We start from the raw sequence: 456141 nt of genomic DNA, 5'->3' as shown, positions 1-456141 counted from the left end.
TTTTTTTGTTGTTGGTGAAAATATCTCTATCGAGAGCTCTATCGAGAGTCTCCGTTCAAATTTGCTGCTTCTAATTTTCTATGTGCAGGGAGTTCACAGATTGTTAAAACAGTCTGAAAGAATTAATTGTTGCATCTCTACATACAGCTTGCAAGGATGGAATATAACACTCTGTGAAGAGCAAAGATAACCATCACCACCTTTTGGGGAAAAAAAGACAAAACTGCATACTGGCTGCAGGTATTGGGAATCCAGGACCCAAGACTTCTTTTTTTTAATTAAGTAATTAATTTTTTATTGAAGTATAGTTGATTTACAATGCTGTGTTAGTTTCTAGTATACAGCAAAGTGACTCAGACATGTGTGTGTGTATATATACATATATGTGTGTATATATACACACACACATGTATATGTATACACATATATATATAAAAGAATGAATAATTTTTGAGTGAGGACCTGATAGGCTCTCCTATGAGTACAGCCCATGAATGTGTGATATGCCTAAAAGTGTCTCTTGGTGTAATGTTTCAGCTGTGGTGTGACATGAAATAATTTTGTAAGTTAATGGTCACTTAGGTATTTCCAGGGCATAACTGTCTTACCACGTGCTCAGTTCCTTGTATTTGTATGGTTCCTCCCCTTCTTTTAATTCCCTAAATCTGTGTAATAGGTGGTGACTCATTTCTACTTAAAATGCTGCTTGTGGAAAGATACTAAGCAAATGGAAACCTCCTAGAGGAGAAAATAAAAATGTGTCTAGGGAAGGCCAAATATTATAAAATGGACTTTTAAAAGATGAAAAAAATCACTCTGCTTTTCTAATTGTAAGCCTCTACAATGTACTCATTTACATCCTAGAGGCATAAGTTAGCAATACCTAGTTAAAACAGAACTCGGCCTGTGTCAGAACAAATGATGGAGCAGTAATAGACAAAAATTCCCCGTGGTTGGCATTACCCTCACAGTGAAGAAATATCATAGAAATATAATGTATAAATTACATACCATGACAACAGCTTAAGACCCTCTAATAAAAGAAACACAAACTGGCTATTCTTGGGTATAATAATACCATTTTTAGGGCATCATTTGAATTTGCCACACAGCATTCCCTTTAAGGTAAATGAGCAAGCAAGTACCCACATAAGGCACACTGGTGCATTTAGGCTACTAAAAATAAATGAAGGCTAAAACAAGTACTTCTAATCATAGGAAGAATGTAGATCTGCTTCCATATCAAAAAATACAAATTACAAGTGAGGGAATATGAAGATATTTTATTTCCTTCTGTTGAATGGCAGAAGGAAGATGTCTAAAAAAATGTGTATACTGATATGAGACTATGTATTTGGTGTTCTGCTGTCTAAAGTTAAAATTCATGTGAAATTTTAAAAAATTTTTAGTGTAAATGTTTTTTACTTCCTGATCTTCAATCACTGTATGCCAGTTGAATATTTTCTTAAAATGTTAACTTGAGAACAGTTCTCAGACTTAATTTTATTCTATGAATTTTGTAATCTAAAAATCTGTCTTTTGTTCCTCAAACTAAGATATCAATATAAAATATTCAGTTACATGAAGCTAAACATATTGCGTATTTTAAAACTTATTTTATTTTCTCATTATAAAAATAACATGTTTCATTGTCATATTTGGAAAAATCAACAACCCAAAAAGAAACAAAAAAAATCAAGCCTATAATTCTACCACTCAGAAGTTAATATATTGCTGCACATATTTCATATTATTTTTAAAAACTGTATCATTCTCAAAACACCACTAGAAAATATAACAACGATCAAAGTTTGAACATGCATCTCAGTTTAAATTACTCAATAAGTGGAATTCAAATGAATTTTTAATAAGAATATTTATCATGTGTTAAGTGTGTAGAACTGCTAGGTTACCAGTTTTTAAAACACCAAACCCCAAACTTCCATAACCATATCTGAAACTTGACTAAGAAATCTTGCAAAGGAATAAAAACGCATTCTCTGGGTTTAAAGCAAAACTGAGGTTATTAGTTCTATATTTGTCAGTGCATTCTTGCTTTCTTCATTAATCAGCACTCATTGAGCTACCATATGTGTAAGGTAACATATGGAGTAGACAAGAGGCAGACAAGATTATATCCAAATGAGGTCAAAATAAATAAAATGCCAAATATATCATTCAATCAATTAGTTCAAAGGTGAGCAAAGTTTTCCTGTAAAAGTAATAGTAAATAGTTTAGCCTTTGTGGGCCATAAGGTCTCTGTGCAAGTATTCACCTCTGCCATGGTAGCATAAGGCAGCCATACACTATGCACAAAGAAATAGGTATTGCTGTGTTGTTTTTTTGTGGTGGTTGTTGTTTTTTTACATTTTTTATTGAGTAATAGTCATTTTACAATGTTGCGTCAAATTCTAGTGTAGAGCACAATTTTTCAGTTATACATGAACATACACATATTCATTGTCACATTTTTTTTCGCTATGAGCTACCACAAGATCTTGTGTATATTTCCCTGTGCTATACAGTATAATCTTCTTTATCTATTCTGCATTTTAAAATCCCAGTCTGTCCCTTCCCACCCCCTGCCCCCTTGGCAACCACAAGTTTGTATTTTATGTCTATGAGTCTGTTTCTGTTTGTATTTATTTATTTATTTAGATTCCACATATGAGTGATCTCATATGGTATTTTTTTTTTTCTATTTCTGGCTTACTTCACTTAGAGTGACATTCTCCATGAACATCCATGTTGCTGCAAATGGCGTTATGTTGTCAGTTTTTGTGCTGAATAGTATTCCATTGTATAAATACCACAGCTTCTTCATTCAGTCATCTGTTGATGGACATCTAGGCTGTTTCCATGTCTTGGCCATTGCAAATAGTGCTGCCATGAACATTGGGGTGCAGGTGTCACTATGAAGTATGGTTCCTTCTGGATATATGCCCAGGAGTGGGATTCCTGGGTCACATGGTAAGTCCATTCCTAGTCTTTTGAGGAACCTCCATACTGTTTTCCATAGTGGCTTTCCTTGCTTCTCTCTCCCACTCTTAATGATTTAGATGTCTTCTTTTACAATTTTGTGTTTATTCTATTTGTAATTCATGGTAGTTATCACCTTTCCAGTTATAAGTTTCTCATTTTTGTAGCATCCTGCTTCTTTTCTATTTAGAGTAGACCTGTCAATACTTCTTTTAGCATGGGTTTAGTGTTGCTAAACTCTTAGTTTTTGCTTGTCTGTGAAGTTCTTTATCTCTCCTTCTGTTCTAAAGGATAGTTTGCTGGATAGAGTATCCTAGGCTGCAGCTCTTCTTCATTCAGGACTTCGAATATATCTTGCCACTCCCTTCTGGCCTGTAGTGTTTGTGTAGAGAAATCAGCTGAGAGGCTTATGGGGGTTCCCTTGTAACTCACTCTTTGTTTTTCTCTTGCTGCCTTTAGGATCATTTATTTATCCTTGACTCTGGCCATCTTGATTATGATATATCTTGGTGTGCGTCTGTTTGTGTTCTTCCTGTTTGGGACCCTCTGAGCCTCCTGTACTTGGCTATCTGATTCCTTCTTTAGGTTTGGGAAGTTTTCAGTCATGATTTCTTCAAATACCTTTTCAATCCCCTTTGTTCTTTCATCCCCTTATGGAATCCCTATTATGTGTAGATGGGCACGCTTTATTATTATCCCATAGGTCCCTTATATTGTTTTCATTGTTTTTTATTTGTTTTTCTCTCAGCTGTTCTGATTGGGTGCTTTCTGTTGTCCTGTCTTCTAGGTCACTTATTTGTTCCTCTGTAATACCTAGTCTGCTTTGCACAGCCTTTAGGTCAGATCTCATCTCAGCAAATGAGTTTACTAATTACTTGTTTCTTCTTTATAGCTTCTATTTCATTTTTGACATATTTTATATATCTAAACACTATTTCTTTTGGTTCCTTCAGTACTTTGATCACTCCTTTTTTGAAATCTTGATCTAGTAGACCATTGATTTTTGTTTCCTTGATCGTGCTTTCAGGGGTTTCTCTTGCTCTTTTAATTGGGAGTGGTTCCTCTGCTTCTTCATATTGCTCATATCTCTCTGGCACTGTGGCTTAAGAAGTATCAGTTATCTAGTTGTCCTGGAGACGGTGTGCTCTTAATGATTTTATTGAGAGGTCTTTGTGTCTTCGCCCTGTTTCGTGAACTCAGCTTGCTGTTTCCAGAGGCCCTCTGTTGGCGCCCTCATCTGTGCTGCTCCCAGTGGCTGTCGGCTAGCAGATCGTCCCCCCTCCCAACACTGGATCAGGTGCTGAGCTCTTACCTGGTGGGGCAGCGGGTCACTCCCCCTCCTGATGCCGCAGTCAGATGCTGCGCTCGGGTGAGGCAGGTGGGCAGATCACGCCACCTCCCAGTACCGTGGTCAGGTACTGTGTTCCTGCCAGGAAGGCGGATGGCCGCCCGCCCTCTCCTGACGCGGGTCACTCTGCTGCTCTGTGCAGCTGCCCGCTCCACCTCGGGTCGGTGCTCCGAAGGTGGGCTTGGGGAAGACCATGGAACGGCCCCGCCCCTGCTCCATGCCAAATCTCAGCTCCTCATTTGTCTTGGTGGCGCGAGTTCTCTGAGGTGCCAGGGCAGAAAGATCCTATCTGCCTCAGGCTATAAACAAGTCTCAGTCCTGCCTAGGAGGTTGTGGAGCCCCTGGGTGCGGATTCAGGTCTCGGCCCCACCCCCGCCCCGCCTCTCTTCTCATGAGAAGCGCCAGTACTGGTGGCGCAGGTCTGAGGAGAAAAAGGCTACAGCACACCAGCCGTGTTGCTTTGCTTTTTTCGCAATTTATGGGGGCTCAGGTTGTTCTGCTCTGTATCCCCTCCCAGCCACAGCACACAGCACCCTGCAGTCCCCCAGGATTGCCTCAGTGCAGCTGCCCCAGTCCTCCGCCTGGCTCAGGTGGCCTGTCCCAGCCCCAGCTGCCGGCTTGTGTCTTGGGCTGGGTGTCGCGGGGACCCTTTGTGCCCATTTAACTCAGTTCTGTCGGTTAAGGGGTGCTCGGGGCAGATCTGAGCCTCAGAGGCTCCCCCTCCATCCCGCTGGCCTCTTCATTGGAGAGGAGAGACCCAGCGAATGAGCGCCAGTCCTCCTTTGCCGCTCCCTCCCCGTGGGATTGGTCTCACACTGTTTTGCTTTTTCTTGTTTCTTTTTTCGTTTTCTCCCACCAGATTTTTGGCATCTTTGTCTTTCAAAGAGGGCAATGTTCTGTCGGAGTTCAGCAGGTTCTCTGGTTGGCTGAGTAGGTCTGTAGATGTGAGTTTTGGTGTATTTGTGGGAGAGGGAGAGTGGAGCTTCTACTCCGTCATCTTCCTTTCAAATATCCGGTGTTGCTGTGTTGTTAAACTTTATTTGCAAAAGGAGACAGTGGGCCAAGTTTGGTTTGTGAGGCCATCATTAGTCACCTCGAACTAGCAGTCACCGTATTGAGACTGGATGCAAGCAAAACAAAAACAGAGGATTGAATTCTTTTCCAGTCAATTAATTAACTTTATAAATAACCAACTATAGTGTATAATTATATTCTGGAAGTGCAGAAGAGTTTGTTCACAAGTTGCTTGGAAACTGAATTCCATTATCCTAGTGTATCAGATATAGTTTCAAACTCCTTTTAACCTCTCATTACTTTACCACTGAAAACGTCTCTCCTGGATATAAAACTGGAGAGGAAAGAGGGGGCACCCTTGAAGTGTTGAACCAAAAAGAATTCAATGAAGGGGTGACTTAGAGAGGTGTGGGGAGGTAAGTGAACCGACAGAGCGTGGTGAAGCAACCAGGGACAAGCAATAACACCAAGGAGCATTTCCATCCCTAGTCCTGAAGGGACAAGAGGAGGAAACTGTGTTACTAGAACCCTGAAAGACCATAGTCTTGGAAGAGGAACCATTTAGGAGCTGTCTCCACAGAGATTGGAACTTCTGCCATCATCATGCTGCAGAATTAAAAACTGAGAAAGATAACCCCAATCTCTCTTTCTCACTCATTTGCCGGCCAGTACTCTCCACTGCCGAACCCCATGAGAAGCTGATAGCAAGAGAACCCAGATGATGCAACTGTCTGGCACAGAGCTGCATGTGACAAGTGTAGATAACACCTAGAACCATGTCTATAGATTATTTGATAGCAACACAAAATGGCAATTCTTATCAAATTTATGGAATTTTAAATCTTTGGTGAAATGCCATGATGAAACAGAGGGAGTGGATAAATATGTTAAGAATAAAATACTCTAAAATTTGTGGCATATAGTTTGATATATAAAATCTGTTAATGCAGGGTAGAAACTAAATCTCTTTTTTTTAACTGGCAAATATATGATATCCGTGTCCAACAGTGGCTTGCACATAATATGTACTCTCTTAGTTGAATAAATAAATTTGTTAAATTAATTTTTCATAACTTTCATTGAAAGAACTTGATATTTAAATAATAAAAAGTATAATTTACTAAAATACATTATTTTAAAAGAAAATATGGGGCATTGGCAATTCTCTTATCTGTGCTCCTCACTCACAGCAAAAACTGGAAGCACTACACATGAACCCACTTTCACTGAAACACATTCATTCAGCATTTAGAATGAATCCTTATTTGAAATCATTTAGTCATCATTTTGTTTAATAAAAGAAAAATGGATAAGAGATTGGAGTTATGCCCTTTACTTATATTTGACAAAGTTCAGGTAGCCTCTTCCAAAATCATTGTGAAATCAACATGATGGACAGCCATAGTACTGACTGAAATAAAGTTAGTAGGCAATACCAACTAGATTTCCTATATTTCATAATACACTAGTCATGTGAAGACTTTGACTCTAAATTGGGAAGAAATTGTTTAAGTGAAGTTGATACCTTTCACAAATTCATATGTACACACGTTCTGTGGAAATTTACTAGCATAAATCTAAAAAGAACAAGTTTCTGAGTCCTGAATTGAGCATATTTTGATCCCAGAAGGCTTTAGATTTCATTCCCCTTCTTTTTAGTGTGAGACACTAGTATATCAATTATATTACAGCTACAAACAAGTTTTGAGTTTTGTAGTTCTGAATTAGTTACCCAGCTGTCTCCATCTCCTTTATTTTCTATTTACCGTGGGCCTATCTTACTCATGTTTGAATTTTTTTTAACAAAGGTCATAAGAACAATGGCCATATTTTTCCTGTAGCTCAATGTGAAAGCACTTTTCTCTTACTCATTTTGCAAGAGCAGGTCAAATTACATAGAATTGGCAAAAATCAACATGATTGTGTGAAGAGCAATCCTGTCAAACTAATTTCTTTCCTTTCTTTTTTTTTTAACCAAATGCAGAACCTGGCAGATGGTATAGCAATGATCACCTCTATAAGACATCCACCATGTCTACTTACTGATATATATATCATGTGTTTTCAAACATACTGTATTGCTCAAGTCTGAGGTAGGATCATGAAAGGATGCTTCATCTCCCCTCATTGCACTCCTGAATGCTGATCTCAGCAAAAAGATGTAAATGAGACTGGAATCAGTTACTGAGTGTGCTGAGTAAACACAGACTGTAGATCACCCTCGTCTCCAGACAAGCAGGAAAGTGGAATTCCACCTGGCCTAGAAATCAAGTGACCTGGAACAACCAGGATTTCTCCAAACTATAATGAAGATAATATCCTTGTACTTGTGCACTAAAGAGCCCCCATCTTGACAAATACTACAAACAAAACAAAACAAAACAAAAAACTGGCCACTAGGAAGTGGTAAAGAAATTAAAATTCACTGGAAGATTCCAATATATTTCAAAAATAATCTTTTAGTAACATTTGATCCTACCTGAATTTGTGAAAAGCACTGTCCACATGCCTTTGCTATAATGTCAGTCTGAAAATTGTCCAATCTGAGAACTTCCTGTTTAGTTCCTTTTCTTTTGTTCATTCAGTGAATATGCATTTTGAGTAATTATTACAAACCAGGCACTCAGGATACAAAGATGAATAAGATGTTTCCTTATGACACATGAACCCTCAGGGACCTTACAGTCAGTTAGGAAATACAAACAAGCTGATTAATCTAAAATAAAGCAATATGTGATAGGTGCTCTTGGAGGAAGAAACAAGGTTCAGTTCTTTTCTCAATTTTATTTTTTGTTTTTATTTTGGGGGGAGGTAATTAGTTTTCTTCTTTTTTTGTAATGGAGGTACTAGGGATTGAACCGAGGACCTTGTGCATGCTTAGCTATACCACCCCACCCCCCCAAAGTTCAGTTTCAATGGAAAGTCAAGAAAGGCTTCACAGAGAGGTGTCTTTTCAGTCAGGCCTGAATGAAAAGCAGATGTTCAGTGGGGAGGGAAAGTCCAGGGAATTTCAGGTGGAAGAACAACAGAAGCAACACGTCAAAGTGCAGAAGTCCGTGGTGTGTTTGGGAGTCATGAGTAGCTTTACGTGGCTAAAAAACACGGTTTCCCAGGGGTAGAGAACAGTGGGAAATGAAAGTTGAGGTCAAACTATGAAGAAACCAAAATGTCATACTAAAGAACTGGCCTTTATCATGTCAGCAATAGGGCTCAACTGAAGCTTTAAAAAACAAAACAAAGGAATGGTATCAGATTTCTCTTTCAAAAAGAAAATTTCTAGCAGCACTGTAGTGAGGGAATTGGAAAGAGGTGAGAGGGCAGGCAGAGAAACCAGACAGGAGTTTCTTCTACTAAAGTTTTATAGATTCAATGTTCACTGCTTTTGTTTGTTGCAAGTTTAACATGGACTTTCTTGAACTTTGTGGACAGACGAGGTTATGAACACTGCCACCCACCCAGCAGCTTGTTTGTGTTGCCCCCTATTGGTGGAAAGGAAAAGAAATTACTGTCTAGCGTGTCATTTCATATTCATTTGCCGATTGTACTTCAATTTCCCGGAAATAAGGTTTATTATATTTTATGATATAAAAAGATATGCCACTCCTGGCTATATATCTGAGGAAAATGAAAACAATAATTTGAAAAGATGCACTCATCCCAATGTTCATAACAGCATAGCATTATTTGTGATAGCCAAGATATGGAAGCAACCTAAGTGTCCATTAACAGATGAATGGATAAAGAAGATGTGATACACACACACACACACACACACACACACACACACACACACACACACACACACACACTTTGGAATACTACTCAGCCTTAAAAAAGAATGAAATTTTGCCATTTACAACAACATGGGTGGACCTGGAGGGTGTTATGCTTAGTGAAATAAGTCAGAGGAAGACAAATACTATATATTATAATTTACATGTGGAATCTAAAAAATAAAACAAACTTGTGAATATAACCAAAAGAAACAGATTTACAGATATAATGAACAAACCAGTGGTTACTGCTGGGGAGAGGGAAGTTGGGAGGAGCCAGATAAGGATAGGGGGTTAAGACTACTATACATAAAATAAATAAGCTACAAGGATATATTGTACAACACAGGGAATATAACTAATATTTTATAATAGCTATAAATGGAGTATAATCTTTAAAAATTGTGAATCACTATGTTGAATACCTGAAATTTATATAATATTGTAAATCAAGTATACCTCAATAAAAAATGCCAGCATTACACTACAAATATATATGTATACCACCACTGAGGTTTTGAATCATCCTCCCCTCATTATCAAACACAATTACAAAGATCTCTCTTTCCTTAAAATTCAAGTTATTCATAAATTTCATTGCAACTATGTGTGCCAGTAACTGCTAAGAGTAGAAGATACAAAAAGTATCTTAAGAAGTCCATAATATGATAATAAAATAAAAGTAAGATATCATTACTGTGGTAATCTCAATGCATAAATAAGATTAAATAGTGTTAAGCAAAATGTTCTATAGTAAATATAGGTAATTCACATCTGTCTTGAATATTTATTTTATATCTTAATGTATTCAGTATTAATCATATTAACAAAAAGCTATAACTTACATTTATATAAATTGACTTGTAAGAGTATATCTTCCCTGTAGGAAAATCAGATATTACAGATAAATAAACAAAACAGAGAAAAGAAAAAGAAAAGAAAAAAATTGGAAAAAAATTTTACCCACAATCCCAAATTGCTTCCAAATTGTCATACACACACACACACAAAATCACACACATGGGATCATATCATATACACTGTATTGTACTTTCTTTTCCCCACTTAAAAATATACCAGGACTATATTTACAAGTCAATAAAAAAAGTTTTTAGAATATAATTTGAATTAGATGAAAGCCAATTTTAAAAATTTCCAGTTTTATTCAGATATTATTGACATATAACATGTGTAAGTTTATAATGTGTACAATGTGATGATTTGATACACATGTATATAACAAAATGATTACAATAAGGTTAGCTAACACCTCTGTCCCCTCACCATGCTGTAAATGAGATCCCTAGAACTTATTTATCTTATAGTTGAAAGTATTTATACCCTTTGATCAACATCTCTTCATTTCCTCCACCCACCAGCTCCTGGAAACCGCTAATTCTATTCTCTGTTTCCAAAGATTTTAAAATTCCACATGTAAGTGAGAACATACAGTATCTGTCTTTTTCTGTTTGACTTTTTTCACTTAGCATAATTCTCCCAAGGTCCATTCATATTGTCATAAAAGACAAGATTTCTGTCTTTTTTATAACTTAATAATATTTCAATAATTGTATTACCACATTTTTCTTTATTTATTCATCTGTTGTTGATGGACGCTGAGGTTGTTTCCATGTCTTAACTATTGTGAATAATGTTGCAATGAACATGGGAGTGCAGGTATCTCTTTTTAAGATTGTGATTCCATTTCCTCTGGATATATTCCGAGAGGTGAGATTGCTATATCATATGGTAGTTTTATTTTTAACTTTTTGAGGAACCTCCATATTATTTTCCATAATGTCTGTACCAACTTACATTTCCACCAAAAGGCCACAAGGGCCCTTTTCTCCACCGCCCTACTAACACTTGTTATATCTTGTCTTTCTAATAATAGCCATCCTAACAGGCTGGATGTGATCTATCATTGTGGTTTTGATTTGCATTTCTCTGATAATTAGTGATGTTGAGCACTTTTTTCATGCATCTGTTGACCATTTATGTCTTTGGAAAAATTCCTATTCAGTCTTCTGCCAGTATTTTAATCAGATTGTTTTTTCGCTCTTGAGTTGTATGAGTTCTTTACATGTTTTATATATTAACGCCTTAGATATATGGTTTAAAATATTTTCTCTCATTCCAGAGGTTGCCTTTTTATTTTGCTGATAGTTTCTTTTGCTGTGTAGAAGCTTTTTAGTTTAATGTAGTCCCACTTGTTAGTTTTCACTTATGTTGCTTGTGCTTTTAGTGTCATATCCAAAAATAATTGCCAAAACCAAAATCAAGGAGTTTTCCCCTGTGTTTTCTTCTTGGAGTGTTACAGTTTTGGGTCTTATATTTAAGTCTTTGATCAATTTCAAGTTTTGTGAGCGGTCTAAGACGGAGGTCTAATTTCATTTTGTTTCATCTGAATATCCAGTTTTCCCAACACCAACATCTTTATTGAAGAGACTATCCTTTCCCAATTGAGTATTCTTGGCTCTTTTCTCAAATATTAGTTGGCCTGTGTATGTGTGAGTTTATTTCTGGGCTTTCCATTGTGTTCCATTGGTCTATGTGTCTGTTTTTAATGCCAGCGGCATACTGTTTTGATTACTATAGCTTTGTAACTAAGTTTGAAATTAGGTATTGTAATACATCTAGCTTTGTTCTTTTTTTCTTGACATTGCTTTGGATATTTTGGGTCTTTTTTGGTTCTGTATGAATTTTCAGATTTTTTTCTATTTCTATGGAAAATGTCCATGGAATTTTTATAGGATTGCATTGAATCTGTAGATCATTTTGGGTTGTATGGATCATTTTGGGTTGTATGGACATTTTACCAATATTGCTTCTTCTAATCCATGAACACAGGATGTCTTTCCATTTATTTGTGTCCTCTTCAGTTTCTTTCATTGATGTCATAGTTTTCAGTATACCAGTCATTCAGCTGCGTAATTAAATTTATTCATAAATATTTTATTATTTTTGATGCTATTGTAAATAGGATTGTTTTCTTAATTTCTGTTTCAGATGGTCTTTGGTAGCTTTTAAAAACAACTAAATTTTATACGTTTCTTTTGTATCCTATAACTTTACTGAATTTATTACTTCTCAAAGGTTTTTGGTGGAGTCTTTAGGGTTTCCAAACAGAGACAATTTTCTTTCTTCCTTTCTAATTTGGATGCCTTTTATTTGTTTTTCTTGCCTAATTGTTCTGGCTAGGACTTCTAGTACTCTGTTGAATAAAGCGATGAGAGTGGGTACCCTTGTCTTGTTCCTGAAAAGGCTTTCAAACTTTCACCATTGAGTATGATATTAGCTGTGGTCTTGTCATACACGGCCTTCATTATATTGAGGGTGTTCCTTCTACACCTAATTTGCTAAGGGTTTTATCACTAAAAGATGTTGAATTTTGTGAAATACATTTTCTGAGGTGATAATATGAATTTTAAAATCTTTTATTCTATTAATGTGGCAAATCATGCTTATTGATTTGCATATGCTAAACAATCCTTGCATCTCAGTTAATACTAGTGTATATGATTCTTTTATTTTTTATTGTGGTAAAATATAAATAACATAAAACTTATCATTTTAACCATTTTAAGTGTACATTTCAGTGGCAGTAAGTATATTCACATTGTTGAATAACCATTACCATCACTCATCTCTGGAACTTCTTCATCATCCCAAACTGAAACTCTGTACCCATTATGTAATAACTCTCTATTCCCTCCTTCCCACCAGCCACAGGGAACCACTATTCTACTTTCTGTCTCTACAAAGTTGACTAATCTAGGTACCTCATATGAATGGAATCATACATTTGTTCTTTTGTTCTGACTTATTTCATTTAGCATAAGAACTCTTCAGAGTTCACCCATGTTATAGCATGTATCAGAATTATGAAATTCAGTTCAGGAGTATGAAAATTCAGCTCCCTTTTCTCAATCTGGGACAAACTCTAAGGTATAAGAGATCCCTTGAGGCATTAAGCTGAAGCTACCCTCAGCAGGACTTCGTCTGAAGTCATACCTTTGCTTGGCTTCTTTCCCTTCCTTATCCTGATGCTCACACTCTCATATTATTTTCTCCAGGAAGCACTTTCTTGATAAATTATGTGTACTAGAATCCTTATCTCAGGGTTTCCTTTTGGAGAACGCAACCTAAGACATCAAGAAACAATTTGCATCCAGAATATTTTTAAAAAATCCTTCAAAAATAAGAAAATGTAGGCTATCTAATAGGAAAAAGGGCAAAAGACTTGAGCAGATATTTCATTAAAAAGCATACAGTAATGATCAATAAACATATGAAAAGGTAATCCACTTCATTAGTCATCAGGGAAATGCAAAATGAAATCACAGTGGTATACCACTACACACCCACCTGAAAGGCTAAAATGAAATTACAAAGTGTTGGTGAGGATGTGGAACAAACAGAGCTCTCATATTGCTGGTGGGAATGTAAAGTGATATTCTGGAATACTGTTTGGTAGCATATACTAAAACCAAATGTGTATATCCTATAATGCAGTAATTCAACTCCTAAGTAAATATCTAGCAGAAATGTATGTCTATGTGTAACAAAGACACGTGCTGGAATGTTCACGTAGCACTATATATAATAGTCCCAAACTGGGAACTACCCAAATGCCCTTCAACAGTAAAATGAATAAATAAATAAAATCCTATGCATCAATAAGCATGATCTACACAGAATATAAATGATTCTCACAATATAATGTTGAATGAATAGAAGCAGTAACAGCTGAGTGCATATTGTATAATTCCATTAATAATAGTAAGAACAAAAATAGGTGAAATGAATGTTTACTCTTAGAAGTAGGATAGTGGTTAGTTACCAGGGAGGATGGGGTAAAGATGGACAATAGGAAGAAAAAGAACTTGTTCTGAGAACTGTTCTGTTTCTTGAGCTGGGTACTGGTTACTCTTGCGTGGTCAGTTTGTGAAAATTCATTGAGCTGACACGTTGATATGTGCTGTGTATATTTCTATAAAAGGTTTTTAAAAAAATTTTTATGATCAAAAGTGACTCCTGTGAGAATAACTGAATAAATTATTGTACAGCAGCACAAAAGCACGTTATACAGTTGTAAAAAAAAGAATGACGAAAATCTCCATGAACCAATATGGACTGATTTCAGGATACATTTTTTTTTAGTGTAAAAAGCAAAGTGCAACAGAGTATGTACCTTTATGTAAGAAAAAAGGGAAAATAAGATGTCTATATCTGCTTATTTGTGGAAGAAGAAGGAGGAGAAGGGACAGGAAAAAAAAGGAGGAGGAAGGGAGGTGAGGAAAGGCGAGGAAGAGGAAACCAGAAATGAATGAGTTCTGTCACCTTCAGGGGGTGGGTGGGAGGAAAGTGGAAAGAATGGAGGTGTGGGATCAGGGTAGAAGGATTGAGAGGCTACTTATACTTCCAGGAGTAAATTTTTTGTATAGTTTTGACTTTTAGAACCATGTTAATGTTTCACATACTCAAAAAATAAATAATTTAATTCTACCACCCAAATGGTAACAAATGAATCTAACTACTATATTACAAGTGAATAATATAATCACACTGAAGGAGTTAGGAAAGACGAAAACTAATACCTGTAACTCTGGACAACAGTATTTTGACTCTAACTATACAGTTAGTCCTTGAACAATATGGATTTGAACTGCATGGGTCTACTAACATACTGATTTTTTCAATAAAGACACTGGAAATTTTTTGGAGATTTGCCACAATTTGAAAAAAACTCACAGACAAACCGTAGAGCTTAGAGATATCAAAAAAATCAGGTATGTCAAGAATGCATAAAATAAATGTAGATATACACACAACATACAAAATATGTGTTAACTGACAATTTACATTATTAGTAAGGTTTCCAGTCAACAGTAGGCTATTAGTAGTTAAGTTCTGGGGGAGTCAAAAATTATATGACAATTTTTGACTGAGCAGGGGGTGGGGGAAAGGCGAGAGTTGGCGCTCCTAACCAAACCCACACCCACACCCCCTGCATTGTTCAATGGTCAACTGTATATTCTAAGGCAGTGTTTGACAAGTTAAGTTTTATGAGCCAAATCCAGCCAATCACCTATTTTTGTAAGTTGAGTTTTATTAGACACATCCATGTTTATTCATTTACATATTGTCTATGGCTGCTTTTGCACTACAGTAGCAGTTAACTTGTTGCAACAGGGACCATATAAACATCAAAAGCTGAAAATAGTTGCTACCTGGCCCTTTATAGAAAAGGTCTGCTGACTCCTGTTCTAGGTTAAAAAGTAAAAGAAAAGAAAAAGAACTATGCATGAATATTATACCTTAGTTAATAAATTTGTTTTTCAGAAGGGAATGAGTTAGCAATTCTGAAACTGTTTTGTGTCTATTATGGGATTAAGCAAGTAAGTAAATACCCTGTGAATACTAAGAGCCAGATTTTATATAGTAATGATGTCAAGTGATTCCAATGTAATCTATATTTTAATGAAATCTTTAAGGAAATTTCATTTTCTTTTATCTTTTAGCTTTGGGCATTTCAAACTAACTATAATAAACCTATGACCTAGCTTCAATAATTATCACTATTTTGCTGATCTTGTTTTATTTATTTATACCCTTCCCCACCTTTTTTTCTGTTTTGGTCTGGTGTATTTTAAAGCTAACTTAGATGTGTCATTGCATCCATAAACACTTCCTTATTATAAGGATTTATTTCATAGAAACTTTCCAAATATTCAGAAAATGATGTTTAAATTTATTTGAATGATTAATCAATAAAATTTTTAAATAAGAAAATAAGAGGGTATTTGACCCTCCAGATAATAAAAATGTTTTCTATTTTAAAGCTATAGTAATTAAGACCACTTATTTGGCCCCAAATGGAAGAACGGGGGATAAAGAAACAATTTCATATGCTGCTAATAGGTGTAAATTGTTACAATTTTTCTGGAGCATATTTTGGTCATATGAATTAAAAGCCTTTAAAACATATATCCTTTATTATCTACAAATTACATGATTCAAAGAGAGACAGACAGAGAGAGAAAGCAAATGTGGTGAAACTTAATTGGTGAATCTAGTTAAAAAGTTAACAGGTGTTCTTTTGTACTATTCATGTAATTTTTCTGTAGATTTGAAATGTTTCAATACACAAAGTTTTGTTTTTTGATGTGCATCTTTTTGACCCACAAACTCTAGGAGAATAAGAGATATGTACAAAGATAAATGTACAATGAAGAATGTAGAAGAATCTTCACAGCAATATTGTACATAACAGTGAATCACTAAAAACAACCTAAAGATTTAAAAGCTGAGACCTGTGAATTATTGCAGTTCATGCATACAATTAAGCACTATGCAACCAACTGAAAAATCATTGTGGAGAGTGTATAATGTCATGCCAAATTTTCATAAAGTATTGTTTTGACATTTAGAACTCTTTGTTTGCATGTAACAAAAAACGACCAGAGCTGGTGTGTCAGTTATTATGTGACTGCCTCTCCACTGCAAACCCACTCCTTCATTAGTGTGGTTTGTGATGCTGAGGCTGGGACCCTCCAAGCATTTCTTCTTGGTTCCTCCTCCAAACTTTTAAGTTGTCATAGTCCCAACTCTGTCTTTTTGTTTCATCCAGCCCTAATGGTAGTATCTGCTTCCTGCAAGTGCTACCTCTGGGATAACTTAGTGTTTTCTCTTTGCCTTTTCAGTTCATCAGTATCTACTGAGAAATTCTATACTGGTTTGGTTTCTGCTTCTTGGCAGCTGCCTAAAAGGAGAATGTATTAGAAGGATTCATTGTGTTTTGTGGAATCTGAAGGCAGTAGTACCTCAGAGAGAGCATGGGATAATAAAATGATTAGCAACCATGAACCCAGGAAATGCCAGGAAATATCCATCCTGCTTTCCTGTTTAATTCTCATTGCTTTGCCTAGCAACTGTCTCTGCTACTCAGTTCATCCATCTGGTTATAGCTGTACTCCATCTTTGAAGTTTTTACATTTCTTTCACTCAAAACAGTAGCTCAGTCTGAATAAGAATATTATGGTCCCAATTTCAAATTCCTGGTAGGAAGAATCTGCTGATCACAGTTTAAATCAGATCTCTACACATGGTATCATCATCTATCACAAAGGAATGAAGTTATATAGAGATATAGTTGTCTGGGGCCCATCTCATGGAGAAGAAAGTTAAGCTAAGTCAGATGGGTGTGAGATGAGCCAACACTCAAAAAGAATTGAACACAATCGTTGAGTGGAAACAAGGAAGAACCATGTATAATATTTCTGTAAAAGAGAACCAAACTGTCCATCTACAAAATACATGTTTATCATTAATACATGTATTACAAGAGTCTAGAAAGGCTTTAGTGAGTGAGAAAAATACTTTTTAATTTTTAAACTTTCATTATGAAATAACTTCAGACTTACAAAAGAGCTGCAAAAATAGTACAAAGAATTCCTGTATACCCTTGACTCAACTTCCCCAAATGTTAAATGTTACATAACCACATTAAAATGTTCAAAACCAAGAAAGCAATGTCAATAAATACCACTAACTAATCTACAGGCCATATTCAAGTTTTCCCAACAGTCCTACTAATGTCATACTTTTCCTGGAGCAGGATGCAGCAATCCAGGATCACACAATGCATTACATCTCCTTAGTCTCTTTACTCTGGGATAGTGTCTCAATCTTCCTTTGTCTTTTGTGACCCTGACACTTTTTCTCTCTGCCATTAATAAGTATCTTCTGGGAGATAATTTGACATTATGTGAAAAGATCCCATTTCTCCATACTTTAGCCCACCAATTTTAGCATCCATTAATGATTCTTGCCTGAAACAACTCTTAGTTGTTTGGCAAATGTTTGGCAAATGGTGATTTCCTATTTCCATCACTTCTTCAACATTTATTACTTGGAATTCTAGTGTAACAAAGAGCTTTCCCTACTCCACCAATTATTTTTATTTAATTTTTTATCATATAGTTTTTCATGGACACTCATTTTATTCCATGGATTATATTACTATCATTTATTTTGTTGCTTAAATTGTCCCAAAATTGGCCCCTGGGACCCCCTTCGTATTGGTTCCTATGTTCTTTCAATATACCCTGATCATTTTTTGATCACTTAATTTCTGGCACTGCAAAATGTTCCAGGTTCCTCTTTTTCTCTCCCTGTTCCAGTCCTGGAGTCAGCCATTTCTCTAAGGAGCTTTGGTTTCTTTTTATTTTTTGGAAAATTATATTTACAGAACAAAATGTGGGCACTGGGTGGGTTTGCTGCTACTGGGATGTCATTGCTTCTAGGTCCTCTCATCAGACAGAGCTGAGGAATATATGTATATATACATGCATTAATATCTGTTTATATCTATCTATATGTACATATACATACACACACACACCTCTATTTCTGTATTTATCCAAAACCATTAATTCATACTGATACTTTTTCCCCAGTTTTACTGAGATATAACTGACAAATAAAATTGTGTATATTTAAAGTGTACAGCATGACTTGATATATGCATACATTGTGAAATGATTACCACAATTGAGTCAATTAACACATACGTTACCTCATATAATTCTCTTTTTGATATGTGTAGTGAGAATGCTTAAGATCTACTCACTTAGCGTATTTCAAGTATACAACACAGTACTATTAATTATAGTCACTATGCTGTACATTAGTTCTGCAGAACATATACAAGTAAAAGGAAACTGTTCTTCTCACACTCTTTGTGTCTGTTCTCAGATTTTTTTCTTACTACAATGGAACTTCTCCACTGGACTTCTGGACTCCTACAAAGGTACTCTCATCTGTGAGTGATTGCCAAAATTGATGTTCTGTGGTGAAATGATGGTAGAAAACTCCTTTTCTGCCATCTTTCTCTTGATACTTTTTCAGTCCAACATCATAGAGGTCATTCTAGCCTTCCTCCTTTCCTCATTTGTAATTCCTTCTTTGATGCTGCATACACTAATAAAATAATAAAAACTTACTGAGTGCCTACTCTCTATCAGAACTATGCTATATGCTTTACATACATACCTCATTTCACCTCCAGGACAATCCTATGGGAGGTAACATTTTTAACTGAATTTTATACAAGACAAGAGTATAATATCAAAAAATTAAGTAATATTGCTGATTATTTACTAGGTGTTAGAGCCAAGATTTGGACCCAAGGAGTCTGACTCCAGAATTCATGTTCTTAACCTCTATGTATATCCCAGTTATAAAACCTGAAGAAGCTAGCACAATATAAACCAGTCTCACCCATATATGTATATGGATGTAATAGTCTAACCAGAGAGATTTAAAAATTACATGTAAAATCTCAAATAATAAAAATTAAAGAAAACATAGGTGAATATTTATTCAATCTCAGGATGAGAGAGAACTCTGTCAACTTCCAAGTGTCTACTCCCCAGCTGCATCAGCCACTTCAGGATAGACCCCCCCTATTTTGGCTGTGGCAGGAACCAGGTTAAAAAAGATTGTGTAGCTGTGTGTATTTTTTCCTCAGAGATCATTCTTGGCTTGTCTGCCTTCCTCCCTGTTTGAACTCTCTTTGCACCGCTGTCTCTGTCAGACGGATCAGCTTTGAATGAAAGCTTCCTCTTCTCATTGTCCTGTCTGAATTTGGCATCCTGATCCTAGACTATTGGTCTTGGCACTACTAACCCGGTGACTCCATAGGAAACTGACCTGGTAATTATCCTCTTGGCTTCACTTGCCGCAGCCTCATGCCCACTTCCAGCCCGGGAACTCAGGGCTCTCCCATGCCTCTCAGGCCCCCATCTGTCTAAAACAGGAGTCTGGTCAAAAAGCAATGGAAAAATACACATGCAAACAAACAAGAAAAGACAGATTTGACTAAACAATGAAATGTAAAATTTGTATTCTTCAAGACAACAGACAATTCTGTGACTCTATATGCACATAAATTCATACACATATACAATAACTGATTTTTTACTTGATTACATTTCTTAGTACTAATATTTGCCCAATACTATTCATTTCTTTACAAATTTATATTTTGACTTATAGGAAACTTTAAAGAATAGTACAATGAACACCCACATACCCTTTACCTATATTCAGCAATCAAGAACTGAATTTTCCCACCAGATCTAAATATTTATTGTTTCTATCCAAAGAAATTTATGTGCATTTTGAATCTTGTCGCATGCCATGTGTTTCAGGGGTCCCAAGACTGCCCCATGTTTGGAGATTCACTAGAAAGATTTATGAGACTCAAACTGGATTATATTCATGGCTAAGGTTTATTACAGCAAAGGGTGAAGAGCAAAATCAGCACGGAAAAAGATTCTCATTGGATAGAATCCAGAGAGATCAGATACAGGCTTCAAGTCTTTCTCCAACAAGGGCCTCATAAGCTCTGCTTTCTCTCTAACAGAGGACGTGTGCAGAATGTCTCCACTCAAGGAAGCTGATTCAAGTGTCAGGGTCCAAGGTTTTTATGGAGGTCTGGTCATGTAGGCACATTCTAGTATATGACTATTCATGGCAACTGAAACTCAGGACCCCAAAAATGAAACCAGTACACATCAGCAGTCTTGATGTTTGTGCAGAGCAATTCTGACAGGCTGGTAAAATATGGTCCATTGCTCCAGGTGCATTCAACAAAATAATCAAAATTAACATAACTTCCCAAGGACCATATGCCCAGGGGTTGGCAATGGTCAGTCATGGTCCAGGCTTCCTTGGAGATATGCAAGGAGAGGGCTACCAGACCTACTGTATTAACTCCTCACACCATACGTTTGCTTGTGCTGTTCCTCTCATTTGAATTGACTTTCCCAGAAGCCTAGCTCAAGTTCTACATTCTCTCCAGCACCTGCCCAAGGTCCTTCCTGGAGTAGATACTTCCTAAACATACGCTCAGTGAAGGAAACTTGAGTGAAGCCTTCTCAGACCTATTCAGTCCAGTGATCTCTTCCTTTCCACTGAATTTTCCATTTATTTTACAATTAATTATATAATGACTAGGCATATCTCTTATATTATTATCTGATATTGTCATTAAAAATTTCAAGTTTATATTGTCTTCTTAACCAGAAGTTAAATGATGATAGTATCTTAGGCCAACTTTATATATATATTTAGCTGTTCTTGGAACAAAGCATTAGTTGTAATATACACTTAATAAGTATTTGTTGATGCTGATTGATCATCGGTTAAAAAAGTACCTTTTTACAACTTAATTTGTAATTAATATATGAATAGTAAGGAGTGAATTATGCAGCTTTGGTTAGTACATGTGCCTGAAAGGAGTTTTTCCTAGAAATAAGCGACATAAGAAGATTCAAGCCTTCCAGTTTGGCGGAAAAAAAAAAGTTAAAAGGAAAAATAAAAATTTTAAAGAATATATGTTATAGAGAAGAAGTGCTAAGTTGTATTAACTATTAGAGACAGCATCTGTATATTATATGGCATTGATTAACAATAACAGAGTATAGCACCCTAGAAGTAAAAGTAACCTGAGAAGTTCCTGTTGATGACTTAAAAAAACTGATGAGGAAGATGAGAACTTCAACCTACCTAAAGTGTGGGTTTGAGGTTTAAGTGAAAGAAGTCATCGCAACATTGGAGGTCTACTAAGTTGGTTTACTGCTGCAAGCAGTAACACTGGAGGATGGTGACCTGTGCATCACATACATCTATATCATCAAGTCCTATCGCTGGGCAGTTGCACACGCCCCCAGGAGAGCACTCATAACTAACTATGAAGTTGCTTCTCAAATTTTAGGGTGCACCAGAAGCACGAGGAGGGCTTGTAAAACACAGATTGCTCGTACAGCTCCCAGAATTTCTGCATCAGCTAAGTCTAGGGTAGGGCCAAATAATTTGCATTATAAAGGAGCTCCCAGGTGATGCTGATTCTGCAGGTCTTCCTGCCATCTTTTGAGTGTCAAGGTACTATACGGTATCAGTCATGCAGACACAATAGTATACATTTTCAGGATCCTCAGTGCGATTCTCAGCAACCCACTAGGTCCTAAACAGCAGAACTTAGACTTCATGATTCACCCTTCCACCTTTATTTTGGTCTTATTCACCTACATGAGGGTATTACCTTCCATATGTGAACAGTAGTACAGTTTTTGCTACAATGGCACTCTTCCTCAGAATATATTCAATAACAGAATTTCATGCCAGAAAGTTGCTAATCATTACATCAAAGCGTTTCTGTTAATCCTTAAAGTCCCAACTGGTACCATTTGTCCATTTTTAATCAACACTGCCATAAATCAATCATAATAAAATGGTCAGATATCATATCGCAGTCTGTTGTTGTCTGAAGAGTGTTCTTGACGTTCGTTCTCTTTGAAACTTCTTAGTAACTGAAAGAAATGGAAAAATAGTGGTGTCCACATTGTGTGTGGTCAGTTTCTGATCTGGCACTTTATGTCTGCCAGACAGTATGTGGAGTGAGCTATTACCAGCAATCTGTTCATTCTACCCTCCAGTAGGCACAGCAAATAGGATGTGTTCCAACTAGGCTGTAGGTCTCCTTGAAAGCTAAACACTACATATGGCATTTGTTGAATCATTTTATTGTCCACAAGACAGAGAGATTTTCATCAGGAGCATCATTCACCTGGAAAATCTGGGAGATTCTTACCTATAGATGGTGATTAAATGTGTAAACAGGCTGTTTTTCCTAGTCCCAAATTCAATTCACTTCAATGATTAAGGAAATTAATTTTGGTTATAATATTCACTGCTATGGCATCTCGGCACTTTTATTCAGATCAATGTTAGCTCACATCTGCTTATAAAAGCCTTCAGATTTCCATTTTAATGGTATCACTTGAGGGAAAAAAATCCCAGAAAGTTCTTATGCCAGCTGTTCTACATGGTCTCTTCTACTGAAAGTAGGAGGTGGATCAATATTTATGTGCTACAAAACCTTAAGGCACGGAAAGTTTTAATTTTTCTTGTTTTTCATAACATCCATTTTCACACATATAAGCCAAAGAAAAGCAGGGAGAGGACAACAGGGAGGGTGGGGGAGGTGTGGCTACTGTAGGCTGGGTGAATTTGGCTCCTTCTTTTATTAACAATCATCTCCCACCCACAAAACACACGGCAACTGCCCCAGATTTAGAGTACCCCAACCTCTTGCCAGACGGCTATCCAGGGATTATTATTCAGAGCAGGTGAAACCAATGGAGAAAATCTAAGTCTTTCTCCACTAGATTCATTTATATTTTGATCCAAATCTTTCTCCAGTACGGCCCCCTCTTTAGTGGGATCATAGAGCTAGACAGAAGTGAAGCTAGAGGGGTTTGCCTGCCCTGTGAAAAGTCTTATCAGAAATAGAGGAGAATGAAGCCAAAACACAGAGGAAGAGACCTGTGAGGAAGAAACATAAAGCCGAGGAAGAGAGAGAGAAAGAGAAAAAAGAGTAAGAGCTTTCAATATTCTTTTGAGTTCCTAGGTCCAGAGTGGCCATGGTCAGATCCTTCCCTATTCTTGCCAGGACCATGATCCACTAAATTCTGCTCTTTCCTTACATGAGCTTGAGGAGGATTTCTGCCACTTGACTAATAGTAAGGCGTATTACATTGTCTCCATTCCTAAGTCATGGCAACTACTTTAAAAATCAATCTCGCTTCGATCTCTAGAAGAAAAAAAAAACTGTGGGAAACAAAATAAGATTTAAATATTATTAGTTAAAGTTGTCTGATATTTTTGTCTGGAATTTTGCTTGGAAACACTCCAGTTTGTTGCATATGTGTGTGTGTAAATTAATCTACATCCCAGGAACAATGATTTAACATTTTTAGCAGCCAGATAAGGAGTCCACACTGCAGGCAGAGGTTATTATTTAATGGTTGAAGGACCTTAGTCAATAGCCCATCCCTCAAAGGAGGCTAGTACAGCACTTTATATATTGCTATTGGAACTGTACCATAGCAGATTTTTCTTTATAGTGAAGTGAGCATTATTCAGAATACACTGCACAGAAATTTCCACTTTATATATGGAGTGTAAGAATCTAGCAGCCCAGAAGACTAACAGCCTTTGAAGTAGCACCCAGAGTTTCTACTTCTAACTTGTTAACTTCTGTGTTGCTCTTCTTAAAAAAGAATTCTTTCACAGAGGCTGATTGGATGATTGGTTCATGCATGTAATCCATCGGGATACAGTTGTGATGGAATCCAAGTGAATCTTCTGTGCAAGGCAGCTTGTTAAAGTGCTAGGAACAGGAAGTTTAGAGGAACCATTTGTATGAATACCCTATTTGGCCTATTTGTTAATACATGTTTGTGGAAAATTTAGGTCTAAGACTGTTTCACTGTGATAATCATAGTAACAATGGTGTACGAAGGAGAGGAGGCATGCCTCCTACCCACCTTTCATTTCTGGAAGCTACTATTACTTTTACTAGAAGAAGATGACAACTACTGAACAAGTAGATTGGGTTAGGTCAGATCTCAATGATGAGAGAAGCAGGACATGCTCTCTTATGACTCAGATCCTCAAACGCTCCCTGGGTTTTACTCCAGTTTGGTTTCTTGACTCCCACTTCTAGATTCACACTTCGGTGATCTCTTCTTCCTGCTCTAATTCAGTTTAGTTCTGGGTATTAGTTTTTATGTTTGTTTATAGCTCACCTCTGTTTCATGCTGGAGCCAGCTCATACTCACATTCAAACACCATACAGATCCATCCCTCCACTTCTACCCCAAGTCCGATTTCATTTTGAAAGAAAATGTTCATTTCTATTTTGAGTATCAAAAACCTTTATCCCTATTCATATTACTAGCACTAATCTGTCCATAATTAGAATATCCTGCACTTTCACATAAAGGCAGAATTTATTTAACTAAAAAAAGTCTTTGATCTTTTGTTTCCTTTTCCATTAGTTTATTATAAGATATTGAATATAGTTTCCTGTGTTATACAGTAGAACCTTGTTGTTTATCTAATTTATACATAGTAGTTTGTATCTGCTAATCCCAAACTCCTAGTTTACCCCTCTCTGCCCCTTTTCCTTTAATAACCATAAGTTTGTTTTCTATGACTGTGAGTCTGTTTCTGTTTTGTAAATAAGTTCATTTGTATTATTTTTTAGATTCCACATACAAGTATTATCATACGATATTTGTCTTTCTCTCTCTTACTTCACTTAGTATGACAGTCTTTAGGTCTATCCATGTTGCTGCAAATGGCATTATTTCATTCTTTTTTTATGACTAATATTCCATCATATATATGTATATATATGTATACACACACACACACACACACACACACACACAACATCTTCTTTATCCAATCATCTGTCGATGGACATTTAGGTGGATTCCATATCTTAGCTATTGTAGAGTGCTGCTATGAACATTGGGGTGCATGTATTTTTTTGAATTAGAGTAGCCTCCAGATACATGCCCAAGAGTGGGATTTCTGGATCATAGGATAACTCAATTTTTTAGATTTTTAAGGGACCGCCCTACTGTTTTCCATAGTGGCTGCACCAAACTACACTCTCACCAACAGTGTAGGAGGGTTCCCTTTTTTCCACATCCCCTCGCATGTATTATTTATAGACAAAAATTCTTTAACTGTAATACTATTTCACCATGTAATTTCTTGAGCTTCAGCTATAAATATGTTCTTGAAGCTGAGAGGCATTGGAATACAGTCGTGATGGCTTTCAAGTGAATCCTTTTTCCTCAGAGGCAGGCTAATTTACTGACATGGTAGTCTCTTCTGCCCAGTTCTTAGCCACTTGCTTTAGGAGACTGAAAAGGTTATTCCACTCCCATCAGGAAAACTACATTTGGGCTCTTCTCACCTATCAGAGAGTATTTCCAATGTTTTTTTAATTGGCATAAAGAAAAATATAGATGGATCCAATAAGTAATTAAACTGGAGCTGCCCCCAAGGGGGTGGGGAGAAGGGTTTGATTTGGACAGACACCTGTGTCCCACTTAAACATGTTGTGTGGATAGGGAGATGTCTGCATGGGGTCCCTAAAGAGAGTTGGATCCTAGGCGCTCTGGCTTGGGAGATTTGCCCAAGCCTGTGGGCATGGAGGGAGTGGAGCCACCTGCTTTCAAAGGGCCATTCCTGGTTATAGAGCACCTGAAGTGTAACCGCAGTAGCCTTCCCTAAATGTTCTAGACCTTCTAATGCTGCCCTGCTCATTTCCAGAATTGCTCCAAGATTGTGACAATATTTACTGTGCAACTGTATCATGGAGCAAATTCACACCTATCATGAGTAAATTAACAATTAAACACATCTAGATGAAGCCCTGTACAAGATATTTAAGTCAACAACAACTCCTTGAGGATATTTTCTCTAAATACTGTATAAATGAAGGCTGCATCTACATGAAGTAGATGTGCACTTTGTCCCCATCAGAGATTTCTAAGCAGCAAGGGTGGTTCCAGCTAACTGTGATATTGACTGCCCTCAGTCCTTGGGGCAGTCCTTGAAGACCCTGGCTGGCTGTCCTCAGCTGCAAGCAGTTTCTTCTTCTTTCCCCAGTGTGCATAACAAATGCTGTGTTATCATTTCTATATGTGCCATTTGTGTTGAGAAGCATTTGTTCACATGATCTGTAATGGTTTAACCCAAGGGACAACCATGTGTTTTAGCTCTGTCTCTCCTACTGACTGAACAGTTTTAAACAGTAGCTACCTGAATTCAAGAAATACTTTATCAGATAGAAGGGCAGAGTCAGAATCAAAGCCGATCTTTGCTTTGAGATTCTTGACAACAATAAGTAGGATTTCCATAGAGAGAAGCTGGGGAAGGACCACAGGCCTCATACTCATCTAGTAACTCATCCAGCACACTCATCCTCACATCCAAGTCATCATCCAGCCCTCTTATTTCTATTTCTTAATTGGGCTCAAATTCATCCTCTTGTCTCTGCTTCCATTGTCACTGTTTCAGTTGAGGGAAATGTCATTTTTATGTGTTTGCAGTAACCTCTAAATCAGTCTATGAGAGCTGCCATACGAAACACCGCAGGCTGGGTGGCTTAAACAGCAGGAAGGTATTTTCTCACAGTACTAGAAGCTGAAAGTCCCAGATCAAGGAGTGGGCAGATTTGTTTCTGGTGATGCCTCTCTTCCTAGTCTGTAGATGACCACCTTCTCACTGTGTACATGGAGAGAGGCAGAGAGAGGGAGAGAGGAGAGCTCTGACATCCTTTCCTCTTCTTATAAAGACAACAGTCCTAAAGGATGAAAGCCCCACTTTGTGACCTCATTTAATCTTAATTACTTCCCTAAAGGCCTTACCTCTAAATTCAGTCACCTTGAAGGTTAAGACTTCAACATATGGATTTGGAGGGGGACACAACTGAGTCCATAACAACCTCTGTCCTACAGTCCAAGTGATCTTTCCAAAACACAAAGCTGCAAATAGAGATAATTTTACTTCTTCTCTTGTTTGGATTCTCTCCCTTTTCCGTCTCTCTCCCTCTCTCATTTTTTTTTCCGTCCTGCCTTCCTCTGGCTAGAACTGTTGGTATAATGTTGAATAGAAGTGGCAAGAGTAGGCATCCTTGTCTTTCCCTTGAGGTAAGGAGAAAGGCTTCTGTCTTTCACCACTGAGTATGAGGTTAACTGTGGGCTTTCCTTAGATGCTCTTTAGTGTATCAAGGAAGTCCCCTTCTACTTTTAGTTTACTGAGTGTTTGTATCATGAAAAGGTGTTGGATTTTGTCAAAGGTTTTTTTCTTTATCAAATGAGCTGAACATGCCCCTTCTTTGCTTAAAATCTTTCACAGTTCTGTGTCACTTAGGGTTCTTTGGTGGAGAAACAGTTGACTCTGATCATCTTAAGGGGGTTTTAGGAGCCTTTAGGATTGAAGGAGAGGCTGCAAAACCAGCTTGGAATGAGGCATTTCCTTGGGGTTTCAGTAATAGGGATCCCTGGTTGGTCTTGCTTGGATGCTTATGTTGTAATGAGTGGACTCTATCTGTTCCTTCTTTCCTAAATTACACTGCTCAAAATACTATGTCCCTGGTTGCACGACAGTGTGAATGTGCTTGATGTAACTAAATTGTGCAGCTAAAAATGGTTCAAATGGCAAATTTTATGCTATATATATTTGCCCCACAATAAAAAAATTAAAAATGATCTCGATGTAGCCAAGTACTGAAAATTTTCAGGAAGGCAATTTTAGAGCAAGGAAACATAAATAGAACTTTGAATCTTTCTAGGGTCTAGGATTAAAGGATGCATGATAATATGTGGAATTAAATAAATTTGATCAAGTTAAATAAATTTGATACAATTGTGTTTGACTTTGGTGGTAACCAAGAGAGGTAGACAAAAGTCAGAGAAATGCAGAGGGTGACCAGATCTTGATATTTCTTCTTCCCTCCAATGAGGAAAATACTTTTTTTTCAGGTGTTGTCAGTTTCAGTACTGAGTACTAAAAAAATGATGCTTTCTAGCACAAAGCAATATTTTCATCAAACTAAGTTAGATTAATCTAATGGCTTATATTAGCAATACTGGAAAAATATTCCTTGATATTATATCTCTTAAGATTTGCTTTAAAAAAAACTCTGGGAACTGGTGGAAATGGAGAAATGTATACATAAGTCAGATTGGCCATGAATTGATCATTGTTGAGAATGAGTTTGGGTTCACAGAGATTCATTACACTATTCTAATTTTGTGTATGCTTGAATTTTCCATGACAAGAAGTTTATTAAATCTTTTTTAAAAAGTTTCAGGACAGAGAGTGCAATTGTTCTAGTTTAGGTCATCTGCTCATCTCTTGATTCTACCAGGGAGGTGAGAGGAAAGCTCTTCCCCAGACTTACTGCACAATAACACAATACAGTAGTACTGTAATAGTTAAACACTGGAAGGAATCTAAATGTCCAAAATAGAGTACTGGTTATGTAAATATATGCACTTAATACAATGTTATTAATCAATTTAAATGACTGGTTATTCATTCATACAAAAAATAGAATAGTTGCCAAGTTGTCCCCAAAGGGTTATATTAATTCATACCCTTCCCAGCATTGTACCTGTACCTTCAATGACAACAAACATTATTATTCTAAAAAGGTGTCAGTGGTATCCTATGTTTTATATATTATTTTCATAGTGGAAAATGTTTAAAAGATTATGTTAATTAGGGAGAGAAGTATCTCAGGTACCATTGTTGAATATCAGTGTTTTTCTTTCTTTTAATTCCTGTAATTGGTTGCGGCTTAAGTTCTGAATTGGGTTAATTCTAGATAGCTTTTGCCACTGAAAAGAATTATTCATTCAAGGCCTAATGTCATTTTATTTGTTTTTTTTTTCTTGTTTAACCCTGTATATTTGATTCACTTAATCCTGAGTGCCCATGAAGGACAAGCTCTCATTTGCATGTATTTGTATTACCTAAATAAGGAATCATATCTGAAACATATAATGAGCCTTTAAAATGTTCCAATATTTAGTCCCAGTAATTATATTTCTCAAAATAAATGCTAGGGCTATAATCCAAATGGTTATAATACTGCAAAATTATCTAGTAATAGAGGAAATTTAAGAAAATTATGTTTACAAGGTGATTTAAGAACATGGGAAAATGTTAAATAGGAAAAGCAATAGATTAAGCCTGAATATTTACTGTGATCATAACTATGTAAAACAAGCATTTAAAATAATGTAAGAAATCCAAAATGCTAACCTAGATGTACTTGAAACATGAGAGAATAGAAACATTTCTTTTTCTTTCTACTTACCTGTATTTTCCAAGTTTCTTTTTACAGTGAGCATGTATTACTTTAATGTTTAGAAAAATAAAAAAACATAAAAACGATTTCAGTTGAAATTGACCAAAACACAATTCAAATTAATTTAAGCCAAAAAGGCAGAGGAGTTGAAGGAGGAGTAAGAAGGAAGGAAAGAGAAGTTTATGGAAGGACTTGGCTTCAGGCCCACATGTAAGTATCATTAAGTCTCTTTCTTCCTCCCTCCCTCTAATACCTCAGCTCAGCCTCCTTTGTGTAGTGACCTCCTTTTCTTCCACCTTCCAGGCTGCCAGAGAATTAGGTTGCCCACAGCTCTAGGCTTATATCATTTGATTTAGGAATCCCAGGGGGAAGAGACCTCTCTCCCCTAATGTCTACATATCAATTTCAGAGAAGGACCCTTATAGGCCCTGCTTACGCCACGTGCCCACCCCTTTTCTAATCATGATGTCAGGGGAACAAGGTACGAAGAATGGGTGGGCTGGTGACATGTGCCCATATCTGTACTAGAAGAGAGGATCTGGTACAGGGAAAAGAAATAGCATGGGCGGCCAGCCAAATTAAGAAAGATATCAGGCAGCACAATCTGCTATCACAGTTCACTGTTATCATCCAATACTCTTGATTTTCTGAATGTGCAATTCCAAACATGACCATACCAACTTTAATTCAAAACCTTCATGTACAATTCATACCTCAGCAAGACAGCCCACATTGTCCTAAAGTCAAGCATCTCTGGGTCATATGCTTTCTTCTTGTTCAGGTGGAGATCGGGTTCCTCCTGGTCCTGCAATGCAAATATCATCTAAATTGCTTGCCTTGCAGAGAAATTCTTTAGTGATTCAACCTTGCTGCCCCTGAGTCTGCACATGTGAGAAGCAAGTCTCCCTTACACAGCATGTTCCAGGATGGCACTACTGTAGCCATCAACTTCTTGTTGGCCTCATTATGGAGCCTGGGTATTGCCCTAGACTTTGAACATTTATCAGCTTGTTTCCAAGTTGGGTTTTTCTGGCAGTACAACTCTCTTCAGACTCAACTGGCTTTTTGCCAGTTTTATATCTGGGGATTCCATAAACTAGGCACAAATACCAGAAATCTTACCTCCCCCAACCCTTGCAGTTTCTGTCTCTTAGCAACAGATCTCAGCTTTGCCCACCCTGTAGGCTCTCGATTTACTGTCTCTCATAATGATTAACCTGCCTCTTGGCTGTAACTCAGTGGGTAGTGTTTTTCCAGGGGCATGATTACTAATTATATTTGGCAGGGAATAGCACAGTTGTTTAAGAGAAAGGGGCAAGGGAAACAAGGCTTCCTAATTTTTACCAAGTCTCTGGTGTGATTCCTGCATTCCTCCTCTGTATTAATTTTAGTTGGAGCATAGAGTTCAGCTTTTTCAAATCAGCAAGAATTATTATTTGACCCTCAGTGGTCCTCAATTACTGGCTGGGGGCAGAGGGGCCTCCCAGTGTGCCGTGGCCTTTCTGCTTTCAGGGAAGTTTGAACTCAGGCTTGGCCCTTGAATTCTTAGCTTAGCAAGTTCTTCCTAATATCGCCATGCTTGCATCATCCCAGTTTGTCAGAAGGTCCAGAGAAATGGGATACCATGTTTGATTGGGCCTGGGTCATGTGCCCACCTCCAATCAGATGGAGTTTCCTGGAGAAAAGAAAGAGGGGTGGGAATCCATGCTTAGGTAGACTGCAAGCTACCTTGTAGCTTTAAAGTTCTTTAAAAGAATTTAGTACTTTACATAAAAATCATCAAATCTAAAACTGAAAATATATGAGGAGAAAAGTTTCTTAGGATCACACCCTCATGCTTAAAAATTGCAAGGTGATCTCAAACAGAATGAGAAAGAGCCAGAACCAGAGAACAAGGAAAACAACAGAAGACTTGGTCACCCTGTCTTCACACCATCAGAAATGCAAGAGCCAATCCTGTAAATATGCAGCAGCTTCCTTAGTTTTCGTCAACCGGCAGCTTCCAGATTTTTGACAGGTAGAGTCTAAATTTCAAAAGTAGTATGAAAAGGTGCATCAACCTGTGCTTTATCCATCATTCTCATCTACACATGTTCTGTTTTTGTAACATTATCTGTGATTAAAATCTCAATTCTAGGTTCATATTAGCATTTAGTGGCTACTTATATTCACAGCCTAGAGATTTCCCATCCAGTCAGCTTTCTGCCAGCTTTGTCCCTTTTCCTTGCCCAGAAGTTCTCTTTGTCCCAGTCTTTTTGGTTGTGCATCTTGGTTCTCTGTCTTATTTTCCCCTATAGTCCCAAGTCCAATCCAGAACCCTGGAATTGCAAGCCTGGCCCCTTTGTTCATGGACAAAGACTGGAAAATACAACTTCAATGTTCAGCTAAATTTTTTGAGCTAAAAACAACTTCAAATTTCAGAGTAATTTTAGACTTACAGAAGAGTTACAGAGAAGAATAGAATCCCTGTATATCCACCATCTAATGTCCCTTAATATTACCATCTTACCTAGCCAGGGTACATTTGTCAAAACTATGAAGTTAACATTAATAAATTACGATTAACTAAACTGCAGACTGTATATGGATTTCCCCAATTTTCCGCTAATGTTCTTTTTCTATTCCAGGATCAAATCCAGGAGAGCACATTGCATTTAATCTGCTAAATTTTAAAACAAATTATTTTTCAAGTCATTTCCAGTTAAGCTAAGACAATTGTGAAGAATGTGGCATTTTAATATTTAAGATAAACTATTCATTAGCAAAAACAACACAAGATGTCACTTGTTCTGTGATTATGAGCTCCTCTGGGGGAGAGTCCCTATTATGTGTTCAGCACGTTTTAGCTATATACAGTTTCATACTCTCTCTCCAGGATGGTGTTTTCACAGCAGTAAGAGTTGAGAGAAGTATAAAAGAATTCAAAGCATTCTAACTTTTAGTGGAAAACAACTTCATTCTTCCTAATGTAATTAGCAGAGTTAGAATTTTGTGCCAGTGACATGCTGTAAAGGTAGCAGGAGTATAATTTATGAAAACATTACAGGTCTGATCCACTCATCACAGTCTTAAGCCACAGAAACCACAAAAGACCACGAGGAACAGATTCTTATCCAATCAAATTCTCTAGGGGGGAGGACACTTGCCAACAAAATCCAGAAGTTCTCTCTAAGAAAAGAAAGCTCTCTCTAGGAGTAATATTTGGAGTAATTTGGGGGAAACCAAACGTAACTTTGCATTTTTAAATAAAGCTATTTTCAGACCTCTGGATGCTGTCTTGACACAAGACCCATTTTAAAAAATTTACACATCTTTCATTTTAAGAGGACAATATTGTAAATAATAAGAACACAAATGAACTACTTAGTATTTATAATAATTATTATAATTAGATGATTGATTTCTTGAATATGTGTAAGCACATTTGACTGTCCTTTATGATTGGATATGTCCAATATTCTGTTGATTCTTATTTTGTGTTTGGCTTTATTCCTTTGATAACTATGTAAGTTTAAACAGCTAAAGCTCTAATCTGTTCTTAGAAACAATGATCAGTACATATATGTAAACTAAAAAAATGTGCAGTATATTGTATATATCTATTTACATGCAATATGATGTATTTGTGCAGTCAAACTGTAATAATTCTACCTAATAAAACTGAAAAAGAAAAGAAGAAAAAAGAGGATAATATTGTAGGTATTATAACATAAGAGCTATAAAGAATTAATTTGAGTCCTGAAAAGATAAATATCTCTAGATTTAATTTTTCAATTATTTTTTCATAAATCTTTATTAATATTTCATAATCCGTTTAGTTTTTCATAAGACAAATACAGAATAAGGAAATAAAGTAAGAGTGAATAATTCCTTTTAATATATGAAAAGACATTTTATTTTACTATATAACCTATGAATGAATATACCCAATTGCATTTTCTCAAATGGCAAATGAGATACAGGATAATATTTTTCTTTGATTTCTGAAAACCTCAATATCATCTGTCTTTGGGAGGATCATTTTTTATGACGTCTGATGATACTGTCCATGAAAATACCAACAGTGCTCAGTAGTAAAGGATATTTTGCTAAGTTGTTCTATCATAGGCCCTTGCTCATAGTGTTCACGTTTTTCTTCCAAGCTAGTTTTTAGCACTTGATCATGTGTTTCTTCATTATTATGCACAAGATCTGGCTGAGGGATAGGTTTTGTGTGTTCACAGGGACTGTCCACAGAAGGGTGATAGCATACAATTGTCTTGCCATCAGATGTCAAAGCAAGCTCTACTTTGCAATTATAGTCATCTGGAAGAGAAGACGTGGATTTATGACACACAATACAAGGCTCCATTTTGAATGGGAATTAAATGTTTAAAGATAGTTCTGTATGCTATCCCCCATTTTACTGCTGCTAATGCCATGGTGAATCAAGATGCTTATCAGGTGGCATGAAGTAAGATGATTTGAGGAGAAACTGCTTTTAAAATCTGCTTCTAGGTATATCTTTTTTCATCCCTTCACAGTGGCTCACTGCGAGCCTGCCATTTTGCCTCAGTCCAGAGTAGATACGTTTTTGATAAAACTATGAGGATAAAACCCACAGAAAAAACTTGGTCATAAAATTTCACGTCTGGCCTGTGTGATTTGTGGACCAAAGAAAAAAATGTAAACACGATGGTCTCATTCTCTGTTCTCAACACTGCAAGGGCTTTCACTCACATTTATCTTGCCTTGAGGACCCTAAAAGATCTGGCTTCAGACTACCTGTTCTGATTTCACTTGTTCCCCATTCTTCCTGTTCTCTAGCCTGAGAAGCGTCCCTGTGGATCCCGACACATCCTGAGTTAATCCTGTTCAAAAGTCAGGAAGATTGCTTTTCCTGAGAGTCACCCGACACCCCTTTCATTCCAATCTCTACTTCAATGTCACAGGATCAGGAAGGTCTACCCTAATTATCCAGCTAAAGAGCATCGCCTGTCATTCTCTCTCTCCTTACTTCTTTTTCCACCAGAGCATCTATTAATACCTGGGCTTTACATCTTTGTTTATCTGCTTATTGCAGATTCTCCCCTCTACCAGAATTTCAGCTCTGTGAGAACAGGGGCTTTGCCAATAAATGTTAGTTGAATGGAAATTTGTAGCATCAAACATTAAAGTCTGAGATAACAGTTTTCAGTATTTCTTAATGATATAACAAATACTGCAATGAAGTAGTCAAATAATGCTGAAGAGATGTATTCTGCTATAGATTGAGTACATTATGTTGCCCCAGAAATCTCTGCATATGTTAGTTGTACTGTGTAGTTGACCCCTTTGGGGGTGTCTCTTCTGCTCAGAACTTTCATCCAGTATTGTGGAACGAGCCTTGATCCTCAGGAACAGAAACTTGGTAGCTATTCAGAAGAGCACTGTCCAGTAGAAATATAATGTGAATGGCATATAGAGTTTAAAATCTTCTGGTAGCCATATTTTCAAAAAGTAAAAAATAATATGTAAAACTAATTTTTAAATATTTTATTTAATCTGAGATATTCCAAATATCATAATTTCAATATGTAATCAATATAAATACAATTATTAACAAGATATTTAATATCTTTTATTTTTTCATAGCGTCTTCAAAATTCGATGAGTATTTTATGCTGGAAGCACATCTCAATTCAGAGGGTAAATTTTAACAAGTGAAATGAAGTTCTACCAAAAAAATAAAGTTGTATGTAATGGGAAAATATTTCATATTGTTTCAGTTTTAAATTTTAAGTTAACAGCAATTAAATAAAATGAAAAATTCTGCTCCTCAGTGTCCTAGCCACATTTCCAGTGCTCCATAGCCACACGTGGCTCATGGCTCCTGTACTGGACAGTGTGGATATAGAGCATGTGACCTTGCCTCCCGGCTGCACTTCATTGGAACAGCAGCAGCCTTCTGACCACAGCTCAGTCAATCAGATTCTCCCTCCCAGGAATTTGAATTTTGAACTGAGATACACAGAGATGGGAGAAGTTTGGCTCTGAGTCTTGTTAGTGGCAGAATTCCAAAAAGACCGTTCGTGAGCAGCTGTTGTCAGGGTCCCCAGAGCTTCCCTGTCTTCTGCCCTTCCAGAGGCCTGGTTGGTGGTTCAGTTCTTCTTTGGATTCCGTGAGAGAGCCTAATGTGTTTCCAATAAGTTTTTATTTTCCCTTGAGCCAGCTCAATCTGGTTTCTGTTACTTGTAATGACATTAATAAAAAAAAATAGAATGAACAAAAACTCATAGCAAATTTCTTTAAAAAGGGATACACAAAAGAACATAATTATGGAGAGGAATATATATTTATGCAAAACTGCCTTGTCTACCTTAGAAAAATCATAATTGTCCAGGGTGCTATCAACTCTCAACAGAATGGAGCAGGATGTAGATAATTCAAAACAGTAAATTGATACAAAAAGAGCATCTATTTGATTTTGTAATGCATTGGTGGGAATCGGGGGTGGGACCTGGGGGTAGCAGAAACAAGATACAGCTTCTTAATTGTTTTACAGAGAATTTAATCAGCATGAATTCTCCAAGAATGACGTTGATCACACAGCAGGTGCTTGATAAATGCATGTTGATTAATTGAATACACCAGCTGTTGGTGAAAGAATGCGATCCACAATCAAACCATTTGACAGAAGAAAGCCAGGATGGCTTTTAAAATTAGCAACAACGTGGAATTCTTCATGCAAATAAATCAGAGATGGTATGGCTGTCTTTGGTTCTCTTCCTAGATGAGAATGAGATCATCAGACTCTGCTTTGGGAGGAAGGTATTTAGTGTTTAAAGGCTGTAAACAGAGGTAAGCACATCCTCCAGTCATTTGTTCCCAGTCTTGAGTATGTATCTGGAAGGCCTTTAGGTTGCATATACCGAGTCTGGGGCAGGGGTGGGGGTTGGGGGGCTGGGAGTAGGGGAGGGAGTTAGAATTATTAATAATCTCTCCTGATCCTGGGGACCTTTGATTTTCATCATTTCTTAGCGTCAGATAAGTAATATTTAAATTTCACAGAGTAGGAAAAGGAAAGTAAAAGAAAGGTTTCAGAATACCAGGTGTAAATGAGTGGCAGTGAACCTAATTAAGTCTCCAGTATTACTACCAGTTTACAGAAAATATCAGAATAAGAATATACACAGGGACACAATCAGCTGATTCCTGAGTATGGAAAATTCTACAAAACAAAAGACCTGGCCTTTTCAACAAATAATAAATTCTATAATTACCATACAATGTAAATGGCACGATTATGTTGGAGGACAGTAGTGCCCCTGGTAGGATGTATTGTTTTAGAGTGGGCTCCCTACATACAAATTCTGGGCTGGAGAGTTGCATGATGAAGTTTATTAGAGAGATACCTCTGAGGAAGTGAGGAAGGTAGGATTGAACAGTGGAGAAACTGACCTCAGAGAGGTTTCAGCTGAGGCCTCAGTCATCCATTGGGGAGTTCAGGAGGGGGATGACCCTTCAGAGTTGTTCCAAATTGAGGCAGAGGGGCCCAGCTTTGTGTTCATTTGATATGGGCTGTCTCCTGGTAGGGAGTATAACTTTGGCAGAAGCAGATTCCTGCAGCCAAGAGGTGTTCCCAGCAAGAGTTGTGTCTGTGAGCCAACAGTGGTTGATAGTGCAGCAGCTCGGGGATGAGTGTTGGCTCTTCAGGACTCTTGTTGGAGTACAGAGTATTCACTACAATGTAAGGTGGTAAAAAACAGACTTAAGTGTTGAGATTGCTAGTGACATTCAGCTATTATTTAACCTATTATTGCATAATAATGACTATTTTATTTAAAAATCCCTGAAGAATATCAGTTTACCGTAAAAGTTCTGGCGTTTTATATCAGGTGATGTAGGGAGATAAACTACTGTGTTATCCTCATTTGTTAAGCACTTTAGTTGTACTTCCTTTTTTGGAACCCTGGGTTGTGGGAACACTTTGTTGATTTGACTCTAGGCTGCCATCCTTGTTCTCCTCACTGGCCTCTCCTTGCTAGTCTCCTCTGACGACTTCTCCTATCTGGCTCTGAATTTTGGATGCTTTAGGGTTTAGTTTTCAGACCTCTGTTTTTCCTTTTTAAAAAAATCTTATTTTCATTTCCTAAATGTTCTCATCCAGACTCATGACTTTGAATATCATGTATACTCTGATGACTCAGAGATATTTATCTCCAGCCTAGCCCACTTCCCTGATCTCCAGACTGGTACATTAGATACTGGTACATCTAGATACTAGTTCATCTAGACACTCAACATCTCAGTTATCAACACTACCCAGTTATCAACACACATCTCAAACAACATGTCAAACTCAGCACTTTTTTTTGGTTTGTTTTCTATGTCTGTAAATCTGTTTCTGTTTTGTATATAGGTTCATTTGTATTGCATTTTTAGATTCCACGCATAAGTGCTATCATGTAACATTTGTCTTTCTCTGTCTGACTTACTTCACTTATTATGTAATTTCTAGGTCCATCCATGTTAGTGCACATGGCAATATTTCATTCTTTTTTATGGCTGAGTAAGATTCCATTGTGCACATGTATATATGTATATATATATGTGTGTGTATATATGTCATATAAACCATATGTATATATTTTTATATATCTTATTTATCTATTCATCTGTTGATGGACATTTAGGTTGCTTCCATCTCTTGGCTACTGCAAATAGTGCTGCTCTAAACACTGGTGTACATAAGAGATATCTCCATTATGTGTAATGAGTAAGCCTTGACAGAATTCTGGATAGAAGAAAAGCTATAAAGGATATTTGGGAGGATAATTGGGGAAATTTGGATATGGATTATGCCATAGGTATTATAGGATCAATACTAAAATTCTTGGGTCTGATAATGAGATTGTGGTTTTATAAGAAAATGTCCTTGTTTCACATGCAAGTGGTGAATAGTCATGCTATCTATAATGTGCTTCCAAATGACTCAGCAAAAGCAAAAAAGAGAAATAAAGCAAACGTGGCAAAAAATTTTAACCATTTGTGAATCAAGATAAAAGATATACAGGCATTTATTGTACTATTCTTTCAACTTTTTCTGTAGGTTAGACTTTTTTTAAAAATAAAACTTTTAGGGGTAAAAGAGTGTAAAATAGACCTCTAAATACTGACTGTTATGTTATTGTCCCTGGAGCCAAGATTTTCAGCATAAGTGAAAAGAGATGAAAATATAAAATCAAACCAGCCAAGTGAAACCGTATCATCTTAAATTTGCAGTAGATCTGTATATGATCTGTAGAACCCCTGTGGAGAGGAAAATGAAATCCTAGCATCTAATTTTCCTATCAACAATATTAACACAGTTATGTCAATGATGGTTAGTAGTTTTCAATTTTTAGAAGCAGCCTATGAACCGAACAGGGAGAACTTAATTATAGTTACTAGAGAAAATATAAATGGTAATCTTTATAATCTGAAAGGAAAGATATAAGTACGGAAAGCAGGAGGAGGATGGAGGAGAAGAGCTGGAAGAAGCAGGGAACTAATCTTCTCACCCCTAGTACAGTGATTCACCAGTAAATCAAGAAACAGCAGTGACGGCTCATTGTTTAGAATTAGAGAAGTAACCATCAAAAAGCCTTGAAAAAGAAACAATTAATAGTGGTTCCTGGTGGGGAAGGTATAGCTCAGTGGTATAGTACATGATTAGAATGCATGAGGTCCTGGGTTCAATCCCCAGAATCTCCATTAAAAACATAAGTAACCCCCCAAAAGTGGTTTCTTCTGGGAAACTGAATTAGAGTGGGAGAGGAGGGAGGCGGTAGACTATGGTTTTCATTATAAGCCCTATTATATTATTGTTTTCTTTTCCATGTGTGATTATTGTGATTAAATGTTTTAAAATAAGGAAGATTTTAAAAAGCAAGGAGAATGACTTCCAATTCATATTGCCTATACAAGCAGAATAAAAACCTGGTGTTCAAATTATATCAGTTTCATAGAGCTCCAAGGGTGGGATTAGCTATTAGCAGATCTATCAGCGTGAACAGCAGACAAGCCTCTGGTAGAGGGGGAGGAGAGACGGGATGCTGGAGATGGGGAGGGTAGAGAGTAGAGAGGAAGGGGGATGGGGGAAGGAAAGAGATATAAGCTTATTGAAATATAAGGTTTGGCTGTCAGAGTAATTTTGAGTTTGGTACAGTGTATTAATCATAATATTCTCTATACAGTTGTGTCCCAGCAACTAGGAACTTTAGCCAAAGCTCCAGGGAAAGATGGCTATTAATTTAGAAAAGAGTGATATCCCTGGAGCCTCTGAAGGTGTGACATGCAGTGCAGCACTGCTCCGTAGATGTCTGGAGAGGGCAGGAAACACTGCTTCTCTCTCAGCAGACCAGAGACCCAGGCTGGCTAAGTACCAAGAAAGACCCTCCTGGGCACCACGGGACTCCTTGCAGAAGCACACAAATACCTAGTGAATTTTCAGAGATGAGGTCTTGCTTTGCTGTGGATGTGGGCTAAGCTAGAAAAATACTGTTTTCTTAATGTTATTATAAGCTACAGTAGCCACAGCCTGGTGTGGCCTGTAAAAACATGATCCACATAGCTGATTTTACAGCAAAAACCATTAAGGGAGACAAACAGTATTTTAACATGATTAAAGATACATTTAAAAATGGAAACAAAAACGCTGTAACGGTAAGTCTCAGATATAATCCAACAATAAACTAGAGCTTTGAATTGATAGAGCTGCAAGGACAAACCTTTCTGGTTGCAGCAGTATGGGGGATAACAAGGGAATAGGTTTTATTATTCTTTCCTAGTATTTGTTGTCCTGCCTATCAATGGATTATGCCATTAGGTTTAGTCCTATGACTTTCATTGGGCTATGGAATGTATGCAGAAGTGATGTATGCTCCACATTTGAGCACAAGCTTTAAGAGACATCCTGTGGTTCAGCTATGAACCAGCGTGTTTCACAGAGGTTTCTCCTTCAGTCTGCATTCTGGAATAAAGATCCCAGAACAGTGCTGTAGCCAACAGGTGCAGTGAATGCATACTAAATCATTGCTATTGTAAGCCACTAGGATTTGGGGGATGGCTTGTTCCACAACATAACCTAGTGAAAGCTAACTAATACATAGCATAATCCTCAAACCCTTTTGCTGTCAACACCTAGAAAAGCTAATTGAATTAGTAGACAATTTTAAATGCACATTTAAACTCTACCAGGACCTCAGATTAAGAGGATACTGAAACAAAGTGTAAGGGCTTGAAATGCTGCTGCAGCTGTAAATAGTAATAAGAAAAAAGGAGAGAAAGGCAGTAACTTAAGCTAAAAAATCTAGAGAAGGAAATGGGTAATATCTTAAAGGCTAGCACAAAAAAGGGAAATATTAAAAATAAAAGCAGAAATGAACAAATTGAGCAACAGAAAAGCAGAACAATATGTACCAATGAATATTCATTTAAAAATTGTTTCTAAACAAAGACCTACTGTATAGCACAGGGAACTCAATTCAGTATCTTGTAATAACCTATAATGGAAAGCAGTCTGAAAAAGAACATATATATATACACAGACACACACACACATACACACACATATAACTGAATCACTCTGTTGAGCCCCTGAAACTAACACAACATTATAAATCAGCTATACTTCAGTTTTAAAGAATTGTTTCTAAAATGTACCTTCTCCTTGTTGTAGTCCCCTCTTGCTTACTGTCACGCTTAATTTATAACTCGTCATGGGTTTGATGTTCACCTTGAGAAAACTAATAAAATTTTAGTACATCAATAAATAACATTTAGTAATAATGAATTAAGGTTACATATAGAAACTATTTAAATCCCAAACTTTAAAAATGGAACAGAATATATTCTCCATCAGAAACTCTACATCTTAACTATAGAGTTATTAGGATCTAGGTCAGTGTTTTTCAGCTGAAGGTTGCAATCTGATAGTGAATCATGAAATCAGTTTAGTGGGTTGAAATTTACCCTAAAAAAAAACAGAAGAGAATAGAACTGAAAATATCGAAGTGCAACACATGTAGTAAAGCTAAATAATGTTTCATGAAACATTCGTTTCAGTTAAATAATTTGTGTGTGGGAATGTATGTCTGCCCTGAAATTAAAAGTAATATTCATGGAGGGTGGGAAGGGATAGACGGGATTTCAAAACTGTAGAATAGATAAACATGATTACACTGTATAGCGCAGGGAAATATACACAAGGTCTTCTGGTAGCTCACAGAGAAAAAAATGTGACAATGAATATATATATGTTCATGTATAACTGAAAAACTGTGCTCTACACTGGAATTTGACACAACATTGTAAAATGATTGTAAGTCAACAAAAAAAGTGAAAAAAGTAATATTCAAAATATTTCACAACTGGTAATGTTGGGCATAGCTCAGTCAGAACTAAAGCTGGTTGTCGTGTTGGAACAGGGCTCCAGGGAACTCTGCTTTGCCAGGTGTTACCCGTTTTGTTACTGGATTGAGACTCCCAAGAGGGTCAGGATGGCTGAGGCAGCAGTGGGCTTGAGGTATACTGGTTTTACTATTTTTGCAGTAACAAACTGCCATAAACCTAGAGGCTTAGAATAACGTAAATTTATTATCTTACAGTTCTATAGGTGAGAAATCAGGCACAGATTTCAACGATTTGAAATTAAGGTGCTGACACACCTGTATTTCTTTCTGGAGACTCTAAGAATGTTTCCTTGCCTTTTTTAACTTCTAGAGGCTGCCTACATTGCTTGTCTTGTGGCCCCTTCCTCTATCTCCAAAGCCATCAACATTACACGTTCCCCTCACCCTTCTGGCATGGTCACATCTCCCTCTGATCACAGCTGGGAAAAAGTCCAGTTTTAAACATCCAAGTGATTAGATTAGACTGGATAGTTTTGAATAATCTCTTTATTTCAAGATCCTTAATCACATCTGTAAAATTATTTTTTGCCATGCAAGATAATGCTTTCACAGGTTCTGGATATGTAGGAAATGGACATCCTCGGGAACCGTTATTCTGCCCACCACCATGGGTATGGCAGTGTCTTGTTAATTGAAGAAATAGCACAATCACACCTGTGCAGACTGCCTCAATGGAACCAAATACAGATGTTTGTGACATGATCACTCGGGAGCCTCTATGCAGTACTCTGTGACTGTGTCTTGAATGTTCACTCTATTACTTCCAAGAGGAGGGAGGAGAAAATTTAAGCTACACAAACCAATATAACCTAATCCACTGCTTTCGCCTTTCTAGTATTGTCCTAGGAGGATTAACTATGAAATGGGTTGACTACTTCAGACTCAGGAGAACAGGGAGAGAATTGTGTACAAACTTAAGAAAGGAATAGCTCAAGTGGTAGAACACATGCTTAGCATGCATGAGGTCCTGGGTTCAATCCCCAGTACCTGTTTAAAAAAAAGTTAAATAAATAAACCTAATAACTTCCCCCTAAGAAAAACTTAAAGAAAAAATAAAATAAGATTAAAAAATAATAAATTTTTAAAAGTACCTGACAGAAATACCCTTCTTTCTATCACATGTGAAAAATTTAAATATATCTATGAACTATTATTTATATATTAATTTTCATTGGCTATATAATATGCATTTCATGATGACAGCAAATGGCAGTTTAAAAAAAGTTCTAGAAAGCCATTCCAATTTTTATAGTTCTCAAAAATTTTATAATTCTGAAAGAAGTCTCTAGAACAGCATTTCAGAGTGGTGCCCCACAAAATATAGTCATACACTTAAGTTATCTCTACATACACATATATATACACTCCAGCAAGAAGCCAAGATCATTTTAAAGCTAATGTTTTAGGTTCACAAGCTTTTAAAAATTAAACATAACTTACTATTGAGTAGAATGTTCAAAACAATCTTTGAAATGATCTCTACATGTTTATCCATAGAGTAATCATCCTGCTCAGCACTGCTCATAATGTTTTTCATGCCAACTCACAAAGTAGGAATTAACTCATTTTTGAGTCATATAAGCCACAAAGCATTTTGTGAGTCAGAGTGAGAGTGGAGGAGATATAAAAAAGTTTACAAAAATTCCACATCAGGTATCAACTGATGGTAATGTGAGCCTTTCACAAATGCTAGTGGATATGCCTGGGTAGAATATGAAAGGAAGCTAATTTGGGGACATAACTCTATTACACTGTTTCACTCAGCCGTCTAAAAACACTGAAGGTGCTAATTTATGTAGCTTTTGTATTTTTGTTGACTCATTTTTCTTCTAGTATAAAGAAGACTTTGTATATAATTAGCAAACTAGATTTTTTTTTCCTTATGAAACTCATTGGCTCTTGCTACTCAGACAAAAAGAAAGGTTTTTCTTTTTACTGTTGTTGCCCTACCTCCACCCTCAATGTTAGAGCCAAAATGTTTTCTAATTAGAAAGATGAAGTCTCTTTCAAAATCCATGCCCTCAAGTCATGCCCTGGACCTGTCCTGCTGTGTCCATTCTTCCCCTTTTCAGCCATCCTTTGCTTCCTATCTCTGTCTTGTGCTACTACTATCTTAATAAGCCTCATCAGCAAGATTTCCCAAGAAATGGTGGGGAAGAAAGTGATTATTGCTATACACTTATCCAATCCATTCATAAATGATTGTTTATCTAATGTAACTGATTAAAAATAATTAAGATCTACCTAATTGATAACATTATTGTCAGTTATTTTTCTGTTGGCTACAATGCCACCTCCTTTCTGTGTTCTATAACTGCAGGAGCTGGAAGCCTGTAACTCTAGACCCCAGAATCCTTTACCAACTGGCTTCTGGTCAGGTTTGGCCAAATGGAAGTAACAGTTGGGAGAAAAGAAGCCATCTCGTCTGGTAGCAGTGGTAGAGGTGTCTCAACAGCCGATTCAGCACGAGCCACATGGTGCCCCTTTTGTGGAAGTGGAGTTCCTTCACTGGCTACTCAGTGACCTCCAGCAGCAAATGCAGCCTAAGCATGATGGTAGCAGCTTTCTCATCTCTGGGTAACCTTCCTTCTTTTCTCTTCCTTTTCCCTCTAGTCCTTCTAACACTTTTGTAACCATTTCCTAGAATTAAATCCCTTTCTGTTTGAACTATGCACAGTGGTTTCTGTTTTCCTGACTGGACTGATTGAACTGATTATAAACCAAATCAGTTTTTAAACTATCAGTCTTTGGGAAATTACAATGTTTACAAGTGAAAATAGTGGAACATTTCTCTTGCAACCTACTGTTCCCCACAAACTGTTATTAGGCAAGTTTTATGCAGTTCTCAGTCATAAGCATATGAGGGTCCACCCAAATGCAATGGATTGTGGAGTCTGAGTCCTGTTTCAGGGGTACAAGTGAGATACCCCATGTGTGGTTTGGATATCCCGAACATTTGCTATAGGGAACAATGAAAGTCCTTAACCTACAGGCAATAAAAGTAGCTAGGTTTATCTGCTGTTCAGAGATGCCCCACATTGAGGTCTCAGGCTTCGATAGTTTCTTGAAAACTCACTGAGAATATTTAGTAGTTTGCAAGTGGAGGAGGAAGCAGTTCAGACAATAGACGGTTTTGGGCACCTAACTGAAGATGGAGTGGTTGTTTAGGACTGTTCTACCTAGTTTTTCGTCTGTTTGACAAATGTCCCTCTTAAAGTCTATTTCCATTTCTAGTCTTTGTTTCACAGATCAGGGATTTGGGATGGGAAACTCAAAGGGAATGGTGTTAATTAGGGTTAGATTTCCTGTGGGCGCTTAAGGTCACACTGGAGAGGGTTCCTATGGCTGACATGATTTCTGGGCTCCTCAAATTCTCCACTCCAGGAATGGATGATGCATTTATCTGAGTGAGTCTTTACTTAATGTCTATCTCCCCTTGAGGTCTGCTTTTCTCATCACTATACCCTCAGAGCATAGTAAAGTGCTACATATATTCATTCATTCAGTGCTTCATTCACTCAATTAATATTAAGTGTCTTTTTTATTGTCAACATACCAACATAACAATAACGCCTTCAAAAGCTTCAAAAGTTTATGGCAGCAAATTTGAACACTCTTTAAGGTGACTTTTCCCGTAACAAAATCTTCCCTATGCATCCTTGAATGTTTAAGTAGAAACTGCTATTTCTAAATACATATGCAGGTATTCTGGAATGTAATTTGCCTGTGTTATCCTAACTCTGCTGGCATGAGCCCTTTGTCTATATGTGATAGCCTGGTGTTCTTAGCCCCAGTGATCCTCAAACTTTAATGAATATAACATATATGAAATGAGTAGATATATTATTTTTGGTTAAGAAAATAGACAACAAAAGAAATTTCCATTTTGGGGAGAGGAATATAGAATACTTTAAAGAGTCAGCAAAATACTTGGATATAAGGTAAATAAACACAATTGAAATCACATTCATACGTACTAACAACACTCAATTTGAAATATATAATTAGAAGGGAATCCTAATTTATAACAGCAGCAGATATGAATATATGTTAATGACCTATAATGGAAAATATATCATCAATATGAAGCAAGTTAGAAGATTTCCCTGAAAAATACTGAGTACAAGAAAAGTGGTACCATATTCTAAGACTAATATTTTAATAATGTCATTCTCCAACAAATTAGTTTACTTAAAGCAATCCGTCAAAATCCCAATTAAAAATACTTCAAAAGAACTTGATAAAATAATTCTGAAATTTATCTAAAAAAATAGACTAGTAAAAATAGCTAGTATCCTTAGTCATCATAAAAATGATCTTACATTATATTAATTTTTAAATGAGGTAATCATACAAAAATAAATAAAAAGGACTGTCTCATGTTTTCTATTATTTCTTGTGAACATATTGTTATTATGTTAGCAAAATGTTTTCCTAAGAAACTTAAACTTAAATTTTATATCAAACTCAAATTATATATCATAAATTGTGAGTTGGTGGGGACCAAGGTAAAAAGATTATATTTTATCAAGATGCTAATCTAATCTCAGTTACTGATAGGAATGAGGTATAGCATCTTCTTTCTGAAAAGTTTGTGAGTCACTTCTCTTACCCCATTTAAGACTCCACTGTAAGACTCAACATCTTTATAGAAACATAAGTTCTTTTAAGTATCCAGCCAGTCCAATATTTCAGTGTTTTCAATATCTGGATTCTAGTCACAGATAAGTTCATTTAAAATTATCTTTTTTTTATAATAGGCAGCTACCATGATTCTCCACTATTGCAGCTTATGACTTACATGATGAATTAATTTATTAAATGATGAAGCTTTAGCTTCAGATGAATGGTTGTTCCAATCTCTCTAAAAATAGTACTCTGCAATCTGTTAATCAAAAGATGATTCACTGAAATAATTCCTGAATCTTATTAGGTCATTTGAAATCATAAAACTTTTCAGATATACATTCAAGTTGCTGCTACAGAAATACAGGCAACACATGCAGTACTGTTCTAATAATACAACCACTAAGTCTTAAACTGAAGGAGCTGGATGTGGAGACTACATGTAAAACTGTGTATGCCGAAGTGAATATTTTAAAAAGTTTAAAGTTTAAAGTATAATTACAGTAATGCATTAAGTAAAATGGCTTCATCTTTGAAAAGCAGTTCAATGATATAGCTGCAATTTCCTTACTACAGTGGCAGTTCTATTCTTATAAATTCTCACTAAAACTCTGCAAACTCTTTTTGGTCATTTTTTACCCATGACCATTCTACTGGTATAATTATCCATCATTATACATGGCAAAATGTTTATGTCCAATTTTTAAACCAAATCACTTTTTTTTTTAAGGGAACTAACAAAAATTCAGTAGGTTTGAATACAAAATTGCAAAGACACCTAGTGGTAGAGCTAAAAGTATGTAAACAAAGAGGAACAACAACAGCAAAATGCCAGTGACAGGAAAAACAGATACTCCTCAGAATGGCAAAAGAAGGTGGCTTACACGGAAGGTAAGTGTTAGACCAAGTTTTTAAAATGCAAGTACAAATAATTTTGGAGAAGTAAGCAGAGACTGATACTAATTTTCCGTTGTCAAAATACTGGCAGGCGAAATTTATTTATGCATAAGGAAACGTTTAGTAGTGAAAACATTCTGGGTTTTAAAAATTTATCCAAACTAATTAAATTTCATACTTTGGAGTTGCGCTGTCCAGTGAAGTAGCCACTAGCCACATGGTAAGTATTTAAATTTAAATTACTTAAAAATAAATTTAAAAAAATTAGTTCCTCATTTGCACTGGCTACATTTCAAGTCCTCAGAGCCACAGTGAACACAGGGACACATTGGACGCACAGAAATAGAACATTTCCATCATGGCAGAAAGTTCTGTTGAATGATGCTGTAATTTGTCAGAAGAGTTATAATGAAGTTTGTCAATATTATTCATCTGGAAGTTGATCCTTACTACTTTTTTTTTTATTATCCAAGCCATGGGCTACTTCTAGAGGCAAGATGTACAGCTAGATAAAACAAGAGTAAAATTCTTTACTACTTTTCCCCCCCAAGAAATACTTCCTTGGAATATCATTAACTACCAGCGTCTAAGAAATGCAGTAGCTTATTGTGAAAAATATATAGACATCAACTTTTGATTTGATATAACATTTCAGATACTGAGTCAGTAGGCATAATTTTATTCTCTCTATGATTGAACAGAACAGCTGAGAGAAATAAAGGATTCTGTCTGCTTCATGTGATAGTATAACTGACAGCACACCAGACAGAGATAATCTTTTATAATGGGTTTGGCAGGCACTTCTTTAACATGTTGGGGTGGGGAAAATAACCTTTATTACAGTTCTTTAGGTTCTGCATTATAAACCATATCTACTCTAAGCATTTGTTTATTTTTATTTATTTAAATTTTAAAAATAGCATTCTTTTTGAACTGCCTTAGAAACACAATAATAAAATAGATAAAAATCATTACATATGTATTCTGGAACATAAAACACAGAAAATGATTGGGTGTTATCCAATTATTTTATGAGCTAAACATAGCTTTGACACTATAATCCAAAAAAGATGGGCCACACCAAAAAAACTTACAGGCAAACGTAACCTAAGAATACTAGACACAAAACAAATAAAATGGTAGCAAACCTAGTTCGAAATGCATTAAAACTTAACCCACTGAAATCAAGGAGAATTTACCTTATACTGGAGAACTGACAATATGAGTAAACATTAATAAAATAACCACATCGTGGTGGGAAAGCTGGACAGCGCATGTAAATCAATGAACTTAGAACACTCCCTCACACACACACACAAAAATAAACTCAAAATGGCTTAAAGACTTAAACATAAGACAGAATACCATAAATCTCCAGAAGAGAACATAGGCAAAACATTCTCTGACATAAATCATAGCAATGTTTTCCTGGGTCAGTCTACCAAAGCAGTAGGAATAAAAGCAAAAATAAAAAATGAGACCTAATCAAACTTACAAGGTTTTTTACAGCAAAGGAAACCATAAACAAAATGAAAAGACAACCTATGGACTGGGAGGAAATATTTGCAAATGATGCGACTGACAAGGGCTTAATTTCCAGAATATACAAACAGCTCGTACAATTCAATAACCAAAAAAACAAAAACCCCACCAAATATAGGCAGAAGACCTAAATAGGTATTTCTCCAAAGACATACAGATGGCCAACAGGCTACTTATCAGAGAAATGCAAATCAAAATTACAATGAGGTATCACCTCACACTGGTCAGAATGGTCATCATTAAAAAGTCCACAAACTATAAATGCTAGAGAGGCTGTGAAGAAAAGAGAACCCTCCTACACTGCTGGTGGGAATGTAATTTGGTACAGCCATTATGGAAAATAGTATAGCGATTCCTTCAAAAACTAAAAATAGAGTTATCATATGATCCAGCAATCCCACTCCTGGGGATGTATCCTGAAAAGAGGAAAACGCTAATTTGAAAAGATTCATGAGCCCCAATGTTCACAGCAGCACTATTTACAATAGTCAAAACATGGGAGCAACCTAAATGTCTATTGATAGATGACTGGATAAAGAAGTTGTGGTATATATACACAATGGAATACTACTCAGTCATAAAAAAGAATGAAATAATGCCACTTGCAGCAATATGGATGGACCTGGGGAATGTCATTCTAAGTGAAGTAAGTCAGAGAGAGAAAGGCAAATATCATATGATATCACTTATATGCAGAATCTAAAAAATGATACAAATGAACTTATTTACAAAACAGAAGCAGACTCACAGACACAGAAAAACTTATGGTTACCAAAGAGGAGTAGGGGAGAGGAATAAATTAGAAGTTTGGAATTAGCAGATACAAACCACTACATATAAAAGAGATTAAACAACAGGGTACTACTGTATGGTGCAAGGAAGTATATTCAATACTTGTAATGAAAAAAAATAGGAAAAAGAATATATATAACTGGATCACTGTGCTATATACCAGAAACTTAACATAACATTGTAAATCAACCATACCTTGATAAAAAATAAAATAAAATAACCACATCAATTGATTAAGAAAAATCATAATCCTCTCAGTAGATGCTGAAAGGCCACCAGATGAAATTCAACACCCACTTATATTCTTAATAAGAGTATATTACTATGCAAAATTAAACATGATGAGTGTCTATTCCAAGTAAAACTCAATTATGCATGCCAAAGATACACTGCATTATTAAATATGTCATATTTTTATGTCATTTTTAGCCAGTGTAATGAAGTATGAAACAGAAATAAGAGAAATAAACAGTGGAAAGGCAAACATAAGAATTTTGTGATATTTTTCAGATTATGCAATTGCATAACAAGAAAATTAAAAAGAACTAACTCATAGCTATTTCTTAATAAAAGAAAATAGAGTAAACATTAACCCTGCAGAAGTCAATATACTTCTGTGAAATCATCAAAATCTAGTTAGACTATACGTAAAATAAACCCGTTTCTAGGTAAAAAAATTTAATGACTGATGTGCATGGTGTCTATAAGGAAAACTTTAATTCTTACTGAAAGATAAACATGGAGACTTGAATAAATGAGGAAAACATCATGTTCTTTCTTAGGAAGAATAAAGAGTATAAAAATCTTAATTTTTTCAACTTAACTTGTAATTTTGATGCTATTCCAATTAAAACATTATTTTTGGAGGCCTTAAGAATAATAACAAAATTCATAGAGGAACAAAAAAAGGAAACATAAAAGATATTTTATCTGATAAGAAAATACATCAGATAATAAATGACATTACTATCAGATAATTAAATACATTACTATGGTTTAAAACAACACCTTTGACTAATGTCCACTTCCCCACACTAATAGAAAACAAGGTTCCCTAAAACCTTTAGGCCATCCTGTAGCTGGGTCTTGGTAGGAGTAAATTTCTTCCTTTTCTTTTCCCCCATGGTCTGCCATCTGGTGGCCTCAATCAATAACTACATTTCCACTGCAGCAAGATGACTAGGTTTGGTTGTTGCTCTTTAGGTTACATTTATTTTAGTTAACCAAAGAATTAGAGGTAAATGCCTGGGTCAAAGGGCATGAAATAACATCTTCCAATCTTATGTAAAAAAACTCCTATATAAAATGACATGATGTCTGGGGTTTGGCAAAAATGTTGATAATTGTTGAAGCATAATGTTTTCTTTTGTGTATGTTTGCAAATTTGTATAAAAATGTTTCAAAGAAACAAAACAAATATTGCTGCTCTCACAAATATAAATGGCCAATTTATATATGAAAAAATCCTCAATCTCATTAACAGTTAAACATAGGCAAATTAAAACAAGTAAACTTTTAAAAAAATCTTTCAAATATGAAAAAAAAAAGCATTAAAACACTAACAGTTGCTGGTGCTGAAAAGGTATGGAAACGTAAATACGTAATCTTTTGGTGAGAGTACCAGCTGATACTGCCTTCTGGAGGGCAATTTGATAATACTGGTGGAAAATTTTGTTGTTCCAGAAATGTTTCATATCCTTATACCCAGAATTCTACTTCTTGTTTATGAAATAACTTAGCAAGAATGTAAAACTAAGGGTACACTGATGTTTATTGTAGTACTGCCTGTAACAGCAAAATATTGTAAATGAGCATGAATAAGATATTCATTTAAAAAAGGTACATCTATATAATGGAATACCATGCATTCATTTGAAAGAACAATTTCTTTGTATTAATATTAAAAGATCTTTGGACAATGAAGTAAAAATAAGTTGAATAAATGAGAATAGCCTCATTTTGGTTAAAGAAAATAATAATATATTGTTAATATGTACATTAAAATGTGGAGGCCAATAAACACACAATTACAGAATTTTTTTTAAGGTGGTAGGAAAGATAGAAGACTTTCACTTTCTCCATTGTGAAGTTCTATGTTTGACTTTTTTCCAATATATGTATACAGTCATCCCTTGGTATCCATGCAGGATTGGTTCCAGGACCCCCATATATACCAAAATTTGTGAATGCTCAAGTCCCTTATAAAAGTGGTGTAGTATTTGCATATAACCTAATACATCCTCTTATTTACTTTAAATCATCTCTATTTACTTATGATACCTAATTCAATGTAAATGCCATGTAAGTAGTCATAAATACAATGTAGATACTACGTAAATAGTTGTCAGTGCATGGCAAATTCAAGTTTTGCTTTGGAACTCTTTGAAAAAAATTTTTTTTAATATTTTTGATTTCTAGTTGGTTGAATCCAAAGATGCAGAACCTGTGGAAACAGAAGGATGACTGTGTTACCTTCCCAACAGAAAAAATAATAAGGATAACATTTTAAAATCAATCAATAAAAGAGTATTTCCTTGACATCCTTAAAAGATGTTCCATTAATATGTCTAATTTCCTACTGCCTCCCACATCAGGAATGAGGATGGTTCCACCTCTTCTGAAAGTGGAAGAGGCTTTTGTCATCCTGTTTTCGTTTGAGAGTCTTGATCTCAATGTCCTGGGCTCCAAATGTGAATCTTTATATTTTCTTTACTATCTCTCCTAGAATATTCTAAAAGGGACTAAAGCAAATAAAACACTCAGTGGCTTCCTTACTGTGCCAGAAGCTTAAGTTCATGAAGTCCAAACTATCAGCCTCTACAGTGGGTACTCAAGATAATCTACTAGAACTCAGGGAAAAAGTTTCAGAATTTCAACCTACATATTCTTATCTCACTCTTTGTTCATTTCAATTTTCAACTTTTATTTTTTAAAGTATATATTATACAATTATTTATATTCATGTATGTATATGTACATGTCTGTTAAGTCATTAGTAAATATATATTCAAATATTAAGAGGAGTATTCAAAAAATTTTTTACTGATGGAATATCTGGTCACAAAAATTTAGAGGCCATTAATTAAGCATATGGCTACTTTTAGGAGAACTAAATGCAGGTCTAAAGCATGTATAAATATGTTCTATAAATCAATCATCCTCCCCAAAGTCACCAATATAGTAGTTAAAAGGGAGAAAAAACCCCCAAGAAAACAGGTAAGAAAACACTATAGAAGACAAATGCAAGAGTCAGCTTAGTAGGTAATAGAAGATAGAAGGCAAAAGAAAGTAAAACAGGAAAATTACACATACACAAATAAAACAATGAAAAAAAAATGACTAAAGAAAGGGAGGCGAAATAAAAAGAAATAATTCACACAAAGACCCTGAATATTTAGAGATGAAATGAAAACAAGCAAACTATTATACAGTTGGAATTTAGAATGTACCATATCCAGAGCTCTTTACTCAGTGTCTAGCATAGTGCTTGGCACACAGAATGTACTCAATGTATAAAGAAAGGATTCTAAGTAATGCCATCCAAATAAATGAGTTAAGCCACAAGTTGAAGCCATTGTATTTTTGTTACTTCTTTGCCCCTATTTAAATCAAGCTGCTGAATATTTTATAGATTATGAGGAACAGAAAACAAAAGACACTTAAAGAATAGAAACTGTGATGCTACATGTGCAAATGCACTAAAAATCTAAGGATTCACTGGAGAATTTTAAGATATGGCAGGTAATTATTTATTTGCCAACCCATGGAAACCTCCTCCATCCCTTTACTGTTATATAAACCAAATAAGTAAGAATATTTGGAAAGAACCTATAATTTAGAACTTCTAAAGTCTTTCTATAGCCAGAATAAAAGCAATTTAGAGGATTAGAACAGTGACCTTTCTTCTTTTCTTTACTTGAAAGCTGAATTCATATCATTTGGAGTAGCAATTAGGTAGTTCATTAGTGATGTTTTATATCTATAAATTACATATGAAAATGACACTTCTATTGCATCAGTATTTTTAAGCCTATTGCTAATAATAACTTTAAGTCAGCTAATCTAGAATGCAAGCATGCTTTGTTAAAGTTAAAAAAACTCCTGCTCTGCCAGTAGTCATACCTTTACTCTCTCCCTCAGGGGCAAGAAAGAGAAATGCATTATTTCTAGGCAAATAAGAGGCACTATATACTCCAGTCATCATTCACATATTCATCAAATATTCATTGTAGGTCTCTTAGAGTGAACCACTGTTTTGGAGTTGGAGATTCATTTGTGAAATTGAAGAGTCTACTTCCTCTGGAAATCATGATCGTTTCCCTAGTCCTCCTTCATTAAATCAGCATTATCCAAAGTATCTGAGCTATAATTGTGCGTATGTATGGATAAGTAGACTCATGGACGTAAAACAATAATAAAAAAAGATAAGAATTTACTTGGCATTTAACCATGATTATTGCAGAATGCATAATACTTCCTCTTTTAAAAAAAGCCAAATTCCATAGGTACAAATGTCTTTCAAAACTGTATGCTATGTGATTTAGCAATTCCACTTTTAGGAATTAATCTTCACAAAATGATAACGATTAGGTGCAAAGATTTAGTACAAGGATGCTCTCTGTAGAATTATTTTTTTAAATAGTGCAAGAAACTGCCTAGATCAATATAGAATTGTTTAAATAAATCGTGTTATGCTCACACAGTGGAAAAGTAAGTGCTACAGACTGAATTGTTTGTGTGCCTCTAAAATTCATATGCTGAAATCCTAACCCCTAATGTGATATTAGAGGGTGGAGCCTTTGGTAGGCAATTAATTCATAAGCCTTCATAAACGAGTTTTGTGCCCTTATAAACAGACTCTGGTGAGCTCCCTTACCCCTTCCACCTGTGAGGACACAGCAAGAAGACAGCTGTATATGAACCAGGATGTGGTTCTCTCTCACCAAATCTTCTGACTCTTTGATTTTGGAATTCTCAGCCTCCAGGCCTGTAAAAAAATAAATTCCTTTGTTGATAAGCCACCCAGTCTATGGTATTCTGCCATGGCAATCCAAACTAATATACTAGGTAACATTAAAAGGGATCATTCAGAAATGTTTTCATTGACATGGAAAGACTTCTGTGAGATATTATAAAAGGAAAATTGGAAGTTAACCTTGTTGCTTAAGTATCAAGTACAGGGAAGTGCAAACCCTGACTGACTTTGTGCTAAATGGGCAAGAAACTTGACCTCATACAGTCTCAGGTTTCCCATCCGTTATGGGCTGAATTATGTCATATGCTGAAATTCTAACCTGTAGTACCTAAAATTTTGACTGCATTTGAAGAGAGGGACTTTAAAGGGGTAATTAAGTTAAAATGAGCTCATTAGGGTGGGCCCTAATGCAATAGGCCTATGTAGAGAAGGAGAAAACTTTATCCTCTTAGGTCTAGTTGCTGAGGCTTGTGAATTAAACTGACAAAAGACAGATCAACAGGAGAGAAGGCATACAACTTTACTAATATTTAAAATTGTATATGCACTGGGTTCACCCCCCAAAAAGTGAAAAAGTCAAAAGGCAGACAGACTTGGGGCTTACATTCCATTTTAACAAAGCGTGATAAACTGCGAAGTGACTAGACAAAGGAAAGAGAATTTGGGCTTTTAGGGTTGATAAATTGAGTGGAAGTGACTTGGAAAAATATGGGGAGTGGGTGTTTAAGATATCTCCTAATGAAAGACAAGGTTTATTTAAAGTCTGTTTATGCAGATTCATCTCAGCATTGACTCCTCCTCTCCTCTGCCTTGAACAAGGAGAGTACATTTCTCGGGAAATTTATGCCTTGTTTTATGCAGGTGGAGGAGAGCAGAGAGCTATGTTTGCATTTGCTGTTTCTCACTTGCATTCAGCTCAAAATAATCAATATGCCAAAGTGGCATATTTTAGGGTGTCATATTCTGATCCCTTCAACTGATGTCCTTGTAAGAAGAGGAAATTTGGATAGAGATGGGTAAAGTGGGAAGACCATGTGGACACAGTGAGAAGGCAGCATCTAAAAGCCAAAGAGAGAGGCCTTAGAAGAAACCAACCCTGCTGACACCGAAGTCAGACTTCTAGTCGCCAGAACTATGAGAAAATAAAATTCTGCTGTTTAAGCTGTTACAGTCAGAAACAAAGGGAGAGCAGACTTGAAAATTCCCTCAGCAGATAAAACCAGTTTAGTCACACAAACAAGGCTTAATTTAGTTGTGTGAGACCAACTTGACCTGGATCATTTCTTGTTTATGCCTCTGGAAATCATAAGCAAAACTTGAAATGTTTCCCAGGGTTGATAGGAAGTAATCACTGACAAATTCCCTACCACTTAAAAAAAATTTAATACTGTAATCACTCACGATAAAGCATAAACAGTCACTGTTTTCTCACTGTGTAAGCTGCTTTCTAAAATACCTCATTCCACGTTTTGGTTTGAGAATTCCTGGTTTGCGAACTGTCTTTCTCGTGGGTGTGCAATACACATTAACTAATTACTACTTTGGTGATTCATTAGTTTTTCTTTGGCTATTTCTTACCCTCTGACAAAGTCACCCAGTCTGCGGCACTTTGCTACAGTAGTCCTAGCAAACTAATACACACCATCTGTAAGATGGGGAAAATCTTAATACCATCTTTACTCAGTTCTCAAGGTTGCCCTAAGTCAGATATAAATCCCTTTGTAAACTATAAAGAAGTACACAAATGGGAGTAGTGATTACTCATGCGGTCCCTGAAAAACCTGGAGGAATGCAGTCATCTGGTTAAAACTGAACTTTATAGCCCTTTAGTAAGGCAGAGGCTCAGTTCCCATACAGGAACGGGGAAAAGCAGGAGATTTCAATAGGACTGCAGTAAAGAACACAAATGACTTGCCAGTAAAAAGAGATAGACGAAATAAAGAGAATGGTTTCTTATACTCAGGCTGCAAGTTGTTAAAAAATCTAAATTACATATAATAATAACATGTAATATGTATAGAGCACGTACTACCAAGCATGGCCCCAAACACTTTTTACATGTTCTCTAAACTTCTTATCAACTCTATGGTAAAAGTACTGTAGGTATACTTGTGTTTGTTGGGGGTGATGTATAAATATATGTTTATGTGGGTGTATATTATCTATTTCAATCTTATCTGTTACAACACATATCTTCAATGTGAAAATTTGTTCATATGTAGTAGATAAAACTGCCAAAATGAGAAGTTGTAATTTTTCAAGAGAGGACTATGCTTTGCACCACTGTGAAACAGGAAGACCACTACCTGGCTAAACAGAGATGTATGGTAAAATGCACAACACACACTCATCTTGCCTCCTTACTCTTACTCCAGAGCACTCACGTGTGTTGCCCTAAGAGTGTGTCCACTGTTCTTTTGAGTTTGCGTTTATTTCATGATGAGCATATTGAATATATTATATTAAACCTGTAAAAGCATCCTGCTGAGAAGAATCCCAAGTCGTGAATAAGAGGAAAAGCCTTAAGTTTTGAGGAGAAAACTGAAATAATACAATGTTTTGAAATAAATTAGAAAACCCGCAGGCCTGAGGGAATTCACATTGGCCACATTCAGGAACAAAAAACGCTGAGAAAATAAATGAAAGGAGAGCTTGTGCATTCCAGTTATCACTGGCTTCTACTGAAACTGGAAAGCACTTGGAAGAGACTAAAGAAGGCAGACCTTAATGCTGAGTAATGCCTAGTGCAGCTGGGTAGCACTTTGTGGCCTCCAGGCTCGTTAGAAACCACACAAGCAACTTCTTTATTAAAGGAGGAAACTGGAAGAAAAAAAGTGGGATTTCTCTTTTAAGCTGGTTTAGAAGGCAGAAAAGCAGAACAATAAACCACAGTAATGTGACCACCTCGTGTCACAGTATTTTAGCCCAAGGATGATGATGTTCTTCTTTCCTTTTACCTCTTCTCAGTAATTCAAAACCCACCACACTTTACCTCACCCATTTCCAGCAAGTGGTCTTTGAAGTATGGCTATCCACTAGAGAAAAATAACTAACTCATTGCCTACCATTTAAAGTCTACATAAAAAAATATAAAACTTCTATATGGCAAAAGACACAGTGAACTAAATTGAAAAACAAATGACAAACATGTCATTGCAACATGTGATAAAGAGCTGAAATTCTTCTATGTATAAAAAGCTCCTTCAAATATAAAAAAAAAAACCCAATAAGAAATGGTCAAAGGATATGAAAAGATAACACAGGAAGAAACACAAAGTCTAATCAATATGAAATAATGCTCAATTTCAAGTTAAAAAATGCAAATTAAAATTATGTATAATTTTTAGCCTAGTAGATTGGCAAAGACTTTTTAAAAAAGACTTTAAAAAAGGTTCATTAATATTTCCTTTGGGAATTTATTCAAAGGAAATAAAAAGACAGGGGTTCCAAAACATACGTACAAGCATGTTCATTACAGAATTGTTTATGAATTTAACAAATTGGAGTAATTTAATCTAGCAATTGAGGACTGGTCAAATAAATCAAGGTATATATACTCTTTCATTTGGTAATTCTGCTAAAATTTATTCCTTGGAAGTCAATAAAATGAACAGTTCTTGGAGACACAAAGATGTTCACTTCAGCAGTTTGTAGGATAAAATGGCATGGTACATCCACACCCCGGAGGGAGGAAAAGAAACCCTGCACCCTAATCACATTTATGCATCCAAGTAAGATACTGTGTGTATACATACACGAAATAAAAGTAATGAAACGGTAGTTTATAGAAAACTAAGTAGCTGCAAAGAGATGACAGTTTTATATTTTTACATGAAAAGATGACCAAATATTAAGTACAGAACGTTTCATAACTGTATATGTAATATGACCCCATTTTTAAATACATGTAAGGTTGTTCGAAAGTATTTTGGGACGCGAAGATCCCTGCCAACGACCTCTGAAGACCCCTTACACAATGGATCCCAACCTAGAAGTAGAGTTGGTGCTATTTAACACAAGGTTTGGTTACTCATACATTTATTTAAAGGAACACTGACTTTAATTTTTCTCTTAGAAAAACTCCTAATTCTAGTTATTTCTATTACGCAAGAAGGTTTAAAGACCTACCTGCAGCTACACGATGCAAACTGACCACACAGCCAGTCAGCAAGTCTTACAGAACTACTTTGCTCGGCTTTGTATTTTCAAACAAGCCTTTAATTACAAACGTTTCTGGGCCAGCGGGTCTGAAAATGGTTGGCACTGACGGGTGAAGATAAACCGTAAATTGAAGCATTTGAAATCCTTTCAGTCAGAGGCAGGGTCTCAGGAAGGCCCTCACTGCACCATTTCTAAGCGTCGACCTCACTCACTTCTCAGGAGGGAACGCAGAGATTCCTTTTAGGACTTCCAGCCAATGGCTACTCAGCCTCCCTCAACTCCGGGCCAATAGCCGGAAGCCTAACTTTCGACCCGCTACTATTCCTTTTCAGCCAATCGGAAACGTTCTTCAAATGCCACTCTCTTAGATGCGCTGGCTCCCGGGAAGCTGGCTTCATTTCCGTGCGGCTGCGCGGAGCGGCTACGCCTGTTGCCATAGCGACCATTTTACGTTAACTGGTTTATAGCTTTCGGTGGCTGCGGGAACAACTCGTTCTTCTTCCATTTCCTCTCGGCTCCCAGTGGCCGAAAGGCCTTCCAGGCTTCGGGGTCTGTTCTAGGGTTCCGCGGCGCCTCGCGGGGGCGGCATGTCTGCGGAAGAAGAGGACGAGGTGGAATGGGTGGTGGAGAGCATCGCCGGATTCCTGCGGGGCCCGGACTGGACCGTCCCCATCTTGGACTTTGTGGAGCAGAAATGTGAAGGTAAAATCCAGAGCCCAAACCGTCAATCCTTTCTCACCTCTCTCACCCAGCTGTCGGCAGAGAGGTGGTCACCATAAACTACCTCTCATCTCCTTGGTTTCCATTCCTGTCGGCCTGGTTTAGAGCTGGTTTTTACGGTGTATTGCTGTCACAGTGCCAGTCTTTTCCTTTTCGGAAATGAAAATGGGGACCGAGACCCTCCTCCTCCTGGGTCCATCCGAAAAACTTTAGACTTTAATCCTATGTTGGGTCTCTCACACTATTCTGCACCTTTCTGCCCTAGGCAGGTGGCACTGTTTAGGTGGGCTTCTTCAACAACTTCCCCAGTGACTTGGAAGGAGAGACGTCAGTTTACCTCTGAGTTCCTTCTGATCCCAACAGTTGATCTAAAAATGGAGGGGCGGGGGACGCGGGAATGTGATTACTCCAGCAGGCCCTGAGCCGGTGATCCTGGTGGCCTTTATTCCCTTTTTTGAGCTGACTCTCAGCTATACCAAAAATGGGAAGGGTTGGGTAATCTAACAAATGAGGTATGTAAACGTGACATTATATACCCTGCGAGGGAAGAGCACCTACAGGTTCTGATCACGCTTGGAGTTAGGCATTCAGTTCTTGGAGACAAACTGGAGCCCATCACGGGAAAGGAACCAGAAACGATGTCATATGAATAATTCCCAACTGTTATTGTGGTTGTTTAGCCGGGCAAGACTTAAGGGTAGTGATGTCCATTAATCGTTTAAACATCTGTCTTACATTGGAGGGATTAGACTTGGTTTGTAAGGTTCAATAAGATAGAACTAGGATCAGTGGATGCAAGCTACAGGGAAACAGATTTCGGTGAAGGAAGTACTTCGTAGCTGAATGTATCTCAGATGAATTAGCCTGCCTCACAAAGTAATAAGTTCTCCAGGCCCTAGCAGTGTTTGAATGAATCTGACAAGAACTTACTGGAGTTATAATAGAAGAGAATTCAGCTATCAAATGGCTGGTTATCCTGGATGATCTTTTAAGAGTCCTTTCAACCCTAAGATTCTATGAATCTGGTAAAGATGAAGTTTACTTTGACCACCGAATCTTCTCATTACATTCTTATTGCCATAAGCAAAATTCATCTAGTATTTATTAAGTAGCATTCTTACAGATAATTTTTAAGAAATTCAAAACAACTTTTATTTATGCTCTTTTTAAAAATTAAAAATGCTATTATGAGACTGATGAAGCATGTGGTATTCTGACCTCCTTGAGGAGAAAAAAAAAATTTGTTACCTTTTGATTCCTCTTACCCCACAGAGACTAACTGCTGAAATGGAAATAAAAAATAAAGCATTGTTTTTTTTATCCCCAAATGCCAAAGTTGCTGCATCTCAGTTATAACACACTTGCTTGTGTAATTTTATAGGAAAACAGTAATCCTCAGCTTTATAAACATTACTGTAGAAATTTGGCTTCAAAATTAACTGAAAACAGCTTAAGTAGCTGCTGTATTGCATGTATACCCAGTATTGCATAGAGCAGGAGAAAGGGAAGTAACAGCCCAGTGATACTTGAAATAACAGTGCTTATACTTCACTGACTGGGTTATCAGTATGCTATTCTCTGCCTCAGATGATTTAAACATTAGTTTTGTACAACTTTGTAATATAAGCGTTTATTTCAACATTTATCAAGTGTCCTTGAGCCAGAAGCTGAGGATAGAAAGTTGAATAAAACAAATCCTTGTGCTTGAGAGTTTTTAATTTGGTGGGAAAGACAGGCAGGTAAATGAAATTTAAATATAAAGTGGCAGGCATTATAATAATGTTAGGCAGATGGTGCTGTATATTGTAAGAGTTCAGAGGAAGAAGACTAGCCAGCCTAGGAGTTGGGTGTGGGTAGTAGATCATGTGCCACTTGCAATGTTTTGAAGAATGGTTGGGAGAAGAGGGGTTGGGTAAAGGCAAAAAGATTTAAGAAGAGATTGAGCAAAGGCATGGGGCTTGAAAGCATCTTGTCTGTTACATTTGGTGGTATTCCAAGTAACTGTGTATTGTTAAGAGTGCAAAATTTGGGTTTTGGAGTGGTGAGAGATGAGACTTGGGGTCCAATCTTGCAGGATTTTGTCTGGCCTTCTAAGGATTTTATACTTATTCTTTAGGCAAAGAGCTCTTCTCATTGAAAAGCTTTAAATAGAAAATTACAGAAGTTGGTCTTGTGTTTTAGAAAGATGATTCAGGAGGAATTTTTTAAAAAGAGGGTTAATTGTTTACAATTCATGAATTTGTCCTGTTTCACTAATCAAATTGTAGCTTCTTGAGGGAATATGTATCTTTCTAATCTACATTGTTTCACAATATGGGTCATTTAGTAAATATTCATTTTGGTTGTATTTATTTTAATTTCATTATTGACTTATATATAACAAAAAAATCCTAGTCACTTTCACCAGCAAAATAATCTGGAACCTGTTATAAAAGGAATTAATGTTTAAAAGCTATTAACAGTAATATTCCATTTAAAGTTTATAAAGAAATTATTGCCTTATATTATTGATTGAAAAGTAGGAAATTAGTGTTTGTCTTCTATATGAAATAGATCTTAGGTAGGACAAAAACTTGTTTACAACTAACACTATATATATATATATATATATATAAATTTTTTTTTATATAAACACTATATATATATATATATATATATATTTTTAACCCAAGAATTCAAAGCTAAAGAGCTGGTTTATATGAATGAGAGTGTTTCTTCTATTCTTCTTTGTCTCTTCTGTTTGTAAGATGTAAGGAGTGGACTTTCATATTTGCATTAATGAAATGATTTGTTTTTTATACTATGCAATATTTTTCTCTTAAATTTAGTTTTTGATGATGAAGAAGAAAGCAAATTGACCTATACAGAGATTCATCAAGAATACAAAGAACTAGTGAGTATTTCTAAAGCTGATTTTAAAAGGCAATTCAAATAATATTAATTATAGCTTTTCTAAATTAAAAAAAATTGATTTTTCCATTAAAATTCTTTAATTAAAAAAATTCAGTCTACCCTAATTGTACTACCAGTTGTGTCAGGCTGCAAGGGTTACTTGTGCATCTCGTCCTTAATAACTCTAGAATGGATTTAGGACAACCATTTTAAGGGATCTTGCATCTGATCTTTAAATTTTATTCTTACTCTTATTCTTCTGATAATGCATCCAGTGAAGGGCTAATTATTAATTTAGTCATGTTGTTTTGAGATTTTAAAAAATGCCTCTGGGTAGCCAAAGAGTTATATCAAACTTTATAATTTTGACTTCAGTTATTTCTAGTAGAGGAAAGAAACTTTCCCTTGATTCTCTGCAAAAATTTTTATTTTTTGTTGTTTGTTTTTTCTGTGAAAGACATTGTCACTGCCAGGTAATTAACTTTATGTAGATTAATAATTGCAAACAAGCATTTCATTATACTTTTATAAACTCAATATAAAAACTCATTTGGAATTTTTCTGTGTAAATTATAAAAGTTAAACTTTCTCTTTTTAGGTTGAAAAGCTGTTAGAAAGTTACCTTAAAGAAATTGGAATTAATGAAGATCAGTTTCAAGAAGCATGCACTTCTCCTCTTGCAAAGACCCATACGTCACAGGTTTTTGCTTTTGTGTTGTTCTCCTAATACATAGTTTTAACAAAAATGGACCAGGGTTTCACTCAAATTTGCTATGTTTGATTGTCAAAGTATAATATTCTAGATATTGTAGGAGCGAAAGCCAATTTATCACATGTTCTTTTTTTATAATTACCTTGAGAAATGATAATTTGAGGCATTAATGAACTGATGCTATTAACAAAGAAACTTTCTGAACTCATAAATATAGTAGATCACAGGCTTTATCCAAACTAGTGTTTTATTTGTATAGATCTCAGACATTTTTGCAGTTGCCCCTTTTTTAATCTTAGGAGATCCACAGTACACAGTTCCTGGGGCTTCCTTCTCTTGGTACTAATTTTATTGTTTCATTAGTTCCTCAGTGCTGGATTGAAGTAGGTATTATGCATATTTTTAACTAATATTTACTGAGGGCTCGTGCTAGTTGCTATTTTAGGCATTTGACATGTATTATCTCGTTTAATCTTCCCACCAACCCTTAAGAAATTGGTATTATTTTACTTCCATTTAACATGAGGAAACCAGTGCACAGATATATTAAGCAACTAGTGCAAAGTCCACAGCTAAGTAGACAGTAGAGCTGGAGTACCAGCCCAGCACTCAACTGACAGCCCTTGCTCAGAGGTTGAGTTTAGGAATATGTTACTACCACCCAATTAGCTTCCCAGGAGGTTGCTTTAGCTTTTCATCTTCTACCAAACAAACTATAATTCCTTCATTAGATGATAGTGAGGATTGTCTATGATGTGACCCCAAATTATATGTTCAGTCTTCTCCTGCTGTAGTTCTCCAATACGTTATGTACTGTGGTCATTCCAGGTCACTTGCTCCTGTAAGCATCCGTGCACCTGCCTTTGCTCACGGTATACCCTTAGCCTGGAAGGTTTAGCCTCTACCTCCTTACCCCTTCATCCTTTCCTTACCCAGAGAAATCCTGCTGAAATGCAGCTTTCCTCATCCCTCTAGTCAGACTAGCACTCATTCTACCTCATTGAGCACTTTTACATCTTCAATTCAGTTCGGTTGCCTTGTATTATAGTTTTTTACCAATCTGTTTGCTTTAGTAGATATAGATAGTAAGTCCTTTGGGTTCTTTTTAGTATCTTTGCATTCCCAGCATCTAGCACAGAGATGAGAACTTAGTTCCTAGCAGAAAGTTAGTTTAAATTATCTTCTTATTGTGGCCTAGAAGAGATTGCTTTGACTACTGTTTAATTCAGCACTTCTTTCTACAGTTCTTTTGCACAACTTCTGTTCATTTAATGGTCACCTCTCATTCTAGAGATAGAAAATCTTTAATATAACATGACATTTACAAAAAATTTAAATGTTATTGGTATGCCCACAGTAATGTAAACAAACATCTGATTTCATTAGTTAATAATTCTATAAAGCAAAAGTTGTTTTATAGTTTACCAATAGCTTTTATTCTTCTGTGTGTACCATAGTTTTAGTTTAAGGAATAATAATAGGCATTATTTTCTTATTTTCAGTTGAATAGGAAGAATTTATTGAAAATTATTAACTAGTACTTTAAAGTCTTTTAACACATTGATATTTGTTTTATTTTCCTTGTTTTTCAGGAATATATTCTGTTGTGATTAATATTTATCAGTCTCTTAATTAAGCCATTATGAATGAATCTGAATTTCTTTGTGAAAAAAGATATTCACAGTAACAGTAGACACATTCATCTGTTGTTTGCATTATCAGAATAGTGTTAAATTGTGAATGAAGATGTTCAGAATTTAAAATACTGTTTTCAGATCAAGAGCTACACATCTTTCTCTTTTGTTCTATTATACAACACCTTTTGATTTGGAGTTGATGAGAGTGCAGCCTTGTTATGTACAAGGGGGCAAGCCTTTTGGCACAGACAGATCTGGATTTGAGTCCTAGATCTTTCATCTACCATGGACAAACTCGTTTTAGTTTTCCTTTCTTATCCATTTTGATTCTCAGTTTCTACATTTATAAAATAGGCATAGTATTTACTTTGAGAGATTTTTGTGATTTTTAAGTGATAATGTTCCTAAATATTCATAAAGCATTTAGCACAATACCTGACACATATAAGGTGGTCTATAAATGGAAGCACCTCTTAAATAATGGTAGCTATTTTGGTGGTTGATTAGCAGGGTGCTAATTAGGCCAGGGTCATGTATTCAATCCCCATGTGGACTAGTTAGCTTTATTCTCTTCTGGAGCACTCTTTGCCCCAGATACTGATAGCAAAATAAATCAGCGCAAGGCCATAACTATTATCAGAAAACAGCCCAAAGCATGTCATTTACTGCTTTACAGCAATGATCTAATCTTTATAAATGAAGATCAGAATGCTGATTCCATTATGCTGATATAGAGATACCTAAGAATGAATTTAAGAAACCAATTGCCCAGGGTAACTTAGGATGTAGTTTTTATTTTGTTTTGGTCTGGTTTTGATTTTTTTTTTCTGAGAAGGGGGTAGGTAATTAGGTTTATAAATTTTTTTAAATTTATTAATGGAGGTACTGAGGATTGAACCAGGACCTTGTGCATGCTAAGCACACACTCTACCACTGAGCTATACACTCCCCCATGATTTTGAATTTTTAAAATAGCAACCAGTTCCCCTCTCATTGAATTATGCTGCTAAAGCCAACTTGCAAAATTCTTTTTGCCTGGTTTAGTCATCATTAGCCCTAGACTACTGATTCTGGCATACTCTTTGTATATTAAAATCAGCAGGAGTAGCAAGGAATGCAACAGTTGAAGAACTTTAGTTTAAAAGCAACAACGAACTTTTTAAGAGCATGTTTTAAGAGCAGTATATGTGTGGTTTCTCAAAATGTGCTTGTGAATTAGAATGTCCTTCTAAAGAGTTCAGATAAATATAATAAATACTGATATATTTATTAGTTCAGTTGTGTTCAGTTGATTTTATAATTCTCCTAAGGCTACTTCTTTGACCCATGTGCTGCCTGAAAGTGTGTTGCTTAATCTCCAAATATTTTAGGTTTTTCTAGTTATCTTCTGTTACTGTTTCTAGTTTAATTCTGTTAGGGTCTGAGAGTATACTTTGTATGATTCCTGTTCTTTTAAATTTATTGAGGTGTGTTTTATGGCCCAGAATGTTGTCTTATTTTGGTGACTGTTCCATGTGAACTTTGAGAAGAATGTATATTTTTCTGTTGTTGGAGAAATGTCAATTTGATCTGGGTGATTGAAGGTGCTAGTCAGTTGAACTATGTCCTTACTGATTTTCTGCCCGCTGAATCTTTCCATTACTGAAGCTTCTAACTATATAGTGAACTCATCTATTTCTCGTTTTGGTTCTATCTATTAATGGAGCAGCGTAAAAGTTTGGAATCACTTGTACTTTTTGAAACTATGATGTGATTAACTCTAAGCAGAGATAATAACTTTAGGCTAAGTGTGAACATGTGTGGATGTTTTTAAAATTCATCTAAGTCAGATTCTGTAAGACTCAATGCTCATGTTTTTGTTAATGTGCTTTTCTCAAACATAGATAACATCACATTTGCTTTACTTCATAGTCTTCTTTCAAAGTAGTTTGCCATTTCAATTAATTTAAAGGATACTTAAGATTGTTGTTTTTAAACCACTTGCTAGCTTTTTGGAGTAACTCTTGTATTTAGTTCCTCTAACTGCCCGTATTGGAAACTCCTAGGAAAGGGGTGGTTCATTTCCTTGGACCAGAAAAGCCCAACTGCTGTAAAGTTTTAGGTTTAGCACACCAGTTTGATGTTTAACCAGCCTCAAAAGGGCCAGTTACTTTTATAGGACTTTTCAATTTAAAAAGTGCTTTCTCACATTGTTTAATTCCATCATCCAGCCAGAAAGTTACTACTGTATTTCCTTTATTCTAAAGTGGAAAATTTTCATCGTATCTCTGAAATGGGAATGCATATTATCATTGATGACATGTTATAATTTAATTAGCAGGGTTTTTTCCTTATCAGTACATGAAATAATGTTTTATTTTGCTGATCTATGGAGTTTTAGAATCAACAAAATACTGTATTACTATTACTGTTATTTTTACTAATTTGCAGGTGAAGAAACTGATGCCCAGAAGACTAAGTGATAAGTGTGATAATCACACAGCTGGTGCATGGTTAAGCTGGAAGTAGGCTTTGATTTTAAGGGCTAATTTTTCCCCCCACAGTATATCAATGGTTTTTGAACTATAATGCTATAAGAATTATCTGGGGAGAAATTGACACTACATTGTAAACTGACTATACTTAAATAAAAATACTAAAAAAAAAAAGAATTATCTAGGGAGATATATGGGCACCCATCCTCCAGAAATTTAGATTAATTATGTCTCGGGCAGGGCTCAGGAATATGCATTTCTTTCCTGCATTTCTTTGATGGGTCAAGAACACACTCTGAGAAGCTCTATAGTATAACTGACTTGCTGATAGCTCTAGTTGACACATTGCCATCAACAGCAGTGCTCTTCAGCTGTTTATTAGTGATGAGGAGAGCACTTGATTTTACTAATACAAAATCTAAGAAGGCCCAGAACAAAGTTATGTGGTGGTGTAATCCCATAAAGGGGCCCTGTCAAACCAGACATAACTACTCTATTTCAGAGGCTGCCTACAATCGTTGTCAGTACTGGTCTCTGGGCTGCAACTTTCAGTTAAAGACAGGTGAAGTCTATTTGCCATTCCCTGCCTTGGGTCTTTTGAACAGTATATTTGAATTTAAGGGAAAAGAAGCTTTCCATCTTTTTTTCCTACTTTAAAGACCATTAAAATAAAATCTTAAAATTGTCTTTTTGAGTCATCTAGTCATGAATAATAATGCAGCATTCTTGAATTAATGAATCTTTTGCAATGGAAGTGATTTGAGTGTGTGGGAAATAGATTTAAAACATGAATCTTCATTTAACTTCCAGACTTCTTTCCACAGGCCATTTTGCAACCTGTGTTGGCAGCAGAAGATTTTACTATCTTTAAGGCAATGATGGTCCAGAAAAACATTGAAATGCAGCTGCAAGCCATTCGAATAATTCAAGAGAGAAATGGTAAAATACTGAGTTTAGAAATCTAAGTGCTAAATGCATTTTTTTTGGTGGCAGTTTTGACTGTTCTGGTTCAAGGAAGATCTTTAACGTAGCTGCCTTGTATAAATTTATTTTAAGTTTGAAAGTCTATGGCTGACTTAAGAGATATGAGAGTGCAAATGTCCTGATCATTGTTGTTTGACATCTCAAAGAAAGCAGCCCAGAATTTGATTTAATGTTTTAGATTTCGGAGAGCTTGATTTTCCTGCCTAGCCATTGTGTTTATGAAATTCATTATTTTTGAGTGGTCACAGTTACAATTTCTGTTGCAAGAAGGTGGTTATTTTTCTCCTTCTGGGTTATTTTTAGGACCTTTGTAGGAGACAGTGGCCGTCAAACTTCAGTGAGCACTGGAAGCAGTTGAAGGGCTTGTTGTAACACATATGGCTGTCGCCCAGTTTCTGATCCAGTAGTCTAAACCTTTGCATTTTAATGAGTCCCTAGCTGCTGATCCTGGGACGGAGTGAGAACTGCTGTTCTAGGGCAACGGGCAGGTAGGATAGCGCCACCATCTGGTGGAAGAGAAAACAACAGCCAAAGCTCTAGTAACCCATCTTGGCTTTGTCTTTTCCCTTATTCTGTGCCTAAACTCAGTTTCTTTCTAGCTCTTACTGCTTTGGTTCCCTTCTTGTGTACTTGAACTATATTTCACACCTTGACTCAAAACATCCGAGTTCCTAACCATACTTTTTGTTACTGTACTGTCTGGTTTTCAATCCAGATTCTTTTCTTGGTTGCACCTTTCTGACTCTGGTAATCTTTATACCTATGTGTTCCTTTGCTCAATAGATTGCCACTAATGTTCGTTACAACGCCTATGTACTCTCTAATGGTTTGACAGCAGGGCCTTTTCTTTGATTGTTTCTTGAAGATAATGACAGCTATAGTTTAGTTGTACTGTTTGCTTTTAAGGGTCTGGAACATGTGACAATAGGGCTTCTGTTGTTACAGGGCAAACATTAACATGCTGCAGGGCCCTTGTGGATTCTCTTCTCATTTGTCTGATAAGAGTAGAGACTCTGTCCCTTAGAGCCAACCACCATCGTAACTATTCCCTAAAATCCTAAAATCCTTTTCCCAACAGGTTAGAGAGCTGTTGTCTGTGGGTAGGAGATAACATCACCCTAACTCTGAATGACGCCTGGCACTGTGCTATTGCTTTGGTGTAAATAAGCTTGGAAAACAGTCTCTTTGTTCTTTTACTGTGGTTTACATAAAAATCCTTTTCTCTTGCATTTCCTGAAACTATGCTTTATTCTGATGTATAAGATAGAGAATTTGAATTATTATTTTGTGTTATTTAAAATTGTTTTGGGGGATCAGTTTTGATAAAAGAAAGAGTGAACTTGATATTGACAGTCTAGTTTTCAGTTTGGAATAAACTGGAAACTCATTTAAATTTCAATAAAAAGGGAACAGATACATATAACTAGTATCAGCTGGGTGCCTCAGGCTGCCATTGGCGGAATACATCAAAGAAAATGGCCTAAGCAATAAGAAATTGTCATCTCACAGAACAAGAGGTTCAGGGGAAGGAAAGGAAGAAAGACAGGTTCATGGCTGGTTAATTTGATGGTTCAGTGATGTTATCAAGGACCCTGACACTTTCCATCTTTATACTCTGCCATTCTCAGGATCTTCTTTCATGATCACTCTCTGCATTGAATTTAGACTCAACAGTGTCTCATGATGAAAAGGGCTGTTTCTTCCTACACATCTTTTTTTGCTAGCAAGACAGCACTTTCATGGAAGCCCCCCAGGAGTTTTCCCTTCAGGTCCTATTGATTCGATTGGGGTCACATGCCCTCTGGCAGGGGAATGAGACCGTTATGATTGGCTTGAGGCGTGAATCACTTTTGTAAGGTGGGGTCGGGCCCCTAAGTACTTGCTGCTTGATAACTGCATACACATGGATTATATTTGCAGGGGAGGACGAGGGGAATGATGTGGCTGCTGTCAAACCACAGTGTGGGACAGTTTGCTTATATTTAAATATAAACTAATACTTAATTTCTGCCATGGAATTTTTAATACTTGTGTTTAAGATTTTTGCTTAATGTAAATGCAGGGAATAGTACCTTAAAGCAATGTTGATTGTACTCAAAACTGCAGACCTTTTGAAAATTGTCTTTCTGTGAGAAAAATTCAAAGGTTCTCTGGATTCTTGGTTGTATTTTATCAAAGATTTTGGGGAAAATGCAAATCAGAACATTATTTTGATGGTTTTGAAGTATTGTGTACTGTTAGTTTTACTTACTTTTTAAAATTTTCCTTAGGTTAATAGAATACTAGTTGTATAGTTTTTACTGAGCAAAAATGCACTTAAAATCAATGGGTTGTATAGATGTCAGTTTTGTGGTTGTGATACTGTACTATAGTTTTGTAAAATGTAACCATTGGGGGAAACTGAAAAGTGTATAGCATCTCTGTATTATTTCTTACAACTGCATGTGAATGTGCAATTATCTTAAAATAAAAAGTTGGATTAAAAATGCATTTAAACACCCAGGGAATTAGAATAATAAAGCTACTTTAATTTAAAGAAGACCCAAAATCCCATAGTCATATGTGAGTAAAGAAGTGGAAGGTAAAAATTGAGAGACATGCTGTTAATGTTTTGGGAGTCTAATAATTATAGATAAAAACAGAACACTTATTACCGGTCTACCTGCTTATCAAAGGAAGATATAGGTAATAAAGTAAATGAAACCAATACTTAAAATTACTTGCCCTCAATTATTTGTTTTGAGCCAAAGTTGGTATTGCCCTGGTTTATAGTTACTAGCCCAATATCTTAGTATAAGCTCTGAGAGCAGAGATTATTTTATTCATTTTTATATTCCCCTTAAGTGCTTAGCATCATGCTTTTTTGCATGTAGTAAGCAGGGCTCTTTTAGTAGCATTTGTTGTAGTGTGACTGAAGAATATTAACATGCTATTTCAATTAACAGAGTATTTCATATTTTGTTTAGTAAACTTTTCTCATTTAAGGGATACTTTTGAGAGCATAATTTCATGATTAGGAGCTTAATGATTTCAGTGGTGTATCCTGTGTAGTATATGATTATGGAAGATAATAGCTTATATTAATTTTTATTGCCATATACTATTACTGTTATTTTAAATAGGCAATACAAATAATTACCAAGAGACACTTCTAGGTAACATTATGTTTTTTGGGTGGGACTGTGTCCCTGAAATAAGAAAAAATCAAAAGACCATAGTTAAAAAGATAATAGCTTAGAACATTCTTTAAGTGATAGATCTTATTTAACTAATTTGTACTTCTTGATGAACTAGAATAATGAGAAATAAATGTTTTCAATTGGAGTTGATACTCTGTGTGGTCTTTGGTTTTGAACAGGTGTATTACCTGACTGCTTAACGGGTGGTTCTGATGTGGTCAGTGACCTTGAACAGGAAGAGATGAAAATCCTGAGGGAAGTTCTTAGGTATCTTTCTCAATTATTTCTTGAATGAATTATTAGTAATATTGTAATATGATCTGTATATATGCTTTTTACCCCCAAAATACTGTGAGCTAGTAAAATAATCTAAATTCTCTCCTAAATACTATGAAAATGATTTATCATTTTACTTGTTAATAACTTTATATGTATTACATTTCTAAATGGACAGAAAAAATTGTTTTCAGATGACTCATACCAGATCAGCCCAGATGGGAGGGTTTTCCTCCACTTCCATCATGGGGGTAGGAAACTAGCCATCAATGGGAACAAGATGCAGTAGACCCAGCCATCTGCCTGGAAAAGGGTGGAGTGGCCTGAGCTGAGCAGGAAACTCTATGGCTTCTGGATCTCAGTAGTAGAGGAGGCTCATGCCAGGTGTCTCATAGTAGGAGGCTGGACATCCAGCTCCACAGAACAAATAGCTGACTGGGTGGCAGGTAACCTGCAAGAGGACAGTGGGAGGTGCCTATCCCAGATGACTGTCGTGCTGGTCCCTCTCCTGACTCAGTTGCATGATTCTCAGCCAAATTCCTGGCATGGGGTGTGCAGCTCATTAAAGGGGAATTTGTTTTTTCTTGGGCTCGTTGTCTCCTGACCCCTATGGGAGTTTTGGAAGGGAGGGGCAATTGCAGCACCTGATTGAGTCTGTGGGAATATACATTTAGGTTTAGGACTAAAGGATACCTGCAGCTACTCTGTCCCCTGCAGAGTGGGGCCTTGGGTTTTGGGAGCCCTTCCTCTCCATCTGTCACCACATGCATGACCGTCTTCCAGCATCCTGCGGTCCTCCCACCTACCCACCTTGTCCTCAGTTCTGGAGCAAAAGGAAGGATAGGCAGGATGGTGGTTTAGGAGAATGGGCCTAGTGGGGAACTATGGAAGGAGCTGTAGGACTTAGTGCTTAATTTCAGGGGACTTGAGTGGTCATGGGGAGGGAGGCAAATATGTGGGTGATCCTCCTTTCCACGGCAGGGTCAAATGGGAGCCTGAGACAACATAGAATGCTTTGAGTTTACACGTTTGAAGAGTTAAGGCTATTCAGTAATGGGTTTAGAGGACTGGTAAAGTTTGACTTACACTGGTTGCTTCTGTTGGTTGATTGGTGGTTTGAAAATTGATCAACATTGTACTGTTAGATTTTACAAAAGCTGACAGGGCTTTGGCATAATGGCATCAGGAGAGCCTTGTGGTAGCTCAGATGACATGGAAAAACTAGAACGAGGGGAGAAGTGGATCTTATCAGGAGAAGTGTTACTGATCTGTGTAAAGAAAGAGCTCACAGTCTGTATTAATGGGATTTGCCGTTCAGATTGGGTTTGGGATTTCAAACCTGTTGGTCTTTGTTCAGCTAGGGGTCATTCACATTGTCAGAGGAAATAGGTAAACCCGTATTTTATGTGACTGACTGTATTATGCTGTTTATGCCTATCTCTTTGTTTCTCAGTTGATTGTAAGCTGCTTTAAGCAAAGCTATTTCCATCCTTGTTTCCAAAATCCCTTGTACGCATTGTAAGCTTACGCTCATATGTTGCTTGTTGAATACTTATTCTTTGACCAAAAGAGACATTTTACTTTATTTTTATATATTTCAGAAAATCAAAAGAAGAATATGACCAGGAGGAAGAAAGGAAGAGGAAAAAGCAGGTGCCTGCAAAACATGTTAACAATAGAAGTATTTCATTCCTTTATCCCTTCAGTTTATACCTAGGTTTTGCTATTTTAAGTTTAAGCTTAGGTAGAACTACATAGTTCCTTAGAGTATTCATATTTTCTTAGCAATTCTGAGCACTTATAATTAATTTTGTAGCTTTATTGACTTTATAGTTCATCCATGACCTCCTTTTACATTCCCAGTGAAGAATGAGATTATTAACTCCAAAAAACTGTAGTAACATTCATATTTGGGGGAATTCCTTATAGAAATTCTCCTTCATTTTCTGAATAAAAGAAAATTAAAAAATATTTTATTTCCCCACTCTCCTTGGTTTCTTTACTGTTTTGAAACAGCAGTTGCAGTTGCTGCTGAGGGTCCCCTGTACACTTTAACATTGGCAGCTTGAAGCAGAATGATTCAGTTTCACATTTCCTGTGAAATGCATTCATGCTGTTCTTTCATTAAGAAATGTTTCCATAAAGTGCCTGATCTTTCCTCAGGATAAATTAAAACGTGTATCTGGCTGAGGTGAGGGAAGCTAATATTTACTTTTTCCTCTCCTCTTTCCTAGGTGTCTCTTTTTCCATGTTTTCCCACATCTCCCTGAAGCGAGAGGGAAACCTAATATAAACTAATTTCTCAATCACTTGAAAGTCATTTTCCTTTTTTCCCTTCAGTCACCATGATACATTCTTGTATCATTCACTGTCTCTGAAAAGAACCTATTTTACTCTAAGGTACCCAGTGAAGAGTGGAAGAGAGATTTTTTAGGATTTAGAGAGGATTTATGTATCTTTGAGTAAATCTCCTTTTAGTAAATGGTGATGAAATTCCTAGATATTAATAAAGATTTTTTAAATGTAAAGGTATAGAACACAAACCAGTTCAAAACTGCTATCATAAGACAGTAATACTAACTTTCTGATTTATAAGTAAACTATATTAGGCTTCTTGAATAATAACATGTTTTAGGGGCATTTATTTTTCTAGACTTTTTATTATGGAAATTTTCAAACACACAAAATTAGAGCTGATAATAATAATAATTGTCATGTATCCATCACTCAGCATATAGGGGCTTTTGATTTAGGTATCCAAGAATTGCCTAAAAAGTTATGTGTGATTGAATTTTCATCTGTTTTTAAGGAAAAATGAATTATCAGTTTACTTAGTTCTTTCTGAAATTTAAGTGATTTCTTTGGTTTAAATATAGTATCCCGTTTTAGAAATGGAAATACAAGCATACCTTAGAGATGCTGTGAGTTCTAGACTACCGCAGTAAAGTGAATATAGCAATAAAATAAGTCATACAAATATTTCATTTCCCACTGCATATAAAGTTATGTTTACAGTGTGCTGTAGTCTTTGCAATAGCATTATGTCTAGAAAAAACTGTGTATACCTTTATTAAAAATGACTTTATTGCTAAAAAAATACTAACCATCATCTGAGCCCCCAGTGTTTGTAATCTGTTTGCTGGTGAATGGTTTTCCCTTGATGTTGATGGCTGCTGACTGATCAGATTTTTGCTGAAGGTTGGGGTGGCTGTGGCAGTTTCTTAAATTAAGACAACAGTGAAGTTTGTTGCATTATTTGACTCTTCCTTTGATGAACAGTTTCCCTGTAGCATGCAGTGCTGTTTGATCGCATTTTACTTACAGTAGAACTTCTTTCAAAATTGGAGTCAGTTTTCTCAAACCTGGCTGCTGCTTTATCAACTAAATTTATGTAATATTCTAAATCCTTTGTCGTTTCAGCAGTCTTCGCAGCATCTTCCCCAGGAGTAGATTCCATCTCAAGAAACCACTTTTTTGCTCATCCATAATAAGCAGCTCCTCATCTGTTCAAGTTTTATCATTAGGGTGTAGTAATTCAGGCACATCTTCAGGCTCTGTTTCTAATTCTGGTTTTCTTGCTATTTTCTCCACATCTGTAATTACTTCCTGCACTGAAATCTTGACCTCTGCAAGTCATCCATGAGGGTTGGAGTAACTTCTTCCAAACTCCTGTTAATGCTGATATTTTGAACTCTTCCCATAAATCATGAGTGTTCTTAACTGCATATAGATGGTGATCCTTTCCAGAAAGTTTTCAATTGACTTTGTTCAGATCTGTTAGAGGAATCACTATCTGTGGCAGCAATAGCCTTACAAAATGTATTTCTGAAAGAATAAAACTTGAAAGTTGAAATTACTCCTTGATCCATGGTCTGCAGAATGGATCTTACGTTAGCAGACATAAAAATGACATTAATCTTGTATATCTCCATCAGAGTTCTTGGGTGAACAGGTGTATTATCAGTGACTAGTAATATTTTGAAAGCAATTATTTTTTTTTCTGAGGAGTAAGTCTCAACACGTAGGCTTAAAATAATCAGTAAACCATGTTGTAAATAGATGTTCGGTCATCTAGGCTTTGTTGTTTCATTAGTAAGGCACGAGCAGAGTAGATTTAGCATAATTCTTGAGGGCTCTATAATTTTCAGAATGGTAAATGAGCATGGGCTTCAGCTTTAAGTCAGTAGCTGCGTTAGCCCCTAAGAAGTCAGACTGTTCTTCGGAGCTTCGAACCTGGGTACTGGCTTATCCTTTGTAGCTATGAAAGTCCTAGATGGTATCTTCTTCCAAGAGAAGGCTGTTTCAACTACATTGAAAATCTGCTGTTTAGTTTTGCCACATTCATTAATTATCTTAGCTAGATCTTCTGCATAACTTGCCACAGCTTCTACATAAGCCCTTACTGCCTCATTCTGTACTTTTATGTTACGAAGATGACATCTTTCCTTCAACCTCATGAACCACCTTATGCTTTCTTTAAACTTTTCTTCTGTTGCTTCCTCACCTCTCTCAGCTTTTATAGAATTGAAGAGTTAGAGCCTTTCTCTGGATTAGGCTTTGATTTGAGAGAACATTGTTGCTGATTTGATTTTCTATCCGAACCACCAAAACTTTCTTCATATCAGCAATAAGGTTGCTTCACTTTCTTGTCATTTGTGCGTTCACTGGAGTAGCACTTTTGTGCCGACAACCAACCAACTGACTCCCAGTTGGTGGAGCCATTAAAACACAGCTTTTAATTATTAAGTTTACCGTCTTATATGGGTGTGATTCGTGGTGCCCCAAAACATTTACAGTAGTACATCAAAGATCACTGATGATGATAAATAATATAATAATGAGAAAGTTTGAAATATTGCTAGAATTACCAAAATGTGATACAGAGACATAAAGTGAGCAAATGCTGTTGGAAAATGGTGCCAGTAGACTTGCTCAATGTCTGTCACAAACCTTGAATTTGTAAAAAAAAAAAAAAAAAAAAAAAAAAGGCAGTATCTGTGAAGCGCAATAAAATGAGATATACCAGTAAACTGAATTGTGGCTGCTTCAGGCGTATCTTGTAGTGATATTATTACAATTTTATTTTTAGATTATTTTCAGTGAAAAAGTACCAGTGGTTTTATTTCTCTTAGAGTAGGTGTTGGTTTCTTGGTTAAGGTCACGTGAGTAGTAAGAGTGAAGCCTAGGTTTGAACCCGCTTCTTAAGTTCAAAGTTCTAACCAAACTAGTTATTCATAGCACTGCATGATTTAAAATGAGAATGTTTACCAACCTCAAAAAGTAGATGAATAATGCTGGAAACATCTTAAAAACTTTGGAAAAATAGAATCTGTGATTTACTATCGATATAGTAGACAGTAAATTTTTTAAACTAATGTGTTTGAATTCCTTAAGTAGTGAATTATTCAAAATTAACCTAGAATATTTTTTAATTGTATTATTGATTCCTGAAGTCATCGGAGGCTAAAACAGAAGAGCCCCCAGTGCATGCCAATGAAACTGCAAAAATGAATAATTCCCAGGGGGATGGTGAACATTTTGCACACCCACCCTCAGGTAAGGTTGAAGTATACTGAACTTTCTGAATAATATAAATACATAAACACTGTAAAGAATGTCTTACTTTCTCACATGTAATTAACCCTCAAAAACCCTGTGGTAGGGTGTTGAATGGCCATTGGTATATAAAGTTCTTTGTAAATTTAGCTAAAGAGGCTGCCTGTAGTTGATACCTAGCTGACAGAGAGGGTCAACTCCCCAGATTTCTAACTGAAGCCTGAAACCCAGAGCAGTGAAGAAAATCCCTTAAGGGAGCCACCAGCCTTTAGCCATGGATGTAGCATCCACGATATGTTCACATGACATTTGATATTCTCTTCCTTGACCACAATTGTATAGTGTTTGTGAGTTAGAAGCTGAACATGGAAAGATAATATTAACTAATTTTCCTAGTGAATTAAAGCACAACTAGAAAATAAGAAATAACCGATTTATCAAGAAGTTTAGTCAGAAACTATTATTGAAACCAAAATTGATGAGCATCTTCATAGGAAATGTTGGTGGATGACCTTGTTCAGTATGTGCCAAATCATTTTCAATGTACAAACTCTGATTTCCTTTGTAAGAAAACAGGTAATTCTGAAACAGAACTTGAATTATGATCTTGAATTTAGTTCGTTTTTATCATAGATGTCTATGATTTTTAGATAAATGTCTTTTTCTCAATTAAAAAACCCCCCATAACTCTGTGAAGTAGATATAATGATCCTTTTTTTCTTTTATCTTATTTTTTTAAAAACAAATTCAAGGAACTTGAGTGACTTGCCCAAAATCTTTCTTCAGTAGTGAAACTGTGACTTACCTTGGTCTTCTGATGCCAAATCATGTGTTCTACACTTCAGAAGAACTTTAACACTTGAGATAGATGGGTTTGATGTTTACCCACTATTTTAAGAACTGTATTCTTAGTTAAGACAATGGGGCATATGAGACAGAAGCAGGTTTATAAAGTTACTTTACTTTTTTCTTCCTAGCAAACCTAATCATTTTCTTTTTTAATATTCTGCATTATTGACTAGAATAACCTCATTTGAGGTGAAAGCACCTGCTGTAGATTTGTCTGAGCCCTTTTTACATTTTCTGACCCATATTTAACTTTCTGTTTTATGTAGATCTAAGTATGTATGCTGTTTAAATCTTGTCTTGGACATAACTTGAATATATTTACTTAGTCTAGTTCTTTATGTTAACTATTAAGTGAAACTATAGAAAATTTAATCTTAAACCATATATAAATGAGATATACATTAGTGGCACAGAACCAATGGCAGATAATTTCAATAGTAATGATTTTAATTTTTAAAAACTATTCTGTTAAAAAAAAGAGTGTATCTGATATCTCAGGAAATCCCTTCATACAAAGTGATGATGGAAGCCCTTGATGAAGACCTAATTTGGGAGGAATCATAAAGGTGTACTGTGTATTTGGCTTATATAGCAACCTTGTATTACATTATAATGTAGTTCTAATCTTTAGACAAGAATTATATCTTTTTGTAGCTATAGTACCAAACAGCAGGAGCTTGGTGTTTGTCATTATTGGTAAGTAACTGTAGTTCAGTCTCCCTGAGGACAGAGACCATATTTCTCACCCAGTGCCTGGCACAATGTAGGCACCAAATCAATGCATGTTGAGTGAATGAATGTGAGAAAAACAAGTATTATTAACACTAGTTCATTTTGGTGAACCTAGGTTAATACTTAATATTTCTTATAATATTCTAACTGGTCTCTATCTAATTACTGCCAGAAGTTAAAGTGCATTTTGCTAATGAACCAGTACAACCTTTGACAAGAAAGCTGGAAATGTTACCTGAAACTTCCTCTCTTCCACAAAAAGGCCTAAAGATTTCTGGCTTCGAACACACAAGCATTGAAGGACCAATAGCAGTAAGTAAAAAACGTTACTTCTCAGGAACTATGAGCAAAATGACAAAGTACTCAACAATATAAGCAGCCACACACACTTGGCTTTCTTACAGTCTTGAACTCAAACTTCTAATTGAATCAATGGATATCTGTGCCACTTATTATGCAGACTTGAATTTAAATAGTTTCCTCTCTATTTTGAGCTAGAATTTATCAACACTTGGAACAGAAGAGCTCCGGCAGCGAGAACACTATCTCAAGCAGAAGAGAGATAAGTTGATGTCCATGAGAAAGGATATAAGGACTAAGCATATGCAAAATTCGGAGCAGAAGGGAAAATCTGCTGAGGAGGTAGAGGTATGGCCAGATCTAGTATGTCAAAATTTGCAAATCTACAGGTGGAATTCTCCAAATCAGAATATGTGCAAGAAAGCCTCGCTCACTCATGAACGTTGCTCTTGTAGCTCCATTCATACTAACCTATGAGTGTGGCACCTGCTAAGTCTTTTTCTAGGCAGTGCAATGGTTGTGATGAGGATTTTGTGAGGTCGAAGTGATAGCAGTTTTGATTCTTTACTTGCTCTGCTCTGAGCACTTAAATGTCAGCAGTCTTTTTTATCTGAGTCTTTTGAAATATTATATCATAGAGCAGTATCAGTACCCTGGCCACCACCTCTAAGAGGCTTCCCAAGAAGAGATTTTTACAAAGAAGAGAGCTAGGAATCATAGTCCATGTGTGGTTTCTTTTTGAAAAGTTTACTGAGTGCTCTAACATTTGTTTAAGGCAGTATGTTGGGAATTTTAGACGAATGAACCCATTCTATACTGTAGCCAATTTTTTTCTTTTTTCTTTTTTTTTAAGGAAATGACAGAGAAACCAGAAATGACAGCAGAGGAGAAGCAAACATTACTAAAGAGGAGATTGCTTGCAGAGAAACTTAAAGAAGAGGTTATTAATAAGTAATTTTAAAAATAATTTAGCAAGACCGAAGTTCAAAATTTCTTAAAAATAAATTATTTAATCCTTAAACCAAGCCTGTTAGTTTCAAATACTTGTGTTTGTAAGTGCAGATATAAGCTCGTTTTTACTATTTTATTAAACATAGATAATTGGCGGTGGGGAGGGCAGTTACTTTTGCTGACCAGTTCAGTACAAATTTCTGAATAATGTTGTCTCTTGGAGAAGCTATAGAAAGCTAATTGATAGTGTGTTCATTCATTGTTTGCACTAAGCATTGTGATAGGTACTAAGGATATAGTAGTCAAGTAGATTGACAGGGTCCCTGTTCTCACTGGGCTAGTGAAGAGCTAAGTGTTAGAAGGGAACAGTGAGGTGTTATAGGCAGGGTCTTACAGCTATCTGTATGGCTGGTGTACATACAGAATGAGGGGAGAGGGTTAGCATGTGGAATTGGAGATACGTGAGGTACAGATTTGCAAGGCCTGTAGGGAATGTGAGTTTTAAAAATTTTCTAATGGCAGTGGGAAGTCACTGAAAAGCTTTAAAGTGGGGAAGTTCACAAGATCAAAATTTTCATTTTACAAAGATGTGTGGCTGCTATATGGAGACTACTGGGTGAGTTAGTGTAGTTGTGGGTGAACAGGTATAGATCAATCTAATGAAAAGAATAGTTATCTTGCGCACTGGTAAGATACATTTTAGCATCCTACATTTGAGGGAGGAACAAACAGGACTTTGAAAAATAGATGTGGGGGATGTTAAATTACTCCACTACTCTTTCCAGAAACGCTACCATTAAAACAGATAAGGAACAGTCAACTGAGTCCATTGAGGGGAATGCTGCCATGGGTGTCGGTCTTTTGTATATAAGGTGATTTTGGATGGTTTTCTGTAGTCCATTTACTAAAAGGTAACCAGAATTGGAAAGAAAACTTCCTGTTGTGTCATCCCATAAGCACCCTCTTTTCTAGCTATGGACCATTTCTGAATTTTAAGTTATAATTATCTCCTTATACCTACAGTTATACAAAGTTACTTTAGTTCCAACCTTCAACCTGAAGAGAAAACCCAGTATTACTTTTGTCATATTTTCATCACTTAGCTGGACAAGAGGAAAAACTAGTGACTAAAACACAGACATCTGTTTCAGATAACTTTTTATTAAAAATAATTTTTATATTGGATACATGTTTACAGATAAAATTTTAAGAAAACCTCAGGCATACAAATGTGGGCTCTGGCTTGCTTCACTGAGTGAAGATAAAGATAAAAAAATCTTGATCTGCTTGAGGTTAGTCATTCAAGACAGTAGCTAACATGTGGAATGTTGAGTTATTCTTTCAAGGGACATTTTATGTCTTGTTCTCATATCATTGTGGGTGAGCATCTGTACCATGAAAAGTTATCCTATAATTCAACAAAACATTCACATTTCTACTATAAGAAAAGGTTCCTATGATGATTATGATTTAAATGTTTAAGACTTGTGGCAGTTCTTGAGAAAGGAAAAATTAAAGGAACTTAGTAAGATACATAAAAATAACACTTCCCACTGAAACTTACATTACTTAATCAGGAAGAGTCAAGAAGTAAATAGGGAAACGCTTTAGGTCAGGGCTTCTTAGATTACAAGAGGAAATTTAATAATAGCTAAGAAGAGTGAAGGGGGCTTGATAAAATTTCCTTGAAAGAAAATGTATTCATATGGTAACTTTACTGATCTTGGTTTAAATTATCCTGAGTCACCTGCCTTTATGAGGTGGAGAGTCTTTTTTCATTGTATGTAACTTTAATCAAAGAGGTGATAATAGCCCCAAGCTGTGATGCTTTGGTGGGGGTTTTATTTGCCTAAGGCACACCTTCTATAAGTAGAGTCAGTGATTTTTAAAGTGCAGTTGACCCTTGTTTGTTTAGAATGCTTTCATTCAGATTGGTGTATGACAGAGTGGTTTATAATTATCTATGGATAACGTACTGGCTTTTAAAAGACACTATAAAATGGACATATCTCAAAATGGAATTATATTTACAACAAACCAAACAAAAGCAACAACCATAGAATTACAGGGTCACATTTTAATTCCTGAATTTTACAGTTCAGCATTAATATCACCACATGTATACAAATGGTGTAAAACAAGTACAGTGGTATTTTTAATACAAAATAAACATCTGTTTTATGGAAAAACTATACTTCATATCTACACAGACAGCCCATCTTTTCCAAACAATAGCCAAAATTAAAATTAACTACAAAATCTCCAAAACAGGGGAAACTGCTTCAGTTTAAGCTATTCCAGGAAAAATGGACCCATAACACATTACAAGGGTGATCTGAAGACTGTAGCTGGAATTACTATTTTTAGTATTTTTTTTCTCCCAATGCATTAAATTGTAGTTTGGGGGACGTTTTTCTCCCTTCAGCATGATCTCAGATCATAGATGAGCAAACTAACATTAAAATATTTACAGTTAACTTGCTGTTCTAAAAATAAAACCTCTTAACTGTTTGCCTCAATTTATTACTTTAAATTCATTTACGTACATGGAATGTGCTTTTATTCTTTAAAAAAAAAGCAGCTTTCATCTTACACCCTTGTTTATTTATGGAAAAGCTTCATGTGCTGCACACTGACTTTGACACTGAAGTAACTTCTTGGATCAAAATGGCCTCTAGATATTGAATGCCACTTAATTCAGCACTATTCTTTGTATATTCTTCTTTATAAATTACATTTGAAAACTTGCCTGCAGCTCTGCAGTGGGAGAAACAACTTTACAAAGAAAGCAGAAAGTGACTTCAAAGTACCTTCCATGAAAGATTGTACTGGTTGGCAGTTGAAACATTCTGTTCAGTCCATTCCCATTTCTAGAATCACTTTGGAATACTACCGTACTGATCCTTCGCATCTGTTATCTCTAAAAGTGCTGATTTTAAAGCTGTATTAACAAAACTGTCCATTTTGAATCCAGCTTGTTTTCATCAAAATACATACTAAAAATTCCTAGTGTAGAAAACTCAGTATGTGCTGTAATACAGGGTGTATTTTCCTCCAACTGCCAATAAGGCTGAATTTTTGTTAAATCTTCAAATAAATGGTCCCACAGCTTAACTTCATTTTTTATGATAGTTGAATTTGCTTTCCATAAAAATTTCTTTTAAAAAGAGGCAACTGATTAAAAGAACAACATGGCCAGCACCATTATACAAGTAATGTTGTTGGGTTTGCAACTTAAGTTTTATAATTGTTTCTAGATTGGAAAACCCCCTGGAGCAACCCTGCATTAATAGTATTTTACCAACTTTGTCCCTCCCTCAAACCGTCCCAAAACCTGAGAGTTTCCTTACTAAGAAGCTATTTCCCAGGTTCTGGTTACTAACCCTTTTTTTTTTTTTTTGACAGCCTAAAAGGCAAACCCCTTAATTACTAGCAAGCGATCAAGTTCCTGGGAAGCCTGTTTCTTTACAGAACTAAATTCTCCTAGCTGATATACTGAGTGTCTTTTGCTACTCCTTGTATATTTATAAGTTCAAGTGAGAAAGCTTTCTGATTCAGATTTTCAGGTCATTGAACAGTTGCAGCATTTTATAAAGACCACATGTTGAGGGTCTCCAGTAAATATTTTATGAGCCAAGACGAGGTCTTTTCCTGGGAGATGTTTCTTCTTCTTCCTCTTCCTCCTCATCATCTGGATAATCCACTAAACCAACCAAACTTCCCTATTGAAGAATAAAAAAAATTTTTAACATATGTAACTTAAAAAAAAAGCTTATTAGTACAAATGTAGTCACTTTTATAGATATTAGAAATCAATTTTCTAAACTAACCACACACATCTTTAACAGATATATTTGAATTTGATAAAGGAACTGCTTGAAATTATGAACAGTTGGTACGTTCAGTCGATGGCACTCTTAGTTACCCTGTTTTTTTACTTGGTTCTTGGATTTTTAATGATACCTCACAATTCAATTCAGCAAAATTTCATTGTGTTCAAATAGCTATCTCCAAACGGTAGAACACACAAGGAATCATGAAACCTGGAGCTGGAAGGACCTTGGAGATGAACTAGTTCATTTCTCTAACATTAAACTAGAGAGGACAGCCAGTCAGTGGCAAGAAGTCTCCTTTTATCTCCATTCCCCATGTATATATTTCATCACTAAGTCACATCATTGTTCTTATTCTGCTTTTGAGGAATAGTTTAAAATGGCTGACGATAAGAGACACATGAAATGGTTCCTAAAAACTAATGACTAAAAAGTTTAGGGCTAGCTCTCTCTAACCAAAAGAAAAGAAAGGATGAGGTATTTCAGGTGTTGTTAGTAATAGACCCCTGTGAAAATCCTCTTAAAGCTCTGGACATTTTATCCAGAAAATTGTATGTCCTCAGGTTTGCATTTATTTGAGTCAATCCCATGAAATTTATACACATGTCCTACAGGTTAAGAGAGCTACTGTAAACACTGTATCTAGGGAATAAGCAAATACAACCAAATAAGTCATATTTCAAACCTAAGTAGCAGCTTCATACCTAAAGAATGCAAGCATCTGGCATTAACACTTTACCAGAATATAACCAAAACACTGTAATATTAATCAATGAAGTGCTCTGAGCAGCTAGAAACAAGTTACCGGAAAGTCAGTGAACCAAATAAAACTTAAATACTTACATGAGAATCCTGCTGCTGCTTTTCAGCTTAATAACACACAATACACAATATTAAGTTTGATAAGTAAGAGGAAGTATGGCTAAATTATTAAGAATATATTGACTAGAGTCTGACTGCCTAACTTCAAATTCCAATGGCACCACTTTTTAGGTGCATGACCTTGGGCAAGTGATTTTACATCTCTGTACCTCAGTTTCCTTATCTGTAAAGTTGGTATAACAGTAATATTTAGACATGATTGGACTTTTCTGAATATTAAAAACAAAACATGTAAAGCACATGGCACAGTGCTTGATAAGTAGTTACTATTCAGTGATTACTATTAGTTGCTATTACTAATATCATTATTATTTGTTATTTGATTTCTACATCAAACAAATTGGGTGAGAGGAGGTAGAAGCCTTAATTACAGTATAAAAAGGTGCCAGTCTGATATTCACACAGATGAATGCAAGGTATTGAGGAAAGTTTTAATTCTGTTTAGGATTATGTATCATAATGTACAAACATTTCTGTTCCAAATGGTTAAGATTTAAAATAATTTTTTGCATAGGGTTAGGTCAGATATTCTATCTGAAACACTCAGCTCTACAATTTAATCTTTAATTTTACCTCTATTAACTATACATATAAAATCATAAACTCATATTAGACATTTAAAAAATCATGTTTACCATACAAAGATTAAAAATACAAAATATGAAATACTGGAAGTAAAAGGGACTGTAAATCCAGAGATGCACACTGTGAAGAATTTGACAGGTTCCAGACTTTTAATATACAAGTACAAATGTATTGTTTTTAAACAAATATCAGCTTTCAATGTTAGTATACAACATTCTATTTTATTCTTTTAAATTCTAGTATTCCATGGTATGGCTACACCGTCAAAGAGTTAAATTCCTTGTTGGACACTAAGATTGCTTTCCCAGGGATTGTATTCTCTTTAAAAATTTTTGTTTCTGAATATATACCAACAAAGACAAAACAGGAAAGGAGAAAACAGCATATGAAAACTGTCAAGGCATTTTTGGAAGAAGAGATATCAGAGGCAAGATACTTCATTTTTAAAAGAGAATAAAGAATGAAGTATTTGCAGGGGGGGTGATATGAGAATCAAACTGATTTGTCTTAGCCCCAGGAAGGACTAGGAAGTTAGGGCACCAAAATACTGCGGGGAAGCAAGGAAGACAGCTGACAGTCAAGTAAGTGAAACAGAAACTGAGTCCTCAATTCTATAATTCATTCCCCTACCCCACGCCCACCTCCACTAGGAGATCCCTGCTCCTCCACCACTACCAACCATAAACAAAAAGAACCGAAAAGGGTCTGCACTTAGGACTGCAGGCACAGTGAAGGGCAGAGGTAAGGCGCTGGGCTGAAAAGGAAAGAATAAATTCTGCATATTGAGCTGAAACACCCTCACTCTAAGCTCCAGGCTCTTCGAACTTGCCAGGTGTAGCTGACTAGCTACGTCTGTAAAAGCTAGGTGGCTCCACAAGAAAAAGACAAACGAACAACAACAACAACAAAACATACCCAAACTACTAACACTCCCTGAAAACAGCAGAGCATGTGTTCTAGTCCTTTATATAGGAAGTCCACACTAACAGGCCCTGCTTGTTGTTTTTTAACTGCCTTAAAAAATTGAGACATAATTCACATACCATAAAGTTCACCCTTGTAAAGTGTACAATTCAGTGTGGTTTTAGTATATTCACAAAGTTGTGTGACTACCACCAATTCCAGAATATTTTCATCAAAAACTCCTCCCCTCCAACCAAAAACATCCTCCACACTCACTAAGTCACTCCTCATTCTTCCCTCCTCCCAGTTCTTGGCAACCACAAACCTACTTTGTTTCTATGAGTTGCTTACTGCGGACAGTTCTTATGAATGGAAGCATACAATATGTGGCCTTTAGTGTCTGGCTTATTTCACTCGGCATGTTTTCAGGGTTCATCTATGTTGTAGCATTTATCAGTACTTAAATCCTTTCCCTTTTTATGGTCAAATAATATTGTTACGTATTTATCACATTTTATTTATCAGTTCACCAGTTGGTGGACATTTGGGTTGTTCCCATTTTTTGGCTATTATGAATAATGCTATTAATATTCACGTACACGTTTTAGTGTGGACATATGTGTTTTCAGTTCTCTTGGGTATATACCCAGGACTGGAATTTAACTTTTGGGGGGAACTGCCAGACTATTCCAATGCTGCTGCACCATTTCACATTCCCAACAACATATGAGGGTTGCAATTTCTCACCAACACTTGTTTTTCGGTCCATGTGTTTTATTATAGCTATCCTAGTGGGTGTGGAGTATAATCTCACTGTGGTTCTGATTTGCATTTTCCTAACTAATGACTGTGACCATTGTGTCATGTGCTTATGTGGTCCATTTTGTATATCCTCTTTGGAGAAGTATCTATTCAAATGCCCATTTTAAAACCAGGTTGTGTTGTCTCTTACCAGATACACTTTCTCCCATTCTGTGGGTTGTCTTCTCACTTTATGATAGTGTCCTTTGAAGCACAAGTTTTTAATTTTGATAAAGTCTAATTTATCTATTGTTTTCTTTTGTAACACTTGTGCTTGTGTTATATCTAAGAAATCAGTCTAATTTGAGGCCATGAATATTTCTGCCTGTATTTTTTCTTAAGAGTTTTATAGTTTTATTTCTTACATTTAAATCTTCTATCTATTTTGAGCTAAGTTCTCTAACATGGTGAGAGGCAGGGTCCAACTTCATTCTTTTGAATGCAGATACACAATTTTCCTAACACCATTTTTTGAAAAGATTACTCTTTACCTCAGTGAATTGTCTTGGCATTCTTGCCGAAAATCTACCTTACTTTTTAATATGAAAGAAAATCCAAGCATCACTAGACACTTGAGAACATATCCAATATAAAAGAAGGGATCAAAACAAATGATCCCAATTAAAAAAACCTATGAAGAAACAATGACTTTTTTCCCCCTGAACCAAATGAACAAATTATAAGTTATGAAACTTAATATAATTTCATCATATTAACAAATCTAAGGAGATAGAGTTCAAGAATTATCTTCTACTCAATGAAATAAAGAAAACATAAGTCTTCTTCAAACATGATTAAAAGGTTTTTTAATCATCAGCAAAAGTGATAGCTTTTATATCTTCTAATTTTTGTAACTTTTCTTTATCTCACCTAATTGCACTGGCCAATTCCCCAGAACAATGGTTAAATAACAGTAGTGATAGCGGCATCCTGTCTTGTTCCTGACTTTGGTGTGAATGCTTCTAATATATCTTCCTTAAGTATAAAGCTAGCTTTTGGTACCAGCTATATATATCATGTTAAAGAAAATATCTAAAACATACAATAACAGTGTAAATGAAAGAAAAAGTTTCATATAAAATTTAAACTTGTTATATAAAAAAAGTAACCAATGGAACATACATTTGCTAAGTGAATGACAAAAGGTTAATATTCTTAACTGAAGACTCATTCATATTAAAAAAACATAAACCAATTTAAAAAGGCAAGACTATGAACATACAATTTACAAGAGCACATTCAGAAGGCTAATATTCAACCCTACTACTAACAAAGGACACAACTGAATTGAATGAGATACATGCTGTCTCCTCTATCTAACTGCTAAAGATTAAAAATAATTATAATATTGGCAAAGTTGCAGTGAGCCAAGCCTACTCACACAATGCTTATGGTAACATTAACTGATGTAGCCTTTCTGGAGAAGAATTTGACAATATGTGTGAAAACATTCTTCCACTCATCTATCCAAGAAAATAATTTAAAATCCAACAATACTAGTAGTCAGTGAAATATCAGAATTAACTTATGTGCTCTAAAATATTCGTGGGGGGAGGGGATGCTTACAAATATTGAAAATAATACAGCTAAAAAAAATGAAATTCTGTAGTCATCAACAATCTTTTAATTAACACAGAACAATAAAAGCAGGATACAAAACTGTTTATAAAAAAACCTCAATTATGTGTCAGATAAATCCATAAACCTGAAGAAAAATCAATCAGATGTCAGCAGTAATGTTCTCTGATGACAATGTGTGCAATTTTTTTCTTCTTTGCAATTATTTTTATTATCCAAATTTTCTTCAGGAAACATGAAATAATTTTACAGATGGAAAAACCAAAGTGTGTGTGTAGAGTAGTCTCACATACCTTGGTGGCTGTTACTGACGTAGCCAAGTTTGTTGTTTTGGAAGAGGATCCATTAGAACTTGCTGGTGGTGTCTGAGCCACTACAGATTTGCTGTTTGCACTGTTTGTTCCATTAGCAGCACTGGCGGAGTGGGAGAAAGTAAATTTGAAGCCACCAGAAGATGTCCTTTTGGGAAGATTTTCCTTGTCTTCACTTTCTTTTGCTAAAGCAAATGTAAAAATTTGAATCTTTATCAATAAATATTGCTAAATCTGAAAAGAACAATAATTTAAAAACTTACAAAACACTGCTTTTGCACAAGAGCTAAAAGGGTAGAACATGATGTGTACAGTGGTAACTCCTTATTAGCTGGAGTCTTAAAAAATCTCAGGATTAGAAAGGACCTTAAGAGTCATATATCAGATGTAGCCTTCCCATGCTAGGACTCCACACTGCTATCACCAGGACTCTTCCAAGGACTCATCAGCTGTCTAATTCTTCCTTTTATTGTCTCTCTGCAGCTTCCACTTACTAACTCGGTACTTCCATACTCCTTGTGAAAACCTAATAATCTCTCCCACAAGTCAATATTTCAAATGCCTAAAGAAAATGATTATGATCATGTCTATCAGCCATTATTTTCTGAATATTCCAGGTGCCTTTAATTATTTCCTTTATGACATGGATGTCTACTATCCTTTAATATCTGGCTGCTCCTATTTTTGTATATGACTCTTAACTGGATTTCAAGTACTTCAAGTATGGCCTCACTGCCTCCTTACTGTAATGAGTAAAGGTAGAAGAATTTGGCTACCAAAAGGTAACTATTCCCTAGGAAATTTTAATAGGCAAGTTGCTCCCTCAGGCTGAAGCAAATAGAACTTATGACATCAATGAGTGGGAAATGAGTGAGGCTGGGAACAACAGTTTCAGGGAAAATGTAACAAGAAATAAATGAAACACTATCTAATGAGAAATACCTTTAAAAATCCTCACATTCAAAATCACAAACTTACATAAAGTCAAGGAAATGATTTTGCCTTTCAAGAGATGTTTTTATGAGACATTTAAATGATGTATGCAGGACAGTACTCCAATAATGGTGATTTCTCAGGCCATAGAATTAAAGTGATTAGTTCTTTTGAAAAATACCAGTAAGACCTTAGTTCCACAAACAAGTTAAACATATTTGAAAGACATGAATTTTATCTTTACTTTTCCTCTCTTGATTTTATCTTTCTGAAACTTTAGTAATAATTTAAAAAAATTTTAAAGAGCAAATTTGAGGCAAACGTTTCTTCAGCTGTAAATGATGAGTGCTCTAAAGAGTTTCTATGGATCTATATGATCTCTATCATTATTAGAGATTTGTATAGAAATAAAACCAAGACTGTTCACTGAAGACAAAGTATAAATAGACCATGCAATTTCTAAACAGCAAATGAAAATTATCACAAAGTGGCAAGTTTCAAGAAAAATATTTTAAACATGAAATGTTTTTAAAAATCAGATTTAAAAAAAGTTCATGATTTTAAAAGGTTTTGATTCAGCAAAGCAGAAAATTCATGTCTTTCATATGAAGTATGATCACAACTTCACAAGCAAATGAATAATTTCTGTACTAAATAAGAGAACTGATCAAAAATTAAAAAACTGAATACCTTTTTTGGTCTCCATGAATTTTTCATAACTATCTGGAAAATCATCTTCTGGCTTAGATTTTTCCACTGGCGCCACAACTGTTTTTCCTTCCTCCTCTTCATCTTCATTAAACCACATTTCTTCATCCTCTTCCAAGGCTTTTGCATCTCTGCGAAATCTGTTACTACGTAATATAGATGGTACACTGTAAGAAATATATCACAAATATTGAGTAATGATTTCAAGTTCCTGACCAGATTAAATCTGAGAATAAATATGTATAACCAAGAGGAACTGAAGTAATTTTAACTGAGTATAACATATCATAATCATCTCAGTTGTGATATAAAATGTAAGCAGGGAAAACTTCAAGGATGTCTGTGTACTAAACTAAAAATTTATAGAGTTATGATATGGAGCAGTAATTTTTCATATAAAAGATTCAGGGTAGTGAGAATTATTACTCGCCTCACAATCCTGAACTATCTAATGATGGAAAGAAAATTCCTGGGTAAATTTCATATGTAAGATCAAACTCTACAAGATTTTGGACAGAACTTTATAGGCTATAAGTACAACATACTTAAACAATACCTGTTCAGTTTCTGATTTTGTCTGTCTTTTTCTTGCTCATATTTAGTCTTCAATCCTTTGAATGTCTGAACATATTCAATCGATTCAAGTGCTTTATAAAAATTTTCAACTATATGTGCAGTAAGAGACTTGATATCTTCCTGTATAAGCACAAAATTTATATTTCAAATATAATACAATGCTTGTTAGAAAAAAAACTTAAAAAAAAACTTCAAAAAATATTTCCAAAGCTAATCAAAAAAAGGTTTTTTCTAAATCATCTTCCAAAAATAAATGTCTTAGTTTATGTATGAGCCAGGACTTCACAACAAACTTGGAAAAAAGGAGAAGCAATTCACTGAAGCCCTTCTGGGAGACTATAAAGAACATTTGAAAAGTAAATGGATTTAGTTTATGTCTCTTGTTTATTTTTGCATTTACATAATAGCACTTTACTATTTTCTTAAAAAATTTTTTTAAATTTTACTTATTTTATTTAAAAAACTTAAAAAAAAATGGAGATACTGGGGATTGAACCCGGGATCTCATGCAGGCTAAGCACACACTCTACCATTGAGCATACCCTCCCCAACAACATTTTACTATTTAAAAAGCACTTTCACATACAATTTCACTTGATTCTTAAAACAATTCTGTGACATAGGTTTTATTATATCTATTTTACAAAGGAAAATTGAGGCTATGAGAGAGGATTGATGGTCTGATCAAGAGCACATTATTACTAGTCAGAAAGTAGATGCTGAAATTATATTTTCAACAAACAGTGAAAGGTATTAATTACTTAATGACTCCTTGTTTAACCATCAAAATGGGATAAGCCTTACCTAAAAAATAACCATAGATTCCTCTGATTATATCACACATACATATCTGATAAAACAACTAGAATTTTTCCTATTTCAGCAGTTCTCTAATTGTATACATTTTTGTGAAGTAAATCAATAGTCATATCCTCTATATTCCAAGTGATCACTGCAAATGCATGGGTGCAAAGCAGGCTCATTATTAAAAGTAATTAAGGTATGATTCAGGACTTCAATACTAGTAATAAGTATACATGCCACTTCTTTAAAAGATAAACCATAATCTGATTGCTTAAAGATTTTTAGGTCTTTAGTTCTCCTGGACATGTCTATCAAAAAATATGCAAAGAAGAAAAATCAGAAACCTAGGTAAAATGGTTCTGTGTTATATACTGAAACAAAAAGATAACTTTTGGGATTCAATTACATTTATCAAGCACTCAAAATTATTTTCAAAAAATATATTCAACCATAGGAACAGGAATGGGGTTGTGAACCCTACAATTCATTATATCAGTATCTCACCAAAAATTTTAATGGAAAAAAATTTTAAGTTAATCTCTAATTCATAGAACAGTACATTGTAAACCTGGGTTCAGACACCTGGTAAGGGCGTTAAGTTTGTTCATTTTTCTCTTAAGGCTAAAGACAATACCTCTAGCCTCTTCATCCATTTTGAAAACCATACTATGGATAAGTGACTACTCTAGGAAAAACAATCTAATTGACCAAATAATCTTTATATCAAAACAGTGTCATCAGTACAAATCTGATTTGTAAGAAACAAAACAAGAGAATGAATTTCTAGCTTTGACTTTCTTTTTTCAAGTTCTTTCTAACCATGTAGCCATTTCCCCCCCAGTGGAATCTTTCAGTATGTGGGAGAGGGTAAATTTACTGTACTGGTTCTTTGATTATCTGTCTTACCCCTTTATTCACATTGAGCTCTCTCCAGATCTCATTATGACAAATCTTTTGTTGCCCGAGACAGAGTTGCAATATATCTTCAAGTTCTGACTGTGCTCCTAATCAAATGTATATCCTTAAACAGGTCAGTTAATCACTCTGGGTATCTTAAGACCCTCATCTATAAAATAAGGCAATTGCAGTAGTCCACCTAACTTCCTGGTCTCTTCCACTTAAAATTCCATGATGTCATACCTTTCATGCATCTTATATATTAATGTCTACCAAGGGAATTATAGAAACCTTTCTATTCATTTTTATCACTAACTCTACAATAGGTCACAGAGATAACATGCTTGATTGAAATATCTACATATGCTAAGTATCCTGAAACATTTGGCAAAAAAAAAAGGAAATGAGAAAAATATAGAGTAAATGTGGTTTAAAACACTACACTGAATTTCACAACTAAAATTTTTTAAAATTGTAGTATAGCTGATTTACAGTTTAAAATACTTAAACATCACTAAACATATAATTATTTTAATTTACTAAGAATCTTTTAATATAAACTTACCACTCTTATAAATTCAAATAACTCAACAACAGCTGAATTCAATAGATTGTACCGAGTTCCATTATCCAGAAGAGCGTTTATAACTGGCTCAAAAAGATTTCCCTTGGTGATGTAACGATTATAAAATTCATCTTTAAGGCCGATTATCCGCCTCATAAAACGAAGAGCACCTAATTAAACAATAAAGGGAATAAGTTAATAATCTTACTAGTATTAATTATTATACAGGTATTTTTACAAGAAGCAATGTATATGTTCTTCTAAAGTAAAAAGCAAAACTGCACTAAAAATAGTTCGGCTCTGAGAAAAACAGTTAGGGAAAGACCACTCAAACTTGTACAACTTATGCAGCAGAGAGCTAACAGAAGCCCCAGTAATTGGTAGGCAGACAGCTCCAAGGCAGAGGGATTAAAAAATATACAAAACCATACAATGCAAATGCTGGCAGTACTTAGAGTAGTGCTGATGGATGTGGAGACAATGCAGTGAAGGCAGCTCAAAATCAGTAAAGGACTGTCATTAAGGGGTCACAGGGATGGTGCAGCCTGCCAAGAGCCAAGACTGTCTTATCTCTCTGGGGGATGGGGTGAGAAAGGGAGTAGGGGGAACTTCCAAGGTAGATTTTTAAAGTTTTCTGAAAATACAGCCACAGGGGTTCCTGCTACCAGTATAACAGGACAGCTTAAGGTTTTGTACTTTTCTGGTAAGAATACAGTTTCACTCCCACTATTCCAGTTCTTTCTGCCTTGGGAAAATCATCTGTGACCAAAACCACCTCCAGATTACAGTAACATCATTTCCTTGTTTACAAATTGCTTATGAGCTGTTTTGCCTTTGATAACCATGTACTACTATGACAGATCAGACTGTACTTGTAAAAGAAAGACAGAGTAACAGATAAGCAGCATAATTTGGCTTTTCACATTTTAGAAAACCGGAAAGAAATTTCCCTTTAACTAGTCTTTACCCTAGCTAAATAAAGCTAAACAAATTTAGCAATTTTACTATGAAAACTTTTATGGAACAAAAATACCGTAATTTCAATCCCTTATTTTTATGTTTGTTGATCTTTTAACTTTTATTCTACAGACACCACTAGCCACATCTTTTAAAAACCAAGGTTTCTGATTTTGTAAGTCAGTTTCTCATTTCAACCCTCTGTTCACGGATGGAAGTCATTAAAAGAAGCTGTGCCTGTTGAAACAGGTTCTAAATATTGTCTGAAAATAAAACAGAAATAGGCCACATAAGGTATAAATGTATGATAATGTAAAACTAAACAAGTGTGGACAGAAGTGATACACCTAAAACATCACCTCTTTTTAGGGCAGGACAAGAAATAGTTTACTTATGATTAAAAAGACTGAAGTACTGGCAAAGATCTGAGCAAACAGGGGCGCTTTCATATACTGCTGGTGAATGAAGTGACATGCACACAAAGCTACAGTTAAAACAGCACTGTTTATAATAATGGAAGTCTTGAAGCAATAAAAACATTTAAATACTGGAGATCTGTTCAATTATGATATATTCATATAACTAGAACTACTCTGCAGTCATTTCAAAAAGGACTTTTTATAGAAAGTCAGATAGAAAAACCTAGTACTAGAACCTCAATTGTTCCAAAATTGATATAAAAATTTAGTGTAAATCCAATCAGGATAAACTGGATAAAATTATTTTTAAGTTACTGTGGAAGAACAAATATCCAATGACCAAGAAAATTATGAAAAAGAAAACTGAGTGGGTATTGAGCAGATATTAAATTTTACAACAGAGATACTATAATGGCATAAGAATAAACATTCCTATTTATTTCATTTAGTGAAATATAGAAAAGATGGTTCAGAAATAAGACACAAGTATATATGGTAACTTACTGCATACCAAAAATGATTATTTTAATTCAGTAAGGAAAATATAGTTTATTTAATAAGATGTTGGCACAATTGGCTATCCACCCAGAAGAAAGTAAAGCTAGATTCTCACTTCAAACTACATGCAAAAATAAATTTCAGATGTATTACAAATATAAATGTATAAAATAATGAAAATATTAGAAGAAAATTGAGGAGAATATTTTTATAACCTTAGGACATAAGAGTCTCTCCTAAACAAGACAGAAAACCCAAAAGCTGTAGAAGAAAGAAAGACATATAATACCACCATAAAGAATTTTAAAACAATTATATGGAAAAAAATAAAAGCAAAGACAAAAGACAAATGAGACCAGGACATTTTTCCCCCTAAATGTGATAAACTGTTAATATGTCTAACATATAAGAGCTCTAAGAAAAATAGGCAATTCACAACAGGTAAAATGTAAAACCACTAAAATTTAAAAAGACATTGTTAAGGAAAATGTAAGCTAAAAAAGCAAATGGAATACATTTCCACGCTTGGTTGGTATCATTTTAAAAAGTAGTAACCTTGAATGCTGGAAGAATGTCAAGTGCGTCAATCTTTTGGGAAAGTCATCTGGAGGTTGTATATTAAACTAAAATTTAAAAGGATATATTAAAAATACATAAACATTTTGCAATCCTATTATTAGGAATCTATCTCATGGAAATAAACCAATGAAAGGTTTATGTACTAGTCTATTTATGTACAGTGCTGTTTGAAATGGCAAAATATCAAAACAACCTTGTAATCAATGAATTGGAGAACGGTAGAATAAATTGCAGAAGAGCCACTCTATGAAATGTTACTCAGCTTTGTTTACAAAAAATATTAGTTCACACCATATCCAATGAGCTAGAGTAATATTAAGGTACCAAGATGTGTGTTAGCATGATCCTGTTTTTGTAAAAATAAAACATAAAAACTTAAAGATGTGTGAATATATCTACGTAAATCTGTATAGGTATGGAAAAAATGGAAAGGAAATAGTGCAGTCAGTTAATGATGGCTACTTTAAGGCCTTAAAAATAAAGGAGGTATTAGTGAGATTAACCTTTTCTGAATACATTAAATTAAATGTTTAAATTTTAACTATGACGTAAATAAAAATTTTTTCCTTCCAGTTTTATTGAGATATAATTGACATACAGTACTGTATATGGCTTTTTTGGGCAGTCAGGGGGCGGTGATTAGGATTTTTATATATATACACACATATATAAATGGAGGTACTGGGTATTGAACCCAGGCTAAAGAGGCAGGGACTCTCCCACTCCCCATCTTAACTATTATATTTATGCTCAGAAAAATCCCACAAAGCTCTTTTAATTTGGAGGGAGAAGGGAGGTTTCTTCATTTCTATTTGCAGATGAAATTATGAAGAGGAAAGGAAAGTTTATAGTTTGCCAAAAATCAACACTGGAGAAAGTATCAGCATTTAAGTTTGATTTTTATTGGTTCAAGTGGTCTAGTGAAGGGCTATCCATAAGTTATTTTATAAGTTCAAATAAATAACCTGAGTTACACAAAACATTTCAAGGCCCATATCTCAAAAATATAAAGTCACTACTAGACTACAGTTTGATGAAGCCAATGCAAAAGACAGCAGGACTGCTTCTATTAGTGAAATGTCACTGCACATGGTATTATATCACAAGTTTAGCTAACTGAATCTAATTGTGAGCAATATGTGGGTGTGGAAGCACTATGACCCATTCTTCTTGTCCTTTAAATAAAAGTAAACAAAAGATTAGTACTTTTCACAATCATCTCTTTAAAAGCATATACACTGCTAGAAAAACAAATTCACATGTGTAACAAGCTTTTCTCTCTATGAAAAATGTTGTTCCATTTAAAACATTTTACAAGAATGTTCATTTAAATTGCTACTTACACAAAGCCAGGAAAGTGTGCTTGGAATTCATCAAGACCAAGACTCTTCTTAGCAAGTCCTTGTTCATAATATAGTTTTTTATGTGATACGTGTGATGTTCCACACAAAATGTGAGTAGCTCTAAAATTAAGGCAAGCAGCTGTGCTGTTTGATAATTGTCTACAAAGAAAGTCATCTCATGAAATAAACACTGCAACACATCTAAACAAACAATAAAGTGTACATCCTATATTTTAGAGCAAAAGTAAAATTTTATTTTCTTATTTTTGTATCAATTAAAGAAGCTACAGATCTTCACTATTTCATTAGGCAGATGTTCCAGAAGTATTAGCAGTTTTACCTACTAAGTAGATACTGTCTAAGGCTCTTACTAAAATATTTAATAATGTAAAAGGAAAAAAGTCTCAATAAAAATATAGGAATATGACAAAACCCTATATTTTTATTGCATTGAGATCTTCTTGGTAATGTGTCCTTAATATGTACTGTCATTAGTAATATTAATGGCTCTGTAAAAGGGTTCACTCCACCTGTAAAGAGGAAATACCTCAAGCTTTTTGCCTAAAATAGTGCAAAGCAAATTTCCCAAGAAAAATTAATACGCTTTCTTTAAAGACACTTTAAGGAAAGGATATTTTTGGCTATTTGACTATCAAGTGAAAAATATTACATCAAGATTTTTTAACAAAAACCTTTTCAACATTAAATCAAGATATCCATGAAAGGCCTACTGAAACACAGCAGCTTTGTTTTCCTCAAGAGGCTCTGGTTTATACATTCATGGAATGATTCTAAATTGCTTCTGCATATCAAAACTGAATGTATGTCAAGGGCTTATACAGGTAATTACCCATACTTACTAGAAATAATTTAGGCAAGAAAATATTAAACTGTGAAGAAATTATGGAATCACTGCCTTACAGAACAGAAAAAATAACTGACATCATCTAGTCCGACTATTTTATGTTTTCATGAGGACTACAGACATAAACATTTTAATGAACATCACATGATGCTGTCAGGAATAAATGAGCATTCTTTTTAATAACAGAATGACCATTACATATACAAAATACAATTCTGGTTTTTCAAAGACCTTTTCTACTTTAAATGTAAGTAAAGAATTTTCCTTGCTCCTGACCAATTTGTGTAACAGCCCAGACCACAGCTAGTTATTTCAACTAGCTACTCACTATTAAAAACAAACTCCCTTAGATTTTATTTACAAAAGATTTTCTAACAATGATCTGTAGTGTTAATTTAATTTCTTGCTTTCACTTTCCCAAATTAGGCCATGAAATTACTCATTATACTTTTAATAATCCAATTTCTAAGATTCTTCATTTGAAAGTGGCTTTTCTAAAGCTTTGATCAGCTTGGTAGAAAATATAGGATGCTAGGTATACACAGCATACTTTCCACACTATCAGGTCCATACCCGATATGCACTTTTTGAGTAGAAGTGACAGTGTTTATACTCAGATTCATGAACAATACCTAAGCGTAAGACTGTTTGTAAAGATTAGTTCCTGACTGGCCTTAGCTTACTAGATTTAAAAAATAAGAACTAAAGCCCCAACATTTAGATGTCTTTTTAAAAAAAATGCCAGAAAACAAGCTCTGAATTTACAGGGGGGAAAAGAACCGACAGAATTTCAACTGGGTTTTCCATCTTTTATATCGGATAAAGTGGAATTTTTTCTGTATAATTTAAAAAAAGTAAATCTATTTTTGGATTTTTGGTTGAAAATATGTCTTCCCTAGCCTTGTATAGGTGCATTATACTCTGTATAGGAAAAAAAGTATACTTTGCATTAGTTCAAAGTAAGAATTTATACTTACCAGGACAAATCGTGCTGTTTTTGTTAGATCCAACTATATTATCTAATAAAAAAATTAAAATCAGTGACTTCAGTAATAATATCTCACATTTTCCTCGAACTTTATAACATACAAGGCACATCTTTGATCATAACCTCATTTTACCTGCATAATAATCATTAAGAATTAGTAGCTTTAGTCAAATATTATACCTCTATAGGCAATCTTTCAGAGAACTGAGTGTAGATGAAGAATTATTAAAAGACAATATAATAAATATTTTGATAAAGAAATGAGATCACAACAAAGACTGATACATCTTCTTTTACCTTCTCTTGGTCATTCTCCAACAATTAGGATGTCTCTGCATATAGTAATTTCTTAAACTCCAGAATAACACAGATTTTAATAAGTAGTCACTCATGCTTTGAATTTTTTAAAAAATAAGAACATTATTAGTAGTTCCAATTTCTAGGCCCACATCTTAGAGCACAAGAATGTGTATCAGAGCATTGTTTATAACGGCAAAAAGCTAGAAACAACTTAAATGTACATTAGAAGCAGGATGGCTAAATTACAGCATACTCATACAAGAGAATACTATGCAAGAGTTAAAAATAAATAATAACTCTAGGTATCAATATGGACAGATCTCAAAAAAAGCACTGGGTAAAAAGAAAAATGCAGCATAATGTGCACAATTTATATCAAGTTTGAAACCATGACAAATAATACTGCATTATAGACATCAGGATAATATAAACAAACATAGGGATGATAAACTCCATATTCAGCATTTTCTGAGGAATAGGGGTGGGGTGGAATGAGAATGTGAAAGAAACTCCAACATAATCTATACATATATATATATAAAAACTATAGATTATACATATAAAATCTATAATTTATTTTCTTTTTAAAAAAACTGAAAAAAATATGGCAAGATAGTTTTGATAAAGCCGACAGAAGTATATATATATATATATGTGATGCTATTATTATCTAAATGTTTCTGGATGTTGGAAATGTTTTATTTTAAAATGAAAGTTAAAAATGCAATCATTTTAATTTATATACGTAGAACCATTCTGCAAGAAAACATTCTGTGATGTGCTCTTTTTACCCATCTGACTTTGTATTTTTGAGGAACAATCAGTTGACAGATCACAATTCAATTATTTTAACTGCCATATTCCATTATACAAATATGCCACATTTTATTCACTTCCTACAATGAACAATGCAACAGCATTCTTGTACCTGTCATGCATATACATGTGTTCCCTAGGATACAAACTCAGAAATCGAATTGATAGTATAATTCAGGGTGTGCCCACTCTACAATTTTATTAGTTTAGTAAATATTCTCTTAACTGATTTATCAGATGAATAGACATTTTCTGAGAATATGCCCCCACATGCTTCTCATTTCACCAGCTGAGCTGTATGACCAGAGAGCCAGTCATTTCTTTATACTAGTTATATTTGGTAACATGACTACATAATTTAAATACTGCAGATTGGTGAAATATCATAGAACTGCAATATTTAAGGCTAAAGTGAATGTAGCAGAGCTGAATTAAAAAACAAAAACTGATGCCAAATCAGATATACAAAACTATGAATACTTAAGTACTTAACGAAAAGTACTTAAAACCATAGCTGAATTCTACACTCAGATTGCTTGAAAAATATCTTTAGGTTTTCACTCCACTTTAATAATCTGAGATTGGAAATTGTAATAATCTAAAATCAGAATTACAGGTGTTGTTTATGCAAGAAAGATAATATGAAAATATAATAAAAAACACATATAAAAAAAGAGCCCCAATCTTTTACGAAATATCATTAAGTGAGTCAGCATTCAAAGAAAATATTTAGTTTCTTTTTTCAAAATTATTCCCTGCTTTAATCAACATTTTTGATTCTGATCCTTATGTTGTGAAATTAGAGAGCTTTTATTGTATTGCCAAATTGGTGTCCAAAATGATGGTTCCCCTGGGTTTTCTAGTGTAGGCAATATACTGCCTGTGCTTACTCACTCTAATATTAACTCTTACAACTTTGGGAACAACCTCCTTCTTTTGTTAAGTGCTTACATCTTTCTTCCTCGAAGTGTAATACTACCTGCCACATTTTCTCTATCATTCTCTAGTACAGACACTCTTAAATAAGAGAAATCATGATTTTTTATATTGCAGTTTTAATTTTTCAGTAGTAATTTCCCTGTCATAAAAAGCAAGTAAAGGGCCTGTTAGTTATAATACTTATCTTGCTCTTTTAAAACAAAAGTCATAAGCAGGCAAATAAGACAGCCTACCCTTTCCACATTTGTCTTCTGAAGTATTGGTCAAAAGTGGTGCTGTGAGGACATGCATACAATGGTTGTAGAAGAAATTTAAAAATTCACTTTTTTCAGTTTTCTGAAACACACAGAATTAAAAAAAAAACTTGATTATCTTTATAATTAATAAAACATTTTCAAGAATTAGCAGTGCAGGTCATACACAAATAACAGACACCTTAAGATTCTGTGAAAGAGCCAAAAAAATTTCTTACAGTCATCATAACCATACTTTTGCAGAATTGAAAAATCAAATCTATTTCATATTACATATTAAATAAAAATTAAAGTAAGAAAAAGATGAGACAGTGTTATAAAAAGTTGTCCAGGGAAAATTATTCAAAATTATTTATTTATTTTAATTTCTTTTTTTCTTATTCAAAATAATTTAAAAAAATATCGTGAACTGAAATTTACTGAAGAATGTATCAATGTGAGAGCAACTTAACTGCTTAAAATGCAAAACCCCAGATTTCATTACATGTCCAAATTGGAAAAAACACCAAGTTAGTTTGTCAAGCTACTAGGAACAATATAGACAGACTTTAGGCCTTTTACTTATTTTTGTTTATTTTGTTTTTCATTGGGGAATTTATTTATTTTAGAGGAGGTACTGGGGATTGAACCCAGTACCTCATACATGCTAAGTGTGCAATCTACTACTGAGCTATACCCTCCCCACCAGATTTATCTTTTAAATTTTAAAAATTTGTTATTTGGAAATTTGGAAAACAATGCCTTTTGATTTTTTGGGCACTATTTTTTATACAACTGGTCCTATCAACTTGTAATGATTTAAAAATAATACACATATTCTCTAAATTTGAAGGAATTTTATGAAGGAAAACTATCCCAGGATTTTGAGACAACCACTATTAATATTTGACTACTTTCTTAAATCCTTTTTAAAATTTCTTTTACTATGCAGTTAAGATTATTTGGTAAACATTAATTTTTTTTACTGTGATAAAAAAGTCACATAAAATTTACCATCTTAACCATTTTTAAGTTTACAGCTCAGTAGTGTTAATTATATTCACATTGTTGTGTTTTAATTTTTAAGATGTTAACATACAGAGGCCAAGGGCCATAAATAGAAGTGCTAATATTTTACAAAGATATTAGCAGATTACAATCTTGTATTTTGCTGCATTAACTGCAAGAGGAATATCATTGCTACTTGAATACTAAGTGTACGAATGCTTACTTATTTACTGTTTTTCAAAATTGTACAAATTTTCAAAATTTAAGTATTTATATATAATTTACATATTTATATATAATTTCTCATACATAAAATCTTCTAAAACTGACTAGACCAAAACATTTTTATCTCAGAATAACTTCTTACATTAGTTGTAGCCAGCATGTTCTCTGGATCAATTAGAGTACGAAGAAGTCCCATTAATTGAACAGCACCTCCTAGCTCAGGATCAGTATCACAGATCATTTGTTCAATTACTACATTAATAAGAAGGATATCCTGAAAGGAAATGTGTTTCCATTAGACCTGGTTTGGATATAACACAAACATACCAGCTGAAGCAACAAAATCAGAATCATTTAGGAAGAAAACAAAGAATGGATGAACTTAAACTTTTTGTTCCTTATGTTTTCAAAGTTCTACAAACGCCCTAGAGTAAAAACAAACATCTACTCCAAAACAAAACAATAGAAAACAAAAAAACAAAAATCAGAGCACAGGACAGCTTACAATATCATCAATACAGGCAAGTGGAAAACAGAATCATTTATTAACAATTCTTGTTTACTGGAGGTTCTAACAGATTCTTAGTCTAGGTTTCAGCCTCAGGCATGAATTCAGAAGTTGACTAACCATAAGATCACAGACATCATGTGACCCCAAAACATAGATTATCTCAGCTTTCAAACCAGAAAATCCATTCTAGCAAAAGTATAAGAAAAAATACTCCAGTACACCACTCTGCACCAGAGGTAAGTGGTACACATTGTGTTACATAATGACCTAATGCCAAATAGATTTACTGCTGCATTAGTAACATGCTCTTGGGTCTTAATATAAAGAACTACAAAGCAGCTTTGCAAATACAAAATTTATCTGCTTTCTGCCTATATTTTAAAAGTAAACATTTTAAGTATTAAAGTTGCATACAAAGTAATGGTTCACGTCAAAGGAAAAAGCTGGGACATCAACTCAGTGGATTTGAGAACAGGCTTATTATTGGGGGAAAAAGGAAGTAACTGAAAGAGATTAAATAAGGGAACTGCATGGAATGAAGATAAATTTCTTAAAATTGGGAGACTTTTGTAAAATAATAAAAAGAAAGTTTCAGTATAAAGTACTTTTTGTAATTATTTTGTTTTTCTAGCTCTTCCTAAACTTAATATTCAGTGTTATCCAAAAATACTATTTCCTCATGAAATTATATTAAATGAAATGAAGAAACAACATAAACCATGCTATAGCAACTAAACTGCTTAAAATTAGAACCCTAACCTCTACCACATTTCAAAATTTGAACACCAATGGATAATTCTATCATGGCATCAGAAACATAACGGTATTTCTTCAAAGAGGTATTATGAAATATAATTCACAGAATTACATTAATATATCTAGACTCAAACTTTATTTCAGTTAGAGGAGAAAGAGTAGATTCTACTTTAATCTGGTGCTGTTCTGTATTCTGGTATATTCAGCAAAGTGTACCACATATAAAATGTTAAGATATTCCATAAAGGTGTCAGCCAGTGAACTTTCTTCAGTGACATGGCACTTACTTACTTTATGTCAATGTGTACAACTCGAGTTGTACCAATTAATTAGGGTCTCAGATAATTTGCTCAACTAAGTGTACTCCTCTTATATAAATTTATTCATTTAAAAGTATAATTTTTAATAAATGAGAATTTATTGAAAAAACGAGAATTTAGGTTATTTCTAAATGAAAATACAGTGGCAAGAAAGACTTCTTAAGGTATAGTTCATACACTGAAATGATTATTTCAATATATATACTTTTAAAGCTTTTCACCCTTCTTTCAAATTCAGTGTCTCACAAATCCTGCTTTCATAAATACCAATGCCATATTCTGCTGGTCTACAAGCAGAGATAAAAGGAGACTGACCTGTGCTGACCAACAGTCCCAGCAACTGGTGACTTGTGGAAGTGAAAAAAGCTGGTATATATATTTCACAGTGTAACAGACTGCTAGGGAGAACTACAGCCTTTTCACGAGGTAAGAACTGCCCTTCTCAAAGACTTCTGTTAAGACTTTCCTGACAGACAAAGGTACATGCTCCACTGAATGCTGCTTAGAACTTTTTAAGGTACCCAAGCTTGAGAAAAGACAGTAAGTAAAAGAAATCTTTGAGTTTAAAAACTATGCTTAGATAAGATCTTTATGAAACACAAGAAGCAAGTAACTTGGAAGCCTACTAAATAGCAGAGGAAGCTTAACTGTCAAGAAAGTTTTAGAATAAATGACAGTCTGTGATTGTTTGATCTCTAAGACCACCACTGGGTGAGAAAACTCACACCAACAGAAAATAGACTACAAAACAAAATAGAGACCTAGAAAGGCATTTCCCTTCACCTATCTCTGAGTAGCCACAGCTGATAACATCCCAAGGGAAGGAACCTAGGCTTTGGAAGAAAACGGGCAAGGGAGATTCTTTAGAGAAAAGAACCAGGAACAGCTGGTTTGTTTAATCAAGAACCTACAGGGACAAGGAGTCTAAGGTACTGATATTCAATAACTGTTTAACGAACCAGTGCAGCACAGCTGTAAAGAATGACTGCTGTACGTGTGTTCTCCCTTTTCCCAAACAGAAGTTGTTTGTGATTAGGAGCCTTATTTGGACCTGAAAAGGGGTGCACAACACCCAGATATTCTAGACGTGGTGCTGGATACAGTACCTCTCCCTTGAGGAGAGAGTGGGTGAGGAAAGAAAAGTGTATATGGACGTTAGGTAGTTATAGGGATGGGCTCTGGCTGACACTACTAGATGCTAATCTAGTCTCTATTCTTTGTCCTGCTGGCAGAGCCCAAATTTTGTCAGAGAAGCAATGTATTCAGCTAAATGATTTTATTTCCCAGCTTCCTTTGCTGCTATGGGTAAGTAACTTCTGGCCAAAGAAATACAACCAGAAATTGCTAAATGGAATCCTCAAGAAAGCATTATTTTATTTTATTTATTTTATTTTCAATTGCATGTAGCTACTTTCTTACTTTTATTAATGTAATTACTGAAGTTCTGTATTTTAAGGTATACATTTTACTTTGTATCCATGGACTCTCCTTGATACATAAAAGTATCATCAAGTATGTAAAAAATAAACAAGTCAGATCATAAAACACAAACAGGACAGTAAAAACAGTATGATATTCACCTTCCAAAATAAAAAGTTAAAAACAGACACAATTTTAAGAAATAAAATGTGGTATGTTCAATACAAAATATTGAAGTCAACCCATAGAGATTAGCTTACATATTTTTTTAACTTCTTATTATGGAAAATTTCATTCTCCAGAATTATTCTGAAGCAAATTCCATATGTAATTCTATAAATAATTTAATGTAAGACTTCAAAAGATAAGGACTTTAGAAATAAAATAACCCCAAGGCTATTATCATATCTAAAAAATTAACACATGAATATATTCCTAAGTGAGAAGTACCCTGAAAATACCTGCCAAAATAAGTAATTCAATAGTAGTTGTATTACTTATCCAGTCAGATTCTAAAACAAGTTTTACTGACTGTTTCAAAGGCCATTAGCATAAAAATATGTGAAATCTGTAGCATACCAAAAAAACAGCGATTATTGCTAAATCTATCCTTCCAGCTTGGATAGAAATTATAACTACAGCAAAAAATGTTAATACATCTTTGTGTCTCACCATGTATTTTAATACTGTAATCCATGTTCCTCAAACCAAATCTGTTCCATAATACCAGAAAGAAAAGTTTGAGTGCTGTGCATTTATTTCAAAAGAGCATCAAAATATCAACTGCCCAATAAATACAGGTAAATTATTTTTTCTTTCCTTTAAAAAGTAACCACCAATGCAATATATTAGAATTCAGCATGTGGAATCCTTAATTTTGGAAATTAAAAAAAAGTAATTTATCCTCTTTTGTGGGCTAACTGAATTCTTTTGATGCAACAACATTTTTAAATAGTAAAACTGTTAGACCTCAGGAAACTCAGGGAAATGAAAGACCTGAAGACTGACTACAAGAAAAAATTGAATTTAAAAAAGAAATTAAAAAGGGCCTTTTCATTGTTAAAAATCAGCAGCTGCTTCTCTACATCTCATGCATCAATCAAATGTAAACAAGGAAATATTTCTAATGACAATAGAAATAAAACCTTTAAAAGTTAAGAATTCTAAGTGTCTTATTATTCTCATAGTTTGGGAGATTTTATGATGAATCCCACACATCACTGAGGGTGAAGAAATAGAAGTGTTAATTTCAAAGTTATCTTCTGATATTCAATAACTGTTTAACGAACCAGTGCAGCACAGCTGTAAATGAATGACTGCTGTACGTGTGTTCTGTAAAGCATGGCACTAAAATAAGAATATCAATAGTGAGATTATGAACTGATTAATAAACTACGTATTTATTTCTTTAAAGTCAGACTTCACACAATTTGGGTTTTTAAAAAACTTTAAAATATACTTAACACAAAATAAGTTCTTTTCTACTGCCTAACAATAGCAATAGCTCAAACTGATTCTAAAATAAAACTGTTTTGAAAACACTGAGAATTACTAACAAAGATAGAACGTAAAACTGTAAGCAGACATTAAGAAATTAAACACAAAACATATATACTACTACAGTTTAATTCAACAGTAACTCAAATATACAAAGATAAAATTAACATTAGGAATATAAAACTTTAAGAGACATAACTGTACTCTCTTTTCTACTTAACACTAAAATATAGTTAATAGAAGAAAGAGTACTTTCAATTACAGCTATATGTCCATTTTGTCCTTAAAACAGTAAGGGGTAAGTTTAAATATTTTTGTAGTGGGAAAACAGAACATTGGTCTCATTATTAAATGTTCATTCCCACTGAAAAAAAACACATTAGAACAAGTTAAAGCAATGTCTTAGTTATACTAGATAAGTGCCTGGCCTAAGTAAGGGCTATGAATTACGTTTCATTAGCACTTGAAACTTTTTTTAAGACCAACATCTGAGAATTTGATTCTGTTATTATCTATTTATCTCAATACTAGTTTGAATACATTTTTTTTCTTACAATAAACAAATCAATTGTCATATTCTGGGCTTGCCAAAGTCACAATTGATCAGACATCTATTATTATGCTTCATAAAAGATTAAAATTATGGTTATGTCTTTTCTCTCAATAGTTTGCAAACACTACTTTATAGGTAAGTTACACAGAACCAGAGCATTGTCACTTACATCATCACTCTGCTGGGCTTCTTGCATTACAAATTCTCGGACCATGGATGGACTAAACTCTACTAGGTAAGAAAATATATCCGTAGCAGCTGATCTGACTTGCAAATCATCCATACCCTGACAAAAGGAAAATTTGGTTTTTTAGAGAATGTTAACAAAACTTATGCTTGCATCCCCCTTTACTCTCCCAAGTCTATGTCAAACAAATTTTTGGATTTAGACACTGTACTAGAATCGAAATACATAACCTCTCCTATCCTTTTCTCCCTTTTCTTTTACAAATATTAAAAACTTTAGGGAGCTCAATGGTTAGTTTCTACCAATTTTTACCACCATAAAGACAAATAATCAGATATTTTAAGAATCAGCACAGGATTATAAAGTACTGCTCTACAAATGTTGCAAAAAAAATTGGGGGGTTGGGGAGAGGATTCTTGATTTATATACTTGCAAAAATGTGAATGATATCTCCTAATTAAGGGTTCAAAACCTTCCAGAATCTGTCTTTGGTCTTGGATTTGCCAGTAAGTCCTTAACAACTGATTCTCTCTTTTATGACTCTCCTAACAGAAAATGCTTTTGAAACAATCTGAATTATTTTCACTTTTTCCCACAACTTAGTTTTCTAAGGTAGTGATCCTGTGCTTTTCCCCTTTCAATACAGGATACATGATTCATAAGTTAAAAATCTCCAGGTGATTCTGAAAACATTCCCTAACTTGGTAGTTCTCAAAGTGTGGTCCAGGGAATCCCGGGGAGGGGGTCTAACACCCTGAAAAAAAGAAGGTCTAAAACCCTTCTCAGAAGTGGATGAGACAAACTGTTTTCATAATAATAAATAACACTAAGGCATTATCGGCCTTTTTCACTCTCAGTCTACAAGTATAGTCGGATTTTCCAGAGGCTATAAGACATGTGATATCACAACAGATTAAATGAAGAAGCTGCTATGAGAATCTAGCTACCTTTTATTAAGCCAGATATTAAAGAGATTGAGAAAAAATATGAAACAGTGCCAATCTTCTCACCAATTTTCTTTTTGTTTTGGAAAAATTATTTTTTTTATAAAAGTTACATTATGTTAACATGTAATGGGTTAATTATTATCATTTTTAAATGAGTTAATAAATACTTAAAATTTTTCTCAGTTTTAATTTTTTATACAATAAATGCCAATGGATAAAGTTCATATAAACAAAAGTATGAGAATCACTGCTTCAACCCCACATTGTAGCATGAGACCCCTGGGTCCAGTCTATTCTCATTCCACTCACTGGTCTAAAAAGGAAAGCTATTTTATTAGTTTCTATGAAACATACTTAATATTATTATAGAAGAGTGAATAGTTTTGTAAAAACATGGGATTTTTATTTATTTGAAGTTGTATCATATGCAAGCAATTACCTATTAACACTACAAATTTAAGTTACTAAATCTGAAGACTGACAAACAACTCTTGCAGTAATTCACTATCAAATGAATCATAACCTAAATTATAAAATTCAATATGCATTACTACAATGAATAATTTCCCATCCATAATATAAATCTATTACAAATTCACAATTTCAAAAACATGAAAAGAAGCTATGTAATTACCATTACAATTTCAAGAGCAGGAAGAATCCCCAACTTTGCCAAAGTCTTGAAAAATGCATCCCTGTTTTGAGGTTGCAATGTCTGAGAAAATGCACAAAATTCCTTGAAAAAATTAACCTGTAATGTTAGAAAGTATAGTGAGAAACTGACACACATTAAAAGTAAACTTGGGGCAAACAGTAATGTGATCTACCACAGTGCAGAATTCTCTCTTCTCAAGAACACTGATTTTTTCAGGGTACCCTAGCTCCTCAAAACCTACATTAATGAACACAGAAATCATGTGACAATAAATGGTGGCTGGGTTCCTAGTAAGTCCTTATAAAGCAAAATTCAATCTTTAAAAATTGTAAAGAACATTAGAGATTTCCTGGTATAAAGGACTAATTTTATAAATGAGAAAACTGAGTAGGCCATTAATAAATAACTACACCAAAGACTACTTGGTTGATTTTAACTTAGCATTTCTTCATTACTTCTTAAAACCCAAGTACCTGATTCTAATGTTTGAAAAAATGGCAAACTGCTGGTAAACAGCAGTCACTATTCTCTTTCCCTGAAGCAGAATCAAAAAAATGATTATGAACACATTTGAAAGAATAAAAACATTTCCAAGAGCCAAATTATTTACCATTCATTTATTCAAGGATTCTCCTTACCTCTTGTTTAAAAAGAAAAACATCTCAATAATGTGAGTTTCTAAAACCATGAAAACGTGCATCTGTAGCTCTGGCCTAACATAAACCACATGTTCTGATTTTGTATTTATAATGTACAAATTCCCTCACTGGGGGGAAAAACCACATCAAAATATCTCTAAAAATTTCTAAGATATACAAAATAACAAGTTTTAGAAATTCAGAGAATAATCATTTAATGGTATAATTTAAATACAGCTGACCCTTGAATAATACAGGGGTTGAGTGCCCACCCTGTGCTAAGTCAAAAACCTGCATGTAACTTATTATAGGCACCCTGTATCTGTCCTATCACATCTGACCTTGGACTGTGTAGTACTACAGTATTTACTATTTAAAAAAGTCCGAGTATAAGTGGACTCATGCAGTTCAAATTCATGTTTCTCAAGGGTCATCTACATACATCTTTCATACTAACTATAAAAATTTTTCCCTTAAATTAACAAGTTCAATATTAAAGGCTGTATATGCCAAAAGAGTAAGTGCTCTTTAAGGTTGAAATTTCAAGAATAAATAACTTACCAATTCTCGTCGTTTATCATCATCTGTGGCCTCATCTGTTAATTGTGCAAAAACTTCAGACAAAAACTTCTCATCTTCCTACATGGAAAGAAGTAATTACTATGAAATATTAACAGAAATATAAAGTTATACTCATTTATATGATTTCATAAATTATAATAAAAGTAGCTGAAAACCTAATAGCAGTTTCAATACGGAACCTAAAATTCCAGGTATACTCAATGTGATAATTTCCAAAACTTCACTACACATTCAATACTGGTTATACAAATATTAATACCTCATTTAACCAGAAACCTCAACTATAAAGAACTCTTTGAAAAACAAAAAACAGATGTCTTAGAGGTCATGCATGAAAATTCTATTTACCTTAACTGAGAGCCTCTCTAGCTCCCTTTCAGAATCTATTTATTTACTCTTAATTTAAACATAACTCAAACAAGTTTGAAGATCCCATTGTCAGTCTGCAGCAGATTAAAAAAATGAGAATTACAAATATGGCACAGGAATGGCAGTAAGGAAGACGGATTCTGGCAGTAATAAGATTACAGAGCTTTTTAAAACACAAGAACTCATGAAATACAATAATCTAGGGTCAACTGGAGTAGAATCTTACATGTTTGTATGGTCCTCAAGGATATAACTAAATGACAAAATACTACAGTAACTGCTTTTCATACTCTTTAAGGTATTCAAAGATAGATATGTCTAAGCACTGTTTAAAAACAAACAGAAAAATAAAGTATGTATTGTATGATTTTTTTTGTATGATCTTATTTTTAATATAGATGTGTCTAAAGTCTAAAAGGGATAAACATTAAAATGTTTATTGTGTTTATCTTTTGGTGATGGATTATGAGTGATTTTCTTTTTTGTTAATCTATATTTTCCAAGTTTCTGTAAGTGTGGACTATTGAATTACAAAGGAAAAACAGACATGAATTTTGAAATTCACTTTAGAGACTTCTATCAAGACCTGCTACAAGAAAGTTATGCTTTTTAGTTTCAGTAATCTTCAAAATTCACTTTTATGAAATAAAATCTGAATTAATTTTAATTAATTAAAGTAGCATGTTCTAAAAATATCTGTAATAGTGATGCCTGCATGGTTGATAATTAATTCAAACCATGACATATAAAAGGCTATAGCTCAAATACCTGCTCTTTTCCTTACTGTGAATCATCCATGAAGTGGTATCAATCCCATAAAGCCTTTCTGAAATAAAGTAGAGGTATATCCGAAAGAAAAGAATGAAAAGCACTAGGTATGATTGTGGAGAATATAGTATTCTCTCCCACTAAATATCTTTTGGTGCCATTCAAAGACACAGCATTAGCATAAAACCCTCTCCATTGTTTGACTCAGAATGGTGTTTCTTTTAGTCATTTATTTCACTGATTCCTTCTGGACCTTATATATGGAGGCCTGAACTATGCATCTTCTGAGAGAGTTCAACTGCATATATAATCTTTTACTTATTCCTCAAATCACCTTTTCCAAATACTTTTCATCCAGTATTTTAGGTTTTGGTGAATAAGTACATGTTTACCTCCACTTAAAGCATTTATAAATTTTTATCATCCTGCATCTCTCCCAGAAAGATGTCTACAGATTTTTAACTTTTCCAGAATATTTTCATGGGAAAATAGTTCCAATTCTTTGATAAATGCAATTTCCCATTTAACTGCTTCTTACGTGATTCATTATTTATGTACTGACAGCTAGAACAGCATAAAGTATTACAGAGGCAATTTCAAGTATTACAGTCTGCCTGGAGAATGCTTTCTGATTCCTAGTATTTTTTTTTTTGATTTCTAACATTATTTTTGATAACATTTGACACATTCTGTTCCAGTGTACATATTAAGAAAGCAATTGTCTGACAGCTTAAAGCCTATCATAAACACAGTTGGAAAATTTCCCCCTAAATCCCTGGTTTTCCAAGTAATTAAACTAGTCTCTTTAGATCACTTTAGTTTTTCTTTTCCATTTAACAGCTTTTAATAAAACATAATTATTTTAAGTCAAATTGTGTGTCTGCTATTTTGAATAACAAACCCTCACGGGGAAAAGAGGAGCTGCTTCTAAAAAGTCTGAAATCAACCTTTTTTCTTCGCAATAATATAAAAATAGGCACATATATACAACCAAAATCCAAAACCCAGGACCCATTCACCATTTTTAGAATTATGCAGACACTGGAATTCAGAATTAGAGTAGGCTTTAAGAGATTACCTAGAGATTGCCTAGTCCAATTTTAAATTTCACATCAACATTTGAGATACTTGTCCTTAATCATTTCTAGTGTAGGGAGAAGTTAAAACTTCTTGTTCCAAAAGGATTGTAATCTGTAGCTGTCTGGAAATAACCTCACTTTATTAGCTTTTGGGAATTTAACTTATAAAACACTTTTAAGTATATTTCTCAATTCTGGGCACAAGGGATTTTGATCTGTAATTAGGCAGAAAATTCAGGTTAACTAAAATCTTATGCCCGTATCATGCTTAAGAGAATCTAAACATGTATTAGAGTACATACTAGAAACTGGTGAACACACATCTAATGTCTACCTGGATATCTCAGAGATAGGCTTTAGGAAATGAGCCTTCAAAGGCCAATGGCCATAATCTCGCTTTCTTCTCACATACTGTTGAAAAGAGAATTCAGCATCACTGCTGACACATAAGAGATAACTAAGTGGTAAACCCTAGATAAACAACAGGTAGTTTATAGTATCAGACTATTTTATAAAATGCATCTCATGGGCTAGAAATGAGTAAGAGTTGTTTTATGTAAGTATAGCCTACATAAATAAACCTATGATAAAATATATAAAATGACATACAAAATGTTATATTTATAGATTAGTTTGCAAAATTTATTTTTTAAAGCATGAAAAAGTACTTATGATTTACTATTATGGATTTGGCAACCCTTCTGAAGTGGTCATTTAAAAGCTACACTTGAGCTTCTGTCACTGGGTCCTCCATATCAACTATGTTGACTATAGGTCTATTTCCAATCCCCTGAGACTACAGCTGTGTTTCTGTCAGCAAGTGAAATGGCACCCTGAATTATATAGTATAGATTTAAAAAGTGGGTGCCATATATTTTAAGTGGAATCTAATATGTAAGTCCAACTTGCCTCACACTTATTTGAGGACCCCAGAAGGTTTTTATTAAGGGGGTTATGTTTATCAATGTTTATCATATTAAAACTGAGACATTCAAAAACATTAATTCATTAAAACATAAACTATTACATGTTTGTGTAAAATTTTTTATAAGCAACTATATGACCCCAACTTTAAAAAATTTAGAAAGACAGTTGTCTTTGTTTTACATTTTTGCAAATCTCTTTAATGTTTAGCTTAACAGAAGACATCTAGATCTTCATGTCTTCTTCAGCATTCAGTCTGTTGCAATATGTCGTTTTGGTTGAAGTATATGAAGACTAATACAGATTCACAGTGACATGAAGTTGGAAGAGGGAAAAATCTCACAGACTTCTCTGAAATGGCTTCAGGAACTCCTAGAGGTCCACAGATCAGACTTGAGAACCACTAACTACACTAAATACTATATAGTAGCTGCCCAGTGAACTTAGTGATTGACATGGAAAGTTGCAAAGGCAACTACGTGGGAACTTATAAGCATAGTATACTATCAAAAGTAAAGTAAAATCTTCAAAATCATGCTCATTACACTGGTAGGGTATATAGGATTAACATGATAAACACAGTATAAAACTCCCATTTTTACAACTCAAGGAGGTAGAATAAAATCAACTTCAAATAGTAAATAATCTGATTAATTATCATTTCCTGAAAATGAATGAGTGTTTCTCAATCCTGGCTGCACATCTGAAATATGTGGGAGCTTCAAGCACACACACTCACACATACCCCCAATAATTCCTAGGTCTCAGAAAATGTAATAAAAGATACTTTCAAAAATAGCTAATTCCGTTCGGGATGATGAAAAAGTTCTGGAAATGGATAGTGGTGATGGCTGCATTAACAGTGTGAGTGTACTTATGCTATGAATTGCACTCTTAAAAATTGTTAAAATGGTGAATTTTATGTCATGTATATTCTACCACAATTTTTTAAATGCAAAAAAAAGGAAAAGTTAAAAAAAAACCCAGCTGCATAAGACATTTAAAAATATAAAAGCTAACATTAAGAAATGATTCTTCTGCAGAAAACCATGAGATAAAGCCCTATTTTCTATGGTTGATAGTATGTTAAAAGTAAACAAAAGAAATCTTTCAAAAGAGGGAATGAACACCAGCTTTAACTATTAATGGAACTAGGTATCTGAAAACAGAGTTGTGAAGAACACCTTAGTTTTCTTACCTGCAACATGCTGACTATCTCAACTTTGTTGAAGAAAATAAAAGATGTAAGAGTAGAAAGAAAATTCTCTTCAAAAACTGATGGCGTAGGCAAAATGATGTCCTGAATGTACTGTACCCTGTAAGTCTGATGTATTTTTTGCCTTAGTTCAGAATCTGTTATTGGAATAACTTCCTTAAACTTTGCAGTTTTGGTCAAGAATTCTCTGTGCCTTTTTGGCTGAGCCAAAGCAGGGTCATATTCAAGGCATCCCACGACATCCATGATACACTCATCAGAAAACATTACCTCAAACAGAGTTGCCTTATTTAGGAATAAGATTCCTCTAATAATTTCATATAAATGGTGTAAGCCTTCAGTGTTTTCTAGGTTCTCACAAGCCTGGAACAGCTGCAGTAGTTTTTTAATATAGCCTTCATTTTCCAAGGCCAGAGCCAGCTTTTCCCTACGGATAGGTGAGGAGAGAACTGAGGTAACTAAGTCAGCAATCTCTTCAAGTTTATTGAGTTCACATGTGGGCAGGTCAATCAGATGACTTGTTTCAGGCATTTCTTCAAATCTTTCTTCTTCTGATTCATCAATGAGGTCCTGTGTGACTTCCACAGATGGATCCTTACCTTGAACCTAAAAATACCCAAGTACAGCTGGTTATCTTAAAATACAAAAGAATTCAAAATTTTGGAAATCAAATCACTGACCATTGAATTTAAGTAAAAATATCTTTCAAGGAATCAATACTAGTACAGTAGTTGCTAATCAAAAGTGAAGTCCAGAGGGGGAAAATACACCTAGTTTAGAGTCAATTATTTGAGTCTTACTGATTGCAAATGATTTCACCCCTAAATTTCCCAATTTATAACTTGAGGTTAACTGTGATCCCTAATAATCTGAATATTTCAGCTAATGTTAAGTAGGTTTGATGTTAAATTATGTAATAACCACATGTAGCTGTTTAATAACTTCAATATACCTAGTAATTCTGAATTTTGCAGCAAGTAACTTCTGTTCGTCCCCAAAATCATTATATGTATAACTTAACTGCACCATCATACTGGCTTAACAAGGACACTACTAAATTCAAACCAAGTTAAAGCCCAACTCCTCATACATTCAAGAGTATTCAGTATCTTGTAGTAACATGGTAAAAAAGAATATAAAAACAAGTATATGTATGTTCATGTATGACTGAAACACTATGCCGTACACTAGAAATTGATACAACACTGTAAACAGATTAGACTTCAATAAAAAATATATATACACAAAAGAAAGTAAGATTTCCTCAAAATACTTTTGAAATTCACTTTTGGAAAAATATTTGCTTTTGCTATGAGCCTGAAACTGCTCTAATAAATAAAGTCTATTCTAGTATAGTACTGATTGGGCAGTAAAAAATTAACCTGGTAGACCAGCAGAGTGGCCAAATCTAATGTCCCTTTCAAAGGTGGAAAAGTTTGGGTAAAAATCAATGACAAATGGAGAGGAGAAATGGTAACAGAGGCCAAAGAAATAAATTGTTAATGTAATGAGGGAAATCCAGTATTAACATGGTGTCTTATGAAAGGCTCAGAGCAAGAGATGATATTCTCTTAGTTCAATTATACCAAAGCCATGTTTGCCAAGTCCACCACTGCTCTGGAGACTCAACAAGGTTGAATGGAAGCCTGTAAATCAACCTGATAACTGACACCACCCCGGGGGACATTTTGTCATACAACATGAACTGGACAAACTGCTAATGACTGAGTGGGATTCTAGTAACACGCCAGTATCGATTGACTCTTACTTTTTAGGTTACCTCCACTACCATACCACGATATGGTATAACGCTGCCACTATTAATCCAGTTACCTTATGTACATAAGCCTTCTTATGCTGATAACCGATACTGATGATCAAATGTATTAGGAGACTGCATTAAAGCCTCCTCAGCATGTAATAATGATAGAAAATGACCAGCATGAGGAAGAAGTGGACTCTGTTAGAACACCATCAGCTAACTTCTATACTAAAGAGTTCCACACAAGTTCACCAAAAGGTACAAATTATAGTAGATCAAGGAGAGAAATGGGTAATGAAAACAGTGCAAAAATATAAAAAGTAAATCATGGCTTTATAGGACAGACTGTTTCTTTAAATCTACCTCTAGTCCAGACTGGCTCCTCCAAATGTTAGATGTATTCATATTGATACTATTATATATCATATAAATGCTACACTAAATTCAGATGCTTAGACAAATATGACCATTTTGCTGTAAGGGCTGGCCTTTTCAGTAAAGGATTATTATTGCCCCAAGAAAGGTTTGGACCTTGCCTAGCTCCTAAGAGGTAACCTCTAAGCACTTTGAATATCCTGTCTGGGAAAAGTGTTTTTATCTGGGGGGTCTTAGGCTATGCCACATACACATGTGGATAACTCTACGGTTTATGGTGGAGGTCTTGGGCCACACAATATCAGCTCAACCTCTGGGATTGTTGGAAACTAGCATCAACCACATGGGCAGTCAGCCTGCTTTTATGACTAACCCCCAGTGAAAATGCTGGGCACAAAGGTTTGTGTAAGCGTCCCTGGTCAGCAATGCTCTGTACATGTTGCCACCCATCACTGCTAGGAGAACTAAGTGATATCAACATGACTATCCTGATAGAAAAAACTAGGTATGGATGCATGAAACTCTTCCAGACTCTGCCTTATGCGCCTTTTCCCAATGGTCAGTTTGCTGTAATAAAATGGAACCATGAATATAACAGCTTAGTGTAGTTTTGTGAGTCTTTCTAGTGAATTAGGGAAACTGAGAGTGGTCTTGGGGACTTCCTGAACTGCATGAGTGGAAAGAGGAAAAACAAATTTCAGCAAAAAGTTCTAGGACAAATGCACAAAGTCTTTAAAAATATATATATATCCAAGAAGATATATTAAACAGTAGGTGCTGAGCTGTGGGCAGGGGAAAATTGGGGCAAGGTATAACTGAATGTGCTAATCACTGGAAAATATTATCTACCATATAAATTTATGTTCTAGAAGACACATAATTCAACACCCTAGTTCTAAATAAGATGTTTGTCTTCTATTTTATTTATTCATTCTTCAAATATACACTGAGTACATACGGAACGTGTTCCAGCTGCCATGCTGATATTGGAGGGAGAAAACAAAACATGCTTCAGAAATTTATCATAAAAAGGTTAGTTTTTATATAATACTATTAATAGTCTGAACAGCCTTATAAATATTATGGTGTATCTTTTATTTTGAAAGTATTGCATCAGTATGTTTTCATTGTTACCATAGACCATTTTCCCCCTATTTCATGGATGAATGCATGATTCAAGTTTATTGAATAAAGAACAGAACAGCAAATATTTATGGACTGCATATGTATAAGTCTGAAATAGAGGTCATTTTTTTAGATCTTACATCTCACTTTACAGAGTCTTTGCAAACACAAAATTCAATCTCAATCCTTGGAGAGCACATGAGAAAAAAAGAGAATCTTCTTGACATCACTACCCACAGGTTTAAAAAAGGACAAAACACAAAGGTGAAATATTAATAAAATAAACTGGATTATATTATTATATTCTTATTCTATATAATAATTTATACTAATAATGCTCTAGCAATACATGATACATACATAGGAAGATAGGAAGTAGGAAAGAAACAAATCATCTATTTCTAGTTAAGAAAAATTTAGTGATCTAGAGCCATATGTCAAATGAGCTTTATTGGAAATGATAAGGTTCATACTACTTTTGTGGGCTACTCTATTAGTCTGTGTGGCACTGTTACTGGGAGGACAGAGGGGAAAAAAATGACTGTTGTCAGATGCATAAAACTAACTCAAGAACCTTTAGTGATAAGAATTTCTAGAGGGAAAGCTGATTTAAGTGAAAATGACAATAGTAAAAAAAACCCAACTATAATAGATTACACTAAGCAACCATTGAAACATGGTGATCTCCATCTATAGAAATTGGTAATTAAAAATGAATGTTGTGATTAATTTAAAATTCCAGCTACCAACTGACACAGCCTTGATTTGCTCAAGGAAACATAAGTACTAAATGTGATGTGGTACCCTGAATGGGATTCTGAAACAGAAAAAGGACACTGGTTTTAAGCAGAGGAAATCTGAATAAATTTAGCTAATAATAATGCATAAATAATAATACATAATAATGTAGGAATATTAGTTCATTAATTATGACCAATGTATCATACTAGTATAAGATGCTAATAATAGGGGAAACTGTGAGAGGTGTGTATATAAACTCGGTATTTTCTGCTTATATTTTCCATAAATCTAAAACTTCTAAAATAAAAAATTCATTAAAAAAAATTCGTTACCCCAAGAGTTACCACCTATCCTGCTATATTATAACTTCCTTATAAGTTGAAGTCATGAGCACTTTTGATTTAGTGTCTGCCACATAGTTATATTCATAAACATTAAGCAAACAGGTGACCAAATATTAAAGAAAAATCTAAAAGCCTTAGCATATAATTATTTAATCTTCTTTTGGTTTTTAAAAGATCTTGATATTTTGCAGGGCATTAATTATGAATACATGCTGTCAAAACCTAAAATGGTATGACAAAATTATAACTAAAAAAATTTTAAGTAAAAAATTTTGATGTAGAACATAAAGGACATTTCCAGGTTAGGTTATCAAACTCTCACATGAAGATACTATCTCTCCACATTTTAATTACACATCTTTTAGGTAAAATGAAAAAAAATCAAGAATGCATACAAACTTAAGTTAAATATTTTTAAAATAACCTTACCTGACAAATTTTTTCCCAGATCTCATCACAACCAGCTTTTTCCTGAAAACTTAGTGCCAGATCATAGTTTTCAGCTTCTGACCAAACAATTAATGTATCCTGTTTAAAAATAAAGATTTCTGTATCATCACACTAGACAAGAAATAACTACAAAGTATAAATAAAGGGGGAGGGCAATAGCTCAATGGCAGACTGTGTGCTTAGAATGCACAAGGTTCTGTGTTCAATCCTTAGTACCTCCATTAAAATTTTTTTAAAAAATAAATAAATAAAGGGGAGGAGGGCTTAAAAAAGTATAAATAAAAATCAGTAGGACAGGAAACAGCATAACAATGCCCTCTGATAAGCGCAATTAAGATATACTCAGATGATATCACATAGCTGTATTTTGTTATCCTTTGAAACTTTAGTTAATATACTGGCAATGAAATCATAGCTTTGGTACTAAAAATGACACTAATTTTCTGCAACAAAAAAAAAATTAAAATATGTTAGCAGGCTCTAGCTTATGTTACCAAGATAATGTTTAATTGGAAGTCTGGGATTTTTGGCCAAAATATCATGTAGACATTCTAATCATCTACTTCCTATTGTTTCCAGAGTCAGCTGTTCCACTCACTACCTACCTATCACCTATCAGTTTATTTTTTTGTTTAAGCTGGTTGTCAACTGGTTATAAGTAGGCTAACTAACAGCTGAAAACATTAAGGTTTACCCCTTTCTATTTTTGCTTTTTTCTTTTTTAAATCTGGGAAAGCCTTCAGGATATTAAGAATGCAAAAATGACATGAAAATACTTGCTCTATCTATGTTACCAATAAGATGGCAGAAATATTAAGAACCCCAGGTTCAGGTAAGTACTTGTCTAGGATGTCCTTCATTATATCCCTCCCAAAAGGTTAGTTATGCTTTTAGGGGGAAGCTGTCAATTCCCTTATTAAAAATTAAGGTTTGGTTTCAGTTTAAAATACACACGTTTAAACACTAAGATCACTATACAACACTCAAATGAAATGGACTACTTTTCAAGGATATATAATAATGAAAGTTTAACATGGCTAAAACTTTGATTTTTAAAAAATGCACATTTGAGTTTATATCCTAATTACCAAAAATATAATCTATAAAACCTTATATTTAATATAAGGTTCAGCTGACTAGTACTTACAAATATTATGACCTTATATTAAAAAATATAAAACTAACAGTGAGCCCCAGATTAATAAAGACAAAGTCTTCAAAAGGAAGACATTTCAAAACTTTAGTAGCTCTAACCAGTAAGTGAAAAATATCCTTTATTTAATCCAGGCCTCAGATTAATATCTATTTGCTGTGTAATCAGGTAAGAACACTGAAAATCTGTGTTCTAGCTTCTGGCTGGCCATGCTTCTTGGAAGGGGGATTTGCCACCAACTAGTCTAAATTACTCTTCCATTTAAAAACCTTCAATGGCTCCCACCAACTACAGAAGAGGTTTTGAAACCTTTTTGAAAAACTAGCAGAACTCTTTTTACACACAAAATTTTACTAAGAATCAACATGCTAAGAAAAAAAAAGGTAAAAACAAAGCTATTCTGGTTAAAGCACTAGGGCACTTGGTTCTGTGTTCTTTCCTCAGTTTGAGTTGTCTTCTTAGAGCTGCCCTCAAAACAGCTTCATGAACAGAGATCTCCAAGATTTTTTTTTTTACAGTAGTATTAGTATAGCCATACTTTATAAACCACACAAATAAAAAGGCTTATATAAAGAATTAAATAAGCAATATTTTGACATGTTTGAACTGTAATGACTCTATACTATTAATAGAATTTTAAGATCCAACATACACTTAGGGCACAGTACAACCCATAAATGACAGTAGATACAAATCTGTATTTAATGTCATCTTTTTAACAATTCTGAATTTTTTGGGAAGGGCAACTTCTTGTAAGATGTATTTTATCACTATTTCTGCTTTGTCACTTGGCCAACAGACAGATTACACTAGGAGTGGAAATGTCAGTTTGACGATTATCTTGTAAACTTGTGCTTATGTTATTATTTTCAACCTTTTTTAATGAATGAAATCTAAAGCTCTTTATCCAGGCATCCAAAGCCCTTTCCATTTTCGTTCCAATCTACCTTCTGAGGGAAAGCAACAGAAGTAGGCACTAAAACTAAAACTAAACAGGATTTATATTCAGAACCCCTTTTTAATGCAGAGAGGACTGACCTTGGGAGGTAGTTAAAAATATAGATCCCCATGTCTCTCCCCTGGGTACAGGTCTGGAATGAAACCCAAGAATCCTTATTTTAACTAGGGTTCCAGCTAATTCTTTGGACAAGTCAAATTTGATAAGTGTTATCTCTAATTGGGTAACCAAGGATAGGGAAGTGCCATCAGAGTAGGCACCTTCCACCTCTATGTACCTACCCCAAATGACAAATCCCATCCTTCCTTCTCCCCCTCCCCACACCCTGTCTCAGTAAAAAAAAAAAAAAATACCCATATGAACTCCTTAGAACTGCTTATTCCAAGGGTCAGAGTAAAGTTCCTAGGTGACAGAATATAGAGCTTGCACAAGAATATTTAAAACAGAATGAGAAGCGTCAAATGGCAGGATTTCCTACATACCCAAAAAGCTTAGATACAGTCAAGCTCAATTTTTCATGGTAAAGTCTGTTTTCAACCACTGTGCTTTGTGGTATTATATTTTTTCCTCATTTGTGTGTGGCACATACATCTCTGGGGTGTTGTTAATGTCTCTGTTTAAACCAAGGGAAGCTTAGAGTTCTCCTCTACTAACTAAAACACTTAATCACCACTACGTCCCTATGGAAATCAGATTTAAAATGAACTTGCGGAGAGAATAGAAAAAATCAGTTATATTTGGTCTGGTCCTTTAAAAAAAAAAAAAAAAGAAAAGGTGATTATGTACAAGCCTAGAATGGAAGTAAGACATGAACTGGAGAAACTTGACAATTTAGCTGAATCAGGTTTGCACAATGTAGTTTTGTATGAGAAATGATTATCTTCAATCTCATATATTAAAAAGTCTCCAGTAGAATAACATTTAGGTCAGAGGTTCTTAATCCAGGGTCTAAACACATCTTAAAATTTTTATCTAAAACTTGGTGCATAATATCTTCCTTGGGGAAGAAGTCTCTAATTTTAATACATTCACAAAGGAATCTGTGACACATTTTAAAGGATCTAACAAGCCGATTATGTGTTTCATTTTTCCTCCTTGGTACTGATCCACTTCATTAACATGAATAAAATCTAATCATGAAGTATTTGAGATCTTACTGCTTGCTAGACTAAGCCTATGACTTAATGCCTAATGACTCTGACAAAATTTAATACAGAAATAGCTGAAGTTTTTCAAAAGGAATACTTATTTTTTAAAAAAGGAAATAGAAATATCAGATTTATAGAATTCAATGTGCAGGTTCAAAAACCAATTTAAAAGTCTGAAAATGAGTAAGATTAACCAGACAAATAATGCAGCATCTCTCTAGTAGTTCCTAATAGCAGATGACCTAAACTTTTTCTGAGGTAGATTTTTAAAATACAGTGTGGTACATAACATACAGTTCAAGACAAACATGGTGATACTACTTACCAACAGCAGTATACCAAAGTCTGTGATATATTTGAATTAGAAACTGGGAGCACCAATGAAAGTTTCACTGTCCACTATTTCACTTACTTTCAGCAAAGTATTTAACCTCTTTCTTTCCAGAATGGAAAAGAGGAAAATATTGCCCACATAAGGATCATTATAAGATTACTATGAATACAGTTATCTTATTGAGCTTATGTATCAGGTACTGTGCTAAAGCGTTAGTTATCTTATTGATCTTATGTATCAGATACTGTGCTCAAGCATTTTTCATACATTAATTCACTACTATTATGAGGTAGATAGTATCTCCATTTAAAAAATGAGGTTCAGAGAAAATTTGCTCAAAATCACATAGCTAGAAATAATGGAATTTAAAAACTTAAGCATACCCAATCCAACACTAAGCCCATGTTCCTGTTAGTATGCCCCATAAGAAATGTGAACAAATTCTAAAGGACAGCAATGTTCTTAACAACTTGCTTCCCAAGAGTCTCCTCTTTGGCATTGTAAGAAATAAGAAGGATCCTAAATAAGAAACACCTCTCTCCATCTGATTCCCAAAGATCCCTCCTTGGCTCCATTCTAGACCACTACTCAGAACACATCTCTACCAGTCACTCTTTCCCATGTTTCCAACCTAATGATTCATGTTTTCTACTTGTACACCAGACTTATAGTTCAAAGTGCAGAGTGGACTCTACTTATTACAAATTCATGCTGTTATTTAATGTAGCATTCAAAATTGTATAGATCTCTTTTCCTCTCATATTCATTAGTCCATTCTGCACAATGGCTCTCAGGTTAAATGTTAAATCCCAACATCCTCAATTTTACTGGATGATTTTGCCAATTAAGAAATAGGTACAATAAGATCAGATCATTTTCATCTCTACCTTCATCTAAGTGGACATTTCTCTGAACAAAGCTTAGAATATTTTCAATCTTTCTCTTGGCAGGATATGAAACAGCATTTGCTGACTGATTGGCCCTTCTTTCTTTACCAAAATTATGTTCTCCCTTGGTCTGCAGACAACACACTTTCCTGATTCTCTACTCTTGCTCATTATTTATTCTTCCTCTTTACTGGATCTTTCTTCCTGATTACCAAACACTAGTCCAGCAGCATGCCCCATCAATTCTAGCTTCAATATATACCTCAAATCTATCCATTTCTACTGCCATCACCTTAACCCAATTCAACATTATCTCTAGCTTGGACTATGCTGCATCTCTCAACCAGTCTCTCAGTCATTGCCTCTCTTCAAGTCTACAAACTGATGTTACTATATTGAATTATGTCATTTCTATGCTGAAAACTCTTCAAAAGCTTTCAACTGAACTTTGAAAATCCAAACTAATGACAGTGACCAATCCACAAGCAGCACTCAACCAAGTATTGCTGGCTGAATGAATAAATGTGGACTCAATCTTAAACTCTGTTATTTTCTCAATTTATAGCTACTCTCTCAAAGGAGATATCTTGCAGCTAAAAGTAGCATTTAATGATTCTCAAATTAGAATCTCCTGCACCAAGCTCTCATTCTATCACTAGTCCCCAGGCACTCAGTTCTAAGACTTTCCCATTTATTTCACTCACTTCAAAGCCTAGATGAAAAAAAAGGCACAGAATATATAGTACACTACTATTTATGTCAATAAAAGGGAGAATATATGTGTGTGTGTGTGTATATATATATATGTATATGATTGCATGCGTGTTTGTTTACATGTGTATTAAACTCTAGCAAAATATATACAAAACTGGTAACCCTGGTGACCTCTAGCAAGTGAAACTGCACAGAGTCCAGGATGGGACAGAGACTTTACAAATTCCTTCCAAATTTTTAATTATGTGAATGTACTGCCTATTTGAAATACAGAGCTTTTTAAATTTTTATTTGTTGATTTTTAAAAATAAACAAGCCTCTAACCAAATGATTAATATAAACCTGCTTTCTTCTCAACTTCCTGATTTCTGGAGAGAACCATCATTTTCCTGGCCTCAAGACTCAAAAACACTACTAGTGACCTTTGATTCCCTCTCTTTCATATTTAATCATTCAACAAATCATCCAACACTTTCTTAAAAATATACTGGAGTTCTTTCCCTTTTTTTTCAATTCAGTTTACTATGCTGGAACAGACTTTCATTTTCTTGTATCTGAATTATTGCAAAAGGTCTTGCTACCTAAAGCTCTTCTGTTTCCCTCCCTACTCTCAACTCATTATTCATGACATTGCCACACCAGCTTCCTAAACAGTATCAGTTTCACACAGGCTCCTACTGAAGAAGCCATAATGGCTCCCTTTTGTTTAGCCCAACCAAGCTTTCAAATAAGAAAACTCTGCTGCATATAGGCTTAATATCTTTTGTGTCAGGTGTACTATTTCCTTCCATATCACAGTACCTTCAGCAGACACCACCAAAAAGAGTGAAGTTTTCTCAGTGATTTTGGCTCAAATAAATCTCTGCTTTCTCTAATTTTCTACTGACCACGTCTGTGGAATAAAGTTGCTTTTCACAGTATTTTGTGTTGGTGCATACCTGCTGTATAATCTCAGTTAAGAAACTTAACCTTTCTATGCCGTAGTTGCCTTATCCATGAAATGCTTTCGTGGGCTTTTGATGAGGACTGGGTTAAAACACTTTATTAGCTATTTTATTACTATTCTGTAATTGTTTCACCTGTTATGTCTTGCCTCCCAATAAAACCCAGAATGAGGATTTCCTTATACATCTCTCCTAAAGCCAATTAACACACAATTGTTAAATATAAAAGGTATACACCCTGTTACTGCTTTTGATTTAGTCCAGATCAGTGGGATGGATTCTAAATAACTTAAAAAATTTTGACACACGTATCAGTCACTTTATGTTCCACTGTATAATCATTCTCTTCTCTCCCCAACGTGTTTATTTAAATACTTTGCAAGTTTATTTGTTCCCTTAAGGTAAATATATCTTCTTCCCACTAACTACTTCAATATTGCCCCCAGTAAACAGGAAAGTGATGTAAATCAGTGATTACCTATTGATACTGAGTCAATAACATCCAACTCAATTCATTTTAATTTATTTTGAGCCCACAATTCAGTACTTTGCTTTTGGAAAACAAAACAATGTATTTTGAGCCCATATTTCAGTACTTAGCTTATATTAGAACTGTAATATTAAAAGAAGAATGTTAAACATTCCTCTCAGATTTTATTCAATGCACTTTAATGTAGCAAAATATCTTATAAACTATGAACATCTCATTAACTCATTCAAGTTTTTTTTTCAATTGAAAACTCAATAATGATCAATTTAATTCATATAAATTTTGGAAATAAGTAATTTTCTAGACTACTGAAAAAAAAGGTAATTCTAATGAACACAGAAAAAAGTGTTTGCAAATCCCAATTTGTGTAACCTGGTAAAAAGTGCAAATAACAAGATTTTGGTGAAAATACAGAAATTATTATCTATTACAAAGAAACTAAGTTTAACATAACTCCTATATGACTCTTTGATTTCTATTAGAAAAGCGCACTCAACTTAAACAAAAATAAAGAAAATAAAACAAGTGACCCCATTTACACAGGTTTTTCATTCTTATATACACAGCTTTTTCATAGTAGTCTCATTGCCATATTCTTCTTATACTTTAATGTTATTTAGTAAAAGTACTTCAATTAGAAAAAAAATTTTTAAAGCCCTAGTAGTATATTATTTAAATGTGACTACATAAAACATTTTCCCAATGGCATACATTTTTTAAGAAAAGTTTTCTTTCCTCCAATACTTAAATTTTTAAGAGTAACATTACATATAAAATTATGTCCCAAAGTTTCTAAAAATATTCACAGAACCATTGTGTAATTCTGGACTAATGTTGGGGGACCATTTTATACACAAAACTCTGCCATAATGTGATCTTTCCAATTGTAAGAACAACTAAATGATCTTGCATACAATTTGAGAAGAATCTGTAACATAACTAATTTGTGGGGTGTCACACTTAACACAGTTCCTAAGAATTTTATACTCATGCAGGTAGGAAAAAAATGATTACAGAATATTAGCATTTTCCCCCCAAGAAACAAGCAAGTAAAAAAACAAATGAAAAATGGCTATCTGGTAAAAGTCAGTACAAAGAGAGTAACCACCTGCCTGGCTTACTTAGAAATTAAATGTACTTAAATATCTACCTTAAAACATCTAAGTTACAGAAAACGTCTTCAGGTATTCAAATCAGGACAATGTTTAATTTGATTATCCATCAAAAAAGACATTATTTTCTAAGCAGAGAAAAAAACTTAATTGAATATTGAAAAATTTGAAAATATTTCAAAGACTGATCAAGAATGTATTGTATACACACACACAAAAACTGCTTAACAGTAAGACTTTTACTAATAATGCATTGTGCAATAGATGTAATTTCATTCCTCCAACTGTGAAGTATTTGTTTCTGGGCATCCCAATTTTCACTGACTTTGAAAACAGTAGGCATTGATGATGTAAATATAATTCCCAAATAATTTCTTTTCCTTGAAAAATCTGCCGTATTTACTTTACACACACAAAAAAAACCTGGAAGTAATCCAAATGTCTAACAATAGGTGTATATCGTACATCAGAATACTATACAGTTCAAAAAAAACCCAACTAGATCTACATTGTTAACATGAGCAAATCTTCAAAATAACGTTGAGTGAAAAATGAAAGTTGCAGAATACATGTAAGAATACGAGATCAATTGTGTAAAGTTTAAAAACACAAAAGACTACATATTATTTATGAATACATACATGTGCAGAAAAGGTATAAAAGCATGTACAGAAATAATACACATCAACTTCAGAATAGTGGTTACCTACAGGGAGGATGGAGAATGGATAGAACAAGACAGGTACAAAGGAGGTTATAACTCTATCCACAATGTTCCACGTTACAAAAAGATTTGAAACAAATATGGCATAATGCTAACATTGTTAAATTTGGTGGTGTTACACAGAGACTCACTGTATTATTCTCTGTACTTTTCAATTTTGAAATCTTCCATAATAAAAATGAAAACATTCACAGAATAAAGGTTGAATCACTGCTGCCATTTCCAGATTAGGTAATTAGGCACACTAAAACACAACACAGGTTTTCTTTCCCAAATAAGACAATAAATATTAACAGAAAACATTACATCATCGGCAGTGTACACTTTCATCATCCATTAGTTATTATATTAAAAAATACACAAAGAACAGAATTTAAATGCTTCTACTTCAAAATCTTTACCTCTGAATGAGTCAAAGGATCTAATTTCACACCACAAACAGGTTTTCCTTGCTTTAAAGAGGACCCCTTTGAATTTTCTTTTAAGCCATTTCCTTTAAATGTCATTGAGAATAAAGGCTTAGTGAACATAGCACAGAAGATACCTAACTGCAGTTAAATATGGCTAGTGAATGCACTGTATCTTAATACGAACTAACAGTGGCTCAATTCAAAAATAAAAAATTACTGCCAGTACAAACATTCACTTTTTAATTTGAAACTTTTAACCTGCAAGGGGAATACGTATGGGCTGTATCTTTGTTTACCAAACATGTTTTTTCTTGTCAGGAAAGCTTTCCCATCTTTGTCAGATTAACACTTCTTTGATCACAGATGAAGTCTTTCAAATTAAAGATAAATAACTACTTGCCTGTTGCTTCTGATATGCAGTGTTTGGATTTATCTTTGATTCCAAGAGTAGTGATCCTGAAAGATAAAGAAAATAATATTTGTAAGTTTCAATTTATAAAACCCTGAATAAAACATCAGAATACACATTAAAAAAAAAAACTTTAAATTTTTTCTTCCCCCAGCAAGACATCTGAAGTAATCAAATGTATTCCAATTCCAAAAACGTATTACATTTTTCTCTCAAGATCACAGCTTCGTAATTAACTTAGAACATATCATCCTATATACCTTTTAAAGGAAAGAAATCAAAGACAAACATTCAGATCAAGAATATACAGAGACTAGATGACTTATTATAGTTTTATTGAAGTAAAAATTTTAAGGTCTAAATGACCACCTGAAGCCAAATTCTTTTTAACAAAGTTACTTTATTGCATTTCCAGTTTAACAAAACAATTACAAAGGACCACAACAGGGGTCTAAGTACTTAGTATACAAATTACAGAACTGCATTTATCCTTTTCTTCAGAAGAACAAAAGGAAGGACAGATCGTGTAAAAATAAATGCCCATGACTATTTAAAATAAAAGAGAAAGTGCAAGAGTACAAAATATGTCAAGAATAAATCTAAGATTGCTAATTTTCTTTTATCTGCATATATCAGTTACTCAAACCGAGGTGTTCAGATTACAATAAGGTGTGTTAAAATTAAGGCTCTACATTTCATAACTTAAAAATACTTTACATATGACTCGTACAATACATCAACGAATACAAATTTACAATCTGCTCTGGTGTCCAAACTTGTTGAGGTTGTAAAGTATCCACTTTTCCATAGCACCCTCTACAAAGGTAGCCTGGAGGGATCTCAGACCGAAGATGTCTGTGCCTGTGCGTGCATGTACCGTGGCAACAGTCTGCAATAACCCCAGGAAAAGGTGCTTTTTGGTTTTCCCCAGCACCTGTCGACAGTGGCAACTGGAGCTCGTTGGTAAAATGGGTTAACAACAACAACAACAACAACAACAACTCAGAAAATAAAGTTTCACTAAACCTTTTGTAGCAGGAATATAATGGATAAGAAAATAAAGTGGGGGGGGCCTTCAGTACCCTAGAACGAGATCACTACCTTGTCTCGCATTACTTCTCTCCTTCTCTCTCACACTCTTCCCTCTTTAAGAGGCGAGACTGGAGACGAAGGGGTCAAGTGTTTAATAAGGATAGGAGGCGGGGGAAAACGAATCGGCGTCTGACTGAGGGTAAATCCGAGCAAAGTTGATTTTACCGTACGGAAGTGTAGGCACAGAACCAATGCGCTGTCCCAAGAGGTGATAGTAACGTACCCGGCCCAGGGCCTAAACCCAAAGGCAGTGCCCAAACCGGAGGTACTGGCCACTATCCTACGGTTCCAATAACCTTACCGTCGGACTCTGCCCGAACCAGCAGCGACATCCCCTTGAGCTCCTCCACATAAGTGGAGGAGACGTGTCCGGTGCCTCGGTCGTCCCATTGCCGATCTTCGTTCAGGGTGTAGACCTTCACTCTCCGCCGCGTATCCGACATGGTGGCTGCTGTGCCCACTGCTGCAGCCGCCGCCTCCTCGCTCACCTCGTCCGCGCCCCTCACTCTTGAGAGGCGGTAGCGGCGGTGGCGAAAGCAGCGGCGACTCCGGAGAGGCCCGAGTTCACCATGGCTCCCAAGGTTCAGCCGCGGGAAGAGTCAACAAAAGCCACTGAGACCTTTCAGCACGAAGTCCCGGTTACCCCTCAGTTCACCCCCGCACACACCCACCCTCCCCGCCCTTTGCCCCCCAAAGCTCGCTCGCTCTCCCACTGCCGCCGCCGCAACTACTACAGGTCCGCCATCTTGTAACCCGATTCTCTCTGCCTTTCTCTTCCTCCTCCAGCAGGCTCGCACGGGCTGTCCTAGCAGGGGCTACGGCGGCCGACGAGTCCAACAGGCATCGCCTCCGTTTCTGCACGCTCTTCCCTACCCGACCCAGCTAGGCGTTCTCGCGAGGCGGGGTATGGACTGAGGTGGGAGGGCCTAAGTGCGACTTCCTCTCTCTCGGCCCCGCCTGCTGGCGCGGGATCGGCTGGGTGGGCGGTTCTCGCGATTTCCCGGTCTCTGCTGGTACCGCGAGATTCCTCTTTGGGCAGGCAGCGAGAGCGAAGTCGTGGATCCGGCTTCGCGCGGTTGCTGGCTGTCGGCGTGTGACGAGCCGTGGGATTTCTGTGGAAAAAACAAAGCGAACCTGGGAGGTACGCATCCCTGGACGGGACTCACCCTGAGCGAAAGGGAGGAAAAATGTGCTCGCACTCTTTAATGGAAGCTCACTTTTTAAACCTGCGGGAAAAAGATAGCTTAAACCTCTTTCTGTGAGGACGGTAGGAACTTTGAGCCCTTGAAGGGCACCCTGTAAAACTGAGGTGAAATTCACTTAACATGAAACACCCACTAAAACCCATTTTGGAGTCCGTTACGGTTAAGCATTTCCTCAGGAAGAGTAATGGGTATCCCCAGGCGGTTATAACATCGTACAAAATTGTGTTGATAGTTCCCTATTTCCCGCCAAAGTATTTTACCGTTAGGCTTTTGGTGCCTAGCCGTTGAAAAGCATACTTTCAGCTTCATGAAAATACAGTGTCCTTCGCCTGTTTGTAATCTCGGAAAAGAAGTCTTCAGATAAGTTTCGGAAAGTGGCGGGAGCTACCTTCTAACACGTCTAAGAGCATTGTTTTGATATTTTTGTTTCTCTTGCTGGCTTTTCTTGCGTTATCTTTCGGGAGGTCATCTGCACTGAATAAGCGGAGGAATTCTCTTGGCACTCACGTTAATTGTCAAACATCACATTAGTTGTTAAATATTGCGCAGTGGATACAAGTCATGTGCTGGGCAGTCGTTTATTTAAATTCCCGTTCGGTCTTAGTAGAATCCTATTATTCATTTTTAAAGACAGTTTTAGCCTGTTCTCCCGCCAGCTCTTTACAACCCGTTAGTCTGAAAGGTGTAAACCTGTCGAGACGCACACGTTTACCCTGAAGTGCATCTTGGGAGTTGTAGTCATTCCTTATCAGTGGTGTTGTCAAAACGCGCTTAGGTTTTGACAAGATCTTGTGTGTACACCCCTCCCGCGGTACACTAAAACGTGAGACGTCTTACACATAGCATGCGCCAGATTAAAAAAAATTTAATTTCAAAATCTGGACACACGATTTCTTTGTAATCTAAACAGAACCTAAAAAAAATACTTGAATTAAGTAGTTATAATATTATGTAGCATAGAGCCAGGTTAAATGCTGTGACTCATGTGGACAAAATGCATTTTGAGCCCAGAGAAAATAACATTTCTGTCTTAGGTCAGAGAAAGCTTCACACAGATAACTTTTGAGCCTGATGTTAGAGGACCCCTGAGTGGGAGTTTGGTTTGAAAGGTGTTCAGGACTGAGGGGATCAGGTGAACCAAATCATAATGTGTTACTGGCCTAAAAGAATTTATGTATGTTATGTATTAAGTTAAAGGAGTGAGGACTATACAGAAGTCACTTTGACACTATACCTGTTAAGACTTTGATATCCCACAAATAAGACAGAACTCTGGAAAAAATTGAAATAATAGGAGTCATTTCCTGTCTTTAGTCAGTTATTCAGCAAATATTTGTTGAGTATTTACTATGTGCTAGACACTGTTCTAGACTTATAAATAGAAAAAGTCCCTGTTCTCATAGAGCTTACATTCTAGTGTAGGAAGACAATAAAACAGATATGTGCCAGGGACTGGTAAATGTTATGACCAAAAAATACAGTAACAAAAGATTAAAGAGTGAATTTGGGAAAGGTAATGGTGTTTACTGAAGAAGGCCTCTGAGGAGAGGCAGTCAGCCATGCATTTGCCTAGGGGAAGTGAGAGCAAGGAAGAAGGAAAGTACAAAGGCCTTGAGGCTGTAGAATGCTGAGTGAGCGAGAAGGATAGCAAAGAAAGCAGTGTGACTGGAGTGGAGTGAGAAAGGGGGAAAATTGTGGGACATAAGGTTGGGAGTGGGAGAAAAGCTGTTGAAGGGCCTTAGATTTTACTTTGAATGAGTTGCAGATCCATTGGAGAGTTTGAACTAAGGAGTGAAATGATCTGAAAAATGTTTCAAAGCATCCCTGCTATCTTCCCATTAAGTATCTCTTTTCTGCTATACTCCCTAAGATCTGGGATAAGGGAACAAAGAAATAAGGGAACAAATTTAAACTCTTAGGGCTTATCTCTTGCCCCTTGCTGGATTCTCAGGCACACGTTGTTGATTTTTTTCTTGCCCTAGGTCATAGGGATTCCCTCTTTCTTCTACTGCAACAGGCCCACATCTAACATTTGTAAGGTGCAGGACAAGCATACAAATGGAAGACCATATACTTTAAAAGATTTAAAAATTAGAAGTCTAAAAATTTAAAAGTTTTAAGTCAAGTTGTTAAAGTATATTTTCTTTTCCTACCTTTGGTATACCTTAACAAATATATTTTCATAATGACCTGGAAACCAGATTCAAATCTAGAATTCTTGAATTCCTCAGAGTTCCAGAATCTCCCTCTGGCCCCTGAAGTCCTTAGTCTGCCTTTCTTCTCTTCTCACACCTCAGCTCTGTCCTGCACTTTGATATCCCTCATGTGCATACCTAGGTTACCCCAAGCCTTCTGTCCAAGCCCTGTCTGTACATTCCTGAAGGTAGTCATCCCTTGGCCACTCCTCAGGAGGACAGTTTGGGAAAAGGACTGTGCAGACCCTGGGAGCAGGCTTGGCCTTTGCCCAGAGCATGGTCTAGAATGGGAAGAGTGGGTTCCAGGTGGATACATCCCTTGGTTTCATGGACTTCTCACCTCATGGAGAGGAGCACTGACAAGGCCAGAGCAGTTTTCTCTAAAACACACGAAGGTGGAAGTCGGAAGGTGGAAGTCGGAAGTGCACTGCAACAATGTGTTTTCCCTAGCAGAGATTTTCTTCAGGCAGTCATTAGAGTTCCATTCCAAGGGTTGCAACATTTACAGCTACCACCCTTTTTTTAAACACACATAATGGAATACCACACATACTGTTGTATTAATGTACCCTAGTTTATTTAAACTATCTTCTATTTATGTATATGTGTCATTTCCAATAGTTTGCAGTTTCAAACAGTAAATGATTACACAGAAGTTATTTCATGTGTACCATTATTTGTAAGTTAAATTCCTAGAGCAGGGGTTTTCAACCTTGGCACCATGGACATTTTGGGCTGGGTAATTCTTAATTGTAAGAGGCTGTCCTGTGCATTACAGGATGTTTAGCAGTATCCCTTTCTTCTACCCACTGGATGCTGTAGTATTGCACCCCCTTCTCCTGTTGTGATAATCAGAATTATCTTCCATAATAGCCAAATGTCTTTTGAGGGCACATTACACTTTGTAATTCTTGAGGGTTAAAAAATGTATATTGTTATTCTCTACAGGGTAAACTGGTTCATGTCTTACATCTTTGAAATGTGAGGCTTTTTGTTTTCACCCTTCCTTATTCTGTAAGATGTTTTTATGAAAAAACTTTTATGAAAGTTTTTTGCTATATTCACTCATTTTTTCCCTTAAGGTGATTAATCCTTAAGGCCGTCCCCATTTAAATAAGCCATCAAAACTGATAACCTACATCCTCTTCAGCTACATTCCTATTTCTTTCCCCCTTTTTAGCCAAACTGTTCAAAGGTTGAACTTGTTTATCCTCCCTTCATTTCCTCACCTCCCATACTCCTCCCTTGAACCTATCTTTTCTGGTTTCCATCACCCCTAGCACTCACCAGAAAGCTCTTGATAAACTCACTAAAGACATCTATGTTGATAATGCCAGTTGAAAATTTTCAACCCACTTTACTTGATCTGAGTTAAAATTGACACTTTTTTGTCTTAACTTTCTTCCTTCTAGTCATCTCATGACGACTCCTGTTTTTATACTTCAGTTACCACCGCAATTATCACTTACATAGAAGAGCCGTCTCTGACTCTCCTGACTAGTTCAAATCCTCTTGGAATGTACCAAAAAACCCAATTCACGCTGGTTTAAGTGCTAAGAGAATTTATTGGCTTATGTGAATAAAAAGTCTGGAGGTAAGAGGAACTTCAGGGTTGATTTGATTGAGTGACTCAACAGTACCGTCGAGAAACTGATTTCTTTCTGCTTCTCAATTCTACTTTCTGCTCTGTCAGATTCATTTTAAGGATGACTCCTTTCGTATCCTAAGCTGGTAGCCAAGGCTACATAGTTCATCCATGTCGAAAGAGTTTCTTCACTTATCCCTTGTTGCATTGTGATTATATTGACTTATGTCACGTGCCCATCCTTGAACCTAAAGTTTTGTGGTCTAGGGAATGCCGAATATTGACTGGCTGAGGCTAATCAGACCCCATGCTTGTAGTTGGGAGTGGGGTTAATCCCACCCAAATCCCATGGATGTTACACTATGTGATATGGGTAAAATAGATGCTAGGAAGACAAGAGTATTGCTTTTATCTTCCTATTTATTACACATTGTTATAGCACCACGTGCCCCTCCATTTGTAGCATTTGTCGTACTTGGAGCTTTATGTAAAATTTTTGATTAATAACTGTTTCCATATCTAGATGAAAAATTTTCAAGAATCCAGGGAACTTTTTTTTTTTCACACCATTGTGTCTCCAGTGCCTAGCATAGGGCGTGGAATACAGCAGGTGCTCAATAACTATTGAAAGAATGAAGTTTCCTCTAGAAGTTAACTACTTATTTTGACATTCCCTGTAGCAGATAATTTAAAAACTACCCTATGAGCTCAACTGAGATTCAGTTAATATTTGAAAGCTCCAGATTGTTGTCTCTAATTTCTATCTCCAAGCAGTCAATTCTTGACACACCACTGAGTGATACATGAAACAAATTCATATTATTTTAACATCTTCCATAGTTTCTGATTTCTAATAGGATAAAGTTCTGTAGGATGGCATATAAAGCTCTTCACCATTTGACCCCTACCAAACCCTGCCTCTCTACTCTCAAGAGCAAGGTTACAGACTATTGGTCTTCCCTTGGGTGATTTCCTTTTCCCATCACAGCCCCTCCCCTAACTCTTACCAGATGTTTTTAGAAGTCTTTTCTTTGGGGGAGTGTAAGTTTCTCCAGGTATTCCCCTATATCCTGCCTGAGTAAAGACAGAGGAAGACTAGAGATCCAACTATTTGGTATTCAGGCTTTCACTTAATTCCCACTTTTAACCCTGTTTCACAATCTCCCACTATCTCCTGTGACAAGTGTCCCCAAGTCAAAAGTTTCTCCAGTTTCAGAAAATAAATCATTCTTCTAAGGTGGCGGCGGCAGTGTTACATGGGCATGTATGGGTACGAATGGGTATATGTGTTTGGAGGGGAGTCTTTTGGTAATGGGGATAGGGAAGTGGACCCAGGCCTGTAGCCCCTCTGTGTAGACTTTTACCCTGCCCTCAAATTCTCACCCCTAATCCTTTGATTTTTTGTGGAGATAATTCATTCTCTTGTTGAAATGCTACTTAGATCATATTCTTTATTAAATTCACAGACACACACAATTATATACATATATCTGGATTTAAGTCTGAATTCATTATTTTTCCATTATTTTATTTGATCAACTCTAGTATGAGTTTTAATTGCTGTAATTTGTTTTGATATTTGGTGTGGTGGCCATAAGTACACCACTCACATCTCCTTAAAGAGAACTTGCTTTGGGGAACATAGTTGACAGCCAGCTGCCACCCTTTTGGATACACCATTATGTTTGTGCTGAAGCCACAGATAGCTCCAGCTGCTCCCAGCCGGTGATTGAGCATAGCAGGGGTACAAAATTTGTCCTTTCTGTCCAAAGCAGAACTCCTCTAAAATGGGCATCTTTGGCTTGAGGAACTTACTAGCCTGAATGAGACTTTCTTGGAATTACAATAGTCTGAAGTTCTTTCTATCCAGTATTTCCTTCCCTCCCTCCTTTTACAGAGGTCAGACTTGCACTGTGGTATGTGGGCTCTCCTTGTCAATTCCTGAGCCCACTTATTTTATCCTTCACAGACATTTCCCCCAGTCAGTATCTTGTATGACTAATCCTTTATTGGCATATGCCTCTCTGAGGACAGAACTGACATTGGTAATATGGGGAGGGGTGCCAGAAATCAGGCAGTAAGATGGGGTTTGGGGAATGGTTTACTTAGCCTCTGGCACAAAGTGACTACTGACTACACCAGTAGTGACCTAGGAAAACATCCTAGAAGGAGGAAGAATGCTGTTGCCTATTCAGTGATTCAGGATTTGAAAAAAGGGGAAACAATGCTTACAAGGATAGATTAAGTTGTACTATTGCCTTGCAGAAGGAAAATGAAATGAGGCGCTTAATACAGTTAAGAACTAAGTTTGGGAGCCAGGGCGACACTTTAGGCTTCATAAGAGGCCCTGCAGTGGAAGAACAGACATGAGATTTGACAGTTACAGAGCTCTAAAGGTGTTAGAATGTTCAGCCTAGGGAGGTCTGCTATGCATCTAGGGCCCTGGTTGGGAAAAGTCTGAAGCTTTGAAACTAGGGATGGTGTCCCTGAGGATTTTGGCTCTGTAGACACCCTTGGGTCCTCAGGGCTTGCAGAAATGGCTCATAATACCTAGCAAGAGGTAACACTGCCCACCCCTTTGCAGAAAGACCTCTTCCATAGTTGCTCCCGTTTCTTCTCTTAGCTGAGAGGCTGTGGTAACTAGAGTTAGGTAACCTCGGCATACTCTGCTGGGGACTGCTGGGCCTGATAAGGTAGGAAGAAGACTACACACTGAAGTAACTGAAATAAGCTAGCATGTACTAGCAGGAGCCAGAGAAGTACACTTGGGATTGGATTTTGAGGGTGCTTGATCAAGGGGGTTGGAGGTTAAGTCTGGCTAATAAAAATTTCATTGACTTGAGATACGTTTTGGGACATAAGATTTAACCCTGGCCAGGACCCCAGGGGATGGGGCAAACTCACTGCTGACATAGCTCTTCAAAACGTGAAAAAAGTGTGAGAAGTGGAAATGAGCTCATACCACGGCAACGTTTGACTGCTGGAGAAGACAGCAGTTTATTTTGGCAAACCTATGTGGCCACTGCTCACTTACTAGTTCTAACACATTGTTTTATAGCAACTTAGTGTTTTTCAGATGGTTATCTGTAGATGTTTTTGTTCTCCTCCACCTCTTTTTAATCTTATCATGTTGTTTAGGACCTCAGAACACTAATGAGAGTTATAGTGATGACTATTTTCTTCCTGACTTCAATGGCAACATCTCCAGTGTTGTATACGTATTCTTAATTTCTGATAGATACCATTTACCAAGTTAAGGACATTTCCTAATATTCGAAATTCTCTAGGAAATGTACATTGAAGTCTATAAATTGCCTCTTTTGCATCTTGTTATCATATGGTTTTTCTCTGTAATTCATTATAGAGATAATATGCCTGTCCATCTTTGCATTCCCACAGATCTACTTGGTCCTGATAGCTATTTCCAAAATTTTATTAAGATAATTTGCCTGTTTTCATAAATGATAATGGTAATATTTTTATGCTTTTTAAAAAATATCACCTCTTCTAATCTATGAGTCCTTGGCAATTGCATTAAAATGTATAGCCATAAAACTGTATCAAAACTATAGCCAAATAAGCAGTTTTGGTTTCCATGAAATGTTGGGTATTCTTCAGTGTTTACGAACACATGCAGAATAAAGTTCAGAGTCCTAAGTCTAATATTCTAAACCCCTCTACAGTCTGACCTCTATTTACTGTCTTCTTTATCTACTGATAAAACTGTTTCCACTCCATCAGCAGACTTTCCCTTTATAATCATCCTTTAAAGTGCAGCTCAGATATCACCTCTCCATATTGAAATCCTTTTCAAAGTCCATGTCTTAGCAACTTCCACTTTTTCTTCCAGGTAGAATTAACCTATTCTTTCCCCATTTTTTATGACTTTTTAAAACCTCAACTAGAGTGCTCATGAGCCTGCCTTTCATAAATTGGTTAACTCTATATATTAGACTATGTATATGTATCGGTAGGAAACAAACTATCCGATAGCTTAGTACTGTGCTCATAATAGGGAGTTTTAATTACCTTTAAATTAATTTTGTAAGTTTCAGAGTATTTTGAAACTGTTACAGTGATTTGAGATATGCCTGAGATGGTAAAACTGGGATTGTTTTAAAAATATTATCTCTGCATAAGTTACTTATGTCCCAACTGCTTTCTAGGATATTCAGATGAATATCCAGCCAATATGTTGGTTGGTGACTTCACACTTACATTTAGTCTGACACCTTTCTCTTCAATAACTGCTTTGACCCTCTAGGTTTACTATTCATGTCACAGATCCTACTGTCTTCACAACCTTCAGGCTGAAATCCTCGGCTATACCTCCTTCTTTCTGTTCCCTTCACATTCCACCTACATCCCATTCTGAGTAATATAAGTCTATCCATTTTCTTTTTATATTTGTTCTGCAGTATCTTGGTATCGGCTCAGCCTACTCTTTCTGAACATTCTCCCTTCTCAGGAGTGGGCATCTGAGAATTCTCTTGACTAGTTGCTTGTACTAGACTTAGGGTTACGAGATTGAGCAAACAAAAATATAGCACACCTAGTTAAATTTGAATTCAAATAAACAAAAATTTTAATATAAGTATATCCCAAATATTGCATGGGCCATACTTACACTGAACATTCATTTACCTGAAATTCCAATTTCAGTTGGCATTCTGTTAATTTTATCTGGCAATCCTACTCAGGTTTGACACCTTTCTCAAGCTGAGCCTATCATTTTCTCCTCCAGGAGAATTTGAACTCAGAGACAAGTAACTTCCTATGGAATCGCCATCTTTGCCCCATGCTCTGAAAATCCATTTGCATAGAAGAATAAAGCTGTTATGTGGAACGAAGCACAAATGAGAGGCCATAAGACTCCACAGGCAGTAAGAACTACCATAGTTCCTGATAACTTGACAGTCCTGGTTCCAGTCCACCACAGGGAGTGTGACTTGGCTTCCATGAAATAAATTCATGGCCCTATGGTAAATTTCCTCCTTTGCTTTAGCTTAACTTACGTTGGTTTCTGTCCCTTAATACCAAGACATACTCTCTTTTCCATTTTTGCTCCTACTACCTTAGTTTCTTGAGCCTGGAATTTTGTAGAAGTCTTTTAAACTTTTATAGCATCTCAGTGTCTTCCTTCCTGCAAGTAACCAAGCATATTCTTGCCTGATTAAATGCTCTGAAAATACCACTTTGCATTGGCTATCTCCCCTTGTCTTATATTCTTTAAAATTTGCTTTCTAATTCTGGTGAAGAATGGGCAGAAGATTAAGGAGTAAAAGACTATGTGAACTGGTTTATAAAATGGAAAGGCTGCTGTATATTCTAAACATACAATACCAATAAAGTTGTTAGTCTCTTTATCTGGAATTCTCTTTCCCTAATAGCTGCACATCTTCCTCCACTTCATCAGGTCTCTGCTCAAATGTTACCTAATCAGAGATGTCATTGTGGATCATTTCATCTAAAACAGTGCCTTATTTTTATCACTCTGTCCCCTAACACAGTTGTTTTTCCTTAAACAACCTACTGCTACCTGACATGTAGCAAATTTATTTAGTGTTTGTTCCCATCCACTAGAATATGAGCAATGGGCAATGGAACTTTTTTTTGTTTTGTTTATTGATGCATTACCCTGCACACATTGTATTGCCTAGCACATAGTAAGTGTTGAATAAATAAATGCTATGCTTGGCTGAACTGAACTAATAAGATACTGATAATCATACTACTATCTTAGATCCAGAAATTCAAGATATTCTAGAAGAGAAGAAAAAAATGATCATATAAAAACTGTAATTTATTGGCAGGAGGTGTCAATAACAAAGAAATATGAAGGAAAAAGCCTTATAAGTATCTATATTGTACTAACTACCAAAGATGGACAGTCAATTTGAATTGAGTCATTATAAATGAGAGATTTTAGTATATAATTGCCCCCACAGAAAAACCTTATTGGAAAGCAGGGAAAACTACCAAGATTTGAATGAAGACTAAAACAAGAAAAGTTCAGACATAAAGTGTAGGTTCTTGGTTTAGTGAAAATGGGATCCTTTTGGTGGTTTGTGATTACTAACTTATATTGTCACTTAGTGGCACTACTGGTCTCTAGAGTTTAAGAACTAGCTTTATTTTTCTGTATTATTGGCAGTGGGGAGTCTCTTTGAAAACGAAAATAGAAGACTCAAGAAAAACAAATTATAATTTTGAAATTCTCTCGTGGATTATATCTTAGACAAGTCAAACTGAAAAATTTTTTTGTCATTATAAAATAGAACAATAAAAAATATAAAGCATATAGTTTAAATTTTCATTTTCTTTCCTTTTCAGTTGCTCTTCAGTATTTCAGAAAGTATATCAACATTGACTATCGTGCTGTTTTACACACTATAGATATATATAATCAACATTTATTGACTTAAATACGCACATTTAAAAAAATCTTTGGCTAGCTGAATTTTTAGTATTTTATGAATAGTTAGCCCTGAGTCATGAATTTAGAAATATTTCAACAGATTTATAAAAGGACTGAATATTCTAAATTATGACTTCATGAACCATTTCATTTTTTTGTGGAATTATAACATGATACACTAAATAATGGGAATGAACATCATCTTACAGCTATTATTTATAATTATATCAACAGCCTCTATACATGGCTGTTTCAAACATTTATTTATTAACTGAAAATCATTAATTCCTCCATCTCTTCTACCAAGAACATCCATACATTAGCAACATATACACAAAAAAGTGACGTAGTTCTATTTGATGAGTAAATTATTTTTCTATATTTTCTAAATTGAAAAACATATTACCTCATTCTAGTTAGGAATCTGATTTATAATATTTACTCCACAATGTTAATGGTTTTGTGACCAATTTGAAAGACGGTATATCATTAAAATCAGACCAAAGAGCTCTCTCAGCTCCTTATTATATATCTGGTAACTACTAAAGAAGTTGTCACTGGTTTTGAATATGGCAAGTTCTAGTTTGTCAAACAGTGTGGGCAAGTAAAGCTGTTGTACAAAGAGGAGAGCCATTAGATGACTGACTAAACCGCCACTACACATAGAAAGAAGAAAAATAAGTAGGAAGAGATCCATTACAGTAGCAAATGTGATCTATTTCTAAATTTTCAGATGCTTCAAAATTATAGGAATTGGTAATCTTTTTTAAGATGTATAAATAATTCACTTTTAATAAATATTAATTTATAATGTAAATAAGAGAATATAGGTAACTCGAAATTAAAAAATGGAACACATAAAGTGAGAAATTTTAATACAAATCATTAGAATATATTTATATTATGTATAAATCTCACATTAGGAGATACTACTGAAATTTTGCTCTACAGACTATCACTCTAGTATTCTTTAAAAAAAAAATCACCGGGAAGAATTAGATGATGACTGTGAAACAGATTCTCCCATTATGATACTGCTTCTTTCATTTAAAGTTTTGACGACAGTTGTAGCTGGAGACTGGAGCACTTTACGAGAAAGCCTCATTCTTCCATCAGCTGGATCACGTCCAAAGTATTTCACCTGTGTTAAAGAAACAAATATACTTAAAAAGTTATAACACATTGATTGATATACAAATTAAAAGATATTTAATTTTACATGGTCCATATAAGGCAATGATTAATGTTTTTACTTGTTCACTAAAAGCATAGCTCAGTGCTAAGTGGAGGTATATGCTAATAAATATAATTTGGTTAAGTAGTAATTAGGAAAAAAGAAGAGTCAAGGGCATTTAGTTGCCCAATTATAGTCTTCTGTTAGACTCAATCTATGCCTTCTTATTCTGTCCAGGCCAGGTCCCTATGTTGCAAGAACAGTGAAAGCCATAGTGAATGATTCTAGATAAGAGCTTCCTGAGCCTAACTGTGCTACAAACTATACAGGATTATGCTTAGGTCACTGTGACAACCACTCAAAGTACTATCTATCACACTGGAGGTTATTTGGTTTCAACTTAGACACTGAAAGTCAGGGGAAAATGTGGTAATTTTAAAGTCCCTTCTGATGTAAAATAACAATCTTATACAGAGAGATTATGTCTTAGTTCTCATCTTTCCCTAGAGGCTACTTGAACAATGGGACTACAGATTGGGAATAAACTAGAAATCTTAGTTACTCAGATCATAGGTATAATGGGAACAGAATGTGATGCAGCCAAAAATAAAAAAGTATGTGTGTATATATATATATATATATATATATATATATATATATATATACTCTCTCTCTCTCACACACACACACACACACACACACACTAGCAACCACTTCTTTCATCTACTCATCTAATCATAAAGCACTATTAAAAAGGTCAAGTTTGTTATCAGACTTCTAGAACTGAACAACATGGCTTTCATCAAACTCAAAAATTTTTAGCCTCCCAGCAGTATAGAAGCAATTAAAGTCTCAACTCCTCAAATATGACAATCAAAGGCCTTCAACAAAATTACCTTATCAAGTTTCTCGCGTCTCCTGTCTCCAGATCACTGACTCTGCATAGCCATCACTGACCTACTCATGTATTTTTAAAAGCTCTAAAGTGGAATATTGTTCTAACTAAACTGTAAGCTCCTTGAGGGAAAGAAATGTATCTAAATCCCTAATGAGTCTGTTCAAGCAACTCTAAAGTTAAAATAGAAGCACAATGAGTCTGTTTCAAGCAGCTCTAAAGTTAAAATAGAAGCACAGCATTTAATCACAGATGTTAATTTGATTCTTTCAGCTTATTTGTTGAACAAATAATGGAAAATTCGAAGTATAATGTACAACTTTAAGGCTAAAAGATTGAATACAAGTACCTGAATTTCTTGGCCAACTTCTAATCCTAAAGCAGTGGGATGTTTAATCTGAAAGAGAACATGTTAATCTATTCATTGTCATGCCTAATTATCTATTATCCATCGGTAGTACACATTTTTTTCCAAGTGGAAAACAGCTTTACTGGTTTTTCTGATTACAAAGTCTGCTAATTACAAAGATTTAAATTATACGGAAGTATGCATATGATCATCCAAAACCCCTGTGCTCATAAGATAACTAATGGTAACACTTCAATGAGTATCCCTTCAAATGTTTCACTGTGTAGACTTCATTTGTAAAAAAGGACCTTACTGAGTTTGTTTCATAATGTGGTCTTTTATACAGTTTGTTGAGATCTTTTCATATCAATAAACAAAGCCTTACAGTTGAATATTCAAACTCTATTATTTGTTTAACAAATCCCCTAAAGATGGCTGTTTAATTTTTAAATTCCAGTGTTATAAACATTAATAATCAGTGAATCTAGATGAAAGGTATATGGATGTACAGTGTGTTATTTTTTTCAACTTTTAGGCTTAAGATTTTTCAAAATAAAAAGTTGAAGAAAAATAAATTGCAGTGTTGCAATGATTACATATTCACATATTCTATTCTCTCAGAACAAAGTCCACAATGGTAGAATTTCAACGTCCAGAGGTACTCATACATTTACCAAAATCTCTCCAAAAAGTTTGCCCCAGTTTATTTCTATAAACAGTGTATAAGAATGTCCATTTTTTCTCTATACTTTAATGCACACTGGGGATTTTCAACTACCTGAGAAGTTGAAAAATGGTAACTTGGTTTTATTTGCATTTAAAAAAATTACCGAGTAACTTGGTTGGCTTTAAAAAAAAAAACCAATTTATCCATGAATTCTTTGCTCATTTTCCTATTGATATTCATCTTTCTTACTGAGCTATGTAAGTGTTTTGTATATGAAGCCTCTTGTCATATGTTATAAGCATTTTTCCTGTAAGTTGCTTCTTGTCTTTCAAATTTACTTTAATTTTGCCATAATTTTAAAAAACTATGAGGTCAAATTTTATCACTATGTATATTTCTGGCTTTAATATCAAGCTGAGAAAGATTTCTTCAGTCCCAAGATTATTAAAACATCCATATTTTCTTTTAGTGTCTTCCCTGTACCCCCACCCCTCCCCATAACAAGATTTTCTTTTTCTTCCCCTCACTGCCTTAAAATTTTGTTTTTTTTTCCATTTTGCTCTGTGATCTAGATGGGATTTTGGTATAAAAAGAGAAGAGATCCTGCTTTATGATAACCAGCTGTTACAATATAATTTATTGAATAATCTTTGTTTCCCCACTGACTAAAAATGCAACTTTTAGTATGTATTATATTCTCATGTATATAACTTTTTATTTCTGGTGTCTATTCTCTGTTGTCTATTTCTGGGCCAGTAATTCATTGTTTTATCCTCTATAGCTTTACAACATATTTTGATATATGATAAAACAGACATTGCTAATTTTTCTCTGCCCCCCATAGTTTTCTTGAATGGTTTCATATTCTTAGTCTTCCAATTGTATAAACTACAACAAAGATTAAAAACATCCTAAGAATTATATTTCCACGATTGGTTGGTCAGGAAAATTGGGAAAATAGGGCTATCACTAGATATTTTTAGTAATTGCTGTGTGTTAACTCTGGATGCTATTATACCTCAAAACACTCAATGTTTCTATTCCACGTTGGAAGGAGAAACACAAATATTTGTGGTAAATAATGTAAAACCTTTTGTCAGCAGTATTTCTGTCTTTCTTTTTTGTATTTAGGCCAGTAGTAGACAAAGTGTAAAGTCCTCATCAACCTAGGTAATTTCATTGTGGTTATTTTAAGGCAGTTTTAAAAATAATCAAGCCTGCCTTTCTTGTTTTTACCTTCCGTTGATCAAGCTGTGTGTTGTGAAGCAGTACAGCAGTCATATTTGGATATAGTTTAACCATAACTCCACTGTCTCTAAGAAAAGGAAATAAGCCTGGTTAGAACAGTAAGTAGCTGTATGCCTACTGATAATTAAACCGTGATTATGTTTTCGTAAGACAACGAAGTAAAAAAAGAAATTAAAAAACCCATCCGTTACCTGTTTTTGTAACTATAAAAAGTATGATTATCTAAAAAGGATACTTAATTTTTTAATTGAAAATGCACCTTACATTTAAATACTTTTGAATCAAAGGACAGAGAAAATATAAAGGAAAAACAGCAGTGAAAAGCTTTTGGGACATATATTCCTCTTTTATATTTCTCTTCATAATATTTTCCAAAAATTTTTGAAATGACATTAAATATTTTAAGATAGTGTAGAATTATCATCAACCTATTAAGTAGTGATTAAAGGAAGGGGACAACTTTCTTCATTAAAAAAATTCTCTTCCTTTTTTCCTCTAATCTACTAATGTAAGCCATCCCATTTCTTATTTTTCACCTACAGTGTTAAGCAAATGATCCCACTGCCTTTTATTGTTCATTTTAAATAGCTTTGAACATTCATGCTACATCTGATAATTTCTTTTTTTCCTAAAAAGGGGATTTTATGTTTCTGAAAATTCCATCTTTTTAGCTGGTAAAAAATGATCTGCAGTTGAAACTGGCATTTTAAAAAATGCACTACTCAGGCATTAAGTAGTACTATCTTTAAAACAAATCAACAAGAAACTACCAAAAATAAAAAAAGAAAGGAAAAAAGAAATATTGCTAATTCCATTTTGGGCGTGTTTATTGTTTACTGGGAAGATTAAAATAGTGGGAAATTTGGTTAAAAAAAATTCAGTTAGAAGAATATTAATATAATTATAATCACAGAACCATGTTAATGAAAATCTATCAGCTGGTAAAGACAATAAATTATATCTTAAAAATAATGATTATATGGCAATTGGCATATAACCTAAACACTTTACAACTTCAAAGTAAATAATGTAAACATGAAGTTAACATGAGCTTGTAATATAAATATTTTAAAAACCAGCAAAGCATTTTACTTAATATTACCTGATTTCAGTTATTGTGGCGGTATACACTGCTCCGAATTCTAATTGCTGCTCTTGCTGTAAGTGTAAAATATGCTGTAAGAATCATAAAGAAAACAGCAACAAAAAGTAGAAAAAGGTAACTAGTATAAGATCTCTACTTACATCATCTTTGCAGATTTCAGTAATGAAATCTCTTGCTTCATGCATAGCACTGGGTGTTGGAGCAAATACAGAAAATGTTTCTTCGTCCACCTGACTAATTGTGACTCCTTTTAAAAAAAATAGTTTTATATAGTAAAGTTTACTTGTTCATTACAGTGGAGACTTGCCTTAACAGTAGATGTGAGAAGGGGAGGACCTGGAAGTAGCTGGGCAGGGTTGTGCTATGTTTAATCACTCCTTTAGGAATGAAGGGATTCATTCATCAGCAAATACACATTATACATTTGCTATGTATCTAATGTTGTGCTAAGCCCTGTGGATACAACAGTGAACCAGTGTCCCTGCTTTCTTGGAGTGCACATTCTGGTAGGAGAAAGCATGTTAAGTTCTAATTTTGGAGAGTTTGGTTTTGTGCTCTTAATTATGAGAAGAAACTATACTAGAACCCTTTCCTCACCCTTTCTTCTTTCCTCTTTAGAATGGTGAACAGATGGACCAGGGATGAAATCATGTCAGTTTCTCAGTCTTAAGAACTAGCTAAAGTGACTCTGCTTCTCACTCTTCCTCAGAACCTCAAAGCTGGTAAGTACTAGGTAACCCAAAGATTGCTTCCAGAAAAAAACAAAGTATACTACTTCTGCACATGCTCTTTAAATAAAAGAGTAAAGAAGAATAAATGAAAAACCACAGAAGTCATAGTAAGAGAAAATTAAAGCAAAACTCCTCTAAAGTGAAAAAGTAAACATTTTCCTAAATGTTTGATTTTAAACTGTTGAAGAAAAACCGATGAATTCTAAGTCATCCTTCTTGAATATAGTTAAGGATGATTGTTTGCTGATTTATTAAGAGGCATACACAGAAAACTTACAGTAAAGACATTCAATGTTACATCCTTTTCTCTTGATTTATCTCTTATGTCTCAAACATATTTTTGGAGAAACACAATAGAGATGAAATTGCAAACTTACATGGCCTACCAGTAAATAAAAAACCCCAGACTACATACAACTCTTACCTGTTTCAGCTTGAAGTTTTTTTAAATGATATCCACCTGGTCCAACAAATTTTGCTCGTTTTGATAATGGGACCTGAACAGTTTCTAAAATGTAGTACAGACAAAAATATAAATAATTCAGGCATATATATATGAACCTAAAACATGTCCTTGTCACACAAGACTTTTTTTTGGACTGACACAAGTAAAAATATTTCAGTATGAAATAGAAAAACAGTTTTCTCTTTGACTAAAATTACTGAAAGTTTCAATGTCTAAAATATCCTGCCATATGTAAAGTATTTTAACTATAAAAGTATTTAAATATTTTTGTTTTAAAAAATTTTTAGTTAATAATGTACTTTCATATAATACTGTTTACCTTATCATGAAATCAGTAATTTTAATGTATTACCTACAACAGGTCCATTTTCTTTTCTAGATGCTCGAGGTTTTGAAATAGCTTTGTTCATAATCTGTAATATCTCCTTCTTTGCCACTAGAAGAGATAAAAACATAATAAAAAATATAACTATATAAAATAAATGTGATAGATATAGCAGTATTCTTAGTTTTCTGGAGTAAAATCCAAATTCTTTAGGTTAATAATCAAAGCTCTTCACATCCCATTTATTTTAACAATTCTATTTATATTCCCTTCTCTTTAAATCCTATCTTGAGGACTCGATTTGTAAAAATTGAATTTTCTCTGGTCTCCCACTTTGTTGATTAGTCATATACCCAATAACCTAATACTTCATGATACAGGTTATTACATTAAATTTCATTTTCTAAAGGCAGTATTTTATAATAAGCCTATAATAAGCCTAATGGGAATTATAGTCCCATTAACAAACAATGATGAAAGGAGATTTAGGCACGCTGGCTTGACTTACCTGAGGCTTGCTGAATGGCCTCCATTACAATTTTTACTGGTATTCCAGGTAATTTAATATCAGCCTAATATGGAAAAGCCAAAAAATGGTTATACTGATTCATGATTCACTATTACTCAAATATTAAACAAAATGAAACAAAATGGGTTTTAAAATACCTGTAATGCAGTTATTCCCTTACTAGTGCCGGCTATTTTGAAATCCATATCACCATGGTAATCTTCAATTCCCTTAAGGAATTTAAAAAATTATGATATAGTTTTATCCAAAAATGAAATTCACCAATAGTCATTGTAGAGGAATTTTTAAAAATAGCTTTAGAAGTAAACTCTGTCCTCTAGGAATATACACACAAAAAGACTTGTACATTAACTACCAATTCCAATTTGTGACTTTTTAAGTTAGATATTTCATCAGAAAATGACATTATTTTTAGATCATGTTTCTCCCCATAAATACATAAGGATTAATTTACAATCATCCTAAAGCCATTATGGATACTTACACTGAATTATATTTTAAATTCACATCCCATAAAATCCAAGGCAAATATGCAGAAGAGGAAAGTAAGAGCAAGGACTTCTATTTCTTAAGCGCTAGCATTCTTCTAAGCACAATCTGCTTGTAAAGTGTGTATAATCTTCACCATTAAATATTTGAAAATGTGAATATACTTGCCAGAATATCTGTCAGCAAACGATAATCTTCTATTTCACCCTTGTCAGCATTGTTTTTGGTAACCAATCCTATTGCCACACCTGCGACAGCAGATGAAATTGGAACCCCTATAATTGAGAAAAAGAATTTGTGTGTAATGTGTACATCAGCCTAACCACATACTATTTATCATTCTGTTGATTATTTTAAGGTAAGTGGATAGTGTTCTAAGTTGACAACCAAAACTAAGTTGGAGGAAAGAAATAAATCATCTGACTACCTCATTTCTTCTTAAAAATTTAATAAAAGCCCCTTAATACAATTCTAAAAGGCAACCCACTGTCTTCAGCAAAAACCTGTCTAATAATAGCAAACTTAACTCTAAAGCAATCCATTTTCTTTGCCTTTTGTTTTTGGTGCCTTCTTTTTCTTTTTTTGGAAAAGTAACCATGTATTTGGTAAATCTTTCCAGCTTGAGACCCTGAGTTAACCTCCCCATGACAGCCACCGTTAGGTTTTTTGTGTGTCCTTCTAGAAAATTATACCCAGGGAGTATAAATATAAATGTAACCTTTTATTTTCTTTATCTTATTCTTTTGAATGGTTGCAGAGTACTCACTGTAGGTGTTTATTAGCTATACAATAGAAATAGGATTTCTGAGTCAAAGGATGTGTGGATTTACATTTGTTAGTGTCAAACTGCCTTGCAGAGTGTAGCATTTTATACCTTTACCAGCAGTATATCAGGGTACCTACTATTCTACATTCTTGTTAATTTTTGTCAAATCTTTTGACCTTTGTTCATCTGAAGGATAAAAATGGCAGTTTATTGTTTTTAATTTGATTTCTGCTTTATGAGTGAGGTTGAACATTTTTTTCATGTTTTCAAACCATTTATATTTCTTTTTCTGTGAGCTGTCTATAATACTCAATCATTTTACTACATGGTCATCAGTCTTTTTTCTTATTTATTTGTAAGAGGTCTTTCAATATGGACAGTAGATCTTTGTTAAATATAAACAGACTATTATAGTAAATGATTATAAATACGAAATATAAAATATTTTCTAGTCTGTTGACTTTGTTTATTGTGATTTTTTTCTGTATAGAATTTTATATGCAATCATGGTTCCTAGTTTTTTTTAGAAAGGATCTTCCTGTCCAAGAATTTGATAAGATTTTCCTTATTTAATTTTTTTTTAAAGTTTAAGTTTTGATCACTTGGAACTTACTTGGTATGGAGTGTGGTAGGGACCTCATTTCATATTCTCTCAGCAATCTCACTTATGCCCATGGTTTTAACTATCACATATAATGTTGATGACTTTCAAAATCTATCCCTCCTGCCTAGTTCTCTTTGCTAAATGCGATCTGTATAGCCAATCTGCCTATTGGACATCTCCAGGTAAATGTCCCTAAAGCACTGTATATGTATGTGTGTGTGTGTATTCAAAATTTAATCACCCTAGTAAATCCTGTTTCTCCTGCATTCCCTGGCTTGGCTGAAAGTGACTAAGACACTCACGCCAAAATCAGCACTTCTTTCCTCACTTCCTATATTCCCAAGTCCCAAAGATTTGACAGTTGTCTTCTATAATTTTTTTTAGAAAATCATCCTTCCCTCTAAATACTGAAACATCTATTGCCACTCTTTTAGTCCAAGTCTACATTATTTCTTAACCTGGCAACATTCTCCATGTCTGGTTTTTCAGACTTTAGTCCTCCACCCTAAGCTCCTAGGGCTTCATCCTCCTGGGCTATCATGTAAGCTAGGAAAAACTACCCGCAAAATTAAAAAAAAAAAAAAAAAGCAGATTCACATCATACCACTCTTCTCCATAAATCCTTCAAGTTCTCCATTACCTGCTTTCAGGAATTTTTTATGTATGTTCTGCAGTCAAAAATAGTTTGGGAAATAGTACATACCCTGTTCTTAGAGATTCAATATTTGTATTAGCATATTTATGTTTACTTAACCCTTATTAAATAAACTTGCTTAAATACTTTAGAACAGAAATAACTTTTTTTCATGGTATACAATAATCAATATCCTTTGGAACTCTACTTCATAGAATACTGAGTTGGGAAATACTAGCTTTAAGTTCAAACTCATTAGTATAATAATGACTTTTAAAATCTGGCCCCAGTTCATTACATCATCGCTTCTTTCAAATATATTCTAGAAACACACTATACTGTTTCATAACTTTGCATATGTTGTTCCTTTCACATGAAATACAGGCCTTGCTGCTAATATACCTGGTCAACAACCACTCAACCTTTAAAACTGGATGAAATATAGCTGTCTCTATGAAGCCAATTGTATTCAACCTAGTTCTTCTTCTATGTTGTACATATTTGTGCCTTGTACATATTTGTATTATATTTTTGATATATTAGTATCTTTGTTTGTTTTTGTCCCTGTAAGCTTTTTAAAAACTGGGTACCAGTTGTATCCCTGGGACACAGGATGGTGTCTGACACAGGGCATGGCAAACACTCGCGTGTTTAAATTGAATACAATTTGTTGGCTCTTCCCATAGGATCTGACATTTACTCTTGTCAAATTTTTTTCTATTTGGTTCCATTTTTTTTAATCCTGTTAACATTTTTTGAGATCAAAACTGTCACTTAGCATACCAGTCACACACTCCTTTTTATCAGTATCCTTTTTATTGGTCAGCCAATGTTCTTAGTCAATTCAATAACAAAAAACACTGAAAGGGACAGGGTTTAGGATAGAGCATCTTCAAGTATTCCACTTGAGATCCCTCCCTAACCTACGGATCAGATTAGTCTTGGTTCCTCACCCTTCAACCAGTTGTGAATGGTGCACTTATCATCCAGTCTCAATTTCTACATCATTTACACAAGGTGATAAACTGCCAAGCCTGTGATACACTGTACTTGGAGCACCCTCCCTCCCTACTTCAAACCTAGTAATATTTTCAAAAACAAAGTGAGTTTATGATGGCATGACTTATTTTAAATGAGTCCCTTCTGGCTCCTTCTCTTCACACCTCTCTTCCTTTCTAAAATACTTACATACTATTCTTTTACTATTTAAGAATCTTGCCAAGAATCACTGTCAAGTTCACTGGGTTATATACTTCACAGAGAATACATTTCTTATCTTTCAAAAGTAAGAACTTTTTGTGTTTTGGTATACTAATCTCCGTGATTTGTCCAATACTGCCAACATGGTTCAGTTATCTCATTCTAAAGTTCTCATCATTATTTAGGATGGGTTTTTGTCTCAGTCTAAAGATATGAATTCATTTCAAGCAGTTAAAGACTTTTATTTTATCTTTCAGTTTACCTCTTTCAGGATTTGTTCTGTGTTTTCCAATATGAGATTAGAAGAGGTATGAATCCAAGCTCCATGAGAACAGGGACTTCATTTTGCTCAACACGGTATCCTAAGAGCTTAGATCAGTGCTTGGCACAGAGGTGGCATACAGTAAAGATTTGCTGAATGAATGCATGTAGGTGAAAATAGAAATGGTATTTTACCAGCTACCTTAAATATCAGATTATGTTTTCCTTCTACTGAACATAACTAGAAAAGTGCTTTTAACTGCCTTTAGCTTTTTTTGCTTTGGCTTAAGTTTTAATCATTCTAGATAATTTAAATTTAATACATTTAAATCATTCTTTTATTTCACCCTTGGTTATCTTCTATCTTTGTTTTTCTGTACTGTAAATATGTGAACTTGTGGGGAACTCCTTGTGTGGCCTCTTGAGTGTCTTTAGGTTCCTTTTCTCTTTCTTCTTGAATAGCATCATTGGTGACTGGCAGATACTGTTTTCAGAGTCTCTTAACATGCTGCCTCTTTCCCTTTTAGTGTTTCAGACCTACAGTTTTGCAGTTTTCCTTCCTAAAGTTCTATGTACCCTTCTGTGAGTGGCATTGTCCTTCCCATTGCTTGTATAAACTGACAGGAAGATTATACAGTTACCTTCCTTTATGAATCCTAATACTTCTGCTTGTTATCCAAACTTCTTTAGTGAATGGAATCAATTGCAGAATTCTCTACCTTCTAGAAAGGCAAAAGCTCATTGAGTCACCAAGTAAATAATTTCAATGTATTGCTTTTAGCCAAGAATAAGAATTCCTGCAGATAGCGGTATAGTAGAAGCTGTCTGTGCTTTGTAACTAGCTTGCTTCTGGCCTGATTCGGTAATCTGTAATCTGACTTCTCCAAGTCTTATTAAAATCCAATTTTAAAGAAAATTTTTATTTTATAATAATCAAGTATATATAAATAAGCTTTGGTAGTTTTGAGACATAATTCTTTTACCTGCATCCATTAATGCTAAACTTCCGCCACATGCAGATGCCATAGAAGATGATCCTAAGAAAGAAAAATACTTGCTTTAATACTGATTTTTTTAAATGTAGAAAATTGTTACTATTGGTTATTTTCTTACAAATACTCATTTCTAATGTAAATAGTCAATATTCTTTCCTTCTTTCTTTTTAAAAGTATTTAAGGTAAGTTTTCCTAAACCACAAACTACAGAGGTGCACAGTCCAACATGATAGCCATTAGCAACATGTGGCCATGAAATTTAAATTATCTGAAGAAATTCAGTCCCTCAGTTGGACATTACAGAGAACTTACATCATCACAGAAAAAGTTCTACTGGACAGCAGAGCTAGAGATTCTAAGAAACCTCCCAGAAGAACCAGCATGCTTCTTTTGATGCTTAATCAGAAGGCAGTTAAAGATACAGGGAGCTAGCTCTCTCACTGGGACATAAGCCATAGCCTAGTCACATCCAGTAGAGGACAGAAAGTCTTTAGTTTAAAGTCTGAACTTTGGTGTGTTTTGTTTTTTGTTGTTTAATTTCTATGACCATCTGATCCATGTCTGCTATGTTTGAGAACCATGTGACCTTTCTCCCTTGTACCATTCTTGCCTTGACCTGCAGACTGATTTTTAATTTAAATTTGACTTTTTTTTAGTCTAGCATCTCTTTGTGATATCTACTTCTATCTGAAATACATGATAATACATGATAGGTGTCCCCTGATTAATGGATCACTGTATTTTTTTTCCTCTTCCTCTCCCCAAGCTGGCTTTGCTGTATGGTTTGTTTGTAAAAATAAAGAAACAGATATCCTAAACTGGACCTATTGTAAAAGATACATAAAGAGAAATATTCATTTTATTTTGCTTTCAAAATACCTCATTAGCTAAGAGACTCAGACAAATACATGATTAAAAACATTTTTCTCTTTCAGTGGGTTTGGGCACTGCAGTAATAAATATAATGTAACATTATTTATGAAAAGCTAAGACTATAACAGGGAGCTGAAAAGTATAATAGGGAGTCTGTTCTTTCTGACTAGGAAAAATGTATTTCAAAACCATACCATTTGACTCTAGTACTTCAGATGTGACTCTTATGGTGAAGGGAAAATCTTTAGGAATAACGGGATACAAAGCTTTCTCAGCAAGAGCACCTAAATCAGAATAGAAAATATATAAGCAAAAGAATGTGCAAACTCTCTGTAAGAATACACATAAGTTTACAGATTTGTACTTACCATGACCAAGTTCTCTTCTGTTTACACCAGTGACTTTGCCAATTTCATTAGTTGCATAAGGAGGAAACTTAAAAAAAACAAAAACAACCACATATGTAAAAAACCGACATGGAAAGACATCCCATATGTAGTACCAAATAATAAAATAAGTTATAGAACAATACAGTCTCATTTTTATTAAAAAAAAAAAGTACACTCATATATACACAGAAAATGTCTGGACATCTAAAACATATACCAGATTGCTAAAAAATGCTGTTTCTAGTGTGTATGTGACCTGGGTTGTAAAATGGATGGTTATGGGGAATTACACCATAAATTTCTGTGATGTTTAAATATTATATTTTTATAATACAAAAAAATACACATTTATAAAGAAATGGTGGGGGAGGATATAGCTCGAGTGGTAGAGTGCATGTGCATAAGGTCCTGGGTTCAATCCCCAGTATCTCCTCCAAAAATAAACAAATAAATGAACCTAATTACCCCCCCACCAAAAAAAGGAATGCACGTTGAGGAAACAGATCTTTTCCAATAAGGATTTTACTTTATCCAGAGGTTGCAAGCTGTTTTATTTGACCAATATGTTGTCTTAAAAGAGTGTCAATTAGTTGCAGTAAATAAAAAAATTGGGAAATTTCTGATAAAAATCTGGAATTCCAGTATCTTTAACAAAATATTTTTAAAAAGGAAGATAGAACATGAATCTGATCAAGCCCCTTCTTTTAGCTGTCATTTAACAGGAGACAGAAAGACACAGGGACGTGCTGACTGCATCATGAATGTGCAAACAGCAGTACCCAGACTGTGGGGAACGCTACAGGTCAGGTTCTAGGGCTTCAACGCTACAGGTCAGGTTCTAGGGCTTCAACCGATAAACCGTAAAGAAAAGAATGTAATGGAGGGGAAATGGACAAGACTACACTATAGTATATAGGGATGTGCAACAGAAATGCAAGGAAGTGACTACTATAAAACTTAACTAGAGTAGTCACTTTAAGGGGAAGCAGGGTATTGAGACTGGGAAAGAAAGCATGGAGGGGCTTCTGGGGTAACTGGCAACATTCTATTCTCTGAGTTGGGTGGTAGTTAGAAGGGTGAATGCCTTATAAAATTCACTAAGTCACCTTTGTTTTATATGGTTTTCAGTATCTGTATTTTACTTTATGATTAAAAGATTTTTTAAAATGGGATAATACAGCAATAACAGCCCATTTCCTTCTTCTGCCCCTCCCTCATATCTTTTCCCAGTAAAAAGGGCACGTGCTGCATTTTTCGCATGTGCCTTTTTTAAATACTGCCATGTGCTCTTCAGCTCTTGACAAAGGATCTGTGCCTTATCAATTACAGTTCCTTTCTGGCTTCTGTAGCATCTTGATATATTTATTTATATTTATAGTATTATAATTTATATATATAGTATTATATATATTATATAGTAAAATATTATATATTTTTATTTATATAATATATTATTTATAGAACAGGATATTTATAACAGACTCAAAACCTGTCAAAATCTCCAGATTTATGGATGTTCTCTAACATATTTTCTACATTAAATGTTCTCTATTAATTACAGCAGAATCAACAAAATTGAGATGTGGGAGTTTTGGGCAGCCAACAATGGTCACTTAGAAAACTTGCTACTTTACAATAGCCTCCCAGTGTGTATGCTTCAAATACTAAAATTAAAGTTCTATATGGTGGTGGTGTGTCTGGTCCCTTAGGGTCAGTTGTGAATAAACACAATCACAAGCTCAATTATATATAATATTTCATATAAAGTAATTTAATATTAAATACTTCAGTTCTTTTACTATTAATCAAGTGAGTAAAAATATGAACATTTAAAGGAACTAAAAGGGAGATGGTGATTGTTAGTTAAGGTATTTGAAAGGCCCCAATTTGTCTGACACACATGTGAATGGGTAAAATTCTTTCCTGACTAAAACAATATTCTCTACTATACTTTAACTTTTATATATGACTCAGAATAGGAAGTTATATCTCTCTAAATCCCTTCTATACGAATTTAAAATAACAGTGCCCGAATCCACATTAACAGATATTGATAAGACTAGCATAGTAAAATGTTAATGGTAGAACCTAGGTAGTGGATATCCAGGTATCCACTGTAAGATTCTTTCAACTTTGCTATATGCTGGACATTTTTCATAATAAACTACTGGGGAAAAATTCACCTTACCTCATAATGCAGCATGAAATTTTTATCTTTTATCCCACTACAAACAAAAAGCATAATATTAAAAAGGCATCATCCAGATACAGATATATTCAGTAAACAACTAAAGAAGTTGTAATGGAATTTTAAAAACAACTGGGTATTAAAGAGAGTTGGTCTGAAACTGAATGCTAGAAGAATTAAAAGGATGAATGTCAGAGACAGTATTTTTTTCTGGGGTTTATGAATGAATTCTACACAGATTTAAGAAAGTAATTTTGCTTCACATACAAGCATTTAAATATCCAGATTTGAATACTAAGACAGTAAACATTTTTAAGCATTAATAACTGGTGAGAGAATCCTAAACATTATAAACACATTAGTTAAATCTCAGAGTTATGATCTTTCTCCTAGTCAGGCATGTGAAATGAAGATCAGTAACTGAAATGATATAGCTGAGAGCATTGAGGAGATCTGACAGGGAAAGATTTTCTCAGGGTTTGAAACCAGATTTATCTTTAACAAGGAAAAGATAAGCACATACAGATTCTTCCCACAAATAGTGTCCCCTTTGGGTGGGATTACAAAAGACACCTCTGTGTACAGGATTTAGAAATTCCTGGGCTAGGGATGAATCTGCACAACCATAAGTTACAGCCTTGGGAAAAGAATTCTGACAACCAGACACCAGAAGACAAAAGGAATCACAGATGTGGGGGGCTAGAGAGCCAGCTAGGTAGGGATCACTGGTCTAGTACTTGGCACTTTAAAAGATGAAGAAACCAAAGGCCATCATGATTGAGTGATGTGTACCCCTTCATTTACAGAGGTTATAGACCTAGGACTAGAACAGAGAGGTAACCTTGCCAAGTTCAGGAACTTTCTTAAGAAGCTGTGTTGCCTCCTAGAAGAAAGGAGTCAAAATGAGGAAGAGTAGGGCAACCAAGTTTTGGCCTAGATGGGAATTTAAAATGCAAAGTGTAAGAGAAGAGCCCCTCCGCCACAGAATTATGATTATGATGAATATTAAACTCTTATTTATATAGCTGTATTGTTATTTTTTATTAGGTACATGAAAAGCAATTAGTGATGCTATCCTGAAGATACTGAGGATTATTCTCATCAGTTGGGAAATAGAAGGAGGGAGAAGAGGGAGGCAGTCTTCTGAGACCCTTAATAAAGGAAAGGGAAGAAGCCCTGTAAGGCACTGAGGAAGATCTATGGCTGTGAGTCCCAGTAATGCAGTAATGCTGGTGGGGACTGAAGTGTAGATTCTCATCATCTAAAATTATCAACCTGATTTTGCTGCTGACTCTTTAGGAATGGAGGAGGATAGCCAAGTATTTTTTAACACAAATTGAAATATGCCTTGAGATTAGATAAAGTTTTTTTCATTTAGCAACCTCCAGATTCTTTTTAGGCACTGGGACTCTTGCTTATTTATTTGTTCTATTTTTTATAATAATAGAAAAACCTATCCATTCAAGATTACCAAGGAAATCTGTCCAGGAGAATGGTTCTAGAGACAGAGAAGAAACTAAATGTAATCACTAAAAAAGAATTAAAAGCTTTACCAAAATCTGTTCTAACAAATGAGTTAGGAGACAATACAGCACACTAAAAAAAAACAACCCCTTGAGATCACTGTTACATAAATAGAAAAATGAAGTACAGAGATACAGGTTTTAAAAAGTAATAGTGACTAATAATATACCATGTGACTTATATACTGTAATATCATAACCAAAAAACATAACTTACTTTATAGCTGTTATAATTCGGTCTGACTTAATGCTGGATTCTAATGAATCAAATGTAACAGTACAAAGCACCTAAAAAAGAAAAAAAAATTCCTCAGACTTTAATTTACTAACAACAGAGGTGAAAACTAAAAACATTTGAAAAACCCACTTAGCTCTTAAGGAAATGAGATAAGTATATTCTATCCAAAGCTTGCAAAGGTACTTAATTAACACAGTAAACATTTATTCATTCTATAAATATTAGAAATTATATATTTATACATTATAAATATTATGTGTAAATCTCAATAATCCAAAGGTCCAATATCACACAGACTACATATATAAAGCACTGTACTAGGAGTGATGGGGGAGGACAGGAAGAGGAATATTTCCAAAACCTGACCATAAACGAATTCTCAATAAAGGTTCAGCCAATAATACTGCCTGCTTTAAAAAAAAGAAAAAGTCAATCTAAGAAGACTGGAGGGACATAATTCAGAGACTACAATGTAACACTCACAACATCCCAGATACAACCTACCAAAAAAGAGAAAAAAAAGGAAATAGGGCCTATTCTCAAGAGAAAAGACAATGAATAGAGACTGACCCTGAGCTGATTCAGATGTTGGATTAAGAGTCAAGGATTTTTCAAGAGCTATTATAATTATACTGAATGACATAAAAAAGAACCAATAGACATAATAGAACTGAAAAATACATCATAATGGAAAGAGATGGCAAAAGTCAGTGAACATGAAGATGGATTAGTACAAATTGCCCAATCTAAAGAACAGAGGGCAAGGGGAACAATATTGAAAAGACTAACATAAGCACTTGCAATCCCAGAATGAGAGAAAAGAGGATGAGATAGAAAAAACATTTGAAGAAATCACAGCTGCAAGTTTTCAAGTTTGATGAAGGATAAAAATTTACAGGTTTAAGCTCAAGAAATCCTTAGTAGGATGAATAATAAGAAAACCATGCTTTTCATAGTCATACTGCTGAAAACCAAAGACAATCTTGAAAGGACCCAGAAGAAAGTAAGTAACATACATGGAACAATGATTTGAATGAGCCCTGACTTTTCAGAAAAAAAGGAAAACGAAAAACAGTAGAACATTTCTTAAAGTGGCAAAGGGAAAAAAAAGCATCAACTCAGAATCTATATCCTGGTAAAAAGATTCTTGTTAAAAAAAATAAAGGCAAAATAAAAGCATTTTCAGAAAAATGAAAAATAAGAATTTGTTGTCAGAAGACCCACAGGACAATACTAAAGAAGTCTTATCAGAGTGAAGGGCAATAATATTAATTGGAAACTTGGATCTTTAGGAGGAAATAAAAAGCATCAGAAATAGTAAATATCTGGGTTAATATAAAAGACTATCTTTTTCCTCTAAAGTTGTAATGTTGCCTTGTGAGTTTTTAAAACATGTAGGTGTAACTCATAAGACAACTACAGCATAAAGGAGGGGCAAATGGATCTAAATGGTTGCAAATATCACTAATTTTGTGTGAAGTGGAAAAAATTAACAATAAAAACACTGAAAAGTTATGGATGTATTCTCTGTAGTAGCCAGTCAAAAATAACACAGAGGTATAGCAAAAAAGCAAATAGACAATTTTAAATAGCCAAGACATGGAAGCAACCTAAATGTACACTGACACATGAATGGATAAAGAGGTGTGTATGTATATGTATATATATGTACACACACACACACACAATGGAATACTACCCAGACATAAAGAAAGAATGAAATAATGCCATTTGCAGCAACATGGATAGACCTAGAGATTATCACACTAAATGAAATCAGAGAAAGACAATTATCACATGATAATACTCATATGTGGAATCTAAAAAAGTGAGACAAATGAACTTATTTACTAAACAGAAACAGACTCACACACAGAAAACAAACTTATGGTTACCAAAGGAGAAGAGGAGGAGGGATAAATCAGGAGCTTAGAATTAGCAGATACAAACTACTATATATATATAATAGATAAATAACAAGGTCTTACTGTATAGTACAAGGAACTATATCCAATATCCTTTAATGATTTATAGTGAAAAAGAGTATGTGTGTATACATATACACACACATATACACATAACTGAATCATTATGCTGTACACCAGAGACTAACACAACATTGAAGTAAATCAATCAAACTTCAATTTAAAAAAAGCAAATGGACAAATTAAAATGGAGATCTAAAAAGAATACTCAATTAATCCAAAAAGAAGGTAGAAACTAAGAACACAAAAAAAGAGGAGCTAAACAAAAACAAATAATACAATTACATACTAAATTCAATCAATCATTAAACATTAAAGGACTAAATAAATGCTACAGTTGGAATGTAGAGATTGTCAGGATGGCTAACAAAAATATGCAAATAAAAATAACTTAATCATTTTTAAAACTTATGAAAAGGCATAAAAGAAAGCCTGAATCAAAGGTGACAGACCATATTTATTGTAAAGACTGTGATTTAAGTTGTAAAAATATCATTTCTCACTCATTCCATAAACTCAGTCCAATACAAATCTAAATCCTAGAAAGATTTTTTTTTTAGGACTTGATATAATACTAAAACTTAAAGGAACAAATGTACCAGAATAGCTAAGACAATTTTGTGGGGAGTGGAGGAAGAATAAAAAGGGAAGATTTCCCTTTTAGATATTAAAACTATAATAATTAAAAACAGTTTGACACCAGCCCAGGTAACTCAAAGAACAATGGAAGAGAATATAGTTCAAAAATGTTTTTATAAACTTTGAATATGATAAGGTAACATTACAAATCAATGAGAAACAAAATAAATTTTTAGTAAACAGCATTGCAAAACTGGCTTACTCTGGAGCTTTCCACCTTACACCATGTATAGGGATAAACTCCAGGATAGATTAATGGTCTAACTTTAATAGCTAAAACTAGAAGGTTAATAAGAAAAGCAGGTGCATAATTTTGTGACTTTGGGGTAAGGTAGGAGTTCTTAAATAAGACTTTAGAACTAAAGATTTCAGGTTCACTGTAGACATATATAGGCATACCTCATTTTATTGCACTTCACTATTGTGTTTAACTTTAGCTATTCTCAGGTATTGTGTTTTTTACAAATTGAAGGTTTGTGGCAACCCTGCATCAAACATGTCTATCAGTGTCACACTATGGTAATTCTCAAAATTTTCAAAACCTCCACTAGCAAAAAGGTTATGACTTGCTAAAGGCTCAGATGATGGTTAGTACTTTTTAGCAGTAAGTATTTTTTAAGTTAAGGTATGTACTTTCTTTTTTTAGACATATCATACACTTAATAGACTACAGTATAATGTAAAATAAGCTTTATATGCACTGGGAAACAAAAAAATTTGTGTGACTTGCTTTATTGTGATATTTGCTTTATTGTGGTGGTTTGGAACTGAACTTACAGTATCTCCAAGGTATGCCTGTAGTGGGCTACCACAAGCAAAATTAAAAGGCATACGGTAAACAGGGAGATAATACAAATAAACTCTGGTTACTGAAAAGGACTAATATTTAAAACACATAAGAACTCACTGAGAAATAGCATGAAAAAGACAGTAAACCATATTAAAAAAAAAAGAAGAAAAAACCGGCCAAAGGATCTAAGCAGATAATTCACAAAAGAGCAAACCTGAACTAGGGCTACCACTATTCTCAAGTCTAGGGACGCTATCTTTGTGAAAAGAGTGCCCTGGAGGTGTGCAGCCCCCCACGGTATGGTTTATACAATTATGTTGATTGGCTGTCACATAAAGAGATGTTCACCCTCACTCATAATGAAGGAAACGCAAACGAAAGCAATGACATACAACTTGGTACCCATTAGATGGGCAAAATGAGTAATTAATATAATTAAAATTAAGCATAATACCATACACAAAACAATGCATACACATATATGTTAAATATAAGAGAACAAGTGTCTATGTAAAGGAAAAGAATAGCACTGAGATTCAGGCTAAATGGAGAAAACAAATGAGGACCTTGAATAGAACAATAATGACAGTATGTCATAAACTGAGGAGTATGAATGACTTAATTTTGTGTCCCTAAGATTAAAAGAAAAATATAATAAAAATACCAGATAATTATAGAAAGTGCAAACTAATTTACAGTGCCAAAAGCAGATCAGTAGTTGCCTGAGGAAAGGGAGCGGAGCAGGAAGTAGGGACTAGGATAGAGAGGGACTAGACAGAGGGATGGGTAGAGAGGGACTAGACAGAGAGGGACTAGGGTAGAGAGGACTAGATAAAGAGGGACTAGGGTAGAGAGGGACTAGACAGAGAGGGACTAGGGTAGAGAGGGACTAGACAGAGAGGGACTAGGGTAGAGAGGGACTAGACAGAGAGGGACTAGGGTAGAGAGGGACTAGACAGAGAGGGACTAGGGTAGAGAGGGACTAGGACAGAGAGGGATTAGAAAGGGACTAGGGTAGAGAAGGACTGGACAGAGAGGGACTAGGGTAGAGAGGGACTAGACAGAGAGGGACTAGGACAGGGACTAGGACAGGGAGGGAGAGGGACTAGAACAGAGAGGGGCTAGATAGAGAGGGACTAGGGTAGAGAGGGACTAGGACAGAGAGGGACTAGACAGGGATTAGGACAGAGGGAGAGGGACTAGGAGAGGGACTAGGGTAGAGAGGCATGAGGAAACTTGGGGGTGATTGATACGTTCATCATCTTGACTCTGGTTTCCCAGCTGTATACATGTGAAAATTTATTCAACATTCATTTTAAATATGTGCAGTTTCTTGTATGGAATTATACCTCAAAAAAGCTGTTAAACATATTTTTTAAAAAATCAGATATAAATCTGAATAGATAATATATTCCATATGATAAAAACCTACAGCATCTATGTAATATACTTCTATTAGAACTAATTAAGCAATCCTGAATCAGCAAATAATCATAGTTTTTAAATATATATTACCTGTGTTTGTCCCCTTTGAAATAATGCTGATCCATGAAGAATTTTAAACATATCTACCTCACAATTTATCTTCCTAAGTGAAGTCAAATCTCGACCATCACATCTATAATAATAAAGGAAATAAGTATGTTAAGACAGTGGTGGAAATCAGAAAAATCACACATTATCTCTTGATCCCTACTAGGAAAGTTCTCAACTCAAACTGCACATCATAATCACCTGTAGGACTTTAAAAAATAATATAGATACCTGAGCCCCATCCTGAGTCCCAATGAATCAGAATTTCAGGGACTGTGACTCACACACTTTTATGTTAAAAAGCCCTGCAGGCAACTCTGATATGTAATCACAGCTGTGAAGCAATGCTCTACATATGAGGCCCACAGAAAGGCAGTCAAACACATCTACACAATCCACACACTTTTAACAGGTATTCATTTATAAAAAAAAATTATATAATTCTTTGTTGTTCACTTGAAAAACACCAGTTCCTTGCTTTGAGCCACTTGACACTTAAAAGGCAACTTGCAGAGAGCACATGCTTCAATTCCACCAAAAAAGGATACGTTTACCTTTTGTACTCATTCAAAATAATACTTCTAAAAACCTCCTTTGCAGCAACATTGAAGGATTCAATTATTTCATATGAATCTACTTCTGGAAATTTTTCTATAGAAGACAAACAAACCAAAACAATGATTTTCTCTTTCTAGAAGATATCTCTCTTAAGTTCACAGTATCAAATCAATTACCAAGGGAGTTGACTGAACATTTAGACCTCAAAGTAGGTAAATTAAATGTTCTCAAGTAGGAGAGACACAAGTATTATACCTTAAATGCATTGTTACTGGGAACTTAGTTTGCTGTTTACCAGAATAATGCTTTGAAATCAGCTCTGTTGAGTTGTTACGTGACAAATTCAGCCAACCGTATCATGAGAAGATTTAACTGACATTTTTAAAAGTAGCCTCCTTCTTGCCTTAGGAACTCTAATCTTAGTCCACAAATACAGGAATAACTTTCTTTATATATTACAAATCCCTACTGACTGTTTTATCAAGTTCTTTCATGACCCAGGTACTTCATACGTTTTTTTCTTAATGCCTTTAAATCTTTATAGCAATTTATGAGGTAAATTCTATTATTATTAAGCCCATATTACAGAAGAAAAAACAGGCCTAAAGAGGAGCAAACTGCCTGAGATCACACAGGTAGTAACTGACAGCAGTGACTTGAATACAGATCTGTCTGCCTTAGCTTATAAATAAGCTACTTTACCCTACCAACTGATTTATGCCAAGTTTTAGGCACTGTTCTCTTAAGCATTTGGTTTATTAAATATAACTTTAAAGTAACCAGAACATAAGAAATGGCTACAGAAAGGGAGATAAATATTAAGTATTAATGTCTTTGTAAGGCAAGAATAATTTTAAATATTATACTTTAAAATGAACTTTTATGCTTTAACTGGGTTGTACTTAGGAAAATAATTAATAACAAAGCATTTGAAATATCCTATGAACTCAGAGAGTGATGAAGGTATTCTACTAAGTATTAATACAAACACAAAATCACTTTTCTTTTTAAATAAGGCAACAGGTGTTATATAATTTCTCATTCTTAATGATGGAATATAGTGAGAAGAGACCAAACTTTTTCAATGGGAATTATAGATAATGGCCATAATACCAATGCTAGGAGCAGAATTTTTATCTTAAAATAAGGTACTTATTAAGGTGAGAGGATATTTGTTTATCAGCAGAAAAATTAATAAGAACTTTATGTCATGCTCAGTGCACATTCAGTTTGTATGATCGATATTAAACAATAAAATCCTTTGTTTAATAATTTCTAGAGGGCTAGATTCTCTAAAATCTAAATTTTATAACTCCACATCTTAACAATAACAACAGCATCAGTCAACATTTACTGAACACTTGCTATGTGCCAAGCACATATGTAAATGACTTATTCATTTAATCTCCATAAACCATATTATTAGTATTGCAATTTCACAAATTAAGAACTCAAGAATATTATTTTTATTTATTTTTTACTGCTTTCTTGATTTTATTTTAAAAGTATACAAGCTCACAAAACCAGAGCAAGTTTTTGGTTTTTTTTTTTTTTAAACCAAATCGTATTCTTAGCAAATTTCAAAATCTGTACCACATTTAAGCCAGAAACTTGAAATACAAAAAAATCATTTTGAAACTGACAGTATCAGTTCTCTACTTGCATATATGAAGTGTCAAAATACTTCTCAGTAGTACAAGTGTATTTATCACAAAAATTCACAGGGATGAGGATAAGTGAGTCAGCAAATTATGGTTCTCTTAACACTTGTGTCATTAAATAAGTTAGTAGAAAACACAGGAGAACTCAAGAATTTTAAAGAATATCTTTTATGTTTTCAAATGACAGGATTCAAGGATACCCATATTGGAGTTATAAGGGTTTGATCCAAAAAAGATCAGGAATATCTGACATTCAATATTTACTGGAGCCCACTCTATGTCAGATGCAGTGCTTATTACCCCATTCATAGAAATTTAACAGTAACCTTGGGATGTATCATTATCACAAGTTTACTAAAGATAAAACTAAGGAGTAGTGAAAATAACTGATTTCTTCAAGGTCTATATTTTAGGACTATAATTTTAAAATTATTATTTTCTTTAAATTTTTTTAAATAATCAAATTTACCTTTTAGTTGTTCCTCTGTATCTAATCTTATCTTGTTAATAGCTTCATCTCTGGAAATCTAAAAGAAAGTTGAGTTTCAGTTATTATATATACATGGCAACATTTAACATTTCTATTTTAAAATATTTTTAATTATTATACAATTACATATTGTAATAGTAATTGGATTTCTCTAATGATAGTATTCTTTAAAAGACTGCAACTGGTTACTGATTTGTAAGAAAAATTACCTATTTAATTCATTCAAAAATATTTACACACTTCCCTAAAACTTGTATATAATCAACAAAGAGAACAGAGATGCAAACAGCTAGGTTTTTATTTAGCTTTCTGTTTAGAGATTTTTCATAAAAAAGGACTAATATTCATAAACAAAATTAAGTTATAACAAAAAAGAAATCCCAGAACAATCATATAAGACAAAATTCAGGTATACCTACTTTATCATGTTCATGATCTGTAAAAACTGCATAGAGTTTTTCCATGGCGAATCTATTTTAAGCACAAAATAAACATCAGCATAATATCTGGAAACACTAGGCAGTGTCTATTACAAACAAAACTAAAATAATAATAATAAGCTAAAATATTTAACAAACATTTCATAAAGAAGTAAAAATACATATTATTGCTCTGTAATACTGCTTATCTTTACTATTTATAACATGATACAGAACACAAATTTCTTTCTTCTCACCTCTTAGGGGAATCACTTTTTCTTCCTCTCTACCCATACTGTTTCTTTTCTGACCTGTTCCTTTTTTTCTGTTCTATACATTTTGGCTGTTATCGCAGGCACCCCTTTTGTTGGGGACAGTGTATATAACTCTTTAATCTCTGAGTGATAGATGGGAGACTCATACTAAGGGAAATATTAACTTTTTCATTTCTTTCAAATAAAATGAAATAATTTTCTGGTCACTCATTCAGAAATTTACTGAGTGCTTATGTGCAGGCATATTATGAGCACTGGGTGTATAGTGGGTGGTTATATTTCTTCTTGAGAACCTCAACAGTTTCCTTAGATATTCAAATCTTATGCTTTATACTTTTTCCTTGACACAGAGATATGAAGATTATCTGAATCTTGACCAACAAACTCACTCTCCCTTTCCTTTGAGATTCAAACTTGGGCTCTTGAAGAAGGATGTGAGTTTATCCTTTTTAAAACATCCGAATGGTATTTATGGAAATGATTCTTAAAATAGAAGAATGCTGTAAGAAGTAATGGATGGACAGTGCTTCCATGAAAAGGTTTTTTTCTGAGATGAAATTAAATTTGGTGACAATTTCATATTTTCTTTTGTACAGATGTTCTTACTTATGAGCGTGTTTCACAATGTCTGGTGAAGGGATAAACAACTTCTGAGGTGTCCTCTTGGTAACACCAATTTCTTTCACCAGCTGCTGGATGCCCTGAATTATTTGTTGTGTATATTTTACTCCCACTTTGATAGCATGGCAAAAGTCCTGCTGCAAAATATTCTCTGCAGAGGCTTCCAACATGACTAAAGGGGGAAAAAAAAAAGACAGTCATTGAACCTTCACCAATATAGCATTTTAAATACCATGACATGACATTAATACTACAGATCAGTTTTATTAATCCACTTTTTTGATTTCTTTATTCAGAATCAACATAATTCCAAAATATAAACAGCACTAAATGAATAAAGAAACCTTGATATTTGAAATTAGGTTTATATTCTTTATAAATTTAATGAGGGATTAATCATAAAAAATGAAACAGAAAAGAAAATAAATTATGCATACTTCTTTTTTATGACAGCTTTACATACGTAATTCAAATACCATAAAATCTACCATTTAGTGTATACAATTGCATTTATTTTTAAAATGTATTTTAAAATGAAATTTTAAAATATCAGCATAGCAGGTGTCCAATAACTGTTTCCTGTTTTACAATTATTTGATGTGACATCCCACTTAATTCTGACATTGTTACATTGTCTAATTCTCACACAGGTGGGGAAATCTTTGAAGTGATATTGTTTCAAGGAAGCCAACTACAGGACCCTAGTTACTACCATAAAAAGGTTGTTTTTATGGTTCTGTAACAGTAAAACTCCGGTATAAAGCAGGAAAGCTCCAAAGTAAGGGTTCTAGCATGGTATCTAGCTAAACTCTAATATTCAGCTTTTGCTTTGGTTTCTACAGGGCTGAACAGACTCCTGCCAACTTGCGTGTCATTTCTGGCATTTCTCAACTTGTCCAAAGTCAAAGATCATGTAACAGTTAACCATCATAGTTATCATCATATCTAATATGTTTAACCACATCATATTGTCATTAAGATTTATTATTATCTAAAAAGTCACTTAAAGGTATAATCTAGAATGAAAAAAAAATCTACTTATGTGCTTTATATATTGAAATTCCATTAATCATTTGAAGCAGAACTGTGAAACAAAAGGTCTAACATTTGTGTCACTGGAGTCCTGGAAAGAGACAAGAGAGAGGGCAGAACTGAAAAGTAATGGGGTGAAAAATAGCTGGAAACTTCCTAAATTTGGCAGACACAAACCTACAGATTCAAGAAGCTGAGTAAACCTTACATAGCATAACCCAAAGAAAGACACATCATAATCAAACTTCTGAAAACCAAAGACAAAGGAAAAAATCTTGAAACCAGCTGAGAAAAATGACACCTTACACACATGGGAAAAGCAATTCAAACAATAGCAGATTTATCATCAGAAACCATGCCAGAGAGAAGAGGCATATTTTTCAGGTGCTGAAAGAAAAGAACTGTCAACCCAGAATCCTATACCTGTGAAAATATTTAGGAATGAAGGAGAAATGAAGACCCTTAGATGAAGAACTAAGAAAATATGTCACTCTAAAAGAATGGCTAAAGGAAGTTCTCTAAATAGAAAGGACACAATAAAGGAAGAAACCATGTTAAGCAAACCATGGTAAGACCATGTTAAACAGAAATACAATACACTTCCCTTATCTTGAATTTTCTAAATTGTTTGATGGCTGAAGCAAAGCAAAAATCTTAACACTTCCCTGTTGTGTTTCTAAAAGTAGAGAAACATTAAATAAATATATTAAACCAGGGGAGAGTAAAGGGAGGTAAGGTTTTAATTCTTCACTTGAGGCATGAAGAAGCTTCATCTTATACCATGATATTGAGATAGTTACATCCTTTTTCTTATCTGTATTCCCAAGACATCATCTCTCACTTTCACAGAATAAAATGGAGATTTTAAAACATGCATTTAATGTAAATTATACCTAAGTAAATTGATTTTAAAAAGATAATATGAGAATATGGTAAAGAAAATGAATATTACTCACATAAACTTTGTTTTTGTAAGTTTTTATTTTTAAAGTGCTTTATAAGAAAACTTTTATAGTTTTTGAGTCTGTAGAACTATGCTGTTGAATATAACTACTAGTCCCATATGGCTATTTGCATTTAAATAAGTTAAAATTATATAAAATTAAAAATTCAGTTCCTTAGTTACAAGCTACATTCAAGTACTCAGCAGTCACATGTTCAGATATAAAACATTTCCTTCATTGCAGAGTTCAACTGGACAGCACTGCCATAGAGGCTAAAATTTTAAACAAAAAACTTGTCAAAATGGTTGCTCTAAACTTAACCACCTTCAGTAGTTGAAGATTAAAAGATTTTTGAGATATACTGAAGCTATGAATTCTAGATACAATTTTCTTCTGAAAAATTATTATTATTGTTATACTTTTTCCTGAATTATATCCTAGTATACACAGAAAGGTTAGTGATTTTACCAGTTGAAAACAAGCATCTAAATGGCTGCTGAAGTAATCTAGAAGCTGACAGCATACAGAAATTATTCACCCTATAAGGCTATACTTTAAAGATTCAAATTATTAAAAATTTTAATAATGAAGTAGTAGCAATTACTTTTTCATATTTTTGTATCCCAGAAGTTCCATGATGATGGTACTTGACTTGTACCCAATATTAACCTTAACACATGAACATGTGGTCAAATAGTGAACCCTGACAAAAGCACAGAGAGCTGGCTGAATATTTTCATGAAAATAGTGATTCAAAAGTCATAAAATGGAGGCTGATAATTTCTGAAAGCAGTATCCTTACAGGTTGGTTCTGAATCACTTTCAGCCTCTTTATAAATTACTCAAGACTATCTTGTGATGGTTTAAGCAGTGTCTAGTCCCATTCTTCCATCTAGAAGGCAATAGCTGAGAACAGCTAGCTGAAAGGCTGCCTGTGGGGTTGCTATGGCATGACACAGATGCAGTAATGATCCTTAGTTCATTCCTCAGTGTCTACTTAAAATTAGAGGGGTTCAAACCTGAAGGCAGACAGAGGTTATATGACCATTTAGAAGCAAGTTTATTTTTGTGTCTTAATGGTAATAGCAGGTATTAACTGTATGCTTACTAGGTACTAGGTATTATGCTGGGCACTTAACAAACCTTGATTCTAATCTTCAACAACTCTGTAAAGTAGACAAATCAATTTACTAATTGAAAGTAAATGAACACTGTAACTTGAAGGAAAAATAAATCTCAGATATGAACTTTTAACAGTAAACCAATATTTGCTCAAGGCCCTTTCTGAGATGCTCACATATGATGTAGGTGTTATCTGTTATTCATGCCTTCCCCAAATCTTTGGAATACTTTCTCTATATTGCAATAGTTCCTCATCACCTGGAGGTAGAATCAAAAAACCATTTCCTTGCCTCCCTTATAGTTAAGAATGCAGCTGTGTCACAGTTCTGCCCAATAAGATGTAAGTGGAAATTGCTATGTGGAGACCTCTGGGAGAGCTCCTTAAAAGGGACAGTGACTCACTCAGGTGGCACACACTTTTTACTATTTCCTTCCTTTTTCTTTTTTCTTCCTCCTGTCTATAAGTCAGATAAATTGGCCAGAGCTCAGGTGGGAAGTTCATAAGCACAAAGATGAAGGCCACACTCTAAGGACTGCAGAGTAGAAAGCTAGAAGGAATCCAGATTTCTTAAGGCATTATGGATCTGCTGTAACTGTCCTGGACTTACTACCTCTGAATCTTTTTTACCTGAAAGAAAATAAGTTCCCATCTTGTTTAAGCCTTGTTATTTAGTTTAACAACACAGTCTCTAACTAATATGTAGATAATACACAACTCCTGTTACATGTGTTTTGCCTATCATATAGTACCTAATTCTAACTCATTACCAACTAACTTTCCAAAAGAAGAAACTGGAAATGAGGTGTTTCACATATTAATTGTACAAAAAAGCATGAAAAGTTTAATAGTTTACATTTCATCAAAATGTTCTCACATCAGAAGATCTCATGTCAAAAAGTTACAGACATCAAATGTCACACAGTAGAATTAACTGATAAGAGACCTTAATTAATTTGTCCAAGGTCACATGCCTAACTATGGCATATGCTGTATTTCAAACCCAAATCATTCTGACTGTTAAAGCCTATTCTCCTTCAATAGAACCAGGCCCTGATTTTCATTCATGCAATTATGACATTTTTGTTACAAGGAGTGAAGGTGATCCATGGTTAATCCATTTCTTCTACTTTATTACTAGTTTTCCACCTACTGGAAATATGATACTTCTTTCTTAAAGGACAGTAACCAGGCTTAGAATTACTACATTAAATGAATTAATATATTTAAACTAAGAAGACAATTTGTTACCAGATTTAGAACTTCAAATTTTAGACGAGTTTATCAGTCTAAAAATAAATACTAGAATTATCAAAGATTTCTGTATGTTTCAATTACACATGAATAGAACATTCTATTATTTTAGGTATTGTTTGATATGAAGTAAGAGCACTACTAAAACAGGGCAAAAGTAAAACAAAACAAAAAATCTTTATGACTAACTGACAAAACACACAAAAAAGAGTTTAAATGCATTTTTAAGAAGCCAGGCTTGTAAGTAAAACCCAGAACAAATCTACCACTTAAACTACTTACCAATCTGACTTTTAGGTGCTCCAGCAACTATTAAATTTAAAGTACTAGAAGACATTTCTTTTCGTGTTGGGTTAACAATACATTCTCCATCAATCATTCCTATTCGTACTGCCCCTAAAATACATTAAAATATTGATAGTTGTTTAATAAAAACTCAGTTTTCAAGACATTATTCCAGTGACGACTTCAGTCCCTATCCTCAGTTGTGACCACAATAAAATCCTTATTTCTACCAAGGTATTTAAGGGCCACAGATCATCCTATCTCACCCTACCTTCTGGCCTCACAGGACCACTCAGTTGCTCAAATACACCATTCCTTCTACATCTCTGTGATTATGGTCATATGCTCATGCTTTTCTCCTGGTTTAGACTGTACTTTATTTAAGGCAAGTGCTTACCATATGATCCTATTGCGGTTTAGCTTAACTGTTGATTACTCTGAGAAGCCCTCCTTGATAACCTGACCTCACAAGACTAAACCCACCCTTCTCTATCATTTTCTTAGCACTTTGACTACACCTTTATAATACTGTTTATAAATTATTTGTCTGTTTTACTGAAAGCAAGAACTGTCTCATTCATCTTTGTACTGCAGATGCCTAGTCTGTTTTAGTTTCTTCAGTGCTTAACTCAGTTTATTTGTCATTTAGGACACTCAATAATTATTACTTGATGAACTCCATTTGTATATTGTATGATTACAACTTTTAAGAGCTGTAAGTTACAAACTTGTTTGTTTTACCTTGAAAGAGTAGAAAGAATATACACTCTGATAACTTCCCAGTTAAAAATGTCCTCAAACAGAAGAGGCAATTAAGAAGTCAAAGTATCTAGGAATATAAAATTATCTCTAACACCATAACGTATTGCTATCAGAAACAAAACCCAAGACAAGGATAAAAATGTCTCAAAGCTGAAAAGAGTTTTATGGAGTTGAATCTGATGACATTCTTAGAAATAATAAATCAGAGCTAATAAATCTATGTCCTTGCCATAGCATGCTCACTAGTATTTCCTGAAAAAAATATAAATAATGTTTCTTATTTTCAAATTCTAACTTACCAATAGGTCCATTCCAAGGAATATCTGATAACGAGAGGGCTACAGAAGCTTAAAAAAAAAAAAAAGAGCTAAAATAAAAATATTTCATTGCTTTTAAAAAAATCAATATATTTTAATTTAATTTTTATACTTACCACCATTAATTGCTAGGACATCAGGCTCATTAACACCATCTACTGCTAACAGATTACAAAGGATCTGGACAAGGAAAAAAATTCAAAGTACTTAAAACAATAGCATCTTCCTAAAAAGTCCTTAGGAAAATTACAGGAAATATTGTGTGTAAAGCATTTATAATACTGGGCATGTTGAAACTATTTAGTAAGTGTTAGCTATGTTAGCTATATTGTTGTCTTCTGTTTGTTAAGCACAGACAAAGAAATTACTTTACACTATAATAATATCCCTATGTCATACACTTAGGCAAATAACTTCTTGAGCAGTGACATCCTTGCAAAGGAATATTTGCAAGGCATATTTATTTTTATCAAATAAATAAAAGCTACTTAATTAAAGTATATGGATCCTTATTCTAAAAAAAAGTAATGCACAGAAGGTAGTAAAATGATAAAGCAGAGGTTTAGAGGGCCCAGTAATAAAAATAAATAATATAGATAGGTTATATCAACTGTCCTCGTCTGTTTACCAATATGACCTACAAGGCTCAGCCTGAACTGTCCCCACCCATCTCAACCACTCTAACCTTTTTTTTCAAATTCACCCATTTCTTTCCTGCCTCAGGACTTTGATGTTTCCTATTCCATCTGCCTAGAATGCTTCCTTCACACTCCTACACTGGGTAACCCCTACTCATAATTTAGGTATCAGCTCATATTGACACTGAATAAATGTTAGCTTTTTTAAAATTATTGTTTAAAAAAAAAAGACTTAATGTAAAAAAGCATCAGCATCACCAAAAATTCTTATTTTGTATTCTTTATAATGTTTAGACTAAGAAGTATTAGAGAGTCATTAAGTCATTTTTAATTGACCCGGAAAGGAATAAACCTAAGGCAGAACCTACCTGTGTATCATAAAAGTAACCAGCTGGAAAGAGAGGTCTAATTGAACGATCTGCCAAAAGGAAAAAAAGACATTAAATAGTACTGATAGAAGTTGCTTTACAGTTCAAAACGTTTTCTCTATTAAACACCAAGCTTAAAATTAATAGAACTAGCCATTCAATATAACCAAAGAACAGTAACAAAAATGAAAACCTTGGACTGATTTACTGAGAGGAACACAGAAAAATGTTAATATACACCATGCTCTAAAGACAGAAAACTAGCAGGGCAGGAGCACCCAAGTGTAAAATTGAGGAGCAACTTTTCATTCTGGTTCCACGGGCATCCGAATTCATTGTTTACTTGTTATTTATTTATGTAAACAGAAGAAAGGGACTTAGACCAACAGCAGACCAAAAGAAAATCTTTCCTTGGTATTCTGTGTCTGATAAATGCATATAAACATACACTAAGTAGGAATTTTAGGTAGAAGAGCTATAAACTACAAATGATCCCACAATATTTAAGGATGTCAAAGATTTGAAAGATTACAGACATGTTCAGAGTTGGTGAATATAATGCTTTCAGGAATTACTATGCTGAACATAAAAATGAAAACTACTCAGGACAGGTTCAAAGAGTAGAGGCGTGAGCCACAGAATTTATATGCTCAATAGAGATGCATTCATTTAGTCAACAAATATTTACTGAATGCCTATTTTGTGCCAGGCAGTATACCAGGTACAGAAGATTCTGTAGTGAATAAACAAAAAAAGTTTTTTCTCTCATGGAGCCCACATTTGAGTGAGGGGATACAGAAAGTAAATAGTCTCAGGCAGTGTTAATATAGTGAAAGAAAATTTGAGATTGTAGAACACAGATGGAAGAGAAGAGATGCTAAGACAGGCATATCAGAGAAGGTTAATGCTTCTATCTTACCTATTACTCGACTTGTGAGAATTTCTTTATCAGAAGATCCAATCTCTCTTCTAAGATAGTTTGTGGGAATTCTACCTGCTGCAGCAGCCTTCTGTCTATAGTCAACCTGAAGTAGCAATGCAAAAAATGAAGTTCATTTGACTGTTTTTTGTAATAACAAATTCTTCCCCAAGAACTACTATATAGATACTAATTCTCCTAAGGGTCCAACAACATATTCCAGACTAAGAGCGGAGAATATTTTACTTTTAATGTTTTGTATCTCTTATAGAAAAGAGAGCTGAATGTTTCAGTAAATTGATTTTAACTATGTAATCTTACTGCTTCCCATAGTAGCTTATCTTGGTCAAGTCAAACACTGCCTTTTTGTATCAACTCTCTTAGATAATAACTGCATTCCGCTTTTTGTAATAGAAAGAAGCCATAAAATCCTAATAAACTCTTCACCAAACATATATTTGCAGGCTCATACTAGAGGGAAATCTATGAAAGCAATGAATTCATTACTTATTCAACATCAAAATACTTATGCATTTCCACTATTCTTGTCAACTTATGAACCTGGACATTCTGAAGTATGCATACCACTAGTATGAGACCTGGTTATAAAGCAATCAGTTTAAATTCTTTTAATGACTCAGTATCAAGCAATTAAGGAAAATTGTTTGTTGTGCAAAGTTTTCATTTTGCACTCACCAGGCACTGAACAAGTGTATTACAAATTCTACATTTATGCTATAATACAGTTTAGATAAATCAGCAAATACTTACCACTAAGGGCATGAACTGGGAAGGTGAAGGTTTTGTTTTACTGACTGCTGTGACCATCACTGCAGTGTCACCTGACTTAGTTAAACATAAACAACACTGGTAAATTCCTTTAAAATCAGATATTAACATATAAGTAGTGACTGAAGGACTCCTCCCTCAAAACAACACTGGTAAATTCCTTTAAAATCAGATAATAACATGTAAGTAGTGACTGAATGAATCCCCCCTCAGTTAAACCCAAGGAAAGAGAATTGTTATTCAATGGTGCAATGACAAAATAATTATTCACAAGTAGTCCAACTTAATCCCTTCTGCATAATCATGATCTATATTAGAATTATAGAATTATTATATCAAAAGCAATAGGACTAAACAGGAGAAGGCTCACTGATAACTTGGTCACATCCAATCATACTTTCTACTTATTAGGAAATTTTGGCTATAAATAAGGAAAAACTTCCCAAGTATTACTACTGAAGAAACCCTAAAATCACTTTCTCTAGAAAAGCATTACACAATTTATTAACAGAATAAAACAGAACCCAAGTTTGGAAGAGGTCTTAAAGGTTATTTAATATACCTAGCCCTTTGATTACCTGGTTGTCTGGAATGTTCTGACAGTAGAAACTGTCTGAACTAATTTCCAGTACCACAATTCTAAGAAGTTACATTATGTTGTTAAGATATTCAGTACCAGTCTCCACACTATATTAAAGATGAAAATTAAAAGAACTCAGACTTTTTACCTGTACTACAGCAGAGCCATCTGCAAATCTGGCCAGTTTTCCAGAGGATATTTCTAATTTTCTGTTTAAAATAAAAATTCAATACAAAAGGACTTAGAGGTCATCAGTACAATTCACAGCTTGGTCTAAAAATAATCAAAGATTTTAATAGAAGAAATAAAAGCTACCAAGCCCCGTAGGCCCTTACAAAAAGCAAACAAAAAGGATAAAGTTCACAATCATTATTAAAACTACAAAGAATTTAAGAGCTGCTTAAAGGAAAAAAAAATCAGAATCACAGAATGCCAGAGGTGGAAAGGCCCTTAGAGATCATCTAGTCTATGGATCAACAACCTATAGCCTGTTTCTGTACAGCCTTTCAGCTAAGAACATTTTTTACATTTTTAAAGGGTTTGTAAACACACACGAATATGTGACAGTATGCAGCCCACAAAGCCTAAAATATTTACTATCTGGCCCCTTACAGAAAAAGTATGCTGACTCTTGATCTAGTTAAGTCTCCTTCATTTGGGGGAGTTGGGAGAGGAGTGGTGAAGTAACTTGTTCAAAGATCATTCAGTAAGGAAGTTTTGGATTCAAAACCAGATTTTCTGGCTTTTTGTATCAACTAAGGTCAAAGTTTTTAAAAAGTACACGTGAAAAATGTAAATGTATAAAGCATTAGCAGTTTCATTTGTTCTAAAAATGATTCCAGTAGGAACTTTTAAAAAATGATTTTAGACATGAATTCTGGCAAACAGACCCGTAGAAAAAGTATGGGCTTGAAAAACAGCTTAAAATCCACCTAGTTCAAAATCTCATAGTACTAGCTTTGGTTGACTGAGAAAGTTATCAACTTTCTTTGAGCCTCTGTTATTTTAACTATATAACAGGAGTAATAGTGTCTTTACTAGAGGCTTAAACAGAGGGTATCGTATAACTAGCATTGAATAAACTGACGTTGCACTTCCCTTCCTACCCAGGGTCATACTTGGTCACGCTTTTAGGCAATAAACTGGACTGGATGACGTAAGCATCCATTGTCAACTCATTATCCCAAGATGGAATGTTTCCCATTTCATAGCCCAGGAGTCATCAAAAGTAAAGAGATTGGAAATCAGGTGAACAGCTCAGCTTGGGAAAGGAAGCCTTAACTGGGCAGGAGGGAGGACCAAGAAGCAAAGGGCACGAGGCTGCGACAGAGCTAGAAGAAGAGTGCCATGAGACAGACCCAAACCCGGAAAGGGAAATTTGGAATTTAGGTTTGGGGTAAAGAAGGGGAAAGAGACCTGGGTTGCCGGATTCCTACTCTGAGAGATGAATGTACTCGGGCTGGTCGGACAGGACGCCTTGTGAAAGGACAGAGAACACACATCGTCCCTTACCTGCTGTCTAAGTCCACAGCCACGGTTCGGGACCCCGAGCCACCCCATAGTGCTCGCACCTGCAATTGGGTGAGTGTGCGATTCCGCCCTGGCAGACGGAGCGGACCACCGCTAAGCGGCCGGAGCCGGAGGCACGAGCAGCAGCAATGCCTGCAGGCCGCCATGACACCGGGCACGCGATCAGCCCGGGCTGGGCCTTGATTGGGTCACTCTGCAGATAGTGGGAGGAGCCTGATTCAGTTTCGTTTCCGTGGTGCCTCCCGGGAAAGCCGAGGAAGCGGATACCTGACTCCTTTCTACGAAGACTAGAGAGGGTCAAACCTATGTGAACGCGATTGTGGCTTAACCTGTCCTCTCTGTGTCAGCCAAGGAACAGCAATTAGAAAAATAAACTGTTCGGGTTTTTGGTTTTGTTTTTGTTTTGCTATCGTAGTCTAAAAGAGGGTCCTAGAATAATGTAAGTGTTTAATAAGTAGAGTAAATACAGTAATAATAGAAGTAATCAGACAACACGTTATTACTAATTGGCTTCTGTGAGTTTAGAATTACGAGAATTTGTGTAGTGGGCCATGGAAAGGGAACTCTTTCTCCCCTCCTCTGCCCTAGTTTTTATTTTATAAGTTTCAAACAAGAAATAAACTACTACAAAGGTTTGTAGTAGTTTATTTCTAGTAAATTAGTGTCATTTCTTGACCTATAATATTTTAGATATCTTAACCTGCATTTCGGATCATCTTCATTTCCATTATTAGTATTTAGCAATTCATTTCTCTGCTCATTTTGGTCAAGTTAATACTTTCTAAGCCAATTTTTAAATGCAAAATGCTGCCTACTTCTCCTTCTCCTTCTCCTTCTTCTTAAGTTTTACAAGAATGAAAAACAGTGTTTGGAATTTGAATTTGATAAAAATTTTAGGGGGTGGATTAATTTCTCCCACCTCCTCTTAATCCAGTCTGTTGGAAAATCTTTCTATGGTTCCTGGAATGAGCCCAATGATCATTTTTCTATTATGAGGGTCATATTTCTCTTTTAAGGTTATTACCCCTTTCCCCACAAAGAAATCCAAACAACAAACCCAATGCACACTCAAACGCAGTTTTAAAAACAAAAACTGTTGAACTCCAAACAGACAAATGATTTGGTGGCAAAGCAGCTCCCTGATACCCTGCCACAGGAGGTATTATCACTGACTTGGAATTTCCATGCCAATAGAAGAGATTACCACTAACTCTATTTACATTTGTTTAGTGTTAAAAGTAGTTTTTTCCTCTTCCTCTACCTTTGACTTGGCCTTGTGTTGCCAGTATTTTCAAGACCAAACCATTGAAACTTGTCAGAAGGACAAATCTATCAGAATCTACTCGCCACAATTCAATGACTCTAGATTTATAAAATATGAATACTAAATCACCTTTTGGTAAGGTACAGAGTACTTTGACAGAGTACAAATTCCACTGCCACCCCCTCCTTGGGCAGAGATCTTAGCATGGTAATGAAGCGAAGCTAACTTTCGGACACCTCCAGATTTCCTCTGCATAGGCGTGTTTATGCGGTCAAGTCAGAGCTGGTTCAGGGTATTTAATCACTGCATATCTCTTAAAGCCCAGCTGTAGAACTTCTCTGGCAAGTATCAGGTGATTTTGAAACAAAGAGGTAAATAAAAGGAAGGATCTACTAGCTCTCAGCGGCTGATATGGGTGACGAAATATCTCCCCTCTCCTTTCCTTGATCAATGAATAATGTTCCTGCTGTGCTGTACTGAGCCCAGTTTCATTTGATTGGCATTTTTGACTCGGGGCAAAAGACCCATTGAGGGGTTATCTACCTATTGGGAATCAGTAACAAACTTAGTCCTGAGTGGTCCAGTCTTGGCTCTGCCATTTGCTGGTTCTCTGACCCTATCTCACTGAGCCTCAGTTTCTTTATCTATAGAAATTGATAACAATTTAAATCTCATAGGATTTTTGTAAAGATTAAATGCAACAGAAGATGTGAGAGGTTTATCTGACCTGACACAACTTGTCAGCAACTCAATAAATGGTAGATTCAGCTTTGATCTAGCCTTTTGTACATTTTCCCTCTAGTTTTCTCTGTTTGAAATACTGAACAACCTTCTTTCCTTCAGAACCCCATGGATCAGTTAGCTTTCATCCAGTTGGAAATGCTGGAGAGCAGAATTTACACATTAAGCCCAACTGTTTCCTCACATCAATCCAAAATAATTGAAATGGTGGTAACTGGATCATAAACTCAAAAGTAAATGTGGACACTGAAATCTTGTGGCAGAGCTTTGTTTTGAAGTAACCATATAGATGATCCAGACTATGTTTATACTAAGCATTTAAAGATTAACATAGAAACAAACATATATGTATGTAAAACATATATTCTTGTGGTTATAACTACCAAAGCTATGATCCATGAGGTTCAATCTGAAATAACACATTCTAGAAGTATTGTTCTGCCAAGTATAGTTCAACAGCCAAAATATAATTTAAAGTGAATTACCTTGGTGGACATTAAAGGTGATCCAATTTAAATCCACCAGCAATATTTCTCAGCTCTCCTTTTCTCTTTTTTTCAAGCTCCAATGAACCTGCATCAAAGTGGTTAATACCACTGCATGCTCTGGGTAGCAATTTCATTTAAGTGAAACACCATTGCATAAAATTATTTTAATTAAAATTTAATTTGGTTTGCAGTTTGGTTTAGACTGTATGTATATTTATGTTAATTTTAAGATCAAGAGCTACAAGAATAAGGGACTTATGTCTTGTTATATATTTTGTGCATATTTAAGCAGCATAATGAAAAATATCTTTGGACACTGAGGGGATCCATGAAAATTTTTTTTTTGAAAGAATGTAGGCTACTCAGCTTTAAGAAAGTCTGCTCAATACCATTGCCAGAGGGATCTTTGTAAATCACAAACCTAAATGTGCCTTTATCATGCTTAAACTTCTTTAATGTCTTCCTAAATCTTTAATCTACAGAATAAAATCTCATAAACCTTTCTTATTTAGCCTCATCCATTTTGACTTACTACTCTACTTCCTTCTCTCCCTCTCTTCATTTTATATTCTAAGTAAACTGAACTACTTCTTCCTCTCTGACATACCTCTCTTATGCTTCTGTGTCTTTGCATGTGTGAGTCTCTGTGCTTAGCACACATTCCCCCTCATGAGTCAATCTTGCAAACTTAGTCTTCTGGTCTCAGCTTGAATACTGTCTGTTACTGACTACAACCTGGCCACCCAGCAGGCCAATGAATTGAGAGATGTGGTGTTGGGGAAAGGAATAGCAACTTTATTCAGAAACCAGCAGACTGAGAAGATGGTGGACTAGTGTCCCAAAGATCCATCTTACCCAAATAAGAATTCAGACTTCTTTTATACTAAAAGGGGAGGGAGTGTGGCTGGTTGTTGCAAACTTCTTGGTGCAGGAATCTTCTGTTCTTGCAGCTGGTCCACTTGGGTCTGGTCACAGTGTTCCTTTAAACCTCCAAGATAAATGTTATCTTCTGTTCTGCAACTTTTTATCTCTATATGAATGGAAAAGTGTTATACCTTTAAAGATCAGAGCCTTGAAAATGGGCGATCGTGTGTATTTTGGGCTATAGGCAACATTCTTTTACAAAGGTGCAGAAGCAGCATGACTAAGCACAGGCAACAGCACAAAGGTTAGAATAGATCTAAAGGAATAGATCCAATATGGAGTTGGGTTTGTTCTTTTCTGTTACATATCATCTTTGACTTCCCCAGATTGACTTATGGATATAATCTATGTCTGTCTTTCCACTTTATTAACTAATTCATGTAGTCATTATTTCATCCATGGAAATGAATGTGGGAGTAGATATTGCAGAGTGATTAAAGTGCTGTCTCTGGCATCAGATTGTGTAGGTTTGAGCCTCATCTTTGTCACCTCTTAAATATGTGACTCTTGGTAAGTTGCTTATTCTTTCTATACCTCGGTTTCCTCATTTCAAAAATAGAATGAAAATAATATGTATCTCTTAGGATTGTTATGCAGATTTAAATGTAGTCTTATTTTTATGGAACTAAGCATAGTCCATGGCATGTGGAAAGTGTAGTAAGGTGTGTAATATTTACTGAATACTTGCTTTATGCCAGGTACTATGCTAGGCTCAGGGGATATAAGGGTGTTGAGATCATCATAAGGCATAATAATCCTTGCTTTATGAAGCTTGCAGTCTAGTATGAGAGACCGACAAAAACATAACCAAACAAATAAACATAAAAATTAAAGTGTGATTAATGCTAAGAAGGGAATAAACTAGGTGCCAAGGTAGAAAATAGTGGGATGCACTCCCGGGCATATATCCAGAGGGAACTCTAATTAGAAAAGATACATGCACCCCAGTGTTCATAGCAGCACTATTTACAAGACATGGAAACAACATAAATTTCCATCAACTGATGACTGAATAAAGAAATTATGTGTGTGTGTGTGTGTGTGTGTGTGTATATGTATAAATAAATAAATAAAAATAAATAAATATAAAATAAATAAATATACTGCCCAGCCATAAAAAAGTATAAAATAATACCAGTTGCTGCAATATGGATGGACCTGGAGAATGCCATTCTAAATGAAGTAAGCCAAAAAGATAAAGAAAAATACCATATAATCTCACTTATATGTGGAATCTAAAAAAAACAAAAAACAAAAAACAAAAAGCACAAATGAACTTATTTACAAAACAGAAACAGACTCACAGACATAGAAAACAAACTTAATGGTTACCAGTGGGGGAAGGAGGTTGGTGGGAAGGGTTAAATTGGGAGTCTGAGATTGGTAGATATTAACTACTATACATAAAATAGATAAACAAGTTTATACTGTATGGAATATACAACCATATGCGATATTTAATATCTTTTAGTAACCTATAATGAAAATGAATATGAAAATGAATATATGTATATATATATTTATGTATAACTGAACTATTATGCTGTACTACTGGAAATTGACACAGCATTGTAAATTGACTATACTTCAATAAAGAAAAAAAAAGAAAAGAAAATAGTGAGTTGGAGGGAGAACTTACATCAAATAACGTGGTCAGGGAAAGACTTCCTGAGGAGGAGACATTTAGGCCATCCTGAAGGATGAGAAGGAGACAGCTTCTGAAACATGGGAGCTGAGTGGGAGCAGCCACTTGCAGGGGGAGGTTTACCCTTGAGTTAGGAAAGAGTTTGGCTTCTGTTAGGACATGAAAAAGCAAGTGTGGCTACAGAATAGTAAGCAGGAGGTGGCAGAGATGAGGAAGGAGAGGAAGGCACTAGAAGTTTAAACAAGGAAGTAGCATGATGTAGTCCACAATTTAAGATAGCCCCTCTGGCTACTGAGTCCAAAATGGTTTGGAGGGAGATGAGAGAGTAGTGTAGAGATCAGGAGTAATATGGTGGCAGGGGTGACAAGGAGAAAGGATGGACAGATTTGGAATATATTTTAGTGTTGGAATTGATAGGACTTGTTGATGAATTGGATACTGGGGGATGGGGGTGGATTAAGACTATTAACTGGCTTAGTTGGATCAGAAATACAGTGTCTGAGACACTCTCGAGTAGCTGTCAAGACATTCGAATCTGATTCAAGGAGAGGAACAGAGTAATATAAATATAAGAGTACTCAGTATACCAATGATGTCACAAGCCATGGAAATTCATAATATCACCTAGAGAGAGGTTTGAGAGAAAAGAGAGTTCCTGTGTCTGAGCCCTAAGGAGGGAGAGGCTGCCAAGGCCATGGAGATGGAGGCAACCTTGTTGCAGGAGGAAAGCTAGGATCTATTATGCTAGATATTTTCCATTTGCACCTGCTCCATCCATTTTCTACCCTTCTCAGCTCTACCGTGTGCCCCAAGGGACTGATTTATGGATTGTAACACCCAAACTCCCTGGCTCTCTAACTTCTGGTTGGGTCAGCCAATGGGAGACACCAGAGGGCTGGAGGAGAAAGAAATTAAAAACAGAACCTTAATTCCTTATTGGCTTCTGTGAGGACACGGATCCACCTGTGACTGCAGCACATTTCAGGTGGTTCTTGCTTGACTTTAGCTATCACTCCAATTACACTGTTTCTTCTCCTTGCTGCTTCAAACCTTAACAGTTTTCTATTGTTGCCTGCCTCTCAGTGCCTCGGCATTCCTCACTGTTAGCTCCAGAAGCTGCCTTCCCCTCTGTAAGTAGTCCTTTTATTAAATTCTCTTCAGAATTCATCTGAGTATGCCCTCTGTTTCTTGCTTCCCTTTGCAGTGCTCCTCAGAGAGAGGCTCTCTCCACTCTTGCCTCTCAGCAGTAGAACACTGTTACTTGTTACTAGAAACGTTTACCCTGGAGGTGGGAGCTGAGGGTATTCTGATTAACTCTCAGTCTTAGGAAGGTTCCTGGATCTTGGGTGGAAGTAGCATTCCCAGTGCTCATGTCCCCCTCTTCCAGCTGTAATTCTGGGCCCAGCATGTATTCTGCCTCTTCCCCAGGGGTAAAGGGTTATGTTCTGTTTCTTCTCCCACCTGCAATGGTTTCACAGTGCCTTAGGGTGATAGTATTTACCTTTCCACAGTGGGTAAGGCTTTTATTCCTATGGGGAGATAGGGGAGAAGGATCCAGTGGGGCTTCTGCCTTTCTCACAGTGGCTGCTGTCCTTCCCCAGGCCTGCATCACAAGGGACACTTTCTCAGGACTCTGGCTCTTATCCTAGGCTTTTTTTGTGAGTGCCCAGTGAGGTCCACAGAGCAGAGCTTGTAAGTGGCTGTGAATTCCTCTTGTATTTGCAGCCTGCAGGAGTTCTATACTCTCTTGATAGCTCACACTTGACCTTTAGCAATTGGTTAAAAATCTCAGTTGAATTCTTGCCAATGTCTATTGGTGTCTGTACCGGTAAACAAGAGTTCATGTTCCATCTCTTTCTGGAGGCTTTTATCTTTCCTTATTTCTGGTTAGTTAGTCACTGTGTTATTTTGGCTCTCTAATGGGTCCTAGAAGAGTTGTGAATTTCCAGATTGCCAGGCTTTGTTGTTACTATGGTTACTGTTTTTATTGTTTTAAGGGTGGGATGCTCTTTCCAGATTTCTGCATCCTAAAGAGAAGCTAGGGGTCTCGTATGTAATTCAAGACATTTCAACAAGTTTATACTGCATAGCGCAAGAAAATATACTCAATATCTTGTGGTAGCCTATGGTGAAAAAGAATATGAAAGGGAATATTTGTGACTGAAGCATTATGCTGTACGCCAGAAATTGACACAACATTGTGAACTGACTATACTTCAATTTTAAAAAATGGTTTAAAAAAAGGCCTCTCCTCTTCATTAGTCCAGAGGGGTGAAGAAAAGGTAGAATTTGTTCTTTATTACTTTTTTAGCCTCTTCCTGCCTCCATAATTTTATATGACTCTTCCAGGACTGGGACAGAGGAGGAGAGAGCAGAAGAGAGGCAAAAGTGTTCAATTTCTGGAGCCAGTGGAGTTCTTATTTGACTGACACCGGCTAGTTTTCATGTCCACCATTACTGCAGACATTCAAATGCTGGCTATGATGGGAGGTGTTTGTGTTTGTCTAGTGACCTCTACGGGGACTGCCAAACTGCATAGTTTCCAATTGTGAATATTCTCTGGGTGACCTTTTGTGACCTTCCTAGTAGCTTCTGCACCTAGTGTTCTGTTGCACAGCTTCTTACTGCTGAGATCCTCTTGTCTTGGCTCTTAGCTCTCTTGGGTAAAGTACTATCGAAATGACTTCCTTGGGTTCTCTTGGCCCACAAACTCACATATCCTTGCCCATGTCCCCCCCATTAGCATTATAGATTATTTCAACCACTGACCTCTTTCTTGCCCTCCCATTGCAAGTGGCTCTAGTCAGCCTCTGGCTTCCAAAATCTCTTATTTGTGGGAAGCAGGTATTAGAGTCTATATTCTTAAATGTCCCTGTATGACCACTTTGTAGTAGCAGGATTGACTCTTACCCAAAATTTGGTTTGGATGTCAAGATGATGTGACACTCCTACCCCACCTGCACCCACTTACCATGTGAGTATGAAAAAGTGTATTACATTAGACAGACTTCACAAGCTGATCTGAAAATGGTTTGAAAACAGGGAAAGGAGACTGGCTTGGAGTTTTCATTGTGGTTATGAGGTGGGGCTGGGGTGAGGGTCCCTATATGTGAGTGGGCAGAAGCTTGAGTGGTTTGAATTTCCCACTGGTGCCAAAGAAGGGCACGCTTGAGCTTTCTTATCAGTGTTCCCAGATGTAAGGCACAAGGGAAAGATCAGGGTTAAAAATGATCAGCAATCAAACATCAAAAAATGGATTGTAAATCTTTATTCCAATCCTCCAACTCTAGGCTACATATGTCAAGCCTTCCTAATAATTCTCTTTGTGTGTTTGTTCCTATTTCATGGCATCACAGGACTATTCTATAGCTTAACACATGTTTAGTTGGGGAAGGAAATGACAATATTTTTCTCATTCTCTTTCAGTGGTTCCCTTGAGCTCCCATGGCTTAGTTTGGTTGAGGTTGGGATGGGTGGGGAAGGCTCTGTCTTCCTCCACAGACAGGGGAGGAAAATGCCACATCATTCCTAACTAGGGTGGCAACTCTCTACTAGCATGACTCTTTAATTCCAGTTGCAAATTGCTAGTATCCTCTGTTTTGGCTGGAATGGGTGATGGGAGTTGATACTTATGGACTGGTTCTGCTATCTTATATCTTAAAGAATGCTGGGGTAATTTTCACTGATTATTTTCATTTTTGGAGCCTTAACTCAAATGAGGGAAATTCTTCATTTTACACATAATGGGAGGGAAGTTTCATTCACTGGAATGGGAGAGAAGGTGAAGACAGGAGCAAAGGTAGGTGAATCTGAAGACTTGCCTAAGGGAGGATCAAGGAAATTTGTTTGACTTTAGTACCTTTAATGAAGTTTGAGGCAAGGCCAATCGCCGAGCGTTGGGGATCAGGGGGAAGAGAAGGTATATGAAGTTTAGGAAAGAAGTAATTTTTGGGGATAGAAAAGTGAATCTACTCAGGAAACATGATGAGACTGTCAGACATTGGTGCATGGCTATGTGCTCTTAAACCAGATTTGTAATCATGAATTTCAAGGGAAATCATGGCTGATTTTTTTTTTTAGCAACATTTACCTGTTTGGTGCAGGAATGAAGAAAGTGAGTGGTAGGATTCTTCTAGAAATGGGGTTTTTGAGGGGCTATGCACTGAAATATGTTTACTCAAAATCCATATGTTGAATCCCTAGCCCCCAATGCAATTATGTTTGGAGTGAGGAAGTAATTAAGGTTAAACTAGGTCATAGGGATGAGGCTCTGATAGTATTAGTGTCCCTATAAGAAGAAACACCAGAGAGCTCTTTCTCTGCCCTGTGAGAACTTAGTGAGAAGGTGGCCATCTACAAGCCAGAAAGAGAGCTCTCATCAGGAGCCAACAATGCTGGACCTTGATCTGAGACTTCTAGACTATAGATCTGAGAGAACATGTATACCTATTGTTTAAGGCACTCAGTCTGTGATATTTTGTTAAGGCAGCCTAAGCTGACTAAGACACTATGCATGGATGACAGAGGGATATAGGAGCAAAGGAGTTGGGAATGTTTGCAGAAGAAATAATCTAGAATATGCCACCCCAAAATAGGCCACTTTGGCATAAGGATTATTTTAAGCTGAAGGAAATTGAGAGCCAACAAATATAGGAAAAGTTCTCTGCACTCTCTTTATCTGCCTAAAAATAGGGCATACAAATGTCCCTTTGTGAAGGAGGCATAAGTCCCCCCACGGCTTCTTCTATGCCAGGATGAGGAGAATGATTCTTATCACTAGAAATAGAGGGCTGGCACTGAGATGAATCTGCGTAAACAAACCTTCCTAAAATAACTTTCATCTTCCATTGGTTTCCCTCAATGTATCACTACTAGATGCTCCAGCCTCCCTTCCTCTGCCTAGTTGCTTTTCTACAGTTTATCACCCACTGTTAAAATGGTCCAGCCCCTGAGCCTAACCTCTTCTTTGGATTTTCACTTCTTTTCTATGAAGTTTCTGTGCATGTAGAAATACTGACATCAGTAAAATTTGCATGCATTTTCTTTTGTTAAACTGTCTTTTGTCAATCTGTCTTTTGTCAGTTTAATTCACAGGCCTCAGGTACTTAACATAATGTTGCCGAAAGATCGGCCCTGTCCCTGATGAGCTGAATTGAAACTAAGAGACAAAGTCTTAGAGAATAGAAGAAAAGAGAAAGCTTTATTACTTTGCCAGGCAAAGGGGACTCATAGCAGTCTAGTGCCTTCAAAGCTGTGAATCTTGGGGATGGGGCAGGGTGATTATATAGCCATAGCTTAAACAATAAAGCATTGATAACAATCAATAGAATTATTTTCTTCTCATAAGGCTCACAGTGGCATCATGGTGTCTCCAAGTGACTAATTCTATAGAGGCTAGTGGTTGTCACTCTTTTGATCTCTTTATCTCGTAAACACCCATGGCATGGTCTTGGTAACTCAGGCTATTGTAAGGTTACAGTCCTGTGACCTTCTCCCTGGAGAACAACTCAGAAACCAAGTATGATTATTGCTTTCGATTACTGGAATAAAACAGGGACTGGATAAAGATAGCTTCATTTTAATAATGGGCCTGGAGCTGTGAACAGCAACTGGTCAGTCGGGTTAGTTGGCTAGTTTAAGAGCAAGCATAACAATAAGCAATCTGTTAGCCTAAGTATGGCCATTTTATTAATTCTCCTTCAATGAGAGGGTAAAGTTTAAGAAACACCTGTTTCTCATTGTCATGGATTTGTTAAGAAAGCTGTGTCCATTATCACCACTGCCCCATATTTTCTGCAATGAAGAAGGCAGTAACAGGGGTTAGAACATTTCCCTCTTTTGGAATGGTCACCCAGCCTTGCTGGTACAGGTGGCAGATATCTCTTTGGTATCTTCCCCAGAAACCAAGTGAACTGAGCAGTTTGGGGGCTTTGGATCATTTAGATAACTAAAGCCTCCCACCTTAGGGCAGGGGGTAGGAGCAAGTCAGATGCTGCAGGGATAATCCTTGCTGCTACTTTTGGGAAGGAGAATAAAGGATAGTAAAACTCCCTTTAACCTCTCTTTGTCTTGGTGTACTGAAATTTCTCTTCATCACAATAAAAGAATCAGAAGGAGGTCTGCCCCAATGAGGGGATCACCCCTAATTTTTCCATACCTTCAAACAGCTAGATTCTGTATCCAGACCCTCAGTCTCGTGGGCGTTCCTCTGTGTCATGATACCTCCAATCACCATTATGGTTATTGGTTGCTTCTACCAAAACTAGTCATTGTCATTTTTCCTAGTTGGATGGATTTTCCTGTACTGACCATACTCCCAAAGCCTTCATTCATTGTCACAGACTGGCTAGGAAAATGTTTTACAGAATTGTGATAAATAGAATCAGTTTATAAATAGATTTTTGCATGCATTTGTGTGTCTTTAGGATTTTAACTAAATGCAACCCCCTTTGGATTGTTATTTACATTTTTATGTTAGTTGTTCTTTGGATAGCAGGATTGTTACTCCTTTTCACAAAACAGTTTCTTTAAAGTCAGCATGAAGGAAAAGTAATTGAGCACAAAAGCCTGACCTTGCCAACACTACATTGCATGCTCAGTCAAATTAGCTCAGACCATTATGGCTTAAACTAACCGTGTTTGTCATTTGTAATTAATGTGGATTAAAATTTGGAGGAAAGTTTTGGAGTTGTTTTTTGTTGAATATGCTAGTGGCAATTTCAGATCATATTAACATTTTCTCTTGCTCCTTAAATTTGTTCTGTGTTTTCTTAACAGAACAATTATGCCTTTGATCTGATTTTGGAATATGCTGTCCTTAAGTTTTGGTCAGGAACAATGTAAAGCCATCCCTCACCTGATTTTCTCCTTCTCCCTACGACAGTTCACACAAAAGTCTAATCAGGAGAGAGGCAATCCATACATTTGAGTTTTGGCTTATTGGGTAAGATGATAATGTTAATCCAAATATGAAACACATGGTTCTGCAGACTGGCATGAGCTATTACTAATAAATGGACTATTGTATGTGAAATAGCTTTACATTGGTATTGTTAACCTTCATTAAAATCATAAGCCGTTAGCTTCTCACAGCTTTTTCTCTTTTAAAGAGATGATGTTCAAGGTCATGCACTATTCCTTGAAATGTTTATATTTAAAATAAAACTTCTCTTGTGCTTGTACACATGCATCAGTCTTATGAGAGAAGCAGCTTTGCAGTTGAGCAATAATATTAGCCTTAATGTTTTGTTGTCTTTTCCAGTCTTTCATATAGCTTTCAAAAATTAGTAAGTTCACACGAATTCCATTTGGGCATCCATATTTTCATTTTCTCTTCCTTTAAACAATCTCTTTGTCTTTTTTTCTGCCTCCAATATACATCATTCTCATTTCCACTAAACATTAATGGAGGCCATACTATTGTGTGAGAAAACAGCAATTTCTACAGCAAATGCCTGTACATTTTGTTCCTTAAATATGGACTCTTTGGGACCCCCAACAAGGCAATACCAGGGTGAAGAGGGCATATGAGATTTCTTTCAGGCTGCTGCCTAGTTCTCATTAGTCCCTCTTTAATTTGGTTTTGGCCTTAGATAAATAGCTTAGTTTAATTTTCATGGCTAGTTTGCTTCACTGTCCCCATCAAAGTTTAACTCCTCCCATCCCCCCAATATTTTCTTATGGAAGATTTTAATTTTAGTTTTTAGCTGTCATAACATTTGATTGCTTTGACTGTTAAGAAGGTATACTCCATTCAAGCCATTATTTCTATACATTCAAATTATTATCCCTTTTGATGAAGAGGTAAATTTGGAAAAAGTACTTAAAGCATTATGGTTCAGTTTCAACATTGGGTCAATCTGTCCTTTGAGTTCTTCTAGTGAATCATAGAACCTGAGGGTGGTCTTGATACCTTTTAATAATTTTTCAGTATAGCACTTACCATACAATCTATTCATTAATTTATTTATCTATCTATCCATCCATTTGACCAATTAACTACTGAATGCCTACCATGTACCAGGTATTGTATTAAGCCCAGAGGTTTGGGAGTGAACATGATAGGCAAAATCTCTACATTCAGTGAATTTATAGTCCAGTGGGAAAAGAAAAATAGCTAAACACAATTTGGTGTGGTTGCGCCTATGATGGGCATAGTACAGGATGACACAGGGAACAGAGATCAGAATCCAACACAAACTGGTAGGGAAGGGTATCAGGTAAGCTGCTTGATAAATAGGAAAGTGGCCAAGGGATAGAAAAAGTGGTTAGTGCAAATGCAGCATATATATGTAGAAGCCAGGAAGTGAGAGAGGAGTGAAGTAAATTCACTGTGTCTGGATAAGAATGTTTGAGGGAGAAAGTGGCAAGAGATGAGGCTAAAGAAGGGGCCTGATTGTGCAGTGTTCTTTTCATTGCATTTAGGAGTGTGCTCTCTATTCTACTATAAGTGGGGAGCGTTTGAAGGTTATAAACAGGGGAATGAACTGATTGGATTTGTTTTAGAAAGACCACTCTGGGTGTGGTTTGTAAGAATGGATTGGAAAACCACAAGCAAAGAGGAAGGGGATACTCGTTATGAGGCTATTGCAGAAATCCAGATATGAGATGATAGGGGTTTAAACTGGGATGCAGGAAGCTCACTGGAATGGACAAATTTACAAGATGCTTAGGAGGTAGAATTGGTAAGACTAGGTAATACATTGGATGTTGGGGAGACGGCATGAAAAGGATCAAACATGACACAGTATGCCTGTCTTAGAGAGGTGTGAGCAACCGTGTCTCAGAGAAGTGTGAAGACGGCTAGATTTGGGGAAAAAAAGATGGATTTGGCTTTTGTCATGTTGATGGTTTTTCCTCCAGTCTGTAAGCTTCATTTGGTCAGCCAGTTGTCCTAATACCATTTTTTAATATAATCTATTCTGCTGTAACTCAATTGTATCATTCCAGAGATACTTCTCACTATGTAAGTATGTTATCAAAACAATTGTTTCAGTAGAAAAAGGAAATTAGGGATTAGAGAGTTTTATATTGGCAATAACCAAGTTATTTTTGCTTCAGGGATTTCAATAATAAAATAATTTTGAATATAAGTGTATTTAGTTATTAAACACTAAAAATAATAAATAATCTTTAACAAACGTCTTCATTTTCTTTACATTACACTCACTCCAGAGCCTCATTTTCCTCTTTAACCTTAGGCCTTGACCTGACAATTTTTCTTGCAGCACATCTCACAAACACCAAAGGTAAACATAAGAGCAAATGTTATACCCAGGTAAATAAATATCAGACATGCCAATAGAGTAGCTAGCCTTTCCAGCAAGTGGCTCTGTGTCCTATGCTTTGTACACATTTTTTCTACTTTCTCAACATTAGCTCCCTATCACAATCAAAGTTTTAAACCATTGATCACATTATATCTTATATATATTGTAAAAATTAGCACTATTGGAGAAATGGTTGCTATCCCTTCCTCTCAATGATATGAAATGTCACCTTTGTAATATGCTCAATTCCCAGAAACTGTATTTAAACAAAAACTCTCTGGGAGATTCTGATATTCAGTCAGCTTTGTGTATGATGACTATTGAGAATGTAAAGATATATGCTGTAACCTGGAATTCCTCCTCTCTAGCAAATCACAGTCCTGACAGAGAAATGGTGTGAACATAACATTTCAGTTACTGAATATGAGACACTGGGCTAAGAGCTGGAGCTACAGAGATGAGTAAGTCATGGCCTTCAAGTCTGGTAATGGGAGAGGTAAACACAGATTTTTTAAAAAAAAATATGGCAACATGCTCTAATAGAAGCCATGTGCACAGACTACTGAAGAATTTCAGGGATGCTTCCTGGGAGAGATGAATTTCAAACTGAGCCAGAATAATAAGTCTGAGTTCATCAGATACAGAACTGGGGCTGAGGGTGCCAGGGGCTACTGCTAGCACAACTGATTGTATCCTGTGTGAATGATACCAACCCCTCCGCCCCATCATAATGCAATACAGAAGCCTTGCAAGAGGGAGAACCAAGGGGAAGATTAATCCAGGCAGAACAAAGGCAGAGAGAGGTGTAAATTAACAGATTGTGTTCGGGGAACTAGAATCAGTTTGCTGTTACTGGTTTGCAAAATGAAGGTGGAAAGTGACAGGACAGAAAACTAGATAATAGGTGATTCTATGCTATGGATCTTGGACTGTACTCTTTAGGCAGTAGAGAACTTTAATGCGTTTGAGCAGAAGAGTGATTTGGAGACTTAAATTTCTAAGAGATGTCTTGTGTAGTGGTATGGAGGATGAATTTGAGGGTGTAAGATTAGAGGACAAGAAAAGACTTAAGAGACAAATTGCTAATTGCGTGAGCAAAGATGAAGACATAAACTAGGATGTTACAAAGGAGTGAGAGGGAGTGAATGCTAGAGATGTTCAAGGAGAATAAAATTTGGCCTCTGATTCAAAGTAAGGGATGAGGGTGAGGGAGGAGGACTCTAGGGAGACTCCCAGGTTCCTGAAAGTTTTGGAGTATGGGAAAGATGAGGTCCGTTTTGGTCATGCAAAGTTTAACGTGCTTGTCAACCACCCACGTGGATTTGTCTTGAAACACAAGATGAAAAATAATAAATGGCACAGAGGAAGTAGAAAAAAACCTCAGAGGAACAGGAATAATTTCTAGTTTGCAGAAGGTAGTATTTGATTTGGGCCTTGAAGGACTAGTAAGACCTGTATATAGGAATGTGATGGAAGAGAAATGTCCAAGTGAAGGCATGGACACCCTTACGATATTGTTTGGAAACAGCTGAGACTTCCTATTTGTGACTAGAGTGAAGAGTTTGCTAAAAAGTTTGGTGTGGTGGGATGGAGCCATGTCATAGAAGGCATTGGGGTTCTATGTGTAATGGGTGTTGGGGCTTTGCATTGGATAATGATCTGAACAGAATCATGCTTTGGGAAGAATATTATCAAGTATTATATGAGACAAATAGAGGTAGAGAGATTGAAGGCAGGGAGAAGATTCAGGATGCTATACCAGGATGCCAGAAACAGGAATAGAGAGGAGGTGTCCAGTGATGGAAAAGACTGCATTTGAGAATGGGGCTCAGTTCAAAGATTATAGTTGGTTGAATCATAAGAGATTGAAAGGATGGTACTGCCTCTATAGAAATAAAGGCATCTAATAGAGAAACAGGTTTATAGAGGTAATGTGAGACTTACCTGTGTCCGCACTTGTCTTTTCCTTTGTTATAGAAAGAGATTAAAAAACAATAAAAAGGGAGGTAGGTAGTGTACCATACTGGTTAAGAGTGTAATTAAGACTTCTTACGTTTAAATCTCTGCTCTGCTTTTTAACTAGCTGTGTGTACTTGGGTAAACATTTAACAACTGTCAACCTGAGTTTCCTGATCTGTAATATGGAAATAGCAAGTGTGTTCATCACATACAGTTGTTGTGAATAGTATACAGCATTCATTAAATGCTAAGTGCTATTATTAGAATCCTAAAAGGAAGGAAATACTTCAAAATGTAAGTCTAATTCAGTTACTATGTTAAAAATATAGTTCATTCAAAATTTCCATCAGTTCTTCTGATGGATTGAAAGATTGGTAAGAAGATATCAATATCATGTTATCATATTCCAGTTACTAGCAACCATTGCAAGTGCTAGAGATTATCTCTTAGACTTAATTAATAGTTTAAAGATGTCCTGAGCTGAATCCCTTAGGCCTGATTCTGAACCTGTAGGTATGTGCTGTGAATCCAGAGAGATCGATGCAGTGGGTCAGGACATTTTACAAAACACAAAAGATAGCTTTACAAAATGTCAAGTAAAAAGAAACAAACTTGACAAACAAGATGCAGGCGTTTTGAATTGAGACCAGAAGAATATTTATAATGAGATAATTTCAAGAGTTTACTAGAATCCTGGTTTTGTGTATTAACTATTGTCCAAATACTTTGGAGTCTGTAATGTAAATAAAAGTATTTTTCCATCGTCATCATAATAGTTAGTTCAGGAAGGATCATCAACGGAGCTAAGTCTAGTAAGTAAAATTTTGAGGAGGAACAGATTTGATTTAGATCAACGTATCTAATTGAAAAATGTAGCTATTTTCATAGCAGTGCTCTCCAAAGTCTCTCTCCTCCGTTAATCTTTTTCTTTATATTTGTTCACAATACATAAAACATCCACCCACTTCAAAGGGTTGGAAAAAATAAAGGAAATTTCATTTATTATTGTTTAGCACGGGAAACACTTCCACTTGGACAATGGAGAATTCAACTCCCACCAGAGGGCGCTCGAGTGTTACTTAAGTCATCTAATGATTTCTGGACCTCCTTTGTATCTCAAAATGTAAAATGGAATTTTTTTTTTATATGTATTTGTAGGTGAACTTAATTTGGGATTTTGGGACTAATATAACTCCAGTGTTTTAAAGCTTGACTATATCTTGTTTTCCCTGTCAGATTTAAATACTCAAACCACAGTAATCAGAGCCCTTTACCTGCACTCCCACCCCTCAAAAAGGAAAAATAAGTCATATTTCCATCACTTGAAAATCCATTGTTTTTGTTTTTCAGCAAACACTTCCAGCCCTGGTTCAGTTCAGATTTGAGAACCATAGTTCCTTCTCCATTCTCAGCCACTGTTCTGGAACCAGGTTACTGAAGGTGGAATATGGCCAGGATGAGAGGAATTCTCAGTCTCAGGGCTTCTGGTACAACGTGCTGACACTCTTGTGAGTCCTGTGTCCTAGCCAAAGGTTCTCAAAGTCTCCCCCACCAGCAACATCAGCATCTCCTGAGAACTTGTTAGAATGTAAATCCTTGGGCCCCCACCCCAGACCTACTGAATCAGAAGGGGGGGGGCAGTAATCTGTGTTTTAACAAGTTCCTTAGGTGATTCTGATGTATCCTACAGTTTGAGAATCACTAGGCTAACACTTTGTTTTCACAAGGCAAGCTGCATCCTCCCCCTGAGAATCGGGAGCAGACTTCCTTCCAGCCTAGGTCCCAGACTCTTAGGCAAATGGTAGTCACTGTCAAAGTGGTTTTCTGCCTGCTTCAAGCTTCTAAAGTTTTGTTCTTTCACTTGTCTAAGCAGGGGCACCAGCCCATAGAAGGAAATTTTGGAATTAGATCTCTCATGTGTAGAGGGGACCAAATGAGTCAGTTAAAAGTTCAGGAATGAAGTATAGCCTGGTGGTGAGGCCTACAGATTCTGAATTCACCTTGCCTGCTTCACATAACAGCCCTGTGTGATATTGGGCAAGTTATTTTACTTCTGTATAAACTTCTCAGTTTCCATCTGCAAACTGAGGATAATAACAGTACCTACAGGATTGTTATGAGGATTAAATTAGACAAGATTTCTAATTCACTCAGAACAGCCTCGGTACTATGTAATGTTTAAAAAGACTGTACTTGGCACAGGTCACCAAGCATCCTGCCAGCATAATCCTATCTTTGGCCAGCGACAAAACAAGCATAGTCCATACATTTCCCCAATTCTTATGGGTAAATCTTAATATAAACAATCTGTCATATCTATGATGATGACAGCCGTCCTAAGAGCTTCTTTGGAGTCAGACAGGTCCTTCCTTTTAATCCCACCTCTTCCACCTAATAGATGTCTGCTTTAAGTGAGTTACTTGACCTTTCTTTAAATCTCACTTTCTTTTTCATTTGTAAAGTAGCTATTATAATATCCATTTTGTGAGGTTAGTATAGGGAAAGGAACACAATCAGGGGGTAAACTGTGGAAATAAATGACATCTGTATACTACTGTTGCAGGAAATGCTATGAAGAGGGTAGAATAGTGCTTGGCACATAAGAGGGCTCAATACACATTGGTTCCTTCTCATTCACAGCTTTATACATTTTAAATACTTTTAAATCACCAAAGCTAATTATGTTCTTGTACCACTAACTCTAGCTTCCCATTCTGGCTTCTGGATTTCTAGTCTGGAGTGACTAGGAGTTCTGTTTCTCCTCCTCCTCACACAGAGACATTTTGGGCCAGATTTTCTAGTTAGCTCTTAACTACTTCTTTAGGCTGACTTTCCTCACAGATCAAAAAGCCTCTATTTTTTATTATAGAAAACGTGGAACATTCAGTAAAGCATAAATGAGAAAATGAACATCACCAATTATTCTCCAAAAGAAAACATCATTAATGTTTTAGTGTATTTGCTGCTGGACTCCCCCCATTTGCTTAAATAAAACTGCTATCAAAGTATGTTCAGTTTTCCTTCCTGCCATAGAGGATCTATAAATGTGGTTCTCTTGGCCTGGCATGTCTTCCATGACCTGGGATGCTCCTTATTTCCCCATTCCTTCCCCCTATCTTTACAATCACTGGTGTTTCCGATGAAGCTAGATCTCTCTGTTAGACACATTCAAAGTGTGTTGTACTCATTCTGGTTAGTGTTACTTCCAGTTTGTAGTGATACATTTACTTGTTTGATTTTGTGGGTAGCATCTATCTCCATGACTTAACTATAAGCGCCAGAAGAGTAGGAACCATGTCTGTACCCCAAATGCCAGCACAATGCCAGGCACATAGTACGCTCTCAACAAATAGTTTTTGAATGAGTGATGAGTAAATGAAATATGTCATAAGCATTTTTCCATACTGGACATGATTTTGAATGACTGATTTTAACTGGTTAATGGCAGGGTGATAGATGAGATGTTCTCATGATTTCAGAGAACTCTGTGGATTTCTGAAGCAGCCTGTTATGGCAGGAGGATCCTGGGCTAGGGCTGTATTGCCTGGGCAAGTAAGGGAAGAGAGAATCAAAGTGAAATAATGGGACAGAGAGAAGTGAGGCCATGGAGCAGCCTATCCCCTCCTCATGGCATTGCAGTGATTTATGGGTTTCTCAGGGGTCGAGAACCCTCCATGGAAAGTAGCTGGACTTGAGCTGACTTGTCCATACCCTATGCAGGAGGCTTTGGGGGTAATGCCAGGGCTAGCAACTGAGAGGGTATTAAAAGAGCTAGGAGGAGCCTAGGCCCTGGGGAGGTCCCCTCACAAACGCCTTAAGAACCCTCACATATGTCTGCCACACAGAGGCCAATAAGCAGCATCAGCCAAGAGAAGGCCAGAATACAGCACTGAGGTGGACAGTTGTCCCTTCCATCTCTGCTTCTACTACAAGCCCCAACACCCAAGCCCCCCCACTCAAGAGGGAAAGGAGGAGGAGTGAAGGAGGAGACCAATCCCCTTCTCCATTTCTCAGACTCTGGCCACAAATGCCTGAGCTGCAGTAAGGGAGAAGCCAAAAGGAAGTTTTAAGTTGGGCTGAACTTCTTAATAATGCCATAATTTCAAAGCTGTAGGAGCTTCCCAGAATGTTGTTAAGGGATGAGAAAGGAAGATTCAGCAGACAGGATTAAGGTAGTAATTGGGAAAAAGAAAAGACATTTTATGTTTGTACTCTACTGAGTTCAGGCTGTTTAGAATAGATATTACATATGCTTTAAAAATGTATGTAATAACCATAGCTTACCTGGACAGCTCTGCATCCTTTTCAAATATACAGAAAGTTTTATGAGATGATGTTGTCAGGAAACCAAGTAGCATCTTTAAAATCTTTCATTATTGTGTGTCCAAAGGATGATATTGAGAAAAAATGGATCAGCAAAAAAGGTAACCCCTTTATTTCTTTTGATTTTTCTTTTTGCTACAGCAGATATCTTGGCATCTGACCTGCCAGAATGAAGATGTGTGATTCCAAGCTACATAGACCACTTTTGCATTAAGAAATCCCAACTGTTAGATTTAATCAAACAGTCAATAGTTAATGAGTGCCTTCCATGATATATACCATAGGGATTAGAAATATATAAAAGTGGTTACAGTCTAGATAAATAAATACTCATCAAAGATAGGACAATATACAACAAGTGCCATATAAATAGAAGTGACAGCTAAAGTATGTATGAATTTAGATCACCCTAGATATGCTCTTGAGTGGTCATCAGATCAGAAAGGTGAAGACTTGATCAGTGCCATGAAGAATGGGTAAGAATAAAATGGACAGAGACTAAAGAGCTACTACATGAGCAAATGGGCAGAGACCAGGGTAGTTTGGGAGTCACATTTAGAGGCACTGAGTCTCCCCAAACAAATTCTGCATTGGCCTACTTTTCTTTGCAAGCACTGGAAAATTTAACTCAAACTAGTTTAAAAAATGAAAGGCATTTATTTATTGGCTCACGTAACTGAAGAGAACTAGAGATAAAGTGGGCTTCAGGAGTGCATTAAGTAGGGCTGTAGCTCCATTTCTCTGTGACCCACATAGCCCTTTCTTTACCTTCAGCCTATTATTCTTCTCAGTTGCAAGAGTGATTCCTCAGATGTATGAGTTACCTACTGCTGCACAACAAATTACCCCAAAACTTTAGTGAATTAAGGAATAAACATTTAGTGTCTCACAGTTTCTGTGTGACAGGAATCTAGGCATGGCTTAACTGAGTAACTCTGTCTCAAGAGTCTCTCACAAGACAGTAATCAAAATGTCAGCTGGGATTTGGTCATCTGAGGCTTCAATGGGATTAGATAATCTACTTCCAATACATTTGTATGGCTATTGGCTGGAGGCTTCAGTTCCTTGTCATGTGGGCCTCTATTTGGGTTTCTCATGACATGACAGTTGACTTCCTCCAGAGCAAGTAATGAGGGAGAAACAGAGAGAAAGCGGGAGGAAGGAGACAGAACCTAGTCTGTTGGAATGTAATCTCAGAAGTAACATACCATCACTTCTGCCCAATTGGTCATACACACCAATCCTGGTACATTGTAGGAGGGAGATTACACGAAGATGTGGATATCAGGAGTCTAGAATTATTGGGGGCCATCTTGGAGTCTGGCTACCACATCTGGCCTATGTGATTCCTTGTTCATATGCAAAAAAGGAGTTACATCTTTTAGCTATTAAACAAATTTGTCAGATTTGCTCTGATTGTACCAACCTTAAACCAATCATAGTGGCTGGTAGAATAATAGCTACTGAATGATATAGGTCTGGGTTACTGAGTCAATGTTTGTTTCAGGGGGATAGGATGACTGGCTTAGACAGTGTCCACCTAGAGCTGGGGATGTGGTTTGCTGCCACTCAAACAGCGTGGTTTTTCTATTTTTTTCTTAATTTTTTAAATAAAGATAGATTTATTTAGAGAGGTACATACGTACTACATAGAGTGTAGGCTGTTACAGAAGGCAAGGGAAAGACCATGAGGTGTGGGGGTTAGGTGCTCAGGTTAAAAGTACAGTAGATACACACTCCATAGACAGAGTGTGGGCCATCCCCAAAGACTAGGGAGCAAAAGAGACCCCAAGGTATGGTGTCACCAGTTTTTATGGGCTTGGTAGCTTCACATGCCAACAAATGGGAGGACCATTCCAACTACCCTGGGGAAGAGGCTGGGATTCCCAGGAACTGGGCCACCACCTACTTTTTGACATTTTATCTTTAGCCTTGGAACTGTCAATGGTGCCTGTGGGCATGTTATTTATCATGCTAATATATGCTAATATAATATCATGCTAATAAGTGTATATGAAGCTCAAGGTCAATTTGAAGTCAAATCTCCTGCCATCTTGAGCCTCAATGCCTACTGGGAGTTGAATTTTCTGCCATTTTGGTGTTAATAAATTACCTCTGTTGTACCCTGCTCTACCCGCTGAGCTATAGAAGGGTATACATTTTGGTGTTAATAAATGTGTCATTTCCTTGAATGGCTGTGCCCTGTCCCTTTCCTTCCTGTCTCATTTGCCCCTCAGAGATTTTACTCCCATAATCTTACGGGGTTGCAGAGGGGTGACGGTCCATCTTCTGAAACTGCTTTCGGGCTGAGTAGGGGCATTGACTCTGCCTCTCAGGTAGTAAAAATCTCTGAATGCCTAATCTAGGGACCCCAGGGGCAGGACAGCCTTTTGTTGTTGCATCAGAGGGTGGTATGGACTTGAATCCTCGGTTAGCCATCATCTGATGTGGGACTGTTGTAACCCACTGTTTCCATAGACTTCTGATGAATCTTAAAGATGAAGCACCTTTGTAACAGCAGTTCAACTATCTATAATGACGAAAGACTTAAAAGTCATGGTTAAACACCTACAATTGATAACGAGACTCAAACAGCATGGTTTTTCTACAAAAGGAGTGGACACTATTTTGGGGAGGCACCCACAGAGTCCTCTACAATCTGTTTCTGCCTCAGCATCTGCATGTATCCTTTTTCTTACCTATGCACTGTTATGTACATTTATAAACTCTCTCCAAAGGAGACAGTCCAAGTCTAATTCAAGCTCCAAGTCCAGGTTCTCTGGGTCATGTGTGGATACAGCTCTTTACAATCCAATGATCTAAGGGATCCTCTTCCAATACAACCAAAATGGAATTGTGAGGAAAGTACAGGATAAATTTCAATAAAATTCCCATTGAAAAAAGTAGAGGTTAGAATACAATACATGGTTTTCCCTGGTTCACAGCACACATCATATCCCATTGGATAGAAATTTTAAGTTCACCTTGCCCTGGTTGGAAGAGAGAGTTTGGGTAGAGAGGGAAGGAAGTGAGATCCCTGGCACTAATTGCTGCCAGGTTGTTGAGGGCCTTTTAGAACATTAGCCTGTAGGCAAATGGAGAAAGAAAGAGGATCATTGAGGAGTTTTGAGTAAGGTAGTGACATGATCAAAATTGCTTTGGTAAATTAATTTGGAGGTACTATGCAATATAAATTCACAAATCCCTTTAAAATAATGCCCCGAGGACAAGTTTCCTCACATAAACTGAGAGTGATACTTGAAAAAGAAATAGTAACAGATTCCACAGTAAAAATCCATGTATAACCCAGGTTTGCCTCTTTCCAAGTAGAAATTATAAGTTGTTTCTAGGCACCTACATGAAACAAACAGGGTGGTTCACGTTGTGTCACTTCCCTGGCATTAACTCCGAACTAGAATGAATGAGCTTTTAAGACTCTTTTGAAAAGGTTTGTTAATAGAGGTTGACTTGGTAGGTAGAGAGAGACTGGGAGTAAGTTCAACTTGAAAAAGTAAGAAAAAAATTAGCAGAGAGAGCATTTTCAGATAACAATAACCCTTCACTTACCTATGCATGGTGAAGGAAATAATAGAAATTACTATATAAATTACTTTACTACTGTTAAGTCCTATATAAGTTAGCTGCTGAAAAGTTGGTGTAGGTTGTGAAGCCTTTGTATTTTTAAAAAGAATCAAGTTGAGGGGTAAGAGCAGCTGTGAATCTGCAGCACCACCTGCTATTGTGAGGGGCCTTTACTAGTTCAGGGTATGAAGGACTATCCTCTTCATAGACAGAAAGCCTATGGGATTTCTCCTCAGATGGCCTGGAAGGAACCCAAGGTGGAAAGTGGTAGAAAAAGTAATTATTCCTATTTGAAATTTCAAATATTAGAATTGAGTTTGTATTTGACTTATACCTGAGAAATGTGATAGAAATAACCCCCATAATAAAGTTGTTATTTCTCTAGCCTACAGACTTGAGTGAGTATGGGTGAGTGAAATGTATAAAGGAAAACATTTTTTGAGGTAGGAATGGATTCATCATTGAGTTCTCTGCCAAATTCAGAATTAGATAGTGGAAAAATTCTATTTATTTTGAGTTTGTGAATCTGCCAGCAAACTGTTGGGAAAAATAAAGACAAGCCAGATGAGGACTTGGGTTATGGAATGAACCATAGATGACATATGACTGAAGTTTTTAAGAGAAGAATATAGTTTTCCTACTTTTATTTCCCAATTTTAGTTTAGAGTCTTTAATAACTGATTTGCAGCATGCTTCTCTATTGTACTGAACTATAGCAGCAAAATGGAAAACAGCATTTTGCAGTGTTGAAATCAACTTTAAGAGTCAGGAAATCGAAAATATCAAGTTTCCATAGTAACAGTAATTTAGTCAAATCACACATGTTGTTTCTGAGCCATTAGTTTACTCTTATGATGTTAAAAGAATGTAATATTTACTTTGTGATATGGTTAAGCTAATATTAAAATGCAAAATAATTTCATATTTTCTGCATGTACATTTTAAATCATTTTATTATGTTAGGCTTGACATTTGATTGCACTATTTTGGAAAACGTGAGAATGTTGTAAGTTTTTTTTTAAGTTTCTGAAGATAATTAAACAGGAAATCATGAGCATATCACAGCTTAGAAAAATGATAAGATAAAACTGGATTTTGAAAATTTGCACCACAATTTTTTGCTGAATTTCAGATTATTTATTTGATCTTCCAACTGGCCAGCTTTGATCTGATTTTAGTTTTCACAGTTATCATATTCTATATGATATATCCTTGATTTCTATTAATATCCTTGGAATTTGTCCCAAGTCCTTTTAGAATTCCCAAATTTGTGAATACTACAATAGCTTTGTTTGTTGGCTGACTTTTTGAGACCACTTTTCCACAGACACCTTTTCCTTCACAACTTTATAGGAGTTCCTACAAAGATAATAATCTAGAAAAGGGCCAATGTGCTTAGAAATCTCAGCGGGCCCTATTTTTGGTCACACACCAAGCACATCTTCATGACTGGTCTTCACATACTGATCTTGCATTGGGTGTGTTCAAAATTTGCTTCTTAGTAAAATGAAAAAATCCTATATGTCATGTTTTCAAGGCCACTTATAATTATTATCACGTTGATTTTCAGCAGTTAAGTAACTTTGCACTCCTGGGATAAATCCCACTTGACCACAGTGTATAATTCTTTTTATATGTTGCTGGATTTGGTTGGCTAGTATTTGCTGAGGATATTTACAGCTATATTTATAAGTGATAGTGGTCTATAGTTTTATCTTCTGGTGACATTCATGAATATTAGAGTGTACTCTACCCAAATTCCCATTCAGTTCCCATATTTCCCTTGATAAAAACAAGTTAATTCAATGAAAAATGATAGTCATGCTTTTTTATAGATACTGTGAACATGAGTATAATTTTTTTGGTTGACTGGATTATTCAATTCTTTCCTGTCTGAGTCTAAGTAATGCTGAGAAGTTCAATTCAATTCAATAAGTATTTATTGCAGGCTTACTATGCTAGGTATCATGCTAGGTACTGGGGGATTATTGATGACTAATGAATGGTAGTAGCAGTAATAATAGCAGTATAGTAGCAGTAAGTTGCATAGTGGGTAAGAGTACTTGGATTTGACTCCTGTTTCTACTGCTTGCTAACTGATAGACCACAGGCAAATTACTTAACCTCAGTTTCCTCATCTGTGAAATGTAGCTACAAATAGCATATAATTCATAGGATTTCTGTGAGGATTAAATTAAGTAATATATGTAAATAGTGCCTGGCACTCGGCAATCACTAGATACAGTTTAGCTATTATTATTATTATTATTATTATTATTATTATTATTATTATTATTATTATCATCATCATCATCATCATCTTCTCATGTGTCATAACTTACTTACATCATTTAATTCTCGTAACAACTCTGTTGAGGAGATTGGTACTACCTTAATTTTTATAGCCAAGAAATCAGGGCTTATGGAGGCTAAGTAACTTGCCTGACATCACCGATATGGTGACTGGTAGAAGCAGAATTCACACCCAGAATATGCTTGACTGCCAAGCTAGTGTTCAAATATATTACCCTATATAGCCTGTCTCTGGCTTAAAGGAGCTCTCACCTAGTTTTTCCAGGAAGCCCTGTCCAATAACTAGCTTAGATTCCTCAAAGTTTCCAGAGGAGGTCTTTTGGTGCCACATTCCAGTGACTTGTTCCTCTAAAGTAAGTCAGAAAAAAATAAAAGTCTAACACAAATTTCATCCGTGAACTTGAACTTTATTTTTCCTGTAGTATAGAGAAGAAAATCTGTCTACCCATGTGGCAACACAAAGTCAATACATTCCAGTATTTTCTCTCACATTTATTTAGAGAATTTGTTGTTCAGTGGGGGGAAAACACAAATTGTATATGAAAGCTTTGTTTTTCTGTATTTCTCTTTAGTATTAAAAAGCTCAGTTAAGGAACTGACTTTTTTATTGTCTATCTGGGTACTCTTTCTGTCCTTGACTTTGACTTTCTTGTTTCAACATTATTTTCCAGGACCTTTTGACTGCCTGCTCATGGATTATGTTCCCACCTTGTAGTTTTTAAATGCTCTCAGTTTTCACACCACATGATGGACATAGGAGGTCATGAGAGGGTAGAAAGAGGGTCAATAAATAATGTGAAGGCAAAGGTATAACATTTAGGATGAAATTTAGTGTACAACTTCTCTTGTGTAGAAATAGCTTTTCTGTGGTTAAAAAAAAGGTTATCATTTTAGAGGAAAGATGACAGAACTTTGGATGCTAAGACATCAGGGGAAGGAGTTTAAATAGACTGAGACATAGAAAAGTGATACAGAATGAAGGTAAAGTAACTATTGTGCTTCTATCATGAGACATCCCAGGACTTGACATTAGTCTTTGTATACACTTCAGGGTAAGTAATATTGTAGAAAACCAACCTGCTTCTCCCAAGGGGAGAAATTATTTAACATTTCTTTTCTTTCTTCCTATCTAGTGACTCACAGGTAATATTTTTAAACCCTAAATCAAGGGATTGGGTTAATGTTTCCCCTAAAAGTAAAGTATTTTGAGCAATATATACTTAGAATTGAAGTTTTCTGTGAAGGATGGGTGAATACCTAAAAACCAGACAACCTTCTGAAAGAAAAAAGAAGTCTTTATTTTAAAGGAAGAAAAAAACCAAGTATGACACAAGGCTGATACCCACCCAGTGGCCAGATATGTTTTCCTGAGGGATTTTGTTGTGTTTATTCCTCTAGCATTTTTTCATTCCTGACTTTTGGGGTGGCCCTTCTGTGAAGAGTTTCCTCATCCCAGCTGTTATGATGTTTAACCTAGAGTTGCCAACTTCTGATCTGGCGGTTCCAAGACACAGGGTGAGGAAAACAAAGCTTTCCAGTATTTCTGAATCCTATCCTCCACCCGCATTGGAATTAGTGCTTTCATCTCTGGTCAATCCTGAATTGTTTTCAGCCCTAGCTTCATCCTTCCTCTCCCCCAGAATAGCAGAACAATTACTAATGGTAAAGATCCATGTCCATGTCCAGAGTTCAAATTACTTATGCCCCACACAAATCTCAATTTATTCTTTTTTCCTTTTCTATCCCTCTCTTCCCCTCTACCCTAGTAAATTATGATGGTTTTCTTTGGGGAAAATTTTTACTTTAAAGAGCTTTTTTTCCCCCAAGATAAATAATTAGATTTTGTTTTTTAAACTAACTAGTAAAAACAGGGTAATCTTAAAAAAGAATAATCATCTGGTTTTCATCCTAATGTTACTCCATGGGATGGCTTGACACTTCCAGTAAGGGAAGTCATGGCATTTCATTCTAAAAATACACAGGAACAGTGACTTCCTATTCCCTCCTGCTCTTAGCCTGAATTGTTTAATGTTAAGGTGAAGTGGTCCTAATTGGTCCTGTATTTTATGCCTGGCCTGCTGCAGGACTAGGCAGGTAATGAATTAGAAATAACCACAGTTAATATCTGAAGGCAGGAAGCAGAGCACAGCTAGAGATGAGGAAACAGCTCCTCTTACCAAATGTGGAAAGGCATATACCTTACAGTATTATAACATGTTGCTTTCTCCTGGTATGTTCAACATGCTATTATACTGTGAATGAATCTACCTCTGGCAATGGAAACTGTTTAGGAGATCAAATGGTGAATTAAGAAAATGTGATTCTTTGGTTCTCCTACTATCTCCAAGTGTCTGGTACAATATGGCTGTTTCCACATGGCTTTGTTTAAGGAGCTCACCCTTAGAGCCCCCACAAATTTGCCTTTAGGTAATATCCCATGCTCTAGATCTTTTCTTCACCCTTACCATCCACAGTAAGGTTGGATATCCACTGACCTGAAATAATTTAGTGTCCCTTTTCCCGCTATACATATCTGCTCCCTGCCATGTATAGCTAGCTAGCTGGCTGGAAAAATATTAGCATTAGTATAACGTTTTGTACTTTAACAATAGAAATCATTCAGAGTTAATCCCTTACCCCAAAGAAACTCTGCTAATATAGCAAATTAATGGAAATTTCAGTGCTGTCAGGCTAATTGAACAGGTATCTAAGAGCAAGCAGGCTCTAGTGTCATATAGGAATTTATGCATAAAGTCAAAGCTGCCTCTGAATTTTCACTTGTTTTCTATTGAGAAAAATCCCTATTACTGCCATTGAAAGGTCTGAATGAAAGCTTCAAAAAAATGCAGATTTATAATGAAGGAAGGGTGATTCCTTATTTTAAGTGTTTTAACCAAAAAAATGCAAAGATTAAGTGGTGTCCCCAGTATGTCACAGTAGTCTGGATGAGAAAAACGCAGATTCCTGTATTGTTTTTGCTGTTGTTCTAAGACTTTCATATGCTTGACAACTCTTGCTCATGTTTCCTTTTTTTCCTCTTTCTGCCTCATCCGTATTACTTATCCTTTTGTTTCCATATAAAAAAATTCCTTCCAAATAGTTAAAATTCCTATTAAAGTTTTTTTTTCATTGTTGTTGTTTGTTTTTAAGAATGAAGGTAGGACTCTACCGTTGGCAGAATGGAAAATATTTGGGAGATCCTAGTCATATTTATACAATTGTTGGCATTGGCATTGTACATGACTCATTCTTCAAATATTAAATATGGTGGAAACTTCTTATGAATGAATGAATGTGTTGAGTAGATTCAAGTATCTGACTTACAGACTCTAGACATGACTTTGAAATTTTTCAATTTTGTGTTTATGAAAATATACCTTATATACTATATGCCTGAATTTGCATAACAGTTAACTTCTGTAGAACTTAAGAAAATAATTTCTTCCTATTTAAACATTAAAATGTGCTTCTTAAATTTTATATCAATATAAATCACAATTATTTTGTTTAGTATTAAGGAGCTACATTGATCAAAATATTAAACTATTTTTGGTTTGTTTACTCATTTTCAGTTGTCAAAATAAGTATAATTGGAAACAGCTGCCTTGAGATTATTTTTGACAACTCTTCACATTCAAATTTAAAATGGATAACTTTAAGAAAATGAGCCTTGTCTAATTATGATTTTTCATATAGTATATATTCAGATTGCTGTTCTGCAAAGAGAAGATAATTAAAACCAGAAACTAATCATTTTTAAACTAGTACCACAGTTTTATAAAAAGATATTTTTCGTGGTTTTCTTATTTTTATATAAGTTGATTAGCTTTATTTGGCTAGTTTATACATGTTAACATTTTACTACTCTTTGGGATGATTAAAATGTGGTAGAAGGCTAATGAAGTGTTTCTCTATTCTTTTATTCTTGTCTTCAAGCTATATTTAAATTTCTTTTCATTTCTGTAACAGCTTAATAATGTGATTTGATATTAGCAAGAGGTTTGGAAATTTTCAACATTTTAATAACTTTTGCGGTTACATAAGTATATTCATTTTAACAGTTCCCCAGATTAATTTATCTCACTCTAAATGAGCTCCTGATTAAATTTAGGAATTAGGAAGCTATTGGAAATATTTTTTAAAAAACACTTAAATATAAAGTTCTCTACTATTGGATAACTTTATATTCTAAATTTATTCCTATAGTACTTCTAAATTATTTTAAGAATTAAAAAAGAAGACATATTGCGTGCTTTTTTTCCCCCTCTTTCTTAGAGCAGAGTCTGGCAAAAACCAGAATAAAGAAAATCAAAGATACTTACCATGCATCTGAAAGTATGGGAACTGCTTATTTTACCTCATGCTAGGATTCTATTCCCATGTACACATTACATACAACTGACTCCTCATGTTTCATACAGTGTCCATCTCAAGCATTTTCCATTTTCCTCAAGATTCGCACTTTAGCAAGGGACACTCACTGACTGCAGATTGTTTGTAAATCTGAGAGCAACACGAACAGCACATCATTAATCACAGTGAACAAACAAAATTCAGGAACACTGTCTAACATGAGCCCCTAAATAATGAAGTCCTTTCTGGGAAGTTCCTGATGAAAAGAAATTTACCCCCGACTTCTGCCATCTGCAGGTAGATGATGATCCTTGCCCATAAGGTAACCATATGAGGAAATGGCTGCTTTTGCCCATCATAGACAGATTTACTGTTACCTCGGTAACCTTGCATTTTTTCTCCTTAAATACCTGCTGTATTCATTATTTGGAGTAAATTCTTTTAATGACTAGGCTCCATTGCAAGGCACTAGAAATAAAAATATGTTTTTTTCCCTTCTTTTTTAAAAGATCTATTCTCTTAGCAACTTTCAGTTTTGCAATGCAGTATTATTAACTGTAGTCACCATGCTGTGCATTACATCCTCCCCATGATTTATTTGTTTTATAACCTGAAGTTTGTACCTTTTGACTCCCTTCACCCATTTTGTACCCTCCCCCTCCTCTTTCCCCACTCCCCTGTCCCCTAATATCTGGCAACTGCCGATCTATTTTCTATATCTATGAGCTTGTCCCACGTGTAAGTGAGATCATGAGGTATTTGTTTTTCTCTGTCTGACTTATTTCACTTAGTGTAATGCCTTCAAGGTACATCCATATTTCCATGTTGTCACAAATGGCAAAATTTCATTCTTTTTAATGCTGAATAATATTTATATTATTCATTATATACATCACATTTCCTTTATCCATTCATCTGTCAGTGGACACATAGGTTGTTTCCATATCTTGGATATTATAAATAATGATGCAGTGTACATGGAAGTGCATATATGTTTTTGAGTTAGTGTTTTCATTTTTTTGGATAAATACCCCAGAGCAGAATTGCTGGATCATATAGTAGTTCTATTTTTAATTTCTTGAGGAACCTCCATATTGTTTTCCATAGTGGCTGCACCAGTTTACATTCCCATCACAGTGCACAGGGGTTCTCTTTTCTTTTCTTAATGCTTTTATCTCTGAGTTTTCCTTTCACACTGCAGATTTTATAATGAAGACTCTTCTGCCTCAGACATTGTGTGTTCTCCCTCCTTTCAAAGACTAGCTCCTGCACTTGTGCTCTCAAGGCTATCAGAACATTGTTCCTTCATTTATCTATTCTAACCACCATCTTGCATCATTAATATTTCTTCACTGTGGCCTTCCTATCTGCTACAACCATAGTAGTCCTTACTTTTGACTTTATTACTCTCATATTGCTTTCCTTTAGTTCACCTTTTCACTACCAAAAGTCTTGAATCATGTGTGCTTCCCCTCCTTTAGGGTGATCCACATATTCCATTATTTATTGTAGCCTGACTTCTACGCTTCTGACAATCTGCTGAAATCACTCTCTTGAAGGTAGCTAAAATTTGGTAGATCACTAAATACAAATCACTTTCTGTCAATCCTCTAACCCAGTGTTGGCCAAATCCTGAAACTCTTTCATTTTTTGGCTTTACATTATATTCTCCTGATTTTCCCACCTCTCTGCCAGCTCTTTTTCTGTTTCATCATTCTTCTTCTATAACTTTAGTTGTTCCTCAAGGATCTGATCTTAGCATTTTTTCTTCTTTTTTAATCCAATTTTAGACTTATCCAGTTTCTTGGGATCCACTGTTAGCTGTATGTGGTTGACTTCCAAATGTATATCTACAGCTCTACCTTCTCTACTAAATGACTCTCCTTCTCTCATTTCCTCCCATATTATATTAATCACCTCAGGCTGTAATAACAAAATACCATAGACTGGGTGGCTTAAACAACAGGATTTTATTACTCACAGTTTTGGAGGCTGGGAAGTCCAACATCAAGGTGCCAGCCAGTTTGGTTCCCCTGCAGGAGATCTCTTCCTGGCTTGTAGGCAGCTGCCTTCTGGCTGTGTCCTCACATAGTGGAGAGGGAAAGCTGTGGTCTCTCTTCCTCATCTTATAATGACACTAATCCCATCATGAGGCCCTACCCTCATGGCCTCATCTAAACCCAGTCATCATCCAAAGGCTCTACTTCTAAATATCATTATACCTGGGAGTTAGCACTTAACATATAAATTTTGGGGAGAAACAAACGTTCAGCCCATAACACATAGTTATGGAATATCTAATAGGTCTAATTGCAATAGTCAGCTAAATATCTAGCTGGGATATTTTCTAGTACCTCAGTGTCATTATGTACAAAATAGAACATGTCACTTACATGCTCAAATCTGCCCTGCCTCAACTATCTACCTTTTGCATTAATAATAGAACCATCCATAAAAGTTGCCCAGGATTGAGACCTTGGAACCATATTTGACTTTTCTCTCTGCCTTATTCTTTGCTTTGTTGACCAGTTGCTCAGTTGTGCATAGTTGGTTTTCATACCACTGTCTCCATTTATTTCCAACAGTCCAGTTTTGAGCCATCATGTCTCCCTATAGTTCGCTTGCCTTCAACTGTTTTCCATGCTGCTGCCAGCTTAAACTTTCAGAAGCCTACCTCTGACATTATTATTTCCCTGTTCAAAAAATCTTCAGTGTTGTATCCATTTATGACTCCTAGAAGGATCTTGTTTCAAAAACCACTCTCTTCTCATTTAACTCTTACATTCTAAGGGCCTTGGCTATGTAATTAGCTAATTTATTCTCCTCCAGACCATGTGGACTTTAACATGTATGTGTAGTTTAACAAATATTTGTAAATGAACACCCCTGTAACCATCATCCAGGTTAAGAAATAAAACATTACTGATACACAGAAAGCCTCTTGTATATGTCTGCCTAAGTATCGTCTTCACAATTCTAAGCTCCCTTCCTTCCTTCAGAGATAATCACTATCCTGACCTTTATAGAAATATCTCCTTACTTTTCTTTGTAATCTTATCACTTGGATATGCACACCTGAAAAGCATAGTTTGTGTTTCTCAGTTCTTGACCTTTACATAGATGAAATAATTATTGTGTATATTCTTTGTGTGACTTACCTTTTTTGCCTTGATGTTATTTTAAAAATTATTCATACTGCTGCTTGTAGCTGTAGATTGTTATTTCTCACTGCTAATTGAGACCATAATTTATTTATTCACTTTATTGCTGATGGACACTTGAATTTTTTACCCTTTTTGGTAATTATAAACAATGCTTCTATGAACTTTGTTGTTTATGTATTGTGGTCCATGTAAGTGTGGATCTCTAGGGTAAAGATTGGAGAGAATTGCAGAGTCATAGGTATGAATGTCTTCAACTTGACCAGACAATGCAACAGGTTTTCAAAGAATTTGTGCCAATATATACCTTTCATATTACGAAAGTTCCTGATGCTCCATATTTTGGTTAACTTTTAATATTTTCACACTTTTAGATTATTTCTCATCTGATAGATGAGTAGCAGTATTTCATCATGGTTTTAAAATGCATTTCCCTGAGAAATAGTGACACTGAACTTTTAAAATATGGTATTGGTCACTGGTATTACCTCTTTTGTGAAGTGTTTATTAAATCTTTTCACCATTTTTACTTCTGGGTACATTTCCCTTGTTTTGTAGGTGTTTATATTCTGGTACTAGTTCTTTATCAGTTGTATGTATTGCAGATATCTCTTCCTATTCTGAGGCATTGACTTTCCACTCCTTCTATGTTGTCTTATAATTTAAATTTAGTTTATTAGTCATATTCTCTATTATGAGTACTTTTTGTGTTTATTTAGGAAATCCTTCCCTAGTCCAAGGTCAAGAAAAAAATCATCCTGTATTTTCTAAAATTCACTGGATTTGATTTTTGTGTATGCTATGAAAGAGGGGCCCAATCTAATGTTTTTCATTGTCCTAGTACCTTCTTTTGGAAAATCCATTCCATTCTCACTGCTCTGCAGTGCCACCTCTGTCATGAATCAAGTGTCACACAAGTTGGTTTCTATGATGTTTCTGAACTCTCATGTTCTAGTCATATATTTTTCTGCCCCTGTGCCAACACCACACTGTCTTGACTACTATAACCTTGTAATATGTCTTGATGCCTAGTAGAACAAATTTTCTTCTTTGTTCTTTTTCTTCAAGAGTGTTGGTATGGGCTGGATTGCATCCCCTCTTCAAAAAGATATGTTGAAGTACCTCAGAATGCAATCTTATTTGGAAACAGGATCATTGCAGTGGTAATTAGTTGAGATGAGGAGGACCCTACCCCAATATGATTGGTGTCCTTATATGGTGATGGCCATGTAAAGACAGAAACATAGGGAGAATGCTATGTGACAATGAAGGCAGAGATTGAAGTTATGCAGCTGCAGGGCAAGGAAAGCCAAAGATTGTCAGAAAACCACTGGAAGCCAGGAAGAGGCAAGAAGAGATTCTCTGTATGGGTTTCAAAGGAGCATCAACCTGGTAACATCTTGATTTTGGAATATTTAGCCTCTAGAACTATGAGATGATAAATTTGTTGTTTTAAGCCATCCAGTTTGTTGTACTGTGTTACAGCAGCCCTAGGGAATTAATATAAGTGATTGGCTGCTTTGGCCTTTTGCACATCTATATGAATTTTAGAATTAGATTGTCAAGTTCCATACACACTTGTGATTTTGATAAAATTGCATGAATCTATAAATAAGTTTGGGGAGAAGTTATATATTTTTTATGTTGAGTGTTCCAATTCTTGAACATGATATTCTTCTCCATTATTTAGATTATCTTTAATGTCTCTCAACAAAGTTTTATGATTTTTCTACAAAGGTCTTAGAAAATTTTTTGTTAGATTTAATTTAAAGTAATTGGTAATTTTGAGGATATTGTAAAATATCTTTTGTAAAATTAAAAATTTTAACTATTTGTTGCTGGTATAGAGAAATAAAATAGATTTCTGCACTTTGATTTAATATCCTATGACTTTGCTAAATTTTCTTATTCTAAATTCTAACAGTTTATTTGTAAATTCTTTTGGGTTTTATATAAAACAATTATCATCTTTAAATAATGATAGTTTTGTTTTTTCTTCTACTTTGGTTTCTTACCTTTGATTTCTTTTTATTTTCTTGTGGGTGGGCCCTCCACTGTGATGTTTACTAGAAATATTAATAGCAAACTTCTTTGTCTTGTCCTTGATCTCCAGTGGAAAGCTTTGAGTATTTAAAATAAGTATGATATTTGTTGTATATTTTTGGAAATAATTTTTATCAGATTAAAGAAATTTCCTTCCATTCCTAGGTTGCTAAAAGTTTTATTTGGTTAAATCATAATGGATGTTAAATTTTATTAAGTGCCTTTATCTGCATCTATTGAGATGATTGTAAGATTTTTCTCCTTTAATTTGTTAATGTGATGAATTACATTACTTAATTTTTGAATATTAAGCCAACCATGAATTTCTGGTATAAGTACAACTCAATCATGATGTATTATTATTCATATAGGTTGCTAGATTAGGTTTGCTAATACTCTGTTTAGGATTTTTTGCATCTACACTCATATAAGCGAGTATGGTCTATATTATTCTTTTCTTATATTACCATTGTCAGATTTTGGTATCAAAATTATACTAGCCATATTAAATGAGTTGGATAGTATTTTCTGTTTTTCTATTCTCTGGAAGAATTTTTGAAAAATGGGAATTATTTATTCTTTACATGTTTGCCAGAACTTAAGAGTAAAGTTACCTGGGCCTGGAGTTTTCTTTCTGGGTAGGCTTTCAAATTACTGTTATAATTTCTTTTTAATGGTCATAAGGCTTTAGGGTCTTGTGTTTCTTTTGATGCCAGTTTGATATTTTATATTTTTATAGGATTTTTTTTCCTGTCTCATCTAAGTTTTTAAATTTGTTGGCAAAAGTTGTCAATAATATGTTATTATAATCTGTTTATGTGTGCAGCATCAGTAGCGGTTGTCTCTTTTTTATTTTTGATATTTATTATTCATTCCTTTTCTCTTTTTTTTCTAATTAGTTTCACTAAAGTTTTGTCAATTTTGTTAGTATTTTCAAAGAAGGGACTTTTAGCTTTCTTGCTTCTGCATTAGTTATCCTATATCTTTTCTTATTTGTTCTTTCTTTCTTTTTTCTTTCTTTCTTCTTTCTTTCTTTCTTTCTTCCTTTCTTCCTTTCTTCCTTTCCTTCTACTTTTTAAAATTTTATTTTGCTTCTCTTTTTCTAACCTCAATGTTCTAATTGAATCTAATTCAATTAGATTGTGTTGTTAAAATATTGAGGTTTTTTGGAGTGTTTTTTCACTTAATGGGAGGAATATGTTAAATCTCTCAGCATAATTATGAATTTGTTTATTTGATCCTGTAGTTCAGTTTTTGCTTTACATATTTTGAAGTCATGTTATCAGGTGCATACAATTCTAAAATTATGTCTTTCTGATGAATTGAAATTTTTGTCAATAATGAAGCCTATTTACTTCTAATTTTTCCTTAAAGTTGCTTTTGAATGATATTAATATACATATATATATACCTATTTTATTTTGGCTGTTATTTGCATAGTATATGATTTTCTACCCTTTTAGTTTCAACTTTTCAATGTACTTTTAAAATCCAGTTTGAAAATTTTTGTTTCTTAAATTGGAACATTTTGTCTATTTACATTGAATGTAACCACTGACATATTTTATTTAATTCTATCATTTTAGTTATTCATTTTTTCTGTTTGACAACCTGCTGTACATTTATCTCCCTCTTGGTTGCTTTTTTTTTTTCAGATTGAGTATATTTTTAAAAACCATTTTTTTCTTTATTAGCTTAGTAGTTATATACTTTAGTTTTATTCATTTTTTAACCTATACATTACAACATGCATAATTTACTAATCAAAATCTAAAGTGAATAAAAACTTTATCCTTCTTTCAGATAATACAAGCAATTTAGGATTTCATTTCTCCTGAATTCTTTATTTTTTCCTTCATTTTGACTTTTTGGATGATTTCAACTCAGTTGCTCCACAGAAACAGAGAAGGCAATTTAGGGAGAGATAATAAATTAATATTATTAGATGTAATTCTTATAACAGTTTTAACTACAAACCCCAAATTTACTTCCATTGAATTTCAGAGCTGCTAAGGAATATTTTAGTTAGTATATAAATTCTTCTGTTTAGACTTCTAAAGACTTTTTCATGAATAGTGCCTTCTAAGGGTGGATTTTTTACTTTAGCATCTTTATTGCAATAGCTCAATTCCAGACCAAATATATCCACTTATCCTGTGTAGCACTTGGTGGGCACTTTTAACCTGAGGACTCCTGTGTTTCTTCTATTTTGGAAAGGTTTATGCCATTTCCTCAATGCTCTTCTATTGGCTCTTTCATTAGATATGTGTTAGAGACTCTCAATTGATCCTCCATATTTTTAAACTGCTTTTTCAGAATTATGCTTTTGCTCTTTATCTCACTGTAATAGGTTTTGGGTAAATTCCTCAGTACTTTTCCATTTTATTAATTCCCTCATGATTATCTCACCTATTAAAGTTTTAAAAAATTAAAATCTAGTTTTTATTTCCAGGATTTCTAACTTTTTTTTTCAAAATGCCCATTTTCATTTCATTTCTGCTTATTTTATTTCATGATTTCTTGATTTTTTTCCCCCATAGAAGTGTTATTCCTTTCTATATCTCTTTGAGCATCATCAAGTCTTGTCAAGATTCCTTTTTTATATTCATTTTGTTGTTTCTTAGTTTTTCTCATCTGTTATAAAATTTTGATTTGTAGATTCATCTCGAGGGCAAGTATTTTTTCCCTTTGTCTTTGCTCACTCCTCCTTCTCTAGTTTGTTGCAGTTGTATGTACAAACCCTCTATTGTCCCCTGTCCATAATCAGGTTGTATAGGGACAGCTCAGGGCACTTATCACTGGTGATTAGAGATAGCACAGATTCAATCACTTAGCCAATGGCAGCTCAGCCCAAGTCCTGACCGCTTTGTCTTGTGTAGATGGGTACATACTTTTATGTAAGTTATAGACCCTGTAACAGATAGCTATAGCTCTTTCCAGCCTCCTTTCCATCCCCATCTGTTATTTCAAGCAGTAAAATTGGCTCTAGTCTTCTGCCTCAGGTAGGGCACTTTTAGTCTCCATCACCCAACTAGGGATATAAACTCCTGATTGCCTTTGCCTGCTGCATCCACCTCATTTATTGCCTTGTGTTTCTGTAAAATTTTCTTCTTTTGGAGTGTAATAGTGCCTTAAGGGCAGGGACTTTGTTTTGTTCAGGACAATATCCTGTGTCTAAAACAATGTCTATCACGTAGTAGGTACTGAATAAAAGCTTGTTATGAGTGAGAGAATGAATGAATGAATGTTTGGTTACCAATCCACAGAGATGTTTGTCTCTTTGTAAGCTTGGTTACATGTTTAAAGATCTTCACCTTTCACAATTTATCTTCCATTGCTACTATGATCTTATTTGGGGTGGAGAGTTGCTCAAAGCATGAATTTACAATTCTTGATCTGAAGTTGTAGCCAAATATATATGTTAATACTGTTAGTCATTTGCCTAATAGGGATGGATAGTGTGTGCTGTAGTTATTAGTACTTATTATATCTCACACAGCCAAATGTTTTAAAGTTTTAGGAATTTGAGTTCCACAAACTCAAACTAATTTCCTAAGCACATATTGATTTAATTTTCCTCCATGCTATACTGGTAGATAACATTAAAAATTTCACATCATCTCTAGCTTGATGGAAACCTGACAAAAAAGTCATTAAAGATAGCTTTTCTAATTAGCCTTTTTCTGTATGACTGTAATTGTGAAAGTGCTAGAAGATTATGCAAAATATAACAAGCCCAGGAATTAATTAGAAACATGCCACCAAGTAGAATTTGGCATATGTATTAGTTTTCTATTGCTGCTGTAACAAATTGCCACAAATGTAGCAGCTTAAAACAATATCCATTTGTTATCTCAAGATCTGTAGAATAGGAGTCTGGCATGGCATAGTTGAATTCTCTGCTCAGGGTCTCACAAAGCCAAACTCAAGGGGCTGGTAGGACTGCATTCCTTTCTGGAAGCTATTGGGAAGAACTAATATTCAACCTACATTAATTATGCCTTCTTATTTTTTGTATTTCTCATGCTTTGACATCTTGGACCTTGCTGACCCTGGAGAGACTGCCTGCCCTAGTGCTACCCAATTCCTGAAGATAGTAGGTGACTTACCTATAAGGATGACTTTCATATGCAAATGAACTAATCCAGAGCCTGTACTCCCACTACCCTCTATATTGGGCTGTCACACTCAGGGCAGTATTCCCCTGCTCTAATCACCCTAGGGCCAGGTATTAGGCACTAGGGACAGTCCTTATGCCCCAAAGCCTGCTGAAATTATTCAAACTAGCCAATCCCAAGCCTGTTTACCCTGCCTTGCCCATTCCTTCCCATCTAAACCACAGTAAGTCAATTACCCACCTTTTCCCTACCCTCTCTGCCTCTTGACTGACCCTGGTGCCCTCTGCAGCCTTGTGTAGTGTGGCATACCCCTCCTCTTGACAACTGTGAGTAACAAATTATCTTTTCTATGGCCAAGGTCTCCTGATCTGTTGGCCTTACTATACCCAAATAATAATAATGCCTACATTTTAAAACAAGCTTATTCAGATCACTGGCAGAGTCCAGTTCCTTTTCATGTCTTCCATGTGGCCCCTCTGTCTTCAAGCCAGCAATGTCATATCAAGTCTTTCTTATGTTTTGAATCTCTTTGACTTCCTCTTCTGCTTTTCAGAGCTCATGTGATTAAATTGGGTTCTCTTGGATAATCCAGAATAATCTCCCTGTTTTAAGGTCCAATGATGAGTAACCTTAATTACATTTGCAATATTCTTTTACCATGCAATATAACATAACCACAGGAGCGATACCAGGGGGCATAGACCATGGAGGCCAAAATTCTGCCTACTAATGTTTTAGAAGTTAAATGAGAAAAGAAATATTGGCTTAACAATTTGCATTTGGAAGACATCATGAGAAATTGTAGTATGTTCTTATCTGTTCACATTTCAGGCTGCAGTTTCTGAGTTTATCTGTTTAAAATTCTGTGGCTAAGATAGCTTTAGATAACAATATGATTGAAAGAATTATATTGTAAAGAATTACTCAAGTGTGAGTCTAGTTTTGATCCTATCATGCATAAAGTGAAGATGTTAAGCTTGCTTAACACTTAGACTATACTCTCCTCCATTTGAAATTACTTATATTTCTCTAAGGGAGATCTTAGGTATTTGTGTCCCTTCATGCACATTTACCCTCAAGGCCATCTTAACAATTGTCATATTTTCCCATCATAGTACCTTTATATTGACTTTGTCTATTTTCTCATATACTCATTGGGGGAAATGTTCTGAGGCATAAATTATACATTGATGGCTCTGACTTACACTGCTCAGTGGAAAAACAGTTAAAAGTACCTTACCCTCTGCAATTAATACAGGACCAAATAATGCAAATATGAAACATCACAGAGGCAGACATTTTCCAAAATCACTTTATGCCATTATTCAGGGACTCTTAGAGATGGTCACAAATGTGTGCTTGCCCTGTGAGTACTCATCCTCACTTCCTCACTATTTTCTTAGGCCCTTTTCTTTTCTTTCTCCTTTCTTCATCATTCTTTTTCTTTTCTTATATCTACTTCTTGCTTTCTCTTTTCTTCTGCTGTTTTTGTTTTTTCCTTTTATGCATGTCCTAAATCTCCTTTATAGGTTTTATCATTAAAATGATTTCACCACTCACTTTATGCTAGTTTTTCAATTTCCTTTGTTTGCCTTCTTACTTTTTCTTTTCACTGTTTTTTCCAGAAAGTATTGTTGCCTTGTATCATCTGTTCCTCAAACACAGTATTTCCCTTAGAGCACTCTATGCAACCAATTGTTTGGCAAATAAATCTGTAGTACCTGCTCGAATCTATTGCTCGGTGAGGTAAAAGAAAATTAATAATAAATAATTGATAATGTGAAGCTGGATTTAGATATAGGGTCTTCCTCACCATAGTGACTTACCCTGTTTTCTCAAGTTTTATCTTTAATTTTCTAACTTCAGAATATTACAGATTAGAATAATATGATGAGGACAGATAACCACTTGAAGGTTAAGCATTTTTCAGTTACTTGCCAAAACAGGAGGGCATGGCAGCCTTATGAGTTGGCTCAGGTTCAGAGACATGCTTCTCATGTTTTTCATGCCTTTATAAAAGAAATTCAGAGTTGCTCCAGCCCTAACATCTCATATGCCAAGAGTTCTGAATTTATCCCTGTAGGGTACACTGTGGTTAGTACGCTATGTGCTTAATGAGTCTCTGTTTGGGGATAAATCTTGACTCTGAACTCCTTCAAATCTGAACTGTCCCAATGTAAGTAGATTTACCATAGGCTTGCCATTTGCTTGGTGTGCTGCTATGCTGCTACTTGAACTCTTGAAAGATTAGTGGTGTTTTTCATTTGGCTATGGTAGTTTTAACAAAGTCAGACTTGGCCTTTGCAGAATCATTTTGCTTTGAAGAAGTCAGGTCTGGCCTTTGAAAATCCTTAGGATCTTTTGCAAGGGTTTTAAGAAAAATATTTTGTGAGAATCAGTCCAGTTTTTTTTTCTTTTTAATTGCCACTATCGTGGGAAATCTGGGCAGATAATCAATTCCCCCTGTTTCAGAGTTAAAGCAAGGCCATACATAATGCAAATGGATAGCATTTTGCCTGTGAGAGAATCCTTCAACCATTTTTTTTCTGCTACAAATATAAAAATAAATAAATAAGACATTATTTTTCTGTTTAACCAAATGATTCACATCACTTCTCTTTGTCTCTTGGTTATTCAGAGTGTAATCTCTTTTCCCAGCTACAGAAATGGCATTCTCTCCCTGTGTACTCAAGATAATCGGATGGGACAACTGATGTGATGCAACAAGTCTCCCACAGTTGTGGTGTTTGAGACATTCTTCTGTAAGAGTTAAGGTTATGTCCTGATAAACCCATTATAAATTGAATATATCTTAAGTTGAAGTGCATTTAGTACACTAACCTATGGAATATCATAGCTTAGGCCTAGCCTACCTTAAACATGCTCAGAACACTTATGTTAGCCTACAGTTGGGCAAAATCATCTAACCATCTAGCAAAGTCTGTTTTATAATATTATATATACATATATATGTGTGTGTGTGTGTGTATATTTCCACATTGTGAAAAGAAATGAAAGATAAGATGTAGCAGGGAAGATTTGAGCTTAAAATAAGGCAGAATGTATTGAATGCTGAGATTGTTGAAGGATTTAGCATTGATTAAAAATCCACTGTGTATCTATACTTTACATATTATCATCTTATTTAATTCTTCCAACTACCACATGACGGAGGTAATACTCCTCATTTTATAGATAAAATGATGACTTAGAGAATTAGAAGTATTTAAGATAACTATGAGTGGGGAAGACTACATCTGTCTTTCTCCAAAATTTATGTTCTTTTAAACAGACCAATGGTAGCTAAAATGGTTCTTTAGGTTTCCTTGCCCTGAAAGACTTTATATTCTTATTCACAGCAGTCCAGTATCATGTAGTTGAAGTCTGGAGGTGAGAATAATGGAGACAGAAGTCTCCTAGCTTTCAGGAGATCTAGGTTGTAGAACTGGTGAAAGCAGAAATATAGCTACTGACTTTGCCTGGACTTTGTCAGTTGTAAAGGATCATTTACAGTCAAGGAGCTATTACTGAATAAGAAAATGTCAGCCCTGTTTTTCTTGTGGGACAAAATGCCACAAATTAGGGTTTTCCCACTACCAGTTACTTTACTTAATGTCCAACTCTTGGTCCAAAGTGGTTACTATTAAAATTCACAATTGCATGAATGAAGAAGCCATGGTTACTCAGCATGGTTACTCTGCTGCCTCACTCAGGGTGCCATGGAAGCAGTAGAACAAAGAAAGAATATAAATGGATCCTGTCTTGTGGCAAAAAAGCAAAAAATGTGGTAACTTTTGATTCTGTCCAAATCATAGGTCTTGTTGCTAAGCAGGGTGTTATGAAATAATATGGCTCCTACTTTAGGGCAGGCAAGGTTTTGTTCCTATTTTACAGGTTAAACAACAGAGGCTGAGAAGTTATGTGACTTGTCCAAGGTTGCAGAGGGGTCTCATAGATGGGGAAGAGACTAGAACCACCTTTGAGTACCAAGATCTTTCTACTGCAAACACCAAAGCAAGTCTTGGTTTTGGAGATGTTTCTTTTCTATGGAAGCCCTTAGTTTTGCAGTCCACAACCAGAGAGTGATCTCCCCCTCACTTCCTAATTCAACCACTGTGTTCAATCTAAAATAATAACTAAGACCCTCAGAATTAAGAAGATCTGATATAATAGTTCCCTCCAACAGATGCTAAAACATCTGCATTGCATCGGCAGGGCCCATATACACCACTTGGATAAATCCTCTGGTTTCTGTACTAGGTTGTTTATCGTTTGCTTTTCAACAAAACTTCCTTTAGCAGTTATTATTTTCACTTCAGATGTTTAAAGCCTGATATCTTACTAATTGATCAGTAAAATAAAATGTGAAAAAATTGCAAGTCTCTGATTATACCCTGTATATGTATCTCCATGCACCACTCCAATACTTAATGTTGCTCTGTGCTGGCATGGTCCTCCTGACTGCAAATTCTTGACAGCCACTTGTTGGGGAAGTTGTGGAGAGGATGCATGTATCAGATTAAGCATTAGATGAATTTTTGGACTCTCTCAATCGTGTGAGGCTATGATGTGTGATATATTACATTTGTCAGTTGAGAGAAGTAGAGAACCACAATGTAGACAGCCACTTGAAATTAGTGTTTGTTTGTTCATTTGTTTTTTAAATGGGGCTCATTTTAAAAATGCTTCATGAAATAGGAATAGGTAAATTTGTCAGTTTCACTGCTTGAATCCAACCATTGCTGCCCTTGTTTTCTTATCATCTTCATGGTCTGATAAGTGTTCTACAATTTGGTTATATCAAATTTTTCCTACAAAGGGCCAGATAGAAATATTTTTGGCTTTCTGGGTCATATAAGGTCTCTGTTGCAAATTCTTCCTTTCCTTCTCCTCCTTTTCTTCTTTGTCCTCCTTAACTCTCTAAAATCGTAAAAACCATTCTTGGCTTGCAGGCAGTACAAAAACAGCCCGAGGCCCAGGGGCACATGGATAGCAAACTCTTGGGCTATACCGTAGTTTCTTTTTTATTTTAAACAGTCCTCTACTGATAGTTTTTTTTTTTGCATTTTTCACTATTTGAAACGATGCTGCAGTTAAAAATCCTTCTACTCATATCTCTGTTCATGTGTGACAATAGAATCCTAGAATTGAAATCAAACATTAAAGTGTATCTGCATCGAACATTGGGACAGGTATTGCCAAACTACCCTCTGCAAAGTTTGTACCATTTACACTTCCATTAATAGTATATGACAATGCTATTCCCTGTACCTTGTGAATACTTAATATTATCAAACTATAAAATTTTGCCCATCTAATGGGTAAAAAATAGTCTCACTTTTAAAAATTATATTTTCCTCATTCCTAGTGATGTCAAGAATCTCTTCATATATTTTTAGATATTTAGATACATTTTCTGTAAATTTCCTATTGTTGTGCTTTTGTGTCCTTTTATTATTAATTTGTAGGAGCTCTCATTAATCTCATCTCTGTTTTATATGTTGCAAAGTTTTCAACCAGTCTGTCACTTGCTTTTTAAGTCTGTTTAGAAATTTCCTGTTTTTATTTTAGATAAACTAAATTTGTTTTTATTTTGTGACTTCTGGGAAGTGTTGTGTCTTATTTTGGATGCCTCTACTCTGAGGTTAGAGGTATGTGCTTTTAAATAGTCCATGTGACTAAATTTCTATCAGAATTTAACACAAAGAAAATAATGGTTTCTCTCAAACAATTTCTATGCTTTTTCACTTTGATTGTCAGGAAACAGCTAAATCTATGGTTCAAGTGTGGTAACTGTCCTACTTCGTAGAGTATGCAATAGTTACTGTGTGCTGTCAGTGATAAAAACGGTAGTTGTAAACCTGAAAACAGAGGTGGAGTACAGCTGAGCAAATATGAAAACCAAGCCCGTGAATCAAAATACAAGGCAGAAAAATAGGTCATTAGGAGACCTCAAATGTAAGTGGGATGTCTCTGAGTATCTGAGTTTGTGGGACAAATTTGATCAGCAGTACTGGGGAGTTATTAGGGAGACAAGACCTGGAAATGGGGATGGATGCATACAATCTAAGGGAATCTATAGCCACAGGTTCTCATCCTGTGAACTTGCAACTTCTATAGGTTCACAATATTTTACCTGCAATGCTAAAAACCCAAAAACTCTAACCTTGAAGACATGGACTTTAAAAAATTTTGTTGTCAAAATCTGACCTAATGGATGTATATAACTATTTAAAGGCTTTATCTCACTTAGTTTGAAAATTCACACATTTTTCTGCATAAATAACAATGCAGTAGATTTTAAGTTGTTTCTCACACAATACTGGTAGGTATAGTATAATATCTAGTGCATACATGTACCTCCTTGCCTCCTTACCTTCCTAAAAATCAAAAAAAAATTCTGAATTCTGAAATGTGTCTGGCCTCAGGGATTTCCATTAAAGGATTATGGACTTATAATAAATATCTTACCCAAACAACCAGATAGAATTAGCTTCCTTCTTGCCTCTTTATGGTTTCTGGTTTCACTTTCTAACATTATTTTTAATAATCCTGTTACATATGTATTTTTAGTATTAGCTCTCAATTTTTTTTTTTTTTTTTGGCAATGAGGTTGTGGAAGCCAAGTCTCCAAGAGGACTCGCAATAATCTTCACCCTAGTGTAGTCTCCTCCTGTATTATCTCAGAGCTACTCTATGTAGAATGTAGAATATGGGCAACAGTGCTGTTGTGTGACTTCTGAGGCTAAGCCATGAGACATTTCAGCTTTTGCCTCGGTTTCTTGGATCTTTGGTGGGAAGCCAGCCACCATGGTGTGAGGACACACAAGTAGCTACAAGAAGAAGCCTAAGTGGAGAGGAACAAACTTGTCAGCCATGTAAGTGAGACACCTTAGATTCCCCAGCCCCAGTCCAGCCTTTAGATGGCTGCAGCCCCAGCCAACACCTCATCTGCAACCTTATGAGACACTCTGAGTCACAACTGTTCAACCAAGCTTCTCCTGTATACATGATCCACAGACACTGTGAGAGTAATAAATGACTGTTGTTCTTTTAAACACTAAGCTTTTGGGTGATTTGTTATGCAGAAATAGGTAACTAATGCAATGAGTGATAACTAATGAATAATTCATTCATTCTAAAAAATCATCTACTATTTGGAAACTGTTTTCTGCAGGAAACCAAACCAATGAATAGATTTAATGTGACATTTGATCCCTGTATTGCATTTCCTGCACAATTTGCATATTGACAAAATCTGAGAATTTATCCTTTATCATATATAATATTTAAATTTTTTTCCTCTTTTTTCCCTTTTCCCCTCTAACAGAATTGCCGATATAATCTTATTTTTGTGAAACACCTTATGGTGTGACTGTTCCTGATTCTGGCCCAGAAATTGTTTTGCATCAGTGATATTTTGCTGTGTAATAAACCCACCACAAAACTCAGTGTTATAATACAATGACAATTTCTGTTTCTCACGGTTCTGTGGCTTGGCGGGGAAGTGCTTCTGTTAGTCTTACCTAGACTCCCTCATGTTGTGGCATTCATCTGGTGGGTCTGCTAGAGTTGGAGAGTCTGGATGGTTTCACCTTCACATTTGGGACCTTGGCAGGGATGGTTGACAAACTGGGACAGCTTTCTCTATGGTCTCTCATCAGTATTTGAACCCAATCTTTTTTTCCGTGGTGGCTGAGCCATTAAGAGCGCACAGGTGGAAGCTACAAGGAATATTTAGATCTTAGCTCTGCAATTTTCACAATATCACTTCTATTACATTCTAAAAGTCAAAGCAAGTCCCCAGGGCAGCAGGTGAAGAAAGAGGCCCCACCTCTTTATTGGAGAAGCAACAACATAACATTGAAGGGCATAGGCAGAGGGAGAAGTGAGTACTTGGCAACCATTATTATAATGATATACCACATGCTTCATTAGGAGAAATTATAAAGCTTAAATTTACAAGAGTCTATCAGCCTGCATTTGTTAACACAGGACTAGAAAATACAGATTGACTTATTCATCAAACATACATATATTGAGAATCTCCTATTTGTTGACCCTAGGGAATCAAAATATGTAATTCCTTACCTGAAGCAAGAAATATACTCTTTTTTGTCTCTTCACATTCGTTTCTTTAGGATCAAGAAATGAGTGTTCCACATAAATAAACAAAGCAACATATTTCTTGAGTGCCTTCTGTGCTTCAAATTCTGCTATTTATCCCTGAGGTGCTTTACTAGGAGGTAAATGTGGCAGCTTCTGTGAGTTACTGATGCTCTCTGCAGATGTTCCCATGGATCCCACACTCGGCCGTAACATCTGCCCTCAGGGTGTTTGATAGGACATCTGAGTCCTGCTTAACTCCACCTGCCTTTCCTATTACACACTTTACCATATGGCAAAGATGCCATGAGTGAACTCTCATGTCTTAAAATAATTGGAGTAGGTGTCAGAAAGAGGTTATGAAATCGTCTGTGTGCACTTTATGTGCTGAACAAAGTATTGAGCAGTAGATTACAGAGGCCTGAATAAGACATAAGATGTAGAATTATAGAGTGGGAAGGGAAAATACAAATCATCTATCCATCTCTCTTATTTGAAAGATAAGAAAATTGAGACTCAGAGATGTTAAATGACATGCTTACATTAAAATATCTGTTTAATAACAGACCTGAAACTACAATCTGGGAATTTTGACATGCTGCCTGATGTTTTTCCCACTGGTGCCTGCCATCTTAAGACCATATGTCCTTAGTGAAGAGAAAAGATAATATCTAAAATTGATGGAGAATTAACTTAGTGTGTGTCAAGCAGTGTCCTAACTTTGGAGTTTCTCAGTGATTCCTTGTAACAACTGCAATAGTGGGTATTGTTAGTAGTCCCGTTTAGAGAGAAGAAAAGCTTGAGGAACTTTCCCAAACCCCCAAGACTAAAAATTTCAGAGGCAGGTTCTCACCCAGGCATGCTTACTCTAGATACTGTGCTCTTCATCTCTGTGCTAGTCCTACTCCACGAGTGAGGGTGAAAATACTGAAGAAGACAGAGGAGGCTGGGAGCCTACTGAGGTTACATGGAAAATCTTCAGGTCCCGGGGTCATGTGCCTCTTGGGGGTAGAAAACAGAGCCAGGTTTATGGTAGAAGCCTAGAATGAGTCTGAATGAATTCCAAATATCCCACATATTGGTGAACTGACAAATCAGTAGAGAACACATTATGATTAGAGTTTTTCTCTTGCACTGACAACATTGCTGATCATGTGAATGAAATAAATCTAGATTTTCTATGGCATGGGCAATAAATCTTTTTTTTTTCCTACTCCACTTTAGAAATCATTAGATTTGTGGTCCATTCATTCATTTACTCATTGTTTTGTTCAAGTAATTGAACATCAGTTTTGTGCAACATTATATTAAGCCCATTGCCATTTCAGGGTTACCTTTGCAAGCTGTTTCTACCTTCCTTTTAGCTCTGATTATGTCATCCTATTTATTATGGCTCATGGTGCTTTCTTTTGTTTTTTTTTCTTGAGGTAACAACCAAAATTTGCACATTCTTATTTGAGTCCACAGTGCAAACAAAATTAGAAAGTCATATATACCACATGATTTTTGATTTGCTATTTTTTAAGGGATTCCAGAAAGAAGAAACACAATCTGTCCTTGGTCAATTTGAATGAAAAAGATTTGTTGTACCAGTTCGAGTATAGCTACCTGGCATAACAAACTCAATGATATGTAATGGCTAAGACAGGAAATAAGCTTGTTTCTTGCTTGTGTGAAATCCCAAATGGGTACTTCTGATAAATAGGTGGGTGGGTCTGTTCCAAGTGTTAATACAGATGTTCAGTTCCTCTCAAGGTGGTTGCACATGTCCACATCAAGCTGGCAGAAGGCAGGAAGAGCATGGAGGGTGTCACACTTGTGGCGCTTTTATGGGCTAGACATGGAAGTGGCACCTGTCATTCTACTAACATTCCTTGACTAGAACTTAGGTCCATGGTCAAAATCAAACTATGAGGGAGAGTGGAAAGTATACACCACTGTATGCCCAGGAAAAAGAGGAAATAGTTGAAAAGGGGGGAAGGACTATGAAAGGCTCTGACTTATTCCACTTCTCTCTTAATTTACTAACCCTTCTTTAAACCTATCCATTTTCTTGAATTTCATGTAAATATTTATAACTTTAAGTTTTTTATTTCATAAAATCAAAAGATTATACTGTGAAGTTTCTTTTGAAATCATGTTTAATGCTTTTATTTTATAGATGAGAAATATGAAGTCCAGAGAGATTAAATAACTTGCCTAAGATCCCACAGCTTATAGGTGACAGCACTAAGATTAGAGCTCAGACATTTCTTGATTTTCTCTTTAATTTTAATTTGAAGTAATATTAATAGTATCTGCCTGAGCCCTTATTACGTATTTTACATTTTAGCCTCACAAAGCAATTTTTTGAATTCTTTTGCAGAGAGCCTGATACAAATATTTTTAATTATTTTATTATACTTGTTATTTATTATTTATCTTTATTTTATTTTTCTATGTCAAAGAGGTTCTCAATATAGCCTTTAGATGGCACAAGTTAGCTAATCGAAGGCTGATTTGTAGCTGCAATAATTATAGAATTTTCAAAGAAAGTTTATGGAAAATGAAAGCATTGAATAATAATTTTAAAAAAGTAGATGTGTTATCAGCAAAGTCTCCCTGCATTTAGAATCAGTCTTCTGAATCAGTCTTTATGTACAAGAGGCAAATGTTTGAAACTTTTTCTAGAAGTTCTCTGATTCTGCCGATGTTAGGAGTCATTAGGAATAAATAAGTCTTTGGAAAGATTTTGAGATAAGAATTGGAATTGGAGAAGGCTTTCTGAAGTAGATAGAGTATAAATCTGGGAGGTAGGAGGTTTCAGTTTTCCCTGAGTTCTCAAATACTCAGGACAAGTTTTTCTATTAGAGTTATGTTACGTATTGCAGATCCTCATGGCATTTGATGATTATTTACTTTACCAGGATGTTCTGAAGACCTGTGTACTGATGTCTAGAAATCTGGTATTTTATGTACTACTGTAGGCTGGTGCTGCAGCACAATGCTTTTGCACACATTAGAGACACAGCTATTATTTGTGGAAATGAATCTTCCCACTTGATTTTATTCTCATTCTCATCCCTGGAGGAGTTATAAACTTCTTTCCTAAGATGTCAAGGAAAAGAACTTTTTACCTAGCGCCTCTTATGTTGACTAGCACACTTGTAGCCAATGTGAGGAATCCTAGGAAAATCTGCTCTCTTAAGATACTCAGTTTTGAAAACAATATTTGGTTAAGGAAAAAAAAAAAAGAAGAGGTAACATAAAACCAAAACACAGCGTTATGTGAATAATTAGTTTTTCCGCTGTGAGCATGTGCAAACAACCATTATATAAACCAAATAGACAAAATGTGTTGAACTCTGGAAGGAGATGGTAACATGTTCCTCTAGTGTTTACATTGGGTATGCTCTTTGGCTTCACTCTGTCTAATTTTCAAAATTCTGTGATTTTGTAAAGAGTCCTGGAATCCGAATTAGAGTCTGAATATGTTAACTTCATTTTTCCTGTCAATGTCAGTTTCCAGGTTTATGAAATAATATGAAGCAAGCAAAGGTAATTGTTGGTATTTTTGGACTTAGTATGGTAGGTCATTTCTCATTTTGGGTGGTATTCCTAACCTCACTTCACTCCCAGCAGCTGAAGTCTTCTTATTCTCTTCCCTTAATTCCTAACAAAATCCACTCTTTCAACCTTCACAATAAGGCATATGTGACTGATACTGGCCTCAATTGTTTCTGATATCCACCAAGTTTCCATTTTAACTCATCTCAATAACTTGTTAAGCCAAATATATAAAGTTAAGTAGATGTACTATTTCTGTGAAAATGTACACACAGTCATTATAAAAATTCAAATGGTATAGGTAAGTACATTCCAATTTCTATCTCCCAAAGATAAACACTGCAAACACTTTACTGAAAACTCTTCCCTGTCCATGTATATATATGCATACATATGCACAAAAATGCGGTATGAGGTGTTGTGGTGAAACTGAAGCCCTCCAACAGTTAGCCTATTCCAGCAACTACGTACTTTGCTTTCCTACTATTAAGGCACCTTCCATAATAGGTTCAGTAACTTAAAATACAATGTATCCAGTTATCTTCTGTGATTTAATGATATATCTGTCTTCTAAATATTCTGAAATACAACGGGTTATTGCTGATGATTTTTATATTAGAAAATAATTTATGGTTAGAAAGTCCATTCCTATTTCGGTACATCTTACTACACAGTTTTTGGTAGGAGAGAACAGTTGCCTGCGTTTTTGCCCTTAGTTCCCCATTAAGAGAGACTGCAAGTATGGTTCCCATTGACTGCTTGAGAGACAAGGGTTAGGAAATGTTGGTAAGAAACAGTGAAAATGTGACTAGAAACATCTGATTCAAGTCTATGGGTTCAGTCACTATTATGTCTTCTAGAATAAAGTTTGATATCATGAAACTATGTTATGGCTTCACCATACCCCTATTAAATTTCAAAACGCTATTTAAATTTTTACGTGGAAATATGTCCCATAGAATGTAAAATTCTGTACACCTGATCTTTTGAGTATTTTCTCCCACTCCACATACTTAACAGCTTTTTTTTTCTTTCAGGTTTAGATATTTCCTATCTCTTGTCCTTATCCTAATCTGAACCCACATTTTTTTCTTCTTTCCATTCTGAAGAATAGGAATTTTCATCCAAGCTAAACAATTAATCAATCAATTAATTAAACATTTAAGCTAAATAATGGTGTGCCTACTATACTGCCAGGCACTGAAGTTTCTGAGAGGCAGTGCTACTTAGTGATCTAACCCCTGGATTTTGGACTGAGGCTTCCTGGGTTTATATATCTGTTTTACTAAGTGTGGGAACATGGGCACTTTTGCCTCTATGTAGTGAAGATAGCAATAAAAGTACAACAATCAAAGATTGTTGATATAATTAATTAGATAACCTATGTAAACCACTGGCCCCAGTACCTGGTATATAGTAAATAGTCAATAAATGTTATCATTATTATTTACAATTCTTACTCTTTATATTAAGGAGTATTAAACATTAAGCCTGATGTAAGGAAATTCAAAGTTCAGCTGAATTAATATTCATATACAAAATCACAAAGAATGAATGAAATAACAAAGTTAAGTGATGTAGATTGTGATATTGGCAATAAAAGACTTAACTGAGGAGGAATTCATGGAGGTTGCAAAGATTTAGCTGAGCCTTGAAAGGTGGGTAAGATTTGGGTCTGCAAAGAAGAAAGAGAGACAAGATTCCCTTGTGTAGACAATGTGTGTTAAGGTTGTTTTTCTTGAGTATCAAGAGTCTTAGGATCCTTCCATCTTTTATGGATAAGCTGCTTCTAGGGCTAGGTTCTGTCAAGACCAGGAACACCATTGCTTCAGGACTTCAGGGTTTGATGAATTTGTTCTGTGGGGATTAATAGAGTAGATGAATGAGTAACAGAAAAGGTAATTAAGCAATATGATAGGACAGACTGTAGCATAACAATGATTAATGGGATGCTTCAGGTGAGCACTGAGACACAAGGTAGAACTGAGAGCTCTTGGTGTACCAGAGAAGTGTCATTAATCAGTATTACATCATGCTTGAGAGTAGTTTATTGGAATTATAAAATAGGTACTTAAAATAACATTGAAAGTACAATTTTAAACATGCACAATTGATTCTAGTGAAGTACCATGCCAGAAATGAATTCCAACCTTCCAGAGGACTGTACCCCAAGAAAAAGAAAAAAAGCTGTGCTCTTCAAAGCTGAAAGTAGCCCATTGACACAATGTGGCCCTGCCAACTTTACCTTCTTAAAACTGTTCTTTTCATTGGAAACCACAGCAGAGACCAGCAAAAACAGAAACGAAATCTTGGCAGTGCTTCTTCCTGCCTCATGTGCCTTGTAATGTCGCCCAAGCTGTCAGCCAAGGCTGGCTGTTTCTTCCACACCAGATCGCCAGGGAGGGTGTAAAGGAAGGGGTTCTGGACAATGCACAAGCATCTATTGAATTTGGGACAATCTGTTGCATCTGCACATCAAAGAGAAAGGATGGGGTTTGGGGGTTGATGGTCAGAGAAAGGGATCAGGTCTTTCACCTTGAGCTGCTCTAGTGGGTTCATCCCCGTAGAGGTACAGTTCAACATCAAGCACTGAAAATTAAGTGGTTAGACAAGAAGTCAGCATCCAGAGTCAGATCTGAGTTGCTAGTTTAGTATCTCAGGATCTAGAGAAAGCTTAATATTTGGAAAACGCTTTTCAAAATGAGTTTGGAGAGATGAGGGCAGGGGAAGCAATGTAGAACAGAACTGATGCTCCTGACAGGCCCAAAGAACTGCCTAGAATGCCTAGTAAGGCCTCCTCCACCATCTACCAACTTTCGTGATTAGACCCCTCTCCTTAACTTGGGTACCGCCTCAAGGAACTCCGATATTGATTCATATGAATTAATTAAATAATTAGGCACCTACTTTTCCTCTTTATTTTTTCTATTCATAAAAAAAGAAAGAAACAAACAAAAAACAATTTGGGAACCTCATGTTAAAACAAAATATCTTTCCCCTCTTTCCCTGAAAACATCTATTCTGTCATATTGATTTAGATAGCTACCTCATTGGAACTGCACAATTTTTTTTAAAGCTTTAACCTTGCTTTTGGCCCTTGTAGTGGATTGAATGGTAGCTTCCCAAAATATATGTCCATCTAGAGCCTGTGAATATGACCTTATTTGAAAAAAAGAGTCTTTGCAGATACAATTAAGTTAAGGATCTTAGGATGAGACAGTTTTGGATTAGGATGAGTCCTAAATCCAATAACAAGTGTTCTTAGAGGAGAAGAGAGGAGATGACTCACAGAGGAGAAGACATAGATAAGAAAGCAATGTAAAGAAGGAGGCAAAGATTGGGAGAATATGTCTACAAGCCAAGGATTATCAGTAGCCACCAGAAACTAGGAGAGAGATAAGGAATGGTTTCTCCCTCACAACCTCCAGAAGGAACCAAATCTTGCTGACACCTTGATTTTGGGCCTCTGACACCTAGAACTTTGAGAGAATAAATTTCTGCTGTTTTAAGCCACTAAGTTTGTGGTAATTTGTTACAGCAGCAACAGAAAACGAATACAGCTTTGTAGAGCTTACCTCAAGGGACAATTTCCAGTTGAAGGGGTCTAAAAACCCACTAACTTGCTGACCTTAGTATCCAGTGATGACCCTCTGAAGTCTGTTGATGTCCAATGATGACAGTTCACTCCTGACGTCTGGGTTTCTGGGGCCAAGGTAGCAGAGATCTTTGGGATGACTGGATGGATCATTCTGCCAGTTTATTGCATGCCATGCCACAATACTGGTATTGTTTCCTTCCAAAATAGGTGGAAGCCTTTTATTCTGCAACTCATGCCAATCAGCTTGCTATAATAGCTGTCAAATTAGGTGACTTTAAATGCTTCAATGGATAGCTAAAATACCATCTTAAAATGCAAAATTGTTTATTATCTATTAAAAGGACACAATCCTGGAAACCACAAATAAATACTTTGAACTCTGGCTTCATTAATTTATTCATTAAAATACTTAATAGGCACAATCAAGGTTTCTGTCTTCCTGGGATTTACATTTTATGAGGTCATTCCATTCAGTACAATAAACTTTATTTGACTTGGTTTACTTTTCCTTCAAGTTCCTCTTAGTTGATGTATGAATATCTAGACTTTCAAAATGGATAAGACACAGGATGATGATTTGCTTTACAGAAGGGTTCTTTGCTTCACAAAGAATTAAATACATGGTTCCTTCAATATTCAGGGAATATTTATTGAGACTGTATGTGGCAAGCAATGTTATATGAACTGGAGATACAGGAGTGAACAAAGGCGACCTTCCTACCCTCACCAAGCTTACTTTCTAATGGGAGAGATAGACACTGAACAGATATAGAAATTATATAAATTATTAAACATATAATATCAAAGACCCTTTTTCCCAGTGCCCAGACATATTTTGACAGGATGTGTCCATCATTTACTTTTTTTCTTTTTTTTAAAGAATTTTGGTTCCTCTGAAGACAAAGCTTCCATTTGATTCCCTGGCTTCCACTTTTTGAACCTCTTCAAATCTATCCTTCATCCAACACTCAAAGTGATATTTCTAAAACATAAACCAGGTCACCTCCCCCTTGGCGTTAGCCTTCAGTGGCTTCTCTTGGACTTAGAATGGAATCCAGACTCCTGCAAGTTCCTGTAACCTTGTTTCATGCCACTTGCTACTTTGCTCACTTGTTCAGCCACATCGTTTTCCTCTCAGTTCATTGAGTACCCATACAGGTAGATTCCTTTACCTGCAATGCTTTTCACTCCTACTCTCTTTCAGTAGATCCCTCCTGTTTTTCCCTATCATAGCATCTATTACAGATGGGAAATATATATTTATTTGTTTGATGCTTGCTCCCTGTTAGTCTTCTCCTGACTTTACCAGTTGGAAATTTTGTGAGGGGCTGAGATTATAGTTGTATACCTAGAACCTGGTCCAGAACTTGGCACATAGAAACTATAGGCAAATATTTATTGAATAAATTTAAAAAAAGAGGAAATGCACTAATGAGTATGATCCAAATTTTTAAGAAATCAACCCATTGCAAAGAATGAGTTACTTAATTTATTCTTATATTAAATTGTATTGTTTTGAACATTTATTATTCTCCAGTTCTTTTGTGCCTACTGTTATAGGCCCAGAAAGGGGAAAATTTAGTGGAGTCAGGCAATTTGTTGCCTTCAGAAATACTTCTGTGTTTTTTCCAAAAACCAATATGTTAGTTAACAAATAGAAGAGAGCCATCGAATAAGTATGACTGGCTGTTGACTGTATGTGTCACCAACAAAGCAGAAGATGCTGAGATCATTCTTCAACACATTCTAGTAAGCAGGTCCCCAATTTGTGAGCATTCAATCTGCCAGTGATCTTTACACACAAAAGTCTCCTTCTTTAACCTCATGGCTTCATTTTCCTTCTAACTATGGAAATTGTGGGTGCTTATAATACTGCTCTTGGGAGGAGATGCCCACAAAGCCAGTTTCCCTTTCTTTATAAAATCAAAGCTAGAAATCACCATTGCTTCATGCCCAATATGTGCCAGTGGCTAGAGATTCAGAAATGTCTGGCAAAGTCACTGCCTTCTGGAAGGAGCCTCGAGTCTGGTAACTTGGTGTCATAACTCTACCCGTGCTATAGTTCAGCTCCATTATACATTAAGTAAGATTTTCTGGGCTTTTCTGAAAACTTAATAGCCTTTCATGATACTGTTTTAAAGAAGGAGTGCAACCAGAATGCTGGATAATAACCTTCAAGGAAATTTTCAGAGCTTAATTCACCTACAAAATAAGGTTGAACTTCACTTTTTATTCTCTGGAGAGAATTAGAAAACAATTTTTTGGAGTTTCTGGGTCAATTTCTTACTTGATCAAGAACACTTTTATATTTTCTAAATTTTCTATAATGAATATGTCCTTTTTATAAAAAGAAAAAAAGTATTGTAGAGGAAAAGAAAGAGATTCTAATGGCATAAATATAATAAGTGACATAAGGACCCATCGTGGCAGAGAGAAGAGTAGGGAATGTGCACTCTGTTGGGAATCGCCCACACGTTACACTGAAAATCTTTGGCAGAGCTCTCAGCCACATCCTGAAGAGGAATGGACATGAAAGAGCAGATTTGAAACTCAGACCTTAACTGATGTGATCTCTTGATACCTATCCCTTTGGAAGATGGATCTAACTCTTGAAAGCATATTCTAGTCTCCACTGGGCAATACAGAAGGTAGCCAGAGAATGTATATGCAGTCAGCCTTGGAACCTTCAGATTGTTGTGTAAAAAATAATCTGGACCCACTTTTTCTCCTCATTTCTTTTCTACCATTAGGTTTATTAAAGTTCAGATGCTACCATTTTATACTAGGCTTCCCCTCTGTCCATCATTTATTTGGAGATTAGGAGAGGATTAAAAGTGAGTCATATAAAATCCTCTTCAGTGGAATCTGCTGATTTATAAATCAAAGAAATTAAAAAACTTCAGTAATAGTTTTCATATGTGTGGCACTTTATAATCCACCAGTGTTTTCTTTTTTAAAAATTAAATGTGGTAAATACAATAACATAAAACTTACCATCTTAATCATTTTCAGGTGTATAGCTCAGTTAAAGAACATTTACATTGTTGTGCAACCATCACCACCATCCAGCTCTATAACTCTTCTCTTCTTGTAACATTGAAACTGTGTGCCCATTGAACAACAATCTACCAAGTGCTTTGTCACAGATTATTTCATATTTCAGCCTCTTCTCCACAGCCCTGCAAGTGGAAGGGAAGATATTATTAGAGCACAGTGGTTAACGGAGCAATCTCTGAAATAAGACTATCTGGTTTGAACTTTGCTTATCAAGTATTAATGATTAATAATAGAACCTGCCTTAAAAAAAATAATAGAACCTGACTTACAAGGTGGTTGTAAGGATTACACGAGGTCATTCTTAAACTGTTTAGAATGTCATAAACATACAATTGCTGGCTTTAATCATCCCCATTTTGCAGATAAGAAAAATAAGATTCAGAGAATTTGAGCAATTTGCAAAAACTCACAAAATTAATAAACAGCAAGTGGAAACTTGAACTGTGGTTTACTCAGAGTTCTTTTATACCAGTTAAGAATTAGCCAAATCTCAAGTCACTACCAGCACAGACAGCATGTAGTAATCCAGATTTTAGGCTAACAAAATAAGGTGATTTTACTTGAGCCTTATTCTATGTTTTGACTTCAGAGCCAAGGCCTACAAACTTCTTTATTAACCATGGAATCCCACTGGAGGTGTGACACAACCCTGACCTTAAGGCATGCTGGGAACCCAAGAACTGGGGATGGCGAAGTTGTAGGAAAATGAATGAAAGTCAAATAGGAGTGAGGTAAATTTAGTCTAGTTCTAAGCTGCCACTGGAGGTCCAAAGGGAGTTTCTTTGGGGGGAACTGGAATAGGGGATGATTTTAAATTACAGAATAGTAATGGTGAAGGAACCAGCCAAAGCAGAGTTATGCTAGAAAGCCTGTCTCAAAAGTAAAGTGGAGATTAGGATAGGTTCCAGACTCAAGGCACAGGTTTACCTGCATATGTGAATGTATATGTATATGAGTGTCTGTGTGTGTACCTGATTGGGTACCTGGAATATAAGGCAGGATTCTCTCCTTACCTGCCTGACCCACTCTTTGTACCAGGGCCCTGGGGATATGGGAAAAACAGAGGAACCTCTCCTGCCCCAAAAGAGGCTAGGCTGAAGCAGACAGAAAGGTAGTCTCGTCACCTTATAATTTAGGGATTGGTGAGGGTGTGAAAGAAGATCTGCTACAGGTAGCACCATGGAAGGCTCTAAGGCATGAGATATATACCAGTCATTTCCAAATTCTACTGGTTTAGGTATTTAAGGCTCTTGGTCAGTGATTCTAAGGGTGAAGTGGGGCAGTCTTTGCATAGCTGGATGTTCCTTTCAGAGCTGGCATATTGCTAGGACACAACAGGGGATGATATAGGTAAGACTTGCAAGATGAGCTAGAGTCCTTATCCCATTTCCTGTTTTCCCTCCAGGGACCATTTTCATCAAACACTCTCCCTTTTTTTTTTGTACTATTAACTTCTTTTTTTCCAGGGTGCTTTTTTTTTTTTTTTTTTTTTGGCATATAAGCATGTTCAAGTCTCTCATATAATTAAAAACCAAAGACCAAAACTAACAAAATAACCCCTCATCCTTAGCTCCCTGTCCCCTTTGATTACTATTCTTCATTCTTGCTTCTCTTCATGGTCACCCTTCTTGAAAGGGCTGTCTCTGAGACAGGAGGGAAGGGAGTGGGGCACAAACATTAAAAGAATGACAAAGCAATTAGCACCAAGATGGCAGAGGATTCAACTCCCAGTAGACCTTGAACTTCAATATGTGCTCATTGTAATTCAACAGAGTGCTAAATGTCTCTTGCACAGACACCATGACAGTTTCAAGGCTGACCATAAAAGGTCAAAAAATGGGTGATGGCCCAGTTCCTGGGAATCCTAGCCCCTTCCCCTAAGTAGTTGTAATAATTCTCCCACTTGTTAGCGTATGAAATTACCGAGCCCGTAAAAACTAACAACCCCACACCTCATGGCCTTTCTCTTGCTTTTGAGAAGGCCCACATTCTGTCTAGGGTACACGTATCTACTTTTGCTTTAAACACCCACCCCAACGTCTTGTGTCCTCTCCGGCCTTCTGAAACAGTCTGCACTCTGTCTATGGAGTATGTATCTCTCAGCATAAATCTACTTTTACTCAACTATGGCTCTTAAATTCTTTCCTATGTGAAACCAAGGACCCTCACTTGGCAGGGCATGTCCCAGGGACTCAACCAAGACCTGGGACACAGCCATCCTCTAGAGGCCTAGAGTTTTTTCAGCATCATCTCCATTTGTCAGTTACACTTCCTCACAGCTCAGTCTTTCCTCAATCCACTGTAACTCAGCCTCTTTCTCCACTAAAACTGCTATTGCAAAAGCCACAGAGTTCTCTACAATCCCAAATCCTATGGCCACTTTTTCTCCTTTTGATGACAATGACTGGATCTGTACTTTTCACTCTCTATTCTTATTGCCCAGTAGCACATCCCTGGCACATAGTGTGTGCTCAGTAAGTATTTGTTGGATTGAACTGACCTCTCTGTGGCATCTGATACTTTATCATTCTCTCCTTTCTGTTCTTTCTTTGACTTCTTTCTTGTCTTCCTTCCTTGGCTAGCTCCCTAAAGGTCAATAGGCATCAGGGGCCTGTTCTTTGGCCCCTAATTTTTTCACTCTATAAATGTTATCTGGATGACCTAATCTAAACCCATGGCTTCAACTGTCTGCTCTGAGATAATGACTTCCAAATCTCTATCTGTAGCCCAGACCCTATATTCCAGCTATCTGCTAGAAATCTCCTGCTAAATGTCTGCCATGTACTTCAAATGAACATTTTCAGAATTGAATCCATTATTTCCCTTCTCAGCCTGCTTTTCTTATATGCCCTCAACTCAGTGAATGACACCCACCATGCACCCAGCGGTCCAAGCCAGAAACCATCTGGGTTTCATTCTTTGTTCTTCCTCATCTCTCATGTTTAATAAGTCATTAAATCCTACCAATTCTGCCTCTTCTCTCAGATCCATCTCTTTTTCTTTAATACTGCTATCACCAAGTCTATGCCACTGTCACCACTCCCTCCATTATTGAAATAGTGTCCTCATTGCTCTCTTTGGCCTCTGGCCTTCCTCAGCCTCTTTGCCACATCTTCATCCTACCTGGCATGGATAACTTCCAGTCATTTCTCAAGTTCCACTCAATGTCACTTTCTTTAGGAAACTTCCCTGGCTAAGCTCTCCCTATCCTTGAACCCTAGGATATGTTGCCTGCTTCTATTATGTGTGTTCCAAGCATTAAATCATCCTATCATACTTGCCTAATTGTTTAATTATCTAACTAATCCAAAAGATTATTAATTCTCTATTTTCCACTGCTGTACTTTTAGCACCTAGCACAGAGCCTGGAGCACATAGTACATAGTAGCACATAGCACATAGTAGATACTCAACAAATAATTGTGGAATGAATCAGTGAAAAGATTCTCTAAACTGAAGAAGCATTGTTTTGTAGTTCATCTAAAAATAAACAAAATCAGTAGTTTAGCAAATAAATCTATGGTGTATGTAAACCTCCCACTCTCACGTGGTTGATGAACCTCAGCTATGTAAGTGAATCCTTATCTTCCAAATAAAAATATTCATTGTGAATTGTAGTGTCAACTTTTGGTGCTCATGGCAACAAGCAGATGCAAGAAGCAAAATTAGCAAAGATACAAAGGTAACAAAATCTCATTTATCCATCCAAATCTTTTTTGTTAACTCTGCAGTCTTAACAGTTCAATAATTCAACTGCAAAGTTGTTAAGATTCATTGCTTTCCAAGTCCATCACATGCTTAGGCCTATTTGCTTGTCTCTTCTGGGAAACTATTTGTCCATGGAGTGGCCCAGAAAACAACTTTTTCAATCTTAATTACTCAAAGATTAAGAAAGATAAAATAAGAGTCATGTAACAGAGGGTTTGCTCCTGAATTACTTGGTAGTGAGCATGCAAACTTATTCTTGGGAATGCTTACAATCATGTTATTTTATGAATGATGGATTTTCTTCTTGTATCACTATGAGTAAGATACTAATTTCCATCTTCCTATCCCCATCAATTAAATAATTTTGCCTGGACCCTCCTGTACCTATAATTAAAGTTTTGAATTTTTTTGCTACGTATTGTTTACTGAAATGTGAGAAATGCCAAAGGAGAAAGAGCTGTATTCTAGGTACTCAGTCCTTCTGGGAGCAGTGATCCAAGCCCTCATGAAGCGCATGGGCTGCGTTTGAGGAGGTAATAGTAACCAAAGCCTACCAGGCCGGGATTCCTTCCTACTAAATAGCAACCATTGTTTTTGTACTTAATATGGCTTAGAATTCGAGCTTGAATACCTCAACTCTAAGGGTGAGCTTTTTTACAAGCTGAAAAGCTGGGAGCAGTTGCTTTCTTCTAGAGTTCCAGTCCTTAAAACTATGATTGTGTAAATATTTCTATAATACTAGAGCATGTACATAAATCTATTTTAAGGGGAATAACTTCATTCTTTTCTCCCTCCCTTTCTTTCCTTTTATAAAAAAATGGATATTTTCTTTTTTTCATTAAACTAATAAACGCACACAGTTTTAAGATCAAAATATGCTAATAGGCTTAGGCAAAACCCAATATTCTCTCTCTCTTTTTTCCCTTTAGAAGTTATGTAAGTTTCATTTTAAATTATTTTTTTATTGAAGTATAGTCAGTTTACAATGTGTCAATTTCTGTGTACAGCATGTTTCAGTCATACATATACATACATATATTCATTTTCATTATAAGTACTATAGGATATTGAATATAGTTCCTTGTGCTATATAGTATAAACTTGTTTATCTGTTTTATATATAGTAGTTAGTATCTGCAAATCTCGAACTCCCAATTTATCCCTTCCCACCCCCTTCCTCCCTTGGTAACCATAAGTTTGTTTTCTATGTGAGTTGGTTTCTGTTTTGCAAATAAGTTCATCTGTGACTTTTTTTTAAGATTCCACATATGGGTGATATGATATTTTTCTTTCTCTTTCTGGCTTACTTCACTTAGAATGACGATCTCCAGGTCCATCCATGTTGTAGCAAATGGCATTATTTTATTCTTTTCTATGGCAGAGTAGTATTCCATTGTGCATATATATCACAACTTTTTTATCCAGTCATCTGTTTTGATGAACATTTAGGTTGTTTACATGTCTTGCCTATTGTATACAGTGCTGCTCTGAATATTGGGGATGTATCTTTTTGAATTAGACTTCCCTCGATATATGCCCAGGAGAGGGATTGCTGGGTCATATGGTAAGTCTATTTTTAGTTTTTTGAGAACTCTCCATACTGTTTTCCATAATGGCTGAACCAAACTTTATTCCGACCAACAGTGTAGGAGGGTTTCCTTTTCTCCACAGCCTCGCCAGTATTTATTGTTTGTGGACTTTTTAGTGACGACCATTCTGACTGGTGTGAGGTGATACCTCATTGTAGTTTTGATTTTCATTTCTCTGGTAATTAGCAATATTGAGTATTTTTTCATGTGCCTATTGGCCATTTGTATGTCTTTATGAGAAAATTGCTTATTTAGGTCTTCTGCCCATTTTTGAATTGGGCAAAACCCAATGTTCTCTTAATTCCTCTACATTGCCTCTGCATTGCCCCTTATCCTTCTGGCTGCCCCTGCCTCCCTCAGGTAACTGTTTTCAAAATCTTCAACTGTTTATTACAGTATTTGCCTCTCATGTCAAAACACTATGCATAAGCTGTTGTTTCATTCAACATTTTTAGACATTATTTATTTTGGTCTTCTTATAGTTCTTTTGCCCCATTCCAGTCCTTCCAAAACAGTCATAATTTTTTATTGAATTCATATTCAGTGATTTATTATAACTGTCGTATAGTTATATATTTACATATTATTTGTACATAGATAGATACAATTTGTACTGTGTATATATAGTTATACTATATATTATGTATAAAGCTTGTACTATATATTATATATAGTTTATACTATATATTCTATATTATTTAGTGAAATACATATATAGTTATATGATATATAGATTACACAATAAACTAAATTACATATACTATATAAACTATGTAAAGTTTAAATACACTAAAACATAGTATATGTGTGTATATATGTATGTATGTATATACCTCTATGGTTAACACTAAAATTGCATTTCTTATACAATTTCTAAGTTATCTTGGAGTTAATAATTTGTTTTATATTTTCATTTGCTTAGTTTTTGAAGTTTTTGAATCTATGGCTGATTCTCTTCTATAAAGTAGTTTTCTACATGATGAGATCTATACAATAATATACAATTTCCACTTTCTTTCCTAGAGAAATCCATCCTGTCACCTTTTATCTTTCTTTTTCAGTCAGGATTGGTTACTTTTAAACCTGTTACACATCTGGTTATGAAGTGTTCATTTTGACACCATTTTGGGAATTCTTTCTCTGCTTGCTGAATCTTCCCTTTTCTTAGTTTCATTTTAGTGGAGCACATTCCTTAGTAGCTTTTGGAAAAAGGGTGCCTAGGAGTATGTGTGAGACTATCGATATCTGAAAATGACGTTATTTTACCCTCACACAGTTTGATGTTGAAAATTATTTTTCCTCACAATTTGTCTGGGTCTTTTTGTTGTTGTTAGAACTTTTCTTCAAATATCTCGCAATCCTTGGCTATTCATTCATCATTAAGAGTATTAAAAAGAGCTCAGTGTTTGGAATTTGACACAACATTGTAAAATGATTATAAATCAATAAAAAATGTAAAAAAAAAAGAGCTCAGTGTTTCTATTGAGGCAGGAGGCCTCAGTTTGGTTTGTTTGAGGCAGGAGGCTATGAGGCTGCTGAAATGACTGGAGAAGCATCATGAAAGGCTGTTTTCAAGCAGTCAATTATTGGTCTTTTCAATTCTGTTCTTTTTGAATTTTGTTTATTTTTGTCTTTGAGATTTTAATATTTCCAGTTGAAAATTTGTATGTTTCTTTTCTAAATCTGTTGGGGAAAAAGTACACCAACTTCAGCTAATGTTTAATTTTCAAACATGATTGATACCTCTGCATTCACTATCATTCCCTTGATCATTTATTCCTTAATTTTATTTTTTAAAAAATAATTTATTTGACTATTTGTCTGGTCAATATAATTTCACTTCAATTTCTTCTTGCATTTTTGTCAAATTTTCTTTTATGTATGTTCCTGCTATGTGGTTTCAGATACATACATTCAGTATTACTAGGTTCATTGTTAATCTATATTTTCACTATATGGTAATCATATTTATCTGTATTCCTATTAATAATTGTGCTAAGAAATCACCCTCAAAGACCACCAGGATAATAACTTATGTTTATCTTGTAGTAATACAGCTATGATAGGCCTCTGACCATTTGGTAACTTTTACTTGAGAGGTTTCTAACCCAGCCTGTAAGGTATCTGGAGTTGTATTCCAAATTGTTTTGAGTATCCCTATATGTACTTCCTACCCTGACTCAAAGGGTCCCTAATCTAACTCCCTAATATGTAAGAATCACTAGTAGTATAACTTGGATGTAAGAGTTTCTCTTGCAGACAATAATTAAAAATAAAACAGAAACAACAATAAAAAACAACAACAGAGAAATCTTATCTTTTAATACAGCTGGTGGTCTTCGGAGTTAGTTTTTGAGATCATTTTTTAACTTTTCTTTTTATTTATATGGTTTCTGTGAACTAATGTTATTTCTTTCTTTTAAAATTTATTTAATTATTTTGATAATTAAAGCTGGTTTATAAAAATAGACCAGTTTAAGGGATAGGAAAAAGATCTGGATCACATACATTTTGCAGCTGTATTTTTAAAAAATTAAAAAGTTTTATATATATACATGCAAATTTATATGCACAAATACATATATACAAATATATACACAAATGTATATGTACACACATATAGACATATATCTATGTGTATATCTACATATTTATATAACATTTTTTACATACAGTGAAATTCAAGTCTTAAATGAACAATTGAAGAGTTATGACAAATGGATACACCTTTGAAAACAATACCCCATTTACGAAATTTAGAATATTTCCATGACCCCAGAAAGAATCTTCAGTTTAAAAGCTTTCAAAAACAAAATTGAAAGATAATTTGTTTTAACTGCAGTATAGTTGATTAACAATGTTGTGTTAGTTTCTGGTGCACAACATAGTGATTCAGTTCTATATATATATGTGTGTTATATATATTCTTTTTCATTATAGATTATTACAAGCTATTGAATATAGTTCCCAATGCTATATAGTAGGACTTGTTGTTTATCTGTTCTGTATATGGTGGTTTGTATCTGCTAATCCTAAACTCTTAATTTATCCCTCCTCCCCTTCCCTCTTTGGTAACCATAAGTTTGTTTTCTATGTCTGTGAATCTGTTTCTGTTTTGTAAATAAGTTCACTTGTGTCATTATTTTTAGATTCCACATGTAAGTAATATTTTATGATATTTGTCTTTCTCTGTTTGACTTAGTTCACTTAGTGTAATAATCTCTAGGTCCATCCATGTTTCTGCAAATGACATTATTTCATTCTTTGTCATGGCTGAGTAGTATTCCTCTCTCTCTGTGTGTGTGTGTGTGTGTGTGTGTGTGTGTGTGTGTGTGTGTGTACATATACCGCAACTTCTTTATTCAGTTATCTGTCGATGAACATTTAGGTGGCTTCCATGTCTTGGCTATTGTAAACAGCGTTGCTATGAACGTTGGGGTGCATCTATCTTTTTGATTGGAATTGAAAGATAATTCTAATCATGTTCAGCTTAATTCTCTTTTTTACAAAAGCATTAACACAGATATAAAACTTTTAAAAAATTAATAATTTCTATTATTTATTAAGTAAACTTTTAAATACTTTATAGAAGAGAAAAGACATGTTTTTTTAAGCTGTAATTTTCCCTTCATACCTTAGTATTTCCATAAAAGATTACCAAATTTACTAATTCACTTTGTATTGATAGTGTTCTATTAATATTGTATCCACTTAACTTTCAAGTTCTGTCATCCTTCTTTGTACTCCTTAATGGTTTTTTGCATTATCATTGTTGGTGTAGAACTTTGTTGACATTTTGTTATTGGTCCACAATGATTTGAGATTTTCTCTTTCTGACTTCAAAGAGAAAAGTTAACTTGGGTAGATACTGCACTTGTTAGAATTCCATTAATTTTGAAGAGGGTGTTCAAGAGAGCTGGAGTTTTTTTTTATTCTTATTATGTATGTGTTATCTAATGTGATTATCCTAACTGTTCTGTAAGGTAGGGTTATTGTACTCATTCTATAGAGTACAATAGAATAAATGGAACCAAAGTCACATATCTAGGACCAATGCAGCTGAGATTTAACTCAGGTCTTTTCAACTCTCCGACCTTTGGTTTTCCTACTCCAGTATTTCTGCTGAGCTTTGCCTCAGTTTTTCCCTTAGCTCTATTTCCAGGTGAGGTGTTCAAAATCATTCATCCCACCACACTTTGAAATGTCTTCTTTAAAACACTTTAGAACATGAAGGCACATTTTTATTATCATTTAAATTAAATATTTATTGAGTACCTGTACTGCTAAGTGTGGGGGATATAGAGAGTTCTGTGCTAATCTTCACCTTCACAGACGCAAAAATATCAATACTTGACTAGGACAGGTTTGGTTTTTTGTGGTGGGAGGGGAGCTGTCATCCTTTGCATGCTGTTTCTGAGTGAAACTGATGAACTTTCTTTATCCAGACTGATTTTTTTTTCAGATAAAAATTTAGGAAACATATTTTTCAACTGATGCCGACGCTTGTGATTTTCTTTGGTATGTCATTGTTCTTGCTGTTTAGATTTATGGTTCTATTTTTCAGGTATGTTTAGTCCTGTGCATTGTTCCTATCACTTGTTTAAGCTGATTATCTTGTTAGTGCAGTGTTCCCTTGACATCACTGATATTTTGCTGTGTGCTTCCAAGTCTATTGTTTTAAGATCTTTCACTTTTTAAAAAGTTTCTCTAGTTTAATCAGTGGTGTTCAACTGGGGGCAGTTTTACCTTCCAGGGAACATTTGGCAATGTCTGGAGACATTTTTGTTTTTCACAGCTGATGGGGCCTGGGGGCCTCTACTGGCATCTGGCAAGTAGAGGCCAGAGGTACTGCGATATCCTACCATGCACAGGACAGCCCCCCACAGCAGAGAATTATTTGGTCTAAAATGTCAGTAGTGCTTGACAATTAACAATGGTATTGAGAAATCCTGTTTAGATGACTTATGAAGTTTAGGGTAGTCACTTTCTTTAGGTGAATAATACTCCTAGGATACACATACCTTGCAGGTTTTTATCAGAGATTCATTTTGAAGCCCTCCTTTTTTTATTTCTTCTGAGACTACAAAATTATACCTGACACTTTTTTTTTTGATGGAAAACATAATACAGTAGCCCCCTCTTATAGTTGCAGGTGTTTACTTTGGCACTTAAAGCAAGACTCTCACTTGAGGTATTTCCAATAACACATTATTTGTAAATCTTAACTATCACTCTTTCCCCCTCTTGACTCAAGGAACTTCATAAATCAGTGAATAAAGTAATTGCATTTATAAAGCTAACATAATAGGCCTTTGTTTTAAATTGGACCTCTTTTTCCCTAAATGTTATTGAATAAAAAGTATAGTCTTAGCAAAGTTTTTTTCATTTGTTTGTTTGGTTTTTTGTTTTTTTAAGATTTTAAAGGGATTCTCAGCATGAACACACCATGACATTTGCTCAAGAAGTGATTTAGCATGTGTGCTGAAAACTCTGAAGTTGAGAAACTAACTGAATCAATTTTTCATTCCCTTTGGTTGAAATTCAAGTACTAATAAACACAATATAGCATGAAAACATGAGGGTATTTTGTATCTGAGCCTTGTTCTGCAGCCTTGGTGAAAGGTAGTTTGTTTCGTTATTATTTTTTCTTGTGCTTAGGGTTTAAACTAATATACAAAAGGAAGTAGGGAAGTTGATGATTTGCTCTAGTTTTAAAAAGAGGAAAAGGAGAATTTGTGTTCACTCTGTACTTGCTGATTAGTGCATCTTAAACCCCAACCAGGCAGATGTCTTCCAGACTTCCTGAAAAGAAAGGGAGTTGCTGTATGCTTCTCATGGTTTCCTACACAGATGGCCTTTAGAACATGGGAGCACATTTTACACTGTATAAATCAAATGTTTATTGACTATATATTGTGCTAGATGTGAGGAATACAGAGAATTGTAAGATGTTGTCTTTGCATTTAAGGGGTGCATACATTAATGTATTAGCAGCCTTCCAGGTTAGAACTTGCTAGCTGTGGAAAGGGCAGGACAGACATTTCTTGCTACTGCAGTTCCCTTTCCCTTCTCATGTGGCCAGCCCTTCCTTGTACTAGCTATGGGGCAAAGTCTGGTCTCCAAGGGATTTGCTTGGAACGACCCCCTTGCTTCTAGTTTGCTCAGCGCAGCACATCCTGGCTCTTGGATATCTACATAAACACTGGGGTTTTGTGTTTGTGGCTAGGCCTTCTTGGCTTGATGACTGACTCCGACCACACCTTTTCTGCATTACTGACCTCTGTGACTTGCCTGTTCCTCTCTCCTGCAGCCTGTCTTGATTTTAAGAACATGAATGGCAAAGAAGTTCAAAGAATAAAAGATCTAGTGCTGATTTAATGACCTTTTATTAATATGAGAATATGAGAAGAAGGGTGTGAAAAATGATCCTCAGGCTGAAATATAGATAATAGGAAACCAGTTCCTTTTACATGCCTCTGAAATGTTTTATTTCATTTAAACTAACTCTTAACTTGTTCAATACCAATTTCAAGGCTGTTTATAGAAAAAGGAGTAAGAATGAAAGGGCAAAGCGTACCCTGATTTTCTGTGACCCAGTTGTTACCTATCCCATGTAAATGCACTGATGTTGCTTTAAGAAATCTGGTTTTCCTCAGCAGCTGGTAGAAAAATAAATGAGGGGCTAAAAGATGGTAGGGAGGAAAGAACCACAGCAGATGCTGTGGGGAAGAGGAGAAATGTAGTAGTAATTAGGCACACCAACAAGAGCCAGCATGTAGCAAGATTAGCAAAACTTTTTGAGGAAAATCCAAAAGGAAGTCTAGAATTAGCAAATGTTCAAAGGTTCTTCACTCTGTGGTGGAAATTCAAAATCCTTTCTATCTTCATTACCAACCAACAGATCACCCTTGCAGACTAAAGTAGAATTTGATGAAGAGCTCGAGTGGCTTTGGGCAACTAGAATAGATGCTGCACATTCATGCACTGATGCTTATGCATTTAGATCAGAAGGCTGAGATTCAGAATACAATCTAGAACTGATTAGTATTTTTAAAATTGAAGTTTGGTTGATTTACAATGTTGTGTTAGTTTCTGGTATACAGCATAGTGATTCAGTTATGCATACATATATGTATATGTATTCTTTTTCATTATAGGTTATTACGAGTTACTGAATATAGTTCTCTGTGCTATACAGTAGGACCTTGTTTTTTGTTTTTCTTAAAATCTATTCTGTATATTGTAGTTTGTATCTGCTAATCCCAAACTCCCAATTTATCCACCCCTCTCAACCCCAGAACTGATTTTCTTTTAACATAAATGTTGTTACGACAAATTTATTTAGATTTCCTCTCATCTGCAAGCTAGAAGCAATGAACCCAAAGTTGCCTCTAGGGACAGACATATGAACATCAGTGCAAAGTGAACAATGACAGTTTGAGATAGTTTGATAGTATGGAAGGGGACAGAAATAAAAATATAAAAAATTGCCAAAGTAAACAAGAGAAAACATACTGGCCTATTGAATGTAGGGACAGATAATTTATGTATCAGTTATTGTTTTATATCCCAGTGTAATAGTGATAGTTTAAAGATGACCCTAAATCATGAAGAAATAGTCAAATACATTTAGCATATCTTGTTTGGGACACACCAGAACCATTTAACATTTTAGAAAAAGTTTCTATCAAACTCTTACATTAGCAAGTCTTCAGTTATCTGAAAATCTGACTTATATAGAATACTTTATTCTTGAAACTATCAGTAAGGGAAATATTACTTCATGTTTAAAACAAACAAGAAGGAGGAAGCTAAGTGAGATTCAGGACTCTAGGTTGGAATATTAGGGACCCGAATTTCTGAGAAAATTGACTTGCAATCTCCCTATTTAGCTGTGGCTGCACACTGGATGTCAACTGTAGGACAAAGCCAGATCTTGTAGACATTCTGTTGCCCTGACTGCCGGCACAGAGCCATCACAAGCTTCAGAACAGCCCCAAGGGGCGCATATATTAAAGAAAAAGCAAGAGCCATGCTCCAAAATGACTTATTTAAAATGCAAAGGGTAACAAGAGAGCTACATTTGGGGAAAGCCCAGCTCTCAGAAACAGGAAAGTAATACCAAATCTTGGTTAAATTTGCTTACTCTTGAACTAATTAGCTGGGGATTGAATTCAGCATGAGAAGTCAGAATGTGGGTTAAGAGTGAAGGAAAATGTTATTTTTTCTCTTAGGTACCAGCTGGCACTACAGAATATAGTAGCACACAGCACATGAGATTCAGGCAATTTGATGAAATTGCAAAATTGTGAAAAACACCATGGCTGATTGAAAAGGGGTTCCAGAGATATAATGTGGGCCAGATGCATGATAAAAGGCATTTTTATCTTCTTTGGTGTGGGCATATTTGTCATTAAAAAAAGAAAAGAGGAATGAATAATATAGAATCCACTAGAATATAAAATAACATGTTCCGACCACTTCTGAAATACTATTCCTACCTAGCATTGATCTGCTATTGTTTTCTTTCAAATCTCTTTTCTTGTTTTTCTAAGATGGGAGACTTGTGGGAAAATCATACATAAAAGCAGGAAGCCAAGATCTTTTGCTTTTGTTTTACTTGTGAATCTTTAAGAAGAGAACTTACAACAAAGTCATATTACCCATCCCTCACTTGTACACGCCCTTGACAGAACATGTCTGCATATAACAAGATCTTCTTAACAGGCCTGTGCTAGATTTAAGATTTTCACATCTAATTAGCTGTATAAACACATTTGGAATTTAGGGAATTTTCTATGTCACAAGGGAGTGAAATTTTATTGCTTATTTTGTAAGTGGGTGTATTTTGTAGATGGGATCCCCTTCAAATTTGAAGTGTCTACACGATTTGAAATCCATGCTATTGCCTTTTGTGTTCCCTTTGATTCTTACATTGTGCATTCCATGTTAATTCATCTACTGCTTCTGCATTCAGAAGTGTTTGCAACCAGAACCAAGGGTAGACCACCCCAGGGAGAGTCATGCTGCCCACAAAGTGCAGGGCACATTTCAGCCAAGGGCACCGAGCTCTTTAGTCCTGCCCTGCCAAAGCCCAACTATTACATAAGTTTTCCATGCCCAGATCTCTGCCAAATTTGGGCATTCTGTGAATTTCTCTTTAGCTTATTGCAGAATGAAAGGAGAGGCAGGTAAATACTGTGCCTAATCAAGAGTCAGGAGGGAACTAGAATAATTGAGTGTGGCCATCCACAGGCAGAGCGCCCACCTCTGCATCAGCTGGTTGGGAATCCATGGGGGTGTGAGTGTGGCGTGGGGGATGTGAGGGACATGATACAGGTCACTCACAGGTGGATTTGTCTTCCATTAGTGACGCCGAAGTGGCAGAGCTCATCTGATACTATTCCAGACTTGCTGCTGGGTGTTTCTAATCATGTGTTTTAATTAATGTTTTCATTGTATTTGGGCCCAGAGGCTGTTTCAACAGACCAGCATATATTTAGAAGTCTCAGAATAAATACATGTAAAACAAAGGAAAACTGACTCTGTTGGAATGATGAAAGTTATTGTTTCTAAAAAGATTAAGGCTTCAGACTCTATTTACTGCTTGAAGTGATCCTCTGCAATATCATGGCCTGTTACCTAAACACACCTTTGGGTGTAACAGAGCGTGGTTTCAGAATCTTATCTGAGGTCTGGCTTTAGATGTCTACACTGTTGGTCTTGAGGCAGTTGGGGACACTGTAGAATTTATTGTGTCAATTTTGACTTAAAAAATATTAACAAAGAACTAGTGGGGATATTGGGTTGGCAGTAGTAGCAAATTTCCGAGGCAACAATTATTTGGACCAGTGTAGATCTCTTCCCACTGCTGGAGAGGTAGTTGAAATGGGCTAGTTTCTATGTCTCCTGGTACTATTTTCTCTTGAATTTTTGCTCTCCCTATTAAAGGGGACTTATATCTCTTCTGCATACATTTTAAGTCAGTAGCACTTTTAGGGAATGTATTTAATTCAATTTAGGGAATGAATTTAATTCAATGTTTACAGAGCACTTCTTCAATCAAGGCAGGAGCTAGACTTTACAGAGGAATGAGATGTTTATAAATTATAGAAAATGTATTTATAAGACACATCTTACTTCTGAATATGTACCGACTTTGAAGTAGATGAGAGATGAGAGCATTTCTTTTTGTCAAGATCCATTATTAGTTAAGTTCTCCATCTGCGATTTTCTTTGGGCCACAGAGTGCTTGTGAAATTTACTCAAGAGCTGGAATGTTAGCAAATTTCCTGGTGAGAGTAGCAAGGTCTGGTTCTGGGTGGAAGAGTGAGGTTCAGAGTCTGTCTGGTTATCTGCCATCACTTTTTGCTTATCTTTCCTAGTAGTGGCACCCCTTTCATTCCTCTTTCTTTATCTTCAGGGGTCCAAATTCTTCAAAATGCCCTGAATTAATGGTTCTTGACCGTGGTTGCAAAGATAATTGAAAAAATACATGTCTGGGCCTCATGCTTAAACCATTGAGAAGTGCTGCAGTGATTCTGTTGAGGAGCTGGGATTGAGACCACAGTGCCCTTTGCCCACCATTAGCAATTCTCCTCTACATGCCATTTGGCAAGCTTACCCTTGTTCCTTGCTTTAAGAAGCCACCAGTGCTAAGATATATTATATGTTTAATAACGGCTTTTTGATTAAAAAATAACAAGAAAAAAAATCACTACATTAAAAGCACACCTTAATTTGAGATCATGACTTGGTTACAGAAATATTAAAATATGAAAATCGTATAAATCTTAGAAAAAAGAGAATATGTTTCTTAATACTACATTGACTGAGACCAAAACTTGACCTATAATTTTTTGAGGGCTATTTGCATTGTGAAAGAGTGTGCTCGTTAGAACAATGTATTACAAATGTTGTATTTTTAATGATAAACCTTCAAATTAGATTCTAGGCTTCTTAATCATTGCAGTATTGACATTTTGGACTGGACAGTACTTTGTTGTGGGGGCTGTCCTGTGCATTGTAGAATGTTTAGCAGCATCTCTGGCCTCTGCTAACCTGTAGCCAATAGCACTCTGTCTTCCAGTTGTGACAACCAGAAATGTCTTCCAGACATTGCTAAATTGAGATCCATCAGGCTAATGAAGTAGACATTTTGAGAGCAGCAGCTTGTATCAGTTAGTGTTCAGTTGCAGAGAACAGGCCCTACTCTAGCTGGCTTAAGCCGAAATGTATTAATGACAGGGTATTCAATGGTCTATAGAATTGGTCTGTGGGTAGAAGAAACAGAATCAGGCTGGTGAGCTTCCAGAAACAAATCCCAAAGCCACACCACAACTGACTCATCGAAGAAACTGCTGTATTTGCCTCAATCTGGACGCTGCCTGTCAAATGAAGAAGCTGTGGTCAGGAAGCCACTTTTGCTAAACTGGGGAGTCAACACTTCATCTGCAGCAGCAGAACGATACCTCGTGTCCAGTCTCTCTCCTTGCTTTACTAAGTGTGAATTCATGTTCTGGAAATGAATCTAATAGCGGAGCCTACATCATACCCAGAACTCAGTTACAAGGAAGTGTGGAAAAAGGCAGTTTTTAGTTTACCAGCCTATATAATACACAGGAAGTCATTGCTGAAGGAGGTTGGAATAGATGTTGAATGAGCTCATCTCTAGTGTCTTCCTCAGGGTTCTTCCCAGAGATCCTTAACTCACACCAGAAGTTTACCATCTATCTAGGTAATGGAGGTTGTAATTGAGGTTGGCCCAAGTGTTCTCTTGACTCCCTATTTGCACTTTTTATACTGCATTAATTTTCTTCTTTCTTTTACTCCATTCCCCTTCCTATTTTCTATTTGATTACCATTCGTTTCATATCTCTTCCCTTTCTCTGACCCTAAACTATAGATTTTCTGAGAACTTGAAATGTACGTATTTCATACTTGGCTTTGTCAGTAGACATGGCATGTGAAAAGTCTTTGTTAATGATATGTGAGCTGAGGCCTAGGATTTCAACTAATACCATATGTATCTCCATTTCACTGAAGACACTGTTGGAATAGATATTTTGAGGGCAGAGGCTTGTATTTTTGAATTTCATTTTCTCCATCTAGAAGAATAAAGCACCAATTAATATGAACAATCACATTGATTTGAAGTAAATATTGATAAGTAGCCTTAAGTCCAAGTGGATGAAAATCAAGTGATACTTTCTGTCTCTTTTGCAATTAAAAAAAAAAACATGACTCCTTATGGCTGGGCGTAATAAGTGATTGCTTACCTGATAAAATGTGTTTTTCTCCTGGTTTGGTGCTAAAATTTCCTAACTATAAATTTAGTTTAAGCTATAGGGACTTTGACCCAAGTTAAAATTCAGGCCTCTCCTTGGGAGAGGTAAAAATATCACAGGTCATTTATTCTTTGGTGTAGGGTTGCCATATAAAATATAGGACAACCCCAGTTAAATCTGAATTTCAAATAAACAGTGAATAATTTTAGTATAAGTATGTCTCAAGTGTCGCATGAAAAACAATGTTCATTGTTTATCTGAAATTCAAATTTAACTGCATGTCCTGTATTTTTCTTTGCTAAGTCTGGTGTGAATGAACTGATCAAGTTATTTCTTGTGAATACATTTCCTGAGATGGACAGGGATGAAGCAAACATGAGGGTAATGGACTCCTGAGAGGAATAAAGATGAGCAAGTAGGGCTCCACACAAAAAGGAAGAGGGACAACTAAAGACAAATAGGCACTAAATTGGTCCTGGTTATCACTGACCATTCCCTAGGTGTGCAAATAAAGTCCTGATGTGAGGATAAAGCTCTCCTCCTTCCCTGCAAATGTAGCCACTTTCCTAAAGCATTTGGATCTGGTCCCAATGCAACATTCCATTGTCCAAGCTGGACAAGTCAAACTTCGAGGTAAATGGAAGAGATGAGCAGTGCAGGCACTGGATACCTTGGAGCCTTGTAATCTCGCTTGCATAACCTCCAGATTGCATGGTTCTTGGCTTCAGTGCAGCTGGGCACAATTTCAATGCACATCTATGGAGACCATGTCACAACAACAAAACAAACCAATGTAGCTGCGAGTTACATTAACAGCTTGAAAAAACAAGTCAACAGACTTGAAGACTGCTCTGACAGCCCCTCCCAGGGAGTCAGACTTTGGCAGAAAGGCAGTTACTGTGCCTTCTTTTTGACATTTTTTCAGCTAAGATTATTCTATATGATCTGCAGCTTATTCCTTTCAAAGACTTTTTGTTAGTTTGTTTGTTTTGTCAGAACCCTTATTTGCTTTGTTGTTGGTGGGCACTACATCTTCCCTAGGTGCAGTGTCCTGTATTGCATGCAAGTGTCTAAGAGATGGTTTCCCTGCTATAGATGTCACACCCATGAATGGTACATCCTTTCTTAAACTGTTACACTGCTGTAGGTCAAAAGTACATTGGGACAGATTTTCAAAATTTTCTGGTACTTCGTTCTTTGCCTTGTTGCAAATTGGTAGTCAGGATGAGTTTATACACCTTGTAGCAATATCTCATATGACAGTTTTGAAGTAATTTGTTAGAGACATTTTTCTCCTTACAAAGAGTACACTAGTCCGTGTAAATTAAGATTGGTAGAACCTTCCCCATTACTGAACTAAGAACAGACTGGCTTCTTAATGTTAGTGGATCAAGCCCAGGAATACATGTGGATTGGAGTCTTGCCAATATCAGGAAACTCCTGTGCTCATATATATTTTATTTCTGATTTTTATGAATGGTTTGATTTACAGGCCACTAACATTGGGCTGTGTGGGTGAACACACTGTGACGAAGCTGGTGAAGGAAAATTAAACATTTTGGAAGGGATCTTAGCTGTTCACTGTAATTTCTTTTAAAAAATGTAAGGTATACTTTATTTTACATCTTGATTTTTTTCATCTGATTTGATTATTCTTGGTTAATCATATTTTACCTCAAAAATTTAGCTCCCTACACATACAGTACATTATAACAACTCTGATTTTTGCCTTGTTTTGAAACTGTAAACTTATGTTTGTAAGAGAACAACAACAACAAACACAGCAAAGGAATCTTCATTTTCCTTATTTTTCTTTGGTTGTCTTTTTTTAACCAAGTCTCTTCTGACTCATATCCTGGGCTATCTTAATTTGTGCATGTTTCCAATTTTTTTTTCATTTTCAGTATTTTCCCAAGTTCTTTTTGCTATTATTCATTCCCCAACTCCTATTTCCACATATCCTCCCTTTTCTGCACCATCTCTTCCTGTTTCTCTGTATCTTTGTAAAGAGATACAACTTTCTTTGCTCTTTTTTTCACAGAACTTTTATGAAGTTCTGCTCCAAGCCCCCTTAAACTATACGAGACAGATTGCCTTAACTCAAGGGAACACTTGAGTGAGAAGCCTGGATGGACCTGGAGTTGCAGATGTCAAAGGTGATGGGTTATGATCTCTCTTAGGTCCATTCCACCCTTAAGATACTACAATTTCATGAAGAGATACTCTTGGGATTTGTGGATCAGGTAAACTATTTTTGTGCATTTAGATTCTCCATCAAATAGTTTGAAATTAAGTTACGGTAAGCTGGAAAACAGACAAACAAAATAATTTCTAAGCCATAAAAAAATTTAGCTCTTTTCAGAGTGGCAGAAAAATCAGTATTATCAGATAGTCAGAAATCCTTGTAATATCTGAGAAGAGATTAATTCTCAGAAGAGAGAGTAACTGTGGCGAGATTAACACCTAGTTCAGTTAACAGGTCTTTTTCTGGCACACCTTGGCTTTCCCCAACTATATGGTAACTTTAAACTCTTCCAGGGAATCTAGAAGTCATAGATATCTCAAGTACTCCATGCCCTCCCCTGGAATTCCTGTGGTGAGGGCTTTATTCAGGGTGAGAAAGCTGCTTCCTCTATGGAACTGTGCCCAATATGGGAGCCATTGAAAAGGGAGACCATGCAGTTGTATGTCACAAGTGAGAAGTGTAGATTCAAATCTTATTTTGTTGAGGCCTTTCATTTGTTCATTTGTTTCATAGTGCACCTGCTCTGTTCTAGGCACATTATTAAACAATGATGAACAATGGTGAGAAAATCCAGGCATGGGAGCACCCACCCTCATAGAGTTTAGAGTCCAGTGGGGAAGACAGACAGTAATGACATAATCACACAAATACATTTAAAATGGTATCAGTAGTAAGAGTTTAAAAAGGGAAGTACATGGAGCTATTAGAGCATAAAATAGGTAGGTTTGACATAGTTGTGACATGGGAGGAGAGCTAAAGGAAAAAGAGAAGTTACTTGGTTGAAGAGTGAGGTGAACAGTTCCCTAGAGATAGTGGCTAAGCCCCAAAGATCTGTGACAGGAAGGACAAGGAGTGAGAGGGTCAGTGAAGCTGTGAGTGAGGATGAGGCAGCAGGAGGGAGCAATAGGAAGATGGGCAACAGACCCTCAAAGGCCGTGTTATGTATGATTTTCATCTTTAATCCTAAGAACAATGGGAAGTCATCAAAATACTTTGGTGGGAGAGGTAATCAGAACATGTCAAAAATACTTACTTTGGTATATAATAAGCATCCTGTGAACTAAGGGGAATTTAAACATTTGAAACTGAGATTTTTAAAATTACATAATGTAAGAACATTTAACATGAGATCTATCCTTTTAACAAATTTCAAGTTTACAATACACTGTTGTTGACTAGAGACACAAATATTGTACAGCAGATCTCTAGAACTTATTCATCTTACTTAACTAAAACTTCGTGAATGTTGATTAATAACTTCCCATTTCCTCCTTTCCTCAGCCCCTGGTAACCACCATTCTACTCTTTGATTTTATGAATTTGACTATTTTAGATATGTCATATGAGTCACGCAGTGTTTGTCTTTCTATGTGTGGCTTTTTCATTTAGCATAATGTCTTCAAGGTCCATCATGTTAAATATTGCAGGATTTTCTTTTCTTTTTTTTTAAAGGCTGAATAGTATTCCATTGTATGTATACACCACATTTTAAAAATGCAGTCTTAAAAAGAAAGTAAAGAAACAATCCCCTTTAAAATAGCACCCAAAGTAATAAAATATCTGGGAATAAATCTAACCAAGGAGGTGAAAGAATTATACACAGAAAACTATAAACCATTGATGAAGGAAATTAAAGAAGACTTTAAAAAATGGAAAGATATTCCATGCTCTTGGATTGGAAGAATCAATATTGTTAAAATGGTCACACTGCCCAAGGCAATCTACAAATTTAATGCAATCCCTATACAATTACCCAGGACATATTTCACAGAACTAGAACAAATCATAATAAAATTTATATGGAACCATCAAAGACCTAGAATTGCCAAAGCATTACTGAAGAGAAAGAAAGAGACTGGAGGAATAACTCTCCCAGACTTCAGACAATACTATGGAGCTACAGTCATCAAGACAGCATGGTATTGGTACCAAAACAGACATATAGACCAATGGAACAGAATAGAGAGCCCAGAAATGAACCCACAAACTTTTGGTCAACTCATCTTTGACAAAGGAGGCAAGAATATACAATGGAATAAAGACAGTCTCTTCAGCATGGTGTTGGGAAAACTGGACAGCAGCATGTAAAACAGTGAAGCTAGAACACTCCCTTACACCATATACAAAAATCAACTCAAAATGGATTAAAGACTTAACCATAAGACAAGATACAATAAACCTCCTAAAGGAAAACATAGGCAAAACATTATCTGATATACATTTCAAAAATTTTCTCCTAGAAGAAATAAAAGCAAGAATAAACAAATGGGACCTAATGAAACTTACAAGCTTCTGCACAGCAAAGGAAACCAGAAGTAAAACAAGAAGAAAACCTACGGAATGGGAGAAAATTTTTGCAAGTGAAACCGACAAAGGCTTGATCTCCAGAATATATAAGCAGCTCATATGACTCAATAAGAAAAAAATAAACAACCCAGTCCAAAAATGGGCAGAAGACCTAAACAAGCAATTCTCCAAGGAAGACATACAAATGATCAAAAAGCACATGAAAAAATGCTCAATATCACTAATTATCAGAGAAATGCAAATCAAAACTACAATGAGGTATCACCTCACACCAGTCAGAATGGCCATCATTTAAAAATCCACAAATGACAAATGCTGGAGAGGCTGTGAATAAAGGGGAACCCTTCTACACTGCTGGTGGGAATGCAGTTTGGTGCAGCCACTATGGAAAACAGTGTGGCGATTCCTCAAAAGACTAGGAATAGACTTACCATATGACCCAGGAATCCCACTCCTGGGCTTGTACCCAGAAGGAACCCTACTTCAGGATGACACCTGCACCCCAATGTTCATAGCAGCACTATTTACAATAGCCAAAACATGGAAACAGCCTAAATGTCCATCAACAGGTGACTGGATAAAGAAGATGTGGTATATTTACACAATGGAATACTATTCAGCCATAAAAACCGACAACATAATGCCATTTGTAGCAACATGGATGCTCCTGGAGAATGCCATTCTAAGTGAAGTAAGCCAGAAAGAGAAAGAAAAATACCATATGAGATCGCTCATATGTGGAATCTAAAAAACAAAAACAAACAAACAAACAAAAACAAAGCATAAATACAGGACAGAAATAGACTCATGGACAGAGAATACAGACTTGTGGTTACCGGGGGGGGGGGGGTAGAGGGTGGGAAGGGATAGACTGGGATTTCAAAATTGTAGAACAGATAAACAAGATTACACTGTGTAGCACAGGGAAATATACACAAAATGTTATGATAAATCACAGAGAAAAAAAATGTATGCAAATGCCTTTGTTTTACCATAAACATCAAGCCAAGAAACTCCTCAAAAAACAAAACAAAACAAAACAAAACAAAAAAACAAAGCATAAATACAGGACAGAAATAGACTCACAGACAGAGAATACAGACTTGTGGTTACCAGGGGGGTGGAGGGTGGGAAGGGATAGACTGGGATTTCAAAACTGTAGAATAGATAAACAAGACTACACTGTATAGCACAGGGAAATATATACAAAATGTTATGATAATGCACAGAGAAAAAAATGTGACAATGAGTGTTTATATGTCCATGAATGACTGAAAAATTGTGCTGAACACTGGAATTTGACACAACATTGTAAAATGATTATAAATCAATAAAAAATGTTTAAAAAATACAGTCTTTTGTCAATGGACATTTAAGTTACTTCTGCTTCTTTGCTATTGTGAATAGTGTTGCAATGAATATGAGTTCTAATACTTCTTTGAGATCCTAAATTCTTTTGGACATATACCAAGAAGCCAATTGCTGAATCACATGGTAGTTCTATTTTTAATTTTTTGAGGAACTTCCATAATATTTTCCATAGCAGCTGCACCATTTTGCATTCCCACCAGTAGTGTTCAAGTGTTCCAGTTTCCCTATATCCTTGCCAATGCTTATTGTCTTTTGTTTTTTTCTTAATAGTCATTCTGTCAGGTATGAGATGATATCTCATTGTGATTTTGATTTGCATTTCCCTAATGATCAGTGACAATCAGCATTTTTTCCATATACCTGTTGGCCATTTGTGTATCTTTGAAGAAATGTCTATTCATATCTTTAGCCCATTTTGGAAATCAGATTATTACTTTTTCTTTTTCTTTTTGTTTTTGTTTTGGTTATTGAATTGTAGGAGTTGCTTATGTATTTTGGAGATTAACTCTTTATCAAATATTTGATTTGCAAATATTTGTTTTTTCTATTTCTGTAAAAAGAAATCTTTGGGATTTTGATAGGGATTGCACTGAATCTGTAGATCACTTTGGGTACGGACATTTTATCCATATTAAGGCTTCCAGTCCATGAACACGAGATGTCTTTCCACTGTTTTGTCTTGTTTAATTTTCTTCCTCAATGGGTTGTAGTTTTCAGTATATAAATCTTTGATCTCCTTAGTTAAGTTTACTCCTAAGTATTTTATTCATTTTGGTGCTATTATAAATTTGATTGTTTTCCTAATTTCCTTTCCAGCTAGTTCATTTTTAGCGTATAAAAATGAAACCGATTTCATATGTTGATTTTTGTATCCTGCAATTTTACTGAACACTTTTATTAGTTGTAACAGCTTTTTAAAAATGGGATCTGGGGTTTTCTGTATGTAAGATCATGTTATCTGCAAACAGGGATAATTTTGCTTCTTCCTTCCCAATTTGGATGTCTTTTATATTTTTTTCTTGTCTAATTGCTCTTGGACTTCTAGTACCATGTTAAAATAGAAGTGCTGAGAGTGGGCATCCTTACCTTATTCTTGATTTTAGAGGAAAAAAATTTTCAGTTTTTCACCATTGAGTATGATGTTAGCTATGGGCTTTTCATATATGATCTTTATTACGTTAGGTATTTTCCTTCTATTCCTAGTTTGTTGAGAGTTTTTATTATGTAAGAATGTTGAATGTTGTGAAATACTTTTTCACCATCTGTTGAGACAGTCATGAGATTTTTATTCTTTATTCTATTGATATGGTGTATCACATTAATTGATTTTCATATATTGAACCATTCTTTTATCCCAGGGATAAATCTCACTTGGTCATGTTGTATCATCCTTTTAATATGCTGTTGGATTCAATTTGCTAGAATTTCTCTGAGGATTTTTGCATCTTATATTCATCAGGGATATCAGCCTGTAATTTTCTTTTCTTGTGTCTTTGTCTGGTTTTGGTATCTGGTAATGCTTGAGCGATATCGTCAAAGGGTTAATTTAAGTTTTGCCTCACCACCTGGGTGGCTGTGTACCTTGGACAGATCTTTCGTTTTCTCTGTGGCCCACCTATTACATCTGTATAATGTCCTAATCAAACTTTCTGTGGTGATTGTGAGGCTCAGTTGAAGTAATAGCTGTGAAAACACATTGAGAAGGCAGATTGCTAAGAAAGTTAACATAAATACTGTAATTTTTAAGAATTGTAGTCATTACAGAAAAAAGTCACAAGGAGGTAGCAGTCTTTGCTATGAATTACATAGTGTTGTATTATATTTTTACTTAAATGGATTTAGTATAGAGTTATTCCCAAAACAGTAAAATGGTTGCTAAGTTATGATAGAGAATGTAATAATGAAAGTTTCTTCTTTCTCCTATTCAGGGTGGACTTGCAAATAAGTTAGGTACTATGTGTTAATAAAACAAAATATTTTGATCTCACCTTTTGATTTTGCTGTTTTGATCTTGCCATTTTGACTCCACTGTATTGACATCAAGGACATTTTGGCCCTTCAGTCTACTCTTTAATCTGCCACTTAGTGAAAAGTGTGATAGCTATATTTATGGAGTGATTTTTAGGTGCTGGACTCTTTTCTAGGTTCTTTACATGTATTTTCTCTTATAATATAGCAATTTGATAAGGTATGCACTATTATAATTCTGATTTTATAAATTAGAAACAGAAACAGGTAGTCAGGTGAAGCAACTTGATCTAGGTAGTTCAGTCAATGATGTGGATAGTTGGTTTATGGAATACAAAAGTGATTGGAAGTATACAAGCCATACAACTGGCCAATCCTTAATGATAGAGCAATCCTGGATTATCTGAAAGAAATTACTCATAATATTATCATAAACCAACAATCAATTGTCTTTAATTAAGATCATAATGAATATTACATACAGAGAATAAGAAATAACAATGACAATTATTAAAATTTCACATGATAAAATGTGTCATTTTTCCAAACTTAACAGAAAAATAAAGTATTATTGACAAAATTTAGACTGCAAAATTTTACTTGGTATGAAAAGATGGTCACAAAAAGAAAATTCAAAATGGCTGAAGATATAATCAGTAACATTTGATATAGATGAAAACCTCATAAATGACAAAATCTTCATTGTAAAATATACCCCCAAACAAATTGATACTGATGAAAATAGTTTAGTAAAAATAAAGTAGAAAAATTCAAAATACTATAAGTGTATATAGAAACTTTATCAAAGAATTATAATAACTTAGTGAAATTTACTTCAGTATATCTTTCTCCATAAAAATGTGGACAAACTAGTACTATAAAACTGTTTTAGACTTGTTTTTGAATTTTTAGATATATCTTACCAGCATCCATTTTGAGGTCCTATTCACCACAGATACCTTACTAAATTAAGATACTGTACTTGGTATGCTTAATTTTTAAATTCAAATCAAATTTTTACTTTATCTTATTTAGAGAATGAGTGAAAAGATGCTACTTGGAAAAGAAGAGGTAAAAAGAGGTTGATCTTTCACATTTAATCAATAAATAACACTTTTATTTTATTTCTGCCTGTAAATAATGTGAATACTTGTTTATTATTGCTACTGGCTAGTCACATTATAGTCACCTAACAAATTCTGTTGGGTTATAATTATTCAATTAAATTGTTTTGTAAATTGATAGTGAATTTAATTTGCTATGTTTGACAATGATTTGTAATTTGACACTTCAGAGAATTCTGATCAACTTAAAAGTATGAGGTAAGTATTTGACAAAGATGTCATCTCGTATTTTTGACTATTAAAAATATTTCAGATTCTGTTTCAAAAAGGGCTCACTTGAAGTTATAGTTAATTTCCCATTGGTAAAATATGTAGTAACTATTGGAATCTTTTATTTATACTTAGTGGAAAGTAACTCCATTTACAATGTGCAATGGGTTATTCAATAACCAAGCCTAATTTCCACTAATAAATGTGAGAAATGGAACAAGTTATGAATGGTGACCAAAGTACAGATGCTGAGTCGTTAGCTTAAAAAAGCAACCTTCCAGAGAAAAAAGATTCAAGTTCTTGAAAAATATTAAAATAAGAGCATACCTGTGGTTCTTAAACTGGATGCAATCTTACATTAATTAGCTTTAAAAACTAGCTAGTGAAATGAAATTCAATGCATCATTGGAAAGGACAGCTTGAAATTTTTAGATGTTGAATTATTCTACTCTTTTAGATCAATAGTTCCAATATCTACTGTAAAAGAAGAAAAATCTAAATTCTGTATATAGAATGAAACACTTTATTTTAAGCTCTTGGAAATCTGTTTGCAAATCAAATTAACCTCATGCATATTGTTTGTGGTTGTGTATATTAAGCCTAGTCAGTACAGTATTGTGGTTAAGAGCGCAGCCTTTGGAGCCTGACAGCTCAGGTATAAATCCTTGCTTTCTCATTTATTAGCTATAGAACTTGTGAACAACTGGAAAAATTAATTTCTTCCAGTACGGTTTCCTCACTTCTAAAATGGGGATAATCATAGTCCTACTTCATAGGATTGTTGTCAGGATTAGATTATTAATGCATCTAAAAAGTTCTACCTGTTGTTATTTTTATTTTTATTATTATTATTTTATTAGTTACAGGAGAAAAATTTCTGGCCTATTACAAATAGCCTTCTCAATTTCATATACGTTTGGTGTTTGGAGAATATTCTTTTCTGCCTAAATTGTTCTTAATCTCTATATCTATGTTTTTCCTGAAACCCTCCTAGTCAGCTGTGTGCTCTGTGTGGTTATTAAGATTATAGATAAAATGTAGCATACTATTATATTGTGATAGGAATCTAATATTGTAGATATTAAAACAGTGGGAACACAAGAGGATAAAACTAATTCTGAGAAGATACTTGTAACTATATGACCTTGGTAAAGTACTTTCTCTTACGTCTTGGCTTGCTTAAAATTTAAGTCATATAAAATGCTGGCATTGGATTAAATCTCTAATTTCCTTCCTGAGCTTCATATTTATAATACTCTTTCTTCTGCCTGAAATGCTCTTTTACATAGCTGGTCCCACTTTAATGATGTCATGTATCTTTGGATACCTGTAGAATGGACCAGTGTAAAGTGGATCTCTGTTTTTAACCACTCAGGGTTGTCAGTGGAAGCCAAAGTATAAGGAGTAAAGGCATCCAGAAGTGAAGTGAATTTGCAATATTATGTGTAATAGTAATATGGAGGCAGTGCTGAATGACAAACTGCCTTGATGAAAAGAGGGGCCACCCAAACTCCTGCGTGCTTAACATTAATAAGGCATTTTTTACCATCTTACTGAGCTGAAGTTTCTTAGGCAACAAATTCCAGACAGAAGCTGCTGGGAATTTTTACCCTTAGCCTTCCTCTTCACTACTCTGTCCTCTCTCCATTTATAAAAAGCTACTGCTTAAAGGGCTATTTGTTACCAGTGTTGAATGTCACCGCCATCAAGGACCCACCATTTTCAAGGTACTCTTCTGTGCATCGAGTAAATATTTGCCAATGTTCTAAATGCCAGGGCCTCTTGAGAACTTAAGAGGACTGTTGCGTAGGCAGGGAGGAGGGAGGGCAGAATAATTCCTGGCCCTGAAGCTATGCAGCAAGTTTTGGAGGTTTAGGCTGAATAGCTTTAAAAAAATATATACCACATCACTACTGCTTTAACTGTTACGTGTTGGCGGCTACATCTTGCTCAAGCTGCCTTGTAATATTCTTCCATGTTGACACTTTGGAGGAGAGCAAGAATTCTTTTCTCCTTCGGGTTTTGATCTGTGTTTGAAAAGGAAATCATTGAAATATAGTTCTGCAAGGGCACGACAAGGCAAGCCATCTACCTCACAATGAGGGCTCAGCAAGTTGCTTCGTGTTTCCTATTCAGAGCTGTCTCCTCTGTCAGCTTTTTTGAAGCACCTATAAAACAAAATTGGCTCATTAACTCTGAAGGAGTAAGTGAAGTTGGCAGTTGCACCTAATTCAAATAGGTTTTCCTTTTTAGATGTTTGCGCTCCAGAAAAAAGAACAGTCAGAAGATGAATGCCTCATTACAGGTGGCTGCTCATGGCCTTCTTTTGGGAGTGAGTGAGGTCAGTCAGGGTCAGGGGATGTGGGCATTCTGCTCTAGATCTAGCACTAAACTGGCCCATGAGGCCATTGCCATGGTGAGAAGATAGGATGGCCTTGTCCCTGTCATTTCATTCAGGAATTTTGCATATAAGGATAAAGATTGACTGTCTGGTGTTCCTTTCTAAACAATCAAGAGCGATTCTTCATGACTCTTCCCACGTGGACACAGACTTGTCTTAGTTGTGCCATCTTGCTCACAGGGATAAACAATAGCTCTGGCCTATGGACCAGCTCTTCTCATTCATAGATTCTCTTCTTTCAAGAAGTTCTCACTGCAGATTTGGGTCCTTTTCTGAACCTACATCACCCACGTTTTAATGAGCTGAGATGGATGCCAAGCTACAATAAGAGATGATTTTAACTCTCACAGTCTTACAGTCAGCAAATGAGGTAACATGTGATGATGTTCAGTAAATCACCATGCAAATGTGAGGCAATTTGAGACAGTCCTTGAAAGAAAGGTGGAAAACTCTTCTATGGTTTCTGGTTATGGAATAGTTTGAGCAAAGTTACAGAGGTGTTCATAATCAGTGGACAATCTTTTTGGTCCTTATTTTGTTTAGCCGAAACAATATTTGACACTGTTGATCCTTTGCTTCCTCTTGAAGAGTTCTCTTAGCTTCATGACATCACATCCCACTGGGTTTCTCCCTGCTTTTCTGACAGCCTTTTTCAGTCTCGCCCCCAGGTTTCTATGACCATATGTATGCTGAGGATGCCTCACCTGTGCCTCTAGCCAGACTGCCCTCTTGAAGGTCAGACCTATATATCTGCCTTCTGTTCACACTAATGCGCACTTAAATACCTTGAGTCTAGCATGTCTGAAACTGAACTCCTTATCTCTCTCCCCAGTTCTGCATCTTCCTCAGTGTTTTCTACTACAGTAAATAATGTATATCTATTTATTTAAGTCAGAAACATGGTATAATCTTTGACTCCTCCCTCCTTAACACCCCCCATATGATCAACCATCATGCCCTTTATATTAGAGCTCCTTAATATCTCCTGAATCTGTCCAGGTCTCTCTGTCTCCATTGTCACCTCCTTGTGTCAGCTCTCCATCATCTTTTGCTTGGATGACTACAGTAGCCATCTGCCTTCAGCCTTTTCTTCAGCTAATTCTCTACATTGTAGCCAGAGGAATCTTTCTAAAGCACAAATGTGATCATGTTTCTTCTTACCTTAAAACCTTCTAATAGCTCCCCAGATCCCTAAGTTAGGCTACTCACCCTTCAGCCTTTTTGAAGTACTCTTGCAGTTTATAGATTTACCAGGTGAGTTTTCTCATCTCCAGGACTTTGTGCACACTGTTCCCTATCTAGCACGCTCTCCCTCTGATCTCAGCTGGGAAATCACTGTTCATACTGTATTTTAATGGCCTGTTTACTTGTCTATGTCCTTTTATGTTGGTCAAGACCTCTTATAGAGTCTGGAACATTTTAGATATTGAGTAGATACTTTGCAAATGTATGAGTTAGTGGTAATGCATGAGGTGTCTGTAAGGACATCAGATCACTGAGCTTGACTGGAATGTAAGATATATGAAGGACAGGAGTGAAATATATGAGGAGAGTTTGAGTGTTTTAGGTTGGGTTCCCTGAACACAAATTCTGAGATAAAGATACCAGTGAAGGAAGTTTACTGGGGAATGTTCTTGGGGTCAACTCTTGTGAGGGAATTAGGGAGGAAAGTTATGGCAGAGGGAGAATTTGAACTGAAATGAAGTTTCAACAGAGTCCTCAGCAAATCCCACATGGCATATAGAAGCTAGCATAATCCTACAAAGTTGTCCTGAATTAAAACATTGGAGCTGGACCTTTGTGTTCTAATAGCAGTCATTGGATGTGGGCTGCCTCTGAGAGAGGGAAAAACTTGGACCAAACAGGTCCTTTTGGCCAAGAGCAATTTCTGGAGAGGAATTAAACTATGACCTGTCAGAAGCCAACACTGATGGAATCAGGGGGAATAAGCCTTGGTACTAAAGGGGGATCTGGGTGGCACACTATAGCATCCATGACACTAGGCCTAGTTCATCCCAGACTAAGGGTTAGATTGGATAAAAGGTGGAGAAATTGGAGACAAAGAGGGCAGTGGGAAACTTTTTAAACAGTCTAGATGAGGAAATAAAGGCCTGAGTAAGGGTGGTGGCAGTGGAAATGGAAAAGGCAGATGGTTAGTTGCAAGAGATATGACAGGCCCTGGTGGCTGATTAAATACTATATATATATACACATATATATGAAAAGGGGGCCTCAAAGTTGATTCTAAGGCTTTGAACCTGGCCGAGATGTAAGAATGATGGTGCTGGTAATGGAAATATAAGAAGAATGTAGTTCTAAACTTATATATATAAAGAATATAGTCTTGGTGGCAGATTTGTTGAATTTGCAGTATGGCAGCCACTCCAGTAGAAGTGGCCTACAGGTGTCTGGGCAATTTTGGGGGAGGACAAAAATCTCATACATAGAGTTATATAATGGTATGAGAATGGTCATGCAGCAGTATAACTCTTTATATATTTTATTAAATATATAAAGAGTTAGTGCTAAGGGAGTTCAGAGAAGGGAGAAATGGTGGCCAAGAAGTCTTCATGGAGTGGGGTCTAGATGGAGGTATGGGATCTGTGATGGGGAAGGAGAGGTAGGGAGGGAGCAATGTTGACATTCCAAGTGGGTGGACAATTGTTTTAGAAGAGGCAGTGAGGTAGGTATACACATCACATGTTCAGCGGACCAGGAGAAGATCAATTTGGCTAGAAGAGAGAATTTATTGAAGGAAATAATGATTTAAATAGTTGGAAAATTGATTGTGGAGGGACTTGAATGACAGGACAAATAACTGAAGGGTTAGAGGAGTTCAGGAGATATCTTATAAAACTGCCTCTTTTTCTGAAGTTTGATCCTACCTGCCACCTGAATGTGGGCCCCCATTAACCCAAAGAACTAGAACTCTCCACTTGAAAGACTCTCTGCTTTTTACAAGTGGCTCTGATGTGAAGTCTGTTGATTGTTGACATTCTTTTTCGTGGTGATTATATGAAGACACATTAAAGGAAAGTCCAGTCTGCATGTGTTTCTGAGATTTTTATATTCAATCTTTACTTAGCTTTCATGAGGCATGAAGAATCTATGGCCTAACTGGTCAGCTGGTTTACTGGCTCACCCTGTAAAGTAAATATTGTGTATCTGCAAGTGGAAAGTCAGTATGTATAATCTAGCTGCCTAGTCACGCCTGCCCAAACGCTGTTGAAAACTTTGACCAAGGGCTATAAAACTGTCAAGAACTACAGCCCAAGCTTGCTTCCACACCACATAGCTCATTATTGAAGCTATTAAGAAGATAACAGGGCATGCATTTAACTTGCTAAGATCCCTTCTTTGCTACAGAAGCATCTGGTAGAGCTAGACAGCTTTGTGTTACATAATTTTTTATTTCTTGTTTTTTATTTATCCTCTACTTCAATTTATTTGACATCAAAATTTACCCCACCCTTCTTTAAGCACACTCATATAATATAAAGTGTATCTTGATATCAATGCAGTGACTTCAAAATGGAATCTTCAGATTGGCCCACAGACTATTAAAAAAAATTTCTTTGGTGTCTTTTAGCAGATGTTTGATTTTAACCCTCCTCCAAGGTAATCATGGGCTGCTATGAGACTTCCCCTCTGCCATTTTGTGACATTCACAGCATCGCTTCTTTTCTTTTCTTTCTTTTTTGCATAATTTTATCACAGAGTATTTAAAACATCTCTTGGGAAAAGGATGAGAATTTCTGCTGAAGGGTCTAAACTTTTTTTTTTTTTGAACAGGAGGAAGTGAATGATATGTACTGAAGCCCCCATGGTTACTTTTGGAATGGTATGCTACTTAGGACCCATGTTGGTGAGTATGCACTTGATGTGCAAACAGTTACTTCTGTTAAGGTAAAGTGGCCCAAGCGTGTCTGTAGCTTTCTGCACAGTTAAGCTGCATGAGCTTTCATTCAACAGAAGAAAACATGTTAAATCTTGATAAATTGGAAAAAAAAAACCTGAGCATGTTATTAAGTTGCAACTGATATTCAACAGCTCTACCTAAATCTCTAAGAAGCAAACAAGGAGTATTTACTCTTTTATTCATTGTTCAACTTTGCACAATTGCTTTTATGCTTCAGTGCATAGAAATGCTTACTGCTTATAAAGGTTTTTTTATACTTATATTTTACATTTAACTGACCTTCAGATGTTAAGTCTAAAGAGGGTACATTTCAGTGATCCAAAGAAGAATCACACAAAGGTTGTGTGTTGTGTTTTCAATTTTAATTATAAATCTCAATTGCTTAATGCCTTACTTACTCCATTTAGGTCCTCCCTGAATTCAGGCTAATTTTCATGGCTGCCTTAGCCATCTCTAATATAAACTTTTCATTACCTCAGCTAGAGATAAAGAAGAGTCTTTTTCAAATCTTTAGTTGTGATGTTAGGAATGCTGAGATTTCCTTATTTTCCAAATTAACTCGTAAGTAGTTTTTTTTTATTAGTAATATTCCTTCAACAGACACCAAAGATCTTAATGCAACTTACTTACCCATGGTACCTATTAGCCATATTCCAGGTAGACAGGGTTTTTGGTTTACTGACATGTTTTTAAAAAGAAGCACAGAAAATATCCATGGCCACATAGACTTAATCACTGACCAGTAATGATGTGCTTAGGACCATGAGCTTTGGTGTAAGACTGACTTGGATTATAGACCTGGCTCCACCACTTTCTACTCGTGTGACTTAGACAGTTTCTTCTCCAACACTCAGCCTCTTTGTCTTTCAAATGGGACAGAAATGTCCCTGTTATAAACAAGATAATATCTGTAAAGCATACAAAGTATTTAGCACAGTGTGAGGCCACTGTCTATGGCATATAATAGGCATTCAGTAAATGTTACCGTTATTACTATTTAAATATCTAGGCATTAAAAAATGCTTTTCTTGGAAAAGGGTAACACAGATTTGATAACACTAAGCTTCAAGGTGTCTGAAGGCATGCCTTAGCTTTTCATCTGAGGCACTGGCCTAAATTCCATGCTTGGAGATTAATGTGAATTCCTGGCTCCTGGATCCTTGCTCTTGAACCTCACTTAACACTTCTGAATCCAAAGTGCTCCTGCAGCTTTTGGCTTTTGCGTCTACTTGTTTGATGTCTGGACCTCTGTCCTTTGCTGTTGTGTAGCCGAAGTCTGGCCTTTCCTCCTGATTCTTTCTTTCTTTAACTTTACTTTTTTGGGTGGGTGGTAATTAGGTTTGTTTATTTATTTAGTTTAATGGAGGTCCAGGACCTCCTGCATGCTAAGCACACACTCTACCACTAAGCTATACTCTCCCCCTCCTCCTGATTCTTTTTTTTTAGGTTTGACTTTGTTACACCACCTCATCTCCTCAGGTCTGTTTCTCTGGCCTGAGTTCTCTTTTTTGTACTCAGCAGGTCAGCACTGATGGACCTGTCCCATGGGCTGCATGTAGGTTACTAAGATGTTAAAGTGCTCGGTTAATGGGACTGGTGGGGCTCTTACTACTACTGAATAAGCACACATATGGAAGATTCTCATAACCCAATCCTAAATTTTGGACTAAGCCTTCGGCTTTAATTTAGTGTCCATTATGCTTAGGAAGCTTTAAAATAGCCTGGTGGTGACTACCTATCGTATTTTCTGATATCCTATGGCTTCCTTGAGTTTGCTTTGAATTAAAAAAAAAATCTTAATCTGATATGAAAATTATTGTAAAAAAATAATTAATTGCAGAGAGAGATATAGGAAAGTACAGAGAGGAGAATACAATATTCTTTTAATCCTATTCCAGAAATATCTACAGTTAACATTTGGTGTAATTTCTTCTTTCCACGCATGTATTTATGTAATTGAGATAGTACTTCCTGCATTTTCCACTTACTGTATCATAAACATTCCCCACTTCATAAAAATCTCTTTATACATATTTTAATCACTGCATAATATTCTACTATATAGATGTGCCATGGTTTTAACTTAGCTATTCCCCCATTATTGCATATTTAAGCTGTTTTCATTTGTTTGGTTATTAGAAATAACACTAAAGTAATCATAGTTGTGCATAAATGTTCTTAAAACTCAGTACTAATACCCCTTTTTTTAAGAGTAAAAAAACAGTTTTCTTTCTTTCTGCCATTCTTGGACAAGGATTAAACAGCTAGGCTGAGACAACTATAGACACTTAAATATCCATTATATGAATAACTAGATATTGAAAAGGTGATTTGCCCTTATTAAAAAAGAATACATGGAACCAAGTAAGGGTTTTACTTACTTTTTTTTTTTTTAAATTGAAGTACAGTCTGTTACAGTGTGTCAGTTTCTGGTATACAACACAATGTCCCAGTCATGTGTATACATACATATATTTGTTTTCATATTCTTTTTCATTAAAGGTTATTACAAGATATTGAATATAGTGCCCTGTGCTTTACAGAAGAAACTTGTTTTTTTGAATCTATTTTTATATATAATGGCTAACATTTGTAAACCTCAAACTCCTAAATTTATCCCTTCCCACCCTCTTTCCCTGGTAACCGTTAGATTGTTTACTATGTCTGTGGGTCTGTTTCTGTTTTGTAGATGAGTTCATTAGTATCCTTTTTTTTTGTTTTTCAGATTCCACATATGAGTGATATATGGTTTTTTCTTTCTCTTTATGGAACACTTCACTTAGAATGATGATCTCTACGTCCATCCATGTTGCTTCAAATGGCATTATTTTATTCTTTTTTATGGCTGAGTAGTATTCCACTGTATAAATATATCACAACTTCTTAGAACACTCCCTCACACAATACACGAAAATAAACTCAAAATGGCTTAAAGACTTAAATATAAGACAAGACACGATAAATCTCCTAGAAGAAAACATGGGCAAAATGTTCTCTGACATAAATCTTAGCAATGTTTTCCTAGGGCAGTCTACCCAGGCAATAGAAATAAAAGCAATAATTAACAAATGAGACCTAATTAAACTGATAAGCTTTTGCACAGTAAAGAAAACCATAAGCAAAACAAAACAGCAACCTATGGAATGGGAGAAAATATTTGCAAATGATGTGACTGACAAAGGCTTAATTTCCAGAATATATAGACAGCTCTTACAGCTTAATAACAGAAAAACAGCCCAATCCAAAAATGGATTGGGCTAAGAAGACCTAAACAAGCATTTCTCCAGTGAAGTCATACAAATGGCCAATAGGCATATGAAAAAATGCTCAATATTTCTAATTATCAGAGAAATGAAAACCAAAACTACTGTGAGGTATCACCTCACATCAGTTGGAATGGCCATCATTCAAAAGTCCATGAATGATAAATACTGGAGAGGGTGTGGAGAAAAGGGAACCCTCCTATACTGCTGGGGGGAATGCAGTTTGGTGGAGCTATTTTGGAAAACAGTATGGAGATTCCTCAAAAAACTAAAAATAGACTTACCATATGATCCAGCAATTCCACTCCTGGTCATATATCCAGAGGGAAATCTAATTCAAAAAGATACATGCACCTCAGTGTTCATAGCAGCACTATATACAATAGCCAAGACATGGAAGCAACCTAAATGTCCATTGACAGATGACTGGATAAAGAAGTTGTGGAATATTTATACAATGGATTACTTATCTTTGAATATAAGAAGTATGTTAAAGAGAAGGGATATAGAGAAAAAAGTGAAACTGAAATTTAATCTGGAAGTTAGGAAACTGTTCTCTATTTCAGTGGAACGCTCCATTACCATACTAAAGAATATACAGTTGACCTTTGTACAACACGAGCTTGAACAACATGGGTTTATTTATATGCAAATTTTTTCAGGAGTGAATGCTACAGTACTACACGATACACAGTTGCTTGAATCCATGGATGTGGAACCTCGAATATGGAGGAACCGGGTAAAATGAATGTCAGAATTTTTACTGGGCAGAGGGTAGGCACCCCTAACCCCCTCATTGTTCAATGGTCAACTGTACTCATTTTCTAGCTTCTCCCTGAGGCAGAGACTGCTAGCTAGTGACCAAAGCCCTTTGCTCTTCTTTCTGGACAAACAGCTAGACTCTGTTTCCCAGCCTTATTCGCAAGTGTGGCCAAAGGAAGAGAGCAGAGTGATATAAGCCATTTCCAGGCCTACCTGGTAAAAAATTCTCACATTCAAAACGCCATTGATCCACCTGTTGATGTAGATGAGGATAGTGACCTTGGAAGTCATCAGTTGCAGAGAGTTGAGTTCTGCAAATGGGAGAAGCTTGGTTCCTGCATCTCTGCTTGGAAACAATTGGCTGCCTATTGGGATACCAGAAACCTAGGCTCATTCCTGACCTGTCCTTCTCCCTCAGTAACTACATCCAATTTGTCATTAAGTCCTTTATTTTGTCCTTTCTCTATACAGAATCTATTCATTTCTTTTCATGCTCTCCACCAACACTTTTGTCCAAGTTAGTGTATCATCTTTTCCTGGGCTGTTGGCATAGTCTTCTAACCTGCATCCATTCTGATCCCCTTCCAGTCTAGCTGTAGGTCAAAGGGAGTTTTTCCAAAGTGCAAATACAATGGCATTACTTACCTGTTTAAAATATTCAAATAGCTTTCCATAGATCTAAGAATAAAGACACACATTCTTCAATGGTACCCTCTTCATCTTCAAGAGCTCAGCTCTAGGGGTATTTTTCAAGGGATGCCTGAATAGGTCATTTGATTTCCCCCTATTATAGGTGCTTGTAGCTCCATCTGCCTTTTTTGGTAGCATCTGTCATAGTTGCAGTTTTACGTTTGTTTGTGGGATTGTTTGATTAATTTGTTTCCCTCAATAAACTAAGTTTGTTAGAAGCAGGAAAGGTGTTTAAACAACCATCATATCCATGCTTGTGGAAAGAATGAAATAAGGAGTTAAGTAAAGAAAGAGAGAAAAATGGTTGAGGAAATGAAAAAACTGGTAGATGGAATGAGATTTGTCACCACGTGGTTGAGTACTAGGAGTCAGGATCTTGGTTAAGTGTTAGGAACTATGAGGTTTATGAAGTTTCTTGACATGTTCCTTTTTGTGTTTTATTTCCTTGCCTTTGTGTGTAAATTCCCCTCTGCTGAAATACCCTTTCTTTACTGGAACAAACCCTGTTCCACTTTAGGATCAGCCCAGGAGTGCCTACTCTGACTTCCTCTAGTCAGGGTTAACTGCTCTCAGCAGTCCTCCCCTTGGAACATATTAAGGCTCTAGAAAAAAAGGGTCTTGCTTCGAATCTTGGTTTGCCCCTGCTTGAAATTTAACCCTAAACAAATCATTAAGTCTGCTTCTTCGTCAGTAAAATGGAGCTGAAAATCCCTTCTTCATTGGATGAAAGTGAGGAGATAATAGCCTAAAAGCTCCTCATAAATATAGGTGCTCAACAAATAGTGATTATTTTTAAAAAACTGAGCCCAAATTATTGGGTTTAATTCTTTAACCATATTATAAGTTCTTTGAGGCCAGGGACTGTATCATATTTATCTTTGTTCTCTTAGCACAGTGCCAGGTGGCCAGTGTTTGTTTTTTGAAGCAAGTTACACTAGAGTTGTAAGACAGGATCCTGGAGCTGAGATGTAATCAGGGATTAGATAGCTTCAGATTGACCTTATTGAGGTCTTTACCTTCTTATTAATGGCTAATCAACAGATTCTTGGAGGAAATAAAGGCAGATAATCACTGCTTAGAGACTAATAGGGGGAATAGAATATTTAATTACTACAAGAGCACATCTAATAGAGGCCAGAGGTTGAAATATAGTTTTCAGCTTTTGGGCTTGAATTAGAAATTAGCAACTCTTAAATACACATTTGCTATTAATAAGATTAAATGATGCCTGTAGGTTGTTGTGATAAGTTTGAAATAAAGGGTCATGTCCTGTACCTTTTTTCTCTGCCTATTCAAATATTCCAAGGCCTAGGGTAAATGTCCTTTTCTCTTTGCACAAAAGCCCCATATATTGCTAGGCATTACCGCTACTTTGTGCAACCAGGAACATATCCAGGTTTTGAGCAAAGCTTATACATATTTAGAAGCTCACATTAAGGGAAAGAATACAAAATTATAAATGCAAAATTAGACACAAAAGCTATTCTTATTTAGACTGACAAAAGAAATCACAATAAATTACAAATTTTAAGAGCTGACAGCAAATATCACGAAGCCTGGGGAATGCCAGGCATTCCTTTGTAATATTTTTCCCCCTACATTTTTTGGCTGTATACTCTTTGATTGCCTATGGCACCAATTTTATAATATCATTTCTTATAGAGATAATAGAAAGATAACTCAACCTTTCTTCTAGAATGGTTGAGAAAAAATTCTTAGTATTTTGCAAAAAGATTATTTTGATTTCACAAGCCATTTTGGCAATGTCATGGAAATTTTAAAGATTGTTGTCAAATTTGGGAATCCTCTATCAAGTTTCTATCATATAAGATATGTAGAACTATAAATCACTCCAAGTTTTCTTGTCCAAGGATCAATGTTAAATACCTTTTGAAATGGCCACACTCACTAACTAGCGAGTTGTCAACGACCTTGTTGTGGTAGTAAAATTATCCATTTAATGTTTTCTTTACTGATGTTAGTGTTCATTTTGAAGTAGCAGGACATTTAAATTCTTTCCCAGTATGTTCACACGATTCACTTTTTTTCATTAATTTGATCAACCCAAGAGTCCATTTATTACTTCTACTTGAAATTCATTTCTTCCTCTTGATGAATTACAGTTTCTGGTATTGTCTGAAATATTTGGGGGGTTATAATTCACTTCTAATTGTCAGAATAATATCTAGTGTATTCTTATAGAAATAGATGAAAAATGTTTTCATGGTATGGTGCATTTATAATTGCCTATGCTACATAGTTAAATATATTCTTGAATAGGCACTGAATAAAAACCAAATCCTCTGCTCTTCATTTTATACTTTTGGTGATTGGGAGAATTTTCTATAGATTAGCTTCTGGCTCTGCATATTTTAAAATCTGTTGTTCCTCTATTACCTCCTCTGGTGCTGGACACTGCAGGGCAGATTAAACTATGATAGGACCCCTGACTTGAAACTTTGTGCATACTGTCAGGTAAAGTCAACACAGAGGGTAGTAGGAATACTTTTAGAAGCTATTCCTACCCAGACATGAACTGGAATTATATATACATTGAAGTGACTGTGAACTATATAGATATAACCCACAAAGTCCAAGTTAAATAAACCATTCTAACTCAACTTCCCTGGGCTGGATTCCCAAAAATGCTTGTAACCATCCCAATGCTACCCAACATGAGGAGAGATATGAAGAGGGGAACCTAAGAGGAAAGATCAATTGTAACCTATTTAGTTAAAATGCATTACTTTTGCAAATTTTGCAAAAATAATATGACAATGTGAACAAGGCCTCTTTAGGGCCTTAGAAAGGATTGATGCAAGGGAAGGGCCTTGAAATTTTAACTTCACTAGCTTCCTTGAAAATTTATCTTTAAAGGGCAACCAGTTTTATACAGTACTCTGTAGCTGGACTTGTGATTTGCTCTGGAGTCAGGTAGATTCATGGGATTCATTATACAATACCACTTAACATAATATCTTATGTGTCTTTGCATCGAATGAACATGGTTGGTGCCTGATTTGCTAAGTGAGCGATACACAGAGGAGAAGAAAACCAGAGTTTTCTCTAAAGAAAGGAAGAGAGAAAAAAAGATGGAGAATCAACAGTAAAAGTTAAGTTAAGGAAAGGCTCATGTGGTATAAAGCCATCGGGCCAGTTACATGTGCATCTGTTGTTAAGACTCCAAGCAGTTTGGATGTTAGTGTCTGCCTCACATCCCCTCAGCAACATGAGTTTACTTGGGGTCAGAGAGCCGGGTAACCCTTGTCACAGGGATGGGAGCGGGTAGATAAATGGTCCAGTCTAGGTGGCTTCTGGTGGGATGCTTTTGAGGCAAGTTTAAGACTATTTCTCAGAGGATCCCCAGAGAAACTAAGTGTTAGTTTGCCCACAGAAGTGACCTGCTCATTAACTCACTCATTTCTTGGCATCTTTCCCTTCCCTGACTCACTTTGCCTAGTTTCCCGCCTGTACTTCCTAAGTTAACCTCTGGAACTACCCACACTTAGTTCTGTGACAGGGTCTTCTTTTGGGGCAACACAAACCAAGACACCTGGTTTAAGTCATGTGCAAGTAATTTACCACTTAAAGAAACATAATCTAAATATTAAGATACAAAAACATGGAAAACAGGTTTTAAAGGAAATAAACAAACAATTTGGAGACACTCAACTCCACAAAATTCTTTATTTGTTATATGCATCTTTTTAAAAAGAATGCTGAGATTCTGATGAAACTAATTTAGTTTCTATGGGAAGATTTGAAAAAGAGCTAAATTATTGCATTCAGGTCTTTAAAATTCTCTTGCATTTATATTCCAACTCTAGCTTATTAAAGGGGTCTGTGCTCCGTTAACATACACATGTGCTTACAATATAAACAGCTTAACTAGACATCTGTGTTGACTACATATAAATGTCAGTTAACATTTTGACTTGTTTTTGTTCAGCGATCTTGATATTTCAGTCTGCTGGCCAGATGAAACAAGATTGGGTTTTTGGTACCAGATGTGTCACAGTTTGGGCTTGTATTTTGCAGGTGCTCCCCTCAGCTGGGAAGATGGAAATTTGCCATCTTTCTGAAATGATGATTCAGGATAGAAATATAAATGTGTTAAAAATAATTCAAGATATTAATAGAGGGTTTTGTCCCTTGTGGGCTTCTTATGCAAAACATAAGAGCAGACCAGCAGCTGCACTATATTTTAAAAGAAGAGAAAGTGAGAACCATACAAGACTATTTAAAACACAAGCAACCTCTTGCAGTCATGAAAACAAGATTCAATAATAAACTTGTATTTGTGAAGCTTCCCCCCCCAAATAATAATCCCACTGGGTTGTGTTCAGGTGGTCTTAAGGTACTGAACTATCTTTCTCCTTCCATTATTTGGATTCGCTAAAATATCTCCTTTGTAGAAACAGAGTGATAGAGATGACTACATTTTTTAGATAAAAATGGGGATTGGTTTCTAGATGATTTCTACCCTCTAATATTTATAGATTTTTAAAATCACAATTAAAATAACCCTACTTTTTGGGGGTCATTTTTAGTTAAAAGTTGGGAAAGAACCAAAAGAACCGTTGTTCTTTGGTTCTTTGGGCTAAGTTGATTATAAAATGTGGAATCTTATCTTATTTCAGGCTTCTAAAGCAATAATCCCTTAGATGATGATGTTCATTTTTCGCTCCTTCAATAATCACCTAATGAAATTAACCAATGTCAGGAATGGCAGTAATCTTTCATTAACACCTTATCTTCCACTAATTCTGTGGAAGGAAGGAAGGACTCTTTAAGCCTTTTGGTCTAGCTTCTGAATGAGGAGAATGTTAATCCCATTCCATTTTACTATCCCTCTCAAAGCTCCCCATGCAGAGAGCTCTGTTTGTATCCCTAGTAATAGGCCTTTTTTTTTTTTTCCATTCTTTTGGAAATTGCTATCCTCTCAAATATAGTAAGGTCTACATGTTTGGTCCTTGAATTTTAGTTTCTAGAGTTCAGGAGTATTTTGAGTAACACAATTACTTTTGCCTCTCTGGAATTTCTTAAGAGAACAAATGAGCTAGAGTTTAACAGAATAAATCAGAATCAGGTTGTTATCTATGCTGTTTCAACCTGACTGCATGTAACAGCAGAAGTGAAAACTGGCCATGCTAGTGACAAACTAGCAAAGCTGGTCTACAAATTGGGGTGGGCTTTGCAGGAAGGAAAGGGATTGCTTGTTGCTGTTGAAATTTGGAGTATAGCCAATGAAAAGAGCCTCAGTCTAAGTCATGAGACTCGCATTCTAGGCACAGTGCTCTTCCTCAACGAACCATGATCTTGAGCAAGTCTTAGTAACATGATTTGACCAGGTGGCATCTAAGTTTAGAATCCTATTACTATTGAAAAGAGGTATATGAAATGGGAGATTTTATGTTTAGAGGGGATGGAAATTGAAAGTTGTCAAAAAAAAAACTATATAAGAGGGAAATTTGGCAGCTAAAGGGAGTTAATCTCATTTCGAGAAGAATTAACAACCAAGAGGTCTTTCCTAACCACTGTCAGAAAATAACTGTCCAGTCAGAGAGCACATAAATCTCAGAACCCAGCTATAGGCATTGGAATGGTGAAGCCATGGAAATGACTAGTTCAGTCCTCATTATTGACGCTTACTGAGTAAGGACATATGAATTTCCCTAGAAGCATGTTTGGAAGTGTGGGAACACATGGCTGGACTTTTTTCACTGGTGAAACGAGGTAAAATGACTTTCAGTTTAACATGAATAATCATATTTCAGTTGGAATCAATGGAAAGGAGCAAAACATGCATAATTTAACAGTGAATACTAAAAAATTATTTTTAATTATAATTTTAAATAATAAATAGCTAAATTGGGTTATTTCTCATGTCGTTGGCTCCAACAATGAACCTTCACTATGAAGATCTGTTTTTTGGTGGGAACTGTTAGTTTTCTTTTTCACCAATGTCCAGTGCTTCCCAACAGCCACTGTATCCAAAGAATACTCAAATGCTTAAAAAAAAAATTGGGCATATAGAGCCACTTTTTCTTTCATTGCAGCTCTTGTGAGGGAATAGTTACAGCTTTTAAAGCTGGAAAAACACCTTGTTTCAGTAACTCAGTTTTATGGGTAAAGAAACCAAGTTCCCAAGAAGCTAAGTCTCAGAACTAGTTAATGTTAGAACTGATACTAGAACTCCGATTCTTCTCTGCTCCATCACACTGTTAGATGTTGGAAGAGATTACCACAGAAGTTGCTCAATAAATGCTTGCTGCTGAATGATAATGACTTTGATGATGAATTATTTTCATAATTCCCATCAGTGGGAGCTGGTTTAAATCAGTGATTCTCATGGAGAAAGGAAGGAGGGAGTCATGTATAATTTGAAAATAAAGCAGGGCTTTGTCTTACTGCTTTGGTTTGTTTTTAGTGGTGTTATTTACTTTATTTTGAATTTCAAATTACACTTAAAGAGAGCATGAGATATTTATGTTTACTGAGGATGGTTGTCCTTGTAAAGGGAATGCATGTGTTAGCTTTTCAAAGTTCTTTCCAGGATTTTTCTTCTATGAATGAAATATGATTTTCACTTGCAGTTCTTCTTAATTAAGCATGAAACTGAAAGTGGATGATTTATGCTATAAAATTAGTGGATGAATAGTCTAGGAATCAGTTTCCTTTTTTATACTCTAGGCTATAAAATAAGTGGATGATAGTCTAGGAATCAGTTTCCTTTTTGATACTCCAGATAAAAAGAAATTGCAGTTGGAAACAACCTATCAACTATTGTCCATCAACTGATGAATGGATAAACAAATGTGGTATATCTATACAATGGAATATTGTTCAGTCATAAAAAGGAATGAAGTACTGATATATGTTACAACATGGCTGAATTTGGGGACATTATGCTAAGTGAAAGAAGCCAGACACAAAAGGCCACCTATTATATGTGATTCTAGTTGTATGAAATGTCCAGAATAGGCAAATTCATAGAGACAGAAAGTAGGTTAGTGGTAACTCTCACCAGAGTTTGTGGGAGGGGGTGATGAGGAATAACTGCTAATGGGTATGAGGTTTATTTTTGAGTGATGAAATTGTTATGGGACTAGATACTGGTGATATTTACATAACATTGTAATATATTGAATCCACTGAGTTGTACACTTTAAAATGGTGAATTTTATGTGTATTTTGTAATTAAAAAGAAAAGGAATTGCATCAGTGACACTTTAATATATTAGCACTCTCCATGTGTCTATGATTTGTGAATAGGACTAGGCTTTGGAATGAAAGGAAATCATCTTGTTTGCAGCTAATGGCTTCTGTAAGTCCAAAAAATATATGTAATATATTATTATATTATTATCATAAATTATATAATTATAAATTATCACATATATAATTATAGGATACATTATTATAGAATTATATATAATCCATGTATTTTTATATATAATTCTATAATATATATGTTATTATAGGTCTATAATAATATATAGGTGTTTAGAGGTTGGGGTGGAGGGTCAGAACTTATGCATAAATATTTCAGAGAGATTCCTGTTTCTTCTGCTGTCCTCTTTGGATGTATAGATAAGACCCTGCCTCTTTGTTTAAGAGTGAAAAATCTGTTGGAAGAAGGTCTTAGGCAATTTTTTTGTTTGTTTTCACTCTTACCGTGCCCAGCTCTGACTTGAGAATTGTGTCAATATGTAGAAAAATCACTATATTGATTAAGAATGGAAAAGATTGGATTGAACTTGATTTATCTGGACTGTAAGTAATCCTGTGGACGGGATGACAAGAACATACTCAACAGTCCTGCTGTGTGGTGGCTGGTTGTTCACTCTGCTTCTTTGTCTAGCCCTTGGTTACACTTGTTCTCTCATCATTGTTTCTACCCCCCATACCCTTTAAAAACACCCTTGCCTACTCACACAAGAAGTTTGTGTATTATTCCTTGGTCTCTTGGTGCACTTTCTTTTTGACAATTACTGCATATTTTGTCAACTCTCTGAGGAACATTTATTTCAGTGGCAAGGTTATCTGGTGACAGAGGTTCTTCATATCTGCTTTGAAATTGGATGTAAGGGAAAATTGCACAAATTTTTGTGGAGTGATTTTAACAGTTTTTTGTTTGTTTCCTCAACTCCTAGGTTATTTATTTTTTTTTTAAAAAGCAAATAGTTGTTCTTGCTCTGGCAGCTATAACTAATTTTTTTCCCAGACACAAAAATTATATTGGCTGTTATTGGCTACACTAAAAAAACTCCAAAGATTGGGTGATCCTCTAAAAGAATATTTATTTCAATTTAAAAATATAATACATCAAAGGGAAGCAGTAACATTTTAAACAAATAAGACATAAAACCTTTTCATAGAATGAGGAGGGAGGATAATTTGCTTTAGTTCATTATCACTCTGGATGCCAAGAATAAGAATCATCACCATTTCCTTTCTCTGTGAGTATCACATATAAAGATGATAAATTTTAGTTATAAGTTACTGAAGTTTTAGGGTTTTAATTTTATTAAAAAATTAAAAGTTCCTCAGAAAAATAATTTCTTCATTTTGCTCTCTATTCTGTGGAAATCCTGAATTCAGGAATCCTACTACATTTATTGAGTGTCATGGACTGAATGTGTTCTCCCAAAATTCATATGTTGAAATCCTAACTCCCAGTGTGATGCTATTAGAAGCTGAGGCCTTGGGGAAGTAACTAGGTCATGAGGGTGGAGCCCTCATGAATGGGATTAGAGCTTTTATAAAAGGAACCCCAGAAAGCTCTCTTGCTCTCTTTCTGTGTGTAAGGATATGAGTCTACAACCTAGAAGAGGTCTCTCATCAGAACCTGACCATGCTGGCACCCTGATCTTGGACTTCCAGCCTCCAGACTGTGAGAAATATATTTCTGTTGTTTATAAGCCACCCAGTATATAATATTTTGTTATAGCAACTCAAACTGACTAGTACACTGAGTTTGCCTCTTCAGGTCAACGCTAAAGTGATTTAGAAAATTTTGTTTTCTCATCTCTTCCCCATAGAATTCTCAATATAATACTTTTCTCAATATAGTAATTTTTATTCATTTTGGGAATTTCGCTTAGTATTTTTTTATATTCATAACAAAAATTTTCTGACTAAATTTTAAATATCTTATAGAAACCAGTATATTATGCAATAATGATTTATTACTATGTAATGAACAACCACATTTAGACTTATCATGAAAACAAAAACCAACACAAGTATGATAGATCCTCATTTTCTAAAGAAATATATCTTTATTGACTTTTTCCATTTTCTTACAAAGCAGTTAAAAAACTCATTCTTGAACTTGCATGCTGTTCAATGTTATGATGACTGCCTCCTTATGAGACTGTCATCACAGAAGATAATCATTGCTTGGTCCCACTTTTACAGAAAAGAATCCAAGTTTCACCAGATAGAGTATGCTTAGCTCTCTTGAAGAAGACCAGTTTAGTGGATTAATGTCTAATTTACATACAGTAATAAAGACAAACTTTGAATCTTTACAGATTAAATGCCCACTTTATACCATGGTGTAATTGTTTGAATTATTGTTGAGTGTACAGTATATAGATGTAGATGTACTAGATATGTCTATAAATAAAATAGTGCTTTAAGATAACAATATTCTTTGGCTGATTTAAATGCCTATAGCGGACTCTTTTAAAGGACTAAAATGAAAATGGCCCCACTATTATTGTCAATCTTAACACTGAGCTGGTGCGGAAAGTTCCTATACTGTTGACTGTCAGCATCTCCAGGTCCACTATATATTCTCTTGGTCCTGATAGCGACTTCACCAGCACAAGCATTGCACTTACAGGACTTGTTTGCTAAAATAAAAGAAAAAAGAGGGATGAAGAGAATAATTTTTCTTGTATTGAAATTTCTATTATTTGTGAATATACTTCCTATAAGAATTAGGGGAAGAATTTTGTGGGTAGGATAAAAGTCACTACTTAGTTCCTTCTTGGCTTCAATCCTTCTTGGATCTTACCCCTTGTCCACACATAGTCATTAGTTCTAGTTACAGAGACCTGCTTTTATGATAGTTCTTTGTTTTCTCTTCATTCCTCTCTGTTAATGTTTCCCTTCGTTTTTATCAAGTAGTCCTAGTCTTAATAGAGACTGGAGTTCACATCAGAATCTGATAATTTTTGAACTGATAAACAAAATTGTCATCTTTCACATCTCAACATTGTGGATCTGTTAACATTCGAATAGGTGAAGAGACAAGTAAGTAGTTAATTTCAATAGGATGTGGCAAATGTTGAGATATATGGGGATATGAAGGGTATATATGAAGACACATAGAGGTGTACACACACAGGGAAAAAGAGGAAGGATTCTGAAGCATTGATAGAAGGCTTCTGAATGCCTGAGGAGAGTCACCCAGGATAAATGGAAGTTTTGTAAAGAAGTGCCTTCAGAAGAACTGGGTGCAGTTTCATTTTGATGAACAATGTGATGGGTGCTGGAGACTACAGGGAGATGATTTTGGCCAGGCAGGCAAGTAGATGTGTATCTGAATGCCAAGAGGAGGGAAAGGATAGAAACAGTGGATTAGGAGAAGGGAGAGATAAATATGTCATAAGATAGGGTCTAGGAGAGGCCAACATTTAAGGAGAGGGCAGAAGAGAAGGCCACTGAAGGAAGCTGAGAAGAAATACATTAATTAAGTGAGAAACAGATGAATGGCAAGTAGAGTCCAATAGAGCAGGGGAGGATGAGGGTGACTAGAACTGAAAAATGCCTCTGGATTTAGCAGTATGCATGTTGTTGGTGGCTTTTTTTCTAGAGCAACTTCGGTAGGGTAGTGGGAACAGGAGCTAGAAGAGTGACTTGGAAGTGAGAAAGTAGAGAGTGTGATTGCAGACTGTGCTTTAAGAACCCATGGCTAAGAAGGGAGGGGAGAGAGAGAGAGGAGGCAACATCCAGAGGGAGAAACAAATTGAATGTGTAGGAGGTAAATGAGTGTTTGAAAGAACAAGGTTCCAGAGGAAACAGAATGAAGAATACAGGTGGTGGGTTGGTCTTGATTGATAGACGTGAAACCTCGTCTTTGGAAAACTCAAGGGAGAAGGTTAGAAGAGGGACACATGGACTCAAATTTGTGAGGGATGGGATGGGAAATTCAGGTAATTCATACGTGTTGGTTTCAGTGGTTTCAGAAGAGTTGGAGGTGAGGTCACCCCCTGAAAATGAAGGGTATAAGGACTTAAAGAGTATGGGGACATTTGCAATCAGGGGCTAAGGAGAAGAAATAAAAGAAAGTAGTAGGATTGTGTAGCATACTGAGGACACATCTGAAGTTGGAGACTTATAGTATTACCGATCCATGCTGACAAGCTGGGTATGAAAGTAGATATGGATTATGTGATTGATCTAGGGTTGCTGGACAGGGAGATGAGGTGTTTGTAACAGGATAGTTTAAGGCTCCACCAAGAAGTTGACAAACTGGAAGAAAGTGGGAGGTGAAGGGTCAGGGGACTAGCATCACTTTGAGGGTGAAGAGCAGATAGAATGGGAGTGAGGGCATGAGAGAGAGGAAAGAGAATCAGTCACTGAGGGGGTCATGGGAGACTAAGATTCTGATGTGGAACTCTGCTGCATGATAACAAAGTCCAGCATGTGGTCATGTGGTTGGTGGCAGAGTGACATAAAGCTGAAGGTCATGGGGGATGAGATGGCCAGGGAATTGTAGGCTAAGATACTGGACAACTATGATAGTGCCCAGATCAGGTTGCAGAGAGGAAAACTTTTCAAAATCTAAACTTCCCCTATCCCATGTCCTCTTCTCTTCTAAGTGATCTCACGCACTCCCTACACACTCTCTTTGAGTGATTTCATTCATAACCATAGCTTCGATTATCACGTATTTGCCAGTGACTTGAAAGCCCACATATTCAATTCTCTATTCACCTTTACTTGGATGGCTCATGGTGACCAGGACTCCACATGTCCAAACTGAACTCCTCACCTTCCTCTTTACACTGGCTCCTTCTTCCTTATCTCAGAAATGGCATTACCATTTACTGTTGCTCAAGACAGAAACTTGGAAGTTATGTTTGGTGCTTCCTTTCCCTCCACCTCCCCACAGCAAATGGGTTACTAAGTCATGTAGTTCTTCCTGTATCTTCATAAATCTGTCCACTTCTTTTGGACTCACTGCTACCACCTTAGTCCTCCATCTCTTGAACTACTTACTAGTCTCTCCATTTCCATTCTTGCTCCACTCCAACCCAGACTCTACAGTGTAGCCAGGTGTCTTTTTAACATGAAAATCTGCTAGCAACTCCTCTACTTGAAACCTTTAATATAGTCTGTCAGGCACTGTGTGATCTAGGCCCTGCTCATCTCTCCAGGCTCCTCTCAAGCCACTCTGCCTGTAGCACTGGAGTTCCAGATCAACTGGTTGGCTTTTTATGCATTCCATTTACTAGTCCCTAATTGCTAGTCTTCAGTTTAGATCTACTTCCTCCAGGAAGCTCCCAGACTATTGCTGTCTTGGTTAGGGGTTGTTGTGTGCTCGTGAGCAATTTGCAATGCTCAGTTGTAACATTCAGCATACTTGTGAACACTTGTTTGATGTCTTGACTATAAGCTCCATTGGGGCCGGAACTGGCTTGGTTTTATTCGCTGCTATGTCTCTAGGACCTAGCATGGTGCTTGCCTCTTATAGGTAACACTGATACCTTGAAGATGTTGACTGAATTAATTCATTCATTTAAAAATATTTTTTGAGTAACTGTAATGCGCCAGGCACCATTCATTCTATGTGCTGTGCATATGAGAGTGAACAGACAGGTAATATCTCTGCTCTCATTGCACTCACACTCTAGTAGGCAACATGGACAAATGAATACTATGCAAGGTGGTGATAAGGATGATGAAAAAAAATAAGGCTCAGTAAGGGAGGATAAATATTGGTCAGTATGGATGGAAGATGGTATTCTACCTTCAATTTCATGTACTACTTCTTTACAATATGTCCCCTTTTCTAGGGAAGAAGATTTTCTCAGTATTCTCTCAAAAGGAATGTAAATAAAATCCTATATCCCAAGTTTCAGTCTCATGAACATTCAAGAAACATTCTTTGACTATTCCAGCCCACATTAATTCTTTGATGTCTTGGACCATGGAATTAAACATAACCTTGTCTCCTTTTTTCATAGATGTTAACTATGCCACAAAGTAATATTTAAAGCTCTATGAAGTAAGGAACTGTGTATTACATGCACCTAGCATGGAGCTGAGCATATAATGGATGCTTAATTAAGGCCTGCTGATTGAGTCTTATGATTAAATGCCCTCTGCACAAGTGGAATTTCGGTGAAGAGGTTTTGTAGGATTTGATCCAATTACCTTCTAAATTATGTGATAAGAAATAGTCTTGAAATGTCTTTTTATTTTAAATACTTTTTTGTTTCAAATAGTATTTAACACTGGGGTTATCAAAATTGGCAACGTTCAGAGGAGGTAATAGCTCAGTGGTAGTGTGCATGCTAAGGAGGCACGAGGTCCTGGGTTCAATTCCCAGTACCTCCATTAAAATAAATATGTAAATAAATAAACCTAATTACCTCTCCCCACAAACAAAAACAAAAAACCGACAAAAAATGGGCAACATTTTATACCATTCATAAAAAAGGATTTTACTTGAGAAAAACACTGTTTATATTTGAAAACATCAAGTCTATACACTGATATGAAATCATAGAACTTTTAAAGTGCCATGTTGATTGCAAAAAAACCCACATAGGAACTTTGCTTAACTATTTGTTGATTATGCTGGGAAATTTTATTTTCTTAAATTATGACTAAGAGTTCAAAATGGAAAATTATTTTTAAAGAAGATTTTGAGATGAATCTATTTTATTGCCATGGGCTACAAATAATGGTTTTTTTTTTTTGGTGCTAAAATGATTAACTTGTTATTATCTGAACTGTGTGACATTCATTTAAAGAGTCTTACAAGTATCTAGTATATCTCAAATTCAAAGCATCAAATGTTGAAGAAGTTTATTTTTAGTTTTTAGAAAGGAGAGTAGTAATAGATTATATTTTGGGTTGAGTTTTTCTCTTTAGAAGTTGGTCATGAGAAATTAATCATTTCTAATTTACTGGCAAAGAAACAGAATCCCATAATTCTGGAGCTGGAAGGGAACTTCATATGTCAAAGAACAGGATAAACGTGTAAACAGTAAAAATCTGTAAACTTTACCACAAGGATGAATTTCTCAATTTACTTTTCATATTCTCAAAATGAAATATTGACCTTAAAATCTGATTAAAAAATGAAGAGTGCCCAAAGGAGTTTTGAAAAAATTGTAACTGGATGAATAACATCCTTAGCATGAAACAGTTACCGTAACCCTGCAAACTGCTTGGTGGGATGCCATCATTTTCACATGAAGTGGTGAGCGGTATTTTAAATATGTCAGAATTTTAACCTAAAATGAACTTGCTAAGATTCTGCAGGGAGGACTGGATGTCTGAGGCACTGGAGTCAGGCAGATATGCTGGGAAGGAAGCCCTTGGAGGATTTAGAGAGGTGCCGAGTCAATTTAAAGGAAAAGAGTCAGGGCATAAGGAAGGAAAGATAACCCAGGAGACACTGTGAAGAGAGAAAAGGCAGAATTCAGAGAAAGACTTCATCATAGGCAATGAAAGAAAGGCAAAATATAAAGGTGGCCTCACATTGCCTGCCTGGAAATTTGTAAGAATAGCTTGTGGTACAGGGGGTGGGGGTCACTTCTCAGATATTTATAGGTCTTAGCTTTGGTGCAAATATAAATAGTCTTACAAATGTCACGATAAGGAATTCAAGGTTTTTGAAAAGCTGTCCAGGAATTATTGTATCGACATACAATTATATATTACTGATTTGTGTATATCTGTTTGTAGTGTGTGTGTGTGTGTGTGTGTGTAGGCTTGTGTGTTAGTGGTCACATACAACTCCATTAGTCTGTAACCTTTATCTGAGTGACTTTAGAGAAGCTACTTAATCTCTTTGAGTCTCACTTTTCTCTTCTGTAAAATAAGGAAATAAATATTAATATCTATCTGACCAAGTATTACCAAAAGGATTAAATGAGATACAGGAAGGCCTTACATGATGCCTGCACATAAACTCTTTAAATGCTAGCTTTCTTTCTGTGTGAATTATTTCCAAACAACAACAAACGTGATCCTTTCTCAACAACTAAGGTTGCCCTTAGGATACTTACTCTTAGGTAGAACTCTCCATTTTCATTTCCAGATTTAATCCGAAAAGTATTGATAGTGTTGGCGTAAATGGTTGTGGCCTGTATCTGAAAGATGTCTGATGGCACAGACCTATCAGATCGAATGCTCATATATTTGTAGACTATGGATTGGGGAAGTTCTCGGCACATTGCATTTGAGACTGGGCAAACACATCGGCTGCAGAGACAAAAGGATTCACCAGTTAGGCTTGGTAAAACCAGAAGAGTCTCAGTTTCAAAAGCAAAAGTTCTGATTTTTCTTACTTTTCTGATGTTAGAACATAGGGATCTTGACAAGGATTTCGTGGGTAACAACGGAAGCCGCCATGATAATTCCAGCACATTTCGTCTTCCCGACATTCATTTGTGGTCTCACACTCATTTATATCTGTAGGGACGTAGAGTTGAAGAGTTTACTGATCTAAGTAACTTGTATAAGTGGCAGATTCCAGTTTGCAAGGAAGGAAGTGAGGGAGAATCTGGACTTTGTTTAATTTGCTTTTAGGCACAAAACTGGGTGGGACCTGAGTTCATTGCATTTAATTCAGGACAGATATAGTGGAGACATTCTTGACAGATTAATATGTGTCATTTCATGGTATTTTATCAAGCACCTATTGTTCATCTGCTGAATTTAAAGCCAAATGCTAAACATTGACTCTGCTTATATAAAAGTGAAAAACAGCACTTCTTTCCCTCTGAGGGAGTAGGGAAGGCTGAAGGAAGGAGGAGCCATCTCAGTGTGACATTGAAAAGGGTGATGGTTAGATGGAAGTTTCCTGATTGGAGTGGGGAGGGCCTTTCAGGCTGAGAAAGCAGCAAACAAAAACTATGAAGATGGAGGTTATCGTCAGGCTCAGGAACCTGGGAGAGAGGGACAGGCTAGAGCTGTGGCTGCAGTAAGCAGTAGCATGCTCCTGGATAGTGATGCCCTGGGAGTGGATTACACCATCCAGAGGAAGATGTTCACAGCACAAGAAGTGAAGCTATGAAGTGTTCCACCATATAGAGCATAGCTATTTAAAGACCAGGTGTCAGCGGTGAGAGTCAACCTAGGAAAATGCAGTGCAAGGAAGTCAAAAGGGGAGAGAGTCCCAGGAAGGAGGGCTGTGGAAAGGCCAGGCTGGACAAAGACTGGTTTTAGATTTGGGAATTAGGAGCTCCCTGGTGACATCTGAGAAAACAGTTTCACTAGAGAACCACTACATTTACAACAATGATGAAAATTATATTAATATCCACATCCCTATATATGTCTGTCTCCCTTAACATTTGAATAGTGATTTAGAGTTTATCAAATACAAGCCTTTTCTGAATCATTCCTTCCCCACAATTAGATATTTTCATTCACTAATTTACTTATTCCATAAATAATTTACTGAATCCTTGCTGCAAGCCAGGCATGGTCTTGTTGCTGCAATATGATCTCTTTCTTCTCTCTGAATTCTCATACTTCGTGTTCCTCTTTTTGGGCCTTTATTGCTTTCTGCTTTGCATTATTGAAATCTGCTTGTTTGTCTCAATCCTTCTATTAGCTTGGAAACTCCTGGAGGTCAAGGGTTATCATGCACATCTTTTTATTCCATTGTCACCTAACATTAATGTACTGGGGTAACCTGGCTTCTAAGAAATATTAAATTGAACTAAGTTGCTCTTCACACAAACCATGTGGAGATGATGAGAAAAATTATCTCTATTTGGCAGGAAGGAAAAACAAATAAGGGTTAAGTGGCTGAACCCAAATTCATACAGTTAGTGACAGGCATCTTTCCACTGCAAGGTACTGCATCTTCTAAATGAGAATAATTCCATTTCTTGACTTTGGAGAAAAAATATTTTCTTTTAGTTTCCAAACTGGCTAAAGCTATCTGGAACCCAAGAGGAGACTGGAAAAGCTAAGCAGTTTCCAAGAGTCAGTTATAAGAAGTATCTTCTTTTGGACTGGCTATGGCTAAAGAAAGAACTTAGATTCCTCAGAAGAAATCACAAGTGACTTGTCTTTTCAATATTTTTCACTTTTTTTTGTGAAAAATAAAGATGCTGTTTAGCTACAGAGAAACAAAGACTGTTTTTTGTATATGGAATTCAATAGTAGCAAAGGAAACTATGTCATAATTTTATTTATTACTTCCAGTAATTTAGAGCCTAGCATAATCAACTCCTTAATCATTTGGAAGGTTTTTCAGAAATTATTAATAGTATTAAAATATTTGATAAGTGTGTGTGTATTCTCTCTCCCCTTCCCTCTGTTTCCTTCCCTCCCTGCTGTCCCTCTCCCCGCCCCTTGCCAAACAGTTTTCATTTTCCCAAGACTGTGGAAATGAGAATAGTTATTTTATACCTAAAGTAAACCTTTTGGGGGAAGGTAAGAATCCAGACTCTTTTGGTTTTACTTTAGTCTGTGGACAAAGTTGGGAAGGCATGGTTTCATTGGGGGAAAGAATGGTACGTCTCTTTCACAAAAAATATTTTGGTTTAACCAAACATTCTAAGCTGCATATCTTCAAGATATAACACTGATGAATCCCCTATTTGCAATCCATTTCCACCTTTAATTATAACAGACATAAGTGTTTCCATGCAAATAGCACAAGCAGAGAATATTCCACTGAACGTTAATTTGTTTCTGCCTTTGCTGAGTATCAAATCCATTTATGACCAGAAACACATAGTCTTTTGTTTGAAGGACTCCAGGGGAATTGGTTAAGATATCCCACTGGCTAACATTTTCCTGCATGTAATATTCTCAATTAAAAGTCTCAATTAGGATTCAGAAAGTAAAACGATTGGAATGCAATGTTTTTCCACAATTAGCATTACAGAGTCTCTAGTAACCTGGAAAGGGGTATAAAGATGTTCATTGTGCAATGAACTACATTCTGATTATGCTTATACTTAGTGGCTGGATTCCAGTTGAATGACCACATGCATACTATAAAATCTCAGGTCATGGATATTCCTGTGAATTCATATTTTCCTGTAAAATCATGATATAAACTGAGAATCCTGATTGTCTCCTTCCCTTGGAGATTTGCTACTAGGCATTTATATTGCTCGGAAAACTTCATAAAAATCTTGAATTGTACAGGTTTTGTAGTTTACAAATAATTTTTCTTTTTATTATTCCATTTCATTCCCTCAACTCCTTTTTCCGAATGAGGAAGCTGAGGCTCAGAGAAATTTGATAATTTGTTGTTCAAATTGTATAGAAAGAATGTTGTATGGCTGGGACTCAAACAGATTTTGTGTCTTCAAGTTCAGTCATTCTTTTAACACTCTCACTGCTTTATATAAATATGTGTTTGTACTAGTTTTTCCAGGATTATGTACAGTTTTAGTTTTATTTGAGCAGTCTTTTCACTATTAAAGAAATTTTAAGTTACATGCAGCATTGGAGGTAGGAAGAAGAGGGTTCTTATTGTCAAGTCTTTCAAAGAAACTCTAAAATTGTCCTCTGTAGAGAGCTCCTGCTTCTACCTACATAAAGCTGTGAAGATCACCTGAATGTTTATTTAAAAACTGGACCCAAGGACATTAGCTATTTTTGGATCAGTAGTTTTTCACTAAAGAATTCAAGCACATTTTAGTACACATGAGGCTGATTTTCTCAGTGCTTAAACTTTTACCCAATTTATAATCTTGGTGTTTTAGAGAACTGAGGTTAGTTTCAGGTGTGGCTAAGCACACACTAAGCTTATGCTCCACACTCAAACTCGTGGTGAGATATTTTAATAACTGAGTCTTTTTCTGGTGAATAATTAAAGAATATATATTAGAGATTATGTAGGCTATATAGAAGGCATATCAATATTTTATTAAAATTATTTAAATTTTAAAAAGAAAGTGATTACTTTAAATTTTGAAGAAAGTCACCCTTAATACTGTATATCCTCTTTATGAGACATGCATATCTCATGATGAACAAGGAAAGAAAGGCTATATTCAAAGTACAAGTAGTGAAAGTCTGTGTAGAGAATCCTGTAACTTCTTCCCTGCTTTTCCTGGTTAAAACTTAACAGATATGAAAGCAACAAACTTACCCTGACATGTTCTACTTCTCACCACTTGGTATCCCTGGGGGCACATACACGAGAATTTCCCAGGTTCATTGACACATTGATATTGACACAGGTAGCTTGAGGTTCTGCATTCATCAATGTCTGTTGAACAAGAAAAGAGCAATGACAGAGTCGAAAACTTACATGTCATTGTTTTGTTATTTTCTTTTTAACACTGAAAACTCTGAAACAGAAATATAATACTTTATAAGAAGCTCAAGTGCAAATTCTAACAATATCAGCTCATTTCCCCTAGAACTTCATAGTACAAAGAATTTTTCTTACCATCAGTCTCACTGAAATATTGCTGACAGTCTGGTGAATCCTGGAACCTAACAATACTAGCTGAGCAGACTGAATGAATTGGCTCGTGGTTGATGCTCTTCATGTTGGGCTTGGCAGATCCACCCATGGTGCAGATTCATATTTGCCTTCTCAGAAATTGGGTGGCTCTGCTTCCAAGTTCATCTGAGTTTTGAACTCCAAGTCCTATTCCTGTGCTAGCTTCTAGAGGTGATGTCCTGGCAGCGTCTGGCCTTCAGGGAAAGAATGCTTTGCATTTCTCAATGGTACTGTCCCTATAGTTTGCTCAGAAGTGCAGAAGCAGCTGTCCAGAGCCAGTCCCTTTTCATTTTAAGCACAGTGGCATGATGTGAGGCCTTTCTGTGTGGAACATGATCTTTCTAGCCCCAAGTAAAGCTGGGAGGGTTTGCAAGGAAGTCAGGAGTATCAAGTGTCAAGGGCATACCCTTCAGAATGTCTTACGCCTTTTGAATTACATGGTGGAGTGTGCACGTGAAATGGACTCTCAAGGTCATCCCTCCAGTTACATGGTCCTCTTTTTGCTCATGTAGAAAGTGAAACCAAGGCACCTTAAGTACACAGTGGCAGGAATGACTAGGGACCAGGTCTCTTGGTTTCTATTCTAATGTTCCTGACACGCAATCAGCTATTTTTGAACTTAAATATGCAAGGCAGTCACTTGGAATTCTCATTAGGTGCAGAATCTGATTCAGTAGGTCAGGACTGGGGCCTGAGATTCTGTAGTTCTCACAGGCTCCCAGGAGGTGCCAGTGCTGCTGGCTGTTGCATCACAGCTGAGAAGCAAGACACTGAGCACTCTTTCTAATTACTAGACCCAGCCTATATCTAATATTTCAGTTATTGTGTTTCTTCTCCTTTTTCTTGATAACATACTAAAAAGCCAATGTTACAATTGAACTAAATTAACTGGATTTTAGAACAGAATTTCCATCAATAAAATTTTATTTCTATAGACAGGTACATGCTCAACTAAAGCAACAGCAATCACAGGGATTGGACTATTACTACAAATTTTTTGGAAAATAGTTTACCTTCACAGTTGAGCCTGTCACTGCTTAGCTCGTATCCTTGATTACACTGACAGATGAATGAACCAAGAATGTTGTAGCATTGCTGAGCACACTGATTGCTGGCATCACATTCATTTATGTCTGAAAGGCAAGATTATATGCATTTATGTATCTGTGTCTTTAAACACAGCCTTGCTCTTTTGTACCTATGTCATCTGATGATAAGTGAGTAATTCCCTAGCTGAATTCTTTGAGCTGCAGAAGCTCGTTGGAGAACATCCATTCAGGTTTCATATTTGTTGGAACAACTTCAAACATCTGTCATACACTTCTTTTAGAAATACTAGAATATTTTTTTTTCTGGGAATGACAGTTCTGTGTTTGATGAATCTTTCCAAAAGAATTTAATGATTCTAATAAATATACATTCCAGTATCTATTTTCTTTTATTGTTGTTCAGATGCAAAATGCCAAGTCTATAAATAATTGATATAAGACACATACTGATACGGTCTCTCAGCATGCTGTAGTGAAGATTTATCTGTGCTATTTATCACTTTTTAAATGGGCTCTGTTAAATTCCATTACAATTATAACATAAGCCTTTGAGACCCATACAGAGTTTTGCAATGCTCTGAGGCACTGAAAATATTGTGAAAAGGCATTTTTCCTGCACTAGATTCTTTCCATGTCATGCCAATCTTAAAACTGTGTGCCGTGACATTGCATTCTGAAAGGGTAGAAGAAGCATGTAAAAATCAGATGCACTTTGAGCAGGAAGCTTATGTATTTGAACTTGCAGTAACCCCTGTGGTACCTTCAGTATTTATATTGTGTACTGTTGACTAATTGGTGTGTGTATATCAGTTGATCTGTAGTTTTTTATTTTTATTTTTTTGATACATTCACAGAGGAGAATTAAAGCCAAGGCTTAAAATGGTTCCATGCACATCTTGATGTGTTTTAAGAAGCAGATTTGTTTTTGTCTTTTCAGCTTTATGCAGGGAAGTTGATAGAAACCAGTTCACTCAAGAACATAGAAAACTAGAAATACTGCAATGTGGGTTGGGAAAACAGAAATCACTCAGGATGACTGTTCCCAGAAGACTTACCTACACAGGTATAGTTGTTTGCTGCCAACTGAAACCCAGGACTGCACTGGCAGTAAAATGATCCTGGCGTGTTCACGCATCGTTGGTGGCAATATGGAGGGATGGTGCATTCATCTATATCTAGGTTATCAAGCACACACACAAAGAGAACCAACTTACTGACTATCCAAATTATTGACTATGATTGAGCTGTTTAATCTCAAATTCTCAGCAGAGCATTATTTAGGAAACCTATCTAGAGACCTCATTTTAGAAGTAATTATTTTTCTTTTCTTTTTAAAGTAGAGTATCTGTGCTTTAAATATACTTTGGTCTGTATTCTGCAGTTAAATCAGATGTTAAGAACAAAGACTTCATATACCTGGATTCATACACCTAGTTGGATGGGTTGAGATTTTAAAGAGAGAAAAGTAATTAAGATTATTTCACATATAAATGAGAATGTCAGGTTGGGAATCTGAAAGCTTATTTATAATGACAGAAGTAAAAAAGAACTATGGAAGAATTGAGTATGTAGCATAAAACTAAGAAAAGGAGGTATGTGCTGTTGCTCAGCTGGTGACCTTAGTGAAGTCACTTTAATGTTTGGTATCTAGTTTTTTTTCTTCTGTAAAACGTGTATAGTAGTGCTTGCTATGTGTATCTTAGGAAGTTTTTGTGAGAATCATATGAAAGAACACTGTGGAAGGAATGGGATGCTAAACAAGTTACCTCTTGACACACTTGATGAAGTGTTCCAGCCCATGTCCTTCTCGTATAAATATTTCCAACTATAAAATGCTCAACTGAGAACTTGCAGAGTAGGATTAATATCTTAGAAGCATAATAAAATTTAATTAATTCATGACTCTACACTTTGTGACAACTCCAATATGGCATATGTAATTTAAAATAACAATTATGCAGATCAATATAATACTATGTAGTAACACTATCTTCTGGTAAAAAATGAAAACAAAACTTTATGCTGAACTCTTCTGGTATTTTAATAACTAAAAGTGTGAGAGGCAGTGTGCTCAAGTGACCTCAAGGTAACCTGAGTTTAAATCTTTGTTCTGGCATTACTAGGTCTTAACCTCTCAGAGCTTCCTCTTCTGTTAGTAATAATACAACAATGTGGTAGAATTGTTGAGAGGATTACATGAGATAATGTAGGCAAAATTTATTGCATAGAACAGGTAAAAATAAATGGGAGCTATTAAAAATAAGCTGCAAAATATATTTGATTTAACTTGAATTTTGAAATAAACAATAATGATATTCACATGGCTTCCTTCCTAATTTATTAGGTGTCTGATCAAATGTCACCTCAGGGAGGCCATCTCTGTCCATCCATATAAAATATTTTCTTCTGCCCCATCTATCCCCTTATCCTGCTTTATATTTCTTTGTAACCACTGACACTCCTTAACATTGTGTTATGTATTTTTTTGTTTCTTGTCTGTCTCCCCCACTAATGCTTGGCAAATAAGACATGTCTCATCCTTTGAGGTGGAAGTAGAGTATTTTTTGTCTGTTCACTGCTGTATGATTTATTAAGAGACCTATCACAGGGCCTGGCCTAGTAGGTGCTCAATAAATATTAGCTGAATGAATGGAAACTTCATACTAATTAACAGCAATTTTAACACAGTTATTCCTAGTACCTAATATTACAGGCAAGTGCCAATATCAATAGCTAATTTATATAAATGGTACTTTCTAATAGCTCTATGAAGGCCATGATCTTGTAAAGTCTGTTTACCACAATGGCCCAGCACTTAGAACCTGGCACAAAGTCAGCCCTCAATAAATATCTGATGAATAAACAATGCATCTCTTCTCAACCAGTAAACATTCATTATTATTTGCTAGCATTGTTGTTTGTCAGTGTAAGTTTATAATGATGATAAGACATATGTATGTTCTACCTGTCTTGAATGGAAACAAATTACTGCATGAAATGATAAGATCAACAATAGAGAAGTGTACAAGGGATAGAGGGAGCACCATTCTACTCAAGGGGTGACCTGCTGACCACTACTGGTCCACAGAGTATTTGGATCAGTATGCAATGAATAAGTACAGAAATTGAGAGCATGTATTTAGGAATAGCAATTTGGTGTTACTGCAACATTTTAACTGTACTTTACAGAAGTATTGATCTGTAACAGATTGGAAATTTTTAGAAAAGCTTGAGAATTACTGGCATAGAGGAGGGAGTGATAAATTATATTTCTGTAGATCATGGAAGACTTCCCAGAGAAAGTGACCTGGGATTTGAGAGTTGAATAGGAGTTTGTAGGAATGCATGTTTCTGGTACTGAAAGAGCTTATGTAGAGGCACTGAAGTGTGACACTGTGGTGTACTGGGGAAATATAATTAGTAGGACAAAGCTGGAGTGTAGGTTTTTTTTGACAGGAGAGGGATATTGGTACAACAGAGCTGGGCAAGGATTAGATTGAGGAAGACCTTATATGCTCTGTTGGGGAATGTAGTATTGGTTCTGTGGGTAGGGGAATAGCAGGGAAGCCACGATATTGGATCTGAATTTAAGAACATCTCCTCCTACCACATCATAAAGGGCTCTAACCATATGTTCTATTCACTTTGATTCTTCCTATAGTAGGCTGGGTTAGTTCTTTTTCTATACTTTTTATACCCTCAATCGTTTATTTTCCTGACTACTAAAGTGGGCAAAACTTTGGTGCCTGTGGAGTTTTCCACACAATTTTCTCCTCAGTCACAGCTTCAGCCACTATGAACCTTGGTCCTTCCTCAGAGGCTGGACACTAGCCCCAGCACCTAGGCACAGCACCATGGCAGGCAGAACAGGTCCAGGGTCCACCAGGAGCTCAGTATTGATACCCTGACAATAGCTCACATTCTCAGGAGAAAATCGATGCTGGGTTGCCTGTCCTCATATTCTCTGTTCCTAAGAGAAAATAAAGACTTTTCACTGATATTATGGTAAGACGTGGTATTTAAATCAATGGACAGAGGGAGTCAATTATAGAGTTTCATCCTGGTGCTGGGCCTCCAGCTTAAGCCCAGAACACTTTTAGTTTACTTGTTATTTGCCAGTCAGCCTCTGCATACCGTGTTCTTCCAGTCATTCAAAAAACATGCATAGCCCATCTTCTTGGCGGGCACTCTTCAGGGACTGGAGAGACAGCAGTGACACAAACCAGGTCTGGCCCCTGCCCTCAGGGAGCTCAAGTAGAGCTCTCAAGTAGGGCACGTGTGTTGAATTCCTAGCACTGCACCCCTTTGCAACATAGAAAATGTTTAGTACAAGTCTGTTAACTCATGACATAATGATAGCACACAGCTATTCAACCCAGGACCCGGTTCTGTTCTAAGTACTCTTGCACGTGAGCTCCTAAGACAGAGGCTAGTATGATCTCCAAAGCACTAAAGGAAAAAGCGAAATAGAGTATTTGCCCAAGATCTCAAAGTGAGTAAGGGGTGGAGCTAATTTGAACCTCACCATTTTCCCTCTAAGCTATGCTATGCTAAAACCAGTGAATGAAACCATCAGTGTCTTAGTGCTAGGGCACCAAATAACTAATTTAAAATGATTTTCCAGGTTGTTTTTGTGATCTCATTCATACCTCCAACTTCTGCTTTTGCTTAGTTTAACATGTAACTAACACTCTGCTATCCAGAATATGCTCTACCTTTAAGGTTAGTTCTTGTTAATGTGGAAAATGGATCGGTAGTCAATGAAAGAATCAGCACTATCATTCTCCAAACAAAGATGAGTGCTTTGTTCTGAATGTTTGAGGTTTAAACAGTTAAAGATGCTCCAGACAGGACTTGGTTTAGTGCACTGTTTTACTTACCTACACACTGCTCTCCTCGCTTCTGATACCCAGGAGGGCACTGACAGGTGAAGGAACCGCGAAGATTGATGCACACCTGGTCAGCTCTACAGTTGTGCGTCCCTGCAGTGCACTCATCTATGTCTGTTAAAGACATGCAGCAGAGAAGGAGTTTGAGTCAGTTGTGAAGATGTTGATATTTCTTCCATTTTGCCATCATATTTTTCTTAAAGAAACCAAGTTTTCACTCTATTTTAAAATCTTACTCTGTAATACTTTTATATTGGAAATACTTAAAATAATAAATTATTTCAAATGTTTGGAAATAATTTCATAGACGCCAGCGTGTACCACTTAGATTTAACAAATGCTAACATTTTGCCATGCATGCCTCACCTCACTTTGTTTTGTTAAGAAATGGAACATTTGAGATATAACTAAAGCTTTCTTCTATTCTCATACCTGTACTCACTCACCTACTACCATCCTGGTACATGTGAATCCTTCCCTGAGATGTTCTTTATACTTTTTGTTATACAGATATGTGCCCATTAGAATATCCAGTATTGTTTTCTGTGTTTTAAAGTGTAAGTGAATTATATGATACTTGCTTTTCCACCCAAAATATTGCATTTGAAATAATTTCTAGTGACAAGTCTCTAAAAATCTGCCCAATAACTGGGTATAAATCAAACTTTAATATTACACATTCCTTGTTGGTGGGGGTTTTTTGATTTGTTTTTTTGTAAACTTTAACATAACGTGAATGTATAAACGTTTCATTGCAAATTTCAAAATAAAAAGGATTCAATTTGATCATATTCCTCTAGGAGAGAGAGACTGGTGTAGTTTAAAATGCATATTTTCCCAAAGCATTTCACTTCTGGGAATAATTTACTAAATGTACCTTAAGGAGTAGGTAGAATATCATTCTAGAAAAGTACAAAATGCTCAGTCATAATACAAACCTGTTATAACAAATTTCTTTGAAATCAAACTGTGCTGTAAATGTGTGTGTACATTCATATTACAATAATTTATAAGTGAAATTTAATTTTGCCTTACCTACATCATCTTTGCATTCATTCTAATCTCTCATATTATGAGGTCAAATAGCAGGTGAAAGAAGTGTGAAATTTTGGCATTCTCCAACAACTTGAAGACTCTAAGCTTCACTAAAAAATATCTAAAATTTATAATTCCTAGATGACAAATTTTGCCTAAAAACTGAAACAGGCTTAGGGGTGCTTGGATCATCACTGTGGTAGACTTTGCTTTGGAAGAAAGTGTGGGCCAAAATTCAGTACCAAAAGAGCCATCAGTAATTAGAATTTATTCCTTAAATCCTACCTTCCCTTTAAGAAGCTGAGAGAGTAGCCCTTGGTGTGTTGCCTTTCATCTTTCTTTATTTCCAAAAATAATTGCTGTGCTTACACTACCCAGTGTAATAATGTAGGAAGTTCAGGTTATAAGAGAGTTGTCCTCGAATACCGGCTTTGGTTAGATGGGTGTGGAAATGATAAGAGAAATTCTTTCCAAAAGAAAGAGGGAGGGGTGATGAAGAATACTCGAGGGATGTATGGCTGTTTATTGGATAATAACCTATAAAAGCATCTACTTAACTAATGCTTAGAATCTGGTTTTAAACTTTCAGCAAATTTTTTTGTTACTGTTTATTTTTTGTTTTGAAATTTTTTATTCTTATTATTTTCAAATCAGTGATTATGACTGTCCTTTTTGTGGACTATGCAAACATACAGCAATCTTGCTTTGAAATTATCTGCTCTTTTTTGTGTCTTTTATTATTTTCTCATATGTACTTGATGAAAACATTTCTACTGGGGTTTCTTCAGAGCTTTATGACTCGCTAATGCAGAAATGACAGCAGAATTCCTATTGTTTTATGTCAAGAACATTTGCCAACATTTGCAGTGATAACAGCTCTGAAAGATACAGCAGTGTGAGATTCAGATGTGGCAAGTTTCCTCAGTACAGGCTGGCAGAAGATCAAGGGCCCAGGCTGGCTGCTACATTTTCTAAAGCAGGCCTCACCAGCGACTGTGGCTTTTCTTTCTGAGACATCCCTCTGCAAACGGCCTCCACCCCATTGCATTCCTGATGTGATTTCCTTCCTACTTTTTATGTCGTTCAATTCTAAGCCTCTTTGATAAATAAGCTAACATTTCCAGTGGAATTAATATATCATTAAATAGATTTTAAACATAAAAGTTGTGCTCCCTGGACCTATAACTTTTTTAAGAACCAGGTCTGTTTACCTTCTGAGAATTATTTAACAAAAATATTAGGTGAGTTAAAGTAATTTAATAAAAACAAACAAAAAACCAAATAAAATACTACTATCTTTAGTGCCACTATATTCTCCTTTCTCTATCAAAAACAAAACTGCAACAGGATTCATCTCACCTAGAATTGACTGGCGATATTTTTAACACACTTTCTACTTACCTGGACTCACTTTTAGTTTTAGTGCTTTCAGATGGGAAACCTCCCTGAAATTCAATAAAACACAGTTGCATGAAACCCCCTTCAAGAAATTATTCCAAAGGAGTTGAGTGCATGCTTTATCATATACTTTGAGCTGGATCTGCTAGTAAATGAACTGACTACATTTTCATTTATGGATTCTCTGACTTAAGTTTAGAATATTTATCCTCTTTGCTCTTAGCAGGTTATCTAGTGTTGGCGATAGACTGGATTTCTTTGAACTAGCTTCAAATATACCATCAATGTATCGGTTTATATAAATAACACGATTTTATTATTTTGAAAGTTGTACTTTGAGATCCTGTTATTTTTTTATTTGCACATCTATATGAAGTCATTTAAGAATCAGCTTACATTGTGAAACTCTTTTATGCTTGTCTTTTCTACTTGTATGCATTGCTATTTGTCTTAAATACCAGAAAGTTCAATGTGATTAGAATCACTGAAATATACTACTATGTTAGAAACTCAAAGCAGAATATCCATCTCTATGCAGATGCACGAGAAGCCCTGGCTCTCCCACGTATGTTTATGAAAGTCCTCTGTAGTGGCAATACTTGTACTGGTAAAAGCAATGCTTTATTCATAAAGGAAACTACTCAGGTCAGCCATGATTTTCCTGATAAATCTAGGAAACAGTAGTCTGGGGAGTGGAGTTTTTGTTCTGTTGTTCAAAGTATCTATAAGTTATCCTTGACAGTTAAACTCACTAGGTTCTTTAGGCAGACAGTCAGTTAACACATTCCCTGGGCCCTGAACCCAAGCTCTTTGAGGAAAGGGTCTAAAATATTACTTTTTCCTGTGTTCCTAGTACCTTGCAGAGTGCATGGAACATGGTGGGTTTTCAAAACATATTTGTTCAATAGATGAATGAATCATGATTGTTTGCTAAGAACTGATACCTAGAGTTTAAAGAAAGTAGGATCAGTGTTTTATCTCATGGAACTAAACATTTACAAGGCAGAGTAACAGGCAAGATGTAGGAAACACAGCAAAATCAGCAAGATGTTGGCAAATGGAAATGGCTGTAAAACAACATAGTGGAGAAGTGCAGAAGTTAGGAGAAGAAGGCAGTATCAGAGGTGGGTGGTCATGGAGGGCTGGCCTGAGGAGGTGAGTTTTCAGATGCATTTTGAAGAAGATAAGGGACCATGGATTGGCAGAAATAGGAGGCTATTTCTAAGCAGAAGGCAGATCACGTTAGAAAGCACTGGTAAGAGAAAAGCAGTTTACATGAGAAGAATGGCAGACAGCTGGAGTCATCACAGCTGGAGGTGCTGTGTATGAGGAGTCTGGTGCAGAGTCTGGTTAATGTGCTCATAAAGTGGTAGCTCAAATCATGAGCAAAATTCAAGGCCTTAAAGATGAATTAGAGTTTGGATTAAACACCACAGGAAGCAGCTCTGAACTATGTAGACACAGCCTAATGTAAACATTATCAAAGTACAGAATAATAGAATGTGCTTCCTAAAATATCACAACACATAAATCAACTCACATTTCATCATCCTAATGCAATAAGAATAGCTAATGGCAATATTTGGTGATTCCCTCATTTTTCAAAAATGTGCCCACACTCTCCCTTCTAGTGATTTATACTATTGTAGGTCTCTCTCTCTTGCTGACTTTGGCACCATGATTGCTTTACATAATGCAGCTGATCTTTACTCCGCTCTTACTCCTAGCCTCTCTATCACACTTTATCATAGACTGTCAATCTATGGAACTGCATATTTGGTTTTCTCTCAAAGCGATCGGAGGCAACTGTGTCCACATCTCTGTGGTGTCCATTAAGTCCCTGCTTAGGCCCTCATTCTCTATGTTTTTGGCTCCTTCCCTTTAGTCTGACTCATATTTCCCAAACCCCTGACTCATGCTGCTTTCTCTCTCTTATGCAACATTTTAATCTCTGCAGTGTTCTTTCCATAATTTGATAACTTACCACGACATGGAGTCACTTCAGTGTTTTCATGGGCAAAGATTTTATGTACCTTAAATACTTTGGATGACTGCTTAAACTTTTCTAATTTGTGCCGTTTTATATTTAGGGAATAATTCAGAACTACTTTAGAATAAGACACCATTGACCAAATGGTGTATTTGATGAGAATGCACTGAAATAAGAGGAAGGGGACTGAAATTATTTTTATTCTGTTACTACCTCTGTGATCTAGGGCCCTGGCATCAATTCTTTTTTTCTCTGTTTCTCCATCTGTATAATAGACCGTCTATCCTTAATGATAATGCCACAGATTTTTTTAAAAGTTCAGAAATTTCAAAATATATCTTTTTGTTTCCAGGCTGTAAACCCTTAGAGTAAAATAACCATATCTTTACCAGTTCTGAGTGGAACACTGTGCATGCCTTGTAAATACTATTTGATAGTTGAAGAAAAGATAGTGGTTAAATTCAGGTTGCTGCTATTTCTCGATCTGTGTGGATCTAAAACCTTATTATATCTTCCCGAACCATATTAATTTAATTTCATAAATGGAGTAAAGTAGACACAAAAGCCAAGATTCATGTTTCCTATAAGGGGGTGTTACTTTACTCCTGGCTGCTTCTCTTCCTTCCTTCCTTCCTTCCTTCCTTCCTTCCTTCTTTCCTTCCTTCCTCTCTTCACCTTCTTAGTGATTGAGATAGACACTCTTCTGCTCAGACTGATCGGTCCTAATCTTTTCTAGTGACAGGACAGTAAATTAGTTCCCAGCAAAGTACTCTTTCTACTTTATCTATGAAACTTTTTGAATAAAAAGGATTCATTGGTGAAGATCTTATAGTTGTTTGGATATTCACCTTATTTTTCTACATAATCCTAGAAGGTAGGAACAATTTCAACAAGTGCTGAGGCATTGCTGTTTTACTGCTGCCTCACCCATTGATGGCTATTAACAATGATAACCTGAGTAATCAAGACATTATGTTGATTGAAATATGATTAAGGATAAGGTATGTAATATTTTATATAACTTCATATACAAATTTGTTAAAATTCTAAAATTAACTGGTATAAAAATAGGTAAATGTTTAGCAGTATTTAAATGTCTATTATTTGACTAGGAAATCAGATTTACAAGCCTCTGTTTCAATCCTAATAACAGCCCTGTGGAATAAGTGGTCACATTACCTACAATTTTTGGATGAGGCTGGAGGATGCCACCAAAATGTAGATTGATGTGTGACCTGCCCAAGTTCACATAGAGCAAAAATTCAAACTTTAGATTTCCATTTTGCCTCTGCAATTTAGGTCTCCAGAAAGGCTTATTTGCTAAGAGTTCTGGATAACAGAAGTTTTATTGTAGTCAACATATATATAAATTTCTTGTATACATGTAAATTTCTTATATACATAAAATTTTCTTACATGTATATTACATAAATATATAATTTTTCTTAGAATTAAAGAGAGTTGTTAATCTGTATAGTGTTGATTCCTCCCTTGTGTCTTTCTTCTACATTAGAATAACATTAATAGCTCTCCAAGTCTTCTGTTTCCCTCCCCAGTCCTTAGCCAATTATCAACAATTTTTGTCAAAGACTTTCTATTTCCCTTGCTGCTTCTTTCATAGTACTGGAATCAGATTTATCTGGGCCAAATGCCCAGTTCTAGTTAGCTTTTCACCCCTCTGAAATTATCAGTTAGAATTCACCCAAGCTAAGCAGTTCTAGTGGAGAAAATAAATACTGATATTAAGTAAAAAAGAGGACTGTCTTCATCGATGGCCAGCAGTAGATTTATAGTTCTAGATTCTTATCTGTTCTGGCAAAACAGATTGTTAAAAATTTAGTGTGCTTTAAATGATAAACAAAAGTATCACCAAAATCAACAAATGTCAGACTCCCTGATAGTTCATTTCTTTGTTTTAGAGAGTGGTGAATCAAATGTCCTGGAAGCCTTTGGCATTGCACTGGGTTCTAACAGAACCTTGAAATATGTTGCTCCCATATGGAAAAATCATGTTACATGTGCTTGGAATTGCTTTACCAGCAGTGATGATAGATTCGCACTGCAAATCGACTCCCCTCTCCCATCTAGTCTGCCTTGTGGCTAGTGGTGTTCATTTGCAAGATAATTGGATGAGGTTAGACATACAGTTGTTCATGTCCACCTAACCTCACAAACTCATATCTAACATTCATAAATGTGGGGGAGGGAGAAAATCAACTGGTGAACATGAATGATCAACTCGTAACTCACCTGTACTACACACAAACCAAACCAACCAACTGGTAATAGACTAAAATAAGAGAACAAGCAAGGAAACAAAGACCTTAATTCTCATTCTTTAGCTCTTTTTACACACTGGCAAAGTGAAGCTTATTCCTTTTAGAATCTTAAGGAAAAAACATTTTCTACTGATAAATGATTGTTGTCAGGGGTGTTCTCTGGCATACCGATGAATAAGTTTCTTCTTAAACTTAATTAGCCATTAAAAAATGTCTGGGAAAAGATGACCCTGGTATTTGGTGTATTACGACCAATCATCAGTCTACAACTCTGTGGAGGTAAAACCGTATTTGAAACAAGCAGCACCGTCAGTCTTTGGTCTAGGGTAGCTCAGTACCAGTAACTAAAGACTCTACATGAAAGTTCAAGCCCATCCAAAACAAGCTGGGGACATACTTCAACCTGGCCTCCAGAGGAATTTGCCCATCTTAGGGGATGCCTTTTCACTGACATTTTAGTTATGCATTCCTAGTGCCCTACTTCTTCACCTTGCCCCTCCCACCCTCCTGTTATCCTCAGCTCCAGATTCAAACCCCTGAAGAGTGGTGAACTGAATGGAGACTGAGTACATTCAACTGAGTCCACCATGCCCTCCCTGAGCACTGTGATTTGATTCCTGGTGCACCTCCTTACACCTCCTGAGGCCTTACAGCTAGATTAGTCAGTCTCTGTAGACCAGAGGATACATATTCCTGGCTTACCCCTTCAGGCCAGTCATCACTTGAGGTCACATAAGCCCCTGGCTATGGCAATGCCAATTATAACAAGCATGGCTTGGTGACCTCCTAATTGTATGAGACTGATTACATTATATTTGTTCATTCAACAATAAACAGCCTTTGTGCCCACTAAACTGAGGCATACTACTAAATTTGCTGAGTGCAACTTGGCAATACTTCTCCAAATTATTAACTGCCTAAGACCTTTAAAATAAAGTGTGTCTTTGTGCCTCCTGCCTTCACAGCATATTACGTTCTTATGTGTATTTTCCTGTCCATTTCATTAAATCATATTTATGATGTTTCTGCGCAATGTTTCCCCTCATGCCTCAGGATCCTTATATTTTTCTGAATTCCAAATGGAGAGGTATGAGGGGTGTGACTCACCAAATTCATACTAAATTCCTTTTTCTTTTCTATTTTTAATTCAAAATTCCAACACAATGAAAAGCAATGAAAGCATAAATATGGGTAAATCTTAATGAATACTTACTTTATAAAACAGCAATAGTAAGGTCTTTTGTGATTTATTAAATATTTAGAATTATAATACATGAAAATAATAGCACATAGGTTGGCAGTAAGGTAAATGGAATTTAAGTATTTTAAGGTCCTTGTATAATCTGAGAAGAGGTAAAACTACTAATTTATTTTAGACTTTGAAAAGTCAAGGATAAATTAAAGTATTCCCTAGGGAAAACATTAGAGGACTAGTATAAAACTACAAGTCTAATTCAGGGGAGAATGGAATAATACAAAATAGTCCATCATTTTAGACAGAAAGCAAGAAATGTACAGAACAAAAAAAGGCAAATAGTAAAATGGTAGTTTAAACTTAAACATATCAATAGTTACATTAAAAGTAAGTGAATTAAATGCTCTTATTTTCAGGTTTATTACAGAAACAACACCCAAATATGCTGTTTCAAAAGAAATAATTTAAATATAAGGACATAGATAGATTAAAGAAAATATACTATGCAAACACTAACCAAAAGAAAGTTGGCTTTGCAATATTAATATCAGTCAAAGTTGACTTTAAGGAAAAAAAGATTACAAAGAATAAAAAGTAATACTGTGTAATGATAAAAGTTTAGTTCACCAGGAAGATGTAGAAATTCTAAATTTAACTGCATTTAATCACATAGCCTCAATACAGATAAAGCAAAAATGGGTAAAACTCAAGGGTAAAATGAATAAACACAGTAAAAGAGTATAACATACCTCTCCCAATAATTAAAAGAATAAATGTACATTTTCAGAAATGAATAGAAAATATGAATAACATGATTAAAAACTTTGAACTAACTGACATATTTAGAACACTGTACAGAATATATGATCTTTCAAGTACTGAGGATACATTAAAAGAAAATGACTATATGCTGGTCTTAAGACAGATGTAAATAAGTTTCAAAAATTGCAATATACAGATTTTATACTCTAACTACAATGCAAATAAGATAGAAACAGCAACAATGAAAACAAAACTAGAAAGATCCCCTTCTTTTGGAAAAGAAGACATATACTTCAAAACAACTCACAGTTTAAAGAAGATAACGAAATTGAAATTTAAGACTATTTCAAACTGAATGAAAATGAAAATGTTATGTATCAAAACCTATGGGGAAAAAATGACAGCCCTTAAAAGAAGGCCTATTGCCCCTCCTCTCTTTACATTATCCTTATCCTTTCCCCCTACTGTACTCAATTTACAAGAAAATACAGATGAGATTTGTATCTGAGTTAATGTGGTGTGAGAGTAGACTTGAGGATTTTGAATGGGTGCTTAGAGAAGAAGGAAAAGATCTTGTCTTTCCAAAGGGCAGGGCTAGAATAAATGGGTAGAAAGCCAAGAAAAACAGATTTTGGTTCAGTGAAAGAAAAAAAAATGTGGTCATTGGACATTTTAATGTATTAAGAAATAATAAGGTTTCTATCTCTGGAAATATGCAAATGGTGCAACGTGAATCCCACTAGTGGGTAGGGACTGGTGTTTAAAATGGAGTTTAAAGATGTGTTAAGATACCCCATGTAAATATGGCAGAATATTAACAGGTTTTGAATCTGGATGGTGGGTGTCCAATGTTCATTATAGATATATTCAACTTTAAGTTTGAAAATGTTAATTAAAAAATATTGAAAAATAGATGCTACATCTACGCCAATATAGAAAGTTGTAAGGCTTCAACAAGATTAAATATCTGTACTTTCTCTCTTTGACATATGGTACACATAAATATATCTTTGTATATGCACCACATATATTGTGATGTTTACTTTATGCTTTATAATTTTTCCTCTAACATCTGAAAAACTTGCTGTATGACAAAGTATAGCAAGGGAAGGTCTCAGCTTAAGTGGTTATTTATTCTCTCTCTCTCTTCTTTGAGCAAGGAAGTAGGAAATGCTAGACTTATTAATTCCTTGTTCTGTATTTAAGGATTTTTCAGGAAGGAAGACGCTGCAGGCTTCATTATATTATGGGATAAAACTATTCAATGTTCAAAATATTAAATGTGAGCAACTATCAGCTTGTTTCCAAATCTTTCACTAAACCAGGTGAGATCTGACTTTTTGGTTTTGTTCCAAATTGATCCCATAGTTACCATTTCCCTCAAGTTATTCATGAATTATCATGCATACTTGAATTTAATTTGCTGATAAATTGTGTTTGACATAATGTAGTCTGTGGGGTTTCCCCCACTCTGTGTTAAAAAACACTTTTAGTGATGTGAAGCAATAGCATTCAAATAACTCCTGAGTATTATTAGTTCAAGGAGTACCTAAAGGCAATAAGGGAAAAAAGAAAATACTGCTTCATAAAACTATGACCTGGTGAGTGTTTTGATGTTAAAGACTTATCAAGCTAGCATGTAAAATAGTCTTTGGACTTTTAAATGAATTTGGGGCATTTTACTTTCATTTCCATTAGAAGTGAAAATATGTTTGGAATACACACACACACACACACACACACACACACACACACACACACTGAGATCTCTTTCAGTTTTAAAAGTCTGAAATTAAAGCTCACTCTGCTGAATTCCTGAACACTGTTGTAAAAAGGATTCACTTTCCAGCTCTTCTCTCTTCTACCCTCTCCAGCATAAAATGCTGGGCCCTGGGAAACCTGAATAACATGTTCTTGCTTCTTGGGGGCCATGATCTTTTCTTCTTCCCTTCTTTCTTATTTTTCAGCAGTAACTTCTCCCTCCTAATCCGTAGAATCAAAGGAGGGTTTAACATGGTCACATTTCTGGACAGGATTAAATGGCTCTGTTAGCAGAGTGGGATGAATAGAAAGTTCTCTTCAATATTTTCGTGCACTACTGTGTACCTGTAAAGTTACATACTTGCCTGGAATTTAGAGTAGCTTAATGCTTGTTTGGCAGCATAAACTCTGAAAAAAAATCTTGCAGGGAAACATGCCGCATACTTGGTTTCTGTCTGTAAAGTACAAAGGGAGATGGACCTGTGCCAGTATGTAGTTGATGTGTTAAAACGTAGATGCCAAACTAAGTCAGTCTTCAGGAGAATTTCTTGGCATGAATAAACACAGATGAAAAAAAGGTCTATGTTCTTAGATCTGTTATATATACTTGAAATGATTACTGCATGGATCACATCCGTGGAGTCTATCATATTCCAAGTTTTCATTTTAGAAGAAACTGGAAACATTGAGCAGTTCATATTGTTAATTTTAAAATTAGCCTAGAATTATTTCTCCCTAGAAATGTAATAATTTGTTTATGGAAACCTTTAAATAAAAACCTTTGGCTTCAAGCACACATGCAGTTAATGGGAATGACTGCCAGTGAGGCTGCCAGATAGGTGTAAGGAGGTCCCCTGTCAGTAATCTTCAACTACAGATCTCTTTCTGTGGCTTTCAGAATGAGAATCACCATACTATTTTCTCACATAGTATTTTTAAGTTCTAAATTATTTTATTTGAGATTGTTTCTTTCTTTAGTTGCTGGGTTAGCTTTTTTCTAGCCTTATTATACAAAGAATTTATTATACCAAGAATTAGAGTTTATGGGATGACTTGATCTTTTTAGAAAGTCTGAGAACCACAGAATAAATTTTTTCCTTATGCAACTCACTGACAGAAAGATATGAAATATGATTGAGACAGAAGAGTGGGTAAGATCACGGGTTTTAGAGTCAGATAAGTCTCAATTCAAATCCAACCAACACCATGTTTTCAGTATGTGTCTGGAGAAAGTTATTTTAACCTTTCCAGGTCTCACTGCCACATCTGTCAAGTAGGGATAATACCCATTTCAAAATGTTCTTGTGAGGACTAACTGAAATAATAATGGCACCTTAGGCACACTAAAGGCTCGATAAATCGTGTTTAACACTGAGAAGTTGCTACACGTTGTATATCAGGTCAGTACTTCTGTTATAGACAGATGGAAGCAAGAAAACTGCAGAAAGTCTGGGATTTTAATATAATTTTGTATGTACTTGCGTATAATTACACATCCTGTCTTTGTTTCCTTGCTCAATGTCATGTTTTGAATGTGGTCGTATAACTGAAATCCAATCAGGAGGAACAACGATAGCATTGAATGACTTCCCTTCCTTTGGCATATTCCAGAGGAACGGATGCAAGAACAGGCAAAATCAGCCTTTCTTCCCTATAAGTTATTTCTCATTAGTGAAATTGCAAACATTCAAACAAAAGTGATCTGGCAATACAAAAATAACCTAGCATCTGCATTTCATAATATTTTGTGATTTGAAAGGAGAGTTGGTGGACCCATCCACAGAAATGAAGTGTTAATGTTTATGAAGACTACTTAGCAAACAGAGCTTTAACTAGAGCTCTAATCAGAACCTATATGTAACTGAGAATTTTGTGTGAACAAGATCACACAAAAAGCTGTGAAAATGTAAATTTCAGCAGCAATTTTTATTTATTATATTGATTGTGTCAAGGGACATTAAGGTCATCATCTTTCAAGGTAGTAATGAAATTATAAATCAGAACTGGAGAACAGATGGGGAATATTTTCCAATGAGAAAAACTGCATGTAAAGTCAGGACAGGTATTTCTCGGTGTTTATTATAAGGACAAGGCTCAGCATTAGACTCTAAAATGAGAACATAGAATGCCTGACATATCAAATGAGCAGGTCTGAGGGGTCTCTACAAAACATAATGTTGATCTATATTATTTGTAGTCAGTGAAGCATCCATTCAATCATATCACACAGGAGAATTTTATTTGGAGCCAATCTTTGTTTGTTAAATGCTATGCTAGTAATATAGTAAAAAACCATGGCATATTAGAAAAATATCCTTTGGAAAATTAATTTTGGCTTCTTTGAACATCAAATGACCTCCAAATGCTTTCATTATAGTCATAGGTAAATTATATACGTGTATATGATAGAATGTTATTCCCATATTAAGGGTATAACAGAAAAAATTAATAGGAAAAATGACAGAATTTAAAGCTTGAGGGAAAACACTTAACTCATGGTCGCAGGGTGACAAAAAAGCAGGTGACAAGGCTGACTTCCTTCTTTGTTGTCTGCTTTTCCCACCTTTTCCCCTCCTGCATTTCTGACTCCTTTTTCCTATTTTAGTATTTGATTTTTCATTTGCCCTTTCTCAATTTCACCTCAATCACACAGACCATTCTTTTAACTTGAGAACTCAGACTCTGCCACATCCAAGGTAGTGTGAGGACCATCTCCTACTGGTCTGCAGGCCTTGGGCACTGCTGCTTCAGCAATGGTGTGAGAGTGCTGTTTCCCTGGCTCAGGGTTGTGGCTCTCCAGTGCACCCCTCGGGAGCTTAGCTGCCCTTGCCATTTTCATCTCGTTTGTGAGGTGGGCTGCTGTCCAGGCCCCTACAACTCCAATACCTGCAAACACATGTTGCCGCTTGTCTGCCTTTGCCTGTGAGCCTCTCTCCACCACCTCTACCTTAAAAGGATAGATTCCTTTTCAAGGTCCAGCTCATGCCCACCCTTTTTAAGCTTCTTTTCCCAGGTTTCTTTCCACTGTAAGATCCACTGTAAGATCACTATAGCAAGCAGCTTGTCCAACTGACCTCTGGGACAGCTGTATCCACAAATTATCCTTGTTAAGAAAGAGGAATAGCAGCAAACTTGCTATTTCTAGAAAATTCACTGCCTTGGAGAGATCTTGGACAGCTGCCCCCTGTCCTTCTCCTTAACTAGACTCACGCTAATGATTGAGTATGAAGGGGTACCTCTGGCATTTGATCTGGCTCAGGGTACTAAACTAGTCTTTTTCTGACTACTGAATTCTAGCATTCTCCATTAGGAAACTAGCAGCTGAATAACCCTAGACACACATCATTGGCCTGTGTAATCTTATAGCTTTAATTGCTGAAGGTGCCAATTGAGCTCTCCATTAGGTTTGATGTGTAAATTCTCGAACTATTATATTTCAAAGTGGCAATACTTAAGATAAATAACATTCAATGCTTGCATAGTATTTATACAATTACACTGTCACTACAACAATTTTTTTAAACAAGGCTAGGGGATGCTATGTATGCCAAATAAGGTGAATGTGTAGAACCTGTTGTGGCTTCTGCAAAGGCTGAGTTACAGTTTCATTTTCGAACTACTTTTCCAGTAAGTTTTAGTACAAATTTTAGGATGGAACAAACCTCAGGCAGTAAAAATCCTTTAAGAGTTTATAGTTGTATTCTGTGTGGATAAAAATCATAATGGCCTGGAACAATGACTAAATGCTGAGTGGAATTTTAAAGCTAGATTTGACTTTTTAAGCTTTTCCTTGAGCTAAGATACTTCCCCACTGGGTTATATTTGATAAAGATTTAAACTTACAAATATAACTTATTTTTATAATGAAATTCATACTTAATTTGCCTTTGTAGCACTGGTATAAATGAAGAATACAACCAATCCTATTTAACTACAATAAAATTATCTTACTGGGTTAACAAATTCAGAATTTAGAAATAAGTTTTAAAAACAAATGATGTGTTTACCTCCTTTGTAAGCAACACTGATTATGTCACTTCTCACAGTCTTCAGGATGAAATCCAAACTTTTTAACATGACATACAAGGCCCTTCATGATTTGACCTTAACTTCTATCACATACTCCTCACTGAATTATACAGAACACTTGTTTTTCTTCTGCCTTTTATTTAATGACTTTAGCAAATGCTGTTCCCCTGCATGGAACATTCTTTCTCTTTCCCTCCTTTCCTCTCCTCAGATCATTAAAGGCTAATTCCCACAACTTCCTAAGACTGAGGCCTGGAAGTCTCTGAAATGGGACTCAGAATGCCACATTTCTTTTACTATCTACTTACTCAGACTGTGAACTCTTTGAAGGCAGGCACCATAAACTTTTATCCTTGTATTCTTGGCACTTACTGCGCTTTGCTCACAGTAGTTACTCAACTCAGGCTTATTGAATAATCTCACACTTTGAAATTACATTTAAGGATCCAGCTACAGGATACCTCTGTGGTCTCATGCCATCTCCCAAACTGTAAGTAACAAGGCAAATACTAAAATAGTTTCCCCCATCTTATTATTCCCAAATCCAATATAAAATTAAAAAGCAGATCTAGACAACTAAGATCATCTCCAGCAGACCCCATTCTTGAGAAGAAAAGTATAGACATGACTATTGTTTATGAAGTGTTCCAGAATGGACACTTAAATAGATCAATAAATGGACAAACCAGGTACTTTGCCTTTTGCAAAATTCCAGCTGTGGGTAGGTCTTCAAAAAACAAAAACAAAAACAAAAACAAAAACAAAAAAACAAAACAAAACAACCCCCACCCCAAACTAAACAGTATCAAGACTTAGTAAGCTCTAAATCTAGTTAAAATTCCTTTTGATTATTCCGTAGGCTAAACTATATATTCTTATGTTCTTAAATTTTTACTTTATTAGCTTAGCAATCTAGCCTCATCCCCGCTCCAAAGCTGCTGTTCCCCTTTTTGTATTCCATTTAAATTCTTATTTTTAAACAAAGATAAATTTTAGCTGGAAATGCATTTCCTCTAGACATATCAGGAGAACTTGTTGCTCTCCTCTCTTTAAAACCAGATTACTCCCTTAGTTCATGCTTATTTGCAAAATGAAAGGTAGGAGACTCACTGGGAAGAGTGGGCTTATGGATAATTGCCTCTTGCCATAATTTTCTATAATTGCAAAACCCTTGTTATAACTAGGGCATGACTCTCCTTAGGTTGTATTCATTGCATTTTGCAGTGTCACAGCCTTAAACATGTTAAAATAAAAGAAACTGCTGTTAAAGGTCTATGTTTAGATATAGTTTACGGTTAGAGATTTGCTCCATATTCCTTCAGCCATACATTATGACTAATGAACATTGTACAGTTTAATGGATGTGGAAGCAGAAAGGCTCATTGTTCAGAAGATCACTTAAGGGCTTACTTTGCTCCTAATTGGTTATTTCATAGGGTTGCAGGAGCTGAAATTATACCAAAATGTTACAGACTTACAAATTTGATATTTACTTTTATAATACCTATGAATAAATGTATTGATAAACAATATTATAAACTGTTTACCCTACTTGGAGTGGAACTTGTTTAGAATCATCATTGACTCAGGAGAAGCACTTGCATGCAAAAATAATGAATATGTCTGTTAGAAATCATTTTAAACAAATTATTAAGTTATTATTATGAGTCTAAAAATAGTCCTTATGCATAAAACTCTCTCTTTATACCTCTTATTAGCATTGTTACTATATGTACAGTACTTGAAAGTTAATGCAATTCTTTCTTGAGAAGCTCACTCATTTTTCAGTACATCAGACTGACATATGCCCTCTCTGCCCTGACTCCCTACCCCAGTCCTATTAGGGTGATTTAACACATTTAACTGTATGTATGTACTTATTTTTCCTCCTCATCCTACAACTATCTGTAGGTAGCATTTTTATTATGTCACTCCTTATTAAACTCTTTCACTAGTTATGACAGTGTAAAATTTAAATGGCTTAATCAAGAATACAGGGTTCTACATAAATGTCCTCCAATGACTTTTCCTATCTTGTTTCTTGCTTCCCCTATAGTAGCCCCTCTTTCCCTCACCCCAAACTGTAATACAATACTGTCACCATTATTCTGTATATGGGGCATCCACCCAGCAAAGCTTGCCCTTTCTCTTCTCAGGTTTATTAACACCTAGCTCATCCTTCATGATGCAGATCACATCTGCTCTCTCCATAAAGCCCTAACTCACCCTTGGTGCAGCAACCAATCCCTCCTCTGGACCCCTCCAGTGCTTCTTGGTAATCACCATTTACCATTGACTACACAGGGACCGAGGCCCTCAACTTGGGCTTTGTTGACTTGAATTGTTGAGCTGAATTACTTGTAATGGTTAATTTTCTTTTCTTTTCTTTTTATTGATGTATAATTGACATGCATTATATTAATTTCGGGTGTATAACATAACCATCTGATATTTGCAGATACTGTGAAATGACCACCACAATAAATCTAGTTAATGTGCATCACCATACATCATTACAGAATTTTTTTTTCTTGTGATGAGAACTTTTAAGATCTACTCTTTTATAGCAACTTTCAAATACACATTACAGTATTATTAACTGTAGTTCCCATGCTGTACATTACATCCTCGTGACATTATTTTATAACTGAAAGTTTGTATGTTTTAATTCCCTTCACCTATTTTACCCACTGCCCACCTCTGGCAACCACCAACCTGTTCTATCTGTGTATCCTTTAATTTTAAAAAATATGACCATATCTTACCTCTTCAGATAGACTGAAGGGTCCTTGCAAGAAAGGTGATGTGTCTAGGCATCCAGTACAGTGTGAACACTTATTAACTGAATGCATTGCTGCATAAGTTGATGAATAAGTGACCAAAAATTGAACAAATGAATGTATGAAAGGTGCAGATTTCAGGGTATAAGTGGAAAAATATGTCCTTAAATTTACAATAACAATTAGGGGTCTATTGAGGAAAAGAAAGGTGGAGTTCTTAAAAGCCAAAGCTCTTGATATTTAAATTATCCTTTAATGTCTACAGGGCAAAAAAATCATGGGTCCAGCTAGAATGGCCAGAAACGGGCTCTTTTGGTTCCATAATCACTGTGTTGAGCCCTGTGTGTTTAGGAATTTAAGATCAGCGTGAAGTTATGATGACAACCTGGCCATACAAAGTCCCCCTTTCCTTCTATACAAGTAGGGATCATGACCTCATTCTCTGGGAAATGAACTCTCCCCCGAAGCATTTGAGGACAGCTTTTCTGAAAGATTAAATGAACTGCAAAATAGGTCCAGGACAGGACCGATCTTACCAAAAGAGCATGCACGAGTTCTGGGGGAAAAGTCATTGCTGAGTTATATATGTATTTTTTCTTCTGAACCTTTGAAAAGATCAACTCTGGTTTCAGTTTAATTTTTTTTTTCAAAAGAAACCTACATGGCCACTTCTTCAAATTTGTTCCAGATGGATTTAGTCATAGAATGATTGATTATCCACTCAGTTGTGAGCTATGTGGTTAAGCTCAGAAACCTACAACAAACTGGTTTGGAGCTGTGTTTCACGGTAAGTGGCAGAAAGGATAATCCTTAAGCTGTCATTTTAGAGTTAGTGATGAGGAAAGAGGAATTTAGTGAGGCTACTTATGTCAAGAGAATGTATTAGCAAATGGATGGCTGAATATGAGGAAATCTTATGAGCATAGTGCTTTTTTTCCCCTCTGGACTTCATGGTAAAGTGAACCAGATCTGACGGGGAGCCCCTCGGAGGGCTGCCCCAGCTCTCAGTGCCTGCTTCATGGACCAGACCAGCCTCCTGGGATTGCTCCAGGCCTGAGGCCAGAGGCCGGCTTCTACCTGGCTGCTAAGGCACCAAGTTATCCTACTACCCACTCAACAGCCCACAGAGGTTTTTATTATTGGCATCAAAGACACCTGAGAAAACCTGGACACTTAATTCTGGGGGAGAGTGAACCAAGGAGAAAATGTACTGCTCTCCATACAGAGCTGTATTATGTACTTTAAAAAGCAATTTAAGAACATTTGGTCCATTTCCATTTTCTTTAAGGGAAAAAAAACTTTCCTTTGGATTTTGGTTACTCCTTTTTAATAGCTGCATTAGCCTTTTCTCTATTCCTTCCCTCTGTTTACATTACAATCTGGCTACCAGAATATTCTTTTGAGGAGACTAGATGTGGTTGGTGGCCTTTCCTACACGTCACCATCTGATTTTATAGATCCTCCTACACATTGTTCAATTTCTTGGTTTCTGCTGTCATTGATTTTTTTTATTTTTGCTCATATATCTTTTCTCTTTTCCTTTGATTGCTATTCTACTTCATTAGCACCTTCTTGTTTAAAAAAACAGCTATTCTGTCTCTTATCAAGATACCTACTCCTTAGAGTCTCAAAAAATTTCATCATGTTGGATTTTATGGCTTCTGAATTTTTAAGTCTTACACAACTTACTTATTGTAACCTTAGGTCATATTCAGCACATATTCAGTCTCGTAAAATTTTGAGGCAAAAGAGAAGATGTAAACATATTTAAATACAAAAATGACGATTCTAGGCACAGGCTTTTGAATAGGCTGTAGGAAGAAAAATGTGACCAAAACAGAACAGAGATTTCTGAGAGAGATGGAGAACATTTTCCATGATTCCCTAACAAATACACAAATATCACAGATGTCTAGGACAAAAATTCACACTGAAGCAAGAACAATGTTTATTAAATTTCTTTTATATAATAGACATGTGGGTACATGCTAATCTGCAAAAATAAAGGAAGTTTTTGTGTTTATTCATAACGTTTTTGTTTCACGGATATTGTTTATTTGTAGAGTGGAGTAAAGGAGGATTTTAATTTTTAAAAGTTTAAAAATCAAAGGATATATTTGTCATTATTTAGGAGTGGTTTTGGGCAGGATTGATAGCATTTTAGAAGTCCTCTGTCCATGAAGAAGAGAAGGGTATTCTATTCTAACAGCTCCTTCAAAAGGAGCTGTGGGGTTCTTCTTTTGGACAGTACTTTGCCTGTTTCAACCACACCCATTAAGATGCATATCTGAATGAGTTATCCAGTCTCTTGCACTGCTGGGCAGGTGGGTGCATTTTGCTTCTTAACTTTTTTTTTGCTTTGTGGAACCATTTATAATTCTAAAATTAACTCTAAAGGTTTGGATGGAATCATTTCAGGGGGAATTTTAATTACAGATTGTAGTAGGCAGCTTCTGACATGGCTCCCAATGACCCCAAACTCCTGGCAGTCAGACCTTTGACTGCGGGCTGGATCCAGTGACTTGTTTCTAATGAACAAAATATGGCAAACGTGATGGGTTGTCACTTCAGTGATTGAGTTACTAAAGACTGTGACTTCAGTCTTATCAACACTCTCTCTCTTGCTGGCAACTTCTCCTGTCCTTTCACTTGCTTACTCTGATGAGGAAGGCTGCTGTGTTGTGAGGTGCTCTAGGGCAATAACAAAAAAGAAAATTAAAAACAAAACAAAACAAAATATGCTCCAGGGAGAGGTCTATGGGGCAAGGAACTGATGGAGGAAGAACTTGTGAGGAACGGAAGCAGGAAGTGAATCCTGCCAACAACCACTAGTGAGTGAGCTAGGAAGTGGATTCTTCCCAGTCAAGCCTTGAGACGACTGCAGCTTGTGAAAGACCCAAAGCCTGAGGACCCAGCTAAGCTGTACTTTGATTCTTGCCCCAGAGATAAATGTTGTGAGATAAATGTTTGTTGCTGTAAGCTTCTACATTGTAGGGTAACTTGCAATGTGGCAACACCTAACTAGTGCATGAACTTCAATATGGTTCCCGTGTAATAGATAATAATGCGAGCTCAGGAAAGACCCTGAGGTTGTAACCCTGGTTTGAGTCTGAGGCTGAAAAAAATCCTGAAATGTGAAATGAACAAACTTGTAGACTTTAAACAGGTTGTTTTTTGCTGAAAGGTATTCCTGTCCCCCCATGAAGGTAGAAAATCTTAATTCAAAATCAAGAAAATAATAAAAAGCCTGTAACAGTTAGTGTTGGCACATGTACATTTTAAATGAGTTTATATTAATACATGCAAAAGTGTATTTACTGTGCATCAAAATAAAAATAACTCCTTTCCGAGCTAGGATTGAAATGGAGTTCTTGGCTGTGGCATGAACCATGATAATTACCCATGTCAGTGCCTGAGGGAAAGACTGCAGTGATCTAGCTTTTAAAGCTTCAGTGATTTGGTCCAGACTTTTAGCAAACAACCAGTACTAGGTGTGAACTGTTTTGTCAATAAAGCTTCAAGTCATTAGAACTGTCTGGTTTTTTGTTTGAGTCATTAATGCTATTATAATCACAGAATGCACCTGCATTCTTCTCAGGGCAGATTTTAACTTGCTCTGGTATGTTTTCCTGACAGAAATGCCAACCTAAAAGCAAAGAAGAGCTCCTATCAATATAAATAGTTTAAATGCCAAGCATGTACCAATCAAGAACCTTATAGCCGCTGCCACCACACTTCCAAGGCTTATAACCTAGACAAAGTGCACTGTCTTTACCTCTCTTTTTCTTTTTCTCGTTCTTTTAAAATTATTTTGAACGAGAGTTGGAAAGGACAACTCCTAATTTTAACAGCTGAGAAAGCTGAGGCCTAGAGAGGTTAACTGGTTTAATACAGTCAGAGTTATGCAGGGGAAGATTCAAATGGGAACCTTTGTCTCTTGCTGAATTTCATGGAGTTTCAGCCACTCTTTGCTGCCAAGGACTACTTTGTGGGATCCTCCTGAGCATTCAAGTATAAAGACATTCCACTACGGGAGAAAATTCTATTAATTAGTAAGCAAGGGAAATAGCTATATATTACAGCTGTAGCTGTTACAATGGAATTTATATTGGAGAAACTGAGTATCTAACAAGAGGAGAAGAATATCGTTTCAGAAAAAAATCCCCATCACATGCAAATCTAATTCTATCCAAATTATACCACATTTTACTAACTGCAGAAAATAGAGAATGAAGGATGCCTAGACATATCAGCTTCTTGGTGGGAAGCACAAATTGTCAGCTACTGGAAGAGAGGCTCTGTATATAGCAACAAAATCTGGAAGCTTGTTAGAAATGTGAGTCTTGGGTCTCACCCCAGACCTACTGAATCAGAATTTTCATTTTAATAGGATCCCCAAGTAATTCGTATGTTCATTAAAGTATGAGAATCACTGGTCTATCACACATAGCATATAGAAGATTCTCAAAAATGTACTAGACAATTGAAGCCCAAATTTAAAGAATCCCTCAGCCAATTTTATAAAAACAGCAAAACTGATTTATTCAGGTGCCACCTTTTCTTTTATTCTTCATCAGTCTTTTGAGGAAAATATGGATTTATACATATACACATAGGTGGAAAGTGGTAATTTTAACACTGTTTCAGGACATACTTCAGTAGAACCTGTTTTTGATTAGGATAGTCTTATGCTTGCTCATTGTCCTCTACTCTCCTATCTTGCTCTTTTTCTCTCTCTTCTGGCTTCATTCCACTTCTGTTTTTCTGCCTCTCCTTCCTCTTACAGCTGCTCTTGTCTCCCAGAGTAAGAGGAGGTTCCTCGAAGAGAAGGACATGGCTCAGCTGTTTGCTCTATTTTGCTTTCTTCCCAGAGAATGTGACTACAATCCTGGCCTCTACCCTAACAAGTGTTTAGTGCATTTTTGCTTTTTCCTTGGATAACTGATTTTCATAACTGAGTGGTATGTGGTGATAGTAGGTGGTGTTGAGAGGGGAGTGTCACTGTTACTTGAGTCACTCAGCAGAGAAGCAGGGAAGTCCCATAACTGGCTTCACAGTTTCATCCCAATAATAACATGGTATGTATACAGTAGTCTCCCTTATCTGCGGTTTTGCTTTTTGAGGTTTCAACTACCCATACCGTCAACCATTGTCCAAAAATATTAAATGTAAAAATTTCTCTCCATCCTACTCCATCCTGCCTGGGATGTGAATCATCCCTTTGTCCAGCATATCCTGCCCTTCAGTCGATTAGTAGCATCTTAGTTATCAGATCCACTATTTTGGGTATCACAGTGCTTGTATTCAAGTAACTCTTATTTTCCTTAATAATGGCCCCAAAGCTCAAGAGCAGTGATGCTGGCAATTCAGGTATGCCACAGAGAAGCCTGTAAAGTGCTTTCTTTAGGTGAAAAGGTGAAAGTTCTTGACTTAATAAGGAAAGAAAATAGTTGTATGCTGAGGTTGCTAAGATTCACAGTAAGAATGAATCTTCTAAATGTGAAATTGAGAAGGAAAAAGAAATTTGTGCTAGTTTTGCTGTTAAACCTCAAACTAAAAATTATGGCCAGTGTGTGATAAGTGCTAAGGTAAGATGGAGAAGGCATTAAATCTGTACAGTAAGATATCTTGAGAGAGAGAGATACCTCATAACTATTTATAAAATACATCTTTTACAGTATATTATTATAATCATTCTATTTCATTATTATTATTGTTAATTTCTTACTGTGCCTAATTTATAAATTAAACTTTATCATAAGTATGTAAATATAGGAAAAAACAGTATATATAGGGTTTTGTACTATCCATGGTTTTGGGCATCCATTGGGATCTTTGCAAATAAGTGGGGACTACTATATTTAAAATTGATCAATGGACAAGCAACACTTAAGTCATGAATTTTCAGTTACTGCAGTTACCCAGTTATGATCTTTGTAGTTAAGAGGTTCACCTAACTGTAACAGAGAAATTATTTCTTCTCCTTTAAAAAGTGAAAGTGGTGTTTTCTGCTGAGTAATAGAGCTGACATAACAGTGATGTGTCATCTACTAGAATAATTTTAAAATGGAGCTCTCTAAATCAGTTGCAAAGGCTTAGTCTGACTTTGAATCTGTAGTAATTCTTCTTTTCCTAATTCAAGATCTACATAGAGGAATAGACAGGACATTTGCTTGCAGTTAGTTTTACCCACTTCTCAGGACCTCTACTTGATTTTTTAAGCTTTTGAGAAAATTCAAAACATTTTTCATATTTAATCAAATAATTTTGCAGTCTTCCTTATTGAGGTCTTCCTTATTCTCTCGTCACTATAAACTGTTCCCTGTTAATATGAGACACATTTATAACCATTGTGTTATGGATTCAAAATACTTTTGGGGATGTGTAATTCTGCCTACTCCTGACTTTGGTATTATAACCAACTTTTCCAAAAATTCTTTCAAACTCTGTTAGAACCCTAATAATATTTGTGGCCAGGTTTTTACAATGACAAATAAATAGCCCAAGCTCTTTTCTAGAGTGATATTTTGATAGTCTATTTGAGGTATTAACCATCTGTGATAGCTTGGTTTATTGGAAACTATTGCTCTGGCATGCTTACAAAATCCATTTCTGCTTAAATTGAAAAATCAATGAGAAGATTTTTTAGTTTACTTAGAGTTGAACTCTATTTTACAATGGTTTTGCTCTTTAACATTTTTTAAAAGTGAACTAGTTACCAAATAATCTTCCCTGGTTTTTCAGAACTATCATTAGCTGTATAAATTGCAGCACGATTAAATTTCCTTCCTTCATTTAGTTTCTTTTTATTATTAGCTTCACCCCAACCCCGATTATTAAGAAAGGGAGGTCATGCAATTGAAGTTCAGAATAAAGCCCAGCATCTTTACCAGTTTCCGTGGAAGGACTTTTTCCTCTGACTATTTCCCTCCCTAGATTAGGGTTCTTCTGATATGCCAGGTCGTGAGCTATTTTTACAAAAAGGGACCACAGCTTTTACTGGGAAGTTTAATTAGTCATGAATGACTGGAATTTTCTGCCTTGCTTGTTGAGTGGAGTTTTATTCCAGACTATATGCTGACTATATAATTTACCAAAGAATAAAAGAGTGTGGGGATTCAATGTCAGTCCCAGGTAAGTCATTTTCTAATTCACTCTGTGATGGTCTATCTAAAAAGTTTATTTTGTTAAAAATTCAGTTGCTCACTAGAGAATATAAAGATAGGTAAGGATGGAATCCAGGTAAATCTCCAAGAAAGATTAGTCAAGACTCGGCCAGGATGCTACAGAGGTGTAAGACAACAGTCTTAGGGGTTACGCCTTAATACTTTCATTTCTATTTTGTTGACTCTTTCTGTACTCCATGCAACAAAGTTCTTTGTTGGTTACATTGTGTAGTAGCTGTCTAAGGTGACCTATTCTCTTATGATAGGTAAACATGAATTAACAAAGCAGTTCCCAGTGCGGATTTTATAAGATTAATGATAGGGGAACTGTGTTCTGAATCATTTTAGAAGCATTATCATCTTTGATCAGTTTAATTTGGTACATGTTACTTTCCTATCAAAAATAATGGTGCATTACATGTTTGTGCACATGCATGTAGATGGTCATGAACTTGAATGGGAATGTGTATGTATGCACATGTGTGAGTGTAAATAGTTGGAATAAACTAAATCTAGGCAAGAAAGGGAGCATTTAGCCTTTCTTTGTGTAGGCAGGTTTCCTTAAGGTGTCTTTTAACAAATTCTTTTGGGGTGTCCTTTCCTTTTTTAGATGAGGTATCTTCTGATATCACAAACTGTTCAGAACAGAACACGGATAAGAAGAGAAAACTATCTTACACAATAGTATCTCTTTAGGCCCTAAATGATGAAAAGCAGTGATTAGGAAAAAAATTCACTGGGAGGTTTTGAATGATGCCAGATACCTAAATTGCTCACATATTTTAGGAGAAGGATTAAAGTGGAACTAATTTTCTAAGAAGCTTCTTTAAAAGAACAAAAAATTCAAAGGATTCAACATAAGATTCTGAAAAACAGACTTACACTGCTTTTAGTAATTTTGGTATATTAAAATATTGAGATATTTAAGTTTTTTAGTGAATAGTAAAATACTAAAATTGGGCAACAATTTAATGGCATACTCATTTTGTGAACGTATGTGTGAGAGGCAGGCTTTGCTGCAAAATATTTCACAAGTGAAACATAACTGGTCACCACTGAGCAAAAATTCTTCCTTAATCCAGGTTGTGATAAACCTGGTCTCCAGGGTGGACATGAGTGGGAACCCCTGAGTTGTTTTCTGTTTTGGATTGTGTTCCACACTTCCACTCAAGGGAGTAGGATTAGATGCTTTGCAGCACACACAGCTGTTTACAGTGCAAAACTTATTCCACTATAGCCCCTGGAGCTTTTTGAGGTTTAACTATATGTACAAAGGCAGTTACAATTTCTGTCATGATTTTCACTTCAGATGGGCACACATGAAGCTATAAACACAGTTTTTATGGTTATTTCTAGTTCCATTGCCTACGTCACACTCTTATTTCACCTAAAGTTAAGTACAAGCCAGTTATTACTTCTCAAGGGGACCTCAGTAAGCTGGGTTCTTTCTTCTTGGGCTTCTCGGGTCCATGGATTTCCTTCTCACTTATCTAGAAATTCAGCTCTTCCTACCTTGGGACCAGATCAGAACTGCGCTTCTTTAAGTTACCTACAGCCAACTAAGTGACTTTCCTGGATTCTACCTTTTAATATTTGAACCAAATAGATTTTAAAAGGGTAGTTTCAATACACAGCAATCAGACAAGGAAAAGAAATAAAAGGTATCCAACTGGTAGAGAAGAGGTAAAACTAACAATTTGCAGATGACATGATACTCTATATAGAGAACCCTAAAGACACCGCACAAAAACTTTTAGAACTAATAAATGAATTCAGCAAGGTAGCAGGATACAAGATTAATATACAGAAATCATGGAAGAATCAATATTGTTAAAATGGCCACACTGCCCAAGGCAATCTACAGATTTAATGTGATCCCTATCAAATTACCCAGGACATTTTTCACAGAACTGGAACAAACTATCCTAATATTTATGTGGAATCACAAAAGACCCAGAATTGCCAAAGCAATATTGAAGAAAAAGAACAAAGCTGGAGGAATAACCCTCCCAGACTTCAGACATCACAGAGCTACAGTAATCAAAACAGCATTGTACTAGCATAAAAACAGACATACGGCGCAATGGAATAGAATAGAGAACCCAGAAATAAATCCACAGACCTATGGTCAATTAACCACTGACAACAGAGGCAAGCATATACAATGGAGAAAAGATAGTCTCTTCAGCAAGTGGTGTTGGGAAAACTGGATAGCAGCATGTAAATCAATGAAGTTAGAACACTCCCTCACTTCATACACAAAAATAAACTAAAAATGGCTTAAAGACTTAAATATAAGACAAAACACAGTAAATCTCCTAGAAGAAAACATAGGCAAAACATTCTCTGACATAAATCATAGCAATATTTCCTTAGATCAGTCTCCCAGGGCAAAAGAAATAAAAGCAAAAATAAACAAATGGGACCTAATCAAACTTAAAATTTTTGCACAGCAAAGAAAACCAACAACAAAATTAAAAGACAACCTACGGATTGGGAGAAAATATTTGCAAATGATGCAACTGACAAGGGGTTAATATCCAAAATATATAAACAGCTCATACAACTCAATATGAAAAAAACCTGATCAAAAATGGACAGAAGACCTAAATAGACATTTCTCCAAAGAAGACATACAAATGGCCCACAGGCACATGAAAAGTTGCTCAGTATCACTAATTATTAGAGAAATGCAAATCAAAACCACAATGAAGTATCACCTCACACCAATCAGAATGGTTGTCATCAAAAAGTCTATAAATAATAAATGCTGGAGAGGGTGTGGAGAAAACTGAACCCTCCTACACCATTGGTGGGAATGTAAATTGGTGCAGCTTCTATGGGAAATAGTATGGATGTTCCTTAAAAAAACTAAAAATAAAGCTACCGTATGATCCAGCAATCCTAATTCTGCATGTACATTTGGAAAAGTTCTAATTCAAAAAGATACATGCACCCCAATGTTCATAGCAGCACTATTTACAATAACTAAGACACAGGAACAACCCAAATGCCCATCAACAGATTATTGGTTTAAGAAGATGTGAGATAATACATATATATACATACATAAAGGAATATTACTGAGCCATTAAAAAGAATGAAAGATTGCCATTTGCAGCAACATGGATGGGCCTAGAGAATGTCATAGTAAGTTAAAGTAAGTCAGACAGAGAAAGACAAATATTATCTGATATCACTTATATGTGGAATCTAAAAAATAATACAACTGAATCTATATACAAAACAGAAACAGACTCACAGACATAGAAAATAAACTTATGGTTACCTAAGGGGAAAGGTAGGGGGAAGATAAATTAGGAGTATGAGATTGATAGATACAAACTACTACACATAAAATAGATAAGCAACAAGGATTTACTGTATAGCATAGAGAATTATATTCAATATCTTATAATAACCTATAATGGAAAATAATCTGAAAAAATATATACACAACTGAATCACTTTGCTATAGACCTGAAACTAACAAAATATTGTAAATCAACTATACTTCAATTTTTAAAAAATTACATAACCAAAAAAAAAGTTTCTGGCTTGTAGTCAAAGGAAAGGACCAAGATGGACTGCTGTGATCTCTTCTTCATTTCTTACTCTTACTTTATAAAGCTTCCTTCAATGCCTTGAGTTTCTTCACAGTATTAGAGAGGACTCATATATATTTTCCAGCGTTATGATACTTTCACTTCAAATATCATAAATATTAACATTTCCCCAACTCAACTGTATTTCCATTATTCACCGTTAGATTTCTGAGGAGGAATATATTTGATACAGAGATGCACTCACTGGTTAAATGGCTTGTCAGAAAGTTAAAAGAATTACAGTATTTCTAATTATTAGTCTTGCTCTAGGAATAACAGCAACCTATTTATTCACCAACATTTATTAAAAACCTCACAATCCATAATATAAAGAATAGACTTTATAGCTCTTACTTTCAAGTGGCTTAAACTTGAAATAGGAACAAGATATCTAAGGCCTTAATTATTAATAGAAGTTTGATACATATATGGTTGAGAACTGTACCTTATACATGTATGGTACATAATAGCTCACTTTCAAGGATGGTTTCAAAATTCAGGGTAAGTTTTAAGCCTAAATTCTCTGATGATTAAAAACCATTCATTTATTCAAACATACACACACACACAAACGTTTGCTTAGTGCCTTTTCAATCATAGGTAAAACAGGACACAGTTTGGGAAGATACTGAGACAGAGCTGGAGGAACAGATTAGTATTTTGCTGGGGAGAGTTACTGAGGATGGAACTAGTCAAAGATGTTTGCTCTGCAGTGCTTCAGCATCATGTGTACTTTCTAATTTTGTTTTCCTCCACATACTCCTACCCCTTACTTTGTTAGCATTCCTATCAGTAGCACACTGCTTCTGGGGGACTTTCCTGGGATACCATTCTCCAGTAGAAAGAACATGGACACAAAGGAGCTTTTCACTTGTCCTGACTGGCTACAAGATGTTTACTTCCCCTGCTGTTTGGATCTTAATTTCCTCATCAGACCTCTCAACATCTCTTTCTCATCTAAATGTTCCATCTCTTCTAAATGTTCTAAGTCTGGGAGAAACCAGACTTTTGTTCTTGACCACATTCCTGGGGATCTGTTCTCTTTTTCTGTCCAAATATGGATTTTAGTAAATTGTAAGGATATCTGTATCACACATTACTACTACTCTGAGTGATTCATTTTGTGCTTCTTGTGATGTCCCATGTGTTATTTTACTGAGCGATATTTTGTTTCTTTTATTGTTATTTGATAACTCATGGGTCAAGGATGGCAAGTTCCCTAAGGAAAATGGCCACTCCATCCTTCTGCTTTGATTCTATCAAAGAACAACAGAAAGTGGTTCACAAATTTGAATTTATTGAATTAACTGAATGGTGTTGTGTTTGATCAATTTCACTTGTGATATTGCCTGGTTACACTTGACTAGTATGGAAGTACAATTAATTCAGAGGTAGTTCAAGATTTAGAATTTGAGTTAGCCAAAATCTATTTTTAAGTCTATTTAATACACATTTACCTAACATTGATTGACTCTCTGTCCCTCTTTTTAATCTGTGGTCATATGAAATTTACACCATTAAGCTATCCATACTGCTGCCAGTATCCTGGCATTTAGCCTTCCTTTTATGTCATTTCTTCACTTCATCTTTATTAAATGTTTACAAATCATTTAGGTTCAAGCTTCAAGCCTGCAGTTGTGGCTAAATGCTTGCAAAGACAACTGTTTTCTTCTGCCAATATCTGAATGCAGTTTTCTTGATCACTTCTGTTTTTGAGTGTGCAATTTGCAGTTACCGCCTGGAAAAAGAAGCTAATGAATTTCAGATGTGGTGTGAATTACTTATTTGTACATTCGTGCAAAATCAAACACATTTGGGACAAATTTTGTTTATTCTTTGGTTTCAAAGAATAAAATTGTGCCAATAATTCAATAAGTGCAGAGGCAATCCTTACAAATGGGGCAACTTGTTGATTTCAGAGACTATAGTTTGAAACTTTCTGCTGGAGAAAGAAATAATGAACCAGTATCAGTGCACATTCCTGAAGTTACCCAGGCTTGCAATCCTACTCTAATCTGCTTCTTTTTGTTTCTATGGGGAGAGGAAAATTCATTCCACAGGTTGTGTTAGCTAGTTTTAATAAGAATCTTCTTGTTTTTGATGGAAAGGAAATCTTTGATCAAGTTTAAATTAAATAGAAGATACTTATGTGGATAATCTTCTAATATCTCATGGTATTCACAGAATCTGAGATGTCAGCTATGCACCTGATATTGAAAAGATCTCCTACCACTCTGGTAACTGAAACACACTTTAAGGCCCAAATTAGTCAACCTCCTCCTCTTTTGTGACTCTGCATGAACTGAACCTCCAAAGAACCATGCCTCAACTCACAAGTTTATACAATCAGTGTAAGGGGGATGCCTGTAGAAGGTACAGGTATCACAGCATCAGTTGTTACCACAGCCACAACATAACTGAGAGTTTCACCAACTGACAATTTAAGGGCAGTTATAGTATTTTACACTTGCGGGTTTTATAGAGATATGCAAGATGCCCCCTTTTCCTCTAGATCACACATATTATGTCCTTGGTTCAGGGATATAGTCCTAACCAGGACTCGTGACCAATCAAGTATGGGGATTAGAGCACTAGTGATAACAATAAGGAAGTGAGAGAAGTGAAATAGAAATATTATTCTGTCCTATAAGCAGAATGTATGTTTTTGATGTTTTCTCTTCATTACTTCTCATATCCCATGTAAAGTATTCTGACCCTGTTCTCTGTCCTTTTTATAACTGAATGAAGCTTCCTAAAGTTAAGATTAAGTTAGGGCACTGGTTCTTATACTTGAGCAGGGATTGAAATCATAGAATTGTTAAAACACAGATTGCCAAGCCTCATCCCCAGAGTTTCTGATTCAGTAGGTCTAGTGGGGCCCAAGATTTTGCATTTCTAGTAGTTGCTGGATGATGCTAATGTTTCTGGTCTGGGGACCACACTTTGGAAATCACTGAGTTAGATAGTTATATAACTTAGTCTTTTGTTGCAGAAGAGTGACCATATTGACCCTTCCATTCTTCCACCTTAAATACTTGTCACTCAATTTTTATGAAGGAATTTTCTGACTATGCATGAATCATATATATGTACATATTATTTACAAATGTATATTAAAAATGAATCTTAAATTAACTGAAATTCGATAACTACAGTATTTGGAAAAGTAAATTATGAAATAATGCTAGTTTTTTCAGGAGGAAATCAATCACCTCTATTACACAGTATCAACTCATTTAAAAAGTAATTAAGTTTTCTCTGTAGACTCAACTCCAATCCATTTATGTGGCCTTAGAGAATTTTCAGATGCTCAAAGGTAATTAAAAGCTAAAAACAATGAACTGTAAGCAGACTAAGTACCCATTTTACTTTCTGCTTTAAATATTTCTTTTCTGTTAATATCATAATTCACTCAATTATAGTCTTCTTTTTACAAAGTATCTATTTTCTGAGATCAAAGCTCTTCACTGAACTGTGTAATTATTAGGCATTTCCTCACAAAACTAACTGAAGCAACTAGAGGCCCTAATGACATTAGTGAGGATCAACAAAAAGGTAGTATCTGAAAGCTGTTTGGTAATGACAATTCTAAGAATGCTAAGCTACTTGATTACACTATAATTTATAAATCCTCTTTTGGATATAAGATCATTTAAGTTTCAAATGAAAGAAGTCAAAGAAAGATGGCCCTAGCATCTGAGAATTTGTACATGTTAGTTCAAGTTTTTCTTTTTTAAAGTAGACGTATAGATAATAACTTCTTTCCTTTTCAAAATAGTATTTTAGTTATCCTTATGTTTATAAAGAAATGTGCAGAGGATAACAGATGATCCCCAAGAGTGTAGAGCTTTTTAACCCTGAGTATAATTCTTTTGTTACTTTAGGCCTTATAAAAGGCAACTCTTTTTTTCTTTTTAGCTTTTTAGTTGCTGCTGCATCATAGATAATAATGATAAAAATCAAATAAAATCATTGAAATTAAAAAAAAATTTTTGGGAAACAAAACTTTATAGTTAAAGTATGGTGTTTAACTTGGCTGTGTGGTAAAATTTTTCCCAGCGGAAAAGAGGAAAGATGAGCTACCTATGCTATGACATGTATCTAAGTACGTAGGTGCTAATGTCTAGGTATGCGACATATGCAATGTAGAACAATGAGGAAACCAGCTCATTGATAAACTGGTAGGATCCTGACAACTGCAAAAAAAAAAAAAAAAAAGGCTCTGTCCAGGTACATAAAAATCAATGGAATATGGTTTTTGACAGTTCAAAACAAATTGGAAACAAAAAACAGTCTCACTGGACAAACAATGCCTTAACCTGAAAATGTGGCTCTAACATTGGGATTTTCACACTGTTGTCTGTTACATGCAGGACATTTGGTTACTGGGGTTTTGCTAGGGTGATCAGCAATGTCATTTGCCCAGAACTGAGGCATCTCCAGAGATATGGGACTTTTAGTTTTCAAACAGGACAGTCTTGGGCAGGCAGGGATTGTTGGAAACCTTAGGGTATGTTTTCACGTCTCTTAGTTACACCTTATATAATACAAGTCAGGTATTGCACTCTGGATTTGGCTCCACAGTTAGCTTGATTAGACATTTGTATCGAGTTCACTTTTTGATGCCATTTTTTTTTGGAAGTTAGTAATGACACTTGTAAATCCTGACTGAGTTTAGTAATGGCTTAATTACCAGCTATACAAAATACTTACATCTAATTTTTTGAAAGTTCAATTAAGTGAACAAATTCCTTTCACTTAGGCAATTGATGCTTTCTCTTATTTGCCAGTTCCCAAATGATTTTTTTCCTATAAGAATAGGGATCTTAGAAAACTACATGGGACAAAAAAAAAAAATCCTTTCTCAACTCAAACTAGTGACTTCTAACTCCATCTCCTTTGGAGAAGATTACATAGTGACTATGCACTGAAGATGTAGAAAAATAAAGTGAACCATCAATGGATTACAGTATATTCCCCATTCATCCAAATTCCTTGTGGAGCAGATGAATATCTGTTGTCTTTGAGGTATATGATATGGAGAAATTATTAATTTCTAAAACTTTGTTTTTACATGACTCCAGGTATGTTACACTGAAATGATCTTCATGTAATTTGATAGCTGCCTAAGATGGCATCCATCATTTGAAGTTCTCAGTGGGAATGGCACCCCAGTATCATGCTCAGTTGGCAACAATTCCCTGAAAAAAACCTGCTTACTGTGAATTGATTATTTGGAAAATTATGTTATATTTTAAACCTCTTGGTTTTACACAAAATTGAAAAACTGCACAAATAAGTGAAAAAGAGTAAAGGGATCATGTTTTCACTAAATGTTAAAACATAGAAAGCTGGTTAAAAATATATTTATAAAATAGAATACATTTTAAAATATCTAGTGGTATTTAAACTATTAGGTGCTGCCTGTGATTGGTTGGTAATAGTCCATTCAAAGGCACAATTGACTTTAACACTGAAACACAATCCAGATTTCAGCCATTCCATAAAAAATGGCCTCAGCTTTTGTTATGTAATGATAAACTGTACCTGTTGAAAAATATATGTGGAAAAAAGAAATAATTTTAATACAAATATGACTCATCTGAAGGCATTCATTTATTTCGATCCAGCGACCATGGTAAATGTGTTTGGATTACTGGTCATAAGCATGCAACATTTAAAAGGGAGTGGAGATCTTTATTAAAACAGAAGGCTCTTCAAACTCCACAATGATGTCAGTAATATAGGTCCTTGGAGCACATTACTGTTTTAAGCGGAGGTCCCCACACTTTCACACTGGTTATAAAACATTATTTTGTGCTGCTGGCCTGGAATGAGAATGTCATACATCTGCAGGCAATTAGAAGAAGCTGGACTGCATGTTTGATTAGCTCAATAATAAACGGGCACAAGTGTGACTTGACTAATGTTAGTCAGATTCCCTAGACAGATTATCCTGTTGTTATCATATGAAATAACCCCCTTTTATCAACAATTAAGTAAATCCACATTTATGGGCACTTTGCAAAATTGTGAGGTGGGAAGAAATCCAACTTAAGCCTTAAGTCATCCAAAAAAACTTTTAACCCTGCTTTTAATGATACAGACCCCCCAATCCCAAGTTTTAGAAATTGGTTGTATTATGCAGAACAGTTTGAGTTGGAAATACTCTTGTGTGCACACAATCAATTAATATGTATTTAGCACCTACCATAAGCAAGGCATTTAATAGTTTAACTTATAACTAAAAAGAAATTCCCAAAGAAGTAAGGATTATAAATATTTTAATGTGTGAAAAGTAACTTACTTTATAAGGTAGCCTAAATCTTTTTAAGAAAAATTAAACGGGATTTCATTTTTATTATTCACATTTAATGATACAGTTTCTACTGTAACCAATGCATGTTGTAAATCCTGAATATGTTTTATTCTAGAAATTCTTCATTTGGTTCTAGGCATTGTTCTTCTTTTCAATCACAATTGTCAGTGATGGATGATAAATTATTTTGATAGTTTCTGATAGGTGATCCATTAATCTATCTGGATTTTTCCTCCTAAGTACCATTAAAGCACTCTTCTGAAGTGTAAAAAGTAACTCAGTATATGAAAGTCAATACTTCAAAAATTTCAGCAAAACTTCACTTTCAGGAAAAACACAACCAAACCTTGCAAAATAAGTATGTATTTAAATAGCACAATTAAAAGTTGATATCTTAAATAAATTCAAGGTATTTTAAAACCTATATTCACTCAAATACATACACTATATGTATAAATATATTTATTTATATATAGAAATAACCTCATGAGGTTATTTCTTAGACATAATCCTTAAATTAAATATCTGAATATCAAGCAGATGCCGAAGCATTCATCATCAATATTGGAATTCTGACTCATGACAGTAACACAAAACAGATGCTAATATGATAGGCTCTCTGAAAAGTGACACCATCACAGCATGCGTTAGCTCTTGATGTGGGGTACTTAAAATTTGAACACAAAATGTAAAATAATAAAAATCAGGGCTTGATAGGTTTCTTTACCTCATGTATAAACCATTTAAAATCTACTCTATTTTATAAAGAAGATAAAACAACACTAGTGGATAAGGGGCAGTGCCCCAAAGGACCAGAAGATGCTTCTTTCACTTAATGCAGCAGCTAGGTGCCCCCAGTTGAACCCTTCAATGTTGAGTGAGGAAGGTGCTCTCTTCCTCACTCATGCAGGTAGAAAGTAAGAACTCCTGGGCCCGTGTGTATCAGGCACTTCTGGAGTATTATGGGGTCTACCCAGTCAGCCCCTAGCAGTGGAAAAGGAGCCTGGAGCTCCTGTGGTCACTCCAGGCAAATCTGAAAGGGTTTGCTAAGTAGGCAAAGAGGAACAAAATCCCCCAGCACGGTCCAGTTAGTTAATATCCTTCACATTTTCAAAGCCCAAGATTCTTATCACTTTGCTAGCATGAGTCTACAGCTGTTTTTAGAATACACAGTGATGTGCACTCTTTGTGAAAATAAACAGAAAAACCCAGGCAGATGGTGCCATGGTGTAAGTGATATAAGTGAAATGTGCTCAAATGAGAGCTTAAAAATAGATATAAATGTGAGGGGGGGGGGACTCCCCCAAACGTAATGAGAAGCAGAAATCCCATTTCTTTATTCCTCAGTGAGGAAAATTAGTCAGTGGCAAGTTCAATGAAAAGAAAGCTTGAGAACTTAAAGGGGGATATTTGTGGAGTAGCTTGACAGCACAATTTCAAATTCTAAATGAATAACCTGGCTGCTCCTTTTGACAGCTGTGACTCTGGCCACAACTGCCTGGGTCTGAAGGCTGGCTCTGCACTCACCACCTGTGTGACCCTTGGTTCTCAAACGTGGCTGCACACTGCAAACACGTGGGGAGCTTAAAAAAATACTGATGCCTGGAAACCCACCCCCAGAGATGGTTATTTACTTGGGCTGGGGTGTGGCTTGGACATAGAGAAGTTTTGAAGGCTCCCAATGACTCTAAATACGTGCAGCTAAGGTTGAGAACCATGGATGACCTCTCTGAGACACAGTTTACTCATTTGTAAAATGATGACGATGCCAGCAACAAGTACTTTTTAGGATTATTGCGATGGTTTAATATGATAATGCAGGCAAAACACTGAGCACAAAGCCTGGCAAGTGGGAAGCTCTCAGTAAATGTGAGCTGTTATCACCCTCACCACGAGGTGCACTTGGGCAAGAACTTTCTCATTAGCATAGTAAGTCACGCTTACCTTGGCACACGTTATGCTCACTCTGCTCATAGCCTGATGCACACTGGATCCGGTGAGAAGGGTTGGGGGGAATGCGCTGAGGGTCAGCTGGATTCCGCCGGATGACAAAGTTATTTCGGCTAGTCTGCACTTCAGCAGCAGCGCTGGCAACAAAACCACCCCCAGGCACCACTCCACTGGCTGCCATGCCGCTGGCTGCCATACCCCCAGTGCCTGTACTTGAGGTCGCAGCTGCATTTGCAGCTGCACCCACACCTTCAGCTGCTGGTGTTTCTTGCTGAGGTTGTTCATTGTTGACAATAATCTGGGCTGTTTTAGGAAGGCAGAGGTATCCTCCATAGTGGTTAACGCATTTCATTCCCCCTTTGCAAGCATCTGGGACAATGTCGCATTCATCAATATCTGTGATCAGTAATAAAATAAGTCAGGAATCTTCTTAGAGGGAAAACTGAGCATGTAAATACATGCTCATGCCTTTTTAGTATAATACAAACAGGACATGAATGACAAAGGAGATGGAGACAGAAAGCTGTGTTCAGATGGGAAGTCTTTGAAGTTGGCTCACCTTTGCACTGCTGTCTTACAGGATCCCACTCATATCCATCTGTGCATTGCTGTGAAAAAAACAAGATGGGGCAGGAGACAGTTAATTGAGTGTCCATTCTCTAAGAAGTCACTCTAAAAGCTTCCTACTTACGGCAATAATCTTTGTATTAGGGTCATAGATAGATGTTGTGATGAGTATTTTAACATTCTGTAGCTTTTTTTTTTTTTTAAGACACATCTGTGCATTGGACTGCGTCAGGGATCCTGTCTCAATCACCAGCTGTCTCAACTCTTCTGTTGCATTTACATTGGGCCAAGTTGCCCAGAACCATCTTCTTGGACTTCTTCCTCTCTGTCTTGATACTAATATTCCACAATCTCTCTGATTGCTTTTTTGCTTTATTTGTCCCTTCCTCCACTTTGTAAACTTTACCAAAAAAAAAAAAAATTCAACTGAGTGCTTTTTTTCAGCCCTTGACTATTCCTTGTCTCTCCAAATCTTCTTAGAGCATTCCAGCACCTGGCTTTCCTTGTCACTCCTATTCAGCTGAGTCCTGAGCCTCCCTCTCACACCCTGGCCTGCCTCCTAGCTTCAGTTCCTGCAGGTCCTCTCTAGTTCGCTCACTGACAGAACCATCTGTCAAGTACCTTCTCATACCAGGCACTATCCTAGTCCCTGGGGATGCAAAGACGATTCCTGTTCTCAAGCAGCTAACAGGTCAGAAGAGAACAGACCACTAGACAAGCTGGAGCAAGATGTCAGGTGTCATGACACAAGTTACCTGTGGAAAAGAGTGATGGACTCTACCCAAGTCTGTGTGTGGACATGGCAGAGTAAAAGGGAAGGCTTTATGGACAAAGCTACAAGTGAATTGGGTCTTACAGGATTTTTTCCAGGGAGATATGAGGATTCTAGGATGAGGGGCCATGTAAGCAAAGGTGCAAAATTATTAAAGAAGGAAGGAGCTGCAAGTAGTCCTGGGTGACTGGAGTGAGGTTACAGAAGTAGGCAGGGCCAAACCTGGGAACTGAATTCTACCTTGAAAGTTAGTGAATCTCAAGCTTTATCATGCTTAACAATCATTCTTGTGCTTTTTAAAATGCAGATTCCTGGGCACAACCAAATGTTCTGACTGTAGGTCTGGTAAGGGGCCTGGAATCTGAATTCCTAAGAAGCATCTTAGGTGATGCTTAAACAAGTCATCTATGGGCTACTTCTTGAGAAACACTGGTATAAGTGATGAGTCCTCTGAAGGACTTTTTAGCTCAAGAAAACATCTGATCAGATGCAGATTTGAGGGAGAGGCTTCAGGAAGGATTGAGCAAAAGTAGAGTAAACAAACAAATAAACTTAAATTCTTTTATAAGAGCCAAGAGTTGCTTGGCACACAACAGATGCTTGGCAAGTAAGTAGCTGAATGGAGACAGAGAGATGAGTTTAGAGGTTTTACTGATCTCTGAGACTTAACAGAGTGAAAACTAAATTCACTTTATCTCCCAAACTAATTCTTTCCAGTTGCCCCAACACTGTCCAAGGCACTACCACCTTTCTCAGGACCCAGGATTACAACTTTAACATCAACTTTTCCAATTATCTTCCTTCAGGCTCTGCTAACTTTGTGTTAATTTCTGTGTCTACCGCATTGGTGTAGGCCTTCCTGATCTCATGAGTGGGCAGGTCTCCTTAGCAGGTCTCCACAGCTCTACATGCTGCACACAAGCCTCCACGATAATCTTTCTTCATTCTGTTGGTTATGTTGCTCCTCCATCTAAGAGCTCACAGTGGCCTGTAGACCTCTTGTCTCCCATTTTGACCATCTCTAGGTTCTCCCCACTACCCAACTCCTTGTCACCCTCTGGACTTGATTTGGTTGTTTTCATTTCTAGCCTTTGATTATGCCACTTTCTCTGATTCAAGTGCCTCTTCCACCTTCTAGAATAATCCAAAGTCATCACTTCCTTCAAAAACTAGCACAGAGTTCTACCTCCTTCAATATGTCAATGTGAACATTAATTATCACCTTGCTTTTGTATTTCTTTAGCAATGTGTATAATCTGTCTAATAATATGATTTGTACTTGCTTGTGAACTTTGTACTTTTCAACAGTATTTTCCCAGGGTAAGTTCCCTGAGGTTAAGGTCTGATTTTTTTTTTTGTAAACAAATAAATTCTTTTGATAGTGATGAGAATTCCTTATGCATACAGCAGATACTTGATGAGTAAATAACTGAATGGACCCTGTCTTTAATATGAAAGGAGAATATGAGGCTATCCTGTGGATATGAGCCCATCCATCTGAAAAGTATCTTCCAAGCCAGGCAAAATGACAGTTCACTTGAATAAATCTGTATGCTAAATAGAGAAGTCTTGCAGTTTGTTTTAGGTCTTCAGCTCTAGTGCATTCGGCATGGATCTACTATTAAACAAGCCTGGGCTGAATTTAGTTTCACCACTTTACTGGCTTAAGTTAGGTACCCCTCTAATCTTTAGTTCTACTATCAGCAGAAGGAAGTGGATGCCATTTACCTCATACTGTGCTGAAGAGAAGAGGAGATAGTCTACACAGTGGAGTTACTAAAAAAGTTACATCTTGTCCTTCAACCATGAATTAATAGGCATACACAATGCAAAAGAGAATGGATCTAATCTTAACACAAAAAGGATGTCATATCTGGGAAATCTGTTATAGTGTTTAATCAACAGGGAAGTTTCTCTGCTAAAGATGAGTAAGATTTAGGGGACTAGCAAAGGGAAGGGGATATACAATAAGCAATTATAAAAGCAATAAAATATTTTATTAGATGAATATAAAAATGAGTAGCTAATTTAATTTTAGCTCCCCAAGAAGGTAGTAAGTTTAGCTTGAATAACAAAACAATTTCACTTGAAGATAAAAAAAACACATGTATTCATTTCTCTTGCTTTATTTATCTTCAGCAAAGGAAGCAACTACATTTACCATTAAGTTAACAAAATATTTATATTAAACCCCATTTGATTTATAGTTGATATGAACAACAAGGAACATTTGCCAGATGAATACTAACATTCTAGGGATAATATGGTACCAAAAAAGTGAGATAATGTTTATTATCAGTAATTGAGATTAGCTCACTTTTAAGAGTTCTATTTTCAGAAATTTTTCAAAATCTTTTGAGTAAGATTACTTAATTTTAAATTGGGAGCAAGTAGAAAAATATGTTTTTCATATTCTGATCCAGGACAAATGTCATTTGCCTCACAACACTGATTAAAGACTAGAAAACACAAAACAGAGGTGCAACAAACTCACCACAAGTGAGGTTAAGTACTGCCCTTTGTTCTCACCATATCCATCCCTGGCAGTGGGAGAGGGTCAGATGGTATTTTCAATATTTTATTAAACATTGGTTATATCCATATAATTAACTAATTAATCAAAAATTACTTGAAAATATCAGATATGATAATTAGAAAAATGCAAAACCAAATTTCAAACAATGAATTTTTAAAACCATTTTACCAAATACCACATCCTGGTAACACAAAGTCTATCTGACCAGCATTTAGATGAGTTATGTGTTATATAGTAAATGAATGATAGTCTTTATAAAGTCAAGAAAGTCCACTTACAAGAGAACATAAGTCACATGCACAAATGAGGTGATGTGCTTTTGTGATGTTTAACATTCTTATTTGACTTAAGCCTTAGTCCTTGAGTTTTGGTTTCATCTGCATGTATATGGGAATCCAGGTTTTCCAATTACTTATACCCATTAATTTGTTGAATGTGTTGGAAACATGTAGTTTACTTTGGTTTTTATTTTAAAGGAGTTCCTCTTTTTGGCCCTACATAAATCCTTACATTTTGGTCCCTATCTCAAATGGTGATCTAAATGCACTTTTGAAAGGAGGGACAATTTACAACGAATCTTAAACGTGAACTATGCTAAAGTTTCTTTAATTTATTACCCTCCACAGAGAACAGCTCACATAGGCTGGCAGGAGTGGATAAAGTCTCTCTTGTGCCATAGAATTCCGCGGAACCGCACTTATCTCAAATTCCATCACCCCTTACCGTGTACGTGATGGTTTCTTCGGTGTCCTGTGACTTGACCAACGCCAGCGTCAGCATAGTTAGGAAAAGGGCTCTCAACATCATGAATCTCAAAGAAAACACAGGACAAACCGATGCTTAGTATCTGCTGCGGAGGAAATAACACTTCAGCTGTGAAGTAACAAGCGAGGGAGGGAAGGCGGAGGAGGCTGAGGCTCCATCATACCCAACTTTCAATCTACTTTCTCATCTCCCCTCCCCCTCCTCAACCTTCCCTTGGTCAAAAGAGGCACCGAAGACGGTAAAACTGCTGCGGAATTAAATTTCGCTTTACTCCTTCCGGCTGCTCTGAATATATACAAAGGATATACAGCGTACATTTTATACTGCATCTACACAACAGGCTCCAGAAAGGGGGTGAAAGAGAAAGAATAAGGGTAATTAATTTCAAAGGAGACCGCACATTTTTTTTTACAAGGGTGGAGGTGGGGCAGCAAATCTCACATTCCCTTAAACGTTAAGGCTTTCCCTGTACTCCAACCTTCAGCTAGTGAAGTTCCTTGCACAGCTCAGCAGTAATACCTGTAAACCAATGAGTCATCTTGGATTCAAACTTTTTTTTTTTAAACAAAACAGCAGAATAAAACGGGGGAGCAATCTCCTCCACTAGTAGAATACCTGCCCTTCAGAGAGCCTTTTCCCATTTCCCAGCGCAAACTCTCAGAGTGGCATTTCCACGCGTTCTCTGTGCGCAGCTTTGTTTAAAAGCCCCAGCCAGGTACTGTAGAGGAGCAATCCAAAGCGTCTCATTCCCTAGTGCCTTATCAGTCCCTCTGTCCCCGAAATGCTAACTTCAGGATCGGGGCTGCCTAGGGCCGCAACCGGGGAACCACACCACGGCCGGAGAAACCAGTTTCAGGGCACCGGCCTGGCGCCCCCAGGGAGGCTAGGTCTCCTTTCTTAACAGTATGTTAAACAGGCGGCAGTTCCCGGACAGCTGCTCAGCGCTCCAACTTCTAACCAGCTCCCATGGAATCCAGGTGTGGCTTAAATCTTGCACTTTGGGCCCCTGAAACTTTCAAAACCTTTATGCGCAAAGTCCTGTCGGCTGATTGTCAGCGCGCACACACAGGCCCATCCAAACAGATGTCACCCAGGTACTCGCACATGCTGACAGATCACATTCCGAGACCGCACACCTCCACCTCCCTCTGCCTGAGAGATTCTGCACAGTGTGGGGCAATGCTCAAGTCCATTGCACCCCTCAAGTCACCCCACTTACTCCCCAGCGCGCGGCCCTACGGGCACTGTGCGCGCTGGTGTGACCCCCGCTTCGGGGCTCCTACCTGCGCGGCCGCGCTGCGCTCCAGGCCCGAGAAGCAAGGGGAGAGCGCAGGGGAGGGCAGCCCCGTGGGTCTGAACTGGCGAGGTCTTTCGGCGGCCTCAGCGGCAGGAGGAGGAGGAGAAAGGGAGGGAAAGGGGGAGGGCAAGGGGGGCGGAGGAGAGAGCAGAGGGAGGTGCAAGTGCTGAGCGCTGCAAACCGGACGGGAGAGCGCGCTGCGCAGCGAGGTCCGCGCCCCCTCCTCCAAGGGTCCTCTCCACCACCCGCCTGCCATTCTCTGCCAGCCCTTCACCTTTAGCTTCCAGACGCTCCGGAACTCCAGGCCGAAGATGGCACGTTTGGCATGTGATGTCTAGAGTTTGAATTAGCCTTGGTGATGCTCCAGCCTCCTGGGCAATTTTTTGTGCCCTGCGGAGGGGAAGACATCTCTCCTGTGAGCTTGGAAAGCCTTTCCTCCAGGGAAAGAAATCCTTTCAGTTCTGATTGGTCAAAGTGGGACAATGCCGTACCCCGAAACAACAGTCAGAGAATGCCAGAGATATTGTGAGGGTCCTGAGAAATTGCATACAGATATTTTTCCAAATAAGTGAATCCTAGGAGAGAAAATTAACCCCATTCATAGAACTGGTTCTTTAGCCTTTTGTTTAAGATTGCTTTTTTTTTTCTTTTCTTTTTTGAGTGAAGGAGGGTCCGGTTCCTCAAATGTAGAAAAATGAGAATCCATTCATTCAACAAATATTTGTGACTTACTGAGTTCCATGTATTGGGAGTGGGCCAAGTAGAACTCACACTAACAGAATTGTGAGGTTGGGTTCTTTTTGGTCTCTCAAAACGTCCTTTTTCATGGGCTCCTTTTCTCTTCTACTTGTTTTCTTCTTTCTTCTTGTTCACTTGTGGGAGTCCCCAGTACTGGTCATTCAAAGTTGAGCATTTCACTCTCACCTTTCATACAAATGGTGGAATTTCAGGAATCTGGAGAGAAAAAAAAAAATTATTTTTTCTGGCTTCTTCAAATCATACCACACAGATTGCAGTTATCTCTGAAAGCTCCAACTCTAAAGTCAGATTAATAGTGTGCCTCCAAGGCAACATGCCTTCTGAAGCAAATATAGTTGCCTGAATGAGACAATATGCAGGCAGAAGGTATTGACTCTGACCTCAGAAGGAAATAGAAGGTGGGAGGGAGAGGAACAGCTCCTTTCCCTTCCCTGCTGACTGACCACAGAGGGGAAAATGGTAGAGAGGGCAAGAGAGAAAGGCTGTTAGGTATAAGCCTTTCCTTGTCTTTCAGGTATGCAGTGGAGTGCCCAGACCTTGCCAGTATGGTTGCAGACTACACAATATTGGACAAGATCAGAGGAGTTTTGCAACTCTGAACCTTACTTGAGTATGTGGGGTTTTGCTAATAGTAGTGAAGATTTTGGTACCAAAATGCAAATGTTTGTTTTTCCAGTCAGTAATAACCTCCAAACTTAAAAAAAAAAAAAATTGGATCTTTGCTTTTGTATAGTTAAAAAGATCTGGCTAGATATTTTCTTCTACTTCTTTTTGAATTCTACCTATCTTCAATCCTTTCCCCCAGAAAAAATAAGTTAAAACTCCCAAATTTCTATCTCCTGCCTGGAACTCTTCCTGTATATCCAACTACTGACTTGTTATCTTCATCTGTACACCTAATGGATATTTCAAACTGGACAGGTCTGCTAATTCTCACCCTCTCTTCCAACCTGCTCTACCCATATGCTTCACCATCTTAATTAATAGCAGTCTCATCTTTCCATTTGCTCAGGTCCAAGATCATGGAGTCACACTTTGTTTCTCTTTTTCTCACACACCATGCATTCGGTTCTTCAGAAAACTCTGTTTGTCCCGTCTTCAAACTATGTCCAGAATTGGACCACTTCTCATTATTTCTTTTGTGACCACTCTTGTCTGAGTCACCACCATCTTCCATATTGATTATTACAACAGCCTCCTAACTGATCTCCTTACTTACACCTTCAGTCCTTTACAGCCATTCCTCAGCTGAAGTTCGTATAAATGGAATTGTAGGGTATGTACTTTTTTGTGTCTGGTTTCTTTCCCTCCGCATGCTTTAGAGGTGCATCCTTGTTGTTAGGTATATCAGAAGTTTATTTCTTTTTATTGCTGAGTAGTATTCCATTGTGTGGATATACCCTGATCTGTTTATCTGTTCACCTGTTGATGGATATTTGGATTTTTATGAATAAAGCTGTCATGGACATTCATGTAGAAATCTTTGTGTGGACATATTTTCCTTTCTTTTAGGTAAATACTTAGGAGTGGAACCCCTGGGTCATATAGTAGGGGTATGTTTACCTTTATAAGAAATCTATACTTTGTTATAAAGAAAGCCAAACTATTTCCCAAATTGAATGAACCATTTTACATTCCTATCAGCAATATGTGAAATTCTACTTGGTGTTGTCAATAATTTATAATGTTAGCCATTACAGAGGGTGTGTAAGTGGCATCTGATTGTGGTTTTATTTTACATTTCTCTGATATCTAATGATATTGACCATTTTAATATGCTTATTATCCATCACTATATCTTCTCTTTTGAAGAGCCCATTCAAATCTTTAATCTATTTCTTTATTTTTGTTTTCTGTCTTAGTGGTAGATTTTTTTTTAAATATAATCTTCCTACAAGTTCTTTGTCAGATACATATTTTTGAATATTTCTCCCAGTTTTTGCTTTGCCATTTCATTTTTTTAATACTGTCTTTTGAAAGCAAACATTTTTAATTTTGGTGAAGTCTAACATTAATTTTTTGTTTAGTGTTTAGTCCTTTTTGTGTTGGACTGTTTACAGTTTATTGGACTGTTTATTGTGTACTGTTTACAAAATCTTACCTTTTTGCTTAAAATGCAAATCTTTTAAGCTCTGTAAACCTCAGATCCTGCTTCTGTAAAATGACGAGGGTAACTTACTCTACTTCTTATGGTTGTGATAATTGAGTAGAAACTCATGGTAAATATCAAATACATGTGAATGATTGTTCTTAGATATTAGAACATACAGTGTGAGGGGCTATAATAGACCATTCCTCCATCCTAAAATAACCCAGGATTATTTAGGTATTCCTTACAATTGAGTATCTCCTGACTAATCTAAGCTAATGAAATCAGCAATGGCATTCTCTGTTGCTTCAGGGTAAGGCATTGTCCCACTTTGACCAATCAGAACTGAAAGGAAGGATTTCTTTCCCTAGAGGAAAGGCTTTCCAAGCTCACAATAGCAGAGAACAGTGGAGCCCTTTAGTCTGTTGTCACTGGCAGCCAAATTACAGCCTGCAGGTAAGCCAGCCCCAGCATAAAGGTGATGCATGCTGTGAGTGGCCAACCACAGAGAGAAAGAACCTGAATCTTGAATTGTTCAGAGGGCTGACTGACCCTAGAACTCATTATACTTCTTGGAGTTCTCCACAAATTGTTGAAGTCAGAAGGAAAAAAATAAATATCATTCAGCCTGGATTATATTTGTCTTTATACCATTGCAGTTGTAAAACATAATTTTTTTAATAGAGGAAGGGGCCCATGAAGGAAAAAGTGGCTAGGGATCATGAAAGTCACAATGTGGCCCTGATTGTTGAGCTTCCAAATCAGCCAGATGTGAACTCTGTTCTGCTTCTACACTCCAGTTTTGTAAGGTAATATATTTCCTTATGACCAAGCCAATTTGAGTCAGGTGTTCAGTTACTTGAAGTAGAAAGTGTCTCACTTCTATCATGAGGAAGGATCCTACTCTGGGAGCTCTGGCTCTTGTGATGTGTTGTACCTGTGTCCTGCACTCCAGAGTGGTGGGCCTTGGCTATTTCCTGAGAGAAGCTGTTAAGAGAGATTCCCAGGCTTTCTGACCTTAGGCAAGCTGAATGTTCCAACCACTTCTGCTTGGATCAGCTTCTGAGTTCTCCTCCATCCCCTCACCTTTGTGTGTGTGTCTGATTTTTCAAAGATTTAAGACTTGAATTTTCCCTTTAATCATCACTGCCTCAGGAAGGCAACTCTGGCTTCTCTTCATGTGATTTGAAAAATAACCAGTGACCAACTTTTATAAGGGAGCCCTCAGTCCTAGGCAAACTTAAAGGTGTAAAGAAAAGATGTAGAAGAAAGAAAATAGGACAGGACCCAGAAGTTCTTGCCTGGACTCTTGCCAAGCCCTAGCTGGGTAACCATGGCAGTTGCTCAACTTCTTTGAGTTAGTTCTGCACAAACATTGACCTGGCTAAAAACATTTATTTGTGGTTACTATATTGTACTTACTTGTATTTATCACATTTCCTTTGTCTGTTTGTCATCTATTCCCTTACAGTGGTAGGCCATGACCAGTCTTGCCCATAGAAGGCATCTAAGTGTACACAAAGAAAAATCTCACAGGTCCAAAAAAAATAAGGAGAAATGGCCCAATGCCAGTGCAACAAGAATGTCAAAGCTCAGAACCTGGCTATTAGGTCCAGTGATGTGGCAGAATTATTGTCTTCTGTAGTGGTTTAAGTTGTTTCTGTGTGCTAATGAGCCTGAAAAATACAAAGAGCACCAGGCCCACAATTTCAGGTTCCTCTGACTGAAAGTCAACCCAATCTATATGGGCTGTTAAAATGTCTAAGTTTAGGTTTGGCTCCATGAGCTACAAGACAGGCCAGGAGCTGGTGCATCCACCCTGAGCCTTTATTTCATTTATACAGTAGTCCCCTCTATCTAGGGGTATACGTTCCAAGGCCCCAGTGGATGCTGAAACCATAGATAATTCTGAACTGTATATATACTTTTTCCTATACATACATACCTTTGATAAAGTTTAATTTATAAATTAGGCACAGTAAGACATTAACAATAATAATAAAATAGTATAATTATAACAACATTGTATAATGAAAGTTATGTGAATGTGGTGTCTCTCTCTTTCAAAGTGTCTTACTATACTGTACTTACCCTTCTTGTGATGATGTGAAATGATAAAATGCCCAAGTGATGGGATGAAGTGAGGTGAATGACTAGGCATTGTGACTTAGTGTTAGGCTACTATTAATGTTCGGACAATAAGTCAGAGGGAGGATCATCTGCTTCTGGCGATCCTGGATCATTGAACCATGATGATGTCTGTGACTGGTTGTAGGCAGACATCAATGGTTGGGGGTCTCTGGTGGGACAGAGTAGGATGGCTCAAGATTTCATCTCAGTACTCAGAATGGTGCACAATGTAAAACTTAAATTAGTTTGTTTCTAGAATTTTCCATATAATATTTTCAGCTCATGGTAAACCTTGGGTGACTGAAACTGCAGAAAGTGAAACTATGGATAATTAGGGAGTGCTCTATCCTTTGTCTACTTATTTTTTACTATCCTTGAATCCAGACACTATGTGGGCCTTGAACATTTCCAGTCCATATGATTTGTCGGGAGCTTATTTTTCCCCTCACTTTTTGAGTGAGCATGTGGCCCAGGCTCCCCCAATCAACATCAAATCTATAGACACAGTGATTAGTTCAGAAATGATGGACACACCCTAAAAGGGGTGGTGTCGCATAGGGCTTGGATCCAGAGAGCCTGGGTTCAAATCCTTCTGTGCCACTCACTGACTTTGTGAGAGTTACTTAACGTTTGGGGGACTTAATATGTTTTCTCACATGTTAAATGAGAAATAATGGTAATTTCTCTCATAGAGTTTTTATGGATGTTAAATAAGAAAATGCATATAAAGCTCTTAGTACAGTTCTTTGCACATAGCTTTGCTGCTGTTATTATTATTGGTCACAGTGACTCATCACTCATTGGTTTATGCCAAGAGCTTTGTAAATCAGATAATCAGGTTAATTGCATGTTAGCATAAAAGAGGCTATTAAGGTTAAAAAAAATTCTCCATATTTTTGTGTGTAATTCTCTCTACTTTATAGGATATTTAGAAGAATCAGGGTCTGGACACTTAGTCACTGAAAGTTCAATGACTGGGTCCTGGAAATCTGTGGCCCCACACTGAGCAATATCCTAAGATGATGGCAATTTTGGAATAAATGTCTCTGGGATAGCTTTTTTTTTTTTTTGCATTTCAAGTGGCTTATAAAATTTTATTTCCTTATTGATAATAAATAGGAATAGCTAACACTTATGTACTACTTACACCATGTAAGAACTGAAGCAAGCACTTCAAGTGTTAATTCAACAGCACTATTATTACACCAATTTTTCTGAAAAGGAAATTGAGTCACAGAGCAGTTTAGTAACTTGCCCTGGTCATACAGGTAGTTAGCAGCAAAGAGGGGGTTGTCTGGTACTAGAACCCCTGCTGTAAATTCTCTCCTGTGTTACTCCTTCCCCACCACTGACTGAATTTAGGATTTCAGGGGTAGAACAGAGGCATGGATGATTTCTGCAATGTGGTACAACTACAGAGATTCAAATTGGATGCATAGATTGAGCAGATTGCAATTGGAGATTGTGATAAATTCACCTTGCTAAATTGTTATGAGCCCAGGGGAATCTGAGATTTTAAATATTTGAAGATCTTTTTGGTTGGGGAAGGGGATCACAATTTCAGAAGAGATTTACATATGTCAGTGACCACTCATTGTGATTTTAAGTCTTTGTCTGCTTTTGAGTGTGCATCTGAATCAAAGATGTCCCATCAGTGTGGCTTAGTTCTAAGAGTATCTGATTAAGGTGTAGGCGAACTGTGCCCAACGAGGACCCACCACGGGTATCCCTGGTGTTCTAGAGACTATGAATTCCAGAATTAGCCTCTAAATTCTGGCCATGTAGCCAACTGGGCAATATTTAGGTCCAGTTGGTTTTTGAAAGTACAATGCCGTTATGAAGCTGTTGAAATGAAGCCACTGCTGGGGCCAGATTTGGCTGTATAAGTCTTTGCCTTTCATAGAGAGAGTTCATTTGTTAAATATTAGATTTTTTAGTGATGTGGTAAAATTTGATCACTGACTACTGATAGCCCTGTTACATAGTATTGCAAGAATACTGTTGATTATTTATTTTCTTGGGCTGCTTGCATATTGATACTTAAAAATTCAATATTTTTGAATAGCTAAGTTTACCATTATATGGAAAATGTCCTTGTGGTGAATACACATGTGGGTTTCTGATACACTTTCCACTACTGAAACAAGTTCTTGGAAGAGATTGCTCCTAACATTTTTTTTTTAGTCCTAAAATTCTTTGATTTTTATCTTATCTTTTGTCACTGAATTGGTGTCAGCATCAGGCCAAGAGATGAATTTAAGCTTTCAGCACATGCTAAGTTTTTTCTAATACACACACACACACACACCCCATTATAAATTTCTACACAGAAGATAATGTGTTTTTATTAAATTGATTGCTAAAATACCCCCCAAACATTAACCCATGTGATTGGTGGTTTGTGCTTTAGAAAAGGACTCATGGAAATACATGGAGGCTGGATTGCAGCTTTGGCTTCAAAGAATATTGGCAAATTTGCATTTATGTGATATTAATTTGCCTCAAGTATGTCACTGGTGAGTTCTTTGTTTTAGTGAGTGCCAGATTTATTCTTCAGAATATATTTGGTGAAACTCTCTCTTGAATGCCAAATGGACATGAGAAAACTTTCAGTCATCTGGAGCTTGTAAATTGTTCTGAAATTTTTGGAATTTTATTGAAGGCTTGATTTCATCACAAAGCAGAGAATACCTTGGATGAATAAAAAGCAAATCAATCAGAAATGATTGGAACCAGTAATTAGAATTTCCTTGGAGAGATGAAATGTATGATGTAAATCCACTGCTTTGCAAAAAAAATTTGCTTTCTAACAAGTTGTCAGATCTTACAGAGCAACTTCAGATGCAGACACAGATGTGGAGCTTTATTTGGTTTTGAGCAACAAGTTCCTTCCTCTCTTTTTTTCAAAATTAGCTTTTCCGGAATCTTCATTTGGCTAATCAAGGCTAATGGGGTTTCAAGATGATTGCATTTTGGAGTATGAAATTAGAAATAATATCCCTTGAAAATTAGTAATTTTATTTCCATATATAATTTAATGAAATGGATCATTACTCCCCCGCTTTTGCCAGTTTGGAGTCTTTCCATAATATTTTGTTGACTTTTAGAATATTCTGCTTTCCAATTTTATTTTACCTTGCTTGAATTATCTTTTCCTTCACTTTGTGGATTTTATTAAAACAGAAAATCCTCCTCATTTGTCCTTTTGTGAATGCTTGATCTTGTATCTTGATACTGCTTACAGGTAACAAAACAGGTTTTAAAATCTTTTTGAAAATATTTAAATTAATTTTTTAGAGAGCAGTGGTTGAAACAAAATAAAAAACATTATATATGTTGAAATTTAGAATTAAAAAATTTGTAATAGCATTACTAAAACTGATTTATGATTTTTTTCCTTAGTATGTCATATCCTATACCAATGAAACTGCTGAGACCTAAGCCTAAAATGGAATGGACATCATTACTTTCTCTCTGCTCTTTGAGGAATTTTAAGGCATAAATTATTTTGATAAACTAGCATTAACCTCTTTCTCACTGTAGAATGTGGAGAGGGAAAAAAATGTTTCTACTTGGAATTTACAGTATGCTGCTAACGGAAAAAATATAAAGAATGACATATCTGACTTTTATCATTGATTAAATAGGGCAAATGTGGAAACTGTATTCAAGGTAAGAGGTTAAAAGTTTACATTTCCACAAGGGAGGTATTGCAAGGATATTGCTTAGATAAGTGTGTATGTGTGTGTATGTATTAAATAAGTCTGTTCAAGCAGATGCTTCAATTGCAGTTAATTTTCAAAAGGGCCAAGAGTTATAAAACACTTAAATTTGTTCAATTCAGTTGGAGAAATGGCAGGATCAGAAAGGTCTTTCCAATCTGATTTAAGAAAGATGAATTCATTTTATGGAGAAAAGGAAAAGGAAGGAAAAAAGGGATCTTAGCGACCATCTCCTCCAATTCCCTCATGAAACTTGGAGCTTAGATGACTTGTCCAAGTTAACTATTGTTAGTAGTAGAGCCAAGAACTAGAACCAAGTGTCTGGACCCCTTTTCCTTGGAGCATTCCACTTCCCTGCCCTATCTCTTTTGCCTACAGCCTCCTTTTTCTCTTCAACATAATCTTCACTATCATCATCCATTGAATCATACAACACAAATTGAGCATTTGACTGAAGCATGTTTCGAAGCTTAGGGAGCTTTAGGGTGAAGCTGACATGTAAGTGTGCAGAATGAAGTGGATCTTATCTCTCTTCTGCCAGACTCATCTTCATGAAGACAGGAGCTGTGTTTGTATACCTCCCTTCCAGGCTACACTGCAGAAGTGCTCTGGGAAGCTTTATGCAGAGCGCACTTTGCCTGAGGAAATTTTTCCACCTGTTCTTATCTCATGAATCCTCTTGTCTGTTTTGGATTTCTACTGATTGCCTCCTAGCAGAAGTCCTCTCAGCCTGTATCCCACCCCCGCCCCCACTTTGGATCGACAAATCACTTGGTCAGCCTGACTTTGATTTTGATGTTTCTCATAGAGATTACCTTTTGTGTTATTTCTGCTTAACACTATGCTGTGTAGACCTTGGTCAAGTGACCCTTGTATCTGCCCCCGCTGCAAGCTCCCAGGACACTACCCCAAGCCCATGCTAAAGCTCAGCTCCAGCCCAGCTGGGAGTTGAACTTGATGGTCTTTTGCTGAGGGCAAGAAGATAGCCTTGAACTTGGGAGATACTTATCAGATGTTTGTGGAATGAACAATAAAGATACTACATAGTGTCATCTTTGTTGTCATCCTCATTTTTTATTGAATGTTTGGCTTGGAGAGAAGGTGTCAGGCACTATGTGTGATGCAAAATGGCTATCATGGTTCAATTCATCACATTCAGATATATAAAAAATAAAACTCTTAGTCTTGAATTTCCTGATAGCTGGTTTAAATACCTGGCAAGTTCTATGAATAACTGGTTGTTTTTTTTTTCCTTCTCTGTATATTATGGACACTTACTTTGTATATAAGTTTATGCTATATTAGGAAGTTATTGTTTCTTCTCTCCAAGGAACTATGTAATCAGTGAAGAAAATAGGGTTGTGCTGTATACACAACTTGAATTTCTATCACTTAGTCTCCTTTCAAACACTTTCAGAAATTCTGTGCTAGAGCTAACTAATAGCTAGCAATTTAAAAATAATTCATGAATCAGGTATATTTTAGACAAAATAGTGCTTATTTTTCTTTTGAAGGAGTATAACAATAGGTTCTAAAATGACAATCTTGATTAGAAGCTTATTTTCAGTAGTTTGCTAACATTTAAAAATGAATTTGTTTCTAAACATCCTGTTGCCTCCTTCTTCCTAACGACTTTTTTAAACAGTAGTATTTTTTTTCTGATTTAAAAAGTAATATACGCTCAATGAAGACATTTTATAAAAATAGGAAAATATAAAAATGTAAATTAAAATCATCCATAATGAAAATGGCTTAACTATTATCACTCTAAGAGACAACCACTATTGATATTTTGCTTGTATTTCTTTCCAGACTTTTCTATATGCTCACTGGCTCTCTCTTGACTTCTCTCTTTCCTGCATATTTATTCTAAGTATATATACAAATGTAGACAATACTGTCTTTTGGAACATGTATATTATATGTGTATAAAATTTTGTACCTTTTTAAATTCTTTTTCAATATTTATGTTTTGAACAGTTCTTCATATTGTATAATATTTTGTAAAGCTTATCTTTGATTTTCTCTATGGATAATTTCTAGCTCTTGGTTCTGGTCATTACAGATTTAGACTACCATAATTTCCTAGATAATAATCATGCTCCACTTGGTTGATTGAAAATCTGGCTTTTTAAAAAACCCCAAATTAAGATAATATCTTATGCAGACTATTTTGAGATATCTTATTTTTTAAAAAAGTTGATGGATCAGAAAGACCTTGAAGAGACCTGTATGTAGATGTAAAATAAGAGTAACTGACAAATTCTACATGTATGCTAAGTTCCAGACAATGTATTAAGCATTTTTAAAAGTAAATTATCTCAATTTCTTATAACAGCTGTAGATGTGTTCTCATTTTTCAGTTAAGGAAATTAGTGCTTAGAGACAATGTATGACTTAAAACAAAACAAAAAGAAAATCTGGCTTTGAGGGGAAAATTATCCCCATCATTTTATGACACAGATTGGGAAGATACTTGTGTACACTACCACAGCACCACGTGTTTTCCCTTTTCATTACATTGACATACAGTTTATGATGTCCGTGTGTCTGTGTCTGTCTCCCCTACAGGGTCAAAATCTCTTTGAAGGGCCAGGTGATATTAGTCTTGATATCCTCAGCCCTCAGCAGAGTGCCTCTAGTTTGTGCGCCAAATATGTTTATTAAAAAGGAATGAATTAATGGAGGCCCAGGGACATGAAATGGTCCTAGAGAGCAGAATTAATCTAGGCCTCTGAAGTTACTTCAGGCCACAGCAGCCTCACATTGAGAATAATAATCTTTCAGCCTTCGTATCTTGTGTTACTACAGGACCTTCAGTACAGAGTCTCTCCTCCTAGGCAGGATAGGCTTGAGGGGGTCTTAAATGGGCTCATGATGCATCCTTCTCACTTCTGCTGACAGTTGAGAGCTGCTGAGCCTGCAAAATGGCATAGCTCTCCTGGGGACAGTCTGTTGGGTACTGTGGCTCCCACAGTTGGGCTGGAGCCCTTGAGGTTTCAAAGTGAACTGTTTTCTGGAGGCTCCGATGCTCTGAAACTGCCCTGGACCAATGCAGAAGCAAGGAAAATGTCTCTTGTCCCCTCTCGACCTACATTTTGTCACATGGGCACCAAAGTGGCATTACACGGGACATCAATATCTACATAATCAATAACAAAAACAGTTTCTCGAGTCTATTCTCTCATCAGCACCTTTTCTTAAGAATCAATGCCCAAGGCTTTGGCCACGGGGACAAACCTGAGTGGCCATACTATTCACAGGACATGCTGATACCCTCCCTTTTTCCTCCCCAACAATTGTTTCCTAGCTGTTGAATCAAGCTTGGGTTTTCCACAGAAGGCTGTTTAGTCTCCCAATGCAGGTCACCTTCCAGCCGGCCCACGCTACCACTTCACCAGACAAACTGAAATGTCCAAATTTCAGTGGAGAACATGGCATGTGTATCTCTACATCAACTTATACTTTAGTCTGCAAGGGTGATCTGTTGGTTGGTAATAAAGATAGAAAGGGTTTTGAATTTCCACTACAGAGTGAAGAACCTTTGAACATTTGCTAATTCTAGACTTCCTTTTGGATTTTCCTCAAAAAGTTTTGCTAATCTTGCTACATGCTGGCTCTTGTTGGTGTGCCTAATTACTGCTACATTTCTCCTCTTCCCCACAGCATCTGCTGTGGTTCTTTCCTCCCTACCATCTTTTAGCCCCTCATTTATTTTTCTACCAGCTGCTGAGGAAAACCAGATTTCTTAAAGCAACATCAGTGCATTTACATGGAATAGGTAACAATTGGGTCACAGGCAGTAAGGTCACAGACAATACCCTTTGCCCTTTAATTCTTACTCTTTTTTCTATAAATAGCCTTGAAACTGGTATTGAACATGTTAAGAATTAGTTTAAATGAAATAAAACATTTTAGAGTCATGTAAAAGGAACTTGTTTCCTATTTTCTATATTTCAGCCTGAGGATCATTTTTCAGACCCTTCTTATTCTCATATTCTCGTATTTATCAAAAGTCATTAAATCAGCACTAGATCTTTTATTCTTTGACCTTCTTTGCCATTCATTTTCTTCTTACAATTATATTTCAGAGCTACACAAGTTTAATACCACTTGTCTATTTATATAGATGAAGAAATTTACCTGAAAACAGACAGATGCACACATTTAATAGCAGAGGTGGGTCTGGAATCCAATTTTCTTGGTTCTTATCCTGTATAATATTAATCCCTTCATTTCTTTTTGAGTGCCTGCTGTGTTCCAGGCCCTGGGCTGAGTGTTGGGGATGCAAAGAAGAAAGCCCAACCTCTGGCCCCTTCTAATTTGGAAAGGGAGATAGATAATGCTTAATCCTTTCTGGGGGACCAAAGGTATTTTTTGAGACACACACTACACACTTGTAACATAATTATCCAGGTCTGGGAAGTGGTTTATAATAACAGAGTAAAATTATAAGGGCATGTTATTGGAGTAAGAGTTAAGAGATTCAGATTTTCTTTTCCTCCAGTCATAAGCTGCTGTCAAACATTCATAACATCTGGGTCTAAGCTCGACAAGGGCAGGGGCTGTTTTCTGCCTGTGCACCTCTGTGTCAGTGCTTGGCATGGAGTAAGCTCTCAACAAAAATGTGTTGGATGAATTATTGAATGAGTAGTTAGTTGTTTCTTGGAAGCACCGGTTTAGTTGAAGAATCTTAGAGAACACCCGAGAATATTATCAAGAAAATGGCTCCCTTCCTCCCATCCTCTGGTCAAGAGTAATTAGCTTCAAAAAATGCTTATCTGCTTCTTTTTGTGACTCTGTTTTGCTGCCATTTTTCTTTGGAATATTGAAAAACCAGAAAAAACTGCTTCTTAATGGATCTGGGAAATACAGTAGAGTTAATCTGTGTATATTTTAGTCTTTCTGACTAGGTTTCTTAAAGTGCAAATTTGTAAAAGCGAGGGTTATGTCTTATTCTTTTGATTCGCTATTTCATTTGGACAACAGTGAGATTTTAAAACACATAGAATGTTTAAGATACATTCAAACTCAATTCCTTTGAAAATGAAAGGGAACATGTATTTCCATTATTTGTAAGTGATCATGCATTAAATCTGACTAGCTTTCAATTTGTAGAAATAACGTTTATATGAGAAAGCTCTTAGTTATATATTTGAAACTAATTAATAGACTGTTTATAACTATAAAATCACTATAAATTCAACGACTGTATGCTCTTCAAGTAGACTGCTAAATCAGTAAATTCTGTGAAACATAAACCTAACAGCCAAATCATTTATGGGCAGTAATGTAGACTGCAATACAGAGATAACAGTGTTTAATTTTGTGGTTAGATTTAATTGGGTGATTATATGTTGATTAACTGGTATTGCACTTTATTTGAAATTATTAAATCCATTTGGTTGTTACAATTGAATCTTATGAACAGAAAGTAAAACTTAGCCAAATATCTATGTAAAATCATCTGGATGGTTTGTGTGTGATTGCGTGTTATTTATTTATTTTTAAATAGTTTTTAAAAATTTTACTAGTGCCTCAGTTTTTCTACAAATATTTGTAGAACACACACTGTGTACTAAGCATTGGATATTATAGTCTGGAGAGGTGTCAAACACCTAAACAGGCATTTATAATGCAATATGATGTGGCAGCACAGAGAGCACAAGGAAGGGGCAATTCATCTCACCATGGGAGGTCAAGGAACATTTGCTTCCCAGGAGAAGGGACATCGGAGGATAAGTCACGTCAGTCACTGGCAAGGGAGGAAATGGCCCTTCACAGAGGTTTAGAGAGTCTCCCGGGAAGTGTGAACAGTGCAGTATGATGGAGTAGGGATCAAGGAGAGGGAAGAAAGGGAGTTGAGACTGGAGAGATAAACTAGGATTTGGGTCTTGAGGTCCTTGTTTGCCAAACTAGGCAATCAGGGCCACATGATGCTACATAAGTGGGTTTCAAGTATATTTGTCCCAAGTTGAAAAGTGTCGACTGGATTTGGAAACAGAGATCATATTTGACCGTGAATAGAGCAGTTTAATGGGAGGTGTGGGAATGGAAACCAGACTGCAGCAGGTTGAAGAGTGAATAAAAAATAATGAAGTAGAGACAGTGGCTGCTGTCAAGTCAAGAAGTTATTTCAATTTATGAAACATTTGAAGTTTGTATGTCATTAAATGTAAAGGATTAGTCTGGAATTACTGGTTGGCTACAATAACAGATGATAAGTTTACTATTATATACCTCTCTTGATGTATGCTAATTTTATTTTCCAAGAGTATTGTGAAGAAAATGTTAGGTGATAGAACTGTTTCCTCTGAAAAGAAGTCTTTTTATGATCAAGGTAATGTCTTCTTCTTAAGAATTATGTTATATCTGAGATCTGATAAGTTCCTACAAAGTTCTGTCTCATGACGAATTGAGAGAACTGAAAAGTAGTTACAGTTACTGCTATAAACAAGCAGGTCACAAGAATCTAAGTTTTGAAAATAGCTCATTCATTTCATACAAGAATTCTTGGCATTATAAAAGATATGACTATAGGATTTCTTTGGCCCTTTTATTCAAAATGTAAATTTATTTGAGTAACAAGAATTCTGCTTTCATAATTATATCCAAGCAGCCCATCTATACTGTAAGTACCATATTGCTCACATTTTAGCACAAATTAATTTTTTTAGGCTGTAAGCATGAAACTAATACATGATGCTTCTAATGTTAACACTGCTATCAGAGGTGGATTTATCCTGAAGTTAATGAAACTTCAGAGCCCCCTCACTAGTACAGCCTTATATATAATTTTGTATTTCAAATTTCTAACACCCTGTACCTAGTTCTGTATTCAAAATTTCATATTCTTTTTCTTAAAGAGGACCCCCAAACTGTATATGTTTCAAGCCAAAAAAAGGAAAAAAATCTGAGTCTGCCCTGATTTCTCCATAAGAGATAATTTCTAGATAAAGAATCTTAATTAAGTATTTAGTTTCTATTTTGAACTTGATCAAGAAAACTGGAGAAGTAGAGTACTGAAGGGAGAAATACACATACTTACATTTTAAATGGGTGTTAATGAGTCAAAGTGTTCTCAAAAACCAACAAAACAAAACATTCCTTCAATTAAGTAATTTTGTGTTTGTGTGGCTTTGTGATCTAGTAAGAGGACATGATTTCAGAGGCTCACTGTGTGCTAGACTTAATCTTCACTGCAGCGCTATGAGGTAGGACCTATTGCTGTCTTCAATATAAGGATAAGAAAGCTGAGGCTTAGAGACCTGTCTAATCTGGCCCTGCCTGCGAGGGATGCGTTTAGTTTTGTTGTGTATTGTTCAAATGGTCAATACACACTGTTTAAGTGATCAGGGTTATCTGTTTGATACCTGAACAAATTTAACTCTTCACAGAGAAATATATATAAAGACAAACGCTCTTGGTCATAAGGGAACTTTTAGGGGCCATGGCGGGCTCAAAGCATATCCATGACCACACAGGAAAAGGGACTCCAAGCGCCTGTCTCTTCAAGAGCGATTCTGTCTGTGCCATTATTAGCATGTACAAATAATGGCCTATTACCTTGGCATATTTTTAGATAGCCATTCTACCCAAGATATTTTATTACTTTTCCACCTCAGGAGAGCATAAATTTACTCAAAAATCCACTGGCTGTTTATCATCAGAATCTTGTTAGAACATTTGAATGGCTATCAGAAAATTGACTTTTTAAGAAAGGGAGGGTAAAGCTACAGTCTTCTGACAAAATAAAATGAAAGAGATGGGTCTAAATTAACTATGGTCATGGGGAAAAAGAAATGTTCAATAAAAACATTCAACAAAAATCCCCTTAAATCATTTCTTATATGACCCAGGTACCTGTTGTCATACAAACATCTTAAGATTTATTTTGCCACTAAAATACTCAGCATGCATGGGGTTTGTAGTAGACATAACCAGAGTCAGGAATCGCATCTACTCAAAAGTCATCCATGAGTAGCTGAAGAACAGATCATCCCCTACCCCGCCACTTTTTTTAACCCAGCTGTCAAAGCATTTATATTACCCCCAATGAAGTCATGTTGTTTCATAGAATCCAGAGTATGTTTAATTGGATCTTCTTGTGGTAATTGTGTTTTCAGTCTGGTTGCTGGTCTTCAGAATTTCTAGAAGCCTGGAAAGGGTTTAGTTGTGTATTACATGCTTTTCTCAGACTCTTAAGGCCTCTCTTACTTTCCCCCTACTCCAGCAATATTTTATTTTTAAAGAGTACCTGGTACTTGGAACATATTATTTTCATGTTTCAAATCTCAAATGTGATTTTTAGAAAAGGTAAGAAGTCAACAGCTGGGATCAGGCATAATCTACTCAGTTTCAGTACTGTATTTCTTACAAGTATTTTAGCTGGTTTTATCTCTTTTCCTATTCTTTTTTGATTGTAAAATTTTCTTCAGAAGTTGGGTTAAAAAGGGGGTTAAAACACGTGAATTTTTGAGGGCTATCACTCTATAATATTACTATCAAATCATTTTTAGGATCTCTGTATTTGGTAAGAATTACCCCCCCACCCCAAAATTTCCTGTTAGAAATTTGCTAAATCATTTTATACCTGAAAGAGCTGCTTCTGAATGTTATATTTAACCTAAATAGCTGACAGATTTATCCTTCCAGTAACCTCCCACCTCTGACCTTCTAACCCTCTACCTACTAATTTTTTCTTATTTAGTCATGAATAAATAACATTTATGATTACAGTTTGTGATGACCCTTGGGAACTGTGAGATGTTCTCAACTGGAATTTAAATCTACAAGCAGTAATCTAATTTGTCAGATTTTGGGATCTTAGCCATGTATACTTAGCATTATTCAACCACTAGTCATATCTCTAGAAAAGAACAGGTCTTACCACATAAATTCACTCTCTGAATGAAAGCCAGCATGAGTCAAACAGACACAACTAATTGGGTCTTCACTGCAAAAATCTGTAAAGAACATTTGTTAACAAGTTGTGGCATAATTGCTCATTTTCTGATAGAAAACTCAACTCTACTGGGAAAATGTTTTGCTATGAAGATATAAAATATATGAGTTTGGGGTACTTACTAGGAGGCACTCATAGGGAGGTTTATACCATGTGTTAAATGTAACAGAAACCTTGAACTTTTGATGCTAAGGCATCAAATTTGAAGTGAAATTCAAAATAGTTTTGGATTGGTCAAGTTTGTCTTCTAATCACAGTATGGTTTAGTGTTAATGAAAACTAACCAGCCCTTGTGTGAAAGTTAGACTGGATAATTTTATTCGGAATTTAAGCCATTTGTATCCTGAAGTTTTTACTTCCTCATTTCCTGTTTTTGTACATGTGTAGTTATTTAGAGAATTAGTAAAAATTAGGATTGATCTTTAATTTCTACAGTGTTTGCAGAATCCTAGAAGAAGTGCCACCTCTGTAGGTTGCTCTTTGAATTGAATACTTTTTCTCCAGGCAAAGGGGACCATGTAATCACCGGGAATGAAGTGTAGCTTATAATTCTTAGTCATTTGTTGATGTAGGCTAAATTCCAAACAATGAACTAGAGGTGAAAGTCCCTAGGTCCTATTACTAATCCCCATGGTCTCTAAGGTTCCTTTTATTTTTCTTCTCATTACATTGTTAACTATATAATGTCAGGAGATACATCAAACACCCATAATGGAAGCACAATATGTAAACAATTTATAACCTTGAAAATTTCTAATTCTATATATAGGGTTCTCATATTTAATGTATACCATCACTGTACTCTAGATTACTTTTTTATTAATTTGTCAAATTTCTGCAGATTTCCTAATTTCCCCCCTGATATTTGATGTTAATTTTTACAACTTCCTTACTCTGTTGTATTAAACTGTGGCCACATTACAATACGGAATTTAAAAATCATTTCACTAGTGGCTTCTATTGTGTGCTGTAGTTGAATAGTCTTGGTTGGAATCGACAATACTTCTTGAGCCTCATCATCTTCCCTTTGAAAAATGCCAATTCACCATAAAGAAAAATGTGAAGTTTAAAAAAGTTGTGATGGCATTATTTCTGGTGTTATTTACACACAATATAATTTTTTAAAGTAATACATTTAAATATTCTTTAAAAATTATTCATTATATATGATTATTGCAGAAACTAATGACAAGCAAAAAGACATAAAATTACCTCAGATCCTACCACCCAGAGATAACAAGTGTTAACATTTTCATTTTGAAAGATAGTACCTCTCAATTTATGCATACATACACACATATATATTTTATAAATATTTTGTTTGTATATAATGCATATATGTAAGATAGGGTCATACTATGCCTACTTACATTGCAACTGTTTTTTCTCCATTTAATATTGTGGTCAACACATTTTCTTGTTCACAATTAAGTATCTATGTATCATCTAATGATTGCTTAATGTGATGCTGTGTAGATTGCTATAATGTATTTAGCCAATCCCTAATTATTGGACATTTAAATTGTTTCCAAGTTTATATTATTATATTAGTGAAGAGTTTACTAATTATAAATCCTTATACAAAAATCTTGTGCATTTGATTGTTTATTTTATTGAGATAAATTTCTGGAAACAGAATTCCTGGGTTAAAGGATAAGCACACATTAAGGCTTTTGCTATCTGTTGCCAAATTGTTCTCCAGAAATAGTACATCAATGTATCGTCCCTCCCGTTGCATATGAATGATCTTTTATTCTTCACTATCCTTGTCTTTTTAATCTTTGACATTCTCACAGTTGAAAATGGCACCACATGGTTGCTATGATTTCTATTTCATTAATTACTGGTGACGTTGAATGCCTTTTTAAAACATATTTACATGTACGTCTATAATCTTTAGTGGATTTTTTCAGTGTTAGTCTATTTTTGTATTAAGTTTATTTGTAGGATTTAAAAACTGTAATAACTCTAGTCTACTAGACACAAGACGTTTTTACATTGCCATTTGCTTTTAACGTTTGTGATTTTTTGATATACAGTTTAAACCTTTAATTTTTATTTTTAAAATTAAATATATCATTTGTACAAATGAACATGTAAATACCATACATACACTGTTTGAAGAATAATAAAAATAAAACAATCCTGTACTCACACCTCAGTTTAGGAATAGTACATTTCCAAAACTTTTAAAATTTATGTAAGTTCCTATCACATCATATTCCCCTTCTTTCTGGAGGTAGTTGATTTCCTTAATTTTGTTCTTTTCTTTATTTTTTATCACATTTGTACAATTCTTAAACAATGTATTACTTAATTTTGTATATGGTTGAATGATTTAGAACTAGAATCATACTTTATGAATTCTTTTGTGGCTTCCTTTTTGTTAAAACTAAACATTATTCACTAAGAATCATCAATGTTGATGCTTTCTTTTTAATGCATATATAATATTTATTTATTTACTCTTCTGTTGTTTCTAGTTTATGATAATACAAAAAAAAAAAGTCACCGCAATCCTTGTATGTATCTCCTGGTGCTTACGTGTAAGAAACGTATTCTTAGTATTAGAATTGTGGGGTTGTAGGGTAGGCATATTTACTGCTCTAAAAAAGCCAAATTTTTTTTCCAGAGGATTTGTAGCATTTTGTAATCCCACCAGCAGTGTTTCAGAGTTTCTATTGTTCCAGATTATTGTTAACATTTCAATTATCAGACTTTAAATTTACTGGTGGCTGTAAAATGGTATCTCATTGAGGTTTTATTTTGCATTTCCCTGATTACTGATGAGGTGAGCATCTTTTTCATAAATTTACCAGTCATTTGTGGATGTTCCTCTGAGAAATACCTTTTCATGTCTTTTGACCATTTTTCTATTGGGTTGTCTATCTTTTTATTTTCCTTTCCTTTCCTTTCCTTTCCTTTCCTTTCCTTTCCTTTCCTTTCCTTTCCTTTCCTTTTCTTTCCTACCTTCCTTTCTTTCTCCTTCCCTCCCTCCCTCCTCCTTTATTTCTAACTTTCTTTTTTCATTCCAAGTGGGTTCTTTATTCTGGATATTGGTCTTAAGATAGTTTTATGTGTGAAAATGCCTTCTCTCCATCGGTGACTTTTTTCCCCTCACTTCCTTTTATGGTAACATCTGAAAATGATTTTTGTGAATGCCATCACAGGCTGTGGTAGGTTGCATTATTGGTCCCATTTCTTTACCCTTCCTTTATCCCCTTTGGTTTGTGGCTTCAAGTTCCTTGCACAAAGTTAGATAGTATTTCTCCATCTCTTGACTTGAGATCAATCATGAGGTTTGTTTTGGCCAGCAGAATGTGAAGAGACATCAGTTCTAAGCCTAGACCTTAAGAGGCTTTCTGTGTTTCTGCTTCTCCCAGTGCTATGAGAAGAACATGTCTGAACTAGTCTAGTAACCCCAAGAGAAGGAGAGCTATCTTAGTTAAGCAAGCATGAGCTGAGCCCAGTTGATTTTAAACAAATCCGCGTTGACTATTAGCATGTCAGTGATAATAAACCATGGCTGCTTTTAAGGCACTGAGTTTGAGGTGGTTTGTTTTGTGACAATAGTTAACTGATACAGGTGTTGATCCAACTTAAATTTTTTTTCTGTATGAAAACTAATCATCTCTCTTATCATTGTACAGTAATGCCTCTACTCTATTGATTTCCTTTGTGATAGCAATTTTTCAATTATAGTGATTATTATTGCTTTTGAATTTATTTCTACCATCTGAACTTTCATTTCCCTTTGCCTTATTTTTTCTATGTTCTATGCTTCCTTTTTGCCTTTTTGGGGGGTGGGCAATTAAGTTTATTTATTTATTTAATTGAGGTACTGGGGATTGAGTCCAGGACCTTATGCATGCTAGGCATGTACTCTACCACTGAGCTATACCCTTCCCCCTCCCTTTTTGCTTTCTTTTGGGATTGGCCTGTTATTAGCCTGAATTTTTTTCATTCTATTTTTTCTTCTAGTTTTTAATTGCACATACTATTTCTATTAATTTTATGGTTACCTTAAAATTTTTAGCATGCATATTTAACTTAACAGTCTTTGAAAGTAATTACCTCTTCACCCTCTTGAACAATATAAGGACCTTAGAACACTTTAAATTTGATACCCATATTCCGTACAATTACTTTTGTTTGTTCTATCTTTTTAAAATGCCACATTACACATTACAAATTACACTTTGTTATCACTGCTGTCAATGTTTATGGAATTTGCTAACATGTTTGTTGTATATTCTCAGTATTTCCCCTTGCATTTCATATTTTTCTTTGGAGCTTTGTCCTAGAGTGCTTCCTTTAGAAGTTCCTTTAGTAAGCATCTCTTGGTGGTAAACTCTCTCCATTTTTGTTTTTCTGATGTCTTCATCCTGCTTATCTTAAAAGGTACTTTTGCCAGGTTTATAATTCCTGGCTGAGAGTTATTGTCATTTGGCATAATGAAGGTATTATTCCATAATTTTCTGGCTTCCACGGTTACTCTCAAGATGTCAGCAGTCATTTAAATTATTTATTCATAGATAATCTCTCTTTTCTCTCTACTTCTTTTAAGAGCTCTTTAATTCAGATATGCTACAGTTTCTCATGATGTGTATAAGTAAGGATTTATTTTCACTTGTTCTTGGCATTGTTGTGACTCCTGAATCTGAGGATTTATGCCTTTCCACAATTTTAGCAATTCTCTTGCATCTCTTCATACTCTTTATTATTTTGGCTATCCTATTAAACACTTGTCTCTCCCTTCCAAGTCTCTTGACCTTTCTTTTATATGTCAGTCTTTGATTCTCTTTGCTACATGTGAGTACTCAAATTTATCTTCTGGTTTATGTCTTCTCCCTTCAGCTCTGTCTAGTCTGATGAACTGACAATTGAATTTCTAATCTTATTATAGTTTTCAGTCCTAGATGTAACATTTCATTTTGTAAAGCCCTGTCCATTTTTAATAATCTCTTATTTATTCATAACTTTCAATATGTTTTTTCTTTAAACACATTAATCTCATATTTAAAAAAATTCAATACCTGATAATTCCAGTATCAGCAATTTCTGTAGACTGATTGAATTGCTTGGTTATTCCCCTGACTCCTGTTCATGGTAGGTTGGTTCCTTATGTGTTTTGTGATTTTTATTTGTAAGCTCACATCATTGAAACTCTCTCTGTGAGAAGTCTGTGAGGCCTGGATTAAAGATACCTTTAATAGATAGAATTGTCATTTGCTTCTATAAGCCAGTTGCAGCACTACAAAATCAAGAGCTACTTTAGTCTACTTTAATCTTTATTAATTTTTTTCAGGCTGCAAAGATAATGTAAATTCTGTTACCAAAGTGAATGAAAGTTGACTTGAGGTTGTGAGTTTTCTTTTTTACCTTTATCCAGAATCCAGAGTCCAAGTCCCTCCCTCTGTGGGGCAAGGGGAAACATTTTTGTTTTGATGTTTGTTTTTTCAGTTTTCCCTTTTCGCTGAGAATGTCTCCTTTAATGATTTCAGTATTGTGGAAGTGTCTTAATCTTAATTTCTGCCTAAATTGACCTTGTCTCCTGTTCCTCATTAAACTCAAAATCTCCGAACTACCAGAAATCAGCAATTATCGGTAAATGCCACCAGGCAACTGTGCATGTTAATGCTTGATTACCTTTTTGGATTCTAACTTTTAAGTGATTTTTGCCTCTGAAGTATTCCGTTATTTTCTTATCATTTAAGCTGTGCTTTTTAAAGATTTTTTTAATGTTTTATTCAAAATTTATAGGTATCCTGTACAAAAACATTACCTGTACACCATATTTCTGGAATTATAAATCTACAAATTTAAAATTTTGATGTGGTCAAATGTATCAACATTTCCTTGTGTGGATTTTGTTTTTTGTGTTAAACACAAGAAGTTCTGCACCAATTCAAGAGTATTCAAATATTCACATTCATTTTAATTTTGTAATTTTATGTCTTAAATATTTAAGTATATAATTCATTTAGAATTTATCTTGAAACATGAGAAGTAGAAATTAATTTTGCTCATGCTTAGCATGTATGAGGTCCTGAGTTCAATCCCTTATACTTTCTCTAAAAAAATAAGTAGGTAAACCTAATTACCTCCCCCTTCAAAATAAATAAAATTTTAAAGATTAATTTTACTTTTTTCTCAGATAGTTAACTTGTCCTAAAATTTAGGTAATTTGTCAAAAAAATAGAAATACTAAATAGTGAAGGCTGAAGTTATTATCACCAATAAATAGAAATTGTGTTTGAATACAAATTATAATTATATTTATTAGCTGCATAATGTGGAAAACCAATTATGAAAATGAATGGTTTTGTGTTTTTAAAATTATTTTAATTTCATTTGTATTCTTGGAAAGAGGAAAGGCTTTTAATTCTTTGGTTTTATTTTTCAGTGCCTACTGTGGAAGATATCTTTTTTCCTCAGAAAAATTCCCAGGATACTCTGTAACAGGGCATTATAACAGGAAACCCTGGGAGCTAAACATTTTTGCTGTCCCCATGTACATATTATTTCTGTTTTTCTGAAGTCAGAATCTTGCATATATTTAATTCCCAATTGTGATACAATTATTGGGGGTCTAAAAGAGAATTAGAAACAGACACATTAATTTGGGAGGGAAAAATGGAACTCTCTTATTCCCCAAGGATGTGGACTAGGAGGGTGGAGAAAGTGGTGCATGGATAACTTCTATGGAAGAGTATTGGGCTCTTCTTCATAGATTAGATCATGCGTTCTAGTCAGACTTCCCTGTATCCGTAGAATAATTTCCTTGCAAACTAGGAATTCACTGTCTGAGAAATAAAATTAAACTTCCAATTGCAACCTATAACTCACATGTCTACAGATATGTGTGGAAATAACACAGATTTGCATTATGGACACAATCTCAATCATTCAGCAATCATTTGTTGACTTTTTGAAATCCCATGCTGGATCTTGATTAGGATAAGAAGAGACTTCAGTTCTCATTTATTCATAATGTGAGAGAGCTGGTTATTTTTATTAATAGAACATATGAATTATTAGTCACATTTTAAAAAATCAAATAATAGAAATACATTTGAAGCTAAAAGTATGTGGAGGAGACGACTCTCTGGAGATTTCAGATTTTATAGTGTTTTACTTTTCTGTCAGAGCACGTACTGTTATTACTCCATGGTTTGGGATGAATAAGGCAGTTACAGATGGAATTAGAGTTACATTTTTGATGTGCTGGAAGTTGCTTTATGGACTATATACCTGAAGACTTGTTTACTTGTTATTTTTCCCTCATAAAAGAGAAGTTACACAATTCTAAGCCACATTTTTGACGTATTTCATGAGCCCACAGCAAATGAAACAGTGTTAGGAACATTGTAGGCATGCAATAAACACCTGTAAATTAACTGAAAATGGAGCATAGGAAAACATTACCTTGTTTATTTTAACTTTATGGTTCATTGCATCCTAGATAAATGACAGTTCGTTGTAGGGAGAAAAACAGGACCTGATGGAATCTAGGGAAGATGTGGAAAGGGAAGGTTGTCCAGCAGGTCAGAAAATCTGAATCAGTTGTCAAGAGTTCTGAATGTTTTTCCTGTTCAACGTTATGAAGTGCTTACCTATCATTAATTTTAGTTTGTTTTTATGTGAGCTTAGACTTTGGGTGATTTCTTGACTAGTGCTTTTTAATTTAACATTAGTTTTTTTTTTTGTTTTTTTTTTAATGATTTGCATTTTGTTTCACAACAGTTGCCCAAAATATCCTTGAAAAAGGAGGGCTGTGTTCACCTTTAATACTTAAAAATCACTTGGAGGCAGTTTAATTGAGTATGAATATGCGTCTGCAAGAAAGTAAAACATAACCAGAACGAGTAACCTTTGTTCTCTGAGGCTTATTGCGTATCATTTATGCTTGAAAAAACAGAATGAATTCATTTGTTTTAATGTCCAAAAACTTTGACCCAAGAGTTAAAAGGAGCTAGCTGACCAATATAGTAAAAATAGCAACAAATTTACTTTTAACTGGGATGATATTTAACCTTACCTCTCTTCATCATAGGAGAAGTTGAAAACAGTTTGAAATACTTTCATAGTGTCAGGAAGCACATTTAGAATGTTCACTCTGGTAATATGAAGTGTGGATCAGCCAAATTATCTGAATAACTCAGGCCCCAAAACCCACCCTGGAGATAAAGGAGAGTTGTTTTTTAGTTTAAATTACCCAAATAGCTTATCTTTGTAATCCCATGACACTCAGTAATTGCTCAATCTTCATTGGATCCCTGCTGCCTTGTGGACAGAGCTACATAATAAAATGAAAGGATTTAAGAAAATAGTATGTCAGGAATCAGCAGCAACGGCTCATTTTACTTTAAAAATGTTTTTAAATTAGAGATGATACATAGCAATTTAGTTAAACCTGAAAAAATCTTGCTGGTCTCTTCACATATCTATATTTTGTTGGTTAATGTGGGAGATTTTGCTCTGTTGTTTTTTGTTTTCTGTTTTCTCTAAAGGAGAGGGTGGGTCTTAGCTTGATTTGATGTTCCCTCCCAGACCACTAATAAAGGCAGGCCTCTTTCCCAAAATGACTTTTTTGTTATCTTTCCAGAAAAATGCTGATGACAATATTTTTCTTTATTACCCTTTATACTGGTCTCTCCAAGCCTTCTCAATTGAATATGATAACAGTCAAACAATTTAATGAATAATTTTGGGGCAAACAAAGGCCTTTTTCCTCCTGGCAGTCGTTTAACAGCTGTAAGTGTACCCTAGAAAGCACAATAGAGAATATGAAACTCACAATTTAGTTGAGTTATTCCTTTTAGATTCTGAGTTTGATTATAGACAAAGTGACATTAATTAAATGGCTCTTTGATAATTAAGCACTTTTGTCCTTAATACTGTGCCACATACACTGTAGGGTGTAAAAGCTTTAAGATGTAGTTATTGTCATCAATTTAGTCTGGATGAAGTGATCATATTTACATCCAATCATTTGGCAATTAAATGGTGGCATAAGATAGCACTGACTAAATAGCAAAATAAGCAGTGTAAACAGCAAGTACAATAAGAGCTCCTAATGGGGTCACATATCAGTAGAGAACGTTTGACTTAACCAGAGGAGTCACATTGCACTTGGGCATTAGGTGTCAAAGTCAATACACAATATAAAACGTATGTGAAATCTCCTATAGATTTCAGTATATACCAGTCACAAACACATGCTGCACTGGATACTGACACGCTCGCTCTCTTTCTTAGCAAGTTCCTTTATTATACAAACAGATCCCTGAAGAAACTGTCTTGAGTTTATCTTCAGACCCCACAATCAGTCTCGGCATCATGAGCTGCCTATTCTGTGGGAGGTACATGGGAAGTGGGCCTGACTGACTCGGCATCCCTTGCTCCTTTAATGGAATAGCAGGCAGAATTGTCCACAGTTTACACTTCTTTTTCTCAAACCCTCTCCTTTCTATTAAACCTGTACAGGCAACTTTACGTAAGTTAAATGTGTATATGATATGTTCCACTGTATGTAAGTTATTCATAGTCTTACTGTCTCTTTACCTGTAGGTGGTAAATTCTGAATTGTTTTCACTTGGTTGCATTTCAATTTTGTGCATACTTGGCTTAGTATATTATTTTCTCATGATTGTGTTTATAAGATCAAGTCTCTTATTCAGGACTTTTGTATTCTCCCCTATCATTTTTCTATATTTTCTTTTTTAACCTTTTAGTTTCATGGGAGGAAATATACTCTTTCTATAAGCTAAAATCACCCCGTTTTGAATCTTATTCCTTTTCATTTCCTCTAAAATTCCATCTACTAAAAGACTTACCAATCAGAAATATTAAGGAGCACCTACTATGTTGCAAAGTATTGAGCTAAGCTTTGGAAAAGAAACTTTGAAGTACATCAGAAGGGAAAACAGGGACATTCATTAGCTCAAAGCACCATACTGTAAATGCCAAGCTGGTGACATAGAAGGTAAATGATGTGGCTGTTCAAAGGAGAGACATTCCTAGCCTGGAGTGAATGGCCTGAAAAAGTCTGAGGTAGAGGCTGGGATTGAGTCAAGCCCAGAATCTCGGATAGGATTAGGATAAGCAAATGGCAGGATGCATTTATAATTACATTTATTCAGATCGAAATAAATGAGTACTACCTGGTATTGGTCCTCTGTGAGCTCATGGTCTAGATGGAGACAAATAGGTGAAAAAAAAATTTCAACACAATGTGGTAAATATAGGGATTGGAATAAAGTCCTCTGGGGGCACAGGGACTGTTGGATCCTGATGTAAGACAGCAGGTGTCATTTGAACTGTACTTTAACAGTAGATAGGGGATGCAGGGCACATTAGATCAAAGAAAGCATTTCTTCTAGACATGGATCTGGAGAGAGCAAGCTTAAGCCTCCAGGGTCATGACAAAGGACTTGGGAAGAGGAGTGTGGCACATGGGGAAGCAGATTATGAAATGTCTTTTAAGACTAGGGAAGGCCTTGCATTTCAACTTGTAGGAAAAGAGGAGGCAAAAGAGAGTTGTAAGCCACAGCATGACATTATCAGATTTGGTTTCTTACAAGAAAATGCATGAAGCCTGGTGGCAGGGAGACCAGCTGAAATTGAAAGCTACACAAGGGTGAGGCTGTGTTTAATCCCTCTTGGTATGCTCAACACTATCATGTGGTAGGTGCTCTATAATCTTTTACTGAGCTGAACCTTTTTGTTACCTGAAAAGCCTAAGGAAAGGTTGAGTGTCCAAACTAAGGCCTTAAACAGTGGAGATGGATAGAAGTAGTCAAATTTGAGTGAGGTTGTGAGATGAAATCCATAGGGCTTATTGTCTGATCAGATGTAGTGGGAGGTGATTAGGAAGAAGAGAAAGCTGAAGACAATGCCAGGGCTTTTCTCTTGGGAGATCAGATGGATTTCTCATGAATTAAAACAGAAACCACCATGGGCTCTCTTTTAGAGAGGATTTCTTGTTCAACTACATCCAGTGAGCAACTGGGAAATACAGGCCTGGAGAATTGAGGGTGAGATTTGAGGTTGAGGATATTGATTTTAGAGTCTTGAGCAGAGAGTAGTTGAGTTGGAGATAGATGAGACCACACGGGAATGGCCATCCTCTGAGGAATGGATGAGGATTGTTCTGGGTTGAATAGTGTCCCTTCCACCTCTTGTGGCTCCCCGGAAAATTCACGTCAACCCAGAACCTCAGAATGTAACTATTTTTGGAAATAGGGTCTTTGTAGGTATAATTAGTTAAGATGAAGTCATGCTGGGTTAGAATGGGCCCTAATCCAATGACTGGTATCCTTCTAAGAAAACAGAAATGCAGATTAACAGTGGAAAAGGTCATATGAAGACAAAGGCAGAGATTGGGGTCATACTTATATAAACCAAGGAATTCCAAGGATTACCAGCAACTACCAGAAGCTAGAAAGACATAAGAAAGGACTTCCCGTAGAGCCTTCAGAGCTAGCAATCTCCTGATGACATTTTGATTTTGGACTTTTTATCTCCAGAATTGTGAGGAAATATACTTATGCTGTTTTAATCCACCTAGTTTGTAGCACTTCGTTATGGCAGTCCTGGGAGACTAATACAAGGACCATAGATGGACCCTAGAACCTGACATTTAAGAGCAGCAGAGGAGGACCCATAAAAGAGGCAGAGAAGGGATAGTCCCAAGGGCGGGAAGAGCCATGTGAGCATAGGTATGGTTTAACTGGAAGAGACAATTTGTGTCAAGGGATAGTTTAGAGATAGGGTTCCCAAAGGGACTTAGAACCAGTTTGAGGCGCACTTCTGTACCAGATGCAGGTTTGTGGGCAGCCTCTGGCCATTGAGGGCAGACAGGGCAGGATGAATCTGGGCTATTTCCATGCTTTGAATCTTCTGTCTCATGTTCAGCCTTCCCCAATCTTGCCTCCAAACTCACACGGATCTCCCCTATTGTGTAAAAGACAAAACCAATGGCCCTTGATCTAATCTGCTGCCCCTTCTCACCTCCCTTTATGTCACTGCCTCCATTTCCTCACTACTCATCCTCTGGGATTTGATTTCTCTCCTTCGTTTCTCAATTAGTCTTTAACTTGTTAAATCCACAGCCTCTTTCCCTCTCCTCGTTTTCCTTGACCTCACTGCATCTCTGCAGCATCAACATTTCTGATCTTCTCTGCCTTGTTGAAAGTTTTCTTCCTATGAATTCTCTGCTGGTCTATTATTCCAATTCTTGAGTTACATCTCGGTCTCGCCAGGGTTCATTCTTCCTGCTGCTGCACAATGTGGACTAGTGATTCTCTTGGGTTAAGTATGTCTTCTATCATTTTCTTCCTTCCTCCCACAGTCAATTTATATAACTATTCATTGAATAAATTAATTTGAATTAATTCAAAACATATTAATGCCATCAAAATTCATTCTTTACATCTGACCTCCTTCAGACCTAATCTAATTTTGGTCAGGAATATTGAGCATCAATTTTAATCTGTGTCTCTGTGTCTGGTTAGAATTTCTCTTATTTTATTTAAAGTATTTCCTTAAGGAGCTCATTGAAGAAAATTTGGAAAATATATAAAAGGAGAAGGGAGAAAAACTTACCCAATATTTCCTTTCACCTTTTTTTTTTACATATAGGGATTGATTGTTTATTTTTATAAGCATAGTTAAAAGCAAATGTTTTATGTACATCTGTGTATCTATGATATATGCTTGTCTTCTGTATTTTAATTTAATATTATAGCATAAGCATTTTCATGTTATTACCAGTCCTCGTAAATATTCATCATGGCTTGCATAATATTTTGTTGAGAGGTTATATTAATTTGTCCTTAACCATTTTCCTATGTTCAACATATAAGTTGTTTCTATGTCTTCCTATTACAAATAATAGTAAATATCTTTGTGCACAGAGCTTTATGTTAGTCTAGATTTTTTTTAATGATATATTTCCCCAAATGGACTTTTTGGAAGCAGGGTATAAACATTTAAAACCTTAGTTTTTATTGTCAAGTTGCTTGTAACAGAGTACTACCAACTTGTATATCAGCAATCTATAGGAGTATTAATTTACCAGAGCCCTGCTAAAATGTTTACTTAAATTTTCTGCTCTTAAAATACTTGACTTTTTTCTTCCAAGAACACTGATGGTGTGTCTTAGTGAATAGACTTAGAATTCAGATATTTTAGTGATACATTCATTTAGGGACTGATAGTAGAAACTAAGTGGATAACAAGGGTTTGCCTTTCATGTTTACTTGGAAAATGAGAACCTCAGAAGGGGAAAGATCTGAAAAGAAAATTTGATATGGTTTTAGAAGCAGTCTCTTTGAATCTATGGGACAGTATTTGGCTGTAATTTTTCTGTAATTCCTCTGCAGAAAAGAAAATATTCTTAATTTCTTAATTTTAAGCAGAAAAACAATTCCAGCAGAGAGGGAGTAACTTTCTCTCTGCAGATATGAGATTCACTTTTCCTTATAGAAAACATCTTTCCAGAGGCATGTACAGATGAACATATTCTGATGTGTTTCTTATCTGCTTGCCAAATGATGTACCTCAAGCTTTGTTTAGCAAAGGTTATATGAGACAAACGTGTTACCCTAATGTAGGTATGTGCTGTTTGTGGTGTGTAGGGTCAGCTCAAAACATTAATTAAATTCTTCCTGCTGGTTTATACAGAGTGTACCAGTTTATGGAAGAAATGTTATGTGTATGGAGAGTCCTTTCAAAGAATCTGTGGTCTGATATGTTACAGAAAACAATCCATGTCTTACAAACTCTGATTTCTGGAGTCATTTTCTCATAGCTTCCTGGTTCCTGGTTAATGATAGGAATAAAATTCAGAACAGAATATAGGTGCTTGATAGCACGTAAGTAGTATGTTCTGTATTCTCAACTTTTGGACAAATCCAACCACTATTAATATGCTAAAAGCTTAATTTTGTAGAATGTTAAACATTCATGAAAGGAATGATGAAAGAAAGGATAGGTTTCCTGCCAGCATTGCGGTCAGCAGCAGTACTCTGGCCTGATTACTTAAGCCGATGTTTTTCCTAAATCAGTCATGAATCAGTAATTATCAAGTTTTGCAATACTAGGCAATTCTCTTGAGAATAGCAAATGATTTGTAATGTTAAGTTGATAGCTTTTTGAAAAAAGAAATATTTTGGCTCCTCTTGATGGGTTTCCCTGGGCACTGGGCAGAACCTCTGTTGATTTAATGGGACTTTGTAGAGGCTTTGTAGGTTGAGCTTTCCTATATGATCAGATAGCACATATTTGCTTTCTTTCCCCACAAAAATAAGAATGCTGCTGGTGTATAGTGTATTGGTTTTGCTTCCATTCATTTGGTTTAACCATTTAAACCACAACTTAGTCCAAAAAAGAAAAAAAAAAAGACAGAAGTCACAGATGAAAATTCAGGAATCAAGGTTTTTGCTTTATTCTGTTTCTTCCAACATGTTTTGTGATGACCTGTTTGATAACTATCTTCTTCTGTCATAAGATGTTCTCCTTTGTACACTGGGATTGTAGACCTCAGAGTTGAAAGGGACTTTGTGAAAATTTTCTAATTCCGTCCCCTACTTTCTGAAGCTCATAGGAGTTTTACTGTCTCAGTTTCAGAGCCTGAAATTGGTTCAACAGGGATCTAAATGTGCTTCTTTCTCTTACTTAGTAGAGCATTAGCCAACATGCCTGCATCGACGCAGTTGCCTTATTTTAGATACAGGGAACCTGGAGCTCAACTGATTACACTCTTTGTGGGTTGTTCTGATCTGCTACATGACACTGGAATTTTAAACAGCTTGCTACTTGGTTGTCCAGGACCCTCATGCTGTTGCCTCTCTTTTACAATCACCATCCTTCAACTACATATTTACTCAGGAGGCCTTTATACTTTTCTGTGTCCACTCCCTGCTTATTTCACTTTGGAGACACTCTTTTCTTAGACAAATCTTTGACAACACCTTTGCTTGGAGGTTCCCAAGAATTTTAATGTCTTAATGTTGCAGGAGGGCCCCTCAATGTGGGGACCAGTAGAGCCCCCATCAGATGAGCTTTTCAAAATAGACTCCTACGTATCTCTTCTTCAAGGGGCTACATTTTTAGTTCTTTAGTTAGTCTTTGTCTTGGGGTGCTCCTTGTCTAGTAGCCCTGATCCCCTTTGAAAGCTAGTGAATTTTGGCATTCTGAGTCTCTCCCAGACACTCTGACCCCAGGAGTTTGGTCAGGCTTTTGGTAGGAGTTATATATCCCCATTCTCTGTTTCCTCACCACTGGTTCTGACATGGCCACTGGTACCTGAATGAGACTGACTCCTGGCTAATCTGCAACATTGTCACAGTTCTGCAGTGTGGGTTCCCAGATTTGTCTATTGTGCTATCAAGAGGGAGCTTGCAGAAGTTCACACAATCACAGGATTGGAAGGGAGCCTACTGGTCATTGAATGCTTGAGTCACCCCTGCAAAATCACTGCCAACTAATTATCTAGCCTGACGGGAAACTTATTACCTCCCAAGGCGTTTGATTCTAATTCAGACAGTTCTGACTGGTGGGAAATTCTTTCTCATACCTAGTCAGTGTTGATGTATTTCCTGTACTAAATAAAACAGAATTCCTATTAATTAGGCCCCCCAGAGTCTTTCCAGAGTTGACTTAATACCTTTGGGAGGAAAACTTATTTGCATTTACAGAACTTGGTGGATGTTGTCCTGTGAAGTTCAGAATGCAGACTTACATCATCAACAGACCTGTAGTGGGCATTTAATATAAAACACTTGTTTAACTAAACTAAATTATTCTCTGAAGAAAGCAGCAACGACTAGAAGTATAGTGCTTATAGCATGCGTCATTCTTTTGGCAGCTACTGCCTAGGGCTTTTAGTTACTTTATATGCACGAGTCTTGCCTATACAGCTAGTTGTTAAGCTTCTCAGGGTGTGGACTTGTCTAGTATGTGCAGTCCCTAACAAGCCTTACTCATAACCTTGCATTCACAGGATCAGTTAGTCTTTTGCAAGAAAGCGAAAGTGCAAGAATTGCTCCTCCTATTACTGAATTGCTTTTCTTTTTCGCCCCAGATGATGAGTGGTGGTGGTGGTGGTGGTGGTGGCGTGTGTGTGTGGGTGTGTGTGTGCATTGGCATTAGCCCAGGGCCAGTTCTGTCTTATTGACGGTTTTGAAACTAATTACCCAACAGAAACAAGTTTTCCCAGGCCAGCCTGCAAAAACCTATTACCTCTTTGTCTCTGACAGGGCTGCAGCATTGGCAGAGCCACATTAGGGGTTAAATTGACACCTGGGCATTGGTCTGGCAGCCTGACAGTCACATACCAGGAACACCCTTCACTCATCTGCCTGGTACACACTTCCTCATTCTTCAGGCCTCGGCAGGAATGTCTCTTTGTAGACCTTCCTGATCTATCCAGGCAAAGTGATCACCTCTTCTTTCTTGTCCTTACTGTACTATGGACAGTCTTCTATTTTTATACACGCTGCATTCCATATATCTTACTTGCTTCTGCCACTGTCTCCTTTGTTATTCCATGAACTTCTGGAGGAACGGGACTGAGTCTCATTTCTCTTTGTTTCCCTTGTGCCAAGAAAAGTGACTTGTGCAAAGCAGGGAGATACTCAATATTTTTGAAAGAATGCCTATTAAAATAGATGAGTTGTTTGTGATGACTTCGGAAGTGCATTCCCACATGCTCAAGAACCTATTTACAAACAAACTTTTGGAACATAACATTTTTTGAAGTTGGGGATTGCTTGCACTGTTTTACGTGCTATCGGGCCTGTGCTTGTGATAGGCATGACTACACAGCATCCTTTCGGTTAACTATAGTAAGGGGAGTGCAATTCAGATAAGCTATGAACCAGAATAGGAATAAAGTGGGGCACCCTCTGAAAATACAGACCTTCTTAGAAGTCCCGAGGGAAAACAGAGTGGCAAGTGGGACATGGCATCCACTGGGTATGGCAACCAGGAACAGATCAGCCAAGCAGTTGGCATTACAAAGTCTAATGGAATAAATGAGAAGCCCCCAAGTGGCTGAACATGCAGCCGACCCTTGAACAACTGGGTTTGAACTGTGTGGGTCCATTTGTTTGCAGATTTTTTTTCAATACCAAATAGTCCTGTGATACTACATAATCTGGTTGGTTGAATATGCGGATTCAGAACAGGATATATTGGTGCTGGGGTCAGGGGGGTAACAATAAAGTTATACGCAGATTTTGGATTGTGTAGAGGGTCAGCGCCCCTAACATTCCCATATTGAGGGTCAGTGTAGTGGTGGGAATTGAGGAAGAGGTCTTCCTCAGTAGTGTTGACTGCTGATTGGTCAGCCAGCGTCAGCGAATCTGTGAGCAGATAAGAGGGGTATATGTAAAGGAAATACTGGCAAGAGCCCAGCAGAGCTTCAAAACTAGGGGGACACTGGCCTTTTATCATTCATTTGTTCTACAAATATTTATTGAATATTGCTATAGACTGAATACTCGTGCACCCCAAATTAATATATTGAAACCTAATCCCCAAAGTGGCAGTATTTGGAGGTGGAGCTTTTGGGAGGTTTCCACCGTCATGAATGGGATTAGTGTCCTTATAAAAGAGACTCCATATGAGGACATAGTGAAAAGACAGCCATCTATATGAGCCAGGAAGCAGGTCCTTACCAGACACTAAATCTGCCAGCACTTCAGTCTTGGACTTCCCAGCCTGCAGAACTATAAGAAATAAATTTCTGTTGTTTATGAGCCACCTAAAGTATTTTGTTATAGCAGCCTGAATGGAGTAAGACAAATACTTGTGTGAAAATTCTCCCTAGAGGAGACGAATTCTTGATCTGATTATCTGTAGGAAAAGAAGGAAGGGTGTCGTTACCGGCATTGGGGCACATGACCAGAGCTGGACAAAATACTGGGACATGATGTGAATTCCTTGTTATGAGGCTGGAGCACCCTTAAATGCCTACTGTTTCCAGTCAGGCTTTCTAGAGATGGGATAGGGTAGAGCTCCCAGGGTCAAATAAACTGAGCTATGGCGAAAAGAAGGTCTGGGGGCTGGGTACCAAGAAGGGCCTGACAAACACCTCTTGACTAATAGCATTGCATCCAGCCTACAACTCTCCATTAAACCATGAAATATAGTTGATTGGCTATATCAGATGGTAGCTTGGCATAGCAGAGAACAAGAAACACTGATTTTAATAACATCTTACATATGAAAAATACTCCCATTTTCACATTTCATTGTTTCTTGGGACCCCAGAATTCTCTGATATAGGCCAGTGTGGTATGCCCATTTTTTAGATGAGTACATTAAGGCATTAACAATTTAAATGGATCATCTCACTCCTGGTTAGCTAGTGGCAGAGACAGAACTAAAACTATCAGCTCCTTATCGCTAAATCACTGCTCTTTCCCTTATGCCACTGCTCTGCTCATATGATGCTGTGACAACTCTTGGAGGACAATGTTCACTGAAAATTCAGTCCAGATTTGACTGACTTCTGGAAAACACGACCTAACTGGGTCTAAGCATTCAAGAGGATAATCTTAACAATAATCATCAATCCAAGTATTAGTTAAGTTAGTTCATTTAAGAAATATGCTTCAAATGTGTCAGGAAATATACAAAAACTCCTGCCTTTGTGGAACTCACTTTGTAGTCAGGGGATATATAAAGTAAACAAATAAAATAATTAAATAAATTATATATCAGAAGGTTTTAAGTACCATGGAGAAAAAAGAAAGCAGAATAGGGGGAATTGCTGGGCCTTAGGGCAAAGGACAGGTTGCAGTAGTAAGTAAGCCTCATTGCAGTGAAAAGAATATTTACTGCAGTGTACATGTAGACACTGGACTGTTGCATTAGTCAAACAGTTTTTTACCTTTGCAATGTTGGCAAGATTACTGTGGAATTTCTTTAGAGTTAACTGTTAGAAAATCTAGGGGTTTAAAGAAATACAGTGTGTTATTTATATATAAATTACTTGCCCATTATTTAATAATTACATATCAGGGTTTGCTTTGATAATTGGAATTCATAGTTATATTCCTTTTCCCCTGTGATATTTGAAATATAAGTACCCCACTTTGGTTTCTATGATCCTGTTTAGCATTTATTTAGTTTCTTTCTTGTTCCTTTTCTGTTGATGCAGCCAGCCACTGTCTCCTCATTACCTGTGAAATCTAATAAAAAGTTATTCTAGCATTTAGAAAAAAAAGAAATATGCTTCAATTTGAATTAAGTGAGTTATTATCTGTTTTAAGGAGTTCTCCTTAAATGTACTACAGTAAATTAGCAATACTAGAGATGTAAAAAATATCAATTTCTAGTAAAAATGTTCCAAGTTTTATAATTTCTCTGTGTTGCTGAATTATTGAGTTCCCACGATGTGCTAAGCACTATCCCAAGCTTTGAGAAAATGGCAATCAACAGAACACACAAAATTCCTTTGTCATAGGGCTTTTGTTTTAGTTGGGGAGGGGTTGTTTGTGGAGGAGACTAACCGAAACCAAGTAAAATATAAAGTATGTCGGATGTTGATGAAAGCTACAAAGGAAAAATGCAGCAGGGTCTGGGGACAGGATATGTGGGGGTGGGGAGGGGTTCCAATTTAAAATAGGATGATTAGGAAGGCCTCAAGAAAAGCTCAAAGGAAATACATCTCTATGTACTTCTTCAAAATCTACAAAATAAAAAATTAGTAAACATCCAAACTATCAATAATTATTGGTGAGTACACACACACACACACACACACACACAACCCAGCATTTACTTTTAAAGTTAGCTCTCAACTTTATTCACGTAGACAATGAAATAAATCTGATTTTATGTTTTTGTGGAAGAATATGGAATTTAGCTATCACTAATTCCGGCTTTTTTGTTTGCAGACCTCCCACTGTTTAGCTCAGTGATAAAATTCCACAATAAATTTTGACTTGAAAGATTTCAGGATATCATGAAAATGGGAATGATGAATGAAGGCTATGAGATGAGGCAAATATTTGGCAAATCCTGTAAAGCACTTAGAACAAGCTTTATTAAGTGTGGTGGAATCAGATGATCATTACTGTTTTTTATTTTTATCTGGAGTCAAACATAATTAAAATAAAACATTTTCTATGGGTTTCCAAATTAGCCTAACAATTTATTGGTCTCCAAAGGTCCTTCTAGATGGTAATCTTGGCGTGGAGTTCTGCAAGAGGACTCTCTAGATCTGGAAAGGAGTTGGAAAATAATTTGTTTAAAAACAAAACAAGAACATCCCAAGAAACACCGTGTGAGAAAGTTTTGTGACATGCTGAGAATTCAGTTGAAAGGTGCTATCAGTGATTCTATGGCAAGCTTAGCACTAAAATGCCCAGTTTGTCACGGTTTAGAGCTGCAAAAATCAAGGAGGAAATGTTGTAGCTGCCCTCTTGTGGCCAAATTGGAGGCTTTGCCTCTCTGTCTCAGTACTTGCAGGAAAAAAATTATTCCACCCCACGTTCCCAGAACACCCCCTCCCCCTGCCAGCTATAAATGAATAATGTAAAAGTAATAAAACATTTCAAGTTTTCAGACGGGGCTCTAAAGATGCCCGCCCTGCCCCGCCACCTACCCACACCCACACCCATACAGCAGGACCCTGCAGGTCAGTCAATACATGCTTTTCAGTTCAGCAAAACTCTTAGCAATTGGAAGATTGTATTAAAATTGTGGCCCCTTCCATCACACCCCAACGGAAGCCACATGAGATTTCTAAGAGAATTTTAAAGATGCTATCTTCAAGTCTATAAATACTTTTTTGAGGGGTTGGGGGAAGTGGTGGGAATTAACAGCAGAGGCTGATAGAGGAAATAACAAGTAGGGCTTTGGTACTTCTCAGCTGGATAATCAAGCTAAACCACTTAACCTGAGAGCTGAAGTTTCTGTTTCTTCGTATGTAAAATCAGAGAGTTGAAAAGCAGTATCCCTTTTAGCTCTAAAACTATAAATAAATGAGTTGATGGACAGGCAAACTGCTTTTTGGTCTCTGGGATTTCTTTCCTTTCTGGTTATGTGGCTTTATGATTAGTGAACTAAAGAGCCATTAGGGGATTTGTGTGATGAAACTTTTGGAAATTACAGGGCGATAGGGAGATTTGTAGAACTGCCTCATTCTTACAAGTACTGAATTTATTAAGTGTCTGCTATGTGCTGTGCATTATTCCAGGTATAAGTAATGCAATAGTAATAGGGAAAAGGAGATCCTTGTCTTCACGGTGCTTATAATTTGAAAAAATTTAAATTCAACCATTCTTATGTGGCTTTACACAGTTTGCTTTGATGTTCTTATGTTTCTGAAAATAATCTGAAGGCGGAACTTACTTCAAATATTGAATGTCTCCAGAGGTCTTCTCAGTGGGATGGGCTTGAAGCTGAGGAAAACTCCTAGTAAACTTGGGCAAGAAATGGGTCTGAAATCAAAACTGCAGGGTCAAGGGAGTGTGCATTTTGGTGAAGATTCTAGTAGAAGAGGTGCCTGGCTTTGCTTGGGTCATCCTGAAAACTGTCCTTCCATGGGCCTTTTTTTTTTTTTTAACATAAAAGGAAATCCTAATAGATCCTATATCTTTTTGGATACTACCTTATTTGTGCTCTGTTTCATATCATGTTTTAGTATGGTTAGTTCAAAAAGAAAGACTATATTTTAAATGATTTATAATTTTATTTAAATTTTTTATTTTATCAGGCTAAGATTGTTTTCCTTGTTTTGTTTTCCCCTCAAGTCCTTATGCATGCTCTGACATCTAAAGTGGAGAAAAGAATCATAAATTTTGAAGTATTTATTGTTTTGGTTGTGAGAAATCTTAGCTATACATTACTAAAATGAAACTTGACTTGTTAGTTATATGGATATACAAATGTGTGTAATGATCAGGTTAAAGGATATTGATAAAAATGACTATTCCAGATTACAAGAAGTTCTGGGAGGACCTCTTGATGACAGATTTTTTTTTTCTGTTGCCCTGGTATTTTCGGAATACCTTACACATCATCTACTATATGTGTCTTTGTTGTAAGTTAGAGTTTGGTTAGATAGAACATTTGAACTCTATTCAACTTGGCAGTGCAAAGAGTCTGGAGTCCAATGATTTGTCTTTAGGGCGGTGTTTGGGGAATAACAAAATATTTCAGAATCGTTAAGGGTATTACAAGAGGGAATTTGGGAGTGGTTGAAATGCTTTGTGTACTTCTAAGAAGGCAGGATGGGAGAGATTAGAGGAGGAAAATGGTTTTAAAAATTTCACTTAGTGATTTGTAAATATAGTAAGCATTACTGCAGGTTCATGATAAAATTAAATGACCATAAACTATTAAAAAGATGAGGATTTTTCTGATCTCAGTTTAATAAAACTGAAAAGGTAAAACAAACAAACAAAATTTGCATGTTACAAAGGCAGGGTCATTGGTAAGTAGTATTAGGTCCCCGTCCTTACCAAAGATATATCTGTTGTGAAGACTTTTAGATACAGGTTGTGTGATATCGTTTTGGTACAAATAGTGATACCTTAGATTACTGCTTTGAACATTATTTTCAGGTAGATAAACTCTGAGTAAGGTAGTGTGAAGTCTTAGATAGAACACAGACTGGGTTCAGAGTGTGTGGGTCAGTTGGCTGTGTGGTCTTGAATAACAGTTTAGCCTCAGTTTCTTTACTCGTAAATTGAGTTAATTCCTCTTCTCGAACAGGCTTATCCAGAGAAGCCTCCATGCTTTCCCCTCCCTACAAATTCCAAGTTTCTGGAAGAGTTTTGCTATATATTTCTCTGTTCTCCAAGAATATGCCAATCAGCAAGGCCTAAAGAGCTAAAAGAAGAAAAAAAATGGTTTAGATGGTATTATTTGGGTTAAGCAGTGCATGAAAATTTAAACTACCTCTTCTAGCTATGCCAAAGAAGGTTGTATTTAATATTAAAGGCAAGTGGGTCTTAGCCCCGTGACCTATAAGGAAATATGCATTTTTGGTTTTGTGTTTAGGTGTGGGGATATGGAGAAGAAGAGCAGGGTTTACAATTCCTGCATATATGGCTCAATGGCTTATCTAAACATAAGCACGTGGTTGTGATTTGAACCTAGTTGTTGATTGCTTTTAACTTAGACCTCTTTACTACATGCATTTGTTCTTTCATGTCATTCAAATATTCCAACGATTGGGTGTACATTACTGAATATAGCTCTTTTGTCTTTACGGACAAGACTATGTTTAGAGCATTGCCTAGTTCTGGATCACAAACGCAAATGCATGTGCAGGGCAGAAGTGAAGCAGGGCCCACCTAATGTAACTGTGAGCACTGGTGGCTGTGGTGAATTGGAGACCATTTGCTTAGCCCAGAGAGTAGCCGCTAGGCAGCAGCTTGCTTCCATACAGGTGTGGGCTGTATACTGCCAGATCTTCAAGCAGTTTTTTTGAGAGAAGTCAGAAATACAGGCTTTCATATGAACACTCCTGATTTTTAAAACACCATACAAACCAAACAGAGCTCATTATCTGAGGACTGCCAGTTTGAATACTCTGATTGCAGCTGAGGTTAGTGCCTCTTTCTTGATTTGCCTCTTAATAGAATAATGAACAAGAGCTAGATAACCTGGGGACAAATCACAGCCTCACCACATACTAGCTGTGTGATCTTGGCAAATTACTTGGCATCTCTGTGGCTTAGTTTCCTCATCTATGAAATGGTGATAATAATAGTACTTATCTCATAGGGTTTGGGAAAAGAATCAAAAGAGTTAAAATATATAAAGTGCTTTTAATAGTGTTTGGGACGTAGTAGGTGCTACTGAAGTGTTTAATATTATTAGAGCCTCTTTTGTGTCCTTTCACCCCTTTTCCTTATGAGGCCTGGGAAGAGAGGAGGGAAAACAGAAGCAAACCTTTATTGAGCACTTCAGTGTACCAGGAATTATAGCGGATGCCTTGTTTGACATTTCTCATTTAATCCTCAGGTAGACTCTTGAACAGGTTTTATTCCCATTTTACAGTAGAACTGATACCCTATGAAATTCAGTAACTTGTCCAAGGCAGAGTTAGGATTTGGACTTAAGAGGATCTGATTCCAAAATCCATTGTACTACCAGAAAGTTTTTCATCCTCAACTCAGGAGATTTATTGTGAATTTGATGCCTGACAGAATCTCTTTCATAAAGGAATTTAAGGGAATTGCCTCCTAAATGAATTAACTTGGGTCCAATTAATTAGTGACAGTTTTGTTACCCATAAACCTACTACCCACCCCCTGCTTCGCCCCCCAAGGCAAGCATGAGCTCCTTGAAGGTAGGGACTGGGTCTCTGTTCCATCTAAAGCTCCCAGCTATTCAATGATTTCAAATGCTTATAAAGGAATGAAAGAGGGACTCAAAATAGGAGGCTGTCAATCTACACAGTTTTCGGGAGTCAGACATGACATGTGACAGATCTAGCTAGGCCAGTATAGGCCCTCAATTACTGCACTAAAAGTCCCAAAATATTATTAAACCTTTGCCTCCTTTCCTAATAGTGTTCTTTAGGGTGTGAATGAATAGAACCATATTGGATGGGAGGAATGGAGGTGTGTGTCAAAGGAAGGAAGAAGGAAGGGTAAAAAAGAATGAGTGGGAAGTCTGTCTGTAGAGGTAAAGAGAGTAGGAGGTAAGAAAGGCAAATTCATTGAGTAAACATCCTGTCAGCTGCACAAAATGATTTTAGCTCAGATGAACTTCCCAAATTAGGACAGAATCAAAAATTACACACAACAATTTCTTTGGAAAGCCTTTTCCACCTCAACATGCTGTTTTCTGCTGAAAAAAGCTTTTGTTTTTGATAGGTGGAATAGAACAGTGTAAGAAGTTTACTTAAAAGAATATCTGCTATTATAAATCACACGAAGTCTTTCCCAGTTAGGGCTAAAGACAGTACATCAACAACCCTGAAACAGAAAATTGTGAAAATCTTTTTGCTGGCTGGTGATATGTTTTTTGCAGATTTTAATGCCTCTTCTATATGAGAAGTTTGAATGTCCACAGATCTTGCTATCCCTGCCTTATTGACTCAAATGTGTTAGGAATTAGTGAAATTATCAAAACCATGAACTGAATGACTAATAGGTCTGTTTTCAAGAGTCAAGTGGAAAACAAACAGGCAAATAGAAGTACACTTCCCACTCTGTCCCTTCGTCACTTTGATCCCTATCTCCCACTAGATGGAAGTATTGTCGGTCCAGCACATCATCACTTTGCCTCTCTCCTTTATTCTGTCCAGATGGAGTGCCAAGGCCAAGGTCAGGCGGGCTCACAGATTGACCTTTGGAATTAGTCCGATGCAGAGCAACACTGAACCCATCCATTCAGAGCCAAAGGTTCATGTCTGAAGCAATGTCCAGTAAGTACTTTTTAAGAGGCTTAATCCAGAGTCCAGTACTTCCTGACTTTAGGAGCTCTGGCAAGTTACTTAACCTTTCTGAGTCTGAATTTCCTCATTTGTGAAATGGGAATAATCCTAGAACTCACCTCACATGTTTGTGATGATTAAATGAGTTTTACCACATGTGAAATGCTTAGAGCAGCGTCTAGCACATGTTTATCAATATTATTAATATTAATAAATGGTTTTAGGGGTGATATTGATTGCAAGAGCAGGTGATGATATATGCATTGGAAATACCTTTTTTTTTTTGAAGTTCTTTGACTTTGCAAATGATCTAAAAAGTCCTTGGTGTGAGATCAAGCACCTTCATTCACCTCTCTAAATTAGCCATTTCTATTATGGGCAGACTTCTATCCTTTTCTGTAAATTGTCCATACTTCCAAAATGGGATGTGATATGGTCTTGTTCCTTGAAGGGAAAAATGATGCAACTATATAGCAACTATATGTAGATAAAGCAGTGATTGATTAGACAAACTAAACATAATTTTAAAAAATAAATCAAAGAGGAATGGAATTCGCTTTTTATGAGAACTGCTTCATTCCATACTAGATTATTTCTCATTTTCACTAAATGAGATACAAAATTGTCAGATCTAAATAACAATTTCACAAAGCTTGGTTTTCTAGGTCATACCACAGGTGTTTTCTGATCAGTGAAAAGTACCATTGTCAATTCCCAGGGCCTGTCCTTTGGACACTTCTCTGTATGACATTATTGTAGGTAGGAGAACTGATCAATGTATAGTGGCCAAGCAGAATTCAGAATCATGCTCTATAATCACACTTCATTTAAAGTATATTCCATCCCCAACACCTTCCCTTGGTAAAATTGGGATGGGGCAGTACGATTCAGCAAAAGGCCACAGGCTTTGCTACCATGTTTGAATCTTGGATGTATCGTTTATTATTGAATTTTGAATGTATTAACTATTCCAATAAATTCATGAAACAAACAAATAGTTCTTAAACTTTAGCATGGATCAGAATCATCTAAAGGCAGGTTAAACATGGATTGTGTACACCACCCCCAGAGTTTCTAATTAGGTAGTTCTGCTGCTTGGCCCAAGAATTTGCATTGCTAACAAGTTCCTAAGTAAAGATAGTGATACTGCTAGTCTGAGGACCTTCCTTTAAAACAACTAGGATACATTAGATGCAGTAAACTAGGTTCAAGCCGGTACCAGATTTGGGCAGAGTTTCCACATCTGCAAAATGGGAAGAATATTGACTTGGAAAGTTTTCTATGAAGATTAGAGATATTGTATACATGCACCTAGCCCTTACTGGGCAGTCAAAAAATAGATTTTTTTTTTAAAAGTAGATATTATTCCCTAGCGTCAAAGCCCTGGATTCCAGTTCAAGCTCTGGTGATTGCTGACTGAATGATCCGTTGTAAACTCCATAACCTCTCAAAACATCATTTATTTGTAAAGTGGATGCTCTTGTCTGAACTGTGGTCCCCCAAATTCACATATTGAAGCCCTACCCACCTACCCCCCACCCCACCCCACCCAGTGCATGGTATTTGGAGATGAGGCTTTGGGAGGCAATTAGGTTTTGATGAGGTCATGAGGGTGGAGGTGTCACGATGGGATTAGTCTCCTTACTAGAAGAGACCAGAGAGCTTGCTTCTGCTCTCCTTCTCCACCATGTGAGGACACAGCTAGAATCTGGCCCCTGAAAGCCAGGAAGAGAGCCCTCACCAAGAACCTAATTGGCTGGCCCCTTGATCTCATTCTTTGCAAGAGCTGTGAGAAATAAATTCCTGTTGTTTAAGCCACCCACCCTACATATTTTGTTATGACAACCTGAGCTAATACAATGGAGTCAATCCCTACCTTATAAATTAGGGATATGATATGTTGTGTGTACAGCACTTGGAATACTGCTGGCTACCTGTAGTAGGAGGCAGCTAATGAGTTTTAGCATTATTATTTAATGATACAGTCATCACTGTGCCCTTTCTTCCAATTCCATTGTAGGATTTCTTACTTTAACCTTGCTAAGAACCTCCCACCCCCAAATCTGATGGTAAGCTGACTGCAGGGCATGTAGATGAGACAATAAGTAGTGAGGGCTAATTCACATCATTGCCTTCAACTTTATTGCTACAGATTAATTTTTGTCCCAGTATCTCATCTTTGGACTAGCACGTATTTATATAAGAACAAAATTGCTATCAACCCTCTTTCTGGGCTCAGCTTGTCCAAGAGAGTAAGCCATCTTGTGTGGCTCATTTTCTGGTAACGTTCGTTTTTTTTAGAACACACTGGTCAGTTGTCTCCTGGGTGGTATCTTGCACATGTGTTTTCCATTAAAGTAGCAACTGAAGAGTGGCAACTGTGAATCTTTTCTGGCTGGTGCTCATGTTCCCTTTTCTTCTGTAATTAGCCTTTGGGTGGAAGTTTTTGGAGGGAGGGGGAAGCTTATTTATGAATTGAAAATTGGACTTGATGCATGTGACACTGGGTTAAGTTGCTCAAACTTAGCTGTGATAAAAACTTTCCCTGGTTCTTTTTCTCTCATTAAAATTTTCTCATTTATAAGTATATTCCTTAGGCTTTACATTTCTACAGTTGTCAAGCATCTGATTTTGTTTTAAAAGTCATGTTAAGGACTCAATTAAGCTTTAAAAGTGAAAAAAAAAATAACGTCAAATGCTTCTGATTATTTTAAAGACAGTACTTTATCATGGTGAATAGTATTATTGGAATCACCTAAACATAAGTGAACAAGCTATCAGGGTCCACTTTTAATGGTTTTTATTATTTTACTTATGAAAAAAATGATATACAGCCACTCTGGGAAAAGTTTGGCAGTTTCTTATAAAGTTAAACACAGATGTACCATGTGACCCATTCCTAGATATTTACCCAAGAGAAATGAAAATTTATGTTCACAACAAAACTTGTACACAAATGTTTATAGCAGCTTTATTCATAATTGCCACAAACTGGAAATAACTCAAGTATCCTTCAGTGGGTGAGTGAACAAACAAACTGACACATTCATATTATGGAATACTACTCAGCAATGAAAATGAACTATTAAGACAGGCAACAGTTTGGATGAATCACAAAGGCATTTTGCTGAGTGAAAAGTTACATGACAAAGGTTGTATTCTTCACATTCTGGAAAAGATAAAACCATAGTGATAGAGAACAGGCCAGTGGTTTGCCAATGGTTAAAGGTAGGTGGGGATTATAAAGAAGTAGCACCAGAGAATTTGGGAGGGGTGTGAGAATTGTTCTGTAACCTTGATTGCAGTGAAGGTTACATGACTATCCATGTAGTAAAAAGTCATAGAACTGTGCACCAAAAGAAGTCAATCTCACTGTGTTAGTTTAAAAAAAAGGATTAATGGGGAGGAAAAAAGACATTGTATCTCCTTCAGGAACATAAATGATTGTTTCAGTGTATTATGCAGTGAAATTTTAAAATGTGCGTTGAGTAGAATCTATTACAGAATTTCCATACAGGTAGGAAATATCAGGAAAATATTTATTTTTGGCTGTCTGCATAATGACGGGAAGGAGGATAGATGGGTTCGATTTTACCCATGGTTTCCATATACATCAACAACTAAAAATCACAGGAGAATATAATGAGTTAACAATACTCACAAATTGCTTTTTGAAGTCTCTAATCCTCGCCACTTATCAACTTTCTGATCTCTGTTGCATTTTCAAAAATGAATTGCATCTGGATTCTGAGTCTGAGATGCTTGAGATGGGAAGTAGTTGGGTCAAAAGTGGGAATTCACTTTATACGGCCCATCGGCTATTCATATCCTACCATCTGAAACTAATTTGTTGTGTGTAATTTATTCCATAAAGTTGCTGGAATAAACAATGCATGCACAGCTCCTTAGATGTGTATTCAGCAGGGACTTGCTTGCCTGTATGCGATTTCCAGCTCTCTCAGAGCTTTCAGAAGTACCATCCAGCATTCGAGATGTCATGTGGTTTCTTGGAGGGCCTGTTATTTATAAACTAGGGTACTTGTGTGTGGTTTGTTATCTGTGACTGATGCCATGGCCCCCGTTCCCAAATTGTTCTTAAGTCAAGATCAGTGAGTTAGTAATGGGGAACAAACATGCCCACTCTACGCCTCTGGTTCAAATAAACACAACAGGAATGGGAGTGTTTGGTCAAATGGATGAGAAGTTACAGCGTAGTGGTTTGTCACTTTCCTCCTAGGAAATGCAAGACACTTCAGATGGTGCATTTTCCATGGTGGCAGTTTGTTTGGGGATATGGCCTGACTTCAATTCTGTGTTGTGGTTGCTATAGCATTTCACAAAGCTCCTCAAACCTTTCCACTTCCCATCCTTAATGCCAGCTTGGCTGGATGGTGGCATGGTAAGAATAAGGCATGGCCCTTCTTAGAGATCTCACAAATTCCCTCACAGTCCTCACAGTGCAAGCAAGTTCTTCTCAGACTACACATTCCAAACTACATTTTGTCTCTTTTAAAGAAGGGCTATTCCAGAGTCCGTATGGGTCACTTCTAGTGCTCTTTCTCTCAAAAATCAATATTTTCATTTTGTCTCTGTAATTAAATCTGAGTACTAGGCTTAAAGATTTCCCTTCTGAATTCGTACACTATCATTAGCATTTTAAGATAAAGAGTACAAATCATTACAAAATATCTTAGAATGCTCTTGTCAGTTCTAGAAATACACGTTTGAGTTTCTCCTTATTGCAAAAGGACTCCTTCTCCAGGAATCTTCTAGCTTACACTTGAACTTTGGCACATGGTTCCTTCTTGCCTTATTTACTTGGAGGCCATCAATTCTTACGTTATTCAAAAGTATTTTTGGAGCATTTTCTATATATCAGGCACTGTTCTAGTTACTGAAGAAATAAGACAAAATCACAGGCTTCATGGAATTGGGGAAGAAAGAGAATAAAAAGGAAATAAAAATGATTTTAATACATCTCAAAAATGTTCTCCTAGGGCAGTCTACCCAAGCAATAGAAATAAAAGCAAGAATAAACAAATGGGACCTAATGAAACTTACAAGCTTCTGCACAGCAGAGGAAACCATAAGTAAAACACAATGACAACCTACGGAATGGGAGAAAATTTTTGCAAATGATGAAACTGACAAAGGCTTGATCTCCAGATTGTATAAACAACTCATACGACTTATAAGAAAAAAACAAACAACCCAATCCAAAAATAGGCAGAAGACCTAAACAAGCAATTCTCCAAGGAAAAAATACAAATGATCAATAGGCACATGAAAAAATGCTCAATATCACTAATTATCAGAGAAATGCAAATCAAAACTAAAATGAGGTATCACCTCACACCAGTCAGAATGGCCATCACTCAAAAGTCTACAAATGACAAATGCTGGAGAGGCTGTGGGAAAAAGGGAACCCTCCTACACTGCTGGTGGGAATGCAGTTTGGTGCAGCCACTGTGGAAAACAGTATGGAGATTCCTCAAAAGACTAGGAATAGACTTACCATATGACCCAGGAATCCTGCTCCTGGGCATATATCCAGAAGGAACCCTACTTCAGAATGACACCTGCACCCCAATGTTCATAGCAGCACTATTTACAATAGCCAAGTCATGGAAACAGACTAAATATCCATCAACAGATGACTGGATAAAGAAGATGTGGTATATTTATACAATGGAATATCACTCAGCCATAAAAACTGACAACATAACACTATTTGCAGCAACATGGATGCTCCTGGAGAATGTCATTCTAAGTGAAGTAAGCCAGAAAGAGAAAGAAAAATACCACATAAGATCACTCATCTGTGGAATCTAAAAAACAAACAAACAAACAAAGCATAAATAAAAAACAGAAATAGACTCATAGACATAGAATACAAACTTGTGGTTGCCAAGGGGGCGGAGGGTGGGAAGAGATAGCTGGGATTTCAAAATGTAGAATAGATAAACAAGACTATACTGTATAGCACAGGGAAATGTACACAAGATCTTACGGTAGCTCACAGAGAAAAAAGTGTGACAATGAATATATATATGTTCATGTATAACTGAAAAATTGTGCTCTACACTGAAATTTGACACAACATTGTAAAATGATTATAAATCAATAAAAAATGTTTAAAAAAAGAAGCTGTGGTATATTTATACAATGGAATACTATTCAGCCATAAAAATGGCAATATAACACCATTTGCAGCAACATGGATGTCCCTGGAGAATGTCATCCTAAGTGAAGTAAGCCAGAAGGAGAAAGAAAAATATCATATGAGATCGCTCATGTGTGGAATCTAAATAAATAAATAAATAAATAAATAAATAAATAAATAAATAAATAAATACAAAACAGAAACAGACTCATAGACATAGAACACAAACTTGTGGTTGCCAAGGGCGGGGGGTGGGAAGGGATAGACTGGGAGTTCAAAATTTGTAGATACTGACAGGCATATGTAGAATAGATAAACAAGATTATACTGTATAGCACAGGGAAATATATACAAGATCTTGTGGTAGCTCACAGCGAAAAAAAATGTGCCAATGAATATATGTATGTTCATGTATAACTGAAAAATTGTGTTCTACACTGGAATTTGACACAACATTGTAAAATCACTATAACTCAATAAAAAATGTTAAAAAATGATTTTAGAACATGTGAAATGCTAAGAAGGAAATAAAACATGAATAAGAGACAGTGAGTGTAGGAGTGGAGAGAATGCATGATTTTAGACAATAGGTTGTTATAGAGACCTCTTGAGGACCTCAAAGACCTCTTTGAGAAGGTCACATTTGAGCTGAGTCATAAATAAGCCAGCCATGTAAAGATTGAGGAAAGAAAATCCTAGAGCAGGCTGTTTATCTATCAGGCACTGCACTCTTCATGTTTGAGAGATGGGGTTGGAAACTGCCTCTCTCCCCATTTTAATGTACAAGCAACTGAATGAATTATTTCTATTAGGCTGTGTGGGTTTAGAGGTTCTCGTGTCCAAGAAAGGGCCACTACCATGAGGGAACATAAGTCATAATTCAGTGAAATTGGAGGTTGCTGCTTCTGAAGCTGGTCAAGGCCTATGTTAATCATGCCATCAATTATTTGTTCTACCTATTCCATGTTCCTCGCCCTCTGCCAAAACCTTGGCTGGGCAGGAATTTTTACCTGGTAGGTGAACCAAGTGTTTATGCCTATAGGACTCAAGACCTTAGTGGTCTTGTCTTTATTGGCTCTACATTATTTCCACTGACCAGTGTTTCTGGGCTTGGGAGTACTAAGCTGTGTTCCAGTGAATCCTCTGGGTTCTACTATGTAGTAGCAGCTTTTTTTGTATTGCATATTTAATGAGAAGTTGAGGATTTTCAGAAGGGGAATGTTATGCCCCCCTTCTTTTTAAAGGATATTTATTGTTCTTAACGTATATGGAGGCTGTCTCAGTTGTGGTGAAGCCTCATCTCTAGGTAGCCAAGAGCAATGACATCATTACATGTATTCAAATTATATTCTGCATTTAAAAATTGAGGTATAATTGATGTTTAACACTATATTAGTTTCAAGTGAACAACATGCTTCCATATTTGTATATATTGCAAAATGATCACCACAATAAGTCTAAGTCATGCCTCCTCCTCTCCCTCCTTTTTAAGATTATTCTGGCTGTCTGGGAAGAGAATGAATTTGAGAGGCAACACACACACACAGAACAATGGTAATAAAATAACAAATTGAATAATTATTGTACTAATGGCTAACATGTGAGTGCTTATTTTATCCCAGCCACTGTTTTTAGCACTTAACTATATATACTCTAATCTTCATAACCTCCCCATGTGATTTTTACTTCCATTTTGGAGACGTGAAAATGAAGGCACAGAAGTCAAGCCACTTGCCCCAAAACACACGATAAGTAGTGGGGCATTCTGATTTTAGAGTCTTCACTCTCAACCATTAAGCAGTGTCTCCCTGGGTGTGCAAGGAGAGACCTGGAGGAAGTTTCCACAAAAGTATAGAGAGAGGAGAATCTGGATTATGATGGAAGCAGTGGTGATAGTGAAGATTTTTGGATACAGACTATATTTGAGGTGAGTCTTGAGGGAGTGAGATAGAGAGGAATCAAAGGTGACTCCTAGAATCATAAGTTGAACAACTGGACAGATGTCAGTGCCTTTAACTGAGATGGTAAAGACTGGCAAAGTGGCAAGGTTTAGGACTTCAAAAAAAGTTATGTTCTGGACACGTTAGGTTGTCCATCTATATGGAGATGCCAATTGTATTAGTCTGGCAAGGTTATCCAGAGAAACAGAGCCAACAGAATCAATATATATATATATTTATATATATATATATATATATATATATATATATATATATATATATATGTATTTACATAAATGTGTATGTATGTAAATAAAGAGATTTATTTATTATAAGGTCTTGGTTCACATGATTATTAAGTCTGACAAGACCCAAGATCTGCAGTTGGCAACCTGGAAACCCAGAGGACCAATGGTATAAGTTCCAGGCTGAGGGCAGGAAAACTAATGTCCCAGCTCAAGGAAGTCAGACAGGAGAATGTCTCCCTTGCATGTGAGAGGGTCAGCATTTTTGTTCTTTTCAGGCCTTCACCTGTTTGGATGAGGACCACCCACATTAGGGAAGGCAATCTGCTTTATTCAGTCTATTGATTCATATGTTAATCTCATCCAGAAACACTACCACAGACACACCCAGAAGAATGTTTGACCAAATTTATGGGCACTTTTTGGCTCAGTCAAGTTGACACATAAAATTAACTATCACAAGATCACCCATCAACTTGACCAACAAACCATATAACCTTAATACATACTTAACCCCCCCAAAACACAATAACAAGGTCATAATTCCACCTAACATGATACTGCTATTCTGCATACAATAAAAAGTGCATTAACCCCTTCCCCAGAAGAAGTAGGTCCTTGAATGATGTTTACTCTTCTCCTTCATATCCTATAACTTAAATAGTATGATGTAAATGAATAATATTTAGATAATATGATATAAAGTCAATGCATCTTATGTTACATGATAAGAGAATGAGAGGAAAGAAAACAAAGATATATATATTTATATATATATATATATATATATATATATACATGCACACACACACACATACATAAACATATTCATAAGAAAATAAGGAGAAAATATTCATGACAATTATAGCATTCATTTCTGTAACTGGTCATAACTGATGTTTATTACTATATTCTTCCACTATCCATTCTGTATACTCTTTGCCTTAAGAAAGTACTAGCTGGTCATGGTTCTTCACCTGAGTGACCCAAAATTTATTCCAAAGGATCTGGGTCATTAGTAATCCTACCAGCATTAGGTTGTAGTTTTCCACTGACCTTTATCACAGGGCATGGTAATACTAAGAGACACCCTAAGGGATATCCTGCATTCCAGACATACTCTTCTTTACCACCTCTGTGGAGTAGCAGTCCAAGTTTCCCTTCATAGTCAGGATCAATCACCCTAGCCTGCCCAGTAACTCTCCTTTGTCTGTTGATTCAGAGACATGAGGAATCCTAAGTGGCTGGGCAACAGCCTTAACTTCGAGTTCAGTGAAATCATTGTTGTGTCTCCATGAGTTTGCTGTGAAGTGAGTTCCTTAATCAACAGAAATGCTACATGGGATACCATGATGGTGGCTGAGACACTCTGTAAGTCCACAGATGGTAGTTTTGGCAGAAGCATTGCATGCTGAGAAGGCAATCCATGTCCAGAGTAAATATCTATTCCAGTTAAGAATAAGCACTGTGCTTTCCATGATAGAAGGAGTCCAATGGAATTAACCTATCCATTCTGGCTGATCACCATAGGGAACGGTACCATATCAGGGATTCTACTGATTTCTGCTGCTGGCAGATTGGGCATTCAGCAGTGACAGTAGCCAGGTTAAGCTTGGTAAGTGGAAATCCATGTTGCTGAGGCCATGAAAACCCTCCATCCTTGCCACCATGACTACTTTGTTTATATGGCCATTGGGCAATAACAAAAGTGGCTGGGGAAAGAGGCTGACTGGTAGCCACAAAACAAGTCATCTTATCAACTTGGTTATTAAAATCCTTCCCTGTCGAGGCCACCTTTTGGTGAACATTTGCATGGAATACAAATATCTTCATATTTTCTTGCCTATTCAGAGAGGTCTATTAACTGACCTCTTCCTTAAATTTCCTTGTCACCAGTTTTCCAATCATGTTCCTTCTAAATTCCTGACCATCCAGACAAATCATTGGCCATAGCCCATGAATAAGTATATCCCTGCACGTCTGGTCACTTCTCCTTAAAACCAAAGTGAACAACAAGGTTCAGTGCTTGATGTTCTGTCCACTGGGAGGCTTTCCCTTCACCACTGTCCTTCAAGATATCCCAGAAAGGTGCAGTAGTGCTACAGCTATCTACTTTTTGGGTGGTGCCTACATATCATGCAGAACCATCTATAAATCAGGCTTGAGTCTTTTCCTTTTTCAACTAATCGTTGGGAACTCTCCATGGGGCCATAGGTGCAGGCTGGGAGGGAGAAGGCAGTGTATCAGGAGGGGGAACCATGGACTTTTGGGCCACTTCTCATAAAACTTACTTGTGCCTTCAGGGCCTACTCAGGCCAGACCACATATATAACATTTCCATTTGATGATGGAGTGCTGCTGTGCATGCCCAACTTTATGACTTGATGGATCAGATAACACTCAATTTTGATGGGCAGCTTAGGTCGTATGGTAACTTGAGGACCCATGGTTAAACGTTTAGTCCCTACTAAGGCTCAGTAACAGGCCAAGATCTGTTTTTGATGGGAGGATGGCAGGGCTTTTCTCCAAAATCCTAAGAGTTTGTACTGTGATTCACATATGGGGGCCTGCCAGAGGCTCCAAACAGCATCCCTGTGTGCCACAGCCACTTCAAGCACCATTGGATCTGCTGGATCATGTGACCCAAGTGGCAGAGCAGGTTGCATGTTGGCCTGGTCCTGTTGCAGAGCCTCCTCTTGTTCTAATCCCCACTCAAAACTAGCAGCTGTTTAGGTCATGTGGTAAATAGGCCAGGGTAATATACCCAAATGAAGAATATGTTGCCACCAAAATTCAAAGAAGCCCACTAGGTATTGTGCCTCTTTTTTGGTTGTAGGAGGGACCAGGTGCAACAACTTATCCTTCATCATAGAAGAGCTTTCTTGACATGCCCCATGCCACTGGACCCCTAGAAATTTCACTGAGGCAGAAGGTCCCTGAATTTTTACCAAAAAGTCTAGAGTAATTGCTGCTTCTTGCTCACTAGTTTCAATCAGCATAATGTCATCAATGTGATAGACAAGTGTGATACATTGTGGAAGAGAAAGGTGATCAAAGCTCCGTGAACTAAATTATGATGTAGGGCTAGGGAATTGATATATCTCTGAGGTAGGACAGTGAAAGCAAACTGGCCTTACCAGCTGAAAGCAAATTGTTTCTGGTGGTCCCTTTTGGCAGATATGAATAAAGAAAGCATTTGCCAGATCAAAAGTTGCATGTCAGGTACTAGGGGAGGTGTTAATTTGTGTCTAACAGTGAAACCACATCTGATACAACAGCTATAATTGGAGTCACCACCTGCTTAAGCTTATGATAATCCACTGTCATTCTTCAATATCCATCTGTCTTGTGCAAAGACCAAATAAGTAAGGTGAATTGGCTTGTGGTGGGAATCCCCTCTCTTGCTTCTTTTAATTCCTTCATGAAGGCACTAATCTCTGCCTTTCCTCCAGGAATGAGACATTGCTTTTGGCTTATTATTTTTTTTAGGTAGAGACAGTTCTAGTGGCTTCCATTCAGCCTTTCCCACCACAATAGCCAATTATGGTCAGGGAACCAATGTGATAATTCTGCCAGTGGCTGAGTACATTTATTCCAATTATGCATTCTAGAACTGGGGAAATCACAGTTTAGGTCCAGATACCCACTGGGCCCACTGTGAAACAGACCTAAGCTAAAACTCCATTGATCACCTGACTTCCATAAGCCCCTGCTCTGACTGGTGGACCAGCATGATATTTTGGGTCTCCTGGAATTAATGTTAGTTCAGAGCCAGTTTCCAGCAGTCCCCAAAAATGTCTAATTATTACCTTTCCCCAATACCCAGTTACCCTGGTAAAAGGCTATAAGCCACTCTGACTGCTGTGCATTATGGTGACCACACTCACCCTGCACTTAGTGATTGAGCACTGCCACTTGGCCCCTGCCACATGGGGATCCAATCACTCATCACATTTTGGTTTCCTAATTCAGTGACTACAGTTCCCACTATTAGGTCTTGCCTACAGAGAAGAGTGTTCACAGAGCTCTTCAAGGATCCAGGGTTCCCTCATGAATTTATTTTTCACAGTCATGGTGAAGGGTATGTCTCTGGACCCTCCCAGGGTGAGTGAGTAGGTCTTAAATGACAAATCCACTCTAACATTCCAATCTCCTCATGTCTTTGAATCCCTTCCTCTACATTAAACCAAAGTGAATCTGGCATTTTAACTTGCTCACTGTGGACCACTTTTTGGTCCATGTTTCAGGCAACCAACTAACCAAACAGAGTGGTGAGGCCCTTTCTAACTCCCCGAGCTGCAACAATAAACACAGAATCTCTACTTAGTCAACCCATATCAATAGATTCAGCCTGATTCAACTTTATGTTTCTTCTACCGTTATCCCTTGCTCTTATTGTACACTCCCCCCCCCCAAATATTCCCTGGATTTCTGACTCTATAGGTTAGAAAACACAAGTAGTTCTTTTGCAGTATAGTACAGCTCCTTATGGATCACACTTTGTACCTCACCTTGAGGGGTCTGCTGGAACTTGTGTCTAGTTATGGGTCTAGAAGCAAAGAGGGGTGGTAAGGGTAGGTCTTGAGGAGACTCTGCATTTGTCTTCAATGCAAACTGCCTCAGTGAAAGCTCTTATGGTTTCCTCAGGCAATACAGGGTTAATCCTCTTAAATGGGGCGCTGAGGGGGGATGGAGAGGCCACTTACATTGGCAAAGAAGACTCCTCAGAATATAGGGGCTCAATGTCTCCAGTTTCATCAGGGTCTTCCCACAGGTCCCCATTCCAACTTTCAGGATCTTATTCCAATCAATCCAAAGCAAGAGTTGGATATATTGGACTAGAGCTCAGAGAATAGTCAGGGCTAGAGATATGAGTTTGTGATTCATTAGCTTATGTATAGTGTTCAAAGATATAGAACTCAATACCAAAACCCCCATCCCCCCTCAGGAGAGACTGTATATAGAGAAAAGGCCTGAAGACCTAATTAGGAAGATTTCTAAACTTTCATATTCAGGTATGCACTACTGCTCTGGAAAGAAGAGTTAAAATGATGATTTCCAGTACAAACAACTAATTTTGTTTTTCAATTACCAAGAGTCCACATGTGCCAGGAAATCTTCTAAGTGCTAGGGATACCACGGTGTATACTACGTAGTCCCAGCCCTCAAGCTACCTGTATTCTGGTGAAGAACACAATTAAAAAGCTAAACAAGTATAGAACCAGTGTCAAGTAGTCATGGGTACTATGAAGAAACAAAGTCAGGTAAGGGAGTAGATAATGATAGACTAGGGAGGCTATGTTAAATGGAGTAGTTGGGGAAGGTGTTTCTGAAAAGCAGAGACTTGAAGTGGGAGAGCTAGCTATTCGAACATCTGGAGAATGGAGCAGAGTTAGGTATGGCAGGCAAAGAGGAATGGAAGGAACTGACTGAAAGAGAGGCTAGGGGTCTGATTCTGTGGGGTCTTTAGAGGGAGAGGAAGGAGCAAGGAGAGTGAAGAGGTCCAGAGAGGGGAAAGAAGGGAGGGAGCAAGAAGCAGAGGGAAAGAAAGGGGTGGGTGGACAGAATGAATGAAAAAATGAATATGAATAATACGAATGAATTGGTGAGGCAGGAGGAAAGGAGATGGAAAAGGAGGTAGAAATCCCAGGTGGGCTGGGCTTTTATTGGCAAAGTTTAGAGAATTGAGATTGAGAGGCTCTGGAGTAATTGTGGGGGAATTAAGAACATGAGAGGAGGTTCCTAGATGTATTGCTGAAACTTATGAATTGTTTTTCCTTTAATGTTCTTTGTCAGATATGACAAGAAGTGGGATTATTTTTACAATTACTTATGGTCGTTGGCCTGTGTTTCTTTTAATGTAACATTCCACTGGAACTGGACTTTATGGTGCATACTTGGGTTATTTAAATTTAATAAACATCAAATTTATGTCTCACATTACCAGAAGGAATGACTATTCAGAGATCATACATAGTAGCCTTTTCTCTCTTTGGTAAACATATTCCACTGAACCTATGAAAAACTATATACAGTACACGTACATTATACAGTATATAGTAAGTAACTTATTAAATTGCTTATCAAATTTATTTTAAAGTTACCCACAAAAGTTGTATCATTGCTTCTATAAAATAATATTCTATCCATATTAAAACATATCCATTTCAGGGCTCTTACTCCTCTAAAAACTCTTGATTTTACACAAACTATTATAAATTGTTTTTCAGTCTGTTCTCTTCGTAAGTATGTAAGCTCCATTAATGTAGTAACTTTGCACACTGCTGTATCACAAGTGCCTAGAGTAATACCTGGCACATAATAGGTGTTTAATAAATGTCTGATAAATGAGTTAATAAGTGAAGCAAAATAAACTTGCTTCTCAAACCACCTTGACCATTTGAGTTAGAAAATGCTGGAAATACAAATGAATTTAGGCTAGTTGAAAGTATAATTAGTCATAACATGTTATATTTTATAGTAACTGCTTTGTAGCATTTTTTCCTATAATATTTACTTTAGTGGTAATAATGGGAAATAATCTCTGTTTAAATTTCAATACCTATTTAAACTCCATAAATGCTTTTTAAAAAGATAAGCAAAGTTAGCAAATCAAATATATGTACTTATTTTTCTCGCAAGTTATAAAAATGATCAGCAAGTTTTAGATTGTTTTATTTCATACTATATATTTAGCAAGGAAGGTACAACTGTATTATAGGCATAAACATGGAACTAGATTAACTTCTCTGGTTCCATTAATAAATCTATGAGTGGTAGCTAGTGATAGGTGTTTTAGCATCTTGGGACAACCCCTCAGAAATATTTCTCTTTAGGGTTAAATTAAGAGTGCTTATTTTATTGTATAACCATAAATACATCCCAGCAAATCTAACTTCAGGTGTTTACTGATGATTGTTTAGATGCTGAAGGCAATGCATCAGGAACTGATGGTGACTGATTCTTATCCAATCAGTTCCTGATGCAGTATCTGCGACATCAAAAACTCTATAATAATTATGTTGAGTATCATTTATTCCGAATGTAGCAACTTTGTTCCCTTTTGTTCCTACATGTGAAATTTTCAATTAAATAACTTTTTAAAAACATGTCACCTGATAAATGAATTGGAAGTCACACTAATGAATAATTTCCCCAGGTTATCAAGAGAGACTGTAAATGTAATGTGTGTAAGACTCACTTAGCACAATCACTTATTTCATGACAATCTAGTGTGGATAAGTATTTTGTTAGAGAGGATATTTAAAAAATATCATTAAGCCATTCATTCTAATTTTTAATGATTATTTTTAAGTATTAACATTTAAGGTAGATTTGAATGAGACAATCTAATGATCACTTAATTTTAGATTCATTGATTAGGATAAACTGCATGTATATTTTCAAGGTACATTTATTATGTCTTTTTAACCATTCTAGAATTCTAGCTCACTGAAATGATACAGTTATTAGAGTTAGTTAATATAAGAAGCACATGACACCAAGAAGAATGTTGTGGCCAAACATACATCCCTAAGAATGTTACTGGTTTCTTATTGATAATTTTGCTATTTATGATCTCACTAGAAAATCCTAATTAGTCCTCCAGAATTTCCCCAAGTATAGAATAAATGAAGGGTTCAAGTATTACTTAGCAAATCTATCCTTCTGTCCAATGGAGTTTCTGCTTTGCATGGGCTATTCTGGACATAAAGAGGAAATAGTTGGGTAGGGGATTTGGAAGTAGAATAATGGTGGAGCTGAGAGGTGGAAATCACAGAATGGAGACTGAAGAGTCCATTCTGGGATTGCTACCTGTCTGTCTTCATTTATCCGGATCCCAAGTAGGCTTGAGAATTAAGGTTTCACTGTATTTTTATTTTACAGATGGTGAAATTTTAGAATACATTAAAATACTCCAGGGATATAATTTCCAGCCTATTGTATTTTTTTCTAGCGTTCTGACCTTTGATCAAGTATGCTATCTCAGTTGTTTAACAGACATTTCCTTAAGGTTGATATACTTTTCATAGGGAGTATTTTTGTAAAGCCAAAGGACTTGTAAGCAGAATGGTATTGAGCACCCTAAAGACCTCCTTTGGAGAAGGAACTCCAGGAGAAGAACCCAGAAATCAGTCCATTGTGATATTCCCCTATAACTCTCATGGTCTCTCTGTAGGTATAGTTTTGTTTTTTGCAACTAGGTTTGACAGATTAGGGAACTGAGTTAACAATTCTAGCAATAACTTGAAAACTAGTATTGTGTCATTTTGTAAGTTAGGAGGAATGTGATAAGGAAATAAAAATAGATGAAGAATAGGATCCTGCAAGATTTGACTGATGCAAATATGTTCTGTGTGATCTTCTCTAAGTAGTGTCATTTACCAAAAGTAACTGGATAGAAGTACAACTGCCCACATGTCATGGTTCTATGATGTTATTAACTATTTGAAGTGCCTAGACTAAGAATCCAAGTTTTGAAAGCCCTGAGGTCTGAGATATGGTGGCTGGGATGGTTAGATATGGGAATATCATCTTTCATTACAGACTGCTACAGGAAATTGCGTGGGGAAAGAGGGATTCATGAGGTGGGTGAAGGTCCTACATAGGCCAGTGGTTGTCAAACTTGAGCATGCAGTAGAATCATCCAGAGGGCTTGTTAAAATACTGTGTTCTGGGACACATGATGAGAGTTTCTGATTTAGAAGATCTGAGATGGGGCCCAAGAACTGGCATTTTAAAAAGTTCCCTGGTGATGTGGTCTAGGGACTGTAATTTGAGAACCATTGCGCTTAGCCTGGTCTGAGATGATGTGGGTTATTGGAAACAGGTGATCTTAAACAGGACTGTGATAAGTGAGCATGATGATTTAGAAGGAAAAAGGCCAGGATCAAGCACCTATAGAAGTTCATGTTTTAATAATTATTGGATTCAGGAATGTTGTTTGTTAGACATTATTATATTAATACAGATCTTCTAGGGGGTACATTTGAAACTTCCTGTCTTCATTTCCTATCATCCCAGAAAAATCATAGATTAGGAACTCTGCATTCTCAGATTACTTGAGTTTGGAAATATATCTAGTATGCCTGTGGACTGTGCAAAATGGCAGTTAATGGAAGACAACTCAGAGATAGGCCATCATAAAACAGAGGAATCCTAAAATCTAGGTCATAGTTTTGAGCAATCTTTGGAGCACTGTATAGGCTAAGGGCATCTTCCAGTAATTTAGGTGTCTATAATAGAATTAAAAAGCAGAGGGTCGCCCTTTCCAGTTATCACCAAGAGATTTTCCAGAGAGATCCTCTTGGCTTGGCCATGGCAGCTGCCAAGACTGCCAGATAGCCAGGGGGAGCCTTATCTGTTCCTAGAGCTGACCAACCTCCTTCCTTCTTCTAAGGTTTTCACTATGCTGTTCACACAATTCCTCCTCATTCTTCAAATGTCTACCTCATTTCAGTCTAGATGAGGCCTCCTCATCCTTTGCTCATAGCAGTTAACTATCTATCATTACAATGGAGATATTTACATGACCAGCTTAACAACCAACTCCTCCACTAGACTGAGGGCAGAGACAGTTTGTTCATGGCTGCATTCCCAATACAGAGCCTGGCACCTCACTGGCATTAAGAACTTGTTGAATGGAAAATGAAAAGTAGCTATATTTTATGTGGAGCAGAACTTGAAGCTACAGTTTCTTCTTGGTCAAAACATGTTGGCTGAGCTTAGCACCTCCCTATCTTTATTCTCTCCAGACCATCATGTTCATTGCTAGTGGAGGGTGGGGTACAAGTACAGCAAGTTTTGAGAATATGAGTTAAATAATGCCATAACCCCCAGAGGGGTTATTTAGAAGTTCCAGCTTTGAAGATTACTCAGAAGAATGGGCTAGATAGGCCTAAACTATATACCTAGTAGGATTATCAATCTTGAGGCACTCCAGCTGATAGATAACTGAGTCTGTAACCAGGAAGGGTTTCTTTATCCTGCTCTACAGTAATGGAAGACAGCTCTGGATCTGATACAAAGGGCACCTTTAGAGTTCATGGAACCTTGCAATGATCACTGAAAACAGCTATTTTAATTTTATTTTGTATTGTTGTTATTTTGATTTGGATATATACATATTGTTTGGAGGGATGGTGGAGCCAAAGGAAAACAAAGGTGGCACTTTCTGGGTATTCAACAACTGTTCATCTTCCAGTAGTATAGCCTCGGGGAGGGCCACAGAAAGTTCTAATCTGGGTGTCCACAGAAGACAGACATTATGAAGCTGGGGCTACTTTGCAGCTTTTATGGGGTTGCTGGTAGGACGTCTCTGGCTGCTTGACTATCAGTGACTTCGTAGGCCTTTTTGGTGGATGGAACATTTACTGGCCTGATTTGAGCCTGCCCACATTCTTTAACACATCCATTTGGGTGCAGAGGATAATAAAGTCCTTTGATGGCATAAGGGTGGCCATCTAGCTAGCTTGCTCTCAATAACAGAGGGAAATCTGCCCTCAAGTTGGGACTTCCTCACATCATAAGGCTCCCTGCAGCAACTGAAGGGCGAGTGTAGCCTCTTCAGCCAGCAGAGCCCCTAGTGCTAGGTGTCCAATAGAAACGGGGTTCTAATGGAAATTTTAACTTCTGGGGCTAGGACTGAAATGTTGATTTCTAGCATTTAAGGAGGCACAGTTAAGAACTGTCCAGGGAGAAATGAACTCAGGAGACCTTTTCTCAGTTGGGGAACAGTCAGGTGGTCAGGAAATCAGTGGAGAAATCATTTGACCCCTGGACTCCAACCACTGTGGTAGGCACTGGGGCTGGGTGGTAATGGAACATGTAGGGACTAGAAATGTATACCTAGGGAGGAAGCCAGGGATGCTTAGAAAATTCAGTACAAGATTTGGGTACCACAGGTTGATGTGCAGTACATGACTAGATGTCTGGTTAGGGCAGAATCAGGCAGCATCTAAAGAAGTTGTATTGAGATGCCTTTTGCGTGGGGCCCCAAATAGCTATTGGCTATGGGAGGCACCTGGTCCCTGCAGGGCAAACTAAAGGCAAAGCTCAGTCCAGGTTTAAAGGTGAGGACTGACATGAGCCATGCTCAGAGCCTCAGTGTGTAGGCATGTATGGTCAGACAGAAACACACAGGCAGGAGGATGAACAAAACATGGCCACCTGTGTTGAGCAGAAATAGAATTCAGGTTTATGGCAACAGCTCAGGATCACAGATTCGGCACACGTCTAAGGGGCAAGCCTGCAGACTCGTAGTAGGATCTGCCTGCTTGCTCTCGGAGAGAGCTTCCAAAGTGCTTCCACTTTGACTTACGTAGTCTTCATGGTGTAGTAACATGTGCCATGGTGTCAGTGCTAGCAGTTGAGGTGAGGACTTAGTTCCCAGAAGCCCTAACAAAGTCTCGATAGTTGCTCCTGTTTTACTCCACTTCTGTTAGGACTGGCATAAACTAACCCCATTGAACAACATTTTGAATGTCTCACTGGTAGAGGTGCCAAATCCTCCCTTTATTTTGATACTAATTACTACCAGCATGCAATTCTAGATTTTTTTAAGTTAAAAAAAGAAGGTCAGATTTTATATGGCTGAAAAGATAGGTGATTTTTTCCCCCTTAAAACAGTAACACGGGTAATTAGTTGCCAAAAGGAACTCGGGCTCCTGATTCCTCAGTCAGTTTCCTGCTTGTTCTTTTATCCTACCTCTCCTCTTGGTGGGAACTGCTTACCCTTTGGTCTATATGCCTGAAGTTTAATTACAAGGAAGTTATTTGTAATCTACAACAAATATTTTTCTTTAGAATGAGTTTATAAATAATTCTGTTCTGAAAAATTGTGTTTGATCTGTTACCTATGAACAATTCATGTCATTCCTCTAAGTAAAACTCTCCATTTGCTTCTCATGTCATTCACATTAAAACCCCAAATCCTTAGCATGGCTCACCCTGTTATCACTCCCACCCCATTTCCTAACAGTTTTTCTCTCACTCCACTCCATCCACAGCCTTCTTGTTGGGCTCAAAAACAGTGTTTCTCACCTCTTGCTGTACATCAGAATCCTCTGGGTAGCTCTCAAATAGTGATGCCCAGGTCCCTGGTCATTCTGATTTAATTCATCTGTGGTGGAGTCCTTGCCATTGGCATTTCTAAAAGCTCCCCTGGTACCTGTATGTGTAGCAGGTAGTGTAAACATCTGCAGACAGCAACAAACAATTACTGAATGTGCAAGCATGGCAACAAACATTGCCAGATACATAGTGTGTGCTCAATTATTTCAACCTTAGTTCCTACCTTGTTGAAGTACATTCACTTTCTTTCTTTTTGAAAAAAAAAATTTCTATCCTTTTTGAAAAACTGTCACCAAGATTGAAGTTGAGAATTTTTTTTTTTAATGTTTGGGGGAAAAAAGTTTATCTCAACTAACAGGAAGATGTAGATAACATTTGGAGAGTTTCACAGCTTCAAAGGGTCCTATGAAGCCCTCTTCTTACAAGAAGTAAGTTATTTTCTAGCTTATAGTTCAGTATTTGTCCTGTTAATCTGGGAATAACTAGTCCTCAAACCGACCTCCTACTCCCAACATCAATTTCTGGCAATAAAACCTAATAGGTCATACAAATCTGCCTCAGTAGCAGAAATGTAATTTAACCAGGCAGATACACAGTCTTCTCCTCTTCCTGAAGATACACAAGGAGCTATGTGCCAGTCAAGACCTCAAAAAAGCATCTTTAATAATTTTTGTTGTTAAAATTAATCTTACATTTAATTATAAATTTGCTCCATCTAATTTACATTGTGTTTCTGGGTGAATGAGGAAGAGAACCAGTCTTTATTTTTCACCTTAAGGACTTATATTTGTTCTCAACCTTTTTACAGATTATGGTTTTCTGCCCCTGTTTCCAGGGGTCACTAAGAATTGGAGTTAGGTGAAGCTCAGAAGTCTGGTGGCAACCTTAGCCTGAGCCATAGTTGATTCTAAATTTCAGTATCAATTAGGACAGTTGAATGCAAAACATTTACAGAAGGAATGAAGAAGGGCCATTCAGTGTGATAATCTGGGCAGTTGAAGTGTGAGGAGGACCTGGCAGATCATCTCCTTTTGGACAGCTTGGAATTTGACAGAGTAGCACCTACAAAATGAATGGGAGGAGCTTTCAGAAGGAAAACATTTTAGGTTTGGCTTCTAACACACAAAGTCCCTTGGTTGCAATAAAAAAAACCCCAAAAAACCCAACAGGTAACATTGAAGAAGTGCTATAAATAGCCCACGAATTCAATCAAGGCCTTTCCAGTTGCCTTTCCAGTATAACACAACTTCAGAAAAAGACTTTCATAAGACGAAAAGAGATTGAGCACAAAACAATAACCATAGCAGCTTTTTGGGTCACAAAATAGAAATCTGGTACTCTAATTCTGGTTGCCATGCAAGTCTCTTGATCCATGAGGTCAAGGAAATTGCTCTGTTTAGCATAACCCCAGAGACCACTGTGGGGGACTGTTTGAACATCTCACAGTTGCCAGCTGAGATTAAGCCAACTCACAGCCATCCAGGTTAGACCTGCAAGAAGAAAATCAAGCAGGTTCCTTGGGTAGAAGCACGGCTTTGTTCACTTAGCATACCAGCTGAGGACTACTTTGAAGTCTCATGTATCCTTGATTTTTTCTTGATGAGATATTATCAAGCTTCTCTTCTTGCTGAGTTGAAACCTTATTTTCACACGTTTCTGGCATATGCAGCATTGAATATAATGTCATAAAAATATAATCCTTGCATTTAGAAAGGACGTGTTCTATTTAATTCTTCCATAATAAGAAACATAATCAAGTAAGAGTATAGGTGGATGTAAAACCAACCACTCAAAAACTACTTATAAACAATCTTTACAAAGATTTTGGGAATACCAAAGCCAAGCACCTTAAAATAGTTCCCCAGGCAAAAAAAACCCAGCAGTTACTGAAGTGAAAAAAGTAAGGACCATATACTCACCAAAGGGGCAGATGTGACAATGGGGGTCCAGGTCTTACCTTTTTTAGATGATAGTTTCTATGTCCTTCCTTTTTGCTCATGTTGCTTTATTATGGCTAAATTGGACCATGAACCTCAGCCCCTTCAGTCCACTGGGTGGGGCTAATCAATGGTAGGAATAATGATCAAGAAAGGAGGGAAGAGGAGATGCCTGCAGAGGCTCTCCACCATCTGCTCTGGGGATTCTCAGCTTCAGTGACATAAGAAGCACCAGGGAAGCTTGTAAACAAATGAAGATCCCCAAGACCCACATCCAGATTTGAATTCTGTAGTTCTGGTTTGGAGGCTGGGATTTGCATTTTGGCGGGATTTCCCCCACTTTCTCTCTAGCTTCATTTCAGACTAGACCATTTCTTCCCCTGCATTGTAGACTCCAGCTATAACAACCTGCTTGAAGTTCCAAGAATCCAGGGAGCTGTAGTGTGCATTTGATTATACTCAGAATGGTTTCCTCTTCTTCTCTCCTTTCTTGAACATACAAACACACATATACACACCTTGTGTGACTGACACACAGACGCTGAATCTAAGACCAACATCAGACCCCGCTTTCTCTCCTTAGTCTCCCTTCTCTGCGATCCCTTTTGACTTGTACTGAGTCTGTTTGGGCACCCGTTATACACAATGGTGTTTTTCTTACTCACATGTTGTCTCCCTATTAGACTATGAACTTCTAAATGTAGGACCATGCTTATTCCTCTTTCTATTCTCAGCCATACAATTCTCAGTAAAGCATCTGGTACTTAATAAATATGCAATAAAACAGAACTGAACTAAATAAATGTTCATTGAAGCAAAGAGTTATGAATTCCAGCTCATAATTTGTCCGTACTTAACTGAGACTTGAGAAAATTAGGATAGTGATAATTTGCTGAGTTAGAAAAGCTACTTTTCTGGGGGAAAAGTTAGGTAGATATAAAGTTACAAAACAACTGAGCAAGAACAAATGAATACAATCTTGTTTTTCCTATAACTCCTAAGTAAAAGGCTACTTTTTGAAAAATAAAAATGTCTGTTCATTGGAATTTAACATTTAAAATATAGTTCTAAGTTTACCTTTTGGAGTCAATTGCTCAGGATCAAAAATAAATAGAAGATTTTATCCCAATCAGAAAACAAGGGCCTGTCATTTCTTATGCTTTTCTCTCAGGGGATTAGGATGAGTCAAACCCAACTTCAAAGCAACATACATGATGGTTCACTTTTTTTCTTTTCTCTTAACCTTAGATTTGATTTTCCTTTCTCCCTAGAAGGTTAAAACACTGACAAGTGACTGTAAAGAGACAGCAAGAATAAAGATGTAGTTCTTCCCTCTATTGGAAACCATTAGCAAAAGATCATACATGGAAATATTGTACATTGATGAGGAAGATAAGATAGCTGCAGGTGAACCCAAGACAGAATATGTCATGCCCACAGCTGCAGAGGGGTGGATTCTAAAAGAACAGCACAGATACATACTTTGCTGCTTAGCCCAGCTTACTGGCTTGCTCAAATGGGCATTTAAAAATAAAAAGAAGGAAAGTGATAGAAAGTGGTTTTGGTAACAAAGGTATGTTAATACGGCTAGATGGTCCATAAGCCAGATAAACTGAAAAAATAGTAGCAGATAAAGTATCAAGGAATAAGCTATTTTTAACACTATCTATGCATCCTGTTCAGAAATTTTAGGGATATTCCCAAAGGAAGGGAGCTTCTGAATTCATCATAGGATGTTTCTACAGGTATCTTTGGGAGCATTGCAATATATGCATGTGTGATCTTAGTTCTAGCAGAGATTTTCTTCGGATGTAAAAAGGAATTCCTGCCAGGTCATTGGATCTGTTCAGATGGCAGCAATTTTAATATTTCACTGAAGACCAGTGTTACTTAATCAAAGCTGAAATTGTTTGGATACTTCCTGAAAAGCTGGATTATCCTTCTTACTGCAGGCTTGACCACAGAAAGTAGCATAAGGTGCTGGGAAGCATATGAGTTTTGGAGTGAGGTAGACCTGGGTGTGATTCCTTGTTCTACCATTTACTAGCTGTGGGTAAATTATTTTATGTCTTGGATCCTCAATTTTCACATTGTTAATACTTTTGCATGAGATTTTTAAGAGCTAAATGTGATAATATTTGCAGGAAGTGTCTACCTACTACTGAATCTGATACACAGATACTCAATAAACTCTAGTTTTATTTTGTTTTAATTTTCTTACCATGTGCATGGTTAACTTAATTACTTTTTCTATTTTTAAAATTAATTTCTAACCTCTAGATTTTAGAAAATGTACCAAAATTCCACTCTTGTTTTTTATGCTTGTGTCGGCTTTGTTGTTTTCCTTCTTGCTAGGTGCTTTTCATATCTACTTCTGCACCTTGCTCAAGTTACTGATTTATTACTGATGTACCAGAGTATACTAGGGTATATAGGTCAAGGAGTGTTTCTATTTCTACATTGAGGGCTTCTGAGTTTACATCATGTTTATGGTTTCTTAGGACCCCATGGTATCTAGAGTTGATATAAGCTTTATTTATAATTCAGTTTTCTCTTCTTGGTGGATATGAGCACACCATCATTTGAGGCATGTTGCCTAGAAATCTAGTCCCTCTTCAGCATTTAAGTCTAAGTATTAAAAACATCTCTGATCTTTGGGTACTCCAACTCACACTGAAACTAGAGCAGTACTAATTTTGTCACATTTGAGTATCTTTTGCAATCCCTCTGGAAATAAACTCAAAACAAGGCAGAAAATCTATTTTAAAACAACTGAAAAGGTGCTGGTGTGTGAGAGGACTTATAAGAACCCATTCAGTATGATTCTCTTCTGTGTCTCAGTTTCCTGGCAGTTGTGGTGACCACCTGAAGGTTCCCCAAATGAACTTCCCATCTTTGATTTCTGGATGGGAGTCACTCTTCAAGCAATAACTTTTTCATGTCTGCTTCCTTGTACCTTTTCTTCTTATTCTTTCTGGGACTGGGACTCTGAATCCCCCAATGTTTGAAAGATAGCCAAACATTGTTTATTATTTTTGTAACCTTGTAGGCATTCGGAAAATGTTTGGCTTTGAATTGGCTTCAATAAAATAGTTGGCTGGAGTTACAAATGAGTATTTTGGCTGGAATTTTGTTAAATACCAGTTTGAAGCTGAATTTTAGTAAAGCTACCCTGAATACATCTATCTTTGTCAATGGATTTGTTTATTTATCAAGTGCATACTTTCTAGATTTTTGTGGGAAGAGAAGGTCAGACAGAGGAGCACAAGGATTAGAAGTGATTACGAATAGAGAAAGGGATTCATGGAGAATGGTGTCTAGAGATAAGGCGTTACGAGAAGGGAGTCTGAATCATACTGTGCATAAGTGGGTGTCCAGCCCAAGGCTGAAGCCAGAACTGCCATTGAGCTGAGCTTCCCATTGGCATGTTTTCCACATTCTGAATGGTGGAGACATTCTTGAATAGGTAGTCACAATTAACGTCAGAGCTGAAGTGTAATTGATATAAAGGATGGCTCCCATAAAAATGGCTTAATCCTTCTCTAGTTCAAGCTTCTACAAAGGCTTAAAAAGAAGCCAGCTATATTTCAGAGGACACAATGCATCTTTTATAACGAGCCAAGCAGATAAATAAGTAGCCTTTTCAAAGAAAGCTGTTAGCAAGCAGGTTGGATAGTGATATTGATATGAGCAACTGGAGAGAAATAAATGAAATAATTGCTATTAGAACAGTCATTACAGATTGCCTATGTATAACTGGATTGTAACTCTTAAGACCTGATGTATGCCACCTCCCCTTTCTTTAAAAAAAATGGGATATTTTGAAGGTTCTCTTTCTGGAGAACAGAGAAACAGCAACACCTAGCTTCAGTGACATGAGGCATTGATCATGGCTCAACGGGGCTATAGTCGTAGTGATTGAATCAGCTTAAACCTACCTTCTTTTTTCAGAGTACACCTGCAGTAAAAGAAGGAAGGAAGTTTATTTCAGAAATTTTTAGGACACAGTGTCTAGAATCCCAGACCTCTGAATATTCTTTCAACAGAGAAAAAAGTTTCTAAATTTCTAAGTTTGCAATAGTTTTCTAAGATGATACTTGGTTTGGAATGATGGAGGAGATGCTAAAGGCAACAAACAAAAAAGAGTGGAAGATGATTAGGTACTGGAAGCTTGGAAAGCTTTAGGTCTCAATGACAAAATGGTTGGCAAGGTTGCGGCAGGATTGACTTACCCACTGTTTGCTCCTTAGAGACTGGGGCCTGATTTGAGATTTCTTCTCACAGTGCCTGACTGGAGACCAATGGCTTCTTATTGAGGGTTTGAGTGCCATGCCACAATCTGGCAGGATGCACATCCTGCAAGAAGGTGGTTATTTCAGAAGCAGATGCTTCCCCATGGCCAGTTTAATTGGCTATTAACCCAGCAAAATGGTGACCCTAAAAAACTCAGTTTTTTTCATTTTGAAATGAGATCCCAATATCTATTTAATAGGATTGCTAGGGACTTAAATAAGACTACGTAACATACCTAACAATGCCTGATATAGAACACTTAATAAATAGTAGCTGCTATTTTTTTATTCCCTCAGCAATACAATACAATGCACAGGTTAAGAAATTTTGTATCTATATGAGATGAGAAATGTTCACAAGACTTGTGGTAATCATTTCATGATGTATGTAATAGTTGAGTCAAATCATTATGCTATAATCTTAAACTTACACAGTGTTGTGTGTCAATTATAACTCAATAAAACTGGAAGAAGAATTTGAGTTGACCTAATTGTCATGTCAAACAAAAAACAACCTTAGCTAATCATACTACTATTAATAGCAACAACAAAAGCTGCTATTTACTGATTGATTACAAGGCCTAGCCTTACACTACATATTTTAGGTTGATTATTTCGTTTGATTTTGACAACAACCCTATCAGGAAGGTGCCTATAGAAGTCAAAATGAAAATGAGACCATATCCAATAGCAGTACTTTTCCATCGAACTACAAAGAAACATGAGACTCATTTTCTGGAAATACAAGTTCCAGAGATATAGTGAGAGAAAGAAAGAGAAAGAGAAGGCATAGCCATTTTCTAATCATATGAACACTTCTTAAAGAGGACCCTGAGAAAGCCACCGAGCTGGCATTTGTGAAAGGCCATCTGGAGCTTTGTGGGCAGCAGCAAGGGTGGCTAGAGATAGTACTGGGAGGAAATAACGAAGGAAACATTTTTTGCACTGTTTTTGAGATATTAAGAAAAGATCAGGACCTCTTAGAGAAGATAGGGGCCCAGTCTACAGAAGAAAGCCCATGAAAAAAGAAGCCTAAAGGGAGAATATCTGATGAGAGGGAGGCCCTAAAAACAATCTCTTAAGATTGAGTTTGAAGAATTAAAGTCCCTAAGGCAAGAACTGAGGACTCTAGGAGAGGGAGAATAAATACGTCCTTGTGAAATCAGTTATTCTGATTGTGGGCTTGCAGGTGTTTGGGGAGGGGCTGTCAGGACTCTTAATAAATATGTAAATGTAAGTTATTTTATTGAGGTAAATACATTTATAGAAAAATGTACACATCATAAGTGTACAGCTTGATGAATTATCACAAAGTGAACACACCCATGTAACCACCACCCAGGTCAAGAAAGAGAACATTAGCATCTTTATAAATATTTACTACTCATGGCTTTTACATGCTTAGTGTCTTGAATGAATTTGTATCTTTCAAATATAGATATTTAAAGTCAAGTGTGGTCAGTTAGGGTGTTTTATATATCAAGTGAGAGAAGAGGGCTTGTTCTAAAAACAAGTTGAGGAAAATACTTAAAATCCATAAAATTCCCTAAAAGTGAGGTATTAAAATCTGAATAAATTCCTGATTTTAAAATCATAATCAAATCCTGAAATAAGGGATAATTCTGTGTACTTCCCAAACTCATTAGGGCATTGCGAATTAAGGTTCACCAGGGAATTCCCACTAAGAAAAGGAATGCCTGGTCTTTCTTGCCTAAAATCTTCAAGAATATGTAGCATTCAGCACTGTTGCAAGCACATGGTGTACTCAGCAAATTTGTCAATAATGATAATGGTGGTAAGTTACCTTTTTCATATAACACATGGTGATCCCTTGTTTCCCTAAAAGCAATAACTTGTGCAAAGAAATATGACTTTTAGTTCTTCTGAATCTCCTGTTTGGAGCCTCAGGGGAAAGAATAATCTACATAAATTAGTGGTGATGTTGTTTTACACACCAATTGAAATGATTCTGCTCTTTACCTGCCCCCTCCCCACAACCAAACACAGCTCTGAGTTTTGCAGAGATGAGGGAGAGGAGAGAAGGAGGGAAAGAAAATAAGAGGTGAGATGATCAGGAACAGAGGTATAGAAGGGGAAAACTAATGCTGAGTTAAAACTACTCAGGAAATGTCTCTGTACTTTCTTTTGTTTTAAGGATGTAATGTTACAACTTAGCATAGCAATTAATAGCACATTTGATTAGAGCACATATTTTTATTTTGGTGGGTGATCATTTATGAGCTGAAAGTAGTTCTCCATAGCAGCCACCATCGTGGGTGACCACTAGGACAGAAAATTAAAAGCCATTTGTCAAATGGAAAGATTATCTATTTTTTACATATTGTGATATCCTTAGTGAGTCCTTCAGTTGAAACTTCACAGAAGACAGAGTTGATGAGCAATGTGAATGTTTGACAAGGAGTAACAATTTAGTCACATTTACCTGATTATGAGTACTAATTCGAGCCTAATCTTACAAAACCCCAAAATGATCCCTGCTTTGCTACAAATATATTAATGATTTTTTAAAAGTTGAAATATAGTTTATTTATAATGTTATGTTAGCTTCTGATGTACAGCATAGTGATTCAGTTATACACATATATTCATTTTCATATTTGTTTTCATTATAGGTTATTATAAGATATTGACTTATTTGTTTACCTATTTTATATATAGTAGTTTGTGTCTGCTAATCTCAAATTCTTAATTTATCCCTGTTCCCACCTTTCCCCTTTGGTAACCATAAATTTGTTTTCTATGTCCATGAATCTGTTTCTGTTTTGTAAGTAAGTTCGTTTGTATCATTTTTTAGATTCCATATGTAAGTGGTATTGTATGATATTTGTCTTTGCGTAACTTATTTCACTTAGGATGATGATATCTAGGTCCATCCATGTTGCTGCAAATGGCATTATTTCATTCTTTTTTATGGCTGAGTAGTATTCCATCGTGTGTGTGTGTGTGTGTGTGTGTGTGTGAGTGTGTGTGTGTGTGTGTGTGTGTTTGTATGCCACATCTTCTTTATCCAGTCATCTGTTGGAGGACATTTATGTTGCTTTTATGTCTTGGCTTCTATGAACACTGGAATGCATGTATCTTTTCAAATTACAGTTTTCTCTGGATATATGCCCAGGAGTGGAATTGCTGGATCATATAATAACTCTATTTTTAGTTTTCTAAGGAATCTCCATATTATTTACCATGTTGGCTGCACCAAATCACATTTCCACCAGCAGTGTAGGAGGGTTCCCTTTTCTTCACATCCTCTCTAGCATTTATTGTTTGTGGGCTTTTTAATGATGGCCAGTGTGAGGTGATACCTCACTGTAGTTTTGATTTACATTTCTCTGATAATTAGCAATATTGAGCATCTTTTTAAGTGACATCTGTATGTCTTCTTTGGAGAAATGTCTATTTAGGTCTTCTACCCATTTTTTGATTGTTTTTGTTGTTGTTGTTTTTGAGTTGTATGAACTGTTTGTATATTCTGGAAATTAAGTCCTTGTCAGTCACATCATTTGCAAATATTTTCTCCCATTCCATAGGTTGTCTTTTTGTTTTGTTGATGGTTTCCTTTGCTGTGCAAAAACTTTTAAGTTTAATTAGGTCCCATTTGTTTATTTTTGCTTTTATTTCTGTTGCTTTGGGAGACTGACCTAGGAAAACATTTCTATGATTTATGTCAGAGAATGTGTTGCCTCTGTTCTCTTTTAGGAGATTTATGGTGTCCTGTCTTATATTTAAGTCTTTAAGCCATTTTGAGTTTTTTGTGTATAGTTTGAGGGAGTGTTGCAACTTCACTGATTTACATGCGACTATATAGCTTTCCCAACACCACTGTCTTTTTTCCATTATATATTCTTGCCTCCTTTGTTGAAGATTAATTGACCATAGGTGTGTAGGTTTATTTCTGAGTTCTCTATTCTGTTCTACTGATCCATATGTCTGTTTTTTATGTCAATGTCACACTGTTTTGATTACAACAAATTTGTAGTATTGTCTGAAGTCTGGGAGGGTTATACCATCAGCTTTGTTCTTTTTCCTCAGGATTTCTTTGGCAATTCTGGATCTTTTATGATTCCATATAAGTTTTAGGATTGTTTGTTCTAGTTCTGTGAAAAATGTCATAGGTAATTTGATAGGGATGGCATTAAATCTGTGAGTTGCTTTATTGATTTGTTTTGTGTTGATTTTTAGGTTGCCAGCAGAAATTAGGAAAGGACAAAACATCTCTTAAATGATGATGGGTGAATTTGATGTCTTTAGCAATTGAAAGTCACAATTTTAGCATTTACTCATTAGAGTTAAAATATAAATGGGATGCAGAATTCACTTGAACCTTTCTTCCTTGGTGCCCACTCTAGGCAGTGGGTTATAACTTGGTGGCTTTGATTTTGAGTCAGCCATTTGGCTTACATGAAAAACTGAGTAATTCTTTAAGGCATTTTTATAAGAATATAGACCATTTAGATAGGAATAAGTATCATATCATATAAAGAAAACTGTGGTTTTCTTTCAGGTTTACCACTTGTCAGTTGTATGACCTGGGGCCACTTGACTTCTGGGCCTTAGAATGCAGTAGTCATTAAGATGATGGGCTTTGAAGTCCAACAGAACTGGTTCAAGGCTCTTATTAAAACTCTAGGGGCTTAATTTTCTCATCTGCACCATCTGGACCATTAATGGTCCAACTTCATACAAGGTTGTTAGAAGGATTAAATGGGACAGTACATGTAAAATGCCTAGCATGCAGTTAATGTTCAATAAATCACTATTTTCATTTTCAGATCTGAAATATTAAGTTTCTTTGAACGATAGAGCTTCTGAAGTATCTGTCAGGAGTATATCTAGTTAGGAATTTTAGGTTCCTAATGGGTGGTACACTATTAGCCAAGCTTTATTTCTGTCTAGGCCTTTGGGCATTGGTGTATTTTAGTTACACATTTATTGAAAACCTTGACATCTTTTGAAAGGAAAGAGGAGGAAATCTGCTACCCTGTCAGAAGAAAAAAGACTCTGTGAATTTTTCTTGTATAGTTTTTCAAGAGAAACTGTTTGCTTGCCTGAAAGATGAGTGGCCTTAGGATCACCAGAGTGGGACAAAGAAACATGGCTGGGCTTGGCAAGGAGGATGGTCAAAGACAGAAGGCCAGCGTCCTTGGAGGGAATAATGATGGGGCAAATCAGTACTTCCATCAGCATTTTTTCTCTTGCAGTTTCCACAGCAATGATAGGGGGAAATAGCAAGAGACTAGGCCATCCCCAAAGCTTGCCTAGGTCACCCCAAGCATGATAACAACATCCGACATCTTCCCAGTTCTTTATTGTTGGCAAGTGGTTTCCCAGCCATGGGAAGTAAATAGGAAAGAGAATAATTTGCTTGTTTTAAAGATGAGGAAATGGGGACCCAGAGAGACCATAAGTGGGGGAATCAAATATTCACAATTTAGGTTTCCATACTACTTTGTCCCAGATGTATAGTTGTGTAGATTTAGATAATTTCTTTCCTTTTCATTTATGCCTTTCTGAGTTTCAGTTTCTTCATTCAGAAAATGGTACTGCTAATAATACTTTCTTTACCAGGTTTGTGTGAGAACTAAGTTAGATAATATGTATAGAGTGATTCATGCAGTAGTAGCTATTAGTTGTTGCCATCAGTATCTCTCCTACTGCTTGGGAGGATGCTGAATTCCCAGCACCACTTTTTATTGTACCCTGCGTTGAGCCCCATGTTTGGAAAGATTTTGTATAACAAATTGCATGTACTGGTTAATTTTTAAATTATTATCAGTGGCCTTGGAGCTCCTGATCAGTAATGACATCAATACTAAATTAATTTAATTCCAATAAAAGCAAAGCAACCTGATATTTATAGAATCTTTTCATCTTCATCTAAGGAAATGGACTTCCTTCAGGTTGTTTGAAGTGTCTAAAACATCTTGCTAATCTCCAGTAATGTCTTTGCAAATTCTGGACATAGTTAGGCTCTCACTTTTCAATGAGTAAGCCAAACCTTATTATTACAGTCTGAGTGAGTTGATGTTTTGTGTGTGATCTAATTCAATTTTTGAATGTGACAATTTTTTCCATCATATCATGGGAAATTGGTGTGGTCCAGAAATAATAAAAATGAATTCATTATGAATGAAACTGAAGATAAATTTTTAACATGCTACCAGAAGTTACTGATTAACAAGCATACCAAAATTTCAGATACTACGTTCTCATATACAAGAACTAAATTGTATATTTTATTCATTGTCCCTAAAGGCCAAGTTGTTATAATTTTTAATACTTTTTGTTTTTTGTTGGGCTTTTCTTTTTTACCCTTCAGCTATGCAATTTTTGTAATATCAGAGAGGAAAGGAAACTAATTTTTTAAGTATACAGAATTAGATCTCTTATAGACAAATTTAACTGTTGAGAGAGAAAATTATAAAGGATATTGAAAAAGACAAATTTATATAACCCATCTCTTATTTTGAAAAGATATGTTACATAGAGAACAAGTCTTGAGTCTTTCAAATATTATTGGGTCAGGCTAAAATAATTTCACTGTGAGAGCATTTTCTTTCTCTGTGTGCAGTCTAAGTGCATATTTTGTGCTCTTAGGGATAACTTTCCAAAGCTGTGTGAAGAATGTGGCAATAAAATCTAATAAGAATTATGGCTCATGACTTGAATGATGTCAGTACCCTTTTAATCCTCCCAAACATGAAAACGTTTTCTCCTCCTAAATAAGATTTCTTAACTCTTTATTTCTAATAAGCAGTGCTCTGCATTTTTATTGGCAATGTAAGAGTTAAAGGAAGATGTTTCATTCCATTATTAATGCTTCTGCTTATTACTAAGATAAGCAGTTTAGAAAAGAAACATATCCTAGACAATATTTTTATGAACACATCTTATTTTGTCTGGTTTCTTTCACATATTATATAACATCAAAAGATCTTCTGAGTTTAGTGTTCCAGTAATAATCTTTGTTTTCTTTAAGCCAGTAGTTCTCAGTAGTGTGAATCAGAATCACCTGAAAGACTTGTTAAAACATACATTATTAGGGTACATTCTCAGGCCTGGGATGGGCATGAGAAATTACATTTCTCATAGGTTCCCAGGTGAAAATGATGCTGCAAGTCAGGGGACTCACACTTGAATACGAGCTTTAAGCCATTTTAAACTTCTTATCTTATAATTTAATTTGGTGGGATTCAACCATCGTGAGGCATGTTGGTTGGGAAGAAGCCAAAATTTAGTAAGTTAGCTATAGTTTGATTATTTGGCTAATCCAGATTTATTTCAAGTCAAATAACTATATATAGAAAAGCATGGTTGTTGAAATGGTTTGATGCTTGAAGATGTCAGACTGTAGAATCTCTACTGGTAAGTGTGTGATTTCTTTAGTGACATCACATTTGCCTGCAGAGATTTTCCAGTCTGCCACTTTGAAGTTGTATTTAGGGCAGAAAAAAGTTGTCTTCTTTCTACAGTGGTGTTTCCAGGACTGCTAGATTTTAAAACTATATTTATCCAAGGTTAAAACTGAATGGGAAAAGGAGTTACAGTTGGGGTTCAGATAAGAGAGTAAATGAGAATGGATACTCTCTGATTCTGCCACACATCTCCATGGAGAATGAAGAAAAACGGGAAAAGTGAAGCTTCCCCAAACCACAACAAACATAATTTATAACAGTGTTTTAGCCACACTGAAAGCCTTATAGTCAATCCAAGTAAATATCCTTGAGTTTCAAGCAATTTTATCTAATAATTAGACTTTGCAATTGGGTTTCTCAGTGCCTTTCTTAATTGACACTTCTGTCTAATCACAAGAGAAATGAGTAGAATGAGGAGGTGTTTTCTCACTTTTATTTTCCGCATTTCTCTTCTATTTAGTAGCTGTCTTATGATAAATAACATCACCTGCTGCTAACTTTTAATGTGGTGGAATGATACATAATAAGCAATATTTACTTCAGAAGCGCAAGAATAATGTAAATATCATGATATCATTAGCTCTATAATATTGGTTTGTTCATTTGTGAGAACATACATTTTTTTCCCCCAGTGTTAGCTGGAAATTTATTTCAAGATTTGACTACAGTAGGGACTTTGTATATTTTGTTCCCTGCAGTATCTCAGCCAGAGAAAAGATACCTAGCACATAATAGGTATTCAATAAACATTTATTTACTGAATGGACATTATTTAGGATTTTGGGTGCATATGTAAATACTTATTAATCATTATAAAAATAAATAATATACACATCAAGTCATATATTGTATTGATATCAGAGTGAACATATTTAATTTCAGACAGGACAAAAATAGAACATTTAAATATGGAAAACCTATCTATCTTGGTAATAAGGAATATTCCTATAATAAAATACTTTATAATGGAATTTAAAAAATTAATTTCCTTATAGACTAACAATGTTATATTATGCCTTTCTGACATGTAGTTTTATTTCAGATGATGAGCTTTTTAGTCCTGGATTATATCCAAATTTACGTAATAATGAATCATGAAATGAGGTTTGATTTTGTTTACACTACACAACAGTGACTTACTTATCTGTTAATCTGTCATATACACATCCTTTGACCTCAACATGACTTTAAAAGCATTCTCTCAATTGCATTCTGACTTTTCTAGATAAACCATAAATACAGACAACATTAAATCTCTCATAAGTGTGTAGAGGATGTAACAGGTGGCCCTGATCTGATGTGAGTGGAGCTAAATAATGTGTTGAAATAATTGGAGCTTAAAAAGATAGAAAACATCTGGGTTTCAAGGGAGAACATTTGCATCCTTTTTTACTGCTTTTTAAATAGAGGGCTACATCATTCTGGGTTGTGTAGAAAGAAAGGTCTAGCATTAGGAACCCCATGGTCCTCATTCTGTTCATCTCAGCTCCAAAAGGTGGGACTAGTATACTTGGTTATGGGAGAAAGATAAAGTTTCTTCTGTCATTTTTCATTTTCTGTTTTCCAATCATGCTGTTTGTTTTGTATGTGCTTGCAGGGCCTGGTTAACTGTATCACTTGTTCTTTTGAAGGAAATTGAACTTGTGAATGATGGAATCATAGTTGCCATGTCCCTGATTGTTGCTATCTTGTTTATTTCTTTGCTCCATGGAAAGGCATGGATGGAACAGAGCTTTGGAAAAGCATCATCATTTTAGCTCCATGACTAGGCTCTTTAGAGATAGCCAGTCTATAATACTGGGCTCCTGTTAATTTAAGCACTTCCATAGAGAGAGAACCTTTTATAAATGCAAAGATTTGACATACAAGCACTGTCTGGTATACATATTCATACAGATGAATTTATAAGATTATGCCTACCAGAGATTAAAGTTCTGAAAAAAAATCTAACACTTTGAAAGATCAGGAAGCCAAGATCTACCCAGTGGTTCTCAACCCTGACTATATATCAGAATCATCTTGGAATTTATGAAACAGATTCTTATACCCCATCCAAAACCTCCTGGACCTGAACTTCCAAGATGTGGATTTGAGAAGTTTCTGTGTTTAAAAAAGTTAATAAATTTTATTTTTTAGAGATGTTTTAGGTTCACCAAAAAGTTGAGTGAAAAGTACATAGGGTTCCCAGATACCCCCTATTCTCACATGCCCACAATCTCCCCTATTATGGACATCATGTACCACAGTGATACATTTGTTACAATCAGTGAAACTACATTGACACATCACCATCACTCAAAATTTATGGTTTACATTAGGGTTATTCTTAGTGTTCTATGGGTTTTGACAAATATTGGATGACATGTATCCACCATTAATGTCTTATATGGAATAGTTTTATTGTCCTAAAATTCTCTGTGCCCTGTGTATTCATCTCTCCCTCTCACCAGCCTCTAATCTTTTTTCTGTCTTCATAGTTTTGTATTTTCTAGAAAGTGGTAAGGTTGGAAACTGTATGTAATCTTTCCAATTGGCTTCTTTCACTTACTAACATGCATTTACATTTTCTCCATACCTTTTCATGGCTTGATAGCTCATTTCTTTTTTGGCACTGAATAATATCCCACTGTTTGTATGTACCACAGTTTATCTATTCATCCACTGAAGGACTTCATGGTTACTTCCAAGTTTTGACAATTATGAATAAAGTTGCTATAAACCATGTGCAGGTTTTTGTGTGAATAAAAGTTTTCAGTTTATTTTGGAAAATACCAACGAGCATGATTGCTGGATTGTATGGTTAAGAGTATATTTCAATTTCTAAGAAACTACCAAATTGTCCTCCAAAGTAGGTGCACCATTTTGCATTCCCATTAGCAATGAATGGGTTCCTGTTGCTACATAACCTCATCAGTATTTAGGGTTGTCAATGTTTTGGATTCTGGCCATTCTAGTAGATGTGTAATGTTCTCTCATTTTTGTTTTAATTTGCAATTCCCTAATGACATATGATGGTAAAAAATTTTTCATATGCTTACTTGCCATGTATATGTCTTCTTTGGTGAGATGTCTGTTCAGATCTTTTACCAATTTTTAAAATCTGTTTGTTTTCTTTTGTTGAGTTTTAAGAGTTCTGTGCATATTTTGAATTAACAGTCTTTTATCAGATGTATCTTTTGCAAATACTTTCTTTCAGTCTGTGGCTTGTCTTGTTCCCATTGCAACATTGTTGCAGAGCAGATGTTCTTGATTTTAATGAAGCCCAATTTATTATTTCTTTCATGGGTTATGACTTTGATGTTGTGTCTTAAAAGTTATTGCCATACCCTAGGTCACCTAAATTTTCTCTTGTGTTACCTTACTTTTATCATTACACATTTTACATTTAGGTCTGTGATCCATTTTGAGTTGACTTTTGTGAAAAGTGGTAAGGCTGTGTCTATATTAGTATTTTTGTGGGTTTTTTTTTTTTTTTTGCATGTAGATATCCAGTTGTTTCAGCACCATTTGTGGATAAGACTGTCTTTGCTCCATTGTTTTGCCTTTGCTCCTTTGCCAAAGATCAGTTGACTATATCTATATGGGTCTATTTCTGGGCTCTCTGTTCTGTTCCATTTTTCTATTTGTCTTTCCTTTCACCAATACCACACTGTCTTAATTACTGTAGCTTTATAGTGAGTTTTGAAGTTAGGTAGTGTTACTCCTCTGACATTGTTCTCCTTCAGTATTGACTTGATTATTCTGAGTCTTTTGCCTCTCCATGTAAACTTTTGAATCTGTTTGTCAATATCCACAAAATAATTTGCTGGGATTTTGAGTGGAATTGTGTTGAATTTATAGAGCAGATTGGGAAGGCCTAACATCTTAACTATATTGAGTCTTTCTATCCATGAACATGGAATATCTCTCTCTTTATTTAGTCTTCCTTGAAATCTTTCAAAAGAGTTTTGTAGTTTTCCTTGTACAGATCTTGTACATCTTTTGTTGATTTATATTATGTATTTCACTTTTGGGGGTGATAATATAAATGGCAATGTGTTTTTAATTTCAAATTCCGTTTGTTCTTGCTGGTATATAGGAAAGTGATTGACTTTGCATGTGAACCTTGTATCCTTCAACCTTTTTTAATAGATTAGGCCATTCAGATTTTCTGTTTCATCTTGTGTGAGTTTTGGAAGATTATATCTTTAAAGAATTGGTCCATTTCATCTGGGTTATCAAATTTTTTGGCACAATTGTTCATAGTAATCTTCTAGAATCCTTTTAATGTTCATGAGATCTGTAATGATGTCCCCTCTTTCATTTAATTTCTGATAATAGTAATTTGTGTCTTCTCCTCCCCCTTTTCTTCTTCTTTGTTAGCCTGGCTAGAGGCTTGTTGATTTCATTGATCTTTTCAAAGAACAAGCTTTTGGTTTTGTTGATTTTCTCTATTGATGTCCTGTTTTGAATTTCATTTATTTCTGCCCTAATTTTTATTAATTTTTTTCTTCTGCTTACTTTGGATTTAATTTGTTTTTCTTGATGTAATTTTCTATGGTGAAAGCTTGGAATTGATTTTAGAGCTTCCTTCTTCTCTAATATATTCATTCAATGCTATACATTTTCCTCTACACACTGCTTTCACTGTATCCCACCAATTTTGATAAGTTATGTTTCATTCTCATTTAGCTCGAAATATTTTAAAAATTCTCTTCAGATTTCTTCTTTGACTTACGTATTATCAAGAAACATGTTGTCTACTCTTCATGTATTTTGTGACATTCCAGTTCTCTTTCTGTTACTGATTTCTAGTTTAATTCCATTGTGGTCTGAGAGCATATTTCTATAATTTTAAATTTATTAAGGTATATTTTATGGCTCACAATATGGTCTATCTTGATAATGTTCCATGTGAGCTTGAGAAAAATGTGTAGCTTGCTGCTGTTGGATGAAGTATCTATAGATGGCAATTATTTCCAGTTTATTGATTGTGCTGTTGTGTTTGACTATGTCCTAACTGATTTTCTGGCTGCTGTATCTGTTCATTTCTGAGAGAGAGGTGTTAACATTTCCAACTAAAGTAGTGGATTCATCTACTGTCCCTTGCAGTTCTGTCAGTTTTTGCATCATATATATTAATACTCTGTTCTTAGGTGCACCCACACTAAAGATTATTACGTCTTTTTGGAGAATTAACCCCTTTATCCTCATGTAATATCCCTCTTTAACACTGATAACTTTCCTTGCTCTGAAGTTAGCCCTGTCTGAAATTAATATAGCTATTCCTACTTTCTTTTGATTAGTGCTAGTGTGATATATTTTTCTCCATCCCTTTATTTTTAATCTATATGTATCTTTATTTTTAAAGTGTGTTTCTTGTAGACAATATATAGTTGGGTCCTTTTTTAATACACTCTGACACTCTCTTTTAATTGGTGTATTTAGGTCATTGACATTTAAAGTGACTATTGAAGTATTTGGATTAATATCTACCATATTTGCTATTGTTTTTTATTTGTTGCCCTTGCTCTGTGTTCCTATTCTTATTTTCCACATTTTTCTGCATTTCATAGTATTAATTGAGCATTTTATATAATTTGATTTTCTCTCCTTTTTTAGCATATTGATTATACTTTTAAAAACTTTTTTCCTAGTTTCCATACAGTTTGCAATATATACTTACAACTAATCTAAGTCCACTTTTAAATAACACTATACCATTTCACAGGTAGTATAAGTACTTTATAATAACAAAATATTCCCAATTCCTCCATACCATCCCTTGTATCACTGCTGCAATGCATTAACTTATACATAAGCTATATCTATATCTACCTGTATATATATATATATGTATATATATATATATAAAGCACATACACATACATAATTTAATACATTATTGCTATTTTTTATTTTTTTAAACAACAATATAACATTTTTTATTGATTTATAGTCATTTTACAATGTTGTGTCAAATTCCAGTGTAGAGCACAATTTTTCAGTTATACATGAACATATATATATTCATTGTCACATTTTTTTCTCTGTGAGCTACCATAAGATCTTGTGTATATTTCCCTGTGCTATACAGTTTAATCTTGTTTATTTATTCTACAATTCTGAAATCTTGTCTATCCCTTCCCACCCTCTGCACCCATGGCAACCACAAGTTTGTATTCTATGTCTATGAGTCTATTTCTGTTTTGTATTTATGCTTTGTTTGTTTGTTTGTTTTTTAGATTCCACGTATGAGTGATCTCATATGGTATTTTTCTTTCTCTTTCTGGCTTACTTCACTTAGAATGACATTCTCCAGGAGCATCTATGTTGCTGCAAGTGGTGTTATGTTGTCGGTTTTTATGGCTGAGTAGTATTCCATTGTATAAATATACCCCAGCTTCTTTATCCAGTCATCTGTTGATGGACATTTAGGCTGTCTCCATGTCTTGGCTATTGTAAATAGTGCTGCTATGAACATTGGGGTGCAGGTGTCATCCTGAAGTAGGGTTCCTTCTGGATATATGCCCAGGAGCAGGATTCCTGGGTCATATGGTAAGTCTATTCCTAGTCTTTTGAGGAATCTCCATACTGTTTTCCACAGTAGCTGCACCAAACTGCATTCCCACCAGCAGTGTAGGAGGGTTCCCCTTTCTCCACAGCCTCTCCAGCATTTGTCATTTGTGGATTTTTGAATTATGGCCATGCTGACTGGTGTGAGGTGATACCTCATTGTAGTTTTGATTTGCATTTCTCTGATAATTAGTGATATTGAGCATTTTTTCATGTGCCTATTGATCATTTGTATTTCTTCTTTGGAGAATTGCTTGTTTAGGTCTTCTGCCCATTTTTGGATTGGGTTGTTTGGTTGTTTCTTATTAGGTTGTATGAGCTGTTTATATATTCTGGAGATCAAGCCTTTGTTGGTTTCATTTGCAAAAATTTTCTCCCATTCCGTAGGTTGTCATTGTGTTTTACTTATGGTTTCCTCTGCTGTGCAGAAGCTTGTAAGTTTCATTAGGTCCCATTTGTTTATTCTTGCTTTTATTTCTATTGCTTTTGAGTAGACTGTTCTAGGAGAACATTTTTGAGATGTATGTCAGATAATGTTTTGCCCATATTTTCTTCTAGGAGGTTTATGTATCTTGTCTTATGTTTAAGTCTTTGATCCATTTTGAGTTGATTTTTGTGTATGGTGTAAGGGAGTGTTCTAGCTTCACTGATTTACATGCTGCTGTCCAGTTTTCCCAACACCATTTGCTGAAGAGACTGTCTTGATTCCATTGTATATTCTTGCCTCCTTTGTTGAAGACTAGTTGACTAAAAGTTTGTGGGTTCATTTCTGGGCTCTCTTTTCTGTTCCATTGGTCTATATGTCTGTTTTTGTACCAGTACCATGCTGTCTTGATGACTGTAGCTCTATAGTATTGTCTGAAGTCTGGGAGATGCTATTATTATTTTGAACAACTAGTATCTGTTAAATCAATTAAGAATAAGAAAAATAAAAGTTTTTATTTTACCTTTATTTATCCATCTTCGGGTGCTCTCTTTTTATTTATTTAGATCAGAGTTTCTGGCTCATATCAATTTTCTTCTCTCTGAAGAACTTTTAACATTTAAGGCAGATTGGCTGGCAACAAATTTCCTGAGTTTTTATCTGTCTGAGAAAGTCTTATTTCTTCTTAACATGTGAAAGATAATTTCACAAGGTATAGAATTCCAGGTTGGTGGGTTTTTTCTCTCAACACTTGAAACATTTCATTCCACTCTCTTCTTGCTTACATGGTTTCTGGGATAAGGCTAATATTATTAACCTTGCTTCTTTATAGATAAGGTACTTTTTTTCTTCTGATTTTTTCTGACTTTTTTTAATCATTGATTTTCTGACTTTTGAATATGCTATGCCTAGGTAATTTTGTTTTGTGGTATTTTGTTTGTTTGTTTTGTTTTTTGCATTTATCCTGCTTAGTGTTCTCTGAGCTTCCTGGAACTGTGGTTTGATGTCTGACATAAATTGGGGGAAATTCTCCATCATTGTTGCTTCAAATATTGCTTCTGTTCCTTTCTTTCTTCTACATTTTGTATTCCCATTACACATGTGCTATACCCTTTGCAGTTATCTCATATTCTTGTATATTCTGTTCTTTTTTTTTTCAGTCATTTTTCTCTTTGTTTGTCAGCTTTGGAAGTTTCTGTTGTCATATTCTCAACCTCAGAGATTCTTTCCTCTTCTGTGTCCAGTCTGCTAACTAACCTATCAAAGGCATTCTTCATTTCTGTTTTAGTGTTTTTTGAACTCTAGAATTACTTCTTGATCTTACTTAAAACGTTCATCTCTCTGCCTACAACATCTGTTCCTGCATGTTGTCTGCTTTTTCCAGTGCAGACCTTATCATAGTTTTGTTTTTTTTTAATGTATGGTCTGATAATCCCAAATTGTGTTTTTTGCCTTTAACTTTGCTTTGTCTTTTGTTTTGTTTTGGTTTTTTGTTTAAAGGTAGGCATGATGTACTGGGTAAAAGTTCATTTTACCTATTGGTAAATAGGCCTTTAATAATATGGTGGTAAGGTTGTGGTGGGGGGGGTGAAGGGAAGTGTTCTACAGTTCTATGATTTGGTCTCAGTCTTTGGTGAGCCTGTGCCCCTGGACTGTGAATTTCACCAGTGCTTCTCAGTCTCCTAATACCCTCACCTTAGGTAGGATGGGATGGCTGGAGGGAGCTAGAGTTGGGCATTTCCCTTCCCCCAGGTCAGTTGGACTCTGGTAAAATAGTTTTACCTGAGAGCAGGCCTGCTTAAGAAGAATGGAATGCTCTGGTATATTTCAAGATGGTTTCTTTTTCTCTGGTCCTGGTGGAATCACAAGATTTTCTCCAGTATACACTGTTAAGACCTGTTAGGTCAAGCTCCTGGAGGTGAAACTCACAAAAGTGTGAGGGCCCTTCTATGACTGAGTTCTCCTGGATATTTTAACTCTCAGACTTGTCCACACTGAGCCTTCAGCAATTCATCAATTACAGGTTAGGTTTTCCCAAATAGGCACTGGTTCCTGTGGGGTTTCTGCTGCAGTAAGTTGTGATTCTCTGTATTCACTTGCCTCTCCAATTTTGGGGCAGTGGGCTGTCCTATGAACTCAGTTCTCTAAGGAATCTAAGAAAAATTCTGGATTTTTCAGTTTATTCAAAATTTTGACTTATCGTTAGGATGGAGTGGTGACTACTGTGCTACTTATAAGCCAAGTGGGAAATCAGAAGTCTGGAAATCTCCACTTTTCTGGATAAGTATGATGATTGTATGGATTTGGAGCTCATTGGCTTTTAAACTTTGAAAAAAGCAATGCCATCTTGTTTCAAAGAAAATCTATGGATTTATAAGTTTATTAAAAAATATAAAATTGGTAAAGTGGGGGCCATTCTGATTTTAAGTGTGTGTGTGTTGGGGAGAAAGGGACCCAGAGCTTTATCCTCACAGAACCTCCCCTGATAGCAGCCCCAAACTTCCCCTGCAGAATCTCTTATTTGCCAGTCATACTGCTCTCTCCAGGCTGGGGTAAGGCAATAATTTCTGAAAACTCTTAGTGGTGGTGATGGGGGTGTTTGTTGTGTGTTTCTGACTGGCCAATCAAGGCAAGGAAGGACAGCACCCAAAGGGGCACTGACTTTAGATACTTGCCCTGTAACTGCTGCTGAAAAGTAAAGAGGGCAGCAGGGCAATGCAATTAGAATCAAAGTTAGAAATCTGTTTGCTGCTCAAAAAGACCATTCTGCAACTTGCCTCCTTTAAGCGATCCTGTTGGTGCAGGGCGTTATTTAGTTAACTTAGCCTAAGGGGATGTTTTAAAGGTGGAGGATTGCCCTGGTGATGAACAAATATGAGAAATAAACTTCCAGTGGGGCTGGGTTGCCTGCTGACTGTGATTTCCTGATGATCTACAACAATGGTTATTCACTAACAGCTGGCGCATGTCTCCCTCAAACAAAGCCACTGGGAAGCGCAGGCGCTCGGATTGGTGAACCAGAACCGTTTCCCTGGTAACAGTTAACTAGCACGTGTTTTATTGTTTCCAACTGCTTTTCCTGGGGTTTTTGCAGGTGGTGGGAGATGCTTTCTTAAAGAGGGGTCATAACCTCATGAACTTTCAGATGTTGCAACAAATTGGGGAACAAAACATTTTTTTCTCTTTCAAATATATTAAGTAAATCTTATTACATAGCATTTTCAAGACAGATGTAGCCCAACAGCTTTTCTATTTTGCCATTATTTCCAGATGTTACCAGTTTTAAAGTCAGAGTTTCATTTTATGATCAGGATCTATAGGAAAGTAATATTAGTGATGTATATGGAAGTGGAATATTACTTTGGCCTTTTGGCGGTACGTTCTAGTTCTGTGTTTTAGTATGAAATTTATGAGATCAAACCATAAAATGTGAATGTATTTTTAATTGACCTTTTAATGGTTTGTATGTTTTGCCTTTTCATTAATTTAGCTCATTGTTTTTGCCTTTACTAGTAGTTTTCTTTCTTGTTTTTAATGCACCAGAAAATTTATAGTGTTGCTATAAAATACAAGACCAAATAAGATAAGACTTGATCATATTAGAATTTCCTTCTGTATTTATTTGACATATTTTTGAAAGGCTCGGTTAATTTCCAGATGGATAGCTCCCTCTTCTGTCTGGTTTGCAGAATTCACATCTTCTGAAACCACAGATGAAAGATATACCACAGAATTCCCTAAACCAGGCTGAAGGTTGAATATAGTTACTATCAGTAGGATAGCAAATTCTTGAATTGGGATATAGAAGATGCTTCCATTGTAATAATTTGGCTTAAAACAAAATAAAACTTGTAAAAATTTCATCTGCTGAAAATGCTGGCTGAAAGTAAGTGAAAAAATTCTTTTAAGTTAATATTGAACTTTATCTGTAGCTATCACTGAAAAAAAAATGCAGACCTGATCAATCGCTTATCTGAATTCTATTTGAAATACCTAGATTTTGGTCAAATAAGGACTTGTCACTTGATTTGCATAGAATTCAAACAATACTACACCTCAAGGCTTCTCCTGAGGTTGATTTGCAAAGCCTTTTCTGGTAGGGTGTCTTTATGGGCTGTCAAACATGCACTTACTTATACGTTAGGTCAGTGATATTCAAATGCTTGTCTCCAGGACCTTAGAATTTTTTAAAAACTGAAAAAATTTTTTCTTTGTTTCCTTGGATACAATTTAGTCACTACAAGAGTTAGGGTTATGCTTTGGAAATGAACACAGAAAGATCTATAACCTAAACTCATAACCATAGAACCAGAAGAGCTAATAAAACTATTTATAATGATAAGGGTACTTATGTACAGTCTTTGTTTCTAGAGACACCATGAAGTGGTAAGTTTTGACTATGAAGAGGAAAACGTAGATTCATTTAGACTCACTCCTCACATTCCCCTCAGTGGTAGGGTCTTGGGGATTATATGACCCTAATTATGTGAATATATATTAAATGATCACTGTTCACAATCCTCCACTTTACTTTTGTTGGGTAGGCACATTTAGGGATCCTCTGAAAGAGAAAGCTCATTTTACCTCACACATTCCTGTTAGTACTGTGTCATATTCTTACTTTTTAGTTTTGTTAGAGGGTTACAGGAACAATTTGAATATAGTAGAATGAGAATCAGATCTCTCATAGAGTTAATACCAGTAATGTGCATGGTGCAGTCCCTGGCACACAGTAAGCACTTAATAAACATTGGCTATGGTTTTATTATTGTAATCCTCTGCCATTCTTCATACCATGTGCGCTGTGGTCTTTATTTACTCTATAGCTTGCAGTAATCACATTCTAAAACAACTGAAGCTTGTATTCCCATGTTCATAGCAGCATTATTAAAAATAGTCAAAAGGTGGAAGCAACCCAAATGTCTATTTATGGATGAATGGATAAATAAACTGTGATATATACACACACTGGAATACTATTTAGCTTTAAAAAGGGAGGAAATTCTGACACATGCTACAACATGGATAAACCTTGAGGACATTATTTTAAGGGGAATAAACCAGTTACAAAAAGACAAATACTGTATGATTCCACTCAGATGAATTAATTAGAGTAGTCAAATTCATGGAGACAGAGAGTAGAATGGTGATTGGTAGGGGCTAGAATAATGGGGAATTTTCTAATGGATACAGAGTTTCAGTTTTGCAAGATAAAAAGAGTTCTGGAGGTTGGTTGCACAATGATGTGAATACACAACACTATTAACTGCATATTTTAAAGTGGTTAAGATGGTAGATTTTGTTATGTATATTTTACCACAACTTAAAGCTTTTAAAGATTAAATAAAACTGAAGAGTGTGGTGCAGTTAGAGCATATTAGTTATATTAGTTAACCTGGACATTTTGACTTCTTGGTCCCAGAGTTCTGGGCCAGTTCTGTGGATTAGAATCAAAAAGGTTTTGGTGTGGCTAAGTACGTGATAGCAGTTCTTGAATATCATATCTGTTTTAGTTCCATTTCCTTCCTCTAGGATTGCTGACTTCCTGCCACGGAAGGACTTAATTTCCAGGGACTTATAGTTTATGGACACGGATGAAATTACAGAAGCACACTTTCCCCACAGACACATGAAGAAACCCCACAGAGACTCTTCAAAAACTGCAAACACATGAAAAGCAAATTTGATTCAGCAAGTTTACCATTAACAAAAACTCCTTTGGGGGATGGTCTAGGTTGTTAGAGAGAAGCTTAGAAACTGCCTTATTGAACAAGGTAAGCAAAGAGGTAGAGAGAGGAAAGAGAGAAGAAAACTTCATCTTGGTTTAGAATTTTTTTCCAAATTTTTGTTTATCATTATTGTCTACAGAGATGATTAAAAGCATTATACATTTCCAAGATAAAAAAGCAAGCACAACTGGAAAAGGATTTATGCTAAATGAGCATTTGATAATCTCTTATAACAATTGGAAGCAAAAGTTGTATCTCTTTTATTTCAATTCAAGAATTCCTTTTATTCAATATTTAATATCCTTTTAAATTCAATTCAGTAACATTCGTTGAAGATCTGCTATGTAGTGTCTCAGAGAGGGGACTGCTGGGTTGGAGTTAAAAAAATGTTTTAAAAGAAGATAGCCACTTTAAAACATTTTAATTAAGTGTTCAAAGTAAATATACTAAAAATAATAATAAATAGTCATCCTTTCAAATAACATTTTCATTTTGATCGTGGGATTTATATAAACTAAATATTTGTTGAGGAAAATTCTTCAACTATATTGTAGCAAGAAACTCTTCTTTTAGACACACTAGTAGGGAACAGTCACCACACGGGTGAATGTGTCTGCTTAAGCCAGTGTCAAAAAAGAGACAAGATAATGTACTTCTTTTGCCAGCTTATCAAAAATAGCAATGAAAATTCTTAGTAACAGGAGAGGATTAAAGTGTGTCCAACTCTGTCACTTTCAAAAGGTCACATTTTAATTTTACCTTGTCCTTTTGAAATAACAATCTGAAGTTTTGCTTTAAATATCGTATTACAAATTAAACATTGAAAAACAATTATTAGCATATGCAGTGGTACTACCACAATCCTCATTTCAGCATCATCTTAATAAGAAGTCTGGGTTTGTGAATCCACCAACAGGCCTTTAATTAGAATCTCAGGAGGTCAATAACAATCTTTAGATCACAAAATACACATAAAGAAAAACATGACTTACCGGGAAAAATAGCTGTAGCAGCACGAGACAAAAGGCAGATTTTGATGACATTATTCAGCTCTCTGTCTTTCAGCATTAGATACTTTCTCTGACCATCTGAAGGCTCTAGACATAGTTGGGGGGAAAAGGGGGGTGGTTTTAATATTAAGAGCTATGAAAGGTGAGAAATGGGCCCTGAAATACACCTAAACACAGCAACGTATTTCCTAACAGAAACACTTTCCTTTTCATTCTCAATATTTCCAGCTGAACAAGTACCTACCACCCCAAGGATTCTTAATAAAAATATTTTACCCTTTTCAGAGAGACACATCATCAGTTCATTTTGAAAGATTCACATTTAGCTTTTAGCCAAAAAGGAAACTTTGGTGGCTTTTGAATCCTTTTCAAGCCGTGAAACCTTGCAGAGAAACTAAAGAGAAAGAGATCAGATCTTGGCCTACCTCTTTCAGCTCTTGAGCATTCCCTTTCCAAGTAGCTTCTCACACAGTGAGGCTGCATCAGAATCCTCAGTTCTTCTCTTTGGGAGTTATTAAATCAGCAGAAAGACCGACAATAATGGCACATGAAATCTAAGTTTTGTATAGGAAACGAACAGGCAGTCTACACTTTGTTATTCACTTAATAGACAGAGCCATTTTGACAGCCCTAACCTTGGAAACCACAGGTCCTGCTGAGCTCAGCAGGAGTCAAACGCTGAGTACCATCTGTCAAAGCTTTATTTCCCCCTCCTTCTTATCCACGCCTTTACTATAAGATGCTAAAAAGCGGTGAATGAAAGTTGCTAACTACAGTTAAACTTGTGCGCACTGTAACACTAATGTTGGGGTAAGAAATTCACTCTGCAATCTGCCAAATTTGAGTGAACTGAATTAGGTATGCTATGTCCTTTCTTAATGATTATCAACAGAAGGAAGTATGCTTTGAGGAACTCCATAATTATACTCCAAACAACTAATGGCTACAAAATAAGGAAACTGAACATCATTTGGTATGGTTTTGTCAACTCTGTAGCTCAAATGAGGAATGGTTTGGAAAGTTCTCAAGCCTCAGGATTATTTTTTTATTTCTTAATGTAGTTTAATTAAACATTTATAAAAACAATAAATTTGCTTCTTTCCAAAAAATAGAGATTTTACTGAGTTAAATTCTTCATAAAAAGAAATCTCATCCAGAACACATACTCTCTCTTTCCCTCTTCTCTCGCATAATCAATTCCAAAAAAATTAACAAGCCTAATCATAATAAAATCGGTTAAATCAAGTGTGTTATATAGCTCATGCTGCACTTGTACAGAAGACAGTATACCTATTGATAACATAAAGGAGCTAGAAATGGCATAGTTTTTGATTAAGTGCTTACCAACATGCTACATATTTTTGAAGTACAGATTTATTTTGCATTGCATTTAAAAATTTGTATATTTCATGAGTAATTTTAGGTATCTATTTAAAATCTTCAAATTTAGAACGCTGTTTCTAGCACACACAGTTCACTCAGAAATTTTTTTAAAGTTTCCATAAACATAATCATACTAAAAGTTTAGAATTTAAAAGTTGAAACTGAAGTCTTTAGCAGAATTACTCCATCTGTCAAATTTTTAATATTAACTTAAAATTTTAATTTTTAGTTAAATTTTGTGCTTTATTCTGACTTATTCTGTTTTACCTAATCTTTCTTCCAAATGCTAAAAAATAGTTAAAATACTATATATCATGATAATAATACTTTATATACTCTGTATACTAGATAAACTGTATTATTGCAAGTGATTACTCATTGTTTAATGGATAATTACATTGTCAGTAAGACATTGTGAAGAAGCATTTAAATTAATTGATGATTATATTTACACAAGTGTGTTCTTTTACATTTTACATTTTGCTCAATGTGTCATATGCATATTTTGCAGAGATTTGACAGCCCTTACATATTAAGGCTTGAAATGCTTTATGTAAAATATTTTCAATAAATTGCACACCCAGAAGGTGATTTTGTTATTCCAGGTGACCAAGAAATGATTTATCTTGCAATGTCAAAACTAGTTAATTAATAATGAATAGTTTCTAATATTACAAGGTTGAATTTTTGTGCATCAGTTTTGCAAGACAATTCAGCTGCATATATTTTTGTGAACATATACACAAATGCATTTGAATGAAGTCTGAATAGGTAATATTTGGGTTGGGGCTTTGCCCCTTCTCTGAGTTTACCTCACCTGTCCTGCATCCTAGGAGGAGGTGCTCTCATTCAGAGACTGAGGAAGGAAGCTGTCTTTGCTGGCAGACAGGGTCCTGTTTGGTAAACACCTCTCCTGCCAGTGGCTTAATGCCTGAAATCCCTTCTCCTGGGGGCAGGAGACAACTTTCACCACATTGAGAGAGAAGATTCAAAGGCAAAGGCCCTGAGGGAAAGAGAGCACGTGGTTTTAAATCAATCTTGCTGACAGTTATTCTAAGAGCAAAGAGAAGCAGAGGCAAGGAGGGGAGGCACCTCCAGATGGAGAAGATGTGTAGGGAGGGGAGGCAAGCTTGGGCTTCACCTAAGGAGGGCTTGTCAGTGTCCACAAAGTAGTGTCCATGAAGTGGACTTTGCGTTGTGCATGGGTAGACTTTCTTGATTCTTATTGTTGTGTGTTAATTGTCATAATGTCAGAATCTTAGAGTTCAAGTGGTGTTAAGGATCATTTAGTGCAACCCTTCATCATAAAGATGAAGAAACTGAGACTTCGACAAGTCTACCCTGTGGTTTATCCGAACTTTGGGTTAAAAAAAAAAAAGCATGTTTCAATGGGATTTGACTCTTTAAATCCTTTCAGAGACTTTAACTTAATAACTTTCTCTATAGTCTGTCAGTAACAATTATACCCTGTATTAGATATATATATTTATACTGTAGCTATTTCTAAAAAGGAAGCAAGTAAGAATTTATGTTTACCCTGTAATTTAGTTTGCAAAATGCTTTTTTTTTTTTGTATTGACTTGTTTTCTTAGTTGATTTGGCATAATAGCTTTTCTTTTTTTTCCTTTTCCTTTTTTCTTTCTTTTTTTTTGGTCGGGGAGAGGAGTCTAAATGTCATGTTTATTGTTATGTCTGTAGTCAATTCAAGCCTACTGGGTTAATTGAGCATCTACTAGTTACACAGCTCTTTGGTAATCTGGGAGGCAGGAAGGATAATATTCAATCAATCATTCAACAAAGATTTATCAAGGACCTGCTATGTGCTAAGAATTGGGGAGACTTTAAAAAGCGCCTGCATTCATGGAAGTTGCATTTTAGCAGGTGAGATGCAACAGGACAAACAGAGACATTAATTACAGAATCATGCAAATATTATAAAATTACAACTGTTCTAAGTAGCTTGAGGGAGGGAGAGATGAAGCTCTGAGTGAAGACCACAGGGTGAGCTTTTCCTGTCAGACAGGTGTGCAAGGCTCCCCTAGGAAGCTGTGACTGAGCAGACGTGCTCTGGGGACGGGCAGAGAGGAGAGATACCCAGGCACTGGAGAGCAGTGTATACAGAGGCAGAGGGCACATAAGCCAGTGTGAAGACCTGAAGGAAAGCTGGTGTGAGGGCAGTGTTGGATGCGTGGTGGAAGGTGATAGGGAGGGCTAGACCTCGCACGGCCATGAGGGCTGTGCTTAGGATAGTTGGGCTTTAACCTTAGAGCAACTGGAAGCAAATGGATTGTTTAAAGCAGCACAGTAGTGTGGTGACATGAAAAGATTTGGTTTTGAGATGACCACTTTGGCAGCAATGTGGGGAAAGGATTGGTTGGGGAGGAAATGATGTGCTTCTTGGGTGAGAAATACCAACACCTACCTCCGTGGTACAGACGGGTCAGCTGAGGCCTGAGAAATAATGTAACCAGGCTCAGATTCCTTGTCTCCTGATTCCTAGGCCAGGTATTGCTGCTGGTTGAACTATCCCACCTTCAAATGTAGCACAGATATCTGTTACTTCGTGTGTGTACACTGAAAATAATATTGCTTCGGGGTGTCTGAGGATGCCTGTCTGAGTCTGTGTCCTTCTACAAGGCAGGCAGCCTTGTATGGTGGCAGTCTGGAAGGGCCAGCACAATCAGGGAGCTGTTTCTGTCCCCATCTTGACAGAAGAGTGGAGAGTTTCTCCCCTAGTTCAGTTTCTATTTCTCTTGATGACCTTTATATAGACCATACAGGTTAGAAAGCCAATATTTTGCTTAATCCTTAGAAGAAAGTTGTAAGGTGAATATTATCATTATTCTCTCTATTTCACAGAAAAAGAAGCTGCAGTTCAAAGAGGCTGAGTGCTGTGTATTCTGGTTTTCCTCATCTGTGAAATGGGGGATGAGGTCAATAATATTATTGACCTCAGAGGATTTCATGAGCGATATGGATGAGGCTTTTAGCACAGGGCCAGGCACAGAGTCAGTGCTCTGTAATTGTTCATTTTTGTCATTATTATTATCCATGGTATTCAGAGTCGGATTTAATGATAATTTATAGTAACTATATGAGAACTCATAGTTACTATATTTGTTTTCATTTCCTTTTCATGATCCTTATTTTCTTTTAAAGAAATAATAAAAGCAATTTAATAGCTTCTAAAAGTTTGGAAAATTATCACCTATATACTGTATATCTGAACAGAATATGACAAGTCTCATATTATCTTTTTTTTCTAGATGTGTACTTATCTGTATATAGTTGAAATCATAGTGTACCACAATTTTATAACCTGCTTTCCCTCTTGACATTATATCAGAATTTTTCCTATTGCTGCCAAGTCTTGGTGAATATCATTTTAAATGAATAAATGTCCCATAATTTAATTAGCCATATCCTGATCAGAGTGTATTTTGGTTGCTTTTATTTTTTCTCTATCATAAATAATACTCTAGTGACCATTTTGGTACATATAACATTTTATTCTTTGGGAGTATTTTCTTAGGATACATTTTCAGAAATTAGAAATTGAATATTTTTGTAATATTTGCTACTTGTTGCTAAATCATGGCCCCACTTTAAAAATTTCATTTTATTAACATTATTTTAGAAATACCCTTTGTTTTATTGAGTTTCCAATCTACTTTTTAAAAGAAGTTATTTGGTCAAGGGCATCTGGGTGAGTAATGGCAGAACCAAGATTTGAATTCTCCTTTCTACTATGCTAATGATGCCAATGGGAAAAAATTCTCAAGGCCCAATCTGAAAGAGCCGGTTATTCCTTAGGGACCAGCTGAGGTAGCACAAAGAGCAGAAGTCTAGGATTTCAGAGTTCTGCTACCATCAATCATCTAGTTTGACTTTGGTCTTCTCAACTATAACATAGATCTATTGGTTCTTGCTTATGTTTCCTGGGGAATCTGAGGCTTAGATAATGCACAGTTCTTCTGGAGTGTGCTTTTGGAGCAGCATTAAATGACGTCCCTGGTCTAGGGTAGCATCATTCTTTGTGAATCCTGAGCACTAATCTGCTCTAAGAAGCTGTAGTATAGTGCATCTCAGACTTGAGTCTGTGTGTGAATCATCTGGGAAGGCAGTTAAATTCTGTTTTAATAGGTCTGGGCTAGGCCTGGGGTTTTACATTTCTTACAAGCTCACAGGTGATGCCAAATTCTGCTTCTGCTGCTTGGGCCATGGACCAGAGGGCCTACACTTTGAGAAGGAGGCCATAGCAGCCACTCTGGTTGGTCATTCACTTGCACAGGTGACTATCCCCACTGTGCAGGGCACCCTGCCTACGGAGCAGTTTTAATAAGTGAAAAGGATAAGGATTAATCATAGTTAGCCAGATGCTCCTGAAGTGAGGACCAATATACTACAGTGTGTGAATATTCCCCACCTGTTTGTGGAGGATGTGTTATCTGCTCTCTTTCTTCTTGAATGCTGCAGATGCCCTAAGCCTAGAAATGTCCCTTTTCCTGACATGTAGGAGGAAGTAGGAGGCAATGACTTGGAATAATGGAATAATTAATAGGGAAAGTCCTAACCTTTCATTCTTATCATTTCCTTTATCTGACCATAAATGCAAGAATGACCTTTTCCATCCTTGTTTTATATTGTCAGAGATTCCACCAAGGTCCCCTTAAAAGCTAACCAAGAAAATCTGCCAGCAGCGACTTAGAAGCCATAATGCACTGTTACAAATCTTTCCAAACATCTGCTGCATGAAAAGAAGCAAGATCCTGCAATGACTGAGGGCAAGAGGGCATCTCCGAAGTGAGATGTCCCGGCAGCACTCTGAGGAGGCCCTTTCTCTGCCCGCAGGCTGCCCCGGGAGGCTCCAGCACCTGTTCTTACACACTCCTGCTGGCTTCTGTTGTTTGCAGTCACTGTCAAAAGCATCCCAGGAGAGGGCTGGGACAAGCCTTGTCAGGGAACAAGAAAAGCCTGGAGTGTGGCAGTTGGTCTCACAAATGTGAGGATGTTCACAGTCCCAGTAGGGACTCTCATTTCCCTTTTCACATCACCACGAGCCTCATGTCAAAAAGAAATCTTTAAGTTTAGTGAGTACTGTGGCAGGGAACGGTCCTTTGAAACTCAGGTGATATGGATAGCCCAGTTTCGTTTTTCTGAAACTGAAATGTCATGAGTAGTACTTGGAAGTACACAGCCATCGGGCCCTGTGGGGTCACTGCCCAGAGAGTTGCATGCTACGTTTTCAAGAAGAAAGATTTCTAGATTGGGAAGAGAGGAAAAGTAGTCTGTGCATTCGACCTGAACTTTGAAAGATTAGTACGTCTTTCAAGGAAACATTTCAAGAGAGAATATGACAAATGTACTTTTACTTTTTATTTTGCTCTGAAGACCTCCTTATGCACTAACTTTAACTTGATAGTGCAAGTGGCTCTGTCCTTAAGTGCCATTATAAGCCTGCATTTTAGAATGTGTGAACAGTTTTTGATACAGTAAAGACAAGACTTTCAACTTTTTTCTTTGTATGTATCTTATTGTAAGTAGTGGGAAAGCAGGGTTCTTCTGTCTCAAAAGTTTTTCTTCTCATTCACTGATCATCAAAGTCTCAGTTTAAAATTTAAAGTGCAGAAAATCATTTTTGGAATACAGAGAAGTACTTTCCAGAGGATGCTTAACCAGCAGATCTCATGTAATTAAAAGTTAACTTGGTAAAAATAATACACTTTTGGTATGCTAAAAGATAGTGTTTACACTTAAAAGCTGTTTTCTTTTGCATAAACATCCTCCTTCTAATGGCTTCAGAACAAAATGAAGTTACAGCCTAGATTTTAGAATATAACTTATTTATCAAAAATGTAGTCACTATTAAGGGCCATGAATTTTCTTCACTCAAAATATTAATATGATCGACTTAATTGAGTTTTGATTGTGACAAAAGATGTTAGAGCTACTTAGATTTTTGGAAACTTTTAAAATCTAAATAGCAGGAAAACAATAATGCAAGCTTATTTATTTTATTTAATGGAATACAATTTACGTTTATGAACTGTATTCATAGTGAATCTGCTTAAAGCACGAAGCAAAAGGTCTGTCTTTGAAATGTTCTTTCCTTTTTGACCAAATAAATAATTCGGTTTTGGTTTAACTGATATTTATTAATTCCTTTTGTTCATTTAAAGTTTTATACATATTTTAAAGTAAAATAATCTCTTCTGTAAATAATTACTTTATTAGGAAACTGTAAAATGAGGCATTTAACATTAAAATCAGGTCATTTGGCTACCAAGTAAATTATCATTATTTTCCTTTAGATTTTTTAATTCTGCCGTATCACTAGAATTATGGTCTTTTAATGTAAATTAAAAATATGATTTTACAGTGGTTATCAATTGCTAATGAACATCATTTGAGTTTAAAAAGTGTTTTTAAAACTGGTATGATTCATGAGTAAGGAAATCTGATTTTCAAAATGGCTGGTTTTAGCTGTTGTAGAATTATGGACAAATCAGTATAAAAGATCCATATAATGCAAAATTCTGAAAAAGGAAATCTGGTCACCTTACTCAAAGGAAATACATGAAAATACTTAGGGTTAAACTGTCAGCCTAAAGGCAGGTATATTTTCATTCTTCTCCAGATAGAGGAATGTATTCTGCCAGAGGAAATCCCAGTAATTTTTGCAAGGCCTCTTACAGAGGACAATGTCTGGCTTCTGGCCCCCCTCATTCCTTTAGTTGGTGGCAAACATCGCTGAAAGCTTGGTTCTTACCCTGACAACCTTCCTTAACAGAGAATGAAGGTATTCTCCAAGCTTAGGATAATTGGAACCTTTGTTAAAGGGAAGGTGAAAAACTTCCAAGTCTTGCTGATGCTCATAAAGGGGCATAAATTTCAAATTTTTTCAACCTTTCAGAGTCCTTCTTCCCCTTTTTAAAAGTCAGTAGTGGGATACTGATTCCAAAGAGGGACCTATTACTTCAGGGGAGGAACTGGGGCTATGGGATTGTGAACTGTCTTTTTCTACTATCCCGTTTATCCAGACATAGGAGCACCAGAGAAACTGCAGGTAAAAGCTCAACTCTGGAGGGTGTGAAATTGTCAGTAAAGGGACATGGCTTCTACGTGGACATCCACACAACCTTCAAATTTTTAAATTCTGTTTTGGAATAAGTCCTTTATTTTAAAAAAAGCCTACCTAAACTCTAGTATGAACTGATCAAACCAAATTTTAATTTTTTAGGTAAAAGTAAAAGTAATTATGACATTGTACTTCCTAAATTTGTATATTCTCGAAACATCCTGAAAACATACATATTCATTTGTAAGCTCATATAATTGAGCTTACTGAAACCTTTGAATATGTTCTGTCAGAGTAAAATGCTGCTTCATAACATTTATTCAGCCTACAGAATAGATTTCTCTGACACATTATCCTTCCTGGATATATGTATATTGTCATTTATTTATATGTGCTTTGTGGGGTTAGACACTTATGAAATATTTTTCATGCTAGACAACCTAAGGAAGCTAAAAGAGGTATAGCATGAGTAAGTTTATAGGTCATGAGCTAAATTTACATGGAGAGCCAAGTTTCCAGCATCAAGCAAATGACTTATCTGTAATTTGATGCAAGTAAAATGACTGACCTTTCAAATGTTTGTTGGGCCTCAAATGTCCGGAACAATCAATATGTACATTATAGTTTATATTTTATGCTCCTGATCCCATTAATGTATGCCTACGGAGTGCTGAGACACCATTAGTTTCTGATACTTCTGAAGCTATTGGGTGACATTTATCAAAGAGAAAAGCAGCCCCTATTGACTTGTGACAGTTTTTGCATTTCTTGAGCTCAATGTTTCATGAGCTGCTCATCTAGTTTTGGTAAGTAAGCCTTTTATTGCTCTGAAGCCTCCTCAATTAAATAATAATGAACCAATTTGTTTAAAATGAATCTTTAACTTGCAGACTCATTAATTTCTCCATTTTGAGTGTCAGAAGGTGTGTTCTTGGGCAGAGGAGACCAGAGGAGCTTGGTGGAGTGGACTGATTGCTGGTATGAGAGTCAGGAGGATGACTGACTGTCTCTAACTGGCTGTGTGACCTTGGACAGGTCTTGTAGTGTCCCTGAGCCTCTGGTTCCCCAACTGTGAAGTGAATAAGGTGCACTAGATAATCACTAAGATCCCTTCAAGTGTGGACATCCAATGGATAATGGAATATCAATATGCAAATATGTGAGCAGTGGGGCAGCCTTACCAGTAAGTGCAAAACTGAGACACAGAGAAATCCTTTAGCCACTCTACCTCCCTTCTGAATAAGGAAAGAAGGGAAAGCTGCATTCCTTCCTGTTTGCCCAGAGTATATTGGAATCATTTGGGTGCTGGGAGAAAGGTATTTGTCAAGTACGCATATGTATAACAAAATATACATAAATATGTAAAAAGATAAGTTAAATATATAAATACATTATATATAAATATTTCATAAATATACATATATAAGTTTATATACTTATGTATCTAACTATATAAGTAATTGTATATGTTGTACATAGGGCCTCTTCTTTTGTTTTTCACTTTACTTCCTTCCACTCCACATACCTTATCCTCAGCTCGCCCAAAAAAGCCTCAAAGTGAAAAGTGCCACCTGTTTTTGAGGTAGAACAGAAACTCTGAGTTGTTCATTAAAGAGATAAGGGACAGTTACCCATTTCTGTATGGATTAACTCTCTCTTTCTAGGGTTTTGTTATTGGAGAGTCTAATGACTTAAAATTAAACATCCAATGTCCAATTAAAAATTGTGAATTGATTTCTAAACTCTCTGTTATTGACACGTTGCTGCATCACTGAAGCTATAAGACATGGCATCCATTATTAACTTTGAAGGCATTAAAAAAGATAAATTAAATCTTTTAGGCAGAAACGAGTTCTCACAAAGGCGGCCCTTCTAAAGTGGACATGGTCTCAATTTTTTTGACCCACTTATTTATTTGAGTTTATTCTGGTTTCACTTAGATTTTCTTAATTGTTTGGTAGACATTAACAGACAATAGAGCTTTCTTAATATGAGCAGATGGTAGATAATGTAAAATGCAGTTTGAGTGATAAAATACTTTGACCAGGAATATAAAATCTGCCATAAGCACTGGAAATGCCTTCATTAAAAAATTAAAATTTACAATTAAAATTTTAGAAAAGAAATCTATCTCTTCAATGGGCACAAAAATTAAATTTACTCTTAAATAGGTAGGAACATAGGAATAAAACATGCTATTTTTAAGGCACAGTTAAAATATAAACACATACATTTTAGGAATAAGTTAGCTGCCTTTGAACTCTTGTAGTTTGTGCTAGGATAAGGGTAAAAGCAAATAATAACAAATACAATTTAAAATAACATTCAAAATTTAAGCTCAACAGTTGATTTATTACAGAGGAAAAATATTCTTACCTTGGCTTTTGCAAAACTCCTTATTCTTACTATTATCTACTTCCCCAACCTAAAACAATTTTTGCTTCATAGTCAGAATCTTATTTTTCTAACACTGTAAGTATGAGTCGACCATTGAATTTCTAGTATTAGCTGCAACACAAGATGTGTTGGGGGGAAAAAATGATTTAGGCAAGTTTTTAATACCTCAAACTGGACCCGCCCTTTATCCCACAATCCCTTTTGTGTGCCTCATTATTGATCAGACTAATGCAGTTTTTTGAAGCCCTGAAATTACCAAAGCAGTGTTTTATTTGACTGTTTATCTCTTTAGCAAAATTGTTGCCATCTCTGACCTTTCCAAAATGTTTATGATAAGGTGTTTGCTATTAATCCCACACAGAAAGGAGTGAGAAGGCTCCGGGTTGGTTTGGCTCACTTGTTTACCAGAAGATAAGATTTTCTTGTAAAATCAGAGTTTTAGAGCAGGCAAATTTTGGCTGCTGTTTTCACTTTGATGTGCAGTATAACTTGAGAAGATTACTATTTTCTAATTAACACTCTCATTCATAGGATATATAAAAAGAGGATAAAGCTTTCTATAAAGTATGTAGTAGCTCTACTGGCCTAGATCTGTTTTCATATGTAGTGGGAATTCAAGAATGGAGATATAAAATCACAGATTAGAAAGGACCTTAGAGATCATCTAATTCAACCCATTTTACTTTGCAGATTGTGAAACAAATATAGAGAAGTTAAGTCACTGGTCTTCTGTTACTTAACCAGTAAGGACCACATCAAAGGCCTTTGGCTACCCACCTAGTGTTTTGGGATTGTCAGTAAGACGCAAAGCTCTATTTGAATGCTAGTGATTATGTTATGGCGTAGGTTACCTTTGTGGGGACAACAGTCTGCTACAGTCCGTGTGGATGGGTAAACTTTCCAGTTACTGACAAAACAGAGAGGCATTCTATATCTTACAAGGCCCCACTTGATCTGGCCCTGCTTACTAGTTTGACTTCATTTCTCTGCATTCTCCCCATCATCCACCATGCCCCCATCACACGGCCCTTTCTACTTTTCCTGGGAACCTCTCAACCTCTTTCCCATCTTGCTTTTCCTTTGGCGTGGAATGGTCTTCCCTCATATCTTTCCTCAGCCGGTTTCTATTCATCATTTAAGTTTCACCTCAAATGCCACCTCCTCAGGCAGGCCTTTCTTCACCACCCACTGTAAGTAATAATGAGAATAGTAATGTAAGTGATGAATCAGCAGCTAACACTTACTGAGCTCTCAATTAATGCCAGGCACTGTTCTACACACTTAGAAAGAGCACTTATTAATTCGTTAACCCTCAAGAAAACATGTGAGGCATGTTGTATTATTATTTCCACTTCACAGTCAAGGAAATTGAGGCACAAGGAGATGACACAGCTCCTCTAAGGCCACCTGGCTAATTAGAGGCAGAGCCAGGTGGTCTGACCCTAGTACCCACCTAGTACCCTGTTTGACTTTCTTTATAGATCTTTTTGCTAGTTGGTTAGATCCTGTTCTTTATCCCCCCACCCCCAACTCCATTAGACTCTAAGTTCCACAAGAGTTAGGCTCTTGCCTCTCTTATCTATTGCTGTTTTCACCCAGGTCTAGAATAATGCCTGCATCTAGTGGTATCTCAGTAAATCCTGCATGAATGAGGGCATTTGACAAAAGGCAATGGGACAGTGAGAATGAAAGAGTCTATTGCGCTGCAAGTGGATTCCCTAGTGAATGTGGTATGAGAATCCTCCCAGCTGCAGAAGCAGCCTGACGAGAGTGGGAGTAACAGAGTGGGGCGTTAAGAAGGGGCTAGTTTTCAGGCAGGTTGGCAGTAAGGGAAGTGGGGGATGATACATAGCAATCCTGGTTTTGTGCTTTGGTCAGAAAACCTAATAGGAAACTTCCACCCTTCGAACTTAAGAATGCCCCCTTACAGCAGCTCTTTAATGATCACAGTTATGTGAAGATGCATTTCTGTCTCTTTTTCCCACCTATTTGGCCTGCTGAAAAAATGAAATAATGGTTCAATCACAGAATTCTTGTCCATCTTTATGCATTTTACCAAGGCTGTGCTCCTCAGCAGTCACTTCCCAGGATCATCCCTGGGGGAGCAGACTTTTCCTCATCACTTTCTGTGGGGTCAGGAAGTCTATATAAAATATCTGCGACTTGCCTTCGAATCCCAGGATACACATCATTTGTCCTTTTCTACACACTCTCTGAAGCTGCCTAGAGTATTACAATTATAATTTCCTTTCCTGGATTTTACACTGGGAGAGAGACTATAGAAATGGTGAATGTCAACTTTAGTGGCTCTGAGCCACCCCCAGTATGGTCTGTGCCCCACAGGGCCAACCAGAAATGTTTCCATTACACTGTTCTGTTTCCTGATTTGTCCAGTAGGTAACCCTCATCCCCACTACAACACTTACTACCATCAAAATGAGGGTGATGCTAGAAACTTCACATGTAAAAGCTAAATCCTTTAAAGTGGTTTTGGATAGCTTTCCTTCTGGTTTCTCTAATGAGGAGATGATAGGAAATCGCAGGGGGAAAGAACATCTTGGTTTTACAAAGACTCTTTATTATGAAGCCAGATACTGCTACTATTTCAGGGAAGAAAATATTGCCTTTCTTTCAAATGTAGCCAAACATGTTGTCTCTTTCTCAGCATCAATGTAAAGACTCTCTGTAGAATTCTTTTCTTTGTGTGTGTGTTCTCTTGTTTTTAGTTATTTTAAAAAGTTAATAATTCAAGTAGAGCCAGACAATAAGTATTAGGGTTAAAGTGCAAATGTTACAGCATGACATGATCTGGCCTAGAGTCTCTCAAAGGAGGTGCTGTGGGCATCTGGGATAGGGAAAGTTTCCTTGTAAGCAACTCCTCCAGTCATTGCAAGATGTGGAGCACATCTTCCAGTCCTGGGTCACAACTTCCAGTAGCACCTGCCAGTTATGTGACAACCAAAAACCCCTCACACATTTGCAGTCGACCTGTAGGACTAGGTAGTATGTCTATGGCCTTGACCTAGCTCAGGAATCACACACAAAAGCCAGGAGTGCCAGAGGCCAGCCAGATAACACATTTACGTTAATCTGGCCCAGTATAAGGCAACAGGGAGTGGTACATTCTGTGCTTGCTGAGGAAATGTGCATGATTTACTTAGAGGTATTCAAAATCAAAGTTTAATAGACTTCAAAACTTTCAAGCTTCCTCAATGTGTCAGGATCACCCCTCCCATCTCCTGGCCTTTGCTTTTCTATCTGCCCCCTCTTCATTTCCATCACCATGATCTTTTCCTTAACCACTGTCCACCCATTACACTGTATTATAGTGCATTAATGTCACGGTTTTCTCCCCTGCTGAGCTGTGAGCTCCCTGAAGGTAAGGGTCCTTGTCTTATTTTGTCCCTGTAACTCTAGCACCTAATATAGTGCTTGGCACATAGTAGACCTGCCTTAAATACTAGCTGAATGCATGCATGAATGAATGAAAACTATTCCAGGGCTTTAACCAATTTCTTTTTTTTTTTTTAACATTTTTATTGATTCATAATCATTTTACAGTGTTGTGTCAAATTCCAGCGTTCAGTACAATTTTTCAGTCATACATGGACATATACACACTCATTGTCACATTTTTTTCTCTGTGATTTATCATAACATTTTGTGTATATTTCCCTGTGCTATACAGTGTAATCTTGTTTATCTGTTCTACAATTTTGAAATCCCAGTCTATTTCTGAGAGTTTATAAGAGGGATGTTGAAATTTTAAATTTCCCCTTGGGCCACATCTTCTATAGATCCTTAAAAGGCATCTCTGGGTTCCTTTTAAGTCCTCTCCTGGCACATGGAGCAGGGCTTATTTTCATGTCTCTGCATCTGTTCTACTTGTTGAGTGGTGCATGGGTTTTGCTGCACAGTTGTAATAATTTTAACCTGAGATTGTAAAAACTTGTTTCATGAATTCTCATCATTGTGCTTTGCTCAGGATCACATGCTGCTTTCTCAGAGATGTCAGGGTGCAGCATCTGTACTAGCAATGTGCTCGATTTCTTGTTCCAGTTCATGTCAGGGGACAAGGGATTGCCTGTGCCTTATATGGCCTCATTGGTTTTGGGTAGTGATTTTACTGGAGCTAAAAACTCCTCTCATTCCAAAGTCAAAACTTTCCTAAATGTCTCCTAGATTCTGCTTCTGTCCTTCCTTCCTTCGTTCTTTCCTTCCTTCCTTCCTTCCTTCGTTTCTTCTTCCCACTGTCCCTCCCTCCCTTCCCCTCTCTCTTAATTTTAACCTGTTCCTTTGGGTTAGAACTATCTATGAGAAATCAAGTTTTGCTGATTCTCCCTGCCTCTTCCTGCCATCTTATTTGGCTGTAGAGCCCCTAAACAGAGCAGAAAATGTGGCATTCAAAGTAACAGAGTAAACTTCTCTGTCCTAAGGAGCTTAAGCAACTAGGCCACCAGAATTTTATGTAGAAAATCTTTTTAATAACTAAGGCCTTAAGGAATCCCAGATGCTTAAAGCATACCTCCTCTTATTTCCATCCATATTATTATTTCCTGGGAATGTGTTTAAACATAAAGAGATATTATTAATGCACATATTTCTTTTTCTCTTTTCCCCTCTCATAGTCTGCCTTTTTTGGCTTGGTTGGTTTTTAAAGAGTACACACTTGACCAGCTGTTTGGTTTCCCACAGCCAACATGCACATGCCCAGGGTGTTCCCCTGTGATTTTCAAGGCCTGGCTTTCTTCTGATAAGGTCAGCAGCACACACAGCTTATCCACATCTGCTGTGTTCCTCGAGGTCAATCAAAGTGTTCTTCCTTCTGGGACTAATGGGAATCTCCCAGAGAGAAACAATTATTGCACTCGAAAAATTTATTGATCTACATTGTATGGTTCACCTGGTATTTGGGGTCCAGGAATAGTTTTTGAAACTGGGAGATCAATTCAGGGGATTCAGAATGAAAAGACATTAGTGAATACACTCATGCTATACATTTCTGAGTATCTGCTGCTGCTACCGTTAGAACAGCAGAATTCTAAATTCAGTTGCTGCAAAATGTCAACAACGTAGGTCATTTAGCATTATTGACTTCATTGGTTGAATTATAAGTTCATGATAATAGTATTGGGCACAGCCACAGATTAAAAAACAGTCGATAGAATCAAGATTGTTCCTGTTAGTGTGATTTCCCATTCCCCCTTTTTCTTTGCTTTAATTTGAGGCCTCTTTTTTATGTCTCCTGATGCTGATTTGGATAGAAATATGAGGGGAAGACATTGCATGTTGCAGAAAGCAAGATTATGGGGCTGCCAACTTTTAGAATTCACATCTCATTTGAAACCCATGTTGGAATTGTCATAAGAAGCTTGGGACCAGGACAACATTCTATGTGTTGCCATCCAGATCCAGGAATTGAATAAATAACAAAAACCCTTCAATAAACTATCCACCCTTTGGCTCTTTGTTTCAATATAGTTTTGTTGTGAAATATTTTTTTTCCCACAGTTGCAAGCCAATTAACTGAGTCCAATCTCTTACCCTCCTTTTGGAATTAGAAGACCCAGATCTAAATCCCAGTCACACCCTTATCAGCTATTTGTATATTTGCTCTGGGTTTATATCTGCAGAATATGAAAGATACTTTCTTATAATTTCTCACAGCACACAGGAGACCCTTAAAACATTACTCTAATTTATATCTTTATATTCTGGAAAGTCTAAGAGCAATGAAATGAACTAAATGCTAAAGAAGATACTGAATCAATCTCAGGGTGATATACTTGAACTTTTGTAGGAAAATGCTTGGATATGAAGTTCTGTTCCTAATGAAGATATTTTTCTGAGGGCGTAAGAGGTGACAGTTGTTATTCCATTGAGATAGGACAAAATCTGAAGATTTTGTGTTGGGGCATTTATTCATTGCTCTTATACTCTCATATCTACAGGAGTCCATAGAATGTTCAGTAATTAGTAGCTTCAGTCTTGCCATCTATGAAATGGGGTTAGTGATTGTGTAGTCTCATAGAATTTGGTGAGGATTGAATGGGATAAAGTATAAAAGTAGCTTTGCATACCACCTGGCACGTAGTAAGGGTTCAACAAAAACTTGATTAATATTATTATCAGTATTATTAAAAATCCCACCACAGAGGTTGCTACATTTCCAAAGGGAGGTTGAAAAGGATAGAACAGATTTTCTCTACGTTCATCCTAGCTATAAAATAGACACTTTTGTAATCTTGATAAATCTAAGGTACTAAGTACCAGAACAGTGTTGAGGTCTCTGTTTTTGGACTTGGATAATTCTCAATGACAGCTCTCATATGTGGAAGTCCACATTTTGAAATCTCAAAATGTTGAAAAGCCCCGGGACAAACATTAAGTAGTATTTAGGCATGTCTCCGTTTCAAATGGGTATAATTTAATGACAGCTCATCCTTTTCACTTTCAGAGATCCTCAAATCTGTTTCAGAAGTTATTCGCTATTTTTTTCTAGAAATATAATTTTATAAACAAGTGGAAATAAACCAATCTGTGTGAATATTTTTTCCTGATTAGCGAACATGCTGGCTTTAGTTGTTTGCAGTACAAAAGCGTGGATACAGGAAGGCCTAATTGGTTAGAACAATATATGAGCTGGTTTAATGTTCTGGGTCAAATCATTGGGAAATTTACATTCCTTACGCAAAATTAAATGTCTTGCAAGCATCTTTCCTGTCAAATGCCATTTTTGTTTTCTTTTGCTCATTTGGTTCCAAGTTTGACTTGTGGAGATAAGCCACAGGTAGCACTGTCACATAGATTCAGATGCTGTTTGTAGGCAGCAATTAAGTTCTGACTATTATTGTCCTTGCTATTTTATTTTTTGTTAACATCTCCTTTTCTCATTAGTACAACCCAGCATTCCTCATTCTTCTATTTGTAGTCTGCAGGTTATGGTTTGGTCCTATTCTGGCATAGATTTTCTTTCTCTCTGAGTGATTCCCACCTTCATCATATGCTTTGAGCTCCCTGATGGATGGGGAGCAGGGTTATGGCAAACCTGCTCTTACAGTATGAGGGCCCTGTGAGAGGTTAGCAATATCCTCACTCAAAGTGGCAGGTTCTCATCACTACTGCTCTTCCCTGTGGTTACCTGTCCTTACAGCTGGCTGCACTGCATTGGGCTGTTTGGATGTGATCAGGTGACCAGCAGACCCTTTGTTCTCTTCTTTAGTTCTGCTACTCTCAGAATATAGGCCAGTTCATAGTTGATGGACCTTTTCTGATCTAGAATTGGCTGGACATGACAAGTGGATGTAAGGAGGAGGAAGAGAGGGAAATTCAAAATAATTATTAGGTTTATAGACTGGGCTTCTGAATGGATAGGGCTTGTAATACTAATATAAGGAATAAGGAAATAGGTTTGGTTGGAAAAATAATAAGATTGGTTTTGAACAGGAGTTTGTTCTACATTCAGATCATCCTTCAGGTGGAAATGCACAGATCTGTAACTCAGATACATAGGAGGCTGGTTGCTCAATGGGAGGATTTGCGCCTTAAAAGGACTTTTAGAAAAAATGAACACATTCTTCAGCTATGTGAAATCAGTCACAAGGAGTGTGTGGGCATCCCCTTTCATAAGAATTCAGACAGGTAGGTGCTACCTGAATTTACCTCAATCTCCACTCATCCCTAAAGACTTATACTCTTATACTGGGCTTGCCTTATTATTTGCATTTCTGCCTGGACCCTATAGTCATTTGTTTTTGTAACTAAACAAATTTAAATCCCAAAAGGTAGCAGTTGGTAAAAATGGCTTGATGAAATACATGACTTTCCCATGTTCCCCCAATATTAAACATCAATGTACATGAACTGCATTTCTCATGCTGAATTACGATGACAAACAAACATTTCAAGCTGATGGGCTGTCAGTTTAGACTTGGGAGTATTACTATCTTTTTCTATACCAATGTTTAGGTGATACATAAATCTTTGTCTCACTTTTACTTTTTCTATTTAAAATGTTATTTAAAAAATGGAGACAATCAAAGTGCTAATGCTGATGTTACAAGGTTTGAAATCACTGAGTGTAATACTTGCTAGGCTTGTTCAGCCACTCATTGGTATTTTAGATGGAAACTTAAAGACAGCATGTCTCAAATGTAGAAAAGATATCATTAAAGACCAAGTGTACAAGAAGAGGTGTATTTTTTAATATTTTAATGGATTTGCTCGTAGAGCATATAAGTCTATTCTACTTTTCCTTTTTCAAATCTTGTAGAAGTTTTCTGGAACATGGTATGCATATAACATATACTACATGAATTTGTTTGTTTTTCAGAGTTATGGATGCAAAGTCTTACCCAAAGGAAACAAATTTCATTGGTAGATTTCTTTAGGATCTGACATAGGCCATTGGGGGAGATTTAGGGGGGCATTTATACACCTAGTAGGTGCCAGGCCCTCTTGAATTGTCGCAGAAGTCCTGCAGGTAGAAATTGTCCTTGCTTAGTAAGGTAGTACTTACTGTCTCAATCTGCCTAGCTCTGTTTCCCGGCTTCTCCACTGACTTGCTCTGGACCTGGGCAAGCAACATAACTCTTCTAAGCCTTAGTGTTATCATCTGTAAAATGGTTTGTTGTGAGTACTACATGAGGTAACAAATGTTAGCACAGTTAGTGCAACTCCTGGCTTACAATAATCACTCGACAAATGTTGGCTATTGTTATTTAGGGTAGGATCTTTGAAATCCTTTCATTTTGAACAGTCGCCTACTCTTTCTCTAGGCAGAGCTGCTCTTGGCCTTCCAAAGGCAGAGGGGGCTACTCCCTGTGTTCGGTGGCCTCCTCCCTGCTTCACAGACCATCTGAGGAAATTGCTTAGAACTGGAGAATTTTGCCACTATGCCTTTTTGCCACTCGGTTTCCATCTTTGGTCTCTCCTTTCTCACCCTGACCTACACAGCTTGCCTTTTAAACTACTGACTCTTCCTTGCTTAAAATGAAATTAATTTCTCCCTCTGGCATCATTCTCCTCAGCCACCTACCTGCTATTTCCCCATAAAGTTCAAATGATTTCAGTGTTTCAGGGAACTTAGGGTGAGAAACATGGAAAGACGTAAAGCTGATGGTCTTCAGCCCCGCCAGCATTTTAATTGGAGTGACTGTGTAGTGTGCTATTAATTAAATGGGAAGTTATTTTTAGAGGTATGTGTTCATTAGTCCTTCTGAGCACCTCTTCCTTCAGATTTGTAAAAAAAAAAAAGGGGGGGGGTTAATTTATGGCCTGCTTAGAAGTCATTAACTCTTTATCTTCACCTTGTTCAGCAAAATCACTCATGGGTCTTCTTTGTTGCTAGAAATGCAAGCGAAGGCAGGATGGGCACGCACTTGGGAAGCAAAGCTGCCTTTCTTCCTGGAGTGCATTCTCTCCAGTGATACCTCCCAGCGACAGTGCTCTAGGCTCTGGAGATTTGCCTCAAATACTCTTATATGTACTTTTGAGCTTCATCATAGAATCCAGCTCTCAGAGCTACTGAGCCATTTTAAAAGCACAGGGCTCTGCTGTTTTTCAGGGGATGATTCAGCCTTCAGTTCATGCTCTGGCAATTTATCTCCAGGGCTATCTCTAAAGTCTTGCTGTAGATTGTGAATCATCTTGAATTTAAAAAACAGTTTTACAAAATTTGAAGCAAGATTATATCAAGTAAATGTATGTATGCAATTGTATATATGTTTGTATATACACATACATATGTATGAGTCATATATGTACTTTTAAAACAAGATGAATCTTCAAAAAAGATACATCCTGTATGATTCCATTTATATAACTCTTTCAAAATGACAATGCCATAGAGACAGAGACAAGATCAGTGGTTGCCAGGTATTAGGGACAGGGTGACCATAAAGGGGTAGACGGGATACTTTGTGATGATAGATCAGTTTTGTATCTTGATTGTGGTGGTAGTTACATAAATCTGTACATGTGACAAAATTTCATAGAACTAAACACACACACACACACACACACACACACACACACACATACACACAAAGAAAGAAAACAAGAAAAACAGTCCTAGCAAGATAATTATAATATGTGTTAATTTAAATACGCATAAATACAACAAATAAAGTAGAAAGCAAATAAAATATGTATTGCTAAGATTTGTAATAGACTGATTAGCTGTAGCTGGATGGGCAAATTATTAGTCATTTAATCAAGTCATATTTACACACAACGTCAGTGAAATAGGTTCACTGATGTCTTTTGCTTTGTTATGGTTTTCAGTGCCTATCAATGAATAATAAAGCATTTCAATTCCCTACAACTGTGTTATGATTTCAGTACCTTACATTTTGCTTCGGGCTTAGTCAATAATTTCATGTGGCTCTTCCTATAATCAAGGCATTAAAAATCTTAAGTTAACAAAGGATTATTTTTCGCATTAGAACAGGACAGAGTTTTAATGCATGAGTTTATAAATGCTCATTCCTGTTGTGGACATTAACCTCTGTGTGGTCAGTCATCAATAATGCTGAATTTATGGGAAATAATTTTTTTCTCTTTCCTTTTATCACCATCATCCCACTTCGATATGGCTATTGACTCTGATTGATTTTCAGGAGTGTGAGGGTAACTGAGAAGACCACCTTTCTCTTAGTTTCTGACTCTTGATTTTCTTGGAAACATTAACTCCTTATACACAACCAGTCTTGATAAATTGTGAGGAGATTAGGCTTACTTTGTGGGATCCCCTTTCTTTGTGTGTATTATCTCTCTTTTAGTTGCACAAAATTCCCAGTGCCTTCATAGGGCTGGGGTCCTATTTCTTTTAATTTTTTGGTGGTGGGGGAGGGTCCTATTTCTTATAGTGGAAAGTGATCTGATAAGTAAATAACATGGCAGCATGTTAAATCATCTATGGGCATTTTCATCTTAAGTGAGATTACCAGAAAAAATAAAAATAATCTATTGTGGTGATTCATTTAAGCAATTTTTTACATCTAAAATGCCAGT

At 36.1% G+C, this 456141-nt stretch overlaps 4 protein-coding genes, 4 long non-coding RNA genes and 1 pseudogene across 15 annotated transcripts; 3 read left to right on the top strand and 6 right to left on the bottom strand.

The window, feature by feature from the left end:
- Nucleotides 1-22237: 22237 nt before the first annotated feature.
- Nucleotides 22238-44741, bottom strand: LOC140685683 (uncharacterized). Of its 2 annotated transcripts, XR_012058996.1 has the most exons (6): nucleotides 44641-44741; nucleotides 41532-41614; nucleotides 37287-37568; nucleotides 31788-31891; nucleotides 30581-30672; nucleotides 22238-22494 (listed from the first exon to the last, which is right to left on the bottom strand). It is a non-coding gene; the product is annotated as an uncharacterized lncRNA (long non-coding RNA). The 2 variants fall into 2 exon arrangements; XR_012058997.1 differs by lacking the exons at nucleotides 31788-31891; nucleotides 44641-44741 and adding an exon at nucleotides 43721-43791.
- Nucleotides 33892-34288, bottom strand: LOC107034896 (large ribosomal subunit protein mL42 pseudogene; annotated as a pseudogene).
- A 7419-nt stretch (nucleotides 44742-52160) lies between the features above and the next one.
- On the bottom strand, nucleotides 52161-59475 carry LOC116279398 (uncharacterized). Its single transcript, XR_012058999.1, has 3 exons — nucleotides 59241-59475; nucleotides 55014-55124; nucleotides 52161-52580 (listed from the first exon to the last, which is right to left on the bottom strand). It is a non-coding gene; the product is annotated as an uncharacterized lncRNA (long non-coding RNA).
- A 217-nt stretch (nucleotides 59476-59692) lies between these two features.
- Nucleotides 59693-80609, top strand: CFAP36 (cilia and flagella associated protein 36). Its single transcript, XM_006217727.4, has 10 exons — nucleotides 59693-59975; nucleotides 62822-62886; nucleotides 63484-63585; nucleotides 68533-68647; nucleotides 72051-72138; nucleotides 73749-73800; nucleotides 77601-77703; nucleotides 79457-79596; nucleotides 79783-79932; nucleotides 80438-80609. The coding sequence occupies exons 1-10, from the start codon at nucleotides 59861-59863 to the stop codon at nucleotides 80537-80539; spliced, it is 1032 nt and encodes a 343-aa protein (XP_006217789.1). The 5' UTR covers nucleotides 59693-59860; the 3' UTR covers nucleotides 80540-80609.
- A 1983-nt stretch (nucleotides 80610-82592) lies between these two features.
- On the bottom strand, nucleotides 82593-131610 carry PPP4R3B (protein phosphatase 4 regulatory subunit 3B). 3 transcript variants are annotated; one of them, XM_006217729.4, is made up of 16 exons: nucleotides 130976-131610; nucleotides 129574-129629; nucleotides 120279-120377; nucleotides 115485-116108; nucleotides 111126-111203; nucleotides 109906-110022; nucleotides 108307-108423; nucleotides 103224-103355; nucleotides 101849-101951; nucleotides 99550-99591; nucleotides 97708-97866; nucleotides 93912-94081; nucleotides 91626-91765; nucleotides 91052-91236; nucleotides 89411-89613; nucleotides 82593-84257 (listed from the first exon to the last, which is right to left on the bottom strand). In XM_006217729.4, the coding sequence occupies exons 1-16, from the start codon at nucleotides 131115-131117 to the stop codon at nucleotides 84162-84164; spliced, it is 2463 nt and encodes an 820-aa protein (XP_006217791.1). In that variant the 5' UTR covers nucleotides 131118-131610; the 3' UTR covers nucleotides 82593-84161. The 3 variants fall into 3 exon arrangements, with proteins under 3 accessions (XP_006217791.1, XP_006217792.1, XP_031531404.1); XM_006217730.4 differs by having other exon boundaries at nucleotides 91052-91215; XM_031675544.2 differs by having other exon boundaries at nucleotides 115773-116108.
- An 88-nt stretch (nucleotides 131611-131698) lies between these two features.
- On the top strand, nucleotides 131699-392830 carry LOC140685688 (uncharacterized). 2 transcript variants are annotated; one of them, XR_012059010.1, is made up of 6 exons: nucleotides 131699-131815; nucleotides 148134-148237; nucleotides 270728-270800; nucleotides 274780-274867; nucleotides 386342-386461; nucleotides 391468-392830. It is a non-coding gene; the product is annotated as an uncharacterized lncRNA (long non-coding RNA). The 2 variants fall into 2 exon arrangements; XR_012059009.1 differs by lacking the exon at nucleotides 274780-274867.
- PNPT1 (polyribonucleotide nucleotidyltransferase 1) lies at nucleotides 140227-179507 on the bottom strand. Of its 3 annotated transcripts, none has more exons than XM_072937728.1 (29): nucleotides 179218-179507; nucleotides 177854-177914; nucleotides 177108-177182; nucleotides 176337-176442; nucleotides 175418-175467; nucleotides 174528-174591; nucleotides 174394-174441; nucleotides 173330-173443; nucleotides 168683-168869; nucleotides 167802-167853; nucleotides 167362-167419; nucleotides 165228-165324; nucleotides 164656-164758; nucleotides 159706-159776; nucleotides 157966-158002; nucleotides 155757-155823; nucleotides 155583-155672; nucleotides 154504-154557; nucleotides 150224-150330; nucleotides 149704-149775; nucleotides 149546-149609; nucleotides 149065-149148; nucleotides 148671-148754; nucleotides 147656-147762; nucleotides 147513-147568; nucleotides 146399-146477; nucleotides 144496-144543; nucleotides 143064-143218; nucleotides 140227-140492 (listed from the first exon to the last, which is right to left on the bottom strand). In XM_072937728.1, the coding sequence occupies exons 1-29, from the start codon at nucleotides 179379-179381 to the stop codon at nucleotides 140339-140341; spliced, it is 2508 nt and encodes an 835-aa protein (XP_072793829.1). In that variant the 5' UTR covers nucleotides 179382-179507; the 3' UTR covers nucleotides 140227-140338. The 3 variants fall into 3 exon arrangements, with proteins under 3 accessions (XP_072793829.1, XP_072793830.1, XP_072793831.1); XM_072937729.1 differs by having other exon boundaries at nucleotides 177108-177178; nucleotides 179218-179389; XM_072937730.1 differs by lacking the exon at nucleotides 140227-140492 and adding an exon at nucleotides 141398-141422 and having other exon boundaries at nucleotides 179218-179502.
- Nucleotides 160296-168655, top strand: LOC140685692 (uncharacterized). The gene is made up of 2 exons (XR_012059015.1): nucleotides 160296-160729; nucleotides 168427-168655. It is a non-coding gene; the product is annotated as an uncharacterized lncRNA (long non-coding RNA).
- EFEMP1 (EGF containing fibulin extracellular matrix protein 1) lies at nucleotides 284831-343693 on the bottom strand. 2 transcript variants are annotated; one of them, XM_031675548.2, is made up of 11 exons: nucleotides 343666-343693; nucleotides 342053-342140; nucleotides 338014-338062; nucleotides 337449-337850; nucleotides 301177-301299; nucleotides 297352-297471; nucleotides 296261-296380; nucleotides 294888-295007; nucleotides 291112-291235; nucleotides 290830-291025; nucleotides 284831-285432 (listed from the first exon to the last, which is right to left on the bottom strand). In XM_031675548.2, exons 2-11 carry the CDS (start codon nucleotides 342134-342136, stop codon nucleotides 285271-285273), a joined length of 1500 nt encoding a protein of 499 aa, XP_031531408.1. In that variant the 5' UTR covers nucleotides 342137-342140; nucleotides 343666-343693; the 3' UTR covers nucleotides 284831-285270. The 2 variants fall into 2 exon arrangements, with proteins under 2 accessions (XP_031531408.1, XP_006217794.2); XM_006217732.4 differs by lacking the exon at nucleotides 343666-343693 and adding an exon at nucleotides 343378-343528.
- Nucleotides 392831-456141: the final 63311 nt, after the last annotated feature.

Source organism: Vicugna pacos, chromosome 15, assembly GCF_048564905.1.
Source record: "Vicugna pacos chromosome 15, VicPac4, whole genome shotgun sequence".
NCBI classification, from domain to species: Eukaryota; Metazoa; Chordata; class Mammalia; order Artiodactyla; family Camelidae; genus Vicugna; species Vicugna pacos.
This window is presented reverse-complemented; position numbering and strand designations above follow the sequence as displayed.

Bases quoted from the DNA above. Each gene is read 5' to 3' on its own strand.
- PPP4R3B (XM_006217729.4), bottom strand. From the start codon at position 131,117: ATGTCGGATACGCGGCGGAGAGTGAAGGTCTACACCCTGAACGAAGAT. The intron at 111,204-115,484 runs GTAAGAAAACTA...CTTTCCATGTAG, and splicing joins AGATAGTCAGCATGTTGCAG to GAAGATGAGAAGTTTTTGTC. The intron at 84,258-89,410 runs GTATGTGAGACT...ATTCTTCAATAG, and splicing joins CGTCAGTAACAGCCACCAAG to GGAAGTTTGGTTGGTTTAGT.
- EFEMP1 (XM_031675548.2), bottom strand. From the start codon at position 342,136: ATGATGTTGAGAGCCCTTTTCCTAACTATGCTGACGCTGGCGTTGGTC. The intron at 295,008-296,260 runs GTAAACTATTTT...CTTGTTCAACAG, and splicing joins TGACAGGCTCAACTGTGAAG to ACATTGATGAATGCAGAACC. The intron at 291,026-291,111 runs GTAAGAAAAATC...TTGTCTCTGCAG, and splicing joins TATGTTCTAACATCAGAAAA to CCGATGTGTTTGCCCAGTCT.
- PNPT1 (XM_072937728.1), bottom strand. From the start codon at position 179,381: ATGGCGGCCTGCAGGCATTGCTGCTGCTCGTGCCTCCGGCTCCGGCCG. The intron at 177,915-179,217 runs GTAAGGGACGAT...TATTTTAAACAG, and splicing joins GCTGTGGACTTAGACAGCAG to AAAATTAGAAATATCCTCTG. The intron at 143,219-144,495 runs GTACTTGTATTC...TCTTTAACACAG, and splicing joins AAGTTGGCCAAGAAATTCAG to GTGAAATACTTTGGACGTGA.
- CFAP36 (XM_006217727.4), top strand. From the start codon at position 59,861: ATGTCTGCGGAAGAAGAGGACGAGGTGGAATGGGTGGTGGAGAGCATC. The intron at 59,976-62,821 runs GTAAAATCCAGA...TCTTAAATTTAG, and splicing joins TGTGGAGCAGAAATGTGAAG to TTTTTGATGATGAAGAAGAA. The intron at 63,586-68,532 runs GTTTTTGCTTTT...TTCTTTCCACAG, and splicing joins CAAAGACCCATACGTCACAG to GCCATTTTGCAACCTGTGTT.